Raw genomic sequence first — 576716 nt, 5'->3', positions numbered from 1 at the left:
CTGTGTTACTTATAAACTTGGATAACTCCTGGTCTTTAAGAATCGCATTTAATGGACGGTCTTCCACCGTGTCTACTATGGGTTGCTTCCGTACTCGACATAGGACTACAGCGTGATTTGTGGAACAGTAAATTTCACTGTATTGTACTAATTACTTTCGCTGTTGGAGTTTAAAAGATATTTAGGATAAGAGTTATCCCCAATAATCAGATAAACGATTCTTGGAATAGGTAAGACATCAATGTAACTGCAGTCTTTCCTCTATATATAATGAGGTGCCAAAAGGCATGGGATAAAAACATGTACAAATACTGATGACGGTAGTATAACGCATACAATGTATAAAAGGGAAGAGCTGTCATTTGCACTTAGGTGATTCATACAGATAGATGTCCGAATGATAATGGGCGTACGATGACAATTAAAAGACTTTGAGTGAAATGGTAGTCGGAGCTAGACGCTAAGCAGATTTCACTTCGAAAACCGTCATGGCATTCAGAATTCTCAGACACACAGTGTTAAGATTGTGCAGGGAGTGCTAATTTTCAGGCATTACCTCTCACAACGGACAACGCAGTGGCCTATGGCCTTCACTTCAAGTTCGACAGCACCGATGTTAGGTTAGAGTTGGAAGATAACGGCAGAAATCAATGTGGGATGTACGACAAAAGTTCCGTTAGGACAGTGCGGCGAAATTAGGCGTTAAGGGGCTCTGGCAGCAAATGACATCGCGTGGAGCCCTTCCCCTGCTCTTGTGATCTTTTCGGCTGGCCCATACACGACTGGAGAAACTGCGGCCTGATCAGATGAGTTCAGATTCAGTTATAAGAGCTGATGGTAGTGATCGAGTGTGGCGCAAACCCCACGAAGCCCTTGACCCAGCCGGCCGCTATTGACGTGCTGTTCTAGGCGCTTCATTCCGGAACCGCGCTGCTGCTACGGTTGCAGGTTCAAATCCTACCTCGGGCATGGATGTGTGTCATGTCCTTAGGTTAGTTAGGTTTAAGTAGTTTTAAGTCTAGGTGACTGATGACCTTAGATGTTAGGTCTCATAGTGCTAAGAGCCATATGAACCATTTGAACCATAGACGATGTGTTTACATGGATTGGACTGGCCCTCTGGTCCAACTGAACCGGCTGCTGACTGAAATTGATTATGTGCAGCTACATGGAGACCATTTGAAGCCATTAATGGATTTCATATTCCCAAGAAACGATGGGATTGGTGTGGATGACAATGCGGCGTGCCACCAGGCCACAATCGTTTGTGATTGGTTGGAAGAACACTCTGTACAACTCGAGCCAATGATGTGCCTGCCCAAATCGCCCGACATGAAGTCCGTCGAACGTTTATGGAATACAATCGAGAGGTCAGTATATATAGGGGTGTGTGTGTGTGTGTGCGCGCGCGCATGCGTGCGTTAGTAGAGCCTTATATATATACTGGTGTCCAAAATTCAAAATTACACGAACAAACCGAAATTTTGCAAGATTGCGTTTATTTTGACACAAAGCATTATAATCAGGTGATAGTAAAGTAGAAACAATACAATGAATACAGAACGTAAGCAAATGCAACATGCATAACTGTAGATAGAAAGGTTCTTCGTTTTTTCCAACTTCACGGATTTACGCAGACTTTCCAACAACTGGCGGCAATGCAGATGTGACAAAGGACGAGGCATGCTGTTAATTACGCCATCAATCTCATGCTGAGGCAATGACGCCCAGTCCTCCTGCAGCTCTGCTCGCAAGTCTTGGAGAGTGATTGGTGGATGCTCACTTGTAGCAACCCGTGTCCCTAGTGCATTCCAGGTGTACTCTATTGGGTTCGAATCGAGAGAGCGAGCAGGCCACGCCGTGCGTGCAGTATCTTCAGTTTCCAGAAAAAAACATCTGCCACCCGTTCTCTACGAGGTCGAGCATTATCCTCCAATAATACGAGACCTGGAACAATCGCACATGATGCCCAAAGATCTCGTCACGATACCTGGCAGCAGTACAACCTCGCCGATTTGAGAGTACAACTTCATGAGGAGGTGTTCGAGTGGTTAACATAATCCCTTCCCACTCCATTAGGGATCATCCTCCATATCAGTCTCTTTCCATAATGGATGAGTCCCGAAATCGTGTCCTCCTTCCCTCCGGATGGAATCCTTAGAGAATTACTGTCCACACTAAATTGGGCTTCACCTGTGGAGTTGTTCCCTTCTGTGAAGACGCGTCAGACTTGTACGTACAGCAGGTCTCCGACATTTAAGACCACTCTGCTGAAGCCTTCTGTACACCGGTTGGCTCGATACAACACGTCCGGTGGATGCTGAGAGGTCAGCTGCCGGTTGCCGTGCAGTGCTAAGGCGGTACCGTCGTGCCCTTACACTCGATAATGGTTCTCTCTTTTTGATGTTAGACGTGGTCGGCTCCGCTCTGGTCTTCGAGAAGCAGTTACGATCTCTATAAACTGTCGCCACATCCGAAAAATAAGAGAACGATTCACATGAAGCCATCGGGCCATGTCAGATTGCGACTGTCGTGCTTCCATTCTTCCCATGACCCTCCACACAGAGAGCCTGGTAGGCGTCTTCTCTGTGCCATACAGGGCCGTCTGTGACGCAGCGATTGTGGATGTGGGACTACGTGGCAAACACTTTCCCATTGGACAGGCGTCCTGAATCCTGATGTCATCGTTGGCGTGGCTGTCTGTAGACCAGAATGCCATCTTCCGTGCAGGACATGATTCTACGACAGTTTGTACAATTATTTCGTGAATTGGACTCAGAACGTGAAAACAGCGGTTTGTTGCTTTACTGAATGTTTCACTGAATGACACAAACATTACGCATTTCATATTCATTAACAAAGAAATATCTACACATTTTTAGAGGACGTATAGATATATATCTACATCTACATCTACATGACTACTCTGCAATTCACATTTAAGTGCTTGGCAGAGGGTTCATCGAACCACAATCATACTATCTCTCTACTATTCCACTCCCGAAAAGCGAGCGGGAAAAACGAACACCTAAACCTTTCTGTTCGAGCTCTGATTTCTCTTATTTTATTTTGATGATCATTCCTACCTATGTAGGTTGGGCTCAACAAGATATTTTCGCATTCGGAAGAGAAAGTTGGTGACTGAAATTTCGTAAAAAGGTCTCGCCGCGACGAAAAACGTCTATGCTTTAATGACTTCCATCCCAACTCGTGTATCATACCTGCCACACTCTTTCCCCTATAACGTGATAATACAAAACGAGCTGCCCTTTTTTGCACCCTTTCGATGTCCTCCGTCAATCCCACCTGGTAAGGATCCCACACCGCGCAGCAATATTCTAACAGAGGACGAACGAGTGTAGTGTAAGCTGTCTCTTTAGTGGACTTGTTGCATCTTCTAAGTGTCCTGCCAATGAAACGCAACCTTTGGCTCGCCTTCCCGACAATATTATCTATGTGGTCCTTCCAACTAAAGTTGTTCGTAATTTTAACACCCAGGTACATAGTTGACTTGACAGCCTTGAGAATTGTACTATTTATCGAGTAATCGAATTCCAACGGATTTCTTTTGGAACTCATGTGGATCATCTCACACTTTTCGTTATTTAGCGTCAACTGCCACCTGACACACCATACAGCAATCTTTTCTAAATCGCTTTGCAGCTGATACTGGTCTTCGGATGACCTTACTAGACGGCAAATTACAGCATCATCTGCGAACAGCCTAAGAGAACTGCTCAGATTGTCACCCAGGTCATTTATATAGATCAGGAACAGTAGAGGTCCCAGGACGCTTCCCTGGGGAACACCTGATATCACTTCAGTTTTACTCGATGATTTGCCGTCTATTACTACCAACTGCGACCTTCCTGACAGGAAATCACGAATCCAGTCGCACAAATGAGACGATACCCCATAGCTCCGCAGCTTGATTAGAAGTCGCTTGTGAGGAACGGTGTCAAAAGCTTTCCGGAAATCTAGAAATACGGAATCAACTTGAGATCCCCTGTCGATAGCGGCCATTACTTCGTGCGAATAAAGAGCTAGCTGCGTTGCACAAGAGCGATGTTTTCTGAAGCCATGCTGATTATTTGTCAATAGATCGTTCCCTTCGAGGTGATTCATAATGTTTGAATACAGTATATGCTCCAAAACCCTACTGCAAACCGACGTCAATGATATAGGTCTGTAGTTAAATGGATTACTCCTACTACCCTTCTTGAACACTGGTGCGACCTGCGCAATTTTCCAATCTGTAGGTACAGATCTATCGGTGAGCGAGCGGTTGTATATGAGTGCTAAGTAGGGAGCTATAGCATCAGCGTAATCTGAAAGGAACCTAATCGGTATACAATCTGGACCTGAAGACTTGCCCGTATCAAGCGATTTGAGTTGCTTCGCAACCCCTAAGGTATCTACTTCTAAGAAACTCATGCTAGCAGATGTTCGTGTTTCAAATTCTGGAATATTCCATTCGTCTTCCCTGGTGAAGGAATTTCGGATAACTGCGTTCAATAACTCCGCTTTAGCGGCACAGTCGTCGATAACAGTACCATCGGCACTGCGCAGCGAAGGTATTGACTGCGTCTTGCCGCTTGTGTACTTTACATACGACCAGAATTTCTTCGGATTTTCTACCAAATTTCGAGACAATGTTTCGTTGTGGAACCTATTAAAGGCATCTCGCATCGAAGTACGTGCCAGATTTCGCGCGTCTGTAAATTTTAGCCCATCTTCGGGATTTCGCGTTCTTCTGAACTTCGCATGCTTTTTCCGTTGCCTCTGCAACAGCGTTCGGACCTTTTTTGTGTACCACTGGGGATCCGTTCCATCTCTTACCAATTTATGAGGTATGAATCTCTCAATTGCTGTTGCTACTATATCTTTGAATTTGAGCCACATCTCGTCTACATTCGCATAGTCAGTTCGGAAGGAATGGAAATTGTCTTTTAGGAAGGCTTCTAGTGGCACTTTATCCGCTTTTTTAAATAAAATTATTTTGGGTTTGTTTCTGATGGATTTGGAAGAAATGGTATTGAGCCTAGCTACAATGACCTTGTGATCACTAATCCCTGTATCAGTCATGATGCTCTCTATCAGCTCTGGATTGTTTGTGGCCAAGAGGTCAAGTGTGTTTTCGCAACCATTTACAATTCGCGTGGGTTCGTGGACTAACTGCTCGAAATAATTTTCGGAGAATGCATTTAGGACAATCTCGGAAGACGTTTTCTGCCTACCACCGGTTTTGAACAAGTATTTTTGCCAACATACCGAGGGTAGGTTGAAGTCCCCACCAACTATAACCGTATGAGTGGGGTATTTATTTGTTACGAGACTCAAACTTTCTCTGAACTGTTCCGCATCTGTATCATCGGAGTCTGGGGTCGGTAGAAGGAGCCAATTATTAACTTAATTCGGCTCTTAAGTATAACCTCCACCCACACCAATTCGCACAGAGTATCTACTTCGACTTCACTACAAGATAAACCACTACTGACAGACACAAACACTCCACCACCAATTCTGCCTAATCTATCTTTCCTGAACACCGTCTGAGACTTCGTAAAAATTTCTGCAGAACTTATTTCAGGCTTTAGCCAGCTTTCTGTACCTATAACGATATCAACTTCTGTGCTTTCTATTAGCGCTTGAAGCTCAGGGACTTTTCCAGCGCAACTACAACAATTTACAACTATAATTCCGACTGTTCCTTGATCCAAGCACGTCCTGTAATTGCCAAGCACCCTTTGACATTGCAGCCCATCCCGCCCTTTCACGAGGCCTTCTAACCTAAAAAACCACCCAGTCCACGCCACACAGCCTCCGCTACCCGTGTAGCCGCCAGCTGAGTGTAGTGAACTCCTGACCTATTCAGCGGAACCCGAAACCCCACCACCCTATGGCGCAAGTCAAGGAATCTGCAGCCAATACGGTCGCAAAACCGTCTGAGCCTCTGATTCAGACCCTCCACCCGGCTCTGCACCAAAGGTCCGCAGTCGGTTCTGTCAACGATGCTGCAGATGGTGAGCTCTGCCTTCATCTCGTAAGCAAGACCGGTAGCCTTCACCAAATCAGATAGCCGCTGGAATCCAGAGAGAATTTCCTCAGATCCAAAGCGACACACGTCATTAGTGCCGACATGTGCCACCACCTGCAGCTGGCTGCACCCTGTGCTCTTCATGGCATCCGGAAGGACCCTTTCCACATCAGGAATGACTCCTCCCGGAATGCACACGGAGTGCATACTGGATTTCTTCCCCTCCTTAGCCGCCGTATCCCTAAGGGGCCCCATTGCACGCCTAACATTGGAGCTCCCAACTACCAGTAAGCCCACCCTCTGCGATTGCCCGGACCTTGAAGGCTGAGAGTGATCCTCTGAAACAGGACAGGCAGCTGCATCTGGCTCAGCCAGAGACAGTGCCTGAAACCGGTTTGTCAGACGCACCGGGGAGGCTTTCTGATCAGCCTCCGGGGACGCCTTTCGCTGCCTGCCACGCCTTGGAACGACCTCCCAATCAACCTCAGGCGAGGGCTCAGCCCCACTGCGGGCAGCAACCGGGGCAACCACAGCGGCAGACCGATCTGGGGACAGACGGGACGAGGTTGACATCCCCGTGATACCCGAGTCCGGCTCCCCACAGTGGTGCCCATTGGCAACAGCCTCAAACTGCGCGACCGAAGTCAGCGCCGATTGCAGCTGTGAGCGAAGGGATGCCAAGTCAGCCCTCATCCGAACACAGCAATCGCAGTCCCTGTCCATTCTAATCGATGTTTAACAACAGTTACCGAAACACGAGTCCGTGCCTAGATAACGCAAGCGGAACACGAAAAGAATGTATCAACTAACCTGTACAAATGCCTAACGACTGCGCTACAATCTGCAGAATTTACGATTACAGTAACAAAAACTCGAAATTGCACCTCCTATACGAAACTCACACCCAATTTAAATAAGAATCTACGAAGTAAACACTAAAGCGCGATGCTAGAACTGTCAAGTACTATAATACGCCCGAAATATATGAATTAAACAATGCAAGTACCCAAAAACATGCAAAGAAATTAATTAAACTATGTAACAAATAAGTAAGCTAGGGTTATACGACTTGCTGCTGCAGCTGCTTATCCAACGGTGGCAGCGAGCACACGGACGGACCAACCGACACTGGCCGTTCACAACAAAAACAGAAGACAGACGACTACGCGAATTTGCACTATTCAGGTACTAAGGCGCGATGCTACAACCCTCAAATACTATAATACGCCCGAAATATATGAATTAAACAATGCAAGTACCCAAAAACACGCAAAGAAATTAATTAAACTATCTAACAAATAAGTAAGCTAGGGTTATACAACTTGCTGCTGCAGCTGCTTATCCAACGGCGGCAGGGAGCAGACCAGATGACTCTATGGTTGGCCCGCTAGATGGCGCTGACATAGGTCAAACGGATATCAACTGCGTTTTTTTAAACAGGAGCCCCCATTTTTTATTACATATTCGTGTACTACGTAAAGAAATATGAATGTTTTGGTTGGACCACTTTTTTCACTTTGTGATAGATGGCGCTGTAATAGTCACAAACGTATAAGTACGTGGTATCACATAACATTCCGCCAGTGCGGACGGTATTTGCTTAGTGATACATTACCCGTGTTAAAATGGACCGTTTACCAATTGCGGAAAAGGTCGATATCGTGTTGATGTATAGCTACTGTGACGAAAATGCCCAACGGGAGTGTGCTATGTATGCTGCTCGGTATCCTGGACGACATCATCCAAGCGTCTGGACCATTCGCCGGATAGTTACGTTACTTAAGGCAACAGGAAGTGTTCAGCCACATGTGAAACGTCAACCACGACCTGCAACAAATGATGATGCCCAAGTATGTGTTTTTACTGCTGTCGCGGCTAATCCGCACATCAGTGGCAGACAAATTGCACGAGAATCGGGAATCTCAAAAACGTCGGTATTGAGAATGCTACACAACATCGATTGCACCCTTACCATATTTCTATGCACCAGGAATTGCATGGCGACGACGTCGTGTACAGTTCTACCACTGGCCACAAGAGACAGATTTTTTGCACGCGTTCTATTTAGCTACGAAGCGTCATTTACCAACAGCGGTAACGTAAACCGGCATAATATGCACTATTGGGCAACGGAAAATCCACGATGGCTGCGACAAGTGGAACATCAGTGACCTTGGCGGCTTAATGTACTACAAGATGTTTCACTGAATGACAGAATGGCGATGTACTTTCAACATGATGGATGTCCGGCACATAGCTCGCGAACGGTTGAAGCGGTATTGAATAACATATTTCATGACAGGTGGATTGGTCCGCACGTTCAGATCTGACGTCCCCGGATTTCTTTCTGTAGGGAAAGTTGAAGGATATCTGCTATCGTGGTCTACCGACAATGCCTGACAACATGCGTCTGCGCATTGTCAGTGCATGTGCGAACATTACGGAAAGCGAACTACTCGTTGTCGAGAGGAATGTCGTCACACGTACTGCCAAATGCATTGAGCTCGACGGACATCATTTTGAGCATTTATTGCATTAATGTGGTGTTTACAGGTAATCACGCTGTAACAGCATGCCTTCTCAGAAATGATAAGTTCACAAAGGTACATGTATCACATTGGAACAACTGAAATAAAATGTTCAAACGTACCTACGTTCTGTATTTTAATTTGGAAAACCTACCTGTTACCAACTGTTCGTCCAAAATTGTGAGCCATATGTTTTTGATTATTACAGCGCTATCCATCACAAAGCGAAGAAAGTGATCCGACTAAAACATTCATATTTCTTTGTGTACTACACGAATGTGTAATAAAAATGGGGGTTCCTATTCAAAAAATCGCAGTTCATTTCCGTTTGAACTATGGCAGCCCCATCTAGTGGACCAACCATAGCGCCATCTGGTTTCCGCCTTCAAGGTAGACAAGTTGGATTATTTGTAGTTTTTTCGCTTAACTCTTATTTCGTGAGATATTTGGCCCGTTCACGATCAATGGACCACCCTATATATACGTCCTTTAAAAATATGTAGATGTTTCTTTGTTAATGAATATGAATTGCGTAATGTTTGTGTCATTCGGACTTATTGCGTGGTGCGTTGTTGTTGATGATGATGATGATTGGTTTGTGGGGCGCTCAACTACGCGGCCATTAGCGCCCGTATTCATTACTAATCTGCACACATTCCAATCTAGCCACTTTCATAAATGATGATGGAATGATGAGAACAACGCAAACACGCAGTCCCCGGGCAGAGAAAATCCCTAACACGGTAGGGAATCAAACCCGGGACGCTGTGATCAAGAGGTAGCAACGCTAGCCACAAGACCACGAGCTGCGGACATTGGTTGTTGGGCAAATGACTTAATCTGCAAAACCAATACGTAATGCTCATAACGAAATCAGACCATCTGAAATTTACCCAGTCTCTTGAGCACCGAGTTCTATGGTCCTGTACAATAAACTGACAAAATTCTCTGAGCAAATAAGCAGTGAAATAAATTTGTTTTATCTCTAGAATCGAAACGGATGTAGTCCTGGTATTTTGTTGTCTCCACAGCACGCATACAAAATATTCAATCTTGGCACTTCGAACTATAATGCCGGCCGCAAAGTAGCTTCATACAAACAATATCAATAGATCGGCTAATAAGTGAATAACATTGCAAATGTTTAGTGAAAATACTCGACATTGGCTCAGCTCTGTGCAATGCTCCCTGCATTGAAACTGTTACAAACACTAATACTTTCCTGATTCTGATTGAAAAATGATTTCTTTTGGAAAAATATTCATTGGATGTAAATAAACATGACATGGAAGAGGATGAGGTACTGATAAGGCGACATGCGAAGACCGAATGCTTCAGTTTGAAAATTGTATTCAAAATTAAGTTTCACCTTTACAAAAGCTGATATCGAATGTTTTATATTAACATAAAAATCAGTGAACTTCTCAAGTGTTCTAGAATTCACACTTACCGTTATAATTAAAACACTTGGGTTCTTACATGAGAAAGTCTGACATCGTTTGACGAAATAGATTCCAAAGCTTAGCTTCTCTCTATCAGGATTACAAAACATTACAAGTCGGATAAAGCTAATTAACCTTTACATTAATTCTGAAGGAAAATATCCTGTTCCTACATTCGAGGGTCAATATTGTAAAATTGAGCGAAATCCACGTATCGAATTGATGCATACTTAAAACTAAACATAAAAATTTGTATTACCTTATGAATTTGTTCCAGTTGCTTTCCCCTTGAGTTACAGTGTCAATTCATTACTCTTCTCTAATTGCCATGGACAATGGTCAGTATTTGGTAACGATCAGTATAATTTCAATTCTTTATAATTTCATAGTCTTAGAAATTAATAATCCACACTCTACACTTCCATAGATATAACTACCACCTAACATTTACTGACTCTGTGTCAGCACAGACAGTATCATTTATCACTTCATTTTAAAAAAACTGTATTATGCTGCGTCCATAGACCAATAACTAAACTCTCACAACTAGCCACTAGCTTTAAGTGTTACATTCTAACTATAACAGAGTCCAACGGCAACAGCGACCGCGCTCGGTGCCTCCTACTTGCAATCGATTCTGACACTCAGGCAACATCTTTGGTTCAGTGGTGTCAAAGATACAATCTCTTCTACATATGACGACTGTTTCAGATGAATTTTCATGATTTATGTTACGAAACGGGCTCCACGTACAAGCGGTGGCCCCTCTCATATATATATATATATATATATATGTATAGGATACCTATTCACACACACACTCACACACACACACACACACACACGCACACGCACAAATGCAAACGCAACTCACACACAAATGTGACCACAGTCTCTAGCAGCCAGAAATGTGTGCAGGAAGTGTGTTGACGCGGATTGCGAGACGGAAACTAAACTGTTAATGTGTACGACTTATACATATTTCCAACAAAGGAATTGTTGGCCGAAAGCTCACTTTCCGAAAGTCTTTTTGTTGTGCTTGTCTGCGACTCAGCATCTCCGCTATACGGTGAGTAGCAACTATTCTTTTCATAATTTTGTTACATCTCATCCTGGATTTTGCATTGTTTATGTACACTGATGCGCCAAAGAAAGCAGTATACGCATGCGTATTCCAATACAAAGATATGCAAACAGGCAAAATACGCCGCTGCGGTCGGCAACGCCTAAATAATACAAGGGTCAGGGGAGTTGTTAGATGTTATTGCTGCTAGAACAGCAGGTTGTCAGGATTTAAGTGAGTTCGAACGTGGTGATACAGTCGGCACACTAGCGACGGGACACAGCGTATCCGAAGTAGCTATGAAGCAGAGATTTTACCGTACTACAATTTCATGAGTGTACCGTGAATATCAGGAATCCGGTAAATCGTAAAATCTCCGATATCGTTTCGGAGGAAAAAGATCCTGCAGGAACGGGACCAACGACGACTGAAGTGCAACACTTCCGCAAACAATTGAAGAGTTCAATGGTGCGCCGTCAACAAGTGTCAGCGTGCGAACCATTCAACGAAACATCATCGATATGGGCTCTCGGAGCCAAGGGCCCACTCGTGTACCCTTGACGACTGCACGACACAACGCTTTACGGTTCTCAGAAGAGATCTCCACCGCTTCGTACTCTTTCGGATTTGAGGACATCCCTGCGGGGTTCATGGCGTCAATTCCTTCGAGAACTACTTCAGATGTTAGACAAGTCCATGCCACGTCGTGTTGCGGCATTTGTGCTTGCTCGCGGGCCCAGACGATATTAGGCAAGTGTACCATTTTCGTTGGTTCTTTAGTCTACACACGAGCGCACACGTGAACGTTTTAGGAACATCAGCAGATTGATTATTGGAACTTTTCTCGTAGAGATGGTAACGCTATGTCAGGTCACAAGATCCCGATCGGGAGCAAATTGTTGTTACCTGCAAATGAAGTAAAGGCCATGGACACTTACTAACTGAAGCAAGAATGACTGACAGCTGGAACCCTGGAAGTGCCTGACGATTGCAAATTGGTGCACTCGCAACTGATAAATGCAGGTGGTGGCCTGCGCAAGGATAGCTGACTTTGGCGCCCATCTTTTGGACCGATGTGCTTCGGGAGAACTGGGTTCTATGACATCTTGGTATTTACAGTTGGACTCTATAGTCCCGTCTTATATTGTAGAGAATAGTGCAATATATGTGTTGGAGTCGTCCTTGCCTTGATTATCTGCTGGACACAGTCCACTGCACATGAGATCTCAGGTCACCAGAGGCTCCCTCACTGAAGTCACCATGGTCGCAGGAATATGTAGCCCCTCAGTCGCAATCGCTGCTCAGGATCTGCTAACAAGCGAACCCCACAGGGCTCATCGGCTCAGCGTTAGGCCAGTCATGATGGTGTAACACTTCCTGTACGACGAATTATAGGACCTCTATCGAAGAGGATCAAAACGATAGTTTTGTGAGCGCTACGTTGGGATGGAGGTAGACATCAGAATTTTTTTTTTAACAAAGTCCTCCGTGAGGACGATCCAATCACATATTCAGCAGACAACTAGACTCGAAATGGTCTTTGAAATTTAAGAGAACGTTGGCTTGGTGCTGGCAGAATTGAAGAGTAGAAAGGCCGCGGGACTAGAAGACACGTTACACCACAACACTTCATAAGTGAATCTTTTCTTTACAATCGGGGTAGTTCCGGACATTTGGAAGCCTCCAAAAATTGTTGTAGCTGAGAAGTCGAATGAAAGGGATCTGATCGACTGCAATAACTATTGTCTGGTTTTCTCCATAAGTGCGCTTGCCAGGGTTCAGAAGAGGCTTCTACGCGAGAACTGACAAGCATACCGATAGCTCTGGCACCTCACCGGGTGAGAATTTCGTTTCAGACTGTGAAACTCAACTTACGAAACGATGATACGTGTGTTTAGTATAATTACCAACTCGTTGAATAAATATAGAGTTGATATCAAGATCAAAATCGCAAGTGCGAAACATAATGTATGGTGTGTTGCGATGTCTGTGCGGGTTAGAAATCTGTCGATATCCGATGCACTCTAATGCAGATTCTAAGACAAAGGGGCTGAAGGCTGAATGCAAACCGGAACTTTGTAATATTAAATGAAAGTCAAATATTTTCAGAGGTCCGGGAAAAATATTTTCGATAACCTGGGCAGTTGTTTATAAGAGAAGTTGAAAGATGTTTTGATGCGGATGTGAGCACAGTTCTCTCACTGAGACCGGTTAAACAGAATCAACTGGATGCTTCGATTTTTTTCTGCATCATAGCATTCTAGATACACGTTAATGTTAGGTAGTCTGCAGTCTGTTGTGAGGTCCGAATCGTGTAGTCCGAGTTGTGGGTTATTGTCATTTCATTAGTTGTTGTGTTCTGTTCACTCTAAATTAGCCAAAACATTGCGGATGCAGTGCCGTGTCTTACCTACTAGCTCAAACGATTTCACTTCCGTCTTTATTGTTAATGTGCTGTTTGCACATAGAAATAGTTCAACACATTTTATTTTATCATTTCCGCTACTGCTCCTTAAGTGCTTCGGAAAATATAGCTTTCTGCTTTGTTTTAGAAGATAAAAGTAGGCTGTGGCCCTGTGTGCTCTACACAAATTGTTCACGTTGCAAAATACAATCTTTTACGCCATTACCTTTCCAGACTGGCGTCCGTAACCTACTGTGTGACGAGCGAGAAGAGCGCCTATCACATTCCGCTTCCGAATGAGAAATTGTGATGAGCTGACGTGACAGAAGCATTGTTCCGGCGCCGAAGCAAGTAGGAGGGGCGTTCAGTAAGTAATACAACACAGCATTGTTCCTTTCATTCAGGATTATAATACACCTCATTATTCCCCACTCTGTTGGCTACAGATTACTGTTTTTCACCATAATCCCCGTTCAATGCGCCGGCCTTGTGCCACTTTACTGGGAGGGCCTGTGTGCCTACATGGTACCACTCTACTGCTGGTTGACAGAGCCAAAGAGTTGCAGCGACAAGAACCTCCCTATCATCTGCCGACTGGAGTATATCCTTCATTGGACCAAACAGACGGAAATCGGAAGGTGCGAGATCCGGGCTATGGGGTGGAACCCAGCAGGAACACACCACACGCCTTTGAGTACCTCAACTGCTGGACGAGTGTACCACCACTACCAACAGAGAAGTCCAATTGTGCAGGGAGGTGTTGGATTGAGATCCGTTTGCTTCTACAGTCGCCCGTCGGTGTGGCGTCTTTGCCGTGGTGTCCATCTACTGCTGCTGCGTGCTGAACAACAAAGCACCAACGCCCAGGGTCAACTCTCCCCACTGGTGCACTGTATACTTTGACTAAATTAATTCTGTTAAACAAATCACGTTATTGTCACTGCCTTTATGATTCCCCGAAAGCTGAGGAACTGGTTCCTCGTACCTGTTGTCCTGTCTACCACCCTGCAACATTGACATGATCTGCTAAGAGGTCAATAATGCTCAGACTATCCAGACCCCAACATCGCTCAGAAGTCTGGCTGGCATTGCCAGTGTCCTAGAATACATATTTCCTAGCACTTCAAATTGTTAACAGTATTGATTTCGCTCAGTTCAGATCTTTCAGGTCGAGTATCATGTGATACTTTCACTTAACCAAAATTGCTTTAGTGATAATTAGCAGCAGCACAAGGCGCAAGTCGACGTCTTGTTTGGGTGGGCAGTACTTCACGAACATAAAACGGCAAAGGAATGCATTGCTGTGGATGTACGTCACGTTGAGCAACTCCCTGCAACCCCTACACGTTTCAAACTCATGTTTATTGGACTTGTGTTTTCTTTTGTTGTTGTCCGACACTTTTTTTAACACGCTTTGTACTTATACCTATCCTCCTAACATTTGGTTTGAAGGTCGCAGTGATTTACTACGAACTGTCCTGTTGGAGGTGGTATGCACTTGAATGAGTTATCTAGGCAGCGACAGAGGCATCAACACTACTGGCCATTAAAACTGCGACACCACGAAGATGACGTTCTACAGACGCGAAATTTAACCAACAGGAAGAAGATGCTGTGATATTCAAATGATTAGCTTTTCAGAGCATTCACACAAGGTTGGCGCTGGTGGCATCACCTACAACGTGCTGACATGGGGAAAGTTTCCAACCGATTTCTCATACACAAACAGCAGTTGAACGGCGTTGCCTGGTGAAACGTTACTATGGTGCCTCGTGTAAGGAGGAGAAAAGCCTACCATCTCGTTTCCGACTTTGATAAAGGTCGGATTGTAGCCTATCGCGATTGTGCAGTTTATCATATCGCGACATTGTTGCTCGTGTTGGTCGAAATCAAATGTGTGTTAGCAGAATATGGAATCGGTGGGTTCAGGAGGGTTATACGGAACTCCGTGCTGGATCCCAACGGCCTCGTATCACTATCAGTCGAGATGACAGTCATCTTATCCGCATGGCTGTAACGGATCGTGCAGCCCCGTCTCGATCCCTGAGTCAACAGATGGGGACGTTTGCAAGGCAACAATCATCTGCACGAACAGTTTGACGACGTTTGCAGCAGCATGGACTATCAGCTCGGAGACCGTGGCTGCGCTTACCCTTGACGCTGCATCACAGACAGGAGCGCCTGCGATGGTATACTCAACGACGAGCCTGGGTGCACAAATGGTAAAACGTAATTTTTTTGGACGAATCCAGGTTCTGTTTACAGCATCATGATGCTCGCATCCGTGTTTGGAGACTTCGCGGTGAACGCATATTGGATGCGTGTATTCGTCATCGCCATACTGGCGGATCACCCGGCATGATGGTATGGGGTGCCATTGGTTACACGTCTCCGTTACCTCTTGTTCGCATTGACGGCACTTTGAACAGTGGACGTTTCATTCAGATGTGTTACGACCCGTGGCTCTACCCTTCATTGAATCCCTGTGAAACCCTACATTGCAGCAGGATAATGCACGACCGCATGTTGCAGGTCCTGTACGGGCCTTTCTGGATACAGAAAATGTTCGACTGCTGCCCTGGCCAGCACACTCTCCAGATCTTTCACCAACTGAAAACGTCTTGTCAGTGGTGGCCGAGCAACTGGCTTGCCACAATACGCCAGTCACTACTCTTGATGAACTGTGGTGTCGTGTTGAAGCTGCATGGGCAGCTGAACCAGTACACGCCATCCACGCTCTGTTCAACTCAAGGCACAGGCGTATCAAGGCCGTTATTACGGCCAGAGGTGGCTGTTCTGGGTACTGATTTCTCAGGATCTATGCACCCAAATTGCGTGAAAATGTAATCACATGTGAGTTCTAGTATAATATATTTGTCCAATGAATACCCGTTTATCATCCGCTTTTCTTCTTGGTGTAGAAATTTTAATGGTCAGTAGTTTACAATCAAGCTTGGATATAGAATCCCAGTACAGCATGGCTTTTTTCACATACAGTAATAGCTCACAGAAGTGAAAGAATCGAAAAGTGGTAGAAAAAAATCCCAGGTCAGATCACTGATTGAACCTTTTGACTTTGGTCTGTTACTTGACCACTTAGCCATTAAACCACATGAGTTCAAAGTAATGATACTTATTACCGAATGGTGGCAGTAGGGACTGATTTGCGAAACTGTATTCTGGCATATCTGATCGAAGTCCTTCTCCGTTTGCTGGGTATTGACGAACAGATCAATGGGATAGTCACTTATCGAGATGATCTGTTATTAATGACATTAGGATATCTACGCCCTCGCTAGACGTCGAGGCAAAAAAAGGTGTTGATCGAATGTAGCGATGTTGCAATAACTAAATTTCTTTCAAGTAAGCGGTATGTATACTGTTGAAAGGAAAACCTTCCTTAAATTGACTCAACCGAAGCGGAGGCAGTAGTCTGCTTAGTGTTCACGGTTATGAAATTACGTCTTATTTATTGATCGCATTCATATAAATGGTTTATGAATAAGGGTGATGCCTTAACAACCACAGACATGTCGCTGAACACTGGCATTCGTATGGCAATTGCACTAGCTGCCTGTTAACAAAATTTAGTATCACTTTTAAGTCAATGATTAAACAAGGCAGAAGAAAACTGCCAATGCGCATGGTATTGAATATTCTTCGCCATACTGGCGGGCAAAAAAAAAAATATTCGGATGAATTATTTAACCATTGGCGTCAGATACATGAAGTAGCAGTTATCTTTCTGTATTAATATTGTATGTTTTACTTGTCCTACTGCACGTATTATTCCCACAGAGGGATCACGAAAGATAACGCTTCTTCAAGTTACATTAGGGACCATGCAGATAACAAGACAGACGGTCTGTTGATATTGTTCAGCTTGACGAAATATGCAGCTCTCATTATGATGTCTTCCTAAAGCAGTCAAAATATGAAGAGTAGTGCATCAATTGGCCTACACGGGCATCTATACATACAAACAGCTACTGCAAGAATTAGGGCTGCCGGAACGTCATCTTCGTCACTGCTGCTAGCTTCGTGGCTTATATGGAGCACGCTAGTTGAAATACTCTAGATTTACAAAAAACGTGCGGCGTGAGTAGAGTACTGAGCTCTTAAGACATTTGCGAAGGGTCACTAAGTCAATGAAATCTTTCTAAACATTACGGTAAGATCAAAAATTAATCAAGTCTCCCAGTCGGAGAATGATTCCCTTTCTGACTGGGCATAGCCCTCATTCACAACGCTCACTCCGAATCCAGAGAGTACTCTCAATACAAAGCTACTGTGCAGTTTGGAACCCTTGGTGATTTCCATATCCAGGGTGCCAAATCTAATCAGGAATGTTAGCTTGTGACCCAGCTGTGTGCTAATTTCTTAAAACATTTGTATTCTTAGTTTTTCTTGAACAATGTGGTAGACAAGACCCGGTGAGAACCCTAGGTCATAAAAGGCTCAGTGGGTCTGAAACCGGGAGCACAACCGATCTGCCCAGTAATGTGTGTGGTGCTGTGGAGTAGGATGTTCATAACATGATGATTACAGTGTTCAGACCATCCACAGGGCTCCTCAGGCTGAAGCTCTTGGTACTATCACTAGGAGTATCTTCAGCGTTGCCGACTTGGCTGCAGGCAATATAGATCCTACTGTGACGTGGATTTCACATTGACACGTATACATCCATAAGAATGATTTAATGTGCATAAGAGGTTAGTTATGAATGTCCGATAATTATTAATATCGCTGTAGATTTAGATGTAATGGTAATATAACACAATTTATTTTGTTCTTCTTGTTGTAATTTGATCAGTTGTTAATTAGGGAGCCCTAAGTACTAACTACTGACCATGTGCAGTTGCCTAGCAACGGCCGTCCTATAGAAGTCCCTACAGAAGTAAAGTAAAAAGGTGAAGCTCCTCGTACTGTCTATACATGTGTTTATGGGACCTGTCCGACCGCTATGTCATCCTCCATCATTGGCGACATCGGATGCTGTGTGGAGGGGGCATGAGGTCAGCACACCGCTCTCCCGATCGTATGCAATGCTTCTTGACCGTGCAGCTGCTACTAATCGGTTGAGTAGCTCCTCAGTTAGCCTCACGAGGCTGAGCGCATTCCATCCTAGTCTATCCACAAAGGAAAAAACACTGACAGTACCGGGAATCGAACCGGGGTTCCCCGCATGGCAATCAACCGCGCTGACCACTCAACTGCCGAGGATCCCCTACAGAAGTATCTCGCTCTAATGGTCTTGAATCATGTCGGTTAATTCGACAGTTGGTGGAGTGTAAATCGATCCAGAAGACAGTCCGGTACCCAGTTCACTTCGAGTTTCAGAACGTGTGTAGTCTGACCTCAGTAAGCAGCTCTCCGTTTCTCATATCCACATTTGTGATGCTACGTCATGAAATTAGCGTTCGTGCCCCATCAGCAACGCATCTTGTTTGGTAGAAAGTGTGGGGAAGGTGGAAACTTTTAACCGAGGTAATCGTCTACGATCCCTGCTGCATCATCGCAACAGCCAACGGCAGGAACGCTTCGCACCTCTCTGGCACAAGAAACCAACGACGACGTAGGCCAATGAAGTGCATCGAACAAATCAATGTACCACTATGAAATATCACGGACCTTGCCAAATCCGAGCCAGCGCAGCAGGCCAGACACCAACGAGAATCACAGAAGGAAGGAATTTCAGAGGAGGGCAGTGCAAAGGAAAGAAACTATGGGGCAGGAGGGGACTCCAATTGTTTCCTGCAGTACATTAAACCAGTGGACACGAAGTGGTGGCGGCCAAAGGGCCTAGTCCCGTAACAGGAGCTCGTCTTGTAAAAATGATCAAGAGGCACAGTCACAGGCACGGGCCTGTTCAAGATTTTCGAACAAGGGGAGGACTGGGACATGGGCAACTTCACCTTCTTATTACCGGGAAACGATTATACTGTTGAAAGCCGCCATTTGCAGACGATATTGTTGACAGTTTAGAGCGGTCAGGAACGGGGTTCAAATCGAATTTAAATTATGATTAATTGCAACTCATTCGAAATCTTGATAACAGGGTAACTGATGAATAAATTAAACCAGTTGTGTAACTGAACGCTCCTTTAGCAGGCGTCAAATGATTTTCTAAGAAGGTGTTGCGAGGTAAGCAAAAGCGAGTTACTGAGCTGCTTTCTGCCAATCACTTCTGATAAAATGTAAAAAATGTAGCAAATTTCCTTCAACAGATCAATTACCAGATTAATCAACTGGTGGACTATAACTATTAGCGAGGTGCCACTCTGGCCGTCATATTGCTCCTACAAAGTCTTGCGTCAGCTGTCTCCACTCCAGGTTGGAGCGTTTCAAGTTGATAAATGAAACACCGAAGTCTGTTTGGTACCTTAGCGACGCCAGTTCAGTAAGGATTAGCTATTTGTACGAACATTATAATGTGCTGATTGGATGTTCTTATTCATCTATCTCTTCTAAGATGTGAATGGTGTTTCCCTTACCTCCTATGAGTAAAAATTTTAATGTTTTGGTTTTCACAGTGCAGGAAATTAAAGATTGTGAGGTAATGACTCTCTCGACACAAAAACTTTGGACTACAGAGAAACACATTTCGCTGTGTTATACATAGAACCATTAAGCTTGAAACAAAACTCATTTCTGTATAACGAATTAATATTTTCTTTCGAGTTTCGATTGTGTCCTGTTTTATAAAGAAAACGCAAAGGAATATATCGTTTCTTCTTCTTCTTCTTCTTGTTCTTCTCCTTCTTGCTAAATGTTCTAGTACCGCCCGTCATTCCATAAGGCAATAAATCTTTTATGTTCTATAATGTTACTACAGTAATAACTACGTTTTTGTTCTCCAGTAATGTGATTGATCCTCTTTACTAAAAAAAGTATAAAAGTTGTTGATATACTCTTTCTCAGGGCCAATCAATAAACTATTCTCCCAACCAAATTCAATAACAAGCGAGAAACAATCTGTTATCTCTAAAGGTAATGATAAGGGAAAGGATTAATTCGCCCCAACGCTTCACTTTAGATTTTGTATTTATTGTCACAACCTTTAGTGCAAACCACAGAACAAACAAGTGTAACAATGAGAGAACATTTGCAATCGTAATATTTGCTATATAACTTCAGAATTACTGAATGTACAGGAATCTAAAATTATTCCTTTTTAACCAACATTTTTAAGACCATAAACGATGAAGATCAACGGTTAATAAAGTCCCATAAACTTGAGCAAGGATCACCTTTTCGGTCTCTGAATAAAGTCAGTAGGTGACGTAGGGGACAATCAGACGTACATTAAATGTTACACCATTAAGGACGATCACTCATTAAGAATTATAACAACAAATTAAGTAAGATTCATTTGAAGCAATTAACATCAATAGCAAATAATCGAGTCACGTCCCAACAAATGTATCAAAACCCCAATCTTTCAGTTCTGTAACAATGTTGGATCGTGGAATACGCCGGATTACCGACCCAGAAGGCTAAATTTTATCAAACAGCAATTTCTCCAAACCTAGAACTATCTTAATAGTGTACAATACTTAGGTTATCCAGCACTACTCTAATTCGCCTTCCTTGGGCATAACGGTGGAGTAGATAATTAACCTCTTATTTAATTCTCATGGAACATTGAGCGGTAATAGACACTTGGACAACTCTTACCCCAGCGTGGCTCGGGAAAAGGATGGCTCCACCAGGTGGACGAAACATTTACCCGAACTGGAAAGGGAACTCGTCTACCACGAACCACTAGGTTGGACGAAGACCAGTTGGCGATTTTTGAATCATTAACCAAATCTTGATGGCCAGCGGACGAAAATTACAGAGGCTAAGGTAGCTTTATTTGTGCTCACAAGAATTGATAACTTCGTCAAATGTGATTCCAGCAGAAATACCGCCGTAGTATCAATTCGGGACTTCGGAGCAGAGGAGAGCAAGTCTACAACGGTTTCTAAGAAATAGGCCCAACATTTCACACAGACCGAGAAACCGACATCAATCGTGGCTAGGCCGATTCCAAATAGAAACTCTAGCACTACCTCAAATAAAATTAAATAGAACTAAACTCCTTAACACAAGAATATAAACACAATAACCACGACTAAAGTTAAGTATGCCTACGTACTAAAACAACAGATATTAGCGAACATTAACATAATCTCGCATTTCACACATCCATAAAATTGGCTACAGTCCACTCTCTCTCTCCGCCAGACAGTACAAGGTTATTTAACATTTTACCACGCGCTTATCCAAAGAGTGACGTACGACGTCCATCGGAAATCAAAGGCTTGCAGAAGGCCCACAGCAAAAAATTTATTTTGTTTCTTTACGACGCACACCTTAAATCAGCATGACGTTCAAATGCACGAACATACAAGCGAGCAGTAACACATTCAAGGCAATTTCCGATCACAAACTGAAAGTAGAGAAACGTTGCCACACATTTATTAATAGCTCCCACAACACCGGGAGATTGGCCCCGCCAGACGACGACCGTTGCACTAACCAGATGAAAAATCTTACTTTCAGTGACGACACCACCTTCCTGAGGCTATTGGCAGCAGCAGACGGACTTCATAGCTTTCCCAGCCCATGAACGGAAACCAAACGTTGTCCATAGATTTACGGCCTCTCGTGTCCTCACGCCCTGGGTTTTTGGTCGCACCCAGACAGCATAGAGGGAGCGAGCGTCCCGCTGCAGAACGGCCGTCCAGGGCCGAACACTCACCTCAGCTGCCTCCTCCGCCCCCGGCACGGCACACAGCGCCTCCTCCCAGCAGGCGCGCCAGCAGGGCACTCGCGGAGGCTCCGCAACGCCCTCTAGGAAAGAGCGTAAACTCCAAAGAGGAGTAAGCCAAGGGAAAAACAGGAACCGTGGCAAACAACACGATTCAGTTGTGTTAATGTTTCAGCTTGTTAAATTCTTTGAAAGTGGCTGATTTGGTGACGGAACTATAGTTAGCCTTCAGCGCGCTATCGTTTGTACATATTAGGACGCCGACAGTTACTTCAGATATGCATGCACGTATGAAGCAACAGACATTGTAAAAATAACTGTCATCACCTAGACGGACAAAACGACAATAATACTAATGTTTAACACGTTTGTCTCAGTAATCGTGTTGCGGTAATCCAGATAAGCTACGAGCAGTGGAGGCGTAACACTGCGACATATGGAGGTTTAGATCGGCACTTGAAATATGCCAACATGGTTAAGGTGACCGCTCGCGACGAGCGGAAAGGGTTTTAGTCCAGTTTGGACACAAATTTTCATGTGTCACCAACAGGTATGGTTTTCATGCCTAATACAGCTGATGTGAAAAATATACGAAATTGCAACAGAATTTCGTAATCGTTTATGCATTTTGATTTCTACAAGTTGAGCCTGGAATTTACGGAGTCTATCACCGTTATTATCATGCAAATCATTTCATTGCATGGAAACTAAACATTAACACGGACTTGTGTCCCCAAACTTTCCTGCTCTCCCTCAATAACTTCTGAGTCTGATGAGTCATTTAAATGAAGATATCAGGTATTTAGTTAACTGAAGCGATTAGACGAAGCAGGAGAAATTAATTCACTAAAATTAGTTCACTAACTCTGAAACTTAAGTTTCCGTGACTTTAGTATTCTCATGCTGTCGTCAGTGTGATGTGGCCTTGTTTTGCAAACATTTTACTTCTAATTTCAAAAACCCTTAACAAATTCCACGCCAGTCGAAATAAAGCCTTCGCTACAGGGCCTACCAACAGATCCAGGAGGAAGATACAGCAATCCATCAATGTATGAACTGCATAGGCTGCCCTGCATATTTCTAAGCAACAACCTTAACAACTTCACTTATAAACTGTACGTATTGGTAACAACATTTACAATTAGAAACTCCCAAAAGGCGGCAAATGAGATTAAAACATCAAAATTCCTAGTAAGAGAAGTTTATTTCATTTGATTTTATGAACCAAACATATATCCAATGTTGTTGTTGTGATCTTCAGTCCTGAGACAGGTTTGATGCAGCTCTCCATGCTACTCAATCCTGTAAAAGCTTCTTCATCCCCCAGTACTCACTGCAACCTACATCCTTCTGAATCTGCTTGGTGTATTCATCTCTTGGTCTCCCTCTTCGATTTTTACCCTCAACACTGCCCTCCAGTACTAAATTGGTGATCCCTTGATGCCTCAGAACATGTCCTACCGACTGACCCCTTCTTCTAGTCAAGTTGTGCCACAAACGTCTCTTCTCCCCAATCCTATTCAATACCTCCTCATTAGTTATGTGATCTACCCATCTAATGGTGTGTCAGGTGCCAGTTGACGCTAAATAACGAAAAGTGTGAGATGATCCACATGAGTTCCAAAAGAAATCCGTTGGAATTCGATTACTCTATAAATAGTACAATTCTCAAGGCTGTCAATTCAACTAAGTACCTGGGTGTTAAAATTACTAACAACTTCAGTTGGAAGGACCACATAGATTATATTGTCGGGAAGGCGAGCCAAAGGTTGCGTTTCATTGGCAGGACACTTAGAAGATGCAACAAGTCCACTAAAGAGACAGCTTACACTACACTCGTTCGTCCTCTGTTAGAATATTGCTGCGCGGTGTGGGATCCTTACCAGGTGGGATTGACGGAGGACATCGAGAGGGTGCAAAGAAGGGCAGCTCGTTTTGTATTATCGCGTTATAGGGGAGAGAATGTGGCAGATATGATACACGAGTTGGGATGGAAGTCATTACAGCATAGACGTTTTTCGTCGCGGCGAGACCTTTTTACGAAATTTCAGTCACCAACTTTCTCTTCCGAATGCGGAAATATTTTGTTGAGCCCAACCTACATAGGTAGGAATGATCATCAAAATAAAATAAGAGAAATCAGAGCTCGAACAGAAAGGTTTAGGTGTTCGTTTTTCCCGCTCGCTTTTCGGGAGTGGAATAGTAGAGAGATTGTATGATTGTGGTTCGATGAACCCTCTGCCAAGCACTTAAATGTGAATTGCAGAGTAGTCATGTAGATGTAGATGTAATCTTCAGCATTCTTTTGTAGCACCACATTTCGAAAGCTTCTATTCTCTTCTTGTCCAAACTATTTATCGTCCATGTTGCACTTCCATACATGGCTACACTCCATACAAATATTTTCAGAAATGACTTCCTGACACTTAAATCTATACTCGATGTTAACAAATTTCTCTTCTTCAGAAACGCTTTCCTTGCCATTGCCAGTCTACATTTTATGTCCTCTCTACTTCGACCACCATCAGTTATTTTGCTCCCCAAATAGTACAACTCCTTTACTACTCATTTACTTCTCATTTACTTCTCATTTCCTAATCTAATTCCCTCAGCATCACCCGACTTAATTCGACTACATTCCATTATCCTCGTTTTGCTTTTGTTGATGTTCATCTTATACCATCCTTTCAAGACACAGTCCATTCTGTTCAACTGCTCTTCCAAGTCCTTTGCTGTCTCTGACAGAATTACAATAGCAGGGACGATAAACGTTGTTGACAACAATTTGTTAAAATATGACAAAGACCGAGATATCGAAACATTTCAGTTGGCTCAAATACTACAGATGCTGCTATCATACTTTTAATTTCAGGAGAAAATATACTAAAAAAAGAGCGCCTAGTAATGGTCAACTGTCTTGCGAGCAGACTTGCAAACACCTTCGTTAACCATATAGAAAGAGAATTTTTTAATAAATATACGGAGAGGACGGATATAAGTGTGTATTAAAGACGGTGTATTGATGACACATTAGCAATAGCATTGAAAAGAAAAATCACAAACCCAAATGGGATGAGAATATCCACCTTATGCAAGACACCTTTTTTCTTTTGTTTCACCCATACATGTTTCAGCACTTTCGTGCTATCGTCAGTGGGTTCTATTTTTATTTTTAACTGTAAATTTGTTATTTTCATGTTAACATTTGCGTCGTTTACAACATTATGTAAAAGTTGCATTTGTAACTTAATTGGCCAAAAGTAACATACCTTACATTATGTTATTGTCGTCTTGTTTTGGTAGCTGTTATGCTACACAATATACAACATGTCATCTGCAAACAGCAAAACGTAATTTATTTTGTGTTTGTTATGCATTTACGAACGGAAATAAGCCTGTATCACATTTTATTTCTGTAACTTACAATTGTGAAGTTGTGGTACGTTTTCTTGTGTTGTTGGCGAAGTAAATAGGCTTACTTCTTTGCCTGTGTTCACGTGGCAATGCAGTTTTTCTATTACTCAAAACATAGGCGGAGTTTTCGCTGCCATTACGTGTTGTTGTGGCTTTATCCACGTGATTTCTGCCTTACGTTTTGTCTGCTGTGCTCCTGGTGACATGTTGTTTACAGTTATTGTTACATAGTTAGGTACAATTTTATAAGCCAAACATAGTTTATTCAACTTAAGGTTGAGTATGGTTTTATGAAGTCTGATGGTTATGTTCTGATATTTGTTGAAGAGCTGCAATGGAAATACCTGGCTTGGTGTAGAAATAATCATCTTGTGGTGCAGTTCTTCTTGTTGTCTCCGTGATTGCTAAGAAAAGAACTTAATGATAACATAAACTCCAACCACCCACAAATACAATTCACTATAGAAACACAAACAGATGAAAAACTTAATTTCTTAGATCTCAATATACACCAGAGAAACAACAAACATGAATTCACAATCTAGAGAAAACCCACACTCACCAGCACCATTATTCATAACCAATCCAATCACCCCATAACCCACAAAGAAGCCAGCTTCAGATATTTACTTCACAGGCTGAACAAAATACCCATGAATAAGCATGAATACACACGAGAACTGAACACAATAAAACAAATTGCACACGAGAATGGATATGATGCAAAGAGAGTAGACAAAATAAACCACAAAATACAAAAACAAACAGCACATAACCATGAAACACACACACATACAAACACAACTCATCACACAACAGATCAGCAGACAGTAAGCAACAAATGGCACATAATGACTTACAACAACAAAGTCACACACAGGGTGGGTAATATACTAAAGAAACAAGGACTCAACATAGCATACAGAACCAACAACACAATACAGGACAGACTCGGAAAGAGTACCACCAGCACTGACAAATACAGCCAGTCTGGCATCTACCAACTTACTTGCAACTGCTGTCAATATGTATATGTGGGCCAAACATGCAGGACCTTCAGAACCAGATATAATGAACACCTCAGAGCACTGAAAAGCAATAGCACACACTCACCTGGTAGCACACAACCACCACCCAACAAACATTGAAACTGACCTTCACATCCTAAAAACTAGCAGCAGCCTATACCAAAAATTAACTGTAGAAGAAAACTTCAACATCCAAAAATCAATAGCGCAAGGAAAAAAATTACTTAAACACACACACACACACACACACAAACAAATCTTCTCTCTTTTCTTTCTTTCTTTGTCACTCTCTCTCTCTCTCTCTCTCTCTCTCTCTCTCTCTCTCTCTCTCTCTCTCTCTCTCTCTCTCCCAGTACTCATCACACACACGCAAACCCACATAAGCCACACACCACTAACACCAAATACAATTCAAACTCGCGCGCCTCACCCAGCAGAACACGCTACGAAACAAATGAACGTCACACAGTCACAACAACACGTAATGGCAGCGAAAACTCCGCCTATGTTTTGAGTAATAGAAAAACTGCATTGCCACGTGAACACAGGCAAAGAAGTAAGCCTATTTACTTCGCCAACAACACAAGAAAACGTACCACAACTTCACAACTGTAAGTTACAGAAAGAAAATGTGATACAGGCTTATTTCCGTTCGTAAATGCATAACAAACACAAAATAAATTACGTTTTGCTGTTTGCAGATGACATGTTGTATATTGTGTAGCATAACAGCTACCAAAACAAGACGACAATAACATAATGTAAGGTATGTTACTTTTGGCCAATTAAGTTACAAATGCAACTTTTACATAATGTTGTAAACGACGCAAATGTTAACATGAAAATAACAAATTTACAGTTAAAAATAAAAATAGAACCCACTGACGATAGCACAAAAGTGCTGAAACATGTATGGGTGAAACAAAAGAAAAAAGGTGTCTTGCATAAGGCGGAACTTCTCATCCCATTTTCTTAGCATGCACGGAGACAACAAGAAGAACTGCACCACAAGATGATTATCAGAAGCCCAAGCAGCTAAGCTGTATGCATGAGTTTTTACCATGGGATTAGAATCGCAAAAATGTATCAGTTTTAAAAATAACAAACAGCAATTCGAAACATATTTCTGGAATTCAAAAGTAGCTACAACAATGGATGTGATGGTTAAGAGCAGCTCCTGTCACGCTACTACTCATAAAACAGCGTTCTTCCAGTCCAAGATGAATCGCGTTGTGAGCATTCTGTTAGAAAAAGACGATTTCGACAAATAAGTAAGAACATTAGATGCCGTAACAAGAAATAAAGGGTCGGATTTAAACATGAATAAAGAAGTGTGGTGTTCATTATATCTGGTTCTGAAGGTCCTGCGTGTTTGGCCCACATATACAGATTGACAGCAGTTGCAAGTAAGTTGGTAGATGCCAGACTGGCTGTATTTGTCAGTGTTGGTGGTAATCCTTCCGAGTCTGCTATGTATTGTGTTGTTGGTTCTGTATGCTATGTTGAATCCTTGTTTCTTTAGTATATTACCCACCCTGTGTGTCCCAGAAGAAGCAGAAAACGATAGTTGGAGGAAATTAGGAAATGGTGCTAGAAGTAAAAAAAAATGGAAAAACTGAAATTCACTGTCACACCTTACACCGGAAGATTTCAGGTGAAGTAGCAACTATATACCGTAAAACTAACTTTCATATTAAGTTCCGCACCGACAAAACACTTGAATATCATCATCCGTCATTAAATTCAGATAGAGCAGCCCTTAAATCAGTGTGGCATTTAGAAAATAAATTGCGGAGATGGCGATAAATATTACAATGAGCAAATGGGAATAAATTTTAACACAAGGTTTAAAGAACACTTCAAAGTACACGTAATCCACTCGCGTTTGGTAGTATTTGAAAGAAAACAGCCACAATATGGTACATACAAACAGTACATTAAAAATTTAGTACAAAGCAGGGAAGGGGAAAATCATGGATATCTTAGAAGAGAGAGAGAGAGAGAGAGATGTTCGAACGACTGATAAAGCAGCCAGTATAATCAATGTTAGATGAGCAGACAGACTTACGAATCAGAAGATATTTTGGATAGTTTTAGTCGTATTTTAGGTTCTTTGTGAAACGATTAAGACGAACGACGACTTTCATCGTCATGAAATCTGGAAATATTTGCTGTGTAGGAATGGTTTTTGTATTTCATCTAGTGAAGTAAATTTTTAATTTTAATATTCCACGTTACGGAAAACGATCACATTAGAACATTGTAGCAGAGTTATATCTAACGAGCACTTATTTTTACTCAGCAATAACGAATATAAATGATTTAGGAGTTTGAGAGTATTGCAGTTAATTTTAGCAGTTCACAGATTGTTGTGGGATAGAGTTTATAGTCAAATTTAAGAGATGTTTTTACTGCAGTGGGACAAACAGTGATTTTGTGGTACTTATGGTTTGTGTATTGGCAGTGAGTGTAGATATCATTCTAGCAGTAGTAAATATAGAACAATAAAATAAAAAATTAATAACATATCGATGTATCTATGTAATGGTAACGATTTGCTGTTTGTAGTAGTAATGGTAGTTAGTAATTTCAAAGTTCATTATGTAATATTTTTATTAACAGATAGGTGAAAAAGACTCACTTCAGATGGCTTACATTTTCATTTGTTTTCTGTGAGCATTCCAGATCAGTGGAGAACATTCGAGAACATAGTAAAACTGAATGTTCAAAAAATCGTAGAAATGTTAGTATGCGGCGCTAAAAAGCGCTCTCGAATGCTCAATAATACCCTGTAGTACACTTAAATTCACTGGAGTATACAGTACCCTAATTTGAAATAAAATACTCGGCCAATCAGTTTTTTAGGAGAACTTTAAAAAATTCAAGAACTGTCTAAAACATTCGAAAATGCAGAACATTCGATAATATTTTACAACATTCGAAAACATTTGTTAATACTTAGAGATATTCAAAATGCTCGAAATCAAAAATAAACTTCGAAACTTTTACTGTAAAATATAGCTAATGCGAAACAGACAGAAGACGTCCTGGTGACCACAACGTGAAAGCTACCACTACAAACACTCATACCTCCAGAAACACAACAGCTACCACGGTGGAAACACTGTAGTGCACAAGAAGGGAACAAAGGGCAGCAGCTGACACAAAAAACTGTTCCAGACGGTACGAAAGAATCATCATTTATATAGAGAAGTTATTGAGCTGTACTAAATCATCAAATTCACAGTGCAGTTTTGTTTAACTTAAACTGTGCCCTGTTTGCACTATACATCATACTTAGTTCACTTATTCTATCACAATACATACTCTTAACAGATTTGTCATCTTCTTATTTGGTGAGTAGATACATAAATTCTGGGAAACTACATACAACTGACCATGAGAAAAGCATAATACTTTCAAGTTAATACTACATCATCTTAAGGTTTGTCTTTACCCCTTACTGTTTTATAGTGATACTAAATGCTATCGAAACATTCTAATCTTTTGAACCGAAACGCAGTTCGGCTGATATGAGCAGCATCCTCGGAATAAATGTTGTTTTCCCTTTATATTTTCCTAATATTATTTTTGCTTCAATTATTTTGTTTGACGAGGCTTCATTACCATTTCTTGTTAGAATTTTTTAATTAACGTCGGCAACTACTTCCTTTCTATCTGCTAAAATGCCTACTTCAGATGAATATCTTGATGCATTTTGAACAACGGTCATAAAACTTTATATATTAATTCATTTGGGCTGTTGACAATGTTACCAGGTTAGAAGTATGATCCCTATAGATGGTGCTAGCTGTCAGTGTAGGGACCGTGCGAGCGCGTCTGCAGGGGCATCTGCTTCCTGTAACGGCTGAGGACGAATGTCAGCACACAGTAAGCCAAGATCCATATATGGATATCTCTTTCAAACACGAAAAATGTCGTTTCTCCATCTAATAGTGACTGGTGATGAAAAATGGATTGTTAGCGTCGTAAATCATGGATGAATCCAGACAAAAGCATCGATATCCACAAAAAGAACAAGTCGCTTTGGAAGAAAGACATCTACTATGAGCTGCTAAAAACTGGTGAAAACGTTAAAACTGAGCTCTACGAACAGCAAATGATCGATTTAAATCGATCATTACTTGAAAAACGACCGGAATTTGGAAAAAGGTAACACAGTCATATTGCTCCCTGAAACGCCCCGTCACACACAGCATAAGGGATCAGGGAAACGATCAAGGCGATCAAATGGGAAATGCTAGGGCATGCGGCTTCTTCTCCAGACTTGACTCCGTCCGATTATTATCTATTTGCATCACTGTGACACGCTTTCGCTGAACAACGCTTCAACTCGTATGAAGATGTACGAAAATGGCTCGCTGACTGGTTCGCTTCAAAAGAAGAACTATTTTTTAGCATGGCATTCATAGCCTGCCGGAGAGGTAGAAAAAATGTATATATAGCAGTGAAGGTTTTTTGAATAAAATATTGTTTATCAGTTTCAGAAAACTCATGTGCTATTATTGCAACTAAACTCCGATTTCATGCTTCTACACCTGGTACATCAAATCAACTGAACGTTCAGTTTGGTCTCTTACACAATCAGCTGGGTGAGAGCCTTCATTAATTTGTTTGAGCTTTTAGACAAAGTTTTCTCCTCTTCATCACTTGAAAGTTGAACTACCATATTTGTTTTTAATTGTACTTTCCTGACTAGAAACCATAGAAATAATTTCTTCAAACATGCACGGATTTCATCTGCTGGAACTGATTTTGGAATAAATGGAAGCGTTTGCCGAAAGTGTCCAGAATGTGTAAGTAATGCACTTCCCATTAATTCCGTATTACCTCGGAGGTCTGGAACATTCTCGAATCATCTGGAAGATTCTGTTGTATGCATCTTCACCTAACTTCCATAAGGAGTTCATAAGTGTGATGCTCTCTTTTGACATCCATGTCAGTCCCTGCAGTCGGAAATTAAATCTTCTTATTGGATGAGGGATGGACCTCTACAGTACTATATAACCGCAATGGGGCTGCGGGAGTGTGTTGCAGAGTTAGAGCGGCATGCACGGGAAAACCATGCTTACGTTTTTTATGTCTCGCCAACAAATCCTCTCTTTAGACAATAATGTCTTCATAAGTAACTCCTGCTGTTCCAACGTCAATTTGATTCGCTGCAAACTGGCAAGTCTTGGGTGATGCCTGTTTCCGGCGTTTTATAACAAATATATTTACATGTAAAGAAGCAAAAGGACACGTCGTGCCGTCGTGCCAGCCCAGCGAGTATATTAGCTCTGATTCTGCTTAAAGAGACTTAAAATGTAAGCTTTGTTTAAATTATTATCTGTAGGTGGGAAAACTGAACATACTTATTTCAAAAACGTTCTCCTCGTGTAACGTTACTTTAGGTATTGTATTCAATTACCGTGCAAAACTGACTGTTCGTTGGCCCTGTTTTGCGCATGTGGACAATGTCTTGAAATAAAACTTTGAACTTCACGAAACGCAAAATTTGAAGAAAAGAAAATGAATGTAATTAAACGGCAAAGGAAACTAACAGCGTGCTCAGTGAAAACTATATAACTAAAACTTAGAACAAAGTTACATTATGAAGTGCAATGTCTGACATGGAATATCCATCAAAATAAATTACTGCTCTGCTCGGAAGAAAATAACTGTTTGATATTATCGATACTGTCACTTAAAAATTAGTCTGCTTGCTAGCGCGACACCTGACAATCTCGACTACTCATTGCCTGCTCAAGAACGCAGGATGAGATCTTCCCTGAAATAAAAGCGACTTACCTCTTGCTCAGCGTACTGATTTTGTGTCTGGAGTGCTTACGTTCTTGAAAGCAAATACAAATCAGCAGATGCAGCAGCTAAAAATGAATTACCTACGGTAAATTTTTTACTTGTCAGAAACAGTCTGTGGTTTGAGTCCACGACAAAATCTTTACAACTTTATTATGTATCATGGGAGTGAGTTTTACTTTAAAGATAATCGTTTCTGAGAAATCAAACTCTGATTATTGACAAAGAGACTGCAAAATTCTCTCATTACAAAGAAATTACATACAGGCATTTAAAATTCATCCAAAATCTCCTCCATCAATATTAGGAACAAGAACGTATTATAAATGAGTTTTCATCTCAGTGATATAGTATTTCAAATAGTTTCTTCTAGATTCGCAAGTAAGAGATCTATTTCTCTGAAACACTCAGCTGCACGCTGCTGGGCTTCAAATAAGAATGTTCCAGCGCTGCACAGCTGACTGACTAGCAAGTGAAGTACAGATAAAACTAAACACAGAGTCAAGGATATTATTCACAACTCACATAGTGCGCTCATTCACCTGTGTCCCAGTACAGTAATGGTGAATTATTTACAACAGCGGAAAACATGTGAGAACCTTACGAAAGCTTTTAGCGAAAGCATGTATTTTTTTAGCGACATAAACTCGTTTTTTTTATACATACTGCAATGAGATTTTGCAATAACTTTTGCACTTCCGCCATTCCTGGAACTTCTCCAAAGGGTTTACATACATCTGAAAAATTTCTGAGACTGGGCGCTCTAGACCCTTTAGCTTATTACCCATCAAAAGAAGCATAAACGTATTTTAACTCAACATGAACATAAAATAATTTTAAGAAGCATAAAATCTTTGATTATATGTTACAAACACAAATGTGAAAGTATTAAGCAACATCTGAATAAAAGTCTTCCTCAACAAATATTGTGAAATTAAAACATAATAAGCGCATAAAGAACGACTGCTGTATTCTTCTCGATGCATATAGAAAGTATACATATAATAATCTAAAATTACCTAGTATCCTTAATAAAGGGAAAAATGTGGTTTTGTACAAATTTTACTTCAAACAGAATCAGGATTTTGGTAAGCAGAACCAAAAATAATTGTAAATTGTCACAAAATCGTAGAGAATCTTTCGACGGAGGGATGGGTTTATGTTTTTGTGCTGCGTTTGTTTTTGGATTTGTGAGGAACCATGTGGGCCCTGTCTCCGACTTGGCCGCTGTAAACATCCTTGTAGATCTGGAATTCCCTTTTAGGCACGAGAAACAAGCGACAGCTGTTCCTGTTTTCTTCGTTCAACTGCTTGCTAGATTTACCTTTTCCTTCTGTGCTGCTTGTTAGCAGCTTGTATATCTCGCCGGGCACTGCAGACCATCGCTTCGCGTCGAAGCGTTGGAGGACCTCATGCAAATGTTTTGTGGACAAACGTTTTCATGTCGGTAGTAATCACAGAATGGTTGTCCAACAAATACATGCATCTGTTACTTCGCTCTATTAACGGATCGTTCATCAGAGTCTTTCACCATATTTCCGTGCGTTACAAATTATTGTGATACCAGTTTCTCGATTAGCTTCTTTTTTTTCTTTCTGTGTTCAGTACTCCGAGCACTAACGATCAACCATCTCATTTGCTGAACGAAGAGAAATTAGAAGAAATCGTATTGGAGGAGAGTTGTAAATGGTAATGGTTTCGTTGTTCAGGTGTAAAATGCTACAAATGTAGACAGATTTTTCTCTCAGTATATGCGAATGGAAATGAAATTACGAAAAACAAACATTAATATTCGTTTTCCACTGGCAGCAGCAGTTTGCTAAGCGATCATGTCGTGGTCCGTTATTTGGACAATCGAAATCTGTAGGACTGTTAAGACAACAAAAATAAGCACCAGATTCACGTCGTCAGCAAAAATACGCTTTCACAGTATCTACGTCCAATGGCGATCCTCAGAGTCGAACAGTCACTCATTTATTTATTTTACTTCCAATTCCACCAGTGCGAACTATGAATGTTGCTGTTGGTGGAGTGGCTTGCATGCCTCATTGATATAGGTAGTCGTACCGTAGATGCAACCACAACAGAGAGGTATCTGTTGAGTGGACAGACAAACGTATGGTTTCTGAAGAGGGGCAGCAGCCTTTTCAGTAGTTGTAGGGGCAACAGTCTGGCTAACTCAGTGATCTAGCCTTGTAACATAAACCAAAATGGCTTAGCTGTATGTTGGTATTGTGGAAGACTGAAAGCAAGTGGGAACTAAAGCTCTACTTCTTCCCGATGGCATGCAGCTCTACTGTATGCTTACACGAAGAGAGCGTTCTCTCGGGTAAAATATTCCGGAAGTAAAATAGTCCCCTATTCGGATCTCCGGGCGGGGAATACTCAGGAGGACGTCTTTACCAGGAGAAACAAATTTGGCCTTCTTCGCGTCGGAACGTGGAACCTTAGATCCCTTCATACGGAATGTGGGTTAGAAAATTTAAAAAGAGAAATGGATAGGTGGAAGCTAGATACAGCGCAGATTAATGAAGCTCGGTGGTAGGAGGAACATGACTTCTGCTCAGATGAATACATCTACATCTACATCTACATGACTCTACTCTGCAATTCACATTTAAGTGCTTGGCAGAGCATTCATCGAACCACAATCATACTATCTCTCTACCATTCCACTCCCGAACAGTGCGCGGGAAAAACGAACACCTAAACCTTTCTGTTCGAGCTCTGATTTCTCTTATTTTATTTTGATGGTCATTCCTACCTATGTAGGTTGGGCTCAACAAAATATTTTCGCATTCGGAAGAGAAAGTTGGTGACTGAAATTTCGTAAATTCTCGCCGCGACGAAAAACGTCTTTGCTTTAATGACTTCCATCCCAACTCGCGTATCATACATATCTGCCACCCTCTATCCCCTATTACGTGGTAATACACAACGAGCTGCCCTTTTTTGCACCCTTTCGATGTCCTCCGTCAATCCCAACTGGTAAGGATCCCACACCGCGCAGCAATATTCTAACAGAGGACGAACAAGTGTAGTGCAAGTGTCTCTTTAGTTTACTTGTTGCATCTTCTAAGAGTCCTGCCAATGAAACGCAACCTTTGGCTCGCCTTCCCCAAAATATTGTCTATGTGGTCTTTCCAACTGAAGTTGTTAGTAATTTTAACACACAGGTACTTAGTTGAATTGAAAGCCTTGAGAATTGTGCTATTTACAAAGTAATCGAATTCCAACGGATTTCTTTTGGAGCTCGTGTGGATCACCTCACACTTTTCGTTATTTAGCGTCAACTGCCACCTGCCACACTATACATCAATCTTTTCTAAAGCGCTTGCAACTGATACTGATCTTCGGTTGACCTTACTAGACGGTAAATTACAGCATCATCTGCGAACAATCTAAGAGAACTGTTCAGATTGTCACCCAGGTCATTTATATAGATCAGGAACAGCAGAGGCCCCAGGACACTTCCCTGGGGAACACCTGATATCACTTCAGTTTTACTCGATGATTTGCCGTCTATTACTACGAACTGCGACCTTCCTGACAGGAAATCACGAATCCAGTCGCACAACTGAGACGATACCCCATAGGCCCGCAGCTTGATTAGAAGTCGCGTGTGAGGAACGGTGTCAAAAGCTTTCCTGAAATCCAGAAATACGGAATGAACCTGAGATCCCCTGTCGATAGCGGCCATTACTTCGCTCGAATAAAGAGCTAGTTGCGTTCCACAAGAACGATGTTTTCTTAAACCGTGCTGATTACGTATTAATAGGTCGTTTCCTTCGAGGTGATTCATAATGTTTGAATACAATATGTGCTCCAAAACCCTACTGCAAACCGACGTCAATGATATAGATCTGTAGTTCGATGGATTACTTCTACTACCCTTCTTAAACACTGGTGCGATCTGGGCATTGACTGCGTCTTGCCGCTTGTGTACTTTACATACGACCACAATTTCTTCGGATTTTCTACCAAATTTCGAGACAATGTTTCGTTGTGGAACCTATTAAAGGCATCTCGCATTGAAGTCCGTGCCAGATTTCGCGCATCTGTAAATTTTAACCAATCTTCGGGATATTGAGTTCTTCTGAACTTCGCATGCTTTTTCCGTTGCCTCTGCAACAGCGTTCGGACCTGATTTGTGTACCATGGGGGATCAGTTCCATCTCTTACCAATTTATGAGGTATGAATCTCTTAATTGCTGTTTGCTACTATATCTTTGAATTTGAGCCACATCCCTTCCACATTTGCATAGTCAGTTCGGAAGGAATGGAGATTGTCTCTTAGGAAGGCTTCTAGTGACATTTTATCCGCTTTCTTAAATAAAATTATTTGTGTTTGTTTCTGGTGAATTTGGAAAAAACGGTATTGAGCCTAGCTACAACGATCCTGTGATCACTAATCCCTGTATCAGTCATGATGCTCTCTATTAGCTCTGGATTGTTTGTGGCCTAGAGGTCAAGTGTGTTTTCGCAACCATTTACAATTCGCGTGGGTTCGTGGACTAACTGCTCGAAATAATTTTCGGAGAAAACATTTAGGACAATCTCGGAAGATGTTTTCTGCCTACCTCCAGTTTTGAACAAGTATTTTTGCCAACATATCGAGGGAAGGTTGAAGTCCCCACCAACTATAACCGTGTGAGTGCGGTATTTATTTGTTACGAGACTCGAATTTTCTCTGAACTGTTCAGCAACTATATCATCGGTGTCTGAGGGTCGGTAGAAGGAGGTAATTATTAACTTAGTGCGGCTGTTAAGTATAACCTCCACCCATACCAATTCGCACGGAGTATCTACTTCGACTTCACTACAAGATAAACCACTACTGACAGACACAAACACTCCACCACCAATTCTGCTTATTCTATCTTTCCTGAACACCGTCTGAGACTTCGTAAAAATTTCTGCAGAACTTATTTCAGGCTCTAGCCAACTTTCTGTACCTATAACGATTTCAGCTTCTGTGCTTTCTATTAGAGCTTGTAGCTCAGGGACTTTCCCAGCACAACTACAACAATTTACAACTACAATTCCGACTGTTCCTTGATCCAAGCACGTCCAGTATTTGCCATTCACCCCTTGAGATTGCAGCCCACCCCGTACTTTCCCGAGGTCTTCTAACCTAAAAAACCGCCCAGTCCATGCCACACAGTCCCCGCTACGCGTGTAGCCGCTGCTGAGTGTAGTGAACTCCTGACCTATTCAGCGGAACCCGAAGCCCCACCACCCTATGGCGCAAGTCAAGGAATATGCAGCCAACACGGTCGCAAAACCGTCTGAGCCTCTGATTCAGACCCTCCACCCGGCTCTGCACCAAAGGTCCGCAGTCGGTTCTGTCAACGATTCTGCAGATGGTGAGCTCTGCCATCATTTCGTAAGCAAGACCGGCAGCCTTCACCAAATCAGATAGCCGCTGGAATGCAGAGAGAATTTCCTCAGATCCAAAGCGACACACGACATTAGTGCCGACATGTGCCACCACCTGCAGCTGGCTGCACCCTGTGCTCTTCATGGCATCCGGAAGGACCCTTTCCACATCAGGAATGACTCCTCCCGGAATGCACACGGAGTGCACACTGGATTTCTTCCCCTCCTTAGCCGCCGTATCCCTAAGGGGCCCCATTACGCGCCTAACATTGGAGCTCCCAGCTACTAGTAAGCCCACCCTCTGCGATTGCCCGTATCTTGAAGGCTGAGAATCATCCTCTGAAACAGGGCAGGCAGCTGCATCTGGCTCAGCCAAAGACAGTGCCTGAAACCTGTTTGTCAGACGCACCGGGGAGGCTTTCTGATCAGCCTCCGGGGACGCCTTTCGCTGCCTGCCACGCCTTGGAACGACCTCCCAATCAACCACAGGCGAGTGCTCAGCCCCACTGCAGGCAGCAACCGGGGCAACCACAGCGGCAGACCGATCTGGGGACAGACGGGACGAGGTTGACATCCCCGTGATACCTGAGTCCGGCTCCCCACAGTGGTGCCCATTGGAAACAGCCTCAAACTGCGCGACCGAAGTCAGCGCCGCTTGCAGCTGTGAGCGAAGGGATGCCAACTCAGTCCTTATCCGAACACAGCAATCACAGACTCTGTCCATTCTAATCGATGTTGAACAACAGTTACTGAAAGACGAGCCCGTGCCTAGATAACGCAAGGGAAACACGCAAAGAATGTATCAACTAACCTGTACAAAGGCCTAATGACTGCGCTACAAGGGCTATAAATACAAAATCAAATAGGGGTAATGCGGGAAGAGGTTTAATAATGAATAAAAAATAGGAAGGCGGATGAGCTACAATGAACAGCATAGTGAACTTACTATTGTATCCAAGATAGACAAGAAGCCCACATCCATCACAGCAGTACAAGTTTATATGCCAACTGGCTCCGGAGATAAGGAGGAGATTGATGAAACGTATGATGAGATAAAAGAAATTATTCAGAGAGTTAATGGACACGAAAATTTAATTATGTTGCGGACTGGAATTCGATTGTAGGAAAAGGAAGAGAAGGAAAAACAGTACGCGAATATGGATGGGGAAAGGGATTAAAGAGGAACTCCCCAGCTAAAATTTGCAAAGCGCATAATTGAATAATTACTAATACCTAGTTTAATAATAATGGATGAAGTTCAAGAGATCTGATTGAAGAGAAAGTTGATTATAAAATATTAACACAGAAATTTCGGAACCAGATTTTAAATTGCTTACTATTTCCAAGGTCAGATTTGGACTCTGACCACAATTTATTGGTTACGAAATGAAGATTAAATCTGAGGAAATAGAAAAACTGGAAAGGAATTAAGGACATGAGACTGTATAAGTTGAAAGAAGGAGAAGCTGTTGAAAGTTTCAGGGGGCGCATTGGGCATCCGAACGGATAGCTTTCAGAAACGAAATAATAAATACGACAGAGGATCAAATACGTGAAAAGATACGTAAAAAGACAAACCCTAGAAGAAATCCTTGCATATCACAGGAGATATTGAATTTAAGTGCTGAAAGGAGAAAATAGAACAAAGCAGCATATGAAGCAAGCGAAAGAGAATACAAACGTCTGAAAAATAAAATTGACAGGAAGTGCAAAATCACTACAAAAGAATGGATGGGGGATAAATATTTGCATTTAAAAGCATATTTCTCTAGGTGAATGATACATACAGCCAACAGGAAAGTTAAAGAGGCTATTGCAGAAAATAGAAGCAGCTGTATGAATATCCAGAGCTCAGATGGAAAACCAGTCCTAAGCAAAGAAGGGAAAGCAGGAAGATGGAAGGAGTACGTAGAGGGCCTATACAAGGGAGATAAACTTCAAGGGGATGTAATAGAACTGGAAGAGGACGTAGATGAAGATGATATGTGAGATATGACACTACGAAAAGAATTTGAAATAGCAGTGAAAGACTAAAGTCAAAACAACGCCCTGGGAGCTGACAACATTCTATCAGAACTACTGATAGTCTTGGGAGAGCCAGTCATGACAAAACTTTTCCATCTGGTGTGGAAGTAATCAGAATACCATCAGATTTTAAAAAGAATGTAATAATTCCAATTACAATCAAAGGAGGTGCTGACATGTGCGAATCGTACTAACTATCAGGTTTTGCAAAATACTAACACGAATTCCTTACAGAAGAATGGAGAAACTGGTCGAAGAAGATCAGTTTGAATTCCAGAGAAATGTAGGCAGACGCGAGGCAATAATGACTACAACTTCTATTAGAAGACAGAGTGAGGAAATGCAAACCTACGTTTATAGCAGTTGCAGACTACAGAAAGCATTTGACAATATTGCCTGGAGTATTCTCTTTGAAATTCTGAAGGTAGCAGGAGCAAAATACAGGGAGTTAAAGACTATTTATAACTTATACAGAAACAAGACGGCAGTTATAAAAGTCGATGGGTATGAAACTGAAGCAGCGATTGAAAAGGAATTGGATAAGGGTTGTAGCCTAGCCTCGATGATATTCAATCTCTTCACTAAGCAAGCTGTAAAGGAAATCAAAGAAATATCTGAACTATGAACTAAAGTTAAGGGAGAAGAAATAAAAATGTTGAGGTTTGCCGATAACATTGTAATTCTGTCAGAGACAGCAAAGGACTTGTAGGAGCAGTTTACTGGCATGAACAGTGTTTTTAAAGGAGGATGTAAGTTGAACATCAACAAAAGCAAAACAAGAATAATGGAAAGTAATCAAAATAAATCAGGTGATGCTCAGGGAACTAGACTAGTAAAAGAGACACTAAAAGTAGTAGATGAGTTTTGCTATTTGGGCAGAAAACTAACATGATGGCCGAAGTAGAGAGAATTTAAAATTTAGGAATGAAAGCGTTTCCGAATAAGGGAAATTTGCGAACACAGAATGTAGATTTAAGCGTTAGAAGTCTTTTCTGAAAGTATTTGTCCCTAGTGTAGCATTGTATGGAGCTGAAACATGGACGATAAATAGTTTAGACAAGAAGAGAATAGAAGATTTTGAAATGTGGTGTTACAGACGAATGCTGAAAGTTAGAGGTGTATATCACGTAACTAATTTGAAGGTACTGAGTAGAACTGGGAAGAAAAGAAATTTGTGGGACAACTTGACTAAAAGAAGGGACTGGTTTATAGTCTGGCAAATCATTTATTTATATAGACAAGAATATCTTCCCTACCACACTCCTCTGGGGCACTGCTGGCGCTACCCTTGTCTCTGACGAACACTTGCAGAGAGTGCAACAGTCTCTGTTTCCTCTGTCGCCCTAACCGCCGTCTGCTTCACGTCTGCTGTGCAGCGAGCTACCTTAATTTAAGTATTATCTGTATTTTTCTTACTTGTCACTTCTTCTTCTGCGTGTTTTTGCTTTTAGGAAGCTTTAATAGTAGAGTGCTATTAAGTGTTCCATAGATCTCGTGTTTGTTTTGAATACAGTCAGAGAGAGTCCCTTTAGTCAGCCATAGTGCCAGTAGTGTCAGTGTCGCCCTAACCGCCGTCTGCTTCACGTCTGCTGTGCAGCGAGCTACCTTAATTTAAGTATTATCTGTATTTTTCTTACTTGTCACTTCTTCTTCTGCGTGTTTTTGCTTTTAGGAAGCTTTAATAGTAGAGTGCTATTAAGTGTTCCATAGATCTCGTGTGTGTTTCGAATACAGTCAGAGAGTCCCTTTAGTCAGCCATAGTGCTCGTAGTGCTAGTGTTTGTTTTCAATACCGTCCAGAGATAGGTAGTGCTATTTTCCTTGTTTCTACAAGAAGTGGTTAGCAATCACAGTTTAGTCAATAATCAACCGCCTTTAGTGAATTAGCAGTCTAGGTAAAAGCTGATTAACACTCTATAGTAAATTGATTTCTTAGGATGGCTAGGATGTGTGGCTGCTGTGTACGGACGCAGGAGGAGCTGGCCACTCTTCGCGAACAGCTGAGCGTGTTGATGGCCGCGGTCAGCCGTCTTCAGGCTGCTGCCTCGGAGTGTAGCGGCAGTGGGGAGTCTGGTGCGTCGCATGGTGCACCCCAGGTGTTAGATGCTTCACCCACTGTCCCTGCTGTCGAGACATCTTCGCGGGTACCGGGCGCGGTTGGGCCACCCTCTCCCCAAGGGGAGTGGCGGGTTCAGCGGCGTTCGCGGCGCACGAGGCGGAGGGTCAATGTGGAGGCTGGCCGTGTGGCATCGCCCGCTCTGCCTGTGAGTGGACATGTGGCTGCTCCTTCAGCAAGGTCCGAGCAGGCACACGGGGGGAGGGGTTTATTAGTTATTGGGAGCTCCAACGTTAGGCGGGTGATGGAGCCCCTTAGGGAAATAGCGGAAAGGTCGGGGAAGAAGGCCAGTGTTCACTCTGTCTGCTTGCCGGGGGGTCTCATCCGAGATGTGGAGGAGGCCCTACCCGCGGCGATAGAGAGCACTGGGTGCACCCGACTGCAAATTGTTGCTCATGTCGGCACCAATGACTCTTGCCGTCTGGGTTCAGAGGTCATCCTCAGTTCGTACAGGCGGTTGGCGGAGTTGGTGAAGGTGGAAAGCCTCGCTCGCGGGGTGGAATCAGAGCTAACTATTTGTAGTATCGTTCCGAGAACCGATCGCGGTCCTCTGGTTTGGAGCCGAGTGGAAGGCTTAAACCAGAGGCTCAGACGATTCTGCGGAGAGCTGGGGTGCAAATTTCTCGACCTCCGCTATCGGGTGGAGAAATGTAGGGTCCCCCTGAATAGGTCAGGCGTGCACTACACGCCGGAAGCGGCTACGAGGGTAGCGGAGTACGTGTGGAGTGCACATGGGGTTTTTTTAGGTTAGAGAATTCCCTCCCTAGGCCCGACAAGACGCCTCCTGAGACGCGGCAAAGCAGGAGTAGGCAAAATGCAACAAGGAATAACAATATTAATGTGCTAATAGTAAACTGCAGAAGCGTCTATAGAAAGGTCCCAGAACTGCTCTCATTAATAAACGGTCACAACGCCCATATAGTACTAGGAACAGAAAGTTGGCTGAAACCAGACGTAAACAGTAATGAAATCCTAAACTCTGATTGGAATGTATACCGCAGAGATAGGCTGGACAGTGAAGGGGGAGGCGTGTTTATAGCGATAAGAAGTGCAATAGTATCGAAGGAAATTGACGGAGATTCGAATTGTGAAATGATTTGGGTGAAGGTCACGGTTAAAGCAGGCTCAGACATGGTAATTGGATGTCTCTATAGGCCCCCGGGCTCAGCAGCTGTTGTGGCTCAGCACCTGAAGAATAATTTGGAAAATATTTCGAGTAGATTTCCCCACCATGTTATAGTTCTGGGTGGAGATTTTAATTTGCCGGATATAGACTGGGAGACTCAAACGTTCATAACGGGTGGCAGGGACAAAGAATCCAGTGAAATATTTTTAAGTGCTTTATCTGAAAACTACCTTGAGCAGTTAAACAGAAAACCGACTCGTGGCGATAACATATTAGACCTTCTGGTGACAAACAGACCCGAACTATTTGAATCAGTTAATGCAGAACAGGGAATCAGCGATCATAAAGCGGTTACTGCGTCGATGATTTCAGCCGTAAATAGAAATATTAAAAAAGGTAGGAAGATTTTTCTGTTTAGCAAAAGTGACAAAAAGCAGATTACAGAGTACCTGACGGCTCAACACAAAAGTTTTGTCTCAAGTGCAGATAGTGTTGAGGATCAGTGGACAAAGTTCAAAACCATGGTACAATATGCGTTAGATGAGTATGTGCCAAGCAAGATCGTAAGAGATGGAAAAGAGCCACCGTGGTACAACAACCGAGTTAGAAAACTGCTGCGGAAGCAAAGGGAACTTCACAGCAAACATAAACATAGCCAAAGCCTTGCAGACAAACAAAAATTACGCGAAGCGAAATGTAGTGTGAGGAGGGCTATGCGAGAGGCTTTCAATGAATTCGAAAGTAACGTTCTATGTACTGACTTGGCAGAAAATCCTAAGAAATTTTGGTCCTATGTCAAAGCGGTAGGTGGATCAAAACAAAATGTCCAGACACTCTGTGACCAAAATGGTACTGAAACAGAGGATGACAGACTAAAGGCCGAATTACTAAATGTCTTCTTCCAAAGCTGTTTCACAGAGGAAGACTGCACTGTGCTTCCTTCTCTAGATTGTCGCACAGTTGACAAAATGGTAGATATCGAAGTAGACGACAGAGGGATAGAGAAACAATTAAAATCGCTCAAAAGAGGAAAGGCCGCTGGTCCTGATGGGATACCAGTTCGATTTTACACAGAGTACGCGAAGGAACTTGCCCCCCTTCTTGCAGCGGTGTACCGTAGGTCTCTAGAAGAGCGAAGCGTTCCAAAGGATTGGAAAAGGGCACAGGTCATCCCCGTTCTCAAGAAGGGACGTCGAACAGATGTGCAGAACTATAGACCTATATCTCTAACGTCGATCAGTTGTAGAATTTTGGAACACGTATTATGTTCGAGTATAATGTCTTTTCTGGAGACTAGAAATCTACTCTGTAGGAATCAGCATGGGTTTCGAAAAAGACGATCGTGTGAAACCCAGCTCGCGCTATTCGTCCACGAGACTCAGAGGGCCTTAGACACGGGTTCACAGGTAGATGCCGTGTTTCTTGACTTCCGCAAGGCGTTTGACACAGTTCCCCATAGTCGTTTAATGAACAAAGTAAGAGCATACGGACTATCAGATCAATTGTGTGATTGGATTGAGGAGTTCCTAGATAGCAGAACGCAGCACGTCATTCTCAATGGAGAGAAGTCTTCCGAAGTAAGAGTGATTTCAGGTGTGCCGCAGGGGAGTGTCATAGGACCGTTGCTATTCACAATATACATAAATGACCTGGTGGATGACATCGGAAGTTCACTGAGGCTTTTTGCAGATGATGCTGTGGTGTATCGAGAGGTTGCAACAATGGAAAATTGTACTGAAATGCAGGAGGATCTGCAGCGAATTGACGCATGGTGCACGGAATGGCAATTGAATCTCAATGTAGCGAAGTGTAATGTGATGCGAATACATAGAAAGATAGGTCCCTTATCATTTAGCTACAAAATAGCAGGTCAGCAACTGGAAGCAGTTAATTCCATAAATTATCTGGGAGTACGCATTAGGAGTGATTTAAAATGGAATGATCATATAAAGTTGATCGTCGGTAAAGCAGATGCCAGACTGAGATTCATTGGAAGAATCCTAAGGAAATGCAATCCGACAACAAAGGAAGTAGGTTACAGTACGCTTGTTCGCCCAATGCTTGAATACTGCTCAGCAGTGTGGGATCCGCACCAGGTAGGGTTGATAGAAGAGATAGAGAAGATCCAACGGAGAGCAGCGCGCTTCGTTACAGGATCATTTAGTAATTGCGAAAGCGTTACGGAGATGATAGATAAACTCCAGTGGAAGACTCTGCAGGAGAGACGCTCAGTAGCTCGGTACGGGCTTTTGTTGAAGTTTCGAGAACATACCTTCACCGAAGAGTCAAGCAGTATATTGCTCCCTCCTACATATATCTCGCGAAGAGACCATGAGGATAAAATCAGAGAGATTAGAGCCCACACAGAGGCATACCGACAGTCCTTCTTTCCACGTACAATACGAGACTGGAATAGAAGGGAGAACCGATAGAGGTACTCAGGGTACCCTCCGCCACACACCGTCAGGTGGCTTGCGGAGTACGGATGTAGATGTAGATGTAGAGCATCTTCCGAGGTTCGTTATTAAACCACGGTGGATCTTTTCCGTCCTTTATCCACTTACTAGGCACATCACTCTCGAGACCAAGATTTACAAAAAAAAAAAAAAAAAAAAAATGGTTCAAATGGCTCTGAGCACTATGGGATTCAACTGCTGTGGTCATCAGTCCCCTAGAACGTAGAACTACTTGAACCTAACTATCCTAAGGACATCACACACATCCATGCCCGAGGCAGGATTCGAACCGGCGACCGTAGCAGTCGCACGGTTCTGTACTGCGCGCCTAGAACCGCGAGACCACCTCGGCCGGCCACGACTTACAATCTGCTTAAACTTTGCCCATAATTCCTCTACATCCCTCTTACTGGAACTAAGTGACGTCAGTTCACTGTATAAGTGAGATGCTAACAGCTGCTTATCTACTACGCCTGGCAGAAACACTCTTCTACCCTTCTTCACAGATTAATTAACTTTCGTAATCATAGTTGCTATAATAACATCACGATCGCTAATCCCCGTTTCTATACTGACATTGTCGATAAAGTCACGCCTATTTGTAGCTACAAGATCGAAGATATTTCCAATGCGTATGAGCTGCCGAGTTAGCTACTCAAAATAATTTTCAGTGAACATATTGAAAAGTATTTCTTATAACTTTTTGTCCGTACCTCCTGCAATGAATCCATAGCCTTCACAGTATAAACTCGGTAAATTAAAATTGTCTCCAACTAGTATTGCATGATATAGATATATACGAGCTTCTGACCGTAGTCTTTCTGTGAATGGTGCCACACCGGAAACGGCTCTCGGTCCCAGCAATAATTTGAGCACGAGAACTTTCCTGGAGGGCAGTAAATTCGGGAACTTAAATACGAATACTTCGAATGTTTACTGTAAAGTTTTGACACTCTAAGTGACTTTATTCTGAACGCCCTCTGTCTTCCCTTGCTGGGTATCGACTCGCGAATGTTCATCAGAGAACCTCAAAGTACTATCTAGCCTAAAAAAACCTATCCCCACATGATACACAGCATAACAACAACGTAGTTCATTGAAAAAGATCAAAGGGACGAGGGCCGGTCTCGGTTCATGCACGGCAAAGGGCCCATGAAGTTCTGCCGCACTCTTCCTGAGATCTCTGGTGTCTTTTGTTCCAGGCTGTAGGCCAGCAGGTCTTCATCGATTTCTATGGGTGTTTCTTACACCAGCGTCTTGACGTAACTCCAGAGGAAAATGTCCTGAGATGTGAGATCCAGCGATCACACTGACCATGGGACGGGACCTGCCCTCCTAATCCAGTGATGAGCCTATGTGTTGTCTGGGTGCTCACGGACATTAAAGTAAATGTGTGATGGTGCATCGTCGTAATGGAATCACACCCTTTTGCTGACAACAATGGGTACTATCTCTAAGATCTATGGGAGCACATCTCACACGAACACCAGCTAACGCGGACCCTTTAAAGTGGCGAGGCTGTAAATGTAGTTCTGTTAGGTGATCTGAGACTTTGCCCCCACGCATGTTGACAGAGAATAGTTGCTGGTAGCCGCCGACGTGGGTGGCGGTGGATTTTCCTCATTCTAGACGTGGATATTGCGGCTGTTGAAAACATCATCACGGGTGAATGAGATCTCATCCATGGACAAATATAAACCGTACAAAGTTCGCCACTAAAGGACTGCCGTGGATAAACCATTGGCAGAAGTGAGTGCAGGTCTCAAAATCAGCTGGTCCCAGCTCTTGCACACTTTCTTTATATGAGGGAATTATACCTGCTCTACCAGTGCTCTCCACATTGCAACCTTCGAAGGGCCCGTTTCACAGACAAGTTGACCGGCGCTAATTACTGGGTGATTGGCCACAGGATCCAGCATCATATCCTCAAAGTCTGATGTTGGGACATGTTTTTGCGGGAACCTTAGCCGGTTCTCTGTGTCGCGAAGGACCCCGTCTCTCGTAAGTCGGTATCCAGGGAGACAAACTTCTTCACTTCTTAGACTATATCCCAGAGAGAAATTACATATTAGTTAGTAAAAGCTCCACCCCCACCCCACCGCCATGCCCCCACCAGCTATAGCACCTAACTAAATTGTAGAATGAAAGAGTTTTCTTGGAACGATTTTACACTGAAGCGCCAAAGAAACTGGTATAGGCATGTGTATTCAAATACAGAGATATGTAAACAGGCAGAATACGGCGCTGCGGTCGGAAACGCATATATCAGACAACAACTGTTTGGTGCAGTTGTTAGATCGGTAACTACTACAGTGGCGGGTTATCAAGATTTAAGTGAGTCTGAACGTGGTTTATAGTCAGCGTACGAGCGGTGGGACACAGTATCTCCGAGGTAGCGATGAAATGGGGATTTTCCCGTACGCCTATTTCTCGAGTGTACCGTGATTTCAGGAATCCGATAAAGTATCAAATCTCCGACACCGCTGCGGCAGGAAAAAGTCCTGTAAGAACGGTGACAACTACGACTGAAAACAACGGTTCAAAATGACAGAAGTACAACTCTTGCTGAAGATTTCACTGCTCGGCCATCAACAAGTGTCAGCGAGAGATCCATTCAACGAAGCATTATCAGTATGGGCTTTCGAACCCAAATGCCTACTCGTTTACCCTTGATGACTGCACGAGACAAAGCTTTCCGTCTCACCTGGACACGACAACAGCGACATTGGATTACTGAAGACTGGAAACATGTTGCCTTGTCGGACGAATCTCGTTTCAAGCGGATTTACCTGTACGGGTGAGGAGATAACCTCATGAATCCATGGACTGTGCATGTCGGCGTGGGACTGTTCACACTGGTGGAAGCTCTGTAATGGTGTGGGGCGTGTAGAATTGGAGCGATAAGGGGTGCCTGACACATCTAGATAAGAGTCTGACAGCTGGCACATACGTAAGGATCTTGTCTGATCACCTGCACCCATTCATGGCCATTGTGCATTCCGAAGGACTTGGCCAATACCAGCAGGACAGTGTGACACCCCACATGTCCAGAATTGCTACAGAGTGGCTCCAGGAATAATCTTCTGAGTTTAATCACTTCCGCTAGCTACCGAGCTCCCCTCACATGAACATTATTGAGCATATCTGGGATGCCTTGCAACGTACTGTTCAGAAGAGATCTCCACCCCCCTCATACTTTTACGGATTTATTGACAGCCTTGCAGGATCCATGGCCTCAGTTCCCTGCAGCGCTACTTCCAACATTAGTCGAGTCCATAACACGTTGTGTTGCGGCACATCTGCGTGCTCGAGGGGCCCTACACGGTATTAGGCAGGTGTACCAGTTTCTTTGGCTCTTCAGTGTATTTTTAAAATGTGTGTGTTAGAATGACTGACGAAGGAATTCGTGGAGCATCGCAACTGCTGTCCACAGCTCCTTAGATACGAAAGCTTACTAGCCACAGAGATGGTATACACTTGTTACAAAACATCCTTCCCCTGCATTAACTCCCTCCTTCGCGGCACGTTCTTAACCTGTATACTGCAACCCCATTTAAAATACACTCATGGAAATTGAAATAAGAACACCGTGAATTCATTGTCCCAGGAAGGGGAAACTTTATTGACACATTCCTGGGGTCAGATACATCACATGATCACACTGACAGAACCACAGGCACGTAGACACAGGCAACAGAGCATGCACAATGTCGGCACTAGTACAGTGTATATCCACCTTTCGCAGCAATGCAGGCTGCTATTCTCCCATGGAGAAGATCGTAGAGATGCTGGATGTAGTCATGCCATTTCCACCTGGCATTCGTGCTGGACGTGCACACCGCGTGAGACGACGCTTTATCCAGTCCCAAACATGCTCAATGGGGGACAGATCCGGAGATCTTGCTGGCCAGGGTAGTTTACTTACACCATCTAGAGCACGTTGGGTGGCACGGGATACATGCGGACGTGCATTGTCCTGTTGGAACAGCAAGTTCCCTTGCCGGTCTAGGAATGGTAGAACGATTGGTTCGATGACGGTTTCGATGTACCGTGCACTATTCAGTGTCCCCTCGACGATCACCAGAGGTGTACGGCCAGTGTAGGAGATCGCTCCCCACACCATGATGCCGGGTGTTGGCCCTGTGTGCCTCGGTCTTATGCAGTCCTGATTGCGGCGCTCACCTGCACGGCGCCAAACACGCATACGACCATCATTGGCACCAAGACAGAAGCGACTCTCATCGCTGAAGACGATACGTCTCCATTCGTCCCTCCATTCACGCCTGTCGCGACACCACTGGAGGCGGGCTGCACGATGTTGGGGCGTGAGCGGAAGACGGCCTAACGGTGTGCGGGACTGTAGCCCAGCTTCATGGAGACGGTTGCGAATGGTCCTCGCCGATACCCCAGGAGCAACAGTGTCCCTACTTTTCTGGGAAGTGGCGGTGCGGTCCCCTACGGGTAGGATCCTACGGTCTTGGCGTGCATCCGTGCGTCGCTGCGGTCCGGTCCCAGGTCGACGGGCACGTGCACCTTCCGCCGACCACTGGCGACAACATCGATGTACTGTGGAGACCTCACGCCCCACGTGTTGAACAATTCGGCGGTACGTCCACCCGGCCTCCCACATGCCCACTATACGCCCTCGCTCAAAGTCCGTCAACTGCACATACGGTTCACGTCCACGCTGTCGTGGCATGCTACCAGTGTTAAAGACTGCGATGGAGCTCCGTATGCCACGGCAAACTGGCTGACACTGACGGCGGCGGTGCACAAATGCTGCGCAGCTAGCGCCATTCGACGGCCAACACCGCGGTTCCTGGTGTGTCCGCTGTGCCGTGCGTGTGATCATTGCTTGTACAGCCCTCTCGCAGCGTCCGGAGCAAGTATGGTGGGTCTGACACACCGGTGTCAATGTGTTCTTTTTTCCATTTCCAGGAGTGTATGTGCAGTATATTTACTGTTCGTAAATCACTTGAGTGCTGCACTCCTTGATTATGAACTGGCAGAAATTGGAAGCCTTCAGGCCGTTACTCCTGTGTGTCTGACCACAGCTACTAATAGCAACAGTAATAATAATAATAATAATAATAATGTTGTTGTTGTTGTCTTCAGTCCTGAGACTGGTTTGATGCAGCTCTCCATGCTACTCTATCCTGTGCAAGCTGCTTCATCTCCCAGTACCTACTGCAACCTACATCCTTCTGAATCTGCTTAGTGTACTTATCTCTCGGTCTCCCTCTACGATTTTTACCCTCCACGCTGCCCTCAAATGCTAAATTTGTGATCCCTTGATGCCTCAAAACATGTCCTACCAACCGATCCCTTCTTCTAGTCAAGTTGTGCCACAAACTTCTCTTCTCCCCAATCCTATTCAATACCTCCTCATTAGTTACGTGATCTGTCCACCTTATCTTCAGTATTCAGTATTCAGTATAATAATAATAACAATAATAATACGTACAGCATTGTAACAGCCCTTATGTAGTTGCCGCTGTGTCGCGGTGTTAATTAATTCATATATCTGTTTCGAAGTTAGTAATGAAGCAAGTTATGGACTACTGCTGGTACTATCTACGACTTGGAGACGACTTTCCTTGCGATATTTAGCATTTGTTACGCCCGCATTTCACTTGTATCATGAGAGATGCACGGAACAAAGCACAACATACGTGTGTAGTGGGTTGACTTTGGGAGGAATCTGTAACCTCCCGTAATGCTATTAATTGAGAAAAAGTAATTCTTGATAACTTTCATGATCAATATTAGAGTCTTACAAAATTGTGATAATTGTAATAATGTTTTCAAAAGAATTTTTTCGTGGCTGAAACAGAATCGAATCGTTCAGTTTTCACCCCTCAGAAAACTTCATTTTACCCCTCACGGGGTAATTATCCCCAGCTTGGGAACCACTGATTTAGGATGACGCCTTTGTACATGGACGCTGCTTTACGTACACTGCATCCTGCCGCACCAAGCGTTAGATACATGTCTGTGAACTCTATTGACGAGTCACGTTCCATCCTAGACGATGTGTCATGCACTGTACACACTAACGCACCTCACCAGGGACATGTTACGAGGTGTCTGATGCATTGGATATCTGACTCCAGGGATAGTGGTGTGCTTGCGGTACAGGCTGATGTGCCGGTACCGTGCATGTGGTCATCACAAGACACACGTGCTATGAGCAAATCTGTGAACACGATGTCTATTTGGCTGTCAGGGGTTACGCTGTTTATCGCCCATTGTTCCAGTGTACAACGGACATCCGGGACCTACCTGCGACAGAGCTGCATGCGACACTGCAATACATGCACTGAGACACGCGGTCGTCGCCTTGAATACTATGGGCCATGTTGCTGTTACGTGCTGTACACTTTGTACATCCATAACACAATAAATATGCGTATCCAGCCATTGCTACCTTGTCTCAGTAAATAGGGTTTTGGACTCACTATCATCTGTTTCAATTTGACCCTCAATGTTTGAGACATACCTTGACTTTAAATTAATTTCCCTTTCATTAAAAAAATTACCTGAAGACATGAACAATGGGTAATAAATAGTATTGACCAGAACTGATTTGTAAAACGCAGATCAGGGGAGCAGCATCAGGGTTCGTTATTGAATTCTCTAAATAAAGGAGCAGGTGCTGGTCGTCTTGGTCTTGTATTGGACATGGATATTTTAATATGTGGTTCGCTTGGATATGGTGTCGTCGTGTGTGCAGACCTCGACGTAAATCGTGCGTAGTGTTACCGCACTATCCTAGCTCTTGTTCTGTTTCATTTGATCGTGCGTAGTGTTACCGGACTATCCTAGCTCTTGTTTTGTTTCATTTGATTGACACGGCGACGAAGCTTCAATTCAGTTATTATACTCTGGTCACTTAAAAGAAAACAGATTAAGAAATAAAACCTGGCTACAAGAAGACACTGGTGGTTTGAATTTAATTTAAATTGTTTATAATCACTGTGTGCGATATTAATGAACTGTTTATTACACACGATACAGAGCAGCCTGCGATGGCGTAATCATCTGGCATGCACTATTGATTCTGGTTTTTAATTATAGGTTTACAAAGATTGTCTTTCTTTTATTGTTTTGTTCTTTAGACAGGCCAATAAGATTTCATAAACAAGTCATCAAAATATTCCAGTTAGCTCAAGGTTTACGTCGACCTGAAATTCTGAGAGTCTGCAGTACTGAATTTTATGAATTTTATACCAACACTTGAATTTTGATATCGATACTGTTAACTTCTGAAAATATTCAGACTAAAATGCAGACAATTTCACTTTTTACTTTTCTCTTGATACTTACATTTAACGTCAAGTGCCACAAATCTTCAGTTCTAATTGGTAAAGAATCTATCTTTCTCTCTTCAAATGGTTCAAATGGCTCTAAGCACTACTGGACTTAACATCTGAGGTCATCAGTCCCTTATAACTTAGAACTACTTAAACGTAACTAACCTAAGAACATCACACACATCCATGCCCGAGGCAGATTGGAACTTGCGACCGTAGCAGCAGCGTTGTTCTGTACTGAATCGCCTAGAACCGCTCGGCCACAGTGGTCGGCTGTCTTTCTGTCTCTTTAAATAAATTCAAGTGTCTGAAACTGTGTCTTTGGATGATGGAAATTACACCGATTTGGCGCAGACAATACTTTTGTAGAATGGTCGGAACACTTTTTAAAATAACTTTGTGTATTTTCTTTACTTCAGTCTACACAACACACAATATTAGCAATCACAACAAGAGTAATAACAGCTGCCACAGGACAGGAATCAGGACAGGAATCGGAATTGTAATCGGAATAGTAATGACCTAGCAATGATGGTTATGTGCATATATAGGAAAAAACAAACACGGTTATTAGAGATTTGTTCTCATATGACTTTAAGTTCTTAGTCATTTTACTTCCCTTTAGTTAATATTTTTTCTTAAATATTTCAAATAAAGCTAATTAAAAATTGTTATCAAAGAAAGAATTACTGAATATTTCCCTAACACTGATGGAAATGCAAGAGTGGTTGCAATACACACACACACACACACACACACACACACACACACACACACACACACACACACCAGTGCACACAACACAATAAGTCCTGGATTACAACCCACGCAATAAGCACGTCACAATACCAACAACCACAATAAAATCGATCTCACGCATTCCTGCACAGATTAGAAGAATTCCTTTCAAGAAAACTGTTTTCAGTCTAAACCTGAAAAAAATCGAGATTTGCATGTGGTTATGAATAAATATTCTTGATGATTTTAATTTTATCCAATACAGTATTTAAGTGAGAGCGACGATGCAGTTTACCTGTTTAAGGGAACAATTTGTTTCATCAAGTGCGATTGTGGTGGTATAACGGATAGAGTTCTATATTGCAGCACTGGTGGTCCCGGGTTCAGTCTCGAAGAGGGGCGGAGATTTTTGCCCGTTTTCAGTCCCTCCAGGACAGCCCAGCTCCACTCAGCTCGTCACGAAATCAGGACCAGCGACGTTTCCCATGGGCAAAATGCGGCCGAGGCGATCGATTTGCGGCCCTCCTCCACGCTTTACTCTACTTACATGTAAACGTTTACTGCAGTATCACTGCCTCTCCGGCATGCAGTTATCGACAGTCTCTCAGAGCACCTTTGAAGAGGAATCGTTGTGTAGCTTCCGTGGTTTTGCGTGTGTCATGCAGTATCTATGCCTTGGCTGCAGAACGTATATTATAGTAATCTTATGGAAGTAATTAAAATTCTTGTTTCAGAAGCTGCGTATGTCATATCAACGTTGACGGTTTAGTATTGGTGACTAATTTGAGACTGATGATTCCGAAATAGTGTGTCGTGGCGATAGAACAACAATCAATGGCGCCAGGTCGGTTACGGGAGAAAGTAGCGTGTGTCCTCGGAGAATTTTGCGATGGCATGTATGAATAAAATCTTCTCGGTTTTCAAGCCGCATCAGTTCGAATAAAAGGAAGCAACGTGGAATGCTTGACGCTTGCAGGGAGGCGGCAGAGGCAGTTTCAGGCGTTGCGCCGCGCCCTCCCGTCTCCAGATGTCACTCCCACCCGCAGCAGGCCGGAGCTGCCCCACTCACCTTTCCCCCCTCCCCCGCCCACCATGCCCTCTGATCATCGCCAAAGCCAAAATCCTTCGCCATGTAAGCGGAGAACCGTGCCTGCCCCGGCAGTCAATGGGTTTAAGACGACGGCGGAGGTAGACATCCAAAGCTAGAAAAAAAAAAAAGTGTATGAGAGAGAGACATATAATCAGTCTGACCAAATAACACGAGCGCACATACTACTCGTTAGGATATCATACCACTACATCATCGACCACGCGGACATTCGCGAGGATCACTAATAACTCCACTAGAATGGATAAATACTAAGTACATCAACTGTGTCACTTATCTTATGTGATAAGAATCTGTTTGAAAACTGAATTTAATGTGCTTGTGCTCCAAGCACTTCAGCTAACAACTGAACATCTTTTTATTTTATGTTTTCCATAAATGACTTTTTTGTCTTTTAGATTATCGTTTCACATATGTGAATTTTGTTTATTGAAAAAGCAAGGAACTCGCTATTATCGTACAAAATCATTACATTAATGATCATATGCGTAGAAATGCTTGAAACATCAGGCTTTTTCTTACACCATGCACGTAAAATCAACGAAATTTCTTCACTTATATACTTGACATAGAACACAATAGAAAACAAAATTAAACAGTACATCAAATTATGGTGGGTGATCCTCTAAACATTGTTTGTATCAGCCATATTTCAGTACATCGATAAGGTTTTTTCTTTTTTTTACAACATTGTTCTATGGAGATTAATTTACTTATAATCAATTATTCAAAATGACAGTCACAACCGCATCATCAGGGCAATTTACACTGTAAAGTTATAATATTAGTAAGTAATCATGTACGTAATCTACAAGGAGTTCGTCAAAGTTACATAAAAACAGATTTTTATACCCATTTGGTCTCTCGCTGGAGTCGTCACCCTGCCTGTGCATGGTTGGTAACTACTCATGGTTTGCTCTCTGCATGTGGTTTAAATAATGGCCAACAACATATGGGCACATGGGCAGACGGTAGCGTCCTCCACGGTGACCAATGGTTGTTACATGCATAACCAAGAAATCGTAAATTTTAAAGTTTGTTCCAGTTGTAATATAAAACACAATAAATAATAGATATAACTAATTAAACATCGAGAAATTTACATTTATTTAAAATTCAGGTAACTTTTGTCCCATAATTTTTCACATCTTTTTGGATACAGCAGAACCCTCTATCTTTCGTGGTAGGAACGCCGTTGCAATGGGCGATAGTATATATCGAGAGCCCCCTAGCCTGTGTGGTTGGAACGCTGAGGTCATGGTAGTCGCTTCGTATAAATCGTCTGCTGTAATTCCATCTTTGCGCGGCGTTCGTTGTTATGGTAACGGCGTACTGTAACTACTCTTCCGTCATGTTGTTGTCAATTCATGTGGTCGTCTTCTGCGGCGTTATCTTTGCACAGCATGCGTTGTCGGGGTGTGGTTTGGCTCCTATCCATAAAAGTTGTTCCTAGTAATTAGTAAAAAAACTTCAAAATTAGTGTATTCTCCGGTATAGAATTAACGTATGAGAAAAAGGAGTATATCAAATGTCCCTTAGCCTACATGGCTAGGATTCCGTAGTCATACTAGCTTCCTCGTACGTGTCGTCTGCTGTAGCACGGCATTCGATATCCTAGCATCGGTGTACCACAATCCTCCCTTCATCATGCTGCCGTCGATCCACATAAGTCGTTGTATTATGTATACTCATCCACAAAGTTGATTCTGAATTATACATTAATATTTCAGGACTTATATAAGGAAATCTTTAAACTTTATAGGTTTTCAAAAAATGGTTTATATGGCTCTGAGCACTATGGGACTTAACATCTATGGTCATCAGTCCCCTATAACTTAGAACTACTTAAACCTAACTAACCTAAAGACAGCACACAACACCCAGTCATCACGAGGCAGAGAAAATCCCTGACCCCGCCGCGAATCGCACCTGGGCGTGGGAAGCGAGAACGCTACCGCACGACCACGAGATGCGGGCTTTTGTAGGTCTTCATTATAAAATTAAAACACTATACTAAAAGTAGTATCAATATACATCGTCATACAATATTAACATAGCTGAGAAGTTTATGTAAGTTTGACTAATTGCTTGTACGTTACGTACATCTGGTTTACTCAAATTATTAATTTGGAAGGAGTGGATATTGTCTCTCAGGAAGGTGTCAAGTGAATTTCTATCTGCTTTTTTGAATAGGTACATTTTTCGTTTGTTTTTGGAGGATTTGGCGGTTATAGTATTCAATCTCGCTACGACAACCCTGTCTTCACTAATTGCTGCTCGTTATTAATTCAGAATTATTTGTTGCTAAGAGTTCAAGTGTGTTTTAACAACAGTTTACTATTCGCGTTTGGGCTCATGAACTAAATGTCGAAATAATAATCAGAGAATGCGTTTAGCACAATTTCGTATGATGTTTTATGCGTACCTCCGGAATTAAACATGTATTTTCGCCAACAATCGAGGGCAGTTAAAGTCGCCACCAACTATAATCATATGAGTGGGGTTAGTGTTTGAAATCTAACTCAAGTTTAAGAACCTTCAACATCGCACCTCGTCCGCAGTCGTTGGCTAATATATTAAAAAACTAAAAACCCGCCTCTATTGCGAGAAAAGCACCTAGTGTTAACCTAGTTTTCGGCGTAGATAACTACACCTTCTTCAGAACAACAATAAAACACACAAGTGATAAGAAGACATTTGTCAATGATTAAAAGAACACCATAGCTATACATTTATAAACGAAAAAAAAAGGAAAACACAAACAGTACATATGTACAAAGTCAAAACCATAAACTGCAGCTGCAAAATCATTTTGTAGCTGCAGTTTATGGCGGGTCATGGCCCATCGAACATAGGCCGGTGTGAGGTGGAGAGTACACCATTAAGTTAAGTAGTGGTTTTGACTTTGTACATATGTACTGTTTGTGTTTTCCTTTCTTTTCGTTTATAAATGTATAGCTATGGTGTTCTTTTAATTATTGACGTCTTCTTACGCACTTGTGGGTTTTATTGTTGTTCTGAAGTAGGTGTAGTTATCTACGCCGAAACCTGGGTTAACACTAGGTGCTTTTTTCGCAATCGAGGCAGGGTTTTTAGTTTTTGAATATAACTCAAGTTTCCTTTGAACCTTTCAGTAACTGTATCATCTGAATCGGGAGGTCAGTAAAATGATGAAAGTGTTATTTTATTCCTGTTTCCAACAATTATTTCTGCCCATCACAGAAACTACGTACTTCAGTTTCGCGACAAGATAAGCTACTTATAACAGCAACAAACACGCCACCACCAACCGTGTTTAGGCTGTCCTTTTGAAAAGGCGGTGGTAGCGGTAAACTTAAAGAATGCAGAGTTTGGAGAGGATGAAATTAAGTTTCTGGGACATGTTATTAATACACATGAAATCAAACCTGATGACAGAAAACTATAAGCGGCCAGCACCTCATTCTAAAAAGCACCTCAGACGATTTCTTAGTCTATGTGGATGGCATAGGTAGTTCATTAGTGGTGAACAACTTAACAATCCACACGAGATGAACTTCCTAAAGACATGATAGTGGATTGAGGAAGGCAAAACGCATTTGAAGAGATTAAGCGACAACTGAGCAATCCGAAGTTACTCCGACATCCAGTCTCGAATAAGGAGTTTCACTTGGATTATGACAGCCCGGGTTTTGGATGAGGTGTGCATCCGTACCCAGCAACACAATAGCCAAAAACCAATGCATTTGCGAAAAGGACTCTAAATGGGTGCTTCAGTATACAAAAAATAAAACAAGAGAGACACTGGCAGCCTTCACAGAATTCAGGCGTCATTTAGCAAGCAGAGTGACTGGAGTTGTGACAGGCCACAAGGAAGTTGCCTCTCCTACTCAAAAGCAAATTACATCACAGCTGCCTCACTAAACGGACTATTGGTTTCCAAGAATACCAATTTAGTGTTGTTTACGGATCTGCAAACTAAACATCATACGTGATACACTTTTGAGAATGCCAGCAGGTATAGAACATTTCAATGTAAATAGTCCACATGGAACTGAATTAAGCATTCATTTGATAAAAGGAGTGCAATATGAATAATATGTGATGGACTCATAAAAAAATTCAAAAGGAGTAAAAAGGGGATCTGGTATTGACAAGTGTTAAGGTAAAACACAATTTGTGGAGTGAAAGAGAGATTGAGAAAGCACAATTCATCAAAACATTCTTTGTCAGCATGTGAATGAATCATCACAGGACTAGATATTGTACTTTATGGAACACGCAATTGAGAAGCTGACGTATTGTATGCATCTTAGTAGTGTCCATGTTGGTGCACCCGTATGTTTAGAGAAGCTCAAGAGGGAGTGCATATTCTCTGACAGAATAGAACGATTCGCAAGATTCCCCAGACATGTGATGTACGTGGCAAGTCTCTTATGGCCCCGTCTTTGACGAGACCTTAAACCTTGACTTTTTTCCCGATGACCGAGAAATTTTAAGAATTAAGACATAAAACAAGAACAAAAAACAACTAATGGAACGTTAGTTACATTAAGTATTGCATTATTCAGACAACACCTTCCGATTTACATTTAGCGAGTGATCCATCCGAAATATCGTTAACAGAATAAAATATGTATCCTCTCTCTACCTACAGTCAGATCATTGAAATGCGTAAAATTTTGGTGTTACATCTTTCCTCTTACATACATGGATCTTCCCAGAGCCTCCTTTCGATTTCATAAAACCATCGGTTTTGTTAGGTCGCTTATTGTAACCAGACTGTTCTACGCAGTACTGCATTCAGTATAGACTTATAGAATAAAAACGACTTATGTTAACTGTAATTACCTGCATCCGTGCTCGGATGACTGAAGTTCTAGACTTTGGTATTGCTCGACTCAGAGGTGCCCACTTACAATCCAGCTGAGGGAAACATGTTTCACTGCTGTTGTGTTTTAGCTGGGGAAGATACGATGGTGGCTGCAGTCACTGGCCAGCATAGTTTTCTCCAGTTGTCGTCTCTATTAACATCACAATCAGCCAGTTTTCATCAAGTACTCGTAAGGGCCTTGCAGACGGTCCGATTCCTTACTTTCTTCATCTACACACGATTATACGTACATGCTATTCTTGCATGATTTGTAGCCTGAAGCACCTACCTTACTTTACGTCATCTCTGGGTAGTTTGACATCGATCACGGATCCTCCTCGGCTCTCCTTCCATCTACTGGACTACTACATGCCCTGCCCCATCGATTTTCGTCTCCATTACAGTGTTTGCCTTTCAATATGTTCCCTGTTATAGTTGCCTGTTTATGTGCCTATACAGCTTTTCACTTCTTGAGAAGCAGACCTCAGTTTCTTAAATTATTATTGTTAAAAGTATATATCTCATTGTAACAGCTTACAATGACCGAAAACTTTCTATTTAAGACGCAAAGGAATCCTCGTTTTGCAAAATATTTATAATAGGCATATAGAATTTATTTATTCATGTGATAGTAAAGGGTAATCACATCGAAAAGAAAATATAGTTGGACAGGTGTCTGTGATCTGTTGTCGTTAATACACGATATTTCGAATTCAAAAAATCACCAAGCCTGAACAAAAATGTAAAAACAGTCTATGTAAAGCAATTTATAAAGCACAAAATGAGTGTCCACAATTGAACGCCATGGCTGAATCGATTTATTAGTTATTAGCATATATTTATGAAACAACACAAAATACATTAACTGATATGGTACATTACTTTCTGTTCTTCGACTTTTTTCTTTTCTATTTTTTCGTTATGGTCTGTGATCAGGTTCCCTATTACTTACAAATGTCTATTTAGAATTCCGCTCTTCGTATTTCGCTTTCTGTGAGGCTTCTTAACCAGTGGGAATCACTGGCACAAGTGTACAGCACTACTGCTGAAAGCCTGAAGGTTTTCTTAGGTCGATGTCGATATGAACAATCACTGTTTTTACTTGCGCATTACAAAGGTGTATTAAAATGTTTAATCTTTCAGTTAGTGGCTGAGTGAATGAAACTGGAGCATCTGAAAAATTAAGATGCTTGGCCATTACGTGATGACAGAGGAAGACTGAATACATTTGTCACTGTTTTTGAAAATGATACTTTGTTTCATATTTAAAATAAGCACTATTTAGGACAATGAAATAACTATTGAACTTTCATATCGTTGGGAAAAAGAAGTAATGAAGAACTTGACTGCTGAATTAACCCATAAAGAATTATCGAAGAGCAGCTCACCCTTATTTAAAATTCTGTCTGAACGTGATATTTTACCCATTTAAAAGTTTAAGAATTTATAACAACGATAGTACATCAAGTTTTATGCCGGTGTATCAGATATAACTGTCAGTCCACATTGAACAGAATATTTTTTATCCTTTTCTTCCTTTATAATGTTGTTTTATCTTAACTTGAAGTAGATTTATGTAATTCACATAAAAATTGTAAGACCAGCTGCCCTCTCTCCACCATAAAAAAAAGAAAAAAATAGCTTGAACGGAATGCGCATCCTGCTCTGCCAAACACACAGACATAACAGTTTAGTGCCAACAACAAAGCCAGAACATATAACGAGTGTTGACTGGTAACAGGGGTATGCAAGGCCGTTTGTCATGAACTTTCAACACATTTCATTACCCGCGAAAGTCAGATGGCTTGCTGCCCTCACCCTACCCTCCATGCCACCCCTTTCCTCCCCACTACATTGGATCCTGGATACACATTTCCCAGTCACAAACCAGAAGATGAAAAATAACAGTGTAACCGACTGTTAGATGGCCGTGCCATGATTCGAAAACGTGATTATTTTAGGGAAGTTTTACAAACAAAGTTACAGTTTTGTAGAACAAACGATACATAATTCCTCCTTTGGTCGCGAGGCAGTCCGCTATCTGTATCTGAATTTATTAGCAATATACTTAAATACTGGTCCTCTCAGTAACAAATTTCTTTGCGATCTTTACATAGGTGACACAGATAATTTTGAAGTATTTCAGTTTAACAAATGCCTTTTAGAACGGTGTTTAAAAGTTTTCTTACTCGAGAAAAGTACTGGCATTACTGGGCTGGTTTCTTAAACATGAACTCGATGTTTCCCTCTCCTTCTGTTGCCAAGTCTTTAGAGGATTCATGATACTGGTTCAGAGACATCCCAGTTACAAATGCACACATACACACACACACACACACACACACACACACACACACACACACACGAAACAGAGAGAGAGAGAGAGAGAGAGAGAGAGAGAGAGAGAGAGATAGAGAGGCAGAGACAGAGACAAAGAGACAGAGAGAGTGTGAGAGAGAGAGAGAGAGAGAGAGAGATAGTATTTTGGCAACATGCCATTTCACCATATACAATCTAACCATACAGGGTCCAACCTCAATGTAGATCACTTAACTTTAATTTTGGTCCTTTGGTATTGTGTACTACTTTTCTGGAAAATCCTGCAAAGATTTTTTGAACAACGACATATACGATACCTTCAACAGACCTTCTTAAATAAAACTAAATATTGTCTCACAGTTTTGAATCTATTGCAAGTCTGTTTTAGGAATCCGAGGCAGAAAGGAACTATAGTATTTTATAGAGAATCTCTGCCTACTAGTAATTTATTCAGAAAGTGGATTTTGTTCCTTGCCTTGACGTTTTATTAAATGAATACATGCTGTAACATCCTGAGTAACTTTTTTACTATGCCAAAGAGGAGAAAGAGGAAAGAAATTAAATTTTCATACAAGCTCAGATACAGGTGACTCCAGGCACAGGTTTTGAGATAGCTAATACAGCAGAATGAAATAATGAACATTGTAAGTCAGTCATATACATGAGCGCACGTTGCTACATCAGCGCCAGTAGGGAAGCAGAAGTTACACATTCAGTAAAACGTCAACTGAGAGAGAGATGGCATTACCTCGATTGCAATAACACATTTCAGAGACTTGACAGTGCAGTTAAGAGCCTGTAACAAATTGTTAAGCAAACACAGGAGAACAAGGATTGTTACATCTAGTAAAGAAGTGGGCCACACTTGGTCACAACAAAAAGAGCCTCACATTACCTCCTACCTGTCTCCGTAAATATCACAGTTGTTCAGCTCAGAACCAAGCTGATCATTAGGATCAAAAGCGGTTGTACTGAAAAGCTCAGTTCAATGGTTATTACAGTGTACTGACGTCAATGTCTCAGATGTTCCAGCACTTCTCGTGAACATACTGCTTCCCATTCTCGAGGTGACAACATACAAGGACCCTTGGCCTGCCACTTATGGGATTTTGCATTCGCTGCCAACTACACATCGCTGACAGGAAAACTAAGGGTCTTCCAACTACAGTACATCTCGTGGTGCTTATCATCCTAACATCATCATCACTGCTGGGCGACGGACCATCAGATACCTTTGTTCCTGATCCTCACTGTAGACACTCTGGGTGCCAAGGGCCTATCTGTCGGGTTGGGCTATAGTCATCCAGCTACATGATTTTCAACAGTACATCCCGATCTACATCTACATCTACATCCATACTCCGCAAGCCACCTGACGGTGTGTGGCGGAGGGTACCCTGAGTACCTCTATCGGTTCTCCCTTCTATTCCAGTCTCGTATTGTACGTGGAAAGAAGGATTGTCGGTATGCTTCTGTGTGGGCTCTAATCTCTCTGATTTTATCCTCATGGTCTCTTCGCGAGATATACGTAGGAGGGAGCAATGTACTGCTTGACTCTTCGGTGAAGGTATGTTCTCGAAACTTTAACAAAAGCCCGTACCGAGCTACTGAGCGTCTCTCCTGCAGAGTCTTCCACTGGAGTTTATCTATCATCTCCGTAACGCTTTCGCAATTACTAAATGATCCTGTAACGAAGCGCGCTGCTCTCCGTTGGATCTTCTCTATCTCTTCTATCAACCATACCTGGTTGCGGATCCCACACTGCTGAGCAGTATTCAACTATTGGACGAACAAGCGTACTGTAACCTACTTCCTTTGTTGTCGGATTGCATTTCCTTAGGATTCTTCCAATGAATCTCAGTCTGGCATCTGCTTTACCGACGATCAACTTTATATGATCATTCCATTTTAAATCACTCCTAATGAGTACTCCCAGATAATTTATGGAATTAACTGCTTCCAGTTGCTGACCTGCTATTTTGTAGCTAAATGATATGTATATGTATTTCTATGTATTCGCATCACATTACACTTGTCTACATTGAGATTCAATTGCCATTCCGTGCACCATGCGTCAATTCGCTGCAGATCCTCCTGCATTTCAGTACAATTTTTCATTGTTGCAACCTCTCGATACACCACAGCATCATCTGCAAAAAGCCTCAGTGAACTTCCGATGTCATCTAGCAGGTCATTTATGTATATTGTGAATAGCAACGGTCCTATGACACTCCCCTGCGGCACACCTGAAATCACTCTTACTTCGGAAGACTTCTCTCCATTGAGAATGACATGCTGCGTTCTGTTATCTAGGGACTCCTCAATCCAATCACACAATTGATCTGATAGTCCGTATGCTCTTACTTTGTTCATTAAACGACTGTGGGGAACTGTGTCAAACGCCTTGCGGAAGTCAAGAAACACGGCATCCACCTGTGAACCCGTGTCTAAGGCCCTCTGAGTCTCGTGGACGAATAGCGCGAGCTGGGTTTCACACGATCGTCTTTTTCGAAACCCATGCTGATTCCTACAGAGTAGATTTCTAGTTTCCAGAAAAGACATTATACTCGAACATAATACGTGTTCCAAAATTCTACAAGTGATCGACGTTAGAGATATAGGTCTATAGTTCTGCACATCTGTTCGACGTCCCTTCTTGAAAACGGGGATGACCTGTGCCCTTTTCCAATCCTTTGGAACGCTTCGCTCTTCTAGAGACCTACCGTACACCGCTGCAAGAAGGGGGGCAAGTTCCTTCGCGTACTCTGTGTAGAATCGAACTGGTATTCCATCAGGACCAGTGGCCTTTCCTCTTTTGAGCGATTTTAATTGTTTCTCTATCCCTCTGTCGTCTACTTCGATATCTACCATTTTGTCAACTGTGCGACAATCTAAGGAAGGAAGCACAGTGTAGTCTTCCTCTGTGAAACAGCTCTGGAAGAAGAGATTTAGTAATTCGGCCTTTAGTCTGTCATCCTCTGTTTCAGTACCATTTTGGTCACAGAGTGTCTGGACATTTTGTTTGGATCCACCTACCGCTTTGACATAGGACCAAAATTTGTTAGGATTTTCTGCCAAGTCAGTACATAGAACTTTACTTTCGAATTCATTGAAAGCCTCTCGCATAGCCCTCCTCACACTGCATTTCGCTTCGCGTAATTTTTGTTTGTCTGCAAGGCTTTGGCTATGTTTATGTTTGCTGTGAAGTTCCCTTTGCTTCCGCAGCAGTTTTCTAACTCGGTTGTTGTACCACGGTGGCTCTTTCCCATCTCTTACGATCTTGGTTGGCACATACTCATCTAACGCATATTGTACCATGGTTTTGAACTTTGTCCACTGATCCTCAACACTATCTGCACTTGAGACAAAACTTTTGTGTTGAGCCGTCAGGTACTCTGTAATCTGCTTTTTGTCACTTTTGCTAAACAGAAAAATCTTCCTACCTTTTTAAATATTTCTATTTACGGCTGAAATCATCGATGTGTCATCATGGGTCACTGTAATCTTCAGGAATGAGATCAAGGACGGTCTAACAGTGCAGGGACACACACACACTACAGCTTCGCCTGCAGACTTCCAGATGGCATCCCACACGACTTCAGCCAGACTGCCAGGGCAGTTATCTTGGTGACCAGACTACTGTGTCAGTGGCATGTGGGATCAATGGGCCTGAACTAGAAGACAGTGAACAGTGAATCAGAATCAACAAATGTCAACTTGCTAATCATGCTTTACTACTGCCAAAAGACAATTTGCAGATCCACACCACCATCCTGACAGTGTGGAGGTGCCTCAGCTCGGCACCCAAAGAGTTTAACATTTCGCACTTTGGATACACATTTACTAGAACATGATACTGACACTGTCCTTTCAGAGCACAAAAGGTGTATGGCGTAGAGAACAGCACTGTATGTAGATGACCTGAAGGCTAAATAAAAATCAAGCCAGTTAAGCCATACATCACAACCCCCCTCAGTAGATATGTCGCTAGAGCGTTTTGTACAATATTCTTGAATTTTATCCTTTGACTCTTCACTTCTTCGTCCACAGAGATTTTCTTACCTTTCTTAACAAATCTTTTAACATAAGTTGTCACTGATGCTGTGACACCTTCTCGCCACTGATTTCCTTCTGTGCGTTAATTAAATCAGACATCTATTAGTTAGTAGAAAATCTAAGATATTAGCCTGACGAGTAGATTCTCTGAGTAATTGTCCAGTTTACGAAAGAGGTCCTCAGAACAACTGTACAGGAATACCAGATTATAAAAACTGTTTTGTTGAAGCAAGTGTTCCAGATTGCAGCTAGCAAGCTAGAAACTCCCCCTATTAACACAGCAACGTTACGAAATTTGTGTAGAATTTTCTCAAGGTTTTTTGTAGTGTATGTGGCCTCTACAGCTCCAGAGACAAGTAGGCCTTGTTCAATCCGAATTTATGATTCATCTCCAATAATTTTGCTTTGGTTGTTTCTCAAACCCAAATATTTCTTCCTTATACTGCTGGGCTAATATCCAAGGAGAGGTAATACTTCGTTTTCGAGAAGCGTTATTATCACGACTCTTTAATGTGAATTTTAACTTGGGATAGTTGTTTGTTCGCTGGTTCACAACTGTAAGGTGGTACCCAAGTTCCATCTCTTCTCACAATGCAGCTCAGAAAATGATCTTTTTCCAGCACAGAGAGAAGTTAGCGCTTCTCTGGGTCTGGAATAAACTTGACTGTGTCTAAATCACATTTAAAATCAGATATAGGGTCCCCTGGTGCGGTGTGGAGTTGCTGTGAGCCAGGATGGTACGGAAGGGCGGTGGAGGCGTGGTGGAAGGCCAGGTGGCTCCAGAGGACGGCAGCTGCGGGTGCAAGAAGTCCTTCTACTGGCCTGTCTGCGCTGCTCGGTACGCTGTGTCACTGGCTGGCAGGCTGCTGAATTCTGCTGGGCTGGCTGCCAGCACACGTCGCCGCTACACAGTAATGACAGCCTAGTTGCGTAAGCTGGCTGCGCGGACCTTGAGCCTGCGGTGTGCGCACTCGACGCTGCTGTGGCCGCTATGGCCGCTGACACCGTCCGGTAGCGCCACAATGGGGCTCGCCCCACACCCTGAGGAACACGTCTGATGGTGGTGGACGGTGGCTGGTGGGCGTGGGAAGCGACCCGCTGCACACTGGACAGGAGCCAGCCGTGCCGCTGCAGATAAAGCATTGTAGAGGGCTGCACTGCGGTGCTATTTCCAGGGAGGGATTTATTGTGCACAGCTGTTGTCCTGCCGTGGCCTTCAACCAGTGACCTCTGCTGGCAAGTCCATGTGGCGTCCTCGTACGTGACGGTACTATCTTCCTTGTTGGGCTGTAAGATACAGAATGATTGGCTTACGAAAATGACCAGGAATTGCAGTCGGTAGCGGCGCGCTTGTTGTGCACATGCGCCACTAGCGGTCACGTACACCGTGCGATCAAAGGTATCCGGACACCTGGCAGGAAATCACAAGTTCGTGGCGCTCTCCGTCGATAATGCTGGGATTTAATACGGTGTCCACCCACCCTTAGCCTTGATGACAGCTTCCACTCTATCAGGCATACACTCAAACAGACGCTGGGAGATTTCTTGGGGAATGGCGGCGCTTTCCTCGCGGAGTGCTGCACTGAGGAGAGGTATCGATGTCAGTCGGTGAGGCCTGGCACGAAGTCGGCGTTCCAAAACATCCAAATTGTGTTCTGTAGGATTCTGGACAGGACTTGTGTAGGCCAGTCCATTACAGGGATGTTATTGTCTTGTAACCAGTCCGCCACAGGCTGTGCATTATGAACAGGGGCTCAATCGTGTTGAAAGATGCACTCGCCACCCCCGAATTGCTCTTCATCAGTGGGAAGCAAGAAGCTGCTTAAAACATCAATGTGGGCCTGTGCTGTGGTAGTGCCACGCAAAACAACAAGGGGTGCAAGGCCCCTCCATGAAAAACACGACCACACCATAACACCACCGCCTCCGAATTTTACTGTTGGCGCTACATAAGCTGGCAGATGACGTTCACCGGGCATTCGCCATACCCACAGCCTTCCACTGATCGCCACATTGTGTACGGTGACTCGTCACTCTACATAAAGTTTTTCCGCTGTTCAATTGTCCAATGTTTACGCTCCTTACACCAAGTGAGGCGTCGTTTGGCGTTTACTGGCGTGATGTGTGACTTACGAGCAGCCGCTCCACCACGGAATCCAAGTTTTCACACCTTCCCCCTAACTGTCATAGTACAGTTTCAAATTCCTGTGTGATCGTCTGGCTAGATATCTGCCTATTAGAAATTACGACCCTTTTCAACAGTTGGTGGTCTCTGCCAGTCAACAGACGAGGTCGGCCTGTACGATTTTGTGTTGTACGTGTCCCTTCACGTTTCCACGTCACTATCACGTCGGAAAAAGTGGACCTAGGGATGTTTGGGAGTGTGGAAATCTCACGTACACAAGTGACACCCAGTCACCTGGCCACGTTCGAAGTCCGTGAGTTCCGCGGAGCGTCCCTTTCTGCTCTCTCACGATTTCTAATGACTACTGAGGTCGCTGATACAGACTACCTGGCAGGAGCTGACAGCACAATGCATCTAACATTAAAAACGTGTGTTTTTGTGCGTGTCCAGATACTTCTGATCGCGTAGTGTATCTTATATACGCACGTACATAATCTGCAAGCACCATACGGTTCATGAAAAAGCATGACCTACACCACTGCTAGTAATTTCTTATCCTATTACACTCGCAAGTAGAATGAGGGGAAAAACGACTGTCTAAATGTCTGCGCACGAGCCCTAACTTTTGTTGTCTTACCTTCATCCCCTTACTCGTTGGTAGCAGTAGACACATTCTGCAGTCAGTATCAGATGACGATTCTCTAAATTTTCTCGATAGTACTGCTCAAAAGAACGTCGCCTTCCCTCCAGGATTCCCGTTTCATTTTCTGAAGCATCTTCATAATAATTGCATGTTGTTCGAACCTACCGGTAAAATACCTTGCAGCCTGCCTCTGAATTCTTCGATGTCTGCCTTCGTTTAATCTGACTTGCTGCGGATGCCACACTCTCGAGCAGTACTCAAGAATGAGTCACACTAGTGTCCTTTAAGCGGCCTCCTTTACAGGTGAACCGCACTTTTCTAAAATTGACCCAATAAATCGAAGTCGACTACAATCCTTAAATGCTCGCTACCTTTCATATTGCTTTGCACCTTTACGCCTAGGTACTTACCTGATTGGAGTGAGGCAAGTCACACACTTATAACACTATATTCGAATATTATTGGTTTGTTTTCCTTACTCATCTACATTAACTTACATTTTCACACATGTAGAGCTATCTGCCATTCATCACACCAACTACAAATTTTGTGTAAGTCGTGTAGTATCTTCCTATTGTCACTCATCGAAGACGCCTTTCTATATACCAAAACATCGTCAGCAAGCAGCCCCAGATTTCTGCTCACCCTGTCCGCTAAATCATTTACGTACAAAGAAAATAACGGCGGTCCTACCACTCTTCATTGTGGTACCCTTGACGATACACTAATCTCTGATGAACATCCGCCGTCGCGGACAACGTACTGGGTTCTGTTATTTAAGAAGCCTTCAAGCCATTCACATATCTGGAAAACTACACAGAATGCTCGTACCTTCGTTAACCGTTTGCAGTAGGGCAACGTGTCAAACGATTTTCGGAAATCCCTATTACTCTTTATCCATAATTCCAGGGATATCATGTGAGAAAAGGCCGAGTTGAGTTTCGCACGGACGATTCTGTCTCAAACCGTGCTGATTCGTCTCAAGGAAATCTATTATATTCGAACTGACAATATGTTCAACAATTTTGCAGCAAATCTATGTTAAGAATATAGGGCTGTAATTCTGTGGGTTCGTTCTTTTACCAAAATTATGTACAGTAGTCACTTGCACGTTTTCCACTCGCTTGGAACTTGACGCTGTTCGAGAGATTCGCGATAAATGCAAGCTAAGTAAGGGGAAATGCTGTAGAGTACCCTTTGCAAAACAAAGTTGAGATTCCATCAGGACCTGGTGTTTTATTTGTTTTCAACTGTTTTAATTGTTTCTCTTAGCCAAGGATGCCTATTACTACGTCCATCATAACGGGAGCCTGGGCGGTGATCATACGACGGTATGTTTGTACGATTCTCCTGGAGAACGGTGAAAATTAAAACTTCGGCTTCCCGTTTGCTATATTGTACTGTGACACTATTCTGATCAACGAATGAGTGAATAGAAACCTTAGAACCATTTAGCGATTTTACGTAGGTCGAGAACGTTCTCGGGTTCTTGACCAGAACTTTTGCTAAGGTATGACGATGATAGTAGTTGTGTTTCCACGCGAATTGATCTTTTTACAGACGCACGAATCTCAACTTAATTTTGCCTATCGTCATTTACACGTTCTCTTTGGCACCGAGAGTTCAAATTGGTTCTATTGGCTCTGAGCACTATGGAACTTAACTTCTGAGGTCATCAGTCCCCTAGAACTTAGAACTACTTAAACCTAACTAACCTAAGGACATCACACACATCCATGACTGAGGTAGGATTCGATTGTGCGACCGTAGCTGTCACGCGGTTCCAGACTGAAGCACCTAGAACCTCTCGGCCACCCCGCCGGTGCACCGAGAGTGCAACAGCCTTCGCTTCCTACCATTTTCTGAATTCAGTAGTTATACCACAGTGGGTTTCTTCCGTCCTCAATCAACTTACACGGCAGATGCTACTCAAGAGCACGATTTATGAACCGTTTAGCCTTTGCGATTAATTCCTCTACATCCATCATCCTGGAACTAAATGATGTCAGTATAATATCTAAATGGGGTGCTAGCAACTGCTTATTCGCTCTTTCCAGCAGAAACACTCTCCTAGCCTTATTGACTTTGGTAACAACAGTCGCTGTGATGACGTCTTGATCGCTAATCCCTGTCTCTATACTGATGCCGTCGACAACGTCAAGCCTGTATCTCGCTACAAGGTCTAAAAGTCACTGGGTATGGGCTGTCGATCTACGTAGCTACTCAAGACAGTTTCCGGAAAACATGTTCAAAAGTACTTCGCAAGACTGTATATCTGTACCACGTGCAATGAATCCATAGACGTTCCAGTCTGTATTTAGTAGGTTAAAGTCACCTGTAGCTAACATTGTATGATTTGCGTATTTCGGCGCTGCTGCCCATAGACTTTGTTTTTATGTCTTTAAAACTGCAACAGCGAAATCGGATGACCGGTAAATATATCCAACGATTAACTTGAGTCCAACTAGACCATGGGTGTCCAACCCGGGTCCCGCGAGCAGCATGCGACCCAAGGCAAGTACCAGGGGGCCCAAGAAGTGAACATCTATCACACAATCAGTTAAAAAAAATCCTAAAATTTCCGTTGATGTGAAGTTGCGAAAAATTTGATTTTTTTTTGTTCAGAGGCTGTTGTTAGTGTTGAATGTAGTGTGTGCGGCCCAAAGGTACCGTCTTCTTCCAGTGTGCCTAGATAAGCTAAAAGGTTTGACATAGCTGATATAGAGCCAATGCCACTGACAGTGTGGAAAGCTGTTCTGCCACTTGCTGCACGAGTCTGCGCAGTAACACTGAGTTCGCCGTTTCAGCAAGCTCACGTGTCTCGCAACACAGCGCTAGCCTTGATGAATTATTAAGAGTGACAACATTCCGTGCTCGCCCGCCGTCAGCGCTCGTGCACTACCCTGCTGAGGCTCATACTAGTATGGCCACACATGGTGTTACGCTACACAGAACAATTCGCACGATAAAGTTAAGGAAAATGCCATACATAATGAAAATATGAAAAAAATTGTGTATTTTGTTAGACTTGTATCTTTCTTTCCTGTGAGCCTGTTACATGACATGTTTTGAAAACCATTAAATATAAATATCGGTCTGGACTACAGCGTTGTGACATTATCTGACAGCTTTCGCAGGTAAGGAACACACAGAGATCGATTCATGGACGATAGCGATTCGCGCAGATGCGGACTGTTTCTCCACTGCTATCGTTTCCAAGCGACGGTTGCGTTACGACCATACATGTGCTTTGCACTAAAAAAAAGCGTGCCTCAGGCATATTTAAGACTACCATTTTTTCGATGAAAATGCGGAACACCTGGGAAAGCTGTGATCAACTGATCCGTTATTTGTGAAATAAGGTGTAAATAGAACATTGGAATGACGGAAATATGTTTTTGAATAAACGCACTTTCTATATGTACGGTTGTTATTATTTTACTAAATGCAGTGCAGTTACATACCCTTTATATGACTAATATTTTGTTTATATTTTTAACATTTTGTTCAGATAGGTGCCCATTGAGTAACCATCTATTGAACAAATCTGCACATGAAATGCTTAGATTACATTTGATAATCGTTGCATCGGCAACTGTCCTATCGAAAACATATGTTTCATAACATGACCTATTATTCACATCTTTCTTGGAATCCTTTTAGTAATTTAATTTTTCAGCTACAATCGATTTGACAATAAGATATCCATCAAACAGGTCTGCAGTAGTAATTTATATACTGCTCACTTTCTGACTCAATACTATATTTGATTCTGTATCACTCCAGTGTAGCTCCTTCTACAAACTGACCGAACAAAGTAAGCAATAATCTGGAAACTGCTTCCCCCATGAAACCAAGTACTCAAGTGCTACATTACATAATAAATGGACATAGGAATAAAACCTACTGTGAGCAGCTTGATTACCGTCATGTAGTTTCTTTCACTTAGACTTATACATAAAACTCACAAAATTACTTTCTTTCCCGGATTCTATCTTTGCTATGAGTAATTCCTACCAAGATATTGTCTCTGCAAGGCGTGTATTCTGTTTTCGATTTCTGGAATGATTGTTTGAAAAATATTGATCTGACTTTCAGCAAACCACAACCATAATCCAGATTCCTCACTATTGAAAACTGACTGCAGAGATAAAGGAAAACCTGGTTCCAACAGGAAAAATGACTTTGGAGTCAAAATATTTTCAAGAGCCGGAAGAAACAAAAATCTTGTGCTGCTGTAACATAGTACTTGATGATGACTGACATTTAGAGAATCACAGAACTCTTTGAGTCTTTCCCCCATTACAGTATGAAAATGAAAATACAAGTAAAGTTACGCAAATAAAATGACACAGTGTACAGGTATGTATATACAAACTGAAGTGCGAGAGAAAATATGTACCAAGGGCGGGAATCGAACCCAGGTCTACTTCTTACTGGGCAAGTACGTTAGCCACTGAAGCATCTACGCACAGTGGCTTGCGCAACTGCACTGATTACCCTGACACACCTCCCTTCTTGATCCAAATTCTCGCTGCCACCCTAGTCTACTTTAAATTTCCCCTCACACACGATCAGAATTAGAATTGCCGAGGCCCTCCAAGTTCTGGAACAGCACCTCAGCATCGAACGCAAATAAGGGATCCAGCCTGAAGCCCAGGACAGATACTTACAGAAATGAAACGAAACAGTTTCAAGAACTTTACTGGTCTCGTACACATATGACTTTACATATATACTGAAGCGTCGAGCGAACATTTGTATTACAGCCAAGGTAATCAGTGCGGTTTTATGAACCGCTGTGCCGAGGTAGATTGGTTTCTAACGCACCTGCTTCGTAAGCAGGAGACTCGGGTTTCATTCTCGGATTTGGTACAAATTTTCGCTCACCGATTTAGTCTAAGTACACATAAAATCATATCTGTATGAGACCAGTTAAGTCCTTGAAACTGTATCATTTCATTTCTATAAGTATCTTATGATGGGCTTCAGGCTGGATCTCTCATTTACGTTTGATGCTGAGATGCTATTCCAGAACTTGAAGAATCTCTGCAATTCTGTGGGCGTGTAAGGGGGAATTTAAAGTAGACTGCAGCCCGATTGAGAATTTGGATCGAGGAGCAGTTGTGCGAACCATTGTACAAAGGCTGCTTAGTGGCAAACGTACCTCCCTCGTAATCAGGAGACCCAGGTTCGATTCCCGGCCTTGATACTAATTTTCACTCGTTGCTTCAGTATAAATATTCATAAAAACTTCTAAATTTCACAAATGTAATTTTCTATATTAAATGGCACTTTTCCAACCACTGTTTTCACACTGATGTGGATTGTATATGTCTTGCAAGCCACATCTATAATCTACTTCCTCTCAGGACTCGCTTGAAATTTGGCGAAAACATTTTTTCTGCCACTTTCGTGTATTCAGCTAATCATATTGTCCCTATTATCAGCAGATAAACAATAAGTCTGGTTCTAGGCAGTGATGATGCCAACCTACATCACATTTTTAGATGTTGTATCGGAAGTTTGTTTTACATCAGTATTTTTCGATGCAGCCTGCTTGCTTCTTACAAAAGTTACTTGGTCAAGATCTTCTTTAAGATGTTGTTTGCACAAAGCTTCAGCTCTGATTCGTTTACAATTACTCTTGACTTCATAAAGCTTTTTAAAGACATTTGTTATGCAGCTACGATTATGGCATTATGGTATTCAAAAGTTTCTTTACCTGAAGCTATTCTAAGCTACTTCATTTCGAATCACACTTTTAATAATGATCCATTATGTCTTGATACAAATTAAAGCTCACAATTATAACGCGTTGTTCTCACTATACAGGGTGAAGCGAAATTCACGCACTCGGGTTTCGCAGCGCGATTTCTCACATGTCAAAGTTAAAAAAATGTCTCTCACAAAATTTCGCCCGGCGACTACATCTGACAGAAAAGAATGTTAAATACTGGCAATCTGGCAACATTGTAATCAAATGTATGGTAACTACCTCTGTGAGCAGCATTCAATTGCTTTGTACGGTTTGTGCAGCGTATAGAGTTTTGGGTTAGCATGCAGGAGATCGAGGGTTCTATCCTGGGTTGGGGCGCAATTTTTTTATTTGCTTATTTCATTCTGACATTTCATACTGTAATATACAACGTTTCTTAGGTCACATGTATCCTAAATTTACAACATTTTGTAACGCTGAACATAACAAATATAAGGGGTTAGACAAATAAGAAATAGACAGTTGAAACAAATGACCTGTCATAGGACAGAATAACTACAATAACAATATCAGTTTCGAGATGCCAAATATGATGTCACAGTGCAATAAAACAACATCTACTTGTCATTTATACTACATGTAATATGAGTGCTCAGATATAGCACATCAGCACATGCGACAATAGTAATGTCCATATTAATGACCGCACGACTTTCACCACCGAATATGTTGTCCTCAGAACAAAAAATGCTCAAAGCGGCCTCCCTGCACGCCCAAACATTGCGCAACCCGCCGGTGCATACAGCTGTGGACCCTTTGCAGCGAAGCTGCGTCCACAGTAACAAAAGCAGCACGAGCGCGCGCTACCACTTCTTCCACATTCGTCGGCGGAGTAGAGTACACGTGCTCCTTCAGGTGTCCCACAGGAAGAAATCCAGGGGAACACAGTGGCCGTATAACTATACCTCCACGTCCGAGCCATTTCCCTGGAAATGTTCTGTACAAATCCTGTCGCACATTAATTCCAGAGTGTGGGGAGCACCATCACGTTGGAACCTTATCCTCTGACGAACATCTAGTGGAACATCTTCGAGCCCATCAGGCAGATAGTTTGAGAGGAACGCACGATTCCTTTGTGCAGTCAACCGGTCAGGCAACATGTAGGGGCCGAAACACATGTCACCCAATATTCCAGACCAGTCGTTGATACCAAAGCAAACTTGATATCTACTGTGGTTGGCAGGAGAGCCAACCATGTAGTAAAGGAGACCGAAATGCACGCGTCTCAGCTCACGCAGGCTGGCATGAGGTCTGGAACATGAAAAGGGAATTAGAATTGAGAAAAACGGACGTAGCTGGTGGAATACTTAATTCTAATCCATTAATGGAGAACGTCGCTCTTTATGGTACATGATTCACAATATCAATAGTACGGATACTGGCGCCTTGCTAGGTCGTAGCAAATAACGTAGCTGAGGGCTATGCTAACTATCGTCTCGGCAAATGAGAGCGTAGAAGTCAGTGAACCATCGCTAGCAAAGTTGGCTGTACAACTGGGGCGAGTGCTAGGAAGTCTCTCTAGACCTTCCCTGTGGCGGCGCTCGGTCTGCAATCACTGATAGTGGCGACACGCGGGTCCGACGTATACCACCGGACCGCGGCCGATTTAAAGGCTACCACCTAGCAAGTGTGGTGTCTGGCGGTCACACCACAATATCCATGGTCACGGGTTAACCTCACACCTATGGTGGACATTGTGGATATTGAAGACACACTCACGAGTGAATGCTACTTCATCCCACCATATTATTGTGTTCACGAAGCCATCGTTGCCTTCCTGTTGTTGTTGGAACTATTCAGAGAATTGCATCCGCTGATGGCGATGTGCTGGATTACAGAGTTGCGTGAAAGCAGCTCATGCTCATGCAGCACGTTAAGGACCGTGCATTGCGAGACATGCATCTGCCTGGGTACGCAACGTGTACCTCGCTGAGGTTCTTGGTGTGTGACCTCCAGAATAGCTTTCTCAGTAGCAGGAGTATGGCGAGTCTGTGGACGACCTCTGTCACTCGATGGCGGAAGGAGAGAACCTGAATCCCGAAGGCGCAGACTCGGATGACGAAACACATTTTTATCTAGATGTCGATGAGGATATCTAGCAGCATATTCAGGAGCGGCAACACCAGCCCAATTAGCAGATGCGCTAAGGACCAGAAGCATACCCACATGTTGTTGTTGTTGCGATCTTCAGTCCCGAGACTGGTTTGATGCAGTTCTCCATGCTACTCTATCCTGTGCAAGCCTCTTCATCTCCCAGTGCCTACCGCAACCTACATCCTTCTGAATTTGCTTAGTGTATTCATCTCTTGGTCTCCCTCTACAATTTTTAGCCTCCACACTGCCCTCCAATACTAAATTGATGATCCCTTGATGCCTCAACACATGTCCTACCAACTGATCCCTTCTTCTAGTCAAGTTGTGCCACAAATTTCTCTTCTCCCCAATCTTATTCAATACTTCCTCATTAGTTATGTGATCTACCCATCTAATCTTCAGCATTACTCTGTAGCACCACATTTCAAAAGCTACTATTCTCTTCTGGTCCAAACTATATATCATGCATGTTTCATTTCCATACATGGCTACACTCCATACAAATACTTTCAGAAACGGCTTCCTGACACTTAAATCCATACTCGATGATAATAAATTTCTCTTCTTCAGAAACGCTTTCTTTGCCATTGCCAGTCTACATTTTATTTCTTCTCTACTTCGACCATCATCACTTATTTTGCTCCCCAAATAGCAGAATTCCTTTACTATTTTAAGTGTCTCATTTCCTAATCCAATTCCCTCAGCATCACCCGACTTAATTCGAATACATTCCATTAACCTTGTTTTGCTTTTGTTGACGTTCATCTTATACCCTCGTTTCAAGACACTAACCATTCCATTCAACTGCTCTTCCAAATCCTTTGCTGTCTCTGACAGAATTAAAATGTCATCGGCGAACCTCGAAGTTTTTATTTCTTCTCCATTGATTTTAATTACTACTCCGAATTTTTCTTTTTTTTCCTTCACTGCTTGCTCAATATACAGATTGAATAGCATCTGGGAGAGGCTACAACGCCGTCTAACTCCCTTCCCAACCACTGCTTCCCTTGCCTTCTGTACAATTTGTAAATAGCCTTTCGCTCCCTATATTTTACTCCTGCCACCTTCAGAATTTGAAACAGCGTATTCCAGTCAACTTCGTCAAAAGCTTTCTCTAAGTCTACAAATGCTAGAAACGTAGGTTTGCCTTTCCTTAATCTTTCTTCTAAGATAAGTCGTAGGGTTAGTATTGCCTCACGTGTCCCAACATTTCTGCGGAATCCTAGCTGATCTTCCCTGAGGTCGGCTTCTACCAGTTTTTCCATTCGTCAGTAAAGAATCCGCGTTAGTATTTTGCAGCTGTGACTTATTAAACTGATAGTTCGGTAATTTTCACATGTGTCAGCACCTTCTTTCATTGGGATTGGAATTATTATATTCTTCTTGAAGTCTGAGGGTATTTCGACTGTCTCATACATCTTGCTCACCAGATGGTAGAGTTTCGTCAGGACTGGCTCTCCCAAGGCTCACAGTAGTTCTAATGGAATGTTGTCTACTCCCAAGGCCTTGTTTCGAATCATGTTTTTCAGTGCTCTGTCAAACTCTTCACGCAGTATTATATCTCTCATTTCATCTTCACCTACATCCTCTTCCATTTCCATAATATTGTCCTCAAGTACATCGCCCTTGTGTAGACGCTCTACATACTCCTTCCACCTTTCTGCTTTTCCTTCTTTGCTTAGAACTGCGTTTCCATCAGAGCTTTTGATATTCATAGAAGTGGCCCTATTTTCTCTGAAGGTCTCTTTAATTTTTCTGTAGGCTGTATCTATCTTACCTCTAGTGAGATAAGCCTCTACATCCTTACATTTATCCTCTAGCCATGCCTGCTAAGCCAAATTGCACTCCCTGTCTATCTCATTTTTGAGACGTATGTATTCCTTTTTGCCTTCTTCATTTACTGCATTGTTATATTTTCTCCTTTCATCAATTTAATTCAATATTTCTTTTGTTACCCAAGGATTTCTACTACCCCTCGTTTTTTTACCTACTTGATCCTCTGCTGCCTTCACTACTACATCCCTCAGAGCTACCCATTCTTCTACTACTGTATTTCTTTCCCCTATTCCTGTCAATTGTTCCCTCATGCTCTCCCTGAAACTCTCTACAACCTCTGTTTTAGTCAGTTTATCCAGGTCCCATCTCCTTAAATTCCCACCTTTTTGCAATTTCTTCAGTTTTAATCTACAGTTCATAACCAATAGATTGTGGTCAGAGTCCACATCTGCCCCTGGAAATGTTTTACAATTTAAAACCTGGTTCCTAAATCTCTGTCTTACCATTATATAATCTATCTGATACCTTTTAGTATCACCAGGGTTCTTCCATGTATACAACCTTCTTTTATGATTCTTGAACCAAGTGTTAGCTATGATTAAGTTGAGCTCTGCAAAATTCTACCAGGCGGTTTCGTCTTTCATTTCTTACCCCCAATCCATGCTCACCTACTACGTTTCCTTCTCTCCCTTTTCCTACTGCCGAAATTCAATCACCCATGACTATTACATTTTCGTCTCCCTTCACAATCTGAATAATTTCTTTTATTTCATCATAGATTTCTTCAATTTTTTCGTCATCTGCAGAGCTAGTTGGCATATAAACTTGTACTACTGTAGTAGGCGTGGGCTTCGTATCTATATTGGCCACAATAATGCGTTCACTATGCTGCTTGTAGTAGCTTACCCGTATTCCTATTTTCCTATTCATCATTAAACCTACTCCTGCATTACCCCTATTTGATTTTTTCTGTTTATAACCCTGTAGTCACCTGACCAGCAGTCTTGCTCCTCCTTCCACTGAACTTCACTAATTCCCACTATATCTAACTTTAACCTATCCATTTCCCGTTTTAAATTTTCTAACGTACGTGCCCGATTAAGGGATCTGACATTCCACGCTCCGATCCGTAGAATGCCAGTTTTCTTTCTCCTGATAAAGACGTCCTCTTGAGTAGTCCCCGCCCAGAGATCCGAATGGGGGACTATTTTACCTGCGGAATATTTTACTCAAGAGGATGCCATCATCATTTAACCATACAGTAAAGCTGCATGCCCTCGGGAAAAATTACGACGTAGTTTCCCCTTGCTTTCAGCCGTTCGCAGTACGAGCACAGCAAGGTCGTTTTGGTTAGTGTCACAAGGCCAGATCAGTCAATCAGTCAGACGGTTACCCTTGCAACTACGGAAAAGGCTGCTGCCCCTCTTCAGGAACCACACGTTTGTCTGGCCTCTCAACAGATACCCCTCCGTTGTGGTTGCACCTACGGTACGGCTATCTGTATCGCTGAGGCACGCAATCCTCCCCACCAACGGCAAGGTCTATGGTTCATGGGAAGGGGGGGGGGGGGCATACCCACATATTCATCATTTATGTATGCCATATATCTGCCACACTGGTTTAGAGGTTGGCAATCAGAAAATTCGATACTTGTACACTAGTCCCTGTCTGGTGGACAGCGCATACAGTATACGCCGTCACTCCTGGGCGTTGTTCCGCCTAACGCACTGACGCACATTACGCCGCTCATAAATATCGTTCTGCATGATTCATCCCGACACCGCTAATTGTGAAGTGTTCAGTTTCGAATTACACTGTTTCCCTGACGGTAATTGATATGATGTTTCCACAATCCCATCGATGGAATAATAATAACAATAATAATAATAATGCTTTAAGATATGCGTTAAACAGCATGCGGTGACCAGAGTCATCGTTGAAAGGCATAGTTAGTGGGACCATGGTGATAACACACACAAATAGTAACCGCGTTCGGACATTATTCACAATGCATGTTGCTAGTCCTACTGGTAACGTAAGGCCCTAACGAAATGTAATGGATCTGAGGTAAGAATAATGGTTGGTACTAATCTATGGGATCATTGGAGGAGGGTACAAAGAAAACAGGTTTCGCATCTAGTAGATGAAGTGGTGCGAATAAATTCACCCCCAGAACGTTGGAAGGGCTTCTTTCAAAACTGACCATTCTTCCATTTCTACGATTGTGGTATGTGATTGCAAATGTCTTCTAGAGGACCCGCTGCAATCGCTGTGACGATGAAGATGCCAGACACTGTACTACCGGGACTACATTTACCAAATAAAAATAACTTGCTTCAACCCAGGATCGAACCATCGACCTTCTGCAAGTTAACCCGAAACTCTAGCCACTGCACCAACTGTACAACGTAAGTAGTCGGTCCTGATAGAGTTAATTGTAATACATGTGGTTACAGCGTTGCCACATTGCCACTCTTTAACTTCCTTATCCTGCCGGATGTATTCGCTGGTCGAAATTCTGTGACAGACATTTTTTTATCGCTGGCATTTGAGGTGTCGCCCTGCGAAGACCGAGTGCGTGAATTTCGCTTCACCCTGTGTAGAATCTACGTAATGAAATGACTTATTGCAATTATGGTGAAATACCAGGTCAACCATCAACTTTAATATTATATCTTTCGGTTGATAAATAATGTAAAAGCTTTGTGATCCTGAATATCAAGGATTTGATTTCTTTTTTTTTTTCGGGTCATCAGTCTACTGACTGGTTTGATGCGGCCCGCAACGAATTCCTCCCCTGTGCTAACCTCTTCATCTCAGAGTAGGACTTGCAACCTACGTCCTCAATTGTTTGCTTTACGTATTCCAATCTCTGTCTTCCCCTACAGTTTTTGCCATCTACAGCTATCTCTAGTACCATGGAAGTCATTCCCTCATGTCTTAGCAGATGTCCTATCATCCTGTCCCTTCTCCTTATCAGTGTTTTCCACATATTCCTTTCCTCTCCGATTCTGCGTAGAACCTCCTCATTCCTTACCTTATCAGTCCACCTAATTTTCAACATTCGTCTATAGCACCACATCTCAAATGCTTCATGCTCTTCTGTTCCCGTTTTCCCACAGTCCATGTTTCACTACCATAGAATGCTGTACTCCAGACGTACATCCTCAGAAATTTCTTCCTCAAATTAAGGCCGGTATTTGATATTAGTAGACTTCTCTTGGCCAGAAATTCCTTTTTTGCCATACCGAGTCTGCTTTTGATGTCCTCCTTGCTCCGTCCATCATTTGTTAGTTTACTGCCTAGGTATCAGAATTCCTTAACTTCATTGACTTCGTGACCATCCATCCTGATGTTAAGTTTCCCGCTGTTCTCATTTCTACTACTTCTCATTACCTTCGTCTTTCTCCGATTTACCCTCAAACCATACTGTGTACTTATTAGACTGTTCATTCCGTTCAGCAGATCATTTAATTCTTCTTCACTTTCACTCAGGATAGCAATGTCATCAGCGAATCGCATCATTGATATCCTTTCACCTTGTATTTTAATTCCACTCCTGAACCTTTCTTTTATTTCCATCATTGCTTCCTCGATGTACAAATTGAAGAGTGGGGGCGAAGGGCAACAGCCTTGTCTTACACCTTTCTTATATGGGCACTTCGTTCTTGATCGTCCACACTTATTATTCCCTCTTGGTTCTTGTACGTATTGTGTATGACCCGTCTCTCCCTATAGATTACCCCTGATTTTTTCAGAATCTCGAACAACTTGCACCATTTTATATTGTCGAACGCTTTTTCCAGGTCGACAAATCCTATGAACGTGTCTTGATTGTGTGGATTATGTTTTTCCGAAAGTCAGATGGTATGTCGCCAGACTCATATATTCTACACACCAACGTGAATAGTCGTTTTGTTGCCACTTCCCCTAATGATTTTAGAAATTCTGATGGAATGTTATCTATCCCTTCTGCCTTAATTGACCGTAAGTCCTGCAAAGCTCTTTTAAATTCCGATTCTAATACTGGATCCCCTATCTCTTCTAAATCGACCCCTGTTTCTTCTTCTATCACATCAAACAAATCTTCACCCTCATAGAGGCTTTCAATGTATTCTTTCCATCTATCTGCTCTCTCCTCTGCATTTTCCCGGAACATGTTTGTACTTCCTCCTTTCATCAATCAACTGAAGTATTTCTTCTGTTACCCACGCAGCTACCTACTTTGTACCTATGTTTTCCTTCCCAACTTCTGTGATGGCCCTTTTTAGAGATGTCCATTCCTCTTCAACTGTGCTGCCTACTGCGCTATTCCTTATTGCTGTGTCTATAGCGTTAGAGAACTTCAAACGTATCTCGTCATTCCTTAGAACTTCCCTATCCCACTTCTCTGCGTATTCATTCTTCCTGACTAATGTCTTGAACTTCAGCCAACTTTTCATCACTACTATATTGTGATCTGAGTCTATATCTGCTCCTGGGTACGCCTTACAATCCAGTATCTGATTTCGGAATCTCTGTCTGACCATGATGTAATCTAATTGAAATCTTCCCGTATTTCCCGGCCTTTTCCAAGTATACCTCCTCCTCTTGTGTTTCTTGAACAGGGTATTCGCTATTACTAGCTGAAACTTGTTACAGAACTCTCCTGTATCCTTTTATACTCCTTCCCCTACAACTGCATTCCAGTCGCCCATGACTATTAGATTTTCGTCCCCCCTTACATACTGCATTACCCTTTCAATATCCTCACACACTTTCTGTATCTGTTCATCTTCAGCTTGCGACGTCGGCATGTATACCTGAACTAGCGTTGTCGGTGTTGGTCTGCTGTCGATTCTGATTAGAAGAATCCGGTCCTATTCATAACGAATCCTACACCTGTTATACCATTTTCTGCTGCTGTTGATATTACCCGATACTCAATCCTTGTCTCCCTTCCACTTCACTTCACTGATCCCTACTATATCTAGATTGAGCCTTTGCATTTCCCTTTTCAGATTTTCTAGTTTCCCTACCACGTTCAAGCTTATGGCATTCCAAGCCCCGACTCGTAGAACATTATCCTTTCGTTGATTATTCAATCTTTTTCTCATGGCAGTCCCCTCCCGGAGATCCGAAGGGGGGACTATTCCGGAATCTTTTGCCAATGGAGAGATCATCATGACACTTCTTCAACTACAGGCCACAAGTCCTGTGGATAAACGTTACGTGTCTTTAATGCAGTGGTTTCCATTGCCTTCTGCATCCTCATGTCGTTGATCATTGCTGATTCCTCCGCCTTTAGGGGCAATTTCCCACCCCTAGGACAAGAGAGTGCCCTGATCCGCTCCTCCGCCCTCTTGGACAAGGCCGTTGGCAGAATGAGGCTGACTTCTTATGCCGGAAGTCTTCGGCCGCCAATTCTGATTATCTATCAAAATTTAGGCAGTGGCAGGGGTCGAACCCGGGACCGAAGACGTTTTGATTATGAATCAAAGACGCTACCCCTAGACGCCTTTTTTTTTATATATCTCATTTTGTTCGCTTTTGGTCGTTGTGTATGTTCGGGGCGGACGTCGTAAGACATCCCTTTAAGTTCGTTGATAATCGATTAACTCAGTTTTTTTTATTATAGAGGGTGCGTAACCCTTTGACCGAACACGCTGAGCTACCGTGCCGGCTATACCCCTAGACCCCTTGATTTCATAGCAGTCCTTTAATAAAACATATTTAACTGGAAATATTTTAAATTTTTAAATCATGTTTCATAGAAACAACGTAAGCAAGAATCTCTTAGGATGTGTGAAACCAACTTATTCTTTTCTTGGTTGAAAAGACGCTGTTTCAAGAAGTTGTTGTAACAGCATCAGAGGAAGCCAGACTATGTTTGTTTGATTTAAGAAGCTGAACGATTCCCACCCCGTGCAATCGAAAAAGTGGTACTGAATGTTTTACAGTTAACTTTATAACCAAGTGTTGTCTCTTCCAAGAAAGTGTATTTGTCCTTTAGTTTGGAAGAAAGGTGGCTTAGCATTTTTGATTATAGCTTACTTCACGCAGTACCAACACACCATATCAACCGTCAACACTATACTAAGCAAACTTCGTGTCTTCATTCTTCATTGTACGCGCTAAACCACTGATTCCCTAAGTGGACTATGTCGATCCCTAGGGATCAATTACATCTCAAAAGGGGTCCATGTCAGTGAAAAATAAAATTCAGAGTGCATTAGATGTAAATGGGAGTCCAGGAGAGTGGACCCGATTTAGATAGTTCGAAAGAGTGTGCTAACCAATGACGCGTCCGCCGCCAGTAGCTGAGTAGTAGTCTGCTTTCCGCTGCACTGCGGCGAGGACGTCTTGTTTACGTCCCGTCCCGTCCCGTCTGCGCGGTCGCATGTGCCCGCAGTTATTTACTACTTCGTCGCCGCTAGTTTAGAGTCCATGACTACCAACGCAAAATGGCACATTCATACAGACAAACCACAATCAAGATCAGTTTTCAGCCCGATCATGCACGACCGCGAGCTTTTGAAGTGGAAGGTTTTCTACTTGACGACGCTAAAACTGAACCGCGGGTCATAATTGGTATTCATCTCTCTATCACGAGCACTGTTGTCTACGTCAAGTTAGCAAGTGACGAGGTGTGCAACAGAATCGTGCGCGCACATGCGAACGATCTTAAATTCAAACATTCTGATGGCCATATTGGGGCGGTCTCTATCGATCACGCGGGGCTTGGCCTCCGTACGATACGCGTCTTCGAACTCCCTTTCGAAGTACCACCGGACGTAGTCACCGCGGCTTTCCAGCCTTGCGGCAGAGTAGTCAGCCATATGGCAGAAAAATGGACCACTTTTACAATGTACCCCGTTGTTAACGGGGTACGACAGATCAAAATTGAAGTGACCAAACAAGTACCATCATATCTTGTCATCGGCGGATATAGGGCGATCATTATGTATGACGGTCAGCCACGCACCTGCTCCGGTTGTGGTCAAGAAGGGCACGTCCGGTCGGATTGCCTCCGACGACGGCTTACTTAAATCCCGACAGGTGAATCTACGACCCTTCCTTCCAATTGCGCCGAGGTTGCACGGGCAGCAACCGTTTCCGATGCTGGCCACGTTAGTCCGATAGCCGCCCCCGATAGCGAGACCATGATGGGTTCTTCAGTACCGGATCCTGCCTCTACAACGGCTCCCTCACCCGAAGACAATCACCGACCGACCATGCAAGAAGGCATGGATACCAAGATGGACATTGACCCACGGGCTGTGCCGACAGCGACTTTTCTTCCAGACGCAGGTGCAGCTGAAGAAATTCACCCACATTCGGATACTGAAACACACTTCCGTAAACAGCGTTCCCCTCGGAAACACAAGAGACGGCGGCGTGCTCCATCGGACGAATGTTTGCAGCGATCGTCTGACATGGACTGTGGACACCCCGACGACGGTACCGGTCGTACAGAGGCCACAGTAACATCTCACCCATCAGATCGCCATGGTGACGGCTTCAGTCCGTCCGACCATACAGAACAGCAGGATCACAAGCAGACAGCCGCTGCCGATTCCCAGCCAGTAGGGCTGATGGAGCCAGCGCAGAGTGCCACGGCAGCGACAAACAGCCACCAACAGCCGATGGTATTTCATGGCGACTGGGCGGACGACAGTGAGGAGAATTCCTTGCCCATTGAGTCGGACGACACGCGGGGGAATTTACCCCACCAGTGTTGATCCTTTCCCGCCATCAGATACAGTGACGAGACAGCCTTACAAGGGTATTGATGGCCAACACAGACGCTATGGATAGACCTCAAACTTATCGTGTTGCGACTATAAACATCAACACTATACGGACGCGCGCTGAGTTATCCTTGCTTCAGGATATGTTGAATTCTGTTTCCATCGAAATAGCCCTTCTCCAGGAACTGTACGTCGATGACTTCCCAGCCATGTACGCTTACGATGCTTGCGTCTCTCCAGCTTCCCCCACAGGCAACGGTGTCGTTGCACTTCTCCGGGAAGGAATAGTGGCGGACGATATCCTGTTTCTGCCTGGGGCAAGAGGAATGGCACTCACAGTACTGGGTGTCCGCCTTCTCAATATCTACGCACCTTCCGGGACGGACAAGCGTCGTGAACGTTCACGTTTCTTTGCGGAAGACGTCACCCCGCTTTTCCAAGGCCGCCACGACGAACTGGTGCTTGGAGGTGACTACAATTGCGTACTGGCGCCCAGAGACCAACTCTCACGACATAATCCGTGCCCGGAACTACAGACGCTAATTCAAGACCTACAGATGGTGGACACTTGGGAACATCTTCACGGCCACCGACCGGGATTTACACACATCACGAGTCACTCTTCCGATCGCATCGACCGGATTTATGTCTCACGCTCGCTAGCCGCTGGACCACAGATCACCCTGCAGCGGCAGCAAGTGTGGAGAAGCCGCAGCCCATGGAAATTAAACATCGCTCACCTGTCATTGCCGCCAATATTATTAGCCACCCGATGGACGGACATCTGTCGCGAACTACTATCCCCGGACGTGCCGCTCCCTGCGGCCCTTGTGGAAGGGATGATTATTCCTATTCACAAACCGCCCGGTGGCTCACGGCTGCAGGACTACCGCCCGTTGACGCTATTGATCTGCGACTTTAAGATCTTTTCTCGACTGTTGGCGGTGTGGATACACCAGACCTTACGAAACGTTATCTCACCAGATCAAACGTCATTAGGAGGTGACAATAATATTCAAACAGCACTCAGTGAATATCGTGACTTGATCTCACTGGCGAGGGCATGTCGTCTGAAGGGTGCACTGGCGGCAATCCATTTCAGTCAAACTTTCGACCGAGTGGACCACGACTATTTGGAAGCGGTCCTGCAACATATGCGGTACCCACAGCCATTCGTCACTGTCGTGATGAGACTACTCCGTGGTGCGACGTCTAAGGTGATCGTCAACGGCCGACCTACGCAGCCCCACACCATTTCTCGATCGATACGCCAAGGCTGCTCTCGGTCCGCTTTACTTTACGCTGTGGGCATGGAACCTCTCTCTGCGGCCTGCACCAACGACTAACGGGTATGACCTCACGAGGCCACACTTTCCGATGTAAAGCGTACGCTGATGACCTGGTGATTGTCATCCGCAATGGCGACGACACCGCTAGCGCACTGAATTGAATAGCAACTTATAGCATGGCCACTGGTACTCGTGGTCGGATTGTCTGAGGACAGTGTCACCCCCTTACAGCCCAGATATACTTTGAAATGTCTCGTCATTGATTTTACAGACGATATACGACGAACCGCTGCTCACAACTTTCAACGGCTTTTACGAAATGTTCGGACTGGGATTATCAACAACCGCCTACGAGCCCTGAACATCGTCCAACGGACCCAGTATGTCAACACACATTTAGCGTCACGTGTTCCTCACATTTCCCAAATATTACCTATACCGGTGGTGTTAGCTCGCCGTATACTTGCGGCTTGTGGGCCATTCGTGAGTTCAGGAATGCTTTTCAAGATCAAATGTGAGACTCACACCCTTCCCCCGCATCGGGGAGGGCTCGGCCTTCATCACGTTCATGAAGAAGTGGTCGCCCTAGTCAGGCTATGGCACCGCCGTCCGGACAGTCTGACCAGTTTGTCAGTAGAAGAACTGGCACCGCCATCCCTATTGCCACCTGTGCCGATACACCAAGCCCCCTCTTCGCTCTTCTACATCGGTGTCTTTTACCTCGAACTCAGTTACGTTCGACTTGCCTTAACAACGACTCAAATGGCGACGGCAAAGACGGTTTATCGAGTCCTGGAGCGTGGACGACCCAATAACGTCGTGGAGAGGAAGCACCCGAATGTCAACTGGCGAGTAGTGTGGAGGACAGTTCACCACGTAACACTGGACACTGACGTCTCAGCGATGTGGTATATCAGTGTCAACGGTAAGCAGGTGACCAGATCAAGGCTACATGAGATCCATATGGTAGACTCACCCACGTGCACGAGCTGTGGCGTTCAGGACAACGATGAACACCGTCTTAGCTGTGGCGAGTCTACGGCAGTGTGGCACTTAGTGCGGCAAATGTCAGCATACTTCCTTCGAGTAACGCCGAATCATATAGACCCTAAGACTATCTAATTCCCGGATGAGACGTATTACCTACGCACGAAAACTAATGCCATGACGTGGCTTCGTGGACATGCAGTGCATTGCTTGTTTCAAGACGGCACTAAGGACACTTTAGACTTTTGAAACTGTCTACAGGAATGATATTGCAAGATCATCCGTAACCCAAAGTATCGACAATATTTTTCCAATTATTTGTGGAGTACGTTCCACGACCCCTCACGTAGCTGGAACATCACGGGTAAGAGAAGCTGAAATTACAAGACGATGATAGAACACTACACGGTACAACGTGGGATCTACCTTGGTCATTACGAGAAGTCATACCTGGATGATACAGCAGATGGAGAGTTTCGCCGCAAACCCTCGCACTCTATAGCTTATAGCAGTATTAGCTCCATTTCCTCTTTTTGTCCCCGGAGCGAAAAGGTCTTCGCAGTTTATGTTTCCCATCCGGTGTAAAATGTAGCACTGATTAATGGTGGTATCGATTCCACCCTTAGGTTTTGTTTCATGGCTCCCTTAACCCACACTTTGCTCTCTTTCTTTATGCCTTTTGCTACAACTGTAAGCATGTTTTCAGTTATGTGCGTCCCCAACTCGACGCAACGAGTGTACTTAGTAGTTTTCAGTTACTTACTGTTTAAAAAAATACAAAAAATTACAAGAAAAATAAAAATAATTAAAACTAAATAAAAAAAACATTTACAATAATAAAAAAGTAGTGAGCGCGACGGAATGTCAATCCTAAGGGCCCAGGTTCGATTCCCGTCTAAGTCGGAGGTTTTCTCCGCTCAGGGACTGGGTGTTGTGTTGTCCTCATCATCATCATTTCATCCCCATCGACGCGCGAGTAGCCGAAGTGGCGTCAAATAGAAAGATCTGCACCCGGCGAGCGGTCTACCCGACGGCAGGCACTAGTAACACTACATCTACATTTACCAACGACGCTACGAAACTACCCAAACTGTAGGGTCATATGATAAAAGAGGTAAAGATTTGAAATACTTGCAAATACTTAAATAAAAAAAAGACACACATAGGACGTCAGTACGTTCGCTTCAGCGTCACGAAGAGAGGATTCTGGTTTGCGGGCGTCTTACAGTTTCTCGCTACTTATAGTAAAATCTAGGAAGCGGTGTACTACTGGGGAACAGTTCATTGTGTCAGTCGTTAAACAAGTTTTAAACATTGTTATACGTAAACTGCTTATGATGTATTCAAAATAATTCTCTCTAAAAATAACGAAGCTCTGACCAGGATGTTATGAACTGTGCATTAAAACTGAAGAAACTGCAAAAAGGTGGGAATTTAAGGAGATGTGACCTGGATAAACTGACTAAACCAAAGGTTGTAGAGAGTTTCAGCGAGAGCAATTCACAGGAATAGGGGAAAGAAATACAGTAGACGAAGAATGGATAGCTCTGAGGAATGAAGTAGTGACGGCAGCAGGGGATCAAGAAGGTAAAAAGTCGAGGGGTAGTAGAAATCCTTGGGTAACAGAAGAAATATTGAATTTAACTGATGAAACGAGAAAATACAAAAATACAGTAAATGAAGCAGGCAAAAAGGAATACAAACGTCTCAAAAATGAGATCGACAGGAAGTGCAAAATGGCTAAGCAGGTAAGGCTAGAGGACTAATGTAAGGATGCAGAGGCTTGTCTCACTAGGGGCAAGATAGATACTACCTACAGGAAATTTAAAGTCTGCTTTGGAGAAAAGAGAGCCACTTGTATCAAGAGCTCAGATGGAAACCCAGTTCTAAGCAAAGAAGGGAAAGGAGAAAGGTGGAAAGAGTATATAGAGGGTCTATACAAGGGCGATGTACTTGAGGACAATATTATGGAAATGGAAGAGGATGTAGATGAAGATGAAATGGGAGATACGGTACTGCGTGAAGAGTTTGACAGAGCAACGAAAGACCTGAGTCGAAACAAGGCCCCAGGAGTAGACAACATTCCATTAGAACTATTGATGGCCTTACGAGAGCCAGTCCTGACAAAACTCAACCATCTGGTGAGCAAGATGTACAAGACAGGCGAAATACCCTCAGACTGCAAGAAGAATATCGTAACTTCAATCCCAAAGAAAGCAGGTGTTGACAGATGTCAAAATTACCGAACTATCAGTTTAATAAGTCACAGCTGCAAAATACTAACTCAAATTCTTTAGAGACGAATGGAAAAACTGGTAGAAGATGACCTAGGGGAAGATCAGTTTGGATTCCGTAGATATGGTGTAACACGTGGGGCAATACTGACCTTACGACTTATCTTAGAAGAAAGGTTATGGAAAGGCAAACCTACGTTTCTAGTATTTGTAGACGTAGAGAAAACTTCTGACTATGTTGACTGGAATACTCTCTTTCAAATTCTGAGTGTGGCAGGTGTAAAATACAGGGAGCGAAAGGCTACATACAATTTGTACAGAAACCAGATGGCAGTTATAAGAGTCGAGGGACATGAAAGGGAAGCAGTGGTTGGGAAGGGTGTAAGACAGGGTTGTAGCCTCTCCCCGATGTTATTCAATCTGTATATTGAGCAAGCAGTAAAGGAAACAAAAGAAAAATTCGGAGTAGGAATTAAAATCTATTGAGAAGAAATAAAAACTTTGAGGTTCGCCGATGACATTTTAATTCTGTCAGAGACAGCAAAGGACTTGGAAGAGCAGTTGAATGGAATGGATAGTGTTTTTAAAGGAGGGTATAAGATGAACATCAAGAAAAGCAAAACGAGGATAATGGAATGTAGTCGAATTAAGTCGGGTGATGCTGAGGGATTTGGATTAGGAAATGAGACACTTAAAGTAGTAAAGGAATTATGCTATTTGGGGAGCAAAATAAATAAAAAAATGGTTCAAATGGCTCTGAGCACTATGGGACTTAACATCTGAGGTCATCAGTCCCCTAGAACTAGAAATACTTAAACCTAGCTAACCTAAGGACATCACACACATCCATGCCCGAGGCAGGATTCGAACCTGCGACCGTAGCAGTCGCGCGATTCCGGACTTCGCGCCTAGAACCGCTAGACCACCGCGGCCGGCGCAAAATAACTGATGATGGTCGAAGTAGAGAGGATATAAAATGTAGACTGGCAATGGTAAGGAAAGCGTTTCTGAAGAAGAGAAATTTGTTAACTTCGAGTATGGATTTAAGTGTCAGGTAGCCGTTTCTGAAAGTGTTTATTTTGAGTGTAGCCACGTATGGAAGTGAAACATCAACGAAAAATAGTTTGGACAAGAAGAGAATAGAAGCTTTCGGAATGTGGTGCTACAGTAGAATGCTGAAGTATAGATGGGTAGATCACATAACGAATGAGGAGGTTTTGAATAGGATTGGGGAAATTCAAATGGTTCAAATGGCTCTGAGCACTATGGGACATAACTGCCGAGGTCATCAGTCCCCTAGAACTTAGAACTATTTAAACCTAACTAACCTAAGGACATCACAAACATCCATGCCCAAGGCAGGATTCGAACCTGCGTCCTTAGCGGACGCACGGTTCCCGACTGTAGCGCCTAGAACCGCTCGGCCACTCCGGCTGGCTAGAATTAAGGAGAAGAGGAGTTTGTGGCACAATTTGACCAGAAGAAGGGATCGGTTGGTAGGACATGTTCTGAGGCATCAAGGGATCACCAATTTAGCATTGGAGGGCAGCGTGGAGGGTAAAAATCAGAGAGGGAGACCAAGAGATGAATGCACTAAGCAGATTCAGAAGGATGTAGGTTGCAGTAAGTACTGGGGGATGAAGAAGCTTGCACAGGATAGAATAGCATGGAGAGCTGCATCAAACAAGTCTCAGGATTGTAGACCACAACAAGACTCATTGTTGAAATGAATTATGATATTAAAAGCATCTTGTGTAATTATGTCAAATATCTCTACACAGCTCGACCAGTCGAATTCACATGGTAGTGTACCATTGTTATTGGAAAATCTTCGTATTGCTATGGATAAAAAAACCATGATGTACTGGCCTACGTGAGAACTGTAACGATTGACACTAAAGATGAATCAATGTTGTGAAAGACTGTTTGATGGGAGAAGTGGTCCCTTTATCCAATATTATATGAGCAGCAGCAGGTGGCGCTTTCGTCGATTTATAAGATACTTAAAACAAAATGTTCCCGAGGTGTTTGCAGAGCACCGCTTCATTCGTCGTCAACCTTGAGTTCTAAATATCTGAGTGCTAGAGTGCATCAGTCTTTTCTATTTGTCATTAACACAGACAAGAAAATTCCAAGTAACGGGTTGACTTCCATGTTATTTGCGCAATTATGCGTAGTAAATGAAAAGAACTTCGATGGGAGACACCTTCACAATGAAGTGCTCTGGCTGTCAAAAGGCTTATGTTTGAGGTGATTTTTCTCGCTGGATGCTGGACATACAATTTAAAAGAAAATTTAATCAAGTGGAAGCCATAACATGCTTATTTAACAGGTTTCTTTACTAAATATAATGAGGTTGATTTAAGCTACAAAAGGACAGCCTAAATCTGATAAAAACAAAGTTCATCATTTCAGCTTTCCGTGACAGGGTTAAACTAATGAAGCAAAACATTGGACGGCGCGTATTCTCCCAGTATCCCAATTTTTTGCTGACAAACTGTCGGGATGATGACGTTTCAACATACTTTCAGCGTTTAAATACCCATTACATTGATTCTGAAATTACGTTTAAGGATGTTTTGACTATGGAAGTACTACAGGGGCTTATCAATCCACACAGTAATATTGAAGAAACAGATGTATTACGAAAAGAATTGATCGGAATAAACGCTCACGAAGAACTTAACGTACGGCTCAGAAAGCGATGTCAACAATTTTTCAGGTTTCAGAGAGACAGATAATTTACTTGTCTTGTATTATCGGCTACAGCGAGGAAGTTATTGAAGCCAAATACTGAGCATTTGCTCATGAGGCACTTGGCTGATCTCTCCCATTAAGAACATTTATGGATTAATTTTTCTAGATTTGCGTTTTGTGTCGTTTAAGTTAATAAATGTGTAAAGCTCAACGTGTGTTTTTTTTTTAAATTATTTTTCACTCTACACTTCCACTGTTAAACCTGTCAATGTGAGTAACACTGTATCAGTTGCCAGGAAGACATCTGAGGTTGAATTTGTTAGAATTCAGTATATGTAAGGTAAAGTCGACCCAAAACAGAAAAAAACTTGGCGTGTGGTTTACGTGACAGAAGAGATTGGGAACCTTTGCACTAAACAGTGACAGTAAGAGAGATAAGAGCCCATCCAGTATTTCTCACAGCAATCAATGGCAAAAATAGTTCGGTTTTTAATTACAAAAGATGGTGTCAAGACATTCCTGGACCCACTCGCGTTCCAACATAAACGGATGGGAAACACAAGCAAAAAAAGGGAACTGCCCCTTTTTTTCGAGCCGAATTGCAGGGTTATGGCATTTGTGTCTCTCGGTTGCTTACGTAGGGTTTTCGCTATCACCACCATCATGACAGCTTGCAACTAACGGAAGAAAAATTATTATGTAACTGGCTACGATCACGTTTAATGCTCGCATTGGCTACGACATTCACAGTAGAGCACTCAGAATTCCTCTGAAAGCTCATTGGCTGTCCGAGAATGAGTGACGTAGATGGGCCGAACAAACCTTAACTCGACCGTGGGTCCAACTATAAGCGGCGTGAATGGCGTCCATCCGGTCTAGGGCAGTAGCCACCGGCGTGGGAAGGCACGTTCAGGACCGCTAGGCGACAGTTAAGAGACTGATGTGTCTCACGGATGGCAGCTAAAATGGCCCACTTCTGCAGCAAACAGCACTGGCCAGGAGCTACAGAATTACTCACACCACACACACACACACACACACACACACACACACACACACACAGACACACACACACACACACACACACACACACACACATTTATATATACACTACGGTGTACAAATAAGCACATCGATTTCATCCCATCAATGATACGAGTGCAGTGAGGCTAAGATGTCGTCTGTGCTTCAGAAACTCTGCACACTACAAAAAAATTAATTGAATTTGTATTGTTTTTAACATTTTAACAAGACAGGGACCTCAGATTTAAGTCAGGTGATAACCAAGAAGGCTGTCCTCAGTACGTACGCAGCACATCCTTGTACCAATTGTACCATGGTTTCAGCACTACTTTTAATTCAAGAATGATGCATGGATCGGTCTGTATTAAACGTATGCAACGGAACACCGACACGAGATGTTGAACATAATACGTGACACAATATTATAAATTTAAAAATAGACAGCAAACGTTAAACAATACTTGAATAAAGTTAGAACATGCTTCACACACCCGTTACGCTGTAGAAATAAAAGCAGCTGTGGATTATTGGGCTTGTGGGAGCACGCACACGAATAGTTCCGTGTGCACAGTACAGGTGCAGCGGCAAAGACTCTAGTGTGTACATAATCATTTACTCTTTGCTTCTTGTTTTGTCTTAGATGTTCCATGTTAATGTAGAATGGAGTTACGTAGTGGGTACAAAGTGGTGACCCCAAAGTCAAAAGAACACGTACGAAGGCAGAGGGGGAGGACAACGAAGGTACACTACAACATACGCCAAACGGCAGAAGCTCTACAGCACGATCAGTATACCGGCAGGGTACGCTGCGCGGTCGGGTTCGGGAGTTATGAACGACGTTGGTCACCACGGGATAGATTCAGCGGAGCGGGACAGTGATATTACCAGGACAAAATCCGCGGCCGGAACACATATACGAGAGGAAGATTCGCTGGGACAACGCATGAAAATACGCCCGCCGCCGTTCGTGCCCGATAAACCGGAACTTTGGTTCTCCATGTTAGAACTGGCATTCATGCATATTCGGGTAACTGACGACCGGGAAAAGTTCATGACAGCGGCAAACAGTCTGGATGCGAGGGCAGCGGTATCGGTTGAAGAGGTAATTAGACGGCCACCGGAAACGCAGCAATATACAACACTGAAGTGCTTATTAATAAGCCGGCTTACGAAACCGTTAGATCAAAGAATCTGCCAGGTGTTGCGAGGTGAACGTAGAGGTGACAGAACTCCCTCCGAATATTGGAGGCATTTGCGTGGTATCGTGACGGAAAATGAATTTTCGAACACTACCCTTCATTCCGTTTGGGCAGCACAGCTTTCGTCTGCATTGAGAGCAGCTATGGTAGCGAGTCACGGACACAATATAGAAGCACGACTCCAACTCCGACAGGGTTCATGCGACGGCTGAACCAACAAATTCTCTCAGTGCAGCAAAGGTGGAGGCGACTACGGAAGAGTACGAAACGGCGGCGATTAATATGCAGCGGCGCGCTGTTACTGGTACACAACTTCAAAAACTCAAGGAGCAGCTAGACGGGCTGCACAGGCAGGTGGAGGCGTTGAGAGCTACCGGTTCGGAGGTCCTGCCGACACATAAGGACAGCGGAGATGCCGGGAAGGAGCAGTTGTGTTGGTATCATCAACGATTCGGGGTGCGAGCCTCAAAGTGCAATCTACCGTGCAGTCACGCTCGCCGCATAAATAACATAGAGACTGTAAGTACAGATGTTTCTTTATTAACTGTATCTCGGCGACTTTACGTTCAGGATGTGACGGCTTCGTGTTATTAACTGATTGACACGGGGTCTGATGTCAGCACGTGGCTAAAGGGGAAATGTACTTCCGTCAGTGACAGCACATAGTTTTGCCTCAAGGCTGCAAATAAACAGCCCATAATGGCGAATAAAGTTGATCATTAAGAATGGAGTTATGTAGTGGCTACAGACTAAGCAGGTCTTACATAAAGTGTTGCTAAAATTATTTATGATCATATTTAGCTGTAATCGGCAGGAATAAATTTTGTATAATTAATTAAGGCACAGCGAGAAAATAGCGAGGTAGACTCCACTTCATAAGCTCACTGAATTAAATACAATTCGTAATACTTCATTGGATGTGTAGACAGTAATCGTACAACAAGTGTAGCACAATTTAGATCATAAGGAAATAGTGTATGACTTAAATTAACATTATTTAAATTCTTTCTATTCTTCACCCAAAGATCCGTACTGGGAAGTATCAAAATGATGTGCACGCTGAGGCGCTTACCTCGAATACATAACCTGTAGCACTAAAATTACCCTTATAAGCAAGTAAGTGTGCAACGACAAGCCGCTGGTGAGGGCGGCACGAGACAGAGACACAAGTGCGGAGAGTCGCGCTCTGCCAAGAGGGTCGCGAGGGGGCGGCGGCATTTTTGCAGCGAGCGATGTTCGGTCGTAGGTCTGGTGGATATTCTTAAAACTTGAGATCTGTAAATAAGTAATTTCTCAGCCCACATAAATTCATCTTAAGGATTTCATAAATAACATGATGAATTAATTTAACAGGCTGCAGACAGTTGCATCAGATTGGTTCTAAGGTTCAGTTGCGCTAAGTGCACTACTTCTACTAGGTGAGCCGTGTCCTATGTACTAAGAAATAACTCAAAGCATTTGTCCAGAGTACGATTTTTATTAGCAGACACAGTTCACAGAGTTCACAATATCAACTGGGATCGGCCACATTTTTGCACCGTAGCAAGCCTAATTTTTGAATGCAGTGGGAATAATATAGTATTGGAGGTCTAACGACCTACCTCAAAAGTCACTCAAGTAAAACTGCCTCATATATATATATATATATATATATATATATATATATATATATATATATATATATATAAAAGCATGCCTCTCCCTGCTAGTTTTTAAGGGATGCAATGTCACAAAAAACAATGTACATTGGTGAGGAAAACTTAGAGACGAAAGTAACTTTAGCATGTACATCTTCGACAACCCCTCTGTATTCTCTTATGGCGGGAGGTGGGAACAGATAATGCACCAAAAGCATTGTGGAGCATGATCGTGTTGGTGGTCCACGTGTTATGTTGTGTGGAGGTATAATGTTTCATTGGTGCTGAACGCTGTATACTCACCTATAACCGCTACTGTAGCATTGTACTACCTCCCCATATACACTACTGGCCATCAAAATTGCTTCACCACGAAGATGACGTGCTACACACGCGAAATTTAGCCGACACGAAGAAGATGCTGTGATATGCAAATGATAAGCTTTTCATAGCATTCACACCAGGTTGGCGCCTGTTGTGACACCTACAATGTGCTGACATGAGGAAAGTTTCCAACCGATTTCTCATACACAAACAGCAGCTGACCGACGTTGCCTGGTGAAACGTTTTTGTGACGCCTCGTGTAAGGAGGAGAAATGCGTATCATCACGTTTCCGACTTTGATAAAGGTCGGATTGTAGCCTACGGTGATTGCGATTTATCTTATCGCGACATTGCAGCTCGCGTTGGTCGAGATCCAATGACTGTTAGCAGAATATGGAATCGGTGGCTTCAGGAGGGTAATACGGAACGCCATGCTGGATCCCAACGGCCTGGTATCACTAGCAGTTGAGATGACAGGCATCTTATCCGCATGGCTGTAACGGATCGTGCAGCCATGTATCGATCCATGAGTCAACAGATGGGGACGTTTGCAAGACAACAACCATCTGCACGAACAGTTCGACGACGTTGGCAGCAGCATGGACTATCAGCTCGGAGACCATGGCTGCGCTTACCCTTGACGCTGCAACACAGACAGGAACGCCTGCGATGATGTACTCAACGACGAACCTGGGTGCACGAATGGCAAAACGTCATTTTTACGGATGAATCCAGGTTTTGCTTACAGCATCATGATGGTGGCATCCATGTTTGGCGACATCGCGGTGAACACAAATTGGAAGCGTGTATTCGTCATCGCCATATTGGCATATCACCCGCCGTGATGGTATGGGGTGCCATTGGTTACACGTCTCGACCACCTCTTGTTCGCATTGATGGCAGTTAATGAACATTGGACGTTACATTTCATATGTGTTACGACCCGTGGCTCTACCCTTCATTCGATCCCTGCGAAATCCTACATTTCACCAGGATAATGCACGACCGCATGTTGCAGGTCCTGTACGGGCCTTTCTGGATACAGAAAATGTTCGACTGCTGCAATGGCCACCACATTCACCAGATCTCTCACCAACTGATACGTCTGGTCAATGGTGGCCGATTAACTGGCTCGTCACAATACGCCAGTCACTGCTCTTGATGAACTATGGTATCGTGCTGAAGCTGTATGGGCAGCTGTACCTGTACACACCATCCAAGCTCTGACTCAATGCCGAGGCGTATCAAGGCCGTTATTAGGGCCACAGGTGGTTGTTCTGGGTAGTGATTTCTCAGAATCTATGCACCCAAGTTACGTGAAAATGTAATCACATGTCAGTTCTAATATAATATATTTGTCCAATGAATACCAGTTTATCATCTGCATTTCTTCTTGTTGTAGCAATTTTAATGTCCAGTAGTGTTCAACTTTCCAGAGTTCATTTGGCCATGGCTTCATTATTATGGTTGATAATGCACGACCGCATAGAACTTCATGACGTCAGCTTCTGGATCCACTACATCCTTAATGAATGGTCAGAGAATATTATAGCTAGTGTTAAATGTTTGTTGTTGTTGTTAACTAAACTGGACTGGTTTGCTGGTTTTAAACATTCCTGTATGTCCGCGCTTAGTGTTAACCTGCGCAAGTAGTACTCTCATGTAAACACTGTCTGATGAAATGAGTCGCCAGAATCTATCTAGTCTTGTGTAACTGTATTTGAATTAATCTGTAACAAAATTTCCAGTTTCGACGCACAAAACTCAGAGAGTAACATTTCTCCATTAAATTATAAATCAAATTTTAAAAGGATAAAACACAACAATGCCTCTATTAATGCGCCCTGAAAATTTATGCACGCAAATTGACATAATAATATTCCAAACATTAAATGTTGCACACTTCAATGTAACACTGCACTGTAGGAATGATACTGTCTGACAATGAAATGAAATCTGAATTGATCCGTGCCTAAACTAAACCCGAAAATTATTTTGAAATGCAAATATTAATTGTCAATAATCTTGTTGTATTCTGACTATGATGTTACATTCGCCCAAACAAATTTTTATGACTACCTGTGACATCGCAAACTCGTCACTCCTCGAAAGGGATGAAAATAGTAGTGCAACGCAGCAGAAAACCAGCTGTAGGAAAGAAATCCTTGTGCAGGTGCAGTGCAAGTAAGTATATCTATGCCCAGCAGATCACGCCTCAGTTTCAACCATATTACAAGACTAAATGTTCTTGATGAGGCGGTGGAATATATTACATTTACTGAACGATGTAGAAGAGACTAGCATTCAAACATTATTTTGCAAAACTCATTCTTTTACAATTACAGCCATCTGCACGAAAATTACTTATACAAAAATATAGTACTGTGCAATGAGATTAGGAACTGTTATAATAAATGAATTATGAATCTATAGCTGTGAATGTAAGCTATGTGAAGAGATAACTTTGTGTCATCACGTCTGAGCAATAAAACTAACTAACGCAAACCAGTAAAGAAAAATCACCGAAAATTTTCACAAACTCGTGATAAATCAAAGCTCAAGTCAGCAATTCGGAGACAACATTACCTGAAAATTCAGTCTTTATAAAATCATATTTCGAAAATGCTGTATCCTCTGCATTTTTATCTCTGTGCTTTGCTAGATGACTCCAGACTATTCAGTAGCCTGGCCAACACCTGACTCTCTCACTTCTCACAGAATGCTCCTGACAACTACAATACTGCTGACAGCCAACTCTGTGGCGTAAAATATCAACTACTGAAGACTTCTGTTTGAAAAATATCTAATGTACACATCACTTTCACTGAATAGCAAAAATATCTAGACAACTCACATTAGCCATGTGCATTACGCCTCGCGTAAATAAAACAAACAGTAATAATCATTGGCCTGCAGTGCTGATGTAACTAGGATATACGTATCTAGTGTAAGAACAAACGAGGATATACGTATCTGGTGTAAGAACAAACGCAAGTTTAAACATTAGTGCTTCGATGTAGACTACATAATTGACTGTTTTTCAAATCATACTCTTGATATACAGTCTAGTCTTCAGTGAATCATGGGACACAGCTGCTCCCCACTGTGGATTTCTAGTGTGATGTATGTCGTGTCTCCGTTGACAAAAAATAAGAGCCGAAGAATGATCTGGGGCTGTACATTTAAGGACTGTACTTGGGGTAAGCAGTACAGTCAGGTTCAACACGTCACTGCGGGCCCTTGTGAAGTATTAATAGCAACAAAGGACAGGGTCGTCTTAGGGTCATGAGGTTCTTTCAGTAGGGAAATGGAAAACGTGAAAACTACATTTAAAGTTCACGTATAAATCCATTTATATAACTGGGCTTTGGAAGGACAAAATATCTTTAACAGCAACAAATAAATATGATTTGACTAAGCTCCAGGTAAAATAATTAATTAACAATCCCTGTTCTTCATGAACTCTACATTTACCACACCATTTACATCAGTAAATATTGTAACCAACAAATGTCGACACAAAATTGGACGTGTTCAAGCACCGAGTCTTAGACCTCGGTAAAAAGTAAACTAACGTAGTGCTGAGTTCCCATTGCTGCCAAAATTTGTAGTTGTAATGTTAGACAGTTGCAAGTAAATAACTTCCAGTATATTTAAAAAGAATCAAAGCCTTTTTGACAAACAAGAGTTAGACGAAGCCAAAATGTGCCTAAGAAGAGAGTATCAGGAACGACTGGCGAACTCGAAATTGAAATATTGTCTTCTGATCTTCTTTTTACCGAACAAGAGTTAGACGAAGCCGAAATGGAGAGCAGTGAGAGGAACGACTGGTGAACTCGAAATTAAAATATTATTTTCTTACCTGAAGAAAATCATAAAGAGGTAAACTTACCAAAATCATTTGTTATAGCCGCAACAGTAATCATATTGGCACTGAGAACGGAAGTTACAGACAGAAGGTCGAAATACTAAATTGAGAGTTTCGAAATTGTATCACTGTGGAAGATCACAATATGTTTCCACCATTCAATGTTCACACAAAAACAGATAAATTAGAGACTGAGGAAAGAAAATCAGCTAACATCGCTCGATAGGGGAACACAGCTGGACCTTTTAGGACAACTGTATAATTCTATATAAATTGGACTATGTGGAAAAGATATTGGTGCATTCCATTGCCATCAGGGTTGTCGGACAGCTGTTTAATCCAAAATACGAAGCTTCAGTTACTACTCACAATTTAAAATATTGATTAGTATGCACCGATAACATTTAAATAATTTTCCTTGGCAAAATCTACCTCCAGAGCTGTAATCAACTAATGAAACGCAGTCTTTTCATACACATAACAATCACTTTCTGTTTAACTTTATTTTGACGTTCCTGCATCGATTTCTGTTTTTGCGTGTTTCTAGTCGTTATACCCCACGTAGACCAAGTTGAAACCAATATATTATTAACATGATCCTGTTTACAATTTTACTCATTTAATAGAAACGGAAACATAGTATTAGAAGGAACATGTCACTTGTATCGAGGTGTTTTGATATCGTGCTTCGGCTGATGTATATCAATTGCTTCAAAAGCTTTTGAAACAACTAATCAAAAAATTAATTGAGCAGTGCTCACGTACCAGATTTGGTGATGTTCGCTCATGCAAGGTGCCCCTCCCCCTCCACCCCCTGCCTAAGAAACCTATTATGTTGCTGCTGCGAATGAGAGATGACTGAATAAATGGTGGCAATGGTAAGGATTCTTTCTTAGCCAAAAGGGAGAACTTAAATCGCACGACGACAGCTGACAAAGTTCATATAAGTAAAAGACTTATATGAAGAGATGTGGGTAATTCCACGCAATTTTATATTGGAACCGAAAGCGTCTTTATGTTCCAAAAGAACCAACGTTTACTACATTAAAATTCAGATTATGATTAAAAACGAGCCTTCTTTCTGAAAGAGGATATTAGATGTAATGTAAATCGAGTGCTTGCAGTCGGTCTTAGATTGGAAAAATATAATTCAGTGACCAGTCACACACATTGTGCTCAGTATGTAGGAATTATGGCTGACGTTCGGGTGGTACGTTTCAGCATTCCTACTGTGCGAACACCACCTCGTATCAGGTGGTCTTCATTCTTTTCTAGAAGTACGGAAGATGGTGACAAGGTGCTTTAGGGATCGGCGGAATAAAATAACGCGTACACACATTCTCACAAAATATGCAGTAGCTATGGTGGTTATGTGCAGTAGAAACTGATGTTTTCATTATTCACATTTATACGAAAATACAGATATTCAGCCTACGTTCTGTGTTTTGTATCTTCAATTACCAAATAGCTCTTTCGGATTCTGACTCAGAGTGGCGATAATTCTCCTACGTCACACGTCGACTGTACTGTACATTCCTGTTAGACTTGTTGACTTGGCAGTAAATAACTCTTGCCCTTACGCACTTCCTCATTTGCCAGTTTACACAATGTGTTTCAGCTAATGAACATCAAGAAGACATCAAGGCCGTATCGTAGGAAAACAACGCACTCCCCGACGACTGGCTTACCACGCGATCCTTAAAGGAAAAAAAGACTAACTGTTATTTTAGTGTGTAAGCGATAGTTTGAACTCAAAAACATCATGTACATACATCATAGTCCAACAATTTGGGGCTTAAAATTAGCATCTTGATGAACATTGAATTTCTTCAGACGCTGTACAGACAAACGTTCGTTATTTAATGACTTCAGGAATGACAAAAGTAGCTGCTCTATGATCATCATGTACAATATCACTAACAACAACAAAAAATTCAGGATTCGTTTTGTTGAGTCAATTTCGCATTCGAAGATTTCAAAACTGATCTTCCCATGTTATCTACAGTTTTTGTCTACCTTTTCCTGTGACTCTGTAATCATAGATTATTTTTAAATAACTATTACACATCATTTTTCTAATATGATTTAGCTACGTTTTTTATGTGATTCCGTTTCTTCCAATACAGTCTTCACATTTAACCTGAATGTTATATCTTCGTTTTACATGAGATCAGCTCTTATGTGTCCAAAAGTCTAGCATATAAGCGTTGTTCGCGTTGACTGGATGTTTCGTATTTCTTTTTTTCTAGGGTGGTTCATAAAAGATAATAGAAACTGTCATGAATCTATAAAATTTTATGACGATTAAACACTGGCTTTGACACCAAATTTCTTTTGACTAGGCCAAATATGACACAGTGGTTTCGTGTTATAGATTGTTTTATCAACATTTAGCAAATCGGGTAGAGCTCCTTTCTCCACCGTGATTTCACATTTTTTTCTCTACAACCGTCTCAAAAGATTTAGCCTAAATATGAAGGTTATAAATTCATGTTGGCTAAATTCCTTGTCTTTTTAAACTGGTCACGTCACACGTCATAGTAAATATAGAGACTGAAGAAGATGGAATATCATTCTATGTGAAATCCATGATGAAGTAACCCTTTGAGAAACAGAGCTTTGCTAGAAGGCTCATTTATTTTTTTAGCGAGCCACATCATCGTGACGCTGTGTTTGAGATGCAATTCAACGATGGTTTGAGTTTTGTTTCTCACTCCCAGATACTTATCGTCTGGCTAATTTTGTAATTCTTGCATCTAAATACATTTTGCTAGGGGTATACAGGAGTCTACATCTACATCTACATATATACTCCACTAGCCACCACGCGGTGTGTGGCGAAGTACACAGTTCGCGCCAAAGTCATATTTCCCCGCCTCTGTTCCACTGGCGGATCGCCCGATGGAAAAACGACTGTCTGAACTTAGCACAAGCTCTAATTTCCCCTATCTTCGAATGGTGATCATTGCGCGATTTGAAAGTTGGTGGTAATAATATGAGCTCTACATCCTCGGTGAAGATCGGATTTCGGAATTTAGTGAGCAGCCCCTTCCATTTGGCGCGTCGTCTATCTGCAAGTGTGTCCCACTTGAAACTTTCTATGAGATTTGTAACGCTCTCGCGATGGCTAAATGTACCAGTCACGAATCTTTCCGTTCTTCTTTGGACCTTCTTAATCTCTTGAATCAGACACAACTGTAAGGGTCCCATAAAGACGAACAGTACTCTAAGCTATTTCCTTTGTTGAAGGACTGCATCGCTCCAGGATTATACCAATCTAGAGTTTGCCTTGTCCGTTACCTGTGTAATCTGATCATTCCATCTGATATGATTTCGAATAGTCACACCCAGATACTTGACTGATGCTAACGCTTCCAAAGACTGGAAACATCCCTCAGGCTGTGGCTAAGTCATGTTTCCTCTATATCCTTTCTTCCAAGAGTGCTAGTTCTGCAAGGTTCGGAGAAGAGCTTCTGTGAAGTTTGGAAGGTAGGAGACGAGGTACTGGCAGAACTGAAGCTGTGAGGATGGCTCGTGAGTCGTGTTTGCGTAGCTCAGTTGGTAGGCGAAAGATAAAGGTCCCGAGTTCGAGTCTCGGTCCGCCACACAGTTTTAATCTGCCAGGAATTTCCTCATTGATTTGTTCACAGCTTTCGTGTGATACTACTATCCTGTAGACTACAGCATCATCGGCAAACAGTCTAATTCCGCTGCCAATACCATCAACCACATCGTTTATGTAAATCGTAAAAAGTAGCGAACCTATTACGCTGCCCTGGGGTAAAGGTGAAGTTACGCTTGTTTCTGTTGAAGTCACCCCGCTCAGGACGACATACTGCTCCCTGTCTGTTATAAAACTTTCCATCCAACCTTATATGTCATCGGATAGACCGTAAGGGCGCACTTTTAGGAGCAAGCGACTGTGCGGAACTGAGTCGAACGCCTTTCGAAAGTCGAGAAATATGGCATCAACCTGGGAGCCGGTACCTAGAGCCTGTTGTATATCATGCACAAAGAGGGCTAGCTGTGTCTCGGATGACTGCTGTTTCCTAAAACAGTGCTGGTTTCTGCAGATGCGATTTTCAGAGTCTAGAAAGGTTATGTGACACATATCTCATAGGAGCACCTTCGTTGAAGGGTTCGACGCTGCACTTCCCTTTGGCCAACGTCCATAGCTGTTTTGACTGCTGCAACCCTTTGACTGTCAAATATGATTTTCAATAGTGTTACATCCTACTGTTAGGAAGATCAAGTTTAAATTACTATTAACAGAGTCCACGTCCCTGGATAAACAATTAAATTGTTACTGTTAATGGTAAGTTCTGTTTATATCAAATTTTGGTACTGATGTTTACAGGATCTTAATGGCTTATATGAAACTCATTTATAGGAAGGCGCGATGTAACAGTGGAGCAGCAAGACGCCCGTATGAGGAACGAACTCGAGGGAGGACGCTACCAAACTGCCGCATTTCAAAGAATTGACGAGAGCCTCGCGGAACACGAGCTCTTAGGCCAGACCGACGGGCAACTGGTAGATCTGCCTGTGTGCACCAGCGTGTGATCCATGTCCGAGGAACTAAATGCCTCCACGGGAAATGTGTGGAACGCCCTGCACGAAAAGAGCGTCCAAACTTTCAAGTATCAGATGGTTCAAGACCTGTCAGTCTATGACTTTCCCCATCGCGTGGAGGTTTGTCAGTGGTATCTACACCAAATCGTAAACATCCATGACTTCCAAACTTGCGAATACTCACCAGCAACGACAACCATTTTTGGAAGCTGGAAACTCGTGGGTTCCTTCCCCAACATAGATTTGCCGTAAATTTATGGCCTGGTATAGTTCACGATCGTGTGACTGGAGCGTATCTTCTGCCTGACACGCTCGGTCGAAGAAATTACGGGATCCTTTCCCTTGAAGTACTACCGGAAATTCTGTAGAATGTGCCGCTAGCAGTGAGGCAACGATTATAATTCCAGCATGAGAGGGCCCCACTGAGGTCTTAGGCCATGTTATCCTCAACTGTGGGATTATAAAGGATGGGCTAATACCGTGGCCACCATGTTCAATTCTATGGATTGCCACCAATTCACTCCTATAGATTTCTTATGTGGTAGGAGATAATACATTTTGTGTACGAGACACTGGCAGACACTCCAGGTGAGCATTTTATGACGGAGTCCTGGTCACAGAAGTAAAGTCCAACTCCAAAGGTGAAGGAAGACGACCGTCTATGATTCACTATAGAGAGGAACAACGTTTTGTATAAGTGCCAGAGCTATCATTTCCTGTCAACGCCCCGTCATTAAAGGCGATGACCTACGTCATACGCTTCCTTCGGCTGCCCTGTTCCCGGTGGCTAATCCTCGAGGTAGTGCTGCCTTCAGAATTGTGGCTGAATTTGTGGAGCCGCCTGAAGCCAACATGTCTCCACCTGCTTCAAAGACTGCCCGAGTGACTTTCAGGCTCGACACAAGGAACTTCACATGACTGATAAGGCTGTTGGAGCCTTTACTGCAAGCTGCACTCGTGTTTGGAGCTGTCTGCGACATTTTGCGGCTAAATCCGTTAGAGGTGTTCTGTGTACATCCATGTCATCAACTTAAGTACAGATTTGTCAAAAATTATTTTTACACTTTTGTGTATGTAGTGGAAACTAAGTACTGTGGAGACGAACGCCCGTTGGTGGAGGACGTTTCTACAGATTAACATATCAAGAGATTCTAACGAACATCAAAAGGAAGTGAAATCGCGTTTCGATGAAGACTAATATGTAGTGTGCTAAAGGATAAACATCATGGCACGTTCAGCATAGGAAAACGGTAGCATGGTTGTTACGATATGCAATTACCAACAGTTCAACAGCGACAGCAACGATAATAGACTAGGAATCCATACTTCTGCAGTCGAAAATGATTCATACCATATCACACAAGAAAGATGACAACGACTTCAGGTATTGGGTATGTTTTGAGGGGTGCAATGTGTTACTCACAAAATAATGTTTGTAGATTTATTGCTGTGAATAGAGATTGATGTAAATGTCGTTAAAACAGTTGTTGTATGAGGACAAATGGAATGTGAGGTCCTCCTGCATAGCCAATACATTCTCATGGTCAAGAAGTGTATACGGTTCTCTTGCCAACTTACACAGTGCTCCCTTTGTACATAACTATAAATGTATTTAATCTTTGAATCTACAAATTTCTTACTAGATGAAATCTCTTGGTATGTCACACATAGTTTTATTGGTCGTATACGTAAAGCGCTCCATACGAGATCACCACCACCCTTACCGTAGCATTTCAGATGAATGTGGTTAAAATGTTACAAATAACATTTTAAATAGTAGCATGTGGAACTGGAATATGATCAACTCTCTGTTCCTTTCTTAAAGACTTGACACAGAATAATAAATCGCTATATGACATTCAGTCTATAGACAATATGTAAAATCTAGTGCTGAAATATATCTTCTGTAACTACACAGCAGCTACAATAATTTAATAGGGAACACTTACTCGCTGATCACTTGGGAAACATAGGATAAGACACCCAACCCCAAAAACATTAAAATCTTGTATGTAATAATATAATTATCTGTGGCTGACGAAGTCTCTAAGCCAGATGCGAACGTCCACCCCGTTCCAGAGGAAGCTTCTCGGCTTGCAAGGTCTGGGCATTCACGAAGAATGGGTGTGCTGGTAGTTGGTAGCTCCAACATTAGACATGCAATGGGGACTTTTAGGGACGTGGCTGTCAAGGAGACGAAGGAAATCACAGAGCTCTCGATGTGCATATTGTGGGAGTCATTCCGGATGTGGTAAGGGTGCTTCCAGATGCCATGAAGAGTATATGGTGCAGCAAGCTGCAGGTGGTGGCTCATCTAGGTACCAATGACGTGCGTCGCTTTGGATCAGAGGAGACTCTCTCTGGTTTACGGTGTCTAGCGGAAATTTTAAAGACTGACAGTCTTGCTTGCTAGATTAAGGCGGAGCTCACCATCTGCAGCATCGTTGATAGAACCGACTGTGATCCTTTTGTGCAGAGCCGAGGGCAGGGTCTGAATCAGATGATCAGGTGGTTCTGTGACCGTGAAGGCCGCGGACTTCTTGACATGGGCCATCGGGTGGTAGATTTTCGGGTTCCATTTAATAGGTCAGGAGTCCACTATACACAGGAGGCAGCTACACGGGTAGCGGCGGCTGTATGGAAGGGACTCGGTGGTTTTTTAGGTTATAGGGCCTCAGGAAACCACAGAAGGGACGTCCGTCTAAAAGTGGGCAGGTAAAACACAGTAAAGTACTTGTAGAAACGATCGGTATTGAATTTGTAAATTGTCGTAGCTGTGGTGGGAAAAACCACAGCTCCAAGCCCTAATAGAAAGCACCGAAGCTCAAATAGTTATAGGTACAGAGAGCTGGGAAAAGCTGGAAATAAGTTCAGCCGAAATTTTTTCAAACGATCTAACAGTGTTCAGAAAGGATAGATTAAATATAGTTGGTGGAGGAGTATTTATTGTTGTCAGAGGTAGTTTGCCTTGTAGCGAAATGGAAGTAGATAGTTCGTGTGAAATAGTATGGGTAGAGGTTATACCTAACAATCGGACTAAACTGTTAATTGGATCGTTTTACCGATTCAGAAGACATAGTTGCTGAACAGTTCAAAGAAAACTTAAGTCTCATTTCAAATAAGTACCCCCCTCATACAATTATAGTCTGTGGTGACTTTAATCTACCCTCGATACGCTGGAAAAATTATACGTTTAAAGCCGGTTGCAGGCATAAAACGTCATCCGAAACTGTATTGAATGCTTTCTCAGAAAATTATTTTGAACAATTAGTTCATGAGCCCACTCGAAGCGTAAATGGTTGCGAAAGCATACTCCACATTTTAGCAACCAAAAACCTGGACAAATAGTGAGTATTGTGACGAATACAGGGATAGCGACCACAAGGCATTTGCTCCTAGGCTGAATACCGTAACACCTACAACCATCAAAAGAAACGCCAAGTATATCTATTTAAAAAAGCTGATAAAAATGCTCTTAACGCCTTTTCAAGGGACAGTCTTCACTCCTTCCGGTCTGATCATGTAAGTGTGGAAAATCTGTGGAATGATTTCAAAGAAATAGTATCGACAGCAATTGAGAGATACACTCCTGGAAATTGAAATAAGAACACCGTGAATTCATTGTCCCAGGAAGGGAAAACTTTATTCACACATTCCAGGGGTCAGATACATCACATGATCACACTGACAGAACCACAGGCACATAGACACAGGCAACAGAGCATGCACAATGTCGGCACTAGTACAGTGTGTATCCACCTTTCGCAGCAATGCAGGCTGCTATTCTCCAATGGAGATGATCGTAGAGATGCTGGATGTAGTCCTGTGGAACGGCTTGCCATGCCATTTCCACCTGGCGCCTCAGTTGGACCAGCGTTCGTGCTGGACGTGCAGACCGCGTGAGACGACGCTTCATCCAGTCCCAAACATGCTCAATGGGGGACAGATCCAGAGATCTTGCTGGCCAGGGTAGTTGACTTACACCTTCTAGAGCACGTTGGGTGGCACGGGATACATGCGGACGTGCATTGTCCTGTTGGAACAGCAAGTTCCCTTGCCGGTCTAGGAATGCTAGAACGATGGGTTCCATGACGGTTTGGATGTACCGTGCACTATTCAGTGTCCCCTGACGATCACCAGAGGTGTACGGCCAGTGTAGGAGATCGCTCCACACACCATGATGCCGGGTGTTGGCCCTGTGTGCCTCGGTCGTATGCAGTCCTGATTGTGGCGCTCACCTGCACGGCGCCAAACACGCATACTACCATCATTGGCACCAAGACAGAAGCGACTCTCACCGCTGAAGACGACACGTCTCCATTCGTCCCTCCATTCACGCCTGTCGCGACACCACTGGAGGCGGGTTGCACGATGTTGGGGCGTGAGCGGAAGACGGCCTAACGGTGTGCGGGACCGTAGCCCAGCTTCATGGAGACGGTTGCGAATGGTCCTCGCCGATACCCCAGGAGCAACAGTGTCCCTAATTTGCTGGGAAGTGGCGGTGCGGTCCCCTACGGCACTGCGTAGGATCCTACGGTCTTGGCGTGCATCCGTGCGTCGCTGCGGTCCGGTCCCAGGTCGACGGGCACGTGCACCTTCCGCCGACCACTGGCGACAACATCGATGTACTGTGGAGACCTCACGCCCCACGTGTTGAGCAATTCGGCGGTACGTCCACCCGGCCTCCCGCATGCCCACTATACGCCCTCGCTCAAAGTCCGTCAACTGCACATACGGTTCTCGTCCACGCTGTCGCGGCATGCTACCAGGGTTAAAGACTGCGATGGAGCTCCGTATGCCACGGCAAACTGGCTGACACTGACGGCGGCGGTGCACAAATGCTGCGCAGCTAGCGCCATTCGACGGCCAACACCGCGGTTCCTGGTCATACATAAAACACACCATTGGCAAGACGCAATCAATAACTTCATTGCGCGATAACAACGGTTAAGTCACTGACGACAGTGTCACTAAAGTAGAGTTATTAAACACGGTTTTCCGAAACTTATTCAACAAAGAAGACGAAGTAAATATTCCTGAATTCCAATCAAGAACAACTGCCAAGATGAGAAACGTAGAAGTAGATATCCTCGGACTAACGAAACAGCTTAAATCACTTAATAAAGGCAAGGCCTCCGGTAAAGATGGTATACCAGTCAGGTTATTCTCAGAGTATGCTCATAAAATAGCTTCACATTAGCAATTACATACAACCACTCGCTCACAGAAAGATCCGTACCTAAAGACTGGAAAGTTACTCAAGCCACACCAATACCCAAAACGGGAAATAGGAGTCATCCGCTGAATGACATGCCTGTATCACTAACGTCGATTTGCAGTAGGGTTTTGGAACATATACTGTTTTCGAAGATTATGAATTACCTCGAAGAAAACGATTTATTGACACATAGTCTGCAGAATTCAGGAAATATCGTTCTTGTGAAACACAACTAGCTCTTTATACTCATGAAGTAATGAGTACTATCTACTGGGGATGTCAAATTGATTCCAATTTTTAGATTTCCAGAAAGCCTTCGACGCCGTTTCACACAAGCCTCATCTAATCTAACTGCATGCTTATGGAATATCGCCTCAGTTGTGTGATTGGATTCGTTATTCACTGTCAGAAAGGTCACAGATCGTAGAAATAGACGTAAAGTCATGGAGTAAAGCAGAAGTAATATCCGGCATTCCCCAAGGAAGTATTATAGGCCCTCTATGGTTCCTGATCTATATTAACGACTTTGATAAAGGTCGGATTGTAGCCTATCGCGATTGCGGTTTATCGTACCACGACATTGCTGCTCGCGTTGGTCGAAATCCAATGGTGTTAGCAGAATATGGAATCGGTGGGTTCAGGAGGGTAATACGGAACGCCATGCTGGATCCCAATGGCCTGGTATCACTAGCAGTCGAGATGACAGGCATCTTATCCACATGGCTGTAACGGATCGTGCAGCCACGTCTCGATCCTTGAGTCAACAGATGAAGACGTTTGCAAGAAAACAACCATCTGCACGAACAGTTCGACGACGTTTGCAGCAGCATGGACTATCAGCTCGGAGACCATGGCTGCGCTTACCCTTGACGCTGCATCACAGACAGGAACGCCTGCGATGATGTATTCAACGACGAACCTGGGTGCACGAATGGCAAAACGTCATTTTCCCGGATGAATCCAGGTTCTGCTTACAGCATCATGATGGTCGCATCCGTGTTTGTCGACATCGCGGTGAACACAAATTGGAAGCGTGTATTCGTCATCGCCGTACTGGCATATCACCCGCCGTGATGGTATGGGGTGCCATTGGTTACACGTCTCGGTCACCTCTTGTTCGCATTGACGGCTCTTTGAACAGTGGACGCTACATTTCAGATGTGTTACGACCCGTGGCTCTACCCTTCATTCGATCTCTGCGAGACCCTACTTTTCAGCAGGGTAATGCACGACCGCATGTTGCAGGTCCTGCACGGGCCTTACTTGATACAGAAAATGTTCGACTGCTGCCCTGGCCAGCACACTCTCCAGATCTTTCACCAACTGAAAACGTCTTGTCAGTGGTGGCCGAGCACTACTCTTGATGAACTGTGGTATGGTGTTGAAGGTGCATCGGCAGCTGTACCTGTTCACGCCATCTAAGCTCTGACTCAATGCCCAGGCGTATCAAGGCCGTTATTAGCGCCAGAGGTTGTTGTTCTGGGTACTGATTTCTCAGAATTTATTCATCCAAATTACGTGAAAGTGTAATGACATGTCAGTTTTAGTATATTTTATTTGTCCAATGAATAGCCGTTTATCATCTGCATTTCTTCTTGGTGTAACAATTTTAATGGCCAGTAGTGTAGATGTAGAAAATACGGTGAACTGATACCAGTACATCACAAAGAAGGACATTAGTTGGTCGTCTGAGTACAGAGTCGTACCGTTATAAAATAACAACCTCCCCTCTCAGCGGCACCAAGGAGGAACTCCATAGCTGTGTATGTGTTTCACCTATACAGCATGTTGTTGCTCAGCATAGCTGCTTCTTCTACAGACGCATGATCCCCCGTCTCAACAGCGAAGTGATTGCATATGCGGGGACAGAACATTAGGAAACTATATCTGCCATTGGAGGAGGCCTGGAGACACTAGAAGGTTTCAGATAGATTACACAATGGCAAGACAGCTGTTTAGGCACCAGGTCTTAAATTGTAAGACATTTCCAGGTGAATGTGTGGACTCTGGCCACAATCTGTTGGTTATGATCTGCAGATTAAATCTGAAGAAACTGCAAAAAAGTGGGAGTTTAAAGAGACGGGACCTGTATAAGCTGAAAGAACCAAAGCTTGCAGAGAGTTTCAGAGAGAGTATTAGTGAACAATTGACAAATATGGGGGAAAGTAATGCAGTAGAAGAAGAATGGGTAGCTTTGAGAGATGAAATAGTGAAGGCCGCAGAGTATCAAGTAGATGAAAGGCAAGGGCTAGTAGAAATCCTTGGGTAACGAAGGGATATTAAATTTAATTGATGAAACGAGAAAATATAAAAATGCAGTAAATGAAGCAGTTGAAAAAATACAAACGTCTTAAAAATTAGATTAACAGAACGTGCAAAAGGGCTAGGCAAGGATGGCTAGAGGATAAATGTAAGGAGGCAGAAGCATATGTCACTAGGGGTAAGATAGATACTGCCTACAAAAAAATTAAAGAGACCTTTGGAGAAAAGAGAACCACCTAGGTGAATATCAAGAGCTCAATGCAAAACCAGGTGTATGCAAAGATGGGAATGGAGAAAAGTGGAAGGAGTATATATAAGGTTTATACAAGGGCGAATTACTTGAGGGCAATATTATGGAAATGGAAGAGGGCGTAGATGAAGATGAAATGGAAGATATGATATTGCGTGAAGAGTTTGACAGAGCACCATGACAAAACTCTACCACCTGGTGAGCAAGATGTATGAGACAGACGAAATAACTTCATACTTCAAGAAGAATATAATAATTCCAATCCCAAAGAAAGCATGTGTTGACAGGTGTGAAAATTACCGAATTATCCGTTTAATAAGTCAAGGCTGCAAAATACCAACGACGAATTCTTTACAGACGAATGAAAAAACTGGTAGCAGCCGATCTCAGGGAAGATCAGTTTGTATTCCGTAGAAATGTTGGAACACATGAGGCAGTATTGACCCTACGACGTAATGTAGAAGATAGATTAAGGAAAGGCAAACCTATGTTTCTAGCATTTGTAGACATAGAGAAAGCTTTTGACAATGTTGACTGGAATACTTTTTTTCAAGCTATGAAGGTGGCAGGTGTCCAATACAGGGAGCGAAAGGCTACTTACAATTTCTACAGAAACCAGATGTGAGTTATAGGAGGCGAAGGGCATGAAACAGAAGCATTGGTTGGGAAGGGAGTGAGACAGGGTTGTAACCTGTCCCCGATGTTATTAAATCTGTATATTGAGCAAGCAGTAAAGGAAACAAAAGAAAAATTCGGTGTAGGGATTAAAATCCATGGAGAAGAAATAAAACCTTTGAGGTTTGGCGATGACTCTGTAATTCTCTTAGAGTCAACAAAGGACCTGGAAGAGTAGTTGAACGGAATAGACAGTGTCTTGAAAGGAGGCTATAAGATGAACATCAACAAAATCCAAACGAGGATAATGGAATGTAGTCGAATTAAAACAGGCGATACTGTGGAAATCAGACTAGGAAATGAGACACTTAAAGCAGTAAACGAGTTTTTCTATTTGGGGAGCAAAATAACTGATGATGATCGAAGCAGAGAAGATATAAAATGTAGACTGGCAATGGGAAGCAAAGCGTATCTGAAGAAGAGAAATTTGTTAACATCGACAGTAGACTTAAGTGTCAGGAAGTCTTTTCTGAAAGTATTTGGATGGAGTGTAGCCCTGTGTGGAAGTGAAACATGGATGATAAATAGTTTAGACAACAATTTAATAGAAGCTTTGAAAATGTGGTGCTACAGAATAATGTTAAAAATTAGATGGATGGATCACGTAACTAATGGGGAGGTACTGAACAGAACTGGGGAGAAGAGGAATTTGTGGCACAACTTGACTACGTAGAGGAAGGTATCGGTTGTTAGGACATGTGTTGCCCTAACCGCCATCTGCTTCACGTCTGCTGTGCAGCGAGCTACCTTAATTTAAGTATTAACTGTATTTTTCTTACTTAACACTTTCTTCCATGTGTTTTTGCTTTTAGGAAGCTTTAATTGTCGAGTGCTATTAATAGTGTTCCATATATTTCGGGTTTTGAACACAGTCAGGGAGAGTCCCTTTAGTCAACCACAGTGCCAGTAGTGTTAGTGTTTGTTTTCAATACAGTCCAGAGACAGGTAGTGCTATTTTCATTGTGTTCTACAAGAAGTGGTTAGCAATCACAGTTTAGTCAATAATCAGCCGCCTTTAGTGAATTAGCAGTCTAGTTAAAAGTTGATTAAGTTTCTTCAGTAAATTGATTCCTTAGGATGTATAGGATGTGTGATTGCTGTGTACGGACGCAGGAGGAGCTGGCCACTCTTCGCGAACACCTGAGCGTGTTGATGGCCGCGATCAGCCGTCTTCAGGCTGCTGCCTTGGAGTGTAGCGGCAGTGGGGAGTCTGGTGCGTCGCAAGGTACACCCCAGGTGTTACATGCTTCACCCACTGTCCCTGCTGTCGAGACATCTTCGCGGGTACCGGACGCGGTTGGGCCACCCTCTCCCCAAGGAGAGTGGCGGGTTCAGCGGCGTTCGCGGCGCACGAGGCGGAGGGTCAATGTGGAGGCTGGCCGTGTGGCATCGCCCGCTCTGCCTGTGAGTGAACATGTGGCTGCTCCTTCAGCAAGGTCCGAGCAGGCACACGGGGGGAGGGGTTTATTAGTTATTGGGAGCTCCTTGGGGCCCCTTAGGGAAATAGCGGAAAAGTCGGGGAAGAAGGCCAGTGTTCACTCTGTCTGCTTGCCGGGGGGTCTCGTCCGAGATGTGGAGGAGGCCCTACCGGCGGCGATAGAAGGCACTGGGTGCACCCGACTGCAAATTGTTGCTCATGTCGGCACCAATGACTCCTGCCGTCTGGGTTCAGAGGTCATCCTCAGTTCGTACAGGCGGTTGGCGGAATTGGTGAAGGCGGAAAGCCTCGCTCGCGGGGTGGAATCAGAGCTAACAATTTGTAGTATCGTTCCCAGAACCGATCGCGGTCCTCTGGTTTGGAGCCGAGTGGAAGGCTTAAACCAGAGGCTCAGACGATTCTGCGGAGAGCTGGGGTACAAATTTCTCGACCTCCGCTATCGCGTGGAGAAATGTAGGGTCCCCCTGAATAGGTCAGGCGTGCACTACACGCCGGAAGCGGCTACAAGGGTAGCGGAGTACATGTGGAGTGCACATGGGGGTTTTTTAGGTTAGAGAATTCCCTCCCTAGGCCCGACAAGACGCCTCCTGAGACGCGGCAAGGTAGGCAAAATGCAACAGGGAATGACAATATTAATGTGCTAATAGTAAACTGCAGGAGCATCTATAGAAAGCTCCCAGAACTGCTCTCATTAATAAATAGTACTAGGGACAGAAAGTTGGCTGAAACCAGACGTAAACAGTAATGAAATCCTGAACTCAGATTGGAAGGTATACCGCAGAGATAGGCTGGACAGTGAAGGGGGAGGCGTGTTCATAGCGATAAGAAGTGCAATAATATCGCAGGAAATTGACGGAGATCCGAATTGTGAAATGATTTGGGTGAAGGTCACGGTTAAAGCAGGCTCAGACATGGTAATTGGATGTCTCTATAGGCCCCCGGGCTCAGCAGCTGTTGTGACTGAGCACCTGAAGAATAATTTGGAAAATATTTCGAGTAAATTTCCCCACCATCTTATAGTTCTGGGTGGAGATTTTAATTTGCCGAATGTAGACTGGGAGACTCAAACGTTCATAACAGGCGGCAGGGAAAAAGAATCCAGTGAAATTTTTTAAGTGCTTTATCTGAAAACTACCTTGAGCAGTTAAACAGAGAACCGACTCGTGGCGATAACATATTAGACCTTCTGGTGACAAACAGACCCGAACTATTTGATTCAGTTAATGCAGAACAGGGAATCAGCGATCATAAAGCGGTTATTGCATCGATGATTTCAGCCGTAAATAGAAATATTAAAAAAGGTAGGAAGATTTTACTATTTAGCAAAAGTGACAAAAAGCAGATTTCAGAGTACTTGATGGCTCAACACAAAAGTTTTGTCTCAAGTACAGATAGTGTTGAGGATCAGTGGACAATGTTCAAAACCATCGTACAATATGCGTTAGATGAGTATGTGCCAAAGCAAGATCGTAAGAGATGGAAAAGAGCCACCGTGGTACAACAACCGAGTTAGAAAACAGCTGCGGAAGCAAAGGGTACTTCACAGCAAACATAAACATAGCCAAAGCCTTGCAGACAAACAAAAATTACGCGAAGCGAAATGTAGTGTGAGGAGGGCTATGCGAGAGGCGTTCAATGAATTAGAAAGTATAGTTATATGTACTGACTTGGCAGAAAATCCTAAGAAATTTTGGTCCTATGTCAAAGCGGTAGGTGGATCAAAACAAACACTCTGTGACCAAAATGGTACTGAAACAGAGGATGACAGACTAACGGCCGAAATACTAAATGTCTTCTTCCAAAGCTGTTTCACAGAGGAAGACTGCACTGTAGTTCCTTCTCTAGATTGTCGCACAGATGACAAAATGGTAGATATCGAAATAGACGACAGAGGGATAGAGAAACAATTAAAATCGCTCAAAAGAGGAAAGACCGCTGGACCTGATGGGATACCAGTTCGATTTTACACAGAGTACGCGAAGGAACCTGCCCCCCTTCTTGCAGCGGTGTACCGTAGGTCTCTAGAAGAGCGAAGCGTTCCAAAGGATTGGAAAAGGGATTAGATTAGATTAGATTAGATTAGATTAATACTTGTTCCATAGATCATGAATACGACACTTCGTAATGATGTGGAACGTGTCAGGTTAATAAAAGATGTCTGTACAAGAAATTACATTACACAAAATATTGCATGACACTAATGATTAAGTTTCTTTATTTTTTTTTTTACTTAGTTTATATCTAAAAATTCAGCCAATGAGTAGAAGGAGTTGTCATCTAGAAATTCTTTTAATTTATTTTTAAATGTTAGTTGGCTATCTGTCAGGCTTTTGATGCTGTTTGGTAGGTGCCAAAGACTTTTGTGGCAGCATAATTTACCCCTTTCTGTGCCAAAGTCAGATTTAACCCTGCATAGTGAAGATCATCCTTTCTCCTGGTGTTATAGGTATGCACACTGCTATTACTTTTGAATTGGGTTGGATTATTATCAACAAATTTCATAAGGGAATACATATACTGTGAGGTTACTGTGAGGATCCCTAGATCCTTAAATAGATGTCTGCAGGATGACCGTGGGTGGGCTCCAGCAATTATTCTGATTACACGTTTTTGTGCAATGAATACTTTTCTACTCAACGATGAATTACCCCAGAATATGATGCCATACGAAAGCAGTGAATGAAAGTAGGCATAGTAAGCTAATTTACTGAGATTCTTATCACCAAAATTTGCAATAACCCTAATAGCATACGTAGCTGAACTCAGACGTTTCAGCAGAACATCAATGTGTTGCTTCCAGTTTAACCTGTCATCAATGGACACACCTAAAAATTTTGAAAATTCTATCTTAGCTACAGACTTGTGTTCAAATTCTATATTTATTACTGGAGTTGTGCCATTTACTGTACGGAACTGTATATACTGTGTTTTATCAAAATTTAAAGAGAGTCCGTTTGCTGAGAACCACTTAATAATTTTGTGAAAAACATCATTTACAATTACATCACTTGTTCTTGGTTTTTGGATGTTATTACTATACTTGTATCATCAGCAAAAAGAACTAACTTTGCATCTTCATCAATGTGGAATGGTAAGTCATTAATGTATATCAAGAACAGTAAAGGACCTAAGACTGAACCCTGTGGGACCCCGTGCTTGATAGCACCCCAGTTTGAGGAATCAGCTGTTGTTTTAACATTACACAAACCACTTATTTCAACTTTCTGCATTCTTCCAGTTAAGTATGAATTAAACCATTTGTGCACTGCCCCACTCAAACCATAATGATTTAGCTTATCTAAAAGAATTCCATGATTTACACAATCAAAGGCCTTTGAGAGATCACAAAAAATACCAATGGGTGATGTCCGGTTATTCAGAGCATTTAATATTGGATCAGTGAAAGCATATATAGCATTTTCTGTTGAAAAGCCTTTCTGAAAACCAAACTGACATTTTGTTAGTACTTTATTTTTACAAATATGGGAGGCTACTCTTGAATACATTACTTTCTCAAAAATTTTTGATAGAGCTGTCAGAAGAGAGATTGGGCGGTAGTTGTTGACATCCGACGTATCCCCCTTTTTATGCAATGGTTTTACAATGGCATATTTCAGTCTATCAGAGAAAACACCCTGCTCCAAAGAGCTATTACATACGTGGCTGAGAATCCTACTTATCTGTGGGGAACAAGCTTTAAGTACTTTGCTGGAAATGCCATCAATTCCGTAAGAGCTTTTACTTTTCAGTGAGTTTATTATTTTACTGATTTCAGAGGGAGAGGTTGGTGGAATTACAGTAGTTTCAAACTGCACAGGTATGGCCTCTTCTATTAATAGCCTTGCCTCTTCTAGTGAAGATCTAGATCCTATTTTCTCCACAACATTTAAAAAATGATTATTCAAAATATTTTCAATTTCTGATTGTTTGTTAGTGCACTTGTCATTCAGTTTTATTGCACTAAAGTCTTCCTGTGCTCTTGGTTGCCCTGTTTCCCTTTCAATAATATTCCAAATTGCTTTAATTTTATTATCAGAGTTACTGATCTCAGACATGATACACATGCTTCTGGACTTTTTAATAACTTTTCTTAGTACCGCACAATAGTTTTTATAATATTGAACAATTTCGGGGTCAGTACTCCCTCATGCTCTTAGATACAGTTCTCTTTTACGGTTGCAAGATATTCTTATTCCTTTAGTTAGCCAAGGTTTTTTTATATGTTTTCTTGGAATTATGTTTAACTATTTTCTTGGGAAAACAATTTTCAAATACCCTTAAAAATGTATTGTGAAATAAGTTATATTTCAAGTTTGTATCGGGTCCCTTATACACTTCATCCCAGTCTAGCTGCTGTAGGCTTTCCCTAAAGTTTGCAATATTTATATTGTTAATTGAACGCACTGCTTTGAAAGTCTGATTTATTATACTGCATGGAGCTATGTCATGTACTGTAACAAGCTGTGCACTATGATCTGAAAGACCATTCTCAACAGGATAAGCATTTATGTCCTTAAACTTATCTTGGTCTATAAAAAAGTTATCTATCAATGTACTGCTGTTCTTTGTTATCCGAGTAGGAAAATCAATGACGGAGCTCAAATTGAAAGAACTGAGTAATACTAAAAGGTCATTCTTCCTATTACACTCTTTCAGGGAATCAACATTGAAATCCCCACAAATGATAATTTGCTTCCCCCTGTCTGACAGATAGCACAACAAAGCATCCAAGTTTTCTAGAAATAGCTGGAAATTCCCTGAGGGGGACCTATACACTGTTACAATTATGAAAGTGCCATCATTTAGTTTAAGTTCAGTGGCACATGCTTCCATATGTTGCTCTACACAAAATTTTTTAGTTTCTAAATTTTTTGCACTGTGGAAGCTTTTGACATATATGGCAACTCCTCCTCTCATCATATTATCTCTACTTACATGTGCAGCTAATTTGTACCCATTGATGCTAACCTTTTGCATATCAGTGACAATGTGATGCTCAGACAGGAATAGTATATCTATTACATTCTTGGTTTCTATATCTTCTAAACAAAGCAGAAGCTCATCAATTTTATTCTTCAATCCCCCAATATTTTGATGAAATATACTAACAGTATTTTTCACTTTACTTTTGTGAGTATCTTGAACTTTTTTAATATCTTTAGTACTTTTATTCTTCAATCCCCCAATATTTTGATGAAATATACTAACATTATTTTTCACTTTACTTTTGTGAGTATCTTGAACTTTTTTAACATCTTTAGTACTTGCCTGGCTTGGTTTCCCACTGGACACTGATCTTACACTAATGACAAAATGGTAGATATCGAAATAGACGACAGAGGGATAGAGAAACAATTAAAATCGCTCAAAAGAGGAAAGGCCACTGGTCCTGATGGGATACCAGTTCGATTTTACACAGAGTACGCGAAGGAACCTGCCCCCCTTCTTGCAGCGGTGTACCGTAGGTCTCTAGAAGAGCGAAGCGTTCCAAAGGATTGGAAAAGTGCACACGTCATCCCCGTTTTCAAGAAGGGACGTCGAAAAGATGTGCAGAACTATAGACCTATATCTCCAACGTCGATCAGTTGTAGAATTGTGGAACACGTATTATGTTCGAGTATAATGACTTTTCTGGAGACTAGAAATCTACTCTGTAGGAATCAGCATGGGTTTCGAAAGAGACGGTCGTGTGAAACCCAGCTCGCGCTATTCGTCCACGAGACTCAGAGGGCCATAGACACGGGTTCACAGGGAGATGCCGTGTTTCTCGACTTCCGGAAGGCGTTTGACCCAGTTCCCCACAGTCGTTTAATGAACAATGTAAGAGCATACAGACTATCAGACCAATTGTGTGATTGGATTGAAGAGTTCCTAGATAACAGAAAGCAGCATGTCATTCTCAATGGAGAGAAGTCTTCCGAAGTAAGAGTGATTTCAGGTGTGCCGCAGGGGAGTGTCATAGGACCGTTGCTATTCACAATATACATAAATGACCTGCTAGATGACATCGGAAGTTCACTGAGGCTTTTTGCAGATGATGCTGTGGTGTATCGAGAGGTTGCAACAATGAAAAATTGTACTGAAATGCAGGAGGATCTGCAGCGAATTGACGCATGGTGCAGGGAATGGCAATTGAATCTCAATGTAGACAAGTGTAATGTGCTGCGAATACATAGAAAGACAGATCCCTTATCATTTAGCTGCAAAATAGCAGGTCAGCAAATGGAAGCAGTTAATTCCATAAAATATCTGGGAGTACGGATTCGGAGTGATTTAAAATGGAATGATCATTTTAAGTTGATCGTCGGTAAAGCAGATGCCAGACTGAGATTCATTGGAAGAATCCTAAGGAAATATAATCCGAAAACAAAGGAAGTAGGTTACAGTACGCTTGTTCGCCCAATGCTTGAATACTGCTCAACAGTGTGGGATCCGTACCAGATAGGGTTGATAGAAGAGATAGAGAAGATCCAACGGAGAGCAGCGCGCTTCGTTACAGGATCATTTAGTAATTGCGAAAGCGTTACGGAGATGATAGATAAACTCCAGTGGAAGACTCTGCAGGAGAGACACTCAGTAGCTCGGTACGGGCTTTTGTTAAAGATTCGAGAACATACCTTCACCGAAGAGTCAAGCAGTACATTGCTCCCTCCTACGTATATCTCGCGAAGAGACCATGAGGATAAAATCAGAGAGATTAGAGCCCACACAGAAGCATACCGACAATCCTTCTTTCCACGAACAATACGAGACTGGAATAGAAGGGAGAACCGGTAGAGGTACTCAGGGTACCCTTCGCCACACACCGTCAGGTGGCTTGCGGAGTATGGATGTAGATGTAGATGTAGATGTTCTGAGGCATCAAGGGATCACAAATTTAGTAATGGAGAGCAGCGTGGAGAGTAAAAATCGTAGAGGGAGACCAAGAGATGAATACACTAAGATGGTTCAGAAGGACGTAGGTAACAGTAGGTACATGGACACGAAGAAGCTTGCGCAGGAAGGAGGTACACGGCTCATGTTGTCTGTAGTTCAACCATGCCTGGACGGTCAATACCGCTGTTCGATCACGTTCACGTTGTTACCTTGCGCTAGGAAGGGCTCTCAACAAGGGAAGTGTCCAGCCGTCTCGGAGTGAACCTAAGCGGTGTTGTTCGGTCATAGAGGATACACAGAGAGACAGGAACTGTCGATGCTATGCCTCGTTCAGGCCGACCAAGAGCTACTACTGCAGTGGATGACCACTACCTACGAATTATGTCTTGGAAGAGTACTGACAGCAACGGCAACATGCTGAATAATGCTTTTCGTGCCACAGGACGTTGTGTTACGAGTCAAACTGTGCGCAATAGGCTGCATGATGCGCAACTTCACTCCCTACGTCCATGGCGAGGTCTATCTTTGCAACCACGACACCATGCAGCGTGGTACAGATTGGCCCAACAACATGCCGTATGGACCGCTCAGGATTGGCATCAAGTTCTTTTCACTGATGAGTGTCGCATATGCCTTCAACCAGAAAATCGTCGGAGACGTGTTTGGAGGCAACCCAGTCAGGCTGAAAGCCTTAGACACAATGTCCAGAAAGTGCACCAAGATGGAGGTTCCCTGCTGTTTTGGGGTGGCATTATGTGGGCCTACGTACGCCGCTGGTGGTCATGGCAGGCGCCGTAACGGCTGTACGATCCGTGAATGCTACACTCCGATCGATGGTGCAACCATATTGGTAGCATAATGGCGAGGCATTCGTCTTCATGAACGACAATTCGCGCCCGCATCGCGCACATCTTGTGAATGACTTCCTTCAGGATAACTACATAACTCGACTCCAGTGGCCAGCATGTTCTCCAGACATGAGCCCTATCGAACATGCTTGGGATAGATTGAAAAGGGCTGTTTTGGCCGACATGACCCACCAATCACTCGGCCCTCAGAGTTATTATTCAACGCCGAATCTGGACCAACAGTGCCTTGATGAACCTGGGCATATTATACCACGACGAATACAGGCATGCATCAATACAAGAGAACGTGCTAATGGTTATTAGAGTTACCGGTGCGCACAGCAATCTGGATCACCACCTTTGAAGGTCTCTGTATGGTGGTGCAACATGCAATGTGTGGTTTTCATGAGCAATAACAATTACGGAAATGATGTTCATGCTGATCTCTATTCCAATTCTCTGTGCAGGTTTCGAAAATCTCGGATCCGAATTGATGCAAATCGTTTTTTGATGTGTGTAGAAAGCCAGCTTTCGATGTGACAAAGTGACTGCAGGCCATGCGCTGTCCTTTGTCTGATTATTTCCCAAAGAATGTTTTGATCATTGCTGAGATGTCATGAGAGCAACTGATTTTCTGCTGCGAGAAACAAGTGGGCAGTTTTATGGTTTTGTTACAAAGCTACTTCACTAGAATTTTTTCAGATGAAATTGGATGGCTCCTTCGTAGTTGATATGTGACGTTGCTCAAGAACTGGAATTGAAGAGCCACCATGGTTGAAAATCCTCCCCTTTGAGATTGTAGCTACAGCCACGAAAGCTGGTGTTGGGTGCTGTATGTCTTACTTGGATACAGACTGTTCTGTTCACTCATGCTACGTGCTGTTGGCAACAGCAATGCCCACATTAGTCTTCACCCACAAGTTTTCATTCAGAACTGCTTGGTTCCGTCTCGTGTCTATTCTTCTTGCAGAACTTACGTTTGCAAGAAGACCAATCAGAGGACGGTCGCTTGGCGCTACTAAGAGGGAACACCATCTTGTTTGGCATACGGCTCTGGCGCATCATACAGCAATACAAACAACAGTTAACACCACGTGACACAAAAAACTGTAAGAGATTGGTTAGTTCAAGTAAAGCTCCGAGACAGGTGCTCTGTAGCATGCAGGCATTCCACTGACCTGAAACCACCGCGTTTCGCAATTTCAGTGGTGTCAAACCAGAGCTCATTAGAGGGCAGGATGGAGGTCTGATGTGTTTTCTGATGAAACTTCGCTCTGCGTCGGTGTCAGTGATGGCTGGGTGCTGGTTACAGGAAGGAAGTTGAGTGCATGGAATCAACCTCTCTGAGTGCTAAACACGGTGGACACGCACCTGGAGTTATGACCTGCGGGGTGATTGTAAGGAGCACTCTCGTGGTTGTATCACGCATCCTGACTGCCAAATTGTACATCAGTCTGGTGATTCGACCCGGTTAGCTGCCATTCATGAACAGCATTCCAGGGGATGTTTCCCAACAAAATAACGCTCGGCCGCGTAGCGCTGATGTAACCCAACATGCTCTATGGGGTGTCGACACGTTGCCTTGGCTTACCCGATCACCAAATCTGTCATCAGTCGAGCACATATGGGACACCAACTGAAGAGAACTCCAGCATCGTCCTCAAGCAACATTAACTATCCCTGCATTGACTGACCAAGGCAACAGGCATGCAACTCTATCCCACAAACTGACATCTGGCATCTCTATCTCACAGAGCATGCATGTTTTTCATGTTATCATTCAACATTTTGACTGTTGCACCGGTTATTAGAGTACCAGAATTTCACATTTGCAAGGGCTTGTCTTAAATCTCCATTAATCTTGCAATATTGATCACTTAAATATGTTATCTAGACAAATGCGTTCCAGAAATTTAATTACTCTACAGTTGTTATTTTTTTGGTGTTGCGAGTTTCTTTCCATCACTCTTTGCATGATACTGCTAACACTCCTAACGCTGGTGTGAACACTACCATTTATTTACTGCCTCTTCATGCACCTAGGTATTACGTGTTCAACTGGTGAGACACTTCCATTGAGAAAAGAAGCGTCATTCACCGACAGCGGTAAATTAAACCGGCATAATATGCACTATTGGGCAACGGAAAATCCACGATGGCTGCGAGAAGCGGAACATCAGCGACCTTCGCGGGTTCATGTATGGTGCGGCATTATGGGAGGAAGAATAATTTGCCCCCTTTTTATCGATAGCAATCTAAATGGTGCAATGTATACTGATTTCCTACGTAATGTTCTACCGAAGTTACTGCAAGATGTTTCACTGCATGACAGAATAGCGATGTACTTCCAACATTATGGATGTCCGGCACATAGCTCGCGTGCTGTTGAAGCGGTGTTGAATAGCATATTTCATGACAGGTGGATTGGTCCGCACGTTTTATCGTTTGACGCTTATTTCGTGAGATATTTGGCCCAGTCACTATCAATGGACCACTCTGTATATTGATTTCGAATCATCACAAAAATGTCCTACATGCACTGCAGCAGATGCGTTATTGCTACATGATCATCTCGTAAACCACTCAACAGTAACAAGGCTTGTACAACATATAGTATAAATGTTGAGTTATTACACAATATGTGCAGTACTTCTCAATGATGTATGTGTAGTTGAATTGCGGATTGACAGCTGAAGCCTACACAAACACATCTTCGCATACCTTGGAAGCTACAGTTGGCGAATCTGCAAACGACTGTATCAACATATTGTGTCAGTAACACCAGTTATTCCGACAGTACAGCTATTCAAAGAAAAACAGTTTCCCAAGTTCCTCATTATAGGGCCAAAAAAAGAAATAGTTGCAGGAACAGAGTTTCAATGAAAGAAAATAAGTCTGACAATGCGCTGCCAGATGGAAATCGCATAAAAGAAAAAAATGGGTAAAAAAGGAGCGTAGCAGACAACCTCACTTACTACGATATTAATAATGTAAGACAGAGAACATGTATCAGTCCCACGGAAACTTACTCGTCAGCAATATTTCAATAAATTTCTCTATCTCGTTCTACCGCACTTCTTTTGAGGTAGTGAAGCCTTGAGAAAAACGGCATGTTTATAGATACCCCCCACTTTCATTGTCTTTATTGTGCGGATGGAGTACCCAACCGTTTCTCTAATCCTAAGCACACTTTTAACGCAAATTTTACTTCTTTGTTTGTCTCTACCAGCATAAGTTTAATAGCACTGAATACAACCTCATGTGCCTGATTGTGAAGAACTTTCCCTGCATCTATGCCGTGTGAAGACTCGAGTGCCATGCTGTGTAGAATATGATCGAACGAGGACACTGCGAGTATTTATTTTGGCTGATGACAGGCAATCGAAGGTGCTGCCCCTTCTGACAGTGAGAAGGACACAGCAATTACTCAGGGCGAGAGTGCATTTTTGTGCAGGAGTTAAGGTGTTCTGTGCAAGCTTTACCACTCTCGGTTAATTTTTAAGCCACCTCGCCACCACCATCCCTTGGCACACTCCAGCTAAAGGCTCAGAAGTGGCGAACCTTCCTAATTAGGCACATCTCATCGAAGTAAGCTGTGATGGAGCAGTCCAGCATGTTAAGAACAATTAAACCTACTAACTGCACCTGTGGTCTAGGGATGACCGTCTGACGCAACTGGCCCACACCCACAACACGACAGAACAGAAGTACCCGTTCTACAGGTGGCGCAATATATGGCGGGCAGTGAACGCCCCTTCTATTGACATTACTGCACGCTCCGCCAAGTACGTCACAATCAACGGGAAACAACCCAACCGTTCTCGTTCCACCAAGTTCACTTCAACGACTCTCCACTTTGACTCAGGTGCGGGGAGCCGTACACAAAGACGATCTTCGCTTCTTTTACGGCGCAACAGTAGATGTCTGGCACTTGGTCCAGCGAATTCTGGTCCCCCTCACATGTGCCACTCCTGACCAAATTACACCCAATGCCGTGTACTACCTGTAGACGAAGAGTCGCTCTGTGGATTGGTTCCATGGCCTTCCAGTTCGAAGTGGTGAGAAGAGTGTTGTAGATTTTTGGACATATGCGAACTAACGGCACTGCAAAAAACTTCCTTTGGAATGATTTCTGTGACCCGTCACATAGTTGGAATGTGGGTGCAGTGAGCAGTTGATCTGATCTGGTGCTATATTTTTGGATTTTTGATGCTATAATCTCCAACGGTATAACAGTATTCCCTTGAATTTTGGAGAAGACGTACATGGATTTCTCCATCGGGTGGCTTCATGGACTTCACAGGTAAAAAGAGAAAACAGCACTACAGAATTTTTAAAAAAAACACGTAGAATGCGACATGAGCACTAGGAAAAAACAAATCTTGTCTCGTACATGCGATACCCCCCTCCCCCCCCACCGCCTCCCATTTTCCCTTCCCGCCTTCCTTAACTTAGATGAAACTATTGGGATAGGTGCAGTTAGTGGCCAACGCGTGAAGGGGGGCAGTTATTATATTTATTGTGTACGTTCCTTTACAATCAAGAAAAATTTAAAAAAAACTATAATTTAAAGAAGGAATAAAAAGGAGAAAGTGGGTTTGCGTCTTTAATTAGGAATAATAAAACGTCCTTGGTCCCTGGTTCAAACAAACACCACTGCTTAAATTTGAAATAAAGAGCTGAAAAATTAAGCAAATTCCAGTGTTACATTGTTGATTTTCTTTATTTAAACTTACGAATTGTCGCCTCAATACGTTTCATATATTTTATTTTACCTGTTTCTACTATCGTGTTATAATTTGATGTATTGACTCGTTCCATAACCATGGAGACTTCTCCTTAATTTGGTCCCACGGAACAATAAATAAATAAATAAATAAAGCAACAATGGCGGCCAAAGACTTCCTGCAGTCGTCGTAGTTCTGCCGACGGCCTTCTCAAAGAGGGCGGAGGATTGGCCAGAGATTCAGGGCATTCTCTTCTTTTCGGTGTGGGAAACTGCCCCCAAAATGCGGAAGAATCAGCAGTGATCAATGGTATGAGGAACGCGATCGAAACCACTGCATTAAAGACACACAACGCGAGTCCACAAGACATGTGGCCTGAAGTGAAAAAAGCGTCGTGATGATCTCTCCATTTCAGTCTAGTCACCATTTATATCTCAGGGAGGGATTGTCAAGGGGGATTTGACTACGAAAAGAAAACTGAATAACCAACGAAAGGATAACTTTCTACAAGTCAGGGAGTGGAATTTCAGACGTTTGAACGTAGTAGGGAAGCTAGAAAGTCTGAAAAGGAAGTGTTGACACTTAATCTAGATATAATAGGGGTGAGTGAACTATAATGGAAAGATGACAGCGAGTAGAGGGCAATATCAGCACCAGCGGGAGTAGAATTCGTTATAAATAGGAAGGTGTGACAGAGAGTGCGCTGCTGGGAACAGTTTAGTGATAGGGTTGATCGTATTAGAATCGACAGCAAACCAACACCGACAGCGATAGTTGAGGTATACATGCCAACATCGCAAGCAGAAGATGATGAGATATAGAAAGTGTATGAGGATATTGTCTGGGTAATTTAGCACGTAAAGGGAGATGAAAATACAACAGTCACGGGGAGCTGAAGTGCAGTTCTAACTGAAGCAATAGAAGAGAGGGTAACAGGAGAATACGGGCTTGCTATCAAGATTGAGTGAGGAGAAAGACTAATTGAGCTCTGTAATAAAATTTAGCTAGTAATATCGAATAATCTGTTCAATAATCTGAAGAGGAGGAGGTATACGGAAATGTATCAGTTTGAGTACATCATGGTCAAGCTGAGATTCCGAAATCAAATATTTAATTACAAGGCGTACCCAGGAGCAGATTCAGACTCAGATCACAATTTAGTAATGATCAAGAGTAGGCTACCACTTAAGAGATGAGTCAGGAGGAATCAAGGCGCGGGGAAATAGGATACGGAAAAAATTGAGGAATAAAGAGGTATGCTTGCAGTTCTCTAAGCCTATAGGTATTTCGATAATGAATAGTTCAGTAGGCAGTTGGGTTGAAGTGGAATAGACATGTCTAAAACTGCCAATCACAGAAGGTGGAAAGCCGCATAATAGTTCGCGTCTCATTGAATTCCAGTGTACAGTGTAATTAAACACCACTGGCTCCTGAAGAGGAGTTTGTCGCCGCAACTGTATCTGTCACGTCAGTTGAGTGTAAAACCAGACGACTTGTGGGATCTCACAAGGCACACAGATCCACAACCCCATGATATTATTAATCAGCCGCAAAGGATTATTTCCGAGTTCACTTTTATTTGCGGAGCAGATCGTACCGTACGATTCTTGGAGGCCGCAAAAGCACAGATTGAAGGGGCAAGTAAATTACACATTCCGTCCAAGATTTTTGCTTGCTTCCTCTACCGTCGAATCTCGCACCACCCTTCAGTCGACAGAAATCTGAAGCCTTTGGTCGAACAGGGTAGTTTCCTCAGCACGCACTTGCTTATTTTTAAGATCCTACTAAAGTGTACCGAAGTTATGCTGCGTAAACCAAACAGACAGTAGCCACACAAACAATGCTGATGACAGACATCTGTTCAGTAGTACATATTTCTTTATGAAGTTACATGGACGAATTGATACTGTAAAACAGTAAGTATTTACAGCCACTGACCGAGGGAAATGTTTTGACGTACCTCTCCCGATTACACCGACGTGAAAAAATCGTAACACCGAGAAGGAGTTGTGTGACGTAAACGAAACACGATGTCTATTCAAATTTCGCGGCAGTCGCATAAGAATGACACTAATAGCCCCGTTATGAGGATGAAAATCATGTTTGCTTTAAATACACGCTGTGACGGTCGTGAACCTTCGTTACCTTTGAGATGAGATGTGGAGAGCTGATATTAGTCAAGAATGCCTCTAAGGCAACTAGCCATTGTTAACATCTCACTGAATTTGAAAGAGTTCGTCTAATAGGACTAAAAGAATCTGGGTATTCTTTGTGGGATACTGTAAAAAGACTAGTCACTGCATATAGTTCCTGGCAGTAGTGTACGGTCGCAAGGAGACCGCGCTCCGGATGTGCGCGTGGCCATACCGAGAGGGAAGACCACCGAGTGCGGCGCATGGCTCGGGCGCGGCATCCTGCACCCGCAGCAGCGACTTGAGCGTCAGTTGGCGCCTCAGTGACACAACGAACTGTTACAAGACTGTTGTTGTAAGAACAGATCTGAGCCAGATGTCTCGGTGCCAGAGGTGGAGGTGAGTTGGTTAGGAGCAAGCCTTTTGAGGGCCTGCGTGCTAGACGCGGTGGACATAGACGTGGAGTTGGGGCTCTCCCACGCATCCTGCCTGCAAATTTTTACTTCAATCTGGTGATTCGAACTGTTGTGCTGCCATTTACCAACAGCATTCCAAGGAGTGTTTTCCAGCTGCATACCGCTCTGCCACTTACCGCTGTTGTAGCCCCACATGCTCTACAGAGAGTCGACATGTTGCCTTGGCCCCTTCTGTAATCAGGAGTCCACAACACGCGGCATGAGGCTACACGGGTAGCAGGGGTTGTGTGGCGTGGACTGGGCGGTATTTTAGGTTAGATGGCCTCGGGCAAGTACAGAAAGGGCAACAGCATCAAAGAGTGCGGGGCAAAGTCAGGACATGTGGGGAACAAGCAGCAATAGGTATTGTAATTGTAAATTGTCGAAGCTGCATTGGTAAAGTACCGGAACTTCAAGCGCTGATATAAAGCACCGAAGCTGAAATCGTTATAGGTACGGAAAGCTGGCTGAAGCCAGAGATAAATTCTGCCAATATTTTTACAATGGCACCGACAGTGTTTAAGAAGGATAGATTGCATGCAACCGGTGATGGCGTGTTTGTCGCTGTTAGTAGTAGTTTATCCTGTAGCGAAGTAGAAGTGGATAGTACCTGTGAATTATTATGGGTGGAGGATACACTCAAAAACCGAGCCAGGTTAATAATTAGCTCCATTTACCGACCTCCCAACTCAGCAGCATTAGTGGCAGAACAACTGAGAGAAAATCTGGAATAAATTTCACATAAAGCAAAGAGAGCTTCACTGCACGTTCAAACGCAGCCAAAACCTCTCGGACAAATAGAAGCTAAACGATGTCAATGTTAGCGAAGGAGTGCTATGCGTGAAGTGTTCAGTGAATTCGAAAGTAAAATTCCATGTACCGACTTGACAGAAAATCCTAAAAAGTTCCGGTCTTACGTTAAATCAGTAAGTGGCTCGAAACAGCACATCCAGACACTCCGGGATGATGATGGCATTGTAACAGAGGATGGCACGCGTAAAGCTGAAATACTAAACACCTTTTTCCAAAGCTGTTTCACAGAGGAAGACCGCACTGCAATTCCTTCTCTAAATCTTCGCACAAACGAAAAAAATGGCTGACATCGAAATAACTGTCCAAGGAATAGAAAAGCAACTGGAATCACTCAACAGAGGAAAGTCCACTGGACCTGACGGGATACCAATTCGATTCTACACAGAGTACGCGAAAGAACTTGCCTCCCTTCTAACAGCCGCGTATCCCAAGTCTCTAGAGGAACGGAAGGTTCCAAACGATTGGAAAAGAGCACAGGTAGTCCCAGTCTTCAAGAAGGGTCGTCGAGCATATACGCAAAACTATAGACCTATATCTCTGACGTCGATCTGTTGTAGAATTTTAGAACATGTTTTCTGTTCAAGTATCATGTCGTTTTTGGAATCCCAGAATCTACTCTGTAGGAATCAAATTGATTCCGGAAACAGCGATCGTGTGAGACCCAACTCGCTTTATTTGTTCATGAGACCCAGAAAATATTAGATACAGGCTACCAGGTAAATGCCATTTTCCTTGACTTCCGGAAGGCGTTCGATACAGTTCCGCATTGTCACCTGATAAACAAAGTAAGAGCCTACGGAATATCAGACCAGCTGTGTGGCAGGATTGAACAGTTTTTAGCAAACAGAACACAGCATGTTGTTCTCAATGGAGAGACGTCTACAGACGTTTAAGTAACCTCTGGCGTGTCACAACGGAGTGTTATGGGACCATTGCTTTTCACAATATATATATATATATATATATATATATATATATATATATATATATATATATATATATACTCCTGGAAGCAATGATCACACGCACGGCACAGCGAACACACCAGGAACCGCGGTGTTGGCCGTCGAATGGCGCTAGCTGCGCAGCATTTGTGCGTCAGTGCGTCAGTGTCAGCCAGTTTGCCGTGGCATACGGAGCTCCATCGCAGTCTTTAACACTTGTAGCATGCCGCGACAGCGTGTACGTGAACCGTATGTGCAGTTGACGGACTTGGAGCTAGGGCGTATAGTGGGCATGCGGGAGGCCGGGTGGACGTACCGCCGAATTGCTCAACACGTGGGGCGTGAGGTCTCCACAATACATCGATGTTGTCGCCAGTGGTCGGCGGAAGGTGCACGTGCCAGTCGACCTGGGACCGGACCGCAGCGACGCACGGATGCACGCCAAGACCGTAGGATCCTACGCAGCGCCGTAGGGGACCGCACCGCCACTTCCCAGCAAATTAGGGACACTGTTGCTCCTGGGGTATCGGCGAGGACCATTCGCAATCGTCTCCATGAAGCTGGGCTACGGTCCCGCACACCGTTAAGCCGTCTTCCGCTCACGCCCCAACATCGTGCAGCCCGCCTCCAGTGGTGTCGCGACAGGCATGAATGGAGGGACGAATGGAGACGTGTCGTCTTCAGCGGTGAGAGTCGCTTCTGCCTTGGTGCCAATGATGGTCGCATGCGTGTTTGGCGCCGTGCAGGTGAGCGCCACAATCAGGACTGCATACGACCGAGGCACACAGGGCCAACACCCGGCATCATGGTGTGGGGAGCGATCTCCTACACTGGCCGTACACCTCTGGTGATCGTCGAGGGGACACTGAATAGTGCACGGTACATCCAAACCGTCATCGAACCCATCGTTCTACCATTCCTAGACCGGCAAGGGAACTTGCAGTTCCAACAGGACAATGCACGTCCGCATGTATGCCGTGCCACCCAACGTGCTCTAGAAGGTGTAAGTCAACTACCCTGGCCAGCAAGATCTCCTGATCTGTCCCCCATTGAGCATGTTTGGGACTGGATGAAGCGTCGTCTCACGCGGTCTGCACGTCCAGCACGAACGCTGGTCCTACTGAGGCGCCAGGTGGAAATGGCATGGCAAGCCGTTCCACAGGACTACATCCAGCATCTCCACGATCGTCTCCACGGGAGAATAGCAGCCTGCATTGCTGCGAAAGGTGGATATACACTGTACTAGTGCCGACATTGTGCATGCTCTGTTGCCTGTGTCTATGTGCCTGTGGTTCTGTCAGTGTGATCATGTGGTACATCTGACCCCAGGAATGTGTCAATAAAGTTTCCCCTTCCTGGGACAATGAATTCACGGTGTTCTTATTTCAATTTCCAGGAGTATATATATATATATATATATATATATATATATATATATATATATATATATATATATATATGACCTAGCAGATAGTGTCGGAAGTTCCATGCGGCTTTTCGCGGAATACATAGAAAGAAGGATCCTTTATTGTATGATTATGTGATAGCGGAACAAACACTGGTAACAGTTACTTCTGTAAAATATCTGGGAGTATGGGTGTGGAACGATGTGAAGTGGAATGATCATATAAAATTAATTGTTGATGAGGCGGGTACCAGGTTGAGATTCATTGGGAGAGCCCTTAGGAAATGTAGTCCATCAACAAAGGAGGTGGCTTACAAAACAGTCTTGGGACCTATACTTGAGTATTGCTCATCAGATTGGGATCCGTACCAGGTTGGGTTGATGGAGGAGATAGAGAAGATCCAAAGAAGAGCGGCGCGTTTCGTCAGAGGTTTATTTGGTAAGCGTGACAGCGTTACGGAGACGTTTAGCAAACTCAAGTGGCAGACTCTGGAAGAGAGCCGCTCTGCTTCGTGGTGTAGCTTTCTCGCCAGGTTTCGAGAGGGTGCGTTTCTGGATGAGGTATCGAATATATTGCTTTCCCCTACTTATACCTCCCGAGGAGATCACGAATGTAAAATTAGAGAGATTCGAGCGCGCACGGAGGCATTCCGGCAGTCGTTATTCCCGTGAACCGTACGCGAGTGGAACCGGAAAGGGAGGTAACGATAGTAGCACGTAAAGTGCCCTCCACCACACACCGTTGGGTTGCTTGCGGAGTATAATTGTAGATGTAGATGCAGATAATGAATTGTGCTCGAATCGGACACCTATCCGACATCATTGGACAACTCCAGTACCGCCCACGGTCACCATTGCCCGCCCGTGTGCTGACTGACGAAATGCAATAGGCATAGAACTCCATCCCAAAAACTGACACCTGTTACATGTACAATACAATGCATGCACACTTGTATGCTTGTATTCAATATTCTGGAGGTTACACTGGTTACTGACGGACCAGCATTTCACCTGGCGCACATTAACCTGTGATCTTGCACGTTAATAAGTTAAATATGTTACTTAGACGCATGTATCCCTAATTTTCATCATCGTACCTTTATTATTTATCAGTGCAACAATTTTTTCCTGTCAGTGTAATTCTTGAATTGTCTGTCATTGTAAGTGTTTTTAATTTTCTTCCGGTCGCCTGCTGCACCTCCCCCGTGTCCACGCCCTCGGCTGGGGCCTATCTCACCAGCCTCTCGGCACGGCCCTCGTTGGTCCGGCGGAGTGACCGCGACCGCACGGCGCGCCAGCTCTGGCAACACTGTGCGCCGGGGTTGGACGTTCTCCTTTTTTTCGGCGCCCGCCGTGCGTACTACCGAACCGACGGCCGGCGCCGGCGCTGGCGGCCGGGGGCGGCGCTGGCGTCGCGCGCATGCGCAGGCGCGGGGCGTCCGGCGGCGGCGGCGGCGGCGGCGGCGGCCGGAGGAGGCAGTTGAGCGCGCTGATCGATAGCGGCCGGAGCGGCGCCGCAGCAGCTGCCGGCATGGCCCCCTCGCCCACCTAGCGGCATGCCCGCGCCGCGGCCGGCGCGCGGACCCGGGCACGGCCCGGGCCTCCGCCGCGCCCGCCTGCGCCCTCGGCTGCTGGCCGCGCTGCTCGCGGCGGCCGCCCTCTTCTCCGCCGCCGCCGCCGAGAAGAACAAGTACTGTAAGTACGGCCGCCGCCATCTTCCGCTCTGCAGCCCGGCCGCGGCGCGCCGTCCGAATCGAACGCGCCTCGCCTCGGCTCCCGCCAGCGCTGCCCGATGTCTGGCGCGAATCTCGCGCCGCACCGTAACGTAACGCTGCACGCCGTGGCGTTGCCCGCTCGCTCGTCGGCGTTCTCTCGTGTCGAGTCGTCTGCGCGTCTTTCAGCCCCTCTAGTTAACCACTAAGATCTCCCCCGGCTCTCCTCATTCACCGCATTCATTACTGCAAAAGGCGATGGAGACCTGTTCGTAGAATTGATTCCCGTCGTAGGCATAAAAAAGGCAGTTTTTTGCCCTGTGTTGTTCAGTTGAAAGCTAGAAACATAGGACTACTCTAAAAATGCTCGATGCGGCCGGCAGCTGCTCCGTCGTCTATGCTTGCGATGTCGCAGACCGCAACGAAATACGACTAACGGGGGTACTGAACGTATGCAGCAGCACGAATGGTCACAGGTTTTCCTGGACCGTGATAAATCGTCAAGAGACACTGAGAAACGTGAACTGACAGACAATTGATGGTGAACTCGAATTACATCGTAAAAACTTACTTACAACGTTTCAGTAAGCACCTTTAAGCCAGTTATCTAGGAATACACTACAACCCTCAACTTATCGCTCCTGTAGGGATAGTGAAGACGGGATTAGACTAATTGCAGAGCGCTCAGAGATGTTTAAGCCTTAATGCTTCCCACGCTTCATACGTGATTGGAACTAGAAGAAGCCCTGACAAGTGGTACAATCCGAAGTACCCTCTGCCACGTATTTAACAATGAAGTCGCTTACAGCCTGTAGTTGCAGACGTAACTTAAATGCTAGTACACGATTCTCGCATCGTTAATGTCGATTCTGAAAACAGGTTCGGCTATTTCCCCTTCAGTACATGCTCAAATGTCCTGGACGAAGCTGAGTGCGTCCCATCCCAGTTCTCCTATGGAGGAAACCGTGAGTCGAACCGTGGTCATATTCCTTCATAAACATCGCACAAGCACACTTTCCCTAAAGGTCTTCATACAATAGTTTTCCGTGGTCACTGCATTCGCTTAGTAGATTGGAAACGCATTCAGTTTTAGTATTTTGATGGGTTCTCTAAATGCATTAGCAGGAAAAACAGATATTCACGTGTGTTTCTTTGAAATAAAAATGCTACCTCTTCGAGATGTCGTATAACTTAAGATATATCTTGTAGAAATTGTACTATAGAGAATTTCGTAATATCTACGTTCGTCATACCTAAAAGCGATCATCGGCTTTACAATGGACTATACCTGCCAGTGTGGTTTAATTGATCACCGCGTCCAGCCTGACAGCGTTAGAGGTTCACTGCTGTCGCTGCGTGGGTGGAATTACAGGCTGAATGTGATTTTGTTTCCTACGGCCGCTAATTGTGATGCTGTCAGTGCTACTGCAGAGTTCTGAAGTTATTACAGAGCTCAATGCGGTAAACCAAGGCAAATGAACTATTGTTCTGAACCGCTCGTATATCGCTGAGAGTGGCTCGTACGATCATTTTCTAGGGCTTTTGCATTCGCATGGGCCACTCAGCGTCAGTTACTAGCATCGCTGAGTAGTGAATGTAGACTTGTTCGTGGAAGAAGTCGGACTCTAAACCAATCGTAATTCTGAAAGGACGGAGTACGTCACGACCGTTTACCAAAGTCACAGGCACAAACTTTTTGTTAGCAGATATATGTTTTATGCTCTGCCAGTCCTGTGGACGCTCCAACAGTCCACGAACGTGTACTTTCGTCCTTCTATACGATGTTTATGTGGTTAACGATGCGGGTGCGCAGTTTTGACTTCTAATTTAACAATTTTCCGTCGTATTTATTGCAAGAAGTTTCAGTGAACGTTGTATCATGTAACCGATCATTATTTTTGATCGGATAATGCAGAGAGAATGAAATGTGTAATGGACGCTGCCCTGTAGCTCAAGCGACATTTTTACTGCCAAACGGATGAAGCCGCAATTATAAAAAAGAAGTTAGAGCAGTATGGAATAAATCTCGTGTTTAAGCTCTGTTGTCTGTTAGTATAGGTCATTACTCACAGGGCTACGCTTACTATACAACGGGGCCACACACGTCCGGGGCTCTCTAACATGTGCGCTGTGTCTGACCACAGGCTGTTCGCTTGTAGCTACGAGACTGCAGACACGAGGTGTCACATCGCGGTCATAGCGGGCCAGTAAAAAGTACCAGATGAGTTAGAGCGTGGTGTCTTCTTTCCGGGCATTTAGTCAGAGACTGTGGTATAGCAGCGTGTGCTTAGGTTCACGTTTAGGGATTGAGATGAGAACGTAGAACGTCAGCTAAGCACTAAGCCGAATTTCCGTTTCGGCAGTCCTAAAAAGGTATCCGATACCAGCAGATAAACTCTGAAGCCTACTGTAAAAGCCAAACATCATGCATCCTTCTAAACTAGAACAGATGATCTTCGTCTTAAGCTCAAATTGAAGAAGAGGCTAATGAAGCCGAAGAACTCTGTTGTCGTGGACATGCCACTACACGGGAGCCCGTGGTCCCACGAACAACCGCGCGACGTCGCTAGGAGTGGAGCAGGCAGCGCCGCCCCCCGTACGTTGAGTAGTGGAGTGAGCGGGTCGCGGTGCGATGAGCGTGTGTGGGCCGCGCGTGGGTCTAGCCGTGGTACTTGGCAGTGTGTGGTTGCAAGCAGTGAAACTCATTGGCGGTGGCTTCGCGGGGGAACGGCGAGAGGGGAGGGTTTCTCTGATTTTGGCACACACTAATCGCTTCGGCTGTTGACTTAATGGATACAGAATGGTGCGGGAAGCCCTGAGCCAATGGAACGTTGTTTACGAGTACCATTATGCATCTATCAACGACTAAAGAAAGACTGCCTCGTGAATGGACACAGCATTGGTTGACTTGCTGCAGTGTGCCACTGTAAGCCCCGACCTCACGCTCTTGGTACAGATCTTTTTCTACTCATCTCGGAATCTCCGAACAACTGCCCATTACGATTCATTGAGACTGGAAACAAATTAAACCTTTATTGTGTCGCAAGCTGCTGCAAAGTCTACATCTAAGGTTGAATGCAGAAATAGTAGCAACAGAAGGTCATGTTCGCTATTAGTTATTTGGCTGTCGACTTTGAAATTCGATTTGTGGGCGCAAAGTCTGTCTACCTGCGACATATGGACTGGAATAAAGTGGTTTCCAAATACCGTCTTTGCTTCACATGGTACAACCCCCGTTATATCCTCCAAAGGACTATATAATTTTTTCCCCGTGTCGTACTTCAACACTGAAATTGCAGATTCCCCTAGAAATACCGCACACATTATAAATTTCACGTCTTCAGTCACGTCCGAAGTATCCCAAATTTCTGTTCACACATAAAATCTATGACGACAACTCTACTGTATCTTCATATACGTCGGTGTGTGCTTTAATTTTCCAGTATGTGTTAATTATTAGCAAATTATGACCAGAAATGATGCTTTACTACGTTTTGCAGCCTTATCTACAGCGAAGTTGTGGGAAACTTGTTCTCTTTTACTGAGATAAGACGTATCATTCTTCAGTAAAAAGATGCAGTAAAAATAACACGATAGCCGTAATAAGACTGTTGGAACGGTAACGTTAAATCGGGAGATCGTGTACCTCAATGAATCATTTTGTTTATCATGCGAAAATTACTGCATATATTCTGCCGACGTTTAAGGGCAAGTAGAAACAATACGTATTGAGTTCTCTGACTGTTAACATAGTTTTCTGTCACAGGTGAATTTCTGTCGAATTTCTATTGAATTGGTGAGCAGGATATGTGGGCTCCATGTAACATCTTTCTAGAAACTCTCAGGAAGTACACTTAGCGACGGGTAGATAACGATTTCAGTCTGAAATGTACGCCACAGATGAACCGTATTTCGATAATATTCCAATCTCTACATCTGATGGGTGGGAGATCGATTTTAATTTCTTCTGAATGTACTAATTACTATTATTGTAACCATATGGTTGTTACGTTACGAATGCCCAGTGCTAAGAAGTACAAAGAATGAACAATTCTCAAGAGTCACATTAAACACCCGTTGTAATGCCGTTCTGCTCCTACAACACCAATTATCATTGGGCATTGTTATTTCATTTGTTCGGTGGTAAGATATGAATACTTGTCAGGGTAACAGAAAGCAATTATCGCTGTTTCGCAAGAAAATGAAATTCATCTTATGAATTGTTTGTTCTTTTGAAGTGAAAAGTTTACATCTTCAGACACGATTTTATATTTATACCATTCTTTACCGAACGCTCTCAACACGACCTGTGAGTTTACAGGGGAAATCTAAAAACACCTTGAGTGGAGGGATTTCACAACATCAACGCTTCATGGATTTCATAAGCAATTAATGATATCAAAATAATGTTTGCAGTAAGACAGTTTACGGCTGTGTTATTATTGCTTGTATCTGTTGTATATGGCGAGATACTGAATCAGCTATAGCTTTTTTAGTGACATGATGTGATTTCTTTGACACCATTCAAAATCTCGTGATCGGATGAGCACAGTAATACTATATTTGTCAATGCTAACACGTAAACTTTTCGCACAAATTTCTGGAAAGAAATCGAAATGCGAATCGACTGCATAGGGGGCAGTTTCGGTCCAATTATTTTTTAGCTATTGTCTGGATGGCTTTAAATGCGATCTCATGATATGTCACAGTGCCCTTCTTCTCGAGAGGTATCGAATGCCATTAAATACGCAATTTCTTTAACAAACGGAGTATCTCTACGAATATAAGCAATGCAGCAGAGTTCTCACTTTGCATATTACTGCTTGTCGAATTCGTCGCTTCTTGATCGGCTTATGAAATACCGGCGGTATCTACCTTTGGTTCAATGCTGGTGTTTGCTGTCGAGGCACGGGGAATACCGCGATTACTGTACCGGGGGAAGTCAGGTGTCTGGAGCGGTCGAAATCTCGCTACGCCTTCGCCGCTCTGTCAGCCTGCGGCAAGCACAGACAGCGCCCTGCAGCCACGCCGAGCCAAGGCAGTCTGAAACAACGGACGATGGTGGCACACACAGCCTCCTGCATAGCATCTCCAATAGGGAGCGTTTTTAAATCTATCAATGTTTGTCGGGACATTCTCAAACCGCTCGCCTGGGGGTTTGTACTTCCAGACGGCTTGAAGCTCGTCCGTACACAAATAACCCATAAAGAGTGAAGAGAAAAGTGCCTAACTTTAATTTCTTTTGTTACCAGTACTGCTTTCTTTGCTCTTCGAGACCTGTTAAAATATGAACACAAATTACCGTCAACAGTAGGATATGAGTGACGTACAGCTATGCCGCCCTCCTACGGGTCACGTTTCTCACAGTGAGTCACACTGCGCGTGCTTTCCTTCGTGGTTCCCGCACGGCCTGAAACGAGCCGCCGCTACACCTCACGGACCCTTGTCCTCATCGTGATTCGCGATTGAACCGCCTCCACCGGCAGTTGTCGGTAGCATCTGGCTCATTTATCACGCACATTATTTACGAAAGTGGGCGCGCGTAAAATTATTGTGTCAACTCCGTTACTTTAACTCCGTTAGCGTTTGTCAAATAAGAAGGGTTTGTCGATGCCTTGAACAGTAAATTTCTGCTAGAGGAACACTTCCTATGCTGCACAACGATCTGAGATACATATCAGTAGAAGTTATTCGTTTACTCACCTGAATCTCCATCACATTTTCGGTTTTAAATTAAGTATATGGGTTTCAATTTGTGCATGCATGCATAATATCCACATTCTCGATGTTGTATTGACTACCATCACTCCGAAGTAATATAAGTTTCGAAATCGAGATTATTTTCGGAATTTCATGAGAAAGTTAGAGGAGATTTTTCCGAAGCTACTCTGCATCACTGAAAAATATACTTACCAGATCGATACAAACTTCAGGCAGTTCATAAAGCCAAGAAACAGATATATAACTTTCACATTAAGTTTCATAATTGCAAAAAAATTTCTGGCCATTGGGTAAGTAACGCAGTCGTTGACCTACGAAATAAGAACTGCAGCAAATACATTGTTTGTAATAAATTGCATCGAGTACTGCAGATTACACTTCTAGTAAATTAATAAAAAATCCCCAGAATCTTTTATAAACAAAATAGTGAACAAGAAAAATGGGTGTACGTAGAAGCGATATTGCTGACTTACACTTGATGGATCACAAAGCTACCAATTGGGCTGTGGTTTCAACATAACAGCACTTATCTTATTTGTTATACCTTCTAATACTGTCTATGGGCTGTAACTAATGACGTCAATATTTGATACTTGACTCTAAGAAATTGTACCAAAAAGGACGTGATTTGATGGATCACCACTGGGCCATAGCATTGAAAAGGTATACTTCCACCGCTAGTAACATGTAGTACGAAAAGCATCAAATACAAGTTGTTAACTACAGATATGTACATTCCTCTCATTATATAATAGTAAATCGTACCAAAAATGACACTCTTCGAGAGGCCCTCGATGTAATGGTGTTTTGAAACATCTAATATCACACCGCGCGTGCTACGATATAAAACTCACCAAAAACGAAGTTCAAAAATTCAAATATGTGTGAATTCCTAAGGGACCAAACTGCTGAGCTCGTCAGTCCCTAGACTTACACACTGACTTGTGCTAAGAACAACACACACACACACACACACACACATGCCCGAGGGAGGACTCGAACCTCCAGAGGGAGGGACCGCGCACTCCGTGACATGGCGCCTCTAACCGCGCGGCCAATACGGATTTCATATCAGCTAATATAAAACGGCGACACCTAAATTCTGCTTTTCACGTGAAACTGATCTTGCATCTCCTTGACGACGCTTTCTTTGATGAGTGAAAGATGTGACCTGGCACATTCTTCCTGCCACGCTTCGCAATGTGGTGGAATGTGGGATTCTACGCTGTGACGTCAGCAGTTTCTCCTCCACGAAGGTTTTCAAGTCCCGTCAGAGGTTACCTTTAACATCAGTCACGCGTCAGGAACACGCAAACCTATTTCAATATCTCACGGGGTAGTCCTCATCCTTTCTTCTACTAACCATAGCTTTTTATTATTATGGATATATGTTAGTAATGATACTGAGGTAATTAAGAAGCTTGTTATATAAGTTTTAACCTTTTTGTGGATGATAATTCACATCTTGGACGAACAACCTATATACAAACTTCGTACAAAGCCTATGTCTGCGTAGTTTATATAATGAAGACCAGAGGTTGCACAACATAGTACTAACAGTTGAGACAAGAAGACACGTTTCTGCAGTATTTGTTTACCGCGCATGCGAGCAACGAATGCAAACCTGTCAACAGTAAACTTATAATTTCGTGCTGTTAACGCATATTTACATGTATTCATGAAAGCTTGTCATGATTTCAAGTGGAGATAAATCGGCAAAAACTGGATAATTATTGTAAGATTTTTTATTACACTGTTTGTCGTATTTGTCTTTACATCTATAACTGGTTTCGCTCATAAGCTGAACATCCACAGGCCAATTGTAGCCTCAGGCCAAACCGTTAGCTTCATGTGCCGTGCGCGGTGTCCTAAATTAAGGACTTACGGAGGCTGCTCGCATGGTACAGAACTGACGGCTTTATCTGAACTACTACTGATCGGTGGATGTTCAGAATCTGAACGAAACAGTTACTGTTGTAAAGACAAATGCGACAACAGATCGTAGTAGAACATATTACATGTATTTAATATCTTTATAATGCTGTGTCACGCACGCAACCTTCAGACATCATTACTCCATCAATTATAATATGATCAGTACTCTTTATTACTTAGGCCTACACTGAATACAGGTCACAAGTAAACTAAAGTCAGCAAAACATAATTTAGTTTGTGGAAGGTGAAATAAAGACAGTGGCAAACGTTAAAACTAGAAGTAAGAAGAAAAACATGTGAATGTGCTTTGTTACATGTGTTCCGTTATTTAAAACAACTACAAATTCGGTTGAGAGCTTAAAGGGATATTTCTGATTGAAAGAGCATTCAAAGACGAGAAACTGCATTTCACTATCAAAGCATTTCTTTTTGCCACATGTATTGAGGAAGGTAAACTGTTAGGGACTATTCAAGCACACAGCTCTCTTATGAAATGACAAGATATATGGGAAATGATGAAAGCTAGTTGGACAGAAAGAAAGCTTAATGAAACATCAATGTAGTAGAGTACAAGTTCGGAGAAAACCAGCACCTACATCTGTACTTTCTAAGTCACGGTGTCTGGCGAAGGGTGCTTCGTGCAGGACTGTCGTTTCCTCCCTGTCTCGTTCCATTCTTAGATGTTTCACCAAAGAAATGCCGCTGGTAATAGTCTGTATAAGCTTTATTCGTCTGGTTTTACCGTCGTAGGAACTTCGGAAAATATTTGTGCATATTCGTATTGTTCGACAAGGACCTCTGAGACACTCTCATGCTTACCAGACGAACCTCGGAAGAAACTAACTGCTTTTATTTAGGGTGTCTTCAGCTCCCCTGGCAATCCTACCACAGACCCAGGATGAGAATAAATACGTAACAACTGATCGAGGATTTGGCAAACTTCATCTTCTGTTTCCAGTCTGAGGCGGAGTGTGGGCTCATTTAAAATCTCCTGGCAGAGTAAAACTGTGTGCCGGACCGAGACTCGAACCCACGAACTTTGCCTCTCGCGGGCAAGTGGTCTACCAACTGAGCAATACGAGCCAACTCACCTCCCGTCCTCACAGTTTTATTGCAGCCAGTAGCATATCTTCTACCTTGCAAACTTCACAGAAGTTCTCCTGCATATCTCATGGGACTAGCATTCCTGGAAGAAAGGATATTGCAAAGGTGTGGGACAACTACAACCCAGGAGACTGTTTACACGTCTTCACAATGTCCTTTCTTCCACGAGTGATAGGTCCCGCGAGGTATGCGGGAGAACTTCTGTGAAGTTTGCAGGGTAGGAGAAGAGCGACTGGCTGCAATAAAACTGTGACGACAGTTAGTGACTGCTGCTTGGATAGCTTAGCTGCTTGAGTACTTGTCCGGGAAAGGCAAAGATCGCAGTTTCCAGTACCAGTCTATCAAACAATTTTAGTCTGCGAGGAAGTTTCATCTGCTGTTGTTGAAACACGAGGGTTATTCGGAAAGTAAGGAATGATCGGTCGCGAGATGGAAACCACAGTGAAAATCCGATGAAATTATGCTCCGGTGTGTTGGTCAATGTCTTTAGTACGTCCGTCGATCGCGTTACTTTGTTCTTTTTAGTTCTGAGCACACAAGGAGCACATAAAGATACCTAGAACAATAGTGTCTTCTGCCGAGTACGAGGGCCTGGTGAAAAATTGCGCTGTAGCTATGCAGCCAACATCACATAGTTGTCGTTCGTTTCATTCTTCAAAACAATTCTCAGCCGCATTCTGCAGGGGCAATGAAGATGCTCCTGCATCGTTTGAATTGGAAATGTTGGATTACCCACAATACAGCCCGTAATTGTCTTCCTCTGAGTTTCATCTCTGCTCACATGAACCTCTGGATATGAAGACAACATTTTGATACAGATAACGAGCTGTAGGCCAGCGTAGACAATTGGTGGAAAGCGCTGGCAGCTGGCTTCTATAACGAGGGTATTGGAAATTTGGTACAACGCTACGACAGACTTCTAAGTCGGATCGGCGACTATGGAGATAAGTAGCTGGAAGTTGTAGCTAACTGTTGCAAATAAAACAGTTTTTATTTTCACCGTGGTGTCCATTTTTCGACCTATCGTTCCTCTCTTTCCGAATAGCCCTCGTACATCTCCTTGTGATTCTTCTAATGAATCTCAATCCAGATTCGGGCCTTCCCTCAACAATTATCATATGCTTATTACATTCCACTCCTTTATTATTGTTAGTGTTAACAGTCGTCTAAATGAACAGTAATGTATCTTCCTGTTACTTCTGCGCAGGATATTTCACTGGTTCATGCTGAGGATTGACTGTCAGTGTCTGCACCGAACATATCATTCTACATCTAACTACCGTATTCTGGCTTTGTACCTTCCCGATGTACATCAGCATCGTATCCCTACAGCTCCATGGGTCTTCCGACCTAATCTATCACGTGACCCAAAGCACGCCCCTACAGTCCGATGCGTCGCTTCTTACTCGGCCTAGAACAAGAGAGCCGTCCCTCACCAAGCTGCTGTTGCTCCTCCTATAAACACAACCCTCCTGACTAAATATTCACTAAATAGTGTCACTGTCCAACGGTCACAATGTTTCGCGAACGACCACGTTGCCCAGCTGTGGTGACGAACTGAGCGCCTGGTAGGTGGTGCAGGACTTCACCTCCTCCTTTTCTCCCCCCTGATCTGTCGCTCTGTAAGCGGTCCGCGCCCGGGCACAGGCGTGCTTCCAGCAACTTCTCCCCCTCTTCTCCCTCCGTCCGAGGTTCTCGCCTAGGGAGCCACCGTGCGGCCTCTCCACTTTTGCTCTGCCTGCCCCGGCGTCAGTTCGTTGTGGGCTGTTTCCTTACTCCTCTGAATCAGACTCAATACGGGTTCACATGCTGTACTAAACTGTAGCCACTGTCACGACTGTCAACGGTTCCCTTACTCAAATGTCGGCAGATTCTTTAACGACACAGTCCCACAAGTTACACGTATGTATCGCCAAGCTTAGTATGGACGTAATCCATTCCGTGTAATCCCGCTACTTCCGACTTGTTAGGTTGCTACGGTATGGTGAGGTGTTGTTGTTCTCTTTGTCAGTACTCTCTCTTAGGCCTCTGGAATCCACGCTGTACTGGCAGGTGATCTGACCGATTTCTGATTTCCGTTGCCCGAGATCATCCTTCGCGCTATCAAGCATTGTCTGTATTTTATCTGGTGGGCGGAAGACGGTCTTCACTCGATGTTTCCGAATAATTCGAACTCTCTCCCCGTATAATCCGCTACAAAAATGAATAACTGCAATAACCGCTTCGTCTTGAGTTTCCTCTTTTCTTTCCGCCGCTTTTACAGTCGACGTAAGACGTAGAGCTCTCGGAATTTTCCACTGTGTAGCAGTTTTTCGGAACATCGTCCCCAGACGTTCAAGTTCTAAGTTGAGGTTCTCATTATTGGAGAGTGTGCGAAACTGATGTATCAATAATGCGAGCACGACTTTCCTACACGCCGGATAGTGGAACTGTCGGCATGCGAGTTTAGCTCTGTGTGTGCCATCTTATGGTACACGCTGCAGCCCAACTTGCCTTTCCGCTCTTCTTTTCACCGGGACCTTCAGAAATGGGAGCACGACCTAGGACTACAGATATCCGGGGTCTGTCAGATCCCCGGCCAGAGCGGCTCACATAGATCAAAAAACGTGTACTGTCAAAGATCGTTTTTGAGGACACCAACGGCACACCAGACTGCAGCAACCTAACAAGTCGAAAATTGCGGGACATTGCCTATTGGAATTACACCATACCAAGGTCACAATAGACACCTACTTCTGGAAACGCGTCATTAAAGAATACATCGGGTAAGGGAACCACTGATCAGCCTTAGACTTAGACAGGCCTGAGAACCCGCATTGAATCCGATTAAGAAGAGGAAGGAGATACCCCTAGACGAACTGACTCAAGGGTACAAGCAGAGCAACAGCAGACACGGCGCCAAGACGCATCCCTGGGCTCGAACTTTGGACGGAGAGACTTGTGGCGCGAGGAGGGGACGAGGAGATGCTGGAAGCACGCCAGCGCCGGGGTGCGGAGCGTGTACAGGTTGCTAGGTCGGAGGGAGTGGGGCGGGGACAGAGATATAAGTCCTGCGCCTGCTCTCAGGCGATCAATTCTTCAACGCACCTGATGATGCCAACGTGGTCGTTTGAGGAAATGTTGTGTCCGTTGGGCACTGACATCGGACCGGTCACGCGTGAACTGTTTCGTCTTGAATTACGCCGGGAGATGTAGAAGAAACGCAACGCCCCTCGTCGCACCAGTGCGTCGCCATCCACCCCTCACGGTACAGGCAGCACTCACTTCCCAGTTCCCAAGAGCTGTCTCACTGAAGTTAGATAACGAGAGCACACACACATATATATGTTTATGTGGTGTCCTACCTAAAGTTGCCACCACATGTATTTCCGAAATGAGACGTAATGTGAGAAATGCAGTGGGCCAGGGATCCAGCATCTATGCTATGAGCTCACACAATTGGCAAGAATGCACAACCACTACAAGTACACAAACATCACCTTCAACACAAACTTACGTTTTTCTAGATGGGAAGCATATTTTTTTAAATGGAAATGAAAACTAGAGGTACAATTAGTGATGGCAGACTTGGTTTTACTTCTCTAAACCTTATACTTTCTTAAATACTTAGACTCTAAAATGTAATGGACACAGTGCTATAGTTTCTGCCGTAATGCTGAAATTCCGTAATGCGGATTGCCTTCCCTGTCCTGGCGCCAGCTTTAGGCAACCTTTTCTTGGATGCCGTTGCCATCCTTTAGAATCAACGTATTTCAGAAAGTATGGGGTTTAGAACAGTGAAAACACTTTGAAAATCTTATAAGGATGTTGCTGGGTGGATTCTGCTGAGAAATAATTTTAAGAAAAAATTCGTTACATTGCGCCGTTCCTGTGTTGCTTAACGTTAACATTAACCAATCAGGCTGTTGCGCTGGCAAATTCGAGCGGCCCGCCGCATACAATTAGAAACATGAAATGTATCTGCATTTGCGAATGTGGACACCCATCATCAGCTGTATAGTGGAATGACGATAATGAAAATTTGTGCCGGACCGTGACTCGGACCCGCATTTCCCGCTATCCGAGCACGACTTCCATATGTCATCAACCATATGTCAGCAACCTGTGTGTGTGTGTGTGTGTGTGTGTGTGTGCATGCGTGTTATGTATGTTTATGTGTGTGTGTATTAAACCGGGGACCTAAGAACGACGGAGGGGATTCGTCCCACCGTAACCCTCAGTGGTTCACAAGCCCACAACAGACCACAGCAGTCCACCCACCCTACAGCCGCCCCACACTGAACCCAAGGTTATTGTGGGGTTCGGCCCCCAATGGACCTCCTCCCCGGGAACGTCTCATACCAGACGAGTGTAACCGCAAATGTTCGCGTAGTAGGGTAATTATGGTGCAAACGTAAGTGGAGACAGTGTTTGCGTAGCACTCGCCGACATAGTATAACTGAGGCGGAATAAGGGGAACCAGACCGCATACGCCGAGGCAGATGGAAAACCGCCTTGAAAACCATCCACAGGTTGTCGACACAGGACCTCAACACTAATCCGCGTGGCGCATACGTGTCGGGGACCGGCACGCCCTCCCGCTCGGGAAACAGGGCGTTAGATCGTGCGGCTAGCCGGGTGGGCCTACAACTGTACTCGTGCGTCCAGTATGTATGTTCCTGTACAGGCGAGACATTTTACTTGAAAGGGGCTTGCTGTGTGTGGTCGGAAAAATACGATGCTACAGTGCCTCTGTTATTTCGAATTACGATGCAATGTTGCTTTGGACTTGCACGCGTATCCAAAGGAACACTGCATCGTAATGCGGAATAACTAAGGCACTGAAATGTCGTAGATACAGTGAGTGTCAGTTATTATCACAGGGTAGATGACAGCGCTCTAGACTGCCCAGGCTTTGTTTCGGGCTGGACCCTCACTACGTCCCATGTCCGATTTTTGTATTGCACGGTTGTTAGGTGTTAGGAAACAAAACGAAGCAAACTTTTGGTGACATCATCCCCGGCGGGCCGCTTGAATTCCCACGAGCAATGGTCTTATTGGTTACTTCATTTCTAATTAACTCGGAAACGTTGCAACGTATCGAATTTTTGCTTAACAGTTATTTCTCAGGACAGCTCACCATGAGACACCCTTTCAAACTTTTCAGACTTTCCTGATTCGCCTCCCCCCCCCTCACCCCTGTTTATCTGTTTATACAGTCTGAGTCACTAACTATTGTCACCTAGAATAACTTCGAAAGTAAGATAGTAGCTGAGCATGAAAGTCGGCTTTTTTATGGGATGCTACAATTTGGTACTTATTTTCTGATAGCGGATATCGAGACAAATCCAGTGATGTGTAACAGTAAGGTCTTTGAAGTTCAACGAAGGTCAAAAAGGTGGCATGAACGTCCATTTACAGAAGGTGCGTCAAATCGCAAGTGAATCTTGCATCAGCCACTGTAGTGTTGTTCGTGTTCTCCATCGGCATAAATATCATCCTTACCAAATCAGTCTCCACCGAGAATTAACTGGTACGAATTGTTTGCGTCGCACTGAATTCTGCCGATGGGCTCAACTTCAGATTCAGAGCGTTGACACATTTATTAATTTGATTTTGTTTACTGACAAACTATGGAAATGCTAATTAGCATAACATGCATTATTGGGCAACTGAAAAGCTATGTTGGCTGCGGCAAGCTGCACGCCAAAAATCGTAGTCGGTAAAAATATATGGTGTCGGATTTTGGAGGGCAGAATTATAGGCTCCTATTTCATTGAATGAAATCTTAATGGTAGGATGTACATCAAATTCCTGCAAGAAACCTTCTGTTCAAAATGGCTCCGACCACTATGGGACTTAACTTCTGAGGTCATCAGTTCCCTAGAACTCTGAACTACTTAAACCGAACACACATCCATACCCGAGGCAGGATTCGAAACTGCGACCGTAGCGGTCTCGCGGTTCCAGACTGTAGCGGCTAGAACCGCTCGGCCACCTCGGCCGGCAAACATTAGGTCCGTTATTGGAAAAAATACCTTTAGGAACATGGAACGGAATGTGGTATTAACACGATGGGTGTCCGGCACAGTTTTCGCTGATGGCTAGAAATGAGTTGCAGAGACAATTCCGAAATTCTTGGATTGGACGCGGAGGAAATGTGTCGTGGCCGGCTCGTTCACCAGACTAGACGCCTCTGGATTCTTTCTTGTGGGGCTTCGTAAAAGACATTGTTTATAAATACGTTCCAACTACACCTAAAGATTTGCGAGAGAGAACTGTCTGAGCATGTGCTTCGATAAGTGCCTATTTGATAAGGAATACCACTCAGTCCACGATGATTAGATTGCAGCATTGCATTTATACCAGTGGTCATCACTTTGAACACCTTCTGTAAATGGACGTTCATGCCACCTGCGTGAGCTTCGATGACCTTCAAAGACGTTACTGATAGACATCATTGGATTCATATCGACAGTCGCTAGCAGAAAATAAGTGCCAAACTATAGCATCCCATTTAAAAAAACAAAGCTGATCTTCATATCTCTGAAGTGACCCCGCCTAGCAACAAAAAACCAACGTCGTATTATGGCCCCCGTTGCCCCGTGCAACTTTGGTCCCACAAACGTTTCAGCTCCTATCACACATTCGGTGCTATTCTTGGTGGCAACAGTTAGTGACTCACCCTGTGTGTCATAGTTTGGAAGCGTAGTTATCAGTGGCGGCCCGCTGAGAGTTGCTCCATTTAGGCGGCGCTTGTGAGCTGGGAAGAGGATGCTGTCTGTCTCTTGAGGACAGGACAGTGGTGCGGTGCGGCAGGAGGGGCGAACTTTCTGTCAGAACGACAACAGTTTGATGTCACACAGCTCTCTTCTCGCGGCCGTGCTGTGGGTCTGCGTGGAGTGGATGTAAGTGGCTCCTGACACGGACAGCGCAGTCGGCCCGTCGCTTATGATTTGCTTTGGTGGATGTATAAGGCTACACATACAAGCCGCCATTCTCACAATGCTGCTGCAGTTATTTCGATCCATTTTTACATGTTCGTTTGTGGTGTTCTTTGAAGATCATTTCTGTTAGCAATTAAATTGGGCTCGACCACAAGTTTTGTTACTCATAAAATTTCGCAGGTCTTATTGACGTCCATCTGTTTCGAGATAATTCAGCTTTGATTTATTAGTTTGTATGGAATTAGTTTTAAATTATTGCGTATCCAAATTTATAAAATCCTTTTTTCGAGGTTTCTCTTGCAAATCAAATTGTCTGATGGTACACTGAATGCGCTTGTCCATAGCTGAACCAGCCAGCCCTGCACTCCACGTCATAACTACTTGACCTTACGAGCCTGTATCATTGTATACAGGCTTTGGACAAAAATGAGATCTCTGAGAGAAATGCCTGTCAGAACAGTCATGTAGGTTGCACTGTTGTATATAACCACGAACTTCACTTGCTGCGCAGTGTCATCAAAGAGTTGCAAGTGTCTGCGGTGATCAGAACAGTGTTCTGTGTAGCAGTTATGCGTATTATGTGGAAGTTAAGCGAATTCAAAGTTGAGCAAACTTCTGGCACTCGTATGATGGGTGCATCCGTAGACAACATAGCCGACTTATTTGGTGTCTGACGAGACACTGCATCGAAGATTCATTCCACATGCAGGGTGCGCGGGAAAACACCATCCGAAATGTCACAGTGCGGACGAAAGTGTGTGTTAAGTCACCGTGGTAAACGGACGTTAAAGAGGATTGTGACAAAAATGGACGACATCTGGGAAAGTCTCTTCAGAACTGCAATGTCACTCTCGCGAACTCTGTCAGCACAGAAGCAGCATAAACTAACTCCATAAGCAGGGAATTTCAGGGAGAGATGGAATTCAGAAACCACTCAATCACTGATGCAAATGCCAGTAACAGGAAAACTTGATGCCGAAGCCTTAAAACTTGGGCGTCTGGCCAAGTACGTCCCAAGAGTGAAAACACGGCGGGCGTTCGGTGCTGATTTGGGGAGCGATATTGACTTATTCCATGCACCCCACGGTTACTCTGCAAGGTCGCATTACTGCTAATTATAATGCGACCACTTTGTGTAATCAGGTTCAGCCCAGTGTACAACTTTTTCTCTAAGGCGACATGGCCCCTTTTCAAAGAACTCGCATCGTGCAGGACTGGTTTTGTGAGCACCAGGATGAATTGTCGCATCTCCCCTGGTGGCCGCAGTCACCAGATCTCAGTAGTATTGAGCCTCTGTGTACGGTTTTGCAGTGAATGGTGCGTGATCGCTACCCACCTCCGTCACCGGTGCCTGCACTTTCCACTGTTTTGCAGCATCAGTGGTGTGAGTTTCTCTTGAACACCATACGAATCTGTGTTTATTCGTTTCGAGACGACTGGAAGCCGCTTTAGACGCCAGCTTCGTTCCCACAGCGTGTAAGCATCGTAATGCTTTGTTTCCCGTGTTTCCATATTTTCGTCCAACCGTTGTACATGAACACAACCCTGGGATATGCCTGGCGCTTCTTCAACAGCTGGTGATCCTCTTCTGTAAGAACGTCATTTCTAATGGCCAGACATTTTTCAGTCTCATTACATAGGAGGTCTGATGTCATTTTTCACAAGACAGATGAGAATAAGGAGCGACATCGGATGTCCTTCTCGAGTCAAGTAACACGGCGTCAACGTGAGCGTCGTTGCGCGCTACAGTCTCGACCTTGCTGGTGGACAGAGCGAGCCGAGTTTCACAAGATCGCTGTTTACATAATCGGTGGTGATCCCTAGTGCAGATAGTTTCCATCTGCGAAATGTTCTCAGCATGCGAGCACAAGTCGTGTTTCATTATCCTACAACAGGCTGCTCAGCGTTATATGACGTCTTCAATCGTATACACCTTTCTGGAAAGGCTTGGAGCAGTTCATGCTTGCAGTGTCGAACGATAAACTGTTGCTACTATTTATTTGTCCGCATTTCGTGGTCTTGCGGTAGCGTTCTCGCTTCCCGTGCGCGGGGTTCCGGGTTCGATTCCCGGCGGGTTCAGGGGTCTTCCCTGCTTCGACATGACTGGGTGTTGTTGCGTCGTCTTCATCATCTTCATTCATCCCCATTACGGTCGGAGGAAGGCAATGGCAAACCACCTCCGCTAGGACGTTGCCTAGTTGGCGGTGCGGGTCTCCCGCATCGTCCCCTGCGCTCCTCGAAGTATGGGACCTCATCATCATCATCATCATCATCATCACTACTTATTTTCAACATCGTAAGGCACTTGCGACGATAAAAGAGTGAAACTAAAAGCATTACACCTACTAACAGGCTGCTACAAAATGCTTATCTTTTAGATGAACGAAGATGGGTGTCTAAATTAGTGATCAAATACCGTACTCTAGGCTATAAACACACATGTGCGAGTGACAGCATCTATCAATCGCAGAAATTATTTTGCATCTCTCACCCAACGAATAGAATAGTGGTATTTTATCTGTTTACAGAACAATGCACCTATAGAAACAGGGATAGTCTCAAGAAAACAGCATACTCACTTCACCTGAGATTTAACTTCATTACATGTGACTAACGTTGTTACAGATGCACGCCATACCACACACTGGATGGATTGGATAATTTCCCTCAGATTGTATGTCCACGTACAAACATTGCGCACAGAAAAGCTGTCAAGAGGAAAATTTAAACAGAACTCCCTGAAACTATTGTTTCACAGAAATGAAGATAGCTTTTCACATATTTTACTAGGTGTGCAATTCATAAGGTAACAGTAGCATCGCCTTAGATCTCTTGAGAGATGATTACAAACCACTATTTTAGAATATGTTATAGCGTCCAGCTGCAGTATATTTTCACAGCCCGCTTAGAGTGTGGGGTTCATCTTAGGGGCATGTGTTTCATTATTCTTTCGTCCGCTATAATGCAGTAATGCAGACCCTACTGCAAGCCGTCCTGTCGTATCCAACATTCACGCTGTGTGGGGAACAGCTGGCGGCCCTGTATGGGGTTTGTGACGTTTAGTGAGTGTGGCTCCCTCACATTGCAGGTACCGCAACAGCCAGGCTGAACGAAGTTCGCTCTCTCACCATGGCTCCTGGATTGGTCCATGCTATTGCTGCCTGACAGACTACGCTAGTTGCCGCTCTGAAATTGGACACCGCACTCATAAATGTCATCGAATAGCATCAAAGCTCATTACCGAATTCTTATTATTCTAGTCATATTAGACACTGAGTAGCACTAAAATTACGTACCAATCGTTGCAATATAATGTTCATTCAGTCCACCATACAATATACATTTCTTGCTGTGCCTAAAATACACAGAAACCAGTAGCACAGAAATATCCAGAAGACAGCTTGAGGTGATTTTAGTATATCTACTCTAGACTTACAAGGACAAAGGGACCAGGAAAGTATTACTGCATGCAGTATCATAAGAGTGCCTCGAAAATCTAGTTCAGCTTCTCACGTGCGATACAAACGTTTTCGTCCTCTTGGTTACAAAGAGACATCGTTATTCTGAGAAAAAATTTCAAATAATTTGGGGCTAGCAGCGACTCTGTTGCTATGGTGACAATTATCGTAGGCAGAAGATTTATCGGTAAGTAAAAAGAGATATTTGTGACTCGTTGCAGAGAGTTGCAGAGTAAGAACATTAGTTCAGATGTGATGCACGTAGAAGTTTGTGCCAAAAGATGGAACAAGTCGCACATCGCACTGTAGGTAAACAAAATTATGCACCCAAACATTTCGACCACCTACTTAATAGCGTGCTGGTCCAGCTTTGGATGCAATACAGTCGCGATTCTGCTTGGCGTAGATTTGACAGGGTTTGCGGAGGTACGTGGCATCAGGCGTCTACGCACAGGTCACACAGTTTCCGTAAGTTACTGGCCGGATGTCTGTGGGCGAGGAACTGACTCCCGACAGCGTGCCAAACGTGTTCCGTCGCTTTCAAGGCGTCAACGCCAGTTGACTGTCGTCTCCCTCAAAGCACTGTTGCACAATTCTAACGGACAGATGTTCTACTGGAAGTAGCATTTGACATAACACACTATTTTGTGAACGGTTGAAGTTGGCGAAACAGGGTTTTAGGCAAATATTTGTACTAGAAGGGCACGTAATTTTGTTGTGTAATCTTCTTGATCTAGTATCAACGATATGTAGAAGTAACTAAATGAGAAGGTATGCAAGAAGGACAAAATGACAGGCCTCACGTTGAGCGTGAAAGTGTAATAAATTAAAGAATGATAGAGGGGTGACAAATTAGCGACTCCACGTTGAGCTCCAAAGGTTGTGGAATGGGAAACTTGCATAAAAAGCATACAAATAAAGTTAAGGATCAGGGCATGGAACGTATATGTTTATTTTTTATATCATTAATATAAATAAATATCTTGTGTCCAATTTCACTGGGGACCGACATGCCTCAGTAATTAGTCATGTAGAGAGGGAGTAACAGTTCGATACAGTCAGTTCTCCATGAAGGCGTACTTGGCAGAAGCTCTTAAAGTATATTTTAGAGCTCACTTTTTCTGAAAGTTGCCTTCCTTGCAGTCATTGCAACAACAGTAACGGTCAAAGTTTTCCACTGTCAGAGATAATAGAAAAACTTAATCTAGTAACTTTCGACTCCGTCGTTTCCAGCCACGATGCCTTGCCTCAAATTGACACATTTACCCTTCTTCATCATCCTTGAAAGTTTGTATCATCATCGTGGAATCATCCTGTCTATTTCGAACATATATGGTCTTCTAAACACTTATTTGGATTTTCCGTTTTCATATCTGAAGAATTGTCTCCGTTGCGGACAACATATTTCGCTACCGATCGAGAAGCTGGTAAAATATTCCGCAAGCTCGTATTTTGTTCACTAGGCGAGTCGAGGCGAGTGCCGGAAGTCAGTTTGTCGCGGAATCTGAGCGGAAGAGTCGTCAGCGAGTACACAGCCTTCGCTACCAGACGAAGGGAGGAGCATTTTCTGTGGTGTGACTGAAGAGTCACACCCTGTCAGTGTGTGGGGCGCCCTCAGCTGCTGCGGGGCTGACTGGATGTCGTGCGCTGCGGCGAGGGTGGCATCGAGCCGCTCTTGTAGCCCGGCACGGCACGCACTCTGCGCTGTGCGTGAGCCGCGCGCCGTCTGCGGCCGTGTCGCCGCCGCCGCCGCCGCCACAATCGATTCGGCCGCCGTGCCGGCTGCTGAGAGCGCCGGGGGTGGGGGTAGGGGGTGGGTGCTCCCTACACCAGCCCCCCCTCTCCTCCCACAACCGTCCACCCTTCCCCTACCGACCTGCGATTGCGGCACCGTCGGCACGTCACACACCCACGCTCACCCCCCATCCCAACACACACAAACGCACTCACGACTCCGTCCGATCATTTAAAACGTCCCTTTTCTGCCGAACTTCTTCTCTTTGTAAACACTTGCCACCTCTATGATCTGTCAGGACACCGTTGAAATATGAGATAATAATTGAAATAAGTTTTAAAAACCTATACAGCTACAGTGTTTCTCGTCCCCAGACTTCTGGACAGTTTGATGCGCCACGCCGCGTCTTCCTCACCTGTGCTATCATTTGCATTTAAGAGTAACATTTGCCCACAACGTCCTCGTTCACTTTTTGTTCACAGGGTCAACCAAAACTCCAACGACAAACCTTCACTGGTTATTCAGGGGTACCTTATGAGTATTTTGCAATAAAGGAAATACGGTTTGCGGCGGAGTTAATGCATTTCGTGTGCTCTCTTGCCCAATTAGCTTTGTATCTGTATTGCACTGAAAATAGTGCAGATGTTGACGGTGTGGTGCGCTGTGCATCTTCATTTCACTCACTCACGGTACCTGGCGTAGGCAGCAGTAATGCCCTCTTTAACTCTTTGTCCCCTGAATAGCAGTGCTCCGTTCGACCTAGGGTTTCGTTCTTCGACGGTATTACTTGCGTGTTAACAGTGATACACAGCTGTATTACCGACGGTCTTACTGATACCAAGTTGGCCGATATGCACGTCGTGTATGAGTTCACTGAAGGCAGTGGAAGTGCGGCACAGCGATTCTGTGACGAGCTCTTCCCATACCGACGGCAACCACCTCATAGCCCCTCTGCGAACTGAGGCTGTTTTATTTCTCTGTGTTCTGTGTTGTACGTTCCTTTGATTATATAGGTTATTACTGGCCTTATCACTGTTGTGAACGTATTTTCGCAGAAATTATGTTGATTGCTGTAAAAAACCGAATAACTCATAATTACAATACTACAGTGCAACAATCTGGCAGAGACCATGCGTCCCTTATACCAAATACTTAGAACGTATCTCTGGACAATCTCTGAAAGGTCGATGTTTAATACCAATAGACTTCTCAGCAAAGAATTTCCTCTCTGCATGTACTAGTCTTTTCTCATACTTGCTCCGCCTTTGATGTGTTATTTTGATTTTAAGGCAGCAGAATTCCTTCGTGGACCTTGTGGTCCACCATTTTGATGTTAACTTTATTGCTAGTATCATTTCTGCAACTTCCCATTACTTTCGTCTTTCTTCGGTCTACTCTGAATCTATATGCCATGGTTGTTTTGTTCCACAGGTCCCGTTCTTCTTCCTCACTTTCACTGAGTGTAGCAATGCCATCTGTTAATCTTATCAATCATATCCTTCCACCCTGCAATTTAACCCCACTCCTGAAACTTTCTATTATTTCCGTCATCGCTTTTACAGTGTATAGACTGAAGGATCTGCCAATAAGAGTAATCGAACTACGCAGTTCTTAGTGTGTTACCGCATTATAATGTAAGACACTCCAACGTTTCGGTCACTGTGATTCTTCAATTTCTCCAGGCGTATCTTATGACGAAATAGGTCTCGGGTGAACACCCGGGTGTGAGTATTCATAGGACACAATATTTCGGCAATCGACCACGTTGCCATCATCAGGTGCGCAGATGATGGCAACGGGATCTATTGCCGAAATATTGTGTCCTATGCACACACACCAGGCTCTTCGTCGTTTCGGTCACTGTTGAAGATGTCAGTGAACATAATGAAGTAAAGCCAGACGACATGCAACTCTCTCGCATATGGTTGCGTCTTCCTTCGCTACAATAATGTGACGAGGGTACGGTCTGAGAAATATGGAAAGGTTCTGAAAAGTTCTGACTGTGGAACATTACCACAAGGCCATCCTACTATGTCTTCACGAAGTTACAGCTTCTCGGACTCTGTAGAGTAAAAAAATGTCGCGAAATGGAAACTACCGTGAAAATCCGACTAGGCTTTTCACAGACATTTTGGGCAGTGTCTCTAGTATGCCCGTCCATCGCATCAAGACGCTCTTTTCGGTTGTGAGTGCACTGTAGGCGAGTAAAGGTGCCTAGAACAACGATGCCTCCCGCCAAGTAGGAGGGCCCGAGGAGAGCCTTCGCCTTAATGAATGCAGCCCACTTAACACAACTGCCACGCACTTCCTTCTTCATGGCAATTGTCAGCTACACTCTGCAGGGGCAGTGAAGACGCCCCTACAGCCTTTTCGATGGGAAGTGTTCGATCACCCACAACATAGCCCTAATTGGTTCGTCCTGAGTATTATCTCTGTTCACATGAAACGCTGGATACGAAGACAACATTTGGACGCAGGCTACGCGCTATAGACCAGCGTAGAGAATTATCAAAAAGCACAGGCAGCTGCCTCCTGTGACGGTGGTGTTGGAAATTTGCCGTAACGCGCTGACAAATATGCCTTCATATCTTCCGCTGATTAAAACATAATCATTTATAGTCAAACACAGTATACGAAAGAAAATCACTATAGGCATACAGAACGTTGTCTTCGTTTGATTTGGCGTTATGATTCAGGACAAAATATGAACAGTTGACTATCATCTCCTCAATTACTCTGTGGCTTGAACAGGAATTGCGGCCTAAGAATAACAAACACAAACGCGTTACAGGTTATTGTTTGAGACTGATTATAAGGCGAAAAGTTAGTCTCTGACACATTTTAAAGAAAAATAGTTCTACGAAGGGCAGGTTGTCCTTTTGCGAGGACTCTTCTTATGACCTTAGTAAGTGCCTGCTATTGGTGACACTGACAAAGACAGTGTCCCCTAACTTTCTAATTTTTAGAGGGTGAAGAATTAAACGTAACCTATCTAACTGCTGAAAAGTAAACGGAAAAAACCTTATCTATAACGAACTTTCCTCGAAATATTTTGACCAGTGCTCATTACTGTCCTAAATATTATCACCGATTTTCATCAACTATTCTTTGCAGTTGTTTGTAGCTTTCTCAATTCCTCTGTTCTCAGACGATGGTCCTTTATTAATGCGAGAAAATGTGCACTACTTGACAGCCGTATCGGAGACTTTCATTTATAACTTTTTTCATTAATCTATACGTTCCTCTAGCGGATTTTAAAATTCTGAAAGTGGGTGAACGTAGCTTCAGTATCAACCTCGTTAAATGTTCTCAACAACAAAAGCTCACGCAAATCTACTTCATGAAAGCATTACATTGAGTCATATGTACAGTGACGTTTTTAAGAGATTTTTCATTCTACTTTTATCTCTTACGTCATTATGGGTTAGTTACACACTGCCAATAGTCTTGCGAGAAGAATTACACTCACTGCGCCGCAACCGAGCGAGGTGGCGCAGTGGTTAGACACTGGACTCGCATTCGGGAGGACGACGGTTCAATCTCGCGTCCGGCCATCCTGATTTGGGTTTTTCGTGATTTCCCTAAATCGCTCCAGGCAAATGCCAGGATGGTTCCTTTGAGAGGGCACTGCCGACTTCCTTCCCCATCCTTCCCTAATCCAATGAGACCGATGATCTCGCTGTCTGGTCTCCTTCCCCAAACAACCCAACCAAAGTGCACCGAAGAAATCTGATGAAGTTAACTCATGCGCGTTGTGTCGACCAGGCGGTTCTTCAACGCCACCCTTGTCAAAGCCATGACCTGTTCGTACAGCTTACCGAGGAATAATCTGGCTTCAGAGACAAAGAGGTAGACCACTCCCGAATGGAAATCATTTTACGGATTGTCTGGTAAGGGATGAACCCGAATGTTGGTTTTAGGAGGTAAATGATGGGCTAGTTTCCCACTCCACGTCAAATTACAAGGAAAACAGTTACAAAATGAATAAACGCAAACAAGTGTATTAGATTTAGACTGTGCAGTGAGACACTCGACTCTCTCCTTTGAAGATAACTGACGTTTTTGGGTGTTAAATGGACGTCTTGCTATGGATATTAAAATTTACATAATTTTAAAGTTTCAGGTGGACGATTGTCCGTCGTTAGTGATCCCTGTTAGGCGTCAGAACGACATTTTAGAAGAATAAGGTTCGTTAAAAAACGTAACAAAACAAAATGCCTACAAAAATGAAAAAAGCTTGGTACAAGATAAGATGGCAATGAGTGGAGGAATAAAAAGCCAACTGTAGGCGATATTGCGCCTCGCATCTCCACCAACCCACCCCGCACGCACAACGCACACAATAATCGCCTTGGACAGTAAACAGAAAGAGAGAAAGAAAGGAAATAAAGGAGGTACGATCAAGATAAAAGGTGGTAAGAAAAATCCCTTCAGAGCTCAAGGAAGCGGGAGAAGTTTCTGTTTTGCTTTGACCCTAACGAGGTTATTTGAGCAGCTGGCCTGCTTGCTTCGATTGTAAAGTGAGGCTGTAGCGTTTAAATATATAGTTCCAAGTTGCTAATACACAATTTGACCGTGAATAGCTACAAAGAAATATATAGTACCATGTGGAGAGACCTTTAGAAAATTAGATGATTATGTGCTAATGATTGTAAAAGGACCCTGTTTTATGGCATGTTGTACATCCTTGATGATCCTCTCCCTATGGCTCTATGGAGAAAATAAGTTTTTCTCATCTAATCTAATGTCACTACCTGTCTTTCAATCACAGACTTCAAGTCGTCTTTCTTAGGTTCCGTGCCACATTCTGCAAAAGCGGAACCCCTACAGGATTTCTTTTTGTCCGTTTGTCTGTCTGTCTGTCCAACTGTTAAGAAACTTTGTTGTCAGGAACGGTTTAAATTTTGTGTCACCTGCTAAAGGCGATGGAAAACATTTAAGCTTCTAAATGAAATCAGTCAAAAGATTCAGTCATTTACTTTATCACATATTTTGATACTCGCAGACTTACTGTTCATAACCTATAGAATACATTTCGTTGACGAAGAGTCACGAAATTTGGGAAGAAGCAAGGTTTCACTGTAAAAGTAAAGTAAAAGAATCTGGAAATTTTTAACTGAAATTACATCAAATAAAAACATCTTTTTGCCATTAGGATATACGTACCAGTTATCATCAGTCAAAAGCATAATAGATGAACGATGCTGCATACAGACATAAAATGTGAGCTGTAGTCATACTTTAGTAAGTAAATAAAAAGTATTTTATTAAATCTTGTAAGTCTACATACGAGCAGCCATTTGCCTGGATAATGGCGCATATGGACACTACCTTCGATCTGGTTCAACAATAAACGGGATTCATGCGACAAGGTGGGACGATTCCATTGATCCGCTGTCCAATCTCGATGATCCCATGCTCACTGTAACCATAATTGACGACGTTATTGGGTCAACATGGGAACACGTAGGGGGCCTCGGAACACCATGTTCAACACTGTGTGCTCCAAAACATTTGTGCCTGCGCTTTCACTGTACTTTGTAGTCAGATCTGCCACAGATCGCCGACTATCCTGCCCCAGAGACAGGGTAAGCCTCTGATCCCTATGTTCTGTGATAAGGTATGGACGTCCAATTTTATATCGCTTACTCGTGGTTTCAGAATTCTTTAACCGCTTGCTCACAATAGTATCAGACGAACAGTCGTCCAGCTTACCCGTTTCCGAGATGCTCACACCAAGGATCTGGGCCAAAACAATCTGGCCTCTGTCAAAGTAGCTTAAGTGGGCGGATTTACGCATTTGGGCCACTTGTCATTGCTAGAATGATGCCCCGTTCGCCTGTGCTCTGCGCATATACTTCTTTCCTCGGAGAGATGAGATGTAAGTCCTTTGGAACAAAGGAGACCCTGGGCAACGCTGACAAAGTACGTGGAGATTAGAGTATACATCACGGTCGCCGGATTCGCCGTTCGACAGGCCGGCGCCGCCGTCTCCTGGAGTCGTTATAAGTTGGGAGCGGCTGTCGCCGGGCATTCGTTTGGGTTGCAAATTACGGCGGACGCGGCGCGCCCGTCGATGCTGCGCTGTCCAGGCGCGGTTCTTCGCCCGTGAAATTAGCTCGCGCTGGAGGCTGCCGCTGGAGCTGGAAGCGCCGCCCGCGCCCTGCGACATTAATGCGAGAAACTTGCCGCCGCGGGGGCCGGGCGGCCGGGCGGCCGCCAAGCCGCCGCCTCCTGATCAGCGGCCGATCCCGCCTCATTACTGACGCCGAGGTGACGCGCTGGGGTGCCACACTTGCCCACTCCTTTACGACAGCGTAATAACTTTCATCTGACGGAGGCTCTTCCTAAATTTCTGAAGACGCAGACAGCTCTTACCAGAGATTTTTCTAACGCGTCCTGATGCTCAAATCTGAATAGGTAATACTACTATCATTCGTGACTCTGGTGGCAGAATCGAAGAAAATTGCAGTAACTGTTTGGTTATCACTTTATCAGTGACTCATTTGCGTCCTCTTGAAAATTTGCATTGGAAACTATTTTGTATAATATTGAGATAATTTTAACTGTGAACCCGCTGATAACTGATCCATTATATGTGATTTTTTTAAACTGTCCGCAATACTTTCTGAAGCATTTACGTTAAGATATCTCCCGAAAAGCCTTGTAACTGGAACGCTAGTTGTTAAAACACTGGCCAGTCATCTCGTACACTGCCGGATAAAAAGTACATACGGTTACAAAGACGACGTCGATTATGATCCCATGACGGAATGTGCCACTTGGGGCATAGCAGATGTACTGATAATGGTTTCAGTGTCGTCCATCAACAGACTGGGTAGTGACCAGATCGTCAACAGCCAGAAGGGTAAATGCGGTGCAAACGCGTGAAGCAAACAGGCAACTGTACCACTAAGACGCATCCTTGCTTCATAGAGCCAACTGAGTGACTTTGAATGAGGCCAATTTGTGTCATTCCGAGTGGCGATATGGTTCTTTCGGAGAACTGTCACAAAAGTTGGACGCTTTGCGTCGGTTGTGCAACGATGCTGGTCTCAGAGGTTACGAGAACATTCTAACACCTGTAGACGATTTTCTGAACGTCACAAAGCACAGAAGCCCGTCAGGCAGATCTTACGGTTACCACAGCACAAGTACGAGGGCTTGTGAACCTAGACATGTCAAACATGTCAACACGAACTTTTCCGAACTGGTTATTAGCATTAGGACTACAGGCATACGTGCCTCTAGCCCGTCTTCCGCTGACGCCACAGCATCTATGTGCACGGGTCGACTGCTGCCGCCAGGGGATCACTTGAAGGATGCAATGGCGCATCCTGGTCTTCAGCAGATTGTGCCTGCGCGTGAGTGATGGTCGTTGGTGTGTGCGATCTAGACTTGTTCAACGCTGTATCGTAGAGCGTATTTGTCCACGACACACTCGCTCCATACCAGGCCTTGTTTTCTAGGGTGCTATAAGCTAGAGGACTCTTTCGCCTTTGATGTTTCTGGAGGGGACGCTAACCAGTGCTCGGTACGTTGAGGATGTTGTCAGACCTGTTCTCGCAACGGGAAGGTGATGTGTTGTTCCTACAGGATAATGCTCGCCCACACTCTGCCCTCAGAGCTCAAGATGCTCTGCAAAAAGTGCAAAAGCTTCCCTAGTCAGAGCGACCTCCTGACTTGTCTCGAACCAGGCACGTGTGTTGTATGATGGGAGGAGAAGTGACTCGTGCGACTCTCCAACCAACAACTGTTACAGAACTACGTGAACAGGTCGAGCAGGCGTGGCATAGCGTATCACGGGACATTATTTGTCATCTATACAGTTGAGTGGATGCCAGAGTCAGCACCTGCATTTCCGCCTGTGGCCGCTACACCGCTAAATAATGTGGGTGTTTCAGCATGTGTCGATGCCTGGTACCCCAGAACTGCTTGAGCAATTGATCTGCAAATATAATCGTTTCATGCACTCCATACGCTCTGTTGTAACAATAACTCTTGAATGTGTTGGAAACCTTTGAAAGGGCGTACTTTTTTCCCCTGCAGTGTAGTTGAATGCCAAAATATCAATCGTATCTGTACGTTGAGATCTGATATCTCTGCTTTCTTCTATGTGATTTTGTTTCCGTCTGTTTTATTCCAGCTGTTGTTCCCATTTTTTGCGCAATACTTCAGCGACGTATCCCGTCGTCTTTGTCAGGCACCGCGACCTGCGCTGTTAAGTGTACTCTCAACCTGTTGCAGTCCTGACACAGTGAGTTCCTTGAACGAGGTTGACAGCATTGGCTGATTTGTAACAATCAGAGTCTAAAGATACACATACCATTTTGCAAGTAGCAGCTGTAGTCAGCCCAAACAAATACATTTTTCGTGCGATGCTCAGTGTCGACGGAGAGCTTCGCTTTTTTCCCAATATAACTAAAATTATTTTTAAACTGGAGCTTATCATGTTTATTCAATAGTGTTCCAGATTACCCAGTACAGTAGTCGTTTTATTGACATGTGTTAAGAGGAAGAGAGAAACGATGAATAATGAGTAGCCTAGCAGCGAAAGCACCGCCCCGGCCCCTGGTCTCTGCTACCAACACGCAGCCGCGGCGCTCAGTCGCTGCTGGAATCCATGTCGCATGAAAGAGATTATCAACAGCATTTGTCTGGAGTGATCGCAACTAAACATAATAAAAACTAAATTGCAAATATCTGCCAAAAAACCAGAGAAAATGCTCCTGTTGTGTCTTAGGAGAGAGAACCCTGTATATACACTCCTGGAAAAAAATACCAACATTCTCAAGGACGGGTTATCTCATTGACAAGTGAGGTAACAGTCCATCATTGGGAGTATACGACAGAAAATTCAGACCCAATGAAGAACAGATGTCATAGTAAATGTTGCCCAAACAGACGCATCAATCCACAATCCTTCTGGCGGCAAAGGAAGCGAGTATTTTCGCATGCAAACGACCACAAACGTGCCGAATATCAAATTGGTTCAAATGGCTCTAAGCACTATGGGACTTAACAACTGAGGTCATCAGTCCACTTGATTTAGAACTAATTAACCCTAACTAATCTAAGGGCATCACACACATCCATGCCCGACGCAGGATTCGAACCTGCGACCGTAGCAGTCGCGCGGTTCCGGACTGAAGCGCCTAGAACCGCTCGGCCACAGGGTCTGCCACCGAATATCATCCTGCGATAGTTTGTTCCAAGAATCTTACGACGTTTGGTACAGTTCACCAATGATTCTTGCAGGCCCTGGATAACGAGTAAGTTTCGGCTCCTTCACATCCCATACGTGTTCAATTGACGAGAGATCTGGTGATCTTGCTGGCCAGGGCAGTCATCGTACAACACAAGGAGCACGTTACGTCATAGCAGTAGAATGTGGACTTGCATTGTCCTGTTGAAAAAGCGCATCATCTTCCCATCGAAAAAATGGTTGTAGGTCGAGTATAACGCCCTATGAAATGTTGCGGCACTGCTTTCGTTAACCTACAGAAACACCAAATATGATGTCCGCCCCTGATAGCTAAGTGGTCAGCGCGACGGAATGTCATACCTAACAGCCCGCGTTCGATTCCCGGCTGGGTCGGAGATTTTCTCCGCTCAGGGACTTAGTGTTGTGTTGTGTCTAGCTTAACAGAGCAAAGCTGCTGACGATGTCAGAGCAAGTCGTTAAAAGATTTAGTTTTGAAACGTATGAGTGCTGCCCAGGAAGTAATGCACCGCGTCTTTTTATTCAACAATTCTTTATTGAACATAATGAGAATTACACACATGAAGAATGGTGTTTTATCTATACACCCAATTTTTCCACGTAATCTCCATCCCGTTCTATGGCCTTCCTCCAGCGCTAAACTAGGCCGTGTATGCCAATCCTTCTCCTGGTGGCGGAGCCAGTGCATCACTTTGTGAATCACCTCCTCACGGTCCACAAAATGTCTTCCACAAATGGCATCCTTTAATGACCCAAACAAGTGGAAGTCCGAGGGGGTAGGACAGGGCTATCAGATGTGACAGCCGTGGATGTTCTCCCCGACCGCTGCAAATCATGTACCTCTGCCGAACCGCCTTCTGACGACCCCACCCCCTGTGCCGAGCAACTAACTGTACTTCTGTCGACAGCAGAGGCTCCATAGACTTTGCACAAGGGTTTGTGGATATTCCCCCCAGTTACTTTCTCTGAGAAATTGAATGAAGGCACGTTGTTCGTAACGTTCATCACCTGCAGACGCCATTTTGAAACTCTCCTCCAGTTACACTACCTGTCGGAAGTGACGGAAACTGATTCAGGAGACTTTAATTAATACATACGTAACATTTCACATTTGGACCATTGTTGCAGGCCGTGGTGCACTACTTTCTGGGCAACCATAGTATCTGGCGAGGCAGGAAAACAGAGATACTTCTATCCAATACATGTGGATGTTTCGAAGAAAGAAACTCTTAGAGAAAATTAACTAATCAACATCTAGCACAGATTATGAAACGATTTTACTTTCTCTGCAGCAGAAGAATCAGAGTAGGGGATTTATGACACGTACTGCGGTATAGAGATCATTTCGCTGAGCTCCACTCACTAGTCTTACAGATACTGGAGTGATAATGTTTCGAATGATTCTCCATGACGTTCTCAACAGTTGCTAAGTATACAAATACATGTGGAAAACAGTGTTAACTTCCGAAGTATGTGAACTTAAAAAAATGCATTACATGCAGCTATCGTAGTCGGGAAGGAAACAGCAAGAGAGTTGTAAGTATTGTGGAGACGTGCAGCGACGCACAGAAAGCTGTGAGAGACACGTGGGGGACACGTGGAGGCGGCAGCCGCCTGCGGGCACCATAACGACGCCAGCCGAATGGGATGGCTCTCGCATATCGTAGCCACGAAGAATGGCTGCGAAGGGCTCTGCTATCTCTCGAGGGGGGGAGGGGGCGCTGTTCGCAGTGAGATACCCTCACCTCTTCCTGTCGCATCGGTCTCTGACTCTTTAGAAAAGCCCCCCCAAACGCAGCCTTATCCCCTTTGGTAGGGTTGGACAAAAATATTTGGAACATATTTTGGAGAGCAGCAATTTTAACTGACTGCATTTTCATCTCTGCCAAACAAGTTTATTAACTACTTTTGGTTTAAGGTTATGGAGCATGACTTGGTTGGTCAGGCTGTATGACCTTCGTTTTCCAGATCTTTGGGATCGGTGTTCAGCTACTTTCGTCTATTTTGTCTTGGCGTACTATAAGCTTTACATCATAATTCCCTGTAAGACATAAACCTGTCATGCTTTCTCAGTGTCTTCGTATTTTGTCCTTATATTCCAATATAATAGGCTTAATTAACTCGACCATATATATACTGCTTCTAGAGCAGGGTTAAATAATTGCAGATGCACTACCGCATTTTCTGCTAAACCGTCTCTTCTGATAAATGACTTCCATAGGCTTAATTTACCCACTATTCTTTTATAGTACTTTTTTGTAATATACTGTATTAATCCACTTAACGTTCAACATCCATCAATTATGCTGCACTTCCAATACCTCCTGGGTATTCTTGTCTTGTTTTCGGAAAATGAACGTTTCGCTTCCACAGATTCCAGTGTTTTTGATGAACTTTTTAGAAATAGCTAGCAAGACTTCCTGTCAGTGTTTTACTTGTTTGAACCGTCTTATTCCAAATGCAGAGTTACGTTATTTATTATCTTCCTTCCTAGCCTCTTGGCACAATGTTTGTTCAGACTTGATGTGCAGTGCACCACGGATAATCAGAATTTACTTTTTATGTTGTATTAATCATCAAAATCCTTTTGATCAGGAAACTAATCCAACGAAGCATATTTGTGTATGGACGTCTTTATGATACGCGCTACAACGAGAAAAGAAAAAACTTCGCACCACGAAGGAGTTACGCAAATTGGTCACAAATTGATTTTCATACAGACAATCAACGGAAAATGTAAAATTGTAAACTTCGGCTTCCGATGGATGAACGTCTGACGCTGCAGTGAAATTCTAACCCGGAGCGGGCAAGGACAGTAAACAGGGGACGTGTCGATATCTGGGCGTAAAATGCTTACGAATTTAATTCCACGTACTCAGTTGGACAGCAACTACGCCTAGCAGAAAGGCGCATGAACATTATAAGCAGTTGCCAACATTTGAGAGAACGTCTAGCTGGGCTCAGGAAGTTTGTTGGAGTAATCGGCGAATGGCTCGACACTGAAATTGGAGCAATACCACTATTCGACGGTGTTGGCAGGAGTGGGTGAACCACTGCCGAACACAGCGTTAAGAAGGTAGCGGTGGACCCAGAGAGACGACAGAAGGTGAGGACCGAGCAGTCGTCGGAGTGTTACTCAGAGACCCAGATTCATCACCATGTTGGATTCTACGTGCAGCTGGTGCTACAGTGGGCACAAAGACCAATAATAGGAGGCTCACAGGAAGGGAGCTGAGTTCACGACGACCTTTGCGTCGACCACCATTGACCTCTGCCCGTTTGCAGTCGCGTCGGGCCCAATCTCACTGACTGGAGTAGAACTGTCATCAGCGATGAGCCTCGCTTCGAACAGAACCCAGACGATCAGCGAAGACATGTCTAGAGACGCCCCGGACGGCGGTGGGACACCAACCTTAGTGTCGGCTGCCATACGGCACGAAAGCCAGGAGTGATGGTCTGGGTTTACCATTTCATATCAGCAGCACTCCTTTGGTTATCATTCGTGGCACTCCTACAGCGCTGTCCTTCATTGCAAGCTATCCTGGGCTCACACTTCGATAAAATAATGCTCGCCCGCGCACAGCGGGAGTTTCTGCTGATTGCCTTTGTGCTTTCGGAAGCCTACCTTGGCGAGCAAGGTCACCGAATCTCTCTCCAATTGACAACGGGTGGATCATTATAGGCAGGTTCCCCCAACCATTCATGGAATTTGACGATCTAATGCGTCAGTTGGACAGTATTGGCAAGATAGCCCTCAGGAATACATACAACAACTCTTTCAATCAACTCCCAACCGAATAAATGCTTGCATAACGACCAGAGGTGTACAGATGCATTATTGACTTGCTCAGTTCGTGAAACTCTTTCTCTTCAATAAATCGTCCAATTTATCTGAAACTGCGATCATTTGCTTGTCTGTACATGTACATCATATTTACCGATTTCCGTCCCATTCGGACAATTTCTTGTGGTGTGGCTTTCTTTTTAATCTTAAAATGTACTACTTCGCAGGAAAACTACAGACAAAATCCAACAATTTCTCTTTCTCTCATATTCTGTTACGTCAGTTTCCTCAATTCATTATGATTTATTCATGTCACACTAACCGAGAATGTGAAATTAGATTTAATCGTTACTTTTGTTTTTATTACAATGAATGAGGAAGTACAGCCATACAACCAATAAATTCTATTTGACTGATTTTCTATTCATTTCATTTGTCTCATCACTTCAGTATTCGTCGCTCTTTTGTGTAGCTAAATTAAACGTGAGAGCTTGTAATAGAGTGAAAAGCCCTTAAAATATTAGATAAATCTGAAAGAGAGCCGGTCCAGTTAAACAATATCGCCAAACATGACTGGATATTTCATTACAAAGTTATATAGTATGACAGTAATACATGTAACTCATCTCATTACAAAATTCTATAGTGTGACGCTAACAGCGGGTGGCCAGTTGTCAAAAATGCAGTTAGTGCAATAATACTAAACAAATAAAAACGCAAATGTATATCTTCACAGAAATAAACATAGAGTTCAATGAACCTTCAAAAGACGCACAGTGCTGTTTCCATGCTGTTCTAAGCTAATATTGTATCTTTTCCTCACTGATTTACACATTTTATCGCCAATCTTGCGGGACCGTAGGTTTTCAAATTCTGATTGTATTAGTCCTTTCAAATGCTCAATATCACTAATTTTTAAGGAATTAACGCAGTTTTTTAGTAAACTTCAGGCCAAAAAATCTTTAGATGTGATATTTGGGGATCGTGGAGGCCATTCAGTAGTAGCATGTCTACAAATCCCATTGATTCATCAAAGCTTTCATTTAAAAAAGTCTCCGTAATGCGGCGGTGCAACAACAACTTTCATTAAATGGCTGCAAATGTTAAAAGAGTGGACTAGTTTCCAGTTCTCACAACACTCTTTTTTTAAGCATATCTAAATAATTTTCGCCGGCCGTTCTGACCGAGCGGTTCTATTCGCTTCAGTCCGGAACCGCGATGCTGCTATGGTTGGAAGTTCGAATCCTGCCTCGGGCATGGATGTGTGTGATGTACTTAGGTTAGTTAGGTTTAAGTGGTTATAAGTCTATGGGACTGATGACCTCAGATTTTAAGTCCCGCAGTGCTTAGAGCCATTTTAAAATAATTTTCAGAATTGACAGTAAGATTAAAAAATAAGGCCCTATTAGCTCCACAGGTGAAAGTCCGTGCTTGTACACTCACGCCAGGATAGTATAACTCCTTCTCGATCGCGACCTTGGGATTCGTAGAATCTCAGTAGGCAAGAGTGTTAATTCAGTCCGCCATTCATCTTAAAAGCGAATGATTTTGTAAACCTTGGAATCGGATTGTTTTCGAATTCTGTATAACTTACAGAATTCCACAAGCCTGTCTGCTCACCTTCATTTACGCCTTGAAGCAAAGTAGGACTACATGGTCTCAATTTCAGCTTTTTCTGAATTCTTGGCAGACTTATTCTTGCAATCCCGTACTTTATGAATCGTTTTATTTAGGATTTTGTCGGTGACTCCACAGAATATTGCGCTACCGCATTAAGATTCTCTTCTGTCTTAATAGACTTCGGAATACCTGAATAACGTTTCTGTTATAGGAATACGAGAGGTAGTCTTAGACTTTTAATCACTAATTCGGAAAAATTAAACTGTAAGCATGTAACCTGAAGGTGGCGTTAGATCTTCTTTTTATATTCGCTCTTCAACGTGACCAATTTTTCCCAGCCATAGATGACTTGATGGAGTCGTTGATTGTAGAAGTCTGGATTTTGGCTGTTGAGGAAACGTTTCACCTTAAAGTCCTTCTGTATATGTCTGCCACGCATCGAGGAAAGAGGAAGAACTCTCTGGCAGCGGGTTGGGCTGGCGAGCAGTGATGGTGAGGGAGGGGGGGGGGGGGGGGGGGCGCAAAGCAGCACGCAGCACGTGTGACCGTGTCCTGAGCAGAATGAGCGGGTGCGTTACCGCGACGTTTCATCTCGACAGCCTTCTGTGCCCTCGCGATGAGATTTCATTAGTAAGCTTCTACGACACTTTGCCCGTTAAGAACATAATCTCTCAGCATCGTGATAATTCTTCAAAAACATTTAGCAATCCTTTCCTCTATGATGGTTGAGTCAAGGCGGTTAATGGCTGTGGTGAATGCACACGTTTACGTTTCTCGATTTGCTCCTTCCTATCAGGATCAAAGAGATACACCCAGTACTCGATCGTGGTAATTAGGCAGCTAAGGAAGTGATCTGGAATGGTCAGGCACACTGAAGTATTTTTCCTGCTATCTCGATTCTGCAGGCTTTGTGAACGGGTGTGAGCAGTACCTAGACGCCAGTGACCTCTGTCACGTTCAAAATGTCGTGCAAGATGATGGACACTGAAAAATCAGTCACAAATCAGACTGAGTTTTCACTTTTTACACTATCGCATCAATTGTAATAAGCCAGAATTTGAGCACAAGGGACTTCAGTCGTCTTGTGATTCCTGATTCTTTAGAGAGTATTGGTCTACCACTTCGTTGTTCGACATTCAGACCTGTATGAACACACAGGAAGCTTCTGCGCCAACTAACCATGCTGCGTTGTTTTAGTTCATCTCCAGCGACTGAGCATGTGGTGTCGTAGCCCTTTTCAGAAAACGAGTAACTGCACGATGCTACACAGTACCAGTAGGATGCGCCATTTTGTTTCGGCCCCTCTAGCGGCGTGCTGCGTTCTATGGGTGCGGAATTTCAGTATGTGCCATGACTGCAGACATAATTGCAATAAAATAATGTTGCTTTATCTCTTTCAGCTAAAAATTGAAAAATTATGGCTACCTTTCATACTTGGTTTACTTAAATTATCCGTACATAGTACCGAGGACGACGTACTACAAAACCAGCTGTTGACAGCAGTTGCACTGTCATATCAGTAGTTTTGTTATGATGCCTGATGGTGAGTAAATAATCTACTGTACCTACAGGAACATCAGGTGCCATCATGTCGTAACCCATGATGTGCTCCCCGCTCTGGCCACCTCCCCTCGCGGAGCTGTTGCAAAGCGCAATGCTCGGCCGTGTGCAGCGTCGCTGCTGAGCACTCCGTGCAGAGCGCTTGGGCAGGAGCATACGTCTATGCACACTGCTACTGAAGTAGCTATATATTATACAACGTGTAAGTTATACAATAAATAGCGCGGAGGCGTGGATTAAACACATCGAAGATTATATAAGAAGGCATTTTCACAATTATGTTTAAGTCAAAGAGCAAATATTTTTCTCTAATTCCGGTAACATTCTTTAAACCAGTAAGTATATTGTACGACAAACGCCCTAATGTAGACTGTGTCCGTCCTCATCGTTCAAGCCATCTACTTACCAAATTTCGTAGAAATCTATACAGCTATATAGTAATAAAGAATTTACACGCCATGCAAAGTGTACCAGTTTTTCATGCATCTCAGTGTTAACGACGTCATATATCCTGAACTACGTGTCGTAAAATGATGCAATTTTGCAGATACATTAACATCAGTGGTATATATGAACACTGACTGCAAAATGTGTCACAAACTCATTAAGTAGTAAATAAGTAATAAATTAAATCGTCATGCCTAACGCGACAGTTTTACTGCATGAACAAAGAAAATGCAGTAAGGATTAACTTGTTTCTTTTCATCATTTTGTCGAGGCTGTAAGCCAGCGAAAGTTTCTTAGATGTTTGAAACTACGTGTAAAGTTTGTTGTAAACAACGAAGTGCTCTCATTATCAAATACTGGATGAATAGAACCTGGATATTCCCGCGTCGCTGCTTACACTTCTACTTCACTCCCTTCCCCACCTCTTTAATAGGTAGGTGGTCCTTACATCTACAGCGATTCTTTCCAGACAGTAAGTGATACGTGTACCAAATTTTCTTGAAATCGGACCAGTAGTTTCGAAGTAGATGTGGACCATACATACATACACACACACATTTTTATAAAATGTGTAGATATATTTTGTTCCGTGTTCAGATTTTGACGAAGTAATCCTATACGGTGCCCCAAGCTCTACTCAAGCTACCTGTACCTACGAAAACCCCATGAAATTCATCTAGTAGTTGTGGTGAAACGTGTTCAAACTGATGGACAGAGATTCATGACCGTTTTATAGATATATTACTAGTACAAACTATAACCTAAAGCAGGTGGAAATACTTAGTTTGACGAAATGACTCACAGTAAAAAAAAAAAAGTGAACAGACAATGCTTCTACATATTTTATATGCAGAGTGGGTATATAGCGAGCTTTTGTGGTGTACTGGTATGATTTGCTTTGGCATCTATAGACGTTCTCTCGGAATCCCAAATATGTCAGCCGATAGAAGAGTCCAGTCTGATAACAGGTACTATTAAGTGACAATTTTAGGTGCAGGCTGTAATCAAGTTTTCAAATTCAGTGCGTCAAGAGCTGTTTGAATTGCTGCTTTGAAGGTAAATAGGAACCATTGGAGAAAAGGGGCAAAAAAGCTTACCTTACGTGGTGTTTCATCACGAGAGGGATTCTGTCACAGACAAGGTGCTGATTTTCAATTCACTTGTACAGTCGTAACACGAACTCCATCCTAATAAAGCATAACAAACACTTCATCAGCGGAAATTAGGTTTGGTGAGGTGCAGTTATCGTATTCTGCGAAATAGCACAGTAAAGTTGCTACTCGTTCCATCTCTTATATACCCAACTCGGCTTCTTTAGTTACGTCTCCCTACGAGAAAAATAGCCGTGTCAAGCGACTTATGGCGCTCACATATTCTGTGCTTCATCGTAGTGAGAACCTCAATCATTTAATGGGTTTATTTGCCTAGTTATTAATTATAAATTGGACGTTGTACTTCAGTTTACTGAATGTTTATGAAAAATCGACTTGCCTTTTCCTAACGTAGTGTGTTTTGTACATATTTGTGTTACGCCGAAGATCGTGGTAAGAATTTTAAAGAGTAGATTACTACGCAAAGGTAAGGACGTGCTAGGGCGATACTGCATGTCCACTGAAAACTCCAGCAGCACAAGTCAAACTTATGTACCCATAGTACGAAGGGCCTACCAACAACACTAGCACACGATTTTTGGGAGAAGTTTCGGAAAGTTGGAGATCTATCCACTGGTCATCAATCATAAGCTGTACGCTAAAATTTATGTTTTGTTTGGAAGTCCATTACTGCTGGCAATCATTTTCACTGTCAGTTTCAACCTTGGCTTCAATCGTCCCGAAAATGAAGTATGGAACAATAAAGTTTTCTCCTGTAGACGAGGTCATAATAGCACAAGCTTGGATAGAACAGGAGCAGAGAATGAAATCAGCCGTGTCTCTTTCAAAGCAACTATCCCAGCGTTCATCGTAACCGGCTAGAAAATTACAGCAGACTTCATTACGGATAAACGAACGAGAATGTCAGTCCAACGTGTCCTGAATGCGAGTTCAGTATCTGAACCGCTCCTTCACCTCACTCAGTGTGATTCAGCTCTTGCAACATCGCACCAGTAACTAAGGACGGACGGCAGCTGTGGCCGTGCGGTTCTAGGCGCTTCAGTCCGGAACGGCGCTGCAGCTACGGTCGCAGGTTCGAATGATATCTCGGGCAAGTACGTTTGTGATGTCCTTATGTCAGTTAGGTTTAAGTAGTTCTAAGTCTAGGGGACTGATGACCTCAGATGTTAAGTCCAATAGTGCTTAAAGCCATTTGAAGCATTTTTGGAACTAAGGACGGTTTTCCAAGTGTCTGAGACAGATAAATGATGCTGATTCTGATTAGTTTTACTGCCTTTGCTTTTGATGGGGGTCAAAGAAATCAAACTGTTTTGAACGTCATACAGTGTCGTTTGGCGACCGACCTTGGGAGGGAGGAACCTCTCTGAGGGACCGACGACCAGCGTGTGGCAGAGGCCAGAGGAGTGGAGGTGGAGGAAGGTGGCTGTGAGGAGAAGTTACTCCTCCCCCGCCGAGGGGCAGCCGAGATAGAGGCGATGGTGGGGGGAGCGTGGCGGGCAGGGCGGCGGCCGTATCGCTGTAATAAATCGCGGCGCTATAGAGCGGCGCGCTAATGGCGTATTCACGCGGGCCGCCTATTGATTGGCCCTTTCATCACACGGCGACTGTCATTTCGCCGTCGCCTCCCAGCATTCGTGACGGGCGGGCAAACGCCCAGCGCGCCATGTTCCCGGGATTCTGAGGACAGGCGATGGAGGGCGAGAGGAGAAAAGTCCTGTTCCGGAATGACACTCTCTTCACAATGAACGTGATTCAGTCCTTTATAAGCTACATCTGCATGCTAAATGAAATGTCTCATGTAGTACTCACGTTGTTTCGCCGTGTCTTTGAATGCGACTGTAGACATCAAAGAAGAAGAGCATACTCTTTATTCAAAAAGCCCAAAATGAATTATTAGAAAGAGCCAAAAAAATTCTTCGTAACGTTTATATAGTGACTCATACGGAAAAAAAAACTGATGGATGGCAAGTGCTGTCGGAGAAAGAAACTGTGGAAAAGCCTCCTTCGTTGACTATAAATGATTTACTCTTTGGTGATCTCCTGTGGAATAGTCTAGTGGCTGGGTCAAATTGATGTAACACAATTGTAAGTAAAACACTGTTTCTTAAAAGAGAATACAATTTTCTTTATGACTTGTATAGAAATCCATGTAGCGTATTACTTTGTACCACAATTACACTCTGAAGTTACGTTTTCGTCTTAACTAGTCCGTGGCTCACACACAATGGCGCGTTTGCTATGCTTTCTCGGTGGCTCAGTTCGCATCGATGATAAACTTTATATTATAGAATTTATATTATAGAATTGTGGGGCGGTGATACAGCAATGGTATACTGTGATTAACTTTTTTAAAAAAATCTCCTAGGTTGGACAGAACTCTTTATTGGTTGAAAAACTACGTTTTTCATACGGGAAGTGCATCATCAAGTTACCTCGTGCGATATATGATGACCCACATCGCACGATGAATGGCGACCCACATCTCACGAGATAACCTGTTGATGCCCTAGACGCGTCAAGCGCGTTGTTTTTGACCCAACAGAGAGCATTGTGCAACCTAAGATATTTTGTAACGTTTTTAATATAGGATACTAGCTGAGCATCCGCCGTTACCCGCATATTTTTTTTATTCCCGTCCCCTATTAGAAAGAAAAAAAACGGGCTCTCCATGTAGTGTATCATCGAAAAAATTACATTTACGTGTAATGATGAAAACAGCACACAAATTACATAACATTCAAGCAAAGCAATATGCTTACAATCAGCCACCGAAGCACCAAAGGAACTCTGGACGAAATAAGCAATGGGGTGCCGGTCGAAAATCAACCTTTTATTTGAATTTGGATTTGTTTTGCTTTAGGGCACAAAAACACAACTGGGGTCACACGCGCGCAAGTCAAAACTACAGAACACGAAGACAGAGAGGAGTTAAAAGACGACTATACGTCAGTCCCAACTGATATAATAGAAACAGCTAAAAATAGCCACGTTGAAAAAGAGCTAAAAAAGACACCACACAGAAACGGAGGTCCAAAACTGAACATTTAATGGCCTTCGCTATACTGCTTTGGTGGATAAAAAGTAAGACGCGGTCGACAGTCCGCGCGTCATTTGCTAAAACAGCCGACAGCCCAGACTCTATAAACCCAAGTAAATAGTTAAAAAATGGGGAGTCTGTCAGGAAGAGGCGGATGGTAAAAACATGTGCGGAATGTGTACAAAGTGGTGGGGTAGTGCCACTTATCAAATGACGATGGCTGAAAAGGCAGTACCCAATGCGCCGATATTACAATATCTGTTTATGTAGCTTCTTGTAAAGGGAAGAGAGTTGTAAGTTCCGAGCAAGTTGCTGCTTTTGCAGGTTTCATGATTGATACCTTCTAGGAGTAGCAATGCTCCTACAGATGATACTGTCTTTGAACTTGGCTATAAATCCGTTCGGATGCAAAATGTATGACTAGATCAAAGAAGAGCCCAAAAATCGCACAAAATCGTAAATCATGCTGCGAAACACGAGGAAATAAGGCTGTGCCCTTCTTTTGGACTGCCATGTTTTTCATCCGTGCAGCGGCCACGTTTTTCATCCGTGCAGCGATTACAGCAAATATATCCGTCATTTATGTCCTCCGGCAATAGTTTTTATCAAATGGCAATACGCAAAAGGTCACCTTTACATGCGCGCATGAATACGTACACATAATTGATTGAGTACAGAATATCAACGGTAGACAAACATGTTTACCTGTAACCTTCACGCAGGACTTGTTCTCGTTCCTTCTCACGTCCTACATGTTAGTACGCCTCCTGATGAGTCGGCGAAAGAGAGCCTCGGAGAGTGCTGTGGCTGAGGGCGGCAGTTTCGCGCGCCTACCTCAATCAATCAGTCGAGTAATACGAATTGGTAAGTGTCTCTGTGGCAAAACCTCAGTGCTACCGTAGCTCAACAGATGGCTGGCGCTTCCCAGTTGGAAGCTGTCAACAGCGACGCAAGCTGTCAGTAATTTTCTTACCCTGACTCGACGAAAGGGGTGTCTTAACCCCACACTATTTTTTATCCACTTGTACTACGTTTAGTTGAAATATATCCACATAAATACACTCCTGGAAATGGAAAAAAGAACACATTGACACCGGTGTGTCAGACCCACCACACTTGCTCCGGACACTGCGAGAGGGCTGTACAAGCAATGATCACACGCACGGCACAGCGTACACACCAGGAACCGCGGTGTTGTCCGTCGAATGGCGCTAGCTGCGCAGCATTTGTGCACCGCCGCCGTCAGTGTCAGCCAGTTTGCCGTGGCATACGGAGCTCCATCGCAGTCTTTAACACTGGTAGCATGCCGCGACAGCGTGGACGTGAACCGTATGTGCAGTTGACGGATTTTGAGCGAGGGCGTATAGTGGGCATGCGGGAGGCCGGGTGGACGTACCGCCGAATTGCTCAACACGTGGGGCGTGAGGTCTCCACAGTACACCGATGTTGTCGCCAATGGTCGGCGGAAGGTGCACGTGCCCGTCGACCTGGGACCGGACCGCAGCGACGCACGGATGCACGCCAAGACCGTAGGATCCTACCCGTAGGGGACCGCACCGCCACTTCCCAGAAAAGTAGGGACACTGTTGCTCCTGGGGTATCGGCGAGGACCATTCGCAACCGTCTCCATGAAGCTGGGCTACAGTCCCGCACACCGTTAGGCCGTCTTCCGCTCACGCCCCAACATCGTGCAGCCCGCCTCCAGTGGTGTCGCGACAGGCGTGAATGGAGGGACGAATGGAGACGTATCGTCTTCAGCGATGAGAGTCGCTTCTGTCTTGGTGCCAATGATGGTCGTATGCGTGTTTGGCGCCGTGCAGGTGAGCGCCGCAATCAGGACTGCATAAGACCGAGGCACACAGGGCCAACACCCGGCATCATGGTGTGGGGAGCGATCTCCTACACTGGCCGTACACCTCTGGTGATCGTCGAGGGGACACTGAATAGTGCACGGTACATCGAAACCGTCATCGAACCAATCGTTCTACCATTCCTAGACCGGCAAGGGAACTTGCTGTTCCAACAGGACAATGCACGTCCGCATGTATCCCGTGCCACCCAACGTGCTCTAGATGGTGTAAGTAAACTACCCTGGCCAGCAAGATCTCCGGATCTGTCCCCCATTGAGCATGTTTGGGACTGGATAAAGCGTCGTCTCACGCGGTGTGCACGTCCAGCACGAACGCTAGTCCAACTGAGGCGCCAGGTGGAAATGGCATGGCAAGCCGTTCCACAGGACTACATCCAGCATCTCTACGATCGTCTCCATGGGAGAATAGCAGCCTGCATTGATGCGAAAGGTGGATATACACTGTACTAGTGCCGACATTGTGCATGCTCTGTTGCCTGTGTCTATGTGCCTGTGGTTCTGTCAGTGTGATCATGTGATGTATCTGACCCCAGGAATGTGTCAATAAAGTTTCCCCTTCCTGGGACAATGAATTCACGGTGTTCTTATTTCAATTTCCAGGAGTGTATATACATAGAAGATACATACGCACATCTATATTTAAAATATATACTTTCTTTCTAATGACTTCGCTCTCGTCCAGACCCACTTGGACAAAACAGATACAGATATATGGATATCAAATGATCTTTAAAGCTTTTTAAGAAAGTTGCTCTCTCTCTCTCTATCTCTCTCTCTCTCTCTCTCTCTCTCACACACACACACACACACACACACACATACACACACACACACACACACACACATACACAGTTCCCACTCCCTTCCCCCCCGTTCACGCTCTCCCGCTCTCTCTAGTCTCTGCCACAAATCGACCTTCCATCTCTCTTGCTCTCTCCCTCTCACATCCATCCTCCATCTTGAAAGGAGTATACTGGGGTACACGTGTATGTGGCACGAGAATAAGATAAGAATATCAATAAATTAAAATGAATCTAGTATACTATAAACAATGAATGTTTCTGATAGGCTCGATAATGTGGATTGCTGACTGTGGGCGACCGCAGAGCCAAAGATACTGCACTGCCTTGTTGGGGTAAGAGAGTGCTGGGCGCTCAGTTGTAGGTAGCTGTCTGTGAGGGAAAGACGATGGAGTAGGCAGTATCTGTGGTTTGCTGTGTGAAGCCACTAAGAGTTAGATTAATATATGTATGTCAATATTGTTGAACATGGAAGCAGACGTCTTCAGGAGGATAAGGTAAAGATGTTCAATAATAATGATTTCTGTTTTTTACAGCGCGTTAGTATAATGAGTCGGCTGATAATTTATAATTGTTGAATAACCCCAGAAAGTAGGTAAACGATTTTGAAGAAAAAGGATAGTTAGATATTTCATTTTCGTAATGCTTTTAAGATTTGTTAACAGAGCTATATGTAATTTGATGACTTGCATTTATGTTGGATTAATGAAGGTAGATAATACTTGCTACTTAAATCTCATTGTTTGTGAATCAATTGAGAGTAATTCATTTTCAGTTATCAGATGTTCGCGACAAGACAAAATGAACTTGGAATATAATTTTTCACACTGCTGAGCGAGCACCTAGCATTTACATTTTTTTTATGAGAGACCAGAATATATCGCGTTTCTCCGTTGCTGCTTTAGAGGTAAGACAATTTAATTTATTTGTTATGTGAACAGGGTCTTAGGATTAAATGGTTAAGGAGCTGACTGTATTTTGCAGTGACTGCATTTCTTTATTGGTATTGGGAGTTACATTGCCCAATCGATTCGTAAATTTTTGGTAACAATAAAACAGAGAAAGCACATCATTTGCATTTACAACATGCAACACGACAATTTGAATTCTGTATCCATTCCACAGTTCAGACTTCGTTCAACATAATCGATTTTAATTAAAAAAAAAGAAAACGTTATAATCTCTTCTGTTCCTCTCTGTCTCCCTCCTTCCCCTCTTGTCTTTCCCACTCTTCCCTCTTCCTCTGTCTATATCTCCCATCCTCTCCCCTGTCTCTGTATCAACTTTCCTCTCCCCACGTATTTATCTCCCCCTCTGTATCTATAAAGCCCCCCTCTCGTTCTCTTTATATGACGCCCACACCCTTTCTTTTTGTATCTCCCTCCCTTTCTGCTGCTTCTCCCTTTCTTTTGAATTTGCAAGAAACTCTTAGAAATAAATATATTGGGACATGGAAGGTAAGAGATTCCTACCCTGACAATGTTTCTTTCCAGATACTGAGTGATAAGTGTACCATGTTTGGCTGAAGTCGATCCAGAGGTTTTGCAATAGGCTTGGAACATTTGTGCATACATACATCCATTTTTACAATATACACAGATGTTGCATCTATATCCTGTTCAATAATCATTATACGTAAAGGACTGCATTTTTACAAATGGAAGTGAAGAATATTGCACCGTAAGGCTTTTCGTGGTCCAACAGGGTCGAATCACAAATAATAATAATGATGATAATAATTGCAAAAGAATTTGGCTATTAAGTATGCTTTATGTCTCAAACAGACATGACATGAGCCTTAGATGTATTAGGCACCATTCTATAATGTGTAATGTACAAGATATTAAACAGCGATTTCACCAGATACTTAAAACGGTAGAGTGTTATCGTAAAAAAGGAAGAAACAGTGCTTCAAAATGGATATAGCCTGTTCAACCACCGGCACATTATCAGGGTAATTATAGTCGTAAGTGTTAGTTAGTAGTATCACCGGAATTTACATGTTACAAGAAACCTTTTGTCTCAGTTTCAACCAAATATGTATGAACAGCTATTTAGAAACGAAACATTGATTCAGACTGTGTTAGGAAACTTTTGGAGACGTATGTTAATGATGTTAATGCTGCAGCTTCCACTGGACTCTATCAGTGTGATGTGAAATTCAGACTTGAAAGAGAAATTAAGTAAGGAGATTCCATGTCACTAAACTTATTGTCAGCACTCTTACAGGAATTCATCAGAGTCTAAAACTGGGAAATAGAAGAAGGAATGTATTGAGCCACTTTTGTTATGCTGATGACATTGTAATGTTTCTTTCTAGTGCTGATATACTTCAGCAACGAATGGAAGAACTTAGCAAAGTGACAACAAGATTAGAATAATGTATGGTCAGCACATCTACTTTAAAATAGTAGACATTAATAATGAAATCGTACATGCAGTGGGTCAGTTTTGGTTGTCAGTGGAGTTGACGATGGGATGGACTGCAAAAGAAATAAACAGAAGACCAAAAATATTTGTCAGGGCATTTGGTGAACACATTAATAAAGTTTTAAAAACTTCACTTCCGATGTGTCTGAAACTGAAAGCTTGTAAACATATATATCACCAGTTTTGACTTACAGCACTGAGACAATATGTACTTCAAGTGTGATAAAGGAGTATTTCTCAGCGATTAGTTAAGAAATGAAAGTTTTGAATTACTAGAAGGGACAGGAATACCAACATATGTATCGGAGAACAGGCTGAAGTAGTAGATGAGATTGTGAATATAATGCAGATGGAATGGAGGCTGTCTGGTCCTGTAACTACGTCGACGAATAGTCGATGGAGAACAGCGTTTGAACAGCGTAGACACACAGATTTGTGGAAAGTGGAGCGAACTAGTGGTATACTGAAAGCCAAAATAAACTTTAACACTTTATCAGCACTCAGTAGCCCCACACACGAAAACAGCATTAGCTAAGAGTCTCACCGCGTTCAAGCAAGAAAACTGATTATCATAGATTAAATTAATATTTCATAGACATATTTTTAAAAAAACATTACAAGAATAATGAAATTGGCATTATGTAATATTTGAATATTTGAATTCTTTAACCACCAAAATTTTTAACGGTTACGGGTATGAAGCCTTCCTCTGTTAATATAAAAACAATAATATTTACTCATAATGTCCGTTACCATCTTGTGTGCTCAAAATTTCCAAGCTTTTAAAATTACAAAAAAATTTACATTTTTTAGCTCTTTCGCAGTGAACCAATTTACAACTGCAAACAAACAAAGCTTCTTACATTCTTGTTTTGTATGCTCCACAACTTTTACTATCTTATAACAGAGACGAACAAATGATACCCACTCCTATGACCGGTCTCTTCCCAAAATTACTCACACAACCTCCGTTTGGCTTCACATCAAGAAGATATCTTAAGCAGTACACTGAAAGTTACAAGTCAGCTTGCGGTACTCCACAGTCTCATCAGATTGAAGGTTGTATAAATCACCTCACTAGTTCCTTGAAGTGCCTTTCCCAAGAGTCCTTAGGTCAACGGATTTCTCACTATCCATTCTCACTTCTAACAGAAAAACGTTCGTAGCACAGTTCCGTCTCGCTTTTTAACAAGACCGTTTCCTTTAGCGGGACTTAAAGCCAGAACCTCCTACGCGAATGGTCACAACGTCTTCTAAGGTAGACATGTTGTATATCTGTCCAACGCAGTAGACTGCCTCTTCCCGTCATCTTCATTCACGATAGCAACTCTCGACCTGTGTGCCTTCATTGAGCACACTACGGACCAGCTGTCGGCAGCCACCGGCCGCGATCGCAAACACACGATGAAGTTGGAGTAAACAAGTGCGTGGTGGCGAAAGAGTACGCATTGTACTGTGAACGCTTTCAGGTCAGTTGTCCACCTCGACTACGTACTGACTCACTGACGGGTGCAGCGATATTGTGGTCGACTAGTCGGTGCGTGGGCAGAGGGACTCACCGTCGCAGACGAGGGGGCGCTCTCCAACTCATACTGACTCACCTGTCCCCCGACCGAGCCTTCATCCAGGGATTATATTCCGCACTCCACAGCGATCGTTTTCTGGACAATGTAGTTGGAGTCGCCTCAGATATGATAATGATGGACTCCATCACGTGGTTCAGGCTCTCTGCTAAGAGAAAAGGAAGCACGGAGGCCGTGGCCTGCTGGAAGGTGGGTGGCCGGCATCAGGAACTTCGCATGATTAGCTCCAATGCCTATCACTGAAGACCATACACCATGGCGAAATCTGGAGAAAGTCTTTATTTCAAATTTTGGAAATTTGTGGTATGGGACCAAACTGCTTAGGTCATCGGTGCCGAAGCTTACACACTACTTAATCTAACTTAAACTAACTTACGCTACGGACAACACACACACAACCATGCCCGAGGGAGGACTACTCGAACCTCCGACTGGGTGGGGGGGGCACACGAACCGTGGCAAGGTGTCTGCGACCGCAAGGCTACACCACGCGACTTATTTCAAATGTTCGTAATAATGATAATAATACTAATAATGGTGGTGTTGATGATGATGATGATACAAAACATTGGAGTTGAATAATCTTCAAATATAGATTCAAATTTGGTTTGAACATGTATTTCATCCATTTATTCGCTATCCATAGGCTCTTCGCTATTTAAATATAATTCATGCAAAGAACATAGAGTTAAGTGGCACAGGATGAAATGATTAACTGTAACCATCCGGTCTGCCGAGCGCTGTTCGTAAGCAGGGTGAACTGTGAGGTAAACTCAGGAGCTACTTGATTCAGAAATAGCGGCGCCGGTCTTCTAAACTGACATTCGGCCGGGAGAGCGGTGTGCTGAGCACTTGCCCCTCCATATCCGCATCCAGTGACGCCTGTGGGCTGAGGATGGCATGGCCGTCTGTCGGTATCGATGGGCCTTGATGGCCAGTTCGGGCGCCTTTTAAATAGTTTACTACATTAATTATTGTTCGGTATGTAATGAAATCACTTCAAGAAATGACTCTGATACCGAGATCCCACCACAGTGAAGCCTTAGAGTAGAGAAGATAGAGTCGGACGAAATTGCGAGCTGAAATGTTCAGTCGCCTAACGGAAAGGATATTCTTCCTCCGCGCACAATAAACCCTCTCCTTCCGGTTTGTGAGAATTGAGTTATTAGTGTATCTCCAGAATATAGCTGACTGGAATGAATGTGTATGTAGTGTGGTGTTTTCTTCGTGAGAGTGTAGTGCAACCTAGTGCTGGAGGTAGTTTGCTCCTCTCTAATGGCATCGAGGGGACGCCGATATTAACCTTCCCATCCAGCGCACTGATCACCGTCAGAAGAGTCACATGCACTCCCAAGCACGTACTGTTCAGCACACTGCGCTCGCTTTCGAGAGGACAACGATTCAAATCTCTGTCCGGCTTCCAGATTTGGGTTTCTCGTGATTTCTCTAAATCACTCCAGGCAAGTACCGGGATGGTGCCTTTGAAAGGGCACGACCAGTTTCCTTCACCATATCTGTAAAATTCCGAGCTTTTGCTCTTTCTCTAATGACCTCGATGTTGATGGGACGTTAAACCTAATCCTCCTTCCTTCTACCATGACAGACGAAGGAAGGATTCGGAATTTAAGCTAGCACATTGTCGCAAATTTGGTATTCAGGTACGCCTCGTCGATGAAAGACTGGAGGCAAAAATTTTTTCTACCACCAGGACTCGAACTGAGAACCTCCGAGTCGAGTACCACTGCATACCCCACCGTTAAGCAGGCAGGTCATAAACTAGAGTAAGTCCAGTAGTCAGTATGGTAACACAAAACCTAAAAGGTTACAACAAGCACGACAGTATAAAGTCGTCATTTAATACACACAATACCAACAAACTCGCACGACACGTTATATTTTTAAAAAAAGTGATTTTAGATTTCATTAATACTATTGAGACTGAACGTCTTTGCAATTAAAATTAGTTCATTCCCTATGAGTTCATCTTGCTACATTTCTTTCCTACAGTTATTTCTCTTCTGAACGAAGAATACAGTAAGAGCCACAAAATTTCTAATCCACTGAAATTATTGAAATTATTGAAACGTTCGCAGAAAACAACTCTTTGGTAGTAATCGGTGTGCGCTGATTTGAAACTTCCTGGAAGATTAAAACTGAGTGCTAGACCTGGACTCAAACTCGCAGCCTTTCACATTCCGCTGTACAGTGAAAGATTCATTCTGGAAACTATCTTCTAGGACTGGAATGTTGCCGAGACATTTTACACAATTTTCTCACTCCCAGCACTGGCAGTGTCACAAGGTAAGGAGGAGGACTTCTGAGGAGTCTGAAAGTTTAAGAGATAGGTAACGGTAGAAGTGAAGTGGAAGGGCAGCGTCGGGAGTCGTGCCTCGACGAGGGTGCAGGTTTCAGCCTCGGGTCCGGATAGGTCGTTTGGGATAGCTCTAATTTTTCGTAGCACGTAGTTCCGCTTCAGTCCGCCAGGTGTCAGTCAAATGAGGGAGCAACCGCACTCGACTTTTAAGACTCTCGTTCGGGCGGGGAGAGCTCCAAGTGCTTGGCCGCTGTAGGATCATGGCGCACGAACGCGAGATGAAGGAAACTATGAAAGCGAACTCTGATTCGAAATAATATATCCTGAAAAACGCTAAATACTGTGTGTTAAATGTGTGATGAAATATCTCTTTCTGATAAGCTAGAACAAAATTATATCTTGGCAGTAATATTACTCTGTTTTTGTTATGTCTATAAATATTTACTTATGGCCGTAGAGAGAATGTCAGCCGCACTCAGCAGTGAAAACAAATGAAGCCTCCGTTTTCTGAGTGATTAGACTGTGGGCCACGTTACGCTGAATCTACCGAAGAAGTTGTCTTCTATTTAACCCTAATAGATCGTCATGATATTGAAGATCTGCTTGAGAAGTGAAAGTGTAACATGAAGTCTTTCCCAAACTCTTAAATTTAGCGAGAAACATGTTTTGTATTGCAGCTTGAAATGTGAATAGCGAAAAATATTTCAGTCCGGTCTGGAACGTTATCCTGGACTGACGAAGCAAACTTGAACCGAAACTAGTCGATTCATTGTAATTACGCCAAGAGGGGATTGTGTATTGTGTATTGAACCGGTGACCTAGAAACGATGGAGAGGCATGGCTCCCACCGAAGCCCTTACTGGTTCACAACCCCACAACAGGCCACAGCTGTCCACCCACACCCCACCGCCACCCCACACCGAACCCAAGCCAAGGTTATTGAGCGAATCGGTCACCAGAGGAAGCCCCCCCCCCCCCCCCTCCTGGGAACGTCGTCTCATGCCAGACAAGTGTACCCCAAGTGTTTGCGTAGTTAAGTATGGTGTACGCGTACGTGGAGACAGTGTTTGCACAGCAATCACCGACATAGTGTAACTGAGGCGGAATAAGGGGAACCAGCCCGCATTCGCCGAGGCAGATGGAAAACCGCCTAGAAACCATTCACAAGCTGGCCGGCACACCGGACCTCGACACTAATCCGCCGAGCTGATTTGTGGGGCCGACAGGCACGCCTTCCCGCTCAGGAAGCAGCGCGTTGGACTGTGCAGCTAGCCGGGCGGGCCAGGACGGGATAGTTTGGAGACAATTTTGTTCTTGTTAGATTTCTAATTTGTTGGGTGGTCATGTTAACATATGTGCATTTGAATCAATAAATCAGGGCGTATTATTAAAAAAAATTACAGCAATGTTCTTTTTCGTTATGAGACCAGCATAAGTTGTTATTTACATGGTTTTCCTGTGAAACTCCAAACAATTTCCAAATCTTCGTTATTACACAAAGCACGCTATAACTGTTTCGCTATTAGACACTACCACACAGGAATATACGTCTACAGCTTAACAAGGTGATGTCAGTGTAGTTCCATCAGGCGGTGGGAGGTTGTCAGGGGCACGCAGAGCCTCTGCCCTGCCCTCCCCACTGCGCCTCGTTCGACCACAGACCGCGAGCTGCGAGCGTTCTAACTCGGGCACCACGCGGAAGCACGGACAGAGCTGTAATCTGCCAGTAAGTGTCACTATACGCTACTGGAAACAAGCAGTACACCTGGACAGACGACGTCGCTTTTGATCCTATGATGGCATATGCCACCTGGGGGATAGCAGATGGACTGATAATGGTTTCTACGTCATCCTCTAACTAATAGCGTAATGGCATAGTTACCAGAGAGCCATTTGTGGCTACCGCTTAATAGGGAATGCTCACAGCCAGAAGGCTCAGTGTGGTTCTGACATGTGGAAGCAAGCAGGCAACCATGCCACAGAGACGCACTAGCACTTCATGCAGCCAACCGAGCGAGTTTGAAAGAGGGCAATATTTGGTCTTCCGAGCTCTGGTATGGTCCATTCAGAATGATGCCACACAAGCTGGACGTGCTGCGATTGTTGTACAAGGTTTCTGGTATCAGTGCTCACGTGAAGATTCTCACATTCTCACATCCGTAGACGAGAAACTGGTCGTCCACGTAGCACGGACGCCCGCCATGATCGTTGTATTGTAAAGGGAGAAGTGGAGGATCTTACCCCTACCACAGCACAGATACGAGGGCTTCCAGACATGTCAACCGACTTGTTGCTAAAAAATTAAAACAGTGGGACTACGGGCACAAATAACTCTATCCTTTCTCCCATTCACCTCTCGTCATCGACGGGCACGGCTCGAATGGTGCCCTCACAGGATCACTTGCAAGATGGAATGGCGCTCTCTCGTCTTCAGCGACGAAAGCAGATTCTGCCTGGAAGCAAGTGATGGTCGTTTGCGGGTTCAACATAGACATGGCGAGCGCTGTCTCGCAGAGTGCATTCGTCAAAGACACACTCACCCCATCCCAGGCTTTAAGGCCCGGGGTGCGATAAGCTACAGCTCTCGTAGGCCTTTGGTGTTTCTAGAGGGAGCGCTAACCAGCACTCGGTACGTGCAGACGTTGTTATACCCGTCCTCTCACCGCTATTGTAACTGGGAGGTGATGTGTTTTTCCAACTGGTTAATGCTCGATCACACACTGCCCGTGAAATTCGACTTGTTCTCTAAAACGTGCAGCAACTTTCCTGGCCAGCACGTTCCCTGGACTTGTCTGCAATCGAGCACGTGTGGGATCTGACGGGAAGAGCAATGACTCGTGAAACTCGTCAACCAACGACTCTTACAGAACTACGTGAACAAGTCGATCAGGCGTGGAACAAGGTATCCCAGAAGAGTATTCGCAATCTGTACGATGGACTGGATGCCAGTCACCGCCCGCGTTGTCGCCCGTGGAGGACACACCGCCTACTAATACGGGTGATTTAGCACGGGGCGATACCCAGTACCTCAGAACCGCTTGTGCTGTTGGTCTTTAAATCTAATCAATTCATTTGCTTTATATGCGCTTTACAACAATAAATTTTGAGTGCATTGGAAACTCTAAAGCAGTATACTAATATCTTCCCAATAGTGTATTATGTTGCGCTGACATTCATGAGCGGAGATCTATAGCACAAACAGTCCACCGAAACATGAAAACATCTCGGCGTACAGTGAATCATTTACCTTTCTGAATCAAATGACAAAACTATCAAGACAGCTAACTGGTGGGAGCATCAAGTGAAGCGGTGATTTTACTCAAACAGAACGTCACATAATAAGTAACATATTAGGATATTGTCTGAAACGAAATGCCTACAACATTGTTTTGTTTCTGAGAGGCCGGTTGTTCTTCGCCAGGTTTAGGCCACGGTAAGAAGTGTGCGACTTTGGCATAACCGTATCACGATCATGAGTGCTTTCTCGTGTCCATGAGTTACGCATGAGGCCTCGTGGCATTGCGATCCCTTCCATTAGGCCCGCAACCTAGAGCGTTTGACGGAGCCGGGAAGGCGCGGGGCTATCACATTCCGTGCGTGCAAGCCGAGGGCGTTAGTGGTTGCTGAAAGCTCTTCTATGCCACTCTCGCGCACCATTTCTGGTTTCCGTGGCAGGCGAAATTCGCAGAAGGTGCTGCTCCCTGCTTTTCTACTGCAGGCTAGCAAATTTAGATCCTTCCATTCGAAAAGCGCGTCGTACTTCTCGTAGTGACGAAGAGAAAAATCTGTTGGTGCGGAACTGTACCAACTACTGTTTTTCTACTTAGTGTCTTGCACTATAGTGAAGGTAAACGCTGGCGAGGATGAAAATGGTATTTCTGCTTCGTGATTATATCTGAGTGAGGAGGTGGTCCTCCTTTTTCCGCAAATAATTTTTTTTAATTTTATTGTAATTTGTTCCATAAGACTTTACAGTCAACCTGTTTAGATACTGATAGCTGCACATTACTGTTATCGTTCTTCTGCTTTAGTTACACTCAATTTTTGAGATAAGGTTTTTCAAAGAACGTTCTATCAGAGAACGCTCAACACAAATAATATGATACGCATCTGAAACAGCACAGTGTTAGCTCCCAACGTATTATAGCTATAAAATAAATCACATTCAAATGTTAAATTTGTATTCCGATAATGGCTCCACGATTCCCGTGAGAATACATATACTGTTCTCTTTGGAAACTGGATACGTAACCAACTCAACTACTGCATAAATTGTGTTGAAACGGAAAACATCAGTGTTCAAATATCATCCTACAAAATTGTGGTGATGGTTCGTTTTGATAGAATGCGATTTTTAAACCATTTCTTGGTCAGTCGCACCTCAGCGTAGTGCCTTCCCCGAACGAGTTTTGTCATGTTCCATTGTTCTTGTTACTAGATGGCAATTGTCGATGCCAGACAGATATAAATTTTTTCTATGGAAGCTTAAAGTCAAAACATAAGCCATTTGAAATGGCCTTCTTTTCCATAGACGTCCTTCGTGTGATTGTCTGTGAATCTTATACATACAAAAATGCAATTAACATCTTCGTTTACACATAATTATCATTTGTAGAACTGTATACGGGTTCCTTTTATTGCATTACTTTTTCTGCTTATTCATTTATATAATCCATGCAAGTATGAAATCGGAGACAATCAATATATTGTAAAAGGATGACGAAAAAGCCGCGAGCAGTGTGCAAAAGCCATAAATAACGGTGTATATGATTGCGTATTGTTTCCAGTCCGATAACAGATGATTACGAAATTTAATCATCTGAAATTTTGCCGGATCAACAGCACCTACAATGTTGCGATACAAAAAAAAGCAGTACATTTGCTAACAATAAAAAGGAAATTAACTAGCCACAGTTTCTAAGAATACTAAATATTTGAACAATAACGAAGATGATTCAAAATTCGGCTTAAATATTTTTAACGTGACTGTCACGATTTTTTTGTTGTTTTCTTAATTACTGGTATATTTGTTTACTGGAAGAGTCATTCGACGAAAAACAGTTGAGACTGTTATTAAATGTAGCTCTATTACAACTATTATAGCAACCGTATTACTATTTACAGAGTATAAACCAGAAGTGATATTCAAGTTTCCAAGAATTCTTTATCATAAGTAATGCATACTCGTGTAGTAACTTACTGTACATTCTCATTGTTCAGTGACCAGGAACTTTCGCTGCAAGAACGAATTCACAGAAGTAAGAAATTACAATACATAAACTACCGATTCGGTCCCAGTGGATAAAGAATTTCTAGCGGAAAAGGAATCACGCGTTTAACAACATGATTAGGTGTTCCAAGTTGCTACCGAGTCAATCAACAACGACTAAGGAAATGGAGTATAAGTTTTATCAAGTTAGCCATAGACGGATACAAATTGCGTACAGAAAGGAGTGCCAGGTAACAAAACTTATTAGAATACAATATGGGAATATTCATTCTTCAGTAATAGATACATAGAATTTGCAACTCAATTGTATCAGTGTGATAGGAAGGAAGCATAAATGACTTCACGATCCCTTCGACATCTCGATCACTATATACAGGGACATAGCTCAGTTTTGTCAATTAGCAGTTCAGGATTTCAGGGTAGATCTTAATATCTTCCCAAGATCAAAATAGACGGTGGAAGAGAATCATTTTGGGCTGCGGTGGAAAAGAGAAATGAAACGCCTGTAGTTTTGTGGGAGAAAAAATAAACGACAGTTGACTTAAATGATTTGTAGAAACAGTAATAAACCTAAATCAGGACGGATAGGGGGGGATTTTAACATAGCTTCTCTATAATTATAGCCTACCCAACTGACAAACGAGGGATTGCCCGGGTATTCATTTTGCCAATTTTCTATTAGAAATGGAAACAAGAAATGAACTTTGTAGTGAAGTAACGAAAAAATTCATTTTCATGTATTCGTGAAAACACCTTTGAAGTCTTGAAAGAGTCGTATAAAGAAATACGCGAAATGTATAGTATCCAAATTAAGACACATGATCCTGGACAGTTTCTGTAGCCTGGGCACAGCTGCTTCACTTGATTTCGTAAACGTCTCTTTGGCAATGCCTATCCATAGCTCTATAGACGGCAGTCGTTTTCGCCCACAGCAGTATTCACATCGCAGTTGAAAGCTGTTAAAAGCGCTGCCACATGTTAGCGATTTGCTTAAGCTGATTCGACTGTAGGTGTAGGACTGTCTTAGCAGTAAAGAAAAGTTCATTAAAGCTTCATATGTATACTACAATGCAGAGAGAGAGAGAGAGAGAGAGAGAGAGAGAGAGAGAGAGAGAGAGAGAGAGACCATTCCGACCGACCTCTCTTTCATCCTCTACTATTGCAACAGTAGACGACAGCTTCAAGGGCACGTGGTTAGCACACCCCTGTCCTGTGCGTTATTGACGGGTTTCCAAACCAGATGTGTTGCTTTCTGGTAAGCCTTCAGGCAACTCCTAACTTGGATGAAATATGGAGGAGTCGCGCGGTATGGCCATGCGGTTTGAGGCGTCATGTCACGGACTGCGCTGCTCCTCCCGCCGGAGGTTCGAGTCCTCCTTCTGGCATGGGCGCGTGTTGTTCTTGGTATAAGTTTGTTTAAGTAGTGTGTAAGTCTAGGGACAGATGACCCAAGCAGTTTGGTCCCTTAGGATTCCACACACATTTGTACATTTGAAATACGGAGGAATTCCGACAGAGGAGCAACTACTGTACGGGAGAGTGTTATACGTAGAGGATAGCCTACCCAGAAAATTATGATGCTATTTCTTGGATCCATCATGGACTCGGGACAGAGGCTGATCAAACAGTACGTAGAGCAAAAAGGAAACAACAGCCGTGTTTCAATGAGTTCTTACTTATCTCTCGGCGAGCTACCAGTTTCGGCACATCACTGTTCACTGGCGACATCCTCAGGTCCCCATACACGCTGTGACTGGAAGAACCACGAAGTCCGGTGTAGTACAACAGGAGACATCAAATAAATCTGCTGAAGTGAGTACCGATGAACCATGTTACTTGGAACACCAGGTCAATCGATGGTTATGCCAGGGTACCTGTCCATCTACGTGAACGGCTGCTCCCAGCTTCGACCGTGCCTCGCATATAGGCGGTGGGGCAGTATTATGGTGCGTTTGCAGGTGCGCGCCTTGCAGCTAGTCGCCGTGGGTCTGTAGCTTGCCCTACACAAAAGTAGAGGGGCCCCATCTTAACGCAAGTGTGAATAGAATCACTCGCACGGGAGTCTGGAGGAAGGGGCATGCACGTACAAGCATGTCACTACTTGAGTCACGGAGAACCACAGGCGCACGGTGCACAGTGTACGATCGATGTATCACGGGAAGACGGAGGAGCCACCAGCACCAGCCACAGCGGACCCACAAATTCTCAAGAAGGCTTTAACATAAGTCGAAACCGGTAAATAAATAAATATTATTGGGATCTCGCCTGTTTATTTTTAACCTAGACTAGGCGTAAGGCGAAGGGGTGTAAACGCACCTTTATGGTATAATGGACGTACTCTTGGGCTTTTATGGGAAGTGTGGAACTAATCGGAGGCAGCATGACTGCTGTAAACTGTATGAAAGTTAAAGCGGACCACCTGCGTCTCTTAACGGTTAATGTCTTCTCCAACAGCAATGGTATGTATCTGCAAGACGAATGTCAGTGTTGCAAGGCCAGAATCGTGTTGCAGTGGTTTGAGGAGAATGACAGGGAACTCTGTTTAATCCCTCGGCTATCAAATTCACATGACCTGAACCAGATAAGAGTTTTCACACGCTACCAGACGCCAGCGCGGCTCCGACAATCCAAATTTAAGCGAAAAGCGTAATCTGTGTTTAGACTTCAGATCCCAGGTACTTCCGGCAAGCTGCCAAGTAGTTGATGAACCCATACCTCGCAGAATTGCTGCTGTGGTGCATTCCGAAGGTCAACCAATACGCTCTTAAGCAGCAAATGGCTCATTAGTGTAGATATTAGTTTGATTTATACTTCAGTTTCCTAATACTTTCCCTAGACCATCAGTGACGATACTATTTACGTGACGCGAGGCTCAGAAATACAGTCGGCCACTTTGGTCGAGCGGTTCTAGGCGGTTCATTCCGGAACTGCGAGGCTCCTACGGTCGCAGGTTCGAATCCTGCCTCGGGCATGGATGTGAGTGATGTCCTTAGGTTAGTTAGGTTCAAGCAGTTCTAAGTCTAGGGGACTGATGACCTCAGATATTAAGTCCCATAGTGCTTTGAGCCATTTGAACCATCAGAAATACAACAAGGAACCTTAAGAGAATGGGCAGGATACCATTTATTAGGACACGACAGTCGTTGGCCTACATCCAGAACGTGCAGCGAATCCAAAAAACTGGCATCACATGACCCACGTATCGGAGTCTACCTTGTCGGTTAGACACAGGGGGAGCAGGAAGACTCTGGAAGGAAATGCCTGACAAGGGCGGGCTCTTTAGTTTCTGTCCGTGTCGTGACGTTACGCTCGCTCGGGGCGCGCCGCCTCGCCGTGTGCATGCTCGCTTGCTTGGGCGACTGCTTCTGCTGTCTTCCTGGCGACGCAGCCTAAACGTTTTCCGATAGGAGCGCGGCGCGGCGCGGCGCGGCCGGCTCGCCCTGTAAATGTTACGGTGGCAGCCCGCAGGGAGCGGAGCCCTTATCACGGCCGTGTCCTTTCGCCTGGACTGCCGCCTCTCCCGCCCGGAACTTCTCTTCCGCGCAGAGTCGTATCCTCGAGGCGAGCCCCACCGCATACTTTCCACACAGCAGAAAATTCAGCTCCTCGTTCCGTATGTAATATTTATTTCCACTGAATTTTCACTTTATAGTCGAAGAGGATAAAACTTCTTCTGTGCATCAACACAAAGGTCACAAGCTTTGATACACGAGGCGTATTTCGAGAGTAAGGTCCGATATGTCGCGAAATGGAAACCACAGCGAAAAATTAAAAGTGTTTTATTTGTAATACTTAGCCACACCTTCCAGCAACGTCTCTACAGAGTCTCCGCACCGTCTGAGACATTTGTTGTAGCGTTGTACCAACTTTCCAATACTTTCGTCATAGAAGTCAGCCGCCTGCACTTTTCTCCGATTCTCTGCGCTGATCTGCTATTCGTTGTCTGTGTCAAAACGTTGACTTCATAGCCAGCGGTTCATGTCAGCAGAGATGAAAATCAGAGAGAGCAAAGTCCGGGTTGTATGAAGGGCGATCTAACACTTCCCATCGAAAACGCTGCAGAACGTCCTACTGCCCTTTCAGAGTGCGGCCGATAACTGACATGAAGGAGGATATGCATGGCAGTTATTTTGTGTGGGCTGCATCACATCAGGCGTAATCTTTCACGGCACTCATACTTGGCGGGAGACACTGTTTTCAAGGCATCTGTGCGCTCAGAACTGAAAAGACAGACGTGACGCGATCAACAGGTGTACTAGACACACTGTCCAACACACCTATGTAAAGCTTTATCTGATTTTCACTGTGGTTTCCATTTCACGACCGATCGGACCATGCTTTCGGAATACGCCTCGTACAAGGGTTGGACAAAAATACGTTAACACGAAAAACACACTGTATTAAGACGCCTATACGGTGTAGACAAACTGTTGGTATTCAACCCAGCCGTATAGGAATGGATAAATACAGATCCCATATGGTCTTCAAGCGAATCTTGTACGATTCTTGCTGCAAAATATTGGCATGTTCAGGTAACGATAACGGAGATGGACAACGATGCCAACCACTTCCGTCACAAATAGACCCCATAGGCTCAATAATGCTGCGATCTAGTGACTATCGTTGCCAGGGGAGATTCTACAACTCATCGTCGTGCTCACAGGAGCAGTCCTTGACGGTGGGGTGCTACGTATGTGAGCGGGGCCCCTGTCGTCTTAGATCGCAGCCCCACCATTTGGGAACAGACACTGTCCCACAGCATGGACCTGATCAGTCAAAATGATCGCACATACCCGGGCAGTAATGCGACCTTGCAGAGTAACCATGCACTATCATGATATGTCTGGACACATTATCGCCGAATCGCCGCTGTTTCACTTTTTGGACGTAAACTCGGACAGCAGTTGGAAAAAGCGTCAAACAAGATTCGTCGCACAAAATGGCTTTCTTCCATTTCTCTACAGTCCAGATTTTAAGGTTTCGGCACTACGTTTTCCTGTTACGAGCATATGCATTACTGATGAGTGACTCTGGAATTCCAGCCCGCCGTGCAGTTTCCAGATACTGGAGCCCCCTTCGCGTTGTTTTGCTGCTGACAGCGTTCGCGAGTGCGACTTCCAGTTCTCCAGTGGCCGTCTGTTGCGATCACTCTAGATACACTTCCGTCCGCGTTCTCTGTATGCGGTGAAAATCTTCGATACGGTGCCTTTGGAAGCCACAAACACTTTGGCTCCCTTGGTTACGGAAGTACCCATCATACGTGCACCAACAGTTTTTCCAAATTCGGATTCACCTGGCTCCGACTAACGCACTGACGACTACACAAAAGACTGCTCTGAAAGCAGCAATGTACTGAGGACATCACACACGTGCCGTTCATGGCTAAATACAGCAGTGCAGCCGGCAGACTTGACTAGCGTCTTCTTTTATGTTCCACCATGAATTTTTTACGGAATTTCCTCGGTTTTGTCCAATCCCTGTATCTCTTTAACTTTTCTTAAACTTTATAGAGACACGTGAGGCGCGTAATTGACTAAGTGCCGCAGTGAACTAAGGTGCTGCATTTGCACTTTGGAGCACCGGGGTTTTCTTGTCCAACCAGATTCAGTAAACTGTAAAACGCGACAAAGTCGCATAAATTTATCATAAAATCACAAATAACATTGCGCGATTCGAGAAAATGCTCTCATCTTCAGGTAAAACAAATAGGAAACGGTATTTAAAAAGTTTTACTCCTTTAATAACGGAAAAACGAAAAGGTGGAGTCACTCATATTTTGTCATTGCTGCTTACTGAGCATGATGTTACGTCACAATTTTAAAAAAAATTTCGTTGTTCTGATTGTTCGCTTGAGGCGGCAGGAGCGAGACTTTTACAACACAGGATGTAACAAAAATGTGAGCCACAAGTTTCAAGAGACATCCCTGACAAGCAGACGAAGAAATTATGTTACATGAACATGTGTCTGGTGACGCTTTGTTTTTATGTTGTAACTCATTTTCTCCAACTCATTAATAATGGGAAACACACAAGAACAGAACGCACCGGGATACCACATGCAACTCTTTCTCACAGGAGATGTTCAATATGCCCTCCGTCGGTATTGACAAACGCGTCAACTCGCCGTCGTAGCGAATTCAGATGCGCTGATGTATCCTGGAGTGTACGTATGGTTTCACAGCCTTCCATAATACGGGCACGTAGACACTGGACATCTTGTACTGGGATTGCATACACAAGTGCTTTCAAATGTTCAGATTTCCCCACAAATAAGAGTGCTGTAGATTTAGGTCCGGAGAGGGTGAAGGCCAAGCAATTGATCCGTCTCTACCTAGCCATCCATCACTGAACCTGTTACTTAGAAACACACCGACATTAACAGTGAATGAGGAGCTGTTCCATCGTGCATGAAGTACATGTTTTGTCACACAGCTAAAGGCAGTCTGCTACAGATCAGGCCGATCATTCTCTGCGAAATTACGGTAAGTTTGAGACTGGGCGGAAAAAATGAGGCCGTACCAAACAGTCACCGACAATGCCGGCCAAAATATTGACAGAAAATCTTTGTTGATGACTTGCTTCAACAGTTGCGTGAGGAATGACGTCTGCCCATACCTGCCGACTGTGAAAATTTATAACGTCTCATCTATGATCAGCACTGTTGCACTAAAATTAGGGTTGACACTTTGTTGAATAAACCATCTGCAGAAGAGTACCCGCGAAGGAAAATCAGATGCTGATAATGCCTGCATACGCTGTGAATGGTATCGATGTAGCTCGTCCTCGTGTATCACTGTTGTTGATGTTACCTGTAAAAAAGCAATGACATACATCGCATGGCATCAGGAAAATGTAAAGCAAAACATTGGCGGTGCACAATGTATCAAGATATCACCAAGCGTGCATGTTCCCCATGATTCTAACGTGCCGTTCTTATGTGTATTCCGTGATTAATGAGTTGGTATCTGCTGTTGCTTCTGCATTGTTTGCTACGATTGGTGCTCATTACGAGCCAGTGGATTTCACGTCTCACGTTGTTGGACTCGGGCAGCCACGATGAGGTTAGCCTGAGACCATCCTCTCTGTTTATCTCGTCAATACGTTTTCCTATTTCTAAGGCTTCTATGATCTTGCGTTGTGTGAAACCCGGATGCTTGACAAGTACGCGGGTTTCGTTATTTTTGATATCCTTGCCGCTATCTTGCCGTTGCCGGTGCCGACTTGCTGTGCTGCGTCAGACGAACGTAGCCCTCGTGTTCTCGTTACTATCGGCCTACCGGTCTCACCGATGTATACGTCTCCACACTGACGTTCCATCTTGCGCACAATTTTGAGGGATCGTTCTTTCGTCTGTCTTATGTACGAACGCCCCCCCCCCCCCCCCCCACTCCCCATGAACCATGGACCTTGCCGTTGGTGGGGAGGCTTGCGTGCCTCAGCAATACAGATGGCCGTACCGTAGGTGCAACCACAACGGAGGGGTATCTGTTGAGAGGCCAGACAAAGGTGTGGATGATAGACTGATCCGGCCTTGTAGCAATAACCAAAACGGCCTTGCTGTTCTGGTACTGCGAACGGCTGAAAGCAAGGGGAAACTAGAGCCGAAATTTTTCCCTAGTTCATGCAGCTTTACTGTGTGGTTAAATGATGATGGCGTCCTTTTGGGTAAAATATTCTGTAGGTAAAATAGTCCCCCATTCGGATCTCCGGGCGGGGACTACTCAAGAGGACGTTGTTATCAGGAGAAAGAAAACTGGCGTTCTACGGATCGGAGAGTGGAATGTCAGATGCCTTAATCGAGCAGGTAGGTTAGAAAATTTAAACAGGGAAATGGATAGGTTAAAGTTAGATATAGTGGGAATTAGTGAAGTTCTGGGGCAGGTGGAACAAGACTTTTGGTCACGTGAATACAGGGATATAAATACAAAATCAAATAGGGGTAATGCAGGAGTAGGTTTAATAATGAATAAAAAAATAGGAGTGCGGGTAAGCTACTAGAAACAGCATAGTGAACGCATTAATGTGCCCAAGATAGACACGAAGCCCACACCTACAACAGCATCACAAGTTTATATGCCAACTTGCTCTGCAGATCATGAAGAAATTGATGAAATGTATGACGAGATAAAATAAATTATTCAGGTAGTGAAGGTAGATGAAAATTTTATAGTCATGTGTGACTGTAATTCGAGAGTAGAGAAAGGAACAGAAGGAAACATAGTAGGCGAATATACACTCCGGGAAATGGAAAAAAGAACACATTGACACCGGTGTGTCAGACCCACCATACTTGCTCCGGACACTGCGAGAGAGCTGTACAAGCAATGATCACACGCACGGCACAGCGTACACACCAGGAACCGCGGTGTTGTCCGTCGAATGGCGCTAGCTGCGCAGCATTTGTGCACCGCCGCCGTCAGTGTCAGCCAGTTTGCCGTGGCATACGGAGCTCCATCGCAGTCTTTAACACTGGTAGCATGCCGCGACAGCGTGGACGTGAACCGTATGTGCAGTTGACGGACTTTGAGCGAGGGCGTATAGTGGGCATGCGGGAGGCCGGGTGGACGTACCGCCGAATTGCTCAACACGTGGGGCGTGAGGTCTCCACAGTACATCGATGTTGTCGCCAGTGGTCGGCGGAAGGTGCACGTGCCCGTCGACCTGGGACCGGACCGCAGCGACGCACGGATGCACGCCAAGACCGTAGGATCCTACGCAGTGCCGTAGGGGACCGCACCGCCACTTCCCAGCAAATTAGGGACACTGTTGCTCCTGGGCTATCGGCGAGGACCATTCGCAACCGTCTCCATGAAGCTGGACTACGGTCCCGCACACCGTTAGGCCGTCTTCCGCTCACGCCCCAACATCGTGCAGCCCGCCTCCAGTGGTGTCGCGACAGGCGTGAATGGGGGGACGAATGGAGACGTGTCGTCTTCAGCGATGAGAGTCGCTTCTGCCTTGGTGCCAATGATGGTCGTATGCGTGTTTGGCGCCGTGCAGGTGAGCGCCACAATCAGGACTGCATACGACCGAGGCACACAGGGCCAACAGCCGGCATCATGGTGTGGGGAGCGATCTCCTACACTGGCCGTACACCTCTGGTGATCGTCGAGGGGACACTGAATAGTGCACGGTACATCCAAACCGTCATCGAACCCATCGTTCTACCATTCCTAGACCGGCAAGGGAACATGCTGTTCCAACAGGACAATGCACGTCCGCATGTATCCCGTGCCACCCAACGTGCTCTAGAAGGTGTAAGTCAACTACCCTGGCCAGCAAGATCTCCGGATCTGTCCCCCATTGAGCATGTTTGGGACTGGATGAAGCGTCGTCTCACGCGGTCTGCACGTCCAGCACGAACGCTAGTCCAACTGAGGCGCCAGGTGGAAATGGCATGGCAAGCCGTTCCACAGGACTACATCCAGCATCTCTACGATCGTCTCCATGGGAGAATAGCAGCCTGCATTGATGCGAAAGGTGGATATACACTGTACTAGTGCCGACATTGTGCATGCTCTGTTGCCTGTGTCTATGTGCCTGTGGTTCTGTCAGTGTGATCATGTGATGTATCTGACCCCAGGAATGTGTCAATAAAGTTTCCCCTTCCTGGGACAATGAATTCACGGTGTTCTTATTTCAATTTCCAGGAGTGTAGATTGGGGGAAAGAAATAAATCAGGAAGCCTGGTAGAATTTTGCACACAGCATAACTTAATCATAGGTAACACTTGGTTCAAGAATCACAAAAGAAGGCTTTACACATGTAAGAATCCTGGAGATACTAGAAGGTATCAGATAGATTATATAATGGTAAGACAGAGATTTAGGAACAAGGTATTAAATTGTAAGACATTTCCAGGGGCAGATGTGGACTCTGACCACAATCTATTGGTTATGAACTGTAGATTAAAACTGAAGAAAGTGTGAAAAGGTAGGAATTTAAGGAGGTGGGACCTGGATAAACTGACTAAACCAGAGGTTGTACAGAGTTTCAGGGAGAGCATAAGGGATAAATTAGCAGCAGTGGGGGAAAGAAGTACAATAGAAGAGGAATGGGTAGCTCTGAGGGATGAAGTAATGAAGGCAGCAGACGATCAAGTAGGTAAAAAGACGAGAGCTAGTAGAAATCCTTGGGTAATAGAAGAAGTATTGAACTTAATTGATGAAAGGAGAAAATATAAAAATGCAGTAAATGAAGCAGGCGAAAAGGAATACAAACGTCTCCAAAATGAGATCGACAGGAAGTGCAAAATGTAGGGGCTTGTCCCACTTGGGGTAAGATAGATACTGCCTACAGGAAAATTAAAGAGACCCTTGGAGAAAAGGGAACCACTTGTATGAATATCAAGAGCTCAGATGGAAACCCAGTTCAAAGCAAAGAAGGGAAAGCAGAAAGATGGAAGGAGTATATAGAGGGTCTATACAAGGACGATGTACGTGAGGACAATATTATAGAAATGGAAGAGAATGTAGATGAAGATGAAATAGGAGATACGATACTGCGTGAAGAGTTTGACAGAGCACTGAAAGACCTAAGCCGAAACAAGGCCCCGGGAATAGACAACATTCCATTAGAACTACTGACGGCCTTGGGGGAGCCAGTCCTGACAAAACTCTACCATCTGGTGAGGAAGATGTATGAGACAGGCGAAGTACCCTCAGACTTCAAGAAGAATATAATAATACCAATCCCAAAGAAAGCAGGTGTTGACACTTGTGAAAATTACCGAACTATCAGTTTAATAAGTCACGGCTGCAAAATACTAACACGAATTCTTTACAGACGAATGAAAAAACTGGTAGAAGCCGACATCGGTGAAGATCAGTTTGGATTCCGTAGAAATATTGGAACACGTGAGGCAATACTGACCTTGCGACTTGTAGGGAAACCTACGTTTCTAGCATTTGTAGACTTGGAGAAGGTTTTGACAATGTTGACTCGCACACTCTCTTTCAAATTCTGAAGGTGGCAGGGGTAAAGTACAAGGTGCGAAAGGCTATTTACAATTTGTACAGAAACCAGATGGCAGTCATAAGAGTTGTGGGGCATGAAAGGGAAGCAGTGGTTGCGAAAAGAGTGAGACAGGGTTGTAGCCTCTCCCCGATGTTATTCAATCTGTATATAGAGCAAGCAGTAAAGGAAACAAAAGAAAAATTTGGAGTAGGTATTAAAATTCATGGAGAAGAAGTAAAAACTTTGAGGTTCGCCGATGACACTGTAATTCTGTCAGAGACGGCAAAGGACTTGTAAGAGCAGTTGAACAGAATGGACAGTGTCTTGAAGGGAGGATATAAGATGAACATCAACAAAAGCAAAACGAGGATAATGGAATGTAGTCAAATTAAATCGGGTGATGCTGAGGGAATTAGATTATCAAATGAGACACTTAAAGTAGTAAAGGAGATTAGCTATTTAGGAAGTAAAATAACTGATGATGGTCGAAGTAGAGAGGATATAAAATGTATTCTGGCACTGGTAAGGAAAGCGTTTCTGAAGAAGAGAAATTTGTTAACATCGAGTATAGATTTATGTATCAGGAAGTCGTTTCTGGAAGTATTTGTATGGAGTGTAGCCATGTATGGAAGTGAAACATGGACGATAACTAGTTTGGAAAAGAAGAGAATAGAAGCTTTCGAAATGTGGTGTTACAGAAGAATGCTGAAGATAAGGTTGATAGATCACGTAACTGATGAGGAGGTATTGAATAGAATTTGGGAGAAGAGGATTTTGTGGCACAACTTGACGAGAAGAAGGGACCGGTTAGTAGTACATGTGTAAGTAGGATGTTTAGGTTTTTTTATTGGTAATGCCGCCGCCACGTAGCGCTCTGTATGAAAATCACTGGCTGTGCCGTGTGCAGTCTGTGGAGTTGATGTTTCAAAAGTTATTCTGATCTTTTATGTATGTACTTATGTCGTAATTTTTATAACACTGATATATTTGCTATTTCGATTCTTTTGTAAAGCCTGTACTACTGCAAATGTTATCTGTAGTGTTATGTTCTTTAAAGATGTATTTTGTACCTTTGTTATTGCATTCTTATGTTATAAAATTGTAATTGACACCAGTTCATCAAATTAAGTAACTTGTAAATTACATTTCACTGCACACGTTTCTGTTGGTCATAGTATATGAGAAGTAGGGACTGATAGTGTTTGCACATGTGTTAATAATTCAGTAAGGGACTGGATAACAGCATTGCTGGTTGTAAAGACATTTCAAAAACAATTTTTGTGAGTGTACAAGTGGTGGTTATGGACTTGATATATTATCCGCAAGACTCTTCAATGGTGATTGTGCGCCTGCACAGTCAAACAGATGGCTGGTGGCCATCTCTACAAGGACTACAGTGGGTCTACACCTTTGATGACCCACCAATACCATTATTTCTACAAGGACTGCAGTGGGTCTGCACCTCTGGTGGCCCACCAATAGTAATCTCTACCAGGACTACAGTGGGTCTGCTCTGTGATGACCTACCTACCGATAGTCTTCAACGTCGACTGACTCTGCTGTGGCCCATTACCTGTCTGCATGTCAAGAGTCAACACTGTCTTTCGTTGGAAGGACAACACTACTTCTTCAAGACTGCTTAGAAATCCACTACTTCCAAGTGCAATTTCTTTTATTGCTCAGACTTTCAGACTTTGAAAAAAACACTGCAATTTTACTATGATGAACGATCAGGACTGTCTTTATGGACTGTGAGAGAATTTTAGCTTTTGACCAACATTGTATCAATAAGTGTGTGCATTTGATATCTTTGTTATAGTAATTATGAAAAATTTTATGAAATCATTATTGGCCACTGCCCAAAACAATTTGTAAAAAATTTTTGTGGGGAGCATGGGGGCTATGTAAGTAGGATGTTTAGGTTTTTTTATTGGTAACGCCGCCGCCACGTAGCGCTCTGTATGAAAATCACTGGTTGTGCCGTGTGCAGTCTGTGGCTGGTTTGTATTGTTGTCTGCCATTGTAGTGTTGGGCAGCGGTAGCTGGATGCTAACAGAGCGTAGCATTGCCCAGTTGGAGGTGAGCCGCCAGCAGTGGTGGACGTGGGGAGAGAGATGGCGGAGTTTTGAAATTTGTAAGAATTGGTGTCATTAACTGCTATATATATTATGACTAGTGAGGTAAATACATTGTTTGTTCTCTCTTAAAATCTTTCATTTGCTAACTATGCCTATCAGTAGTTAGTGCCTTCAGTAGTTTGAATCTTTTATTTAGCTGGCAGTAATGGCGCTCGCTGTATTGCAGTAGCTTGAGTAACGAAGATTTTTGTGAGGTAAGTGATTTGTGAAACGTATAGGTTAATGCTAGTCAGGGCCATTCTTTCGTAGGGATTTTTGGAAGTCAGATTGCGTTGCGCTAAAGATATTGTGTGTCAGTTTAAGCACATTCTTGTATAATTTTTCTAAGGGGACGTTTCACATGTTCTGAGGCATCAAGGGATCACAAATTTAGCATTGGAGGGTAGCGTGGAGGGTAAAAATCGTAGAGGGAGAGCAAGAGGTGAATACACTAAGCAGATTCAGAAGAATGTAGGTTGCAGTAGGTACTGGGAGATGAAGAAACTTGCAGAGGATAGGGTAGCATGGAGAGCTGCGTCAAAACAGTCTCAGGACTGAAGACCACAACAACAACATGCACGAACTTACCTGTGATTCTTTCCAGTCACTTGGAACTTTAAGTTGGTAGAGAGGTTCGTGAAAAATGCAGTCTCAGTATAGAGCCAATTCTTGTGTACTCCAATAATAACAATTATTAATCAAAATGTTAATATGTGAATTTTCGAAGTATGTTGAAATACGGAACCTGTTATATTAAAAATTAAAATACACATTATTGATGTTGTGCAACATCAGTACTGTGTATTTCAGATTTTAGTACGTCTATGTTCGTCCAAGTAAAGTTGGAAACGTGAATAAACTATAATTTTTAATTGGTATCCTTGTGAAGAGAATTGTTTTAGGGTCAAAGTGAAGCCTTTCAGGCATTTATTTCGCGACCAGTTTCGTTATCCAATATTGGAGAACAGGTGAATGTAAGAAAGGTCCAACATGGAGAGTTAAGAGTACTGGACCCATTTTGTCTTTTGCCTGAAGATCCCTGCCGCAGGCACACAACTGGACAGGAAGATACTGGGTAGTTTCTCAGCCAGGACGTCGCCCAAAAAGGGCGAAGCCACCCTGTGTCGGGAAACAGTGTCATCTACCTATCACAATTACAGAAATGTTTTTACTGAAAACTACATATTGATTGAGTTGTAAAAGACGTTCCCAATTCGCCCCCACTGCTGTCAGATTTTAGGTATGTACTAAATGTTCAAAAATACAGAAAATAAAACTACGCGAAAGTAGCAGAGGGCGCGAGTGGCTATATGATACCCCTCTAGTCGGTAGAGGGAGAAAGAACCTGAGCGTCGGCGAAAGGAGACCTAGTGTCCTGTCTCTGCAGCACCTACAGATGGGGGCAGCACGGCAAACAGTGGCGAGTCTGTCGCGGCTACGGACTTAACTGCTAAATGGCGAGAAACTGCTTGTGCCTCATTTTCCGTACGAACTTGCTTTCCGTCATTGCTTAATGGCGGTATGGTTAGGACCAAATGGCCCGAATTGCGTGCGCACTCCAGCCAAGAACGCAGTGCCTACGTTTCGGTTTTTTGATAAAATTATTAAATCCGCTAGGCATCAACTCAATAAGAGGATTTTCCTCTGTGCTACGTACGGTAGTGTGAAGTTGTAACGATTCTGTTACATTTTGACATAAAATTGTTTGGAAAGTTTTACGACCTCGAAAGCAGTCCGTTCCTTGGAAAAGAGTCATCAGCTCGTGGTCTTATAGTTAGCGCTGCCGGAGCCACGGGTTCGACTCCAGGCCGCTTCGGTGACTTTCTCCTTTCGGGACTGGGTCTGCTCGTGTTTTCCTCATTGTTATTTCATCCTCATCCAGGCGCAAGTCACCGTGTTGGCGTCGATGAAAAGACTTGCACTAACTGGGCAGCCGAACAACTCGATTGTCTCTCCCAGCCAATAAAGCCATACTCTCACTTCATTTTTTTTCTCTCGGAAAGGAACAAACAACTGTCTCAAAACAGGGTAGCAATGTTCCACATGTCAATTATTTTAACTCTGTGACTACGAGAACATGATAGCATTGAATCTGACACAGCACCAAGGAAAACGAAGTCGATTACTGAAAGGTAGTTGTGGTCTACATAAAAGGAGAGTTTTGTGAGAACTAGAGTTTGGTGCATTACAGGGTCGCGATTTAACTAACCCAAGGGCTAAGGAAAACTACAGGCTATCATTTCAGTAATCTTTGCATAATTACATGACAGCCTACAACTTAGTGTGATAGTATGGTAACATACTTAAATGACCAAAGCACTTTACAGTAATTTGTCTTGTCTGGGTATCTATTTGACAGTATCAAAAGAATGTTCGCATAGTGCATAAATTACTACAATGTTCCTCATATCCTTTAACTACCTACTTCAGTTGTTCTTAAGCATTAGGAGTCACGATGGTTCCACTATCTTCCATGGATGCCTGGTAAATCGAGAAGAATAAGCTCAGAATAGAGTCGAAATACAGTGCCGTTAGTGTTGCATTTATTCCCGCAAGTGACCGATGCAGACGTCGCGTCTTTTTGGAGAAGCCCTACCGGAATTCGCCTTAATCGATCTAAAGAAAGCGCAGAAAACCTGTACCGGTCTAAAATTTTACATCTGAGCTGGTTGTGAAGTTTTGATGTGAAGTATTAATAAAGCATAACATTAAGCTCAGTTGCGTAATATCCGTGATAAGCTCACAAGCCATATGATGAACTTCCAGAGCCAGCTCAACAAGAACATGTACAAGCATGTTACAGCTGATTCGCGTGACAGGCGCGCCAGGACGGTAGTCAAGCAAAAAGATGGTTCAAATGACTCTGAGCACTATGGGACTTAACTTCTGAGGTGATCAGTCCCCTAGAACTTAGAACTACTTAAACCTAACTAACCTAAGGACATCACACACATCCATGCCCGAGGCAAGATTCGAACCTGCGACCGTAGTGGTCGCGCGGTTCCAGACTGTAGCGTCTAGAACCGTTCCGCCACACCGGCCGGCGTAGACACGCAGCAGACCAGCGGTTACGGGTGGTTTTTCCAGCCGCTGGAAGCAGCCGTCGAGCAGTGGGAAAGAAGTGCGTGCTTTCAATGGTGCCAGCAGAATAAAGGATATCCATTTATTACGGCAGCACTACATAGCTTTGGTGATTCCAATGTACAAACGAAGAGCTACACATCGTTTAAAAGTTTTACAGCATTACACAATGTTTACTTGCATTGTAAATAAGATAGCACTGCTGCAGTTACTGTTCTGTTAACTGACATTCTCCATAGGCAGGTAGGATTTCTACCTTCCCTTCGCTGGTGTACACTACACCCACACAAATCTTCAAGCGAAGATTGTTGACTGAATGACTGCAGTTCAGTTACCTAGTGTTTACATTTGTTTACTCTCAACACTAACAAGTGGGTGAGTTACGTTTTCCCGTTTGCTTGCTCCAAGTGCAAGTACAGCACAGCCAAGTCAGTTCTAGGCAACGTTTCGAATAACGTCATGTATATATGAATGGTTCATTGTGATACTTTTCTGAACTGATCTTGTAGCACGGAAGTGGATGACACAGTTAGGAATATAGGTCGCAATTAAAAACAAGTGTAGTTGTACTCATATCTTCGAGACTAAAGTTACATGAAAATCATACTTGTTAATATCACCCTTGTAGTTAAACGTTTCTGTGATACATTTTTTTTTCTCTGAACCAAAAGTTATTTAGGAAAACTAAGTGGCACACCTCGTACAAAGAGCGTAAATTAATACGGACACTGCCAAGTCGATAGTTCTACTATAATTGCGAAGTCTTCCGCGGTCAACGTCAGTTGACAAGAGTTTTCTGAGTGTCGTACCGTGTCTTAATACAAGCTTCTTCTGGACCTACTGGTGTGCTTTACCTGTGTGGAGTCACTTAAATTCTATCATTGCTGCTCACTGAGAATGACCTTACGTCAAATTTCAAAAAGGTCGTAGTTGTGATTGGTCAGTTGAGGCGGAAAGAGCGGGAACTTTCCTGTAGTAAGTTCTCACGGTGGACGGAGTAAAGATGAGCTTCCGGCTATTGTTTCTTGTATTGTTTGCTATGACAGGTGGTCATCAGCGAGTGAGGCGTGAGTTCGTGTTTCCCCCCTGCTCTACATAGGCCGCTCGCCGGTAGCGCTCGCTTCGCGCGCTGTTGCTGCGGCCTGTTGGACTCTTGAGGGCTGGCAGCCAGCATGGGGCAACCCTGTATCCATCCTCTCTGTTCACGTTGTTAGCATGTTTTCTTAGTGTTCGGCCACTGCCGACTTGCTATGCTGGCCCAGACGAATGTAGCGCTCGTATGCTCATATGCATACTGATGCCGACCTGCAGGCGTCGCAGATGTATCCTTCTCCACACTCACACTCCACCGCGTATACACCTACTGGATGGACCCCAGTACATCCTGATTTCTGCACTGCTGCGGTAGGCAGGCTGGACACCAACCTGGAGAAGCAGTTTACCAATCCGGTCAGCGACATTTTTCACAAGCGAACTGCTCGCTGCAGTTTGCTGAGTCATACATCTGGACGTTACGTTCGCTACATGGCTTCATGATAAAATGGATTTACACAAGTTTCACGACTATCTGAATAAAACGCATGGAAAGATTCAGTTCACGCTCGACGTAACGAAAAATGGCGCAGTTCCATTCTTGGACGTGGAAGTACACAGGACAGCGCACAGCCCAGTAGGACCCACAGTGTAACGGAAACCTTCACACACGGACGGGTATCCGCACGCGCATTCCGACCACCACCCACCGCAGAACTCAGTTATCCGTTCTTTGGCCACCCCTGCTCAGGGACTCAGCGATGCTCAAAACAACACACGAGCTCAAAAGGCTGCGCAAAACTGGAATGGCTAGTGACTACAACCATTAATCGATGTGGACATACATGGCAACAAAAAAAGAAAGCCAGATACGCAACAAATCGTCAATCTGCAGTCAACAGCGCACTTCCATCACGTCAAAAATGTCGCTGATCGGATTGGAAAATTCCTTCACCGGTTTGGTATATAGCCTGTCTACCACAGTAGCAGAAAGATCCCGGATGTATAGGCTCCACGAACGACAGATGCTTTGCACACTGCAAACTTAAAGTTCCAAGTGACTGGAAACAAGCACAGGTAACGTTCGTACATCAGAAGGACGAAAGAACGAACCCGCAAAATTTGAGAGCAACATCCTTGACATCGGTTTGCTGCAGAATTATTGACCATGTTCAGAGTTCGGATATAATAAAATTAGTTGACGGAGCAAAGTTTATATCTACAAATCAACACTGATTTAGAAATTAACGCTCGCTCAAAACTCAACTAGCCCTTTTATCGCACGATGTGCCGCGAATCGTGGGTGAAACGCAACAGGAAGTATTCATATTACTAGGTTTCCAGAGAGCGTTTGACACAATGCTACACTGCAGACTGTTAAAAAGGTCCTAGGATAGGGTGTGTGTTCTCATCTATGTGAGTGGACCGAAGACTGCTTTAGTAATAGAACCCAGCACGTTGCCTCGGTGACGATTGTTCGTCGAAGACAAGGGTATCGTCAGGAAAGCCCCAGGAGAGAGTGATAATAGCGCTGTTGTTCTCTGTATACGCATGCGTATGATCTGACGGACAAGGTTAGCAGCAATCTGCGACTGTTAGCTGATGACGCTGTAGTGTATAAGAACGTGTCTTCTTTGACTGTGGGAGAATACAAGACTACCTGGCTAGAATTTCTATTCTATATGGTAAATGGCAGCTTACTATACATGTGGGGAGTTGTAAGTTAATGCCGTGAGTAGGAAAAGGAATCCTGTAATGTTCGAATACAGCATTAGTGACGTGCTGCCTTATGCACTCACATCGAGAGTGCTGAAATGTAACGTCCCCGATTTCTTTGTTCTGTTCTTAATATCGGTTGAGGCATTACTTCTCAGGAATATTGCATTGTCGACTTTCCTGTTTCATTGAGGCTAGGAACCCGCTGCCGCTAGAAGGGTTCCGAATTCGTGCATCTAATATGGCGGCGTGTAACGTAACTATGTCTGTGCGTGATAAACAACGAGCTGTAATCGGTTTCTAACCGCAGAGAACATACTTCCAACTGAAGTTCATAGAAGAATGAAAGATGTGTACGGCGATGGCTGTATCAACATCGTTAATGCGCGACCCTCGGTTGTTCGTGTTCGTAATGAAGAAACTGTGGTGCTATCCTCAACGTGTGTGGCAGAGCTCAGAGTAGATTCCACATACGAGAACTGTCTCCAAAGCTTAAAGAGCACTTTCGAAGGCTACACTTTAATAAAGATGAAGAGGTGCGAGCAGAGGTGAGGGTGTGGCTCCGTTAACAAAGTCAAATGTCCTGCAGTGACGGTATCAACGAACTGGTCTGTCGGTGGGAAAATGTGTTCACTTTTATGTAAATGTTCGCAGGCATTACTTTTCAGCACCCTCTCGTACCTAGGCGGGACGTTGCAAAGGAACATGCAATGCAACTAGCACATTAGGTCGATTTCACGGAAAATGTGTGGTCGATTTCGGTTTATTGGGAGAATTGTAAGAAAGTGTAGAGCATCTACAATGGAAGCTGCGTACACATCACTTGCGCGACCCGTTCTTGAGTACTGCTCCAGTGTGCGAGGTCACCACCAGGCCCGGCTAAAGGATATCATCAAGCAATTCAGGAGCGTGCTGATAGATTTGCTACCGGCAGATCTGATCAACACCCGAGTGTTACGGAAGTGCTCCTTCAACTCAAGTAGGTATCTGAGGAACGAAGATGATTTTACTTTTCTCTAAACAATTTTGGAAAACTTTCCTCAGGTTAAGTGGTAATTTTGCCCAGTGGATAATCTGTCAGAAAAAAAAATAGATGAAGCATGAAAACAGGAACAAGGTGCACTCAACTGTGAAAAAAGCAAAATAGAAACAGTGCACGGTGCAAGTACAAGAAGTGCGATAAAGAGCAGCCTGAGACAGCCAGTGTCGTGGGTAAGAGGTCGTAGTGTTGGACTGTCAAGCAGGCGATCTGTGTTCGAAAACAGCATTATGAACAGTCCGTCCGGTCATTGAAATGTTTGCTCTCTTTCTGTAGTCTTGGCAGTTGTCATGCTATGCATTGGTTATAGGATATGAGTCATGTGGTATGAATACGTTACCGTTGCAAGCCAGTGTGATGAATAGTGAGAGCAGGTGAAATACCACATACACGTCTCACACAAATGAAAACAACAAATAAACGGCTGTGAAGTACGTTACAAAAAAGGAATTCCGGAGTCAAGACTGCCAAAAAGGGAACGCAACTTGAAAAATGTTAAAAACATATGCTTTGACACAGTACAGAGAAACTGTGTGATTGTGAAACTGTTGTGTTCATTTGTTGCAGCGTATGTGAAAAACTATTATGTTTTCATCATTTCCTTGGGAGTGATCACGTTGACATTCAAACGCACACCTATATCGGGCAAGAAAAGGCTCATCGTCCATTTCACCATCTTTTCCTTCTGTGCGGCTGCACAAGCAGTGCCCGAACTCTTACGGGAATCGGCAAGAAGCCGCAAGTAATGGGTCTCACTATGAATATAGTGCAGGACAATAAGTTGGGAATGTGAGTCTTGCTTGAGGCGTGCCAGAGATAAGTCCCTGCAGTCGCACTGTCATCTGTGTCCTCGTAGACTCAGATAGATTGAGTGTCTGCCACGTAAGCAGGAGATCCCGGGTTCGAGTCCCGGTCGGGACACACGTGCTCAACTGTTCCCGTTGACTTATGTCAAAGCTTGTATGCAGCTAGGTGTAGTCATTTCATTGTACTATCTCACTCACTTACCAGTCATATAGAGTAGGTGCGTCAATGGGAGATTCCTAGCATACGACACTAATGCCGTAAATGACATACCAGACGTGTTTTCCGGTGGAGGATTCCGTTGACTTGTCGCCTTGTCATCAAAAATTTGCGGTTCTCATTCGAAAGCCACTTTCTTTCGGTTGCTAACGGAATAGTTACACCACGACACAGATACAATTTAAAATAAAGCGAACAGCGGAAAAAGTATGCATCAGAGAGGTTTGAACACGGCTCGCCCGGTTGGTTGTGCAACACCATAACCACTTACCCACGACGCCATTTCACTTCTTTGCTGCTCTACATTTCTCTTGTTCTTAGACCGTTCGCTGTTTCTCTTTTGCCTTTTTTCACAGTCCAGTACACCTTCTTGCTGTTTTCGTGCTTGATCTGCGTTCAGTTTTTGACGGGCTGTCCAATGGGGCCTCTCACCACTGGATGTGACTGTCTGCGTTGAGGAGTTTCCTTCGTGAGTAATTAGAAGACGATACTTAGTCAGCGTCCTGAGAGTAGAAATAGTGTATAAAAGCAATTGCATGTAGGATGCACAGAAAGCACATTAAGCCACCTCATAATGAGAAGTTATGTTTCTTTCCTGCTCAAAAATAAAAGAGTTCTCTTAATCTTGCAAGTGTACGTATGGACCATTTTGGAGTACAGCCAGCGGCCATCGCAACTTGTTTTCGTCCTAGTTCGCGTTGTCCCTGACTCCCACAGTAGCCGAGACAACGAGCTGCGTCCTCCACCTCCTTTGTGCCCCTGCGGTTTCTTCACTTGGCCATATCTTCCGATGCAAGTTAACTGATTTGTTAACGCTGTATCAGACGTTCCAGTTCACAGCTTCTTCTGACATGTTTTTACTAAGCGAAGTGGCACAGTGATTAAGCCCCTAGATCCACTTAGAAGATTTAAATTTTCCATTAACTTTCGAAATCATTTAAGGAAAATTTTGGATGGTTCTTTTGAAAAAGAAGCTTATAATTTTTTCTCCAACTATTTCAGATCCTAGCTTCTACTGTGCCACTAATGATAAACCCCGATCTTCCTTTGAATATGGTTTTCATTGGAGTGTTTTTTCGTCTGTTCTTGTATTGTGCTTGTTCCTGTAATATCGCACATGTCTACTTTTCGACAGTCCTCGATAGCGCCACAATTAACATTGTTTTCTTCTCTGGAACCCCTAAAGTCAATGTTTCGCTTACATACGATGCCTCGCCCCGACTTCCAACTGCACAAGCTTCATCAATCTCATTTCCATATTTGATACCAGTAGGACTCTTTTTCTGAAGAACGCACCCTTCGCTTGTGCAAATCTGCTTCTACATTCTTCCCAGTTTCAGTCGTTCAGATTAATCTTTCTTTTGAGGTAGAGGAATTGTTTCACGACGTAAACAAGTCACCTTTCTCCTTTTGTGTTGAACATCACTTTCGTCTTACTTGGGTTTATCCTGAGCTCATATTCTGCTGAACGTATCCAACCCATTTCATTCAACAGCGTCCTGTCGTATGTCAGATTTTGGAGTGAAACGTTTTGAAAACAAATAGTCAAGCAGCATACTAAAAATGAAATTAAACTCTTAATGCTGGTAGGCTTCACCGCCACGTTTTACAGATTTCGTGTCTTTCGTCGTGAAGCGTTCCGGACCAAATATTAAAAACCCGGACGTCGCTTCCCTTTTCGCGAGTACTAGCTGTACTGCGATGTAACTGTCCACTTTTTGCTATCAAATGATCAAATGCAAAAATCTCATTTCAATCTCTTCTATCGTTTCTTAAATAGTTAGGGCATCCACATTGTGTGAGACATGCTTGATACAGCTTCAGGTACTTCCACATGACTGATTTACTTTTTCCTCCATTTTTCGTTTGAGAGCATGTAGGATACTGCCGTGGAACTGCTGTCTGTTAGTTTCGTAAACTGTCACAAAATTTGAGCAATTGAAAGACTGTTTCTAGCCATCTTAATAAAAGCATTTACTGTCAGTTTAGTCGCATCTTCCTACAAACTGCTCTCACATGAAAAAATCACTCTAAACTGCGATTATCCTGGTTGATGGTAGGAGCACTCTGTACTTTATGCTCTTCTCACTGTAGCCTCTTGTTCATTTTTCTGGTGGTGTGCCTCTCTGGTTCTGGACGTGGCCGAGCGCTTCTCGATTGTGCAGGGGTCGTTGATCATTTGTGAGATTGGTGGATAAGGACGAAAGGTAGCGAGGGAGGTGAGGTTTAATATCCCGTCGACATCGTGGTTATTACAGTCGGAGCACAAGTGCTGATTGTTTCAAGGATGTGGACAAAGATCGATCGTGCGCCTTTGGAGGCGCCGTCCCGAGATTTGCTCGAGCATCGGCATCGAATCATACCAGTGTTGGGTTTGTGTCGGTTCTGGAGCGCCACGACCGACCTCATTTGACCTCTTCTGTCAGGAGAGTTAATTTGGAGTTGGAACGGCTACTTGGATCTGGTGCAGGGTCACACATTGGTGTGGTTCCTGTTGATTCACTCTGTAGGTGGGACTATACTAGACATGGCCTACACCTCAACAGGAAAGGGAAGGGTAAACTGGCTGGGCTGATAGCAGGAAATTTAAAGGGGGGAGGAACTACATCTCATGGTGGTAACTCTTTTTTAGTGTAAGATCAGTGTCCAGTGGGAAACTCAGCCAGGCAAGTACTAAAGATGTTAAAAAAGTTCAAGATACTCACAAAAGTAAAGTGAAAAATACTGTTAGTATATTTCATCAAAATATTGGGGGATTGAAGAATAAAATTGATGAGCTTCTGCTTTGTTTAGAAGATATAGAAACCAAGAATGTAATAGATATACTATGCCTGTCTGAGCATCACATTGTCACTGATATGCAAAAGGTTAGCATCAATGGGTACAAATTAGCTGCACATGTAAGTAGAGATAATATGATGAGAGGAGGAGTTGCCATATATGTCAAAAGCTTCCACAGTGCCAAAAATTTAGAAACTAAAAAAAATTGTGTAGAGCAACATATGGAAGCATGTGCCACTGAACTTAAACTAAATGATGGCACTTTCATAATTGTAACAGTGTATAGGTCCCCCTCAGGGAATTTCCAGCTATTTCTAGAAAACTTGGATGCTTTGTTGTGCTATCTGTCAGACAGGGGGAAGCAAATTATCATTTGTGGGGATTTCAATGTTGATTCCCTGAAAGAGTGTAATAGGAAGAATGACCTTTTAGTATTACTCAGTTCTTTCAATTTGAGCTCCGTCATTGATTTTCCTACTCGGATAACAAAGAACAGCAGTACATTGATAGATAACTTTTTTATAGACCAAGATAAGTTTAAGGACATAAATGCTTATCCTGTTGAGAATGGTCTTTCAGATCATAGTGCACAGCTTGTTACAGTACATGACATAGCTCCATGCAGTATAATAAATCAGACTTTCAAAGCAGTGCGCTCAATTAACAATATAAATATTGCAAACTTTAGGGAACGTCTACAGCAGCTAGACTGGGATGAAGTGTATAAGGAACCCGATGCAAACTTGAAATATAACTTATTTCACAATACATTTTTAAGGGTATTTGAAAATTGTTTTCCCAAGAAAATAGTTAAACATAATTCCAAGAAAACATATAAAAAACCTTGGCTAACTAAAGGAATAAGAATATCTTGCAACCTTAAAAGAGAACTGTATCTAAGAGCAAGAGGGAGTACTGACCCCGAAATTGTTCAATATTATAAAAACTATTGTGCGGTACTAAGAAAAGTTATTAAAAAGTCCAGAAGCATGTGTATCATGTCTGAGATCAGTAACTCTGATAATAAAATTAAAGCAATTTGGAATATTATTGAAAGGGAAACAGGGCAACCAAGAGCACAGGAAGACTTTAGTGCAATAAAACTGAATGACTAGTGCACTAACAAACAATCAGAAATTGAAAATATTTTGAATAATCTTTTTTTAAATGTTGTGGAGAAAATAGGATCTAGATCTTCACTAGAAGAGGCAAGGCTATTAATAGAAGAGGCCATACCTGCGCAGTTTGAAACTACTGTAATTCCACCAACCTCTCCCTCTGAAATCAGTAAAATAATAAACTCACTGAAAAGTAAAAGCTGTTACGGAATTGATGGCATTTCCAGCAAAGTACTTAAAGCTTGTTCCCCACAGATAAGTAGGATTCTCAGCCACGTATGTAATAGCTCTTTGGAGCAGGGTGTTTTCCCTGATAGACTGAAATATGCCATTGTAAAACCATTGCATAAAAAGGGGGATACGTCGGATGTCAACAACTACCGCCCAATCTCTCTTCTGACAGCTCTATCAAAAATTTTTGAGAAAGTAATGTATTCAAGAGTAGCCTCCCATATTTGTAAAAATAAAGTACTAACAAAATGTCAGTTTGGTTTTCAGAAAGGCTTTTCAACAGAAAATGCTATATATGCTTTCACTGATCAAATATTAAATGCTCTGAATAACCGGACATCACCCATTGGTATTTTTTGTGATCTCTCAAAGGCCTTTGATTGTGTAAATCATGGAATTCTTTTAGATAAGCTAAATCATTATGGTTTGAGTGGGGCAGTGCACAAATGGTTTAATTCATACTTAACTGGAAGAATGCAGAAAGTTGAAATAAGTGGTTCGTGTAATGTTAAAACAACAGCTGATTCCTCAAACTGGGGTGCTATCAAGCACGGGGTCCCACAGGGATCGGTCTTAGGTCCTTTACCGTTCTTGATATACATTAATGACTTACCATTCCACATTGATGAAAATGCAAAGTTAGTTCTTTTTGCTGATGATACAAGTATAGTAATAACATCCAAAAACCAAGAACTAAGTGATGTAAATGTAAATGATGTTTTTCACAAAATTATTAAGTGGTTCTCAGCAAACGGACTCTCTTTAAATTTTGATAAAACACAGTATATACAGTTCCGTACAGTAAATGGCACAACTCCAGTAATAAATATAGAATTTGAACACAAGTCTGTAGCTAAGGTAGAATTTTCAAAATTTTTAGGTGTGTCCATTGATGAGAGGTTAAACTGGAAGCAACACATTGATGGTCTGCTGAAACGTCTGAGTTCAGCTACGTATGCTATTAGGGTTATTGCAAATTTTGGTGATAAGAATCTCAGTAAATTAGCTTACTATGCCTACTTTCATTCACTGCTTTCGTATGGCATCATATTCTGGGGTAATTCATCATTGAGTAGAAAAGTATTCATTGCACAAAAACGTGTAATCAGAATAATTGCTGGAGCCCACCCACGGTCATCCTGCAGACATCTATTTAAGGATCTAGGGATCCTCACAGTAACCTCACAGTATATATATTCCCTTATGAAATTTGTTGATAATAATCCAACCCAATTCAAAAGTAATAGCAGTGTGCATACCTATAACACCAGGAGAAAGGATGATCTTCACTATGCAGGGTTAAATCTGACTTTGGCACAGAAAGGGGTAAATTATGCTGCCACAAAAGTCTTTGGCACCTACCAAACAGCATCAAAAGCCTGACAGATAGCCAACTAACATTTAAAAATAAATTAAAAGAATTTCTAGATGACAACTCCTTCTACTCATTGGCTGAATTTTTAGATATAAACAAAGTAAAAAAAAAAACTTATCATTAGTGTCATGCAATATTTTGTGTAATGTAATTTCTTGTACAGACATCTTTTATTAACCTGACACGTTCCACATCATTACGAAGTGTCGTATTCATGATCTATGGAACAAGTATTAATCTAATCTAATCTAGTTACAGGAAATTACGAAAAACTTAAATGAGAATGATTGGACGCGGATTTGAACCGTCAGTCTCTCTAAAAAAAAAAAAAAAAAATATTGTCCTATCCATTGCGTTACCTTGTTCAGCCTGGGTGACGGTGCCTCGAATGGAGTTTACCTGTGACTTGGACTATATACTTCTATTTTGGGGGACGAGCGAGTATGGTGTCTGCCAAGTGTGTTAATATTCGACACAGAGAAGTGTTTGGATGAAGACTAGTGCCAGAATGGCAAGTGAGAAGCGTAGTTTTGGAAGACTGAGATTAATTAAAGTAAGTTGTGGAATTTTGGAGACACAGGGAAGTTGCAAATTGCATTAACAACGCGAATTTTAACGTCCAGCAGGACAGTGAACTGAAGAACTGTATTTACTAAGCTTCCAAGAATATGCAAATTTGTCTCCCTAGAGTCTATAAAATGAACAGTATGGGTGCAGTAACGGGAATCAGTTGTGAATTACAAGTATTATTCGAATAAATCAGTTAATGAAATAAATTATTGTGTTTAGAAGTCCGAAGTTAGAGATCGTGAACTATCCAAACCAGGCATGAAGTCTTCAGCTAAGAATACATGCCGTACACTCCAATTACCTCTGACGTTAGTGCAATACGTGGTTAGGTTTACAGTGAGAGTACCACTTTGAAACGGACCAGTATGTGAGGTATACCAGCTGTTCCTGCGTTGGTCGTCCTCACGTTGTGTGCGCTGCCGTTATCCGAATGATGTCACTGCGTTTTTACGCGGCTACCAGCCCGAACAAAACAGGCATCAGCGTAGCGCATGCCACGCGCCTGTTGTTTGCGCTGGAGCGCCAACTTTTCCCGCTGCGCTCTAATCCTCATGAATTGTAAATGGAAGCGAGCCCTTGATTAGTTGTCGTTTCGGAGCACGCCCTGCGTCCCTGGCTCTACTCGATTACGCACCACGCCAACTGGGAGCAGCTGTCGGCAACCCGAGGACGGTCAGCCGACAGCAGCAGCGGCTTGCGCTGGTTTCTCAAATTAAACACCACCTGCAGGTGTGAACGTTTTGTCACACCAGTCAATTTCAAGGGGAATGCTTTTAAACAGTTTCTGAACTAAAAAAAAATGGCTCTGAGCACTATGGGACTTAACTTCTGAGGGCATCAGTCCCCCAGAACTTAGAACTACTTAAACCTAAGTAACCTAAGAACATCACACACATCCATGCCTGAGGCAGGATTCGAACCTGTGACCGTAGCAGTCACACGGTTCCAGACTACAAAGCCTAGAGCCGCTCGGCCACCCTGGCCGTCCTGTCGGAACTGCTTCCGGATAATATGATTTAGGGTATTATACCTTCTATTTTATATTATATCGATGTCAGAGAGACGTGTAGCTTTAACCTTACCTAATTTTAAAACTAACTCTGCCCCCCACTCACTACTTTTGTGTCTTAGCACGTAGCACAAGGTTTGCTCGAGTAACGCAGTATTATGGAGTGTGAAGAAGGAAGGAAAACTGCCCTAATTTAACGGGAATATTAAATTTAAGGGTTTTGTAACGGGAATATGAAATTTAAGGGTGCTGTTGCCATATTCCTATTTATATCCTTTCTCATCGATACATTAATAAAATAAAACAAATGGTTCACTCATATAGGCATATGATATACACGATTTTTAGGACGGTTGTATTATATTTCTCCTGGGGCAGTGATACATATTCCATTGTTAACAAGTTATGTCGACTGTTTTGAAAATAATGATTTGATGAATAGCCGTCATGGATTTATCTTAAACTTGAGACTTGAGATAATATGGGTACTTAGAGAACGCTCTCTTGTTTTACTTGGACAATATGCTAGTTGTAACCAAAAAAGTTGTTTGGTATTGCGTTATTACTGTTGTAAGTGTCAGGCCTTAAAAACCTTGTCGCTTAAACTACTGGACATTATGAAAAAAATATTTGCGTATGATGTCTATCATATAAAGATATTCTTATTGGTTGAAACAATGGAATAGTCCATGCACAATGCGGTGACATTTTAAGTTATAGTGTCACCTTCATATTCATTGTATACGGGACAGCATGTCAGAGAACGAGCGAGGAAAAAAATAGGGGTGCTGCGTTTGAGAAAAAAACATATCGGTTAGGTATAAGCGATGTCAAAATATTTCCTACATGCTCAACTGCAATTTTACCAAGTTTCATTTCTCACTAAGCATAGACTGCAACAGATAGTTCTCTCGTTGATTTGGGATATGAGTGGTATACCCTCCTTCAAAACAGCACCCTAACGGTGGGGATGTGCCTCAAAATGGGCATTAGTCGTTAGTGTGATTGCTCTTTTTATTTAGCACTCAAAATATGTTGAACATCTACTTGTTTTCCCTATCAGGACATTATTTCCGGGCATTTGCCTGGAGGTATTTAGGGAAATCACGGATAAACAAAATCTGTCTGGCCCAACGGGGGTTTCAACCGTCGTCTTCCCGAATGCAAGACTAGTGTCTAACCACTGCACCACATCGCTCAGTGACAGGAATCATAGTGGGTCGAACTGGGAGACACAAACTTTGAATGTTAAGAAGATTAGTGTGAAGTATTTAACTCTTAAAAATACTAAGCAACGTATACTGAGAAGAAGAATGAATGGCATGTAGCATGTTGGTGCCTTTTATGTACTATTATTATAATATGTTAGATTTATGAGTTAGTGGTAGACTAAGCGCAACAGAATCATTAGTGATTGAAAATTATTTGACGTAAGTAATATGAAATCAATAGGAAGAGTTTAAGGTTGGTTGTAAAAAGTACAAGGTGGTTCGAAAAAATTCACAGATTGACAAGCACTGACTATGAAAAGAGAGGAAGAAAGCTTATCGTTGCTAAGATAGAATGCAAACTAGTTTTCTTCGCAGAAGCTTACTGAATAAGCCGACACATTGATCAGCACAATGGACAAGCATTCAGGGTAAGTGGGACACAATCCCAATCCATCTGTGCAGATTATGTTTCGTGTACATTACGTAAACCGACTTGTGCTGCACTTCTAACGGACTCGTCGTCAACGGCAGTTACCGCTAGACTAGGAAACAACCAAAATCCTGCATAGTAAAAGAAAATCTACGTGATTAAAGGTCTAATGTTTAGTGTTTCATAATGGGCTTAAGTAGACGTTTTCAAATATGCACATTTAATAGCAAACATTAATGACATACACTGTCCAGTAATTTTTTACCACCCCACACAGAGAATCTGGTGCTTACCTGGCATCCACAGAAGGTGGAAGGTCAAGCTACTATCCTTTGCACGAAGTCATTTAGTCAGTTAGACAAAAAAATGTAAAAATATATGAAACCGTTCTCTTAAGCGCATTATAACACGCAATAAATGTAGGCAATGACAAATTGCACTAAAAGTACAAAAACATTTATAAGTAATCTGTCGAATATATACGAATATGAGAGTGAACTGTCAGGTCCATTACGACAGATTACACTTTGAAATATGATCTAAAGATGGGCAGCATTACCCAAAGCCAGTAATTTTGAAATAATTAAGCAGCGATCAATAGATAGAAAAATAAGCCTTTTTGCATACAAAAGGATCAAGGGTAAGTCCCACGCGACAAAAAATACACTTTTTTTTAATACTCCGTACTATCGCTTCGAATATGCAAAAAATTGAGAAATATCTTGGTTCACGTAAGTGATTCTCCCCTACTGAAGTCTATTCGCTTCGAATAAGAATGGTGAGCAGGAGTAAGGGAGGGAGAGAGGACTACAGTAACTCTGATGGGAAATGTTACCGCCCAAGTTCAAAAATTTGACGTTAATACTTTTGAGGTTCTCTAAATAATCTATGACTGATGTACGTTTTGTACTCATCTACGTTGCTTAATTGCGCACATGCTGCTCTACATCGCGTGCATATTTAGTGATCAGATACAGCCGTGGCATCAAACTGTCAAGAAGTCCCGGAATGTACAACAGAGGGGTCTTAACTCTTCGAGAGGTTTCGTATAAATAACTCCTTACCATGATTTATCGCCCGCCCTTTAAATAAGAATGCTAATTTAAGAGGATTATCTCATTTCGTCGCAGCAATCGATTACTTTTCTTTCAGGAGCTCGTTTAATCTTTTTTTCTTCGGTTGCTTTCACAGACAGGCAGCTCTCGCCACCCTAAAGAAAAGGAGAATTAATTACGAGTTGGCGACAAGGAAATGTTAGTCGCCAAGGCAATCTTAGATCTGCAAAGGCTACCATTCTATCTTTAATCATTTCTTTCTAGGCACTCAGCCGTTGTTATTTTGTTCCCAACGATTTAATACAGGGTACGGCAAAAATGTCATAATATTAAGTAATGATGTGAGATTCTGAATATGCTACGTGTAGTAGCTATTTTTACTCCGTTATGTAGAATCTAATTCAGGAGTAAACAACTAACAGGTACTTGGAGAACGACAACCAGTTACTCACGAGGAACTACAACCAAGGCATAAAGGCGTGAACAGCCGTGGTAGGATCAAGGTAGCTCTCTAGAATATCTATTTAGAATTCATTCGAATTAATATCTGCGCAAAGAGCGGGCCAATCTTGTACAGGTACGTTGATATTATGAAGTCCTCCTTCCAGTGCTTTGGAAATTTGTGGCAAGTTCAATGGGACCAAACTGCGGGGGTCATCGGTTCCTAACTAACTTACAAGGATTCCTAAATCGCACGGCTACCCCTCGTGGCTCCTTCCAGTGCTAACAGACATAGCTAGAAAGAAAAACATTAGAAGTTTATTTGAAATTCTCTGTCTTATGGCCACCAAATAGGTTCATTGACTCCAAATTTTGCTGGAGCTGTGTTCAGGAGGATCAGATTTCAACTAACCTGTGGTTATATTTTCTTTAGTTTCATACGCGGCGGTGATCCTTACTTAGTGCCTGATTCGTCCTCAACCCTGTTAAACTTTGCTGTTGCTTCTAAAGAGCTCTATGTCAACGTTGAACAACAACTCCTTTTCCATCGTGGAATGTGATTGATGTGGCACCTTCCTGGTCATGAAATTCAAGTTCCAGTGCATCATGCCCAACTAGTATCGCTGTTAGAGACACAGTACGCAAGAGGAGGTCTACGGACAATAGCCTCTGTAAATTTATACTTGTCCACTTGCTGAAGCTGACAATAAGCAGATGGAAACACACAGAAAATGCAGATCTGTTATTCAGTCTACAGTCTTCAGTACAAGTTTGTGCCCGTACGATGTACACCAGCCAGCGAAGGGAAGGGTGAAATGCTCTCATCTATGGAGAATTTAAGTTAGCTGGACAGTAATGGATTGTGTACATTATCATAGTGCTGTCAACTCCAGTAAGTGAACGAGTTGCTGCGATACATTTTTGAATAAGTCTTGAGAAGAGGAAGTGGATTATTGAATAAAATGTAAACGGTGCTATTTAAAAAAGACTACTGCTCTTCATGTCTACGTAACGAACAAATTTACAAGAAATGAAATTATGCTGGTTAATATCGTCCTGTTAGCTAAACAACATTTACTTGAAATGTATTTTAGTTTGTTTATAGACGAAAAGTTATTTAGTGTAATCAAGAAAAATAGGATACACTACGATTAATGGAGTTGACTGAAAAATCCGGAAGGAGAACGACGCATTTTTCATCAAGCTCAGAGAAATTCGAGCGTATACGGAGGCAGCCCTAAATAGTCATCACTCGCCTGTATAATCCACGAATGAGTCAGGAAAGGGAGGAAATCGTGTTGTTGTACCAAACACCGATCGCCACACGTCATAAAGTGGTCCACGGAGCTAAACCTCAGACGTCGGTCTCTTTTTTTTTTCAATTTTTAAGTTACTTTCGTTGTAATGAACCTGGAAAAGGTTCATCGTGTCCGTGTCGCGTGAGACAGCCTTTGTTCCGTGTATTCCTCGACAGTAGCTACTCCTTGGTAGTTAGTAACGGCATAGTTTACCACACTGCTTACTGTGAAGAGGAAAATATCACCATCCTACACTTCGCGGACCATCTCATTTGGAATTTTCACTTAGGTCACTGCTACAAGTAATGCCTAGTGATGTTTCGTTACAGCGACCTCTCGTCGGAGACAGTAGTAAGACACAGGCAATGTTCGCATTCCTCTCGCCTATCAGTGAAAGGGCACAGAGCGCGAGGAAGCTAAGCGCCCCACCAGATGTAGCCGCTTAGCAGCGCTGCCGATGGCGCATGCTGGAGGTATTCGAGCCGCAGTGAGAACCTCTGAATGGTGACGCAGCTACCGTCTCCGTGGTCTGCTTCACCGCGAGTGGCGGCCACAAATTATGGTTCCACCTGTAACTGTGCAACGAACACAACGGTGGCGTTCACACTGACCCACACACACACCACTATTTCAAACGCGGAAACGCAGCACTGCTAACGCACGTGTCCCCAGCGGAGTAGCTACTGCAAAGAGGACCTGGTTGGTTGGTACTATTACGGACGATGGCTTTGTATACGGGAACGCACGGTCCAAACATCAACACAGAGATTTTGCCGATTAAACTGGCAAGTGGCCTTCCATACGGAATCTGAAACACGGTAGTTACGGCAACGAGATCGCAAAGAAGAATCCGTAATAGTCCATCATAGGGCAAAACGAAATAATAGGACTCAGTCCATCCCATGTAAACATAGCCCTCACCGTTATGAAGCCACCACCAACTTGCACAGTACGTTTTTGACTATTTGGGTCCGTGGCTTGGTGCGCTCTGCGCCACAGTCGAACCTTATCGGCTCTTGCAAACCAAAATCGAGACTCACATGACCAGGCCACCGTTCTCCATTCTTCTAGGACCCAACCGAAATGGTCACGAGCCCAGCAGATGTGCTGCAGGCGATGTCTCGCTGTTAGCAAACGTAGTCGCTTCGGCCGTTTGCTGCCGCCCAGGATTAACGCCAGATTTCACGGCACTGTCCTGAAGTATACATTCGTCATGCGTCCCACATTGATTTTTGTGGTTATTTCACGCAGTGTTGCTTGTCTATTAACATTGACGACACTAGGCAATGCCGCTGCTCTCGGCCGGTAAGTGAAGGCTGCCGGCAACTGCGTTGATCGTGCTGAGAGGTAATGCCTTGGTATTCTCGGCACACTCTTGATATTGTATACCTCGGAATACTGAATTCCCTAATGATTTCCAAAATGGAGTATCCACTCGTCTAGCTCCAACTACTCTTCCGCGCTCAAATTCTGTTAATTCCGGTCGTGTGGCCAAAACTACGTCGGAAATCTTTTCATATGAATCACGTGAGTTCAAATGACAGTTTCGCCAAGGCTCTAACCTTTTATACCTTATATACGAGACACTACCGTCATAAGCATATGCGTATATCGTTATCCTATGACTTTCTTCACTTCACTGTATATTTAAGTTATTTCTATGCTCCTTCATTCAGGAAATAATCAGCAAATTCTGTTCGGATGCATTTAGTAGCATTTCCTCGTAGAGAGTTTGCATGTCCAGTAAAGCAAAGTTTGTCCTAAAGCTTATACTCATCTCTATCCCCGACGAAGTTATGCAGAAGGCAGCAAGATTGTATTGTAATTTCTGGCCAGTCTGGTTGAACATTTAATGACATATCTCCACTTATTGTTCAGTATTTTACGCAACTTTTACACAGCTTGTGGCGCCACGAACGTGCGGTTCGAGCACGGTTCCCGCTCGGTAGCTGCCCCTCTGTCAGCGGGAGCGCTAGCATGTGCTGCCGTGTCAGGCGCGCGCCCGTGCCGGCAGCTAGCTGGCTGCAGTACAACGCATCTCTTCTAACACTCCTGGCTGCCACTCACCTACAACCACTGTCGTACGTCCGGAAACCTAATTACACGCATTGCAATGTTAGAGGCACTGCTTGTTTCGGCTGCGTGATTCCACCGGTATTTTCTTCACCTTTAGTCTCTGTGAATGGTTCAAATGGCTCTAAGCACTATGGGACTTAACATCGGAGATCATCAGTCCCCTAGACTTAGAACTACTTAAACCCAACTAACCTAAGGACATCACACACATCCATGCCCGAGGCAGGATTCGAACCTGCGACCGTAGCAATAGCGCGGTTCCGGACTGAAGGTCCTAGAATCGCTCAGCCACAGCGGCCGGCCTCTGTGAATGGAATTTACATCTTAAGAATACTTCGAAGTCCAGAATAGTCATTTTGTTTATAGAGCAAAGACGACACTTCATTACATGTTGGTGGAGTAGTATTTGAGTTATTCGTAGGTGAAACGTTCTCGGGCTGCACAGTCACCTACAACGTGTAAACAGAGCTACAACGCTTTCCAACGGGCCTGAGTGTCTGAGGTGGTAAGTGCGTTTCCAGTGAAAAGCGAAACTCAATGGTAGAGTCACGGTCAGGATAATATTTTAATATGAAAGGAAGTTTCTATACAGCACACACTCCATTGCTAAATGAAAATTTCATTCTGGAGTTGCCGTAGAGTCCCAGTTAACTGATATGACCTTATTGTTTTAGTTACGGATGTTTCTACAGCAATTTCTTAATACCAACTCCAAAGTGATTCTGCTCTCCACTGATGCATTCTTTGTTCAAGTGTGATATATCGGAGACTTTGCATCCAATAACTGGTTTGGGCAAATAGTGAAGGCCGAACTCAATGGTGAAATTAAAATGGTTTGAATTCTGTAGGTCAACGGATGAAATGATATGTTAAGAACTTAGAATGAGAGTATTACTAAATTAGCATCCGCGCGGGGAGGCCGCGCGATCTGAGGCGCCTTGTCACGGTCCGCGCGACTCCCTCTGTCGGAGGGTCGAGTCCTCCCTCGGGCATGGCTGTGTGTGTCGTTACCGTAAGTTAGTACAAGCTAGAGTAAGTAGTGCGCAAGCTTAGGGACCGATGACCTACGCAGTTTGGTCCCGTAAGACCGTACCACACATTTCCATTTTCTAAATTATTTTCGTTGAATACAATCATGAAAGCGAAACACTACTTTTGTAATTTTTCCTAGGTTTTTGTATCTATTTTCTGGTCGCATTAAAAATGTTTCGAGGTTCTGAGTTCAGTAAAACATAAAGAATGAATAGAAGAATGATGGCCAAATCAGTGCACCCCTTCCCTCACGCTTTCTGCCACGAAACATTTCATTTTAAGTATGTCTGCCAACATAGATAAGTGACCTGGCTATTAATCCCGTTGCAGCCACAGTGACGGCAGTGATACTAGTCTAACACCCTTTACAAAATGTGGCAGTCAGCTATGTAAAATTGAAGAGTAGCGTAAACAACTCAGCTGCTCATCAGAGACATTAGTAGAACAACTTAATGATGGATAGCATGTACCAGGTATTTGAATTCGCATATGCTGTTTGTCTTCTTGACTTAATAAATGTTAGATTTTTTTGGATCATTAGTGAGGCTTGTGGACATTCACATCCAAATTATGTTTGAAAGTGATGTCATTAATCCATACTACTTTTGATACGAAACTAGATGCTGAAGTCAGTTATCTCTCCAAATGAACTTGCCCTAGTTGCTGGTCAACAGAATTGCTCGGACTAAATCACCATTTATCTAGATGACACTTTCTTCCATACTCGAATTCATAATACTCTGCACATTGAGGTTGCATTCACGAATACAATGGTTTAATGACAAGCAATGATGCCTTCTGTTGACTCCTAATTGGAATTTAGACTACCCACGTCGAGGTTCTGACTCGAAACCTGTCTAATCGTGTCAAATATCACTGCATTGAACAGTTTGTAATAACTGTCGAACTGCAGCCCAGTTACACCACCAGGTCTATAATGCGAATTCACTGAATACTGACAAAAATACTGGTGGCAATTGGTGAGCGGAACATAGATTTACTTCATATTCAGTGAGGCAGCTAGGACAGTCCATCCGAAATACACTCAGAATGAGTAAATACACAATGTGGTTCTCGCCAAATTTTAGAGGACAATAGGGCAAATTTAGCAAGTAATATTTATCGTTTATGGTTTCCAATTTACGACACGCACTTTTTTTCCTTGTAATGGAAAAAAATCTTCTAAGAGACCTTCAACGATGTAACGTATATATACAGCAGTAGAAAATGTTTATATTATTTATCGCGATTATCGCTAAACTACGAGTGTCATTCGGAAAGTAAGGAACCACTGGTAGCGAAATGGAAACCACAGTGAAAATTCGTTGAAGTTTTGCACAGGTGTGTTGGGCAATGTCTCTAGTATGCCAGTCGATCACGTTACACCGTTCTTTATAGTTCTGAGCACACAGGGAGCACATGAAGATACCTAGAACTATAGTGTCTCCCGCCAAGTACGAGGGCCTGGTAAGATAATTCGCCTGAAGCTATGCAGCCAACATTACATAACTGTCGTGTGGTTCCTTTTTCAAGACAATTGTCAGCCACGTTCTGTAGGGCAATGAAGATGCTCCTGCATCGTTTTAATTGTAAATGTTTGATTACCCACAATACAGCCCGTAATTGTCTCCCTCTGAGTTTCATCTCAGCTCACAAGATCCGCTGGCTATGAAGAAAACATTTTAGCACAGACAACGGGATGTACACCAGTGTAGAGAATTGGCGGAAAGCACTGGCGGCTGTCTTCTATAACGAGGGTATTGGAACGCTACGACAAACGTCTAAGTGGGATCGGCGACTATGGAGATAAGTGGCTGTGAGTTGTAGCTAACTGTTGCAAATAAAACAGTTTTGGTTTTCACTGTGATTTCCACTTCGCGACCTATCGCTCCTTACTTTCCGAATAGCCCTCGTATTACAGCAGCGGTGCGTTTATATGCTGAATGGTATTCACATCGTACCAAACAATCACCCTCTGTATTTTCAAGCTTTATAAAAAAAAATTCTAGAAACTGGAACTGTGGAGAATACAATACGCCAAGGAAAAAGAGGATAAACTGATGACAGCAATGAACCTCACTTTTTAGTAGCAAGAGCACAGAATGCAAACGTCAGTAAGACGCATCTTGGAGGTAGGAGAGGGATCAACCAAATGAGTGTTGTGCGAGAACTATATTCCATCGCTTCTCATCCTATTCACATTTTGCTGCATGTACAGCTTCATGACACTGGTTTCCAGGTTACAGTTCTCTGAATATTATCTGCGAAAAGTCCAAAGTGCCTATCTATGCAACATTTAGTTTAAGGAAGAGGCATCTTTTTACAAACCGAGAGCAAATCATTGTTCGTAGTAGGCATTAATCGTCAGTTGAAAGTCCACACAGACACTAAGAAATGGATGAAAACAACACTGTTGGTCTATCAACGTTTGTTGTGTGTTTTTTAAAGTCTGCAACATTGGTTTTTGTTTTATTGATGGGAATCTAAATACCCTCAAACATCTCGAGTTTCTAAGACATGCTGCTGCTGCACTTAGTGAAAGACAACTCACTGGACATAAGGCAAACAATGTGGTACCAATAAAACGGACGTCACGTCCATTCCGCACATGTATGACAGACCCTCGTAAGAGAACGTTTGGAAAGCACTGAAAGGGTCGTTCAGGAAGCGAAAAATTGTGTGCACGCTCACGAAACTTAACACTTCTATGTCTTTATCCGTGGGGAAAATGAAAACATATGGCGTATTAGCAAACACCAGCGACTCCAAAAGGTATGAAATGCATTACAACACGGGCCTGTGCTGCCGGTAAATCCAGATGAAATTCAACGTGCATTATTACTCCTCCAGAATCACTTTATTGCGTTTAGCAATGCACAAGGTCAACATTTTGAGCACTTAGTATGGCTACCGTATCTGTGTTGTGTAGTTGCTGGCATTTGGTATAAAAGGGGAGACGTTAGTGAAACCTCATTACCGGACAGCGGGCCAGCGGTTCGCGACGCTGTTATCTTGATGTTATTTGACCAAATACCAAGCATGTTACGTTATTGAAGTTCTCTTAGAAGGTTTCTTTAAAATACCACGGAAAACGTATGTAGTTCGATTAGAAAATGCAAAATTGGTGTCGTAATTCAGCGACAATAAACGATAAAAATTTGTTGCGAACATTAGGAAATTTGCCGTATTGTAACGCTACAACTTGGCGGAAACCGCCCGTCGACTGATCCATTCATTCTGGATAAATTTGGAGTGGCCTGGCCTGCCTTAACTGCCTGAACCTGTATATCTGCAGTAAAGATGTTCAAACACTGTTCTCCTCACGTTCATAAAACCGTTCAAACTGTTGTCCTCACAGGTAGACAGCAGCGTCATTGGTGGCCTTCGTCGGGTATCTCTACAAAGTTAGGGAGATAGTGTGTGTGTGTGTGTGTGTGTGTGTGTGTGTGAGAGAGAGAGAGAGAGAGAGAGAGGGGGGGGGGAGGGAGGAATGAGAAAGAAAGAATGACAAAGAAAAGAAGAAGAGAATTAATGTAACACAGAGACTAACACAGAGAAAGGGAAAGAAAACATTAAAAAAAATCGCGAGTAGGACTCGTGCTATGAGGATATCCTTCTGTAGGGTGCGGCGCTTATTCCGGACAAACTTAAATCTGAATTTCCCGCCATATCGTAGTTCGATTGGCGTTCTTGAAAGTCACGGGCATCTAATAAAGAGTCAGAACTTCAAAATGGCCGAGATGTTACGGGCAAGTGCGGAATACAGCTGAAGAGCCACGATTATCGAGTCTTCGCGCTGGGCGTTCGCCCACTGAAATAGTTCGATTTTTCGGGTAGTCGAGGTATACTGTTTACGATACTGTGGCCAAGTATAATGCTTCGGGGAAGTCTGAGGAATGTTCCGCCAAACCGGCGAGGAAACCTCATTCGAGGAAACGCGTGTCACGAACTGCGGCAGTCATATAAAATTGTCGCGCGCTGATTTCGGAGGACCCGGGGCAATCGATGAGGAAAGTGGCCCGAATATTGAATGTCAGCGAGCGACCAATGCGTCGGATAGCAGAGGAAGACCCGTTACGAACTATTTAGTCCAAAACTGGCTCTCCGTTGACGTTGACGAGTTCTGCTTAGAGAAGTTCTGACCTCCGAAAAGCCCGGATCTGAAACTCCTCGACTATTGTGTTTGGAGCGTAGCCGAAAGAGTTGCCAGTAAGATGAGGCACCGTAATGTCACACCTCTACACACCGCTGTCGAAGCAGCATTCGCGGATATGGACAGCGCTGTTTTAAAGAGTTCGTGCGATCGCTTCAGGACAAGATTGTCGGTGGTCATTGCTGCTGAAGGGGGATACATCGAGTAATGTTACTCTTGAAAGATACCACTAATTATATGTAATAGGATTTTCATTTTCATTTGCATTTTGTTCTCCTAAATTTGTTTTTTAAAATGTTTCATTTGTCCGGATTTAAGCACCGCACCCTGTATGTAGCTAGTTCATATATAGGTTTTGATGAGTTAGTTAGCGAGTATCAAAATACGTGAAGTAAATGGCCGTATCATTTGATTCCGTTGATCAGTAATTTAATTTTTTTCCGCCGCGAAGGGACTATAAACCTTTGTATTTGACACAAATTTCAATTTGATACGTCCATCTATTGCTGAGAAAACGTGGTCATAACAGACGGACAGACAGATGGACGACAAAGTGATCTTATAAACCTTGTGTGACTGCAGTACAAAACCTTATCAAAGAGCGACAAAATGAGAAGAGCAAACAGTGAAACGTAAGAGAAACAAGGGTAGCTCGGCAGAATACGAATGACAGAGGCGAGAGACAGAGAAATAGGGACTAAATGCCGTAAATTCAGGGGCAGAGGCAAAATTGGAGTCCGGAATTTGACAGGGAAAGTTTGGCCGACCAGAAGAGGTGCGGCGGGTAATGACCAGCGAGGTGGGGGTGGGGGAGTGGGGAGGAGGGGAGGGAGCTGTCAGCGGACTTGGCGGGGCGGGTGGAGGGTCCAGGCTGGAGGCTCCAGGCTGCCGCTCAGCCCGCCGCCCCGCGTATCGACCGCACTTCCGGCTGTTGCTCCCCGTCACCTGCCACCCGCCCCCCACCCACAATTCCCCCTCTCCCTGCCCGACGCTGTTACTCAGCCGCCACTCACCCACTCCGAGCATCGCTCAGTGTTCTCTCACAGTTTGGCAGTACTGCTAATTTGGACACGCGAGCAGCGTTAAAATTATTCGAATCCAGACAGAGCTAGATATGTCACCACATCATGTCACACTTGTTTTCGCTTGCGTATTACAATCTTGTAGTCGAATTAGACAATAAAACGCCACAGACAGTACACTATCTCTCCTTTTCTAGTCGGGGACTGTGTATTAAATGTATTTCTGATCCTCACACCTATCAAGTGAACACAGTGTTCGGTACAATGCCGCACTGTCAACAACTCAACAAGATGCGAGCTTAAGGAATGTCAGACCAGCTTCGTCATTGCGCAGAAGATTACGTAGCAAACAGAACGCAGCAAATTATCGTATCATTATTTACGGAGAAAAAAGTCCTCAGACGAAAAATAAACTTTGTGTACCCAAGTGTTATAGAACCATTACCAGTCGCTACATATACAGGCTATCAGGAGCAGAGGTAAGATATTATGATCACTGATACCTTAATATCCACCGACTTCAGTGTGTTACTTGCTTTTTCTCCGCGTCTTACAGTCTTTCCACAAATAATTCACTACCTGATGTTTTCTGCATGGTGTAACTGCACCACGAAGTGCTGCATACCTGTCTGTTTACACTGACCGTTCTGCGTCCACGCGTCCACTCTTCAATACCTGACCTGCTGCGCATGGGAAAATAGACACCATTAATGACTTACTTGTGACGTGCTTACTTGGAGGTATTAACCAAGCTGAAACATGTTACTCATAATAGGTATAGTTATTAATCTGCAAAATAAGTTCAGTATACTGTCATCAGTCTCAATAAAAATAACATCAACTGTACCATACAGACAGGATGAATCACCTGAAACTTGCACCACAAATATTGCAGAAATGGAAAGTGCTGCTGATGTCTGGTTTTGACAGAATGGATTGGTAGTCAGGGACTCGTATTGTTACCCAACAAACAGAGGGCATTAACACTTAGAAAAGTTTTTTTTTTTTGAGATATTGCGCTTTCTAATGAAAGCTGGTACTGTCCCAGTGCCAGCGATGACCGTGTGTTGGTTAGAAAGAGGCCAGCTGCAGGCCTGTACCAACGTGTCTACGTGCTAGACACACAGGACCTACACATGAAGTTATTGTCCGCGATGCGATTCCATATGACAGCAGGAGTACTCTCGTAGTTATCCCATGCGCGGTGACTGCAAATTTGTGCTTCATTTTAGGGGTTCTAACTGTTGTGCTGCCATGATCGTAATTCCAGAGGGTGTTTTTCAACAGGATAACGGGCGTCCACATACCACTGTTTTAACGCAAGATGCTTTACAGAGTGTATAGATGTGGCCTTGGCCTGCTCGTTCACCAGATATGTGTTTAAGTTTAGGACATCATTGGACGAACATCCAGTGTCATCCACAAACAGCATTAACCGTACCTCTGCTAAAATGTAAATGTCGCATGACTAGGGCGTCGCGTCGGGTAGACCGTTGGCCGGGTGCAAGTCTTTCTATTCGACGCCACTTCGACGACTTGCGTGTCGATGGGGATGAAATGATGATGAGTAGAAAAACACAACACCCAATCCATGAGTGGAGAAAATCTCCGACCCAGCAGGGAATCGAACGCGGGCCCTTAGGATTGACATTCTGTCGCGCTGACCACTCAGCTACCGGGGGCGCACGCTCGTCTACTGACCAACCAAGTGCCCCAGGCATGGAACTCCACCCTATAAACTGACAACCGGCACCTGTGCAACATAGAGCATGCACGTTTGCATGCTTGAATTGAACATTCTGACGGCTACACGATTTATTAATGGACCTGTGTTCATATTTGCAACGGTTTATCTCGTGCTCACAATAATATGTGAGTTTGCATTGTTAATCGCTAAAATACGTTACGTAACCAAAAGTATTCCCGAAATTTCATTACTCTGCATTAAAAAAATTTTTTTGATGCGATATTTTTCCGTCAGTGTATACTGATCAACTAACTGCTATGTTATGACGACTGTGTTATCAATGCATATGAAATTACGCGAACACTGCAACTATCGTTAAGCACAACCTGTGAAATAGAGTTCTATATCGATACTTTCAGTTCCTTTGCAGAGCTTAAACTGTAAACTATCTATTCAAAAAAATGGTTCAAATAGCTCTGAGCATTATGGGACTTAACTGCTGAGGTCATCAGTCCCTTAGAACGTAGAACTACTTAACCTGAACTAACCCTTAGGACATCACACACATCCATGCTCGAGGCAGGATTCGAACCTGCTACCGTGGCGATCACGAGGCTCCAGACTGTAGCACCTAGAACTGCTCGGCCACCCCAGCCGGCAAACTATCTCTTCTGACAATCGCTAAAGTTCTAAGAGAACAATGGGTAAGTGCAGCTGCTACAACTGTCGTGGCATCAGGCCATCGCGAGTGTTGCTCGGAAACATCTGAACTAAACTCTTCCTGTAACACAAGGAAGAGAATTGTGGACGTCGTACTCGCTTGACAAAAGTGGTTGTGGATCATGAACACCTCAACCAATCCACTCCTGACCTACAAGTCGATGTACATAGTACTTAAAACTGGATTTAAGATAGGCGAGCACCACACCATTTAGTAAATGTTTAGAATGCGATTTATTGAGAACAGATCTACTGGAAAGCGTGGGTTCCATACTACTCCATAACCAGGTACCGGAAGCCATGTGTTCATTGTATCAAACTACTCAGTTAGTGCTGAAACCGTTTCTGAAACCTCCTCTGTGAAATTCATATCCATTCTGCATTTTGTAATTCGTGACTAAATAGATACGTGATAGAAAAATGTAAATGAACGGGTTAGTGTAAAGACAGAAACTAAAAGAAATATAACAAATGTTTTTTCAAAGGGCCATTTGATGGGTATTCGTTTCTGAGTGATATTATCTTAATCGGCGTCTTTTCGCCTTTCAGGAGGTAACATTATGGTTTTTTTAGCGTCCGAACGAAGACGACCAACTGTTATATGCCTGCCTATTCCCGTCGAACGTACGACAACGCATGAAGTGAGAGGTAACATTTGAAATGTGGTTTTGCAGACGAACGCCAGAGATGGATATGATAATAACAATGATCGGTAACTCATAGCTGGGTGTAACCTTTTCGACGTGACATCACTTCGGTGGGTTCCAGGTTATGCCTTGAGTACATTGTTTTAGACTGTAACGATTGGAGTGGAATGTCGTGTATATGTTATTAAAGAAAATGATACGAACAAAATGGTCAATCCGAGTGCCGGTCGGCAAGTTACTGCACTCCAATAGCGTCAAGGTGGTCCGAAACCCTAATATCGCCATTCTACAAAGGGAACACTGTCAAAAGGATCACTTGCTTGCACTCAGTAAGTCGCTCCAGACTAGTTTTGGGTTTTCTGAGGACAATGGCGTTATTTAGAGATAGGGAATTGCACACCACGCTATCATTTTTTCTCTTCTTGTTGAATTAATCGTTTTTACGGGTAGAGGATTTAAAACGGCAGCACCTCAGTGGGACGCCGAGTGACTAGCGTGTGCTAGCGACCTAGCTTATGGAAGTTGGTTTGAACAATTTCAACTGAATATGATTCGATCTCCTCTGTGCTACTGTAGCTCAGGGGACTTGAATGATTTTCAAAAAATATTGGCACAAGGAGAGAAAAGAATGAAAGAGCACTCTCGTTCTCCTGATACTGAGCCGGCTGGCGCAGTGGTTAACACATTGTTGCACTGGCATTTGGGAGGGGGGGGGGGGGGGGCGGGGTCGGCTCTATTCTGCGTCCGGACATTGGGCATCCAGGTTTAGTTTGTCCCTGGTTTCCAAGAATCGCTTCAGGCAAATTCCGGGATAGTTCCTTTCAAAGGGCACGGCCGGTTTCGTTCGCCGTCAGTGAAAGTAATCAAAGCTTCTGCGTCATCTAAGTCGACGTGATGTTAAACCCTATTCTTCCTTCCTTCCTCTTGCTGTTCAAGGGGCCTACAGTTCCAAAAACTCGACTTTAATATTAGCCATTCATTTGTATCTTGTTTATGTAGCACTTTCAGACATTTAGATGTACGTACTTTGGCCTCCTCCCTCACTACTTACTAGCCATTTGGATAAGAAAATAACATTTGGTGCAGCTTTATCGCGCGGCACCTGGGAGGATTATTTTGCAAGAAAGAGTGAGGACGGTTGCGTCTGCGGCCGCCCTCTCCCCGGTAATGAGCACGCAGGTGGTCGGCGGGCTGGGAACGTGACGCGGCGGCGAGGGTCGCCGGCGGGCAGCGCGCCGTAATTACCTACCGGCCGAGAGCGCCACTCGGCTCCACTCGGCTCCACTCGGCCCCACTCGGAGCCACTCGGCTCGGCTCGGCTCTCCTCTCAGCCGCTCCTCTGGCGCCGCCGCGGGTCCCGCGCGCGGCGCTCTCCACCAGAGAGAGGCGGCGCGGCCGCCCGCCACACAAATACACCGCTGGGAGCCTGCTGCGCGTGACCTCTGCTGCACCTGGCTCTTGACGTCTAGCAGGCGCTGGCGAAGTGGGCACACCAAGGCTGGTGAAATACCACTACACCGAGAGTGATACCGTAGATAAGATACAGAATAAAACACATGATTAAATTGTTGGGGTTACAGAGCGCCGCACGATCTCTGACTCTGTGAGTCATTTTAGTGGCTATAGGAAGTGCTAACCGCTCAACACAACGGCCATTCCGCAGTGATAACACGGGTTCCCGTGAGATTACCGAAGTTAAGCGCTGTTGGGCTTGGCTACACTTGTATGGCTGACCGCTCTGGTCTACCGAGCGCTGTTTGCAAGTGAGGCCCACGCAGCTCTTGTGAGGCTGATTGAGGAGCTACTCGAGTGAGTAGTGGCTACGTTCACTAAAGCTGACAATGGCAGGGACGGCGGTTTAATGACCACATGCCTCTTAATTTTCGGATCTAGTGACGGCTATTGCTTAAGGAAGACACCACGGTCGGTCGGTAGCATTGGGCCTTTCGAGACCTTTTCGGACGGAGTTTAGTTTTAGTTAACCGCTGAAGTGTTCGCCACTATATTTTTTCATGGAATGAAAGAAAGCTAAACACATATTCCTGGCAAACCTCCCTCCAGGTAATCCATATCAACATCTTTACATCTAGTCATCTTACGACAGACGGTTTTCGTGAACTTCGAGTAACACTGCCCTCTGGCACTTCCCGCCAACCTACTGCGTTCCAGTGATGAAAGACGAGCGGAAGTAGTGACTGTTGGTATGCCTCCGTACAAACTCAAATTTCTCTGTTTTGCCTTCAAGGCCTTTCCGCAGTATATATGCAAAAGGAATATCATGTTCCTTAAATCTTCAAAGGTCTTATAATTCTACACAGCCCCTGCCACTGGAATTTTATGTGCACCCTGTGACACTTTCACCCTTACTAAACGATCACGTGACATAACGATGTACTCTTCTTAGAATAGTCTCTATTGGTCCTGAGAAGCGACATTCAAATATCGGTCGAACGAGCTTTCAAGTACCTCCTTCGTGGGTGGATTGCACTTCGTGACAACTCTTCCAACGAATCTCACAATCAGCATAGCATTTGCCTCTCTTGCGGTTGATTTCGTCTGGACGTTTCTCTTTATATCGCTTCCACGGATAGTTACAAATGCTTTGTCAATTTCCAGTCACTGTTTAGCAACGAATAATCAAACAAACCCGAAGTATCCGCAAAGTAGGTGCAATATGTTACATTTATTTGTGTTGAAGGTCAACTGAGAATCCCTGTACGAAGCGTTGATTCTGTGCAGATCTTGCTGTGTCTATGTATACAGAAGCACTCTGGACACGAAGACAGTCACCCGCAGGCAATTTTCACAAACGCATTGAAACCGTGCGTTGGGTGTCTCACTTAAATGGGTGCTGATTGATTAACTACCACGGATCGGGTTGGAGCTTGTAAGCTTGTAAGCAGCTGACGTGCTTTGTATTATGTTCCTAGTGTAATCAGCGAATGCGTATGTAGCCTATATTCTTTCCACATTGAATATAAACAGAGAGACGTTCGTCTGAAATGACCTATGATAAAACTCCCACAGGACTTGAAATGCTTTGTGATGTGGTTGGTGTGCGGAAGAGTACTTGTTTTGGTGTAGCCGTGTTGCCTCTCCACAGTTTCCATCTGCTTGGACGTACCCAAACACCATCTCGGCTTGTTCCGGACATGAATACCGGACCATTCCTCTGCTTGTAGTACGCTGACTCCATCACACAACCTGTAACACACAAAGAACACACGGCACGTGCTCACAGGAACTTTCACTTGCCGTCTACCGTAGCAACGATACATTTTCGGAAACATGTTCCTAGGAGTTTTCTTCTTCCATTTCCAGTTAGGAATCTATCACTGTAGCTTGTCGGTTCTATTAACGTTGACCCTCTATGCACCACAACACCTGGCTGGCGAAATATTACTTGAGATGATACACACCTGCCATAATCAAGTAAGTGCCGAAAGCTTCCAACCCGAGCGAATGTACATATGCAAATAACTGGCAGCTTGGTTTCATCCTTACACCTGACTGAATTGATAAAAGGATTATACATTTAGTGTAAATGAAGGGGTACCATGCCAAGCTTTACAGATATCGACGGGTAATAACAAAAGTACTTAAAAGCTACACGGTGCAAGAAGTAACGTTAAGACATGTCCCTGTGTACCTACAGCATAACAAAATATGTTGACATACTGGTTAGGATTGAAACTATTTTAACATCACGGAGTGACAAGAGAACGTGAAAAAACCATAAATACCGAAAACAGACAATCTACAATCAGAAGCTCAATCGAAAAAGGCTTAACACTTTTTTTTTGCTATAAGACCCACATAATTCATAAACATAAGAAAAACCCTAGGTCATATGAGGACATATCCTCATTCAAAGTTAAATATCGCACTGTAATCTATTAAGACAACAGTGTGCACATCAACAGGCTAAGTATTATCACTACTGGTGATATGGCGTAATTAGTTGCCAATGCATAAAAAATGCAACCTGGCGCAAAACCCAACCGCAGACAACAAATTAATTGAAAATCAGAATGCAACGAACATGCAAAAATAGTAAAAAAGTACTTTGAGAGAATACGTTACATACCTAATCAAAGTAAAAGATCACATAACAGGTGTACAATGTAAGATTTGAACAAACAAGGGCGCCAGATCCTTATAAACTAAAGGGAGTTCTCCAAAAACTCATCTGACAACGTCATACTATCCTCCTGGATGTATAAGGTATCACTTTAACGACCTCTCTATAAAATGACGAACCAGTCCAAACAGGAACTGACATATAGCAAAGTTGTATCACCATAGATAATGCGGGGATGGACAAAGCTAAAAGACAGGTAAGCATTCGAGGACCAACAAAACGCCAAAGTATGGGCCCACTAATTAAGTGACACACTTGCACACAAAAGAGGGCAACAGCTGTGAGCGAAAACGGAGTTATTAAGTAGCATCAAATTATAAACAAATCATGCAGTTGAACAATGCTGCTCAAAACATTTCAAGAGATGGAGGAACCCAAGGCGATGAAAGAATATGTTGGTGGAAGCCGAAATATGCCAGGAGTCTCAAGCCGCTTGTGATGCAGAACATTAACACATAAATTCACAGTTCACAACTATTGTCAGGTCGATGTCAATCAGAAACCCATGAACATCATAAAACGCATATCTGGTAAAAACATCATAACATTCTCAATAAGCTGTATGGTGAAGTGAAGGAAAAAGCTGTAACAATTATAAACTAATCGAAACCTACTAATGAGATGCAGTCAAGAAATACTGAATGTGCCACACATTAAGTAGTAAATGTGTCAGTTTGGCTAAAATGTGGTATGCAAACGAATAGATAGCACCAAAGCACACCATAAGAACACAGTAAAACCTCACCATTCAAAGTATAGAAAAGACCTCACTGTCATAAAGAAAATCCATTCATAGAAACCTAAGCTTACAAAACAAAAAAACAAAAACATGGTCAAAGCGAGACACAGAGAGTTGCAGAAACAACCAAGGTCTACCATACTTATAGCAAGGGGATCTACCGTATGTCACGGCCAAATAAATAAATGCGTTCTGATTGATGTCGACCTGACGAGATTTATAAGCTGTGAGTTTGTGTGCTAATGTTGTGGGCTACAAGCGGTTTGACACTCCAGGCACGTTTAGGCTCGAACCAACACATTATTTCATCGCCTTGGGTTCCTCTGTCACTTGCAATGCTTTGAGTAGTATTGTTCCACTCCACGATTAGATTATAATTTGATGCCACTGTGCAACTCCTTTCTCGCTCACAATTGGTACCCCCCTTTTGTGTGCCGTATGTCACTTAGTTAATGAGCTTATACTTTCGTGCTTTGTTGGTCATCGCGAACTTACCTATCTTTTAGCTTTTTCCACCCCCAAATTACCTATCACGATGAGACTTAGTATGTGTCAGTTCCTATTTGGTGGGTTCGTCATTTTGTAGATAGATTGTTAGTGTGATACCTTATACTTTCAGGAGAATAGTATGACGTTGTCAGAAGAGTTTTTGGAGAACTTCCTTTAGTTAATATGGATTTGACGTCCTTGTTCGTTCAAATCTTGTATTGTACAACTGTTAAGTAATCTTTTACTTTGCTTAGGTATGTAACGTATGCTCTCAAGGTATTTTTTGAACATTTTTCCATGTTCTTTGCATTCTCTTTTTCACTTAATATATTGTCTGCCTTTAGGTTCTTTGCTAGATTGCATTTTTAATGCAGTAGCAAGTAATTACGCCATATCATAAGCAGTGATAATACTTAGTGTGTTTATATGCACACTATTGTGTACTTCATAGGTTCTAGTGCTGCATGTAACTTTGAATATAGATATTTCTCCATATGAGCTGGGGTTTTTCTTATCTATATGAATTATGTAGGTTTTATAGTAAAATAAATTGTGAAGCTTTGTTCGGTTGAGCTTCTGATAGTATATTGTCTATTTTTGGTCTTTACAATTTCTGCATATTCTCTTGTAACTCTGTGATGTTAAAATTGTTTCAATCCTAACCAGTACGTAATTATTTTCCATTTTTTTATGCTGTAGGTACACAGGTTCCTTCTTGAATTGTGTAGCTTTTAAATGGTTTTATTATTGCCCGTGAATTTCTGTAAAGCTTGCTATGATACATCTTGATATACACTAAACGTATACTCTTCTGATTATGCAAGGGCCTGAAGATGGCATATCAAATTGCCGAAAATGGTAGCGACAATAAAATAACTTCTTGATTTACGCGGCTGTTTGGCGAATTTCTTTGTTAAATATTTGACTAATCGCTGTCCCACGTCCTCACCGGATCGACCGAGACTTGTTACCATGGCGGATGTGGGAGCTCGGTGTGCTGACGTTAATGCCGGGCTGTTTCCCTGCATCTCCCGCTATGGTGTCGCCAGCGACATTACGACGCGGCAGACGGCAGAACATGCCTGCGTTGCTTAACGGTTTGTCCGAGGCGGATACAATACAAGTGAAGTTGAACTACACTACACAACAGGACCACTTTTTCGGAACCCTATGATTCCTAAGTTTGAAATTTGCCTCAAAGGTGCGCAGAGCCTTCCTCTGTAATGGTGCAAAGCGTGGCAGTCTACGTCTTCAGACTCGGGGTCTAAGGCGCTTCAAACAGCAAAGTGTCGACACTCGCGAAAAAATGGCAACAGTTCAGAAAAGTTAACGTGACGTGTACGATAAGTTAATGATCTCCTAGCGACATCAGACTTCACCACAATTCTGCGCAGCGCCAACGTGGGCTTGTCTGAAAATGGGAAGGTCGTCACAACCCCTCTTACCTACGTTTCATTCCTACTTTTGACGCCTCTGCGATGGAGGTTAGAAGAGCGATGTCCATCGCCGAAGTCATACGGTTGTATTAAGAGCAGCCGAGAAAGACGTTTCAGACACACAGCCGAGTTAGGCTCTGAGCGGCGCAGCCCTCTTGTATCAACCGACGGCCACGAAATCCCAGTACCCCCACGCTCCTAATGTGCGCAGCTGTCTATGAAAGGCATCAACGGAATACCTGAATGTGTGCAACATATCCATCCTATTTACAGTGGTTTGATCGGTTCCTTCTGGATTCAGCTCTTTATGACGATGTGTGCACATCATCACATCTGTATACATTCCAGCGGGGTTTGTTGTGGCACAGTTACTACAAAATTTCCCATTAGTCCATACACTCAACAGCTTTAGTAGATAGAGGTCTGGGTTGCTGGGGGAAGAGACCAAACAGCGAGGTCATCGGTCTCACCGGATAAGAGAAGGACGGGGAAGGAAGTCGGCCGCGCCCTTTCGAAGGAACCATCCCGGCATTTGCCAGGAGCGGTTTACGGAAATCACATCGTCCTTCCGAATGCAAGTCCACTGTGCTTTAGTAGATAGACAACTGCAAAGTAAAGACTTCTACATCGTTACTAACTGCAGGGCGAAAACTATAATCTAACAGGGAACGAGACGCGATGGCGCTACCGAGAGTGTTGGCACAGTGCTAAGAGACTGGACCATTGTTCTCTTGGATGACGGGAAAATTCATTCTCCAGCCATCCAGATTTAGATTTTTCTTGATTTTTCTTAACCGTTTACAGCAAATGCAGATATAATTCTTTCGAAAAGGCACGGTCAGTTTCCTGCTCCTTCCTTACCGAACTCAAGTTTGAACTTTGTCTCTAATGAATTACTACTAGATGAGATGTTGTTGTTGTTGTGGTCTTCAGTCATGAAACTGGTTTGATGCAGCTCTGCATGCTACTCTATCCTGTGCAAGCTTCTTCATATCCCACTACCTACTGCAGCCTACATCCTTCTGAATCTGCTTAGTGTATTCAACTCTTGGTCTCCCTCTACGATTTTTACCCTCCACACTGCCTTCCAATGCTAAATTTGAGATCAATTGATGCCTCAGCACATGTCCTACCAACCGGTCCCTTCTTCTCCCCAATTCTATTCAATACCTCCTCATTAGTTACGTGATCTGCCCATCTAATCTTCAGTATTCTTCTGTAGCACCACATTTCGAAAGCTTGTATTCTCTTCCTGTCCAAACTATTTATCGTCCATGTTTCACTTTCATATATGGCTACACACCATACGAATACTTTCAGAAACGACTTCCTGACACTTAAATCTATACTCGATGTTAACAAATTTCCCTTCTTCAGAAACGCTTTCCTTGCCATTGCCAGTCTACATTTTGTATCCTCACTACTTCGACCATCATCAGTTATTTTGCTCCCCAAATAGCAAAACTCCGTTACTACTTTAAGTGTCTCGTTTCCTAATCTAATTTCCTCAGCGTCACCCGACTTAATTCGAGTACATTCCATTATCCTCGTTTTGCTTTTGTTGATGTTTATCTTATACCATCCTTTCAAGACACTATCCATTCCGTTCAACTGCCCCTCCAAGTCCTTTGCAGACTGTGACAGAATTACAATGTCATCGGCGAACCTCAAAATTTTTATTTCTTCTGCATGGATTTTAATACCTACTCAGAATTTTTCTTTTGTTTCCTTTACTGCTTGCTCAATATACAGCTTGAATAACATTGGTGAGAGGCTACAACCCTGTCTCACTCCCTTCCCAACCACTGCTTCCCTTTCATGTCCCTCGACTCTTATAACTGCCATCTGGTTTCTCTACAAATTGTAAATAGCCTTTCGCTCCCTGTATTTTACGCCTGCGACCTTTACAATTTGAAAGAGAGTATTCCAAACGACATTGTCAAAAGCTTTCTCTAAGTCTACAAATGCTAGAAACGTAGGTTTGCCCTTCCTTAATTTAGCTTCTAAGGTAAGTCGTAGGGACAGTATTGCCTCACGTGTTCCAACATTTCTACGGAATCCAAACTGATCTTCCCCGAGATCGGCTACTACTAGTTTTTTCCATTCGTCTGTAAAGAATTCGCGTTAGTATTTTGCAGCTGTGACTTATGAAAATGATAGTTTGGTAATTTTCACATCTGTCAACACCTGCATTCTTTGGGATTGGAATTATTATATTCTTCTTGAAGTCTGAGTGTATTTCGCTTGTCTCATACATCTTGGGCACCAGATGCAAGAGTTTGCCAGGTCTGGGTCTCCCAAGGCCGTCAGTAGTTCTAATGGAATGTTGTCTACTCCCGGGGCCTTTTTTCGACTTAAGCCTTTCAGTGCTCTGTCAAACTCTTCACGCAGTATCGTATCTCCCATTTCATCTTCATCTACATCCTCTTCCATTTCCATAAAATTGTGTCAAGAACATCGCCCCTGTATAGACTCTCTATATACTCCTTCCGCCTTTCTGCTTTCCCTTCTTTGCTTAGAACTGGGTTTCCATCTGAGCTCTTGATATTCATACAAGTGGCTCTGGCTACATGGGATATTAAAAATTAATCTTCTTAAACTTTACAAGATTATGCTGTTTTGCAATGATCAGCCGTCTGCTTCTTGCTACATCCTTTCCTTTAGTTAATTCAATAACAGTAATCAGCATGAATTCACATCTTTGTGGACCATCTACGATGTCATGTTGAAAAATAATTACTCCAAATTTGTTATACTGTTCTCAATAACGGTGGAGGTATTGGATGTCACGCTTATTACTCGGTCGACTTTCCAACTTCGCTGATACAAGTTGCAACCTTCTGCCACCAGAGGGCCCCAAATTTTAGCGTTTGAAATGGTGGTGCGTGACGTAAGTATGTTGGTGCGTCAGAAACAGCGTGCTGTAATGAGCAGCCTCTCCTTCAGCATGCAACGCCAGGTCACACACGAGCGCTGCGACGTCTATAAACACCCGACTACTTGGGTTCACTGTCATCTGTCGTCTTCCATACAGTCTCGAGTTGGTCCCATCCAGTTTTCAAATGTTTCTAAAATTTAGAGAACACCTTCGAGGATTCAATCAGTCCACAGCGACTGTATGAAGAAACTGGTCGCTCGATGGCAGACGTATGTTCGTCACCAGGCTCATTATGTTGAGAAATAAACATGCAGAAATGAAGAATAAGGATGTACAATATTAATAAAATTTGTTCTATTTAAAATCTTTAGAAGTTTTCGAATAAAAAATTCGGAGGCATTACTTTTCAGCACGCCTCGTAGGTTACCAGCTCTCGATAAGTTTGCGTCTTCACACTGAAGTTAAACTGATGATGCCGCGAGCTGTAACAGAGCAAGGTGTTGTCTTTGATAATTTTAATCTGTATTCTCACTTTGTGATGCAGGGATCGACTGAGATATTGCACAATGCCACCACCAGTGGATGACCCACACTCTACCCCATCCCTCACTCTCTCCCACCCCATCCCTTACAGAAACAATGTTGGCAGGATCAATAGCCTACACTGTGCTGAGCTGGTGGACTGGAAGGATGCCACGGCAGAAAGTTCAACTACATAATAATATATTGTTTACTTATAAATTTCAGTTTGCATACCATTTCATTTGGATGTCTTTGCATGGCGGGAAAATCTCATCATTCTTTGCTGTTTATTTAATTTTGGAAGATGCAGGTCTACTAAAATTCATCGAAGAGAGGTAATTAAATATGTAAATACACCGCTTTTTCCGGATTGAGGAAGCAACTCCATCATGAAATCATGTCCACACAAAGCACTCACCAAATGTAAGGACACTGTTGTGAAGTCACTCTAAGCATAACAGGAAAGCACCTCCAATCACGGCTTCGCGCGCTCCGCACCACACTACACGCACCAGACCAGCGGTAGCCCTTTGAATCCCGAACGCTAGACAGGGGGGAGCTGGTCACCTGCGGAGGAATGCGTCAGACCGAATGTCCGTTTCCTTTGAAATTTGATACCAAACTCACTTCATGTATTGCTGCTGAACACACACCTTTCACACCAGGTCAGTGGAAGCAGCTGCTCTATGTGCTCTCCCTACTGTGCAGATATTGATTGAGTTGCTTCATACTGACTTAGTTAGATCACGATACTACTAGCAGAGGACGCTGAGAGAAGCAATCTCCCCACCCCTCCTGCTTGAGATACTATCTGATTCAAATACTATGTTTTTCTCTCACATCTTTTCCTTGAATGCCTTGCATACTTAAAACTCCAAATTCTTGCCCGTGATGTATTTCTCTCAACTTTATCATTTAGCGTATAGCTTTCAGACCACTGACGATAAACGTGTAGTTGGCCTTTGAGAAAACGTATTACACAAAGAAATATTCGCGAACTTAGATTTACGCAGACCACGAGAACTTCGAAACTCGACCCTGCCAATAAATCTTTGTTTTAGGATTGAGTTACCTTTAGCCGTCAGTCACGCCTTTTTGAAGAAAATTTGTGTGATTCAAAAGGTATTCCAACTCATAATCATCGTATTCCAGAATACTACCATCTTAAAATCTAACGCTATGAAATTTCTAGTGCTGTTGTTTCGTAGCACCAGGTTGTGAAATATTCAATTTAGAAAATTTAACTTTCCAGAAAATTCTTAGCTGGCTTTTGTAGTTGGAACTGCGCGCCAGATCTCCTGCACCATAAAATGGAAAAATTATTTGTACCAAATTTTTGAGGACGCAGCTTATGGGTAAACTAATTTACTTCACAGCCTTGGGTGTTTACGTATGCTTTACATTTTCTACCTTTTACGTGAATATCTAAAACATACTAGTTTCATGTTTTAACGCTTTGTAACTTCTGTCCTACGTGCGCCTTTAAATAGGCGCCACTTACTCCACCCGAGTCGCTCGTTGTCCATTATTCAACACGAAAAACTTCTGCCAGATTCTTCGTCAAGCAGCAATTGTATGATTTTCGGAGTGAATCGTAATATTTATACAGTCAATTCCACACTATACTGGTTATTATGATTATTACAAAGTCTATTATTAGACCACTTGTTTAGTTATAAACAGCCACTTGTCAGTGCTTACCAGACTACTTAGAGCCAGTGTGACCAGCTGACCTGTGTTACAATGCAATGTCACTAACAGCAAGCTAATCAGCGTCTGTTTAGTAAAAGCTGTTTCGTGACAATAAATTCAAAAGATCTGAAAAGTAAACTCGACTGTCTTGTGTTTACTAATTAACTGTTCAAAGCAACGTAAATAGTTGGAAGAAGATTGGCGACGACGGGAACCTACGAGATATGTGAGGTACAAATCATGATAGAGAGCTTAAAAGTTGTCTTCGCTGAAGGCCTTCCCGAGCTGCACTCTTGGATGTGACCTCTAGCTGCACGCTGCCAGGCAACGGCCTGCAGTCTCCTCCTTTTGTCACATTCGAGTCCCGGCGCCTGATTCTCACAGTCTCTCACCGGTTTCTGAGATCATGGGCATAGCGGAGCAGTGGTGCTCGTTATGAGGTCAGTGTTCTCACTAGAATTGAGAATAAGCCTTCATGGCTACGCTGCACAACGACAGCTGTGTCGCCGCCTCTCTGTTGCACCGACAATGCTGGAATGTCCTGTAAGCTGATGACCATACTGCTTTTAACTTCATCCTTAATCACATCTTTTTGTTAAAAGGAAAGAAAAAGATCGTGCTAGCAGTTCATCAAATAACCGTGTAGATTTCAGAGATGAGAGTTTAAGCTTAGAGCAGTAACAGCAGTGTGTAAGGCAGAATCTTTGTACGTAATGCGTATCTGGAGAGTAGTTTTCTGTACTGAGTGGTTGACAAGCCGTGGTCAACACTGTGACGCTACCTGGCGAGAAAACTGCTTTGTCCGTATAGAAATACGGCGAATGATATTAGTTTATCTTCTCAAACGAGACAACGAAAACTAAACGTCTCATATAATGAAATTTACAATGTATTTAAATCGTTTCCTTTTAGATTGTTTTGATATTTCTCCCTGTCAGTCATTCTTCTGTGTTTAATACATGTCTTTGTCAGTGTGTCTACCGTTTCTCTCAAATTAGTAATAATATCTTTAATAATTAGTGTTGTATTCATCATTTGAGGTGAAGGTTTGTGTTCCGCTTATGTTTTTATATTTGGCTGTCTTACACGAATTTTAAATTGCATATGCCAGGCACTACGAATACTCATCTCAACATGTTTTTTCGCAGCTTCTTTATCTCAGAATCTTCTCCATTGCCAATAATGTAAAACTTCAACTTTTAATTTATCGAATATTTGATTTTTTACGAGAGCGTTCTAAAAAACATGTTCCCATACAGAATACATTTCGATGTTGTAACAGGAACTGAGTTCAGGTACATTTTTTGACATTTTATTTATCTTCGTGGTTCGTAAATTGCACTGTAGCTGGCCAAATAGCTCTTATTCCTGTGTCTTCTGCAGTGTTTCCAGCTCTGGTGTCCCACAAACACTGTATACTAGCCAACCATTGATTTATTAGTTGTTATATTCTGTACCCAAATGGCATCCTTGCTACTACGTCGTCATTTAACCATAAATGGTACTAACAAACTTTACACAATCAGTCTGTGAGCTCGGTTATCTCGTGTCCCTTACTCTTTATTGCCTTTGCTTTCATGTGGAGTAGGCGAACCGGCTACAGGCTTTCTTACGCGACTGCGAATCACCGTCCGAAATGGACAGTAAGTGTGCCACGTGGATTGCTTTCGAATCTACCTCCCCTCCCAATCTCGGAAGGTAGAGCGTAATGCATAAAGCTGTACAAGACTCTGAAGTCTTTGCTACTTCCCTTTGTTGAATACTAAAGTGCCTACGACAGGTTTACACCATCTAATGGTTCAAATGCCTCTGAGCACTATGGGACTTAACATCTGAGGTCATCAGTCCCCTAGAACTTGGAAATACTTAAACCTAACTAACCTAAGGACATCACACACACCCATGCTCGAGGCAGGATTCGAACCTGCAACTGTAACGGTCGCGCGGTTCCGGACTGAAGCGGCTAGAACCGCTCGGTCACAACGACCGGCTACGCCATATAATATTCTTAATGTTCGTCAGTTAAAGACTGATTCTGGAGAACACAAGATAATTCTAGTTGCTTGACCTAAAAGGTCTTTTCTACGATGGGTCCTAGTATTTTGCCGTACATCGGACCATGAACACGTAACAGAGGAATTTCTATTCCCCCCACCCTCCCCCGCCCCCTCCCTCACGGGAAGAGCGTATAAATTACTTATCACCTTCAGCGTACAATGTGAAATCCACGTAAGGCTGGGAATAAGAAAAGAATTAATTATTCTGTGTGGGTGGACGTGACGATTCGGGGCTTTCAGTGTAGTCCAGACAGTGGCGCGTTTCTGCCCCTTTGACGTGGCCGTTGAATAATTCTGGCCAGGCGGAAGAGCGCGTTGAAAGAGGCGCAAAGCGAGGCGTAATCCCAGCCAGGGTGCAGGCAGGCTGACGTTTCTGAATTATGCTCTTTCTGCGGCCGCAGCACAAAGTGGCGGCAGCAGAAGTGCCAGCTCGGCCTCACCTCTGGCACTTCAAGGCTGCATCCGGGGGGCTCACACCGTATTGGATGATTGTTATTTATGATCTGGCCTGCTGACAGTTGATCCTGGAAGCTATGGGTTTCATGCTGCCTATGACTGACCGTTAGATGACGATCAGTTCGCCTTAGGAAAGGTAAGGAAACCTCAAGGCATTACTGACAAGGTGCTTGGTAATTGAAGCTACACTTACGAAAAATAAAGTTACATTCATAGGATTTGTCGACCTCGAAAAAGCGATAACGTAAAATGGACAAGATATTTAAAAATCTAAAAAAAAGTAAATAAATAAATGTGTATCGACTATATGAAACGATGGACAATAAACAATATGTACAACAACGTAAGTGGAACAATTAGAATGAAAAACGAAGTTGAACTGTGCGAATTAAGAAAGATGGAAAGCAGGGATGCAATCTTTCCCCGTTACTGTTTCATGTGTACGAGAAAGCAATGACGGAAAGAGAAGAAGATTCGCTGATGGCATTGATATCGTCATTAAAAGTGAGGCAAAAATTACGGGACCTGTTGAATGCAAGGAACAGAGCTCAAGGGAAGACGAAATTAAGGAGAAGTAGTAGAACTCAGAATTCCGATAACCTTAACATCATAAATGTCACCCACGCAACAGAAGAAGTGGAGGATTACTTCTAGCTTTGACGCAGAATTATACATCACGGTTGAAGTAAGGAGGACATATGATGCAGATAAGCACAGGCAAACAGTAGGCCCGTCAAGGGAAGACCACTGTCGCCAAACATAGGCCTTAATTTGGGGAACAGATCTTTGATAATGTAAGTTTGGAACACAGAATTATATGGAATCAATGAATGTGGTAAAAACGAGAAAGAAGATAGTCGAAACCTTTGAGACCTGGTGCTGCACAGGTAAGATTGTAAATGAGGAGATTCTTTACAGACTCCGTGAGCAGAGGAATGTGTGAAAAGATTGACAAGAGAAAGGGATAGAATGATAGGAAATCTATCTATTGTATTAAAACATCTGGTGATGATGTCCAGGGAATTAGAATGAGCTATAGAGGGTAAAAACTATAGAGAAAGACAGACATTGGAATGTCTCTGTTACCAGCAAAGCGTCAAATCGGACCGTTGTATAGAATGCCTAAGCAATATAGAGAACACCTAAAACTTTTGGCAAGGTACTAAATTTCATTTATGTTCAACACTTCTCCTAGGAAATGTACATAACGCCTACGGGCTCAGGAAAAGTATAAAGTTAAAATGAAATAATATGTCCAAACCAGAAATTTATTTAGTTAACGGAAGATAGATTAAAATACGAAAATCATCACAATTGTATATCTCTAAAAATTGGCTTATGCTGAAGTAGATGTGCTTTAATAGTCTCCTAACAGCTACTGACAAGTAATAGACAATTGAAGAAAACAGTTATTTGACAATTGCTGAAAACAATAACTCAATGCAGACTTCAATTTTTACATACTTCGGAGCTGTTCTTCTTTTATTCTTCATTTATTGAAGGTGGGTGGTAGGGTTTCGGGTTCCGCTAAATAAATAGGTTAGGTGTCCACTACACACAGTAGGCGGCTGCACGTGGAGCAGGGGCTGTGCGACGTGGACTGGGCAGTTTTTTAGGTTAGAAAGTCTCGGGAAAGATCAGAAAGGGCTATAGTCTCAAAGGGTACAGAGCAAAGAAACGATGAGAATCGACCAAGCAACACTCGGTACTGTAGTTGTAAATTGTCGTGGCTGTGTTGGAAAAGTGCCAGAGCTTCAAGCGCTGATAGAAAGCACTGAAGCTGAAATCGTTATAGGAACAGAAAGCTGGCTAAAGCCGGAGATAAATTCTGCCGAAATCTATACAGAAGCGCAAACCGTGTTCAGGAAGAATAGATTAAATAAAGTAGGGGGTGCTGTGTTTGTGTCTGTTGCTAGTCGTTTATCTGGTAGTGAAGTTGAAATAGATAGTTCCTGGGAATTACTGTGGGTAGAGGTTATATTTAACAGCAGCGCCAAAATAATAATTGGCTCCTTCTACCGACCCCCCCGACTCAGATGATATAATAGCTGAACGGTTCAAATAAAACTTGAATTTCATTACGAATAAGTACCCCACTCATACAGTTATAATTGGTGGAGACTTCAATATACCCTCGATTTGTTGGCGAAAATACATGTTCATAGTCGGTGGTAGACAGAAAACATCTTCCGAAATTTTACTAAATGCTTTCTCTGAGAGTTACTTTGAACAATTAGTTCATGAGCCCATACGAATTGTAGATGGTTGCGAAAACACACTTGACCCCTTAGCCACAAATAATCCTGATCTAATAGAGAGTGACATGACGGATAGAGGGATTAGTGAACACAAGGTCATTGTAGCGAGGCCCAAAACCATATCAACCAAAACAACTAAAAATAAGCGCAAAATATATCTATTGAAAACAGCAGACAAAAATTCGCTTGATTCCTTCCTAAGAGAAAGTCTCCATTCCTTCCAAGCTAAATATGTAAGTGTAGACCAGATATGTCTCAAATTCAAAGATACAGTATCGACAGCAATAGATAGATTCATACCGCATAAGTTAATAAGAGACGGAACTGATACACCATGGTACACAAAACACGTCAGGACACTGTTACACAAGCAACGGAAAAAGCATGCCAAATTCAGAAGAACGCAAAATCCCCAAGACTGGCTAAGTTTCACGGATGCTCGGAATTCAGTGCGGACGCCAACGCGAGATGCTTTTAATAGTTTCCACAATGAAACATTGTCTCACAATGTGGTAGAAAATCCGAAGAGATTCAGGTCGCATATAAAGTACAACAGTGGCAAAATACAGTCAATACCATCACTGCGCGATAGCGGTGGAAATGTTACCGATGATGGTGCCACTGAAGCGGAGTTACTAAACACAGTGTTCCGTAATTCCTTCACGAAAGAAGACGAAGTAAGTATTCCAGAATTCGAAACCAGAACAGCTGTTAGCACGAGTGACATAAAAGAAGATATCTTAGGTGTAGCGAATCAACCCAAATCACCTAAGAAAGGCAAGTCTTCCGGTCCAGGTGGTATACCAACCAGGTTCTTTGCAGAGTATGCAGACACAATAGCGCCTTTCTTAGTAATCTTATGCAACCGCTCACTTGAAGGTCTCTTCCTAAAGACTGGAAACTAGCACAGGTCACACCAATATTCAGGAAAGGAAATAGGAGTAACCCATTGAATTACAGACCAATATCGATGACCTCAATATGCGGTAGGATTTTGGAGCATATACTGTACTCGAACATTATGAATCACCTTGAAGAAAATGGCTTATTGATACATAACCAACACGGTTTCAGAAAATGTCGTTGTTGTGCAACACAGCTAGCTCTTTATTCCCATTTAGTAATGAGTGCTGTCGACAAGGGATCTCAGATCGACTCCATATTCCTAGATTTCCGGAAGGCTTTTGATACCGCTTCTCACAAACGACTATTAATCAGATTGGGTGCATATAGAGTATCGTCTCAGTTGTGTGACTGGATTCGTGACTTCCTCTCAGACAGGCCACAGTTCGTAGTGATGAAAGGTAAATCAACGAGTAGAACAGAAGTGATATCTTACGTTCCGCAAGGTAGTGTCATAGGCCCTCTGCTGTTCGTGATTTACATAAATGATCTAGGTGATTATCTGAGCAGCCTCCCTTAGATTGTTTGCAAATGACGCTGTAATTTACCGTCTAGTAAAGTCATCAGACGAGCAATTCCAATTACAAAATGATCTAGAGACAATTTCTGTATGGTGCTAAAATTGGTAACAGGTACTAAACAAAGCAAAAGTGCGAGGTCATCCACATGGGTACTGAAAGAAATCCGTTAAATTTTGGGTATACAATGAATCGCACAAATCTAAGGGCGGTCAATTCGATTAAGTAACTAGGAATTACAATTACGAGGACATAAATTGGAAAGACCACACAGATAATGTTGTGGGGAAGGTGAAACAAAGACTGCGCTTTGTTGACAGAACACATAGAAAATGCTTCAAACCCACATTACCCTTGTCCGTCATTACACTTGTCCGCCCTCTGCTGGAATATTCCTGGGCGATATGGGATCCTTACCACGTAGGATTGACGGAGGACATCGAAAAATTGCAAAGAAGGGCAGCTCGTTTCGTGTTGTCACCCAAAAGGGGTTGAGAGTGTCACCGTTATGATATGCGAGTTGGGGTGGCAGTTTTCTTTGCATCGAGATCTATTTACGAAATTTCAGTCAACAACTTTCTCTTCCGAATGCGAAAATAATTTGTTGACACCCACCTACGTAAGGAGTAATGATCATCATAATAAAATAAGAGAAATCAGAGCTTAAACAGGAAGATTTAGGTGTTCCTTTTCCCATGCGCCGTTCGGGAGTGGAATGGTAGAAAAGTAGTATGAAAATGGTTCGATGAAACCTCTGCCAGGCACATAAGTGTGAACTGCAGAGCAACCATGTAGATGTAGATTTATTGTTGCAAGCAGAACTGAAATGATATTTTTAATTGCAAATACCTTTTCGTGTTACACACAAACACCAGATATTCTGGCAATTATTTTGGCACATGCATTTCACAAATTCCATTCCCGGTATATTGTTGAGCTCTTTCTATTTGGACGATCATTAAGAAACAAAGTTTTGAATGATCACGTGCGACTTCCATTTTAGTGGAAGCGACAGTGTGACACATTTAAACCCAAATCGGACTGGACGGAAACTTTTACAACAATGATATTTGTGGATCTCGTAACTGTAAAAATATTTAAATTACCTTTCTTTCATACTTTGTCTTAATCATAACTGGCATTCTGTTAAAAGTCTTTGAAATGTGTTAAAAATGATGCATTTCATACCCTGTCTAATAGTTTTTAGTATTGTGTAGATTTATAGGCATTCCGAAAAGCTCCGAATTTCACAGTTTGAGTGTAACACATCCACAAAACCTCTCAGCAGAATGGCGGGAAAAAGGAACTAGCGATTGCGATGTGTCATGATTGCCATGTGTAACTGTTTTAAATGCAACTTAAGAGAGAAGTTTTTTGTAAACAGCAAATACCGATATGGCTCCAATGTTTTAGAGACGAGGGTGCAAATAGCAACCGATTGAAAAAGTCTAATAGGAGCAGAATACAAGATCAGCCATGACTCTGGTGCAAAAATTGGATGCAAGGGACTTCCTGTGAAAAGCAACTGATTTTGTGCCAAATGTAAATGATTTATAGCTAATGCGCTAGCAGATTAGTGTATCATGTAGTATTTTTGAACCGCCATGACAGCGCGTGACTTACTGAGGTCTTATTTCCAAACAGCAACAGCTTACACCAATTTTTACGCACCTGGATGAAATAAACCACCAATGATTTCCACCTTGGAAGTCAAACCTCATACATTGCATGTTTGTCTATGCATATCTCTTAGGTCCGATAAAAATAAAATAAAATAAACCGTGATACTTGTAGCGATAAGGATTTTCAGCAAATCCTTGAGAAGCAGAGAGTAAAAGTGATTAAATTTTATCAGAGTTTCCAGCATGTGTTACATTACAAAATCTACCGTTGTTTATTATTCCAGAGATGATATGTGTACTCTTATGGTTCAAGACTAGGAACCGTAAGAGATGAGACATCGTTCTGGTGATTATCTGCAAAACTCATTGCCCTTTTTGAGCTTAATATACTGATACCATCTTTGATATTACGGTATCGGAAACTCTTAATTAAGAGATACGTCTAAACTAAGAGGAGAAGTTGGCGAGTTTCATTTTGCTGCCTTCTCAGTGCTGGATTAAACTTTAGTTCTCTTCTTTTAATTGGTAGGCGGAGTTCATGAGCAATTCGCAAAAGTGTGGCGTTCGAGATATGCCAGCGGCGGTGCGACTGGTATCTCTGGTAGACGTTTCCTTGCTGCTGTGTGGATACAACATATTCGCGAAAGAAGTGAAATATTTTACCCCGAAATTATTATCGTTCCGCACACACAAGCCAAACGTCAGAAACTGCGAGAAAGGAGGCGGGTAAGAAGAAAAGCGAGTTGAGGGTTCCCAAGGGACTTGTTGTTTGGAGACAGGAAACTTAATCACATCAGCTGCAACAGGAGTTAGTCAACTTCTCTCGAATGCCTACACCTATATCTACATCTATATGTATGTTTCACATGCCACCTTAAGGTGTATGGCGGAAGGTACATTATGCAAAACTGTCTTTTCGCGTTTGAGAGAATAACGGTTGCTGGTAAGCATCCATGTGAGTTTGACTCTTAATTTCACATTCATGGTATTTTCTCGAGAAATACAGGAGCAGAAGAAAAATTTCGGTTGTCTCTTCTACTAACGTATGCTCTCTGAATTTTGATAGTAAACCGCACCGTAATGTAGAATGTCTCTCTTCCAGCGTGTGCAACTGTAGATGAGTGGATGTCTCCAAGAGGCTTTCGCGCTTACTACATGAACCTATAGCGAGACCCGCTGCTCTTCATTTTATCTTCTCTACTTTCTCTACCAGGCATATCCGGTACAGAACCCAGACTGACGAGTAGTATTCAGTTTTTGGCCGAACGAGGATTTCATAAGCTACCTGGTCTCCTGAAGATTGTTCCAATGAAGCTAAATCTGATACATGCATTATCTGCGATCACTTTCGTGTTGTCGTTCTACTTTAAATTGCTCTGCATGCATACTCATAGAAATTTTAGGAATGGGGGTATTTCCAATGAGTGTTCAGCAAATGTGAAGGAAAACAAGAATCTATCTTTCTGCCTTTCAGTAAGGACTACGCATCAAATAAATCATTTTTAAGCTGTTTAACTGTCAAAAGTTTGTTTCATATTTACTGCGGCTGTGCAACGACGTTAATGGGCTGTTGGTCAATATCTGAACAAGGACAAAAGCCTGCTGCTTGCTAAACAATTCAGTAAGGTCCGTGAAAGCAAAATTTTTGTCGGGCTAGTTCCGTTTATCTTTTCCGCAATACAGCGAGTGTCTACACAGTGATATTGTTCTGGGAGCTGGAGTTACTCTGTAGCGAATATTTCCCTTTTTTCGTCGATTTATATTTGCCTACACAGGTAGAAATGGCTGTAGTAACGACACTGAAGTTAGCTGCGCCGTCGCACTGTAGCTTGAGAAAGATAGCATAAACCAAAATTGTTCATCCAGTGATAAGGGTCGAAATAGTGGCACTTTACTCAATTACAACTTTATGGGGATTTTGTATGTATTTTGCGAATTGGATACTGCTAAAATTCCCATTTAACGCTTTTATTTAAAATATTCATATTAATTACTTGATTTTGGCCTTTTACTTACCATAGAAGGGTTCCGATCAATCAAAACAGCTATATGGACATCTCAATGTATTATCGTTCAATCCTGAAACCGATAATGTACCTTGAATATCTGAAATATAAGTTGCCTAAGTGGAAGATAACTCAGTACACGATTTTCTCTTATGTTCAAAATTCCAGAAGTATGATTCGTTCATTTCATTTAGCTTTCGTTGTATTTATCGTAGATTTGGTTGTTAAGATGTTAGTACTTCAGATTACATACATGGCTGTAAAGTAATTATTAAAACTGCATAACTCTACATGTACCATGGCGCTAAGAATTCAGTGTAGTTCGAAGGAACTTCATTTTATGAACTGAAGATGTAGTCTGAAAACGAATCTGCGATCAAGTTTGGCCCTTTATTCATAAATGTCAGTCTCGATCATGTATGCCATACAATTCACAATAACCGTGTCGGCTTAGTGCTATCATCGGACCTGTTATAAATACAAAAACATAGTGTCACAGTTCAATTGGCTGAGAAGTAAATGGACAGAATGTCTAAAGGGTTAACAACATTACATACCGGAAATAGATATCATTAAAAATATTATGATACAAATAACAAAGTCAAACAATAGCTACATAAAAAATGTACACATAGCTACATAAAAAATGCTGGTGATATCCCGTAGGCGCCCCATACTCACACAAACATAATTACGTATAGCCAGTGGATGGTACTATTGTTGACATACATATGTGGTCAATATCATTCAATAGTTTAAAATAGAATATGGACAGTCGTGTATTAAAATGATTTCATATGGCAAAATGTGTGTCTAACAATAAAACATAAAATTAAATACAATATGTATACTCCTGGAAATTGAAATAAGAACACCGTGAATTCATTGTCCCAGGAAGGGGAAACTTTATTGACACATTCCTGGGGTCAGATACATCACATGATCACACTGACAGAACCACAGGCACATTGACACAGGCAACAGAGCATGCACAATGTCGGCACTAGTACAGTGTATATCCACCTTTCGCAGCAATGCAGGCTGCTATTCTCCCATGGAGACGATCGTAGAGATGCTGGATGTAGTCCTGTGGAACGGCTTGCCATGCCTTTTCCAACTGACGCCTCAGTTGGACCAGCGTTCGTGCTGGACGTGCAGACCGCGTGAGACGACGCTTCATCCAGTCCCAAACATGCTCAATGGGGGACAGATCCGGAGATCTTGCTGGCCAGGGTAGTTGACTTACACCTTCTAGAACACGTTGGGTGGCACGGGATACATGCGGACATGCATTGTCCTGTTGGAACAGGAAGTTCCCTTGCCGGTCTAGGAATGGTAGGACAATGGGTTCGATGACTGTTTGGATGTACCGTGCACTATTCAGTGTCCCCTCGACGTTCTCCAGAGGTGTACGGCCAGTGTAGGAGATGGCTCCCCACACCATGATGCCGGGCGTTGGCCCTGTGTGCCTCGGTCGTATGCAGTCCTGATTGTGGCGCTCACCTGCACGGCGCCAAACACGCATACGACCATCATTGGCACCAAGGCAGAAGCGACTCTCATCGCTGAAGACGACACGTCTCCATTCATCCCTCCATTCACGCCTGTCGCGACACCACTGGAGGCGGGCTGCACGATGTTGGGGCGTGAGCGGAAGACGGCCTAACGGTGTGCGGGACCGTAGCCCAGCTTCATGGAGACGGTTGCGAATGGTCCTCGCCGATACCTCAGGAGCAACAGAGTCCCTAATTTGCTGGGAAGTGGCGGTGCGGTCCCCTACGGCACTGCGTAGGATCCTACGGTCTTGGCGTGGATCCGTGCGTCGCTGCGGTCCGGTCCCAGGTCGACGGGCACGTGCACCTTCCGCCGACCACTGGCGACAACATCGATGTACTGTGGAGACCTCACGCCCCACGTGTTGAGCAATTCGGCGGCACGTCCACCCGGCCTCCGGCATGTCCACTATACGCCCTCGCTCAAAGTCCGTCAACTGCACATACGGTTCACGTCCACGCTGTCGCGGCATGCTACCAGTGTTAAAGACTGCGATGGAGCTCCGTATGCCACGGAAAACTGGCTGACACTGACGGCGGCGGTGCACAAATGCTGCGCAGCTAGCGCCATTCGACGTCCAACACCGCGGTTCCTGGTGTGTCCGCTGTGCCGTGCGTGTGATCATTGCTTGTACAGCCCTCTCGCAGTGTCCGGAGGAAGTATGGTGTGTCTGACACACCGGTGTCAATGTGTTCTTTTTTCCATTTCCAGGAGTGTAGAAATAAAATCGATACTTAAAGTCCAAATACAACGTGTAACGGGTAGTTAAGAGTCTATTAGCAGAGATGTACTTACGTGAGAAATCAAATAATCCAAAACTGTGTGCAAGTCAGAATAAAAGATGTACAAAGCGCTATAAAATATCAACAGAAACCTTTCAGAATGACCAAGGAAATAAAACACGACTTGAGAGACCTTATTTCCTCCCAGTGTACAAAATGTTCAAACAACTTAAGGGAATGCAGTCCTGTGATGTCATCGATAACCACTGATATTTGGCAGGAGCACACCCTGCCATTTTCAAGCCAAAACTGCAGCACATAAGGGTTGTGCAACCGAATTTATAATCTCGATTTTTAGATAAACTACGTACAGATCTCACATCCACCTGCCCAGCCACCCATCCACACACCCACTCACCCACCCAGCCACGCACCCAGCCACCCACCCACCCACCCACCCACCCACCCACCCACCCACCCACACACACACACACACACACACACACACACACACACACAAAATGTAGACACTAGCACCATCCCAAACCAAAGATATCCGACGTCAAAAGTTATCGATAGTGAAATTAATAAGCAACCTATGACGCAGCATAAAGACTGTCCCTATGTATTTGACAAGTGAGATAGCAGTATTCTGAGTAGAATTTTAAGCAACAGCTTCCTTAATAATGTTACTCCAGTAACTGAGTTCATGCCAGACTCACTGTGTTGTTGTATTCCATAGGACGATCGTGCAATGGCGAATTTGCTTAGATGTGTAAGCGTGTGTGCCTTTTATGCTCAGTACACCGTTTCTCCACAGTCCTAATAGTCTGACCAATGTATGACACACCACAGTTGCGAGACATACTATAGACACCCACCTTAAGGAAAGCAGCACCATTTTTAAGCGAACGTAGAAGGCTCCTGATCTTAGATGGTCGAGAAACATAGTTCACATCATATTTCCGCAAAATGCGACAAATCCTGTTCGAAATGCTCCCTGCTTAAGGTAAAAAGGTCGCAGATTTTGGAGCGACAACAGTATTACCACACTTACCTGGTGCGCACTCTTGGTCTATAGCACAACGTACGTCCAATCCGTCTTTCACTATAACTTTGAGATGGGCTAGCTCAGTTGACAAACTCACAGGGACCGAGATGACATTGGCCCTGTGAACCAAAGTTACGAAGTACCCCCTAAAGTTGAGCCGAAGGTTGACAAGTACCAGCCTGCAGATAGAAATCAAGATGAGCAAGCTTCCTATAAGCGGCACGTCCCAACGTACCACCCACCTTGCTCGTGACGGTCTTGCCGGAGGCTATGGAGCGGGAACACTGCAGTCGCCTGCGAGATGTCGCTCACGTTGACACCAACGACGTCTTTCTGAGGAGATCCTCAGTTCGTGCAGGCGGCTGGCGGAGGTGTGAAGTCTGCTGGCCTCGCCCGCGGGATGCAGGCACAGCTCGCAATCTGCAGCATCGTTCCCAGAGTTGATAGGGGTACTTTGATTTGGAACCGAGTAGAGGGTCTCAAACCCAAGTTACGTGGATTCTGTGTCGGTCTCGACTGTAGATTTCTGGAGCTGCGTTATCGGGTGGGCATTTATAGGACTCCCCTTGATAGGTCAGGGGTGCACTGCACAAAGGAAGCGGCTACTCGGGTAGCACGATATTAGTGGAGTGCGCGTTAGGGATTTTTATTTATTTATTTATTTATTTTGGCTATGCGGTGATTTCAGGTGCTCAGATGAATACGCGCTAGTGGACACGCAGCAAGGGAAGTCAAACGGGGTTCAGAATAAAGACACGTCGACCGTCACAATTTTGTTAGTAAACTGTCGAAGTATACGCAACGTAGTTCCCTAATTTAGTGCCCTCTATGGAAGTTCTTGCGCTTAAGTTATTCTTGGGACAGAGAGCTGGCTGAAACCATAAGTTAAAAGCTGTGAGATATTTAACGAGTCGTGGAACATATACCGGAAAGACAGATCAGAGGCCACAGCAGGGGAAATTTTCATTGCAGTTGACAAAAATATTGTGAAGCTGAATGTGACAGCGGACCTACCTCGTCTCGTGCAACAGGTGTAGATGAAACTAAGTTAATTGTTGGATGTTTTTACCGGCCATCCGATTCCGCTGTGACAGTTCTATAGTCATTCAAAGAAAGCCTACTGCCATTATCGCATAGGTACCCAGATTATGCGATACTAGTTGGAGGCGACTTTAATCTGCCGAATATGGACTGAGTTGCCTATGGATTCATTGCGTGGGTTACAGACAGACAGTCATTCGAAATTCTTCTGAACACGTTTTCTGAAAATTGTCTTGAGCAGCTAGTTGAGTAACGCACATGCAGTGGAAATATCGACAATGTTAGTATAGCAACGAGGAATAGCGATCATGACGTCATTATATCAACTCTGATTACGAAAGTTAATAACTCAGTGAAGAAGGTTCAAATGGCTCTGAGCACTGTGGGACTTAACTTCTGAAACCATCAGTCGCCTAGAGCTTAGAACTAATTAAACCCAATTAACCTAAGGACATCACACACATCCATGCCCGAGGCAGAATTCGAACCTGCGACTGTAGCGGTCGCTTGGTTCCAGACTGTAGCGCCTAGAACCTCACGGCTACTCCGGCCGGCTCAGTGAAGAAGGCTTGGAGAGTGTTTCTGTTAGATAGAACAGATAAGCAGCTATTAACCTCTTACTTAGACAGTGAATTGGCATCACATAGTACCAGTAAGATGTATGTAGAGGAATTATGGGCAAAGTTTAAGCAGATTGTAAATCGTAGTCTCGAGTTACGTGCCTAGTAAGTGGATAAAGGATGGAAAAGACCCACCAAGGTTCAATAAAGAAATTATGAGGATGCTGAGGAATCAGAGGCTGTTGCACTCTGGGCTCGAAAGGAGACGAACGAACGACGGCACGCAAAGGTTAAAAGAGATACGTGCGTCGGTAAAAAGATCTATGCGCTGCATACAATATCTACCACCATCACACCTTAGCAAAATACATGGCAGAGAACCCGAGAAAATCCTGGTCGTATGTGAAATCGCTAAGCGGGTCTAAGGTTTCCATTCCTTGACTTGTATACCAGTCGGAAGTGGCAGTTGAATATAGCAAAACGGAAGCCGAAGTTTTAAACTTCACGTTCAACGAATCGTTCACGCAGGAGGACCGTACAAAGATTCCGTCATTTAAAATCGGACATACTCCCGTATGGACGACATAGAAATAAGCAAACCTGGCGTAGAGAAGCAACTTAAAGATTTGAAAACTCATAAATCACTAGTTCGATTTTACAAAGATTACGCTGTTCGCCCCTTACCTACCTTGCATTTATCGTGAATTTCCCGCCCAGCACAAAGTTCCAAGCTACTGGAAAAAGCATAGGTGACTATAAGAAAGGTAAAAGAACGGACCCATAAAATTACAGATCAATATACCTAACTTCTATTTTCTGCAGAACCCTTGAAAACATTCTCAGCTAGAAAACAATAAATATTCTTGAGGATAAGCAGTCTATGTTCACTGATCAGGACGGTTTTAGAGAGCGCTGCTCGTGCGAAACTCAGCTTGCCCTTTTCTCACATGATACACCGCTAACTAAGGATGAAGGGCAACAGGCAGATTCCATATTTCTGGATTTTTCGGAAAGCATTTGACACGTTGCCCCACTGCAGGCTGTTAATGATGATACGAGCATATGGAATAAGTTCACAGATATGTGAGTGGCTCGAAGACTTCTTAAGTAATAGATCCCAGCAGTATGTGGTCCTCGACGGTGAGTGTTCATCAGAGGCAAGGGTATCGTCAGGAGCGCACCAGGGAAATGTGACTGGGCCGACGTTGTTCTCTACATACATACGTTACTTGGCGGACATGGCGACCAGCAGTCTGCGGTGGTTTGCTGATGATGCTGTGGTGCACGGTAAGGTGTCCAAGTTGAGTTGATGTAGGAAGATACAAGACGGCCTAGACAGAATTTTTCCAGTTGATGTGATGAATAGCAGCTAGCCCTAAATGTGGAAAAATGTAAGTTTAAGCGGATGAGTAGGAAGAAGAACCACATAACGTTCGGATGCTGTATTACTAGTCAAGTCGTTTAAATGTCTGGGCGTGACGCTGCAAAGCTATAGTCTATAAGGTGGGACGAGCATTGTGATAACTGTGATGGGGAAGGCGAATGGTCCGGTTATCGGGATAATTTTAGGAAAGAGTGGTTCAGCTGTAAAGGAGACCACGTATAGACTGCTGGTGCGACCTACTCTTGAGTACTGCTCGAGTGTTTGGGTTCCGCGCCAGCTCAGATTAAAGGAAGGCATCGAAGAAATTCAGAGTAAAGTTGCTAGATTTGTTACCGGTAGGTTCGAACAAAAATTAACTGCTACGGAGATGCTTCGGGAACTCAACTGGGAATTCCTGGAGAGAGGACGGCGATAATTTTGGAAATTACTGCTAAGAAAATTTAGAGAACCGGCATTTGAAGCTGACTGCCGAAAGATTCTACTGCCCCCAACATGCATCGCGTGTAAGAACCACGGAATTTTGGGTCATACGGAGACGTACAGACAGTCGTTTTTCCCTCGCTCTATTTGCAAGTGGAACAGGAGGAATAACGAGAAGTAGTTCGGTTCAAATGGCTCTGAGCACTATGCGACTTAACTTCTGAGGTCATCAGTCGCCTAGAAATTAGAACTACTTAAACCTAACTAACCTAAGGACATCACACACATCCAAGCCCGAGGCAGAATTCGAACCTGCGACAGTAGCGGTTGCTCGGTTCCAGACTGCAGCGCCTAGAACCGCTCGGCCACTCCGGCCGGCCGACAAGTAGTGGTACAGGGTATTAGTAGTAGAGAGTACCCTCCACCATGCACCTTACGGTGGCTTGAGGAGTACGTATGTAGATGTAGATGTTGCTTTAGAAGCGATGTACCTCGAAATATATTACAAACTAATTGGCAATAATAGGTGACAACAGGCTATCCATCGTAACCCCGTCTTTCTGGTCGCATTACTGGCCACTGAACAAAAATTAAGTGAAAGTCGACATATGTCGAAATAAGTTCGTTAATTCAGCAGCAGACCTAACCTCAGTCAACTGTAACGAGTCAGACAGAGGAACACGAGTGAAGAGACAGCCCACATCAAAACTCACTAGAATATCGAAGTCATTGAAACGCATTCCCTCTAATCGACATAAGAAATCTCCGAGTTCTTAATGTAGTGCTCGCACCGACCCACTATAGGGCTCAATAGAGCAGCAAGGGATTTTGCTACATGATATATTTGAGCACCAATGTTACTCACAATCGGTCGAAGAGGAACACCGTCCTCGTGCGCCTTAGGGAGGCCATATAACCTGGGGGGAGGGGGGGGGGGCAACAGAATAAGAACTGAGACTCTTGATGGTCTCCTGCAGTAAGGAACATTTCTTCTCGAGGCTGTTAGTCTTTCTCTCAACAATTCTTGCAGGATCAGCACCGATCCTGCGATACGCTAATTAAGACAGTAAACATTGCATCTTTTCTGTATTTCCTTACCTTCTTCCGACGACGATGCTATACTATAGGCGTAATCATGGACAGCGAACTTCCTGAAACCGTTTCTGACGTTATCAGATAAAATGTTTGCGTGTTATGATCAGAAATGAACATAGCAATCAGTGGCAAGTAAATAATATTTTAATGCAGATCTGCAGTATAGCCATCACTGATAAAAGCGTAAGAAATAGAGGGATCAGACATTTGAACTGGATACAACAAGGAACATTTAGCTTAAATATATAGGACTAAACAGACACACAGTTTAGCAGCGAATCATGTACAACCAGAAAGCTTGTATGTGCACGTCTTGTTAAAACGAATTTACCCTGCAAATAGCTCAATTCACATTAAGGTTGCTGTTTACAGTCATACACAGCTAGCCACAGTGTACATTATATATACGAGTATCTTAGTTTCAGGTGTCTGTTACACTAGTTGTCATTTCACTACAAATTGTAATATACACTCCTGGAAATGGAAAAAAGAACACATTGACACCGGTGTGTCAGACGCACCATACTTGCTCCGGACACTGCGAGAGGGCTGTACAAGCAATGATCACACGCACGGCACAGCGGACACACCAGGAACCGCGGTGTTGGCCGTCGAATGGCGCTAGCTGCGCAGCATTTGTGCATCGCCGCCGTCAGTGTCAGCCAGTTTGCCGTGGCATACGGAGCTCCATCGCAGTCTTTAACACTGGTAGCATGCCGCGACAGCGTGGACGTGAACCGTATGTGCAGTTGACGGACTTTGAGCGAGGGCGTATAGTGGGCATGCAGGAGGCCGGGTGGACGTGCCGCCGAATTGCTCAACACGTGGGGCGTGAGGTCTCCACAGTACATCGATGTTGTCGCCAGTGGTCGGCGGAAGGTGCACGTGCCCGTCGACCTGGGACCGGACCGCAGCGACGCACGGATCCACGCCAAGACCGTAGGATCCTACGCAGTGCCGTAGGGGACCGCACCGCCACTTCCCAGCAAATTAGGGACTCTGTTGCTCCTGAGGTATCGGCGAGGACCATTCGCAACCGTCTCCATGAAGCTGGGCTACGGTCCCGCACACCGTTAGGCCGTCTTCCGCTCACGCCCCAACATCGTGCAGCCCGCCTCCAGTGGTGTCGCGACAGGCGTGAATGGAGGGATGAATGGAGACGTGTCGTCTTCAGCGATGAGAGTCGCTTCTGCCTTGGTGCCAATGATGGTCGTATGCGTGTTTGGCGCCGTGCAGGTGAGCGCCACAATCAGGACTGCATACGACCGAGGCACACAGGGCCAACGCCCGGCATCATGGTGTGGGGAGCCATCTCCTACACTGGCCGTACACCTCTGGAGAACGTCGAGGGGACACTGAATAGTGCACGGTACATCCAAACAGTCATCGAACCCATTGTCCTACCATTCCTAGACCGGCAAGGGAACTTCCTGTTCCAACAGGACAATGCATGTCCGCATGTATCCCGTGCCACCCAACGTGCTCTAGAAGGTGTAAGTCAACTACCCTGGCCAGCAAGATCTCCGGATCTGTCCCCCATTGAGCATGTTTGGGACTGGATGAAGCGTCGTCTCACGCGGTCTGCACGTCCAGCACGAACGCTGGTCCAACTGAGGCGTCAGGTGGAAATGGCATGGCAAGCCGTTCCACAGGACTACATCCAGCTTCTCTACGATCGTCTCCATGGGAGAATAGCAGCCTGCATTGCTGCGAAAGGTGGATATACACTGTACTAGTGCCGACATTGTGCATGCTCTGTTGCCTGTGTCAATGTGCCTGTGGTTCTGTCAGTGTGATCATGTGATGTATCTGACCCCAGGAATGTGTCAATAAAGTTTCCCCTTCCTGGGACCATGAATTCACGGTGTTCTTATTTCAATTTTCAGGAGTGTATATCAAATTCACATAAAATACAAAACAAACAACAATATAAACTATTGCACTGATAGTTGTGATATATAATTATAAATTTGTTTTGATAACTAATCAAACTGAAAAATTATATTAATAAAGTAGAGGTAATGAAGCGCTATCTGTTTAATGAAAGATAAGAATTGAGCATTACACGTTTGACGTGAAATAGGCTATAGTCACAAGTTTCAAAAACAGTTCTCAGATACTATTGTAATACATACCTTATTGCACAAGTCAGAAACACTGCATGTTAACGTCACTCGTAATGCAGGTACTAGGTTACGTTGCCCCAACAACTAAGAAGAAATGTCATGTGCTTGAGCGCATAATAAAAGGCTAAGAGACAGTTTTGCTTAATAGGTAGTTGCTTTGTTTAATGATGTTTCTAACATTACAGTTGAAGGTGTTGCCATGAGCTAGCGGTAAAACAGCGTAATATTTGTCAACAGTAACGATAACGTTTACGTGTATTGGTGAATACTAGAGCTCCTATTACGCTACCCTGGTATATTCCCGATGTTACTTTCGTTTCTGTTGAATACTCGTTGTTCAGGACAGCGAATAAATTTTATTATTGAAAAATTCACGCAACCCGTCGTATACCTATGATAATAATGATGATATGTTGTCAGCCAACAGTTGCCAATTCAGGTTCCGTTTTCATAAATAGTACCGTTAGAACGTTCAAAACAGGGTACTAGCACAAACAGGCAACCTGGGTGGCTGACTGCTAAGAATATGTTGTAGAACAAAGTGGCAATTATATCAAAACGTTAGAAATAGTCAGAATCTAAATGCAGCAGCCCATTGCAAACAGTATTGTAAGGTGCTTAAAACTGTTATTAGGAAGGCAGAAAGTATGTGGTATGCAGATAGAATAGCTAAGTCTCAGGATAAAATTAAAACCATATGGTCAGTCGTAAAGGAAGTGGCTGATCTGCAGAGACAGGTTGAGGATATAGAATCAGTGCGTAGTGTGAATGTCCGTGTTACTAATAAGTCGCATATATGTACAGTATTTAATAATCACTTTCTAAATATAGCAGGTGAACTAAATGGAAACCTAGTCCCAACAGGGAATCATAGACTGTTACGTGAAATGCTCCTCCTTGATACTGACAAGAGGGAGATTGAGTTAATAATTAAATCACTAAAGACCAAGAACTGTCATAGATACGACGGGGAATCTAGCAGAATACTGAAGTATTGTTCTATGTATGTTAGCCCAGTACTTAGCCATATCTGTAACTTTTCCTTTAGGAGTGGTCGGTTTCCTGACCGTTTAAAGTACTCGGTAGTGAAGCCACTTTATAAAAAGGGAGACAGGGATAATATTGACAATTATAGATCTATTTCTGTGCCATCGGTATTTGCTAAAGTTATCGAGCACTTAAATTCACATAATTTGCTGTCAAATGTTCAGTTTGGCTTAAGAAATGGTTTAACAACTGAAAATGCTATATTCTCTTTTCTCTGTGAGGGTTTGGACGGATTAAATAAAAGGTTGCGAACGCTAGCTGTTTTCTTTTATTTAACGAAGGCTTTTGACTGTGTTGACCACAAAATATTCCTGCAGAAGTTGGACCATTATGGAGTAAGGGGAGTATTACAATTACAATTGGTTCACCTCTTACTTTAAGAACAGAAAGCAGAAGGTAATTCTCCGCAATATTGAGAGCGGTAGTGATGTTCAGTCCCAATGGGGCACTGTTAAGTGGGGCGTTCCCCAAGGGTCGGTGCTGGGGCCACTGCTGTTTCTTATTTATATAAATGATATGCTTTCCAGTATTACAGGTGATTCAAAAATATTTCTGTTTGCTGATGACACCAGTTTGGTAGTGAAGGATCTTGTGTGTAATATTGAAACAGTATCAAATAACGTAGTTCATGAAATAAGTTCGTGGGTTGTGGAAAGTAATTTGATGCTAAATCACAGTAAGACTCAATTTTCACAGTTTCTAACTCACAATTCAACAAGAACCGATATTTTGATCGGACAGAATGGGCATATTATAAGCGAGACGGAACAGTTCAAGTTCCTAGGCGTTCGGATAGTAAGCTGTTGTGGAAAGCCCACGTCCAGGATCTTGTTCAGAAACTAAATGCTGCTTTATTTACCATTAGAACAGTATCTGAAATAAGTGACACTTCAACACGAAAAGTAGTCTACTTCGCATATTTTCATACGCTTATGTCGAATGGTATTATTTTTTGGGGTAATTCTTCTGATTCAAAAAGGGTATTTTTGGCTCAAAAATGGGCTCTTCGAGCTATATGTGGTGTAAGTTCGAGAACCTCTTGTCGACCCCTATTCAATAGTCTGGGAATTCTGACATTGCCCTTACAGTATATATTTTCTTCAATGTCTTTTGTCCCCCCCCCCATGAACCATGGACCTTGCCGTTGGTGGGAAGGCTTGCGAGCCTCAGCGATACAGATGGCCGTAGCGTAGGTGCAACCACAATGGAGGGGTATCTCTTGAGAGGCCAGACAAACATGTGGTTCCTGAAAAGGGGCAGCAGCCTTTTCAGTAGTTGCAGGGGAGACGGTCTGGATGATTGACTGATCTGGCCTTGTAACAATAACCAAAACGGCCTTGCTGTGCTGGAACTGCGAACGGCTGAGAGCAAGGGGAAACTACAGCCTTAATTTTTCCTGAGGACATGCAGCTTTACTGTATGATTACATGATGATGGCGTCCTCTTGGGTAAAATATTCCGGAGGTAAAATAGTACCCCATTCGGATCTCCGGGTGGGGACTACTCAGGAGGACGTCGTTATCAGGAGAAAGAAAACTGGCGTTCTATGGATCGGAGCGTGGAATGTCAGATCCCTTAATCGGGCAGGTAGGTTAGAAAATTTAAAAAGGGAAATGGATAGGTTAAAGTTAGATGTAGTGGGAATTAGTGAAGTTCGGTGGCAGAAGGAACAAGACTTTTGGTCAGGTGAATACAGGGCTATAAATACAAAATCAAATAGGGGTAATACAGGAGTAAGTTTAATAATGATTAAAAAAAATAGGAGTGCGGGAAAGCAACTACAAACAGCATAGTGAATGCATTATTGTGGCCAAGATAGACACAAAGCCTATGCCTACTACAGTAGTACAAGTTTATATGCCAACTAGCTCTGCAGATGATGAAGAAATTGACGAAATGTATGATGAGATAAAAGAAATTATTCAGGTGATGAAGGGAGACAAAAATTTAATAGTCATGGGTGACTGGAATTCGTCAGTAGGAAAAGGGAGAGAAGGAAACATAGTGGGTGAATATGGATTGGGGCTATGAAATGAAAGAGGAAGCCGTCTGGTAGAATTTTGCACAGAGCATAACTTAATCATAGCTAGAATCATAAAAGAAGGTTGTATACATGGAAGAATCTTGGAGATACTAAAAGGTATCAGATAGGTTATATAATGATAAGAAAGAGATTTAGGAAACAGGTTTTAAACTGTAGAACATTTCCAGCGGCAGATGTAGACTCTGACCAAAATCTATTGTTTATGACCTGTAGATTAAAACTGAAGAAACTGCAAAAAGGTGGGAATTTAAGGACATGGGATCTGGACAAGCTGAAAGAACCAGAGGCTGTACAGAGTTTCAAGCAGAGCATAAGGGAACAATTGACAGGAATGGGGGAAAGAAACACAGTAGAAGAAGAATGGGTAGCTCCGAGGGATGAAGTAGTGAAGGCAGCAGAGGATAAAGTAGGTAATAAGACGAGGGCTGCTAGAAATCCTTGGGTAACAGAAGAAATATTGAATTTAATTGATGAAAGGAGAAAATATAAAAATGCAGTAAATGAAGCAGGCAAAAAGGAATACAAACGTCTCAAAAATGAGATCGACAGGAAGTGCAAAATGGCTAAGCAGGGATGGCTAGAGGACAAGTGTAAGGATATAGAAGCTTATCTCTCTAGGGGTAGGAGAGATACTGAGTACAGGAAAATTAAAGAGACCTTTGGAGAGAAGAGAACCACTTGTATGAATATCAAGGGCTCAGATGGCAACCCAGTTCTAAGCAAAGTAGGGAAAGCAGAAAGGTGGAAGGAGTATATAGAGGGTTTATACAAGGGCGATGTACTTGAGGACAATATTATTGAAAGGGAAGAGGATGTAGATGAAGACGAAATGGGAGATAAGATACTGCTTGAAGAGTTTGACAGAGCACTGAAAGACCAGAGTCGAAACAAAGCCCCGGGAGTACACAACATTCCGATAGAACTACTGACGGCCTTGGGAGAGCCAGTCATGACGAAACTCTACCACCTGGTGAGCAAGATGCATGAGACAGGCGAAATACCCTCAGATTTCAAGAAGAATATAATAATTCCAATCCCAAAGAAAGCAGGTGCTGACAGATGTGAAAATTACCGAACTATCAGTTTAATAAGTCACAGCTGCAAAATACTAACACGAATTCTTTACAGACAAATGGAAAAACTGGTAGATGCGGACGTCGGGGAGGATCAGTTTGGATTCCGTAGAAATGTTGGAACACGTGAGGCAATACTGACCTTACGACTTATCTTAGAAGAAATATTAAAAAAGGGAAACCTACTTTTCTAGCATTTGTAGACTTGGAGAAAGAAAAATTTGGAGTAGGTATTAAAATTCATGGAGAAGAAGTAAAAACTTTGAGGTTCGCCGATGACATTGTAATTCTGTCAGAGACGGCAAAGGACTTGGAAGAGCAGTTGAACGGAATGGACAGTGTCTTGAAGGGAGGATATAAGATGAACATCAACAAAAGCAAAACGAGGATAATGGAATGTATTCAAATTAAATCGGGTGATGCTGAGGGAATTAGATTAGGAAATGAGACACTTACAGTAGTAAAGGAGATTAGCTATTTAGGAAGAAAAATAACTGATGATGGTCGAAGTAGAGAGGATATAAAATGTAGACTGGCAATGGCAAGGAAAGCGTTTCTGAAGAAGAGAAATTTGTTAACATCGAGTATAGATTTATGTATCAGGAAGTCGTTTCTGAAAGTATTTGTATGGAGTGTAGCCATGTATGGAAGTGAAACATGGACTATAACTAGTTTGGAAAAGAAGAGAATAGAAGCTTTCGAAATGTGGTGTTACAGAAGAATGCTGAAGATAAGGTGGATAGATCACGTAACTAATGAGGAGGTATTGAATAGGATTGGGGAGAAGAGAAGTTTGTGGCACAACTTGACTAGAAGAAGGGTCGGTTGGTAGGACATGTTTTGAGGCATCAAGGGATCACAAATTTAGTACTGGAGGGCAGCGTGGAGGGTAAAAATCGTAGACGGAGACCAAGAGATGAATACACTAAGCAGATTCAGAAGGATGTAGGTTGCAGTAGGTACTGGGAGGTGAAGAAACTTGCACAGGACAGAGTAGCATGGAGAGCTGCATCTAACGAGTCTCAGGACTGAAGACCACAACAAGAACAACAACAACAATGTCGACATTCTGGAGTAGTCGGGTGTTCTGCCGGATGTTCGTGTCAAACTTGCACAATATTTCGACAGTGTGCCTCACTGTCTTCCTCAGGTGCTTCCTGGGACTTGTCCCTGTTTGCAACGCGTCCAGTATTTATGCATAGGTGTTAGGCGTTCCATGTGCGGTCCGCGCCGAGTCCTCTGCTCTGTGATTGGTCCACGGAAAGGAGGAGCTGGACAACTTCCTTTAGCACCTGAACTCACGCCATCCCAATATTAAGTTTACGATGGAACTGGAGAAGGATGGTCTACTTCCTTTCCTGGATGTGCTGGTTAAGAGGAAGGCAGACGGTACCTTTGGGCATAGTGTGTATCACAAGCCCACACATACGGATTTGTATCTACAAGCAAACAGTTGTCACCATCCAGCACAAAAGAAAGGTGTGCTCAAAACTCTTATCCATCGGGCACAGACGCTCTCTGATTCTGACAGTCTGATGACAGAGATGGCACACTTGTGGTCAGTATTCAACAGGAATGGATATTCTGCCAGAGACATCCAGAAGGCGTTTCACTCAGTAAGTGCAGCAAAGGAACCAGCAGAGGAACAGGAAGAGGAAGAGGCCAAGAGGGTGGCATACCTCCCATATGCAGGGCCAGTATCTGCCAAAATCAGCAGAATTTTGGCCAAACACAACATCAAGAGCATATTCTGCCCACCCAAGAAGATCGGTGCACTATTGGGCAATACTAAGGACGACCTGGGACTACAGAGGCCAGGAATTTACAGCATACCATGCCAGTGTGGGTTGGCATACATAGGCCAGACCTCCAGGACAGTTCAAATCAGATGCAAGGAACATCAAAGGCACACCAGATTGGGACATGCTACGAAATCAGCAGTGGCTGAACACTGCCTAGAACTTGGCAACGCCATGGACTACAACAACACCAGAATAGTAACACAGACGCCGAGATTCGGGGACAGTGTCATAAAAGAATCCATTGAGATTAAGATCAGTGAAAAGCTCATCAACCGTGACACTGGATATCAACTTAGTGCTGTATGGAACCCAGCACTGGAGCTTCGAAAATCTCAACGAAAAACGACTGGGAGAGCACATAGCAGGTCGCAGACGGCACAGGGAGCGCCCAGCGCGGCTCCAGTCCACGTCTTCAGACTACTGCGAGTGAGGCAAGGTAGCATTTACCCGAAGGCATTTACTACTGCTTCGATGGGGAGGAAGGAGATAGTCTTCAGGAGTTGAGTGTGTCTTCGTTATTCGTGGGATAGGTCATTGCATCCTGGGTTTCTGGTTTGTTTAGCCGCGCTTCAGGCTAAGTGCTTGTTACCTGTTTAACAGCGCAACAGGGTTTTTATACACATCTCTGTCATCTGATGGAGCTCCGAGCGCCCGCAGGAGGGGATTAGCAGAGGCGGCGACCTGGTGATAATCCTGTGCGCTGTTGCTTGAAATCTGGAGAGGACCTCGAGTTCTGACGCCGCGTCATGGAGGTACCGTGATGGGAACTGCGGGTGCACATGAAAAATCCTTCGGAGCGCTTTATTTTGGAGCGCTTGGAGGCGGTAGAGATGGCGGTTTGCCGCATTACCCCATGTAGCACAGGCATAATCCAAGACTGGACGGATGAACATCCGGTATATCAGGAGCCCGTTGTTGATGGACAGGGAAGACCGTTCGTCAATGAGTGGGTCCAACATTCCCAGTCGTTGATCCACCTTCCAGCGAACATTGGCTACCTGTAAGTGCAAGATGAGTTGGCTGTCCATGGTTACCCCAAGGTAGGTGGCTGACGTCGTCCACTGGATAGCGTCACCAAAGAGCAGAAGCTGATGGTCTGGAGGTTTAACTCGGTTCCTGGTGAAGACGACGGCTTGAGTCTTCCAAGCGTTGAATCCAACGCACCAAAGGGTGGCCCAGGTTTCAAGGGCGGCACAGGCGTCCTGGAGGCGTCGATACAGCGCTTGGGACCAGCGGCTCCGCGTGAAGAGAGCGGTGTCGTCAGCGTAGATGGCCCGTTCTATGCAAGGAGGCCGAGGGAGGTCAGACGTGTACAGGGAATAGAGTGTGGGGCCCAACACCGATCCCTGCGGCACGCCAGCAGCAATGGGTCGAACCGTGGAGAGGGCATCATCGATGCGAACAGCAAACGTCCGTCCTTGCAGGTAGGAATGGAGCAGCTTGATGACAGATCGCGGGAATCCCTGCAGAGTCAGCTTCCAGAGTAGCCCATCATGCCATACGCTGTCGAAAGCCTTACTGACATAAAGGAAGAGGGCCCCACAATATGCCTTGTTGTTGAAGGCCTTCGTAATTTCTTCAACCATGCGTATGAGTTGCAATGTCGCGGAGTGCCCGCTGCGGAACCCAAACTGTTCCGGGGGTAGCAGCTGCCGGCGATCAATAATCCGCTCGAGGCGATGAAGTAGCAGCCATTCAAAGATCTTGCTTAACTGCGGCAGGAGGCTGATCGGCCGGTAATGAAGTGGATTTTTCCTGTTGCGTCCCGGCTTGGGGACAGCCACAATGATAGCGTGCTTCCACGCCGCAGGATAAATCTGCAGTTGAAGAATAAGGTTGAAGAGCAGCGCGAGATAGGCAAACGCTGCATGAGGGATTTCCTTGAGCGCCCTTCCTGGTATGTCGTCCGCTCCCGGGGCGTGCCCAACGCGGCGCAGACGGTGGAGGCAGCACCTGCAGCGGCGCGGACGGCGGAGGAAGCGCCTGCCGCGGCGCGGACGGCGGAGGGGACGCCTGGCGCGGCGCGGACGGCGGAGGGAGCACCAGGCGCCAACGAGACACACCCTCTCGGGTATGGACCAATCACAGAGCAGAGGACTCGGCGCGGACCGCACATGGAACGCCTAACACCTAGGCATAAATACTGGACACGTTCCAAACAGGGACAAGTCCCAGGAAGCACCTGAGGATTACAGTGAGGCACACTGTCGAAATCTTGTGCAAGTTTGACACGAACATCCGGCAGAACACCCGACTACTCCAGAATGTCAGCATTTCGCCGGGAAAGCATGAAATCAAACAACAATGTCTTTTGTTGTTAGCAATATTAGCCTATTCGCAAGAGTTAGCAGCTTTCACTCAGTTAATACTAGGCAGAAATTCAATCTGCATGTGGAATGCACTTTCTTGACTCTTGTGGAGAAAGGAGTGCAGTATTCTGCTACATCCATTTTCAATAAGCAACCACTAGAACTCAAAAATCTTAGCAGTAGCCCAAACTCTTTTAAGTCTAAACTGAAGAATTTCCTCATGGCTCACTCCCGCTATTCTGTCGAGGAGCTCCTGGAAGAGCTAAAAAATTAAGTATGTTCCAATGTTACAGTGTTGATTTTCTTTATTTGAACTTGTGACTTGTCACCTGAATATGTTTTTTTTTATATTTCATTCTATCTGTTTCTAATACCATGTTATAATTTCATGTATTGACTCGTTCCATGACCATGGAGACTTCTCCTTCATTTGGTCCCACGGAAGAATAGATAAATAAATAAAAATAAAATAAAACGAACTCACCTATCTTGACCATCTAAAGCAACGGTCACATCCCTTAGCCAAATGTACTTATGAAATTTTACGGATATAAAGAGAAGCAGTGGTTGGGAAGGGAGTGAGACAGGGCTGTAGCCTATCCCCGATGTTATTCAATCTGTACATTGAGCAAGCAGTTCGCAAAGAAAAGAAAAATTCGGAGTAGGTATTAAAATCCGTGGAGAAGAAATAAAAACTTTGAGGTTCGCTGATGACATTGTAATTCTGTCAGAGACAGCAAAAGACTTGGAAGATCAGTTGAACGGAATGGATAGTGTGCTGAAAGGAGGATATAAGATGAATATCAACAAAAGCAAAACGAGGATAATGGAATGTAGTCGAATTAAGTCGGGTGACTCTGAGGAAATTAGGTTAGGGGACGAGACACATAAAGTAGTAAGGGGAGCAAAATAACTGATGATGGTCGAAGTAGAGAGGATATAAAATGTAGACTGGCAGTGGCAAGGAAAGCGTTTCTGAAGAAGGGAAATTTGTTAACATCGAGTATAGATTTAAGTGTCAGGAAGTCAGTTCTGAAAGTATTTGTAAGGAGTGTAGCCATGTATGGAAGTGAAATATGGACAATAAATAGTTTGGAAAAGAAGAGAATAGAAGCTTTTGAAATGTGGTGGTACAGAAGAATGCTTAAGATTAGATGGGTAGATCACATAACTAATGAGGAAACATTGAATAGGATTGGGGAGAAGAAACGTTTGTGGCATAACTTGACTAGAAGAAGGGATCGGTTGGTAGGACATGTTTTGAGGCATCAAGGGATCACCAGTTTAGTATTTGAGGGCAGTGTGGAGGGTAAAAATTGTAGAGGGAGACCAAGAGATGAACACACTAAGCAGATTCAGAAGGATGTAGGTTGCGGTAGGCACTGGGAGATGAAGAGGCTTGCACAGGATAGAGTAGCATGGAGAGCTGCATCACACCAGTCTCAGGACTGAACCATAACAACAACAACAACATAAAAAGAAGTAGGGAAATTAAGTAAAAAACTAGATAGTGCTTACAACGAGACAGAAGCGCGTAGAAAACTGAACTAAGAGCGATGCTCAAACTTTAAGCTCCTGCCGCTGCTGTTGCTGCCAACTAGTGCTGAGGCCTCGTGATCCAGCACACTGCTCTGTGTTATAGAAAGTTTGCAGGTTCAGAGGGAATCAACTGACAGTTTCCTTAAGACGCACAGAAATGACAAAACACAGCTGATTAGGTTTTGCTCAGGTACAGCATGTGACGAAGGAACCACAAGAATTGAAGTGCTTCAGACATTAATAAAAATTATTGTGTGTTTGAAGACAGCTTTTATTCAGCACTAAATTGCCAGACACATCCACCATCATAGCCATTCCCATCGTGGTTAAGATGAAAGATTTTAGATCTGTGCCAAACCACTGTTTACTTTCATAAGAGCTTTAAATCACTACCTGGAAATCAGGTGACTAGCTTTTGTCGATGACTTTGCCCTTATATCTAGAAATCTAGACGATGGCGCAAAGAATACTGGAGAACTTGCATGAAATAGCTGCAAAACGGATCTCAAACTCACATATCAAAAGACGGAATATGTGAAATACAGACATCAATGGGAGACAGTCTTGGAGGTAAAATATGGGAGGACTAAAACGACCAATAAATTCTAACACTTAGAATGGATCCAAATGCACTGGAAAGAGATGCAGTCAAAGGAAGAGCGAGAAAATTTTACCTTACTTGAAAACTATCACAGAACAGATACAAACAATCAGCAGCAGCCAATAAGGCCGAAATGAAGCACTATAATTACCTATGAAAGAAGAAAGACTCTGTGCTTCGGAGTATCTTATTTTAAATAAAAAGAGGGTGTTAGAAGAACTTGAAAAGCAGGAAAGGAAGTTTCTCAGAAAAATTTTGGGACCTCAGAAGACTACTAACGGGACTTGGAAGAGTAGGAAAAATGAGAGGCTCTACGAGTACACCGAAAAGGTTGCTGATACAATGCTGACACGACAGTTGTAATTTCATGCACACTTAGAATGAATATTCGAAAACAGAACGAGCAAATAGGTCTTGAACTTCATCAAGTCGTTACTTCTACCTCTAAGTAGGTAGAGACGCCACAGGAGATGCACAAGAAACTGGAATTATACCAGAGATGATTCAACACACATAAGAATTCTGAAACAAAGGCAACAGCATAAAATCATTTGAGCCAAACCATTAAAAAGGAGCAACGGAGACCTTGGTTGGCCAAATTAGAACGAAAGAAAGAAGAGATAAAGTGTTTTAAAAGATTTGCCTTCTATAATGCAGATGGTACTGATGATGGCATGGACAACCGATAATAGTTCAGCAATTAATAAGTAAAAGTATTCTCTCTCGTGCAGCTTATTTAAGGCATGTATTCAATATTCGAAAGCTGATGAGCACCACACGTACAGAATATTCTCAAATAAATATATTCCTTCAGTTGTGGAAGTACCTTTGAAGAGTTATGAAACGGACAACAGAAAATCTAATGAATAGCAAGTAACCGAATCGACCAGGGTTGTTATTATCTAGAAAGTTATCACATTTCGTATAACTTTACTTTCGGAACTCGTAATACCTGAGACAGATGCTAAACATCCATTCTAAAGTTAGCCTGAAACATCTTTCAGACACTGGAAGACTCTTTAATTGTCAGATCCTATGACAGGCTATGTTCGTTGCGGAGGAGCAGAATAATAGGGCGGATTCAGAACTTGCAAACCAGCTGCCGACAACATGCAACGCGATCTCTAGGGGACCTCGTACACGTAAACTGCGACACGTGAAAGCGTTTATTACTGGATGGAGGGAAGGGGCAAAGAGAGAGTCATCAAGAACTTGAGCCTGAGAGCACCTCCCACATTGGGAGGAACTGCAAAAGCCATGGGTTTGCAGTCGGATTGGTGATTTGTCGAAATGCTAAAATTATTTGTTACGATATCCTATACCTCACGGATCTATCATTTACAATTTCAGTTTTGGCTCCTACAGGCATACGTGTTGTTGGGACATATATCTTAATACATTCACTACACAAGCCGCTGTGCAGTCCTTTCTAGAAACGTAATTGGTGGAATCATCTGTCTTCCTCTTTTACTATTTCACTGGCAAATTATATACACTCCTGGAAATGGAAAAAAGAACACATTGACACCGGTATGTCAGACACACCATACTTGCTCCGGACACTGCGAGAGGGCTGTACAAGCAATGATCACACGCACGGCACAGCGGACACACCAGGAACCGCGGTGTTGGCCGTCGAATGGCGCTAGCTGCGCAGCATTTGTGCACCGCCGCCGTCAGTGTCAGCCAGTTTGCCGTGGCATACGGAGCTCCATCGCAGTCTTTAACACTTGTAGCATGCCGCGACAGCGTGGACGTGAACCGTATGTGCAGTTGACGGACTTTGAGCGAGGGCGTATAGTGGGCATGCGGGAGGCCGGGTGGACGTACCGCCGAATTGCTCAACACGTGGGGCGTGAGGTCTCCACAGTACATCGATTTTGTCGCCAGTGGTCGGCGGAAGGTGCACGTGCCCGTCGACCTCGGACCGGACCGCAGCGACGCACGGATGCACGCCAATACCGTAGGATCGATCCTACGAAGTGCCGTAGGGGACCGCACCGCCACTTCCCAGCAAATTAGGGACACTGTTGCTCCTGGGCTATCGGCGAGGACCATTCGCAACCGTCTCCATGAAGCTGGGCTACGGTCCCGCACACCGTTAGGCCGTCTTCCGCTCACGCCCCAACATCGTACAGCCCGCCTCCAGTGGTGTCACGACAGGCGTGAATGGAGGGATGAATGGAGACGTGTCGTCTTCAGCGATGAGAGTCGCTTCCGCCTTGGTGCCAATGATGGTCGTATGCGTGTTTGGCGCCGTGCAGGTGAGCGCCACAATCAGGACTGCATACGACCGAGGCACACAGGGCCAACACCCGGCATCATGGTTTGGGTGCGATCTCCTACACTGGCCGTACACCTCTGGTGATCGTCGATGGGACACTGAATAGTGCACGGTACATCCAAACCGTCATCGAACCCATCGTTTTACCATTCCTAGACAGGCAAGGGAACTTGCTGCTCCAACAGGACAATGCACGTCCGCATGTATCCCGTGCCACCCAACGTGCTCTAGAAGGTGTAAGTCAACTACCCTGGCCAGCAAGATCTCCGGATCTGTCCCCCATTGAGCATGTTTGGGACTGGATGAAGAGTCGTCTCACGCGTGTGTCTATGTGTCTATGTGCCTGTGGTTCTGTCAGTGTGATCATGTGATATATCTGACCCCAGGAATGTGTCAATAAAGTTTCCCCTTCCTGGGACAATGAATTCACGGTGTTCTTATTTCTATTTCCAGGAGTGTATATATTTTCTGTAGGTTCACGTGGAAGCGTCGGGCCTATCTACATGAGACTTTCTTACTGACTCTACAGACTGGATGCAAACCCAGGGGCGCGTCTCTGAATTAGTTTCGCACCCTCATTCAATCTAACCTGGTGCGAATGCCGAACACAAGTGCCATACTCCAAAATGAGCAAGTCCAGATCGTTGTTCTTCTTTTTATATCCAGATATGCTACAACTACATACAAAATCGTTTTAAAATTATAGAGTCAATGATGGTCTCTTACTGGCAGTAGGTAATTGTCATAGTAAATGAGTAAAAGGTTCAGTCTCTCATACGAACATTGTTTGTGGATTTTATTAGGTCTCACATTTTCTGAGGGTGTAAGTTGTTACTATTTTTATAGTTAGTGCATGTTATTACGTGAAAAGTAGTTCATACTACAGTATACATAAACCGTTTAGGACCACACTTATGCCATTCCGTGATAAATGTCTCTTAGGCAATTCTTTGTACAATGTCAACCACTGTTATTACCCTTGCAGTTTCCTTCAGCTGCGCCTACATCTGTAGCAGAGAAAAAAATTGTCTTGGTTTTGTCGTTCCAGAATTTCGTTGTAGGCATTCCGCAGTGTTAACAGACAGATGAAAGAGGTTAGCTGATTTTAATGGCTCGGGCTGAACAATAACAGTGCAAATACACTGGCTGACCTCCCACAACGAGGAAATTCCGTAACAGTCCATCTCGAGTCCCAGGGTGTAAGGTTAAAAGACAGTTTTCTCGTTTGCCAAAAACTCTTGGTGTACGGGTATCGTTTTGCGTGGAACATGTTAGGAAATGACTTCAGAGTGGATGCAATCTTTCGATTATATCTTTCACCTGAATTTTCGAGTACGTGTTTGATTCTCTGTTTGTTCGCTTATATATAATGCAAGAAAACACTTAAAATAGGAAAACTTAGAAAGCAGAGGATGAAACTTTTTTATCAGTTACAGACTACGCACTGTGTCCTTCATTTATGGCAATATAGGGCTTTATGCGAATACCGGGCAGAGATTTGAACTTGTGCACTGTCCTTCACTCGTTACTCTCTGCCTAAGGCCAGGTGCTCGGGTCTGAGTATCGTGCTTACTTGTAGTTCAAACGTATCACAGGTAATCAACGCAGAGCATAGTTCACTCAATTCGCAAAGAAAATTCGCAGCTCGTCTGTTATCCCCTCCCCCTTTCCCCCTTCCCCCCACCCCTCCCCGCCGGGTCCCGTCACCCCGGACGCATGTGCGTTCTCCCCGTATTCCAGGTGTAAATTATGTAACTAACTATTATTCACGGATTGATGTGAGGCTAAGAAGGTGATGCAGTCAAATGTGTATTTCGTGGTACATTTGCCTAAATGCGATTGGTAAGTTGTGTGAAAAGCTGAACTCATTATATAATTTTAAACTGCATTCTGATTTCTGATTAAGTAAATGGACTGTGATTCGTTTCCACCAAATGAATCTCAAGATTGTACTGATACGGTTATGACTTTCTAATCTCTATTTTAGATGGAACAATGAGCTTAATGTACAGTGACCTGTGTTGCTATTGAAGTCCACGCAGAAGGCGCTGCTCTCGGTTGTTAAGTGAAGGCCGTCGGCCATTTTCTTGTCTGTGGCGAGACGTAACGCCCGAAATTTTGTATTCTCGGCACTCTCCTGACATTGTGGATATCGGAGTATTGAATTTACAAAAGACTTCCGGAATGAAATGTCCCATGCTTACAGCTGCAACTACCATACCTGCCGTGAGGCCATTTCATAACTGGTGTATGCGATACTGTCGCCATCTGTATATGCGAATATCGCTCTCCACGACTTTTGTAACTCAATGTATTCCGCAGTTCAAATGGCTCCTGTCTGCTTGTTCCTGTTTATTACTTACAGCTAAAAGAAGAGGGCCACGGTAATCTGGAGTCGTCACGTTGGCCAGTTGCACTGCATTTTCTACTTCCTGCTCGATGTCTGTAAGAAGTTGGAGGTATCTGCCGAGCACTGGACGACGCCCTGCACAGGTGGCCTGTGCGCCGCGGCAGACAGAGGCTGGTGGCCGCCTCGCACTGTGCAGCGGCCACACTGCAGGCTGGACGCCAGCGGCGGTCCGCGCCAGGCCGGGGGACGCATCGAATATTCACGGCGGCCCGCAGCGCGCAGCACGGCCCACTCGCAGCTTTATTGGCAGGAATCGCTGTGTCGTCAGATAAAATGGATTCAGTACGCAGCCAGCAGCCAGCAGCCAGCAGCCGCCTCTTCCGATATACGCCGACCGCCGCCAAGACGGCGGCGAAATTCGATTTCCCGCCGACGGGACGGGCGCGCGCCGCTGCGACTGTGATCGCTACCTCTGCCCGTTTCGGAGCTTAGCCACGTTTGCCAACCAACTCCTGTCACTAGGTACGGTGTTCCGACTGCAGTGCAGCAGTAAAAACTCCTAGCTCGCCGAGACTAGTGAGAGAACTCTGTTGTATATCTGAACCTTTCATCGGGACTGCCGGTTTTCACTCTCCACCAAATAAAATTCAACAACTTAGGACGCCCAATGGAAAACAGCTCCACGCTCAGAAGCGCTGCTTTGTACCGCGAGACTTCTAATATTCCGTATCTACAGATGATCAAATTTGACTTCCTAATGTGAACATTGCATTTGACTGTGCGAATGGTTCTTTAATTTCCGACGATATTGCTACAGAACGATGACCATATATTTTATGGACAATCATTTCACTTAAGTATCAGTTATCTAACGTACGGAAAGCAAACGTAGACCATAAACAGATCAGACAAGAAGACGTAAGATTTCGAAACTTGGTGATGAAGAAGAAAGCACAGGGTTGGAGGAGTAAATCACTTAACTAATGAGGAAGTGCTAAAGGGATTTGGGAGACAAGAAATTTATGGCACAACTTGACGTATTGGTGGGATCTACATTCTTCGTAGAGGGAAACATAGGATGTAAGTTGTATTAATTCCGCAGAGATGACGATGCTTGCAGAGGAGACATTAGAATGAAGAGCTACGTCAAACCCATCTTCGGACTGAGAGGCGCCATAACAACAGTCTGACACTAGTCATTTTCATAATTCAGTCCACGACCGGTTTCGAAACTTAAGGCTTCATCATCACTTGACACAAAATAATTAAGAAAACTAGAAGCAAGGAGGGGAAATTAGGAAATTAAGTAACTGTCTACCAAGGTCTTCGTCTTAGTCATGTATATCCCCTATATATTCGGTCTCTTCAATACCAAGTCAACAAAATTCTGCTACGCCGGCGGAATTGCTCTAGTTTGTAGACCCAAGGATCTCCGACAAACGGAGACAATTGTCACAGAAGACCTAGCCGTTATGAGCTCCTGTTTTAGAAAGTGGCGACTCAAACCTAAAACAAGTAACACTGAAATGTGTACATTCCATCTGACAAACAAACCAACTAACAGGGAGCTCAGAGTGAAACTTAACGGAAAAACTCTTTAGTATAGCAAGTACTCTAAGTGCTTTGGTGTCATATCTGACCGCATCCTTTCATATACGAGGCTTGGGACTTAATTGGTGACAACTATTTAAGTTCGCGGAGCGGTCTAAAGTCGCGGCGATTCTCGTGTGCGACTGTGACGGTGTTATCCTAACGCATTACGTTCCTCCACGGCAGACCGTCTACGCACAGTATTGCTGTCCTTCTTGGAGTATCACTTGTGACCAGCTTTGCGACAGAAGCACCGACACTTTCTGCGCAACCCACCCATCACTTTGCACGACAATGCGCGGTCGCAAACAGCGCGAGCTGTGGCTGCTCTGTTGGGTCGATGGGACTGGGAAGTACTGTACCATCCACCACACTCCCCGCACTTAACTCCTTGTGGCTTTGATTTGACTCCGAAGATGAAAGAACCACTTCGTGGCATTCGCTTCAGAACTGTTCCAGAGATTCGTCAGGCAGTAGTACGCTCCATTTTTTGCACCATCAACAGAACAATCTCTGCTAACGGTGTACTACGCCTTCCACATCACTGGCAACGGGTTCTACAAAATGTAGGTGACTACTTTGAAGGACAGCAACCTGTGCAAATATGTAACTCTTTTGTATCGGTTGTGAATAAATAGTTGCCACTATTTAAGTTTCTACACTCGTAGAAAGCATCTTGAAAATACTGCTGCCAAGACAAGAACTCGTAACAACACTATTCAGAAATTGTGTAGAATGACACGGGGAGCTACAGCAGATATCTTGCTCACATCATACATGTGAACGGTCTTCTCAGCAGCTGAGTGTTATGCCCCAGCCTGGCTAAACAGCTGCCACAGCAACTCGATCGGCGTGCAGTTGAACAATACTGTGCGGTTAGTAACTGCGACAACCCGACCAACACCGATAACTGGCTTCCTCTGTTGAGCAACATCTGTCCACCCGCAACCCGTAGAGGCGACACCTTGTTTAGGGAATACCGCTGGCTACAGAAGAGCTTTGAATTACACATACAGGAAGTCATACCAAGTCTACGTCGAAACAGACTCCGTTCGAGAAACTCACCACTACGGCAAGCAGAACAGCTAGATGCCAGTAATACCGGGGTGATAGACATGTGGGGTCAGAACTCTCAACTTATGGAAAATCTTGAAGAGTGTGAGTGGTTTCGAAAGTATAGCCGTAACACTGCAGGCACAAACGTCGGCAGGAAACTGTGGGTCAAATTGAAGAAAGCTCGACGGCTGGGCATGGACGATGCGCAGACTTACTTTACGAATGGGATGCTACAGGGTCTCCGGTTTGTGACCATGGGGCTCCGAACTAGACAGCCAAGCACATCGGAGATTAATGCCACCTGCGTTCCTGTCAAGGGAGTGGGAGCGACCTCATCAAAGCTGATGGTACAGCTCTTATATAGATTAGGAACTTAGATACTGACATTTAATTAGTTTTATATTTTCTTGTTCTTGTTATATACATTTACTAATGCTGTTATATACTGGTATTTTTAGACTGCAAGTGAGCCACAGGAATAAATAAGAAAAATAAAATAAAAATTAAGAAAAATTTAAATCTGTAGCAGTCAGGGCAGCAAGTCACTGGGGGTCATACCCACGTCAAAAAAAAAAAAAAAGCGTGGGGGCGTAGGACCAGCAAGGACTGCACCCATCTGGACAGCACGATTTCAATGTATCTGATGGCACCTGAAGACGAAGTTCTAAGCTTCGATATCGGTCGTAGAATAAATTAAGAAAACTACTAGCAACTGAAGCGTATTTTTCTTCTATAAATATGTTCCCCATTTGCAGTTGTTCACCTGATCACATATTTTGTAACAGTCTAAGAACAATTTTCATGGAATTTTATGATGAGTAACTACGTAAATTCTTTTCTTAAAATATTACTTTACAAGATCGTCTATTGTAAATGTTAAACACACCAAAACGTTGGTGACTAGTAACAGTTGTAGTAAATGACTATAAGAGCCAAATAAAAACAGTTTTATCTCAGTAGAATAGAGTTGGGAGTGAATTCATCTCTTTGGATTCGAAACACAGTTTATTACTGATCGCACCAACTCATATGTATTTTTATTTCAACTCTGGTGGTGTTTTGTTTACTTCGTAACACGATTAGCAAGTTTCAGTTAATGAGTCATACCCCACACATTAGTGATGAGATAAGTGAAATAAATGAAACTTCGATATAACTAAGAAGCTTCATAAGAATGGAGTTAACTGAAGAATATTTATGTTGCATGCTTAGCTCAACATTCACATGACTAGTTTAAGGCGTTCGCCTTCTCATACCTTTCATCATTTTTTTTCTGTCTCTAAATGTCTCTTACCAATAATATCAGCAAACAATTTCTATCAAAAATTCTCTTCTTCTTGTTTCACTACAACCTTATCGCCTTTCACTACAATATCAAGTAGAGCACCATAGTCTTTGGCGATACCTTCTGGAGTCTAAAAAGTGATTAGAATCTGTTGTTGAGGCTTATAAACAACAGAACGCTAATTGTTTCATCACAATTGAAACCTAATTTTTTTCCAATTTTTCATGACTGTCCATCTCAGTTCGCCTCTTAAATGACTCGTCACCGTTATTGGACGGTCTTTGCCTATTCTCTACGCCCAAGTTGACACTTTACTCTTTATGCAGTCATCTTCTATGTACAGCTGATCAACACTGATTTACTGTGTCAGTGATCCGCAGATGGTGTTTTGTTCAATAGTCCTGTAGTGAGAGATGCTTTCGTTATACATAGATATTGTTACTTTTTTATTATTCTCTAATTTATGTACGCCATTGTGTATATTATTCATAGCATTTAATGATCCTGCCAAAAAAAAAAAAAAAGAGACGAGCAACAAGACGGACGGAGATAAGAGTTTAAACAACTCTTTCATAATGAGGGCATTAAAGTCAGAGAAGGGCAAGCATGAGAAGAAAACCGTTAGTATCGTTTTCAGAGTAACCACTCCAGCATTTGTCTTAAATAATGAGATAACTACGTAAAACCCAATTCTGGATGGCTGGATATGAATTTGATCTCAGTACTCCAGTATAAGACTCTTAACATCTTTATCCATCTTCATCTTACATAAAAAAGTTGTGATAATTATCACGTACTTTACAGCCGACCTAAAGAAACGTAGTTATATCTTTTGGTTGCTGCGAATTACGGAACTGTTTACACATTGATTCAGTTATTTGCAATCTCAGTACCACTTCTCTTGTTAAAAAAATTTGCGCTAAGCTCTAAACGGTGTCACTTCGACAAATGCACTTTTTTTGTACTCAGGTGGTAAGTAAACAGCATCTGTACGGTCGCGAAACTGTATGACTCCATGTGTCCCTCCCTCCGATTCAAAATTTTAACTAAAGTCGCATGGAAGCAACAACTACCATCTTCATTTCTTGGGACTAATGTTGAAAAAACAGCAACAAAATTGTTGTCAGTGTCTTATCAAGGAACAGTTACATATACTGAAGTGAACGTAACCATTACTTTGATTTCCGCGTCAAAATTGTTATACATTTTTGCCGATGATAATCAGTTATATAGAGTTGCATTTGTAGTTTCAGTGGATGCTACAGCACTGAATATTAAACATGATGAAATATTTTCTACGAACTAGACAATTTTGAATGTTATTAATTTGTACCACGAAATTCTTGTTATTCAGACTGACGCTATAACTAAACGTCATCGTTTCTCGATGTCGATCTTGCTATTATTATGATCTACCAGCATAGACAAACGTGATCCTTTCAAGTTCTTTCACCTCTTGGTGTAGAGCGTTTTACCCTCTTAGGTAACCTGTACTTGCCCGTTCTCCTGTTGCGGTCATTTTATTTCTGATTATTTTCGTCTGTCTGTACCAATTTAAAAGTGTTCGCACGTCAACGTTCATTTTATCTTTTCCGAGCCGGTGCATGTTTTTTTTTTTTTTTTGTTGTCTGTCCTGAAAAATCTGAGTTTCGTTGCTAGGATTTTGAATAAATTATTCTCTGAGGAAACAACTATCTGACTCTCACAATAAGTACTATTAATATTTCACAAACTTTACTCCAAGTGTTTTTATTGATTGTCTTATATAGAACGTTCCAACAATGCATTCATTTATTAATTCAGATTACTCAAGGTTTATATCCATATATATCTTCCTATCTTCTTCGACTATATACATCATGTTCAATTTTTTGCTTAAGTTCCTTCCCTAGTCTTGTTTGTGCAGTGTCTTTGGAGGATATTTGAGTTCATTTTATCCTTTATTTGTGCCCTCTGTGGTTCTCTGGCCTGGGGCTTTGAATACGTTTAATTCAGACATCCTTTCATCAGACTGCCCTTTCAAAGACTGTGTCCCATAACTCTGAAACTCATTTTTCAATTCTCTCTTCTTTCACGATAGGGCTTTAAGAGACCCTTTCTCGACTTTTCAGTACTGTCATCATCCAATGGTGCACTAGATTCCTGAAACGTCTAGAAGTATATGACAGTACATTGTTCAGCTGCACTACCTCAGTGCTTATGCCAGGTTCGGTGATTAAGCGTCACACCATTTCGAACGGTAATGAAAGATACTAAGAAATATCGTTTGACATTATACAAAAATAAATTAATACACTGCCGGAAAGAAAGACGAACTACCCAGAAGACGTGGTCGGATGTTAATTTACTTACTTATAGGTGTAGATCGACAACGGGTATGTAAATGATTATAGCTGCAGTTCTCTGTGACAGGTAGAACGGCCACCAGAGTGCATTAGTGTTTCTCCTGTTTAATATTGTTACCAGTACTGGTAGCATGTACAAGGGGACGAGCAGCGTCAAACGTTGAGTGATTAGTATGAAGGACACGGAGCTGCCACTTACTCGTCTGAGACAGCCTTCTCAACAGCTGACACTGTTTAAAAGTAGCCACATTATGCACCCTCATTTGGCCGGTTAGTCGAATAGGGCAACATTCAGATGTGGAGGACGTTCGGGTGTGACTGCGGCCCCGTGTCGGACTGCATGAGAAAGTGAGGGCAGGCGTACTCGTCGCCAGTATTCCTGTCGAAGACGTCTGACCACCACCAGGGAGGGTGGCCGTGTTGTGCACGAAGCACGTCGTGACCCCTGCCGCCAGAGAACAAATAGCGGACTCTGTGCCACATTCTGCGTCATCCCACACCATCGGTCGGACACTAGCAGCAACTAGACTAGGGAATAACTGGCCCATGCGTTGGCCGCCATTGACACTGCGACAAAAACGGCTACGTTTGCGGTGGTGCAGGTTCGTCAAGCGTGGACAGCTGATGAATGGCGTCACATTGTGTTGAGCGACAAATCTCAGTTCCAGACTAAGCTGGTTCGGCGGTCTGGACAGAGGTCCCATTCTTTCAGCATATTGTAGAAGTACAGCGGAGTTTCTCCTGACGTCACGGTGTAGGCAGCCATCGAGTCTGACTTCAGGTCAGGTCTAGTAGTGATTGACGGATTTCTGTGGGCACAACTATACCTCACAGACAGACATCATATGCTACCTCTCAAGCACAGTAACGTGGTGTCATTTTTCAACATGACAATGCTCATCCACATACGGCTCCTATTTCTATGAACTGTCTGCGTGACGCTGATGTTCTCCAGTGGTCAGAAAATTTCCCCATATGTCCCCAATAGCACATCTGTAGGTCTAGCTCTGACGTCAGTTCCGTCCCAGGGTGTTTCCAGGATATCAAAGGAATAGTTACAGGAGTTGTGGGCTGTCCAGTCTCCGGAGAGGACACAACCGTTTATGGAACTTTTCCAAACTGCATTCATCCAGGCCGGAGAGTGTGCAAGGTAATACTGATAAGTGGGCTCACAGTGCCAAGTTCTTTGTAAAAAGGACTCGATTTTGTATCCAATGAAATAACATTACATACCATCTCAAGCCCTGACGTTTCATTTCATTTCCTTCTTATCTGGGTGCTTCATTGTTTTTGCCGCACAAGTAATTTTCTCGGTGACCCGTTACACGATCTATTCATTCCTTACTCAATCAATGGTCTGATAGCCAGCAGTCTCCCGTGGCACCACATTTCAAGGACATCAAATAGTTTCCTTTTCATCCAGAAAGAATTTTCAGTCTGCATCAGACGTGCCCTATTTTGAATCTTCGGAGCCGATTAAAGCTGTTGTCGCACCGGAGCTCGAAGCTGAAATCTTTGCCCTTTGTGGGAAATTTCTCCACCGACACAGCTATCCGTGTACGACTCACGACGCACCCGCACAACTACGAGAGCCGGCCGTGCTTGATAGCTCAGCCGGTACAAAAGTTTCCCACGAAAGATAAAGGTCCTAGCTTCAAGTCCCGGCCCGGCACACATATTTAATCTATCGTGAAGTGTCGTTTCATGTTTGTCTTCTCCACCGCCTTTGATCGTGTTTCGCGCCGCTACAGATCTGTTCACCACACTTAGCTTTTCATGGATCTTTCCTGATCTCAATTTTTACATTTTTGGATAGCAGAAGCTTGTTCTTTTTATAGGTAGCCCCTTGATTTAGTGCAATATTTGTTATCAAACTCCTTAGAGAACATCGCACGAAAGACAGCTAACAATGAAAGTAATTGAAATACAAATGAAGGACTGTCGATCTACAGTTCGACACTAAACTTATTGTAAACATTTTATGAAGTATTGTTACCGAAACACTCGTCTACAATCGGATAGGCTAAGCGTGATGGATTGCTCACCGGCGGTACGGTACACAGCCGGCATGTGTGTAGCTTTTCGGTAGTTTTCCCACAATTGTGAAGGATAATGTCGAGCTAGCTCCATGTCTTCATCTAAGAAATAGAGCACACAAGTAGTTAAGACACATACTTTAAATTTACAATATCAGAATTAAATTAGCACAAGCGGTATTCCTGTTTGTCCTAGGTGGCGCCACCAATAAAGCCATCGAACTACAAAGGCAAATACTAGTTTCAACCTGAGCGTAGATTCGTTAAATGTGAATATTGAAACACGACGATTACATGACGAGCAAGTGCAGCCACATCCCAGTATATGTAAAGATGTATCATAAATTGAAACACAGGCCGTACAAAAGTCAGTAAACAATGTAAGAAAAATGTTTGGTTGGCTAAGCACGGAGCCAGCTGTTGAGGTACGCAGCGCAGGTTGTAATTAGAAGGCTGTCAGAAGCCAAAAGGTTGTACAATGTGAGGCTATAAACACCGCAAGGCTGCTAAGTAGGAGCGTGCGTGTTTGTATATCAGGCAGTCGCTCTCCGGTAACCAGAAGATTGAGTGCGGAAGTAAGCTGCAGAGCCTACATCATGAATCCCAACAGCTTATTTTCAAGAAGGTAGGAGATTTGCTTTCAGATTTTGTTGTGGGTTTACTTGAACTATTTCCCTGTTTTCTGATTGCAAATCGAGTTTCAGTTTTAAAATTTATATTCTTTGGCTAAAAGTTAATATTTATGTCAGGCAGTACGGACGTGTAAATGATTTCCAGACTTTTTATTTACTAAAATCTGTTAACAAATGCTGTGTGCTATGCAACACGTTTGATGAGCTCTGCAAATGTTAAATAAACTTGCATTTTCAAAAGTATTTGGAAGGGTAACTCCCCAGTAGCCGTAACTCCAGTTTTTAGTATGGGATTCATTCGTCCAAATAAACTAAATGTAAAAAGTGAAAGGTACAGAGCTATAAATATTCTATCGACATTTGCATATACTCGTACCAGTATTCAGGTTCGTCCGATCATTATTAAAATAATTTTGATGACCTTACGGATCAAAATCCAATTGCAGCATAAATAAATACTAGTTACGTATTTAAAGTATTCCGGTTTTTGTTTTCGGTCCTTATCATCTTTGTTGGATTACATTCTTCCGTCTGAAAGTTTATAACTCAAGAAGCTCTGATCACAGTTCAAGACACAATCTATTTGCATAATTTCCTTCTCGATATGAAACTTAAATCATCGATCCTAGAATCGATATTGTCGTAGAGTTTTGTCCGTTTTCGATACAGATTCTGACAAGATAGTATCCCGAGAATTTCGAATTCCAAGAATGTATCAAGATTTCTACAGCAGTTCCTCGGACTGGCTGTGACGTACGACAAGAAAGGAGCAGGAGGCTTCAGTTTACACAGGGTAGTACAAATAAACGTTGCCCGGAGACAGAGTTAAAAAAAAAGGCAGAGGAAAGGAAATACAGTTCTAACCTGACTATAGAAGTTGTTAAAAGTAGCCTCTATTCATCTCTTGGCGCTTTTGGGCTCTGGTCAACAAGGTGCTGAAGGCGGCTTGAAGCTGCACTGCTGGAATTGGTGCAGTCTCATCCGAAATGTTGTCCTGCAGTTCTTGAAGACTGTCAGGGTTCTTGCGGTACGCCTTAGAGTTGAGGACTCCCCGCACAAAGTAATCGCACACTGGCGGAATAGATGACGTGGGTGGCCAGCTAGGGCCGCAACTAGACTGACTTGTGCTACCAATTCCGTCAAGCGTGAAGACCGTGTAAATGTCCTCCAAGGTTCGGCCGGCTGTATGGGGAGTTGCTCCGTTCTGTCGGCGCCTGGTTATATGCATACACTCACGTCCAATCGTATCTATTCTTCCGGGACATTTATTGGCCGAATACTGTCATGTAAATACAAAAAATTTAATAAAATTCTGTTTTATTTACGAACTAAAACATAACTAGAACTTAATGTTTGCATGCAGTAATGTGCGTCTTTTACGCTTTTGAAGGATGATAAATGCAGCGTATGTTCTAACGGGGGGAAAAATGATTCATGCGAAATGATTACAGTTCAACAGTTTTCAGTTTTTTTTAAACTTTTCTTGTGCGGTGAAACCTTGCTTCTTGCCAAATTTCATGATTCTATGTCGATGTAAAATACTCTATAGGTTGTGATGAGTGGGTGTTCGAGTATGAAATGATGCGACATAAATGTACATATCTTATGACTGAAATCACTTAGTAGTTTAAAATTTTTACGCTGTGAACAGACCATAGACAACAGTACGTGACATAAATTTGGAGTTTTTAAAAGTTGGACAGGCAGCAATCCAGACAGACAGACGGACGACAAAGCGAAGCTATAACGGTCCCGTTTCTGCAGATTGAGGCACGGATCCCTGAAAACGGACACACTGTAAGTGCTCGGTACGGGAACCATTTGTAGTGTGACAAACGTCAATGCTCGCATGTATGTCATTGAAGTTGCCTCTGTCGCTAACGGGAAGGCGCCACAAGAGTAGCCCGCTTTCAAAATGTGTTCATTGGGTCCCCTGTGTATAAACGCCAAATAATTCAACGCCACAGTGCGGAACAGATGATTCGTCTGCATCTGCCGTCACACCTGGTTAATAGTGACGGCTCTGAAACCACGCCATGGCGTGTAATGCGAATCAAAACTTGCAGAGCTGCTCTCTCCACTGGTATTAGTTATTTTGATGTGTCTTGCAGCTTTCGCACAATCGAAATTCCTTAATGCACCTAACAAATACAATTCAAAGTATCTCGTGGCTTTCTGTGCAGTTACGCTTTCACCGCCGGCTCTGACCAGAACATGACGAAGCGGACCTGCCGGTTCGGAGCTGCGGCTCCTCCGCGCGCGTCCGTCGCTCCCCTTGCTTTATGAGGTTGACACCGGACGTGAAATGAGCTCCGCCCGGCACGGGCCGTCTGACCCCCACCGACAGACTACATTCTGCTTTTATTGCCGTCCCTGCCAGCTCAGCGGGGCGAGGCTCGTAAAATCAACGCCCACGGCCCGCGGGGCTCAAATTTGCCGTTATTGAAAATCCCGAGGGTGAGCGAAGCGCGCGCGCTAGACACACACACGCACGCACGCACACACACACACACACACACACACAGACACACACACACACACACACACGCAGGCGTATAACTCGCTGAGTCCGACACTACACAGACAGTAACTCGTAAGCCATAACTGAAACACTATCTTTCGTGACTCCTGTGAGGCCATCAGCTGTCTCTTGACTTCACACTGATCTGACCAAGAACTGATTAATATTTTATTATAATAATTCACGTATTGGTTCTGCATTATCACGCCAAGTGCAATGGGCATTTTCAGAGTTTTGTTTTTGATGTTCTTTGAGCGCTTATTACCTTCACTCTCTCAGAAGAGGATCTGTTGCTCTCGTCATTTTCCTGGTGTTCTTGAGTTTTTATGCCAGACCAACTGAGAGGTCGTGACCTTCCTGCCAAAAAATTTTTCTACCTGGTACTTCAACTTATATTATTGCTGCTTGCTTCAGGTCTTCTTTTACTCCACCGGTCCATTTCATTGGTTCACATTTAACTTTACTGCGAGTTTCGTAGAATCCCTCACCTAGTGTCGATTCTATTCCTTAAATAAGCCTATAGAACTTCAGCCTACGGTTTTTCATATATGAATATATGTTAGTATACCTCTCAGTTTCTTCATTTACTCTTAATGTATACGTTCCTTCCTCAGTATAATTTGGACCTAAAACTGTCCTGATTATTTTTCATTTTCTTTTTCGGATTTCTTACGGTGTCTTTTTCAGCCTCATATTAGCTCGGAATTGATCAGTGTATTGGTTGGTTGGTTGATTTGGGGAGTAAAGGGACCGAACTAGGTGAGTGTAATGGAGTGATTCAGTTTAGTGTATTTTGAGATGTATTTTTTTGTTACATTCGCCTTTTTTAAGCATGAAAGTTGTTTCCATAGGTCTTATATCTTCATTTAGAGTTATCGCTCTGTTTCCAATGATCTTGATAATGAAGAAGAGGCTACAAATTTTAACTTCCATCCTTTCCTTGTGTGCTTCGTAACTTCCTTTAGAATGTGAAGTTACGGTTTATTTACTGCTGGACAGACCGAGTGAATATTAACCAAAAAATCTCAGAAATGTCAATAGGATTTGTACCAGGTATGTGTAAACCCCAAAGAGAAAATGGTAGAAGTAATCACCTGTGGGCTCGTTGAAGGCAGTATCCCAATTGGTAGGTGAAGAAACTGAGAGGTACGAGGGGATATAAGACCAGAAAGTCTATATCTGGGTGGTCAGGCCATGATATGAACACTCGTCTTCCTATACACTTGTCAAACATCAAAACCTCATGCTCGCTCTATCAGTCCGGGCTAAATATTTTTGGAATTCTGTCGCTCGAGTATCCACACGAGGCGTCTTCCATTCCATGTCGGTGAGCGTGGAGGCCCTATCAGAGCGTGTGGGGGCTTAACCACTCTCTGATTTTAGGGATATTTAATTTCTACACTTAATCACTTCATTGTGGAATATAGATTAAATATTCGTTCACATCTCATGGCCACTACATTCATTACTATTTTTTTATTCTTTTATTTCCCATTTGCCGGCTCGAGTGACCGAGCTCTTCTAGGCGCTACAGTCTGGAACCGCGCGACCGCTACGGTCGCAGGTTCGAATCCTGCCTCGGGCATGGATGTGTGCGATGTCCTTAGGTTAGTTAGGTTTAAGTAGTTCTTAATTCTAGGGAACTGATTACCGCAGAAATGAAGTCCCATAGTGCTCAGAGCCAATTTCACATTTATAAATAAAGTAATAAATGATAAAACAAATCTAAGAAAAACGAGAAACTATAACACAAACTTACAGTAACATTAGATGTGAAGGAGAAGATTAAAAGTGTCATATCAGTGTTGCAGCGTAAGAAGACTTATCACACAGAGGTAATCGCGTTGTCGTAGAGAAGAACAGTATGTGGCAAACGACGCCATCTAGCACTAAAGCTATAAGGTCGTTATATGTTAACCGAGTGTTTGTGCATATACAAATTTATATGAACAATAAGTGTACCAAAATTGTCTATCAGCTACAGCTTCTGAGAAAATGAGATAACAAGATGGATCCATAATATGTATGTCATCATTCACTGCTAGTGGAGAATGCTGTACGAAATACGGTAACACAACACTGGAATGCACAATAAGGATAGAAAAATAGTGAGATAGCACCGATCAACACTCTTTATCAGCTACAGCATTCGCCAATACGAGAATTAAGTCGTATTTCATTGAAGTTTCGAACATACTGTACCAGAAATGAGTTTTCTTTATTTTATTTTGTTAGTTTCAGGTAAAGCTCATTTCACATAGTGCTACAAACAGGATATTCTTCCGACTTTGTTAAAAAATATAAAACATAGATATATGAGATAATTAGCTCGCAAAGGACATTAATCTCACTACCCCCTGTAATAAAACCCACAAAATTTCACTACGTAATCGAGTTATATGTACATAAAGCAGCTTAAAAGTAACACTTTAAATTTCTAAGTTCCGTTTTATGAAGACAGATGAAATGGCAGATACTGTTGACAATTGATCTATTAATGGAAATCTTAAATTCTTAAAATACTGTACAGTATGATTGTTTTTGGCTGATATTTATCATATGGTATTGTGTATTGAACTGGGGACCTGGAGGCGACGGAGAGACTCCGTCCCGCCGTAGCCCTCGGTGGTTCACAGCCCCTCAACAGGCCACAGCAGTCCACCCACCCCACCACCGTCCCACACTGAAACCAGGTTTACTGTGCGGTTCGGCCCCCACCAGTGCCCCTCGGGAACGTCTCACACCAGATTAGTGTGACAACATAGTAATATGGCAGTCTGTTCATTTAAAATGAAAGGAATAAATTAATAATTGGTCCCTCTTACTGATTGCCCCCCCGAATCAGATGATACAATTGCCGAACAATTCAAACAAAAACTGAGTGTCACTTCAAATAGGTACCCCACTTACACAATCACAGTTGGTGAGGACTTCAATCTACCCTCGATATGTTGGCAAAAATACAAGTTTAAAGTCGGTGATAGACATAAAACGTGTTCCGAAATTGTTCTGAATGCCTTCTCAGATAATTATTATGGACAATTAGTTCACGAGGCAACGAGAAATGAAAATAGTTGCAAAAACATAGCAACAAAGAATCCTGAACAAATAAGGAGAATCATGACAGGTACAGGGATTAGTGACCACAAGACTGTTGTAGCTTGACTGAGTACCGTAACATTGAAATCCACCAAAAATATACTCAAGATACATATGTTTAGAAAAGCTGATGAAAATTCGTAGAGTAGATGTCGTATGGAATCGAAGAAAGAGTATCGAGGACAGTTGTGAGATACACACCAAACAAAGAAATAAGAGATGGTACTGATACCCCACGGTACACAAGAAAAGGTCGGAACACATTGCAGAGGCAGCGAAGAAAAGCAAGCGAAATTTAAAAGAAAGCAAAATTCGCATGATCGGCAAAGTTTTACAGAAGCTCGAAACTTATCGCGAACTTCAGTCCGAGATACTTTTAATAGTTTCCACAACTAACCTCTGCCTCGATATCCGGAGGGAATCCGAAAGAGATCCTAGTCATATGTACAGAACACCAGGGGTAAGACATACTCGATATCTTCACTGCGCGATAACAATGATGAGGTTACTGATGACACTGCCATTGAAATAGAGTTACTAAACACTGGAAAGTTGCACAAGTCCCACCAATATGCGAGAAAGGAAATAGGAATAATTGGCTGAATTGGAAATCCACATCACTAACGTCTGTTTCCAATAGGATTTTAGAACATATAATTTGCTTGAATATTATGAATCACCTCGAAGAACACGATTTATTGACAAATAGCCAACACTGACTGAGAAAACCGTTCTTGTGAAACGTAACTGGCCTCTTATACTCATGAAGTAATGAGCAGTATCGACAGGGGACGTCAAATTGATTCCATAATTTTAGATTTCCAGAAGGCTTTGGACACAGTACCTCTCAAGCGCCTTGTAATGAAACTGCGTGCCTATGGCGTTTCTCCTCACTTATGCGAGCGGATTCGCGATTTCCTCTCAGAAAGGTCACAGCGTAATAACAGAAGAAAAGTTATCGAAAAAAACAGATGGTGTTGTTAAGATAGATAGGATCTGCTGCTTCTGTTGTGCGGACGATGGAGGAGCTGGCCGCGGTTCGCGAACAGCTGAATGTGCTTTTGGTTACGGTCAGTCACCTTCAGGCCGCTGCCTCGGGGTGTAGCGGTGGCGGAGAATCTGGCACGTCGCATGGTCACCTCAGGTGTCGCTTGTTTTGCCCTCGGGCTCAGCTTCAGAGGCACCTCCTAGTGCACCTGACGCGGTGGATTCGCCCTCACAGCAGGATGAGTGGCGAGTGGTAACGAGTTCGCATCGCTCAATGCGGAGGGCCAATGTGGAGACTGGCCACCTGGCCTTTAGCATTCACCGAACAGGCACAGGGGGGGGGGGGGGGGGGGAATAGTCATTGGAAGCTCCAATGTTAGGCGCTTTACGGAGCCACTTAGGCCTATAGCGTTCAGGGCTGGAAAGAAGGCCCAAGTGCGCTCGGTATGTCTACTGGAGGCTTCATCCGAGACTTGGCGGCAGCCTTACCGGTGGTATGGAGCGTGCAGGGCGCAGTCGACTGCAAGTTGTGGCCCTCGTCGGCACCAGCGACGCCTGTCGTATGAATTTTGCGGCGATCCTCAGCTCGCACAGGCGGTTGGTGGAAGTGGTGAAGACTGCTGGCTTCGCGCGCGGGGTCCAAGTAAGGCTCGCAATATGCAGCATCGTTCCCGGTGTTGATTGGATATCTTTGATTTGGAGCCGCGTGGAGGGTCTCAAACAAAGACTTCGTGTTGACTTCAGATTTATAGACCTGCGTTATCGATTGGGGATTTGTAGAGCTCTCATTGATAGGTCAGAGGCGAACTATACAAAAGAAGCAGCTACTCGGGCAGCAGAGTACTTATGGAGCGCACATGAGGCTCTCTGATGCATAATCGCCAGTCGATATGCAGCAAGGGAAGAAAAACAGCGTTCTGAATAAATACACGTCGACTGTCATAATTGTATCACAAAACTGTCGAAGTTTTCGTTATAAAGTTCCCCAATTTACTGCCCCCCAGAAAAAATTCTCGCGCTCACACTATTCTTGGAACCAAAAGCTGGCTGAAACTCCGAGTGGAAAGCTCTGAGTGAGTCGTAGAGTGTATGTGATAAAAACAGATTAGAGGCCACAGGAGGGGGTGTGCTCATTGCAGTTGACAAAATTATCGTCTCCTTTGAGGTCGAAGTTGAGTGTGACAGTGAAGTCATCTTGTCGCGTGTAACAGGTGTAGGCTGAACGAACATAATCGTTGGAAGTTTTCACCGGCTACCCGATTCTGCTGTGACAGTTTTAGCGGCATTCGAAGAAAGCCTACGGTGAATAGTGCGTAGATAACCAAATCATGCAATACTAGTTGGCGGCGACTTCAACTTATCTAGTTGGGATGTCTATGGATTCATTGCGGGGGTGCAGACAGTCATACAGAATACTTTTGAACACGTTTTCTGAAAATTGTCTTGAGCAGATATCTCGGCAGCCCACAAACATTGGAAATATCTTAGACCTTGTAGCTACAAATAGGCCTTACCTTATCGACAATGTCGGTACAGAAACGAGGATTAGCGATCATTATGTCAGTATAGAACTATGATTACGAAAGTTAATAAATCAGTCAAGAAATTTAGGAGAGTGTTTCTGCTAGATAGAGCAGATAAGTAGTTATTAGCATCGCACTTAGACCATGAATGCATCTCTTAGTTCCAGTAAGATGGGTGTAGAGGAATTATGGGCAAAGTTTAAGCAGATTGTAAATCGTGGTCTGGAGAGTTACGTGCCTAGTAAGCGGATTAAAGAATGGAAAAGACCCACCATTGCTTAGTAACGAATTTCGGAGAATTCTGTGCAAACAGAGGGTGTTGCACTCTCAGTTCATAAGGGAACACCCAAATGACGACAAGCGAAGGTTAGTGGAGACTTGTACGTCTGTAAAAAGACCTATGCGCGAAGCTTACAACCACCGTCACACCCTAGCAAAGGATTTGCCAGGGAACCAGAGAAAATTCTGGTCTTACGTAAAATCGCTAAGCGGGTTTGAGGCTCCTACTCAGGCCCATGATGACCAGTCTGTGGCAGCTGAAGACGACGAAGCGAAAGCTACTTTTAAATTTCAAGCTCAAGAAATCGTTCACAATGGAGATTCGTACAAACATACTGTCATTTGACCATCGGACAGACTCCCGTTCTGACGATATTGAAATAAGCATTCCTGGAGCAGAGAAACATTGAAAGCAAGTAAATAACCAGGTCCAGATGTAATCCCAGTTCGATTTCATAAGGAGTGCACTACAGTATTGGCCCCTTACCTAGCTAGCATTTATCATGAATCTCTCTCCCACCGCAAAGTCCCATGCAGCTGGAATAAAGCATAGGTGACTCCACTATATAAGAAGGGTAAAAGAACAGACCAGCAAATTTACAGAACAATATCCTTAATTTCTGTTTTCTGCAGAATCCTTGAGCATATTCTCACGGCCGGGGTGGCCGAGCGATTCTAGGCGCTACAGGCTGGAACCGCGTGACCGCTACGGTCGCAGGTTCGAGTCCTGCCTTGGGCATAGATGTGTGTAACGTCCTTGGGTTAGTTAGGTTTAAATAGGTCTAAGTTCTAGTGGACTGGTGACCTCAGATGTTAAGTCCCATAGTGCTCAGAGCCATTTGAATCATTTGAACCATTTGAGCAACAGGCAAATTCCATACTTCTACATTTCCGGAAAGCACTTGGAAAGATGTCCTATTTCATGCTGTTAACGAAGGTACGAGCTTATAGAATAAGCGGCTCAACCGAGCACGTTGTCGTCGACGGTGAGGGTTCATCGGAGACAACGGTATCGTCAGGAGTGCCCCACACAACTGTGTCATGACTGCTGTTGTTCTCTAAATACATACACAATGTGACCAAAAGTATCCGGCCACCTGGCTACAAATGACTTAACAAGTGCGTGGCGTCCTCCATCGGTAATGTTGGAATTCAGTATGGTGTTGGCCCACTCTTAGCCTTCATGACAGCTTCCTCACTCGCAGACGTACGTTCTATCAAGTGCTGGAAGGTTTCCTGGAGAATGGCAGCCCGTTCTTCAAGGATTACTGCACTGAGGAGAGCTATCGATGTCGGTTTCGCGAGGCCTGGCACAAAGTCGGAGTTTCAAAACATCCCAAAGGGGTTGTATAGGATTGAGATCAGGACTCTATGCAGGCCAGTCCATAACAGGAACGTTATTGTAGTGTAACCACTCTTCCACAGGCCGTGCCTTATGAACAGGTGCTCGATCGTGTTGAAAGATGCAATCGCCATCCCCGAATTGCTTCAACAATGGGAAGCAAGGAGGTGCTTAAAACATCAATGTAGGCCAGTGATGTGATAGTGCTACGCAAAACAACAGGGGGTACAAGCAACCTTTATGAAAGACACGACCACACCATAACACCACCGCCTCCATATTTTACTGTTGGCACCACACACGCTGGCTGACGACGTTCACCGGGCATCCGCCATACCCACACCCTGCCATGGGTTCTCCACACTGTGTACTGTGATTCCTCACACCACACAATCTTTTCCCACTGTTCAACTGTCAAATGTTTATGTTCCTTATATCAAGCGAGGCATCGTTTGGCATTTACCGGCGTGATCTATGGCTTATGAACAGCCGCTCGACCATGAAATCCAAGTTTTCCTACCTCCCGCCTAACTGTCACAGTACTTGCAGTGGAACCTGATCCAGTTTGTAATTTCTGTGTGATGGTCTGGATAGATGTCTGCTTATAACACTTTACTAATCTCGTCAATTGTCGGCGGTCCCTGTCAGTCTACAGATGAAGTCGGAGTGTTCGCTTTTGTGCTGTACGTGTCCCTTGACTTTTCCATTTCACTATCACACCGGAAACACTGGACCTAGGGATGTTTAGGAGTTTGGCAATCTGGCGTACATACCTATAACACAAATGGTTCAAATGGCTCTGACCACTATGGGACTTAACATCTGAGGTCATCAGTCCTCTAGACTTAGAACAACTTAAACGTAACTAACCTAAGGACATCACACATCCAAGCCCGAAGCAGGATTCGAACCTACGACCGTAGCAGTCGCGCGGTTCCAGACTGAAGAGCCTAGTACCGCTCGACCACTCCAGCCGGCGTAGCTGCAATGTCTGGCGTTCCCCAAGGAAGTGTTATAGGCTCTCTATTGTTCCTGATCTACATAAACGATTTAGAAGATGATCTGAGTATTCCTCTTAGATTTTTTGAGATGATGCTCTCATTTACTGTCTAGTAAAATCATCGGATGGTCAAAACAAATTGTAAAATGATTTAGACAAGATATGTGTATGGCGCAAAACGTGAAAATTGACCATAGATAATGATTATAGTGGGAAGCCAATGTGGCGTGCGAGTTGAACAACTTCACAAAGAAGAACCTTCTTGTCAGTTTCACTTCGTTTTACTGAATTGGGGGGGGGGGGGGGGGGGCTATGTAGAATACCTAAAAATACTGTCTCCATACTTGGGTTGAATATGTAAAAAATAACTTGGTGAAGGCATGTAAGTGTGTAGTTATTATCGACGCTTCTGGTGGAAAAAGAGAAAGATTATATCCACCCTATTTCATAATCAAAATATCCATGGGTGTACTGCCGGTCTATAGTGTCCAACGGGCACAATATTTCGGCGATCAAACATGTCGCCATCATCAGGTGAACTGACGGACTGAGCTCCTGTGAACGTGCCGGTACGGAGATCCGTACGCTATGGCTGCTCAGGGGGAACTGGGTTAGGTCGCGGCGGAAGCTGATTTAAATACCCTCCGCCCGCGGCGCGCTCCCTCCGCCGACCGCGCCCCGCGCCACGGTAGCGCGATGGAACAGATTGCGACGGCGTCTGAGATGACGTCGGTTTGATGGCTCTGTCCGCCGTGGTCGTCACAACTATGCGTTTGCTCGATTTACTCTTGATTAACCCAATCGCTGGTTCCACAGCCTTGCTAAGATTAGAGCCACAGTCACGGTTTATGAGGTCGTCATTGGTGCGAATTTCGATGGCCTCTCTAACAACGCTGTCCCAGTATCTCGACGTCTGTACCAGAATCCTCGTGCGGTCATACCCCATAGCGTGATTTTCCGACAAACAATGTTCAGCGACCGCCGACTTGCTCGGATACATCAGTCGAGTGTGCCTCTGGTGTTCACGGCATCGATCCTCGACGGTACGCATCGTCTGACCAATATACGACTTGCCACATTGGCACGGAATCTGGTACACGCCGGCCTTCCTCAAACCAGAGGTCATCTTAGGCGCTCCCCACCAGTGCACGAGTTTTATTCGGAGGACAAAACACAGTTCCGACCCGGTGTTTCTTCAGAATGCGGGCGATTTTCCCCGAGAGTGCGCCTGTGTATGGAATAAATGCAGTGCCTACCTCCTCCCTCGTGACTTCATCCATCTCAACAGGTTGTGCTGCAGTGGTTGGGCGGAGAGCACGTTGGATCTGCCACTCTGAGTACCTATTCTTTCGAAACACAGTTCTCAGATATTCCAATTCCTGGGGTAGACTCTCTGTGTCAGAGATAGTGCGCGCCCTATGTACTAGAGTTTTAAGTACCCCATTCTTCTGTGAAGGGTGGTGGCAGCTGTCTGCGTGCGAATACAGATCAGTGTGTGTTGTCTTTCGATACACCCCATGACCTAGGGTGCCGTCGGCCCTTCTCCTGACCAAGACGTCAAGGAAAGGTAATTTACCCTCCGTTTCAGTCTCCATACTGAATTTGATGTTGGGGTGTATGGAGTTTAGATGTGTAACGGAAATTTTTAACTTTATAATTTACAAATTATTTCACTTTGCATCGTAGAAAGTGGGACAAAAATATAAAAATATCACTTTATTTTATATTTACCTGTTAACTACAGCTGCGCAAGTTGTATTGTTACATGCGAAGAAAAGTAAAGAACTAATTTTTATGAAACTTTGCTTGAAAAATAGTTGAAAATTGATAAACATGGTCAAAAATTTATACATGTAACTTGAAAGGTTAACATAAATGTGTTTCATAAGAAAGAGAGTTACCGCGGTGTACCTGAATTCGACTTCTTGCAACAGCATCAATTTAATTTGACATGCCCAGTTTCTGAAATGGTGTCAGATGAAAATATTTGTACCGAGCTGTGAGCCAGAACAGAATTATTAGTTATTTATCTATAAACATTACAATGAAAGTTTTGTTAGTACGTATGCAAAGTGCATCAAACGTGTGAAAAAATATGATGACAGAAGCAAAAGGGTTCTATTAAACATAATTCCGGAATCGAGCCGTTGCGATGTACTTTCGAAGGAATGGTTACAAGTCGCCACTGACTTCAGTACGAAAAGTTGTCCTAGGTACAACGAATATATTTAAAATGTAGACTAGTGTGTTAAATCCGTTTATAGCTGGGCTCACGAAGGACAGTATCTGCTAAAGAATTTAGTGATGGTTCGTTTGAAAATTCACATTTAGTGGAACGTTGTTGCTTATGTTATTATACACTTTCACCCCTGCCAGATTTCCCTACTAATTGCGATACAACCTGTTTACAAAATTTCCACGTGGGCGCCTCTGACGACCTTTCAGCTTGACGTCCCAACCGGCCTCTTGTGTCGCTTGAGTCTTACTCTAGCCCTGTACGCAGAGGGTGCTGTATACAAGCACGTTGTGTCAGTACGTGAGCCGACAGTGAGTACGTGCAGGACGCGAGTGCCAGAGGGGCGTAGCGCACCCTTCTCAGGCCGCCCCCAGCACCCGGCCGCCTCTGAACGCCAGCGCTCGGCTGCTGTCCTATTTCTGGGTCCGCGTGACCTGCATTAACGCGACCTGCCTCCGCGGCCCCACGTGCCGCCGCCACGCCGCCACGCTCCAATGGCGGCCCGCGTCCCTCGTGACGTCACACCGTCCCGCATCGATCCGATCGGATCGGTGAGCCGAGTTGGATCTGGACACACAACCCCCGGCGCTCCGTAGCAGCGGCTGGGGCTACGCTGCCTCCGAGGAATATGATTGACTGAGCCCGCCACATTAGCCAAAAGAGGACTTGTTTCATCGTAGTTAATGAATCGCACGGCGCTGTCACTATGAACATTTTGCAATATTTTATGTCAAGACACACGAATTATTTCACCTATCATATACCCACAAATGGACGTCCACTACACTGACACATTCGTATATTACCGACGTTAGCGTCAAACCCCTTCTCGAAAGACGAACATACATTTCCCCTATTTTTACAAACAAATAGGGTGGAGTGATTCTTGAGTTTCTCCCGGCGTATTTGATAATCAAAATATCCACGGGTTTACTGCCGGTCTGTAGTGTCCAACGGGCACAATATTTCGGCTATCAAACATGTCGCCATCATCAGGTGAACTGACGGACTGAGCTCCTGTGAACGTGCCGGCACGGAGATCCGTACGCTATGGCTGCTCAGGGGGAACTGGGTTCGGTCGCTTTTTTTTTTTAGCACATTTCATTCCCTTCCCTGAAGGGGGAGGGCGGGCTATTCTAGTGCTTGCATTGCACTTTTTAGCCATAGGCGTGATTTACAATTTAATTTTATTTTTATTACAATTGAAGTGCTTGCAGAAAGGTGCTTTACAAGTTTTTTTTGCACTTATTGTGGTCATTATCAGTATACATTTTGATTAACAAACAATATAATAATACATCATTAACAAATATATATATTGAGCAAGGTTATATTTCGGTTTAACAAAGTATATAGTGCTAGGTTTTAACATTGAGATATAATTAGGAGTTATATTTGTTTCTCAGTGTATATTTTACTAGAGTTTACAATGTTTATAATAATAGAATAGTATTAGAATTTCTGTGTGTGATTTGTGTGTAATATTTCTTGATTTAAGTCTGTGTTCGGTTGTGGATCAGAGCAAATGAGAAGAGGTTTTTTGAAGTTAGCCTATGGGTGACATATAATGGTGTTACTATTGTTACTAATTCTGTTGTACGATTATGGCTATTTCCTATTTTCATATTGTCATATTTGTCAGTGGCAGATCAGGATTGAGTAGTTGTAGAGTACTCCGGCTAGTTTAAGTGTGCGAGTGTAGTTGTCTTGTGGTTTTGTGTGTGTGTGTGTGTGCGTGTGTGTGTGTGTGTGTGTGTGTGTGTGTGTGTGTGTGTGTGTGTGTGTGAGCGTGTGTGTGAGGGTGTGTGAGGGTGTGTGTGCCATAGAAGAAGGAGAGGGAGAGAGAGTGAGTGTGTGATGTGATTGGTGGTTGGGTGTTGGTTTCCGTGTTATGTGTCTGTCATGTTTTATTGTCTGACGTCTAGGTGCGGAGGGGTAGTGGTACGGGTTATCAGCGGTTCCATGGTGGGGGCTAAGTCTGGGAAGTGGGTTGATGTGTTTTGTGCTACTGTACGCGCTGGGCAGATACATTTGTGTTTGGGGAGTCGCTGAGTATGAGGTCTTGTTGTAATTAGGTTTTCCATGTCAGGTCTTTGCGTTAGTATTCGTTGTCCGTAGTTCGCGCGCAGTTTTGTCAGTCGTGTTTGGAGTGGTTCCACACTAACTATTTCGTATACGTCATTGCTGGGCGTCCTTGCCGGGAGTCTCGCGAGGTTGCGGAGCAGTCGTCGTTCTGTGCTATATAGTCTGTCTGCTACCGTGTGCGGGATGCCTCCCAGCGGGGCGCTGGCGTATTCAAGGACAGGTCTGATATAGGTTTTGTATGTGTGTACGGCTGTTTCCATGCTGCAGCCACGGAGGCGTCCTTGTACTTGTCGTATCAGTCCTTGGCGTTTTCTGGTCTTGTCGAGAAGGTAGTTCAGGTGAGTCAGCCAGTTCATGTGTTTGTCTAGGAACACGCCAAGGTATCTGGCCGTGTTGACAAGTCTGAGTGGCGTGTTCCACAGTGTTAATTGTATGTCGTTGTCGTTTTGTTGTCTCTTTTTGGTGAAGTTTCTGTGTCGAAAGAGTACAGTTTGTGTCTTTGCTGGGTTTGGTCTAATTCTCCATTTTTTCATCCAGTCTTCGAGTCGTTTTAGGTATGCGTCCGCCTTTCTTTGTATAGTTGATGTCCTGAGTGATGTGCACCAATAAGCTGTGTCGTCTGCGTAAAGGGCTATTGTTTCGTCTGGGGATTGGGTGGTCGGTATATCTGCTGTGTACAGCGCGTACAGCAGTGGGGACAGGATGCCGCCCTGTGGCACTCCTGCTTGTGGGGTGAGAGGTTGGGAGGAGGCGTTGTATACATGTGTCTTGCACACCCGGTCGGTGAGGTATGCTTTCACGAGCCGGACCATTTTGATAGGGATCCCCATCTCGCACAGCTTGTACAGGAGTCCGTCATGCCACAGCTTGTCGAACGCCCTCTCAATGTCCAGGAATACTGCGAGGGTGCACCGTCCATTGTTAAAGCCCTGTGTGATTCCGTTCACGAGTTTCAACAGTGGATCATTCGTGGAGTGCTTACTGCGGAAGCCAGCTTGGATCAGGGGAAGGAGTTCTTTCTGTTCTACGTATGTCTTGAGTCTGTCTGTGATGATTCTCTCATAGGTTTTTCCCAGTACGTCTAAAAGAGAGATGGGTCTGTAGGATCGTGGGTCTGTTCTTAGTTTGTCTGGTTTAGGGATCATGATTGTCTTGCTTGTTTTCCAGGCAGTTGGGATGGTCTCTGTGCTGATGCAATAGTTGAACATGAGAGAGAGGATAGGGATGAGGGTAAGGAGAGGTGCCTTTTGTAGGTGAATTCGTCGTATGTCGTTTTGGCCCGCCGCTGAGTTCCGTCCCGTCAGTATCGCGTCCATTATTTCCTTGTCAGTTATAGGTTTGGTTAGAGAGTTTTCGTTTTCTGTTCTCTACTGTGTGTGTGTTAAGTAGTCGTGTTAGTCGGAGCTCTACTGTTCGTCTGAAGACTTTGTCGAAGTTGTTGTCATGTGGGAAGGAGTATACTTCTTCTAGCACGTCTTTATAAATGTCAGCTTGTTGTTGTGGGTCTGTCGTTGGCTCGTTGTTTGTAATTAATGTGTTGGTAGTTGTTGCTCTTTGTCCCGTCAGTGTTTTGAATCGTTTCCAAAATTCTCCTCCGTTTCTGTAGTTAAGTCTCTCGCATGTTTCTTCCCATTGTCTTTGTCGATGTGTCGAGATGATCTGTTTGACGCGATTGTTCAGTCGGTTCCAGGTTTGTCGTAAGTTCGGGTTGTTGGTTCGTCTCATCTCTCTTTGTAGTCGTTTTTTCCTTTGTATAAGGTCGAGAGCTTCTCGGGGGATAGTAGGCTTCCAGTTGTCTATGGTAATTTGCGGTATGGCTTCCTCGATTGCGTGTTTAAAAGCTGATTCTATTTTCGTCGTGGCGAGTTCAAGGTCGTGGTGGTCTGTCACGGTCATGGGGATGGATAGTTCTTGTCCGAGTACGTCTTTGTACTTATTCCAGTCGGCGTTTGAGTATTGTCGTACAGTTCGTCTGATTGGTGAGGGATTCGGTGGGGCTATTGCGTTTGTGGAGAAAAGGATGGGAAGGTGGTCACTTGTTATGGAGTTGCCGACTTCCGCATTGGCTATTGTGTCGCTCATGGTAGGGCTGTACAGGATGTGGTCGGGCGCTGACGTTCCTCGGTGGCCAATAAAAGTAGGTTGGTAGATGGGGAGACGGTCTACAGGTTCGGTAGTCAAAAGGTCGAAGAGGATTTGTCCGTTGAGATTTGTGCTGTGGTCACCAAGTCTCTCGTGTCGCGCATTTAGGTCTGCTAGTAATATGAATCTGTCTTTCGTCATAAGGTGTCGTATCGTGTGGATCGGGAGAGGGTTATTTGGAGGATTGTATAAACACGCAATTGTCACAGTCCTTGCGTTGTGGCCCCTTATTTTGACCATGACGATCTCTATGTCTCCAAGCTGTGCCGGGGGAGGGATTTCGGTTGCCGCTATTGTACTGCGCACGTATAGCGCGACGCCGCCTCTGCCGTCTCTGTCCTTGCGGAAGTAGTTGAACTTCGGTATATTGCACTGCTTCCCATCAGACAGCCACGTTTCGGCGATGCCGGCCACGTGTACGTTGTTGCGCAATAGTGTGTGCATAAGCAAGGTCCTCCTATCTTTAACCCCTCTCGCATTGGCGAAGAGGAGATTTATCTGATGGTGGTCGGCCATGTTCGAACCGCGACTTGGGTCTTTAATAGGTCTTGTTTCTGGAAGTATGTGAGTGTGGTATGCTTAGTGTTCGTGTGGGTGCGTATTGCGGTTGGGGTGTTTGTGTGGTTGGTGTGTGGTGTTGTGAGTCGTGAGCATCTTCGGAAATTGGTAAAACCAAGAGTATCCGAAGAGGTGTTAGAAGTCCACGCCTCAGCACGGAACGTGGGCGTAAAGTAAGATAGCCTGTGATCTGAGGTAGATCAGACTACTAAGTACAAACTTGGTGCTGGCCCAATGGTTTCTGGGCATACCATTCAGCAAACATTGTTGAACACGGGCTTTCGCCACAGACGGACTGTTGTGTACGACTTTGTACAGAACTTCAAGGAGAGGCGGGCTACAGAATGGTGTGGCAACTGTCGTCACAGGAAAGCTGGACAGGAACGGAAACGATCAGTGAACGAATTAACACAGTAAACAGAAGTTTTACTTATGTTGTATTTCTCCAAGCATATGAAGATTCGGTAACAAATAATGCAGCAAGAAGCAGAATCCATCTGATATAACAGCAATGAGGATGAGACTCTCTGAACTGAAGCATAATGATGTTTTCGGAGCCGCAAGTGAGCTGCGTGTGCCCCAAGAGCGAGTTGGCCACCTGGCTTCCACTGGGCACCCTCTGTCACAGCAGCACAGGGCGCACCTAGTCCAGAGCCGCCGCATGCGTGGCTCATCCTGCGCGCACCATGGGTCTGCCACGTCCTGCACGGCCGCTATCGGTGTCCGACGGAAACTTACGACTCCACTGACCCCTGTGCTGTGTATTCCGTCATGTGGGTGACAGGCTGCTCATACATTCCGTGTGCAGTGGACTCAAGCCAGTGGGGCAGCATTATGCTATGGAAGACTTTAATGCGGGATTCAGTGGTACCCGTGACAATATCTGAAGACGCAAGACAGATGGGGACCTCGTGAACATTATTGTGATCCATTGCACCCCTTATTGCTTTGTATTTTTTCCGATAGTGCTGGTATCTTTCACCGGGATAATTATTCTTGTCATCAGGACAGAATAGTGCTTCAGTGGTTTGAGGAGCATGATAATGTACTCACGTTGATGCCTTTGCCACCAAATTTGCCTGATTTAAGCCCATTGAAACACAATATTGGGAGCCAGCTCCATATCAACCAACTGCTGACCCATAATTTGCAGGAATTTCATTAATTGTACACAGAAATCTGGAAACACATATCTTCAGAAAGCTACTCAGGATCTGTCGAATGCTTTCCACGCCTAATCGGTGCTGTGTTGCGTTCCAGAGGTGTCTGACATATGTTAGCGAACTTGTTCCTTTTCGATGGTAAACGTGACATGTTCGTATGACAAGCATGGTAATCCACAGAATTTTTGTTTTTGTAAACCTAATAATGGTTCTTTTTATTTCTCGTTTCTTAATTTTTATGTCGCTTCTCTTTACTGTCCATAAATGTTAGACAGTTTGTTTGGAATAATATTGCATCGCAGTAGATGTGTTCTGATACCATACCTGTTAGAGGTTCCCGGTCTTACATAAATGGTCTTAAGAATTTCCGTAAATTGGTGTCAGCTGCTAGGCTGAAAGACTGACAACACATTCCATAGTAATGTCATGGAAAGCCAATTACAAAAGTAGCTCCATACAGAATCCAGTTGATGCAGAGACATGTATGGTGAATGGTTCTGCCAGAACAGTTTGTTAGCCACTAGTTTATGTGGATGGTGAGCTGTAACGTGTCATTTTGTCTTGTACTACGGTAGAGACTGTGAAGCTGCATAGTTACTTTGTCGGTGATTTACAATGACCTCATTAAACACAATACACTTTCGCCCTTGAGGCAAGTAAACAGCTCACAAAATGGCTCAACAGCAGATGATCATCACATTTCGTAATCTGATAAAGCGCTAACCTTTATCCGCAACAGCAGCGAACGGAGTGTATGCTGACAACGTTTCAATAATCTTATGTGCCTGCTTCACCAGTTCACATGCGTTACGAGGTACGCGATTTTGACTTCGTAGCCAGGCAGGATAACTTGCACCATTGTAATCTAATTCTAAGTCGCTATGTCTTATAATGTGTTGTTATTGTAGCCGCTTGGGTATATTAAATGAATATTAAATAACATCTACTTCAGTGTTACTTCAAGAATCTCAATTCTTATTTGGCCAACAAAGTAGCAATATAAAATGACAGATTGATAGAGAATTCAGAACGATTATTAGCTAATGAAAAACAATTCCTTTACATGAATGTTGAGCTGTTCTGTCTAAAATGGGAATGTAGAACGGCAGTTACACCTACCAGCGTAAGATGGCCGCCTATGAGCCTCTAATGTCATAAAGAGTACCCCGGGAGTTACCAGGTATGCAACCAGCAAGGAAAGCGACATAGGAAGTTTATTTGGAGTAATATTTTGTTCAGCGTTTTAGAATGAAATAAGAGAGGTATCAGATAGAGAGAGGCAGCGAGTTTATGGCCAACAGTGGACAAACATTGTTGATTCTATTTTTCACGCTTATTTCGGACACTTATTACTTGCGGGTGTATACTGATCACATGAGAATTCTACGAAATGTTTGACGTGTAACGATTCTGGGCGGAACATATTTTCAACAAAGATGTCCAATGAAACATTCTGCAAGATATCGCGTGTCCTGCAATTTGATAAGAAATCGACTAGAAAGGAAAGACGACGTATTAATTGCTGCAGTTCGTAGTATTTGCGAGAACTTGGTAGAAGTTCTTCCCAAACTCTTCAATCCGCGAGCAAGTAGTTCTATCGGGCAGTTTATAAGAAATAGAGGTCGCTGTTCATTCAAGCAGCATATATCAAGAAAACAGACGAAATAAAGGACCAAAATATGGACTCTATGTGACAGCAAATTTTTATACGTATTGGAAGCCCAAATTTCTGCTGGCAATGAAAGCGGAGCGGTATCAGATGAAAATCCGTGAATGAGGGTAAGTGCTGATCTCAATTCCGAGTTCCTGCGTCAAAATATCACATGTAACAACTGTCTGACGTGATACGAGTTGGAAGAGATGCATATGAAAAGGATGTTAAGAATGTCGAGAACTGTAGTTGTTGTGGTCTTCAGTCCTGAGACTGGTTTGATGCAGCTCTCCATGCTACCCTATCTTGTGCAAGCTTCTTCATCTCCCAGTACCTACTGCAACCTACATCCTTCTGAATCTGCTTAGTGTATTCATCTCTTGGTCTCCCTCTACGATTTTTACCCTCCACGCTGCCCTCCAATGCTAAATTTGTGATCCCTTGATGCCTAAAAACATGTCCTACCAACCGATCCCTTCTTCTGGTCAAGTTGTGCCACAAAAATCTCTTCTCCCCAATCCTATTCAGTACTTCCTCATTAGTTATGTGATCTACCCATCTAATCTTCAGCATTCTTTTGTAGCACCACATTTCGAAAGCTTCTATTCTCTTCTTGTTCAAACTATTTATCGTCCATGTTTCACTTCCATACATAGCTACATTCCTTACAAATACTTTCAGAAATTACTTCCTGACACTTAAATCTATGCTCGATGTTAACTAATTTCTCTTCTTCAGAAACGCTTTCCTGGCCATTGCCAGTCTACATTTTATATCCACTCTACTTCGACCATCATCAGTTATTTTGCTCCCCAAATAACAAAACTCCTTTACTACTTTAAGTGTCTCATTTCCTAATCTAATTCCCTCAGCTTCACCCGACTTGATTTGACTACATTCAATTATCCTAGTTTTGCTTTTGTTGATGTTCATCTTCTATCCTCCTTTCAATACACTATCCATTCCGTTCAACTGCTCTTCCAAGTCCTTTGCTGTCTATGACAGAATTACGATGTCATCGGCGAACCTCAACATTTTTATTTCTTCTCCATGAATTTTAATACCTACTCCAAATTTTTCTGTTGTTTCCGTTACTGCTTGCTCAATATAGAGATTGAATAACACCGGGGAGAGACTACAACCCTGTCTCACTCCCTTCGCAACCACTGCTTCCCTTTCATGTCCCTCGACTATTATAACTGCCATCTGGTTTCTGTAGAAATTGTAAATAGCCTTTCGCTCCCTGTGTTTTACCCCTGCTACCTTCAGAATTTGAAAGAGAGTATTCCAATCAACATTGTCAAAAACTTTCTCTAAGTCTACATATGCTAGAAACGTAGGTTTGCCTTTCCTTAATCTTTCTTCTAAGATAAGTCGTAAGGTCAGTATTGCCTCACGTGTTCCAACATTTCGACGGAATCCAAACTGATCCTCCCCGAGGTCTGCATCTACCAGTTTTTCCATTCGTCTGTAAAGAATTCGCGTTAGTATTTTGCGCCCGTGGCTTATTAAACTGATAGTTCGGTAATTTTCACATCTGTCAGCACCTACTTTCTTTGGGATTGGAATTATTATATTCTTCTTGAAGTCTGAGGGTATTTCGCCGGTCTCATACATCTTGCTCACCAGCTGGTAGAGTTTTGTCAGGACTGGTTGTCCCAAGGCCGTCAGTAGTTCTAATGGAATGTTGTCTACTCCGGGGGCCTTGTTTCGACTCATGTCTTTCAGTGCTCTGTCAAACTCTTCACGCAGTATTGTATCTCCCATTTCGTCTTCATCTACATCCTCTTCCATTTCCATAATATTGTCCTCAAGTACATCGCCCTTGTATAAACCTTCTATATACTCCTTCCACCTTTCTGCCTTCCCTTCTTTGCTTAGAACTGGGCTGCCATCTGAGCTCTTGATATTCATACACGTGGTTCTCTTCTCTCCAAAGGTCTCTTTAATTTTCCTGTAGGCAGTATCTATCTTACCCCTAGTGAGATAAGCTTCTACATCCTTACATTTGTCCTCTAGCCATCCCTGTTTAGCCATTTTGCACTTCCTGTCCATCTCATTTTTGAGACGTTTGTATTCCTTTTTGCCTACTTCATTTACTGCATTTTTATATTTTCTCCTTTCATCAATTAAATTCAATATTTCTTCTGTTACCCAAGGATTTCTAGCAGCCCTCGTCTTTGTACCTACTTTATCCTCTGCTGCCTTCACTACTACATCCCTCAGAGCTACCCATTCTTCTTCTACTGTATTTCTTTCCCCTATTCCTGTCAATTGTTGCCTTATGCTCTCCCTGAAACTCTGTACAACCTCTGGTTCTTTCAGTTTATCCAGGTCCCATCTCCTTAAATTCCCACCTTTTTGCTGTTTCTTTATTTTTAATCTAAAGGTCATAACCAAAGGATTGCGGTCAGAGTCCACATCTGCGCCTGGAAGTGTCTTACAATTTAAAACCTGTTTCCTAAATTTCTGTCTTACCATTATATAGTCTATCTGAAACCTGTTGGTATCTCCAGGCTTCTTCCATGTATACAGCCTTCTTTTATGGTTCTTGAACCAAGTCTTAGCTATGATTAAGTTGTGCTCTGTGTAAAATTCTACCAGACGGCTTCCTCTTTCATTTCTTTGCCCCAGTCCATGTTCACCTACTACGTTTCCTTCTCTTCCTTTTCCTACTACCGAATTCCAGTCACCTATGGCTATTAAATTTTCGTCTCCCTTCACTATCTCAATATTTTCTTTTATTTGATCATACATTTCTTCAATTTATTCGTCATCTGCAGAGCTAGTTGGCATATAAACTTGTACTACTGTAGTAGGTGTGGACTACGTATTTATCTTGGCCACAATAATGCGTTCACTATGCTGTTTGTAGTAGCTTACCCGCATTCCTATTTTCCTATTCATTATGAAACCTACTCCTGCATTACCCCTATTTGATTTTGTGTTTATAATCCTGTAGTCACCTGACCAAAAGTCTTGTCCTCCTGCCACCGAACTTCACTAATACCCACTACATCTAACTTTAACCTATCCATTTTCTTTTTTAAATTTTCTAACCTACCTGCCCGATTAAGGGATCTGACATTCCACGCTCCGATTCGTAGAACGCCAGTTTTCTTTGTCCTGATAACGACATCCTCTTGAGTAGTCCTCGCCCGGGGATCCGAATGGGGGACTATTTTACCTACGGAATATTTTACCCAAGAGGACGCTATCATCATTTAATCATACAGTAAAGCTGCATGCCCTCGGGAAAAATTACGGCCGTAGTTTCCCCTTGCTTTCAGGCGTTCGCAGTATCAGCACAGCAAGGTCGTTTTGGTTATTGTTACAAGGCCAGATCAGTCAATCATCCAGACCGTTGCCCCTGCAACTACTGAAAAGGCTGCTGCCCCTCTTCAGGAACCACACGTTTGTCTGGCCTCTCAACAGATACCCCTCCGTTGTGGTTGCACCTACGGTACGGCTATCTGTATCGCTGAGGCACGCAAGCCTCCCCATCAACGGCAAGGTCCATGGATCATGGGGGGAGGGTCGAGAACTATACCGAAAAATAAACCAGAGCGTCCACAAAATATGACCAACAAGGAGGTTTATTGCTCCTCATTGACTTCGCGGATGTCACTCCTGTGGTCAATTATGTTGCTAAGAGACATAAGAATCTTGCACTAACAATCCCCCTCCACCATGATAATGAAATCAGTGACAGGGTTCATAAGAAGCCAAAAATGTTTTTGGATTATAGTTCAAAGATGAGGCTGTAGATACATCTCATTTGTAACATGTAAACACATGTAAAAGAAAAATCGATACGTGGCCCATTCTAGTTTTCCACAATATTACTTATGTTTCTGCTTGTAATAGATATGTCATGTCGACTTCAATTTAACGACACTGGAACGATGAAAACTGAATGGAAGGAGAATATTCTTGGAGGTACCTGGAATCATACTGGTAGCAGACACGTTGCATCAGAAATGCTTTTCACACGATCAAAAGCTCCTCTGAAAATGTTCAAGAGCATGCAAAGCCGTGAATATGCGGCGAGTACATCAGAATCAGTAACAATAACAAAACGTATTGACGTGCACGCTGTATGTCCCGCGCAGGAAGCACTGATGATGAAACAAATACGAGGGCTTTTCGGAAAATAAGGTCCGATCGATCGCGAAATGAAAACCATAGTGAAAATCAAAAGCTTTTTATTCCAACAGTTATCCACACCTTTCAGCTACCTCTCTAAATAGTCACCTCTCTGACTTAAACATTTGTCGTGGCTTTGTACAAGCATTTCAGTACCCTCGTCACAGAAAGCAGCCGCCTGTGCTTTCCGCCAGTTCTCTACACCGGTCTGCCTTTCATTGTTTGTGCCAAAATGTTGCCTTCGTAGCCAGCGGTTCACGTGAGCAGAGATGAACAACGGAAGGAACAGAAAAGAGCGACGTGAAGCGATTGACAGGCACACTAAAGACACTGCCCGACACATTTGTGCAAAGTTACATCGGATTTTCACTGTGGCTTCCATTTCACGCGTAATGCAACCTCACTTTCGAAATAAGCCTCGGCTGATGTGTATAAAATCTAATAAACGTGTTTGTAAAATACATGTAGCCTCCTTGTGTTCAAACTGAAATGCGCAAGAACGACAGTTAGAAAACAAGTATTAATGCTTTCTGAAATTATTGCCTGTATTTAAATTTGTTGTGTCATATTTATGATTTCATCTATATTTATGTAACTGTGATCAGTGAAGTAACAAAAAAGGTAAGAAAAGAAAAATAAAATGTTTTTAAGATCTGACATACTGTGCTGGAGTTGGTCGAGATACCAGGCAATTAATCCCATAATGTTTATTTTTTGTGTCTACATCTACATCTGCATTTATACTCCACAAGCCACCCAACGGTGTGTGGCGGAGGGCACTTTACGTGCCACTGTCATTACCTCCCCTTCCTGTTCCAGTCGCGTATGGTTCGCAGGAAGAACGACTGCCGGAAAGCCTCCGTGCGCGATCGAACCTCTCTAATTTTACATTCGTGATCGCCTCGGGAGGTATAAGTAGAGGGAAGCAATATATTCGATACCTCATCCAGAAACGCACCCTCTCGAAACCTGGCGAGAAAGCTACACCGCGATGCAAAGCCTGCCACTTGAGTTTGCTAAACATGTCCGTAACGCTATCACGCTTACCAAGTAACCCTGTGACGAAACGCGCTGCTCTTCTTTGGATCTTCTTTATCTCCTCCTTCAACCCGATGTGGTACGGATCCCACACTGATGAGCAATACTCAAGTATAGGTCGAACGAGTGTTTTGTAAGCCACCTACTTTGCTGATGGACTACATTTTCTAAGAACTCTCTCCAACCTGGTACCCGCCTTACCAACAATTAATTTTATATGATCATTCCACTTCAAATCGTCCCGTACGCATACTCCCAGATATTTTACAGAAGTAACTGCTACCAGTGTTTGTTCCGCTATCATATAATCATACAATAAAGGATCCTTCTTTCTATGTATTCGCAATACATTTCATTTGTCTATGTTAAGGGTCAGTTGCCACTACCTGCACCAAGTGCCCATCTGCTGCAGATATTCCTGCATTTCGCTAGAATTTTCTAATGCTGCAACTTCTCTGTATACTACAGCATCATCCGCGAAAAGCCTCATGGAACTTCCGACACTATCTACTAGGTCATTTATAAATATTGTGAAAGCAGTGGTCCCATAACACTCCCCTGTGGCACACCAGAGGTTACTTTTGTGGTGTCACCGCCAGACACCACACTTGCTAGGTGGTAGCCTTTAAATCGGCCGCGGTCCGATAGTATACGTCGGACCCGCGTGTCGCCACTATCAGTGATTGCAGACCGAGCGCCGCCACACGGCAGGTCCAGAGCGACTTCCTAGCACTCGCCGCAGTTGTACAGCCGACTTTGCTAGCGATGGTTCCCTGCCTACTTGCGTTCTCATTTGCCGAGAAGATAGTTTAGTATAGCCTTCAGCTACGTCATTTGCTACGACCTAGCAAGGCGTCATTGTCAGTTACTATTGATATTGTGAACTATGTACCGTCAAGAGCGAAGTTCATCATTAATGGATTGAAGTTAAGTATTCCGCCAGCTACGTCCGTTGTTTCTAAATTCTAATTTCCATGTCTTGTTCCAGACCTCATACCAGCCTGCGTGAGCTAAATCGCGTGCCTTCCCGCCTCCTCTAGTAACACGGTGTTGGCTCTCCTGCCAACCACAAAAACTTTAACGTGTGTAGACGTCTCTCGATTGATAACAACATGCTGTGTTCTGTTTGCTAAAACCTCTTCAATCCAGCCACACAGCTGGCCTGTATTCCGTAAGCTCTTACTTTGTTTATCACGCGACCGTGCGGGACCGTATCGAACGCCTTCTGGAAGTCAAGGAAAATAGCATCTACCTGGGAGCCTGTATCTAATATTTTCTGGGTCTCATGAACAAATAAAGCGAGTTGGGTCTCACACGATCGCTGTTTCTGGAATCCATGTTGACTCCTACAGAGTAGATTCTGGATTTCCAAAAACGACATGATACGCGAGCAGAAAACATGTTCTAAAATTCTACAACAGATCGACGTCAGAGATATAGGTCTATAGTTTTGCGCATCTGCTCGACGACCCGTCTTGAAGACTGGGACTACCTGTGCTCTTTTCCAATCGTTTGGAACCTTCCGTTCCTCTAGAGACTTGGGATACGCGGCTGTTAGAAGGGAGGCAAGTTCTTTCGCGTACTCTGTGTAGAATCGAATTGGTATCCCGTCAGGTCCAGTGGACTTTCTTCTGTTTAGTGATTCCAGTTGCTTTTCTATTCCTTTGACACTTATTTCGATGTCAGCCATTTCTTCGTTTGTGCGAGGATTTAGAGAAGGAACTGCAGTGCGGTCTTCCTCTGTGAAACAGCTTTGGAAAAAGGTGTTTAGTATTTCAGCTTTACGCGTGTCATCCTCTGTCTCAATGCCATCATCATCCCGGAGTGTCTGGATATGCTGTTTCGAGCCACTTACTGATTTAACGTAAGACCAGAACTTCCTAGGATTTCCTGTCAAGTCGATACATAGAATTTTACTTTCGAATTCACTGAACGCTTCACGCATAGCCCTCCTTACACAATTTTTGACATCGTTTATCTTCTGTTTGTCTGAGAGGTTTTGGCTGCGTTTAAACTTGGAGTGAAGCTCTCTTTGCTTTCGCATTAGTTTCCTAACATTGTTGTTGAACCACGGTGGGTTTTTCCCGTCCCTCACAGTTTTACTCGGCACGTACCTGTCTAAAACGCATTTTAAGATTGCCTTGAACTTTTTTCCGTAAACACTCAACATTATCAGTGTCGGAACAGAAATTTTCGTTTTGATCTGTTAGGTAGTCTGCAATTTGCCTTCTATTACTCTTGCTAAACAGATACACCTTCCTCCCTTTTTTAAATTCCTATTTACTTCCATATTCAGGGATGCTGCAACTGCCTTATGATCACTGATTCCCTGTTCTGCGCTTACAGAGTCGAAAAGTTCGGATCTGTTTGTTATCAGTAGGTCCAAGATGTTATCTCCGCGAGTCGGTTCTCTGTTTAAATGCTCGAGGTAATTTTCGGATAGTACACTCAGTATAATGTCACTCGATGCTCTGTCCCTACCACCCGTCCTAAACATCTGAGTGTCCCAGTCTATATCTGGTAAATTGAAATCTCGACCTAAGACTATAACATGCTGAGAAAATTTATGTGAAATGTATTCCAAATTTTCTCTCAGTTGTTCTGCCACTAATGCTGCTGAGTTGGGAGGTCGGTAAAAGGAGCCAACTATTAACCTAGCTCGGTTGTTGAGTGTAACCTCCACCCATAACAATTCACAGGAACTATCCACTTCTATTTCACTACAGGATAAACTATTACTAACAACGACAAACACTCCACCATCGATTGCATGCAATCTATGCTTTCTAAGCACCGTCTGTGACTTTGTAAAAATTTCGGCAGAATTTATCTCTGGCTTCTGCCAGCTTTCTGTACCTATGACGATTTCAGCTTCGGTGCTTTCTATCAGTGCTTGAAGTTCCGGTACTTTACCAATGCAGTTTCGACAGTTTACATTTACAATACCGATTGCTGCTTGGTCCCCACACGTCCTGACTTTGCCTCGCACCCTTTGAGGCTGTTGCCCTTTCTGTACTTGCCTGAGGCCATCTAATCTAAAAAACCGCCCAGTCCACGCCACACATCCCCTGCTACTCGTGTAGCCGCTTGCTGCGTGTAGTGGACTCCTGACCTATCCAGCGGAACTCGAAACCCCACCACCCCATGGCGCAAGTCGAGGAATCTGCAGCCCACACGGTCGCAGAACCGTCTCAGCCTCTGATTCAGACCCTCCACTCGGCTCTGTACCAAAGATCCGCAGTCAGTACTGTCGTCGATGCTGCAGATGGTGAGCTCTGCTTTCATCCCGATAGCGAGACTGGCAGTCTTCACCAAATCAGATAGCCGCCGGAAGTCAGAGAGGATTTCCTCCGATCCACAGGGACACACATCATTGGTGCCGACATGAGCGACCACCTGCAGGTGGGTGCACCCTGTATCCTTTATGGCATCCGGAACGACCCTTTCCACATCTGGAATGACTTCCTCCGGTATGCACACGGAGTGCATATTGGTTTTCTTCCCCTCTCCTGCTGCCACATCCCTAAGGGGCCCCATTACGCGCCTGACGTTGGAGCTCCCAACTACCAGTAAGCCCACCCTCTGCGACTGCCCGGATCTTGCAGACTGAGAGGCAACCTCTGGAACAGGACAAGCAGCCATGGCTGGCCGAAGATCAGTATCAGCCAGAGGCAGAGCCTGAAATCGGTTCGTCAGACAAACTGGAGAGGCCTTCCGTTCAGCCCTCCAGAATGTCTTTCGCCCCCTGCCGCACCTTGAAACGACCTCCCACTCTACCACAGGTGAGGGACCAGCCTCAATGTGGGCAGTATCCCGGGCAGCCACAGCTGTAGTCCGATGGGGGGATGCGTGGGACGAGCTGGCCGTCCCCGACCAAAAACCCCACCCGGACCCCCGCAGTGATGCCCATTGGCAACAGCCTCAAGCTGTGTGACCGAAGCCAACACTGCCTGAAGCTGGGAGCGAAGGGATGCCAACTCAGCCTGCGTCCGAACACAGCAGTTGCAGTCCCTATCCATGCTAAAAACTTATGGAAAGAACGTCTGAACTAATCTCCAGAGAACACAAACAATTCGACACAAAAGTCAAACGGTTATTAAAATACAAGATTTTCTAGTAAATGCAGTAATGCTGCTACTTGCGCATTGCTGACACACTGCTCGTCGGCGGAAGGAGACTACGCGATTTTACACTATTCAGGTACTAAAACGCGATGCTATAACTCTCAAATACTATAATACACTTGAAATTTATGAATTAAACAATGCAAGTACCAAAAACAGGCAAAAAAATTAAGAATTAAACTATGTAACAAATAAGTGAGCTAAGAGTATACGACTTGCTTTGTTATGGTCTTCCACTGCAGATGTATGGCCTCGTTTACGGATCTCTGTCAGATACGCTTCGTTCAAACAGCCTCGCGTAGTTCGGAGGACTGTCAGGTGAATATCAAACAAGGCTGTTACACAATCACGTTTATATGAAAGGCACATTGGACCGGAAGCATGCGTCATGTGGAACATTTTATTTGTGAAAAAAAATGCAGGTAAATTAAAGCAAAGGCAAATTCCCGCGCGCGTGGTAACTGACCTCTAATTTGAGTTGAGAATGATTTGCATTCCTGCGCGCTATTTGCATCGTTCTCGCACTCTGGCGCTGCACTGCGGCGTTCGCGAATGTTGGCTGCACTCTGCCTCCGCCAAGAGTTCCCAATTTTGTTTATTGCTTGCGTAGCACCATTAGTCAGCCCTGGTAAATGAGTACCACGTCGACATTTTGCCTGAAAATGCGTTCACCCAGAGTTTATGCTACGTCCTGCCAGTGTACCATGGACAGGTGACGACGCAACTGCGTGACGTGCTGCGGTAATTTTTTTGTGAAGCAAGCAATGTGCATACGCTTTTCTTCGAAGGACAACACGGGAGAGTGTTGCACTGAACCTGAAACGGACGTTCGGGTTGTAGGGGACAGCAGATTGTACCGGAAAAGAGAAGTTCCTAAACTCTACAGCTAGTAAAAGCACCTAAACCGCCACTGCAGTATGAACTATTTAGGCACAAGACAGCTAAAGCGATTTTCAGTCGAAAGAGCGGTTCGTTTCGTAATGGTAACGAGTTACCTATTCGCAGTAAGTGGTGGTTTTTTATTTATTTATTTTTGCATAAATGAACTTTGGAGTGTTGTGTTTTGTCTGGAAGTAAGTAAAGTTAAATTTTTTATGGGATCTTTGTATACAAATGACTTTGTCTATCTATATTGTGGGCTGTGACAGTATCTACCCCCAAAAAGTAATAATGTGAGTGATGAATTACTAGACGGTACTTTCGGGTTGTGTCGGAGAAAACAATTTTAGGGCTGTACCGAACAAAACAAATACGATAAAAATTTGAATTTTTACAGCTTAACAGCAAAATATGGAGAATTCGTAACATAAATGGCATGAAAATAACACGAGGGAAGCCGTAGAAAAAGTCAGGCTTTTTGAAGTGACAATCAAAAAAACAAATGAGAACCGGTAAACGTAATGCTGTATGTTAGAACAAAGAGGCGGCCAACAAACGTGCTTCAAGAAGTAATAACTCACTTTTCCCAACGAAACTCACTAATGAACAAGAATCAATGTTGTACGACCAATGTTTGTAGGAGGTGGGCCCATGGAAATTGTGTCCACATGGAGGTGAACAGTCATCGCTACATGTGTGATAAATGTTTCACCGAAGATTGAATAAATTTTTTGATTTTGGCCTATTTTGTTCAGAACTTTAACTCAAAAAATTTGTTTCGAATTTTTACTTATTCGATTTAACTTTCTCCCTACGTGAGGACTTCGTACTCAGATGTGTAACTTTTACCTACTTCAGTTAAGTATTTTTAACCGTTTATGATACAATTAAAACATTTTTAACAAAAATTATTTTTATACATCACAATTTAATGTCCGACACAACCCTCCAAAAATTCAAACGATCAGAATACAAGGGATGGAAAAATATTAAAAAATCAATAAATATGTATTCTTGTGGCACTGAGTTTTATAATTCTACCAGCTGAGAAAGACCCCACTTCCTTGGTCTTTAGTCTCATTTGTTTCTGTTTCCTGCATATGTTTCTGTTGGTCGGATCATAACGAAATGCTTCACCAGCAAAACTGTAATAGCTATTTCTTCTGCTTTGCAATTCTCTTACTCTGATGTTGTGTTCTGGTGCTTACGATGGCTGTCTTTCACGAAGTTCCATCATTAACTCTTCTCCGTGCATTTCATAATATTGTCCCTTCAGCAGTTTCTTCGTGTCTGCTTGCTGAATGTACGCTACGGGCCATTAAAATTGCTACACCAAGAAGAAATGGGGATGGTAACTGGGTAATGATTGGGCAAATATATTATACTAAAACTGATACGTGATTGCATTTTCAGGCAGTTTAGGTGCATAGATCCTGAGAAATCAGTACCCATAACAACCACCTCTGGCCGTTATAAATATCTTGATACACCTGTGCATTGAGTCAAACAGAGCTTCGATGGCGTGTACAGTTACAGCTGCTCAAGCAGCTTCAACACGATACCACAGTTCATAAAGAGCAGTGACTGGTGAAACGTCCCCTTAGAAAAATTATACATGACTGCTTTTAAACTGACACACAATATTTTTAGCGCAACGCAATCTGACTTTCAAAAATCCCTACAAAAGAATGGCCCTAACTAACATTAACCTATACATTTCGGAAATCACTTACCTCACAAAAATCTTCGTTACTCGAACTACTGCAATACAGCGAGCGCCACTACTGCCAGGTAAATAAAAGATTCAAGCCATTGAAGGCACTAACTACTGATAGGAATAGTTAGCAAATTAAAGATATGATATCCAATATTACAAATTTACTCTTTCTAGTGGACACACACCCATATCGTTCGTTCCCAAATTTCTGCCATCTCTCTCACCAGATCCACCACTGCTGGCGGCTCACCTCCAACTGCCCAACACTACAATAGAGTATATTTCAACAATGCCAACCAGTCACAGACTGCACACAGCATAGTCAGTGATTTTCATACAGAGCGCTATGTGGTGTCACCAACATAAAAACCTAAACAGCCTACTTACGTAGCCCCCATGCTCCCCACAAAAAATTTTACAAGTTTTTTGGGCAGTGGCCAATAATGATTTGATAAAATTTTTCATAATTACAATAACAAAGAAATCAAATGAACACACTTATTGATACAATGTTGGTCGAAAGCTAAAATTTTCTCACAGTCCATAAAGACAGTCCTGATCACAGTAAAATAGAAGTGTTTTTCTCAAAGTCTGAGCAGCAAAAGAAAATGCGCACAGAAGTTGTGGATTTCCACGCAGTCTTGAAGAAGTAGTGTTGTCCTTCCAACGGAAAGACAGTGCTGACTCTGGGCATGCAGACAGCGAATGGGGCACAACAGAGCAAACCCACCACAGAGTCTGTGGAAGTTTTGAAGAATATTGGTAGGTAGGTCATCACAGAGCCGACCCACTGTAGTCCTGGTAGAGATTACGGTATTGGTGGGCTATCAGAGGTGCAGAACCACTGCAGTCATTGTAGAAATAATGGTATTGGTGCGCCATCAAAGATGCAGACCCACTGTAGTCCTTGTAGAGACAGCCAGTGGCCATCTGTTGCGACGGTGCAGGTGCACAATCAGCATGGAAGAGTCTTGTGGAGAATATACCAAGTCCATAAACCACCACTTGTGCACTCACAAAGTTTTTGGAATTGTCCTTAGAACTAGCAATGCTGTTAATCAGTCCCTTGCTGAATTATTAACACACATCCCAACACTAACAGTCCTCTTTCCTTTCGTATATTGTGTATATACTATGCCCAACAGAAATATGTGCAGTGAAATGAATGCTTACAAGTTACTTAATTCGATGAACTGGTGTCAATTAAAATTTTATAACATGAGAATACAATAACAAAGATACAAAATACATCATTAAAGAACATAACAATACAGATAACATTTGTAGTAATATGGGCTTACAAAAGAATCAAAATAACAAATACATCAGTGTTATAGGAATTATGACATAAGTACATACATAAAAGATCAGAATAATTTTTGAAACATCAACTTCACACACGAGCAACAAAGCAGGACAGATAAATGATGTCTAAACATCTTTACAAAGTAAATAAGACAGTATTAGAAAAATTCTGCAAAATAACTCTCATCAGGTAGACACATAAAGACAGGAAAAACACAAATACACAAGGGTACACAAACGCATAGCAGAATAACACAAGAGGGTTTGTTTCCAATGTAACACTTGGTACTGCAGTCCAACCCAAAACTTCATTCCACAGATCTTTCGTCTTTTGTTTCCACCAAAAAAATCCAATCTAATCATGCTTTCTGTATTTATATGTTCACATATTTCTTACCTCTTTATTTATTTTCCATTATCTTACCTCATCATTTATTCCCAAGAAAATCCTACTTAAACCTGTTGTCCCTAAACCCTACTTTTGTTCATATCCTCTCTCAAAATCCTTTTTGGCCATACCATTTTCTTATAGCTTCTCAATGCATTTCTTCCCATTCATCACAACTCGTTCTCTCATATAGCCTACCCCATCTTAAGCTAACTTAAATCTACTGACTTCCGATGCTAAACTAAGGGATGAGGCAATGCAGCAGCACAAAAGAATTAACACAAACAGCAATGACAAAAAATTCAAATTGGCAAAGGAAGCAGCAATATGTATAAGTTAGCAATGCAAATGCACCATTATCACTAATATGAGCCAATGTGCAGCAACAAGAAAAATAAATCAGCAGTAAAACTGGCTTAACAGAGTGATACAAACTGAAATTTAGTAACACTATGCCTGGCAAACAGCAGCAGCAAATGCAATAACTTATATCTAAACATGACATAGCTCAAGCAGGAAAAATATAACAGTAAAAATGGCCATGTTTAATACCTATGCCACATATAACACTAGAGTGATGCATGACGAGAACTTACTCTAGCACACAAGTTATCAAATCGTAAAAAAATTATTCATGCAATTCCTGTGGAGGGAAATGTCTGTTTGTGCTCTCTTTTCTACGAAAGTACATCATAAAATTACTCTTTACTGGGTCTGTAGACAGAAAAAAGTGATATTAGTACATCTATTAAATTTTATTTTAACCAATGCTGCAGTGCAGCTAGAAACTAGATATTAAACAAAATGAGCAAATATGTACAAAGGATGTCATGAAACATCATTCACTAACCATATGGCATTTCATGAGGCAGTAAAAAAATCTCTCAACTAGAAACACAGTAGTCATAATCAGGTGTATAGACATAAAATATTTCCCGTTGTGTCATTAGGCATTTCAGTAAACATCATAAATTAAGAGCTCCACAGTGTAATCATATGTTTTCAAGTTTGACCATGTTATATTTGCTCTGCTTTCTACAAAGAAATGTCACTAGCGAGGATAATGGCCTCCTTTTTTTTTTACCTAATGGCTTTTTCTCCAGGAGACTGGCACACCTGGGCGCCACCTGGGTCACTTAGCTTCCTTACCGAAATATTTATGACAGCAGTTTGCGCTACAGTGACAGTCTCATATAAAAAATTTTACACGTCGAGAATTTGCGTTACAAATGTGTAGAAACAAAATCCTATAAATAGAACAGTGTCCAAAAAATTTTCGCTGGCATTGTGATACATTCACGCATTTTCATACATTTCATAACTCTTAAAGTACGATTCTTGGTTTCCAACAACTTTTTTCACAAACAAGAGCCCATAACCACTACTCATTATTCCTTACCTTACTACACATATACATACACGTCGACACTTCTTCCATATTTTATCATAATAAATAGATAGCATAATCAAATTCCTCATATAGTATCAGCTTATTGATCATAAACATACCTTAGTAGCAGAATACACATTGTCATCGTAAAAATAACATCAAAACACCTCAGTCAAATCTCAAAAACGTCGTAGCTTTCTGCAATAATTACAAAACCAAAAAAATTCTCTGCTCGTTTCAGTAGTGTCATCTACCTCAAACGTACTTTAAAAATCATGATCCCATACGAAATACGCCATTCAAAGCTCTCATAGTATCACAATGGTTCCGAAAAAATATGAAGAGTTCACAAAGTACAGACAAAATACAATTTCATAAGTGTGAAGTTACCTGACTGTGTAATTGTGTAAACATGTGTCACTGATGTAGTCAAAAAAAATCTTCATTTCTCTGTTAAATAATCAGATAGCTGCATAATTCTGCGTTAGAGAAATATGGTACCGATGTGTACAGTTGTATAAGCAAATACCATATTGCCTAGGGCTCCTTCTGCTTGCCAAATACATGGTACACAAAGTAAGCGTGTACCCCCTGAGGATTAATGTAATTATACCCTCAGGTGTTAGGGATTACAGCAATTGAATGAAATGTATCACTCAAAACTTTCTTTGTATCTTCGTGATTCAAAAATCTTTAAAAATAAATGTTTTAAGTACAAAATTAATCACTCAAATGCGTGTCCTGTAGCGCTAAATGTGCTTCTTGCTGTAAGATAATTCTATGGAATTGTCTTAGTTATGGTCCTCTGTAAGCAAAGTTCTGCTGAAGTCAATGTACTTACCTCATCATAAACAAAAGTGAAATGCTTTGAGTGTAGATATCTTAGTTATTACGCTTATTGCCGCGATAAAGATAGTACTGTGCTGTAACGTATTGTTGTGCTACGGAAAAGGCTGTCTGATTGTAACTATACCACAAAGTTACTACTAAAACATGTTTTTCTTTCCAGAATAATGCAGAAAAAATGTGCATATTTAAAGCAGATACACCGCAAAAGCAACAATGTAAATTGTGTCACACATTAGTAGCGTCGTGATACAGTCGTGTAGCTGTCTAATAAACTAACCACTGTGTCATCTGGTATCTCTCAGAAAGCACTCTAAATCCATAATGTATTTTCAAGTAACCCAAATGTTGCAGTAAAATCTCATTAGCAGTGCTGTTATATGTTCTAAGTGTGTGAGCCTGATAGTCGTTATGTAATCGTGCAAGTAACGAGCAAAAATGTACAAATAACAAGACTGTGTCGTCCGTTCACTATAACAATGCATTCGTAATTTCTGTTTAAATAAGTTCTCTTGGTTCTTGACTGCATATTTAACTTCAAACATTGTTGAGTCTTAACAGTTTCTAAGTATGACAAAGCATACTAATAATGTGAAGTGAAAGATTTTATATCAAAGACTAAGTTAAAAAGCAGATTATCTCTCAATAAACGCTTTTACATGTGAAATGTGGTGCAATCTTTAACCCTTTCTAGTGAGCAGAGTTTCAACTTCAAAGCAATTATCATGTTGTGTACGTCGGTGAAGAATGCAAAAAAATTTCTCGATGTTAGCGTGTATGTTATTTTTCTCTGAGCCAGCAGGCACACTTGGCTCCTGCGGTGCGAGTCATTGTCTGTCTCTTTGTTGGCGCGCGTCGTTATTAGGATTAGGAGACCTAACTTCTACAAATTCACCTTGCCGAGAGGGCCCTGCCCTGTTTGAATCCCGCCAGTTCTGATGAAATTCATGTGTGTCGTTATGATTATATTGTCTGTCGTCATGTCGGCGATTCCTGTAGTTTCTTTCTAGTCGGTTAAGTGGTGTAGAATTTCTCCTTTAATTATCACAGCACAGTGGACCGTAGCGTCTGAAGTTATTCTGTCTCCCGTAATAATAATAATTTTAGTTTCCACATTGTCTGTTTCTCTGATTGTCTCTGTGATAGTCATTACCGCAGAGAGCTGATCTTTCCCTGTAATTATTACTACTCTGCCAACGGTTGTCATAGGGGGGGGTGTCTTTTTTGGTCACGTTTTACGTTGTAAGAATAGCCTTGTCGTGCCCATTTATTATTCCTGTCATCGCGGAATTGTGACGGATGTGACCTGTAATTTTTGTGCTCCTGCGTCAATTTCCAGTTCTTGTAACAGTCCCTGAAAAGCTTCAATGCAGTCTTTGCAACGTCCTGCTAAAATAGTATATCGCAAATGTTCAGGCAATTTGGTTAAGCAAATGCGGATGAGTTCTGAGGGGCTGTAAGGGTTTGACAGATACTGATTCTTGTGCGACATGCCTTCAAAATATTTCACAAGACTGGAAAATTCAAATTTTTTGAAATGTTTCATCATTATGATGCTGTGTTTTTCTCCGTCTTGTGTGGCTTGAGACCAATATGTTGAGAGGAAGGCATGATAAAATTCTCCTTCACTGTGGCAATCGTGAATGACCGATTGCATTCTCACAACTGGTTCATTCTCTAAGTAGCCACACATAAATTCTAATCTGTGCTCTAATGACCAGTTAGGAGAAAAGCAATGGGAGAACTGATGGAGCCACACTTGTGGATGAATGTCGTTGCCAGAATTCATAAATGTTTTGAATTTACGTGTAGTAATGAATAGCTTATAGTCAAAATCATCATATCGGTGAGTCGCATATCGGTAATTGTTACGTCATGTCAGCGGTTCCATCTCAAAATTCGGTGCACCTTGCCAATTTCTTTCATAATTTCCGAAGTACCCCGTGTTATTATTTTGTGGCTGTTCCGTATTTCTATTCCCTCTTCCGTACTGGAGCGCAACTGGCCTCCAAAATACACTCCTGGAAATGAAAAAAGAGCACATTGACACCGGTGTGTCAGACCCACCATACTTGCTCCGGACACTGCGAGAGGGCTGTACAAGCAATGATCACACGCACGGCACAGCGGACACACCAGGAACCGCGGTGTTGGCCGTCGAATGGCGCTAGCTGCGCAGCATTTGTGCACCGCCGCCGTCAGTGTCAGCCAGTTTGCCGTGGCATACGGAGCTCCATCGCAGTCTTTAACACTGGTAGCATGCCGCGACAGCGTGGACGTGAACCGTATGTGCAGTTGACGGACTTTGAGCGAGGGCGTATAGTGGGCATGCAGGAGGCCGGGTGGACGTACCGCCGAATTGCTCAACACGTGGGGCGTGAGGTCTCCACAGTACATCGATGTTGTCGCCAGTGGTCGGCGGAAGGTGCACGTGCCCGTCGACCTGGGACCGGACCGCAGCGACGCACGGATGCACGCCAACACCGTAGGATCCTACGCAGTGCCGTAGGGGACCGCACCGCCACTTCCCAGCAAATTAGGGACACTGTTGCTCCTGGGCTATCGGCGAGGACCATTCGCAACCGTCTCCATGAAGCTGGGCTACGGTCCCGCACACCGTTAGGCCGTCTTCCGCTCACGCCCCAACATCGTGCAGCCCGCCTCCAGTGGTGTCGCGACAGGCGTGAGTGGAGGGACGAACGGAGACGTGTCGTCTTCAGCGATGAGAGTCGCTTCTGTCTTGGTGCCAATGATGGTCGTATGCGTGTTTTGCGCCGTGCAGGTGAGCGCCACAATCAGGACTGCATACGACCGAGGCACACAGGGCCAACACCCGGCATCATGGTGTGGGGAGCAATCTCCTACACTGGCCGTACACCTCTGGTGATCGTCGAGGGAACACTGAATAGTGCACGGTACATCCAAACCGTCATCGAACCCATCGTTCTACCATTCCTAGACCGGCAAGGGAACTTGCTGTTCCAACAGGACAATGCACGTCCGCATGTATCCCGTGCCACCCAACGTGCTCTAGAAGATGTAAGTCAACTACCCTGGCCAGCAAGATCTCCGGATCTGTCCCCCATTGAGCATGTTTGGGACTGGATGAAGCGTCGTCTCACGTGGTCTGCACGTCCAGCACAAACGCTGGTCCAACTGAGGCGCCAGGTGGAAATGGCATGGCACGCCGTTCCACAGGACTACATCCAGCATCTCTACGATCGTCTCCATGGGAGAATAGCAGCCTGCATTGCTGCGAAAGGTGGATATACACTCTACTAGTGCCAACATTGTGCATGGTCTGTTGCCTGTGTCTATGTGCCTGTGGTTCTGTCAGTGTGATCATGTGATGTATCTGACCCCAGGAATGCGTCAATAAAGTTTCCCCTTCCTGGGACAATGAATTCACGGTGTTCTTATTTCAATTTCCAGGAGTGTATGTAGTTCTTGTATTACTTGTGCCAACTGATCTTGTACTTCCCAGATTTCTCTTTGGTGTTGAAACGTCCCCTTAGAAAAATTATACAATACTGTACTTACACTGACACACAAAAGTTTTAGCGCAACACAATCTGACTTTCAAAAGACCCTACAAACGAATGGCCCTGACTAACATTAAACTATACGTATCACAAATCACTTACTTCACCAAAAACTTCGTTACTCGAACTACTGCAATACAGCGAGCGCCACTACTGCCAGCTAAATAAAAGATTCAAACTACAGAAGGCACTAACTACTGATAGACACAGTTAGCAAATGAAAGATTTTAATAGAGAACAAACAATGTATTTACCTTAATAGTCATAATATATAAATATATATCAGTTCATGACATCCATTCTTAAAACAAATTTCAAAACTCCGCCATCTCTCTCCCCACGTCCACCACTGCTGGCGGCTCACCTCCAACTGCGCAACGCTACGCGCTGTTAGCATCCAGCTGCCGCTGCCCAACACTACAATGGCAGACAACAATGCAGACCAGCGACAGACTGCACACGGCACTGCCAGTGATTTTCATACAGAGAGCTACGTGGCGGCGGCGTTACCAATTAAAAAACCTAAACATCCTATTTACATAGCCCCCATGCTCCCCACAAAAAAATTTACAAATTGTTTTGGGCAGTGGCCAATACAGATTAGAAATTTTTTTCATAATTACAATAACAAAGAAATGAAATGCACACAATTATTGATACAATGTTGGTCAAAAGCTAAAATTTTCTCACAGTCCATAAAGACAGTCCTGATCATTCATCAAAGTAAAATTGCAGTGTTTTTCTCAAAGTCTGAGTAGTAAAAGAAAATGCACATGGAAATAGTGGCTTTCCATGCAGTCTTGAAGAAGTAGTGTTGTCCTTCCAATGGAAAGACAGTGCTAACTCTTGACATGCAGACAGGTAATGGGCCACAACAGAGCAAACCTACAGCAGAGTCAGTCGAAGTTTTAAAGAATATTGGTAGGCAGGTCGTCACAGAGTAGGCCCATTTTAGTCCTGGTAGAGATGATAGTATTGGTGGGCCACCAGAGGTGCAGACCCACTGCAGTCCTTGTAGAAATAATGGTATTGGTGGGTCATCAAAGGTGTAGACCCACTGTAGTTCTTGTAGAGATGGCCAGCAGCCATCTGTTTGACTGTGCAGGCGCACAATCACCATTGAAGAGTCTTGCGGATAATATAGCAAGTCCATAACTACCACTTGTGCACTCACAAAAATTGTTTTTGAAATGTCCTTAGAACCTGTAATGCTGTTATCCAGTCCCTTACTGAATTATTAACACACGTGCAAACACTATCAGTCCCTACTTCTCACATATTGTCCATATACTATGACCAACAGAAATGTGTGCAGTGAAATGTAATTTAGAAGTTACTTAATTTGATGCACTGATGTCAATTAAAATTTTATAACATAAGAATACAATAACAAAGGTGGAAAATACATCTTTAAAGAACATAAGAATACAGATAACATTTGTAGTAATACAGGCTTTACAAAAGAATCGAAATAGCAAATACATCAGTGTTACAAAAATTAAGACATAAGTACATACATAAAAGATCAGCATAACTTTTGAAACATCAACTTCACACATGAGCATTAGAACAAAACAGAATAAATAATGTATAAACATCTTTACAAAGTAAATAACATGTTATTAATGCAAATTATATTTGAGGATAACAGTATTCCTTATCACAGGGAATGTAGCTTAGTATTAGAAAAATTCTGCAACATAAGTCTTATCAAATAAACATATAAAGACCGGTAGAACATAAATACAGAAGGGTACACAAACACATAGTGGGATAACAGAAGGAAAGGACAGGGTTTGTTTTCAGTGTAACATTTGGTACTGAAGTCCAACCCAAAACTTCATTCTGTAGATCTTTCGTCATATCTCAACATTTGTTTCCACCAAAAATATCCTATCCAAGCATGCTTTCTGTATTTTGTTCACATCCTCTTTCAAAAATAGTTTTTATCCACTGTACACTACTTTTTTTGGCCAAATCATTTCTTATAGCTTCTCAATGCATTTCTTCCAATTCATCACAACTCGTTCTCTTTTATAACCTACCCCATCTAAAGCTAACTTAAAGCTACTGAGCTCAGATGCTAAACTAATGGCCGAGGCAATGCATCAGCACTAAACAATTAATACAAACAGTAAGAACAAAAAAATGGAAATTGGCGAAGCAAGCAGCAGTAAATGTAATAACTTATATCTAAACATGACAAACCCACAAGCAGAAAAAAATAGTACACTAAAGACAACAATGCAGATAAGGCAAATGTATATTCACATCTTAATGTCTATGACATTAAAGTGGCGCACTACAAAAACTAATTCTAAAAACAAATTCCCAAGTACTGGAAAAGAAAATTATATATGCAGTTACTGTTACTAGTCCCTTCTTATTGTTCTTTCCTTTCCAAGTGCTCCTTTTTTTGAAGAATGTGGATCATAAAATTATTATTTAACATATCTGTTGACAGAAAGTTTTCACATTTACAAATGCATTTAATTTTATTTTATAAAACCAATGCTGTAACACAGCTGGAAAACAGGTATCAAATGAAAGAAGCAACTATGAAAGGCAAAGCATTAAAATATTTAAAACTTTCCCAGCGATTTGATGACATCTCGTGGAAATCGGGTTTTCTGCCGGATATCAGCGTCTTCCTCAGGTGTTCCCTGAGACTGGCTGCTTGCTGGACCGGGTCGCATATTCATGCCTGCCCGGTGCCCGGTGTTCTGTCTGCCGTTCCCTTGCCGGTCCGCGCCCGCGAGTCGCGCTATCCTGCCGCTCTAGGTGTTCTCTATTCCGTCCGCGCCCGCTCTGGCCGTCTCCAACTGCGGTCGTGGCCTCCTGGTGTTCCCTTCTTGGTTCATACCCGCAGTGTGCGGATGTCTGAGGCTCGTTGTTGGAAACATATTTTCTCCGACATTGCTTCAGCAGTTAAAATGCCGGGTTCCATGCAGTGCTTAGCTGGTATCCTGCTTCCCGGTTAATCAAGTTTTGTGCCATCTTTATGTCTATAGATTCAGTGATGACACTATCCCAGAACCTGGGGGTCTGGACCATGACCTTGGTGTTCTCATAATCCATGAAATGTTCCAATTCTAGGCAGTGTTCTGCTACTGCTGATTTTGTGGCCTGCCTTAGCCTGGTATGTCGCTGGTGTTCCTTACATCTGATTTCCACCGTTCTAGTCGTTTGGCCAATGTAGGACATACCGCATTCACAAGGAATATTGTAAATGCCAGGCTTCCTTAAGCCCAGGTCATCTTTGACTGTTCCAAGTAAAGCCCTGATTTTGCTAGGTGGGCAGAAGACACTCTTGATGTTATGTTTACTTAGTATTCTGCTGATCTTGGCAGAGACACGCCCAGCATACGGTACAAATGCCAGTTTCTTGATTTCTTCTTCTTGCTCGATCTCCGGTGTATCCAGACGTCTGGTGGGATGTAGAGCTCTGAGGATGTCCCTGGATGAGAATCCGTTGTTAGCAAACACTTTTTGAAGATGTTCAAGTTCCCCTGCCAGGCTGTCAGTGTCAGACAGTGTCTGGGCTCGGTGTACGAGTGTTCTAAGCATCCCGGTCTTTTGTGCTGGGTAGTGGCAGCTGTTGGCCTGTACGTATAGATCTGTGTGTGTTGGCTTTCGGTACACACTGTGGCTGAAGGTGCCATCCGCCTTCTTCTTCACCAGGACATCCAGAAACGGCAGCTGACCATCCTTTTCTAGCTCCGTGCTGAATTTAATATTCGGATGCCTTGAGTTCAGGTGGTCCAGGAAGTCTTCCAGTTTTTCGCGACCGTGTGGCCAAATGACAAATGTGTCATCAACGTATCTCAGGAAGCATGTTGGCTGGTAAGTGGCAGTTGTAACAGCCTCGTCCTCAAACTTCTCCATAAACAGGTTGGCCACTACTGGTGACAAGGGGCTACCCATCGCCACCCCTTCAGTCTGTTCATAGAATTGACCTCCACAAAGGAAGTAAGTCGATGTTAGAATATGCTTAAACAGATCCAGCACAGCTCCATCAAACTTCTCACTGATTAAGTTAAGCGTGTCCTTAAGGGGCACTCTGGTGAACAGGGACACCACGTCAAAACTGACCATTAAATCTGCATCTGAGAAACGCAGGTTTTTAAGACGTTCCACAAAGTCTTGTGAGTTGCGAATGTGGTGTGCACACTTCCCCACATATGGTGCCAAACATTTTCTTGAGATATGTAGCAGCTGGGTAGGTGGCTGCCCCAATATTGCTCACAATGGGTCGTAGTGGTACACCCTCTTTGTGGATTTTAGGTAGTCCATAGAGTCTGGGTGGGACTGGTGCCTTGGATTTCAGTTGTTTGATAACTTTCTCAGGCCAGCTAGTTTCCTTCAGCAGAGACTTGGTTTTTCTGTACACCCTGTCAGTTGGATCCTGTTCTAGTGGTTTGTAAGCCGGGTCCTCCAGAAGTCGCCGGATCTTCAGGTCATAGTCACCTTTCTGCGTTATGACTGTGGAATCTATAGAGATAAAGATGGCACAAAACTTGATTAACTGGGAAGCAGGATACCAGCTAAGCACTGCATGGAACCCGGCATTTGAACTGCTGAAGCAATGCCGGAGAAAATATGTTTCCAACAACGAGCCTCAGACATCCGCACACTGCGGGCATGAACCAAGAAGGGAACACCAGGAGGCCACGACCGCAGTTGGAGACGGCCAGAGCGGGCGCTGACGGAATGGAGGACACCTAGAGCGGCAGGATAGCGCGACTTGCGGGCGCGGACCGACTAGGGAACACCAGGCACCGGGCAGGCATGAATATGCTACCCGGTCCAGCAAGCAGCCAGTCTCAGGGAACACCTGAGGAAGACGCTGATATCCGGCAGAAAACCCGATTTCCACGAGATGTCATAAAAATATCATTCAATAGTCATGTGACATTTCATAAGTTAGTACAAATTGTCTCAACTCTCGTGGAAAGACGCTTGTCATTATCAGGTGTGAAGATGTAAGAAAGTATCTTTCCGAGTAATGAGCGTGTCGTTTTTGCGATGCTTTCTACAAAGGAATGTCAATAGCGAGGATAATGGCCTCTTTATTTTTTTTCTCCACCTGTGCCTCTGAAAGGCACACACTAATGGCTTGTTTCCAGGTGGCTGTCGCCCAGCTGGGTGCCCACAACGCATTACGTGCAGGTGGTCACTTAACTTTCTTACCGAAATATTTACGACACTAGTTTCCGCTACAGTGTCAGTCTCATATAAAAAGTTTCACAGGTCACGAATTTGCGTTACACATCTGTAGAAACAAAATCCTACTGATATAACAGTGTCCAAAAAATTTTCGTCGGCATTGTAATACATTCACCCATTTACATACATTTCATAACTCTCAAAGTACGATTCTTGGTTTCCAACCACCTTTTTCACAAACAAGAGCCCATAACCACTACTCATTATTCCTTACCTTATTTGTCGACACTTCTTTAATATATCATCACAACAGATACGTAGCATAATCAAATAACTCATACAGCATCAGCTTATTGATCATAAACATACCGCAACAGCGTAATACACATCGTCATCATAACATCATAAAACCTCAGCCAAATCTCAAAATCGTCGTAGCTTCCTCCAATAATTTCAAAACCTTAATAGTCATAATATATATATCAGTTCATGACATCCATTGTTAAAACAAATTTCAAAACTCCGCCATTTCTCTCCCCACATCCACCACTGCTGGAGGCTCACCTCCAACTGCGCAACGCTACGCACTGTTAACATCCAGCTGCCCAACACTACAATGGCAGACAACAATGCAAACCAGCCACCGACTGCACACGGCACAGCCAGTGATTTTCATACAGAGCGCTACGTGGCGGCGGCGTTACCAATAAAGAAACCTAAACATCCTACTTACAGTGTTGCGTATTAATTTGATTCTGATTTTGTTTGAATTTCCTATTTTGTTCGCACTCTTGTGTCATTAACGCCTACCAGTCTTGCGTCATTCAGATTATCATCTACCTTCATAGATAAATTATTTAGCTGATATGAAAGTTCGACTACTTTCTCTGATAATGAACTAATTTCCTCAATGTGTCTTTCTGAACCAATTTTCAGAGTATCTACTGTGTCCTTTAAGTTTTCCTGAGTTTTTACATGTTGTGTAACCGAATCGGTAGATGCAACTGAGTCAATTTTAGCTTGCAAGGTCTGATGATTTTCATGAACAATAGCTTGCAGTTCCTTTACGGCTGCTTCGTGATTCTGTAATGCATTTTCATGCCACGAAAAAATAGATTGAAAATGCTCTCAAGTTCGTGTTGTTACGTCATTACAGAATTTTTGATATTTCGATTCAATATTATGTAACTCAGTAGTTAAGTCTACACGTGTTTGTTCAAGCGTGGTGTCTAACTTCCGAAGATTTTGTTCCATTGTGTCTAACGTTAGAAGCTTTTGCTGTGTTTGTCTCTGTTTTTGTTCCATTGTGTCTAACTTTTGAAGATTTTGACCCATTTGTTTCTGATTTTGTTCAAGCGTTGTGTCTAACTTTTGTAGTCTTTGCCCCATTTTTGCATTAACTGTAATAATAATGTATTAGTGTCTGGAATCTGTTCCTCTATGCTTTTCGGCAGTGCATTTGCACCAGCAACATTCACATTTTGACAAGCAGAAAGTGTAACTTGACTTATTTGAGAAAACGGTGAGGACCCAAAACTTGAATCTACAGTATTTGCGAGATTTAGTCCTGTCATTTAGGATTCCTGAGACGAGCTGTTGCCGACGGATCGTTCGATTTGAAGAACAAATTAAGAAAACACATTAACATAGCATTGAAAAAAAATATCTCGTTAAGTGCAAGCGCAGCTGCGAAATACTTGGTGCAAATCTACGTGCATGCCACAACTGTTTTACTGTACAAGAATGAAAAACTACAACTATAAAGGAAATTCCCTCTACAATTACGCGCTGGCAATAAACAATAGCTACACTAATTACACAAACTACAAGAAAAAATCAGAAGATTCCAGTGAGGTATCCTCGGCTAAGGGTCGACATATGAAACGTCCCCTTAGAAAAATTGTACGTGACTGTATTTAAACTGACACACAAATTTTTAGCGCAACGCAATCTGACTTTCAAAAATCCCTACGAAAGAATGGCCCTGACTAACGTTAACCTATACATTTCACAAATCACTTACCTCACCAAAAATCTTCGTTACTCGAACTACTGCAATACAGCGAGCGCCACTACTGCCAGCTAAATAAAAGATTCAAGCTACTGAAGGCGCTAACTACTGATAGGAATAGTTATCAAATGAAAGATTTTGATTGAGAACAAGCAATGTATTTACCTTAATAGTGTTCAAAAGTAATTATATCAGTCCATGATATCCAATATTAAAAATTTACTCTTTCTAGTGGACACACGCCCAGATCGTTCGTTCTCAAAATTCCGCCATCTCTCTCACCACATCCACCAGTGCTGGCGGCTCACCTCCAACTGCCCAACACTACAATAGAGTGTATTTCAACAATGCCAACCAGTTACAGACTGCACACAGCACAGTCAGTGATTTTCATACAGAGCGCTACGTGTTGTTACCAACATAAAAACCTAAACAGCCTATTTACACTGGCGTATTGTGACGAGCCAGTTGCTGGGCCACCATTGACCAGACGTTTTCAGTTGGTGAGAGATCTGGAGAATGTGCTGGCCAGGGCAGCAGTCAAACATTTTCTGTATCCAGAAAGGCTCGTACAGGACCTGCAACACGCGGTCGTGCAATATCCTGCTGAAATGTAGGGTTTCGCGGAGATGGAATGAAGGGTAGAACCACGGGTCGTCCAATATGCGTTCACCGCGATGTCACCAAACACGGATGCGACCATCATGATGCTGTACACACAACCTGGATTCATCCGAAAAAATGACGTTTTGCTATTCGTGCACCCAGGTTCGTCGTTAAGTACACCATCGCAGGCGCTCCTGTCTGTGATACAGCGTCAAAGGTAACCGCAGCCATGGTCTCCGAGCTGATAGTCCATGCTACTGGAAACGTCGTCGAACTGTTCGTGCAGATGATTGTTGTCGTGCGAACGTCCCCATCTGTTGGCTCAGGGATCGAGACGTGGCTGTACGATCCATTACAGCCATGCGGATAAGATGCCTGTCATCTCGACTGCTAGTGATACGAGGCCGTTGGGATCCATCACGGCGTTCCGTATTACCCTCCTGAACCCACTGACTCCAACTCTGCTAAGAGTGATTGGATCTCAATCAAAGAGAGCAGCAATGTCGCGATACGATAAACCACAATCGCGATAGGCTACAGTCCGACCTTTATCGAAGTCGCATTTCACCTCCTAACACGAGGCATCACAACAACGTTTCACCAGGCAACGCCGGTCATCTGCTGTTTGTGTATGAGAAATCGGTTGGAAACTTGCCTCATGTCAGCACGTTGTAGGTGTCGACAGCGGCGCCAACTTTGTGTGAATGCTCTGAAGAGCTAATCATTTGCATATCACAGCATCTTCTTCCTGTCGGTTAAATTTCGCGTCTGTAGCACGTGACCTTCGTGGTGTAGCTATTTTAATGGCCAGTAGTGTATTTGTAAATGGAATTTCTTTTAGTTGTTCATCTATTAAGTTTTCTCTTGAGCTATTCATGCTTTTCCGTGCTTCTCGCTCCTAATCTGTTTAATTTTTCGCTGTTCTTCCTGATTCCAGCCACTGCATGGTGCAGTGGTTAGCGCAATTGACTCACATTCGGGAGGACGACAGCTCAGACCTGCCTCCGCCCATCCAGATTTAGATCTTACGTGGTAATGACCTCGTTGTCGACGCACGTTACACCATAATCTTCCTTTCCTTCCTTTCTGTTTGCAGCTTTTCAGTTCATCGCTGTTGCAATCTCCTCCTCCTATGCGTTTCTGCTAACTGTTGAATTTTAATATTACTTATATCAGTAAAATTTCACTTAACTCATTTTTATCAAACTTAAGCAATTCACTGTCCGTTGCATTTATTTCACTTTCTATTACTTTTAGTTTTCCATGATCCTCTCGAATAGGTTCTAAAAGCATGCTGATGTATGCGTCTCATCACAACCGATACGGCGGTTGAAAGTTGGAATGTATCGCCACCCAACATGGTTACGGAACATTGTTGAGTTTATTACGTTAACGCTAAAAGAGAAGTATTTCTGGGTAAAATGAACTAGCATTTTCGCTCAAGAGCAATAGACGATAAATAAGTATATATGAACCATAAGTATATATGAACCATGGACCTTGCCGTTGGTGGGGAGGCTTGCGTGCCTCAAGCGATACAGATGGCCGTACCGTAGGTGCAACCACAACGGAGGGGTATCTGTTGAGAGGCCAGACAAACGTGTGGTTCCTGAAGAGGGGCAGCAGCCTTTTCAGTAGTTGCAGGGGCAACAGTCTGGATGATTGACTGATCTGGCCTTGCAACATTAACCAAAACGGCCTTGCTGTGCTGGTACTGACGGCCTTGGGACAACCAGTCCTGACAAAACTCTACCAGCTGGTGAGCAAGATGTATGAGACAGGCGAAATACCCTCAGACTTCAAGAAGAATATAATAATTCCAATCCCAAAGAAGGCAGGTGCTGACAGATGTGAAAATTACCGAACTATCAGTTTAATAAGCCACGGCTGCAAAATACTAACGCGAATTCTTTACAGACGAATGGAAAAACTGGTAGATGCAGACCTCGGGGAGGATCAGTTTGGATTCCGTCGAAATGTTGGAACACGTGAGGCAATACTGACCTTACGACTTATCTTAGAAGAAAGATTAAGAAAAGGCAAACCTACGTTTCTAGCATTTGTAGACTTAGAGAAAGCTTTTGACAATGTTGACTGGAATACTCTTTTTCAAATTCTAAAGGTGGCAGGGGTAAAATACAGGAAGCGAAAGGCTATTTATAATTTGTACAGAAACCAGATGGCAGTCATAAGAGTCGAGGGGCATGAAAGGGAAGCAGTGGTTGGGAAAGGAGTGAGACAGGGTTGTAGCCTCTCCCCGATGTTATTCAATCTGTATATTGAGCAAGCAGTAAAGGAAACAAAAGAAAAATTCTGAGTAGGTATTAAAATCCATGCAGAAGAAATAAAAATTTTGAGGTTCGCCGATGACATTGTAATTCTGTCACAGTCTGCAAAGGACTTGGAGGGGCAGTTGAACGGAATGGATAGTGTCTTGAAAGGATGGTATAAGATGAACATCAACAAAAGCAAAACGAGGATAATGGAATGTACTCGAATTAAGTCGGGTGACACTGAGGAAATTAGATTAGGAAACGAGACACTTAAAGTAGTAAAGGAGTTTTGCTATTTGGGGAGCAAAATAACTGATGATGGTCGAAGTAGTGAGGATACAAAATGTAGACTGGCAATGGCAAGGAAAGCGTTTCTGAAGAAGAGAAATTTGTTAACATCGAATATAGATTTATGTATCAGGAAGTCGTTTCTGAAAGTATTTGTTTGGAGTGTAGCCATGTATGGAAGTGAAACATGGACGATAACTAGTTTGGACAAGAAGAGAATAGAAGCTTTCGAAATGTGGTGCTACAGAAGAATACTGAAGATAAGGTGGATAGATCACGTAACTAATGAGGAGGTATTGAATAGGACTGGGGAGAAGAGAAGTTTGTGGCACAACTTGACTAGAAGAAGGGATCGGTTGGTAGGACATGTTTTGAGGCATCAAGGGATCACAAATTTAGCATTGGAGGGCAGCGTGGAGGGTAAAAATCGTAGAGGGAGACCGAGAGATGAGTACACTAAGCAGATTCAGAAGGATGTAGGTTGCAGTAGGTACTGGGGGATGAAGCAGCTTGCACAGGATAGAGTAGCATGGAGAGCTGCATCAAACCAGTCTCAGGACTGAAGACAACAACAATTGAAAGGAACAAATAATAGAGAAATTTTCAACCTGGAAGTGAAATATTTGTGAAATATCAGCATAATATTAAAGTTCGAGCTAACTACTGAAGGTTTCTGAAGAGAACACAAGTCTCTCAACCCGTTTCGAGGGCAGGTGAAATAAGCAGCAATCTTCTGTTGAAGCAATTTTTGTCGTTTTACTGAAATTATACGTGATTTATGTCCCATATACAACGAATAAAGCACGAAGAGTAAGATTTGACCTCCCGTCTATGAAACCGCCATTATAAACAGACAGGCTGACCATAATACTGCAGTAAGAAGAAGCACTTGTCCCCACTGTCTAGGCTAGGGGACTTAAAGGTGCTAGATTAAACGAACGGTTTTTGAACTGCAAAATATAGTAGCGGAAAGGGCACGTCACACAATAATTTTGATTGCCGAAGCGTCTTGATTCAAACGACCAAGCGATGTGGCACCGTGGTTGAGATACTGCAACCGAGTCGGGAGAAGAGCTGCAAAACTCCGATCCCGCCAGATAGATTTAGTTGTTCTGTATTAAGACGAATATTGGTACATTCATTCGAAAAAGACCCGGCCGCTTTCCTACCAAATCCTTATCCTTATCCTACATGATATTTGTTTCCCTATATTGATCTTGTCGCTGCAACGCTAAACCATAATTATCCGTCCTTAATTTTGAATGCAAGAGACCAGCGGTTTATTGGGTAGAGATGTGGACTACCACATGTAACACTGTGAATGAATGAAGGCAAACTGACTGTGTGAGAAAGGGATTCTCTAATAAGAGTCCAAAACAGGGGATTATTGTCACCAGATGTTTGGAAACGAGAGCTCTCCATTCCCTAGAGTAACAGAGCATGCACTTTTGGTATATATGACTCCGTCTTTCTTTCTTGGGAACACACACAGTTGGTTTCTAGTTCAGCTCCACCTTACCCAACACGAATGATGACAAGCTTTCCAGGGAGAGGTCCACTCTTAGGAAGGCAACGACTATCTATAGTTGCTGTAGCCTACAGTCATAAATACAATCTTTTTGAAGTTATAGTATTTATTCGCTATGAAACATCAACAGTACTTAAATTGTCGGATGCTTGTATCCGGGAGAAATTGAAATCCACAAGAAAATAAGCTGCATAGAAAGAGTTGACTCTTGAATTTCCAGGAGTTCAGCGCGTAACACTGACACTTGAAAACAACGAGAAATGTTTGGCGTGGTACCTGAAAACGCCCACTGCTGACAGAGGAAAAGTGCCGCGGCAATACGGCAGCGAGGGGGATGTCCAGCGGCAGCGGCGGTGACTCAGCGTAACTGGCGCTGTGTTGCTTACGGCGGCCGCCCGGAGAGAATTCACTTCCATCTTCTGTGTTGCCCGTTACGTGACCGTTCTCGTTGTTCCTCAGGCAGCTGACGTGCGTAGCCGACAGGCACGTAGCGCAGTTACCCCATCTGTGGCGGAACTACTCAATCTGCGATGTCCAGGGCCTTTGCTATCGATACACATTCGTCCATTCATGGAAAAGGTGTAAGAATAACTACTATTTAATTCTTCCCGTGTGTTAATGACTTTTTACTCTGTGCGTTTTGTTTACTTGCAAAGGAAACTCTCCATCGCGGCCCTTACAGATTTAGTGGTAAGAGGGCGCGGCGCACAGCCCGTGAAAGACTCAACACAGATTAAGCGTGAGAGCAGGAAGTAGGGCTACTGAACTATAAAAAACAAGCAAAATAGAAAGAGTGAACGGTTCAAGTAGAAGAAGTGCAACATAGAGGAGTGAGCAAGAACCGCGGCGTCGTGGTACAGCGGTCCCAGTGTTGGACGACAAAGCGAGCGAGTGGTGTTCAAAGCTCCCTCACGCCAATTTCCTATTTTTCGCTGTTCGCTGTATTCAAATTTGTGTCCCTGCCGTGATGTGACATCCGTCTGCAACAGCGAGGTGTAAGAAAGGGACCTACAATGGAAGCTGATTCTGAACAACTAGCCGAAAGGAAGTGGCTTTCGAATGGGAGCCGCAAACCTTTGATGACAAGGCGACAAGTCAACCGAATCCTCCACAAAAAAACACGTCTGGTGTGTCATACACAGCAACATCGACTGAGTGTGTGGCATACAAAAGAAACTCAGATCGACGCACCTAATTACGCCTGGTGAGTGACTGAGATATGCCTTCTTGCTCGGTTTAGATGCTTGTATGAATGTGAATGTGAAAAATGAAAGCAACAATTTCAAAAGCGCACAATTTCTCTGTACTTTGTCAAAACATTTGTTTTTAACGTTGCTTTAGTTGCCTTCCGTGTTGGAAGTTCTGACTCTTGAATTCGTTTGTTGCAACATAGCTCACATCTGTTTATTTGTTGTTTTCATATCTGTGAGAGGTCTATGTGTTATCTCGCCTGCTCTCACTATGCATCACATTTACTTGCGACGATAATGTATTCTGGCCACATGACTCATATCCTGTAACCAATACATAGTATGATAACTGCCGAGACTGCAGAAAGAGAACAAACATTTCCGTGACCGGACGGGCAGTTCATAAAGTAGTGAAAAAATAAATAAAAATAAACGGCACAGTCGACTTCTGAACCCATATCGCCCACTTTGCAGGCGACACTGTGACCTCTTGACCACGACGCTGTGTCCCTTCTGCTTCAATCGATGTTTCACTTGTGGAGATTGGACCGTTCACTGTTTATATTTTGCTTTTTTACTTTCATGGTCCAGTACGCCTTCTTTCCGTTTTCATGCTTGATCTGTGTCAGGTTTTGACGGGCTATCCACTGGGCCATCTTACCACTAAAACTGAGGGGCGTGGGATGGTGAATTTCCCTTGTTAGATGCTTCGTGGAACTGAGTACACTGCTACTAGGTATTTTACAGCCTCTTATCTTCATCCGTGTCTTCTTCCAAAGACTTTAAGAGTATATTACTAGGGTTGCATAAAAAGTGGCAACATTGCCGCAACAGGAGTTATTGCGTCGATCGGGATGCAACTTATTGCGACCTCACCTTCGTCCAGCACTGAGAAGAACGCGACAGCACGTTCTGGCACTGCATACCATCATCCCTCATGATAACGCACGACATTATGCGGCGAATCCTGTGCGGGAGTTCCCATGTTCGTCGGGTGGGGATACCGGAACATCCACCGTATTCACTAGATTAGAATCCGTGCGACTACGACCTGGTAGCCTAAATGAAGAAACCTCTTCGTGGTCCGCACTGCACCATAAGAAAATACATCATCCGCGCCATAGGGCGGTCTGTGGGAGACTTTTGCAGAGATGGGTACACTGATGGTGAATGACGTCTTCTGTCCGTGTGGGGGAAGGCGATCAAGATGGGGATTATTATAGTGAGGGCATGTATTACGGCGAATGTCTGTCAACAAAGTGTACTATGAATTATAAATGTGCTGCCACTACTTTTTATCCAGACAATACACTTGAAAAGTGTTGTAAGTGTTCGTTATTTTCAAAATACAAAATCTAATCATCGTAGTGTTTTATATCTTGACCGTAGAAAGCTCCTAGTTTTTTAATAGGTGCGTCGTTCTTTAAAGATATCTCAATATAGAGAAATGTCCATAGTTAGTGAAGTAATTACATGAAAGCTAGCAGTTTTCTGTCTGATACACAGAACAACTAAATTAATATTGTTGACTTTTTTTTTGCATATGTAGTGAATTGTATAGTGACATACAACTAGTGTCATGTTTGCACAACGGTAACGGATAAATTTTGTACTGCACGTGAACAACTACCGTCCATCTCATTGCGAAAACCACAGAAAGTATTTATGAGAAAAATATATGTGGCTATTACAGCCATGAAGAATTTCATCAGTCTCTGGTATTTCATTTGCGGTGAACAACGCGCTCTGAGAATACCAATAAAACTGCATTTCGCGTTATACCTCCGGCGGCAGAGATTTTGCTGCGGGTCCATCACTTGATTAAATGCGATACAGGTCTGCGCTTTTTCCCATTTTAATGAACATAGCGCATTTTTAGTACCCTGCCCATATGCTTTGCGAGGCTCTTATTGAAGAGTAAAAAACAAGAAAAAGAAAAAATCGTGGAGTCATAGACAGTGGAAAATAAACGTTCATTGCTGTTGTTTTACCGCCATACACACGCAAGCTACCCCTAAAAATGTGCTGGAGCAACGAAGCGGACATATTAATTTCTGTCATGTTGAAACGTCCCCTTTGAACAATTATACATGACTGTGCTTAAACTGACACACAAAATTTTTAGCGCAACCCAATCTGACGTTCAAAAATCCCTACGAAAGAATGGCCCTGACTAACATTAACCTATACCTTTCACAAATCACTTACCTCACCAAAAATCTTCTTTACTCGAACTACTGCAATACAGCGAGCGCCACTACTGCCAGCTAAATAAAAGATTCAAACTACTGAAGGCACTAACTACTGATAGGCATAGTTAGCAAACGAAAGATTTTGATAGAGAACAAACAGTGTATTTACCTCAATAGTGTTCAAAAGTCATAATATATATAGCAGTTCATGACATCCAGTCTTACAAATTTCAAAACTCCGCCATTTCTCTCCCCACATCCACCACTGCTGGAGGCTCACCTCCAACTGCGCAACGCTACGCGCTGTTAACATCCAGCTGCCCAACACTACAATGGCAGACAACAACGCAAACTAGCCACAGACTGCACACAGGACAGCCAGTGATTTTTCATACAGAGCGCTACGTGGCGTTACCAATAAGAAAACCTAAACAGCCTACTTACAATGTTAACGAATACATAAAATGTAAGTATCTTAGAAAGATAATAACTATTTGTAGTATGTCATCTTTTCGTTGAAGACAAATGTGTTACCTGGTTGTACATGCAATTTATTCTTTGACTGAACGAATGTAACAAAAGTTTTGAGGATAAGATGTCTCCGAGAACTACAGACTGTTACAACCATATTTAGGCACAAACGTGACAATATGTAATAAATACTGTTGACAAAAACCGATTTATACTGAATCTGATGGTTTGATTGTGTTTTGGACTGCATTAGAAATAATGATAGGAGACTGATTTTTTAACACAAGTTTCAAAATATGACGTATTAAACGTGATTCTGGAGACAGATGTAAAAGGCCCCTCACAGAGAATAAAATAATATGTGTGTGACTGGTAGTGTTATTGAAAATCATCACGAAACGTCGATGGGTAGAATAAATTCTAAACTATTGTTTGAAAAGGCGAATACATAAATACAATGAAATACTCAGCTTAGATTGTGCACAAAAATCGGTCCGGTGTAATCAGATAGAGAGCTCAAATTCCGTTCGCAAATGAGCTAGCAACAAGTCTAAAAATGGTACCAGGAAGTACAAATTAGCCTTTAGATGCGAAACTATTTCAGGAAAAATCTCTGAAAGCGGTAATAAGTTAGTTAACTTGAACGTAATTAAGATTGTGATCTTTCTCCTAGATTTAGGCATTCTTTTCTGTGTTTTACGCATTGATATCAGGTACAGGGGACCTGAAACACTGGAGTTCAACTGTGGGAATATTTGAGCAAAGCTTCTTCAGCATCTCGAGTAAATTGTAATGAAGGCAGCTTTCTCATTATTGCGACTTTTCAATTAGGTGCAAAAATAATGAAGGCATTATTGCACTAATCATGTGTGTCCACTTTTGGCTGAAAATGGGCTTTTATTACCACTGCATACTTTGAAAATTGCCCTATCGTGTGGTGCAAGAATGAGACTGTACATGGGACCAATTCAGAATAGCGCAGGGAATGGAAGAGCAGACGTCTGGGGTTTGGGGCAAGAACCAGACATGTCCGGGGCTTGCATTGTCATTGCACCAAACAGTAGATAGTTTTTGGCATGTGAAGGTCACTGTGGTCGACGCTACACAAGATCCACTTTCAGACTACTTGTTCCACGCGAAATAGCTGTTCGATATAACTTTAACACTGCTCATAATGAGAAGTTTACTGTTTCAAAGTACCGTACCGTTTATTTGTGTTCTCCACAGCACACAAGCATCTCTACTGATCAGTCAGAACATTATGACCATCTACCTAATATGAGGTATGTCCACCTTTGGCGCGGATAACAACGGCAACGCGTTGTGGCATGGCAGAATGATGCCTTGGCAGGTCGCTGGAGGGATTTAGCACAACATGTGTACTAACAAGTCACCTAATTCAGGTGAATTCGTCAGCGGGGGTGACATCTGATGCCACATTCAATCACATCGCAGATGTGTACGATCGGGTTCAGATCTGGAGTTGGTGAGCCAGCATATCAATTGGAACTCGCCACTGCGTCCGTCGAACCACTCCATCACACTACTAGACTTCTGACATGGGGCATTATCTTGCTGAAAAATGCCAACGGCGTCGGAGAACATGGTCATCCATGGAGGGGTGTACGTGGTCTGCAAACTGTGAACAGTACTCCTTGGCCGTCATGGCACCTTGCACGAGCTCCACTGGACTCATCGATGACCATGAAAATTTTCCCCAGAGCATAACGGAGCCGCCACTAGCTTGTCTCCGTCCCACAGTACAGGTTTCAATTAACTGTCGCGCTGGAAGACGACGGATTCGCGTCCACGTGCAACGCTCTTCCACTGCGCCAGCGCTCATTGCCGATGGTCACATGTCAGTTTCAGTCGTAGTTGGCACGTGCGTGGGTCCTCGGCTGCGGAGGCTCGTCGTTAGAAGCGGTCAGTGCACTGTGTGTTCAAACACACTTGTACTCTGCACAGCATTAAAGTCTGAAGTTAGTTCCAGCACAGTTCGGCGCCTGTCCTGTTTTGCCAGTCTGCCAGACTACCACGTTCGACGTCTGTAATGCGGCGTGGCCGCTCAACCCCGCGACATCTGGACCTTGTTTCACCTTGTTTCGCGACATGTTGAAGAGACTCACCACAGCACTCCTCGAACACCCGACAAGTCGCGCAGTTTCCGAAATGCTCCTGCCAATCCTACAGGCCATCACAACCCGCTTTCGGCCAAACACAGATAGATGGTTCAAATGGTTCTGAGCACTATGCGTCTTAACTTCTGAGGTCATCAGTCGCCTAGAACATAGAACTAATTAAACCTAACTAACCTAAGGACATCACACACATCCATGCCCGAGGCAGGATTCGAACCTGCGACCGTAGCGGTCGCTAGGTTCCAGACAGTAGCGCCTAGAACCGAACGGTTAATCCAGCCGGCAAACACAGATAGATCGAACGCATAAACTCCCAGATTTTTCCTGAGGAAAACCTTTATAAAGTGCCTCTGACAGTTAAATGTGAGAAATATAAAGATGCCATGAACCTTGCCAAGAGGTATGTGCCAGTGTCAGGCATGTAATTACATAATACGATGGTTGATGAGTGTTGTTTCTCTAGTTACTTGTTGAGCTTTCAACATAATAGTTCTTTAGAAAAGTTGTTTGGTGCAACACTGGAACAAGTAGAATTCTTAAATATTCCACAGATATCATAACAAATCTTTGTTTGGCAATGTGACAAGCTGTTACGGTGGGATCAAGGCCTAAATAAAGGTTGGGAAAAGAAAATTTCTGGACAGATCCTGAAACGTAAAATTTATAAAGTTTTCTGCAAGTGAATTTCGTAAACATGACGAGTTCTGTGTAAGAGCTGTAATACTACTCCAACATTTTGGGGAATTGCAACAACACAGAGGGTACATGACATAAAAGTCACTTTACAGCACAGATCAGGTTCACGACAGTAGTCTAATGGTTAAGACTGTATATGATATCTCCTTCTTTTTTCTGGAATTATGTACTGTCTTCACGAGGTGGTCACGTTAACCTGGATTTGCCAATGTTTGTGGTAGAGGGTGACCTTCCTGTCATCACCCCGCACCCATCCCCCCACGACCCCCCCTCCCCCCTTCCTGGCAGGATCGATGTTGTACACCCTATATTTATGCTTCTAGTGTTAACCCACGTGAAAGTATGAGAACGTTATCGACATGTTTGCGAATCACGCAACTAAGGCGGAAAGTGGATACCAGCCCAGCATTCACCTAGATGGATGGGAGAAACGGCCTAAAAACCCACATTCGGCCCACGTTGTTAGTTCGCTGGGCTGATTCGGTTAGTCCCAGTGCGCCTCCCCGAATCTCGGAAGCGACGTCCGATGTCCGATGTCCAGACGCGTGCACTTTATATGTTCTCTGAAGCTGAGCATTCAATGTATTTTCATGCCAGAATTTTTTTCATGTGGAGATTGTAAACTACGTGCCAGTGGAGTTAAGGATGAGTTGAATATATGCCTTGGGCGTGCTCTACGCGTTGTTGGGACGAGTTTGTGCAAAACATCATCAGTGCTAGTCGTATGGCCGTGACATACATGTCTCCAAACTGAGTTTTCACAAACGAATGATGGGTAACGTAGCAAGAGGAGCTACACGTGATGGAGGCAGCGGCGCGATGTCTTTCTGCTGAATATGCAGCACACGAGTTGAGTGAAGGAGGGACAATACTGTTACCTAAAATACGTCTTGTCGTTCTCCGTTCATATTTACCACATTCCTGTCATATAAGATAGCACTCTGGAACGAATGGCGCACCAAATCATTCCACTTGTAAATGTTTGTACACTAAGCTGCAGTCCTATCACGTCTCCGATCAACACTGTAGCACACTCTGATACAGAATTTGTCCGAAATTAATAACTTTTTTCCGTCAATGTGCCAGAGAGCCTATTGCTATCTGAAGGGCTTTGTGGATTGTGAGGGATGGAAGCCGACGTACTGCAGTGCTTCCATCTTGCAGCGCATCTTCGGTTCAAGCAGGTCCATTAGAGTTGCGTTCTTCCAGAGACAAGCTAGAACTGTAAACGGAGCTACACAGTACGTCACCTTAGGAAAGGTAAACGCACCAGAGGAGCAGTTCTGAGGTTGCAGTTCATCATGCAGTCAAAACTTAAGAAACATCAAAACATTTTCCCATGATATATCGACTTGAGAACGTATTCGAAAACATAATATGATGCAGGGTGTTTGCAGTTCTCAGAAACACTGGTATAAACCGGGCGGAAAGAAGGGTAATGTACAATAAACATGCAAGCTAAGGGGTGAGAAAAGCAACGGAAAATCAAGAGAGACATGTTCGGATTACAAATGACGTAAGCAAGACGCAGTCTTTCTTTTCTACAATTCAACAAGCACGCGGCTGAAGCAGTGGCTGAAATAAAAATAAACGGGATTCAGAAGAGGAATTAAAATTCAGAGTGAGGGGATGTTAATCATAAGTTTCGCTGATGACAGAGCTATCCTCGGAGAACGTGAGGATCTGTTAAATGGAATTAGTAGCACATGGGCTGAATATGAATGAAAGAATGGCGAAAGTAATGAGAAGTAGCATCAGATTTGAGCATTACTTATTAGAGAAAGTGAAGGTATCCTATCTCTTGGAAGCAAAATAACGCGTGACCGACGAATCGAGAAGGGTATAAGAAACAGATTAGCACAACCAAAATAAGTCAAACGGAATCAAACGTAGACCTTAGTTTGACAGAGAAATTTTTGAGAATTAGCGTTTGGAGTAGAGAATTGAACATAAGTGAATCATGGACAGTGGGAACATTAAGAAAAAAAACAATTGAAGCGTTCGGAACGTAGTGTTCCAGAATGATGATGAACATTAAGTGGCTAAAATATAAAAATGGGGAGATGAACAGTAGCAATGAGAAGGAAAGAAATATGTGAAATACACTGATAAGAAACAATAGGATGTCAGGCCCATATCGAGATATCAGGGAATAATTTCATGGCACTAGACAAAGACATGGATAGTAAAAGTTGTAGGAGAAGACAGAGATTAGAATAAACACATTTCCAATAAATAATAGAGGACTCTGGGTGCAAGTGTTACTCTGAGATGGAGAGAAGTCATGGCAGGCCACAAGTTTGTGACAGCTGTGCGGAGTGATATTTGTGTTCAGATGGAATGTGTTGACATTGAGGCGTAGAACATGAGACTTCAGGTTGTGGACATGAAACAGGCTGTTCCAAGAAGTAGTGTAAGGGTCGGTGGACTGTGACCCTTATGGACGCAGGATGAGAAACGTAGAGCACAGTGGTAAGGACCCATCAGGTGCCTAGGGTTTTAATGAGACAGCATTAGGAGTTTAGACTTTTACTAGTTTTGGTTTTACAACTAAATTATCCTCTCTGCGGCAGCAGCGAGGGCGATGGAGACGGTATGCAGGACTGGAGCGCGTGATGTGCCCACCACAGCAGACCTGAGGCGACTGGTAGTCACGGCCACCAAAACAGCACCAGCGGTACCGCGCAAGGCAGCCTGCTCTGCTGTTAGCAGACGTCGGTCGTCTCTCGGTGACGCCTAACAGCTCGAAGACATATTTCAGTAGAGGTATTGTAACTCTCCGGTGAGTTGTCAGCAGCTCTACACAAGGCAGTGGTGGTGGTGGTGCAGAGTCACGTCACGGCCTCTCCACCAGAGGAAGGCTGTGGACAACAGCAAGTGGTGAGGAGGAGGGGGAGGGGGAGGGAGGGGTAGCAGCAGCAAGTGTGGTTACTGGTATGGCGACAGTTTGAAAGTGTCCCAGACACCACCAGTTTTATTCACATCAGCGGAAGAAAGGTCAGCAGCTCACAGTGGCTAAGTGCAGCAGAGCAAGCTGGTTGCTGCCCTAAAGGTAGTAGCCACCTGGTGAATGGTGGTCAGCACGTCATAGGTTCTACCTCGAAGCTGATTCGCTGCAACTGGAACAGAGAAGGGCTTGTTTTAGCTGTCTGACGGAGGATGTGACAAGGATGACTGAGTGTGGTCTGGTTTTCTGTGCCTGTCAGCATTCTTCACCAGTGCTCGGTGTCTCTTCTACATCTCTCATCTCTTCAGCTTGGCACTTTCTGCACTGTCAGCAGGCGTAAAGGCATTTTTGTGTAAGATTTATGTCTTGTTACAGCATCTTGTAGTGCTGTGAGAATCTACATCTACGTTATACTCTGCAAGCCACCCAATGGTGTGTGGCGCAGGGTAACTGAGATCTCCAGCCCTATTCCACTCGCGAATAGCACGTGGGAAGAATGACTGTTGGTAAACCTCTCTACTGGCCCTAATTTCTCGAATTTTCTGATCATGGGTTTTACGCGAGATGTATGTAGGAAAAGGTAATATGTTGTCCAACTCTTCCCGGAAAGTGCTTTCTCGAAATTTCATTAGTGATTCTCTCCGTGATGCATAACGCCTCTCTTGTAATGTCTGCCAATGGACTTTGTTGAGCATCTCCGTAACGCTCTCGTGCGTACTAAGCGATCCCGTGACGAAACGTGCTGCTCTTCGTTGGATCTTCTCTATCTCTTCTATCAATCCTAGCTGGCAGGGATGCCAGATAGATGAAAAAGGTGGCAGTTGAACAAGCGCCTTATAAGCCACCTCCTTCGAGGATGAGTTACACTTCCCTAAGATACTTCCTATGAGTATGAGTCTGGCATCCGTTTTCCCCACTGTTTGTGTTATATGGTCATTTCATTTAAGGTCGCTTCACATAGTTTGTCCTAGATGTTTTACGACAGCTACTGTTTCCAACGGTTTTTCATCAGTAGTGTAGGTATAGGGAGGTGGATTTTTTTCCTGTTTATGCGCAATATGTTACATTTATTTACGTTCAGGGTCAACTGCCACAGCCTGCATCATTCATCAGTTTTCTGGAGGTCATTCTGCAAATCGTTACTATCTTCTGCGGCCGGTACTTTGTTATAGACAACGGCATAACCTCCAAACAGCCTTAGAGAGCATCAGACGCTTCCTACTGGAAATTGGAAATTTGTTGTAAGGACTATGGGACCAAACTGCTGAGTTCATAGATTCCTAGAATTACGCATAACCTAATCTAACCTAAACTAACTTATGCCAAGGACAACAAACACGCCCATGCCCGAGGGATTACTCGAATCTCCCACAGATCTCTACTAGATGATTTATATATATTGTAAACAGTGACGGTTCTGTTACACTTCCTTGGAGTACACCGGAAATATCATTTACATCTGTAAATTTTGTTCCGTTAGGCGCGACCTGTTGTATTGAGTCTCAAAGGAAGTCTTGAAGCCAGTTGCAAGTCTGCTCCAATACTTAATAAGCTCGTATTTTTTTCACTAAACGTCAGTATGGAACGGTGTCAAAGGCCTTCCTGAAGTCAAGGTACACAGCATCAAACTGAAACCCGTTTTCTACAGCATTGTGGATCTCTTGGAGGAACAGAGTGAACCGACTTTCGGAAGATCTTTGTTTGTGGAATCCATCTTGATCGAAATAGAGGAGATTTTCCTCCTCCAAGAACATCATAGTTCTTCAGGATAAAACATGCTCCATAATTCTACAACAGATGGACGTCAACGATGTTGGTTTGTAATTGTGTGCATCTGTCCTATGATCCTTCTTAGAAACGGTAATGACCTGCACTTTCTTCCAGTCTCTAGGTACCGTTCATTGCTCCAGCCATCTACGATAAATTACTGCGAGAAGAGGGCAAATTCTTTCGCTTAATTTTTGTAGAAGATGATAGGTATCTCATATGGTCCTGACGCCTTTTGCACTAATAAGCGGTTTTAGGTATTTTTCTATTCCTCGATCGAATATCTCAACATCTGCCCTTTTTGATCTTCGTACGACGATTGAAAGGAGGGATCGTGTTACGATTTGTCGCAGTGAAATTCAATATTTCAGCCTTTTCTCTGTCATCTTCCGTTTCGGTGGCAGTATGGCCACGGAGTGAATGAGTAGATAATTTTGACCCACTTACTGATTTTACATACGATCAAAACATCTTAGGGTTTTTTCTCAGATCGGTTGACAAAGTTTTGCTTTCAAAGTTGCTTGAACGCTTCTCTCATTGCTCTCCTTACCCTCATTTTCGCTTCGTTCAGCTATTGTTTGTGAGCTAGGTTTTACTTCTCTTGAATCTGAGGTGAAATTATCTTTGTAAACGTAGCAGTTTTCTAACATGGCTGTTACACGATGGTAGGTCTTTCCCATTTACTCGCAACATATTTGTTTAGGGCGTACTGCTCGATTACTTTGAATTTCTCCATTTTTTTCCACACCTTCGTCCTGATCACCAAATATTCGATGATGCATGCTGAGGTACTCTGAAATTTGTATCCTGTCACTGTTACTAAGCAAAAATATCTTGCTACTTTTTTTGACATTATTTGTCAGACCCGTTGTCTGAGATGGTATCACTGCCTTATGATCACTTATACCTTCATCTACGTTAAGTGATTTAATAAGTCCAGGTCTGTTTGTTAACAGGAGCTCTAAAGCGTTTCCTTCACGACCTGGTTCTCTTTCAGCTCAAAGTGATTTTCTGACAAGATAGCCACAAAAATGTCACACGAATCCCTGTCTCTGGTACCAGTTTTGATAGCATGGCATTCCCAATCCATACCTAGCAAATTGAAGTCACCTCTGTTACTGTGGAATGAACAGGAAATTTCTAACGATATTCAGCAAGTTCTGGAACTCTGGAAATTTGTGGTAAGTTCCTATGGGACTAAACTGCTGAGGTCATCGGTAACTAGGCTTACACAGTACTGAATCTAACTTAAACTAATTTACGCTAAGGACAACACATACTCCCATGCCAGAGTGAGGGCACGAATCTCCGATGGGGGGAGCCGCGAACCGTGACGAGGCCCTCAAGACCAAGCGGTTACCCCGCGTGGCAGCAAGTTCTATCTGAAGCGCTCTACCACAAGAGCTCCTGACCCACGAGGTGTATAAAACCATCCGATTACCATTTTTGACCGATATTTGATACTCAACTTCACCCAGATTAATTGAAAGAAGGGAATTCGTGACGTTATGGTAGCTTCGCAGTCAGACCATATTGCTGAATTGGGGATACAGACGTGTCGCTCGAGCAATGTGTGGCAAAGGCGTCGGTTGTGTGGCGTGATATTTACAGTGTCGGTTCTCCTACATGTTAGCATTCCGCCTGTGAAACTGTGCTCGTGCTTGTCTTGGGATGACTCGACGATGTCTGGGAAAACTTAAAAAATTTCGCATACTCACCCAGGATATCTTCCTGCAGAGCAACAGTAGCATACACCGTCCTGTGTGCAGCTACCTGCGACGTACGACATGTGGAATTTCAGTAGCAAACGCTATTATGCTAACAAAATCTGTGAATGTAGAAGAGAAGGATAAAAGCATTAGTATCAAAAACTCATCCAAATGTTTACTCAGTACTAAAAAATCTTTGAGATGATGCAGAAAACCATCACCACCATTTCAAATGATTAATTTTAAATTTCGATGGGAAAAGAAGTCACCAGTTAAGACTGAAGAGATTATTGTAGAATATTTAAAAGACTCCAGACCGATGACAATATTAAGTCATCTCCAACTTGTTTTGCTTATTAACAAAATTAGAGTGAAGAATAAAATGTCAACAACTGGAAAATACACAAATATTAAAAAGGAGTTTAATGCACGTCATACTCATTAACAATGTTATATATATTGTAACTAAGTTTGATGGGGAACGAAAAGAGACTGCTTCCTCACGGTCTTCCCTGGAAACCACACAAGGTCGGCTAAATGTCTTACATTAGTTACAACTTTGTTATTTCTGCGTGATAAAGTAACCTGTGCCCGCTACTTTGCACAGGCTGACATCCCACCGCCACCGTTGTTTCTTGGACAAGAAGGCGATGTGATTTTTCAGCACGACAGTGCTCGTCTGCATACGGAGGTTGTGACGAAGTGTGTTCTTCCTGGTGTACAACTGCTCTGACCAGCCAGATCATCAGATCCCTCGCCAACTGAACACGTACGCGACATAATGAAGCGACCACTTAGTTGTACACCGGGGCCAGAAAACATCACTGCGGAACTACAATAAAGGATGCCATATGGTTGGGACAAGCTATCGCTGTATGACATTGGTGACCTTTACGATCTTTTGCATGCATTGCTAGACGCCTGCATTACTGCCAGAGGTGGGTACATTGCGAATTTATGAGACTGGATGCCTAATACTGTGACATGTGTGTTTTATTTTGTCTGAACGTATTGTCATATATTACTTCGATGATGAACTACGTTTAAACTCATCTGTCAATAAAATGGCCTCGTCATTGACGGTGTGCGTTCCTCAGGCAATGTTGTTCACTTCGGGATGTTCGCTAGGAATGAGACTGGGATGGAGCTGGATTTCTTAGCAGCAGCAACTCCTTTCGGGTCTGAAACCGACTGCCATCGAGAAGGCGAGAGGCTCCATTTCCATTTACGACATCTGTTCTTACGCCGTTTTACATTGCTCCCAGTGGTACACCGCAACTTTTAGACAAGCTAGACAGTATACATTCGTATACCAACTAATCAGGAAACCATTCACCGGTGACTATGCCATGCCCCTTCCTGCTGTTCTTTCAGGTCTTCGTTTCGCCACTGCTCACATTCCGTAAAAATGAGAAGCACTTGCCACTACTTCACTGTCATGACATACGTCAAAGGTAGATCGATTCAATACCACCTGGCACCGGTTCCACGCTACCAACAGTGGCTCTTTTATTTGGGTCACTAATATTTTATTCGATGATTTTATAAAACACTTACGCCTTGTCTTCGTCTTGACAATATTCATGTCATTTGTAACGAAACACCAGAGAGGTAAAATTTCTCTGTTGTTGTCGGTAGTCTCACCGATCGACTGCCTGTTAAGTGCATTGGTTCTTGTATATCTGCATCTACGTCCGTGCGCCTCCAGCCACCGTACGGTGGACGCAGAAGGTGCCTTGCACTACTGTTAGTCACACGCTTCTCTGTGTCACTCGCAAATGGAGAGAGTGGGAAATGAGAGTCTGGACGCTTCCATACGAGTACTGTTTTCTCTCGACTTCCTTCCACGAGTGGCAGCAGGAAAAAAGGTCTTGTGGCATCCAGGGATTCCCGGTGGAATTTACGGAACTTTTCCGTAACTCAGAATTTCCGCTCTGGCTCCCTTTAAACCGACCTGGTAGGGATCTCAGACACTCTAGAAGTGCTCAAGAATGGTCGGACTATTGTTCTACGCCAAGTCCCCTCTACAGATGTGCTACACTTCCCTAAAATTCTCCCAGTAAACCGAAGTCAGCCAACCTCCTTCCTACAATCGACCTTACGTGCTCGTTCCAGTTTATGTCGCTTCTCAACGTTACGCCTAGATGTTTGATTGGCGTGACCGTGTGAATCATCACACCGCTAACACTATATTCGAACATTACACAGTTGCCTTTTCCCAGTCGTCTACCTTTCCCCGTTTTTAGAGCATACTGTCATTCATCGTTATCTTACAAGCAGCCAATGACGACAGTTGCCAGTACGGTGCCGTGTTGTCAGCAAACATGAGAGACTGCGTCAGATCGTTTCGTCACTTTCAAAACGGCACACGGCAGACTAAGTTACTGAAAGAATAAAAATACCTCAGTAAGGAAACGGAAAAGTGAGCGGTTAGTTTCGAGCGCACGGCGTGGACTTAGCGCCGTCGGCACACTGGAGGTGGACGTAGGGCGCGGACTCGGAGAGCGCGGAGCGTGTCGCGTGTCGCGGGCAGAGCGGCGGCGGCAGCGGCGCGTTTCCGTGTTTCGGAGGACGGCGACGGCGACGCCACGCGATATCGATCTCGGCGCCGAGTTTAGTCGATAGCGACGCGCGGGCAGAGGTGTTGCGCGGTGCGGGCGACGCGGCGCCGGCGCTGCTCGCCGGGCCAAACAGGGGCGCCGATATTTTAATATGCGGGCCCGGCTGGCTCCTTTGATGCCGCCCCGGCCGCGGAATGTTAATAGCGAGGAGCCGGCAGGTATTCGCGGCAACCTCGGTGCCGGAAGAGTGCGCTGGCACGCCGCCGCCGGCTGCGCGCGCGCGTCGCAGGCGCCAGCGACTCCCGTCCGGGCCGAGCTCGCGCTCTGTCGCTAATGACCCAGTTCTCGACAGTACATTTAGCTGCACTCTCCCTTTCCTTCTGTGGAACATAACTAGAGCCATACCGTATAAGTCGATAGTCGATGAGAGTGGATCGAACCCACTTGACAGGTTAACCATTCTCAACCTGGTACACGGCCAGCGTCAGGGCAGGCGTTTCCGGTCGGGCTATGTTCGCTAACATCAGAAACACAGCATGCTATAGGCTAAACACAAACTTATAAAACTAAATGTACGTGATTCTTGGACAAGTGGTGCATACATCTCTCTCATGTGATAAGTTTTCGATGTTCCCACTGGACGAAATTCCGTCGACAGAAGTGAGAGAAAAGTTAGAGCCGAATTGGTTATGTCTTTATCTCAAGAGTGGAAAAGGGAAAAAAGAAAGTTAGACTGAAAAATAAGGATATATAGGTACAGGGATAGATATACATAGTAGATAAATAGATGAAAAGAGAGAGAGAGAGAGAGACTGAGAGAGAGAGAGAGAGGGGGGGGGAGGAATTAGAGAGGCATACAGGTGTATGAGAAAAGAAGATAGGCGAGAGATGACAGCAGAGAGAGGGACAGATAGAGGAAAGATGTTTAACAAACAGCTGAACAGACTATAGGTTGATACACTCCTGGAAATTGAAATAAGAACACCGTGAATTCATTGTCCCAGGAAGGGGAAACTTTATTGACACATTCCAGGGGTCAGATACATCACATGATCACACAGACAGAACCACAGGCACATAGACACAGGCAACAGAGCATGCACAATGTCGGCACTAGTACAGTGTATATCCACCTTTCGCAGCAATGCAGGCTGCTATTCTCCCATGGAGACGATCGTAGAGATGCTGGATGTAGTCCTGTGGAACGGCTTGCCATGCCATTTCCACTTGGGGCCTCAGTTGGACCAGCGTTCGTGCTGGACGTGCAGACCGCGTGAGACGACGCTTCATCCAGTCCCAAACATGCTCAATGGGGGACAGATCCGGAGATCTTGCTGGCCACTGTAGTTGACTTACACCTTCTAGAGCACGTTGGGTGGCATGGGATAGATGCGGACGTGCATTGTCCTGTTGGAACAGCAAGTTCCCTTGCCGGTCTGGGAATGGTAGAACGATGGGTTCGAATACGGTTTGGATGTACCGTGCACTATTCAGTGTCCCCTCGATGATCACCAGAGGTGTACGGCCAGTGTAGGAGATCGCTCCACACACCATGATGCCGGGTGTTGGCCCTGTGTGCCTCGGTCGTATGCAGTCCTGATTGTGGCGCTCACCTGCACGGCGCCAAACACGCATACGACCATCATTGGCATCAAGGCAGAAGCGACTCTCATCGCTGAAGACGACACGTCTCCATTCGTCCCTCCATTCACGCCTGTCGCGACACCACTGGAGGCGGGCTGCACGATGTTGGGGCGTGAGAGGAAGACGGCCTAACGGTGTGCGGGACCGTAGCGCAGCTTCATGGAGACGGTTGCGAATGGTCCTCGCCGATACCCCAGGAGCAACAGTGTCCCTAATTTGCTGGGAAGTGGCGGTGCGGTCCCCTACGGCACTGCGTAGGATCCTACGGTCTTGGCGTGCATCCGTGCGTCGCTGCTGTCCGGTCCCAGGTCGACGGGCACGTGAACCTTCCGCCGACCACTGGCGACAACATCGATGTACTGTGGAGACCTCACGCCCCACGTGTTGAGCAATTCGGCGGTACGTCCACCCGGCCTCCTGCATGCCCACTATACGCCCTCGCTCAAAGTACGTCAACTGCACATATGGTTCACGTCCACCCTGTCGCGGCATGCTACCAGTGTTAAAGACTGCGACGGAGCTCCGTATGCCACGGCAAACTGGCTGACACTGACGACGGCGGTGCACAAATGCTGCGCAGCTAGCGCCATTCGACGGCCAACACCGCGGTTTCTGGTGTGTCCGCTGTGCCATGCGTGTGATCATTGCTTGTACAGCCCTCTCGCAGTGTCCGGAGCAAGTATGGTGGGTCTGACACACCGGTGTCAATGTGTTCTATTTTCCATTTCCAGGAGTGTATATTGATAGTTAGCATCATGTATAGGCTAATGGAATAGACAGTACAGATGTGTAGGCAGTAGATAGATTTAGCGCTGGAGGGAGAACCATAGGGGGAGGAAGAGAGACGGATAGGAACAGTTGACGGCTGACAGACAACTCTGGGAGTACAAATCATAGTGTGGCTCTTGCTAATTACTGTCGAGGACTGTTGGGTGGAAGAGTATCGTATGATGATAAGTCCCAGAAGACGACAGTAAGGTGAGTTAAAGCGTGACTACAGAATGTTGATGAGACAATGAATGTATGACTGAATTTATAAACTGGTTACATTTAAATGATGAACGGATGAAATGGCTAGTCGATACTGACAAAAGAGTATAAATAAATTGACTAATCCAGGAGAGAAAGGATGTCAGCATCCGTCTGTTTTATTGCACAGCAAACCTAGATTTCAACCAGCAGTGAAGCTATCATCAGTGCGCTATAAGCAGTTACGTAAACTTATAAGGTACTGATAATAGCTGCTCTCTCAGTTGAACCTAGGTCTGTAATGCAATGAGAATGACGGATGACATTACGACCGATGCTGACCTTCTTTCTTTCCTGGATTACATCACTGTCGTGAGGCACAATCATTCTCGTGGAATCGAACATGAAATAGAAGTAATACCTGATTTGAAGGAGTAGCAAAAAGAAAGAACTGGATACGATAAAAACTAGAGCAGCGTAGTAAATAATATCACCTTGTTTGTGATTTCTGGTTGTAGCAAAATTAAGAGCTTCGGGAAGAGCGTAAGGAAATCGAAGTCAGCTTCGAAAAACTAGTTATTTGGTGCTAAGAAAGAATACAATTCAAATACATATCTAACCCGCCTTTTTCGTCAAGCTTCAGACGGAAGTGTTGCAGAAGCTGAGAATATGGAGTGGTATGTGAAGACTGTTGTTTTCCATTGCTTCCGTAATTATTTCAGGAAAACGTCGAGTTGCTCCTTCACTTCAGCAACGGCTGATTTGTTCCCTCATTGTTGTCCAACTGCATTGCAGCTCTTCTCTCCTGTGGGTTTTCTACAGCTGTCGAAGCATTTCACATGCTTGCCGCCACCAACTCCTACCTTCCGATGCTTTATCGTCGTCTTCTTGTTCTCATTGTCTCCTTTACCCTTTCTAACTCGGCAACCTTCTATCTTTCTCTTCTGATGTTGGCACATAAAGATCTTTGTCCATCTGCCATCGAGTTCTATGTCTGGTGGTAGTGGTTGACGGCAGATGGCACGTGACAAGTCTGATGCCTCTTCTGCATGGTGATCAGACGAGGATCTGACGCTTTTCACGGCGACATGATTTGCCAGCGTGCAAACAGATTTAGGTTTGGCTCTTGGGTTATTTGTATCCCACATGATGAAACGAGGACAGCCATACCATTGTAGATGAGAAAATATGGCATTTCAAACACTGTCGGGTGCTGATTACGCTGTCTCAAGTAAGTACGTGGCAGCTCCATTTCGTTCACTGTGTCCAATCAAAACCTGACGCTGTTCACGCCCATTGTATACACAACCGACCCTGCGTAACGTGTCGTACTGTGTTTGCATAGGGTATTTTATTGTAGTTTCAATGATCTTTAAATATGCTTCAAATTCAAATGAAAGTTAAAGTTACTATCGTTAATCCTTGCGTTAAAAACTGATATTATTACCAGAAACCCTAATTAATACAGGCAACGGCCTTGCCGCAGTGGATACACCGATTCCCGTCAGATCACCGTAGTTAAGCGCTGTCGGACGTGGACTGCACTTGGATGGGAGACCATCCGGGCCGCCATGTGCTGTTGCCATTTTTCGTGGTGCACACAGCCTCATGATGCCAACTGAGGAGCTACTCGACCGATTAGTAGTGACTCCGGTCAAAGAAAACCATCATAACGACCGGGAGAGCGGTGTGCTGACCACACGCCTCTCCCATCCGCATCCTCGTCTGAGGATGACACGGCGGTCGGATGGTCCCGATGGGCCACTTGTGGCCTGAAGACCGAGTGCTCTCAGTAATACAGGAACACAATTATGAAACCAACAACACACTGCTGCAATGTCAATATTTTCATCTATTTGTGGGCAAAAGGGCAAAATTACTACTACGCAGAAAAGAGCAATAAATTTCAGTAGAGGATGAATTAATAAAGCTCTCGGGGATTTCAGTCGGAAATGTGTTCTTCTGTATTGTGTTACACTGATGCTAACATTCAGTTTGCAAGCAGTCTGTATTTTTGATTAATATTCCATGACGGCTGCTACGACGAGTGCGGTGCGCTGAACGTAATTGGCATCACATATCCGGTTGAACCAATATATTTACAAGAAACCAAGAAATTTTATTATTAAACATTTACCTTTAACCTTGGATAATGATTGAATGAACTTTTTCATAAGTGAGTAGATTTGAAGAGCCGTGATTGACAAAATTAGTTAGGCCAATAGCAGTGGCAGCCAGCAATAGGGGACTGAAGCTACCCGTAAAACTATCTTAAAGATCTCAGAGAAGGGCAGTATATTACAAATAAAAGAAGCTTTCTATAATTAACAAATATGCTACTACACTCAGAAAGCGCTTAAGTAAATAGTTCATACAATTATTGTTAACAGGACTGTATTTTAATGAGAGCTGTTAGAATCACTTCCGTCTAAGCCAGCGGTAATCTTAAGAGAGTTGAAATCAGTCTTTTCTTCACTGAACAAAAGAAGGAAAGAATAGTAGTTGTTAAAGTCTTTTGTAGTCAGAATCAGAAATCACACAGTCAAATGTAATTGTTCGTCAGGGTCGCTGATCAACTTTTATTACTCACTTCACACGATTTCTTAAATTTTTTCGAGTACTTTCAGTTTATCACAAAGATCAAAAATTATTTTGTCCATTTTTCAGTAAAGCCTATCCACGAGACAATACGCCTGGTAACAACACTAAGCACGAGAATCACTAAAGCGCTCTTCTGGTCGTTCTACCTGCCACAGAGAATCGCAAACGCAGTCATTTACACACCGTCTGATCGTGCGGACGTGTCTGAAGTTATATTGATTGAGATACGGCCATGTCTTCCCCGTGCTTCAGTTTTCACGGCCATGTCTTCCCCGTGCTTCAGTTTCCCTGTTAGTGTATTTAATGGGGAAAATAATTTTTGATCTTATATGGCACTCATAAATAAAATAAGACACGGAGTATAAAATAAAAACGTGCGTTTCACTATATTCTAAATATTATTTGACGTAATTGTAATATATATTTTCTCCAGCAGATTAATGCAAATGTTCTGAAATGTTTGAACGACACGTTTCGAATTCTTTCTTTTGTCATGTATGTGGGGAATTTATCACGCGTCCTTTGTAAGAGCATCCACAATGAATTTTTATTTGGTCATTAGAAAACTCTATCGTTATGGTTTCTTCTTATATTCTGTAACAGTATTTAGATTTTCTCGTAAAAGGGACGACCCCTAATAACCCTACTTTCACTGTTCAGGTGCCATACTGCACAACAGACAGCTAACGAGGAATCGAAATGACCATTTGTGACAGGTGAGACTCAGCAAAGGAATAAAAAGCTAGAGGCGCTGCAGTTGACTCGTTTAGACAAGAAAGCCGCTCTTGTTAAAGGGGCTTAAGGTGAGTCCATTGTACGGATAACATCGTTACCGCACTCAGTTACGTATGTCGTTACACGCGAGTACATAGGATAAAAGGCGATCCCTGTATCTGATAGAAGAAGATTCAATCCACCGTTCTCATACTGCTGGAAGTAGCTTACTGCACTTCTTGCAAAATCCCTCCGAAAACAACAAAGGAAAACCTAACCACAATTCTCCTCATGCCAAGCGCCCTATCCTCTCTCTCTCCGTCCTTGTCAAAGAGTAATACAATGAGGGATCAGATGAGGCGCTGTTACGAGGAAGTCGCCTTTCTTGGAAGACGCGGCGCGTTCGGCTGCGACAGGGGCAGGTGTGCGTGGTCGGGTGTTGCAGAGCCCCGATACGTGTGCTGAGTGGCGCGCCGCGTGCGGCATAACCGGCAGGCGCCACGAGGCGCGGCGTATCAATGATTCAGGGGGCAGCGCGTCCACAGGCGGCGTCCATTATTCAGCTCGCGGGCCGCCCCGCAACTAATCACCAGTCAGGGACGCAGCGCTGAGTGTGCACTCTGCACTCTCGCGACTCGTCGCGAGCGCAGCCGCACTTCTCACCTGTGCACTGTTTGTACTACGAGACTGCTAACCGACTGGCACTTCGCAGTACTTGTGAAACATACACATATATTTTTAATCCTTCCATTAACCTCTACTGGTCGTTCCATCGTATTATTTGTCTCAAATAACACGGTGAAATGTGAATGAAAACTGACAGGTGCAAGATTCGCTTAAGATTCTATTCACTTTCTTCTGTGGAAATAGCCTTGTTATTAGCTGTAAACACATTTTCTAGCTTGCATAATTCATCCAATAGGTCGCAATACAGCAGGTGACTCGGAACTTGTACCTCGCCAGGTTGTTGCTGTTGTTGTTTTTGTTACTGTGGTCTTCAATCTGAAAACTGGTTGGTGCAGCTAGCCATGCTGTTCTATCCTGTGCAAGGCTCTTCATCTCTGAATAGCTACTGGTGATCCCTTGAGGTCTCAGGATGTGTCCTACCAACCTATCCGTTCTTCTATTCAGGTTGTGCCACAAGTTTCTTTTTCTCCAATTCTATTCAGTACCTCTTCTTTAATTACATGATCTACCCATCTAATCTTGAGCATCCCTCTTAAGCATCAGATAACTAGAGCTATTGATCTTTTCTTGTCTAAACAGTTTATCGTCCGCATTTAACTTCCATAGATTATTATACGTCACACAAATAATTTCAGGAAACACTTTGGAACATTTAAATCTATATTGGATGTAAACAAATTTTTCTTCTTCAGAAATGCTTATCTTTCCACTGCCACTCTGTATTTTATAACCTCTCTACTTGGACCATCACCGTTTTTTTTGCTGTCAAAATAACGAAATTCGTCTACTACTTTAAGTACCTCATTTCCTAACCTACTTCCCACACCACCACCTGCTTTAACTCCACTACATTCCATTACCCTAATTTTGCTTTTGTTGATTTTCATCTTATATCCTCCTTTCAAGACACTGTCTATTCCGTTCAGCTGCTCTTTAAAGTATTTTGCTGTCTCTGACAAAATTACAATGCCATCAGCAAACAACAAAGTTTCCATGTCTGCTTCCTGACCTTTAAATCTTTCTCTAAATTTGTCTTTGGTTTCCTTTACTGCTTGCTCAATGTACAGATTGAATAACATTCGGGATAACTACAAACCTTACTCACTCCTTTCTCTGCCACTGCTTCCGTTACGTGCCCATCGACTTCTACAACTGTCGTCTGGTTTCTGTACAAGTTGTAAATAGCTTTTGCTTTTGCATTTTAGCTCTGCTAGCCTCTGAATTTGAAAAGAGTATTCCAGTCAACATTTAAAAGCTTTCTTTAAGTCAACAAATACTGTAAACGTACATTTGCCTTTCCTTAATCTGTCTTCTACGAGAACTCGTAAGTCAGTATTTATACAGTGTTTCCACATTTCTTCGAGATTCAAACTAGTCTTCCCCGAGGCCGGCTTCTACCGGTTTTTTCATTCTTCTTTAAATAATTCGTGTCAGTATTCTGCAACCATGACTTATTAAACTGATAGTTAGGTAACATTCACGTTTGCCAGCATCTGTTTTCTTTAGAGTTGGAAATATTATATTCTTCTTGAAGTCTGAGCCATCTTGCACACCAGATGGAAGAGCTGTGTCATGGCTGGCTTTCCCAAGGCTATTAGTAGTTCTGATCGAATATCGTCTAATTCCGGGACTTGTTTCACTCACTGCTCTATCAAATTCTTCCCGCAGCATCATATCTCCCGTCTCATCCTCATCTACGTCCTCTTCCAGTTCTGTAATATTGCCTTGAAGTTTATCTTCCTTGTATATACCCTCTACGAACTTCTTGCAGTTTTCAGCTTTCCTTTCTTTGCTGGTTTTCCATCCGAGATCCCTTTTCTTCGAAGGCCTCCGCAATTGTCTCCAAAGAATTTTAATTACGCATGCGTGCTGTAATAGGCGTGCAACAGATATACCTTAAACCAATTATCAACAATTTCAGGATGGGAGAATGGATATTCGCAAAAATTAATGGCAAACGTGCCAATCTCTGGTGAAAGCACATGCGCTGAGTTAAAAATTAGAACGGTTGGTTTATATTACTCAAAAAGTTTCACAAGACATTTAAAAACATACTTGAAACTGATTTACAACGCAACCCGCTTTAATAAACACAAATGCACTCACTCTGGAAGTGACAGCACAACATGAAGTAGTCTAAGACCCTACAGCTAACAATTAAATAACGAACAGGCCTCTAAATTACCGTTAAAATAACTACCTTCAATTCAATAAAGATCAAGTTGTTTAGCAAATAGGCTAAATGCTAACACAGCTTGCACGCACACCCTCTTCGGCGTAATAGCAATACTTGAGGATTAAAGTACCACGAGTTGCAGTGCCAAGGGCGACAGCTCCCATCATGCACAGAAAAGGAGCGGAATTTATTTAGCCAGTTTTTACATGTTACTCCGGTTAGACAGTAAAGGCAGGCGAAACACAAGTGGGGAGCGAACGAGAAAATTCCTTTATGAAGCACAAACATTAAAGCGGAAAATTTCATAAAAACATAATTACTGAAACCAGAAATACACTTTAAGGAAGGCTGAGTTGCACCGCGTACAAATTTAACAATTTGAAACGTGCTTGTCCGGTCCCGTAAACATAAATTTATACGTCAGCAGCACGAGGAGCGGAACAAACATCACCATCGGTTGAAGCCAATGAAGAGATCGAAAGAACTGTTTGCACAGCAAACTATTGCGACTTGCGACACAGCCAAGCTAACTACAGGGAAATTTCCAAAATGTGCACATCCATAAAAACTGTCCCACAGGCTGCTAGAGAACACAGGTTGAAGTCGATATGGGAGCCACTTTGCCCCAGTGGCAGGACTGCCTCTCTAGTAGCCACTGCCCACAAGAACACTGCTCCAGCGATAAATGTCAGGCCGCTTACTCCACGCTGCTAATGCCCTTGCCGCTGTGGTAATACCATTCCGAGTCAGTAACCGAAGTTAAGCACTGTCGGGCTCGGCTATCAGTTGGATTGGTGACCGTCCTGACCTTCCGAGGGTCGGTGGCAAGTGGGCTGCACTCAGAACTTGTGAGGACAACTGAGGAGCTACTTGACTGAGAAGTAGCAGCGCCGGTCACGAAAACTGACAACCTAGAACGTGCCCCTCCGTATCTGCTTCTAGTGACGCCTGTCACCTGAGGATGACACGGCAGTCGGTCGGTACCGTTAGTCATTTCGAGGCCTGTTCGGACGGAGTTTAGGTTTACCCCGCGCCACCGGCCCCATACTGATCCGTCCAAGTCGCCAACCTTCAAGGTGTTCCCCGTGAACCAGGAAGGATTTCGGTCACGAACCACGGACCCCGACTGTGAGGCCACTCTAGCCACCGGCGAGTGAAACTGTGACCCCAGTGCTGGCTGTGCTCCTCTGCAAATTTCGATATTCCACGGTCTAATATGAGAAGACCTAGACCCGCGTCGGTGCGACAAAGATGAAGCGATTAAGTAAAGTGACCTATCGATTTGTGCCACTGCTGACACACTTCGATTTTATATCGTCTATTTCGAAGAGTTGCCAAAGTTGCGAAAATCTGTTGCTATTACAGTTCATAAAACAACTTAATAACGCAGGAACTTATCAAATGTTTGGAAGATTTTCATGTGATGCATTTATCTGAACTGCAATATCCTGGAAGTTATGCTAAAGCAGTGTACTAAAGACTAACGTAAAAAATAAATAAGATATTTAATACAACAATAATGATATGTACTTATTGCTTTTAAAGTCGTATGTACCTGTGGATCCTTAAAAGTAATAATGACGCCAAATTGTATTTGGAAGAAAGGGGGGAGTAAAAATTTACAATGTCCCTCCACCAGAACTTAATTCTACATCCGCATCTATCCTTATACTGTTCAGAGGTCAAGGAGGGTGCGTCGAGTGACGGAAGATGGGTTCCATCTTCACCTTTTCCACATCTGATGCGATATTGTCCTGGCGCACGTGAGCAAGCGAAAGACAATGAGTGGGTAGAGTTTCTGCGAAGGTTTTGGCTTCAGGTATCCCGATGCAGTTCATACGACGATGTGCACGTTCTGTGTATGCAGAGATGTGCCCCATGTAGAAGCGCAGTGAACCATGTCGCTCTCGTCAGTGACCTGGCAGTCCCATTCAAATTTCCATGAGTTATCGTTATCTTGGATAGAGAGACACGAGTTTCTACTACTGCTATTTCCGCGTGGGACATTTCATGAAAGTAAATATTTATACTTTAAACACGTCCCTCAGTAAAAAAAAAAAAAAGGAATTTATCTGTTCATCACAATAAAGGTCATTTTTAGCTAATGAAAAGAACGCAATTATTATACTTCTCCTCCACAGCACTTGCGAATGCTGCAAATTTTGCCGTAGCATATACTAACAATAATTATTCCCAAGGATGATTTTGTACCGTATTATATATTATTCAGTAATATTTGTATGAAAAAATGTTGATGCACTTTAAACGCCTAACTAGAACTCCACCAAGAAAATTTCTGTGTTGTTCAGCTGTATTTTATCTGTATTGTGGTATCGTGACATCCGTTGGCTCGTTCCATATGAATAATGTGATTGTAATTAATTCGGTTTACTACCTCAGTTAACTTTGTGTGAAAATATCTTCATAACAATGGGGAAGACTGTAATACACAAACACTAAAATGTAGAACATAAAACAGAGTAATGCAACATCCCTCAGCCGAAGCCAAGTACTGCGATGCGGTTGCCTTAGCTGCCGTAACAGCTCAGGATACGTACCTTCTATCACATTCTGTAGACCTATACGTGAGGTACATATCGTCCAATTCTGTATCAGTAAATATATCCATAGTACTGTGTGTCAATGATAACATACTGTTAACAGTGTATAAGTGCCCTACTATTTATAGGTGATTATTCCTTGATATAGTTTGAATGGTCTGCATCGGTCATTGCTTAGCAGCCAGCTATAGAGGGCTAACTTACTACCAAGGTGCATGCAACAATAATTAAAAATTCTGACCGTGAACCTAAAACGCATGCCCTATCTATTCTCTCCTACGGTTCCATGTCGCTATCCCTTCCTAAATACTACATTAATAATGAAGAGATTGTATTAAGTGAAAGCTTTTGTACGGAACAGTTAATTTTGCTCCACTTTAAATTCGTATAACATGTCCCAACTTGCTCTGATTGCGCTCACTCTACAAATGCAGTCATTCACTTATTTCGAGCCTGTATGAGTTTATCATCGCCAGTTCGTTACTGTACAATTGCCTTTTCACTATGTAACAATACCTTCGATGCAAAGTTTGAATCAAACCTCAAAAGCATCTCTTTAGTACGCTCGGGATCTGCTCTGCAATCATTCTCTGGCCCTACTGACAATATTCCGCAATGTCATTAAACCAATTCACATTTTTACGGGCAATCCGCGGATCACGAGATCCCAGGACGTGCCCTGCAGGCTGTCTCAGGCTCGGCTGACTCACTCCTTCGCCCCAAACTGTCTCCAGGCGCCTATCTCTTCCTTCTAAAGCGATGGGACATCCCCGTCAGGGTTGCTGCTGCGCTGTAGGAAAAATCAGAAGGGGAGATTCGATCCTTCCAGTATACGATCCATATCCATACCCTTACGTCTGACAGAAAAAACAAACCCTAGGAAGATCTGTAGGCTTGAGGATGAACAGTAAAACTGGGGCTACGTTATTTCCAAAGTAGATATTCAACACGCTCGGTCGACTCTTTACTGCTCTGCGCAAATTTTTACTGTAATGCGTATATAAAGATAAATGGAGATAAGTAGTCAAACGAAATAGAACTCATTTGTAACGAGCGACTGGACACAGTGGGCTCCATTTACCTAAATAATCAGGAAATATGTCCGAAGGAACTCTGCGGCATACTTATGAACAACACAGGCTGGCAATAACGTATTTATCCGTTTATACCGGGCTAGAGACTTTTAACAACTTATATTTTAACTAAAGTTTAGTCTTGATTACAATACGTATGTCTCAATAACATAGGTGACCGGTTTCGGTTATATTTATATAACCATGTTCAGACCCATGGCTTCCTTGGAGGATGGTTATATAAATATAACCGAAACGGGTCACCTATGTTATTGAGACATAAGTGTTGTGATCAAGACTGAACTTTAGTTAAAATATAATACTCTATTGATCACTGTTTCCAAAAATGTTTACGAAAAGTGTACTTTTAACAACATTGTCTTCCCTTTACGGGAAGACGCATGATGGATGTAAAAAGGTTGTAGAGACATGGTTGACGACGTATGGAAGTTGGGATCTGCCTATGAAACGTTGTTGGATAACCTAAAAGAAATATGAGCGCTCGGGTTCGAGCCCCAGTCGGACGCAAATTTTCATTGTCGTCATTCCATTATACAACTGACGGTCGACCATCTTCGCAGCAGCGAATATGTTTCATGTATTGGAGTCATTAGCGACTGCAGACTGTATGACTATCTTTAATGGGCTCTTGAAGAATTCTATTATCAGTCCATAAATGAGGTGCACGAGAGGGAAAGCAAGGTACAAAGTTAGTTGTGAGACGCTGATCTACTCGCCTTCGTTCCTTCCCCCGCCGATCTGCGCGGAACTGGTGAGTGTGAGCAACTCGCTTACAGCCGATTACGTCCGCCTTGTGCACCGTCTTCCGGAAGAGCTGCTCCCGGCCAGTGCGCGGGGACACATTTCTTCTTTTGAAGAAACCGCCGCGGGGGGACGCTGGAACCGCGAATTGCTTCCACTCAGTTTGACTCTCGCAGGAGGGAGTGGACGAGGCGGCCCCTAACAGCCGCGCCCGTGGGTGTGGCTGTTCGGCTCCCCTAATGGGGAACCACGTCCGCGGAAGCGGCCCTGCTGGCAGCTGCTCCAGTATCGTTTCCCACTCTGGTCCTGCCATGTGATTTTGATTTTAATGTATTGCTGTGCTTCGGCACCCTGGTATTTTCAGGTGCTGTGCAATTTGCAGCTACACGGCATGTCATCCGAGAGTATAATGGTGTATGGATTTCCTTGTTCTTCCACCTGCTGCTGTGTGTGAACAGGAACATTCAAATACGACTTTCGCATATAATAGAGTACTACAAGGAATACTGCTTTCTCGAGGTAATCAAAAACCAGTGTCTAGCAGATACCTGAAATGGGGACCGTATACCGCTTTAAACTCGCCAACGTGTAGTGTGACGTTGTCTACGAACCCGCCGTGTCTGTACGCTCGGAGACTCGACTCTCGTCTCTCAGCCACTGTCCATTTAATCAAAAAGTTGTTACTTGAGCCGGTTGTGGGCCCCAAGAGGACTACACCAACGTAGTCAGGAGGGCGAGCACACAAAATCGCAAGTACAACTGCATTGCCGCTACATACGAAAGCGTTGGTTCAAATGTCCAAATGTGTATGAATGTTATGATACTTAACTGCTAAGGACATCAGTCCCTAAGCTTACACACTACTTAACCTAAATTATCCTAATGACAAACATACACACCGATGCCCAAGGGAGGGACTCGAACCCCCGCCGGGACCAGCCGCACAGTCCATGACTGCAGCGCCTCAGACCGCTAGGCTAATCCAAAGCGTTGGTCATGTCGATTAAATACAAATACAATGACAGGTCAGTCTGCAGTGAATATTGTTCTGTTTACGCACGTACACACGTACATGTATATATGCGTATGTGAGGCATATGTGTGTATGTTTGTATGCAAACATATAAACCTTTTTGGAAGACTGCTGTTAAGTTATTTGAATATTTAATCTCTATTCAGAGAATGTCTAAAATTACGTTGAAATGTACACAATTTCGACACGTAGCGAGGTGTCGGGGTAGAGAAGAGTTTATACGTCTTTAATTCTGATGAATTTTGTATGAGAACGAGACATGCACTCGACCCCCTCCTTACATACCACCTAATTAATTATGCACACAATGGTAACGAAAGGAAATGACGGTGGACCCTGCTTCTTGGTAACATAAGGAGTGCACATTCACAATAATTTAATAAAATCGTAATCTACTCAGAGCAAAAAGGAGAACTTTATCATAATAAACAAGAGGAACTGGGATTCTCCATATGTCTACGAAATGATATGCGGATTAAATATTACGATGAGGTTTATTACACATCAGAACATAAAGGCACATGATTATCGACACAAACAGTAGGTTAATGAATATGGTATACTGAACTATTATGAGAATGTGAGTTGGCTCGATAACAAGGGGCTCCTACTCTCTGTGATACAATAGATTGACGATAATGACTTGAGGTCCTAATGAATCAAATATTACTCTCCCGACTATATTGCAGTATCGCGATTAGTAGTGAGAGCTCAAATGGGATCACATGGAGAAAGAAGCAAGGTGGACTAGTAGCAAAGCGAGCGCGCGTATTGCTGAGGGATTCAGTATAAAAATGATAGGTCCTACAATTCCGGAGCCGCACCTGAAATCTGCAGTACATCGTCGGTAGGCAGCGTTCTGAAGTGGACGCCGACTTCTACTGCGCAGCAACTCTGTTTTAACCCTGGCCTCGAAGGCTGTCCGAGAATTTGCTGAGAAAATGCAACTAAGTTGCAAGACCGTCCGACTCCGACGAAGATCAGATCCCGAATCCCTGCGACCGCACAGCACAAGAGCGAAGCCAACATCGCTCAACTAAACTCCCTACCATCCTCGAAAACCGCGAATGAGCATTCAGGGCTGATTTCAAAATTCTCCCACACTGTCTCAGAACATCATTCGCGCCAATAGTGACCGTTCCTTCTAATTTCGATCAGGGCTTTATGACGTCAACTAGCCTCTGTTTAAGTTGTCCAATCACGCCTCTGCTATTCAGCTGAGGGCACTGGACTTACCGTTTGACCGGCTACATGCCTAGACCACCGGCCATCTGGTGCTAGACAGTCGCGGCCAGCAGGCCACGTCCACAGGTATATCAGAATCACGAAGACAATGCAGTCAGCCGGTGCCAGCCGTTTTTGTTCCGTACGCGCCGGAACGATAAACACATAAACTGTGGCGACACTCAGACGTCTCGCAGGTCGTTTCGCCCTGAATACAGTAGGCGAAACTCAACCGACGTCAGTCTTTGGCCAAGAGCTTAAGCCCATTGATGTCGACCCTCTCAGTATTCGGTGAGGTGCAGCCCCCAACTGGAGCCACAGTGTGCTGCGTCCTCTGATGCTCGCCTCGCACAGGCCACCCAGAGAAGTAACCCAACATGCATAAGTTCAAATGGTTCAAATGGCTCTAAGCACTATGGGACTTAACATCTGTGGTCATCAGTCCCCTAGAACTTAGAACTACTTAAACCTAACTAACCTAAGGACATCACACACATCCATGCCCGAGGCAGGATTCGAACCTGCGAAACATGCATAGGAATCAAGTGAAAAGTATTTTGAGCTCTCAATACAAATACTCTCATAAATAAAATGGAAACTTCCTGGCTGTGTGCCGTAACCGAGACTCGAACTCGGGACCTTTTCCTTTCTCTGGCAAGTGCTCTACCAACTGAGCTACCCAAGCACGACTCACGCCCCTGTCCTCACGGCTTTACTTCTGCCAGTACCACGCCTCCTACCTTCTAAACTTTACAGAAGCTCTCCTGTGAACCTTGCAGAACTAGCACTCCTGAAAGAAAGGATATTGCGGAGACATGGCTTAGCCACAGCCTGGGGGATATTTCCAGAAATTTCCATAAACAAAATTGATGAACATGAGAGGCGACATGCAAAAGAGGGCATGGAGCCTCTCAGCGATACAAAGTCTATGATGGCAGTACGAAGAAACAGGACACGGGCCTGAAGTTTATCCTGTAAGTGATGATTAATTATTAAAATACAATTAGAATAGCCCTCGAAAAAGTTGTTACAGAATTGAATGATGAGTCACGCAACTCGCTATTAGCCCATAAACACAGGTTATCATGGCCAAATGAACATACATATAGGTCCATTTTTGATCACCGGGGCATAGCAGTGATGTTACTCAGTGCCCAGTTTCCATTTGACGGAGCACATACACTATGTGATGAAAAGCATCCGGACACCCCCAAAAACATACGTTTTTCATATTAGGTGCATTTTGCTGCCACCTACTGCCAGGTACTCCCTATGAGTGGCCTCAGTTGTCGTTAGACATCGTGAGACAGCAGAATGGGGCTCTCCGCGGAACTCACGGACTTCGAACATGGTCAGGTGATTGGGTGTCATACGTCATACGTCTGTATGCGAGATTTCCACACTTCTAAACATCCCTAGGTCCGCTGTTTCCGATGTGATAATGAAGTGGAAACGTGAAGGGACACGTACAGCACAAGAGTACAGGCCGACCTCGTCTGTCGACTGACAGGGACCGCCGACAGTTGAAGAGATTCGCACAGCACAGGCCCACATTAATGTTTTTAGCACTTTCTTGCTTCCCAGTGTGGAAGAGCAATTCGGGGATGGCGATTGCATCTTTCAACACAATCGATCACCTGTCCATAATTCACGGTCTATGGTGGAGTGGTTACGCGACGATGACGTCCTGTAGTGGGCTGGCCTGCGCTGAATCCTTACCTGAATCCTACAGAACACCTTTGGGATATTTTGGAACGCAGACTTCCAGCCAGGGCTGACCGACCGACATCGATACCTCTCCTCAGTGCAACACTCCGTGAATACTGGGCCGCAATTCCCCAAGAAACCTCCCAGCACCTGATTGAACGTATGCCTGCGGGAATGGAAGCTGTCATCAAGGCTAAGAGTGGGCCAACACCATACTGAATTCCATCATTACCGCTGGAGGGTGCTACGAACTGTTAAGTTATTTTCAGCAAGGTGTTCGCATACTTTTGATCACTCAGTGTATATTTTTATTGATGGAGGTGTAATAAACAAAAATACAACCATTTTGTTAACGTTGAAGTTGACGTTAATGTTGATGTCGTTAGTCAGCCAGTCAGGCCGACCGTGACAGACGCAGCAACTGATAAGTAAACCGCTTTTGTGTCATTTACGTGTTCCTAACCAGGAGTGAATTTTATTGTATCATCTGTGTGCTTTAATAGTTTAGTTTCATAAGTTTCTGCGTGTAAATTTAATATCTAATAGCCACAGTTCTCGCTTTTCCGTTTGCGTCAGGAAGTAAATCGATTTTTTGACATATTACAAGTTCCTTTTTAGGAGTAAATTATTGTGTTTCACCTGAGTGCTTCAGTAGTTAGATCTTTGAATATCGGCGTATTACTAGGCACAGTTCGTGCGTTTTCGTCAGGGTCTACACTAGAGTTGCGCAGCACGTGCCGATAGTCCGTTTATCTGCATTGTTTAATTTTCCACTGTCTTTCCCATGGACAGGGACTGCGATTGCTGTGTGCGGCTGCGCGCCGAGTTGGTGACACTTCGCTCTCAGCTTCAGGCTGTGATGGCTTCGGTTACGCAGCTTGAGGCTGCAGTGGATGGGCACCACTGTTGTGGGCCGGGCGTGGGGATTCTAACAACCCTACCACAACAAAGGACAGCATTTAATAACGATTGTGATGTTGCTCACGCTGCTAAATACTGCATTTTCAGGCAACAACAGTCACATTATGTGGCAGGTGTCATTAGAGCACCGTTAATAATGTCATTTCATGTAATAATTAATAAACTAGGTACTCATCTTTTTGTGTTTCCCACGCTGGTCTCGTCGTAAAATCATGGCTCAATCGTTAAAAATCCAGGTGGTTATGATTCCAAGCTCGGATGCAAAGAGGCCTAGGTTTTATTCTGCTATATTCAGAAGTTTTGTAGATGCGCTTCACAAACCATTCTTGAAGATTACACTTTTACTGGACAATGGTGATCTAAAAGAAATAATAAGCACTCCGAATTTAAGTTACACTTCCTTTTAATTGCTTTTATTGCAATATCACGTAAACACAAAACATCACTTCACAATACAAAACATACTTGAAAACATCTTTCTCACATTTTATAAGCCAACTACAATATGCATCTTTCCAACATGACGGCCAAGACTTGATTTTCTCAACGTCCGACTCTCTACAAAGTTAACAACTAACTAACTAATAATCGCTTACGCGCCCAAAAATCAGAGTTACAAATACTTCAAAGATCATAGTGACAAAAGAAAGAATACACATAAGAATAATATCATTGCAATGTAAACATATCGATGCATCACAAATGAAATCAAATCTGAATGTTGTCTGAGAAATATGTCAACTACTTTGAAGAAACACAATAGAATATTGCTGGTATCGAGAGATTCAGGTGGGGTGCCGTAATGGTTGCGTAATTCAAGTACCATTACAGGATCCAACGATCGTCTAGCGCGTCAGAGTCCTCGGATCGGTCCTCACCGGTGGCCAACCCAGTTACTGCTCGCACTGAGGCTGACCCCTCACCTGTGGTCGAGTGGGAAGTCACCCCGGTCGGCCGCGGTGGCCGAGCGGTTCTAGGTGCTTCAGTCCGGAACCGCGCGACTGCTACGGTCGCAGGTTCAACTCCTGCCTCGGCCATGGAGGTGTGTGATGTCCTTAGGTTAGTTAGGTTTCAGTAGTTTTAAGTTCTTGGGGACTCATGACCTCCGATGTTAAGTCCCATAGTGCTCAGAGCCATTTGAACCATTTGAGGTCACCCCGGGGCGAAGCAGGCGGCGAAAGGCTTCCCACGCGGCCGCACGTAAGGCCTCTCCAGTTTGTCTTACAAACAGGTTCCAGGTGCTGTCTGTGGCTGACACTGTCTCCAAGCCGTATGCTGTCGCCTGTCCTGCTTCAGAGGAAACCACTCAGCCTGCAAGATCCGAGCACTCGCAGAGGGTGGGATGATTGATAGTTGTGAGCTCCAACGTTAGGTGCGTTATGGGCCCCTTAGGGACTTGGCTGACAAGGAGAGTAAGAAAAGCAATGTGCACTCCGTGTGCATACCGGGTGGAGTCTTTCCAGATATGGAAAGGGTCCTCCCGGATGCCATGAAGAGCACAGGGTGCAGCCAACTGCAGGTTGTTGCTCACGTCGGTACCAAAGATGTGTGTCGCTTGGGATCAGAAGAGACTCTCTCTGGTTTCGAGCGGCTACCGGAAGTGGTAAAGGCTGCCAGTCTTGCTTGCAAGATGAATGCAGAGCTTCTTTGCTCTGAGAAGTAGTTTAACTTGGAGCGAAATTGAAGTAGATACATCCTGTGAGCTAGTATGGACAGAGATCATTGCCGGAAACCGGAATAAAATAATAATTTGATCCTTTTACCGACATCCCAGTTCAGTTGATCAAAGGTTCAAAGAAAACTTGAGTTTGATTTCAAACACATACCCGATTCATACGATAATAGTTGGTGGTGACTTTAATTTACACTCGATATGTTGGGGAAAATATATGTTTAATTCCGGAGGTACGCATAAAGTATCATCCGAAATGGTTCTAAACGCATTCTCTGAAAATTATTTCGAGCAGTTAGTTCATGAGCCCACGCGAATAGTAGACGGTTGTGAAAACACATTTGACCTCTTAGCAACAAATAGTCCTGATTTAATAACGAGCATTAAAACCGATATAGGGATTAGTGGACACAGGATTGTCGTAGCGAAATTGAATATTGTAATCCCCAAATCCTTGAAAAATAAGCGAAAAATATACCTATTCAAAAAAGCAGATAAGAATTCACTTGACGCCTTCCTGAGAGACAATCTCCACTCATTCCAAATTAATAATATAAGTGTAGACCAGATGTGGCTTTAATTCAAAGAAATAGTATTGGCAGCAATTGAGAGATTTATACCAAATAAATTAACAAACGACGGAGCTGATCCTCCTTGGTACACAAAACGGGTTAGAACACTGTTGCAGAAACAACGTAACAAACATACCAAATTTAAACAGACGGAAAATCCCCAAGATTGGCGATCCTTTACAGAAGCACGAAATTTTAAGCGGAGTTCAATGCGAGACGCCCGTAAAAGTTTCGACAACGAAACTTTGTCTCGAAACCTGTCAGAAAATCTAAAGAGATTCTGGTCGTATGTGAAGTATGTTAGCGGCAAGAAACAATCAGTGCCTTCTCTGCGCGATAACAATGGAGATACTATCGAAGACAGTGCTGCAAAAACAGATTTACTAAACACAGCCTTCCGAAATGCCTTCACAAAAGAAGACGAAGTAAATATTCCAGAATTCGAATCGAGAACAGCTGCCAACTTGAGTAAAGTAGGAGTAAATATCGTCGGAGTAGTGAAGCAACTCAAATCACTTAATAAAAAAAGTTTTCTGGTCCAGACTGTATACCAATTAGGTTCCATTCGGAGTATTCTGATGCATTAGCTCCATACTTAACAATCATATACAACCTTTCGCTCGACTAGAGATCCGTACCCAAAGACTGGAAAGTTGCATAGGTCACACCAATATTCAAGAAAAGTAGTAGGAGTAATCCACTAAATTGAAGCCCCTTATCGTTAACGTCGATATGCAGCAGGATTTTGGAACATAAATTGTGTTCGAACATTATGAATCACCTCGAAGGAAACTATCTATTGACACACAGTCAACTTGGGTTTCGAAAACATCGTTCCTGTGAAACACAACTGGCTTTTTATTCACATGAAGTGCTGAGTGCTATTGACAAGGGATTTCAGATCGATTCCGTATTCCTGGATTTCCGGAAGGCTTTTGACACTGTACCACCCAAGCGGCTGGTAGTGAAATTGCGTGCTTATGGAATATCATTTCAGTTATGTGACTTCATTTGCGATTTCTTTTCACAGTGGTCACAGTTCGTAATAATTGACGGAAAGTCACTGAGTAAAACAGAAGTGATTACAGGCGTTCCCCGAGGTAGTGTTATAGGCCCTTTGCTGTTCCTTATCTATGTAAACGATTTAGGAGACAGTCTGAGCAGCCGTCTTCGGTTGTTTACAGATGACGCTGTCGTTTATCGACTGATAAAATCATCAGAAGAACAAAACAAACTGCAAAGCGATTTAGAAAAAATATCTGAATGATGCGAAAAGTGGTAGTTGACCCTAAATAACGAAAAGTGTGAAGTCATCAACATGAGTGTTAAGAGGAACTCGTTAAACTGCGGTTACACGATAGATCAGTCTAATTTAAAAGCCGTAAATTCAGTTAAATACCTAGGTATTATAATTACGAACAAAAATTGGAAAGAACACACAGAAAATGTTGCAGGGAAGGCTAGCCATAGGCTGCGTTTTATTGGCAGGACACTTAGAAAATGTAACAGACCTACTAAGGAGACGGCCTACACTACGCTTGTCCGTCCTCTTTTAGAATACTGCTGCGCGTTATGGGATCCTTACTAGATAGGATTGAGGGAGTACACCGAAAAAGTTCAAAGAAAAGCAGCACGACTTGTATTATCGCGAAATATGGGAGAGGGTGTCACAGAAATGATACAGGATTTGGGCTCTAAATCATTAAAAAAAAAGGCGTTTTTCATTGCGAAGGAATCTTCTCACGAAATTCCAATCACCAACTTTCTCCTACGAATGAGAAAATATTTTGTAGAGACCCACCTACATAGGGCGGAACGATCACCATGATAAAATAAGGGGAATCAGAGCTCGTACGGAAAGAGATAGGTGTTCAATCTTTCAGCGTGCCATACAAATTGGAATAAAAGAGAATTCTGAAGGTGGTTCGATGAACCCTCTCCCAGGCACTTGAATGTGATTTCCAGAGTATCCATGTAGATGTAGACGAAATTTATATCTTTCTCGTCTCAACCGTGGACTAAAACATCCAGCTTTCTCCATAAACACACGGAGCACATCTACATCTACATCTACATGACTACTCTGCAATTCACATTTAAGTGCTTGGCAGAGGGTTCATCGAACCACAATCATACTATCTCTCTACTATTCCACTCCCGAACAGCGAGCGGGAAAAACGAACACCTAAACCTTTCTGTTCGAGCTCTGATTTCTCTTATTTTATTTTGATGATCATTCCTTCCTATGTAGGTTGGGCTCAACAAAATATTTTCGCATTCGGAAGAGAAAGTTGGTGACTGAAATTTCGTAAAAAGCTCTCGCCGCGACGAAAAACGTCTATGCTGTAATGACTTCCATCCCAACTCGTGTATCATATCTGCCACACTCTCTCCCCTATAACGCGATAATACAAAAAATGCAAAAAATGGTTCGAATGTCTCTGAGCACTATGGGACTTAACATCTGAGGTCATCAGTCCCCTAGAACTTAGAACTACTTAAACCTAACTAACCTAAGGACATCACACACATCCATCCCGAGGCAGGATTTGAACCTGCAACCGTAGCAGTTTAGAAGACGTACTACTGAAGAAAACTTCCTAGGTATTAATTTCATGGATCAGTTTTCAAAATGCAGCTCAGGTAGTTACTATGAGAAAGCTATGATGACAAAGGAAGTGGAAAGTTAACCGTCTCTTTTGCGCGAGAACATAGCATAACACAATATTACCCAGTTACTATAGACCGACAGCAGTGTGACCAGTCTAAGGTGTCATTTTTTATACACAGCCACTCTTTTGTTTCTGTGTGCGGTAAGGACAGTATTTATGGAGGCCAAGATAAATCGCTTCTCCTGTGGTCACTGATTCTGCTTTCTTCAACTGCCACCCGTCTTACAGCATAGTTAACCTAATGTACTTGACCAATACGTAAATTGTGGGGGATCATTGCTGTCAGCTGCAGCGGGACATTAAAAGGAATCATCGGTGACGAGCCAAAATGTGTACCGGACCGGGATTCGAACTCGGGATCTCCTGAATACTCGGTTGTTGCGTTAACCACTGCGCCATCCAGGACACAGCGTTATCGCAACGGGAGGGACTATCCCGGCACACGTCGTGGCCGATCCACACTAATGGGCGGGGACTGTGGACAGGCAGCGCTCGGTTGAAGTGTGGCTCAGACGGGAGCCGCGACGATTTAGTCTATGGAGGTGCGATGACGCTGCGTCCCCGGTGGCGCAGTGCGTATCGCAACTGCCTACTAACCAGGAATCCCAGTCCGAAACACATATTTGGTGTCGCCGCTGATTCCGCTTAATGCCCCGCTGCAGCTAACTGCGGTGACCCCCCTTCAGTTTACTTGTAATTTTGTACAGCTGCGGAATCTGCGTGCTGCCGGTTCTTTCGTACATGTACCTATCAACAAAACTTCGAATTCATCTACTTGACCAATACGATAGCCGGAACACGAGAAGTGAAAAACTCTTTACGAGAGATGTAAAACTCTCCCTCTCTCTTTCTCTCTCGCTGCTCGTGCAGTACCAAACATTTATAAAAACAGTTATGAGTATTAATACTCATTATAAAAATCTGATTATACGCAGTTACAGAGTCAGTTCTCATTGTATAATTCTATCAATGTTTCTTCGACCCCAGATTGTGGCAGAATTGTTTGAGGAACATTGTGTGGAAATGAGGATGATACCGTGGCGTGCAGGTCACCCCAGGTCTGTTCGAGCGAGCACATCTGGGAGGCCAAAAAGCTAAAAGTATGCGCCTTGGGTTCAGCTTCGAACAGTTTCGGAGAAAGTGGATAACGCCGACCAAGGTAGCTCTCTAACGCTTTCCGTGCATCGTTAAGTCCTTGCAACTACGCGCTAGCGCACTCATCGCTGGGACGGGGGCTGCATTAAAAGAGAGAGACAAGGCGAATGCCGACGTGACGGGCAATACCTGGACCATCGTTTGCTCAGCTGTGGTCAGTGGGAGACGATGCCAGCTGGGTGCCGAGGCGACGAGTTCTTGTAAACGACAGTCTTATTACGGCGCTTAATATTAACTTTTATTAAATGCTGAGCTTACTCTCGTTTCACGCTTAATTTGAGGTAAGCGTTTCAATACTTTTTACCGGTAATAACGATAAAATACGTAGATAGTATACTTTCTAGAGTGTCTTTTAACACGGGTTTTGTAAATTTTGGAGCATTAGCAAAGCCATTGCAATCTGGTGTTCGCTATCATATCTGAGTGGGTAATGATGACAGACGAGTGTAGAGCAATGTCGAGAGGGTGTCGATGTTTCCCCATGCTCGAAACTCCAAAAATGATGTTTTTTACCCTTAAGTAAGCTCTTAAACCTAATTTCGGGTGGTGAGGATCAGAAAAATAAAATCAGAGAGAGCTAAATGGATTGAAGGATCCCTAAAAAAGGTATTAAATTTAGTGAAGTCAGTAAGCTGCGTCGAATTACCCATGATGCCGAAATACAAGGTCTAAATACAATTCCAATAAAATAGCCAATCTGGGTTTCTCGTTTTAAAAATACAAATCCCAAAGTAAGATTAAGAAAACCATCAGCAACAAGTTTCGATTAAGTTCTAGGTTTTAATAAAGGCGAAGTTGATTTACTTCCTTTAACGTCAACACACTTTTCGAAAAATATCCTGCGTACTCTTTTAACGGGAGTTTTATTCTGTCTGTATTCCATGCTTTGGTATTACCCTGTAAGGATGTCGATATTAAGCTAATCGGTGCAATACCGACACGCTTCTGACTTGAGGCAACCTTTATATAACTACGAAGGTATTGAACTTTTTCACATGGATGTAACGTGTTGGCACTCTCCTCGCTTTCCCTACACAAGCAGACAGATGTGTCTCGTTCCACATCTCATGAGTATTTGTCCAGTTATCTCTCCGTGAGGTTGTCAGTAACAGACTTTTGCACAGCAACTGAAGCGAAGCGTTAATTCAAAGAGTTGTAACAGGATTAAAACAATCAGTGGTAGTACAACCCCAATCTGGCGCTTATAGTGACGTAGTACCATGTGATGATACGGTAATAAGATATGTAGCATTGTATTGAGTACTGTTAGAGATTCATTCGGTGAATAAATGACGGGATGAGGACATTAAATTTTGCTGTAGGAAGCGAAAAGGACGGCAGCTGACCCAAAATGTGCTGCTGAATCTGACGGACGTCAGTGCCGGCAGCAGGGAATTGATACTGGCGCGATGTACGGGAGAAAGAATATGAGTTACGTATCAACAGTAATCAAGGGGGCGTTGTTGGTGCGGCGCACAAATAAATCCGCAATGAGATGTGCGCGGCTGAACGTTTCGGCGATTTATGGGCCGTTAATGACGAGAATGGAGCGACGCACGTGGCTCTTATTGCTGACAATGCCGATCCTGAAATAGCGCGTGAATTAAACGAAGCGCTGGAACGCGGCGAGAGCTGGTTCGCATACTGCTCGCTGGAGAGAATGGAGGCCACCGACCGAGTTCGACTTGTGCTAGGCAAAATTTTCCTAAAGGAAAAGTTCAGATGCTGATCGTATAGCTCAGCTGAGCGGGTTATGTTAACCCAGCCGTGAAAAGAATCACCTACTCCAGTTATGACCTATACGCGTAGTACAGAATAAGTTTCATGATTTTCGTGGTTGCTAGACAACAAAATAATAATCAGTAGCCGATTATTACAGCTTCTCCACTTCATGACTGCGACTCGACCCCTAGTCGGAAGATTACGGAAAATAATCTATCTACGCCAGCAACCAAAATTTGCAGTAAAAAAAAAAAAAAAAAAAAAAAAAAAAAAAAAAAAAAAAAAACACTTAAGCGAATGAGTAATACCAGCGTTATTGTTAAATTTTGTATTTTAGTGAGAATGTGTAGGTATAAGTACATACCATTACTATCATCTGTTAGCGTAGAAAATCTGTCTTCAACACTAGTCGTATTATTTCACACATATTACATTTGAAAGGCAATGTGATGAAAAGGCACGTGTATTTGCAATCAATATTATTGAATTTCCAACGTTATTTTTTTTCTAATTTTACGATTACAGCAAATATTACTTTTAGAATTATCGACAAATAAACAACCAAACGCATAAAGTTTTCCTGACAATCGTCATTCCCGAAATACCTGCAGTCGACTGAGGTACCGAGAACAGCTTAGCGCCTGGACTCTTCGATCTGCAGAGACAGGATTCAAGGACGAGGACAGGCTTGGAAAGCAGAAGTCAAACACAGATAAATAAAGATGTAAACAGCTTCATTCAATAATATAATGAGTTACTGTATCCAAGAATATGAGTGTAATGTGTCATTAATGGTAGGATGTGCTTTCGACATTACAAACTGCAGGATGACATTTTTCTAACAGATACGGAAAAGAGGATCTGCTACGTTGAATGATTGAAGCTTTCCTGCATGCACCAGGAATCTTCAGAATTTCTAAGGAAAAACAAAGCTCGTTTACATCCTGAAAAAAAATTCTTTCTTCCGACAATTTCGATGCAAACCATGCATAACACAACATTTCCGTAAACGTCGGTGCCGTAAACTGGCGATGTACGACTGAATTTATTTTGACATCATCTTCATGAGAAGCAATTTCTCTTTCGTCGTCAATGAATTTGAGCTAATGTGAAGGCGCACGCTGAAGTTTTTATCTACAAGTCGAATAATGCCCTTTTGTAGTAATAAAACATGGTACAGTGCGGAATAACATAGGAAATTCAATAAAAATTCGTGCAAATAGACGTGTCTTTTCAGTGTATTACCTTTCAAATGCAATATGTGTGAAATAATATGACTAGTGTCGAAAAATAAAGATATAAATTTAAAAACAAATGTGAACAGGATTCGATCCTATGATCCACCGACTACGGGGCTTGGGCGCTAGCCACATGACGGCCGCCTTCCCATGCTCAGGGTCGCGATGCACCGGCACATCACTGAACGTAAAACTTCTCTCGCAATTTTCTTGAAATCGCCGAAGTAGTGCGCCTCACTGCTTGTACGTTATGTTCTCCTAATGGAGCGCTGAAAGCGTAAGAAGCATGAAGTAAATACTTCATCCGAATGCCAAGGCATCGCCTTCTTTGTCCTTACGTACAGGTCTTCTCCTTGCAGCCCTCTGTTAGTGTGTAAAGCTGTTGCTTCATTCCTCTGTTGTCTGCCCCACCCCCTTTCCCCCGCACACCATCAGACAAAAGTTCAAGTCACCATAGAAAAACTGTGTGAACTGTTGGTACGTATTCAGTTAGACAATAATAGCGACTCACTTAAATGAGCTATCAGGCAACAGTTCCTTATTTACCTGCTTGTTGCTTACCTGTCGTTCACTTTCTTTGCTGACGTATATTTCAGCACGCATTTTACACTTAAATGAAGTGATCGTATAGCCTCGTCGGTGGTAGTCTGGTCGTCTGGTGGAAGTTTTTGTGTCTGATGCCTCTTCGGCGACTTGGGCGTCGATGAAAACGAGATGAAGTGACTATGGCAACACAGACATCCAGTCTCCGAGTGAAGAACGCCTTCGCTCCTGCCGGGGATCGAACGTGGGGCCCCGCGATCTAGAGGCAGCGTCGCTAACCACGAGATGCCGAGCCGACCGTTTCATACTGAAAATACTACAGCAATAATATTCCAATATAAATATAACGACGCATGTGTAATACTATGTTTTAATATGAGTTACAACATATTTCTTGAAATAAATGAATGAAGTGTAAATATTATGCTCGTTTTCACTGTAAGGCATTAGACCAGCAAATGTTTGGAATACATTCAACTGGTCGACATGAATAACCTAATAACTGAACAGTTGATGCGAGATCAAATGATCCTAAAAGACAGAACAATTTTCATTGATTGCTGAGATTCACACGAACATTTCTTGAGTCCATGTGCACATCGATATTATCAGTGAATAAACCATTTCTATCAACGGAGTGTCCTTTTGTAAGATGGGGGGTAGGATGAAGCAAGTCTACCAACCATAAAAAGGCAACACTTCCACTTATGCCCGCACTTGACCATCTAAGGGGAAAAAATCGAAACTTCGACTTACGGCTGCACAAGACCACACTAAGGACGCGAGTGTGCTCGAACAGTCAGCGCAATGCCTTGTCGCCACCAAGGTTGAGAAGGCCCTTTGCGCCCCAAAGAAAGAGACGACAAACAAGAAAAAATTAAAATGGAAAAATTTCTAAAAGTGATCAGTCAAGTGACGTGTTTCTCTATATTAATATGATGAAGAAAATTGGTTTCGGAAATCTTTCTGACGTAAGTAAATAGCAATTATTCGGTCAACTTTAAATGGCACAAGAAGCTGTGTTCAGTGCACCTGTGTACTCATCAGCAAAAGCAGACCCAAGACGCTCAGTTAAAGATTGCAGAAATCTTACATATAACTAAATTTGAAAAGGTGTAAATTTAATGACATTTTAAATGAAGATTACTTTTGCACTCAAATATTGAAAGTTAAGATTGTTGACGACGTGAAGCAAGTGAATAGAAGTCATAAGTAGTACGCAGTCTTTCGATTTCTGCCGGAACAACTATCGGAGGTTCGAGTTCTCGAGTCCTTAGCATAAGTTAGTTTAAGTAGTGCGTGAGCCTAGGGACCGATGACCTCAGCAGCTTGGTCCCACAGTTAAAAAGGTTAAAATGGTTCTGAGCACTACGGGAGTTAACATCTGAGGTCATCAGTCCCCTAGAACTTAGAACTACTTAAACCTAACTAACCTAAGGACACCACACACATCCATGCCCGAGGCAGGATTCGAAACTGCAACCGTAGCGGTCGCGCGGTTCCAGACTGAAGCGCCTAGAACCGCTCAGCCACTGCGGCCGGCCTAAGCAGCGACAACATTCCATTTATAAGACTTCTGTGATCTAAAAGACAAATCATTACCTTGACAAAAAAATGCAGGTCAGTGTTTGAAATTCGTCTATATAAAGTTGTTGAAACTTCTTATAAAAATATAGACACACATGACTTGTCGAACAACGTATGAGCGAATGCAGAGATCTCTTGGCACGGGAGCTTCGTAAGAGGATGCATAGTTCGATCTATTCCGGTTTTCCTCTAACTTATTATTAAATTATAAAATTCGTGTCATCCAACACAAACTTTGATAAATAACCTGGATGAATAGTTTGCAAAAGGAAATTACCCTGGATGTAACTGCTGTGTTAATGATCTCCGTATTCATTACACATGCCGATAAAAATTTATATTATGCCTCAGCAGAAAGGTGCAATCGTCTTGACGCCTGCTTTTTGCGTACCATGAATTGACGGAACTGAGATGTTTGCTAATGGCTTACCTTTTGGTTGAAATCGCCGCTCTGTGATCTCATAGCGTTTGACGATTTTCTTAAGATTTTGCTGACTTGGGACGCGTACATTAATGTTGCATGTCAGTAGCTTCGTCTCAGACTGTTGCTACGCAACGGCGCGGCCCCTGCATGGAGCCATGTGTTGTTGCGAACTATGGCATGTCGTGATGTGTTATTTACTCCTGGGGAATATGCGGAAGGTAATAACAGTGCAATTAAGGAAACTATACGGCGATAATCATGTTGTGGTGTAGCAGTTCTTCTTTTTATGTACGTGCTTGCTACGAAATAGAATGAAGAATTCCGCCTCATGGAAGACACCTTCTTTCTGTTTTGTTTCACCCAGAATGTTTCAACACATTTAGTGCTATCTTCAGTGTGTTGTTTTTATTTTCTAACTTACATGATGCTATTGGACGTTTATTTTTGCAGCTATTCTGCTACACAATCTACAACTTATCATGGTTTTCATATTGTAGTGCTTTCCCATATGTTCTTGGCGAAGTGAATTGGCTCATACAACAAGTAATTGTGGCGAGAAGTATGCCTATGTTTTTGAAAAATCGGAGAAAGTGCAGTGTCAAGGGACCACAGGTCACGATATCAGCCTATTCACCTCACCGGTAAAATACGAGAAAGCACCACAATATCAAAACATTGAGAAGTTGTAGACTGTGTAGCAGAATATTTATGAAAATAAATGTTCAATAGCATAATGTAAGTCAGAAAATAAGAAACACCCAATGACGACAGCACAAATAGTGCTGAAGCATGTCTGGGTGAAACAAAACAGTAAAAAGGCATGAGGCGGAATTGCTCTACAAATTTTTTTGTCATAGAAGGCTGCTATAGTAGGCTTTAAAAACAAACTCCATGATTCTTTCCAAGATGATGCCAAAGACACAAAAAATGCGCGTTGGGTTGTCAGAAAAGAACCCATATAAAAACATTCATATCGTTTTTAAAGGTCTGAGAGAGAGAGAGATATAATTCATAAGAGTGGGAACATAACCTATAAATTGTAGCAGTAGGTCTTAAAAACGTATTCTCAACCTTTTCATAGTCAATACAAACCTCTAGACAGAATTAATATATCACATGAACCCTTGCAGTTCACGAGTATGAACGTTGCAGTTCATATGATTTATTAGGAATGACACTGTCAGAATTAAAGATGGTTAGATTAGGGTTCAACATCCCGTCAACGATGAGGCCATTAGAGATGGAGCGCCTACTCTGGTAGGGTAAAGCTGCGTAAGCAGATCATCCGTACCCGTTTGACAGAAGCCATCTCTGCTTTTGTCTCAAGAGGTCTGTAGGGAAATCATGGTAAACCTCAGTCTCCATGGTCGGAGGGGGACTTGAATCACAGCCGTCTGGAATGCGAGCCCAGTGTGCTAAACAGAGCGACGTGCCGCCGCTTGGCTGCTGTCAGCAACAGCTTATACAAAGTGTCAGGGGACGAACTACTTGGCTAAACATTCATCTGTGGAAGATGACTCATTACCGAATAAAAGAACTGAAGCAACTGAGAAGCATTCCGACAAACTTTGCGAGGTTGACTATGCCCGTAACTGGGCTTGAAGTAACACTTTTTACGCAAAGATTTCCAAGATTTGTTCGCACCTAAATATCGGGTTTTAAAAAATGAAGTATCGTATAGACGCATAAGTAGAAATGTAACTTTCTCTCAAATCTATTGGCTGCGAAACAATCTTAAAAATGAAGCACTTAGGTTTTTCAATGATATTTTCTTATCCAATTTCTCGCGTTGCTGAAGTAACATATGACCTGCCTAATGTCGGTTGGAACGTCGACCAACTAAATGATGAAAAAAAAACTGTTTGCTTTAGTCTGCGTCAGAATTTTTCTTTTGCCTTCCTGGTTCCGGATTCGGTATCAAGTATCAGCATAAATCCATCACCTGTCGCAAAGTCGTCAGACTCGCTTCCCAAGTGGGTATGTTACGCACTTGACTGTACGACACACCTAATTGGGAAGCGAGTAAGATGGCTGCAAAATAGGTGATGACTTTATGGTGGTACTTAGTACCGAATACGGGTCCTAGTAATCAAAAATTGGAACCATTGACTAAAGCAAACAGTTTTTGCAGCCAGTGTTGACGAGAACTTTACTTACAACCGTGCTGGTGAATGTAACAGAACCCACGACTGCTGCAACGCTGACAGTTCTGAAAAGTATTTTTAAATATAACATTTTACAACGAGTCAGGAATAGTTATCCGCTTTCGGAATCTGATAGAGAAAGGTGGCGCGAATGGTCAGGTAATTGCTGCAGCTAATTGTTCGTACAGAGGCGCAAAAGCATTCATTCTTCCAACTCTCCGTACACTAAAGGAAGAGAAACTGTACGGTTCAGTGTGAAGTATAATCTGCAATGCACTTTTACAGATATCTAAGCAGGTAGAAATGAAATGGCACAAAATACTGATTTTTCTCAAATAAGAACGAGGAAAAACTCATTGAAGTAGGACAGAAATTTACATCACCAATCAAATACATGTCATTTGTAGTTTACATTTTTTAGCGATATTCAAACTTACGTACTTCTTGTCTGTTCATTCCTGTTTTGTGTGGCTGTACTCTGTTAGATATGTTTTATTTTCTGTGAAATTTTCCATTTTTGTAATTAGCTAGTGTTTTAAGTTTTCATTCTCTGCGTAAGAAGTTTTCTTACTAGTTAAATAAAGATTCCTATATGAACAATGTTCTTTTGTTCGTGTATTAAAGTGTGCAATATTTCTTGTGTGCAGTGACGTAAGATCGAATAACTGTTTAATACATGGATAAGTCGGAAAAAATTTATAACGATAATTCACTAAAATAGTGGTAAAAAAAGTACTTTTAAAGAAACAGACTACCCTACATATTTCGCTTTTAGACTTAACAGGGAAGGCGAGTGGCCGAGGAATGGTTTGATGCAGTGTTTGTGTGTATGTATGTGTGTTTGTGTGTGTGTGTGTGTGTGTGTGTGTGTGTGTGTGTGTGTGTGTGTGTGTGTGTATGAGGAGGACGGGGCATCTGAGAAAAGATGTGTGGGCGATTTTTTGCTGCGCTGTGTGATGTGGGAGCGGGCAGTAAACATACAGGACAATGAGGGTCCCCATTTTATATAGTGGTCCTGGTGATCTCCGTAACTGTTCTTACGCCCCGTGGATCACAATTTTATAGGTGAAATTGATCTTTATCTTACACAAATTAATTTTTTGTCACGTCAGTAGTAGTTACAATGAGTGGAGACAAACTATCAAGTGTCGCAGATATTCGTAAGTACAAGTTCAGTTATGGAAGAGTTAGTGGAGGGAAGGAGATTTTAGCTTGCTCTTCATATTTTGGTCAAAATACATAAAACTTTGTACGCAGTTCAACGAAATGCTTCCTCTTAAAATTATTTTGTACAATCAGTTCTTGAGTCCAGACGGGTAAACGGTTGCAGTAACATACTAGACAACTCTGTGGGGATTTGTCATGAAGTCTGTTGGCGGTGTATCCTGATGTAGTGCTTCTGAAAGAAAACAGTCGTGTCAGAGTAAATGTATATCGTTACAGCTGTGGGCAACATTTAAAAAAATCGGCTGTGGAGCTGAAGATGATCGAGATCATGCTAGACCTCTTTAGCGGTAATCTGCGGCGGCTCCACCAAAAATATCTGCATTCCTTAAAAACCAACTCGAAGACTTAAAGAAGGTTGAAACGAATTACAAAAGGGTTTAGGCAAGATAGCTGAATGCTGTGAAAAGCAACACTTGACCATGAACAATCAGAAATATGACGGATGGGATGAGATAGTTTGGTTGCAGTCATAAAAAGAAAGATTTTTTGTTGGTGAATCAGTTACGAAATTCCAATAACAACTTTCGCCTCCTAATCACCATAGCTCGCACGACAAGTTTTAGGTGTTCATTTTTCCGTCTACCCCTTCGAAAGCGAAACAATTGAAGTTCAGTCTGAAAGTAGTGTCTTGCACGTTCTAGGAGAGATTTTTATTGTGAATTTAAAAAAAAAATCATATAGATGTAGTGCGGCATGCAATGGAAGGTTGAAACTGAATGTGGCGTTATATAAAACTTAAGGGAGACGGCCATTGGACTATTCAAAGAGGGGAATGAAATACGCTGCGGCTTAACCATCCCCAGAATTTGTCTCAAATATCATGCATCATGAATGGTGAATTTATTACAGCAAAATTTCTGACGTTATATAAGTAGCAATATAATTCTTCTTTCTCTTTGGTGAATAATCAAATGTCATGTGACTTATGTGATTAGCAAGAAGAGAAAGCGGAATTATCTTGATGACGGGAGTGGCGGTAAAACCGGCTCAATGAATTCTTGATGGTCCATTACAAACAGACTGATGTGTGACCGTGGAAAGAATGATGATCACTTCAATTCCAGAATTTGCACTGCGTAGAAATGCTTCTTTTAACAGGATGGCACTGCGTGAACGTAGTTTCTTTCACTGATCATGCAACATACATGAAGGCTTCAGCAATGGCTGTCGAAGAATAGCATCACAGTATTAGTAAGACCCAACGCTGTTAGGTTCTCTCCATTACAAGGAAATGTTAGGACAGGAAATATCAGTTATATTAAACAAAAGTAATACATCCTCGAATGGCACGTAATCTGACTTGTACAGACAGGAAAGGCGCCAAGATTGAAGTGGTTCAAGGAAAAGTGAGCTAGTCGTATCAGCTGTTATAAAACAAAAATATAAGGAAAGCTTTTTCACAGACATTATAATTTCTACATCATCTCAGATCTTGGGAGGCTGTGGATCCTCTTTCATAATGTTCTATTACATTAATAACAGAGAACCACATTTTTTGTTTGTTTTGAATTACTAAAGACGTGTGACCGATTCTTTTTCATATTTCAAACAGTAAAAATACGCTATGAGGCACAATCTACAAAAACGTGCAGAAGAAAGATAATGTTCCTTAAACTGCAGCCTAATGTTTCAAATAGAATTGTTTATCTGGAAAACGGAATACCGCGAAAACGCCGCGATTGATAATGCTCAACTCCTGCGTCCTCGCTGAACCCGTAACTTTCTCGCAAGTATTTTCTTAAGCAAGTCTGCTACATGGCTTCCGACTCCTTTACGTAGCCAATTAAAGTTCCAACGAGTTGGCAGTTGAACTCGCGGGCAAACAAGTTCCCTCGAGGAGGGAAATAAAAAGAATCCTCTTGCGAGATTTCGGGAAAACTGTAAAGTCTGTTGTGGCGCTGCACCACTAGCTTGCGTGCGCCCGCATGTGCGTTTTCTCAGAAGGGGAAGACCTTCAAGGCGCCGTCTGTAGCGGCTGCTGGAGCTCACAGACGCGCTCCGGCAAGCGTTAAAACAAGCAAATCACGCAAATCACAACTCGTCAACTTGGCTGCCCCAAGCCTATGCTCTGCAGGACACGGTGACTGGAGGTGGAATCTCGAATTTCCTTCTTAGACTAACTCCCCGAAAAAAAGTCGATCGCGTGGGTGAATCTTTTTTACTGTCCTACAATAATTACTTCCGTGCAAAAACACAGGAATACTCATAAAGCTAGACTGGTATTTTAGAATTTTCAGTTCCAAATCCCTATTTTCGTTTCGAGGAGCAAGTTGCTACATCCACATGACGGCTCTGCAACTTACACCTGGGTGCTTGCTAGAGCCTTCAAAGAAACTCTTTCAGACGATTTCTCTATCGTTTCACTCTCGAACTGTAGATGAGAAGCAATGAAGACCTGAATCATTTCGTGAGAGCTCTTATTTCTCTCATTTCATTACAAGGTAATTTCTCCCTATGCACAGGTAGAAGTTCACAAAATACCTGTATTGCATCATTTGAGGAGAAGCTACGTAATTGAAACTTTGCGAAAAGGTCTTGCCTTTGTAAGAATGATTGCTACCCCGCCTCCTCTATTTCCTGATACTACAAAACGAGTTGCACTTCTTTGAAATTTCTGAAGCCCTCCATTAATCATATCTGTGAAGCAACACATAGGAAGCAATAAAAGTCAAAAGAGGACGCACAAACATCGTGTAGGAAGTGTCTTTAACAGATGTGTTGCATCTTCTAAGTATTCTGACAATAAAATGCAGTCTATTCGCCTTCTTTCCAACAACATTGTCCATGTTATTTTTCGCCAGCCGCTGCGCCAGAGCTGTTCTAGGCGCTTCAGTCCGGAGCCGTGATGCTGCTACGGTCGCAGATTTACTTCAAGATCTGATAAAATCGGTAATTTTTTATATAGATGGCTATGGATTGTTGTGTTGTAAAGGTCATGTCCAGTAGAGGATGGGCACCAGGTTGAGGAAGTTGAAACAAAGTTTGAGAGACAAGAAACTTTCTAATGGTAAAACGGTAAGAAGCAGGTTGACAGACATAATGAGAGATTAACTGCGACAGTACTACGGGATGGCCGTTAGAAATAATACTGAAAATTTGTTGAAAATGGAGCAGGCAGTATGGGCTACCTTCTTCCACACACTGTCAACTGATGAAAAACCAGTACACCACCTTTGCCCTCCTGGACCTGATTCATGGTGAAATTACCGCAATCAGTACATACATTCAAAACATTCCATCCCAGCAGCACTCGTGGATATCATAAAACGTATTTACAGAGATGTGGCAAATCATGAATTACTGCATGGTCAGACTCAAAATCCAAATGAACCGGTCAGTAATCTTATATCGACTCGCTTAGCAAAAATTGTTTTTGTTGCAATGAAGACACTAAAGTGGGGGGGGTCAGTGATGTTCTTATTGTTTTTAATGATGGCAGCATTGGTAGGTTGAAAGTGCTACAGCATATGGGAATTAATCCTGGAGCAAACCGCATCAGAGAACTTGAACAGATGGACAAGGTTCGCATTGATAAAGGAGAATATGCAGCACAGTTGGCCACTAAGGAGTCCAGAAAAAAAGAAAAGAAGAAAAAACTTGGAGAAAGATCAAGAGAATGATATACAGTTTGGTGCAGGGTGCTTCCGAGTGACCAAAATTAAAAAATTAAGCATATAATAAGTGAGTTACAGTCTTCTGGAGCTGTAGAAGCCGTTCCTGAAAATTAATATTTTCTGTTGCATTTTCCATAAATCTCACAAACCACCTCGAGTAGAGTATTCAAGTTTTCAGAGAGTAATAACATATATATCCTGAGTCTACTGAACTGAAATAAGAATATAATGTTATGTATAATTAAAATTATTTAGGATAACGTACAAAGAAGTACACAAAATTGTAACCGTGTAAATAAAACAATTATATTTACGAAAACAGTGGATGAAATGCAATTATTGTAGTTCAGTAGCCTGAGAACATACATGTCCTGTAAAAGTTTCATGTCTATGAGTACAGGGTTCCTCAAATACGGGGAAACCAAGTCACTAAATTTGACATTGTCGGGATAGGGCGTTCCAACGGCCCTTAATAGGCGGTAAACGACAGTATCAACTGCAAGTCATCCAAGATTTTTGCTCAGATTTTATGCTAAATTGCTTCTATAGATTAGGCCTGTTGCATTTTCTTGCGGACCCTTACTATCACTGTCTTTTCATTAGATTGGTTCCCTCCAGTTTCTGTAAACTGTAGCCTTTCTTATAGGAAATCACGTATCCAGTCACAGAACTGAAACGATACTACATTGGTAAGCAATTTGATTAGAAGCTACTAGTAGGAAACGGTGTCAAAAGTCTTCTGGAAGTCTATAAATACGGAACCAACTTGGGGTTTTCTGTCGGTAGTACTCATTTCTTCTTCAGGAGAAAAGCCAACTGTGCTTCACAAGAACGATATTATTTGAATCGACCGCTGGTTTTCTTCGATGTATTTCATAACATAGTATAGGTTCTAAAATCTTATGTTGCCTTTTTCAGTACATGGACTGTCGATGTGTCGTAGTTTAACGTTTGAGAAACTCATACCGTTGTTCAAATACAAATAAATTGCAGCTGATTTTCGGGTTTTCTGGGCGATGCGCTGTGAGAGGGACAGTGTACGACGCCAGGCTCCAGCGCACCCCGTATTGTTCAGCGTCTGTCTGTGCGCGTAAACCATTTAGCGAAGACAGTCATGTTATTTTACGTACGGTTTAGGCACTTAACCTCTGTAGTGTTCCTTACGGGTGGTACAAGTCCTACGTTAAGATGCGACTGCGATACTTTTCCGAGTATATAGTTTTCCTACGTGGAGTCAGAAGCAGAAGCGGTGGCCCTACGTGGTGGTGAGCCCAGCGTTGCCAGCCACCAGGGGAGGTTAAAGCTGGAGCGCACTGGAGACGCTGCAGTTGACCTTTAATGGGCTCTGTAAGTGCGAGTCTATGAAGGACCTCCGAAGATAGCATCTGATATTCTTATGATTAACAAGATTTTATGATAGGGAAAATACTGACAACAATTTTTAAGGGATAAGGGCGTACAGACTTGTAATTAAAGTGGCCTCCTCTCTATTGAATACTTACCCTTTTGGCTCTCCATCTATCTATTGCATAGTTATGCAGTACCACAAAGAACCTGCAACTTCCACCTTATCTAATTTCAATTTGAATAAAATGTTACCATCCACACGTACCCTTTCAAGATCATCACCTTATATCCATTTCACTATCCTTAACACATCGTACTTTCTGTGTTTATAGCGGTAGATTTTACTCTTGGCTCTTCTTTCCTGCTTCTCAACTAGTTACTAGGTAACTTCAGTAATGCGTATTACTTGTGACAAACGTTTTATTCTTTGCTGCAGCCAACACAATGATTCTCTTCCCCTGAAAGATGTCCTGCATTATTCACTGTACTGTCAGCGGGGCTGCGGTCGCTGATGCACGCAAGCAACGGCAGCAGAGTTCCGGCGCCAGTCCTTTGCCGGTATAGGGTGGACGTTGCGCCAATGTTCTGGGTTGCTTTCCGGCAACATCTGTGTGTAGTTTCGTGAAAATGTTTGTCGTAGGCGAACGATCCTCAGTCAACATAGTATCCTGCTTTTTGTTGGCTCAGTCGAAACAGGAAACTGTACATTTATTATATCTCTTCGTTAATACCAAGATATGGATATTGAAATCGATTTAATATGAATTTTTTTTTTGACACTCCTGTCTAAAGGAAATACGTTGTGCACTGTTAAAAATGATGGATTTTCTCACAAGACAGCAATAAAGTTCTTACAGCAGATTTAGCGTAAGTTAAATGCTACACATCTTACCTTTGTTGGTTGTGACTGAAATGAGATTGTATCTTCCGACATATTTACCAACTTAAATATGATGTTAGAATTATATTAATACCTTCAGCTGCTGACTGGCGTTGATATATATCAACGGGGACAGGTGAAAATGTGTGCCCCGACCGGGTTTCGAATCCGGGATCTCTTGCTTCCGTGGCAGATGCTGTATCCAATTTTATTTATTTATTTTTTGTTCGTTTTCGTTCGTTGCATCTGCTCGAGGCGGACGTCGTAAGACATCCGTGGAAGTTCTTTGGTGATCGATTAACTCAGTTTTGTTATTACAGAGGGTTGCTAACCCTCCGACCGAACACGCTGAGCTACCGTGCCGGCTGTCCATGTGAGCCAACGAGTGCACAGAGGACAGTGCGAGTGCAGGGACTACTCACGCACGCCTCCGGCGAGACCTACACCCTCACCTTATATGTCCATACATGTAATAATATGAACATGATATGGATCGGAAATCTGTAACGCCGTCACTAAGTAATTAGACCGGAGTTTAGAAGTTATGCATATCACTGAAATGAGACGCAGTTCGTGGTGTTCTCAACGCTGTTGTCCCTCCATTCCAAAATATGCCTTTATGTCATTAAATTGTGAACATAAAAATTTTATATTCTTCTCTCAACTAAAGTGCCAACATAAGTGAGACATATGGATATACTGCATTGCTATACATTACTCTCTAATTACGTGCCTCTTCGAAGTTGGTGTTTGATGGACGTATGATGGACATTCACAATGATTTCTAATTTTATCCTATTTTTGCTAATGATACCTGATTTCTGAACACTAAAGTTTATGAGAGTAAATAAGGGGTAACACGAGACTGTAGTCAGACACAAAATACATGTACGTTAATGTCACAATGAAACTGTGTTTTATGACTAACTTCCTTCAACATGTGCCTTTGACCACCAGGTGTCGTAATGTCATACAGTACAGGTCGTCACTACTTACTTCATCATGTTTCGAAATACTGAGAATGTCTGGTTGTTCTTTTAACGTTTCATAAAATAGTAAGACGTCGTCTAAAAATGGATTAAAGGCGTATAATACAAATTCTTTTCCGACGATTAGATTCTCTTATTCTAAATTATCTATCGCTATGGAGTAGTGAACGCAATACATTCAATGACCCAGCCTGTTTTGCCGATTCTTGACGATAGCTGTTTCTGCCACTTTGTCGTGAAAGCCTGGGTCACGCTCGTGAATTTAATCGGATGTTTTTGAACTACATATGCTCCTCACTGTGCAACACGTGATAGGTACTGTCATAGTCATAGGGAGTTTTAAAAAGTGTTAAAACAGTTTGTTTTGGGCTGCAATCTACCTTCACCTAATGCTGCTTCTTGAGATTATTAATTTATGAAGGCTGATTCTTTACAATTCACCGAGTTCTCAGATACTTATTTACGTACCGAACTCGTGTTAGGGAGACGAAAGGGTGAATCACAATGATACGATTCAGAGAGGAGTTACCCTTTGTTTCCGAACATTACTTCATACTAGTGCAGGGCCGCACCCCTCCTTAACGCTTCGGGCGACGTATTCCCTGGTCTTCCAGTCGTAGCTTGTGCTCTGCCACTAATGCTCCTGTCGTGGACGGGATGTTGAGCTTTAATATTCTTTGCTGCTCGACGTAGCAGCAGTGACAGGCGGCGCCTTCTTGTTCGCAGACCACATGCAGCAGCTGTGCAAGAACCACTTCCTGCAGCAGCTGTACCGCAAGATCGACGGCGCGGTGCTGCAATCGCAGAACGAGCGCAACCTGGACTGTGTCATCACGTTCCAGACGCACTCCATCCTGCAGCGGTTCATGCTGCGCTTCGACCTGCTGCAGCTAGACTGCAACGACCACCTCTTCATCTACGATGGCGCCCACGCCGTCGGCAGCTACAAGGTGGGTTCGGCCCCACCTGCGGACGATCACGCCCGGGAAGTGGTAAAACGTGACGTCATACCAGACAGTAGCGGCGAGTTAGTTCATACCGAACTTGTGCTCGAGTCAGACTGCAGTTCACGTGTTTATCTACTTGGATATGTTGTCCTTCAGAATAGAGTTACATCTTCAGAAAATATCATCCTGAAGCTAGAATTTCAAAGTAACTCTTTATGTAGGGGAAGGTAATTGACAATAGTAATACATAATGTGTCTCAGATCCGTTAGGACTGTGGCTCTGAAAAATAAAAATTATGTATTATGTTCGAAAAATCAATGTATTTATTCGCAGTACTCTCCCCCAGAATCAATAAGCATCTAAAATCATTTTAAAAGTGTTTTGAAATAGTCATTATAGTTCTTTCTTGGAGCAGCATTTAGTACTGCAATACAGTCTTCCTAAATATCCTTAATTGCAACTGAATGGTGTCCTTCCACTGAAAAACTTCAATTTCGTGAACAATCAAATGCGGCTGGGTCCACATCCAGCGAATACAACGGGTGATCCAGGAGCGTGATCCATTTTCTGGCCAAAAACTCGTGCACAGGATGCACCCTGTGGGCTGCCGCGGTGCTGTGGAGAAGCGACCGTGTACCTTCTTCTTGCTACTCGGGTCGAATTCTACGAATTCTTGCCCACAAACCCAAAATTTAACACAAAACGTTATGTTACCTCGCAACTCCACCGCCATTTTCTGATGAGTGTCAGGTACGTACTGTTTGTTACATCCGCGGCCAGGGTACCTGCTTCTACACGGCTGCTCTTCGCACTTCAGGTTTCGTACGTGGCATCTCGTCATGAGATAGCATTTCAGCTTGGAATTTCGCACAAGCAGTCCTAAAAGATCTGGAAGACACTATGTGTATCGTATGACGTGAAACGGAGTGATCATGTGTAGTACATGTGGTAAAACAAATGGCTGGCTTACATTCATTGTTAGCATTCCGTGTAACTTGGATTAATTTACTAAAGACATTACATTTCTTCTGCTGAAGCGCTACGCATTAATATCTCGTGGGACTAAGAGGATGGTCAGTCCGAATATTCACCGTTTACTTGTCTGGAAGAAGAATGTAACAGAAACGCTGAAAAATTATAACCGCTATATACCTGAAGAAAGCTGTTTATGAACCCGAACAGAAACGTTCAAGGACAAATAGAAGAGCTACTTTAGAATCCTGAGCTGATAGCATGATTGTCTATGGGCCACCACTCTGCATTTAGGGATGCCTCTGGGCATCCGGATTAGGTTTCCAGTGATTTCTTTAAATCTCTTTAGACGATTGTTGTGACCTTTCCTTTGAAACGACACGGTGGAGTTCTTTCAGTAACCTCATCTGATTCGAGCTTTATTTCTTCTTTCGTTATGCCCTTGGCAGCGCCTAACTTCAGTTGATAAATAAAAACTGGATGCTCAGCGGCGGTTCGCCTGCAATTCAGCATCATGGAGAGGCTCTTTGTCGAAAGTCTTTTTGTCGATCGATACCACGGAAAGTAGAAGGAGAAGTCTCATGGGGACCGGTCTTGGTTTTCAGTAATTCGTGAACAGATAGATGATTTATTGCACGTACCTATCAGTGCCTAGGTTTGTTATTGGATACAGTGTGCTGACGGTTATATGAGCCTCGCTACTGGTAAATAAGACTTCTTCCATAAAATCGCTGCATTTGCATTGCTAACTCCCACTATGTTTTTAATTCTGTTTCTCTGGTTATTTGGTCCAATTCTCAAGACTTCTTGTCGTGACATACATGCTATCATTGTCAAGTCATTAGTTTTTCAATTCCTGAACCATGTCATGTATCTCTTAATGTCTTATTCAATAATATTTTATCCGCATACCTGTTAGATGCAGCATCCTCGGATATAGAAGTCACATGTTTCAGTCTCTGTCTGCTCTATTTTTTCTCCGTGTGTACCCTTGCAGAACTACATTATTCGTGGATGCTTTATTACATACTATGCAAAACTTGTATTTGCTGTTGTATCGGTTTTCCGTTGATGACTTTCTGATTTGCTTTTCCTTGTATTTCTTCTTCTTGTACCTCACGTTAGCAGCAATTCTATACTCCCACGACAAGAAAATGTGTATGTGGTGATAACCATAGACATGAAGTCATTTAATATGCAAGTGACTCTTTTAAATGTGATGTGATTCGTGCTACTGTTGTAGAGATTGTGTAGGTTTCAGAGCACAACGCAAGTTAACAGGAAAAGTGGTAAAGCCACTGCTACCATAAGAGGTCTTTCTGGAAACAACTTGTTAATTGTTTGTCGACTGACTTTGTAGTATATGTGTTAGAACTCTAGGCCGCCCACCGGGACACCAGAAACGTCGGGCTGTGGTGAACGAATGTGGCACGGCAGAAAAAATGCGTCAAAAATTCCGGTAGAGGTTAGCGAATCAAAGAGGACATGACCATCCCAGAAGCGACTTTCACAAGGCCAGAATCAAGTGACATCTAAGGGAAGAAATTTCGTATGGTAACATGTTTTTGAGAAAATTCATGTGCTATAATGAAAATCAAGGAATCAGTAAAGTCAAACCCAACTAGCTCAATAACGCATCCCTCACGATTTAATGTTAGTAAACTAGACGAGAAAGAAGAGTAATACAGAACTCCTAGCCGTAGTTCAGTACTGTTGGAGTCGGCTGGTGGCTTGGTACGGCGCCATACGTGTCTTCTGCCACTGCCGCCTGGTGGAGTCGCGGATCATTCACAGAGACGGTACAAGAGTCACCGTATCTGGATGAGGGTACACGGGAGACGGCCAGCCCAGAACTAAATCGTACAATGTAGGATTTCAGGGCCGGTGTTTGTGGTATCGCTGACATTTGATTTATGGGTATAGGGTCGTGGTCCAAGGCATATTGCTCTGCCTAACGTTTCGTCTTCCTCTACTGGAAACATCATCAGATGCTTTGACGATTCAGGAAAGCTGTTACAGACTCAAAACAAGTTCATCGAACCGAACTGTTTATGTGTATCCATGAAACGGGCGGTCCGTGACGTCATAGGACTACTGCCTACTATCGCGGAGTTGTACCGATGTGTGCTGTGGAACGTGTTGGGTGAAGGTGTGGGCGTTGTTTGTTTTATCTAACACTAGGGCCCAGAACTTGGCCACTTTCAATCCTTCTTGTTTCCCGTTGAAATTATTTTTGTCCTTATGAATTAGTATGGTCTCTCTGCACGATCTAGCGTAATAATCGATAGGTCTTGCTAATACCACAGTGTCAGAGAAACAAATTTGGTAGTCTCCCGGTCCTAGCACTCGATCTGCTACTAGTGATTGATCTGTCTTGTCCAGGCGACACTTTCTCTTGTGTTCCTCGAGGCGGATGTTAAAATGGAAAAATTTGAAGAAGTATCCCTTCAGACGAGATTCAGAAACCCCCATATTGGCTTCTGTACGTGGATGATACTTTCATTACATGGCCTCATCGAGAAAAAGAACTCTCTGAATTTTTAAATTTTCGGAATAATGTTAAATCTATTAATTCTAACATTACGTTCACTATGTAAAAGTTGAGATTCGGTAAATTTCCATTTTAGGTTATATAGGTAATTAGAAAACCTGATGTAGCTTTATAGCACAAAGTTTACAGAAAGCCCACCCACCTTCACATAAATCCCAATCACCATCCCAAACAGAAAAGAGAAGTGAAGATATAAATAGGCGCTACATCCTAAAAGGTCTAGAGTTTCGAATGAAAACAACCAAATAAAGGAAAGTTTTCCTTTCTTTTGCAAAATCTATAACAAATCACAACAGCAAAGTACTCAGAAAACGCGATATTGACACTTGTTTAAAACAACAAGAAAGCGTCGGGAATGTTTGAACATTGCAAAAGACCTACGCTTGCCGCTTGCCACAGTGGGAATATATAAAGTTCCATGAACTTGCGGCCAGGTATGCATTGGAACTCACAAAAAGAAGCATTAACGTCAGCCTCAAGGAACACAGGTCAATTGTCGCTCCGGCAAGAAGGATACGTCAGCAATAGCAGATCACACACTAGAACCGGGAAAACACCAAATTCGTATCTCTGACACTGTAGTATTAGCAAGGTCTGGTAACTACACGCTATAAAAGGCCACAGAAGTTAAAGAGAAAAAACAATTTGAATAGAAAAGAAGAGGGACTAAAATTAGACACGTTATGGGCCCCAGTGCAAAATAAGACAAACAGCGCCAGTTCTTCCCGAGCGGAAGCTCCACAGCCTACCCCGGGGCGACTCCGCGGCCTGATGATATCACGAAGCGACCGTTGCTTGGATACATATGAACAGTTGAACTTACTCTGACAGAATTCTGAGTCGTTAAAGCCTGTGATTCAGTGTCCAGCACTGGAAGAAGAAACGTCAGGCAGACAATTATGCCTTGCACAACGGTCTTTTGCCCATAAATCAACAATCAGCAATAGCAGAACCCACTGTTACAAGCCTCTGCACAGTGCTTATCTGACCGGACCGCGGGCAGGTGTGCTCTGCCTATCCGCGAGCTTCAGCCGGCTCTAGAAAAATCTTGAAACTCTGAGTAGAATATGTCTCCAGTGATAATCCGGAGAAACGTCCAGTAGCTTTTTCCTGTCATCTGGTTAATTTTGGGACTTTTTTCAGTCAGTCGCTTATTATAAAGGTTTCCTCATGCTGTATTGTTTATGTACAATGTTTCAGTAGATTTACTTGCCAACGATAATGTTTCATTGTCTTACTTTTCATATTTCTGTTTCACTTTAATTGCTCCTCTTTCCCGATGTTGTGCACTCTGTAGCATGTTTCCGTTGACTGGTTGTAACAAGCCAGACACGCAGCTTATCGAATATATTGGATCGCTTAAGCGTGCACTAAAGCTATGTGAATTAATTATCCTAGAAATTCAAGCCTCATTGTACATTGTATCAAACTGCGACATATTGATTTGTATGAAGGACGTATCAACGGGCACGTGGTCGTAGTATGAGTAGCGCAGACAAAACACAGCATTTCGGTATGCAACATTTCAAATGCTTTCAGGCCTTCTTCTCTGATGTATACTCGACACACATTTTGCTTCCACAGAGTACTAATCCCAAACAATCAAGTTTCGAAACCCAATTAGTATTTGACAACAGACGAGTTATTTTAATCCTGTAATACATATGTGCACTACTTGTGAACACTCCATATATATATATATATATATATATATATATATATATATATATATATATATATATATGTGCGTGTCGCAAATAAATCATTTACATTTTTCAAACCTAGCCTAGCGTTGTCTTTCTGTTTTCTTCTTGGGACCAACACAACAGCTTCCTGCTGTAGCAGTACCCTCGTCTGAGATGCTTTGCGGATTTCAGGTTGCGTTATGACCTGATTGGCTAACTTCTGTGGTAAATCACCCGGAAACGGCACAGTACATCAAATTTTTTTCTCAACAATTATTTTTCAGCACAACCCCCTCCCCTCTCCTCCTCAGCACCCTTACAAGCTATTGAGACTGTTTCGAACCACTCTGAGTATTCCCTTAAGAAATTTGTCATAAATTATCCATCACAATTTAAGAAAAACAGTGACGTCCATATCTGCCACAAAAGATAGAAAAATAACCGATGTTAACCTTTTATTAACTCTGTCATTGGCTCAGAAAGGATTTCAACAAGATCTTTGATCATTGGCCCAGTAACATAAAATGTCTGCTGCCTGACAATTATGACAGCAAATTTTAAATCTACTCTAATATTATTTGTGCTCGACAGCCCCTTCTGTTATATACTGGTTTTAAATGTAGTTCCACTACTGTACACTTATCGTCTGTACTGGCTCGTTTCACGTCATTTAGATAAAAGGATCATTGAAATGATACATGGAACATGGAACTAATTAACTGAGTAACTAACACCATTCTTCCTTTCTGCCATGTCCGTGTCGATCCATCTTACCACTCCGATTGCATACACTGAGGTGACAAATATCATCGGATAGCAATATCTACATCTGCAGATCACGGTAGTATCGCTTACACAAGGTATAAAAGAGCAGTGCATTGGCGGAGCTGTGACAGGTGGTTTGTGTGAAAAGGTTCCCGACGTGATTATGGCCGCACTACGAGAATTAACAGTCTTTGAACGTGGAACGGTAGTAAGATCCAGGCTAACTGGACATACCCCGGAAATCGTTACGGATTCTTTAGTGTGCCTAGAATACCAAATTTTAGGCATCAACTCTCACCGCGAGCAGCCCTGTAGCTGATGTCCTTCGCTAGACCACTGAGAGCAGCGTCGTTTGCATAGGACTGTCACTGATAACAGACAACCAACACTGTGTGAAACAACTGCAGAAATCAATGTGAGACGTACACCGAACCTATCCGTTAGAAGAATGCGCCGAAATTTGTCGTTCAATGGCTATGGCAGCAGAAGACGGACGCGACTGAGTTTGCTAACAGCGCGTCATCGCCTACAGCGCCTCTCCTTGGCTTCTGACCATTACGGTTGGAGCCCAGATGACTGAAAAACCTTGACCTAGTCAGATGAGACCCAATCTGAGGTAGGGTTCGAGTGTGGTGCAGACCCCACGAAGCCATGGACCCAAGACGTCAACAAGGCACTATGCAAGATGGTGGCCGCTGCATAATGGTGTGGGCTGTGTTTACGTGGAATTGATTTGGTCCTCTGCTCGATCTAACCCGATCGTTAACGGGAAATGGTTATGTTCGGCTACTTGGAGACCATTTGCAGCAATTGGTGAACTATTGTCCCAAAAAACGATGTATTTTGTAAGGATGCCGATGTACCTTGTCACTAGGCCACAGTTGTTCACGTTTGATTTGAGGACCATTCTGGGCAATTCGAGGGAATGATTTGGCCATCCATATCGTCCGACATGAATCCCGTCGAACATTTATGGGACATAGTGGAGAGGTGACAGACTCCTGCACCGCCAACAGTTTTGCAATTATGGATGGCTATAGGGGCAGCATGACTCAGTAGTTTTACAGAAGACTTCCAGTGACTTGTTAAACTCATCCCACGTCGAGTTGGTGCTCTACTCCGGGCAAAAGGACGACGGCCCGATCTTAGGAGCTAGCCCATGATTTTTGTCACCTCAGCGTACAATCGACCGGCGCTTCCACTACACGTAACTGTGATAAATTACGTGAGGGATGGAGGGTCAGATGACCGTCTTGGTCTTCTACACTATCTGTAGCGCTGCAAAGCGACCAGTCTGCTCTAAGTGGGGGAAAAATTTGGTGTGGTGAGCGCAGATGCACAGCTGACTTCAGTTATGATGACAACTCTGCATATGGTCAGTGTGATGTGCGAGCGGATTCCGAGCTGACTGCGGGCGCGCGCGGCTTCGGCGGCTGCGGCGCCGCCCCCTGTGACAATGCCTGTGACCGGGCGCGGCCCCCCTCCCCCCTCCTGTTGCAGTCGGACCTGACGTGCCGCAACACGGAGTCGACCGTGGGCGCCATCTACACGCGCACCAACTTCGTGACGCTCAAGTACGTGACCGACGGCTGGGGCACCGACTCCAACGGCTTCCGGCTCGTCGTCACCGCCTTCAAGGACAAAAGTAATGCACAGCTCAGCTCGGCGGCTAGCGCCCGCCTCCGTATGTACAGCTCGCGCTCTCCACTTCTTCCAGTGTAGCCATACTGCTGCTGCGCTCTCAGTTTGCATTGCTGCTCTGCGACACAACCTCTTCCTAATACCCAATACAGATGACATGCAAGGAGTTTTATTTTATCCGACAAAATGTGCAGAATACTGCTTGATATTGAGTGTTTCGTTGACCAATATTTGGACTGTGTACTCTCTAGTCACTTTATATGACGGTCACATAAATGAAAACCGAACAACCTCCACAAAGGTACCACGGAATCGTTCCATTAAAAGTAATCGCCACACGCGTTAAGACATTTATCCCACCGGGAGACGAGATGATCCATTCCCTGTTGGTAGAACGCGGCCGCCCGCTGACGGTTCCACACGACTCACGCTTCCCCGTACGAGTGGAATCAATGTCCACGCATGTCTTTCCTCAGGTCTCCAAAGATGTGAAAATGACGCGGTGGAAGATCGGGGCTGTGCGGAGGGTATTGCAGTGTTTCGCAGCCAAATCGCTGAAGAGCAGCCTTTGTCTCATTTGCAGTTGGGGCAGGCGTCATCGAGCAACAGAATTATTTCGGCCGACAACCTTCTTGGGCATGCTGAATTTGTGGCACGGTAAAGTTCCTGTAAAGAGTCTTCATAGTGCTGCACACTGACTGTGGTGCCATTCTCGAGGAACTCGACGTGCGGACAGCTTCTGCAGTCGAAGAATAAGATCATCGTGACTTTAGCAAAACTTGTGTGAACAGCTCTAGGAATGATCATCCTGCTGCGTGATAATGCCTGCCTCCATATTGCCAATCGGACGAAGGTTACGATACAACGATTTGACCCGGAAGCACTTCATCATCCAGCGTGCAGCCCGGATCTTCCACTGTGTGGTTTCCACAGTTTTGGCGACCTCAAGAAAGACATCAATGAACGTCGGTTTCAGTCGGAAGAGGAAGTGGAAAAGTGGGTGCAGTTGTAAATCCGTCAGCCGTCAATTGCATTCTATGCAACAGGAATTGATCGTCTCGTATCCCAGTGACATAAATGTCTTTAATGTGTGTGGTGGTTACTTTTAACGGAACGATTCCGTGGTCCCTTTGTGGCGGTTGTTCGGTTTCAATTTGCCTGCCTCTTATAGTTTATTCTGAGAATGAAGCCTGCTGGAATTAGTCATTAATTACTTGAAACGCTCCAGTTAATGTGCATGTGTAACAAATCATCTTACAGGTAAATGTGATTGAAGGATACCTCTAACAGCGCAACTAACATCCACTGACAGCTAAGATTAGCCACCTCAACAATGCATTTTCATTCTTCAGCAGAGTGTGCGCTGACTATGAAAATTCCTGACAGATTAAAACTGTACGCAGGGCCGCTACTCGAACCTAGGACCTCCACATTTCGCAGAAAGGTGCTCTACCGACTAAGCTGTCGGAGGAAGTGTCACTACCCAGCCTCACAGCTTTACTTTCGGCAGCACTTCTTTCTCTAACTTCCGAATTTCACAGAGGTTCTCCTACATGACATCTGGAACTAACACTCCTAGAGGAAACGAGGCTTGGAAGGTATGAGGAGCTGCAAGCGAGGAAGCAAAGCTGAAACTGGGAGTTAACTAGAAGAAAGAACGTCAGGTTTTTGTAGATGTCTAATTGATTGCCTGAAGAAAAAAAACGTGAGACTTCTTTACATTTATAAATAAACATAAAGTTAATTTCTAGAAAAAACGAGTTATAAAGTATTTCAGAAGAAGGAGAATTTACAGTACAATTTATAAGTGAAAGAATCAGGGTTTATTATTTTATTACTTTTTAAGTTCAGAAATGAATTTTTTCCCTTACCATTCAGTTTCAGTTAAGAAGAATCTGAAATTAAAGAAGGAATAAAAATTAACAGTTGATAAAAAGTACTTGCCTGAACCAAAGAAACAGTTAAGTCAATTTATTTCTTCCCAGGATAATTATTCTGTTTTAACAAACAAGGTAAAAGAAAGAAATCTTGTCTTTTAACGAGAATCATATGTAAAATACTGTCACAAAATCAATAAAATAAGATAGCTCAGTAGGTGGAGAACTCGCCCGCGAAAGGCACAGGTCGTAGTTCTGAGTCTGGGTCGAGTGTACAGTTTTACTCTCCCAGAAGTTTCGAGAACTATACGGGGTTGGCAACTGAACAGATTTCTGGTGTCCTGTTTGTACGGCAACAGGCAGTGTTTGCTCGCCTGCAGCTTCGCGCCTACGTTTTCGCTGTCAGGCGTATGTCGTAGATGCTGCTTCCAAAAAATAAATAACACATTCCTGGCTGCCCTCGAAAACTTGAATGTCCAGCAGTATTCTTGAAATCTTATAAATTGGTTGATGAGTTAAGAAATTATCATGATTCAAAACTATGTTTTAATTCGTCCCTAAAGTTTTATTTGTTGATTGCAAGAGTGGAATAAAAAATTAATTAACAAAATACTACAGTCGTGTAATGTGAAACATTCAAACAATCAGCTGAAAACAACAGATTGTCATGGAAATGCTTGTGAAGTGCTAAAGAAGTGTAATATGGGGAAGTAAACGGCCGAGTATATTGTTTTAAATGTAAGAATGTGCATTAACTCTATAAACAGATTTACTCCGAAATACAACAAAATCGGTGGGCCATTAACAGGCACTATGGAAAACGTACATGATACGACCTTAAAACTTGAATTCACAACATCATCTCAAAACTAGCCCTGCTGTATGTTGGCGAGATGTGAACATCGCGAGAGCAATATATGAAAAGAATATAAACATTGAATATGATGATAACACGTACCATGTGCGCGATTTTTAGAAAGAAAATTTGTCCGCGAACCGGATGGAAAGGTGGCAACCTGAATAGGGAAATATAGAGCCGTGAACGGCTCTCGTATATAGGACGTCAGACTTCTGAAGAAAGCGATGGATTGTTCTGTAATATCTCGGTTGTGTACTTGTATGTACAAGAATGAAAACATACTGTGTGGATTCTCTCCACTTTTTAAATAGTCTTATGATAGATATGACAACCGTCACGCGTCATCTGTCATAAAGGGAAATATGAAAATAGAAACTACAGATACTGAAATAGAAGCACTTTGTCAAGTTTTGGAAAATACGACTCATCTAAGTACAATGATTACAATGATAAATACATGGAAAACAAACAATGTTGGTGACCCAGTCTGCACGAGGGAAATTTCTTAAACGTGATTGATATCTTCTTTCTTTGCTCGACAAAATATGGTCAGCTAGAATTTCAACCATGTTACAATGAAGTGCTAAGGAAACTGACATGGGCAAGCGTATTCAAACACAGAGATATGTAAACAGGCAGAATACGGCACTGCGGGCGGCAACGTCAATATAAGACAACAAAGTGTCTGGCGCAGTTGTTCGATCGGTTACTGCTGGTACAATGGCAGATTATCAAGTTTTAAGTGAGTCTGAAATGGTTTTGTAGTCGGCGCACGAGCGATAGGACACAGCATCTTCGAGGTAGCGACAAAGTGGGGATTTTCCCCTACGACAATTTCACGAACGTACTGTATCAGGAATACGATCGCTGCGGCCGGGAAAAGATCCTGCAAGAACGGAACCAACGACGACTGAAGAGAATCGTTCAACATGACACAAGTGCAGCCCTTCTTCAATTTGTTGCGAATTTCAACACTGGGCCATCAACAAGTGTCAGCGTGTGAACCATTCAATGAAACATCACCGATATGGGATTTAGGAGCCCAAGACCCACTCGTGTACCCTTGATGACTGCACGACACAGAGCGTTACACCTCGCCTGGGCTCGTCGACACCTACATTGGACCGTTGATGACTGGAAACATGTTGCCTGGTCGAACGAGTCTCGTTTCAAATTGTATCTAACGCATGGACGTGTACCTCATGAATCCATAGTCCCTGCATGTCTACAGGGGCTGTTAAAGCTGGTAGAGGCTCTGCAGTGGTGTGGGGCGTGTGCAGTTGGAGTGGTATTGGACCCCTGACACGTCTAAATACGACTCTAACAGGTGACACGTACATACGCATCCTGTCTGGTCTCCTGCATGCATTCATGTACATTGAGTATTCCGACGGACTTGGGCAATACTAACAGGACAATGTGACACCCCACACGTCCCGAATTGCTACAGGGTTCCTGTAGGAACATTCTTTTGGGTTTAAGTACTTCCGCTGGCCACCAAACTCCCCGAGACATGAACATTGTTGAATATATCTGGGATGCCTTGCAACGTGCTGTTCAGAAGAAATCTCCACTTACTCGTACTGCTACGGATTCATGGACAGCACTGCAGGATTCATGGTGTCCGTTCCCTCCAACACTACTTCAGGCATTAGTCGAGGCTACGTCACGTCGTGTTGCGGCACTCCTGCGTACTCGGGGGACCGTGCACGATAAAAGCAGGTGTACCAGTTCCTTCGGCTTTCAGTGTATTACATTGCTGATATGGAAATTGACTACCCTTTTCTGAAGTGCTGTAGTTTTCTTGATGCGCGAAGTCAGTTTTTGCTATAGAATAAAAGCTTTCAAATATTTTATTTTGATTTAATTTTAAGCGTTTACAGTGGCCTACTGAAAACGTAAATTAAAGGAGAAAATAATATAAAATAGACAATCAGATGTGTAAACACAGTTATAAAAGCCTTAGTGGCATGCGTTAGCCTCCCATTACACTGTAGTCGCGTTATGCGACTGTACTTTATCTTCTTTTTAACTCTTGCTAATTTGACTTAGCTTTTTGTCAGGGTATATGTCGCTGCACTCCTAAACGGAACATCAGTTGTGTGGAGTTTATGTTTGTCTATTGTGTTTCCACTTTCGTGCAGACACAATACAAATGCACTTGAGAGAAGATGGAAGTAGCGAGACACTGTTTGCAATGGTCATAAGCGCTTAAAAGTTTCGAGCTCAATGTACGTCACATTTTTACTATCCTAAGTCGTCAGAGGGAATGTGTACCGAAAATGTCTCTGTTATCACAGCCTATGTACAAAGCGGCTAGTCTTCGCAGACCGAAAAATTAAAGTGAGACTTTTACTCCTATTGGCACGTAACTCACTCACTGACTCCTTGTGATTAATGCTGTGAGTTTTTCGCGCCTTTGTGCTTACTAGTGTGTGAATGTTAACATCTAGCTTCCCTATGTGTTCAAGTAGAATCTCTATCGAAGCCCAGATTTCACGAAACTGTTTGCCACACTTATTTGACATGTTTAAATAAATTTTTTCTGCACGTTTCACCTTCTCTTATATGATATAACTAGTAACGTTTCGTCTGCTTTTACAAGCAGCCCTTCATCAGGATGAGTGTTTGTGTCTCGAGGTTGCTTCTTTTTGTTTATTATTTGAAAGTGGCTGGCGGTTCTGGAATATTACGGATCGAATGATTGCAATAAGGGGGATATATATCAGATGCATAAAATTGGGAATAATTTACGTAAATTTTTGTTGTTTGCAATTGTGGAATCCGGCGGAAGCTACTTAAGGCGGCACCTGAGACGCACTGGTTTTTCTGCACCGGATGCATCCAATGTCTGACCAAAAGCATGCGAACACCCTATTTAATGCAGATTTGTCCAATAGATGTCACAAAAGAAGGAAGCGGGGAGTATTGTGTTGTCATTAGGAAAGCAACAACTGCGAAATGTGTCTGTCAGGAGAGCCCAGTGATTTCGAAAGTGGAATAGGCAGTGGCTGTCATCTGAGTAGCATATCGATCAGGGACAGTTCGTCCCTCGTAAAGCTGATTACGTCGGCTGCTGGTGATGCGACTGTGAAATGGAAAAGCGTAGGAGCGACCACAGCTTGATCAAGAAGAGCCAGGTCTCTCCTACTGAAGCGTAGGGACCGTCGGGCATTGCGGACAGTGGTTGCACAAAATAGTATGAAATCAGCGGAAGAAATCACTTGTGAGTTCCAAAGTGCTACCAGTAGTACAGCTAGTACGATGATTCTGCGTGAGTAATTAAAAAGAGAGGGATCAGAGGTCGTGCAGCTCCACGTTAGACACCCATTTCTGCAGGCAGTGTTAAGCGACGCTTGGGGTGATCTAAAGGGCATCGCTACTGGACAGTGAGTGACTGGAAACGAGTGATTTGCAGTGGTGATACTTCACGGCGTAACATTCAGCAATACAACGCAAGTGTTTGGGGGGTGGCGAGTGCCTCTACTACGTTGCCTGCCATCGTGTGCAGTACCAATAGTGAGGTACGGAGGAAGTGGTGTTACAGTGCGAGAATGTTTATCGTAATTGTAGTGTGCCCGTCTTATTGCGCTTAAGAAAATGCTAAATGCGGAAGGAAATGTACACATTTTACAACACTGTGTACAACAAAGGAAAAGGCAATGGTGTGTAGACAACAATCTTCCTGGTCTGGGCTGGTCTGTCCTGACTCCCGATCTGAACGCCTTCAGATTGAATTAGAATGTCGACTGCGATCCAGGTCTCAGCGCCTCTGGTCTCGGCTCTTGAGGAAGAATGGCTGCCATTCCTCCAAGGTCATTCATACCCCTCATTAGAAGTGTTCCGAGCACATTCAAGTCGTCATAAAGGTGAAGGTTGGACACACCTCATACTAATGTACAGTAACAGTCGTCCAGATACTTCTGATCTGATAGTGCACAGTATGACCACGTCCGGCACAGCCTGGCCACCATTTCTTTCAAGTGAAAGCGAAAGTATTGTGGATAGGTGGACGGCATGGCAAAGGGTTCCCCTCAATAGCGACAGGCCTCCTGAAGGAATCAGTCGTAATGATGGCACTGCTCACCTCTTTCATGCGCCCTAAGTGCTGGTTCCGGCATCTAAACAAGACCTTCAGCGTTAAGCAACGTAGAGAAAATTAACTTTGCAATTTTCTACAGCACCCAAACCAACATGAGGAAAAACATTTAACAGTGGAAATCGATGTCTACAGGTTATGTGGCGGGTTACCTGAACACTGAGCTGCTTCATCGATGGATCGGCTGTGCTACAGAAGGAGACAGCTGTTTCATCAAATAGCTTCCCCTATCACCAGATCTCACTCCTTGTGACATTATTCTGTCCGGACACATTAAAGATCTCTTGTATGTACCGGTTCTACCACATGATGTAGCAGAGCTCCTGGAGAGAATACAGGAAGCGACTGCCACAGTCGACGATGATATGCTGGAACGGGTATGGCAAGATTTCTGTTACCGTATTCACGTCTGCCGGGTCACTCATGGTTCGCATATCGCATGTTTGTAAAAAAAAAAAAAAAAAATAGGTTTCTCTTCAAAATAATGCAATATGTAAGACATCTGCACAATGTTTAGTTCTTGTGCAGTAAATAATTGAAAATGTTCCCGGACTTTATGTACAGCCTGTGTTCACAGCATTAGGAACTGATATCCTTTATCCTTCACTCTTGATCCGTTCACCCACTCACTAATTAAGATGTCAGGAATATCAGCCATTTTCAAATAACAAAAGTTGTCGCTATCTTCAGTCCGAAGACTAGTGTGATGCAGCTCTCCATCCCACTCTGTCCTGTGCAAGCCTCCTCATCTGAGTAACTACTGCAACCACATCCTTCTGAATCTGCCTCCTGCTTTCATCTCTTCGTCTCCCTCCACAATTTTTTCTTCCCACACTGCCCTTGACAGCGGAGAAAGTTTCCTACCAACCTATCCGTTCCTTTAGTGAGGTTGTGACACAAATTCCTTTTCTCTCCAATTATATCCATTACCTACTCATTAGTTACGTGATCTACCCACGTAACCTACAAAATTTTTCTAAAGCATCACATTTCAGAAGCCTCTGTTCTCTTCTTGTCTGTACAGCTTATCGTCACGTTTCAGTTCAGTACAAGCCTAAACTCCATAAAAATGCCACCAGGAAACTTCCTAACACCTAAATTTATGTTCTATGTTAATAAATTTTTCTTCTTCAGATACGCTTTTATTGCCACGGCCATTATAGATTTGTCCTCTGTACTTCGGCCATCATAACTTATTTTGCTGCCCAAACAGCAAATCTCTTCTACTAATTTTCCTAATCTTATTATTTCAGTATCGCCCGATTTAATTCAACTCCATTCCATTACTCTTGTTTTGCTTTTGTTAATGTTCATATTATATCCCACTTTCAAGATACTGTCCATTTCGTTAAGCTGTCCTTACAAGTCCTTTGCTGTCTCTGACAGAGTTGCAATGTCTTCGGCAAACAGCAAAGTTTTTGTTTATTCTCGCAGAACAAATTCAATTTTATAGTTTCTCCTTTCTTTCCCTTTTCCTACTTAGCATACATACTGAAAAACATTAGGGGCCAGCTACAAATCTGTCTCCTCCCCTTTCCAGTCACTGCTTCTTTTCACGCCCACTAGCCTATATAATTGGTCTCTGGTTTCTGTACAAGTTGTAAATAACGTTTCGCTCTCGGTGTTTTATTCTTTCTGCCTTCAGTAATTTACAGATTTTGTTTCAGTCAGCATTGTCAAAAGACTTCTCTAAGTCTACAAACACTATAAATGGAGATTAGCTTTTCCTTGATGTATCTTCTAAGACGTGTCGTAGGGTCAGCATTGTCTCGTCTGTTCGAACACTATTCGGAATCCAAGCTGATATCTTCCGAGGTCGGCTTCTTCCAGTTCTTCCATTCTTCTGTAAATAATTTGTGTCAGTAATTTCAACCATGACTTATGAAACTGATCGTTCGTAAATATTCACACCTGCACCATCTGCTTTCTGTGGAACTGGAACTATTACATTCTTCTTTAAGTCTGTCTCATATTTCTTATATTCTGCCCATTGCCTGCTCTCTCAATGATATCAGCATTTCTGGGGGAAAGTCGTCTAATCCCAGGGTCTTGTTTCGAATGAGGTCTCTCAGCAGGTCTCGCAATGTCATATCTCCTATCTCATCTTCATCTACTTACTCTTCCCTTTCTACAACATTACTTTCAAGTTAATTTTCCCTGTAGAGCTTCTCTTTATACTGAGACTTTTCACTCTGCAGCGGAGTGTGCGCTGATATGAAACTTCCTGGCGGATTAAAACTGTGTGCGGGACCGAGACTCGAACTCGGGACCTTTGCCTTTCGCTGGCAAGTGCTCTACCATTTGAGCTACCCAAGCACGAATCACGTCCCGTCCTCACAGCTTTACTTCCGCCAGTACCTTGTCTCCTACCTTCCAAACTTCACAAAAGGTAGGAGACGAGGAACTGGCGGAAGGAAATCTGTGAGGAGGGGGCGTGAGTTGTGCTTGGGTAGCTCGGGTGGTAGAGCACTTGCCGCGAAAGGTAAAGGTCCCGAGTTCGAGTCTCGGTCCGACTCACAGTTTTAATTTGTCAGGAATTTTCTCTCTATATGTTCTTTCCACTTTCCATTTCTCATGTTTCTATTCTTCGCATAGCTTCTATTTCCTACAAAGTCCTTTTTAATTTCCGTATAGACAGTGTCTACCTTTTCCCCAGTAATACATGCTACTGTATACTTATTTGTTCTCTAGCCACTCTTGCTTGGACTTTATCCACTTCTTGTCAATCTTATTTTTTAGACATTTGCATTCCCTGCTTCATTTGCGCCATTTTTATATTTTCTCCGTTACTTACTTAAACGCAAAATCTCTTGTGATACCCAAGGATTTATACTAGGGCTTGTCTTTTTACCTATTTTATCCTATGCTGCCTTCCCTCTTTCATATCTCAAAGATATCGATTTGTCATCTAATTTATACATGCATGTCCGAAGGAATATTACATCGTAATTCGGAATAACACAGGCAGTGCAGCGTCGTATTTATCCGCCGACACCGGGCAAGCGATTTTCAAGTAACGTATCTCCCATATATGGGAATATATATAACGGATGTGCGAGTAAAGGTTGTAGACACGTGGTTGACGACGTATGGAAGTTTGAGTCCGGCCGCGAGTCGTGATCAGACAGCCTGAGGGCGTGGCGACCACTCGCGATAAACGGGAACTCTGGTTTGGAACTCCGCTGCAGCACAAATTATCATTGTCGTCATTCTAGCATAAAACTGATGGTCTTCCATATCCGCAATGCGAATACGCTCCAAGTACATGTTTATCTGATATCTCCACACATACCCTTCCTTTGTGGTTTCATCTAAGGTACGGCAGCTATTTGTATCGTTGAGGCGTTCATGGGGCAGAAAAAAAAATACAAAACAGGAAGCACAAGCCGCATATTGTGATGCTTAAAGCAGAAAATAGGGACGTGCATGAGGGCTCCCTGCAATAGCGGCTGAAACGTTGCTGGTTTTATCAAATGGCTTGGCGAAACACAAAAAAGTATTTTATTGAAATTAAGCAGCGAATTCTTACGAATTCAATATGTTTGTCGGGAATAAATGTAAGTCTTTCATTGCAGCATGTACCCTCCACAAAAAGTTTTCCCACTGGCTCCACCACCACACTACTGCCACGACACCATCTGCACTTAATATTGCAAGTTTCTGCTGCTACTCATGGCTGATGTAGATTGTAAGCTGTGAGTCAGACTGTGTGGTTCTTGCAGAGCATGCGTGTGAGGACTTCCGGTGCACGCGAGAGTTCTGCATCGACACGGACCTCGTCTGCGACGACGTCAACCACTGCGGCGACGCGTCTGACGAGGCAGGCAGCACCGTCTGTCCACGTGAGTACACACTGAAGTGCTAACCCACCTTACATTCCAGTAATGAGACTAGCGTCCACCGTCCAAATGACCACGCTTCGTGTTGACCCATACCTGCCCTTAATAACAGGTATCTTCTAGTACACCAACAAACGTTTTCCCTGTGGGTAACATGAGTACCTGTCAAACCGCTGACCAACTTCCATAACACTCTTAGACTACTGCACCATTTATAAACTATTTAATTACATTCAACGTACTGGTCAAACACTAACTCATCGTAGCAAATCATGTGTTTTAATAATAGTAACAACGACCTGAAGCTATCGATAGCAGACTAGATGCTAAAACGTTGCTTTTAGATCTTAGCAAAGCCATTGAGACTATCGACTTTTACTTGATAAGCTTCCAGGCTATATTTCTCTCTATGTGCTGTGCTCACACCTAACGTTTTCCCAACAACGACATATGTTAGGAACGACAGAGTCTTCATGGAGACAGTATGAGGCGGTCTTCGAGATTCGGTTGTAGGTGCAGTATTCTCCTGTGCATCAGTGATCCTAAGTGCAAATCCATCCAACCAACCTGAAGACAGCTGTTGTTAAAGTTAATGCTGACCTGCGTGCAAATTACGCACATTATATGCGATTGAAACTCGGTCCACATGTAATCGGTCCTGATTGGTCAGTCTACGCTTATTCGCCGAAATTTAGGATCTCTATGATCTATAATCATACGTGGGTAATTATAAATTTCTCATCCTTAGGAAAGATCCTAGAAATTGGAAACCCTAAGTGATTTGAGCACATAGCTAGGATTTGTAGGAAAGCATCAGTATGTCTCAGTTGCCTACAACAATGCAAGAAGTTCTCCCATTTGAACTGAGGAAGAAACTTATGGGAACGAGTGTACCTCTAACTGTTGTTTACAACGAAGTTATAGTGCAAGGTATTTCTCAGGAAAGCCCAGGGCATGTGTATGTGGATGGTGAGTGCCTGCATACGGTATGTTAATGACTTTCGACTTTTTGATCATTTTACTGTACTGACTACATGCAGACAAGCGCAGAGAATTCCATACGCTGTATGCTTTACCGTATTATCAACGTATCAGACCTTCAAGTCTCTTCGAAACAACACAGAAGAAATACTCGTTCACACCGCAGCTAAATACCAACTGTCTCACTCCATCATTCAACCAACTTTTCTAAGTCTTTTCCGGTTGCTGGAACACAACTCGGGGACGTTCCCTCTCATTAGTTAACAGAACTCAGAAACATCTGCAGCTTTGGATGCCATTAATGAGTTCCACACTGCACAACACAATTAAAGGTTTACATTCCCGAAACAACGTAATTATTTACCATTATGCCGTACAAGTTTAAAATTTGGCTCAAATATGACTGTAACCTCTCTCTGTAATCATGAATAAGTGTGCGGCGCTTTGCTACGTCACTCTCTGGCTCCTCGAAGCTTCAAACAGCAGAGTGTCGACACACCCGAAAAGAAGAGACCAGAGCTCAGGCGATCGCGTAAGATGTAAGGTGGCTTAATTTTGTCACATTGGCACCAAATCCCAACCCAATTCTGCCCAACGCCACAGTGGGCGAATCACGCGCTGGGACGTTCGTCGCACGCCCTCTTAGCCACATTTCACCCTTTTATGACGCCACCACGACGGAGGTTAGGAACGTGACGGCAGGGGTTAAAATCAGCGGTTTTCTTATGCGTGATCGAGGAAGACGTTTCAGACACACCACCGCTCAGAATCGACACGAAAATGTCGCAAGGACTGGCGTATAGAGTGTCAATGGAATCCCCCCCCCCCTTTTACCTTGAAGTATTGAAGACCACACATTTAGCTGTCAAAATCTTCAGTTCACAGTGCAGTGAGCAACAGTACGACGTCCTTGACAGTCTTCAACACTGCTGACACTCCATGACCATTTCAGCCCTTCTCTAGGGACATCATGCGCTACTAGATGTGATCATATCCCTTTGAATTGCTGTGCGACCGCAATTTTTTCTGTGGTGCACAGTGTGTAACTATAAGGGACTACTCAAGACCAGTCGACGAAATTCGAATACGATCCGAAGCAGCAAAGGTTGCCTAAGCTTTTTCAGCCCTATTATTTTTCTACTTCCTGTAGCGTTAACACAGAAGGATACGACATTAATACATGTGGGAATACAATGGCCCCTCCCCCTGTGCTAAATTTTGCAGTATTGTCAGTGGCACCCGCCCACGATTTTTGGGCACTATAATAAAGCGCATGCACAGAGAAAACGTAGGAGAGGCCTTACCATTTGCTAGTATGCATACTGGAACGGAGAGGTGTCAAGTGGTTGCCTGCCTGCAAACACCTAGGATTCTCGTCATGGGTTTTCTCTGACAGACGCATTTTTAAAGTGCTCAAAGAATGTGGGCTGGTGACACTGAGGATGCCGCCGAACCGAAGGGTCTTAGAATAACCCTTTGCTGTTTTATTCATGCGTGTATCAATGTCACACACCTCCATGGTAACGCCGCAGGAGGGCCCGGAACAGGAATCCTGAAGAAGCATAAGCCCCGTTTCCTGCTTTGGATCACGTTCAAATGTCATCGATTGTTTTTGAATGGCCCCTTGTGTCTCCTCACTGTACTCCAGAGAAATAACTGCAGTCCCACTGCGCTATGTAGAGTGCAATCACATTCAATGTGGATGATGGCCTAGATGTTTTAGGGAAGCGTTGAAGCCATTGATTGGTGTCAGCAGTTTTAAATATGGTCAAGAGACCATCTCCTTGCTCGTCGCAATGTGAGCTGTCGTCTTAGACTGTAAAATGTGTGGAAATCAAAGCCTCAACTGAAAAAGTGGTTTCAGTGTAACCCTCTATGACACTCCCTGAGGCGTTATCGTGTCGATTCTGAGCGGAAGTGTTTTACTGTGCCGGCCGGTGTGGCCGAGCGGTTCTAGGCGCTTCAGTCTGGAACCGTGCGGCCTCTACGTTCGCAGGTTCGAATCCTGCCTCGGGCACGGATGTGTGTGATGTCTTTGGGATAGTTAGGTTTAAGTAGTTCTAAGCTCTAGGGGACTGATGACCTCAGATGTTAAGTCCCATAGTGCTCAGAGCCATTTGAACCATTTATTTTGTTTTACTCTGCCACACTAAAAAAAAAACCGTACGATATCAATGCTGGGCAACGTGTTCTTAATACGTACAGTCGTTAAAAGATGGGGCAAAATGTGAGAAACAGGGGGTACGATAACCTTGCCATCGTTTGATACGACAACGGTGGCTCTGGGAAGAATTGTGATGAAATTTTAATGCCGATGTAACATCATTAACCCATCTTAAACCTCACATGAACTTCTGCGCTCTGGTCTTTTTTTCGCTTGTGTCATCTTGCTGTTTCGAGAGTCACGGAACCTACAGCTATATCGGAGGGTGCCACACTTTTGCATCATTACAGAAGAAGATTGTAGAGTTCTTTAAGCCAAATTTTAAACTTATACATCGAAAGTGGAAATTATTATGGGATTTCTAACCAGTGAACCATCAATTATGCTGCGTATTGTCTATTACTGAACGATATAATGGTTCCCAGAACAGGCTATGCAGCTCACTTCATCGAAAGGTGATGATGATAATGATGTTACTGAACGTTTATCCCCGTACGAGGCACCCTGAACTACTTATCTATGGCCTATCTAGTGGCTTTCAGAGTAATAAAAATTTTATTTTCATTACTGGAGATAATTATTGACATAATTAAAAAATTTAGTATTCTGTCATGTTATGTAGTTCTGTATTACAGTTATGCACAGTTTCTATTTCTTGAGGCAGTGTTACTCACTGCGTCACAGACCAAGTCAATGCGAGTATTTCTATCCGATATCTGAAAATGCGAACATATATGTGCTTGCAACAAACTTCACATATAATTTCAAACCCTAGGGAAATGTTTTTAGCTGATGCTCCACAAAAAAGATGAAAGAAACATTTTCGCCATTCGCCATTCGCCATTCACTCAAACTATCAATCACAACATTTCATTGAGATGCATGGAAACTAGATTTTGGTTTTGCTTTTGCTTAAGACAAAGCACGAATTACTGAGATTGTACTCCTACAGTATTAATAGGACTTATCGACTTTCAACAAAATTTAATTGTAATTTCAAATCTTTGCTAAATTTCTTCTCCCTTACAAGCTTAAAGGTAAATATTTAACACATTAAACTCATTTGCAGAGTTCCCAGCAATTTGAAGCTGTTTTATAAGTTGTATTTCGATTCTTCAGCGAACAGAGAGTTTACTGTTATCTATTAAACCGACATTAACATTTGCGTTTATTCCTTACGTATCCCATACAACTTTTCCACTACCCAGGTTCCAAACTTTAGCGTCAATTGATTCCCATTTCCCAAAGCCACTAGGTGGTGCGGTCTATCTGAATTTCTCTCTTCCCCCCCCCCCTTCCCGCCGAACACTCTGTCGCACAAAATCTTAATTTTAGAAATAAATTATGTTTCTTCAATTGCCACTACTTTTGTCATTACTATTGGCAATAATAGTGTAGCTAGTACTCGTGTTATTACTTTTACTTCTTAGTCAGTACTATTCTTCTAACTGACATTAACGTAAATCTTTTTTGAAACAATTTTTAATTTGATTACTTATTATTAGTAGGTATCATATCAAAATTATTAAAGTTCTTCAAGTAACTAATACATGCATAAAACCTTGCTAAAATGTAAGACAGTGCTTGAAGGTCCTCATCTAATGAGGTTAAATATGTAAATAGTAAAATAATTGTTTCGATGCTATGAAGTAGGCTGGTATAATATTTTATTTTACAGTCGAATGAAGCACTTTAGTCAATACAGCTGTAAAAAAGTTATATCCGTCCGATAAGTGAGACTCCACTACAGTTTCTCAATTGTGATAGAGTATGGATAAATTGTTTTTCACAGATTCATAAACGGTCACGAAAACAAACTAAGGTTGAACTTTGACCAAAACTGATACACGACATTATGGCCAACTGAAATATTAGCAACTTAAGCTGATTTCTAATATCGAATGACGAAACTGCCACAGTGAAATTTAATTTAACCATTCCTGCTATGCGTGACTAGTACAACCGAGATTAGGCCTCGAATCGTTCCGGTCAAAGTGCATGCACAGTTTTGTAATTGTAATCATTTGTTTATTGCCATGTTGAACTGTGGAACCATTTGCAGTTTTCATAACTCCAACGTGTTGGGTGTAGTGGACAACAGTTCATTTTAGATTGTGAAGCAAAAAGAGACAGCCAGAGTTGCAACCAAAATTATTGGTTATTTAGTCGGTGACCCTACTTACTAGGCACATTGTCACTCCAGCCGATGTTTGACAAGTAAAACGCCCGTCCAAAATAGTACAGAGTTGTGCTGTTAAAAAGAGCCCACCTCTCCTTTGCAACACTCCGACTTCTGAAATAAAAAGCTACAACAATGGAGAGTTTTATGCAATAATCCATTGTTAGCATTCTTCTGTCAGCATTTCAGTTTATTTCATCAGTGAAATTATAAGTTTCTCTTTGCGATCTGAAAAATGTCTTTCTCGATAGAAGAAAGAACTGAAATTATGGAAGCATATGTGAAACCAGGTTCGATTATGGATGCTCGCGAAATTTTCGGAGTCAAGTATCCAGTCAGAGGGCTTCCAACAAAGACAGTATTACAGAGTCTATACAAAAACTGACGCACCTATGGATGTGTGCAAAGTATAAGACGACTAAGAATTCTTTCAGTTCGCATACCATAAGGTGTTGCAGAAATTCGCCAAAGAATTGTTCAGATTTCAAAGAAGTCTACACGTAAATCGGCCCAGCAGACGCATAGGAGGAGTTGCCAGCGGATGTTGAAAAGCCTTAATTTAAAGCCATACCGTGTAATGGTTGAGCTGTAATTACGGAAGGATGACAGTCAGAAAAGTGTACGTTATTGCAAGTGGCTTTTGAATAACATCAGCGACGGTGTGTTAGACACCCTTCCTTTAGAACATAAGTGATGAAGTACAGTTTCATCTTTCCGGTCATGCCAATTCCCGGAACACGAGGTAGTGGGTAATTGAGACCCCTAACATTGTGTGTCACCACACACTCCTCGATGGAAACGTCGAATTTCTTTCAGGAGTGCTAGTTCTGCAAGGTTCGCAGGAGAGCTTCTGTAAAGTTTGGAAGGTAGGAGACGAGGTACTGGCAGAAGTAAAGCTGTGAGGAAGGGGCGTGAGTCGTGCTTGGGTAGCTCAGATGGTAGAGCACTTGCCGGCGAAAGGCAAAGGTGCCGAGTTCTAGTCTCGGTCCCGCACACAGTTTTAATCTGCCAGGAAGTTTCATATAATTTGATGCTGTGTAAGAGGGACGCCCATCACTGGACCGACATTTTTTTACGGTACCATCTACACGGTTGTATATATAGACATTTAATACATTTTTTCCTTAAGTGACTGAATATGAAATACAATATTGCCTCTTCCAGCAAGATGGAGTAAGTTGCCACACGTATAATGTATCGCTGGAACGATTTCATTATGTTTTCACTGAGCAACGAACTGTCAGGAAACATTTATTGCCACTACGTTCGTCGGATCTAATAACAAGTGATATTTTCCTGTGGCGACACTTGAAGAGCAACGTCTACGAAAAACACCCACACACAATACAGGAAGTAAAAGAAAGCACCTGCCGTGAATTTGGCGTCATCGATATCCTAACTTTACGCACGGTGTATCTGAACAGGCTTCCACGTGCACGGCTGTGTACTGTTGCTGCAGGGGATCACTTACAGCATATTCGATAAATATGTATTTCACTATATTTTTCACTGTAAATACATGGTAAGTCCATTTCAAATGGTTCAAATGGCTCTGAGCACTGTGGGACTTAAATTCTGAGGTCATTAGTCCCATAGAACTTAGAACTACTTAGACCTAACTAACGTAAGGATATCACACAGATCCATGCCCGAGGCAGGGTTTGAACCTGCGACCGTAGCGGTCGCGAGGTTCGTGACTGAACCGCTCGGCCACATCGGCCGGCTCCATTTCAGCTCTTCGTTTCTGTAATTTCACTGAATTCACTTAAATGGGCTACTTTTAACTGTGCCACCAAGTACTAAATAAAATGGGGCCATTCACATAGGTGCCCACTTTATTTACTTCTTTCTTTGGACGGACATTTTACTTGGAAAACATTGGTTGGTATGAGAATGGGCATAGCCCGAAACCGCTCACAATCTAAACAAACATCCGTTTTAGTTGCAGCTCTGGTTGTCTCTTTTTGCATCACAAGCACATTTTCATCCAATGTTTCATTCTTGGTGTCGCAATTTTCAGGTATAATTGTATACATTCCGGTTTTGTGATGCAGAATTTTAAGTTTGTATGTTAAAAAAGTATGTGTGGAAAATAAAAAAATCAAAAAGAAACGAGAGGTGAAGATGGGGAGGATGGGGGTAGGGGGGGGGGGAGTGCATGTTGAGAGTGTGTGTGTGAGAGAGACAGTGTGTGCGGGTGTGGGACAGACAGCGGTGCAGCGCGGGCGGCGCGCGTCGTGTTGCAGAGAGCGGGCCGCGTTCCGTGCTGGGGCTGTCGCCGACGATGCTGGTGGTGGCGGTGGTGAGCGCGCTGCTGCTGCTGAGCGCCGCCGCCGCCGCGCTCGCCGTCTGCCTCTGCCGGCGCTCCCGCGGCCGCCGCGGGCCGCTGCCGTCCACGCCGCAGCCGCCGCCCACCACCAACACCTCCTTCCCGTGTAAGGCCGCACTCCACAACTCCAGGCTCCGCTCTGCTGCGGTCCTCTAGAGCTTACTGCCATTAGTCCTGGGATCCATTGGACGTCTCGGGTACTGGTGCTCTGTCATATACGGTGTGTGTGACAAACGTAATGAGACTGACAACACTCTGAGCGATCTGCCAACGCTGTGTTGTTCTACTTGTGCAGACCAGTGTGTTCATCCTTTCCAGATACTCAGTCCGAGTTTCAGCTCCGTACAGCCATCACGTGACTTTAGAGAGCGCTATCAGTCAACTTGTGTTTCTGCTGTCTGCTAACAGAATGCAACACTACTACAGTTTCTTAGTAGTGATAGAGTATGGCTAAGTTATTTTTCACAGATTCGTAACCGATCACAAAACAGACTAACGTTGAACTTTGACCGAAACTGATGCACGACGATAATGCTAACTGAAGTTTTAGCAACTTAAGCTGCTTACTAATCATCAAAACTGCCAATGTGAAATTTAACTTAACCATTTCCACTGTCCGTGAATAGTATAACCGAAATCAGGCCTCGAATCCTTCCGGTCAAATTGCGTGAACAGTTTTGTAATTCTGTGTACTGAACTGTGGAACCAACATTAGAACATCATTACGCCATCAAGTTTTGTGTTAAACTTGGGGAATATGCGAGTGTGGCCCTACAAAAATTGAAAAAAATGTCTATGGGGAACATTCCACATCGAGATCTAAGTTTTTCACTGGAACTAATCATTTTGGGAAGGCGGAGAACGAGTTGAAGATAAACCTCTCTCATGGAGACCTTCAACGTCAAAAACCGACGAAGACTAAATGGTGGCTCTGAGCACTATGGGACTTAACATCTGTGGTCGTCAGTTCCCTAGAACTTAGAACTACTTAAACCTAACTAACCTAAGGACATCACACACACCCATGCCCGAGGCAGGATTCGAACCTGCGACCGTAGCAGTCGCGCGGTTCCGGACTGATCGCCTAGAACCGCTAGACCACCGCGGCCGGCTCCGACGAAAACGTCGAACGTGCGCGTGCTCTGGTGAGATCAGACCGCCAGGAACACGATGTCCTCCGAAGTCTCAGGAAAATGGACAATCGAGTGAGACCGGACGTTATGGACAAGTGGACGCTGCACCGTGAGAACGTCCCTTGTCATACGGCCGTCTACATAATAAAATTGTTTACCTCAAAAGTTATTTCCGTTGTTCCACAGCCCAGAATTCATCTGATGTGAAGTATTGTGCATTTTTTATTTTCATATTATTGACAAATATCTTAAAAGGCCTTCATTTGGGGACTCTGGAGAAAATTCGAGAGAATATGACCGATATGTTGAAGGCCCTGCTAGCTCAACCCTTTTAGCCATTCTGCTAAGATTGGGAAGAACGGCTCCCTCAATGTATAGCTGCCGAAGGGAACTACTCAAAAAAGTCTCATTACGTTTCTCAATCACCTCGCATGCAACAGTGAACTTCTGTTAGCACCATGCCTGGCGTGTCGAAGTATTAATTTCTCTCTCTTATAATGAAGTTGTCCGAGAGGCAGCGGAGAACAGATTAACGTTAGAATTAGTGCAGTTCACGAGTTGGTGCTCTCCTGTCTCTGCGTCTAATACATTGTTTTACGAAGTTATGAGAGACCACAACTACTTTAGTCACGGATGGGACTCGACAGGCGAACTCAGTTTCCTGATAACCTGTTTTCTTTGATCGTGTCCTCAAGATCCGCTTACCTCATGACTTCTCTTTGTTCGATGCAGTATTGTTCGCGATCCTGAGGGCATCGAACCAAATGATATGTGTTGCAGCTGCTAAATTATTCGCCTGTTACGACTCCCTGAGTGGCCTTAACTCTCTACAGCATTTGTAGCCAGCTCCTAAAGTAGTCCAGAACACCCACGAATCCCTTAGTTACCTACAGAGGGTGCCAAAGTAGTCCATAATACCCACTAATCCCTTAGCTACTTACAGAGGCTATCTGAGGAAGTGTCTTTCTGCTGGGTGCCAGAGGACATGTGTGTTAACCAGAGCGAACTGACCAATGTAGCAGCCAAGGAGGCGTGTCGTGATAACCAGTTAGTTCTGTGTGGCACCTCATTACATGTTATCACTTCTCTTTTGAGGTACACAGTCATGTGCAAATGTGAAGAACAGTGACTGGCAGCGACTAGTAAGATTAGCAGCTCAGTCGTGGCGCACCTCCTCCAGCCACACAGATGGCATCAGATCCTTTTCATTCGTCTTCACACAGGACGCAGCCCTATGGCACATGACAACTCGCTCCAGCGAGAAGGCCCCCAATGTGTGGTGGTTATGCTGTACAAAGATCGGTGCACTACGTTTCAGCAGTTTGTGTTTTATATACAGGCAAGAGGGTGGCAGCTAATTTACTGACAGCTCTGTCCTCTATTTTAACTGACAATGTCACGAATGTATTGCGACTTTTAAGGCTCTAAGCACTCTCTGTCCTCTATTTTAACTGATAATGTCACGAATGTATTGCGACTTTTAAGGCTCTAAGCACTGTAGACTTGTTCTCTAAATTTCTAGGGAGAAGTTTTTAATTTGTTCTCAGGGTGTCTAGCTAATCTATGTTTTTTGTAAGTGATCACCCAGCCACATATTCCTGCGTAATTATTTTAGCTGTCCTCTTCTATTACTTACTTTCTTCACAGTTTACAACATCTAATCTTATTTATTCTATCTTACAGGTTGTGAGTCACTGTGATTGTGCCGGTGACCGTGACTGAAATTCGAAGACAGTGTAATTATGTAGGACTTACTCGTCCTTGTTTCAGAACAATTTTGAGATTTTCACGACATTCATTTCTACTACGTCCCGTCAGGGCGATGATAATCTCTAGCCATTGGACGCCCATAAACCACCAACACACACACACACACACACACACACACACACACACACACACACACACACACACGCTAGGAGTAACAATATAATTTTAGTTATCACATCGACAAAATTCATACTTCAACCATAAATGTGCCTCACATTTCCCAACGATCGCTACCTTTCGGAGATCTAGGTTGAAGAAGACTATGCTTCCTACTGAGTGAACGTCTTACTTGGAAAATCTCGTCGCCTACCTGTAAATGCCAATCGTTTCGTTCTCCAGGGGAATAGTAAGAAATCCGTGAGTTGCGTGTCAGGAGAATAAGGAGGGGCAAGATGTTGGCAAAATTTGATCCATGCAATAATATGTGTAATTCTGTCCTACGCTCCACTTTTACTACTTCAATTAACTCCGTCAAAGAGATTTCAGTAAAGTGCTCATGTGAGGCTTTTGCACATTACGAATATAATTCGTCAGTACCACAATATGGCAGTTCTAAAATGCACTTGTCATAATCTTGCCCGATAATGACTGTGTTTTTGCCTTTTCAGGTGATAGTGAATCCACATGTTCCCTTCTACTTGCTTTGCTGCTGTGTTTGGAGGACGTAGTAAAATACACAGCTTACGCCCATTGTGGTTAGTATCCAAAGAGGTCATTTGTATCGGCTTGACACAGTTGCAACATTACCGTTGCAGGTTCGGTTCGGAGGAAGCTGTGGGTATTTGTGAGCGGTGACAAAGTGCCAAAGCGGCTACCTTTGGCATGTTCAGAATGTTGTATAAGACGTAGGAACCTGACCTTTGACCGAGTTACTTTTTCCACTATCGTCGCGATTGTGACACGACGGTCTTAAAGCACCAGCGCCTCCACTTGCCTCGCGATTCACAGTTGATCACAGAGACATTATCTGTCCTTTTGCTCATCGGTCAGACTTGTTTGATCATACTGTAGGCGCATGTACCACTTAACCATTGTATTCTATGAAGGTGAATTGTTTCCATAAAACTGCACCAACGCAGCATGAACAGTTGAAGCGTTGTTCCCCTTGAAATGCAGAAAACGTGCTATCTCGTTTCGACTCCTCTAGGGGCGTTCTGTGATGCTCTGGCGACAGGATTTCATTGCGTGTCAGCACTACAGACACGTAACTGCGAATCAACCAAAAATTCCAGAATGAGGTCCCGAGTTCGAGTCTCGGTCCGGTACACAGTTTTAATCTGCCAGGAAGTCTCAACCAAAAATTGGTTACCCAACTTTATATTTTCATAGTGACACTTAAAACCTGATCAGCAGCCCTCGTGTGCTTATGATAGTCATGATGTTTATGGACTATTAATTATATAGCGCCACTAGTGCTCATGTTCAATGATAAAAGAATACGAGATACATAAATCCTACAATGCGCAACGGTATTAAACGACCAGTTTTTCAAAAACACATAATTGCCTCCCATTGTGACGCAGAAGTTTGAAATTCTGGTCAAAGATGCCTACAACCTTCTGCTGTCCCTCTGTCATCATCATTATCATCATCATTTAAGACTGATTATGCCTTTCAGCGTTCAGTCTGGAGCATAGCCCCCTTACAAAATTCCTCCATGTTCCCCTATTCAGTGCTAACATTGGTGACACTTCTGATGTTAAACCTATTACTTCAAAATCATTCTTAACCGAATCCAGGTATCTTCTCCTTGGTCTGCCCCGACTCCTCCTACCCTCTATTGCTGAACCAATGAGACTCTTGAGTAACCTTGCTACTCCCATGCGTGTAACATGACCCCACCATCTAAGCCTGTTCGCCCTGAGTGCTACATCTATAGAGTTCATTCCCAGTTTTTCTTTGATTTCCTCATTGTGGACACCCTCCTGCCATTGTTCCCATCTACTAGTACCTGCAATCATCCTACCTACTTTCATATCCGTAACCTCAACCTTGTTGAAATGGTAACCTGAATCCACCCAGCTTTCGCTCCCATACAACAAAGTTGGTCGAAAGATTGAATGGTGCACAGATAACTTAGTCTTTGTACTGGCTTCCATCTTGCAGAAGAGAGTAGATCGTACCTGAGCGCTCACTGCATTGGCTTTACTACACCTAGCTTCCAGTTCTTTCACTATGTTGCCATCCTGTGAGAATATGCATCCTAAGTACTTGAAACCGTCCACCTGTTCTAACTTTGTTCCTCCTATTTGGCACTCAGTCCGTTTATATTTCTTTCCCACTGACATTAGTTTCGTTTTGGAGATGCTAATCTTCATACCATAGTCCTTACATTTCTGATTTAGCTCTGAAATATTACTTTGCAAACATTCAATCGTATCTGCCATGACAACTAAGTCATCCGCATATGCAAGACTGCTTATTTTGTGTTCACATATCTCAATCTTACCCAGCCAGTCTATTGTCTTCAACATATGATCCATAAATAATGTGAACAATAGTGGAGACTGGTTGCAGCCTTGTCTTACCCCAGAAAATACTCTGAACCATGAACTCAATTTACCGTCAACTGCTGCCTGACTATCCATGTAAAGACCTTTAATTGGTGGCAAAAGTTTGCCTCCTATTCCATAATCTCGTGGAACAGACATTAACTTCCTCCTAGGAACCCGGTCATATGCCTTTTCTAGATCTATAAAGCATAGATACAATTCCCTGTTCCACTCATAACACGTCTTCATTATTTGCCGTAAGCTAAAGATCTGGTCCTGACAACCTCTATGAGGCCTAAACCCACACTGATTTTCATCCAATTGGTCCTCAACTAATACTCACACTTTCCTTTCAACAATACCTGAGAAGATTTTACCCACAACGCTGATTAAAGAGACACCTCTGTAGTTGTTACAATCTTTTCTGTTTCCATGTTTAAAGATTGGTGTGATTACTGCTTTTGTCCAGTCTGATGGAACCTGTCCCGACTCCCAGGCCATTTCAATTATCCTGTGTAGCCATTTAAGACCGGCCATTCCACTGTATTTGATGAGTTCTGACTTAATTTCATTCACCCCAGCTGCTTTATTGCACTGCAATCTATTGACCATTTTCTCCACTTCCTCAAATGTGATCCTATTTCCATCATCATTCCTATCCCATTCTACCTCGAAATCTGAAACATTACTGATCGTATTTTCACCTACATTGAGCAACTCTTCAAAATATTCCCTCCATCTGCCCAAGGCATCCACAGGATTCACCGGCAGTTTTCCTGACCTGTCCAAAATACTTGCCATTTCCTTCTTACTTCCCTTTCTAAGACTGCTAATTACACTCCAGAATGGTTTTCCAGCATCTTGACCCATAGTCTCCAGCCTGTTTCCAAAGTCTTCCCAAGATTTCTTCTTGGATGCTGCAATTATCTGTTTGACTTTGTTTCTTTCTTCAACATAGCTTGTCCCTCTGTGTTTAGCATTAATTTCAATGCCACCCACCACCATTTACTCTGAGTTCTACAAATGTACTCTTACAGAGAAAACCTCCGATGTTCTGCTAGGCACTTGAAGTAGGGGACCACTTGACACAGCTCTGGTGCCATTACCTTCCTGCGGGCACCTTGCACTATTTCCAAGGTTTTCTCTGTAAAGTCACATTTTTAAAAGTCTCAGTAAATCTGGGGGAGATGGCTGCCACCAAAGTTATTGCTGAGCCGGGAGGGCTTAGAGTATCCTTTGCCGTTTTATTCACCCATATATCAGTGTCACACCTCTTTGTGATCACAACAAACTAGGTCGTCGAACAGAAGAACTGAAGAAACGTGAGACCCGTTTGCTGCATCCGATCACGTTCACGTTTCGTCGAATGGTTTTGCGCGATCCCGAGTGGCTCCATCCGGTACGCCAGAGCAAAAATTAGAGTCACACTGCACTCCAGAAGGGTGAGGTCACATTCAATGGGGGGAATGGGGGGGGGGGGGCGGGGGGCTAGCCCACTACGTCCTTAGAGAAGAGTTGAATCGTCAGGGAGATGTCAGTAGTATTAAAGATTGTCAAAAACGTCCTCCTGTTGCTCAAAGCACTGCAAACTGTCGTTTCCGACCCCGAAAATGGTCTGAATCAACATCCCAAGAGGATGGATAGTTTCATTGGTGCCACCTTTGTCACACCCTGAGGCCTTTTCGTGTCGATTCTGTGTGGCGGTGTGTGTGAAATATTTTTGCCGGTCGATCATAAGAAAACTGCTGGGCGTCGCGCTTATGATTTCTAGCAAACAGGCGTCGAATGAAGAGGTGAAATGTGGGCAAGACGTATTGTGAGGAACTTCCCATCGCGTGACACGTCCAAGGCGGCTTTCCGCAGAATTGCGGTGAAACGTAGTGCTAATGGGATATCATGAACACGTTGTACATTATGAGCACTGGCCTTACTTTTCTCACGTGTCGACACCTTCCTACTGAGAGCGTTGTCGGCACAGGGATGGCGTCGCAGGGGGCCTTTAGAGGGGATGGTTGTAAGCATCTTTGAGCCAACCTCCAAACTTAGGCTTCGTAACGGGAGACAGTAATGTGGTTTCGAAACACTTATAAGTTAACTTTGGTCTACCATTGTATTTACATTAGTTAATCTGCAAGCACTATGATTCTATAAGCTTTCGCGGAAGACACAATATTCCTTCACTTTTAGGGTGTATATCAGGGACAGTAATCCTACCTCTTGGAGTCGGTGACAGAATTGTGAGTCTCAGGCATGCTCGTTATACTCTGAAATGTTAAAAACACGCGAAAGGAAGCTAAACTGTGGGGTGAAATGCCTATACATCACAGATAAGTCAGGGAACACAACAGCGCCGGTCATAGACGAAACTGATGCGTAGAAAGTGGACATGCTGCAAGAGTGAAATTTAAACAAAAGCAGTACGGATAACGTTAAATAGGGACGACCATACATACTGCATAAAAAAGGAGCCGTCTTCTACAGCGTAACAAATCTGCGTTGCCATAACATTGTATTTCAACTGATAATTCCAGAAATTACGCATAAACTAAGATTTTGGCCACAGTCCTATCCTAATGGCATTCACTGTTCAAGGAAGCTGCGGAAATATACGCGGTAAACAGCCTGCTCAATCGAGACGAGAGTTTCCATCTCGACCATTGATGGCTCCTCTGATTTCACGTCATCGCCCTGAAAAACGTTTTGCATTCTGAATCCTCTCACGTTAGCGTTCCGACAGTTGACACTGATTTTAATGATTGACTACGTATTTAATTAACTTTTTGTACCTTGGATTCACACTCATGTAGAACTTCATAAAATACGTCATATTTACGCCAGTGAATGTAACACTTTCTTCATTTCACCATTACAATTTCGGCCTTAGGCCATTATCAAGTGAAGATATTATAGCTATTAGGCCATGTCAGCTCATTGTAGGTTGACATGGCCTGTTAGCAGTAACAGTTTCACTTGATAATGGCCTAAGGCCGAAACTGCAGTCATGAAATAAAGGAAGTGTTACAGTCACTGTCGTAAATATGATGTCTTTTATAAAGACTACGTATTTGTCCTGTATTTGCTTGCACCCTGCTGGTGCGACATTTTCATTTTAGACGAATAAATTTTATATTTGGATTCAATGTTCTATTGGCGTATTAGCCGTAACACATATGCTGTTCACTCCATAATGTAGCTTTCTATAGTTTACACATAGGCACGTTTTGACACTTGAAAGTCAGTAATTGATTCATCTCGAAGATGGTTGTAAGGTTTGCATCCTGGCTAGGCGCCCAAAATATGATGGAAAATTATTATTAGTTTGTTGCCCAATTGCGAGGGTGTTCATTATCATATGTAACTTTCAACAGATGTGAGAAGTGTATACAGTACATTTCTTGCCAAAAATAAGTACTAATGTGTAAATGCTTTTCGGCGACATTTTTTCTGGTGATTTATCTGCAAATGTGTAACGAAATGAGGACAGATGCTCAGCCAGAGGACATACGCGACGTTAGTTAGCAGCAAGATATCATCTAAAAACGGTCTGTTTGTAGGGAGATGAGATCATTAGAAAATTTTTGTGAAATGCAGGAAACTTGTGTAGACTGGCGTATTACTGCAAAGAGTGGCAGCTGATTTTTTACAGAAACTTGTCTCTTTCGCAGATAAAAAGACACAGTGTGTTTTGACTCACACTCCTCGATAAATCAGTGGGATGACGTAAAACCCCTAAATATTTAGTGATACTCATCATAAGTTGTTTACGGTGAAACATTAGCATAAAGGTGGAGGCCTGCTGCTTACTGATAGAAATCCTCTGGAAGAACGCAGAGGAAATATAATACATCCTTAAAATAGTTCGTTTAGAGAATGTTGTTCCAACTAGTTACTACGTATTGCTAATCAGAGTGGGACGTTCAATAAGTGGAAGTTATTGAAGAGATAGCAGAGATTCGGGGAAGGACTGCACGACTCGTCACGGCTTTGGTTAGCCAGCGCTGGTACCTCACAAAAAGGATCCATAAATATCAAGAACAGACTCTGCAGGAAAGGCGTTGTGGATCACGGAACGAGTGAATTATTCTTAAATTCCCAAGAGAGGACTTTATACAGCTGAGAAATACAGTACTCTGTAGATTTTGCTTCTTTTGAGATACACAGCTACTAAGCGTTTAATAAAAGAAAACATTGTCCGTTGTAGGCTGTATTACGTTTTATTAAAATCGTGTTAGTAGATAATTTCGGCCGTGAACCATTGTCAAGCACATAAAATAAATCCACGTGGAAGAGCGTCATATATCTGCGTAGATCGTCATGTATAAATAAAGCATTCCATAACTCACATTAACTTAACCGGATTTACAGAGCAGTAACATTACAGAGCAGTAACATTACTTAAATTTACTAAGTCTTGTATTAGGTGCTGCGCTCGTCATATTCTCTTATGTCACACACACAAAACCAGAAGACGCACTCTAAGCGCTGCAGCCTGACAACTAAAACAGCTCTGATGATGTTGTCAAAAAAACACTTACTTCCAAACATTGTAAACCTATAGACGGCCATGTGCAATTACATTACATCTACTGTTTCTCTCCCAGGTTTAGGAAATCTGTGACCAAAGGTCACTTAAGGGCATATATATTCTTTACAGTGCTTTAAAATCATCTACGAAAGCATGAACATCTTAAAATATTGACAGCGAGAGAATTTATTCATTATTGGTTTGCCAGACTTAGGGAAAACATTCTAACATAGTCATCAGTGACTTAAGGTTACATACAGGTATACGGAGACTATTTCACTGACATTGTACAGATGAATGACTCATACTTCTGTGACTATAGATCGGTTTACATTACACCTAGCTGGATAGGAAATGATAATAGGAACCAATAAATGTATAGAGCTACGTGTACGCTTAAAAATCATTGCAACAGTATTGCTCACAGCAAATGAGGAAACATTCTTCTCAAAACTAAGTATATATATCTAACATTAAGTAAAACACATGGCTCAAACAACAGTATGCAAAGAAAAACGTATGTAACCAAGTAGCAATGCCTGGAAAACGCAGGTAAAAATGATTCCGAGATATGTATCGAATAAATATATGAGCTACTACAAACAATATCATAGGTCATGAGTGTGTGACGATAACACACAGAGGTCAACTAAATGATATTACACGTGACATTACTCTTTTACAATAGCGTAGAGTCCTCATACAGAGGCAGAATTGTAGGGAATATGTTTCTATCTACACGCCTTGTATTTTTCAAAATAGATAAAAACATCTTAGGTACTAAAAAAGAAAGTCCGTAAAAATACTGATTGTTGGACACATATAGAGACCGATGACCTCAGCAGTTTGGTCCCTTAGTTCACACTCATACAGGTGTCAAAATGTATAGCCCGAAAACATGTACACGCATCATATGTCCAGCAAAGTACATGGTAACAACACATTATTTGAAGAGAACACAAGGTAACCAGGTAGCAAAGTTATAAGATACACGTAAAGATACTCAGTGATATACATCAACTAAGAATATTGACTAGTACAAACTACTTATTAAATGAAACAAGGGGCCAAATCAAGTAACATTCACCGATTTTTGTAAAATATAAAGGTGTCAAAGATGAAATCTTCTTTTAATATCTAACAACTGGTATAAAACGTAAGACAGTGTTATACACAAATGGCACTTGTGACAAGACACGAAGGATTGAAATTTGAATTCACCATGTAACCTATTATCATATTATAAAATAAAATATGAAACCACAAAAGTATAAAAACCTTAGTGGTTACTTCAATGTAAATTAAGTTTTGATTACACTATGTAATTCATGACATGAAGTGAAATATATTTCATAATATAAAATACACCAAGAAAACCATAAAAATGTAAAAACCTTTAAAGGTCAGTTCTGTTTATATCCAAAATACCAAAGAAGCATAAAGTTTACGAATGAAGGATGTCTGTAAAATATAAAGACTCAGAACGAAGAGTATGAGGCTGCGTGATAATTCGAAGAAAGTGGAACTAAAAAGTACATAAAAATTAACATAAAATCTTTCCAAAATTTTGCAAGAAATATCTGTTTTTCTAACCCGTCTGTTCATTCAAGAAGCAGTCTGGATGTTTATTAAAAACGGTTTAAATTTCCATCTCTTTAGGTAAATATTCTTTAATGTACCCTTACTAGTAAGTGTAAAACTTCCAGTGCATTATGGCCATTATCAGTATATGTACTAGTACATAAGTGATGGATAAAGGAGGATTTATTACTGGTACTAATATTACGATGTTCCCTCGCCTAAGTCGAAGGTTTCTCCCGGTTTGACCTACATAATACCTTTAACAATTAATCAAAATTAACTTTGTAAATACCTGACTGTTTCATTAGATCTGCCTTATAGATGCTATGGCGTAAAGATTTGACTATTTGATTTTGTCTATGGAAACATATTTGCACATTCGTATTACGGGAGGCCTTTGCTATCTCATTAGAAATAAGCCCGTAGCATGGTAATACAGCATTCCTCATTTTTTTCTCTAGGCTGCTCCCTTATTAGTGTGATAATGTCAAAGTTCTTTTCTTTGGAGGTATTCTGTTTCTTAATACGCGTAGCTGAAACCATTGTACTGCCATAAACCATTTCTGCGAGCTATCTCTTTCAATGTGTTTAACTCTTTACTCACAAAGTCTTGTACTATATAATGATCAGAAGTAAAACTACAGATAAACTCGAGCTTATACGCAGGCTTATAGCTATCATTCATTTCGGGTAACAGTCGAAAAAAAGTGAGATGTGTCAAGTGCCCCTATATTTTATGGTAATAGGCAACAGCCTTTGATATTGTAACTTCTGAAATGTTTTTCACTCGTTCTACGATGACTTTTGGGCGATATGTTAAAAAGATTTACCCTCAGTTGTAGATGGTAGGTGAAATAGATCCCGCCGGTTGAGGCTGTGCAACTCCCAAATGAGCTGAACACTACTAACACTACTTTTCAAGAAATCTTCCAAACAGGGATACGTGTTATAGTACACCAATTAGCGAGTAACTTTCTATATGATTAATACTCGTTAGTTTTTTACCAATGAGATAGTGTAGCAAGTATAGAATTATTAAACTGTGAAGTAGTTGGAAAAATCGTTATTACTTAAGAGTTCTGAGTATGACGAATACAGTAGTTTAATGCTTCTTAATATATCCACAGAAAAATAAAATCTACACAGGGAACGCGCAGTCCGGAACCGTGCGACCGCTACGGTCGCAGGTTCGAATCCTGCCTCGGGCATGGATGTGTGTGATGTCCTTAGGTTAGTTAGGTTTCAGTAGTTCTAAGTTCTAGGGGACTAATGACCACAGCAGTTGAGTCCCATAGTGCTCAGAGCCATTTGAGCCATACACAGGGAACCTTTGAAGCACATAAGTAAACTTGACGGAAACCAGGTTGATCCCTTATAATCTGCTGTAAGAAACAATCGGGGTAACCATTTTCTGAAAATTATGGCCTCCTTTACATGCGCATTTCTCCTTTGTGCCACGGATATTCCTCATCTCAACTGGGATTTCATCTAGCCTGAATTCTGTCGAACCGAGTCCGGTGATAAACCCACATGAAAGACATACATGCGTTAAAAGTGAGGCGTAGTAATGAAGAAATTGTAGCCGATGTTGGGGGTCTGCCGGCAAAACGTATCATACTGCCTTAGCTAATTATTTACAGAATGGAAACGCAAACTGTTCGTTACTCGCTTGTATCCTGCAGTTAAACCTATTGTCTTTACACGCTGATTCGAAGGTCTCTGAGGAGTCATTCTTAAAAGTATCACATGATTCAGATTGCATGAACAAATATTTTTAATATTATCTTGGAATAATTTCAATATAAAGATATAAGATTTTTGTGTAAAATTATTTTGCTCACCAGTTAAATACCAAAATTATGCTCCTTTGCTTTTTGTGTCTTGGTGTGCTTGCTTCTGTATCTGTTAAAATATGTAGAAAATGGATGTTTATTTTCTATTGGGAAATGGTGCATGTTAAAATAACAGCAATAAAAACTTCTGGACTGGAAGATTTTGTATATTTGATGCAAGGAAACTAACAAATATTTCTCGCTAGCAGCTGCGTGGCATGTACGCTTGGAACATACAGATGGATTCATGAAAAGCTTGAAAATGAAAAATTACGATTTGTTTGTGTTAACTGATCTCTGCTTATCTGTCTTTTATTTGTTAATAGATAAAAGTGCCAAGAAGACTTGATATTTCTCTTGAATCTTTTAGTTTTCTTGTAGATGTCACCCTCACGCTGCTCTTATAAACTGGAGTGTAATTTCAGCATGTTCAGAAGACTTTACCCGTTGCTCTCTGCACTGCACTTGACATGTATCTTCCCTGTATGCTACGGCACACCATTATTCATAACCTACCGTGCTGACGGTACAAGGCCTGGAAACCAAGATTAGTGAGTCGTAGCTATACCCGAGATTGTCGGGTGGGCAACTTACGCAAAATCACTGTTGGATGGGGGCCTGCCATGAACCGTAGCCAGTTCCAAACACTCATTCCGAATGTGGGGCACAATTTGTAGAGAAATTTTAGTATTGGCATATATGTTATTTATTGGATTATCCTGTTCTCAGCTATTAAACGATGCTGAAATACATTTGAGCATATGAAATTACACAGCAACCATTTATATCTGGGTTCTTTCCAAATTTCGTTCTATACTTTCTCTGTGTTTGAAATATAGTAAAAATTAACTTGATATTTTTAATGGGACTGTGAATATAATAGGAGAAAGCGAAGTACAATGGAGTCAGCAGAACAACATATATACTCAAAATAGGAGAACTCTAATGATTCGCAGTGTATAAGAAAGATAGGCATCTGTACGCTGTGTGAATATAAGATTCGTAAACATGAGAATCAGCTGGAACGGTTAAGAGCAGGAATTGAATAAACGGCGTAGAAATCGCAGGAAATTTTTTACATCATGTTGGAAAGAGGGAATTAATGGACTACCTCGATGCGGCAACTGTTTATAACGTACGGAAACTCTGCGTGAAACGGTTCGTTGTTGGCATAGTGGAGGTGAAGTGAAGTGAAGTGCTAGCTGACGTGTACAAAAACAAAACGATCGTCTATGTAGTAGATGTACAGGGAGTTTATAATTAAACTTCCGCTTCCTGAGCCCGTATAGACGCTTTACCGTTGCAGGCGGTCAACATGAGTCTGGAGAAGGCGAGTAGGGCTTTACTCGTAAACCAGTGTTGCTGCACTTCGTGAGTATCGATGCATTAAAGGAATGCGAAGAGGTTCTCTTTCCGCACTGGGGTTGAAGAACATGATTCTCAACTTCGAATTAGTAGGCGACTGGGGAATTTCTTCTTGGAGAGGCCAACAGCGAGTCACTCGCTCGACAGTTTGTTGAGGAAGTTGCTGCTGCCACGGCTGAGAACGCGGGGCGCCGTGCACGAGGTGTGTCAAGAGAGGTGAGTCTCCCACGGCCCACCGTTGTTTGGGGCAGCAGGAGAGGAATGACAAGGACGGTTCCAGGCTGCCATGGATGCAGGCAGTCGTTACACTGAGCAGCGTTTGTAATGTGGACCGTAGACGTGGTACGCAGTTAACAAATTTTAACTCCTCACGTGGAAATTAAAATGTGTTTCTTTTAACGGTGCATTCGTTATTTACCATCCGTATGTACTTTCAAATGTTGTCACGAAGTGCAGTTGCCCTACGATTACTCGTTTGTCACAGGAGTGAAAGCTTAATTACGACCACCTGGTATTTGCACAGTAGTTAATGTTGAGGGAACAGATCCTTGAAGAGATAGGCGAATTTCCCTATCGATCGAGAATAGAAGATAAAAAAGGAACATACAAGAAAAACGCACGGATCGTACAAGGCAAATTGTTTTCTGTTAAAAGAGATCCTTCTACAATCCAAAAGTATAAAACTTGCATCCAGAATACGATTCGTCAAACACTGCTCTTGGAAAGTAGCTTACCATATTTGCACAATGGAAAAGAGAGAAGTGTTTGTTCAGAAGCCGTCGAAATTTTGTTTTAGAGGCAACTGTTGAATCCGACGCGTCGAGTAAGGAATTTAGTCGTTCTGGAACGAGTTCAAGAGAAGAAATGCTTAATAAGAGCAAATGCGTTGTTGATATTTGTGAACATTTTAAAAAGGGCTGTTGCTAAAAATTTTAGTTAGTGGATGGTGGAAGCCCTAGATATGACTGCATGATGCAACCGTTGATGATGCAGAACGAAGCAGTACGCTTAAATGACGAGCACAGCTGGCAAGACTGGACAACTAACTAACACCACGTGATGAAAAGCAGGAGGACGACGGTTCAGATCCGCATCTCACATACAGATTTAGGTTTTCCATGGTTTCCCTAAATCGCTCCAGGCAAATTCCGGGAGGGTTTCTGTGAAGAGGGCACAGCCGATGTGTCTCCACATTTTGCGCTCCGTCTCTGATGAACCCGCTGTCGACGGAACCTTCAACTGTAATCTTACATCCTCTCTTCAGAAGCACATAAAATTATTTTGAATGTAAAAAGACAGACTAAAATAGCATGGACAAATTAAAAGAACGGAACCAAGCAAATTAAGACAAGTTATGAATTCTAGAAGATTCACAGTAAAGATGTAGTTGAGACAATAGGATAGAGCGCAGCAGTATGAAAGCAAAAAGAAGGAAATGCAACATAGAAAGCATAATTAAGGAGAAAGTCGACGTCTGAAAGAATTAAATAAAGACGCCCACAGATGAAGGATAAAAGAAAAATCTGAGCTGCTAACTGTTGCACATCGTATTGTTTAGTAGTGACCTAATGTGGATGATGACTACAGGATATAAGAGGAGACAGTCAAATAATATACAGGGCCCTCTCCAATGTGCATAGAAAATCTAACGGCGTAAGAATAGTATGAAGATATATCTACCATTTGTCACGCAAATAAATATTTACGAAGCTATCGCTTCTCCTTTGTAAGTCTCAACCGACCAGCCACAAGAATGTAAAACAGACGAATGCATCTGTAGCAGCGTTTTACTTGTTTCGAACCTGGCCTACTGTTGTCAAGATCAACAAAAGAGTATAATAAGTTGCTTGCTAGATAATTAATCTACACTGCTAGCCATTAAAACTACAACAAATAAGGCAGTATGCAACAACATCAAGGTTGAAGTGCATTAAATGTTTGGTTATACAAATGCATTTGAAATTGGCTGACTGGGACGAGATCGTGTTATGGCCCGTGGAAAAAGGAGAAACTTCTATCAACACGTCTTGGAATTCAACAGCCGCAGGTTCAATGACTCGCCTTGGTCAAGATCCCATGCCAGTATGGAATGAGTTCTGGTGGGCCGTGACACCAAGAAGGATCTCAATGGCCCAGAGGACTACAGCTGGAATGCACAGATACACTATTCGCTCGGCCGTGCGACAACATCTGAACTAGCGGCGGCTGTCAGGACAGGGACACTTTCTACTACTTCCCTAAAGAGACAGTCAACAGTGATTCACCTGACGACGCACAAGTGGCATCACGGTATCTTCCAGACAACTCCCGATTCTATGTATCAAGGAGAATGAACGTTGCCGGATTTCATTCGTCCTTAATGGCTCTGAGCACTATGGGACTCAACTTCTGAGGTCATCAGTCCCCTAGAACTTAGAACTACTTAAACCTAACTAACCTAAGGACATTACATACATCCATGCCCGAAGCAGGATTCGGACCTGCGACCGTAGCGGTCGCGCGGTTCCAGACTGAAGCGCCTAGAACCGCTCGGCCACATCCGGTCGGCATTCGTCCTTATCATACGCGTCTAGTGCCTGGCGTGATGATATGGCGTGCCACTGGGCACACAACATTATCACACTTGGGTGGCGAAGCCGGTAATTAGGACAGCAGTTGGAACATTTCTGGCTCTTAATTGCTATTGGTTATGCCCTGTCTTCGAGAAATCTGTTACATTATCTTTCAACTAGATGGACATGCTGACTGATCTACCTAGGTGCAGAGTGCATTCCGTTTTTTCCTCTCTGTTGAGCATTATCCCCTATCCACTGGAAACTTCTGGTCAAAGATTGCTGAGTGATTGGCACGCCACGAGTCGGCAACATGATATACGACTGACTAACTCCGACACAGTTTAAAGAGCACGGAAGGACGTACCGGTGTCTGTCATTCAAGCTCAGTTCGACTTCATGCTCAGCTGTTAAAGCTGGCAGCTCTGCGCAATAACACAAAGGCAAATGGGAGATTCAAAGGAGCACTGCCGGAAGAGTGTGAGATCAAGACCGCTATCAAAAAGGATGATGGATTTTTATTCAACATCATGCGGGACCAAGTGGTCAGTGCAGACCCATAAATGAGTAAATGGGAATACCAAAGACGTTTCCAGAGAAGAAAAAGGTCAATAGGGTCCAGCTGAAGTTCATAGACTTTGTGGACAGCATAGAAACCGAACAAGGCGCAAACCACAGCCCGACAAGTCAAGCAAGATATCAAATTATTCAGAGAAAGTGGACGACTTTAAGTAGTAGGAATGAGATATCAGTAGAGAGGTTGCAGAATATAAAATAAGCCTTCTGTGTAACCAGAGACGTATATAGTAATAAGAATTGTCTACGGACCGAAAGATCAGACACTACAAGCCGTCGTTGAGAAATGTGGGACTATATGCGGATGAGACGATAACAGTAAGAAAGAATGGCATAGGTCAACTTAAAAAGGAAGGAAATAAAATGCTGAGGAAAATATTCAGATCTAAAAATGGTCGTGAGAGATGGATACGGAGAACTAGGAAACAACTGTACCAGAGAATATGGACAATATCAGGAGAAATAAAACTGAAAAATCAACTATTTGCGGGACATTCGATCACTATGAATAAGGACAGAATGAGCAAAAGATTCTGGGAACGGACGGGGAGGACAACACGAAAGACAGGATCGAAATAGGAATAATTTGGTCGGAACTGGGGATTGAGGTGGAAGGGAAGTACTCGACGAGAAATGTGGCTGAGATCGACGATAGAAAAAGAAGTAGGAAAAGGATAGTCACTAGTGGAGTAGAACAAGAGAAGAGGATAATAATGACCTTGGAAAAAGAGCGAGAGAGAAAACGAGCAAAGATAAAAGACTTTCTAGGATGAGAGAAAGAAATACACTCTAAGAAGAAGAGAAAGAAGAGAAAGGGAAAAAAGAACGAAGCATCACGAAGGAATTATTCCAATGGGATGCAAATCAGTGGATGTGATGTACAGTTACAGACTACAGAATTTCCAGAAAAAATTGGTGATTTATTCAACAGAAAGACCTTCACACACTGAGGAAGACAGTTGCGGTTTGTTTTACCTCTGGCCCCTATGCAAACAATTATTTAGTTCGGTATGGATTTAAAAAGTTTTTGGAAGTCCTCCTGAGGAGCTCCGTGCCAAATTCTGCCGAAATGGCGCGCTAGCTGGTTGGAAGGCCCTGTCCATAATGCTGCAAAAGTTCTTAGTTGGAGACATATCTGGCAATGTTGCTGGCTAAGGTAGTGTTTGGTAAGCACGGAGACTAGCAGTAGAAACACTGGGCAGTGCATTGCTGGAAACTGAGGTGAGGATGGCTTGCATTGTCGCGCAACGAAACGGGGCGTAGAATAGCGTCGATGTACCACTGTGTTGTGAGGGTGCCGCTAATGACAACCGGAGGCCATTTAATTTCATGGAACGATGTTACCAAATGAAACAGCATGCCAAACCATCATGTCGGACTAACGGCGGGTGAAAGTCAGTTTCGTGTCCCACGCTGTCTGGTGCGATTGTAGACAGGTCTCCCGCCTGGAGTCTCATTGACTGGAGTAGTATTGTCTTCAGCGATCTCTGCAGACACTCCAGACAATGCCAAACACTACCTCGGCCAGCAGGGTCACCAGATCTCTCCCCAGTTGAGAACGTTTGGATCGTTATGGACCCAGCTCGGGATTTTGACGCTCTAACGCACCAGTTGCACACGATCTAGCACGATATCGCTCAGGAGAACACACAACTCTATCAATCAGTGTCAAACGGAGTAATTACTTGCATAACGATCAGAGGGTGACCAACAGTTTATTGAGTTCCTGAATTGGTGAAACTCTTTCTCTTGAATAAATTACGTAATTTTTCTGAAATTATAACCATTTGTTTGTCTGAACATGAACATCACATCTACCAATTTCCGTCCCACTCGAATAATTTCTTCGTCGTGCATGGTCCTGTGCATTCTTCCCATTATACTGTACACCGTTATTTGTCATCCCTCACGACACTGCAGTTGTAGTGGCCAGGGGTGTACCCCCTGCTCCACCGGAGAAATCTATACGTAGACTTGGCAGTAAGCGTGAGTTCTGCCGCACGCCAGTGGTCTCCAGTCCTCGTGCCGCCCGCCGCGGCGCGCCCTCGCCAGCATGCTCCCCGAAGAATGGCAGTCGGCGACAGGGCAGCGCGACTGCGCCTCCGCCCTCGCCCCAGCACGGCTGTGCCCCGCCCCTCCCGCCCCCACCCCCGCCCCCGCCCCCGCCCAGCTTGGCTTGGTTCGTCTGCATGTGTTGCTGAGTGAGCGCTGTTGCGTGACGCGTTGCAGTGCAACAGATGTACGGGTGGAACGGCGGCGGGGCGAGCGCGCGCGCCGCCAAGGTACCGCCGGGCCTGGGGCAGCCGCAGCCGCAGCCGCCGCCCCCGCAGGCGCAGCTGCAGCCGCCGCCGGGGCCGGGAAACTGGCGTCGCCCTGCGGGCCTCCAGCTCGGGTACAGCGTGGCCCGGGTCCGCCTCTACTGCCTGGCCGAGTGAGGAGCTCCGGCTCCGACAGGTGAGTCCGCTCGCGCTGTACTCGCCTTACAGTCGTAGCCTGGGGTAGCAACGATATCCGGGATGAAATTCTCACTCTCTGGGGGAGTGTGCCCTCGTATCAACCTTCCTGGCAGATTAAAACTGTAAGCTCGATCGAGTTTCGAACTCGGAACCTTTGTCTTTCGGCGGCAAGTGCTCTACCAACTGAGCTGCCCAAGCGTAACTCACAACCCCGTAATTTAACTCAGGAAACATTACTAAGTCTGTAGCTAGGCCATATCTCTGCAGTATCCGTTATTCCATGAGTGCGAGAGTTGCAAATTGCACAGAAGAGCATCTGTCAAGTTAGGAAGGTAGCAGCTGAGATATTGACAGAAGTGAAGGTGGGAGGGCGGGTCGTGAGTCATTATTGGGTAGCTCAGCTTTTACGGTAAGAGCTGTAAAACTACTATAGTTTACTGTAGACATTGTAAGTAAGTAGAGACTACGGCAGTTTTCCTAAAAGCATTTGTCTATATCCGCATTACCTGAATGTTAATTGTGTTGCATAGCTATTCGGCGTTACACCATAACGATCGCTTTCTTTAGAGTTGCAATTAGTGTCTTACTAGATTGTCCTAGAAAGGGGAGGCAGTGAGCCATCTAGAAACTGAGTGAGGATATAAAAGGTGGCCAGGTAACCTGCACAACATTTCTGTTCTACATAGTTATGCTTCTATCTGTTACTTGAAAGTAAAAAGTATTATAGCAAAAATGAAATTGTCAATGTTGAATTCAGGGTTTATTAAAAAAACTGTTGATTTGTGTAGTGAAACAACGGGATGTTATAGTAAAAACGAAGAAAACAATGCATATTTATTGTACAGCATTAGAACACGCAATTTCCTCAACAAAAGGATAAAATAAAATAATAAGAGAAACAGAACAAAAATAGGTCAAACATCGCTTCAATATTTTGTCGAACTTACAAAAACCGCAGTGAACCAAAGCTACAGAAACGTAGTCTTCCAAGGAATCTTCAAAATTGTCCAGATTTTGAGAGTTTTACGACATTCGAGGATTTTTTCTTAAATGTTAGACCCATAGGTTCGACACCGTCTTTTTAATCGCTGTCTTACGACGATGCCTCTCTCAGACAACCTTGCGGCCAGCACTACGTTGACGGGGAGGCGTGGCTACCGGTTCGCCGCAACTTTTCACTTATTGTTAGTCATTTTGCAACACAACAGCGTAATCAAAGTGTTCATCTGGTTTTCGTGTGTGAAGTAACGCGCATATTCGTGTCTTTTATTGTATTTGTTTTTTGTTTTTTTTGTTTTTTTTTTGTTTTTGTTTTTGTAGCAATGAGCAACAGAATGTGTGTGTTTAGTGTTAACTTGCGAGTGGAATACAAGTTTTCGAAATTTTGTAATGAAAGTAACAGTGAACGTCTTTATTGCAAACTGTGTATTGGAGGATTGTCTCTTGCACATATAGGAACGAATCATATTAAAGGCCACGTGAACATTGTTAAACATGGGACTGCATCACCAAACGGAAGAACTTTTTTTAAAGCCAAAGATGTGAAAAGTATTTATCTGGAGTAAACTGCTAAAGACACTGCAGTTTCATGTCACATTACTTAAGCGAATACTGTTTTTGAAAACATGCCTAGGGAAAGTCAAAACTGAATAAATGAACTTAATGTTTCATTAAACTGCACTAACTACGACGGTGATCAAAAATAAGTCTCAAACGCCAGCACATATCTAGAAGGTGGCAGCACATGTCGCGTGGACACAGTATTCCGCGGTAAGTACTTAAGGATCTGCAGTCAGACCAAGATGACAGCCTTGGCTTGAGTGTGTATCCGACTACAGCAACGCTTTTTTGTGAGCCGAGGGACTGCCTGCAGAGTTTGTCGGTAGGCAATTTAGTGCCGTGTAAGATTATAACTGTAATTCACAGAAATTTTAGTTGAATTGAAGCGTTCTGGCTGCCTAGGTTATCCAATTATGGCAGACTGTTTCCCCATCTAGAGGTATTCCACTACCCACAAGACTCATCGGTCTCGTTGCTTGCAGAAATTTAAGGATCCAAATAATCTTGTTATATCCTGGAAGGTCATTCTTTAGATGCGAACGCTGCCGCCAGAATTCTATGTTGAAGACTTTTAACGTTTTGTCGAGTTAAAAGATAGGTGTTTAATTTTACACGTGCATTGTCCTGAAAAGGAAAATAAATATCAGGCTGGTACACGCTGTTCTCATGTTTTTATCCCAGTTTGCGATTTATTTATTAATCCCAAAAATATGTCCTGGGTTGGACGCAAAAAATATGGTAAGCCTAGCTCTGACATACTTTCAGAGTGACGTCAGAGTATGCCCCAGTATTTGAGAACTAAAGGCCAGACACTGAGAGAAGTGAGACGGAATTGAAAATTGCCCAGTATTGGTAAGGCATCTACTCCGAGTGAGATACGTTCGAGATTTTACAGTCATTATTCTACAGCAGTTGCACCCTTACTAGGTCTTTTCAGCAATGAAGGCCGCCTGGCTCTCGGGATATACGCGGGTCATTTCTGTTTCCATTAAGGTGCGTAAAATATACGCACATAGCTATAGGCTCCTTATCGCAGACTTAAATGTCTTATAGAATTACTAAACATGTTTTATGAGGGGTTTGGAAAATGAAAATTTTCTCAACGTCGTACAGAATGGCGTCTTGGTTGATGTTGACTTACTTGTTTTCAAGAAGGCATTTAAGATAGCTTCGTACCTTCGTTTAATGAAAACCGTACGAGATTACCGAGAGTCTGACCATGCTTGTGATTCGATTCAGGAATTTCGAGTAATACGACTCACCATGCCGCTCTGAAAGAAAGAAAATCGACGGATACTGTACAACCATAATTTTAAGAGCTCCCAACTAAGGACTATAGGATCGTTATTATTTCCACCTTTACCTACCGTCGGGTCTCGGCGGCCGTCCGTGATGTTAAATATTTTCTCTATTAGTAACTATACATTTTATTTCAATGGCGTTTTTTGACTTTGGCTAGTTTGTCAAGCTAGTCATAGATTTGGGTAAAGATTACAAGAATTTGCCTATGGCTTTGTGTTAAAGTGTTCTCTCCCTTACGGATCTCGCAGGACCTTGCGGCAAGAAGCAATTTTTCAACAACCAGATCTCCGTCTGCCGAACTTCTGTTACGTCATTTGCCATTGTTGACACACGCTGTTATTCTATCATTCATCCACAGTCCTTCTTCTGATAAGCACATGTTTATTTTGGTGCATAACAGTTGCCTGTTTTACAAACTAAAAATGTTGACGGAGAAGAGGACTACCAGATGAGGAGATAAGGGAATTGTTGGAGCAGTCTTCTGATTCTGAAAACCCACCTAATGACAGCGAATCTCCTAGTGGTGATGATAATGAGATAGACGTCGCTGAAAACTCAGCACTACACAAAGTTGATGATCATGAAGAATACCTTTACGAAGATGTAGAAGAACAATTTAATGCAAGTTCTGTTGATGGTGACTTCTTGTTTTCTCGTAATGGGAATCAAATATGGGCTAGCTTCTCAAAGTCGAGTTTCTGGTAGGTGGAGCAAAGATGTATTGAAAGAAGACCAGGGACCTACAAATTATTCGATTAGGAATTGTGATAACTAAGAACCTTGTTTTATGTTGTTCTTTCGTCTACCCCTCATTGGCAAAATGTGTTTGTGGACCAAAAGAGAAGGTCGAATCGTTTACAAGGACTGAGTGCTTGTAGATATGTATGAAACGAAAAAGTTTCTTGGTGTCCTGATCCTGACTGGAGTTTACAAGTCAGGGAATGAGGGTATCAGTCAGCTTTGGAGTGTTGAAAGTGGCCGACCACTGTTCAATGAAACCATGTCTCGCAACCGCTTCCGTGCTGTTCTGAGGGGTGTTGTGCTTTGACAATGCAGCAGTGTGACGAAGTGACAAAATGTAACGAATCAGAGAAGTTCTTCGAGTACGTGAAATTACTCTTACTGATGCCTACATTCCAGAACGGTGTCTGACCGTAGATAAAATGCTGCTCAAGTTAGAGGTCGCTGTCCATTTTTTCGATAACACATCACATTAAAAGCTGGTATATACGGAACAAAGTTGTGAGCCATTTTTGACAGTGAATCAAGCTACTACTGGAAGATGGAAGTGTACTGGGGGAAGGAGGAAGAGACCGGAGCCGTGCGGAGAGAATGTTGTGAAAACCCTCATGACTGAACATGAAAAATCCGCACGTAAAATCACCTGTGATAATTTTTTCACATCTCTCTATTAACTTATTTCTTGTTGATCTGGCACTAATCGGTACTGTCCGGAAAAACAAAGTGAACTGAATGGCGATTTCATCACGCCTGAAGGACGTAAAGTGTACTCTACATTATTTGGTTTTCAACCACATGTGATGATAGCCTCTTGTGTTCGTAAGAAAGAGAAAGTGTCCTCAGCTCTCTCCGTGACCAGCCGCCGGTGTCATCATCACATGTAAAAAAAAAAAAAAATAAATAAATAAATAAAAAAAAGTTATAATGACATGCACTGCCACAAAGGGGCACATTGATACATTGGACGAGAAGACGAAATGCCACAGCATGAAGAGAAAACAACGCTCTGGCCATAGCCGATTTTCTTCATCAGGATCTATGTAACTGCAGTGAATTCATACAAAATTTCGTTAATGCTGGCTACCAATAAAAAAATGAGACATCGAACTTTCATCATCAATTTAGGAAATCAACGAGCATCGGTAAAGAAGTCAATGAATTCATTAAGGGTACCGGATCCAGGAAGGGCAGTGGAACTCCCAGCTAAGAAAATGGGAAGATTTACATATTGTGCGTCGAAGAAAGATAGTAAAAGTCAGATTACATGCTGTAAGTGCACCAAACCGGAATGCTCGGAACATTCTGCTGTTGTCTGTAGACCCTGCGCCAATTTGCAATAAGAATAAAAGCCACCAGCAAAAGTATAAAAAATTAGTTTTTTTTAATGTGAACTTTAAACAGGTATTTTTGTTAAATTATTTATACCTCAAAAGTCATTCACATCATAACTGTCAATTTATGTCAATTTAAACATCGCGTGCCTGAGAGGCCCGACAGATAGGCTACGCTATACAGATTTTATGGTAAGCAGAAGATTAAATGATCCACTCAGTAACGTAGGACGCTCCATGGGGCTGTTGCCAATAACGTAGCAATGCAAGAATATTTCACTGAATTGCAAGAAGACGTAAGGAGAATAGATGATAGATGCAGAACTGGCAGTTGGAATAAAAGTAAACAAATGTAACGTATTGAGGACAAACAGACGAAGAAATCCATTACTGTTCGATTACGCTATCGGTGACAAATCATTGGAAACAATGACTATTGTAAAATACCTAGGAGTAACCATTCGGAAGAACATAAATGGATATGACGACGCGAAACAAGTAACATGACAGTATAACAATAAAGAAGATGAGAGTCGAAAATTCACTGGAAGAGATTGAAGGAAACGCAGTTCAGCCACGGAAGAAGTGGCTTACAAACCACTTGCTTCACTGAGTATTGCTTGTCACCCCGTGACCCTGCATCACGGAGAGGTTCGGTATTGACATTCCGAGACAGTGAATTCCCGCAGGTGTCGGGCAACGTGTAACTTCCTCCCACAGACCAATTTCCTCATGACCGCAACAACAAAATCGGAAAAATTAGAGTTCGCTCAGCAACGGAAGAATAGAAAAGAAAATTGATGATCTGTTAAGCTATAATCAGTTGGGATTTAGGAAAATTAAAGGCACCAGAGAGGCATATCTGACGTTCCGCTTGAGAGTGGAAGCAACACTGAAAAAAAAATGAGATTACGCTCGTCGGAGAAAGTATTCCACAATGTAGAATGGTCCTAGAGGTTCGAGATTCTGAGAAGATAGGAGAAGTGCTCCGATTAAAATGGGTGTAAGGCAGCGATGCAGTCATTGGCCCTACTGTACTCTCTACAAATCGGAGTAGTATTGAAGGAAATAAAAGGAGATTCAGGAGTGAGAAAAATTCAGAGTTAAAGAACGTCAATAATAAGATTCGCTGATGGCAGTGCTGACGTCTGTGAATGTGAAGAAAAATTACAGGATGTGCTGAATGGCATGAAAAGTCTAAAGAGTGCAAAATATGAATTCAGAGTAAATAGAATAAATACGAAAGTAATGAAAATTAGCAGAAATGAGAACAGTGATGAAATTAACAACGCCACCTGGGGAAAAGGAATCAACACCGCTGTCTCTTTCTCCTCTAAAAAAAAACCGGACGCCCAATCTCCACTGTTACATACCAGTAACGACACAACTCTTTCTGTTAAGCTAATTTAACTTTGTTTTACCCAAGCTTTGCATTACCTGCTAAAACTGCCACTAGGAAACATATCAACATGAAAACAAGCGTCTTCCCATACTACCAAAAAATAAGAACCTCAGAAAATAAGGAGACTATAGGAATACAACGTAATCTACCACAACACTCACATATGCTGTGGGTCTCCCACATAAATAATCACGTGCAATAAATATTCCCAAGCTATACAAATAAGGCCCCTTCCTTACATGCGTCACCTGAGTTCGTAAGGAATATCATGCACCGCTAGCAGCGAGTTTCTGACTGTTTGCTTGCCCTCTTGTCCTATGGCTTCTGTCACGGCAGTATTACTGGCACTAGTGGGAAGGGATCGAAAGCGGCTCGAAGGGCAAAATGAATGGTTGTCCTCTTTGTCGACAGTAACTTAGTGTTTACTAGTAACGGATTATCTACAACTTGGTATGGTCCTTGATATCACGATGTAAGCTTTTTCGTGTTACCTTAGCAACAGTGACATGATACAAACTGATGAGTATCTGCGTAGTCAACATCAAATAATAAGTGGAAAAGACGAAGATGTAGAGCGGAAATGAAAAAAAAAATCAAAAGCATCGTTCAATATTCCATTGCAAAATTTGTTTCAAACCAGGTATGGAGGGATAGGATAGAACCTCTTAGATTTAATAACGGCATTACAAAACTGCTACGTAAACAAAGAAAGCTTAATCAAAGATTCAAGGGAAGTCAAAACCTCGCTGACGAGCTGAACGAAGCGAAGCAAAGCGAAGTGAAGCAAAGAGAACACTGAGAGAAGCCCTCAGTGACTTTGAAAATAAAATTTGGCCAAACGATCTGACTAAACAAGTTAATTATAAAAACAATAAAACGATCGAAACAATCTCACGCACGAAATTCGGTCTTCAGGAATTGTTTTCCATGGCAGATCGTTATACAGGGTGTCCGAAAAGTCTTTCCCTGATTACATAAATTAATAACTCAGGCTAGAAGTAAGACACAAATATGAAACTCGTGTCTAATTGTTTACAAACTATCAAAGTTTTTTTCACACATCAGTAAACTTCCACATGAGCACCCTTGGTAGCACATAGCACATAAAAAGAAGTCTAGTGGGGGTATGACAGGAGAGCGTGGAGGCCGACCCGCTGGCCCGTCACGTGCAACAGCGCGCACCAAACATCCACCTCTGGACTGCCTCCGGTGCACTCCATGACCTGGCCATGGCGGTTGTGAACCCCAAATGCGCACATTATGGCGATTCACTATTCCACTGACAAAAAAGGTCGCTTCGTCGGGAAAGGCAATTCGTCTGAGATAACCATCATCGTCCTCAATACGGGATAGCATTTCGACCGCAAAGTCATATCGACGTGTACTGTTAGTGGGAAACAAGGCCTGCACGATTTTCACTTTGTATGCACGAAACAATAAACGTTTGTTCTGATGTTGGCTAATGTGTGGACGGAAATTGAATATCGTCTAGATATGCTACGTGCTCATGTGGAAGTTTACTGATGTGTGAAAAAAACTTTGATAGTTTGTAAACAATTAGACACCAGTTTCATAACTTTGATAGTTTGTAAACAATTAGACACCAGTTTCATATTTGTATCTTACTTCTAACCTGAGTTATCAATTTATGTAATCAGGGAAAGACTTTTCGGACACCCAGTACAATCCCTCCTTTCAGTCTTAAGGACATCGGAATGGTAAATATTGAGATAAGTGATCGCGGAATAAAAAAGCACCCTCTATCGCTTAGTGGTGGAAAGACAACAGTGCCAGATCAGATACTGTTGGATTCTACAGAGACTATGCAAAAAAACTTTTTCCTCTAGTAGCAACAGCTTATCGTGGGCATCTGGAGCAACGAAGGGTACTTAACGACTGAAAAAAGTCCCAAGTCATCCCTGTATCCAAGAAGGATCGTAGGACAGATGCACGTAATTTTAAGGTTATACCGTTGATGTTAATCTGTTGTACAATTATGTGACACGTTTTATCCTCACTGGTAAACGAAAATCTTCTCTGCAAAAATAAACATTGATTCAACAAACGTGAATCTTGGGAAACTCAGCTCGCTACATTGCGGCAGACATCAGTACTCAGGTTTGACTTCGGGCTGGCTCTGAACACTGTGATATACTGCAGTTTAACGAAAAAACTACGAGCTTGCCGAGTATTGCGCGACATTGGCGACTCGATTCAAAACTTTCTTGCAGAGATAGCTCTTAACGGAATAAAATCGACAGACGTAAAAGTAATTTCAGGAATACCGCAAGGAAATACGATAGGACCGTTAATATTCAGAATAAACATAAATTGTCTAGTAGAATACGTCGGAAGTTCTTTAAGGATATTTACAGACGGAGCAGCTGCCTACAGGAAGACAGCAACCTCAGAAGACCGTAGCGTTTTGCAAAAGGACCTGCACAGGACTGAGAGTAGTGTAAGGATTAGTAATTCACTGTGGTTACATAGTAAAACTACACTACTGGTGAAAAGTGGCTGGAAACAGTATCTACATCAAAATACACTACTGGCCATTAAAATTGCTACACCAAGAAGAAATGTAGATGGTAACCAGGTATTCATTGGACAAATATATTTTACTAGAACTGACATATCATTACATTTTCACGCAATTTGGGTGCATAGATCCCGAGAAATCAGTACCCAGAACAACCACCTCTGGCCGTAATAACAGCCTTGATACGCCTGGGCATTGAGTCAACAGAGATTGGATGGCGTGTACAGGTACAGCTGCCCATGTAGCTTCAACACGATACCACAGTTCATCAAGACTAGTGACTAGCGTATTGTGACGAGACAGTTGCTCGGCCACCATTGACCAGACGTTTTCAATTGGTGAGAGATCTTGAGAATGTGCTGGCCAGGGCAGCAGTTGAACATGTAATGTATCCAGAAAGGCTCATACAGGACTTGCAACATGCAGTATTGCATTATCCTGCTGAAATGTAGGGTTTCGCAGGGATCGAATGAAATGTAGAGCCATGGGTCGTAACACATCTGAAATGTAACGTCCACTGTTCAAAGTGCCGACAATGAGAACAAGAGGTGACTGAGACATGTAACCAATGGAACCCCATATCATGACGCCGGGTGATACGCCAGTATGGCGATGACGAATACACGCTTCCAATTTGCATTGACCGCGATGTCGCCAAAGACGGATGTGACCATCATGATGCTGTAAACACAAACTGGATTCATACGAAAAAATGACGTTTTACCATTCGTGCACCCAGGTTCATAGTTGAGTACACCATCACAGCTGCTCCTGTCTCTGATGCAGCGTCAAGCCATGGTCTCCGAGCTGATAGTCCATGCTGTTGCATACGTCGTCGAACGGTATGTGCAGATGGTTGTTGTCTTGCAAACGTCCCCATCTGTTGACTCAGGGATCGAGACGTGGCTGCACGATTCGTTACAGCCATACGGATAAGATGCCTGTCATCTAGGCTGCTGGTGATACGAGGCCGTTGGGATCCAGCACGACGTTCCATATTACCCTCTTGAACTGGATCTCGACCAATGCGAGAAGCAACATCGCGATACGATAAACCGCAATCGCGATAGGCTACAATTCGACCTTTATCAAAGTCAGAAACGTGATGGTACGCATTTCTCCTCCTTACACGAGGCATCACAGCAACATTTCACCAGGCAACGCCGGTCACCTGCTGTTTGTATAAGAGAAATCGGTTGGACCCTTTCCTCATGTCAGCACGTTGTAGGTGTCGCCACCGGCGCCAACTTTGGATGAATGCTCTGAAAACCTAATCATTTGCATATCACAGCATCGTCTTCATGTCGGTTAAATTTTGCGTCTGTAGCACGTCACCCTCGTGGTGTAGCAATTTTAATGGATGGTAGTGTATGTAGGGGTAACCATGTGGAGCGATCTTAAGTGGAATAAGGCAGATGCTATATTGAGATTCATAGGAACAATTTTAAGGAAACATAACTCATCCACGAAAGAAGTGGCTTACTGAGCAATTATTCAGCTAATTGTTGAATACTGGTCATCATTATGGTACTCTTACCAACCAAGTGCTATGCGTTTCCTCAAAGCTCGGTTAGTTGGGACTCAGGCAGTAGAGACGCTCAACAAACGCCAGTGGCAGACGCTACAAGAGTGGCATTGTGTATCAAGGAGTGGTGTACTATTGATTGCCAAGAGGGTACGTTCCAATAAGAGTCGTAAAACAGACTACTTCCTCCCCTATACATCCTGCGAAATAACCACATAGAAAAAATTAGATAAATTAGAGCTAATAGAGAGGTTTATTGACAGTCACTCTTGCCATGGGCCACTCACGAATGGAACAAGAAATGGAGTATCAGATAGTGGTACCAGCAGTACCCTTATGGACCGTTGATGTTGAAGTAAGTAGGTGCTTATTAACATTACTCATAGGCCTACTCTATACTCTGGTAACATAGCAGTACGCCATCCCAGTTTTCTCTTGGCACCTGGCCTCCTTAGTGTTTATCTTTCACACCTGCTTTCACACGTCTTTTAGTGTTTGACGAAATTTCAGCTGTGTTTTGCAATTTTTCATATCTTATGTTTAATAACGTCAAAAGGTGATGGTATCTTTCTTCTGTGTACAATCTTGTATGTTGGGAGCACAAGACATGTAGAAACGACATTGTGTAGGTAAACATCCCAGTCGTTGTGGAGACTATGAATTGTAACAGTTGACACAGCGGTATCATTTGGTCTGACGTGAAGTTTATGCCCCCATCAGGAATAATCGTATTGGGGATGCCAAACTGCAATAAGCAGTTAATCATTGCTTGTGCTACTGTATTTGCTTGCTGATTTCGAATGGCCATCATTACAATATATGGCAACATAAGGTCTCAACCAGTCAACATGTAGTGGTTGTACACTGAATGGGCCCAAGACATCTATCCCATCCCTTTCAACTGGCTGGAATACCACTGGTAATGTTTGAAGCAGTTGATGGGTTAAATCAGCATGTTGTACATGTTGCACACAATGTCCACATACCAGTTGATATACTTCCCTTGTGTTCTCCCCTAATACCAATCAGCTACCCTACAATAAGTTGTTCTTTGTCCTCTGTGCCAGATGGCATATGGTTATGATCATCTTTCAACAGTTCTTCTAGTAGTGCAGCAGGCACCATAATGCATGGGCCAAGCTTCATTGTCCTACATAGCAATCCATTCTCAATAGTGAAATGTGGATGTGCTTTCAATAGCTCAAAGTCTGTGTCGGTTATTCACACATTCTGCCGTTCTGTAAGGTTCCAGACAAGTGCTCTTATTACACCATTCTTTCTTCATAGTCAGTATGCATTACCTTGCTTTCTGCTAGGTTTGCGAATTACTTAAAAGTTGAATTCGTTGAATTTCAATGTTCATCAAGTCAACCTGCTTGAAAGATCTTTTACTTTAATATCCATTTTAACGCTTTGTTGTCAGTTAAGACTAGCAGTTTCCTGAAATATAGATAACATCTGATTATGTGACTGTAGATGTTAAAGTCAACATCTCCTTGTCCGTGGAGGAGTAAATTTTTTCAGCTTTACTTGATTGTTCTGGTGTGTAAGCTGCATATTGCTCTTTAACATTCATTTTGTGGGATAAAACACACACTACTATACTGCTACTAATGTCACAGGACAAAACAAATTGCTTCTTGCAGTTTGGACATACTAATACAGAGCTAGTTGTTAGTTCCTCCTTTACTATCTCAGATATGGCTTGATATCCAGTTACCCATGGAAAGTTACATACTTCTTTAACAAGAGTGTTAATAGTCTGGCTGCACCCGCATGTCTCATCACAAATTTTCTATAATAATTGCAAACCCTTAAGTTGACTGTAGCTACACTCCTGGAAATTGAAATAAGAACACCGTGAATTCATTGTCCCAGGAAGGGGAAACTTTATTGACACATTCCTGGGGTCAGATACATCACATGATCACACTGACAGAACCACAGGCACATAGACACAGGCAACAGAGCATGCACAATGTCGGCACTAGTACAGTGTATATCCACCTTTCGCAGGAATGCAGGCTGCTATTCTCCTGTGGAGACGATTGTAGAGATGCTGGATGTAGTCCTGTGGAACGACTTGCCATGCCATTTCCACCTGGCGCCTCAGTTGGACCAGCGTTCGTGCTGGACGTGCAGACTGCGTGAGACGACACTTCATCCAGTCCCAAACATGCTCAATGGGGGACAGATCCGGAGATCTTGCTGGCCAGGGTAGTTGACTTACACCTTCTAGAGCACGTTGGGTGGCACGGGATACATGTGGACGTGCATTGTCCTGTTGGAACAGCAAGTTCCCTTGCCGGTCTAGGAATGGTAGAACGATGGGATCGATGACGGTTTGGATGTACGGTGCACTATTCAGTGTCCCCTCGACGATCACCAGAGGTGTACAGCCACCGTAGGAGATCGCTCCCCACACCATGATGCCGGGTGTTGGCCCTGTGTGCCTCGGTCATATGCAGTCCTGATTGTGGCGCTCACCTGCACGGCGCCAAACATGCATACGACCATCATTGGCACCAAGGCAGAAGCGACTCTCATCGCTGAAGACGACACGTCTCCATTAGTCCCTCCATTTACGCCTGTCGCGACACCACTGGAGGCAGTCCGCACGATGTTGGGGCGTGAGCGGAAGACGGTCTAATGGTGTGCGTGACCGTAGCCCAGCTTCATGTAGACGGTTGCGAATGGTCCTCGCCGATACCCCAGGAGCAACAGTGTCCCTAATTTGCTGGGAAGTGGCGGTGCGGTCCCCTACAGCACTGCGTAGGATCCTACGGTCTTGGCGTGCATCCGTGCGTCGCTGCGGTCCGGTCCCAGGTCGACGGGCACGTGCACCTTCCGCCGACCACTGGCGACAACATCGATGTACTGTGGAGACCTCACGCCCCACGTGACAGCATGTATCAGTCTCCGATTGGTCTTCAAACTGTCTTGGGTAATCACGTGGCATAGGTAGTTCACTTCTGTTAACTCAAAGTGGCACTATCAGTGTTGACCGTTAAGTTTGCTGAATGAAACATTTTAAGAATTTCGTCTACTTGGTTTGTGCATTCCTTCATATCCTTGGAAAAGACGATACTGACCGGGCTTTAAACTTCTTAACAATTCATCTACCAATCGATGAAATGTGGCCAGTGCATTTATTGATAATGGCCCAGAAGATAGTAGAAGCAGTTTTTGGCCAATGCTCTATTCCTACTTCTAACTGATGTAACCGGAATAGTATTTGTATTGATCGATGTTGTCTAGTGTTTTTACAACATTTAGTACTGGAAGTGCATCTGTCATCATTTTAGCTTTTAAATAATGATAATCACAGCAAAACCTAAATTTTTTTGTACTTGCTAATGAATTTTTGTGCACGGTAACAACCTGTGGTCTGCATGGGTATTACTATGTTCAATAATGCAATTATTCAATTGTTGATAAATAAGCTCCTGCGTTATTGGATGCAAATGCTGGCATAGTCTATACGGTTTTTGATACACAGGCAATTTGCCCTCAATTAGGATTCTGTGTCATGTTATAGGGGTTGCCAGCATTGGCCCTCTAGAATGAATCAATCAGGAAAATTTATGAATAACTTCTCTATAGCTATCCTGTCTTCTCCCTTGCAATGCTAATATTTTGACATTAATGCTGCTGTGTTGACAGTTTGCTTAAGGCTGTCATCCACATTTGATCTGTCTAAATTATTCTCACACAGAATGTCAATATTGGTAACTAACAATCCTTTTGTCAACATTACTTCATTGGTGCTGAAATTATCCTTACTAATAGAAGCCATACGTTCACAGCTATGTCTTTTATATGTACAATGATCCTAGGTGTAAAAAATGACATGTATGTATCTCATCATTGTCTATCTGTGGCTCTACCACAAGCAAGATATTGCTTGATAGGTCAACCCCAAGACTACACAGCACCCCACATGTACAAGGGGAAAAACTTCAATATTCATTCGGAAATGCTTTGCTCCAATGTGAAAACTGAGAATCTTTGAACAAGTGATGTGTCATAATTATTTTCTATTTCATGTAATCCATTTCGTGGAGAGTTCAGTCTCCTCCTGCCCAAGGGGTCCAGATTCGTCTCCGCCATATGCCCCTGTATCTAATAATAACGCGAAAGGCAGCACGTGTTGTACTATGGGAGAGAGTGTCACAGAAATGATAGAAGATTTGGGCTGGACATCATTAAGAGAAAGTCGTTTTTGGTTGCGACAGAATCTTCTCACGAAATTCCAACTCTATTCTATTTCTACTCTGAATGCGAAAATATTTTGTTGACACCGACCTACGTAGGGAGGAACGAACACAACGATAAAATAAGGGAAATCAGAACTCTTACGGAAAGATATAGGTGTTCATACTTTCTGCGCGCTATACGAAATTGGAATAATAGAGAATAGTGAAGTTGTTTCGATGAACCCTCTGCCCAACTTAAATGTGATTTGCATAGTATCCATGTAGATGTAGAATGTTCTTTACCATCTAAGCCATACTCCTCCTACACCCCTCCACATAAGTCTTCATAATGTTGAAATTATTGGAAACACAACCCGGCAGATCTGAAGGCCCTGTTGGGGTTTAGCGACCACCTGTTCTGTCGCTGCCCGTATTTTTTCTTATTTCCACAGCCTTGTTCGCTGTGACCTACCACTCTGCACATATTGCGTTGTGGCTGCGACACTGCTTTCGAATGTGGCCTGGGCACACATATCTATAATACTCTATGACTGTAGAAAAGACACCTCTTTGTCCTGTATTTCTGTCGCCATATATACCTCTTCTAGCAGCATAGCTACCATACTGGCTTCAGTCAAATACTTTGGGTTTTCCATAAGCGCTCTCTTGAACGACTCGCATGTAAGTAGCCTTAAAAAAGCATCCAACGCTTTATTTTCAGCCTCATGAAAGGTAATCATGTCTGCCTCTGTGCTTTCCATGAACTGATAGCTTTGAGCATCAATTTTTTTGATCCTCTCCAAAATAATCTCTACTTCTATTACCGCTTCACAACTGAGCTCCTCTCAAAAGAACTTGAGGCTATTGTGGTTATGACAGCGCTGTAAAAGCCGTTCGTTCAGCTGCCAGAAACTGTATGCATTCTTGAAACCATCGTGATACTTTAAGCGTAGCCTGGCCATCTGCTAAAGCTTTTCAACGGTCCAGAAGCCCAGCTCTGTGGCTGCTTCTAAGTCACTCTTAAATGCAAAATGATACTTGGTTATCTTGTCCAAAACATGGCTAGTCGGACTGGCAGCAGTCGAATCTAACCATGGTGCAGATACAATGGCTGAAGCTTTTGTTTCTTCTACTACAGAAAATTTCTTGTCTAACTGTATGTCATCTGCTGTCAGCATCTTTACTTGCTCTGTCAAAGCTTGAAATGCCCCTGGTGAGGAAACACCCTACATACCTGACTCTGACATTGCAAAATATTTACCCATAAAAATTACAAGCACACACAAGAAGAAGAAAAGCAAAGGAACCATAGACACTCTAAAATTGGAACAGGATATTTTTAATCTTTCTGAACACTGGTCGACTGAATGAAAATAGCGGCGAACATACTACACTTAAGAAGCGCTGACAGTGTACAGGATGCATGGTAATCTAACAGGTTGCTCTACGTGCATCTCACTGGCCGCATGCCCGAACTATTTCCCCTGTGAAAGATCGGCAGGTCTATTAACCTTCACAAACTGCACCTTTAAATTCCTGTGGCATTCCATTATCTCTACGTGTCCATGAATACTGAAGGACAACAGAACAGTAAGCGCACTCAGTGCATTATGCCATCAAATCTGCAAACTGGAGTTAGTAATGAGATTCACAACCCGATTGTCCGTAGTAGCTCAATTGCCTTTTCCATGGATGATGGACGTTGAAATTGCAGTAACCACTTCTGTCACCATGTAAGGTTCACGAACGTGACACCTATGGTCGGAGCGAACTGCACTACTGGTATAGCAGGATCTAGTGTACTGCAGTGAGACACATTTGTGGTAGTAGGTGTCCTATGGTGGCACATAGGAGAAATATTCCTGGTTAAGAATGTCTTATATTTATTACAGTCAAAGTGACAGAATCAAAGGCGGAGTCGGATTCAGTGGCCTCCATGACGTAGTCGGTAATTGTCGCTGAAGCATTCCAGTGAGTTTGCAATTACAGCTGCTGCTGAGTGCTGCAATGACACAATAGAAGAATGCTGACGTTGTGTGGTAGCAGCTACTGATAATAGGCCACAGAAGGTAGCTGTGGCTGCTGCTGACCTATTGTAGCTCTGGTGGAAAGCACGCTGGGGGTGCAGGCTGGTGTTAATGACATGAAGAACAGCAGCAACATATACTGACAAACCAAAACCACACGACCACTGCCCGTCTTGAGTTTGAATGACGCCTGGTGGCGTTTCTGGAATGTAACATGGTGAGAAAAGTATGTAAGTGGATCAAAGAGGGATGGGGAATCTTTCTAACCGCGACACAGGCTGCAAACGGGGAAATCTACTTACATAAGTGACTTTGACAAAGCTAATATTACTACCCACAGCCTGTGAACGAGTATTTAGAAGATGTTCAATCGCTGTGATAGTTTATGTGCTTCTACAGTGAGCATCTATGGAAAGCGGTAGAACGGCAATGAAACTAGCGCTGGGCGATTAGTGGTTGGACGTCCATGACTCTCCACAGAACGTGGGATTTGGAGGCTTTCCTGCTCTGTGAAGCAGGATAGGTGTCGATCTGTTCCATTTCTGCTGAAAGAGCACAATTGTGATGCACGAATAAGTGTTTTGGAGCACACCGTTCACCACACATAGTTGAACATGGGGCTCCACAGCAGACAACTCCTACATTTTGACATGATGGCCCAACGACATCTTCAATTGCAATTGCAGTGGCCATGGGATCATAGAGACTGGACTGTGGATCAATGAAAACGTGTCGCCTCGTCGGATGAATCACATTTTGCTACACTAAGTCGTTGTCGTCTCCAGAAGTGCCATCATAGACGCGAACAGCGGTTAAATATGTGCACCCCACCAAAGACACAGCCTGAGCAGTATTATACTACGGGAGACATTGTGCTGCACCTGCATGGGACCTGTAGTAGTTGCTGGCAGACGTGGAGCACCTTCACCTCTTCATGCTTGATGTCTTCCCTGCTGGCAGTCACATCTTCCAACAGGACAGATGTCCATGTCTCAAAGTCAGAACAGTGCTACAGTGGTTTGAGGATCATCGCACAGTACTCACATTTATATCTTGCCCACGAAATTTGCTCATGTGAATCCAGCAGAATCCATTTGTGTCGCTGTCGGATGCCATCACCGCGTACTCAAATCAGCAGCCCACTTTTAAGGAAGTTACATGACTTGCGTGTGGACATCTGGCGTGACATGACCCCACAAACCTACCAACAAACTGTCGTCTCCATGATACGCACAATCGATGACGCATTGCGTTCCAAAGATGGACTAACAACTTATTAAGCAGGTGATCGTAATGCATTGGTTCGTCAGTGTACGTCCGCATGGGGCAATGGTTAGTGACAGTGCAAGCCAGTCTGAAACCCATGTCTCACGAGGGATTGGCTATCCAGGTTGAAACCGGCAGCTCTGGACTACGTACAGAGTGGCTCGGGCAGAGGCCTGCAACTATGACAGAAAACTTGTGTGGTGCCTGCAGGCTGGTTCACACTGGTCTGCAAGTGCTCTTTTCCTGATGCGTAACCCCTGTCTGAGGTCCGAGTCCGCCCTCGGGCGTGGGCGTCTGTGTGCTCCCTAGCATAAGACAGTTTAAGTTAGATTAAATAGTGTATGAGCTTAGGGACCGATGACCTTAGCAATTTGGTCCCGTAAGAACTTACCACAAATTTCTGATTTTCTGATGAGTAACTCCTGGCAGCTACCGCCTAACTGGGTATACTGTGCACAGCTGAACACGATGATTAAGGATCTAAATTATGAGACATATACGTGAACTGCGCTGTTTGATATTTTTCAAATGGCAGCACTGCTGGCCCTCGACACAGAGCAGGCTGGGGTAGCTAGGCCAAACAGGTGGGAAATTGTGGTTTCATTTACCGTGGTTTTCCTGTCTGGTCACCACCTCTAGAAGCCCTGTCACTGCTGTAAGGTGTCGTAAATTTGGCATTCAGATATGCTGACTGGAAGCGTTTGCGTTATCAGTGTACTCAAAAAATGGCTCTGAGCACTATAGGACTAAACTTCTGAGGTCATCAGTGCCCTAGAACTTAGAACTACTTAAACCTAACTAACCTAAGGACATCACACAGACACATGCCCGAGGCAGGATTCGAACCTGCGATCGTAGCGGTCGCGCGGTTCCAGACTGTAGCAACTAGAAACGCTCGGCCACTTCGGTCGGCTATCAGTGTACTGAAGACGTCTTCTTGCATACTGAATATGTGTTGTTTTGACATGGAACCTAATTATGGAGCTGCCGTGCGTTTCTCCTCTTACAACTTCGTTCTGCTGAATCGATACAGGAATCTTTCAGTACAGCATGTGATGCTGTCATGCAACACAGGAGATATTAAAATCTATGTTCGTGAGAAACTGCCTTTTCCGTGTCTGCAACCAGAATGGTTTTATAGCCATAACGTCTGACATTCTGAAGTAACTCAGTTCTTAAGTTAGGTGTTTTATACATGGGAGTTCTATTCTTAAATGTTTGTCGTGGGGGTACGAGTAAAAACTAACAGTATACAATGATATAATAAATTTATAAGAAATTAGCTTACAACTGAGCAACTTCTCGAACCTTCCCTGCGTATGCGCTGTGTTCTTCTTCTTTTTTTTAAAAAAAAACTGGGATCCCACACACCTGGCAGAGTACCGCTGACATTTTCTCGTCGCTCCCGGGACCCGACGTGTGTGCGAGCGCTTGAGGGCGCCGCCGCCGTCGCCGCCGTCGCCGCCGTCACACAGCTCGGCGTTGCCCCGTATTTCTTTTCGCTTCTTTCTCATCAACGAAGTGGGCGCCGGGTGCGTGGGACGCGGGCTCGTCTTCCGGCGGAGAGAGCTAGACAAAAGGCGCGCAGCCACCGACGTGGGCGGGTCTCTGCCGGGGCTGCGAGGCGAGGCGAGGCGAGGCGTCGCAATTACTCGGCGCTCATCTGGCGCCACAGCGCACCACACAGTGGCGCAGCGCGCTGGGGTGGCGGCGGCGGCGGCGGCGGCGGCGGCGGCGGCGCTCTCCGTCTGGTGAACTCCGTGACGCGGCCGCTCCTCCCACACGCACCGGCTGATTTCCGCGACTGCTGCTCGTCTGCGTTCACAGAGACCCGCCCGTTTATGGAATAGCGCTAATCAGCGTGTAATCCTGGCGCGACAAGGGCGCGATGAAGACTGGCGCCAGACCGGTGTGATCTCCGCGGAATAAGGCAGCAGATTAAGCACGGGCAGCCGCTGCTCGTGATCGTCGAGGCGAAGGCTGTGAGGCTCTACCGGCGTCAGCGTGATTCACATCTACGTCAGCCGCCTTAAAGTGCGTGGCCAAGGGTATAGTCTGTCTCTAAACTGGAGGACACGTACCGTATTTTACGGACTACAAGACACTGCAGACCATAAGACGCACTTTAACTTTTAAACAATTTTCTTAAAAAATAACATTATTACCATTTTTATTATTAGATTGCAAAGCCAGACTCAAAAGTAATTCTTGGTTATACAATGGAACTGATCCTTAAAATCCCTGAAAATTGACAAATAAACTTCCTTCTACTTCTTTTTTATCGCTGTCGTTGTCCTCTTCATATATAAGATGGTCTTCACTGCCATCGACAGCGTTACTTATGCCCCACTTCTTGAAAGATTTAACAATAACGTCTCCTCTCACTCTAGACCACGACGGTTTCATCCGCTGCCACATTTATTTAATTGTAGGTCGTTTCAAAGCTCTCTTCGGCGTGAATTCATGTTAGGTTTCATCCACCATCCATATGTTCCATTCTTCTCTCATATGTACTTTAAATGGCTCATTTATCGACACACATAGTACACCTATTTATAAAAGCTGATATAGAGATGTGGAATGATTTCAGAGAGATAATATCGACGGAAATTGAGAGACATACGAGAAATTAATAAGTGATGGTTCTGATCCCCCATGATACATAAAAAGGGTCAGATCGCTGTTACAGAAGCAAAGAAAAAAGCTCGCCAAATTTAAAAGAATGGAAAATCTCCAAGATTGGCGAAGCTTTGCAGAAGTTTGAAATATAATGTGTACTTCAATAAGAGATGCTTTTAATAATTTCCGCAACAAAACTCTGTCTCGGAATCTGTAAGAAAACCTAAAGCGATTCTGGTCATACATAAAGCACACCAGTGGCAAGACCCCACAGTACCTTCACTGCGTGATAAGAACTGTGAAGTCACTGATGACAGTGTCATTGAAGCAGAGTTATAAACATTGGTCTCCGATACTTCAACACCAAAGTAGACGAAGTAAATAGCCATGAATACCAGTAAAGAGCAACTACCAAGATGAGAAACATAGTAGTACATATCTTCGGTGTAGCAAAGAAGCTTAAATCACTTAATAAAGGCAAGAACTCCGGTCCAGGTTCTATATCAGTCAGGTTCCTTTCAGAGTATGTTGACACAATAGCTCCATATCTAACAATTATATACAACCGGTCGCTCACAGAAAGATCCGTACTTAATGATTGGAAAATTAATTAAGTCACACCAATACCCAAAAAGGGAAGCAAGAGCAATCCTCTAAATTACACGTACATATCCCTAACGTCGATCTGCTACCAAACTGATCTGGTTGCAGTAGGATTTTGGAATATATACTGTGTTCGAACATTATGAACTACTTCGAAGAGAACTCTTCTTCAGTAGAGCATCTTTACTTCTCTCCCACATTCTGTTAATCCATAATTTCACACCAGTCACGTCCATCCAGCCCTTGTAGTGTACATGAACAACGACACCTGGCTGTATTGCAGGAAGTTCTGGTATTGTTTTGCACTTGAAAATGACCATTGCATTGTGTTTAGTACCGTCGGCACAACATGAAAAGACAAGAATGTAGTGTATTTTTCCTTCTTATACTTACGGTTCTAACACCTTTCATGGCAACAGCTCTGTTACTCAGCACATCAGATGTTGAATGAGTTTCGTCCATATTCTATATTTGGCTTCGTTCCACACTGGGTTTCTTTCGATATTAAATATTAAAGCGATGGAGAGATAATATGTTCTCTTCATATTTTTGTGCATATTTTAGTTTTGGTTCGCATGCGAAGTCCATGACGCTTCATAAACTGGTAGTTCTAACCATCTCCACCCTCAAAGCTCCACTGTAGCTCTAGCTTACGAGCGAGTATTTGAAACATTTTTTTATTAATGTCATCGCCATTTTGACGGTGTCCTTGAAACCATTTCAGTACATCATCTTCTATTTTCTGCTATTTTGTTTTCAGTCCTCATTTTTTTCAGTTTTCCTTAGTATCCCGCCAATCGCGAATTGTTTTTCTGTTGGTGGAGGGCCGAAATGCCACTCAGCTGCTCTCTTTCCATGTTCTTCCGCGTATGCAATTACTTTCAAGTTATAGCCCGCATCATATGAATACGTTTCATTTTTTCCATTACGAAACTAGCTACTAACATAAATATTTTACTTTTACCGATAATTGAATCCAGTGCTGCCAGATAGAGATTTGTCTCTCGCTGCATCGAATATACGGCCATTTTTAAGGCTGGCAGCAGTTTTAAATTAGACGCTGAACATTTGAATATTGATTTCGAGTACAAGACGCACCTGAACTTTTCTGGCAATTTTTCGAAAAATAGTGCGTTTTATAGTCTGTAAAATACGGTGGTGCGTGAGTTGGGAGAAGTGTCCTCTCCCGGAAGAGCACCTTACCTGCAGTATAGGCACACTAACAAGGGAAGTGTGCAACTTTCAACTCTCACAACCTCCAGAAAATGTTCTTAGAGCATAAATCGCTCATTCCAAAAACAACGGTAGGAGCCACTCGCGTGCAAAGCTGCTCGTCTCGCCTCGAGGGACACGATCACCAGTTCCAGGTCTAAGAGAGGAACTTTGTTAATGCGAAGAACAAAGAAATTGGTATAACAGGACCAAAAAATACACACACAATTCAATGGCGTGACTTATTGCTATATTTCTCTATCCATAAAATAATTACGCTATGTGAGCAACAAAGTTTTTCTGGTAACGTCTTGGTGTTGCAACACTGTTCGACCCTCAAAGTGCAGGTAAGAGATTTCATGAAATGATTGAATTTTCTCATATTGAGACTACTGAAGACGCGATATATTTTACCTGCTAAAAAAGAATTTAACATCCTAGATCTCCTAAAATATTTATTTATTTAAGAAATCGGTGTAGAAAGACTTTGCTGTCATCTTCAGGTCTTAAAAATCTTTTTGTTGTTGGATTTAAAATAAATATGTCCAGCTCATGTAAACAGAGGTGCTACTGTGAACTGTGGTTTTGTGATGCATCAAGGATCTGTGAGTGATTTACATAGACAGTGCTTTATGTTTTTAATATTTTAGTTAAACGTTTATAATGTGCCGATTTTTATACGCTTGACAACTTGGCGTGAGGTTTCAAGGTAAAATAAACATGTTTTAGAGAAAAAAAAAAAGATTTTTAAGACCTGACAGCAAAGTCTGTAGAAACAAGTTGTCTTAAGTAAGGAAATATTTTGTGGGCTCTAGGCTGTTGAATATTTTTTTCAGTGAAATTGTCAAAGCAAAGTGGAACAGTACAGTATGCACTTCTGACTAAAGCCATTTTTTCACAATCTGCACCATTTCTGCATTCAAGCAATACACTGTCAAACGCCACACTAATTACAGGCTTGGAGAATAATACGGGAACAGCGCGAGAAGTGTGTGCTTGAACGCCAAGCCTACAGCTGGCGCCATTGTATTTCATTACGAACGCAATACGTTGCAAGTGTCATTCGTCGTCAGAACAGGGCTCTGTGTACTTGTGAGGGAATTTTCTCGTGCATAAGTGAATTCGAACGTGAGAAAACTGGTGGCACTTGTGTGGTGGGTGCTTCCATAAGCAAGGTAACCGAAATGTTTGGTGTTTCAACATCCTCCTCATCGAAGATTTACACCGGATACATCGAAAGCGGAAAAAAACATCTCCCAGTAAGTGACAACGATGTCGAATTGAGTGATCGTGAAAAGGATTTTGACGAAAAACAAGAAGACGACAGCTGCAAAAGTCACTGCAGAATTAATGCAAGAGTTTCCGATGCCTACTGCATCCTCACGACGTTGATCATCGCTGAATCTTCCATCTTGTGAAGCCCGTCAGCACAAAAACAGCACCTAGTGAGCTCCATAGCCTGGGAATTACACTCCGATCTTGGATTCCAGAAGCCCAGATTAGTGATGCAAATTCCCGTAAGAAGAAAACGCGGTGCCGAAGGCATAAAATATTGACTATGGAACAATGGAAGAAAGTCATTTGGTCGGATGAATCTTGCTTTACACTGTTTCCAACTTCTGAGCGAGTTTTCATCCCAACATCCACAAGGCGGCCCCTCGGTTAATCTGCAAAGCCGCGCTAATGCCAAAGATTATGTGGCCATTTTGAGTGACCATGTCCCTCCCATGGTACAGTGTTTGCTCGCCATTGCTGATGCTGTGTTCCAAGATGACAAAGCCCCGGTTCAAAGAAATTGCATTGTCCAGGATTCGTTTCGTGCGTGCGAGCATGAATTGTCGCATGTGCTCCGGCCACCACAATCACCATATCTCAACATTATTGAGACTTTGGGGACTAGTTTGGAAAGAATTCTCCGTGATCGCTGTCCATCTCCATCATCGTTAGCTGAACTTGCAACTGTTTTTCAGGAAGAATGGTATGAGATAGACTTGAAAACCATGAAGGGCGTATGTTCATCCATTCTGAGATGCGTGGAAGCTGTTTTGAATGCAGACGAGCGTCTTACACCTTGTTAGGCAGGGTAATATGTAGTGTTTCTGGTCTTTCCATAATTATGACCAGTCCCCGTACAGTTCCAAACCTAGCGTGGCCAAACGGTTCTATGCGCTTTAGTGCGTAACCGCGCTGCTGCTACGGTCGCAGGTTCGACTCCTGCCTCGGGCATGGATGTGTGTCATGTCATTAGGTTAGTTAGGTTTAAGTAGTTCTAAGTTATAGGGGACTGATGACCTCATATGTTAAGTCCCATAGTGCTCAGAGCCGTATGGACCATTTTTGATGCTGGACTGCTTGAATACAGAAGCGATGTTGAATAAGAAAAAATGCATTTCGTCAGAAGTGCATACTGTTGTGTTCCACTTTACTTTGACCTTTTCATTTAAATGTGACAAATGTACTCTATAGTTGACGAGGTGTGCAACACCAGCACATATTCGAAAAATCTTTAGCCCAGGTAATGATTTTAAGCTGAAGGACATATAGCACTAAGTCACGCCATTTAATCATGCGTGTTTCTGGTGCTATTATACCGATATTCTGGTCCTACGTGTTATTTAAGTTCCTCTCTTAGACCTTGAGCAAGTGATGATCCATACGTCTCTCATGATAAGGTGCGCAGTTTCGCAAGTGAATGGCTCATACCACAGTTTTAGGAATGAAAGATGTATATTCTAGGAACATTTTTATCAGGTCTGAGTATTCAAGGTCACTGTCTTCCCTCATAAGAATTAGCCTCCCGTCTTGCATTCCAGTTCACCGTCAGGTGATTTATGTTGATTATGCTGCGTTTGATTTTCTTACATTAGTTATATTAGTTACTAATTTCTGTATTCCGTATTTATCACGTTGAGTGGAAAAATACAGTCCTGGACGTCTGAACACTGAGACGTTAGTGATTGAAGAGGCCCTCCGTGGAAGGGCGGGTTTAACTTTATGAAACAGCCTGTAGTTTCTCCTCACGACTACTATATCTCTACGACCTCAATCATCACCCAGGGAAGATTGGTTGTCGGTAAACTCTAACTTCTCAGATTTCCTCCTTGTGTGAAACGCATGTGGGATGAAGTAATATGCTGCCAGACGCTTCATGGAACGATCTCTCTCGGAGTTTCAATCGGTCCGTACACGGTACCAGTATTTTCCCGAAAGCCGCGGGCAAAACTACGATTTTTCAGAGGTAATATTTCGGATACCATTGATCACAGAAACAAAGGGTCAATTGTTTTGGATGGTCCTTGGCATAGCGACCATATGTATACCTATCGCAAGAGTGGCTATATTGTAGCAAAACTCCAGTACAGGTTCAAAGTTTAAACACTACACACTTCCTTTAACCCAGTCAAATTGAGCAAAGAGGTTAGTTCAGAACGAGACTTTCACTCTGCAGCGGAGTGTGCGCTGATATGAAACTTCCTGGCAGATTAAAACTGTGTGCCGGATCAAGACTCGCAGGAGAGCTTCTGTCAAATCTGGAAGGTAGGAGATGAAATACTGGCAGAAGTAAAGCTGTGAGGACGGGGCTTGAGTCTTGGTTGGGTAGCTCAGTTGGCAGAGCACTTGTCCACGAAAGGCAAAGGTCCCGAGTTCGAGTCTCGGTCCGGCACACAGTTACACAGTTTTAATCTGGCAGTAAGTTTCAAAGAGGTCAATTCTTATGCATTATATGTAGTCCGAGATGGACCTTGGGTGTCTTAGAAAAAGATCAGAGTCCCGGCATAAGAAGTCACTCTCATTCTGTCAACGGCCTTGACATAAATGGTGGAGAAGACAGCGGTTCAGGGCACTCTCTTGCCCCTGGGATAGGAAACTGCCTACAAAGGCGGGAGAATCAGCAATGATCAACGGCGTGAGGATGCGGTACGCAACGGCAACTACTGTATTAAAGACACGTAATATACACTCCTGGAAATTGAAATAAGAACACCGTGAATTCATTGTCCCAGGAAGGGGAAACTTTATTGACACATTCCTGGGGTCAGATACATCACATGATCACACTGACAGAACCACAGGCACATAGCACAGGCAACAGAGCATGCACAATGTCGGCACTAGTACAGTGTATATCCACCTTTCGCAGCAATGCAGGTTGCTATTCTCCCATGGAGACGATCGTAGAGATGCTGGATTTAGTCTTGTGGAACGGCTTGCCAAGCAATTTCCACCAGTTGGACCAGCGTTCGTGCTGGACGTGCAGACCGCGTGAGACGACGTTTCATCCAGTCCCAAACATGCTCAATGGGGGACAGATCCGAAGATCTTGCTGGCCAGGGTAGTTGACTTACACCTTCTAGAGCACGTTGGGTGGCACGGGATACATGCGGACGTGCATTGTCCTGTTGGAACAGCAAGTTCCATTGCCGGTCTAGGAATGGTAGAACGATGGGTACGATGACGGTTTGGATGTACCGTGCACTATTCAGTGTCCCCTCGACGATCACCAGAGGTGTACGGCCAGTGTAGGAGATCGCTCCCCACACCATGATGCCGGGTGTTGGCCCTGTGTGCCTCGGTCGTATGCAGTCCTGATTGTGGCGCTCACCTGCATGGCGCCAAACACGCATACGACCATCATTGGCACCAAGGCAGAAGCGACTCTCATCGCTGAAGACGACACGTCTCCATTCGTCCCTCCATTCACGCCTGTCGCGACACCACTGGAGGCGGGCTGCACGATGTTGGGGCGTGAGCGGAAGACGGCCTAAGGGTGTGCGGGACCGTAGCCCAGCTTCATGGAGACGGTTGCGAATGGTCCTCGCCGATACCCCAGGAGCAACAGTGTCCCTAATTTGCTGGGAAGTGGCGGTGCGGTCCCCTACGGCATTGCGTAGGATCCTACGGTCTTGGCGTGCATCCGTGTGTCGCTGCGGTCCGGTCCCAGGTCGACGGGCACGTGCACCTTCCGCCGACCACTGGCGACAACATCGATGTACTGTGGAGACCTCACGCCCCACGTGTTGAGCAATTCGGCGGTACGTCCACCCGGCCTCCCGCATGCCCACTATACGCCCTCGCTCAAAGTCCGTCAACTGCACATACGGTTCACGTCCACGCTGTCGCGGCATGCTACCAGTGTTAAAGACTGCGATGGAGCTCCGTATGCCACGGCAAACTGGCTGACACTGACGGCGGCGGTGCACAAATGCTGCGCAGCTAGCGCCATTCGACGGCCAACACCGCGGTTCCTGGTGTGTCCGCTGTGCCGTGTGTGTGATCATTGCTTGTACAGCCCTCTCGCAGTGTCCGGAGCAAGTATGGTGGGTCTGACACACCGGTGTCAATGTGTTCTTTTTTCCATTTCCAGGAGTGTATATCCACAGGACATGTGACCTGTAAGTGAAAAAATGTCTTGATGGTCTCTCCACTGAGAAAAGATTCCCGAATAGTCATGTATTCGGATATTCAAGAGGAAGCCGCCAAGGAGGTAGTGGCCATGAAACGAAGATTGAACGACCAACGAAAGGATAATGTCCTACGAGTCGGGGCCTGGAATGTTGGAAGTTTGAACATTATAGGGAAGCTAGAAAATCTTTAAAGGGAATTGCAAAGACTCAATCTAGTGAACTGAAATGGAAAGATAAGAAGGATTTCTGGTCGGATGGGTGCAGGATAATATCAGCAACAGCAGAAAATTATATAACGGGAGTAGAATTCGTTATGAATGGGAAGGTAGGGCAGAGAGTGACTTACTGTGAACAGTTCAGCGACAGGGTTGCTCTTATCAGAATCGACAGCAAACCAATACCGACTACGATAGCTCAGGCATAATTGCAGACGTCGCAAGCTGAAAATGAACAGATACAGAAAGTACGTTACACAGTAATGAAGAGACAGGCTTGAAGTCTATACAAACTGCGATAAGGAACAGCTCAGCTGAAGAAGAATGGACATCTCTAAAAAAGGCCATCAAAGAGGTAGGAAAAGAAATATGTACAAAGAAGGTATGTGCAAGGAAACCATGGATAACTGAATAAACGCTTTAGTTGATCGATGAAAGAAAGAAATACTAAAATGTTCAGGCAAATTCAGGAATACGGATATATAAATCGCTTGGAATTAGATGATTAGAAAGTGCAGGAAAGCTAATGCGAAAAGACTGCATGAGAAATGTAAATGAATATCCGAAGGATTGACTCAGCATGTAGGAAAGTCAAGATAGCCTTCGGCGAAAATAAAAGCAGGTGTCGTAACATTAAGAATGCAACGGGAATTCCACCGTTAAATGCATAGGGGAGAGGAGATAGATGGAAAGAGTACATTGAAAGTCTCTAAGAGTGAAGATACTTGTCTGATGGCGTGATAGAAGAAGACGTATTTAATGTGTTAGAACGAGACACATGAGTCGATATACAAGAGATAGGGAATCGAGTATTAGAATCAGAATTTAAATCACCTCTGCAACTCCGGGGGTTAGGATGGGCCCAAGGTATTCCTGCTTGTCGTAAGAGGCAACTAAAAGAAGTCTCACACGTTTCGGCCTTTATGCGATGGTCCTATGTAAGGTTTGACCTTCATTTTTCAAATTTTCCAGAAGAGCGAGCCAACTGGGGAAGGGCGCCTTACATGGTGCATAGTGTCTATCATGCGCCGAGACCTCTCGCATCCTTCGTCGGCGTGGATCTGCAATTCCGCTCATTCTCTAGCTATTGGGCAACGTCACCCTCCTGGGTGAGTTTTCCTCCATCCTCTGTGCAGTATCGCTTTCTGCGCTGTCGACTGTCATGTTCCTAGCTCGTTTACGCCTGATGTCCAGCACAATAGCCAGTCCTTTGTGGTGGGACTACCATGTACCCTGTCGGTTGTAGCCCCCTGACTACTCAGGGATCGCTCTGCTGATGACTGCGCCGTTAACTCCCCACGTATGCTAAGGAGTAGATCCCCATCACCCTGGGGCATTGGGACTCCCGGCAATTGCCATCCTGCCAGGTGGCCTTTGCTGCAGCTGGATGGCGCCTGTGGGGAGGTCTTCTACTTGGAGTGGGTGGGATCAGGGCACGTGATGAAGTGTAGTACGTAATCTCTTGCTGGTGGTCAAACAATAGCAGTTTCTAAACAGTCAAGTTTCAACTTCAACACTAAGAAATATGACCCCAAATCGTGTCCCCCCCCCCCCCCCCCTCTGGCCAAACCATGGGAGGAACGCCAGGATAAGGATGACAGTGAAGCTTATTCATCCTGGTACCTCCTATGTACAAGAGTTGATGGGAATCTTTCTTGTCAATGCAACCTCAGTTTCTTGTCGAGCATTTAGAGGAGCATTTGGGGAGGTCGAGGGTTGTACAAAATGAGGTCAGGGTTCGTCTTCATCAAAACGGCATCCTCTGCTCATCACGGGCACTATTTAACCACGGCCCATATCATCCAGGGTATCATATTTCACAGCGACCTTCTCTTGTAGTCTGACTGTAAGCTGCGCTCCAATTTAGAGCAGCAAGGTGTCCATTTCGTCCAGCGCATGCACGGGGGTCCAAGGGATAATCAGGTTGCCCCCTGTGCCTTCGTCTAGGCCTTTAAGTGTGACACATTACCTGAGAAGGTAGTGGTATAGCACTGTGATGTAAAGCCATATATTCTTCGTCCAATGTGGTGTTTTAAGTGCTGGAAGTTCAGGAATATGTCTTCCCACTGTACTTCCTTCATCATCTGTCAGGGTTGTGGACGTCCTTCGCATCCCAATACTCCCTGAGCCCAGCCTCCCATCTGTGAGAACTGCAGAGTGCACCATTCGCCTTGCTCACCAGATTACAGGATTCTCCAGCAAGAAAGAAAAATAATGGAATACAAGACCGTTGACTGACTGACCTACACTGAGGCTAAGAGAAAATATGAGAGACTACATCCTGCATATGACGTCAACCTTCATTGCTGCTATGACAGCTGTTCTACCACCTTCCGTTCTGCCATCTACAGCTGGCTCTCAGAGCCGTCAGACTCCACCTGCCCCCTTGATGGTGGGGGCACTTCCCTCCCTGTTGCTCCGGCACAACCAACTTCAGGAGCAACGCATCCATCCCCCTCAACCGTTGGGGACGCCAGTCCCCACTTGTCAGCTGGAGAAGCATAAAGCATAAGTCTTATTTGGCTCCTCTTGCCAGGGAGTGATCCCCTCCTTGGGTCACTTCCTTCCCAGGTTCCTACCAGTGGCAAAGCTGACACCCACCAGTGGCTGAAGAAACTACAGGTATCTGGTCGTAGGGCCCCACAGTCCTCCTCAGTCCATGATACTGAATGAGTGAAGCCCTCCCAGCCTGACAAACCTAAGGAGCAGCAAGAGGAAACTAAAAAGACAAAGATCTCCATGATTCAGGGCACTGCAGTGGTACCCACACCACCACTATCTACAAGCTCTGTGTCTGAGGATGAGGTAGAGATTCTGGCAGCCACTGAGGACCTAGATCACGCTGGGCCCTCAAATCCAATATATGTCGATTGCACAAGTACTCAAGGTGACCCTGAGGCTCATTGAGTGTTTCATGCCTTACCAGTCTCATGATCACATGATCCTCCAGTGGAATTCCGAGGAATTTTTCCACCGCCTGACTGATCTACAGCAACTGTTAAGCTTTACACCTGCTTTCTGCAGTGCATTCCAGGAAACCTGGTTCCCGGCAATGCTGCCCTCCATGGCTATAAGGGATATTACAGGAACTGTAATGACTATAATACAGTGTCAGGTGGATTTTACGTTTATGTCCTGAACTTAGTATCTAGTGGACAGTGCCCCTTCAACCCCTCTTGAAGCCATGGCTGTCAAGATAAGGACGATACAGGAAATAACTATCTGCAATGTATTCCTTCAGCTGGCTGCACAGATTGATCAACTCCCTAAACCTTTTGGGATATTTTAATGCTCATAACTCCTTTGGGGGGTGGGGGAGAGGGGTGCCATGCTTACTGGCTAAGGTAGGAAGGTCGAAAATTTACGGTCACAAATCGACCTCTGCCTCTTAAATACAGGTGCCCCCACACTTTCCAGCGTGGCACATGGCACATATTCGGCCATTGATGTCTCGATTTGCAGTCCTGGCCTTCTCCAATCTATCCATTGGAGAGCACATGACGACCTGTACGCCTACTGAAATGGCCTTAAATAAAGCATACTGGGAAGCCTTGACCTCTGCTGTCACCGCTGAATCCTCCCCGCATAGTGCCATCGGTGTTGTAGTTGTGACCCAGTGCATCACTGTGGCGTTCGCCTAGTGATTGGAGCTCTTAGAATGAGTGCAGTGACACGTGTCCTGGTGGAGGCCAGAGGCCCTCCTTTGAAGGTTAGGCATGCACAACTGCTCGCCAGTTACATTGCACACCTTCGTAGTTCTCCTGCACATCCGAATTACCGTCTCCTTTTCCCAACCACGGCAGTTCATCTCCCGCACTGGAGGCCCAGGTCAGGGCTTACGGCTGGCGGTTCACGTCTGGTCCCTTCTGCCTGGAGTCTTTCCCGTTACCACCTCTGCCCAAGGTCCATTCACATACACCTCCATGACGTACCCCTAGACCGCCGATTCTTGTGGACCTTTCGCATGGCTCTAAGGACTACGTTACTCTGTAGGTCTCCGCTATCACTTCCTCTCATGAAGTGGTTTACACCGACGGCTCGATGGCTGATGGTCACGTAGGCTTTGCGTATTTTCATGGAGGACATATTGAACGGCACTCCTTGCCAGATGGCTACAGTGTTTTTACTGCAGATGTGGTGGCCATATCTCGTGCTCTTGAGCACATCCGCTCATGCCCTGGCGAGTCATTTCTCCTGTGTACTGACTCCTTGAGCCGCCTTCAAAATATCGACCAGTGCAACCCTCGTAACGTCCATCTGTGCCCTGGAACGGTCCCGTCGCTCAGTGGTTTTCGTGTGGACGCCAGGACACGTCGGAGCCCCAGGCAACGAACTCGGCGACAGGCTGGTGAGAGAGGCCGGGCCGAGACCGCTTCTGGGGACGGGCATCTCCGAAACTGACCTGCCTTCTGTTTTACTCCGCAGGTAATTCGGCTTTATGAGACGGAGTGGCATAGCAATACGCACAATAAACTGCGTGTCTTTATGGAGACTACTAATCTGTGCAAGTCTTCCATGCGGTCCTCTCGCAGGGAATCAGTTGTACTCTGTCTTCTCCGCATTGGCCATACGTATCCATTGCATGATTATCTTCGTCGCGAGGACCCACCTAGGTGTCGCTGTGGCTCACAAATGACGCTCGTCCACCTCTTGCTGGACTGCCCACTTTTAGCCGCTCTGCGGTGGACTTTTAACTTTCTCAGTACCCTAACTTTGGTGTTTGGCGACAGTGCCTCAGCAGCAGCTTTAGTTTTACGTTTTATTAGTGAGGGTGAGTTTTGTCATTTGATCTAAGTTTTAGCGCATGTCCTTCGTCCCTCAGTGGAGGTTTAATGTGTTGCAGAGTGGCTGGCTTCTCCTTTTTATTCTCATGGTCGGCCAGCCATGATAATCTGCTCTCTTGTTTTGATCTCTTCTACATGTTTGTTGCGTCTCTCTGTGGTTTTCTTGTCCGAGTTTGTCCATTTTAGTGTTCGTTGCCCTTCTGAAATTCTTGTGGTTTTCTCCTATCCTCCAGCTGTGTTTTGTATGTCTTGATTATTTTACTCTCACACTTGTGGAATTATTTTAATCGGAATGAGGGACCGATGTCGTAGCAGTTTTGTCCCTACCCCCTTCTTTTAAACCAACCAACCAGAATCTAAAAGAGCTATGGAAGACTTAAAATCAAATTAGGTAGTAGAGATTGATAACATTCCAACGGAATTGCTAAAATCATTGGGGGGGGGGGGGGGGGAGTGACAACAAAACGGCCTTTCACGGTGGTGTGTAGACAGTAGAGTGTGGCGACATACTATCTCACTTTCGGAAAAATATTCTCCACACAATTCTGAAGACTGCGAGTACTAACAAGTGCGAAAATTATCGCACAATCAATTTAACAGCTCATGCGTCCAAGTTGCTAGCAAGAATAATATACAGAAGATTGATAAAGAAAAGTGAATATGTGCTAGATGTCAATCAGTTTGGCTTTAGGAAAGCTAAAGACACCAGAGAGGCAGTTCCGACGTTGTGGTTGATAATGGAAACAGGACTAAAGAAAAATCAAGGCCCATTCATAGGATCTGTCGACTTGGAAAAAGGGTTCGAAAATTTGAAGCGGTGGAAGCTGTTCGAAATGTGAGGAAAATAGGGGTAAGGTATAGGGAGAGACGGGTAATATACTTGTGCAGAAGTGAAAAGGGAATAATAAGAGCGGAAGACCAAGAACGAAGTGCTCAGATGAAAAAGGGTGTAAGACAGGAATACAGTGGAATTAAAATTCAAGGTAAAATGATGTCAATCGTAAGATTCGCTGATGACATTGCTATCCTCAACGAAAGTGAAGAAGAATTACAAGATCTGCTGACTGGAATGGTCAGTCTACTAAGTACAAAATATGGAGTGTAAATCGAAGAAAGACGAAAAAAAAATGAAAAGTAGCGGAAATGAGAAGAGCGAGAAGCTTAACATCAGAATTAATGGCCACGAAGTGGATGAAGGTAAGTAATTTTGATACCTAGGCAGCAAAATAATCCATGACGGACGGCGCAAGGAGGACATCAAAAGCAGACTAGCACTGGAAAAAAGGAAATTTGGAAATTAGTGGTATGCAGAGGTGGACATGATCTCCAGGGATAGATGGATACTTGTGTTGATACATTGTGCTGTACAGAGACTGTCACGAAAACATCCCGCAGACCATAATGGTCCCTCCTGCGGCGTGGATCCTTCTGACAATTGTTGCAGGGTCTTTGATGTCTGACGTTTCACGCCGGTGGAGGATAAAATGTGATTCATCTGAAATGGACATCTGGCGCCCGTCAATAGATGTCCAGTTGCAGCAGTTGCGTACAAATTCGAGCCTTCGTCGTCAATGAACAACAGTCACAGTGATAGCATAAACAACGCCCCAGTTACGGAGGCCCACACGCTGCAACATTCGATGAATGGCCTTTGAGGATACACCCGGAAACCCCTTGGTTCACCTGGGTGGTCAGTTGCACAACAGTTTCACGTCTGTTCTCCCGCACACATCTCAACAACCGTTGTTAACCTTTGTCTTTTACGGTCCGCGGTGCACCGCAGCTGCCATGCGAGGTATACTTTAAGCATGGCTGCGTGCTGATAGTTCACAAACTTATCCGTTTCGAAAAGGCCTTCCCTTGGCTCAAAAGCAAATTATAATGACCTTTGGATATCAGATAGATAGCTCAGCTCCCGCATTACTACAACGACTGCAATGTTTTCCACGCCCCCCTCCACTGTTAATGCCGCAACCTACTGTCTGTGAGCGGTTATTGCACACTGACGTCGAATGTAGGCTGTGGTTACATTAATGTGACTAGAATGTGTTGATCCAAAGGAGGAAGGGTACAGGAAAAATGTATTGAGCATGAAGAAGCCAAGAAAGATTTAGAAAAGCCAACAAAGAAAATGTAAACTATATCTAATGCAAATCACCCATATGTCGATAGCGTCACTGTGAAAATGAAAGTACCCGATGTAGACAGAGCATAAACAGATGCCCGTTCGAGTTTAGTTGCGGTTCTTATTAAAACGGTTTAATGCAAAATCAGGATTCGATTTTCGCAAGGAGAGGTTTTTAACGAAAAGTATAGAGGTATCTGTATGTCAAATAGCAATAAAACAATTCCTTGGTATTCGGTAAGGTTTCAGAAAACGCGACTGCACGTCTAAATGGACCGCAGATAGGTGTACGTGTCACAAAAACTAGATGATATGTAATGCAAAGAGTCACCAGTCTTTAGATTGCACTAATAAGTAAGCATGAAATTGCATATGGTTTGTAAATTCATTTCCTTAAGTGCAATAATAGTTGAAACTTTAGAGTCTTTGTAGTACAGTTTATAAATTGATTGATGTTTGATACTATTATCTAATTTGTACAGTGTTTGGCTGCATTAAATTAATTCTTTACGTGTCGAAAAATAAATAAGTAACACTATTTTATTTTAAACGCGTAGGAACGTTACTGTTGTTCCAGAGAAGATCTTATTTTCACTTTAACGAGTTTGGAGAGGGTGTGGATCTTATATTGTAGGAATCGTTTAAGAAGGATTGTCCGAAATTTCACTCCTAAGAGGGGATGAGAGGCTTTCTGAAAGTATATCGTCATTATGGGAATTTTGAAGCTAGAACTACGAGAACGGGCATTTGGTTTCTCAGTCAGAAAATAAAAAAAAGTACGTGTTTCAGCATTTTTGGAAATTCAACCACTATGTGGTACAATCGTGGTTCAAAGTTTTTTTGAAAATAAATAATTAACAATTAACTACTGAAGAATTTTAGGGCTACATCTGTGACAATTTGCACTTTACTAGTCGGTTAGAAATAAAAAAAAGTGTTTCATTGAAAAAAAGAACTCTCGCTACATTAAAAAGCTTTTAAACCTGTTGTTGTTGTTGTTGTCTTCAGTCCTGAGACTGGTTTGATGCAGCTCTCCATGCTACTCTATCATGTCCAAGCTTCTTCATCTCCCAGTACCTACTGCAGCCTTCATCCTTCTGAATCCGCTTAGTGTATTCATCTCTTGGTCTCCCTCTAAGAGTTTTACCCTCCACGCTGCCCTACAATGCTAAATTAGTGATCCCTTGATGCCTCAAAACATGTCCTACCAACCGATCCCTTCTTCTAGTCAAGTTGTGCAACAAACTTCTCTTCTCCCCAATCCTATTCAATACCTCCTCATTAGTTACGTGATCTATCCACCTTATCTTCAGCATTCTTCTGTAGCACCACATTTCGAAAGCTTCTAAGCTCTTCTTGTCCAAACTATTTATCGTCCATGTTTCACTTCCATACATGGCTACACTCCATACAAATACTTTCAGAAACGACTTCCTGATACATAAATCTATATTCGATATTAACAAATTTCTCTTCTTCAGAAACGCTTTCCTTGCCGTTGCCAGTCTACATTTTATATCCTCTCTACTTCGACCATCGTCAGTTATTTTGCTCCCCCAAATAGCAGAACTCCTTTACTACTGTAAGTTTCTCATTTCCTAATCTAATTCCCTCAGCATCACCCGATTTAATTTGACTACATTCCATTATCCTCGTTTTGCTTTTATTGATGTTCATCTTATATCCTCCTTTCAAGCACTGTCCATTGCGTTCAACTGGTCTTCCAAGTACTTAGCCGTCTCTGACAGAATTACAATGTCATCGGCGAACCTCAAAGTTTTTATTTCTTCTCCATGAATTTTAATACCTACTCCAAATTTTTCTTTTGTTTCCTTTACTGCTTGCTCAATATACAGATTGAATAACGTCGGGGAGAGGCTACAACCTTGTCTCACTCCTTTCCCAACCAATGCTTCCCTTTCATGCCCCTCGACTCTTATGACTGCCATTTGGTTTCTGTACAAATTGTAAATAGCCTTTCGCTCCCTGTATTTTACCTCTGCCACCTTTAGAATTTGAAAGAGAGTATTCCAGTCAACATTGTCAAAAGCTTTCTCTAAGTCTACAAATGCTAGAAACGTAGGTTTGCCTTTTTTAAATCTTTCTTCTAAGATATGTCGTAAGGGTAGTATTGCCTCACGTTTTCCAACATTTCTACGGAATCCAAACTGATCCTCCCCGAGGTCCGCATCTACCAGTTTTTCCATTCGTCTGTAAAGAATTCGCGTTAGTATTTTGCATCTGTGACTTATTAAACTGATAGTTCGGTAATTTTCACATCTGTCAACACCTGATTTCTTTGGGATTGGATTTATTATATTCTTCTTGAAATCTGAGGGTATTTCGCCTGTCTCATACATCTTGCTCACCAGCTACTAGAGTTTTGTCATGACTGGCTCTCCCAAGGCCGTCAGTAGTTCTAATGGAATGTTGTCTACTCCGGGGGCCTTGTTTTGACTCAGGTCTTTCAGTGCTCTGTCAAACTCTTCACGCAGTATCGTATCTCCCATTTCGTCTTCATCTACATCCTCTTCCATTTCCATAGTATTGTCCTCAAGTGCGTCACCCTTGTATAAACCTTCTATATACTCCTTCCACCTTTCTGCCTTCCCTTCTTTGCTTAGAACTGGGTTGCCATCTGAGCTCTTGATATTCATACACGTGGTTCTCTTCTCTCCAAAGGTCTCTTTAATTTTCCTGTAGGCAGTATCTATCTTACCCCTAGTGAGATAAGCTTCTACATCCTCACATTAATCCTCTAGCCACCCCTGTTTAGCCATTTTGCACTTCCTGTCGATCTCATTTTTGAGACGTTTGTATTCCTTTTTGCCTGTTTCATTTACTGCATTTTTATATTTTCTCCTTTCATCAATTAAAAATTCAATATTTCTTCTGTTACCCAAGGATTTCTAGCAGCCCTAGTCTTTTTACCTACTTTATCCTCTGCTGCCTTCACTACTACATCCCTCAGAGCTACCTATTCTTCTTCTACTGTGTTTCTTTCCCCCATTCCTGTCAATTGTTCCCATATACTCTCCTTGAAACTATGTACAACCTCTGGTTCTTTCAGCTTATCCAGATCCCATGTCCTTATATTCCCACCTTTTTGCAGTTTCTTCAGTTTTAACCTACAGGTCATAACCAATAGATTGTGGTCAGAGTCCACATCTGCCCCTGGAAATGTCCTACAATTTAAAACCTGATTCCTAAATCTCTGTCCTACCATTATATAACCTATTTGATACCTTTTAGTATCTCCAGGATTCTTCCATATACACAACCTTCTTTTATGATTCTTGAACCAAGTGTTAGCTATGATTAAGTTATGCTCTGTGCAAAATTCAACCAGACGGCTTCCTCTTTCATTTATTAGCCCCAATCCATAATCACCTATTATGTTTCCTTCTCTCCCATTTCCTACTGATGAATTCCAGTCACCCATGACTATTAAATTTTCGTCTCCCTTCACTACTTGAATAATTTCTTTTATCTCATCCTACATTTCATCAATTTCTTCATCATCTGCAGAGCTAGTTGGCATGTAAACTTGTACTACTGTAGTAGGCATAGGCTTTGTGTCTATCTTGCCCAAAGTAATGCGTTCACTATGCTTTTTGTAGTAGCTTACCCGCACTCCTATTCTTTTATTCATTATTAAACCTACTCCTGCATTACCCCTATTTGATTTTGTATTTATAACCCTGTATTCACCTAACCAAAAGTCTTGTTCCTCCTGCCACCGAACTTCACTAATTCCCACTATATCTAACTTTAACCTATCCATTTCCCTTTTTAAATTTTCTAACCTACCTGCCCGATTAAGGGATGTGACATTCCACGCTCCGATCCGTAGAACGCCAGTTTTCTTTCTCCTGATAACGACGTCCTCCTGAGTAGTCCCCGCCTGGAGATCCGAATGGGGGACTATTTTAACTCCGGAATATTTTACTCAAGAGGACATCATCATCATTTAATCATACAGTAAAGCTGCATGTCCTCGGGAAAAATTACGGCTGTGGTTTCCCCTTGCTTTCAGCCGTTCGCAGTACCAGCACAGCAAGGCCGTTTTGGTAAATGTTGCAAGGCCAGATCAGTCAATCATCCAGACTGTTGCCCCTGCAACTACTGAAAAGACTGCTGCCCCTCATCAGGAACCACATGTTTGTCTGGCCTCTCAACAGATACCCCTCCGTTGTGGTTGCACCTACGGTACGGCCATCTGTATCGCTGAGGCACGCAAGCCTCCCCACCAACGGCAAGGTCCATGGTTCATGGGCTTATGAAAATTGGTATTTCACTTCTCGGTTAGATATAAAGAAATATCTCCATATGAAAACAAAACGTATGATTAACAAAAAAATTGGACTCCTGCTACCAGAATCACTTTTTGATCAGAATTACATTCAGAAAAGTCTATGTCTATATGGCCATAATTAGCGTGAAAAGCTTAGATGCAGCTTGTTAACAACGTAAAACTTCGATTAATTAAAAACAAAAACCATAAACTCTCTGAGGGCCACATAATGCAAGCGAGCGAAGCAGCGGGTGCGAAGCTAGTCTAGCCTTATAATCCTTATATTGTTACGTTAGGCGGCGATGTACATTAAGTAGACACGGAAGTGCAACTTCAAGCACCCAAGATCGCTATTGCACAGCATTTATTGTGGTGGCCGAGTTCAGAAAACTATTTTGCTATCAACAGATCTTACGTGAAGTGTACTGCAAAAGATCTGATAATGGCAACATAGTTTTCTGATACCGGTCACCATAGTAAATTCTGCTCAATAGCCATCTTGTCTGTTTGAAATTATAATTCTGTTTCTACGCAGTAACGTAGACAGTTATTTTACATTTTAAAATATTGAAAAAAATTATTGTTTTCGAAGAATTCTTCTATCATATCTCTTCTATGTTACAAATTTTTCAGTAAAACTTAACCCGAACATTATTTCTCAGGAGTGGATGTTACTATGTACTATGAATGTAGTGCTCTGTATTTTCAGCTTGAGGGCCTTACTTACACATCAGTATCTGTAAAAAAGTGTATTGAGAAAATGAGTAAAGAACAATGACGATATTTGCATTTTTAAATTTTTTGTCGTGGTCGTAAACCCGGTAGTACACGTTAATGAAAGTGAGCTGATATTGCTAAGAGTGTGATAAAAGGTATTTTCAGGTTATGCACCCCACTTACGCATCAATATCTCTTTAAAAAGTATACTGTTAATATAATTCAAAAACAGTTAACGAATTTTAACTTATATTTTTTTAGGGTATGGATAATGTAGCTCCCCCACGTTCCCCACCCCCCCAGACTGGAACATGTCTTATGGGAAATGCCTTGGTATTGCTAGGGTTAACCCACAGAGGGAAGTGATCCTCAAGTGTCATCAGCTACCACGTTTTGTCCACTGTTCGAATAGTCTCAGACATTTTCAACGGGATTCAAGTCGCGTGATTTTGTACACCAGTCCAGATGCGATAATGTTTCTGAGTTTTTGACACACCCGGAACCTGTGTGTATGTGTGCGCGCGCCTGCGATCTTCTGTAGACGGGTGTTGACCTCTTAGGTGACGGCTCTGTTCACAATATTCTTATCAGGAACACTTAGGACACATGGTGATACTTTCTCACCGAGAATACTGGTATAAGCATAGTAAACTGAATGAGTAACAAAACATCACAAGATCACTTCCGATCTGAACTGCACCGTCTGGAAATGTGAACGTCTCACCAAAACCTCGCGAAATTTCGGTCCACATAAGAGGCTTCCAGACAGCCGGTGCCAGATTTTATGTTGATTAGACTGTGGGAGATATGAAGCTGTTTGTCTGCCGCTGTGAACAAAGCCCTTTTGCAAGGTATTCTACTAAATGTCAGGTACATGCAGTTCTCTTCTCAATGCCTGCTCCAAAGTTAGCTGAAACTTACATTTACTGACAGCAGCACTTCCTTTCGTGTTTGAAACCGTTTATCACTGACATTGCGTGGCTCTCGTCCGAGACTCCTGCCTTTTTTTAAAGGTTATTTTGTTTTTATCTTCCTGTAGAAGAAAACACTTACAGGAATAGATACACCATGTCTAAAAGATTAAAAATTTCTAATGCCCGACCACTGTTCTTACATCATGTTGCGAGGCTTGCGACTGATGGACCAATCCTAACAGACATGCTGGATAGAGCTTGTTGCTACACCAATAAGAGGAACTTCATTGTCGTCGTGGTCACAGGCATGACCAAACATGACGTTTTCTTTCTACCATTCTGTGTTGCCTCCACATCGACTCAACTTCATTCGCTGGTTCCACACAGCCGACCGTCACACTCACTTTATAATGCCGTCACATACGTAAGCTGTGTTGACCGTCTGGTACTAATGCGATAATCTTAGACAAAAAAAAAAGACTATCACGAAGGATTCATCCGAATGGGATGGAAATTAGTATCTGTGATGTACATGTACGGGCAAACAAATGATTACCATTTCAGAAATATTGGATGATTTCTTCAAGAGAAAGATCCTCAGAAACTCAGCAAGGTAATAACGCATTGATCGAACTCTGGCCCTTACGCAAGCAGCGTTTATTCACAGACTTTCTGGGTAGACTCCTGAGGGATATCGCATATCTTGTCAAATTCTGTCCAACTGGCGTGTTGGATCCAGACAAGTATTTTGCATGGGTCTCATTGACTTCAATGATGCGTCCCGCTTGGAACTGTGTCCCATTAATCAGCGTTTCCTTTTTGTTTTGGTCGCAGAGCGTATTTCAGTCGATGAGCTTACTAGACGTTACACTCGCTACAGGGCACTGGCAACAGCAGACAAGCTATTGTGTGTGTGTGAATGTATACTTTCTCGGCACACAATACTCAAAAAAGCCCTCGGGTTTACAGCTAAGTGGAGTGTTGACATATCACGACGTTTCGACGAGTGCCGCGAACATTATATATTCTAGCGAGAACTTGTGTCAAATTGTTGCGTGTTCGACGGCAGGTTGCATACCTAGACATGTCTGCACCATCTTTGGATGATTACCTTTTTAACACGTTCCCATTTCGACTCCTGTTCATACAATGAACTCTTAGACACACTGTTTATTTTACAAGATCAAACATTATGAAACTACCAAACGAAGTGACTCAGTTCTGACACACTGGATTCTCGGTGTGGATCGGCGGTTCAAATCCTTGCCCGGCGATCCGGATTTGTATTTTGCGTGTTTTCCTTAAATCGCTTAAAGTGAAGGCCGGAGTGGTTCCTTTGAAAGAATAGCCTGAGTCAATCTGAATTTTATCTCCTTCTCTTTTCTACCTCGTCGCGGGCAGGACATTTCCTGCTTTTACGGAGCGCTGTTCGCAGACTTCTGGAATGCACGGAACAGTAAGGTTAACTTGCTGTCGCTTACAACGACAACATTTGAGACGAGTCTGACAGAAGGTGCCATCGACTTCAGGAATCTAAAAAATAAAATGGAACTCAGTTTACAATGAGTTAGTTAATATTTTTGGCTGTGTGTGTTATCCTTTAGGGTATATTGTCTGTTGATATAAAGCAGAAACACGAAATGTACGGTCACTGAAGTAAATAAAATACTCTTTTAATGGAGTATTACTTAATACGTCAATGTATATAAGAAGCAATAACACTTTTATTTTAAAACCATTTATTGTAGTACGATTAATGGTACAGAATTAATTTCTCTACTTGCAATCGAAAGCTTTAGAACAATTAAGGGGCCATATAATCTAAAATTCCTCCCATTGAGAAGTTCAATACTTGCAATAAACTTACCATACTATAGCTTATGTTAACAAACTTATTTTCTTCAAAGTTAGTTTCCAGGTACGCTTCCTTCGCTCTGTTTCGTCGCTCACTATTCAAAAAGATAAACCACAATTAAACATGCCACATAAACCATTCGTTTATTTGGGTGTATGGAGGTCGTCTGCCCTCATTAATGTAAAGACAATACTGTATACTGCAGTGGTTAATTCTTTACCAAGTCAGATTTCTAGAAGTTTCGCTCCAATGAATTAGTATCTTGCCAAAACTTTTGCTGACTAAAATAGACTTCCTTGAGACTGATTCAATACTCGGTGGGTGTAGAGCATGACACTAAGATACTAGTTCTTCTTTCGTCAGGCTTTGTCGTCGAAATTGGGAAAACTATACATGATCGTAGACTGTTTTATTGGTTACACCGCAGCCGGTGTGGCCGAGCGGTTCTAGGGGCTTCAGTATGGAACCTCACGACTGCTATGGTCACAGGTTCGAATCCTGCCTCGGGCATGGATGTGTGTGATATCATTAGGTTAGTTAGGCTTAAGTAGTTCTAAGTTCTAGGGGAGTGATGACCTCATATGTTAAGTCCCATAGTGCTCAGAGCCATTTGAACCATTGGTTACACCAAATTTTTTGCTTTTGGGCCGTATCACAAAGAGAATGATTGTGAATCGTCCACAGGCGGAAGAGTAGTCATATATCTAGTACTCCACTGGAACTGGAGAAGAAAAAGTGGTATCTGCACAAGGTTTTGTAAGTTTCAGATTGTCAACTACCATTCTTTGGTTACATTTATTTGCTACTAAGAGTGCTTCTACGAAAAAGAAACAATTACTTCATCGTTTCTCCGATCATTATCTTCCGAATTTTAATCTGTTTTATTACGATTTTTCCTATCCGTATTCCTCTGCACAGAATACTTTTTTTCTTTTTTGTTTTGTGACAGATGCTAAACAGCTATTAAGTTTTCTAAATGATTACAAATCACTGGTACGTTTTCGATTTATGCTCGTTTTCATTACATTATATCCCACATGGTGAACAGATAAGTCTATAGTTTACAGGAGTACAAAACAGGAAAATTTGCAAGGAATATGGGGGCCACATACGAAAAACGTGGGGGCACGAGTAATGGTGTACAGGCGTTACAATGTGAGGTTCGATTAAAATCCGCAAGGTAGACAACCTGATGTACGTAGATTCACAAATGAGAAACGAATATCCAGGCGGTGTTGCACATTTCAACAATGCTGTGCTGTTTTCAGTGTTCTCAGTAGACCTATTTTAATAGTTGCTTTAACTGTGCATCTCAATATTTTGTTAGCATTGAGAGGGCATATGCTATCTGCTCTTCTTTGATTGTGATTTAAGCCATTGATTTTGTGCGGCTGGTTCCGGCGGAGGTTCGAGGCCTCCCTCGGGCATGGGTTTCTGTGTTTGTCCTTAGGATAATTTAGGTTAAGTAGTGTGTATGCTTAGGGACTGATGCCCTTAGCAATTAAGTGTCATAAGATTTCACACATAAGCCATTGATTTCAGTTATTTCGACGGCTGCACATAGTAATATTATTACTTTAGATGTACAATCATATATAATCTACGTGACTATTAAATCAACCTTTCTCCTTTTCTTTCAGCGACATTTCCTCCAGTCAGAAGGACGAATGGTTCGTTTAGGTACGTATACCATACGGAAGTTCTTGATTCAGCTGCCACCATACGCATGAAGTTAGTGTTTACAGAATTTGTCTTTCACAGTTCCTAATAAGTTGGGGCAGTAAGAAAATTTTCAGCATTAATTGAAGTGCCATTTAAAAGTAAGACTTCCATTTCCTTAATAAAATATCTCTTAGATAGGGGTATATTCGATTTCTATATTATATCGGAATATTTCCCCCAACATTTCACACCCTGCCCTTGAGTCCATCCTACTTAACCCTTTGGAGGGATCGTCAGACATAAGTGGAAAACATTTAATCTTGAAGCGAGCTCTTCTACGAAAAGAGAACAAAGAAGTGGAAACAATGTGGGATCAGTTTCCAGCCGCAAATCTGTGTGAAATTCTAAAACTTTCAACTTCTGTGCGGTTGTATATCGTATTGTTGAGAATGAGGGCTTCAAATTTGAGTGTTTTCTAATTTTTGAAATTCGCAAGATTAAATGGCACTATTTTCAAAGTTATCGAATTGACGCATGTTGTGACAGCGTATATTTTACTATGGTGAAAAAGTGCAACGAAATGACAATGGAACAGGTTCTGAGAACAATCTGGAGAAGCTTCTTTATGCTTTTGAATATTAGAAAGGCCCTATGTTTTTATATTCACAATTGCTTCGATTTTGTTTAATAAGATTAAGGACCGGTATTGAACCTTATGATTCTTTAACAAAACCAGTACCTTGTTAAGACAGTAAAACGTCAAGCAGTGGCCTAGCGTCCACCTTCGTCTCTTAAAACCAACTCAGCAGAAAAGTGTTGACTGAGTTCATTTTAAGTGACTAGAATGAGCGCTAGATGACCCCTTGACGTATTACTTTCCTAACAAGTTGCTGGTTATAAAGACGACTACAGGAGCGGAAATCAATAACCGTTATAAGCCCACCAAATGTGATCAAGACAGTCCTGAACGAAAAAGGAATTTTTAAAACAGACCGCGGCCCCCAAGTCAGATTTCATATCGAGTTCTTATTGTAACAGTCTGTGTCTGTTGCTTAAGAATGCCAACTTTTTGTATTTTTCTTGCTCTTTTTCCTGTCATAAAGAAATCTGGCTATCTATTGCTTTACTGGTAAAACTTAATGAAATCGCTTCCTTATAGAAGGTGCTCATTTGTTTGTTTCAGAGGTAGGCCTGGTCCAGTGCCTTGCAGGGTGAAGTCCGACTGGCTAGCAGTACCCTCTACCAGCCGGCAACGCAACTTTTATCTCGGATAGTTGCTAGTTTCCAACAACAGATGGACTCAAATCAGTAGGCGTAGGTGGTGATAGCTGTGGTCCACGTCCCCGCACGTGGGGAGCTTGGGGACCGGACACAAGTCTCTTTGTAATACAGTAGCGAGAGGAGAAGAGCGCGACGCAGGAGGGGAGAAAAGAAGAGAAGAGAAGAGAAGAGAAGAGAAGAGAAGAGGGAGCAGCAACAACGGACAATAAGAGCGGCGCCTTCCAGAGCGAGGGTGGCTTTTGTCACGTGTCAACGGGAACAAGCCAGAAACCGGCCCATCGGGACAATTCAAGTGCCTATTCACAGCACGGCAGTTGCGGTGGATTGGTGTAGCAACTGAGGCCAACATTTTGTGGTATCACTGGGAGCATTTTCGATCAAATTAGGGGCAATACGAACAGGGATTTTTTTTTTACCTCTACTTCCTTCTGGGGATGTATTTCTTCTGTGCTGTTATGTACATACTACTGTGTGCAGTTACAATAATTCTTGCTTAGTGGCGTTTTTCACAGCAACATTTACCCAAATTGATAAAGGAGTAAATTTTGAAACCAGGCTGTAGGTCTGTTGGGTTGGGTGCGACCCGTAAAATTCAGAAAAGGGTTATTTGGGTGTACTCAGATGCGCCATTATTTTGGCTGAGAGAAATTACCTCGTACTCACACTCGTTTAATTTGTTATTTTTCTACTGACTAAGCACTTCCAAGGCGTGGATTAGATTATGTCCTATGTGGTCCCCGTTGTCTGGATAAAGGTTCTCCATAGTCACTTTACCCTTTTTACCTGTGTATTATTGTGTAATAGAGACTTTATTTTTGACACTTTGATGACAACGGTTTTGAAAAAAAACTCTTTGATAAAGTTCTTACGTTCAGCTGTGTTTGTGCAATGGCCTCCTTAGAGTCTGCTTAGGGGAGGCCCTATTTGTGTAACATAGAGCATGAATGTGATGTTGTGTTTGTACGATGATTTGTTATCCTCATCCAACTGGAATCCGGTGTTCGTTGGCTTGCCAATTAGTAGATTATAGTGGTACAAATTTTGTCGATTAATGAGAGCCAACAAATGGAGGGATTAATAACTACTTTGTGGCGCGTGCCCTGTGCGTTCTATACACAGGCGGGCGTCTGGTACTGGTAGACGTTTCGTACTCTTTTTATACTGTGTGCAGGATCATCTCATGATGTGCTTCGCTTCTTCTTAAATCGTGGATAACAACTCCTATCGTTTGTTAAAATATCGACGCGCAGTCACGCTTGGAGGATTAAAAAATGCTAGTTATCAATGTTGGTTATGCTTCTGCACACTATACAAGCAAAAATATGTTGGACCCTTGTCGACGTTAACTGTACTAGCGCTTTGTTAATTAAGATAGCGATTAGAACATTGGAATGTAAGTACGTTCATAAAGGTACGTTTCACTCGGCTGTAGAGTCGTGTGTACGGAGTATAAGGTTTTTTAAAAGAAGAAACCCTAAACCCATATCATTTACTTGCATATCACAACCACATACTGTAAGCAACCATTGTTTGATTGATCTGTTTGGCATGTAATGCACTGCCATTCACATTAGCCCATTAAGAAATGTACGTGTGTGTTCGTTACAAAATGTTTATTTAGTAAAAAAAAACTTCAAAACCATTCCGTTTACTTGTTTCTTTTCTAAACAACAAATTGATTGTAGGGAAGAAGCCACCAAAAGGAAAAGACTGCATCAAAAACAGTAAGTATCATAATCCCAACAAAATCTAGACCTAATAAAGTGAGATACTCTCATTATAAAGCTGCTGGTTTCAGACGCTGCTTAAATATGCCGTCTATATGTAACGGAAAATTACTGATAAAGGTTTGTAGTAAAAGTTAGATGTTATAATAAATTCTTATATGAAGGATATAATACTAATTTGAACAGTGCTGTATCACAGCAACAAAATATACTTGCGGGTTTATTTCTTTTCGATAACAGTGCCTAAGTAAAGATGCAGCCATAAAAGTCTTTGAATTCGATTGCAAATAAAGACAACAACAGACGCAGCTGAGTGGAAAATTACTGTGGGAATAGCATGGGTGCTCCGAAGAAAAGTAATTTTGCACCCGAAGTTATCAGTGTCCGGCGTCATGGAAGCAACAGGACTATCGCCACAGTCGACACACTAAAATCAAAATCACACTAAATCATGAAGGTGTGTACACTACTGGGGTGATAGAATTGACATTATACATGGAGTTGGGCCTTCTTTTTCGACGCGTCACTGACAATATTTGGACTCTAACCAGAACACTGAGGATGTTCGATTTCTACATTACATTCGCGAATGGAACGGGGAACTGGAAAATGATTACTTATGTGTGTGCCTAATTTTATGTTCATATTCCCTAAGTGAGTGTTATGTAAGGGCATAAGAGATATTCGTCTTTCTTAAAGTACTTCCCCCTTCAGCTTTCCAGGTTGTGGGATAACGTTCCTTCCTTGTGTCAGTACACACGATCCTGTGAAATGTTCGGAGTTACCGTCGTGTCTGACAGAATATCCTAAGAAATTTTGGTTTTATATTAAATCAGTAATCGAATAAATGCCATCCGTCCAGGCACTCTATAATTGCAACAGAGAATGTCACAGAAAATCCCTAAATACTAAACGTCTTTTTCTACAACGGTTCACAGAGGAAGATTGCACTTTAATTTGTCACACGAACGACAGAATGGCAGTACGTAAACGAGGGATAACAAAGCAACCGAAAGCGCTCTACAGACGAAAGGCCATTGGACCTGACGGTGCATAAGTTAGATTCTACACAGAGTATGCGAACGAACTCTGCCCTTTTGTAGCGGGAGTGTATCGCAGGTCTCTAGAGGAGCGAAGCGTTTCTAATTTTTTGAAGAAAGCACAGAACATTTCCGTATGCCAGACATTTCATCGAGCAGGCGAACAAAACTACTGGCCTATATCTGTGACTTCGATCCATTGTAGAACAAGTTTTATGCTCGTGTGTTATGATATTTCTGGAGATTTAAAATGTCTTATGTAGGAATCGACATGGATTCCGAAAAAAAGAATCATGCAAATACCAGCTTGCTCCTTTCGTCCACGAGACAATGAAATCAATAGGTGTAAGGGTTCAGGTAGACGCCGTATTCCATGACTTCCGGAAGGTGTCAGATACGGTTCTGTACTGCCGTCTGATGAATAAAAGAAGAGCGTAAGGAATATGAGACCAACTTTGAAACTGGACTGAAGACTTTCTTGCAAACAGAGAACAGCATGTCATTCAGAACGGAGAGTAGTCTCCAGACATAAAAGTAACTTTGTACTGTTATAGGACCTTTACACTGAAAAGTCATGAGATAGTGATACGTACATATACACGGCTAAGTATTGCATGCACAATGTATAAAATGGCAGTGCATTGGTGGAGGTATCGTTTGTCGTCAGGTTATTTATATGAAAAGGTTTCCGGCATGATTATGGCGGCACGACAGAATTAACAGAACTTGAACTTGGAGGTGTGCACGTGGGACTGTCCGAGTCCACAGTGTCAAAAGTGTGCCGAGATTACCATAGATAATGCATCCGCCGACGATCTCCAATTAACGACCGAGGGTAGCGGCGATTGCATTCAGTGCTAAGAGACAAGCAATACTGTGTGAAACAACCGCAGAAATCAGTGTGAGACGTACGACGAACGTTTCTGTTAGGACAGTGCGCCTCAGTTTGCCGGGAATGGGCAATGGCAGCAAACGACCGAGGCGAGTGCCTCCGCTGACAGCACTAGATCCCCTGCAGCGCCTCCCCTGGGCTCGTCACCATGCCGGTTGGACGCTAGAGGACCGGAAAACCGAAGCCTGCCGAAATGAGTCCCGACTGCAGCTGGTAAAAACTGACAGCAGCGTTCGAACGTGGCGCAGACACCCCCGAAAGCATGGACCCAGACTGTCAACAAGGCAATTCAAGCTGGTGGTGGTTCCACAGTGGTGTGGTCTGTGGAGTGGCTGGGTCCTCTAACACAACTGAACCGATCATTGACTGGAAATGCTCATGTTCAGCTATGGAAACCATTTGCAGCAGTTCATGGACTTCATGATCCCAGACAACTATGGAATGTTTATGAGTGTCAATGCGCCTTATCTGAACATTCTGGAGTATTCGAGCGAATGATACGGCCATCCAGATCGCCCGACTTGTATCCCATGAACTGACCTCCAGATTACGTCCTATAAACGTTCGAACTTTATAGGACGTAATCCGGAGGTCAGTTCACGTACAACATCCTTCACCGGCAACACTTTCGCAATTATGGATAGCTTTAGAGGCAGGGTGGCTCAATATCTCTGCAGGAGGCTTCCAACGATTTGTCCAGTGCATGCCACGTCGAGTAGCTGCACTCCGCCGGGCAAAAGGAAGTCCGAAATGATAGTAGGGCGTATCCCATGGCTTTTGTGCTGTCAGTGTAATTTTAACACTCAGTCTGTTTCTCTCTCTCTCTCTCTCTCTCTCTCTCTCTCTCTCTCTCTCTCTCTCTCATACCTCATAGATAAAGTCGGAAGTTCGATGAGGCTTTTCGCGGATGATACTATTGTATACAGAAAAGGCACAGTGCTAGAAAATTTTAGCGAAATGCGGCAAAACCTGCAGTGGATTGCCGCTTGGTGCTGGAATGTAACTGATTTCAGCGTAAACAAACATAATGTATCGCAAGTACATATAGAGAGAAATAAATTTCATTTTATAATTACACGATTTCAGAACAATTACTGGAAGCGATATGTTCCATACAATATCTGGGAGGATGCATACGAAGCGGTTTGAAGTGGAATGACAAAAAAAAATTAAAAAAAACCTCCCGCTGGAGGTTAGAGTCCTCCCTCGGGCATGGGTGTGCGTGTTATTCTTAGCAGAAGTTAGTTTAAGTGGTGTGTAAGTCTATGGACCGATGACCTCAGTAGTTTGGTCCCTTAGAAATTGACATGAATTTGAACATTTGAACCACATAAAATTAAACGCGAATAACTATTAATACCAGACTGAGACTCATCGGAAGAACTCTCAGGAAGTATAGTTCATCAGGAAAGAAAGTAGCTTACGAAACAATCGTCTGACCAATACTTGAATACTGTTCGCCAGTGTGGGACCTGTACCAGATAGGACTGATAGAGAAGGTCCAAAGAAGAGCAGCTTATTACGTTACAGGTTCATTTAGTAAGCGCGAAAGCGACACGAAACTGGTCAGCCAATTCCAGTGGCATACGCTGCAAGAGAGGCGCTCTGCATCACGGTATGGTCTTCTCCAAAAGCTCTGAGAGATCACGTTCCTAGAAGAGACAACCAATATATTGCTTCCTTCTACGTTTCTTTCGCGAAAATACAACTAAGATAAAATCAGAGAGACTCTATCCCACACGGAGGCATACCACAAACGTTCTCCCGCGAAGCTTCGGCGACTGGAACAGAAAATCGGGGTAGGACAGTGGCACACAAAGTACGCTCCACCACACACCTTAAGGTGGCTTTCGGACTACAGATATAAATTTAGGTGCAACTACAAACTACCTTTTGTACTGCACTACACTAAATGTACAGGCACACATCATCACTAGGACTTCTCAGAAACAATTTAACTCGAAAGCAATCTTTCCTGTCTGCTAGGTAATAATCACACCGGACCTACGAACAGAAATTTTACAGCATGTTTATCGTGAAGAAGTAAAAGAAAAGGTAACTTTTGGTCATCGATGATGTTGAAATAAACATCTTCGTCCATGTTCACGTTGACATGATAACTGCACAACATCAGAGAACCAACTCCGCACTGAATATCACCTTCCACACACAGCGGATCAGACGCCTCGTAAGAATGTCGCTGCACACGACATCTTACACCACTTGGAAACAGACAGCATCGCCACTCTACAAACCTCCAGACGTGCCCAGAGCCGTTTGGACAAATGAAGATGCCCAGGCTGAAGTGCTGCTGCGATCAACGGGTTTTTCGCTGCGTGACGGACTCCAAATGTCCACTGCACGCACTTCCCTTCGCCGTATTTGCTTGGAAACTGTGTTGAGACGAGTCTGCATTCTCTGAAAGCAGCAGTTATTGTCGTGTTTGAAGCCTGTTACTGGAGAGGCGTGACATTCGTCTCGGGTCCCTGTGGATTTGAATACTTCACTGCAACTATTCTTGCGCCATGGTACATGACTGCGAATGATACACTGTTCCTCGTAGACACACAGGACAGGCAGCGCTGATGCATCAGCAAATCAGGATGCCTCATTCACGTTGCGGTCTCACTTTGTCGAGGATGAACGCTCACGAATTTCTTCAGGTGTCTAGTAGGCAGCCAACCCACTGATTGATGGTTAGATCCATAGATCTACGAAACATCCGAGGATGTTCCAAAAACTCCCTGACGTTAATGTCGAGTGATTTAGCTGACCATTCGAAGTGCGGTAGGTTGCCTGATTGTTTGTCAAACCGGAAGGTCTGTGTGGAGTCTTGTGAGTATAGATGTTGTCATCTCGGAAGGCGGCTTGCCTACTAAATACTCATCGTGAAGGTCTAGAAGGAAGAGCAAAACGTTGTCACCGAAAATGCTGGAATAAACATCTCGGTACATGTTCACAGTAACGTGAATGAATGGGACAAAGACAATCTATAAAAACACATCCAAAACATCACGAAATCACCTGCGGCCTCAACTGTACCCTCCGCACACTGCAGTGTAAACGTCTCATTGTGCCGGCGGTGCACTCTACACGTCGTCATTTGAAAACGAGACAAATGTAGCGCCCGTTTGAGCCACACTAGACGCCAGTTACCGTCAACTCTTAGTGTTGTCCGATCTAATGCAGGTACATAGCTCTATGTGCCGCTGCCTTCTGCGAGATACTCGCCTCCAAATGTCCACTGCATGCAGTTCCCTTATTAGGTTCGCTCGGTAGATGTCTGAAATGTATCATAGACCGGAGCTACTCATTTCGAGTTTGAAACCACTTGTCACTCGAAGGCGTCATACTCGTCCCCGGTCCCCATAACTTTTAAAATTTATTTAACAGCTATCATTATCAGTTGTACAATTCTGTAGACAGAAATTTCAGGGAGAGACACACATATAGCACATCATTTGAGAAAGACTAAAAAGTACGACAGACTAACAACTTTTTTTTATTTGAAACATCTTGTTGATTAGGGCGTTTTTATGATACCATTCCTTAAGCCTTGGTACATAGCTGCTGCTGGCAGACCGTTCCTCGTAGACGCGTTGGGAAATCCACGGTGCTACGCCGACTTTTTACGTCATCTCAGTAACCTGAATAAGTGGCTCCAAGTCATAGTACGAGAAACACGCTTAAGGGGCTTCGTACCACTTGAAAGCTTGAAATTTTCAATTTTTGTATTTTTCATGAATTTTAATCTACAGAATTTCCCCTTTCCAATAATACATAATTCACGTACATTATTGCCTCATTACTGGTTTATTCATTCATTTAAACAAAACACTTTATGGGAGTGACCACTTTCCAAGAATCTAAACAGTTCAAGAAAGTAAGATTCGTCAGTTATTTAGCAGATGAGGATTCAAATGCTTACAAAGCAACTGAGGACGAGAAGGCGTTGGAGAAAATGCAACTGTCGCTAAACAAGAGTGGGTAAGCCATGTACAAAAGCAAATGGGTCCGACTGGAAAGTCCGTACAAGGGAAAGAAACTGGAAGAAGGTAGAGAATTAGATGGGAGTGATAGACTCACAGTATCTGCCACAGGTAAAATTCAAAATTATTATCGAATGGCCATTTGGCAAAACGTTAGTAGCATGGAGTATACCAGAAAAGCTGTATGGGCAGTTTTTTACCCCTCTGCAACACACGATAAACCATTTCATAGCCTATGTCCTCCAGGCAGTAATCGTGGTGCAAATACAACAGCACAGCGAAGTGGTGAGAAATACATTCGCAAACAAGCTGCACCTTTTGGCACAGTGGAGGTCTTGAAAGGAACTTTCAGATTTTTGTCAGCTGTAAGACTATTGAAGAAATGTGTCCATGGCTGCAACCAGAAACCTAAAGAGTCCATCAACAACATAATCTGGGCCAGAATTCCCAAGACAGTATTTCTGTCAATTAGCACACTACATTTTGGTGTATTCGATGCAGTGACAACATTCAATGAAGCAAATGTCGCCAGGTGTGAAGTCCTGAAAAGACTGCTACAAACTGGTAGTCGTTTCACAGTGAAAAAGTGTTAAATTCAGATAAAGAAAGAGCTAGGACATTAGAGCGAGCTATTACAGACCTTGAAGCAAGGGCAAGACAACGCAGACGAGCATGAAAAAGGACACTGCAAGGTGAGATGGAAGTAGATGCAGATAACGTATTTTATGGACCTTGAATGCACTGAGAACGTAATGGCTGTTTCGCGTAAGTTGTATTTTTTAAGAATAAAGTGAACTTTTCCTCAGCTTGCACTTAACAGAATTTTTTCAGATTTATAGGACATGCTAGTCTGAGTATTGTGTGTTCTTTTAAAGGCTCTCCTTATTTTGTAAATGTCAAAGTAGTTAGAGATTTTCGTACAGAGAAGAATGTAGAAAGTCTATTCTTTACAAGAATAATTACTATCTTAAAACTAATCACTATTTTTTGAAATCCTTCTCTTAAAGTGATAAGAAATGTGCAACCTACAAATCATATCTGTCACAAACTGGCCGGCCGGTATGGCCGTGCGGTTCTAGGCGCTTCCGTCTGGAACCGCTTGACCGCTACGGTCGCAGGTTCGAATCCTGCCTCGGGCATGGATGTGTGTGATGTCCTTGGGTTAGTTAGGTTTAGGTAGTTCTAAGTTGTAGGGGACTGATGACCACGGATATAAAGTCCCTTAGTGCTCAGACTCATTTTTTTGTTACAAACTTTTATTCCCATTTGTTTATAATAAAATACCTTTCACATGAATAAATTTCACATGATTAAGATAGTTATTACCAACCTCCCCAGACGCCATTCAGACTTCCCGAAACTAAGTCTGGCCCGAACTACACCCACCAAGTGCTGCGGGTTCAGTGTCGTCGGAGCACTCCATGTCTTACGTCATTCCGATCACATTACATGCCTGTGGTAACCTTTGCTGTCTCGCAGCTTTATGTGTCGATGCTAGCAATGTCCTCCGTCACATCTCGACGTCCACGCGCCTTACTGCGCTGATTCCGTGCAATCGACTGGAAAATAAACACCATTTCGCTACCATGGTGGTGTACGTCTACAGGCGAAAACAACCCTCCAACCTCTAACGCACAAATTGGATAGAATTTCGCAATATATCCCACACCAGGAAATCAAACAACTTTATCAGTCAGTGTCAAACCTAATAATTGTTAGCATAAGGGCCAAATGTGGACCTAGGCTTTGTTGACTTGCTCAGTTTCTGAAACTTTTTCCTGACTTGTCCCTACGCTATCTGATTGCTCCAGACTGCACCAATGTAAGCTTTGGTTCGAGCTGTGTCAGTGCTCATCGATCCTCTTTCTTGACGAAAGATGACGTCTATTAGTTTACATGGTACACTGACGTTTTTCAATACGAATTCATACATTACACATAAGATACAAGTATCAACAATCAAAGAAATAACGTCAAAAGTGGAGAAAACACACCCTTGCACAGATTTGAAGTGGTCTTCTTGATATTTATGTCTACAAGTGCACTTTCAATAGACGATGAAAACTATCTATCAAGTAAGCAGAAAGTAGTTTCACATGTAATTCCATGTTGCAGTTAAGGCTAAACGAGAAAAGAACATTAGCCAAGGAATGCCGGGATTGTTACTTACAACAATTTTTGTTAACAATATTTTTCTTTGCAATTAGACATTTTAATATTATATACGCTGTACCTGTGAACAACAACAGACTGGACACTGTAACCAGTCATGATCTTCAGTTACATCGTGTAAGGCATTTCATCGATTGCTATATCTGATTTTTATCCTTTTATGCTCTGGTGCAAATATAAATCACTTTATTTCCACTATTAAATTAAGAAAATCCAATTTGACTTAAATTTTAACGCTATCTCTTAACAGAACTTAGCTCTCTTCCCTACAAACAGTTCAACATATTTTGTGCCACGAATTAACTCAACGAACGTGACACTGTGTTTGGATCATAATTGGTCTGTCACTCAACGAACTGCCAAACTGGCACATATGTCTCCATTGTTTATAGAGTCTAATAAAAGCATCGTTGGGGTAGTGATAATATTTGAGTCATTACATTTGAGGAAACCGTACCTTTACAGATTCCCACCAAAATGAAAACTTACAATTACATTTAAGTGAGAATAGAAGTTTGTACTTTAAAAAATTAAAAATTTAAAATATAAAATGTAGTCATTACGTTAAGTAATCAGTGAATGTTAATTCATCAGAATTAGTTAATTATTAATTATACTAGGAACCAAGTAGTAACTTTGTTGAATGACGGACTTATATCTAGTCACACGTACAATTTCATAACTCTGTGTGTGACTGAGTAATTACTCACTAATTGAACAAAAATAGAAAGCACAACCATTAAACAGTGGTATACACATTACTGGCAAACTGTGAAATCCTTCCGTTTAAGGAATTCCTAGACAGTGTGTAGAATACCAAACGTCATTAGGCAGTGTACGGAAGACATCTCATTTTATACTTTTCCTGTGCATTTAACAAAAAAGGCTGGTTATGTTTAAGGAAAAATATAAAAGAAAGACCATTCAAACATTTTAACTCTTACAAGGCCCACAGACATCATTGTTGTGACAGTTTCGATTCAGAGTGGTGTGAGTTCAGGTGTGTTAGAGTTTCACTTTCGCTAAAATGGGACCGTATCGTGATGATTGTGAAAATATTATCGTTGATGATCGTGTACTTCCACCATCTGATTGAGTTTGAAAATCGATTAGGTCCACCTTACATGGAGAACCAAATTTGGAGAAAAGTAGTGATTTTACTACTATGTTATTTAAAGGAGTTGTCTGTTAGATGTGTCAGTATAACTTGCTGTGATATAGAGCTTTTAGTACAAACCTGTGAACCCTGCAAGCAGAAGCAGAAGTGGTGTAGAAAGAGCTTAGTAGTAAAGTCACTGATGTTTGAATTTAATTTTCGATGTGAGGTTGCCATAATGGATTTTCAAAGTCATTCATTTAGTGAATATAAATTCATTCTAGTACATCAAAATCACCTGTGAAGCAGCATATCTCTTAGTTGTTACATTCACGCTTCTAGGAGTTTCATTTTCCATGCCATCAGGCAGTGAGACAGAGTTCGCCAGTAAATTTGTTTCTTATTTACAAGACTACACTGTAATTTTATATTTCGGCTGTGTTCATTCCACATTTTGTAAAATACCTAGGCATTTTATACACTACTCAGGAAAACCATGAAATTATAATTAAACACATTAAAGTTAAACATATATTCAAAAAGTTCTTGGCATTCTATGCAACTCCCAATCAGTCTATGCAGCACCTTGATTTGACACTGCTAGTAACATATATACCACTGTAACACGTGTAAGAGAGATATAGTTCCTTAGTAGAAAAAATCCTACATCGTCTTATAAAAAGTAATGTTTACTACTATAGAAGTTCCATTAGTACAACAAACAATCTATACTAAAACAGTGGGTGCACACCACATAATTATTGTACACGTTCTATCATAGCTTGACTATGAGTGCATAACTGTACATGTCTGTAAAACAAGATAAGTTGCATAAAAATGATAAAAATTGTCTACAAAACCTACATTATCACTAGTGAAGCGCTTGCTTTAATTAAAAGTAGCAGAAGAGAGCTAATAAACTGTATGTGGGCGACCTATTTTAGTGCATTATTACGTTTACAGTGTATTACTGCCTCTATGCTGCTCTGACTCATTAAAAGTGCAAATGTCCGAAACATAAAATACGGAAAATGAAAGTGAGATACAGAAATAAAAATATTTGCACAAGTGAGGCTTCATAACTGTATATTCATGTTAACTATGAAGCACTTAGCTGAAAGTAGGGTAATGCTTAGGTACAGTAAAACTGACATGTGTTAGTGAACACATGTCATCAGTATAAGATAGCAAAAACCTCAGATTGCCTTCTACGTAGAGAATTATTTTATCCATTTCAATGGAACCAATGGATACCATGTATGTAGTTGTAGCAAACGCAGCTGTGCCGCACAGGTAGGTCTAAACATATGTTGTTGTTGTTGTTGTCCTCAGTCCTGAGAGTGGTTTATGCAGCTCTCCATGCTACTCTATCCTATGCAACCTTCTTCATCTTCCAGTACCTACTGCAACCTACATCCTTCTGAATCAGCTTAGTGTATTTATCTCTTGGTCTCCCTCTACGATTTTTACCCTCCACACTGACCTCTAGTGCTAAATTTTTGATCCCTGGATGCCTCAAAACATGTCCTACCAACCGATCCCTTCTTCTAGTCAAGTTGTGCCACAAACTTCACTTCCCCCCAATCCTATTCAATACCTCCTCATTAGTTACGTGATCTATCCATCTTATCTTCAGCATTCTTCTGTAGCACCACATTTCGAAAGCTTCTATTCTCAGCTTGTCCAAACTAGTTATCGTTCATGTTTCACTTCCATACATGGCTACACTCCAAACAAATACTTTCAGAAAGGACTTCCTGATACATAAATCTATATTCGATGTTAACAAATTTTTCTTCTTCACAAACGCCTTCCTTGCCACTGCCAGTCTACATTTTATATCCTCTCTACTTCGACCATCATCAGTTATTTTACTTCCTAAATAGCAAAACTCCTTTTACTACTTTAAGTGTCTCATTTCCTAATCTAATTCCCTCAGGACACTCGATTTAATCTGACTAAATTCCATTATCCTCGTTTTGCTTTTATTGATGTTCATCTTATATCCTGCTTTCAAGACACTGTCCATTCCGTTCAACTGCTCTTCCAAGTCCTTTGCCGTCTCTGACAGAATTACAATGTCTCAAAGTTTTTATTTCTTCTCTATGAATTTTAATACCTATTCAAAATTTTTCTTTTGTTTCCTTTACTGCTTGCTTAATATACAGATTGAATAACATCGGGGAGAGGCTACAACCCTGTCTCCCTCCTTTCCCAATCACTGCTTCCCTCTCATGCCCCTCGACTCTAATAACTGCCATCTGGTTTCTGTACAAATTGAAAAATAGCCTTTCGCCCCCTGTATTTTACCCAAGCCACCTTCAGAATATGAAAAAGAGTATTCCAGTCAACATTGTCAAAAGCTTTCTCTAAGTCTACTAATGCTAGAAACGTAGGTTTGCCTTTTCTTAATCTTTCTTCTAAGATAAGTCGTAAGGTCAGTATTGCCTCACGTGTTCCAACATTCCTACGGAATCCAAACTGATCGTCCCCGAGGTCCGCATCTACCAGTTTTTCCATTCGTCTGTAAAGAATACGCGTTAGTATTTTGCAGCTGTGACTTATTAAACTGATAGTTCGGTAATTTTCACATCTGTCAGCACCTGCTTTCTTTGGGATTGGAATTATTATATTCTTCTTGAAGTCTGAGGGTATTTCGCTTGTCTCATACATCTTGCTCACCAGCTACGAGAGTTTTGTCATGACCGGCTCTCCCAAGGCCGTCAGTAGTTCTAATGGAATGTTGTCTACTCTGGGGGCTTGTTTCGAATCAGATCTTTCAGTGCTCTGTCAAACTCTTCCCGCAGTATCTTATTTCCCATTTCGTCTTCATCTACATCCTCTTCCATTTCCATAATATTGTCCTCAAGTGCGTCACCCTTGTATAAACCTTCTATATACTCCTTCCACCTTTCTGCCTTCCCTTCTTTGCTTAGAACTGGGTTGCCATCTGAGCTCTTGATATTCATACAAGTGGTTCTCTTCTCTCCAAAGGTCTCTTTAATTTTCCAGTAGGTAGTGTCTATCTTACCCCTAGTTAGATAAGCTTCTACATCCTTACTTTTGTCCTCTAACCATCCCTGCTTAGCCATTTTGCACTTCCAGTCGTTCTCATTTTTGAGACGTTAGTATTCCTTTTTGCCTGCTTCATTTATTGCATTTTTTATATTTTCTCCTTTCATCAATTAAATTCAATATTTCTTCTGTTACCCAAGGATTTCTAGCAGCCCTCGTCTTTTTACCTACTTTATCCTCTGCTGCCTTCACTACTTCATCCCTCAAAGCTACCCATTCTTCTTCTACTGTGTTTCTTTCCCCCATTCCTGTTAATTGTTCCCTTATGCTCTCCTTGAAACTCTGTACTACCTGTGGTTCTTTCAGCTTATCCAGATCCCATGTCCTTAAATTCCCACCTTTTTGCAGTTTCTTCAGTTTTAACCTACAGCTCATAACCAACAGATTGTGGTCAGAGTCCACATCTGCCCCTGGAAATGTCCTACAATTTAAAACCTGATTCCTAAATCTCTGTCTTACCATTATATAATCTATGTGATACCTTTTAGTATCTCCAGGATTCTTCCGTGTATACAACCTTCTTTTATGATTCTTGAACCAAGTGTTAGCTATGATTAAGTTATGCTCTGTGCAAAATTCAACCAGACGGCTCCCTCTTTCATTTATTAGCCCCAATCCATAATCACCTATTATGTTTCCTTCTCTCCCATTTCCTACTGATGAATTCCAGTCACCCATGACTATTAAATTTTCGTCTCCCTTCACTACCTGAATAATTTCTTTTGTCTCATCATACATTTCATCAATTTCTTCGTCATCTGCAGAGCTAGTTGGCATATAAACTTGTACTACTGTAGTAGGCATGGGCTTTGTGTCTATCTTGGCCACAATAATGCGTTCACTATGCTGTTTGTAGTAGCTTTCCCGCACTCCTCCTTTTTATTCATTATTAAACCTACTGGAATGAGATTTTCACTCTGCAGCGGAGTGTGCGCTGATATGAAACTTCCTGGCAGATTAAAACTGTGTGCCCGACCGAGACTCGAACTCGGGACCTTTGCCTTTCACGGGCAAGTGCTCTACCAACTGAGCTACCGAAGCACGACTCACGCCCGGTACTCACAGCTTTACTTCTGCCAGTATCCGTCTCCTACCTTCCAAACTTTACAGAAGCTCTTCTGCGAACCTTGCAGAACTAGCACTCCTGAAAGAAGGATACTGTGGAGACATGGCTTAGCCACAGCCTGGGGGATGTTTCCAGAATGAGATTTTCACTCTGCAGCGGAGTGTGCGCTGATATGAAACTTCCTGGCAGATTAAAACTGTGTGCCCGACCGAGACTCGAACTCGGGACCTTTGCCTTTCGCGGGCAAGTGCTCTACCAACTGAGCTACCGAAGCACGACTCACGCCCGGTACTCACAGCTTTACTTCTGCCAGTATCCGTCTCCTACCTTCCAAACTTTACAGAAGCTCTTCTGCGAACCTTGCAGAACTAGCACTCCTGAAAGTTCCTGGCAGAAACTTCCTGGCAGATTAAAACTGTGTGCCCGACCGAGACTCGAACTTGGGACCTTTGCCTTTCGCGGGCAAGTGCTCTACCAACTGAGCTACCGAAGCACGACTCACGCCCGGTACTCACAGCTTTACTTCTGCCAGTATCCGTCTCCTACCTTCCAAACTTTATAGAAGCTCTTCTGCGAACCTTGCAGAACTAGCACTCCTGAAAGAAGGATACTGTGGAGACATGGCTTAGCCAAAGCCTGGGGGATGTTTCCAGAATGAGATTTTCACTCTGCAGCGGAGTGTGCGCTGATATGAAACTTCCTGGCAGATTAAAACTGTGTGCCCGACCGAGACTCGAACTCGGGACCTTTGCCTTTCGCGGGCAAGTGCTCTACCAACAGAGCTACCGAAGCACGACTCACGCCCGGTACTCACAGCTTTACTTCTGCCAGTATCCGTCTCCTACCTTCCAAACTTTACAGAAGCTCTTCTGCGAACCTTGCAGAACTAGCACTCCTGAAAGTTCAGGAGTGCTAGTTCTGCAAGGTTCGCAGAAGAGCTTCTGTAAAGTTTGGAAGGTAGGAGACGGATACTGGCAGAAGTAAAGCTGTGAGTACCGGGCGTGAGTCGTGCTTCGGTAGCTCTGTTGGTAGAGCACTTGCCCGCGAAAGGCAAAGGTCCCAAGTTCGAGTCTCGGTCGGGCACACAGTTTTAATCTGCCAGGAAGTTTCTGCCAGGAACTTTCAGGAGTGCTAGTTCTGCAAGGTTCGCAGAAGAGCTTCTGTAAAGTTTGGAAGGTAGGAGACGGATACTGGCAGAAGTAAAGCTGTGAGTACCGGGCGTGAGTCGTGCTTCGGTAGCTCAGTTGGTAGAGCACTTGCCCGCGAAAGGCAAAGGTCCCGAGTTCGAGTCTCGGTCGGGCACACAGTTTTAATCTGCCAGGAAGTTTCATATCAGCGCACACTCCGCTGCAGAGTGAAAATCTCATTCTGGAAACATCCCCCAGGCTGTGGCTAAGCCATGTCTCCACAGTATCCTTTCTTTCAGGAGTGCTAGTTCTGCAAGGTTCGCAGAAGAGCTTCTGTAAAGTTTGGAAGGTAGGAGACGGATACTGGCAGAAGTAAACCTGTGAGTACCGGGCGTGAGTCGTGCTTCGGTAGCTCAGTTGGTAGAGCACTTGCCCGCGAAAGGCAAAGGTCCCGAGTTCGAGTCTCGGTCGGGCACACAGTTTTAATCTGCCAGGAAGTTTCATTAAACCTACTCCTCTATTACCCCTATTTGATTTTGTATTTATAATCCTGTAGTTACCTGACGAAAAGTCTTGTTCCTCCTGCCACCGAACTTCACTAATTCCCACTATATCTAACTTTAACCTGTCCATTTCCCTTTATAAATTTTCTAACCTACCTGCCCGATTAAGGGATCTGACATTCCACGCTCTGATCCGTAGAACGCCAGTTTTCTTTCTCCTGATAACGACGTCCTCCTGAGTAGTCCCCGCCCGGAGATCCGAATGGGGGACTATTTTAACTCCGGAATATTTTACTCAAGAGGACGCCATCATCATTTAATCATACAGTAAAGCTGCATGTCTTCGGGAAAAATTAAGGCTGTAGTTTCCCCTTGCTTTCAGCCGTTCGCAGTACCAGCACAGCAAGGCCGTTTTGGTCAATGTTGCAAGGCCAGATCAGTCAATCATACAGACTGTTGCCCCTGCAACTACCGAAAAGGCTGCTGCCCCTCTTCAGGAACCACATGTTTGTCTGGCCTCTCAACAGATACCCCCCCCCCCCCCCCGTTGTGGTTGCACCTATGGTACGGCCATCTGTATCCCTGAGGCACGCAAGCCTTCCCACCAACGGTAAGGTCCATGGTTCATGGGGGGTCTAAACATATATCAGACGCAATTTTGATATTATATAACTACCAAAAAATTTCACTAACAGGTGTTGTCCCAGTAGTATACAATCCAACTTCCTGAAGGAGCATCATACTATCATATACACTTTAATGATTGATTTAAAACTATAATTCGGAAAAATTAACCAATTTGGCACTCTGTTTACATATTAATTATCCAATAATATTTTGCATTTATATTTTTTGGACTGATTCATTCATATTCGCATGTAGCTGACCAAACATTAGCCTTAGCACATCATGAAACACTGGTTACTGATGCACAACATGTATGAACATAAACACATCATTAACTGCTCTGCAGTGACTACTCTTCTTATGTGTTGAGAGGTTGCACTTGCAGTACACAGCAAAATTATCATTAGTCACTGTAACTAAGTACTACTGTCACTTAAACATTTACAGCTGCTACGCACCACTTTCTGATAATCTGGGCTCACAATAGTAAACCGACTATCTTCTGTTGATCGAAATTCACAGTAATTCACGCATTTATTGGAAGAAAACTGTTGTTCACTTGTTCACATACTACTACAAACTTTCTTGGTGGTAATGGAATTTTATGTTTTCAACAATTTGGAGACCACAATTTTGTGTATACTTCACCCTCATCTTCAACAACATTGGGATGAACTATCTTTCTAATTTTAAATGGTTCCTGATAATAGTGACTGTACATCTTTATTTCCTCCTTCTTTGCAGAGGATTTGATGTGCGTTTTAATTAAGATCTAGTCATCTATTTATATGTAACTGGTTTCATAATTTTGTCACTGAACGTTTTATTTTTTTCCATGCAACCCTGTCAAAAATTAGAGCTTTTACAAGTTTGTCTACAGTGTGTCTAGGAACACATAGACTCTAACTATTTGAATGTAAGTTAGACCTCCTGTGTAACACATCAACAAGCTTTAAACAACATTAATGTTATCTTGTTTCTGTCGAGTTCTTTATATTCTTCTTTGAGTGTATTAAGAGTTCCATCCTTTTCCTGCTCTCACCTGATATTGCATGGAAAGTTTTGTATCAAATTTCGTCTGCTGCGTCTTTCATAAAATGAGCTCTCATGTGTTTCTGCCTGAAATAAACGACGTGAATCGATAAATTTCTCTTGGGCAGTCTTGAAAGAGCACACAGTAAGCCATTTTTGTGTCCTGGTATGCACTGAAGCTCAGAATCTGATTTTGAAGTGCTAATGCCCGTCGGGTTAGTCTATCATGCATTAATTTGCAATTTTGTGAGAGTGAAAGTGCTTTATGCCTATAACCATAGTATCTTCCATGCAAGCAGAAACGAAACTTCTCAGAACTCCGTAGATTGGCCAGGGCTTCTTTTCCCGTTCCTGTGTATTTTCTAGCCATATAATAAGTGCACGGCTCACCAAAGTGATCATAAGTTGTCTGATGTTGGCTTCCTTAGTTTCAATCAGTTGGTGCATTTCTGAACCAAAGGGGAAAAAAGCTGCATTCCATACGAAAGATAGAAATTTGTCACTCAAATCAGGGTGATGACGAAACGAAACATCACACAGTTGTTTCTTAATTAATTTCTATATTTCTTAATGTCCCTTATCGTATTTAAATAAGACGCTCTACGTTAAAAGCTCCATGAGAACAGGTGAAGGTAGATAGTACATCATTATCATCATCGTTAGTGTTCTGCCAAAAGGCAGATTTTCACACAGTAGTTCTCCAGGCTGTCAAGTCTTCTGCCATTCTCTTCAGGTCTGCATAATTTCTTCTTCCCTTTATGTAGTCTATCGTCTTGTATCTCCTTCCTCTCAGTCTTCTCCCACAAACCAGTCCTTCCAAACCATTTGCGAGCAAGCATCCCTTTTCCATGAATATCCCAACCAGTTCTTTTTCCTTTCTCTTACAACCTTCAGCAGACATCTTCTCTCACCAACCCTTCCCAATAGTTTCGCATTACTCACTCTTTCCATCCTGCTTATCCTCTCCATTCTCCTCCACATCCACATCTGAAATGCTTCTTACCTCTTTTCACAGATAGTATGCAGGAATGAACAAATGATGGACACTGTTGATTCGTAAAAAGTACTGGCTCTATTTATGCACTCTGAAGCGGAAAAAGTTCTTGCCACTTCCATTTTCATTGGATCAGGTTCTCTTTCACGGGGAGAAATTATATATCGAAGGAATTTGTGATCTGGTGAACTGTGATGTCTCCAAGTTGATTTACATACCATTTCTTAAAGGCCTCTAGTAGTCACCATGGGCGTTCTGAGTGTTCTTATCAGTAATTAGTGCAAATTACAATTTTAACCACATAGAGTATAAAGCACTTCAATAATCATTCTCACAGAACTTCATATAGTGCTATTATAGAGGCCACTGATAATATTTGAAGACCAAAAGGCAGTCTTGTAAACTGGTAATGTCGTACATTACATGGCTGTATACCTTCAACTAAGAATAATTATCAGTAACTACTCGTTAGGTCCAAACCGCTTAAAACTTTTACTCCTCGCAATGTTTGTGGAACTCGTTCTAAATTTTCCAGTGGGCCACTTAGGGCAGAGTAAAGTGGTTCACTGTACTAGTGTCAAAGACTGAACACATTGTGTTATAATTCTTAGCAACATAATTAATCTGGTTAGAATATTCGGTATCTGATCGATCATTATCTAACTGTCCAATATCCTCTTCACTTCTTTACTGACTGCTTCTGTCTTGGGCAAAGGTGTCGGGTAATATGTGTTGTGAAATGGTTCAAAATTCTTGACTTTAATTTTGCAGGGGCATCCTTTGATCGAACGAAGTGTTTCTGGGAACAGATCAGCAAAACGTCTACCTACTTCTATCAGGTCCTCCTGTTTAGCTTCTGACAGGTCTACTAAAGTCTGAGTCTTGTTTTGAATACTAGTCAAAGCATCTTCATCATTATTATTCTCTTGCAGTTCAGTATCCTCCTCTGAATTATTTAAAACTGCATTTTCATCTTCTTCTCTGAAACTCATTAAGCTCATGTTACTCCAATAATCTCCATCAACGAATCCTTTAGATCTAATTCTCTTCCCTCCATTACTTAACTTCACACATAGCCAAATTTCTTCGAAATCTGTCGTGCATTTAATTTCTGTCAACCAAGCCAACTAAGCCAACGTTAAGAGATCCAAGCATCAACACTCTCTGATTATACTCATCTTCTTCAATTCTGAACTTTAATAGTGCCTGAACTTTGATAAATTTGCTTTGGTAATCTATAGAAGCGATACAACGAACGGCGTTAAGAGGAAATGTTGGTAATATAACCATATTATTCAGTTTTGAAATATAATTCCGAAATAAGATTAGTCTCATATTCTTAATCCTGACAATATTTCTTCGAAAATCGTCGCAGACGGTGAAACGTGGGCTCATTACTTCGAATTACAAACATAAGGCCAACAAGGGAAGGACGCCACAACACCCCCTCCAAATAAAATGTTCAGTGCTGTGTCCTCAACCCTTAAGGTAATGGCGATAGTGCCCTGGGACACTGGAGAGGTTTTTCTTCTTGATGGTCTCTCTCATGGTGCAACGATCAACTCTGAAGTGTATTGTGCTACCCTCAGAAAACTGAAAAAACGACTTCAGCGTATTGATCACCACAAAGATGGAATTGAAACTCCATTTCCCCACGACAATGTAAGGCCTCTCATAAGCGTGACTTCGATTATTACTATAGCCCCCCATGCAAAGGTAGGAAAATGTCTTCCATAGCATGACTACTTCACCCACCAGACTGCGCTCATGGTAGCTGCATGTTTCGAGCAACTGTTCACCTCGCCTCGTTGATGGCGTTTGTGTAGACGCTCAACGACCCAATGTACAAACATGCGATCCACCCGAAGAGCCGACACTTTTCCATTAATTGACAGTCGAATCCCAATGGCCCTGTTCCAGCTGCAATCGATATTGAAGATGTCGTTGGCTCAACATGTCAACACATAGGGATGGTCTATTCCATAGTTAACATGGTCAACAATGTACAATGAGTGGTGGGCTCTGAAACACTTGTGCATGCACCAGCACTGTGCTCTTTCGGCGGAGATGCCTTGATCACTATTTATGCTACATTACAGAGCAGACAAGGCTCCCAACCTCACGTTCTGTGAAGAGCCATGGACGTCCACCCAGGTCTATTCCATAGTTAACATGGTCAACAATGTACAATGAGTGGTGGGCTCTGAAACACTTGTGCATGCACAAGCACTGTGCCCTTTCGGCGGAGATGCCTTGATCACTATTTATGCTACTTTACAGAGCAGACAAGGCTCCCAACCTCACGTTCTGTGAAGAGCCGTGGACGTCCACCCATTTACCTTTTCTTTCCATAGACGCTCACGATAATAGCATGTAACCATTCGACCAGCTTTCCTACTTTACAGAGCAGACAAGCCTCCAAACCTCACGTTCTGTGAAGAGCCGTGGACGTCCACCCATTTATCTTTTCTTTCCATACACGCTCACGATAATAGCATGTAACCATTCGACCAGCTTCGCCGTTTTCCAGATAATCGTTCATATTTTCTGCATAAGAAAAATCTGCCATTTGTCAAAGTCGCTTATCTCAATGTTCTTCCCCATTTGCAGCTCATATCTTCTCTAGGATGATCCCCCATCCGTGTCTGCTCTGCTTACATACTTTTGTTACTGTGCCACATGGCTACATCACTACCAGGTGGCATCCAACGTCGCGGTGGACGGTGGTCATAATGCTTTGGCTCATCAGTGTACCTCTATGTGCACGCTTCACAAGCCATCGTATGGTAGGTGACGCAGGGCACCCCGTACAACTACCAGTCATTTACTTTCCTCGTCACTCAAAAACAGAGTGAGGGAAGAAATGGCTGTCTGTAGGCCTCCATATGAGAGTTAATTTCTTGTATCCTATCTTCATGGTCATTATGCAAAATGTAAGTTAGCGGTAGCAGAATCCTTCTGCAGTCAGGTCGAAACGTCTGTTCTCAGTAGTGTTTCTCAAAAAGAACAGCGCCTTTCCTCCAGGAATTCCCATATGCTTTTGGATTCCGTTTCTGCGGTAGTTGGGTGATTACAATGATTTTTTTCAATTCTCTGTGTGTGTGCAGCTTTATGATTCGTTTTTTACGAGTGGCTTTTTTTTTTCACGAAAATTTCGACCTGTAATCAGGGCAGTGAAGCAGTTTCTATCAGTTGTGATAGTATGTGTTGCCCTTCCTACACTTAAGTGATAGTTTGCTGTCTTATTCCTTCTTACCATGTATCTGTGTACAAGTTCCTGAGCAGCTATACACTTGTAGGTGTGTAGGAAGAATTTGTCCAGCAAGGGTGGTAGGAGAGTTCCCTGCATATTTTGATTCGTGGTGTGAACTAGCCAGTACAGCAAGGTGAACTTACACACATATGTGACCAGAAGAAGCAGCATGACCCGTTTCAAGATCCCTCAGATGAGTTGCACACACACCAAGGGGATCACCTGTGGTTCATTCTGTCTGGCGTAGAGGAAGAAGACGAAGTTGTATCATGCACAGTGGCTTGGCTGGCCAATTTAAAAAACATGAACAACTCCAGTGCAGGCAATAGCCTCTATAATTTGTGAAATGCTTCACCATTACTTGCTGAAAAGTATTCCCCATATGCTCATCCAGTATCATCTCCTTCCATTCCTCATGGACACAGTCCTCAGCTATATGCTTACAGATAATGCAAGTATAAAACACCTCTCTCAACATCACCAAGTCAGTACCCTTAGAGTAGTCAGTCTTCACACTACGAGCTGAACATAAACACAGATGATCAGAAAAACTGTAGGGGGGGGGGGCGGAAAGTGAGGGCAGAAAGTGGGGATGGAGACTAGTGGAGTGTCGAGGACACTCCAACAAACCCAAGAAACCTAAATAAATAATGACTACCTTACATCCTTCGTCACTAGTATCTCAGCGCAGTCTTAATCTTTTCCAGCCAATTTAGAGGTGGGGAGGGTGAAGTGTTGGAGTGGAGAGGTGGGCTGTAGGAGAGGGGTGGTGGAGAGGGAGTGGGGTGGCAGAGGGATAGAATGTAGGGAAGGGGTTTTCTCAGAAGGACTGATTTTCCCCAGGGAGACGTAAATCAACCACTATGGGGTCACAAACCAACTGGCTTAACATTAGGCTTAGGTGAGGGACAGGGGGATAAAGTTCCCTTAATATATGATTGACACTAAATGTACGAAACCCACACAAACAAAATGAGACAGAACACTCTTCACCCAATTATTTACATGGCTGATGGGAAGCTTATTGATGAAGCTAAACACAGGCTTCAATAATGACCAGTGGAATGGTACCATGCAGGCATAGGGGCTTTCCCAGTAAGGTGGCATAAGGCCATCGCACTGAATGGTTCAAATAGCTCGGAGCACTGTGGAGTTTAACATTTGAGGTCATCAGTCCCCTAGAACTTAGAGTTACTTAAACTAACCTAAGGACATCACACAGATCCATGCCAAAGACAGGATTCGAACCTGCGAGCGCAGCAGTCACGCGGTTCCAGACTGAAGCGCCTAGAAACGCTCGGCCACCACTGCCGGCCCCTACTTAATGGAAATATAGGGATTCGTAGCCAAAAGTTGGGGAATAATATGATGTATTGGAATCCTCAATAAAACCAATCTGGTTACAGTAAAAATAAGTGCTGCATTACTTATTGAATGCTCCAGATTGTAACAAGAAATCAGAGCCATAAACCATAGTCCTGCCATCTGCCCACTTCCAGATACAGGGTGTTTCAAAAATGACCGGTATATTTGAAACGGCAATAAAAACTAAACGAGCAACGATAGAATTACACCTTTTGTTGCAATATGCTTGGGACAACAGTACATTTTCAGGCGGACAAACTTTCGAAATTACAGTAGTTAGAATTTTCAACAACAGATGGCGCTGCAAGTGATGTGAAAGATATAGAAGACAATGCAGTCTGTGGGTGTGCCATTCTGTACGTCAGCTTTCTGCTGTAAGTGTGTGCTGTTCACAACGTGCAAGTGTGCTGTGGACAACATGGTTTATTCCTTAGAACAGAGGATTTTTCTGGTGTTGGAATTCCACCGCTTAGAACACAGTGTTGTTGCAACAAGACGAAGTTTTCAACGGAGGACCAAAGGACCAAAAAGCGATACAATAAAGGATCTGTTTGAAAAATTTCAACGGACTGGGAACGTGACGGATGAATGTGCTGGAAAGGTAGAGCGACCGCGTACGGCAACCACAGAGGTCAACGATCAGCTAGTGAGGCAGGTGATCCAACAGCGGCCTCGGGTTTCCGTTCGCCGTGTTGCAGCTGCGGTCCAAATGACGCCAATGTCCACGTATCGTCTGATGCGCCAGAGTTTACACCTCTATCCATACAAAATTCAAACGCGGCAACCCCTCAGCGCCGCTTCCATTGCTGCACGAGACATTCGCTAACGATATAGTGCACAGGATTGATGACGGCGATATGCATGTGGGCAGCATTTGGTTTACTGACGAAGTTTATTTTTACCTGGACGGCTTCGTCAATAAACAGAACTGGCGCATATGGGGAACCGAAAAGCCCCATGTTGCAGTCCCATCGTCCCTGCATCCTCAAAAAGTACTGGTCTGGGCCGCCATTTCTTCCAAAGGAATCATTGGCCCATTTTTCAGATCCGAAACGATTACTGCATCACGCTATCTGGACATTCTTCATGGATTTGTGGCGGTACAAACTGCCTTAGACGACACTGCGAACATCTCGTGGTTTATGCAAGATGGTGCCCGGCCACATCGCACGGCCGACCTCTTTAATTTCCTGAATGAATATTTCGATGATCGTGTGATTGCTTTGGGCTATCCGAAACATACAGGGGACGGCGTGGATTGGCCTCCCTATTCGCCAGACATGAACCCCTGTGACTTCTTTCTGTGAGGCACTTGAAAGACCAGGTGTACCTCCAGAATCCAGAAACAATTGAACAGCTGAAGCAGTACATCTCATCTGCATGTGAAGCCATTCCGACAGACACGTTGTCAAAGGTATCGGGTATATTCATTCAGAGACTACGCCATATTATTGCTACGCATGGTGGATATGTGGAAAATATCGTACTATAGAGTTTCCCAGACCGCAGCGCCATCTGTTGTTGACAATTGTAACTACTGTAATTTCGAAAGTTTGTCTGCCTGAAAATGTACTTTTGTCCTAAGCATATTGCAACAGACGGTGTATTTCTATCGCGCTCGTTTAGTTTGTATTGCCGTTTCAAATATACCGGTCATTTTTGAAACACCCTGTATAAGCAAACATGTACCGTAGGTGCGATTAATGTGTTTAGATGAGCGCTTGAAAACCATTAGACTCTGTTCTGTCGTTGTAGAGATCAGATGGTGAAGCTGATCAGCATTTCACAACGTATACGACACTCGATGAAGTGTATTTGGTTTTCTTCTACAGAGTATGTCGCTGAGCTTTCCGGCACTCAGTGCGACGGAATGCCGAACGGTATCATCTTTATCGTGTCGAGCCAAGCATTCATCCCCAATAAAAAAAAGAGAGAAGGGCTGGAAGTTTGAGCAACTATACATACAGTAGAAAATAACACTAAGTAACGAGGGAAATGCGACTATTATGTCAGCAGCGGTAACGAACACTCCCCATGTGACTACGAGTCAGTTTCAATATACGCCAATTTAGTCTACTGAAAACTCTCATCCCTCTCTTTTGTCATCCTCATCTAGTTTTAATGCCTTATGACTGACATTTTTTATGCAAACAGCCAATGGACCTGTTAACGTTCTTCTTACCACGATTCAGAACTGAAGAGAGTTAAGCTGATGGAAAGCTACCACACCGCATTACCAAATGAACTGTCGTGCTGTGCAGGGTGCAGGAGAACCGAGCAGATTCGAGAAAGGACGATCTTTGGCCCACAAGCTGGCCACACATCAGGCACACATGCTGTTTGGCACGCCGTGGCCAGCTCTGCTCTAGACGTCTGCCATCATCGGCTCTAAGCGAGAGATACGATGGTGGCACAAGATTAATCGTACAGTCTCTCTCGATTACCGTCCTCTAAGTTGTAGTCTTTTCTCCGTAGTTTCCCTGAGCACGTCTGTTACTCTTTGGTTTGGGCAACAAAGGCTTGTTATGGCCTTAGCAGTACATCTCTGAATTCATTCAGCTGTTTATTGTTTTGCCTGCCTGAAGAAGTGCCGGAGCCTTCCTATAGATCTAGTGGCACTACCATCATGCACAAGACTTCCATTAAAGATACACTGAACTTTCCCAGAACCGTTGCCGAAAATTAAAATCTTCCATTCACTTTTCGTACTACAGATTTTACGTGTCGGTCCCATTACACGTTGTTTATTAGTATTATCTCTAAACATTTGTTGATGTAACAAACACTGTTAATCTTCAGTCGAGTACTGTAAACTTCATTCCATTCTTTGTCATATTGTTTTGTGTTGCTTGTTGCTTATTTATATTGTTCTACACACTCCCTGAACCGTGTATTAGGTGTGAATTATGAGTGAAGAGGTCTTCACTGTCATCCTCGGCACAGACGACTCTCACCAGCCTCCCTACACGTATGTGGAAAAGTGTAAAAGTATTCTGCATCTCCGATACTGTGGAGGATAAAACTATTGGGTCTGGATTAAAGTCCAGAGTCGAGATACACTGGTCACCTGTATCAGCTGTATCGTAATCGACACCTTCCCGTAACTTTTTGAAGATTAATTAATTTATCCTTACCATATTTCACTCCCCCAACAGATTCATAACAGTTAATTTTTAAATCAATTATGGCTCACTGGATAATGCATACAAAAACCGAAAAGTGGTAACGGCGCTTCTAGGACGGACGAAGTAATGTTTACAAGCCTTGAGCATATCAATCTTCTCAATATGCACTGCTGGTCAGTTCAAAACCCGCAGTGGCTTGGAGAATTCCACAAACAACGACCTGTCGACGAATAGCGCGGCCTTTTCAGTAATCAGATCAAACTCTGAATTATACTTGGGGTTCTAAATAGCGACAGACGTTGTAGAGTGTCTGACACTGATTTGGCCTCGGTGATCTTTCTGCTGCTGCCCAGTGTCTGGTGCCTTGAGTTAATGACAAGTTCGAAATGATGGGAGCAACATTGCGTTAGTTAGCTTGATATGTTTTCACATTTATAGTTACTCATAATATGTTAAATGAAGAATGAACAAAATTTTTTTATGTTCATAATTTTGTAGCGCTAGAATTCAATCTCGTGATGTTTTGTTAGCCTAATATGTAACAAACACACCGTACTAGTTTCGTTGTTGGCACTCCTGGTTCAGTGTCGTCAACCGCAACAACTGAGGTGACACGCACTGAGCATTGTGAGGCTGTAAAATTCTCCTTTCTTCTCAAAAAGTCTTCAGCTGAGGCCTGTGCACCGTTACAGGGGGCCTATGGAGTTTCTGTTCCTCCGTACAGCGCAGCTCGAGGATGGTTTAAATTAAACAAAGAGGGGAAGTGGACTCGGCTCTTACAGGAGGGAACATCATCACCGCTGCTGTCATTGTGACACAGGATCGAGGACTAACCTTACAGACACTTTCTGAAGTAATGAAAATTTCAGTGGATTCCATCCTCAAGTTGGTGACACAAAACTGGCACATTACAAGTGTTTGCACACTATAGGTTCCCACAATACTGATTCTTGGGGACAAAAGGGTGTCTGTGCGAAGGTCTTCATGCATCAAATGTTGATTTTAGAGGGAGCTCCAAAGTTTCTTCCAAAGGTAATCACTGCTGATGAAACTTTGCTGCTTCATTTTTGTCCTGAGCAAATGCAGCAAAGCTCCATCTGGGAATCTCTTTCATAAATATCTTGAAAAAGGGGAAACTGATCGCTTCTGCTGAAAAATTTATGGTCATCTCATTTTTGAACTTTATGGAACGGTGTATCAGCATCTTGCAACTACATATGCATCAACAACTGAACAATACCGCCTTGATGTCACGAAAACTTTGTAAATCCATAAGAGGTGCAAAAGCCCACCTGTCTGTTGATGATGATGTTTAGTTTTGTGGGGCGCTCAACTACGCTGTCATCAGCGCCTCTACAAAGTCCCAATTCTTACAGAGCCCAATTTGTTTACACAGTCCAGTGTAGCCACTGTCACAAATGATGATAATGAAATGATGAAGACAACACAAACACCCAATCCCTGGGCAGAGATCATTCCCAACCCGGCCGAGAATCGAAAATGGGGCCCCGTGATCCAGAGGCAGCAACGCTAGCCACTAGACCATGAGCTGCAAACCCACCTGTCTGTGAAACAGGCTGGATACTGCACCTTGAAAATGTCAGGCCACATATTAATTTATTGTTGTTATCTTAACATCCTGGAAACATCAACGTGAAGTGCATCCCTCATCCTCTCTACAGTCCGGATAGAGCTCTGCGTGACTTTTTGTTCATTACATAACCTGAAGAAATACCTTAGTACGAGGCTGCGGAGGCGGTTCGGAAGTACCCATAGAAAAATAGTTTCCTGTATGTCTAAGCGCGCTGGCAGGAACGCTGGGACAAGCGCATGGCATCCAAAGGAGGCCAGTTGACAAGTACCATAAAAATTATGAGGATGAATGATGCTATGTTTAAAAAAAAAGTTATGATCGTTAGTTATTGAACAGGCCCCGTATGATAACGATCAGCTTATATTATTATTATTATTATTATTATTGGTGTTTTTCCTCTAAAGAGCGCAATTGGACTAAACTACATATCCAGTTCCTTTTGCTGCCTTCCTTGCTGCCCAAACTTCCCTCATTCGCTCGCTGTGTTTCTGTTTCCGGTCCTCCGTCCTCGCTTCTTGTCGACTTTGTGTCTTTGGCTTCATCTTGATTGCCTTTTTGGTTGCCCATATTTATTTCACCTTCCGTCTGTGATCTTGCTTGCGTTCTTCAGTCCATTTTACGCCTGTTCGTTTGTCACATTGTATCTCATGTAGTTTCCTTTTCTTAACTATGTTTTTGAATTTTATTCTGTCGTTTATTGTGTATGCTGTTATGTTGAGTTGGTTCAGGTCGTTTTTTAGCTCTGACATCCATTTGTTGTTTCAAGTGGTTACCCAGTCAAAGATCTGTTTAGTTAGTCTGTGTGATGGCATTCTGCATAGGTGTGCAAAGAATTGCAGTCTGCGTTTTCTAATCTTTTCTGTGATTGTCTCCGTGTGTTTGTATAGTTCCTCTGTAGGTTTCTTGATCCATATTCCACTGATGTTAGTTGCGCCTAATATTTTCCTAAGTATTTTCCATTCAAATTTTTCTAGTTGTCTGATACTTGTATGCCCTAGGATTAGTGTGGTCTCTGCTCCATATAGTGCCTCGGGGAGCACCACCGTGTCGTAGTGTCGTAATTTGGATTTTTGTGAGATAGACTTCATGTTGTAATGATTCCACACAACTTTGTAGGCCTTGTCCAGTTTAGCTTTCTTTCTTCGTTGGAGTCGCTGTTTTGCCCACTCGTTTCACAGAGGTATTTGAAGTTTGCCGTTTTGTAAATCGTATCATACTTTGTGTTTAGAGATGAGAGTTTCTTTGTGCTCATAAACTCTGGCTTTTCATAAGAGATATGTAGTCCGGTTTTGGAAGCGATTTCGTGTAGTTTTTCAATAGTGTCTTTTGTTTATTTTATACCTTTCGTGACAATCGCCAAATGGTCTGCAAAAGCCAGGCATTTAATCTGTAAGTTTCCTAAGGTTATCCCCTGTTGTGATATTTACCATTCTTTTGTTACCTTATCTAACACCAGATTGAATAGTAGAAGTGAGAGGCCATCGCCTTGTGGACACCTGTGCGAATTTCAAAGGTTTTATAATTTGTTGGCACTGAAGAATTAAACAAAACGTGGTTTCATTGACGTTTCAATGACTACCATTACATTAACATTAATTCACAATGTTGTAGTGTGCATATTCACGTGCCTTACTGAACTCTACTGATTAAAAATGTTGGGTACGGCTTTGTACTCAACTGTAAGGAGAGGGGGGCTACAGACTGATGCAGCAGCTGTCGTTGTAGGAGAGCTCGAATGGAGCAGACGTTGATGCATGGCAGCAGGGCACAAGAGCTGTCGGAGTACAATGTCCGAACCCAATTGACGATACAATGTAGCAATATTTTATTTACCAAAGGATAGAATATTGCACACCAGTGAAAACATCTACCTCCAGATTGCAATAGCCGCCTTTTAGCCCCTCAAAATACGACTTTAAAAAATACAATGCATAAAAACAATATATGTGTATACATACGTATGTCTGAGATCAAAACAACTTAGTAAACATTAGAAAACATTTCAAGGCAAACTGGGGGAGGCAGGTGGGAGAAGTATGATGTTTCAGACTAAATTTAGAATAAGTTCACTAATAATGATTATTTCCCTATACTTAGCAAAATAGAGAAGATTGAACCAACCCTTTCGAAAAGAGGACTTTTAAACAAAATACAATTCTAACAATTTAATCAAATTTACTGTGGAGAAAATCTTTCAGGCAATAGGTTAATTTATCAAACCTTTGGCAAGATGGGCCCAGTAGAATCAGATCTCTTTCCTCTCAACTTAAAGTAGCAAGACTTACAAATTATAATTTAAAGACAAAGCGGTTTCTTGAGAGCAGGCAATACATCAATTGTGGTTCCATTTCACTATGACACCCTGCAGAAAGCATGGCCGGCCTGATTGCACTGGAGGCCGACAACATCTGAGACAGCGGTCGACACGACACAGACGAATGAGTCTCATTCTAAAACATGTAATAAATAAATAAATAAATAAACCAATAAATTCACGGCGGTACTTGTGGAACTACGAAGGCGTAGGAGGCACCAATATAAGACAATGAATGTTTCAACTAATCAAGTAGTGAAAGGGAGGAAAATGTATTTTTCTTAATTTTTTTTTTGTAAATGTCAATACTGGCAGCTGTTGCGATTCATATGACCAACATAATTTTCTCTTTAAACTACCACCCAGGAAATTAAGTAAATTACTACTCCACCTTTTTTACGTAACTACAAACTATGCAGGCAGCGGAAGAGTATTTAATTAGATAAGACAATTCACGGAAGCACTATGTGACATAAAAGTAAAACAGCCTAGCCTAAGCAACACCAATTTGCTGTAAGGGGAAGCTGGCTGTTTTGGAATCTTACAGTGACTGTAACGCCACTTTCGAATTAAAGCAGTTCAGGAATAACAGCAAAGTTAGTGATAGTTAGATCTTTATTGCTTTCGCGCAAGAACACTTTAAATAGCACGTACCTTCAACAACGCTTGCCAAACCATGTCAAAGGCGAAACCAGTCGGTTTAATACCACGCTTCATTATAAGAGGGCAAAATTCGTACACTGCTGAACATGGACAGTAAGACTGTGTAATCACAGCACGTTATAGTTTGTAACAATGAATCAGCTGGCGCAACTTGATAGTTCGGCGAACAGCTAAAACGCAGTCCCACTGGGCTGCGCCGCCCCCCTGCATCTCGTCCAGGTCTGGGCGACCCTGACCTGCTCCAGCGCTGACTGCCGGCGTCACATCTGCCTCACCACTCGGAGCTCCCACTCTCCAGCCTCCTTTAGTCCGACTGACCACACGACCATTCCATCCAGTTCCTTTAAAGCTTCGCTCAGCCAATCACATCACAGCAAATGCCAGCCAAATGGACCTGGAAAAACACTATCGACGCCAAAGATGAAAAAAGGCCACTGTGGCTCAGAAATGATTAGTGCACAATTTAATACTACAAATAGAAGATTTACTTAACTTGCATTTCTCCTGGCGAATGAAGACTATTCACAAAAAATGCAACAGGAAACAGATTCCAGTTCTCAGCGTCATCAATGAAGAATGACTGTGTACAGAAATATTAAACATGATGTCAGTGCATAGCCTCCCGTGGTGAAGCGGCTCCCTGCACAAGTGGGATGGGTCGCCACAGTAGGCGTGACTCAGCAGGCATGCTTCACTGAGCGCTGGGTCTCACATGACTACTATCAATGTCCGATGCAAACTTGACTTTCCATTACCAATGTAATGGTACCTCTGGAGTGGTATCGATACGTGATATCACATAACCCCCGGCCCCCATACAAACCTCCTCACTGTCGTTGAGTAGTTGAGATGGGCAACCGACGATGGGAAGGGGATCAGGTCCATGTGACGATGAGGAGACGAGCCAAAACTCAGAATGATGCCAAGGACATTTTAGCACACGCCCTGAGCCCACCCACCAACACCAGCCAAAAAACCAGGCAGTGGACAGGCATCCACATCAGAGGCGGATCAGCGACCGAAGATGGCCTTCTCTATTAGACTACAGATTGACCTGAGGCAGCACATTGGACAACAGCCCTGAAGACGACAGTGGCTGTCGAGAGGGCGACTGGTACCGATGGCCCACCAGGTTCCACCTGCAGTGAGGGCTGCTGCGTCGACACAGGCTCAGAATCGGAAAGCATGCATCGTGTGGCAGGAACGTACAGCTCACAAGGCCAAATTTGATTCTGGTGGCATCACAGAAATCCTCCCCTGCACAAGAGACTTAGAACGTCTAATATGTCGTAGAATGGTTATTTGTTCCCAGGGCCTCCGTGCACCGTACAATCTTTAAAAGACAGATTTATTGGTGTGATACTTTGCATGTCCGGTGAGTGTGGGTGCCGCCTACCGGAACGGGTGCAGCAACTGAAGCAAGGTGCGTTGACGCCGGTCATGTAACAACTACGATGGGGATGGACTACCACGTGGCTAGGAGCAGTAGGTAGGCAATAATAGCAAAAGAGCTTGATCCCGTGTGTGGGAGGCATCAAATTTGTTCATCTGTTGCTTAACTGTTTGTAGAAAGCGTTCAGCTTTTCTGCTGGATTGCGGGTGGGATGGTGCACTTGGGACACACCTGATGCTGGAGGTGGTGTAAAATTGTTCAAACTCGGTGGAACGAAATGGAGGTCCGATGTCAGTCACGACTACTTCATGCAATCCCTCGAGGCAAAAGACTGACAGCAAGGCTAGATTGTTGGTTGGTTGGTCGATTCGGTGAAGGAGACCGAACAGCGACGGCATCAATCCCATCCGATTAGGGAAGGTTGCCGATGGAAGTCGGCCATGCCCTTTCAAAGGAACCATTCCAGCATTTGCCTGAAGCGATTTAAGGAACTCTCGGAAACCCTAAATCAGGAGGCCGGATTTGGATTTGAACAGTCGTCCTCCGGAATGCGTGTCCAGTGTGCTAACCACTGCGTCACCTCGTTCGATGCTGGATTGTGGAATGAGCTGTAGAACAGTGCATAGGAACAACGTAGGAAAATTTTCCAGAAGCACCAACGGCGATGAGCCAACGTGTATTCCAGTAATGACCCACAAAAACCAAGTGCAAACCTTAACAAGGTGCTTGAGGTGTGGAACATTCAAAGAACTTCTGAGGCGGGAATGGCTGTGTGGTGTCCCCGCCAGACACCACACTTGCTAGGTGGTAGCCTTTAAATCGGCCGCGGTCCTGTGTACACGTCGGACCCGCGTGTCGCCACTATCAGTGACTGCAGACCTAGCGCCGCCACACGGTAAGTCTAGAGAGACTTCCTAGCACTCGCCCCCAGTTGTACAGCCGACTTTGCTAGCGATGGTTCACTGACTTCTACGCTCTCATTTGCCGTGACGATAGTTAGCATAGCCTTCAGCTACGTTATCAGCTACGACCTAGCAAGGCGGCAGTATCCGTGCTATTGATATTGTGAATCATGTACCATAAAGAGCGACGTTCATCATTAATGGATTAAAGTTAAGTATTGCAGCAGCTACGTCCGTTTTTCTGAATTGTAATTCCCTTGTCATGTTCCAGACCTCACGCCAGCCTGCGTGAGCTGAGACGCGTGCATTTCGGCCTCCTTTAGAAAAACACGGTTGGCTCTCCTACCAACGACAACAGGCTAATGTTCAGTAAAAACTTGACTTTTAGAAGTCAACTATTCAGTTGGTGCATTCAGACTGTACAAAGTGCAACGACATGACGCCGACTGCTTTGTGCAAAAGACTCACCATTGACCTTGGTGTAGCAAACGAAGCACGTCCGGCTGAAAATCCTGAGAAACCACGATACGTAACCGGTTATTATCTGTGTGAAGCGGAATGACACCTTCGTGAACTATAAGGTCGTGTCGACGGGCCAAATATCGGCGGCTCCCAGAGCTACGAAACTGTCTGGCTGAACGCTGCCAACCAGGGCGGGTGCAGTGCAACAGAATCTGCAAATCAGAATCTGCTGCTGTGGCCTGGGCAATTTTTCGGTGATTAAGCGGAGAGCTATGCAAAACATTCGGGTCTTTTGCAGTAATTCAGCGACAAAGAAGCAGAGGACTCGGTCGAATGTTGAATCTGGACCAAAAGTAGGTGAGAAGGAGCATCTGCGTTTGAATACTTAGAAGTGAGCCGAAACACAATGTCATACTGGTAATTTGACTAAAGAAGATCCCACCCTAGGAGAATCTGGGCTGTGCGAGTTGGAACAGATTGGGAAGGGTTAGACTAAGATTGTAGAGGATTATGGTCAGTAACCAAGTAAAGTTTTCAGTCATAAATATACTGGTGACACTGAAAAAGCAGACAATGGAGGAAGCCTCCTTTTTAGTTTGCGAGTAACATTTTCGAAGCTAAGGCAATCGGCCTGTCAATAGCACAATATTTTTGCGCAAGAAGTGCACTGATGTTATTAGAGGAAGCATGAAAAACAACAGGTTTCGCTGGATCAAATGAACAAGGCATCGATCACTAAGCACAGCATCTTTCAAGGACTGGGAAGCAGACTGGCACTCATGCCACCAAATAAAAGAACATTTTTCCTGTGCAAGCAGTGCGAGGAAGCCGCGATTTGAACTGCGTTTGGAATAGATCATATGTAATACTCGAGCGTACCTAAAACAGAATAATTCCCGCTCATTGTGTGGGGGTGGAAGGTCACGAATGGCTACCAAATGTACTCCAATGGGTGAAGACCTGGCTATCAATGACATGTTGCGAGTACTCAAGTTCTGTCTGAAAAAACACCCGTTGGTCTCTGTTAAATTTGAGACCAGCTGCAGACAGTACTTGACACGGAGCGCGAAGACCGCTAATGTATTCTTCACGGCTGCTACCTGAGAGGACAATGTCATTTAAATAATTTGAGCAAAGAGGAACTTTTGCAGTCAAGTTTTCCAGAAAGTGTTGAAATATGGCAGGTACGGAAGAAACCCAGGTTAGTGATAGTGACAAGGCCTTGTTGCGACTGCTCATCCAAAGTGATTTGCAAAAGTGTCGAGCAAATAAAATTTGGAAAAGTAACGACCGGCTCCCAAATTATTAATCAATTCTTCCAGGCGTGGCAACGAACAACTACGAGAGATTTTTGAGGATTCAAAGATTTCTTAAAATCAGCTCACGACCAAAGTCTGTCGGACGGCTTCCTGAGAATAACAAGAGGGGACGCCCACTGACTGGCAGTAACGTGTGCAGCGACCCATTTTTCTTGCAAAGCAGTAAGTTCCTGAGCGACCTGTTCTCGAAGAGCACGAGGGACAGGACGAGCTCTGAGAAAACGTGGTTGTGCGTTGTTCTTCAATGTGACATTGGCAACAACAAATTTATTGGCTTTGGGTAAACAAATCCTGAAATCCTGCACGTAACTTACCAATACAGACCCGAGGATCAAAGGACGTAACAGAAAGTACACGGCCTGAATGCTTAACCCAAAACAACTCAAAAGTGTCTTGACCAAGAGTGTTAGCACTGTCAATGAACGTCACTGTCTTTGTCAAATTTTGGACAGTTGCAGGACGCTACAAGTGCCTGGTCGTTATAGGTCGTCACTGTATGGCGCGATATGCTCAACTTAGATTTGCCAAGTAATTCGTAAGTGATAGTATTGAGCAGGGTCACTGAAGCGTCAGTGTCAAGTTGCGAACAGACTGATTGACTGATTGTAGAGCATTAGTTATAGACACACAAAAAATGTGGTTCTCACGTAGGGATACAGATGTGTTGCTCGCCTTATTTCAATGGCTATTACACTGTCTTGTACTAACGACTGTGGTGGGCTTGGAAAACACACCAAACACTGTCTGTGACTTAGATTTGCGTGAAGGAGCAGCAGAAGCGGATGCCTTACGCTTCTGTAAGCACACAGACTGTATAAGCCTCCATTTGCCGCTAAAAAGCAAGTCGTTTCACCGCGAGGGGCAACATAAGCCCCCCTGTGCCGTATTACAGCAAGGGCGTGACTCTTCTCCTTGTGCTGGGAGTGACACGTTTTTACTACGTGAGCGTTGCGGCTGTGGCTGGCCGGATCGCTGTTTGTGAGCTGGTGGGGAGGCATGTTTGTCGCTGCTATCCACAGAACAAATAGGTGCTACATTAAAACTGTCTGCTGTACTTTCAGAGCAATCTTCATGATCTAGAACCTCAGAATCTGTTCCAAGGTAGGTTTCGGGTATATAAAAATTTGTTCCGAATTCGAGAAACAGCTACTTTGTGTGTAATGGCGTCTCGTATCGTTGCGCCACTGTAGTATTTACCACCGAGCGAGGTGGCGCAGCGGTTAGCACACTGGACTCGCATTCAGGAGGTCGACGATTCAAACCCACGTCCGAGCATCGTGACTTAGGTTTTCCGTGATTTCCCTAAATCGCTTTAGGCTAATGCCATTCCTTTGAAAGGTCACTGCCGATTTCCTTCCGCAACCTTCCCCAATCCAAGCTTGTTCTGCGTCTCTAATGACCTCGTTGTATACTGGACGTTGAATACTAATCTCCTCCTCCTCGTCCCCTGTAGTATTTACCACAGTCACGTTTGAATCCACACTGTCTAGCACGGCCTTGCAATTCAGTCACCCACTGATGATGTGGCTGTCCTCGCCTCTTGCGCAGTCTACAGGATTTGCAACGGACAGCCGACACTTCAACCCTGCCATTATAATACTTTGCAAACCCATGAAATAGGTCCTCATAGTCTACCAACTCAGGGCGCAACTGCGGAAAAAGATTGGTGCACAAGCAGTTGCGCCATTTGTTGACTCTGAAACTGAATAAATTGAGTTCGATCAACTGTAGGTGACGCAGCAGGCGATTGCGGCTAAGTAGCCGTAACTTAGGAAACAATGCACAAAAACAAACAGTTACAAAGAAAAACAGCACCGAGAATGCCAAAAAGGGGTTCAAAAGCAGCAACTGCTCAACCTATAACACAAAGAGCACGATCAAGACAAATACTTCAACTTAACAGCAGTCAATAGCAAAAAACGAAAAGACGACAGAACATGAAAACGCAGACTAGATGACTACCACGCGTAAGTTCGATAACTCATGCCAGATTTTGTGTACGACATCATACACAGAGATAAGGAGACGTGGCCTACAGAGTGGTACACATGCCTGATGTCGTGTAGGGACCCGCGGGCACGCGGAAGTGACGCAACACGACGTGGCGCGGACTCGACTAATGTCTGAATTGACTGGAGAGAACTGACACCGTGAATCCAGCAGGCTGTCCATAAATCCGCAAGGGTACGAGGGGTGGAGACCTCTTCTGAACAGCATGTTGCATGGTATCCCAGATAGGCTCAACAGTGTTTATGTCTGGGTAGTTTGATGGCCAGCGGAATTGGATACACGCAGAAGAGTATTCCGGGGCCACTCTGTAGCAATTCTGAACGTGTGGGGTGTCGCATTTTCCTGGTGGAATTGGAATGGACATGAATAGATTTAGGTGATCAGACAGGATGCTTCCGTACGTGTCACCTGTCACAGTCCAACTGCGCACGCACCACACCATTGCAGAGCCCCCAGCAGCTTGAAATGTCTCCTGCTGACATGCAGGCCCCATGGATTCATCCGTTTGTCTCCATACCCGGCAACATGTTTCCAGTCATCAACATCAATTGCCGGTGGTGACGGGGCAGGAGAGGCGTAAAGCTTTATGTCGCGCAGTTATAAAGGGTACACGAAGCTTTTCGGCTTCGAAAGCCCATATCGATGATGTTTCGTTGAATGGTTCGCACGCTGACATGTGTTGTTGGCCCAGCATTGAAATCAGCAGCAGTTTGCGGAAGGGTTGCACTTGTGCCACGTTGAACGATTCTCTTCAGTAGTCGTTGATTCCGTGTCTTGCAGGATCTTCTAATGGCGGCAGCGATGTCGGAGATTTGATGTCTTACTGGATTCCTGATATTCATGGTACACTCTGAAATGGTCGTATCGGAAAATCCCCACTTCATCGCTACCTCGAAAAGGCTGTGTCACGTTGCTCTTGCACCGACTTAACACCACGTTCAAAATCACGTAAATTTTATAACCTCCCATTATAGTGGCAGTAAACGAACTCACAACTGCGCCAGGCGCCTATTGCCTTATATAGTCGTTGCCGACGGTACAGCCGTATTCTGCTTATTTACATATCTCTGTATTTGAATATGCGTGCCTACACCAGTTTCTTTGACGATGCAGTGTATAATTTAGTTATGTAATAGGTGGTCACGCATGTCTAAGGTGAGAAATGAAGCTATAAACTTTTCACGAGATCGACGTATAGCAACAGCGGTGCGGAGTGCGGAGGCTACAGGTTCGTATCGCTACCATCTGATCTGTGTGGCAGCTGCACGAACCTACGTCATACAAGTAAAATTGTTCAACATAGGCGTAACAGGGCAGTCCTTAGAGCCTAGATCGGTTTAAAGGCACTCTTAATTAAGAGGAAAACTTCTATGTGAAACACATTAATATTTAACTTAACAAACAACTAACATTCATTCTAGCTTTAACATTTGAAGTTTAATAGTAATTGAAGCAATTAGTAATATTTTTCTGTGTCATATATTTTGGGCGAGACAATATTAGTGAACTAGAGTTCTAATGCCTATTTCGACGGAACCGGACTGTGTTCAGGATCGAATTAACACACATAAAGCCGCACAAACGTTATCTTGAAGCACAAGTTTCCAAAGCTATTAAAATAATAAAATTGGTCAATTCTGAATACATATTTATCTATACGATACTTCTCTTTAACTAAACAACCATTTTAGTCTTTCTATTCACAAGGTATTATGCCTTAGTATTTAAGTAAACTAAATTTTCTAATTATGAATTGGCTTCCGTGCGGCAATACATCTAGATCAGCTCCGACAACACTTCTTGCTCTTCCAGTATCTCAGGACGTAGTAGTAAACATTATTAATCTAGTGTCAAGGATGCTATACCAGCAAAGAGTAGCACGGCCTACACAGAGTTTATTCTCGCAGTTACTTTCTTTCCTTTACGCAAATAGATTAATTCTCAAGCACGCGTAGACACCGTACACTTTAGAATTAGCATATTTCTCATCCGCCAAGTCGATTTGTGTCATTGCAAGTGATGACTACGTAAAGCAGGTTTCGATGAAGTGTGTTACACGAGACAGACTAATTATGAGGGTTGCTTCATATCAGACTTTGTACTGAAGGCCATGTCAGCAACGTAATGGTACACTAGGAACATTCCTTCAGCAAAAGCATTCCGAAAATTTAAATTTATATTCAGTGTCAACAAATAAATCTTTTACAGAATTGTATTTCGTGTTACAAGTAGTCTGCATTTTATATCCTCTCTACTTCGGCCATCGGCAGTTATTTTGATGGCCAAATAGCAAAATTCTTCAACTACATTTGGTGTTTCATTTCCTTCTTTAATTCCCTCAATCTGTCGCATGTAATTCAGCTACGTACCCTTGGTCTAGGGGTAGCGTCTATGACTAATTAAAAAAAAGCGTCTTCGATCCCCGCCACTGCCTACATTTTGATAAATAAGAGCAATGGCGGCCGCAGACATCCGGCACAAGAAGTCAGCCTCATTCTGCCAACGGCCTTTTCAAAGAGGGCGGAGGAGCGGATAGAGGTTAAGGGCAATCTCTTGTCCTAGGGGTGTGAAATTGCCCCTCAGGGCGGAAGAATCAGCAATGATCAACGACATGAGGATGCAGAAGGCAATGGAAACCACTGCATTAAAGACACGTCACGTGTATCCACAGGACATGTGGTCTGTAGTTGAAGAAGTGTCATGATGATCTCTCCATTGGCAAAAGATTCCGGAATAGTCCCCCCTTCGGATCAACGGGAGGGGACTGCCATGAGAAAAAGATTGAATAATGAACGAAAGGATAATGTTCTACGAGTCGGGGCGTGGAATGCCAGAAGCTTGAACATGGTAGGGAAACTAGAAAATCTGAAAAGGGAAATGCAAAGGCTCAATCTAGATATAGTAGGGGTCAGTGAAGTGAAGTGGAAGGAAGACAAGGATTTCTGGTCAGATGAGTATCGGGTAATATCAACAGCAACAGAAAATGGTATAACTGGTGTAGGATTCGTTATGAATAGATTCGTTATGAATAGGAAGGTAGGGCAGAGGCTGTGTTACTGGGAAGAGTTCAGTGACTGGGTTGCTCTAATCAGAATCGACAGCAGACCAACACCGACAACGTTAGCTCAGGTATACGTGAAGACGTCGCAAGCTGAAGATAAACAAATAGAGAAAGTGTATGAGGATATTGAAAGGGTAATGCAGTACGTAAAGGAGGGTGAAAATCTAATAGTTATGGGCGACTGGAATGCAGTTGTGGGGGAAGGAGTAGAAAAAAAGGTTACAGGAGAATATGGGCTTGGGACAAGGAATGAAAGAGGAGAAAGACTATTTGAGTTCTGTAACAAGTTACAGCTAGTAATAGCGATAACCTGTTCAAGAATCACAATCGGAGGAGGTATACTTGGAAAAGGCAGGGAGATACGGGAAGATTTCAATTAGATTACATCATGGTCAGACAGAGATTCCGAAATCAGATACTGGATTGTAAGGCGTACCCTGGAGCAGATATAGACTCAGATCACAATATAGTAGTGATGAAGAGTAGGCTGAAGTTCAAGGCATTAGTCAGGAAGAATCAATACGCAAAGAAGTGGGATACGGAAGTTCTAAGGAATGACGAGATACGTTTGAAGTTCTCTAACGCTATAGATACAGCAATAAGGAATAGCGCAGTAGGCAACATAGTTGAAGAGGAATGGACGTCTCTAAAAAGGGCCATCACAGAAGTTGGGAAGGAAAATATAGGTACAAAGAAGGTACCTGCGAAGAAACCATGGGTAACAGAGGAAATACTTCAGTTGATTGATGAAAGGAGGAAGTACAAACATGTTCCGGGAAAATCAGCAATACAGAAATACAAGTCGCTAAGGAATGAAATAAATAGGAAGTTCAGGGAAGCTAAGACGAAATGCGTGCAGGGAAAACGTGAATACATCGAAAAAGATATGATTGTCGGAAGGACAGAAAGGACAGACTCAGCATATAGGAAAGTCAAAACAACCTTTGGTGACATTAAAAGCAACGGGGGTAACATTAAGAGTGCAACGGGAGTTCCACTGTTAAATGCAGAGGAGAAAGCAGATAGGTGGAAAGAATACATTGAAAGCCTCTATGAGAGTGAAGATTGGTCTGATGTGATAGAAGAAGAAACAGGAGTCGATTTAGAAGAGATAGGGGATCCAGTATTAGAATCGGAATTTTAAAGAGCTTTGGAGGACTTACGGTCAAATAAGGTAGAAGGGATAGATATCATTCCATCAGAATTTCTAAAATCATTAGGGGAAGTGGCAACAAAACGACTATTCACGTTGGTGTGTAGAATATATGAGTCTGGCGACATACCATCTGACTTTCGGAAAAGCATCATTCACACAATTCCGAAGACGGCAAGAGCTGACAAGTGCGAGAATTATCGCACAATCAGCTTAACAGCTCATGCATCGAAGCTGCTTACAAGAATAATATACAGAAGAATGGATAAGAAAATTGAGAATGCGCTAGGTGACGATCAGTTTGGCCTTAGGAAAAGTAAAGGCACGAGAGAGGCAATTCTGACGTTACGGCTAATAATGGAAGCAAGACTAAAGAAACGCAAGACACGCTCATAGGATTTGTCGACCTGGAAAAAGCGTTCGACAATATAAAATGGTGCAAGCTGTTCGAGATACAGTAAAAAGTAGGGGTAAGCTATAGGGAGAGACGGGTCATATACAATATGTACAACAACAAAGAGGGAATAATAAGAGTGGACGATCAAGAATGAAGTGCTCGTATTAAGAAGGGAGTAAGACAAGGCTGTAGCTTTTCGCCCCTACTCTTCAATCTGTACATCGAGGAAGCAATGATGGAAATAAAAGAAAGGCTCAGGAGTGGAATTAAAATACAAGGTGAAGGGATATCAATGATACGATTTGCTGATGACATTGCTGTCCTGAGTGAAAGTGAAGAAGAATTAAATGATCTGCTGAACGGAATGGTCTAATGAGTACACAGTATGGTTTAAGAATAAATCGGAGAAAGACGAAGGTAATGAGAAGTAGTAGAAATGAGAACAGCGAGAAACTAAACTTCAAGATTGATGGTCACAAAGTAGATGAAGTTAAGGAATTCTGCTACCTAGGCAGTCAAATAACCAATGACGGACGGAGCAAGGAGGACATCTAAAGCAGACTCACTATGGCAATAAAGGCATTTCTGGCCAAGAGCAGTCTACTAATATCAAATACCGGCATTAATTTGAGGAAGAAATTTCTGAGGATGTACCTCTGGAGTACAGCATTGCATGGTAGTGAAACATAGACTGTGGGAATACCGGTACAGAAGAGAATCGAAGCTTTTGAGATGTGGTGCTATAGACGAATGTTGAAAATTAGGTGGACTGATAACGTAAGGAATGCGGAGGTTCTACGCAGAATCGGAGAGGAAAGGAATATGTGGAAAACACTGATAAGGAGAAGGGACAGGATGATAGGACATCTGCTAAGACATTAGGGAATGACTTCCATGGTACTAGAGGGAGCTGTAGAGGGCAAAACCTGTATTTATTGATGTTATCTGATAATCACTCTTAAGGACGCCACGCCATTCACTGCGTTCAACTGCTCTTCCAAGAATTACGTCAACGGCAAGCCTCAAAGTTATATTTCTTATCCCATGGGGAAGCGTGATCACTGCCCTTTGTTGATCCAGTACCAACATTAACTTTTTTCTTTTAAATTGTTCATGTGTCTCTTTCATTTACTAGTATCCTGTTCAATATTAAAGCAACAGAGACATCGTTTATTTGCCCGATGGAAGTGTTCAGAGCGGGATGCTGGCGGGTTCAGGGCAGTTCAGTTTCTCGGGGAGCGACCAGCCGGGGTCTCCGACACACCACAGAGTCGCCGCGCAGCTCCCTAATCAGGACGACTCGTTAAAATTCATGAGTGCCGGGATCCAGCGGAAACCGCAAATGCAAGTCTTTAGGTCGCGAGTTTGTGGCTGCACCTCTGAATTCGCTTTTTCTTCTCTGTTAAAGAGTCTCGGAAACAAGACACTTCATCTGAATTCAGCCTAGCTCCTGGAACAAAAATATTTAGTCGTTCCAGTAGGTGGCTAGAAACTCAGGAGAATATAGATTACAGACAAACCATTGTCGTTTGTCGGGAACCATACAGACACGCCCAAGTTCCCCTGACGAAATTTTCAATAGCAATGTCGCGATGAAACTTGCTGTAATGAAAATTCTACAAAGAACGAGATGAATAAGACTTGATTCGTTTGGTCTTTATTTTAATTTATTAGGCACCAGATCCCTAAAACACATTCGTAACATCATAAAAATGAACTTTGAATAAATCGTAATCCGCGCGGGATTAGCAGAGCGGTCAGAGGCGCTGCAGCCATAGAGAGTGCGGCTGGTGCCGGTGGAGGTTCGAGTCCTCCCTCGGGCATGGTTGTCTGTGTTTGTCCTTAGGCTACTTTAGGTTTAGTAGTGTGTAAGCGTAGGGACTGATGACCTTAGCAGTCAAGTCCCATAAGATTTCACATGCATTTGAACAATAAATCGTAAACTATTAATATTCCATGGCCCAAAGTGCGTTCGAACGCTCAGGAATACTCTGACATACTTTTGAATCGACTTGCGTATTCGACACTACCCTAATTTGAAAATAATTATTATGTTAATCACTTATAATTCAATTCGAAAACATTCTGCACATTCCAAAATATTCATGAGTAATAGGTAACGTTAAAGAACAGTTTGAAACCTTCTAGAGCACTCGGTAGTCCTCTCTAATTTCATATCATTGATTATTTGCCATCTTTTCTCTCCATTCTCTTCGGTTGAGAATTAAAACGTCATTTTTGCTCTTCACCTGCTTCATTCCTTCGTTGTCCTTCATGTTTCCTTCTTTTAATTCAACACTGGTAAGAACCCCTCTCTTGGCTTCCCTGTTTAGTGCTAATATTACTTATGACACTAAAATTCCACTATATATGTTGTTCACTACCTTAAGAAATTCACTTTCAGTAACTGATGTCCAAAAGTATACTGTGCGTGAGTGCCTCGCCATTGCCTATACATAAGCTTCTGAGCTGGAACGTATGTCCACAACCACAAGATAGTGGAACAATCAAGAACATTCTTAAGCATTCTGGAATATTCTTGAATATTTCAGAATTTTCTAGAATGCATTACAACGGTCTGGAACACTCCAGAATATTTGAGAACTTTCCGTACATTACTACAACGTTCCGAAATATTCCACAATATCCTAGAATCTTCTGGAAGATTCTATAACGTTCTGGAAGATTCTAGAACATTATACAACATTTGTGAACATTCCAAAAGGAAATCTGCTTTTGTTTATCTAGGTCCCGTAAAAGGCAGGGTAATCGGTACGTGCTGGTGGTGGTTATTGCCTTCACAGGGTTTGTCTTGCTGCTCCCTAGTAAGTCCATCACCATCGAGGCTACGATTTAGCAACTAGGCGGAATATTATCGGTTTTTGGTTCATGTTGGGCGTGTTGAGCAATAACGCTCTAGCATCGATACCTGGGGAATTCAGAGACGTGAGCTCTAATAGGGCTGTATCCCACGTCACTACCACCTCTGTTATAACGCTCTAGCATCGATACCTGGGGAATTCAGAGACGTGAGCTCTAATAGGGCTGTATCCCACGTCACTACCACCTCTGTTATCCACAGCCATAATCTGCTGAACGGTATAACTGAAACTTGAAATCTGCACCTGATCATTTTCCACGTCCAGTATGAGGCAAAGTAGAATCAATCAGTTGACGTAACTTTGTTTTTAATACTGCTCTGCTTGAAACTCATGGGACATCCCCGCCAAGATAATGTTGCATATCCAGGTAATTTAGACTTATCTAACATGTGGTCGATCAATGACCTCCTCTCCAAGGAGAATAACCTGATGTTCATTAGGAAAATTTGGTAGGCGGCTAGGAGCAACATAGTAGGGAAGCTGATTGGTACAACAGGGGCAACGCCCAATCTCGTTACAGGTTCGTGCCGTAGTTATACTGGATGACTTCTGGGTCCAGAGTAAGAGAGTAGCCAGAAGGTGATTACGAAAGTGCTTCGCCACTTTGTGGGGCCAAATGATGTGATCAAGGTGATCTCCCGAGGTAGGTTTCTGGTCCAAGCCCGAGCCACCTTTATGTCAATTTAAAATTGTACCTGGTAACTAGCATGGTTTGAGGTCGGCTGTATCATAAGGTTGTGGTTTTCTACCGCCCACCCCCCCCCCCAAAAAAAAAAACGTGTTCCCCATTTCACTTTCACTTTCGGCGGGAGTGGGCGGGGGAGAACTAGGACTTGCGATAGTCTTTGTCAGTGCCTGCTGCTCTAGCCTACAGTCTTTGGCCTGCTGCCTGGGAAATAGAGCTGGAGTGTCGCTTTAGTGAATGTTGTACTTCGTGGCCGAACGGAGTGGCCGTGCGGTTCTAGGCGCCACAGTCTGGAACCGAGCGACCGCTACGGTCGCAGGTTCGAATCCTGCCTCGGGCATGGATGTGTGTGATGTCCTTAGGTTAGTTACGTTTAATTAGTTCTAAGTTCTAGGGCACTGATGACCACAGCTGTTAAGTCCCATAATGCTCAGAGCCATTTGAACCATTTTTTTCTTTTCTTGCCACATAAAATGGAATCCTTACGAACGTACTTTTCATCAGAAACGTTAATCGTCCTACACGATGTTGTTGACTGCTGTAGCCGAGGTCTCGAACTAGGGCAGAGCGCCTGCGTGCTCGACACTATATTGGCCTCTGGTGTGAGGGCGCTGTTTTGTTGAGAGGGAAAGCTTGGTCTTTAGGAACGTCTCCCATAGGCCGTCGCGGACTACAGCGTGCCCCAGTTTACGTCTGCGGTGTCGATATGCCTTGCCGACGTTGATGTGGCACTGCTATCTCTGAACGATATCAAAGAAATCAAACTGCAAGTGCAGACATCACGTCACAACTGCAGCTAATCAGCTAATGATATGCATATCTCGAGGTTAGTCTCAGGCTTCGGGTAAAAGTACGATACAATAATAAAATCAAACCTTACACAGCTATAGTTGCCGTAAGGCATAAACGAAAATGTAAGTGCGCATAACCAGCATAATAAATAATGTATAACGATCTAACCTTGAATAAAGTAATTTAATACAACCGACAAGTAGCGCTAACGGTGGAACATTTGGTAAGTAATCACCTAAACAGCAGTAGTTAGATCATTAGCGTGGTGACAGGTAAAAAGTGAGAAGCACATCGTGGGACTGGAATACTGTAACTGGAGTAAGTGGAGAGGCAGTTCTCAATCATTAGCTAATCTTAATTGCCACAAATTAACTATACACGAAAGGTGGTATCGACACGGTTGTATACTTTTATTATAGTAAAACAACTAGTACTGAAATACATGCGGATCGCAGGAACGATTCGTGACAGGTAGTCTCTAGCGGCATCCATACCAACCGTATTGTACCGTAAGGTTTAAAACACATCGCTGAACTGGTATAGATATATCAATAGCGTGCTAGCAGGGGATATGCCCGTACAAACAGCGTGGCGCTAGGAGTAAATAGAGAAAGAGTTCCGAGTCAGTAGCAGGAACAAAGAGCCAGAAATTAAAGGTAACGTGGACATGGTTGCATCCTCCTGTTACAATAAAATAAATGGTTCAGAAATCAATGAAAAACTCTAATAAACTTCGTGAAGTAAATATAACTAGCAACATTCACCTTAGTTGTATGCAATGAGTATGATAGGCTGGACTGCTGACAGTGAATGACGAAAAGGGCCTATAAACCGTAAGCAGCAGTTGTAACCGGCAAATAAATCATGTCTAACTTTAAAAATAGAATGTGTATAGGTCACTGTTTATATAAAGCTAACCACATGTAGCAAAATTGAATCACCACCTGTAGATTGTAGACTGCTTAGTACCTGCGGTAGCCGGCCGCGGTGGCCGAGCGGTTCTAGGCGCTCGGTCAGGAACCGCGCGACTGCTACGGTCGCAGGTTCGAATCCTGCCTCGGGCATGGATGTGTGTGATGTCGTTAGGTTAGTTAGGTTTAAGTAGTTCTAAGTTCTAGGGGACTGATGACCTCAGATGTTAGGTCCCATAGTGCTCAGAGCCATTTGAACCATTTTTTTAACCTGCAGTAATAAATGGTTAATAGCTTGGTAGTGTAAGTTGGTAACCACTTAGATCTGCAAATGCTTCATTGTTTGCAGCTATATTCAGTACGCTGCAGTCAGTGAGTTGCAATCAGTACGCTAGATTCAATAATTTGCAGTAAGCGGCTACATTCAGCTGGTCACTAATTCGTTACCTGTAACTAGTAACTCGTCAGTAGTCTTTTATACAAAGTAACTTGGCCATATACTATTGCATTTTGTTGCTGTTAGATAGCTGTATACGGTCACATTTCAATAGCTCCTCACACCTACAATTAGTTAAACTTTTACTGTTTGGTACATTTCTTGTATATAATTAAATGTTTTTTACAAAGCCTCCTTAGTAATTATCATCTACAGATTCAAGGTGTTAGCCATCTACAGTTGTAAGTAATGAAGCATTTTCATTTATAAGTGATTAGCCGCTTACATTGCGAAGTATTTAACCATTTGTTATTGCACATATTATGCTGCCTTTAACCTAGAAGTGGTGAATTATTATTAGTACATGTGGTTAGCTACATTTATACAATGACGTATAGACAGTCTATTCATAAAGTTGCAGATGCTCTACATCATAGTTACAATTAGTGTTTACGGTTTATAAGCACTTTTAGTCATTCACTGTCTGGCAGTGAAGCCCATTACACTTGTTTAATGCAACTAATGTGAATATCGCTAGTTATATGTACTTCACGAAGTGTGTTTAGGGTTTTGTATAAATTTCTGCACCAGTTATGCTACTATACCAGAAGTATGGAACCATGCACCTGTTTCCTTTAATGTCTGACCATTTACTTTTGTTGTTGTCAAGGACTTGTTTCTCTATTTACTCCTGTTATTGCTTCTCACCCCTCAGTACATCTTGCTCGCTATTAGCGCGGCCGTATTTCCCACTTCTCGCCACCAGCTCAGCTACGTGCTCTAAAACTTACTGTACCATACAGTTGGTCTGAATGCCACTAGTTTCTATTTTTCACGAATCGTACTTGTAAATGCTTGTATTCCAGTACTAGTTGTTTCACTGTGGTAGACGTATACAATTGTGTCTACGAATCCTCTATACTTACTTTCTGTCACTTAAAATTAGTTAATGGTTGAGAATTGCCTCTCCGTTTACTCTGGTTGTGGTTTCCAGCCCCCTGATTCTCTAGCCGTTTTAGCCGACAAGTTCCCTACTAGCACGCTGCTGACCTCACAACAGCCGTTTCGGAGACTAGTTACCAATTTTCATCCACAGACCCACGTGTCGATTCTGTTAACTTATTTTATTTACCATTAGGTGCGAACAGCTGAAAGCAATGGGAAACTACAGCCGCAATTTTTCCCGAGGACATGCAGCTTTACTGTATGGTTAAATGATGATGGCGTCCTCTTGGCGAAAATATTCCGGAGGTGAAATAGTCCCCCATTCGGACCTCCGGGCGCGGACTAATCAGGAAGACGTTGTTATCTGAAGAAAGCAAACTGGCGTTCTAAGGATCGAAGCTTGGAATGTCAGATCCCTTAATCGGGCACGCAGGTTGGAAAATTTTAAAAAGGAAATGGATAGGTTGAAGTTAGATATAGTGGGAATTAGTGAAGTTCGTTGGCAGGACGAACAATATTTCTGGTCAGGCGAATACAGGGTTATAAAAACAAAATCAAATAGGGGTAATGCAGGAGTAGGTTTAAATGAATAGGAAAATAGGAATGCGGGTAAGCTACTACAAACAGCATAGTGAACGCATTATTGTGGCCAAGATAGGTACGAAGCCCACGCCTACCACAGTAGTACAGGTTTATATGCCAACTAGCTCCGCAGGTGACGAAGAGATTGATGAAATGTATGATGAGATAAAAGAAATTATTCAGATAGTAAAGGGAGATAAAAATTTAATAGTCATGGGTGACAGCAAGTCGGTAGTAGGAAAAGGAAGAGAAGGACCGTAGTAGGTGAATATGGAATGGGTGTAAGGAATAAAAGAGGAATCCGCCTGAATGAATTTTCCACAGACTATAACTTCATCATAGCTAACATTTGGTTCAAGAATCATGAAAGAAGGTTGTATACATGGAAGGATCCTGGAGATACTTGAAGGTCTCAGATAGATTATGTAATGGTAAGACAGAGATTCAGGCACGAGGTTTTAAATTGTAAGACATTTTCAAGGGTAGATGTGGACTCTGACCACGATCTACTGGTTATGAACTGTAGATTAAAACTGAAGAAACTGCAAAAAGGTGTAAATTTGAGGAGATGGGACCTGGATAAACTGAAAGAACCATAGGTTGTAGAGAGCTTCAGCGAGAGCATTAGGGAACGATCGACAAAAATGGGAGAAAGAAATACAGTAGAAGAAGAAGGGGTAGGTTTGATAAATGAAATAGTGATCATAGCAAAGGACCAACTAGGTAAAAAGACGAGGGCTAATAGAAATCCTTGGGTAACAGAAGAGATATTGAATGTAGTTGATCAAAGGAGAAGATATAAAAATGCAGTAAATAACGCATGCAAAAAAGATATAAACGTCTCATAAATGAGATCGACTGGAAGTGCAAAATGGCTAAGCAGGGATGGCTAGAGGAAAACTGTAAAGATGTAGAGGCGCATATCTCTAGGGGTAAGATAGATATTATCTACAGGAAAATTAATGAGACCTTTGGAGAAAAGAGAACCACTTGCATGAATGTCAACATCTCAGATGGAAACTCAGTTCTAAGCAAAGAAGGGAAACCAGAAAGGTGGAAGGAGTATTTAGAGCGTCTATACAAGAGCGATGTACTTGACGGTACAATTATAGAAATGGAAGAATATGTAGATGAAAAGGAAATGAGAGATATAATACAGCATGAAGAGTTTGACAGAGCACTGAAAGACCTAAGTCAAAACAATTCCCCGGGAGTAGACAACATTCCATTAGAACTACTGACCGCCTTGGGAGAACCAGGCCTAACAAAACTCTACCATCTAGTGAGCAAGATTTGTGAGACAAACGAAGTACCCTCAGACTTCAAGAAGAATATAATAATTTCAATCCTAAGAAAGCAGTTGTTGATACAAGTGGAAATTTTCGAACTATCAATTTAATAAGCCATGGATGCAAAATACTAACACCAATTCTTTACAGACGAATGGAAAAACTGGTAGAAGCTGACCTCGGGGAAGATAAGTTTGGATTCCGCAGAAATGTTGGAACACGTGAAGCAATACTGACCTTACGCCTTATCTTAGAAGAAAGATTAAGGAAAGGCAAACCTACGTTTCTAGCATTTGTAGACTTAGAGAAAGCTTTTAAAATGTTGACTGGAATACTCTCTTTCAAATTCTGAAGGTGACAGGGATAAAATACAGGGAGCGAAAGGCTATTTACGATTTGTACGGAAACCAGATGACAGTTATAAGAGTCGAGGGACATGAAAGGGAAGCAGTGGTTCGGAAGGGTGTGAGACAGGGTTGTAGCCTATCCCCGATGTTATTCAATCTGTATATTGAGTAAGCAGTAAGGGAAACAAAAGAAGAAATTCGGAGTATGAATTAAAATCCATGGAGAAGAAATATAAACTTTGATGTTCGCCGATGACATTGTAATTCTGTGAGAGACAGCAAAGGACCTGGAAGAGCAGTTGAACGAGATGAAAAGAGGATATCAGATGAACATCAACAATGGCAAAATGAGGATAATTGAATGTAGTCGAATTAAGTCGGTTGATACTGAGGGAATTAGATTAGGAAATGAGTTTTGCTATTTGGGGAGCAAAATAACTAATGATGGTCGAAGTAGAGAGGATATAAAATGTAGACTGGCAATGGCAAGGAAAGTGTTTTTGAAAAGGAGAGATTTGTTAAGACCGGGAAGAGATTTAAGTGTCAGGAAGTCGTTTCTGAAAGTATTTGTATTGGAGTGTAGTCATGTGTGGAAGTGAAACGTGGACGATAAATAGTTTGGACAAAAAGAGAATAGAAGCTTTCGAAATGTGGTGCTACAGAAGAATGCTGAAGATTAGATGGGTAGATCACATAACTAAGGAGCAGGTATTGAATAGAATTGGAGAGAAGGGAAATTTGTGGCACAACTTGACTAGAAGAACGGATCGGTTGGTAGGGCATATTCTGAGGCATCAAGGGATCACCAATTTACTAATGGAGGGTAAAAATCGTAGAGGGAGACCAAGAAATGAATACACTAAACAGATTCATAAAGGTGTAGGTTGCAGCAGGTACTGGGAGATAAAGAAGCTTGCACAGGATAGGGTAGCATGGAGAGCTGCATCAAAACAGTCTCTGGACTGAAGACCAGAACAACAACTGGTTTTTATATTACGCTGCTTATGCACACTTACATTTTCGTTTATGCCTTATGGCTACTATAATGTGTAAGGGTTTGCTTTATAATTTTTCCGTAATTTTATCCCCATCCTGACAGCAGCTTCATGATCTCAAGACATACATGTGAGCAACCCATTATCTCCAGTTCTGGCATGATGTTTTCACGAGTTGTATTACCTCCTTATACCATTTTAGTGGGTCTGTTAACTACATGTAAGCATTTACGAACTTTTTTTGCATTGATGGATTCATAATTGTATTACATAATTTTTTCTTCTTGAAACCACATTAATATACTGCACAAATTTAGATTTTTTGTAGTCATAAATAATGCGATGATTATAAATGTGTAGGATTAGCCAATTTTTTTCTTTTAAATTTTAAAAAATTAAAACTTTTCGTTCTTAAATTTTATATTTTTGTCTAGCTTCTACTTATTTGTAGTATAGTCTTCTCTACAGTCCACTGAAATTGCACTAGGTGCCTGAAACGGGTTAAAAATTCAAATGGCTCTGAGCGCTAAAGGATTTAACATCTGAGGTCATCAGTCCTTTAGGCTTAGAACTACTTAAACCTAAGTAGCCTAAGGACATCACACACATCCATGCAGGAGGCAGGATGCGTACCTGCGATCGTAGCAGCAGCGCGGTTCCGGACTGAAGCGCCTAGAACCGCTCCTCCACAGTGGTCGGCTATGAAACAGGTAAATGAAATAAAATTAAAATTTCTTTTGTGCAACTGTTTGCTTATTATTTACAAAGATTCTTAACCAGATGCCGCGCGGGATTGGCCCAGCGGTCTGCGGCGCTGCAGTCATGGACTGTGTGGCTGGTCCCTGCGGAGGTTCGAGTCCTCCCTCGGGCATGTGTGTGTGTGTGTGTGTGTGTGTTGGTCCTTAGGATAATTTAGGTTAAGTAGTGTGTAAGTTTTAGGGACTGATGACCTTAGCAGTTGAGTCCCATAAGATTTCACACACATTTGAACATTTTTGTCCTAACCAGTTGTAAACAATCGGACACTCACACACTCCTTCCGAACAGGCCATGAAGTCCCAATGGTACCGACCACCCGCCGAGTCTTTCTCAGCCCAAAGGTGTCACTGCATGCGGATATGGAGGGGCATTTGGTCAGCACACCGCTCTCCCGGCGGTAAGTCAGTTTCCGAGACCGTGTAAACAGTAAGTTTCTCAAAATAACAAATGAGAGAGCGTTTCAAAAAATGGATCCTATTTCACGTGACTGCGTGAACTAAGATTGAACCTTGGGGTACATTTTAACATACAATTCCGACCTAAATATTTACCTAAGCCTCAGGAGGCAGGCATATCCGTAGCATAGTTAACTCGTCGCTCGTCCTGTTACAGGAATCTCGCACTTGGATAATTACAAGATCTGTCTTATACCACGATTGAGAGAATATGCTGGCAATTTCATTTTTTAACAGGACGGAGCTATCCTCTGACAGCTGCATATAACAGTATTGCTTAACATCGATTTATTTCAACAGGGTCGACCATAAGCTTTATATGGATCATGTACTACATCATTCGTGTCCATGGTCCCCGGATCCCTTTGTGTGTGACTTGTTTTTCGTGAGGATTTGTGGGAGTCCATGTGCTCCCCCCCCCCCCCCCCCCATGCAATATGTTCGCAAAGATATGGGACCAGTTTGACTATGGCCCAGATCATCTTCGTTGAGATTTTATCGCCGGCCGGGGTGGCCGAGCGTTTCTAGGCGCTACAGTCTGGAACCGCGTAACCGCTACGATCGCAGGCTCGAATCCTGCCTCGGGCATGGATGTGTGTGATGTCTTTAGGTTAGTTAGTTTTAAGTAGTTCTACGTTATAGGGGCTGATGACCTCAGAAGTTAAGTCCCACAGTGCTCAGAGCCATTTGAACCTTTTTTTTTTTGAGATTTTATCGACAGCGCGGTGAATTGATGAAATGGTTACTGCCGCATGTTTCTATCGTATTTTTCTTTATTCGTTGTACCGCTATATAATTTCAGTCTTATATCATTACCAAGTTTCAAGAAATTCACTGTTGACAAGTTATGTCATATAGGTTTAAATAGTGGCATCATCACTTTGCTTATGACTGCCACTGTCGCAGTTGTCATAGCGATTTCAATTTTGTGATAACTATGATAGCCGCACTCAACATATTGACGTGGTCACTGTTTAAATTTACGCACGAGCAGAGTCTCGTATGGCATAAGGTGACGTCGATTAATTTTTTTATCCTTGATTACGATCTAATTTCGAAAGTATAAAATCGTACGATGAATAAAGAAATAAATGATATCTGTGGGCGGCATCAGATAATTTAAACTATCCCTTTGATGTTTATTGTGTCTCCTGAGGAGAGAAAATTAAACATTCGTGAATCTTAAATCAAAATCTAAACGTAGTTACAAAATGTACCCCCGGCTATATATGCTTACATGTAAAATATACACCTTTGTAAAATTTGTTTGTTCTTTTGGAAATAAAGTTAGTAAACCTTCAGTTGTCACCGTAATGAAGGTAGGAGACAGAAGCGTGTGAAATCGTCATATGAAATCGTACGAGCGCGTTTGAAATAGCCTTTGTCGTTAGCGGAATCTGAACGACGTACAGATTCCATTGCAGCTCTGCATACCTGTTCGTTCACAGGACCTGCACCGCATTCCAGCTGGATGTGCATAAAGGGGCGAGGACAGCGCGCTTGTCCGAATATCTGCCCGTGCCTGGACAGCCTTTCTAGGCAATCCCGGGAATCGGAATTAATTCACGTTTCCAGAAATTACGGCAACCAGTCGCCGTAATTAATTTAGTTCCCGAGCGCATCAAAGCGCTGTTCTCGGACGCTGTACATTAAAGAAGCATATCATACGCCGCTGCTACGTGTGTGTTGGCTTTCACTATTAGAGGGATATTTGCCGTACGTGTGCGTGTCTGTTGCATCTGCAATGTCAGCAACCAGGTTCGTCACTTACCATGATAATGGCCACGGAGTGTTGACGATGGAACTACTCCTCTCATTAGATTACTAGTCATCTTGTTTGCGGTCACATGCCAGGCCATAACCTGTAATAACATAATACATAGCAAATAAATATACTGCACCTATTTATTTGAAAAGTTAATATCACTTGTGTATCTTACATATATTTATCAGTATACAAATATCTATGTAGGTAGCGAATGTCTATCCTTCTCCCTCCGCCTGGCTCCGTCTGCAGTTCGGGATTAGCTGGAGTCGCTTCAAGTGACAATTCCAGCCACACTAGGGCTCCTGTTACATGTACAGAACAGAACATGTTATGTATAATGCGAAGTTTCCTCTGAACTAGTGCTGTTTAGCTGTGTTTTGGGCTTTGTCTCCTACTGAAGGGAGAGAAGCAGTAAGATGGATTTTTGCGCATTAACATAATTCACCTTAATACAGGGTGACACAGAATAACGGGAATGTTTGAAACGAGTAGTGGCAGCCATGGGCAGGTGGCAGCACTGCAGGCTCGTGAGAGTTAGGGAGTAAACAGTCCGCCATTTCAGTAAGCATGGATCAGTGGAACTGGAAACAGCGTGAGTTAGCCATAAAAATGTTTTATAAAAACAATGACAGTTTGATAGAGGCACAGAGGACGTTTCGACGTTTTTATAGTTTTGGACGTCGTGATGCCGTTCCGTGGAAACAAACGATAAAATGTTGTATTACTAACTTTGAAGAGACTGGATCTGCCCTCAAGAAGAAACCTACAGGATGACCAAGAACTGTGCGTTTCCGAGCGAACATTGATGTTGTACAAGAGTCTATCTCACGGATCCCAAGGCGTTCACTTCATAAGAAAGCTGCAGTGGTTGGAATGTCCCAGGAAAGTGTTCACAGAATTCTTCATCTGTTTTAAAATTTCATCCGTACAAACTACAGATGGTGCATCAATTCGATAACGACGATTGCGGTTAAAATTGGGATTATGCCAACAAATAATAACAAAAAAACAATGACAATGAATTTCTAAAGAAGTTGTGTATATTAGATGAGGCACATTTTCATCTCACGGGGTATGTGAATAAATAGAACTATCGTTACTGGGAAAGCACAAATCCTAATAACGTTCATGAGCGCCCTTTACACGCTAGTAAAGTGTCAGTATGGTGTGGTGTTTCATCACATGGGATTATCGGACAGTATTTTTTCGCAAATGAACAGGGAAACACAATAACTGTCAATGTGGATCGTTACGTGGAAATGTTACGAACTTTCGTTACACCGGCATTGAACAACTGGTTTCAACAGGATAGAGCGACATCACACACTGCACAACAATCAATTATTTAGCAGCCGTGTGATCTTACGATTCGGTAACATTCCCTGGCCCCTGTATCGGCATATTTATGCGTCTGTGATTTTTTCTTGTGGTGCTACCTTAAGAGCAAAGTCTACACGACTCGACCAAGAAACCTGGATGTCTTAAAACAGAGAATTCGGGATACAACTCAGAGTATCCCAGCTGAGATGTTGCAGCAGTCTATGAGGAATCTCAACAGCTGATTACACGAATGTATGTAAAGAATGTATCTAAAGAACGTAATTTTTGAAAAATGGTAAGTGCCATCAGTGTTTGGTACATGACGAAGTTGTAAGGTTTCAATTACTATGAATGCAATTTATGTCCTTCATCACGTCTAGTTTTATTGGATTGTCGAAATGTTCCGTTTTTCTGTGTCACCCTGTATTTAAGATTCGGTGACAGCCGTATAGCGTAACAAAGAGTTGCAGCGTTTTAATTCATTCCTGATAAAAGTTGCTGCGTAACGGTCTGGGGTTAAATTCTTAAGGTATCGATGCTTATTATTTGTTTACATTCAGGTAAAGAGGAAGGACAGCCGACAAAGGTAGAGGTGAAGTGGAACTAAGCAAACGTGTCTGATTATTGTTCCTTTTCGTATCGTACTTAATGTTAAATTGTTGTCGGCTGCTGCGTTTAGTTTATCGTAAAAACAACAAAGAAATAAAAAAGAATAAATTACCCATAAAACAGATGTAAATTTAATTTGTTTTTTTTTTTTTATTCGTCGGCATTTCACTGCAATTTCAGACAAAACCATTTAAATCGCAAATAGGTACAATACATGCGTCTAAATATGTTTTCTTCTATATTTATGCAGAAACTAAAGAACCTTAATACAGAGGTATCTGCATGACTATCGTATTTATTACACTGTAATCAAGATATTTTTGTATGGGCAGTAAGCTATAAAGCGTGGATGTTACAAATACGTTCACTGCATGACCATAAAGTCTAAGATGTTAACGTTTTGACATACCTTTGCTTCAGTATAAGGTCTCTGGCAAAAATACTATAATTACTATACACCTAGTCTATAACGCAATGTAATTATGTCTGAGTAAGAAATGCGACGTTACGAAAGCAATGTATTTTTGTTCTACATCTTGGTATTCCGGTTGCTGAAGGTTTATTTATCGATTATCATTTCTTATTTATGGTTCACTGTTGCTATTTGAGTTTACATACTGTCAGTTCGTCATTTGGAGATAGCGAGTGGAACTGTGGACTCTGGAAAAAGGAGCGCCAGGTGGAGGAACTGGAACATTTCCGACATACTCTTCTGCTTGAGTGCAGTAGAGGTGTGACAGTAGCGGAGACAATGAGAAACATTGCACCGTGTATGGCGATAATGCCACTGGGCAGAGAACGGAAAGAAAACGGTTTTCTAGTTTTAAGGACGATCGTTTTGATATTAGCGACTTTCCACGTTCAGGGAGACAGTTGGGAGTTTGATGAAGATCGTTTAAACGTATAAATGCACAATGAACCACATCATTGTACTCGAGAACAGTCAAATGTGAGGAACTGTGATCATTCCACCACCTTGCGACATTTGCATGTATTGCGGAATTGTCTATTCAGAAATCGGGTGTTTGGGTACTGCTTGCTCTATACCAGAATCTCTGATTCCTCGTCACCAACCGGCTCGTGAACGACGCCGACCATTCCTGTCCTATATCATTAAAGAGGACGGGAAGTGACGTCTTTATGCCAACATAAGGAAAAGAAAGGAACGATCGACCCCCCCCCCCCCCAAATAAAGCAGGAACTCCCCATACAAAGACCTGCATACTGTCACAAAAGATAATGTTATGCACCCGAAGGAACAGCGAAAGTGTAGTGTACTATGAACTGCTTGTCCAAGATGTAACCATCACTGATGACATTTAATTTCAACAACAGAGAGGTCTTGCCAACGCAGACAGAGAACAACGACCGGGAAGGCTGCATGAAGAGATGCTACTCCACGATAACTCCCGACCTTATTCTAGTAGACTGACAAAAATCTCTGTACGAGAGTTGGGTTGGGAAGTCATTTCGCAGTCACCTCATTCACTTGATCTGGCACCCTCAGATTAACACTTTCCCTCTCTGTATCGAACAACCTTCAAGGAACATCCTTTCCGGACGAAAATGCTCTCCGAACATAGGTCGATGAGTTCTTCGCCTCAAAACCAAGTGATTTCTACACTGGAAGAGTGGAAAAGTTACTATAGTGTTGGCTGATTGTTGTAAATAGTGAAGGACAATATATTAATGGTGCCATCCGGTGTGGCCATGCGGTTCTAGGCGCTTCAGTTTGGAACCACGTGACCGCTACGATCGCAGGTTTGAATCCTGCCTCGGGCATGGATGTGTGTGATGTCCTTAGGTTAGTTAGGTTTAAGTAGTTTTAAGTTCTAGGGGACTGATGACCTCAGAAGTTAAGTCCCATAATGGTCAGACCCATGTGAACCATTTTTATATTAATGGTGAGTAAAGGCTCTGATGTGTTTATTAAACTTATGGAAAAACGCTACGACTTATGCACCAAGCCCATGTAGGGTATATAATAATTATGTATAATAAATATGTGTTATTTATGTTGTGCATAATAATTGTGTGTTATTTATTAGCGTTCAAAGCAGAGATCCGGCAGAAAAATACGTAAAGACTTATCAGAGGTTAAATGAAAATTTTAGACACTTTGACATATTAAGCCACGATTTTCGGAAGTGGCAACAATCGAACAAGAAGGGCGATGACCTGTGCAGTTAGCGCAGGAGCAGTCGGCACATAGACAGGTCACTGACCGAGCAGATTGGCAGTGCTTTGAAGGAGAACGACGACAAGCGCAGTTTGCCCATCAGTGGTCAATGCTCCAGGAACTGTCAGCATACTGAACTCAGTTGCGTGACATATCTGGTAATTCGGAGGAGGACACAGCGAAATGCCCGACCACGCCAGCGTAGAGGTAACACAAGGACAGCCGGCCGGTGTGTCGACCTCGGTCACGTTTCTGCCAAACATGAGAAGCGTAGATCAGTGACCAAAGAGTCAGTGACCGTGCTAGCAACTTCGTGAGATAGGCTAAATCACAGAATAAATACTTCCAAAAGACGGGCATGGGGGTGATTTGAGGGGAGAAAGACGAGACGAAGCAACATTGCCTGGACGGATGGACTGATGGTTTGTCAGCGGATGTCATACTTCGCTGCAACGAAGTGGCCGCTACGATGCTAGACAGAAGAACGTGTCGGTACAGTGCCAATAGGTCAATGCAGAAGATGCCGTCCCAGATGCTACCAGAAAGAAGTTCGTGTAGTACTTACTCAGGACGAAGGGACTGTAGCCACACCAGATGGGTCACCTGTGAATCTAGAGGCTGATGAACTGCTCCAGACGATACTGAACCTGAGGGTTGCTGGTTCTATTCTCTGTGTCACGCCGTAGCCGCCTGTTAATAACGCAACGAGCAAATTCACAAGTAGAAGATCGCGCCGCCCTTACAGTGGGTCACGTGCATGGGACTGAATGCGAGAATATGTCGCATGGCGCTCTGCTGCAACATGGTCCATCACTGTATCAGCGGTCACTGCAGTCTGCATGCTACAACTCTGTGCTGCACCGCTGCCACGAGGAACTGAACGAGTTAAAACCCAATCTATTACTCTGTATGTTTAAGAGTATCCCCACAAAGTGTCGCTTCCCCTCCCATCATTCCTGACAAAATTATGACCTTTGCTCCATTCTGTTACTGATGCTCAATATATATAGTCACAAAACTACGACAGTTACATTTGGTGTCGAATAACCTTAGATCTGTTTTGAGCTGCACAGAGTGGGGAATTAATGTACAAGAAATTCATGACGCCATCTGTGGGGCGGCGAAGAAGTTGTCGAATGAGTTGTTTGAATGTTCATTTCACGTAACAGACTATTGCCGATGCAACATATGTGGGACGGCGAAAAAGTCGTTGTTTAATGTTGAATGAAAGTTGAACATTGCCACCTTAAATCACGCGAGCCTGGCAACTAATTTGGTGGCCAGTCAGAAAGCGAAGGGAAACTTACTGACCTTAGTTCCCAGTCTGCACGGCCACATTCCTGTACAGCCCAGCTAAACGAAAAATTTCCATAGTTCTTCACGGGATTAGGGCTGCTTCAATAAAATTTAAAGTTCCAAACAAGATTTTATTATCTTAAAGGCTCACACAAATTACTCGAAACTTCTGAAAATGCTAAAGACATTAAATATTGTTAATTCAGCCAATCGTTTAATAGTTCAGAGGCGACTTCTACAGCAAGTTCCTCCCGAATAGTTCATTACTCTAACTAACGGTGCTCTATTAATAGTCCGCAATAATGTTAAAAAAAAAGATTAATGCTCGCCTTAAAAGTGGAGTTAGTCACCACTTGCCACGCGGAATTATACTTCACACGGACGGCACAATAACAGTTTGTTACCGAAGTCTAAACGATCCAGGACGGTGTACAGTCCTCGCGATTTTCAATGTCCGTTTACATTGCTAAGTACGCGCATGTCACAGCCCGCTATGACGTCACCCGAGGCGAGGCGCGATCGGACGTTAAGCTCGCGTGGACTAGGCGTTGGTCTAATGCGGAGTGAGCTTACTACTGCCTCTGCCGCTCTTTTTATATAGCTCCGGCGCGTACCGCCAAGAGAGCATCTGTTCTTTCCATTCCTATGCAGATGCCTGCAGCCTCCAAATGATCGCTATCTCAGGCACATAATCTTAAATATCACATTTAATAATAGCTTTACAAACTTCTCAATTTTTGTATACATACATCTGAGCAGTACAGAAGCACGTAGAAAATCTCAGCCCGCTAAAATTAAAACTTTACTCTCTAGAATTTTTACAATGGAACTAACGGTAGATTGTTACCTCTGAACCATAGCTTTATCAAGACTTGTATCAGCTGTTAATTATGCTACAAGACTAAAACTTGGTGTAGCTTTGTTAATTGTCCTATCTGATCATTGGTCTTAAAGAATTTGTTTTATCATTAAAATTTAAAGTACTTAATCTATAATGCTTATGTACATTTTACTCACAAAAGTAGTTTTTACTAAATTACTAAAAAACTAGAAGAGGTAACTGATTGTGGTATTTCCATTATTATTATTAGGGTGAACTGAAGCATCCTACCAATTTTCAATATTGTAGCTCTATTATTTCGCGCCTCTGATTTTTCCGAAAAACGCGGATTCTGGAGTCAATTTTAGTTTTATGGTTTTGGAAAACAGCACCACTCATTAATGACTTCTTACTGCACCTTCTCACCAAATTTTGGCTTCCTAGCGTCATTATTTAGCGCCTCCTATTTTTCTTTCAAAACGTGAATTTTACGTAAACTACTAATTTTATAACATTAAGATTTGTTACCTGAAACATTATTACATAGAACTATACTTTAACAAAGTTTTACACACAAATCTTAATTTTTACTTTTATGTTAAATGTGGTGCAATACTATATGCAGGCGCGTTACGATGACGTGACGCTACTAGCAGTGAACTAGGGTAAGTCCCGTGCACTCGCTCGCCTCTGTATCTTATACATGATACAGCGCTTGCTTTGCTTCATCACCCCCTTTTTAATTTTCGTGAAAATCTATTTTTGAACAAAATTAAATTTCTAAAAGAACAAACAAGCGATGGATTACTTTAGTATACCTCTTTCAACTTAAGTTGCTTCTTCTTAGGAAATTCCTTATTACTACATACACAAAATAACCATACTCATATACACATAGAAAACCTAGTACAGAAGACATTCACAAATTATTTACATACATTTACATGGAAATATAAATTTTTCAATGGTTACAAAATAGTTATTTTTTTTTCTTTAAAATCAGTCTCTTCCTGAAAAAGAAAATACACACGACTTTTATCACTGCAACGCACTCACATTTTTCTTTTACTATAATACTCGGCACTGTGGTGGGTGTCCTATTGTAACACTCATTTAATTTCACTGATTGACAAAATTGTGGGAGGAAATTGTATTCACTGTGGTTTGCGTCTCTACTTCCAATCTCCCTACCGCTTGTTGTCAGTCATTCATGCAGCCTGCATGTCCCTGAGAAACAGACAATACAGTCTAAGTTTCTGTTTTCAACTTATATCTAAGGTAGGACAAAGTACATTTTATAGTTTATATTCTGGCACTATTTTACTAATTGTGAAGTTGTCAGAAAGACATTTAGCACTAAGTCGTATCTGATACAATACCTCCTACTTTCTTCTTTCATAAATAATCTTTTAGGTTCCTAAATAGTGAAAATTCTTTTAGCAAATTAATATATTAAGATCTTGCTTCAACTTAGAAAATTGAGTAACCTTTTAGTTTTAATGTACTCTGGCTTAATTATCGTATGGATTAGTTCATCAAAGAAGTCATTTGCTGACCAGCACTTTGCTTTATTGTATGAATTACTAAAGAAATTAGTTATTTTCAGTATACCGATTCCAAATTTCTGCATTTTCCAATATTTGTGTGTTTCTGTTGTCTGTTTAACTATTTATTTGCCTCAAGCAAGATTTAGCGTTTTTCACCATTTCACGAGACGTGAGGGAATTATTCTTTAATCCTACATCATTTACTTCAATTTACTTACTTCACTTCTTCACCTTATTCATTTTCTCCCTTTTCTTCCAGATTCAAAATACTTCATTTCTCCACTTCTTTCTCCCTTTTCCTTTTGTCAGCCTATTGACGTCCTGTTTCTATATATTTGGTGCGATCCTCACACCACTTCCACACATCTCCATTTATTTAATTCTAAAACGCCATTGCTTGCCTCTATGAGCATTATCTTCTTACGCTGTTTTCCTTCAGACAACCTTATTTCTAGCAACATACTACCTTCTGCATAATCTCATGGATTATTCATATTCATACCGTACTTCGTATACTGCAAAGTGTCTCTCTTAGTTGCAGTTTCTAACCCTTTACAATTACATGAAATATTTTAATTTATTTATTTTAGCCATGTTTGCCTCTTATTGGTACTCAGACTTTTGTTTTGCCATTCACTAGGTAGATCCTTACTAAGAATACTTAAAACCTAATAGCATATATACAACATGAAGACATATGTGATTCTTACCTGTTATGATAGACCAGAAGAAGGGAATGAAACTTGAAAAGGAAATAAAGTTTCACCCAGCTGGGACTGCACGGTACGCCAAACCGTGTATCCGCCAAAGAGTGGCAGACTCCCTACAGTAATTAATTACTGTTAATTTTAAATTCCTTTAGATCCACAATATTTGTTAGACCTAGTTCTCTCTTACTCTTTGGATATTCCAAACGATAGGCATTTGCATGAGGTTTACTTACTATTCTAAATGGTCCATGATATACATGCATAAACTTTTTAGTTTCTGCAGAAATTTTCTTTGATTTTTCTTTTGTTTTGACCAGAACTAGCTCATTCTCACTGAAAACCAAATTTTCCTGCAAGTATCCTTTATTCTTTATTACTCTAATAGGCAGTTCCCAAGTTTCATTACTACCGCCTATATGACTTCCTATAAAAGACTCTCTTATCACTTTAGAGTCAGGTAAAGTTAAAATTAAGTTGTTCTGATCAAAATTGATCTTTCCCTGGTACTTTGATAAGAAATCAGTACCAATCAACATATCAACACTTAAGCCTAGCACAATCAAACAAGGATGATCTATTACTACGTCATTTATACCAATGGGTATCAAAGCTTCATGTTGAACTGGTCTAGAGACTTTTCCAGTAGCACCTATAATCTTTAAGCCACTTACTTTCATAACTGTTAACTTCTCTTTATTGGGTATGGTGTCAAAAAATGTTTGTGATAAAGCACTTGCTTCACTGCCACTGTCAAGCAGACAACGCACAGTGACTCCTGATATGTTTACTTTGATAACCGGGTGAGTTATTTTACATTGAACAGGTTGCTCACACACCTCGTCTAATAAATCTCGTTCTATGTTCTTCCAGCTAAAGTAATTCTGATCAGTTGCAATTACATTTACATTTACATCCTGGGGCTCATCATGCTCTATAATCTTAGCTGCTTTCTCTAATCTGTCCACTAACTTTAAATCGAAGCATCTGACGACTTTTTCTACTTTTGTTTGCTGCACATCAGCCAAACTATCCTCTACCTCTGAGCAACTGCGTCCCTGCGCAATATTGCTGTTCATAAGAATGTCGTCACCTTCAACCATTTGTGGCACGTTTACACAGCTACTAGATTCTTTCACCTCGTTACTATTTCTACCCCCTTCATTCATCATTTCCTCCTCTCTAAAGTTTTGCAGTACTGATTCTACTTCTGCTACTTCTACTTCAGCTTTTAGATTGCCATTTTCATCGAAGATGTAAGCTTTTACTTCATCATTATTCCCATCAGACTCAAACCCATTATCTATTTCTTCCCCATTATCTACCTTGAGTTCCTGTTCTTCCTTGACCCATTTTTCTAGTGTATCCAAAATACTATCCACTATTTTGTGAGAGTGGCTTAACACATCACTGGTATTATCTGTATTTATTTCGTCATCCATGTTGTCTGTCTGTGTATGTTGGCTGATTGTCTGTGTTTCCGTTACTGGCTGTGTTACTGTTACCGCCTGGTGAGCGCCAGTTTCCTCATAGACGGGATTTAGTTTCCCACACGCGGCCTGTTGTGTTCATCTGTGACACCACTAGATATAGTAGCATCATGACTCCCTTCTTGTCTTAATGGCATAGTATTTACTTCTCCACTTTCGTCATAGTAGTTGTTACGAAAGCGTGGTGAGTATCTACACCCTCTTCCTCTGCCACGGCTTTGGTTTCGATAGTTTGTTTTGGTGTGCCTAACTTCCATATTTCTAACGTTCACGTTTCCATTATTTTGTACGTGATTGTTAGAAGATTTGTTATTCTGCTGCACCTGCTCCTCAGCAGCAGCTACTCTTTCCACTCTTTCCAGATATTCAATAAATTTGTCTATATTATCTCTAGAGGCGGAAATGATCCTCTTCTGCCAGTACCACGGCAGCTTACCTTCTAAACCCATAATGATCATATCTGGCTTCATCTTTTCTGTCAAATGTGACAGTCTTGAAACCCACTTCCTAGCGAAATCCTTTACTGATTCACGCCCTGGGAAAAACTTCTTACTACTCCAGAATTCCCTTAACACATCATTTTGTTTGTTATGTGACCAGTATTCGTTGAGAAATGCAGACTTAAATTCAGATAAAGTTTTACATTTGATCATTACATCCGCTGACCATCGCAAAGCATCACCTGACAAATGACTTCTTATAAATGAAATTTTTTCTCTTTCTGACCAAGTGTTGGGGAGAACATCCTCAAAGTCATTCCAAAATTCAAGAGGGTGAATGTACTTATCAGGATCAAAGCGCAAAAACTGTCGACACCCTATAAAAGCGGCGTCAACTGAAGTCACATGCTGTACAGTAGAATGACTAGAATTAACAGAGGTTACTCTATTTTCTAGGTTAGCAATGTTAGTATTTAATTCCTCTACTTGTGACTCTACTGCTTCTATCCTGGCAGAACATCTTTGTTCCACTGCACCACGAATTTCGGTACAGGTTTCTTTTACTTTCTCAATGTTTTTCTGACAAGTATCTACTTTAATTTGTACCTCTTTAACTTTGTCAGAGCAAAGTTTGGACTCGTTGCTCAATCTTTCGGACAACCTCACTTCCAAAAGTTCATCTGCCTCTTGATAATTTTTTTGAATTTGATCTATTTCACATTTGAAAGTACTATGCATTTTAGTTAACTGTTGCCCTACTTTTACTTGAATGTCATGATGAATAGCATCTATCTTATAATTCAAACTATTCCATTTTGATTGCAGTTCTTCTTTTAGTTCTTTATTACTATCCTCAATTTTAACCTCAATTTTATTCTCCAACTCTTTATTACTATTTTCAATTTTAGCCTCAATTTTATTTTGGTTTGATTCGAGTTTGGCAAACAGTATTTGCATCCAATCCGGAGCTTCTACCTTGATACTTTGTATCTCTTGACTTGACTGAGCTGGAGATATATTGAGCTCAGTTTCACTACCTGACAAAGTTAGCAACTCTACTGGCTCCCTTTTGACTTCTATTTCACTTATTGATTGCATCCCTGCACTCTCATTTAAATTAAAGTCATAATTTACTGGTGACAAATTACGTTCTAGTTCAATATTTGAGGGATTAATGGAACCATCCTCATTAAACTCAATTCCTGATCGTGAGGATTCTTGGTCAGAGACCGGTTCCCTTCTGAAATGTACACTACTTTCCATATCTTTTAGTTTGTTAGCAGCAGTTAATAAATATTTTAAAAGTCTTTGACTTAACTTAAATGCTTGATTTCGACGAATGATGTCGTCGCGGTGTACCAGCATTCGTGATGCGACGCGTCGCGACGTATTGAAGGCAACAGCAGCAGCTGTAGCGTCGAGTACCGCCACAGGAATCGCCTACTGCAATAGCTCCAGGGGGGGGGGGGGGGGGGGGCAGCAAGGCACCGTTGACCGCTCGGCGCAGCCGGCAGCTGTCTCGCAGATCAGCGCAGCTCCGCGATGACGCACCGTCTTCCTTTAGTCTCAGCGCCGTCGGCAGCCGCGATCCAGCATCGTCGCCTTCCTCACCATCGTCACTAACCCACGTACAGCGGTAGACACTTATTGTTTATACACTACACCCGCCTTTACTGGTAACACTGTTCCCACACTAGTTCAATTCAGTGTCCTGTTATTGCCTACCGAGTTCGTTAATTTATACCAATCGCTTTCACACATCGAGCACTTTTATTTGCTTTTAATTCAGTTTTCCCGGCCGATGCACCATATGTGGGGCGGCGAAGAAGTTGTCGAATGAGTTGTTTGAATGTTCATTTCACGTAACAGACTATTGCCGATGCAACATATGTGGGACGGCGAAGAAGTCGTTGTTTAATGTTGAATGAAAGTTGAACATTGCCACCTTAAATCACGCGAGCCTGGCAACTAATTTGGTGGCCAGTCAGAAAGCGAAGGGAAACTTACTGACCTTAGTTCCCAGTCTGCACGGCCACATTCCTGTACAGCCCAGCTAAACGAAAAATATCCATAGTTCTTCACGGGATTAGGGCTGCTTCAATAAAATTTAAAGTTCCAAACAAGATTTTATTATCTTAAAGGCTCACACAAATTACTCGAAACTTCTGAAAATGCTAAAGACATTAAATATTGTTAATTCAGCCAATCGTTTAATAGTTCAGAGGCGACTTCTACAGCAAGTTCCTCCCGAATAGTTCATTACTCTAACTAACGGTGCTCTATTAATAGTCCGCAATAATGTTAAAAAAAAAGATTAATGCTCGCCTTAAAAGTGGAGTTAGTCACCACTTGCCACGCGGAATTATACTTCACACGGACGGCACAATAACAGTTTGTTACCGAAGTCTAAACGATCCAGGACGGTGTACAGTCCTCGCGATTTTCAATGTCCGTTTACATTGCTAAGTACGCGCATGTCACAGCCCGCTATGACGTCACCCGAGGCGAGGCGCGATCGGACGTTAAGCTCGCGTGGACTAGGCGTTGGTCTAATGCGGAGTGAGCTTACTACTGCCTCTGCCGCTCTTTTTATATAGCTCCGGCGCGTACCGCCAAGAGAGCATCTGTTCTTTCCATTCCTATGCAGATGCCTGCAGCCTCCAAATGATCGCTATCTCAGGCACATAATCTTAAATATCACATTTAATAATAGCTTTACAAACTTCTCAATTTTTGTATACATACATCTGAGCAGTACAGAAGCACGTAGAAAATCTCAGCCCGCTAAAATTAAAACTTTACTCTCTAGAATTTTTACAATGGAACTAACGGTAGATTGTTACCTCTGAACCATAGCTTTATCAAGACTTGTATCAGCTGTTAATTATGCTACAAGACTAAAACTTGGTGTAGCTTTGTTAATTGTCCTATCTGATCATTGGTCTTAAAGAATTTGTTTTATCATTAAAATTTAAAGTACTTAATCTATAATGCTTATGTACATTTTACTCACAAAAGTAGTTTTTACTAAATTACTAAAAAACTAGAAGAGGTAACTGATTGTGGTATTTCCATTATTATTATTAGGGTGAACTGAAGCATCCTACCAATTTTCAATATTGTAGCTCTATTATTTCGCGCCTCTGATTTTTCCGAAAAACGCGGATTCTGGAGTCAATTTTAGTTTTATGGTTTTGGAAAACAGCACCACTCATTAATGACTTCTTACTGCACCTTCTCACCAAATTTTGGCTTCCTAGCGTCATTATTTAGCGCCTCCTATTTTTCTTTCAAAACGTGAATTTTACGTAAACTACTAATTTTATAACATTAAGATTTGTTACCTGAAACATTATTACATAGAACTATACTTTAACAAAGTTTTACACACAAATCTTAATTTTTACTTTTATGTTAAATGTGGTGCAATACTATATGCAGGCGCGTTACGATGACGTGACGCTACTAGCAGTGAACTAGGGTAAGTCCCGTGCACTCGCTCGCCTCTGTATCTTATACATGATACAGCGCTTGCTTTGCTTCACCTCGTCAGCGACGGGCCGTGAACAACCCACAGACAGCAGCCAACAGACAGTATTTCAGTTGATTGGTGAGTGCAAATTGGTCCTAGTTGTTTCTCCTTTCCAAGTAACGCTTTTGTAGTGTAAAAAAAAACAAAAAAAAAACAAGCAAACAAACAAACAAAACAGAAACAAAAAACCGATGTAAAGCTCTCATTCTTTCAAAGAAATAGGACACTAGAAAATTTCATTTCGGACAGTGTTCGATGTTCTTATTATTTTGATGAAAACTGTAATCACATTTCTAATGTTACTCGTTATACAGATAAGTCTACGTTCTGGTGGAGTTTCCACCCATGAGGCTGTTCAGAGCCCACATAATCAGATAGCCCAATTGACGACTGGCAATAATGAATTGCTGAATCGATTATCCAGCTATAGGTCGACATCTGGTACAACCCCTCCCATACTAGATACATCAACAGCCACCCTTGTGACTCCCTTCTCTGGGAAGCCAAGCGAGGATGTAGAGGAATATTTTGCTGGTTTTTTAGCAGCCGCTAAACTTGGTTCCTGTCAGATGAACAGATGTTGCAAATGAAAAAGATGTAGTTAATTGGAGAAGCTAAAGTCCACGTACTATCTCACGAGGAGTTACAAAATGCATTAACTTTTGAAGAATTGGAACAAGGCTTGCTCAAAAAGTTTAAAAAACAAACCACTTGTCGTTTCCACAGGGAGTATTTACACGCCATGTGAAAATGTCGTAATTGTGCCAAAGAAATCTACTGACAGTACAAAACGTTATAGATTCTGTAGGGATTACAGGCATTTAAATCGCAAAACAATTTCGTATGTGTATGCATTACCGATACCATTGACCATCTGTGCAACAGTAAATATTTCTCCACAATCGACTTGAGAAGTGGGTACCATCAAATAGAAGTTGCACCTGAGGACAGATATAAAACTGCTTTCTTCACCCCTTCAGATCACTGGCAATTCTGAAGTATGCCTTTCGGATTATAAATGCCTCCAGAACATTCCAAAAATTGATAGAGGGTGTATTACTTGGGTATAACTTTGACAATGCATGATATTCCTTAATGACGTAATTGTATTTTAAAAAGACATCAAGGATTCGCGTTTGAGAAGTTTTCCAACGTCTCAGGGACACTAAATTAACACTAAATTTGGAAAATTGTCACTTCACATTAAAAGAAGTAGCAGATTTAGGTCATGTTGTCAGTAAACACAGAATAAAAACCAATCCACGACTAATAACCACAGTTAAAGATTTTCCAACACTGCTTTCTATAAAGGAAGTTCAACAATTTGTAGACCTCTCAAATTACTGTCGAAAATTTGTAAAAGAGTATATAGGCTGACCTCACAGGCAGTTACTGTAAAAAGATACTCAATTTCACTGGAGAATAGAATGCAACACAACATGTGAAACACTGAAATATAAATTAATAAATAGTCCTGCATTAACCAATCCAGATTTCAGCAAAGAATTCATCCTGTCCAGTGATACATCTGGACATGCTACTGGAGCAGTTTTGGATCAAAATGGTGCTGAAAATCCAGTAGCCTACACGTCCAGACAATTAAATACAGCAGAAATGAATAAATCAACAATGTAAAAGGAGTTACTGAGCTTCATCTATTGTATAAAATATTTCAGGTGCTATCTGTATGGGAATAAATTCAGCGTAATAACAGTGGTTACTCAGGCTAAAAGACCCAACAAGTCATTTGACACATTGCTCCTTATGCCTCTCTGAAATGGACTTCGAAGTCGTTCGTAAAATAGGGAAGAAATATTCCAATGGAGATAGTCTTAGTAGAAAGTTAGAAGTATTAGAAGCAGTAGGTCACGATGCAGAAGAAGGACAGAGAGCACAGGTTTCAGATGTAGATTTGCAAAAGATATGAGACACAAAAGCTGTTTCGCCTGCAGGATGTGTCCAATGTCGAACAACTAGATTTTGACTGAGAATCGTGCTTCCCAAACCACTCTGAATGAAGTCATGGAAGAGGCTTGTGATCACATTATTTCGTTTCACAGTGGTCAAAGAACTACTGAAAGACACATTGCTGAATGTTTCTGGTGGGAGACAAGAAAGAACGATGTAGCACAATATCTGCAAAACTGCATACTGTACCCCCAGTGAGCACACTATTGCAGGCAGTGTACACCATTACAAAGACTTCTGGAGGCATCACACCCATTTCAAATAGTAGAAATGGACATTTATGGTCCCTTTAATAAAATCAGTTGGGCGTAGGTATGTACTAACGATTATAGATCATTTCTCAACGTATCTAACGTTCGAAAGTTTCCCTTGTCAACAGGCAAACACCATTACACAGGCTATGGTCATTAATTGGATTTCAAAATTTGGTATACTAGAATCACTTATAACTGACCTAGGTAGCTACTTCATGTCCGATCTCATGAAACAACTTTAGCCATTTGTTGACAGTATGTAAATTGGGCACCACCCTATTATACCCAAAGGTTAACGGATGGACAGGAAAGGTCCACCACACTATTAGGAAGATGCTTAGTTATTTAATCAATGACCAACACAACAATTTGGATGTCGTCATTCAATAATGTGTAAGCACTTACAAAGCGAAAACACATGTAGGAATGGGCATGTTGCCTTATTAAGTTATTTATGGAAGGAAAATGCCATCGCGATTCGATGTTATTAAGCCCAAACAAGAAAATAATGGAAAAGCAGTTATCAAAATTTTCTCTAATCATTACTGATGTAAAGAGAAATGTAGGCTACAGAAAGCACATACCAGAGCATTAGAATTGCAAAAGAAATCAGACAACATATACGCTAAGTATACAGGTTTCAATATTAGACTATGGGTTTTTCTATCCACTCCATATGTTGTTAGGGGAAAAACGAAAGGGTTTTTGACAAAATACCAGGCTCCTTACCAAACTGTCAAAATCACATCAACCAGTTAATGTAAAGTTACAGTTACCCACAAAAACAACTATTGTTCATGAAAGCTGATTTAAACACTTTGAGGGAGTGACAGATGTAATACCAACAGCAGTAGCAAATACTGTTCCAAAGCGTGCCATATTGTGGAAACATAAGACCGCTTATCCACCAACACACAACATGCACTCGACAGTCAATTACACATCCACAATACAAAATGTACCATTCTAACCGAAATGTACATAAGGTTTGTATGCTAGCGATTCTAGTGATAATGTAGTAACAAGGAATCAAGTACAGAAAAGGGAGCAGCAAAATACATGAAAGGGAATTCTGGTTTTAAATAATAGGAAGAACCGATTAGACACGGTGTGCTTAAATAAGTGTAGGTCACTAAGTAGGATGTATCGATAAGTGTATCTAGGTCACGCACAGTGCATAATATTTTTTCTTTTGCCATAAAATCACAATTATGCACTTAGCAAAACTCCTTTCCATATTACAGGTACCGCCTTCTACCATGATGGGGTCCTACATCATTGCAATGCTACTTTTCTTGTTTGCAGGTGTGAATGAAATAAGCTGTGGACTACAAGTGCACCGTTTGAAAAGTGGCATCGTTTTCGTTAGACAGGACACAGTGAGCAATAGTACTGGAATGTAATCGATGGCAGATATGTAATGAACGTAGGAGGTTAGATCTAGAATCTAGTGTCTTAGACTCAGCAGCAAGAAAAGTGGAGATATTTGATGAGGTAGCAAGCTAATATAAATCTCTGCATTACTGATATAACCAGACATGAGGCCAGATGTGTCAATTAGAAGGACTGGTGCCACATACAGTCAAATTCTTTAAACGAGGGTGGACGAAAGCAGGTGGTAAATTATTAGAAACCATTTTCGGCACGGCAAATGACGACGTTATCATGCAGTTCAATAATACATTACAGAACGTTGCAGTTACGGCAGGTCTCAACGAGGCGACTGTTGCCTGGTACACCATGAGGTTAAATTACTTAGAACAGGAAGCACTCAGTAACACCAAAGCCATTAGGAATATTACGCAATAACTAAAGAAGAACCTCTATGCTACCACTGCGGCATTGAATACCGATTTAAAGATAATACAAACCAGACTATATATAGAGGATAAAAAGATCTCTGCAGCGAGGTTACTTCGATTACTCACAGACCAGTTAGTGAATGTACAGCTAACAGCAGAGGATCTCAAGGAAGTCATCCACCATGCAGTGCAGGGATATTTATCGCCAATTTTACTATCGCCAACAAACTTTATATTCGTATTGATTTGGATTTATAAACAGTTACTGGAGTCACTACAATTAATCTCCTCTAGTTAAGGAACGCTTGCTGCAGTACTATCACTTAGCTGAGGTACTAGCGAGCACAAACGTAAAATTACGAATTCATATTTCCTTCCTTGGTGACTGGCAAAACAGATGTCTATGACTGTTACACAGAGAACTCCTTATCAGCGAAATGGGGTGAACTTAACAAATTTGTACAATTTCCAGTAAGTCAAGTATTTCTAATCTTCAAAACTTCCAATGATGCTGCAGTAATAACAGCTGCAGAATTAAGTAATTTCATACTCGATCGGTTTACCATATGCCCATCATGTATCACTGAAGTGAACACCAAAAATTGTGAATCCCAGCTATTTTTTGAGCAAAACTAATTCTCAAATTGCCCGCGCGACATACTAACTGCTACACCACATTTTTTCGAGCAAGTAGGAGAACACTGTCCTTACGCAGTTAACTGATCGATCGATATCTTTGCACACTGTTTCGACAATGGTTCCACTGCTAGAATCGAACATGTTGAACTCGGCAGTAGTGGACGAATAGTTAACGACACATTATATTCTCTCTCAGGCATGAAATTACACTTACACATTGTCACGTCATGATACGCACTAATTTACTGGCCAGAAACACCTTTGCAACTATTGGCTCTTCAAAATTTGTCTTACCTAAACAACTCCCTTGATTCCTCCAGCTGTGGCCGAGTGGTTCTAGGCGCCTCTGTCCGGAATCACGCTGCTGCTGTAGTCGCGCGTTCGAATCCTGCCTCGGGCATTGATGTGTATGATGTATTTAGGTTAGTTAGGTTTAAGTAGTCCTACGTGTAGAGACTGATGACCTCGGATGTTAAATCCCATAGTGCTCAGAGCCATTTGAACCATTTGATTCCTCCATCCTGTAGTCATTAGATGTTCCCATCACTGCACAACAAGTCAAGATTGATGCCAATGGTATGGTGCGGCATATTGTACAGTTGAAAGAGCAACATAAAACACGACATATGATACTGGACACAGGTATTTCTGGAACCGTCTTGTTCATAATTATACTTTGTACCGCTTTCCAGTTTATCAGGCAATAACCTAAGACAAACAATAACATATCACTACATCAAATTCCAGTTGAATAGCTGCAAAAATCCTGAGCATAGATGAGTACTGCTAAAATGTACATAGAGATAATTGTTGCTTGCCTCTTCATTGTATTGTTACTGATCGTCATTCGAACATATTTCTAACATTACTTTCAGATAGTTTCTTAATGCTGATGTATTTCAGAATATCAGGGAATGAATGTATTATATAATTTTCTGGAGAGACTAAGATTTCCACTTTGTTTTTGTGTCTTGGTTGTTTGTCATTTTAAACAACGCGGATGAATTTTTCCGGATGGGGAAGGAATGTAGGATGTATAACAACTGTGTATAATATTATGCGTTATTTATGCTTGTACATAATAACTATGCGTTATTTATGGGGGTTCAAAGCAGAGATCCAGCAAAAAGTACGTAATGATTTATTATAAATTAAGTGAACATTTTAGAGACTTTAACACATTAAGCCGCAATATTCGGAAGTGGCATCAGTCGAACAAGGAGGCCCATGAGCAGCGTAGTTCGCGCACGAGAGCCAGCCCAGCACTCAGCACACCGGCAACGCTTCTGAGGAGAACAGTGACAAGCGCAGTTCGGACATCAGTGGTCAGTGCTCCAGGAGCTGTCAACATACCGAGGTCACTTGCGTGACATATCTGGCAGTGCGGAGGAGGAGGAGGACAGGGCAATGCCCGACGACGCCAGCGTGGAGGTAAAGCGAGGGCCGTCGCCGCCTGTGTCGACGGTGGTCACGTTTCTGCCCAACATGAGAAGCATTGATCAACGGCCAGATAGTCAGTCGACGCCTTAACAACTTCGTGGCAATGGTGAAAACACGGAATAAGTACCTCGAAAAGACGGCCAGAGGGTGATTTGAGTGAAGAAAGACGAGACGAAGAAACGTCGCCTGCATCGATTTAGCCTATACGGTGCTCAATAGAAGATGTCAGTAGAGCGCGAATAGGTCAGTGCGGATGATGCCGTCCGGAATGTTACCAGGATGAAGCTCGTGTGGTACTCAGCCAGGTGGCTGGTGAGGACCAACGGAAGAACACACCACTCCACTGCAGCACGAGCCGTCGCCGCAACAGCGGTCACTGGAATCTGCACGCTACGACTCCGCTACTTTCCCTCCCCATATCTCCCCTGTCACTGACGCTCAATAGCTGGTGTCACAAAGCCCCAACTCGCTACAACCATAACAACAAACTTTACTGGAGAAAACTCTTAATCTTATGTACTAAATTAACCTTGCTGCCAGATTAGGGTGGTTTCTGTATCAGTATGTTGTTTATTGTAGCCTGCTTCTTTTAAATTTACGTAATAGAAACTACTACAGAATCTCGGTGTTCGTCTTGTAGCAACGATTTTTCCTTTTAAAAATTATATTTTACACCTAATTTTGATTATTTGTGTCTTCCGCTCTTGCAGAGACTCCGAGATGACCAGTTAAAGCTAGTTACGAAAATATTGGATGCTTCACCTCTATGTCTAACAGGAACTACGAAGTATTTTTCGTCATTATCGACTGACAGCAACAGGAAAACTACCTTAGCAGTACGTGATGTAGTCTTTAATAGTAACGCCTAAATGAGGTAACTGAGCTGTCTTCTTTAGTAGAAACGTGTAAATATAGTGCAGCAGCCAGTGTATGAACACACGGCCCGACGACCACAAAATGACGGTCGACAGTCGTTATGGCAGTCTAAGACCACACAACACACGGCGCTTAACATATGTACACAATTGTTTCTACTTTTAATGTCAGTTGAAAACCTTTCGAATATTTTTCAACGTACGTATTGCCGTTCCACGTACTTTGTTGAAAATCTAAATGTCAGGACACTTCACTTCCACATACAACAAATGTTGAGAGAGTGGTGCAGTTTTTTTAAACGCTTTCTATCACTTTTCATTTTATATATCATATGAAAGGGCAGAAGTTGTAGACAAAACGTGAAATTGTTTTTACGTAACCGGTAACGACGGCGTCTTTGTCGAGCACGCCTGCCGCGGCCAGCGTTGCACGATCTTCCGTCGCTCCGTGTTGTCTGATGGGCGACGGGCACCACGCTGACACGCCACGAGAGGACGATAGCTATCTTCATGTGACCTCCCTGCATGAGATCCTGATTAGGCAGCGTGTTTTTTTTTTTCTTTTGTTTAGCAGCTGCATTTCAGGGCTTCGCTCAAGATTCACTGCATCTGCAGCCCTAAGGCATTACTACAGATGACCACAATAACGACAGTATACCGGAAGTAGCACGACGCAACTAAGCGTTACAAGTGCTGCCATAATTTGTCTGACAAATCGAGACATGCAGTATCTCTTCAGCCGGTTAAAAATGTACCTAATTTGGAAAGCAGAAACCGGGAGCCACCGGGAAGCGGGCCACACATGCGGGTGCACTTTCCCAGGTACAAATGCGTCTTCTGGAATGCCATAAATGAAAATAAAAGAAAAAAGAAAAAAAATAGACTATTCGAGTATACCAAGTACAATGTGCGTTAAGGTCAAAGACTCAATGACAAATAGCATAAAATACAGTCCCAGAGAAGATCAATATAAGACGCTAAAAAGAAAACAGAGGCAGTGTCAGCTGTGTGGTTTGAGCTTTATCATTCTTCTCTTGGGTACAGAGAAGCGTTCGGTCTCTATTATCTGCTCAGGTCTGTAAAGTATACTATTGTAAGCGAATACGGAAATATATTAAGTACTGTTAAACGTAAAAGTTTTTCACTCGTATCAAATACACTCCTGGTATGGTGGGTCTGACACACCGGCGTCAATGTGTTCTTTTTTCCATTTCCAGGTGTGTAGTATCCCGTTCCACATATTAGATTAATGAACGATATTTGCTATCAAAAATAACGCCCCCAAAGTATGCGCATTATTTGATTCTAGGACGCTATTACGACATACAGCAGGATTTTGTTTGAATACGGCCATAGGAACCTTTATTATCAGAAGGAAACTGGTAAATTTCCTTACTTTGAAAAAGTTTTAAATGTTTATCGAGAAAGTTTCTAATAATTTTCAGTTATTTCGCCCATATCAGAGTGCACAGTCCGAGTACGTTAATACGTACCCATGACAAAAGTAATTTCTATTTTACTGAACGAAAGATACTAAAGGATCAATAACAAAGTAGTCTTTCGCGTCTAAATATATCCTCGAATCCTGACCCCTACAATAAATGAGCTCATGTTCTCCACTTACGAGGGGCAATGAGACATGATGATAAGCCTTACGTAATGTTACGTAAAAAGAGAAAGCTAAACTTTAAACAATACTACTTTATTCCTTCTTTTCAAAAATAGCAACTGAGATTAGCAGTATTAGTTTAAAACCACCTTCACATTACGTATAATTAAATTAATAAACCAAAAGAAAAAAACATAATAACAATACTTGTGACAACGTACTAAATCACTTATCCACTTTTATAACGTCTTTATATTATGAGACACAAAATTGGATGTGAGTCTTGAGTTTCTCCCGGCGTATTTGATAATCAAACACCTTTACGGGGAGGAGATGTATCGTAGCATGAAGAAATTTGAAAAGTTGCGCCACCGTAGATGTCGTTTGCTAAGTACTCTTGCCATTCTAAAGAGATGTCGTTCCGAGAATGTTGTTCCAAATTTTGCTAAGGTTATGCATCACATCGACTCTGCAGCAGCTAGGAGAATCAAGAAACGAGCCAGCCTCGCATTGGTACGTGAGAGAGTGCAATTCACCCGCCGGAGCCTTGAGTTTATCTCACAGGAATTACTCAAATTACATTTGCAACTGGCTACTAAGTTCACTTCTTTTTCCTGGGATTGGATTGATGGTGTCACCTGGGTGTCAGCTGATTCCGCCTATAAGAAGGCTACGGGACGTCAAACAGCTAAGTTCTCACGTCTCCTTGACAAACCATCTCTGCAGGTTCCGTGCAAGACTGTCATCAATTTGAGTGGCATGGTGTTGAGTGATAATGCGGTCTCGGTTTTGCAGAAAGGTCTCAACTTCGCTCCTACACCAAAGTTCACTCCGGTCGCAGAAATTGTTAGTGCTGTTGAACAGGTTGCAGCTCGACTTCCGCCAGAATCAGCCGAGGAAATACGTCGAGAAACTTGTCGTGCGTTGACGAAATCCAAGCCGATGAAGTCAAATATCAGCAGCAAAGAGAGGGGGGCCATTCGTGATCTGAGGGAACGCTCTGAAATTGTTGTCTTACCGGCTGACAAAGGCAATGCTACAGTTGCTGCCTCCCGTAAGGACTACACTGATAAGATGCAGAGCCTGCTAAATGACGATTCCTACCGGAAGATCAGCGTTGACCCTACAAAGAAGGTGGAGAACAAGACGAGGGTTCTTCTCAAGGACGCAGATTTACCGGAGGGTGACGCTAAGAAATTGTTATCCCAAGGTCCGGTACCTCCTAGACTATATGGACTCCCGAAGGTTCACAAAGAGGGGGTACCATTACGCCCCATTGTCAGCAACATCAGGGCACCTACATATTTGTTGGCCAAATACCTGACGGGAATATTAAGTCCTTATGTTGGTAAATGCCCTCATCACATCCGTAATTCCGTTGATTTTGTTAAACGCCTTGATAGCTTCAGGTTGGATGAGTCAGATATCATGGTGAGTTTTGACGTCGTCTCCTTGTTTACTAGGGTACCCCTGCGAGAGTCGCTAGAGTTGCTTGGTCAGAGGTTTGACGAGAATACCACTGAGCTTTTTAGGCATGTCTTGACTTCCACGTATTTTCTTTTTAATGCAGAATACTACGAACAATCGGAGGGAGTCGCCATGGGTAGCCCACTCTCACCGGTGGTAACGAATTTGTACATGGAGAACTTCGAGGAGGAAGCCCTGTCGTCATCCGAATGGAAACCTACTTGCTTTTTCCGTTACGTGGACGACACGTTCGTCATCTGGCCACATGGTATGGATAAACTCCTTGACTTCCTTACACATCTAAACTCCATACACCCCAACATCAAGTTCACTATGGAGACTGAAACGGAGGGTAAATTACCTTTCCTTGACGTCTTGGTCAGGAGAAGGGCTGACGGCACCCTAGGTCATGGGGTGTATCGAAAGACAACACACACTGATCTGTATTTGCACGCAGACAGCTGCCACCACCCTTCACAGAGGAATGGGGTACTTAAAACTCTAGTACATAGGGCGCGCACTATCTCTGACACAGAGAGTCTACCCCAGGAATTGGAACATCTGAGAACTGTGTTTCGAAAGAATGGGTACTCAGAGTGGCAGATCCAACGTGCTCTCCGCCCAACCACAGCAGCACAACCTGTTGAGATGGATGAAGTCACGAGGGAGGAGGTAGGCACTGCATTTATTCCAGACACAGGCGCACTCTCGGGGAAAATCGCCCGCATTCTGAAGAAACACCGGGTCGGAACTGTGTTTTGTCCTCCGAATAAAACTCGTGCACTGGTGGGGAGCGCCAAAGATGACCTCGGTTTGAGGAAGGCCGGCGTGTACCAGATTCCGTGTCAATGTGGCAAGTCGTATATTGGTCAGACGATGCGTACCGTCGAGGATCGATGCCGTGAATACCAGAGGCACACTCGACTGATGTATCCGAGCAAGTCGGCGGTCGCTGAACACTGTTTGTCGGAAAATCACGCTATGGAGTATGACCGCACGAGGATTCTGGTACAGACGTCGAGATAGTGGGACAGCGTTGTTAGAGAGGCCATCGAAATTCGCACCAATGACGACCTCATAAACCGTGACTGTGGCTCTAATCTTAGCAAGGCTTGGGAACCAGCGATTGGGTTAATCAAGAGTAAATCGAGCAAACGCATAGTTGTGACGACCACGGCGGACAGAGCCATCAAACCGACGTCATCTCAGACGCCGTCGCAATCTGCTCCATCGCGCTACCGTGGCGCGGGGCGCGGACGGCGGGGGGAGCGCGCCGCCGGCGGAGGGTATTTAAATCGGCCGCCACCGCGACCGAACCCAGTTCGCCCTGAGCAGCCATAGCGTACGGATTTCCGTGCCGGCACGTTCATTGGTGCTCAGTCCGTCAGTTCACCTGATGATGACGACATGTTTGATCGCCGAAATATTGTGCCCGTTGGACACTATAGACCGGCAGTACACCCGTGGATATTTTGATTACAAAATTGGATATTTAAATACTCTGAAATGCAGCGTTTTGGTTGTATACAACCAAGAAAGTTCTGTTTTGAGTCTTCTACTCTCTTCTACATTGGTCATATATCGGATTTCCAAGCTTTAGACAGAAGATCCTGACGCTGAATCATGTAATCATGAAAGTCAGAGAAGCACATTTCATAACCGAAAACACATTTCACTGTTAACTCTTCTGTTGGCACTTGTAAACTGTTTCGTTCCTGCGTCCAGAGGACAGTCACGTAGGAGAATATGCTTCCAGTGTTAGCATTGTGTCCTGGAACACTGAAAACGAATTCGCACAGATTTAATAATTTCGAATACTGCTCTACGTGTCCACACTGGTCGAAGACACCAGTCCATTTCTCCTGACATGAGACCAACTATCACTATTTTTGCTGAAACAAAACTGGAAAAACGCTGCAGTATGGCATATCTGTTGATGATGTTTTATCTCGCAGAGATATTACTGCCCTTGTAGCTTCGGTCCAAACAGGCTCTGAGTCTAGTGAGATGCATTTTGAAAATGTAAAAATCTTTCCAGTTACTTGAGCATTTTTTTAAAATAATCCAGCCATGTTTCTTAAAACTGTCGAATATAAGACTGGAACTTTTCAATATCCCTAGCTGATGCAACATCTATTTTCTGCAAGAAATATCTCACTTTGAGTGGTACAAATGTTTCATCTTTTTGCCGTTCTGCTACTCTATCAACATTTTCCACAATGGTAGCCATTTTTAAAATACTGCTACACGCCTTCTCGAGTATAAGTGTTTGTCTTTGAAACACGTCATTTGACAATATAAGACCTATAAATAAGTAATAGTCAGTTGATTCTGAAACAGAATTGTCAGAACTTTAGGTGTTTCTTTCTTCTGAGAGGAAGAATGACTTAAGAGCACTATAATTTTAGTACTCCATCTAGAGCAACAAACATAGAGAACCACCTTGCTTTTGTATGTGATAAGACCGGTTGATAGCCTGTCAAAAAATTCACGAATTTCTTTTAGACACTCCATTCGCACTGTGTGTATAGAGAATTAAATGAAAAGTTTGATTACAAGTGTTTCCACATCAACACTCCTCACGTCTGTGGCTTCTTTAGTAGCATTATGTAACATGTGTGCGGAGCATCCAACACCTAGGAGATTTTGATTTACTTCACTTTTCAGTTTCACTGACACATTGCTTGTACCAGCTCGTTACACTCCTACAAAAGTGGTTTTGGCATTGTCACCTCAAAAAGTTACGCTCTTTCATTAGTTTTGTTTTCTTCTAAGGCAACGAGGAAAAAATTACATATTACAGGGGCTGTTTCATTTTGGATAGAAATTAATGTAAACAATTTCGAATGCCGTGTTTCAGTGTACACTACTGAACAACTAATATAAATATTATATCGACAACGCAAGTATACAAACATGATCCAAGACTTGGAATTTCCTGGTTTCAACGTTGAGAGATATGTTAAAGAGTAATGGGGTACTTCTGGGCAACGCTGTCAGTGACGATCAGGGGTTGAGTATTTGGCCACTGGCCGCGTATGGTCGACGGTCGGTGGAGGATGCTATTGACGCCAAAGAGCAAAATTATCGTCGCTGAAAAAATAAACACCACAAAATGAAGGGAAAGTTCTGCTACTTAATTAATCCTGTATTTATCGAACAGTGCTGAATTCTGATTGTGATTAATAATTTGCACTGCCAGTCATGGATTTGACAGCACAGTTGTATGGTTTACCTGAAACTATGAGTGCAGTACTCTTAATTGCTTTTGGACGTAATTTAGTAGTTTAAAAAGTACTGATGTGACTGCATATAGTGCGTGATCTGTTACGATAAGATTTTCAGTGCGGTTATAATGAGTTTACCCACGATGACTAAATTGTGATGGGTGACGTACTCACTAGTAAGGTGAAAGTGATCCACAGGTGTGGAATTATGTAAATACCACAACAGTCTTCGATCACAGATATTTCTTTATTCAGTTACTGGTTTCAATCATTATAATTATCATCGGATTGATGTGTCTATATAAAGTCAACAGAGTTATGACTGTATATTTTATTTACTTATTCCGTTAACTTCTTGAATGACTGAAATTTTGTACCTGAATAAGTGATTACTTTACGTATAACATTTGATTCGTTCTGATATAGTGACTAATTCTTTGAAGGTTTGAAATTTTTCCACACGTGTAGTTACAATGGTAGGCTGTTACACTCGGCATTTTCTGATCAGTCAGAGTTAGTTAGGGCCTATTCACGATTACCAACAAATCGTTTGTGTGTAGGGAATGACATTTTGTGTAGTGCAGTCTGCAGCGCCGGATCAGCCGAGCGGTCTTAGGCGCTGCAGTCATGGACTGTGCGGCTGGTCCCGGCGGAGATTCGACTCCTCCCTCGGGCATGTGTGTGTGTGTGTGTGTGTGTTTGTCCTTAGGATAATTTAGGTTAAGTAGTGTGTAAGCTTAGGGACTGATGACCTTAGCAGTTAAGTCCCATAAGATTTCACACACATTTGAACATTTTTTGTAGTGCAGTCCTGGTGGTGTGGATTCCCTCTAAAGGATAAGTACTACTGGAAGCACTCAGGTCTCAAATAATTTGGACGGAGGACAGGTAAATACGACATCCACTGATAAGTGGTTCGCCAAAACACATTGGTGTAGTCAATTACAAATGGTTCTGACTGGTGGCCAAGATCAGCATCATGATCAGACTGAGTTTTTTCGCAGTTTGTATCAGAGATCAATGGACAAAAATTTCCTGAAAGTTCTTACGTTATGTCATAAAAATTTGGGCTACTTGATACCAAAATTATCGATTACCCCTATTTTCGGGACGTAGCGTAGAACATACCCCGCACGTATCCCTATTGGTGGGTCTTCTCACTGCAGTGTACAAAACGAAGGCAATTTTTGGAAGCAGGATAAAACATTTTAATCTTGTCAACTTGTTATTGTACATTTCTAGGCAGTCCTCGTCATAGTAACGCATGTACGTCAAAAGTGAGATTACTGCATGCGGCAAATTCTACACTCTGCAACTGTAGACTTCTTTAGTTACTGGCACCTGATCCTAGTTGTTGTGAGTGGAGGGTTGGTTTTCTTACTACAAGACGTGTATTGCACTCAGGAAGTAGGAGAAGGTGAGTCATCTCGTCGTTTGAAAATGCCTCAAGATCACACGTGTCTCCAGATCGTACTCAGAATTCGATTGGTAATCATATCTTCAGGGCGTAATCAGGGCAGAATTTAGAACGGACATAAAGTACAGAACATTCATTTCAGATTACTCAACAAGATTGACAGCCAAATTATATAGTCTAAACTGACTTAGAACTCAAAATAGTGAATACGGGTGCACTTTCACTGAAAATAGACGGCACGAGCTAAATAAGTTTAAAACAAGACTGTAGAAACAGCAGTTAAATAATAAATGCACAGGTGCTCAATCTACCATTAGAATAAATGCCTCGAACTGAATGAGGACCAATTTCTCCATCAAACGGGCTCAATCGAAACACAGACAGTAAGGAAGAAATTGGATACGCACACCGCCTTCGTCGTATTAACAGAACTAGCGGCTTAGTACACCGTGAGTTTACTGTGCCACGTAAGGAAGGCAACTCCCGTAAACATACACAGAAAGGGCGCAGAATTTATTCACCCAGTTTAAAGGGGAATAGTTCCTAAAAATCGTAATAATTATGGAAACAAGCAATACTCTTTAAGAGAGGCTGAGGGTCACCACACACAAATTTAGCAGTTTAAAACCTTCTTCTCTGGTCTAGGGAAACTAAATCTACAACACTAAGTAACACGAGGAGCAGAATAAATAGCACCGCCGGTTAAAGCCTCTGGACAGTTTGAAAGAACTGTTCGCTCAGCCAGCTTTCTTGCCTCAAGGTCACAACATGCAACACTGCGAAGTTACCCACAGGAAGAGTTCCAAAACGTGGTCACTTGTAGCGAGAGTCCGACACACTGTTACAGAACACAAGTTCACGTCGGCCTGAGCGCCGCTTTCCCCCAGTGGAAGAACTCCCTCCCAGCTAACCTCTGTCCACAAGAACGCTGCTGCGGCGATAAACGTCAGCTGGCTTACTCAGCGCAGCCGGTTCCTCTGGCCCGGTGAACGATTTCGGGGACGAACCACGGACCCAGAATACGAAGCCACAAAGAATACAATTGTGAGCTGCTCCTGGCGAACGACTGTGTCCAGCCGCCGAAAGTCAAGAGAGCGTGCTCCGGCCAGCCACTCCCTCTGACCAGATATTTACTCCGCGTCTCAGATACTTGTTAGAATGGTGAGTAGTTTTACCAAGAGAGGAGAAGTATGGGCAGACTAGGAAATTGAGAACTATAACTTTTTGTTCCGTGCTTCCGTTCCTGTGAACTAGGAAGGTTACTGCATGGCTCCGATTTTGGGTCAGTGTCTTCATCATGAGACGTTCTGTAAAAAAATCTCAGGTTTCACGAAAATTCTAGTCCTCAACTTCTCAAGTCTCGTAAACAATTTCGTTCACTGTGAACGGGTCGTACATCGTAGGCCACAGCGAAAACTAAACAGTCTCCTTGTAGAAAACACTTGCTGGAATACATGAAATGACAGCCAAGTAAGTAAACAGTAGTTCGCAGCTAGAGTTGTCAACTTAACCAATGTTAAGTTTTCGAGTAGTGAGTTAAATATTTTCAATATCAGTCTCCCTTCACAACTGATAATAGAGTTATTAAAATAGTGATTTCTAAAGTCATAAGTAAATGTGAGCAATCATAAGTTCCAAAATTTACACAAGTAGACATTGTCGCAAAAATGTTTACTTAACACCAAACTTAA

General features: G+C 43.1%; 1 protein-coding gene, 1 non-coding gene and 1 pseudogene across 3 annotated transcripts; 2 read left to right on the top strand and 1 right to left on the bottom strand.

The window, feature by feature from the left end:
• Nucleotides 1-135476: 135476 nt before the first annotated feature.
• On the top strand, nucleotides 135477-492832 carry LOC126272400 (uncharacterized). Of its 2 annotated transcripts, XM_049975227.1 has the most exons (8): nucleotides 135477-135693; nucleotides 399171-399394; nucleotides 406866-407010; nucleotides 417564-417683; nucleotides 425251-425439; nucleotides 445397-445613; nucleotides 489888-489927; nucleotides 491093-492832. In XM_049975227.1, the coding sequence occupies exons 1-7, from the start codon at nucleotides 135555-135557 to the stop codon at nucleotides 489925-489927; spliced, it is 1074 nt and encodes a 357-aa protein (XP_049831184.1). In that variant the 5' UTR covers nucleotides 135477-135554; the 3' UTR covers nucleotides 491093-492832. The 2 variants fall into 2 exon arrangements, with proteins under 2 accessions (XP_049831184.1, XP_049831185.1); XM_049975228.1 differs by lacking the exon at nucleotides 491093-492832 and having other exon boundaries at nucleotides 135528-135693; nucleotides 445389-445613; nucleotides 489888-489930.
• LOC126274434 (5S ribosomal RNA) lies at nucleotides 362667-362784 on the top strand (annotated as a pseudogene).
• Nucleotides 492833-506148: 13316 nt separating the features above from the next.
• Nucleotides 506149-506223, bottom strand: Trnas-uga (transfer RNA serine (anticodon UGA)). The gene has a single exon. It is a non-coding gene; the product is annotated as a tRNA-Ser (tRNA).
• Nucleotides 506224-576716: the final 70493 nt, after the last annotated feature.

Source organism: Schistocerca gregaria, chromosome 5 (assembly GCF_023897955.1).
Source record: "Schistocerca gregaria isolate iqSchGreg1 chromosome 5, iqSchGreg1.2, whole genome shotgun sequence".
Lineage (NCBI taxonomy): Eukaryota > Metazoa > Arthropoda > Insecta > Orthoptera > Acrididae > Schistocerca > Schistocerca gregaria.
This window is presented reverse-complemented; position numbering and strand designations above follow the sequence as displayed.

Bases quoted from the DNA above. Each gene is read 5' to 3' on its own strand.
- LOC126272400 (XM_049975227.1), top strand. From the start codon at position 135,555: ATGCCCGCGCCGCGGCCGGCGCGCGGACCCGGGCACGGCCCGGGCCTC. The intron at 135,694-399,170 runs GTAAGTACGGCC...TCTTGTTCGCAG, and splicing joins CGCCGAGAAGAACAAGTACT to ACCACATGCAGCAGCTGTGC. The intron at 425,440-445,396 runs GTAAGGCCGCAC...GCAGTGCAACAG, and splicing joins CACCAACACCTCCTTCCCGT to ATGTACGGGTGGAACGGCGG.